Source organism: Panthera tigris, chromosome C2 (assembly GCF_018350195.1).
Source record: "Panthera tigris isolate Pti1 chromosome C2, P.tigris_Pti1_mat1.1, whole genome shotgun sequence".
Lineage (NCBI taxonomy): Eukaryota > Metazoa > Chordata > Mammalia > Carnivora > Felidae > Panthera > Panthera tigris.
Window position 1 is genome coordinate 48471323 of NC_056668.1, and position 576716 is coordinate 49048038.

Consider the following 576716-nt stretch of genomic DNA (forward strand, 5'->3'; position numbering starts at 1 on the left):
TATAGACAGCCATAAGCTCATTATGAGCCTCTCATAATGACAGACTCCTACTGTCCTGGAGACAGTGTAGAAGAACTCCCTCAGCTCGGTAAATGAGGAATCTTCTAACATATGGAGAATGGTCAGCTTGATTGGACACTACCCTGGACAATAGGCAAATCCTACATCTTATATTATCTGAAGTGTCATTGCTGCTAAAAATAGGACAGGGAAAAAATGTTCTCAGAAGATCTTCCTGACAGCAAAAACAACAAATCTTGACCAGTTATTATAAAATGTACTGTTGCTTGACCATATGACTATAGCTTATATGCATGCCAATCACAAATATTAATTTTTCAGTTGAAAATGCCTACGGTATGTAGGATAAACAAAATCCTTAAGTAATGTGATAATTCCATTCTTAAAAATCCATTTGGTATCATTTGACATTGTACCTATACTTTATATTTTAAGCTTTTACAATAGTTTGTGGAACAGTCTTGAGACAATGGATAAAATATGAAATAATTTCACTGTACTCATTTTACTTCCTCATTTGCTCATTTTACTCTGTTATAATGTGTACAAGCTTTATGCATGACTCCACTAACTTTAGAGAGGAAGCACAGCCTCCTTCCTCACATGCATACACACACACACACACACACACACACACACACACACACACACACAGACTAATGACCTGACTTCAAGGATTTACTCTTATGCAATATTCAGATTAAAGAGATTTGGGTTGGGATGAGAGGAGTCTGTATTGATTTGGGCAGAATCATTTTTTCTCCTTTTTCATTAGCCCTGGAGGGTTATCCTCTCCCAAGCTATTGCTCAGCTATGAGCATTTGGAACAACAGAATTTGGCAACTGATGCGTCATAACTGTCAACTATAAAAAATGGTTTTAGGCAATATTTGAATTGTCATGTGATCCTAACATAGCAAAGAGCATAGGAAATGTAAAAATGCATTTTCTGGCATTTATGGCTATTAAACTTTGAGTCTAATAACAAAATGAGTACAATCGATTGTGATTGTCTTTGGAGGATTTTAAGATCAGAGAAAAATCTTACTCTATTTGAGCAGAACATTCCTTTCAAAAGCAGTGAAATAAGTTCTCCAAGCTCCTTCCAGCTACACAGATTTAGGTCCCTATTTCATGCAGCCCTTCAAGGAGTAAGAATTTTCACATCTTCAGGTATCTTTCCTCAGAGGTGTTTTTCTCTATTTTAGGGTGGAGAGTTCAGTTGAGCAACTGAGTTAAGCATTGTGCTATCATATAAATTCTAGGCATTCCAGGAAATCTAGCTCAACTTCCCAAAGAAAAGAAAAATTCGTTCTTTTATATGAGTGGGGGAAAAACAGTAATGAGATTTCTCCTAACCACTTGTAATAATCAGAGTGGAAATAGAGGCTTCTCCTCATTCCATTCCATCAGAACTTGGCCACATACTATTGAACAAATATATAAAGCTTGAAACAATCTAGCTCAGTGGTTCTCAAATTCAGAGACATGAGAAATACCCAGAGGTGTTGTGAGAACACATAGTGCTTGATCCCATTCTCCTAGTTTCCAATCCAGCAAGTCTGGGGTGGGATCTGACAGCCTGCATTTCTGACATGTTCCTGTGCAATCCTAATGCTGCTAGTCTGGAGACTGCCACACTTTGAGAATCACTGATCTAGATACAGATTATTCCAACAAAGGAGCACAGAGATAAACATGAGCAAGAGCTGTTCTTTCACAATTCAGACTGAGTTCTACTCTTCAATTAATCTTTTCAAAAAACGTATTGAAGTCATTTTTCAAATTATTACACCTAACCATCAAAATATGGTTCAGAAATATGGTTTCTCTATGCTTGATTAAATAAATAACTTGCAAATGTGGAGCATAACATTTGATTTGAAATATGGCCATTTTCCATGGTGATTGTTTCTACCAGGGAAAGCCCTGGAAAAATTAACTATATTCCTCAAATTTTAATCAGCATGAAAAAAATTCCATGTAATCATTCCACAGCTTTATATTTGTTCTCATAATATATACTTTTATTCTTAAATCTACCCAGTTTCAAGTAACTATAAAAATTTTTTTGAAACAATATCAAATGCACCTAGGATTTATACTTAAAATCTGGTCAAAAAACTAAAATAAAATAAAATCTGGTTCACCTTGAAAATCTCTTCATTTTATAAATTGTCTAAATCTTGCAGTAGCACTTCAGGATTACCAGAGGCCTTGAAACTTTTATACAACCAGATATTCAAGCTTTCAAATCTTAATTAACACTAAAACATTTATACAAGCTACTACTGAATATTAAGATGACTGATGTCACCAAATGAGGCTCTAAATAATGTTTAAGTAATGTTTCAAAATGTTATTTGGAACAAGTCTTTCAAAACACTTGGCCAAGTTCTTCCTGCCAGAAGAACACAATCCCTCATCCTCAGGCTACTCCAATGTCACAGGGCTCCAAGAAGATGAGATCAAACGGAATAGAGCGAAGAGCCTGAGCCATATGCCTGCGGAGAACATACCTTGTCCTCTCTGAAGAGTCAGATGACCTAACCTCTCATCAGGAGTTGACTACATGCCCTCATGTGCATGAAACAAAACAAAACAAACAAACAAACAAACAAACAAAAAAACAAAAAACAAAACAAAAACCTTTCAGGGGCAGAGGAATGAAAACATGCCCTAAGAAACTCTGCTTAGCCACCTGTTTCTTTAAAATGTACCTACCCAGCTTCTAGCTACGGGAAGATGAAATGTTCCTGACTGTATCTCTTTAAGTTATGACTCAGTCATCATGTGAGCTGAACACATTCAAAACAATAAGCAGCAAATAAGGCATGGTCATAAGTAAATTTAATTAAGGCAAAAAAAAAAAAGTGAGGAGAAAAGTAGATCTATGAAGTTTTTTGACAACAAACTAAGCCTGAGCCAAAATAGTGATGCAGCTGCCACTAAAAATGAACATTTTCCAGGTGAAGAGAAGCCATTCCCATTTTACTCAAAGCAGACTACTTCTGGAATGCTGTGGTAATTCTGCAGACTCCATCTGAGAAGCGTCATCAACACATAGGAGAGCCCTCAGAAGTGACCAGGACGGTAAAGGGTCTAAAGAGTATGTGTTTGGGGGAACATTTGAAAGAACTTTAAGGGAATGACAGGAGAAGAGGTGGGCATGGGGGAGGGGCACATGGACACATGAATGTTCTTGTGAAATATTTGAACAGCTGTCACAAGGGAGAGAAATTAAACTTGTTCTTTTTCTCTGAAGATGGAAAAATAGGAACCTATGAAAGTATCAGAAAGATCGAGAACACAGCTGTCAAGTCAGGAAATGAACTTAAACCTTGGTTCCAGCAACTGTTACATGTATAAACTTGGGTAAAATGTTTCAACCTCCACAAGCCTCAGTTGTTCATGTGGAAAGAGGGGTATTAGAAGTAACTACTGCTCCGTAAGGATTAAATGAGATAACAGAGACAATGGACTCAGCACCACGTGCCCGACAAGGGTTCACGCAATGTTAATTTGAACCAATGAATTAAATAGAGATGCCTGAAAATGTAATGAGTTGTCTCTAGAAGGGGGTTTCAGCACAGGCTAAATGACCATCTGACAGGGTGCTGTGCTACGTATCCTGCACTGAGTAGAACTAAGTAAACTGTAAGGACCATCCCAATGCAAAAATCCTTTACTATTATTAACTAGCACTTAACTTGCTGTCTCTTGTGCCCCCACAGCACTCTGTTCATATCCTTATTGTAGGATTTATCAGTTTCTCATTGCTAATTATGAACATGTATGTCTCCTACCTAGTCTGAGTTCCTCAAGGTCAGACTATGGATCATTCATCTTTGTTCCCTGTGTATCTTGCCCAGTACCTGGCATAAAGCAAGTATTCAGTAAACACTCAGGGCTAGGACCAATTTGGGCTCATGGCTGCTTCTCTGCGTGTGTGGCAATTCCTCCAAGAAAAGGGCCCAGTCAATATTTAGTCCAGGAAATTTTAGAGTTCTTGTGATTATGTAAAAAAAAAAAAAAAAATAGAATTCTTGTGATTATTCTGGAAACATCACTCAGTGGATCTCAATTTTCTGGGATAATAGAACATTCTAATTATACAGTACCCAGTATATTGTGAATTTATGTAGTTTGGAGAAATTCCTGACTCCCAACCTATGAATTCCCCTCCTAGACTCACAGGCCATTGCTCTTTGAGTTCTTATACACATTCTACAATTGCCTTTTCCAGCTGATGAAATAGTTCAATTCACACCCATGGTAATTCATATGTACCTCTTCCCTTTTCTGTACCAGAAGTTTCTAAAAGAGGCAAGAGGCGTAGTACCGCACTCTAACCATGGTATGTCCAAACTAACATCTGCTCATCTACCAGAAAAGCATGTTTGCATAATTACCAACTCTGATTCTTCTAGTGCCTCACCTCTTCTCTGGATAAAACTGAGGCATCTTCCAGGCTCATTAATCTTTAATATGTTTGTCCAAGTACTTACCAAGATATTAATGTTCTTTTGGTCACTCAATAAAAACCTGATGAGTAACTAAACACTATCCTGATGGCATGACAGAGCTAAGAAGACAGCTTCCAAATCTGCTTAAATTATAGCCATGGAGTAGCTCCAGCAATTAGACAAAGTGTTTCGACGATCATTCACTGCAGAAGAAAAATTGTAATACTTTATACGCTGAATAAAACCAGTGCTCAAAGAACTGAAACTCCCCAAACCACCTGAAGACTCAGAATGAGATACATATAAAAGTAGCACATGAACTGCCAGGCCTGTTAACACACAGCATACGATCATGTGATCCTGAACATCCTGACAGTAGTTTAGTTTCAACACCACACGCTCTCTCTGCTCTGGACTGTGCTTAAGGGAAAGTCTGAAAGGAAAATCAGTCTTGGCAAAATCTCTTCTTCCTTCACAAATTCCAAAGACATGGGGCTTGGGGCGTGCTCAACTCCCCAGTCCTGGGCATGACTGAATCTGACTTTTACAAACTGCAGAACAATTTCCCTTCTGCTTCAAACGTACGTGCAGCACCAAGAGCACAGAACCTGTTCAAACTGCAAAAACAAGAAAGCATATGCTTTCGTTCAGGACCAATTTCCTCAGTAATAATCTGTTATTTCTTTATGATATTCTAGAGGCCATTCTTTTTCTATAAACTGTGTATGACATTTTTGGTGAGAATAATAATAAAAAAAAAGCTTTTCATCAGTGTTTTTCTACACCTCCACCCAATCTTCTAATTCTTTATGTCATTTGTTGTAATTCTTTGTCATTTATGTCCTTACTGATGAATCATCTATCTCAGCAGGAGAATCTATATACAGTCTATATCATTTGGCCAGTGATGATCATGACTTTTATATAGTTTTCTGACAACTATTGAAAGAGTAAGTCAAGAAATGTGAGACAAAATGGTAACCACCCTAATAACCTACTGACTCCACTGGTGTCTATTATTTATTATCACTGTGATGTATCTGGTAAATCATTCATAGGCTTAATAAATTTGTGTTCCTGTCCCTTGGTGCATTGAATTTATGGTTGTGTGAGCTCAAAGTAGCTTTTGCAAAACGAAAAAACTTTCTTAGGCAAAATTATTAAAAGAGTATCTTATATGCAGAGTTCATTTGCCAGGGCCACTTGGCTAAACTAATTTGACATTTGTAATGACCCCCCCAAAAAAAAAAAAAGAAAGCCTGCACAGTCATGGCATCTCATAGAAAGTAACTGGGAAGGACCTAACATACTGCCTACAAAAGCCAGCAGGATGAACGGAATATAGGAACTGCAGGATATATGAAGATCAATCATGAAATATCAATCCTTGGGTGCCTGGATGGCTCAGTCAGTTAAGCAGCCGACTCTTGGTTTTAGCTCAGGTCATGATCTCCTAATTGGTGACATTCAATCTCTCTCTCTCTCTCTGCCCCTCCCCTTCTCTCTCTCTCTCTCTCTTAAAATAACCGAACTTAAAAAAAAAAAGTAAAGAAACACCAATCTTTGTTCAAAACAGTTCTTTGTTTACATGTGCCACAAAGTTTAAAACAGGAAGGAAAGACCACCGTGACAGAGATATGCTCTGTCATCAAAATTACAGTCATCAAAATAACGTCAAGAATTTTCATAGCCATTCACCTGGCAGCGAAGGATCTTGAATGTAGCCAAGCAGACTGCCCAGCATAAAGTTGAATTTGTAATAGTACTCATAAATGCCCATAAGTAAAGTGGAAGCCACTCCTGAAGTGATAAAACCATACAAAATAAAGATAACTTTCACATTCTTTTTTCATTAGAACCTGAATAACAAAGATGTTAGGATCACTAACCATTCTCTTTGTAAGAGATTATAAAGCTTTCACTATTCACATGACTAAAACTGAGGATGTGCTTATATAGTATGGCTCCTCCAGATGGAAGAAACCCCTTATAAGAGGTATTTCCAAAACCCCCTTGAGAAGGAATAATTTCACAAACGTAGTAATTAGTGCCACTGTGCATATACTAGTGAAAAAGTCTAGCTATAGAAACTGATAACAAATTCCCCAGGGTATTCTAGAAGGAATTCCAGCATAAAAAAGAAGGAAAGGGTGTCAGTCCATCTGGATCAAGCCTTTTCTTCATTTAATTTTCTTAAAAAGAAAAAAAAAAGGAAAAGAAAAAAACAAAGTTTGAAGCTGAGCCTGGATATCAATTATATGTATCCAGTGGTTACCTGTATCATATACATATAATTATATGTATCACACTGGTTATACTATCAACAAATAATGATGGTAAGTAAGACAGGGGAAATGAGCTGTGGGAAAGAGGCAATAAAGTAATATATATATATATATATATATATATATATATATATATATACACATACACACACACACATATATATATGCCCATTGCATCAATTCTGGATTGTTCTTCTTGGGAGCTTTACAAAGTCTGACCACAGCCAAGTAGAACAAAAAATACAGGAAGCTATAATGAATACATGAATATTTCTAAGTCTGTGAGGAGTATTCCCAGTTAAGGAGTGCTTCACTTAGAGATTCTTTTATCCCTTAAATATTCCATTGCTTTATAAAGACCTTGCTTTCAACAATTCCAGATCTGTTATTGATGTTATAAATTATAATTATTATACAGCATTTACAGTTTGTGACATAACTTTCCATAAATATTATCTCATTTAATACCTGTGAAATTGGTCTTATAATTCTTCCCAATTAATAGATGAGGACATTGAGGCTCAGAGGTGTAAATTATCTTCCCCATTATCGTACACCTATGAAAAACTCAAGACTTGAACTCATATCTTCTGAATACGAATTCTCTGACCAGTTTTCTACATCATGTTCTCTGACCAGTGATGAAACAACTGAAAGACTTAAGAAGGATCAATTTAGAAGCAGCCATAGAATATTTCAAAGCAAGGATGAAAGCAAGAGATATATAAAACCATAACCAGGCAACTTGTACTCATTTTTCAGTACAAAACTAGCTTTTGGGCGTCCTGTTGCTACTTTATTTCTACCATATTTTCCTTTCACAAAAGGCAGGTACTGCCAAATTATCATTACCTAATGGGAAAGGCTCTTTTTGGCAGGTCTTTGAGGACAATTTCCAAAATGTCAAGAGGCTTTTGACTCTAAACTCTGGGTTAGCGCATGAGCATGAATATAAACTTCTGTTTCTTCCCACTGACATTCCATCTACTAATGTTGGGACTGAGCTTTGCCACAAAATGCCAGCTGCCACAGAGTCCTGCTCATAAGTAACGTCCCATAACGAAAAGAATTGCAAATTGACAAAGAAGCTTTTGTGCCTGTCATAGACAACATGGATTTCCAAAACAATCACAGTATCAAGCCTTTATACTTTGCTCTATCATCAAACTATTGTTAGGTCTTTTTTCTAAAAATAGGCCTTTTCTGTCACTTCTGCTACTGTGTAGGCTGCTGTGGAGTCTTTCACTCAGTGACCATGACTGACTGCTTACACGTAAACCTGAAATGGTAGAAGTGATGTAGAAAATGTTGAAGTTCAGAGACAACAGCCAAGAAAGAATTCTTGAGATGTCTTCAGTGCCAAAAGATGGCTTTATTAAAGCACAGGGACAGGACCTATCTGCAGAAAGATCTGTACTGGGGTTGAGACGGGTAACTGATTATATACCTTCATGTTGGGAAGGGATTAGGGACAGTGTAAGCCTCTAAGGTATTTTGGAAACAAGGTTTCCAGGACCTTGAGGGGCTAGCTGCTGTTAGAAAATGGTCATTTATTACCATTTAGTAAAAACTCAGTCATGAGACGCTTCAGATATATATCAGGGGCCATGAGCTTGGAGTATAATTGCCAACATGTATCTTGGCAGGGGTAGAGATAAAGGAAGTTTCCAGAATAATTTTTATATGTTAAAGTAGACTTACAGGATCCTGAAGGTTGTAATAATGTTAAGTGAAGATTGCCTTTTGCCCTTAGCCAAGTGTCATCATCAAGGCAGCTGAGCTCCTAGAGGAACATCACTCTGCCTGTCTCAAGGACTTGTCAATGGGCTGTAAGTTGTAAGGAAATTTTTTTTTCTTTTGCCTTTGTTTCCCACATCAGAATTGCTTGCTGATGTCACTGAAATCACCATATTAAGTTCAGTCCTTTGCTGGAAGTTTTTATGTAAGAAAAACTATTCAACTTACCTTTATAAGCTGATCAAATCATTGGTCGATTGTCTCATATCTTAAGCTGGGTGCAGATATAGGAATCTTGAAGAACAACTGCTGGAGAAATTTTAATTTTCACAAAGACTGAGCATTAATCACCTGTCCATAAAGGGGGTCTTTTATGGGCAATCATATGGTTATCCAGAGGGCTGCTGTTTCCAGTCTTTTCTGAAAGTGTTCATATCAATGTATTATCTTCAAACTACAACTGGAGACTTGACATTGATTTTGATATGAAAAGATTATAAATCACTGTAAAACATGCCAGGCCATTCAGTATAGCCCATGAAATACACATAGATTTCCATGTAAGTTAACCAAGGAAACATGATTTAAAAAAATGCTATATTGATTTGGAAAAATCATTCCAGGAGAAGAAACTTGATTGCATAAGACCTCTACTCAGAATAGCTTGAAACAACCTTGGCTCCATCTTGCAAAACTACAAAATGAATCACAGAACTTTGGAATAAAAGAGACTTTATCATCTCATTCAACCTCCTCATTTTAGGTGGACAGGAAGGAGGCGGGATGACATTTTTGCTTTTTATGTGCATTCCAAATTTTTAAACTTTTTATTATGTACATTTTTTTGACAGAGAGAGAGAGAGAGAGAGAGCACAAGCCAAGGATGGGCAGAGAGAGAGGAAGACAGAGGATCTGAAACATGGTCTTCACTGAGCAAAGAGCCTGGTGTGGGCCTCGAACTCACAAACTGTGAGATTATGACCTGGGCCAAAGTTGGACACAACCAACTGAGCCACCCAGGTGCCCCTATGTACATTAAAAAAAAATTTTTTTATGTTTTTATTTTATTTTTGAGAGAGAGAGAGAGAGACAGAGTGAGAGTGGGGGAGGGGCAGAGAGAGACAGAGACAGAATTTGAAGCAGGCTCCAGGCTCTAAGCTGTCAGTACAGATCCCTATAAGGGGCTTGAACTCACAGACTGTGAGATCATGACCTGAGCTGAAGTTGGACACCCAACTGACTGAGCCACCCAGGCACGCCCCCTCAGGCACATTTTAAAACATACTTACTTCAAGGTAGGGAAACAAGTGCAATAAACCCCCATGTGTGAGTACCAATCATAACATTTGAGTTGCTCATCTTTTAACCTCCTTGCTTTCCAAATGAGGAATTCAAACCCAGAGAAGTAATTTGACCAAGGTTATAGTTATACTGTGACTGATCCATGACTCCATGACTAAAAGTCCTAACTGTCCCCACTCCCAAAACAGTGCTTTTCCCCCTCTGTCTCACAGCTCTTGCCATTTGTTACACAGGGATTGGTCAGATACTTTCATTTCTAACAGAAATCTGTATTTATCAACACGCAAACATACCCATATGAATTGAAGGGACTTGTGATAGGGAAATTTTCCCAGACTGCCACTATTATACCTCTCTATCATCAAGAAAAAAGTCATTTTGGGGCGCCTGGGTGGCTCAGTCAGTTGAGCGTCCGACTTCAGCACAGGTCAGGATCTCGTGGTTTGTGGGTTCGGGCCCTGTGTCGGGCTCTGTGCTGACAGGTCAGAGCCTAGAGCCTGTTACAGATTCTGTGTCTCCCTCTCTCTCTGCCCCCCCTCCCCCACTCACACTCTCTCCTTCAAAAATAAATAAACATTAAAAAAAAAAAAAAAGAAAAAAGTCAGTATGAATGAATGTTACAGAAGACTAAGGACATCCTTGTCTAGACTGTGAGAACACCCTTGCCAACTAAGTTATCCAAAATGCCTCTCTACATTCAGCAACAGGAATTAGCTCTACAGATTTACAATGAAACAGCTTCTCAACAGCTGTCTTAACTATCTTCTCCCAGATCTGGCTGAGAATGTTTAACACAAATCAAAATACATCATTCTGTTTTTTGCTACATCTATTATTTTCTTGTTTTTAACACAGGAGACCAGAAAGCATGAAATCAAATCAAGGTAAAGCTATTTCATTATAATTTTCTCAGTCTTGTGTTATCTACCCCATTCTTTAAATCCAACCAAACTACCCATGCAACATTCAGCCAGCAGCTAATAAAAGCAAGTCATAGGCAATCCTACTCTGGAATTGCCGTGTTTTATTCCTCATCTTGTTCTTGCTCCACACTGTCTCACTTTGGTCCAGCTTCCAACCCCTCCCTCACCATTTGCACTCTATGACTAACTTTGTCTTAACCAATTTGGTATCTTTCTTGCTCTTAAAGTATCACTTCACTCTTTGGCTCCACTTGGTGCTAAATGCCTCAACTCACTCTTTTTCATGCCATCTCTTTGGAACTCAAACCCCTACAAAGAGGAATGTTGGGATGTATCACTTAAGGTCAAGGCTGCAGACAGAATACTGTGTGGCAACGTGCTGCAAAGTCATTGTTGCCTTCCAGGGAAACTTGACTACCATTGCTATTTGATGATGCTTTTTTATATGCTAGAACTTGATGCTTTTGCACTTAGACCAATCAAGAGCTCATCTCATCCACAAACATGAAGAAATCTTTCTTTTCTGCCTTTTACAACTGTTGAAAGTAACAGAGAAACTTGATGCTCCTTTCATTCTCATCTAATAACCTAGAAATAGTCTTGAACATGGATTCCAATGTGCTTATTAAAAGAATTCATCTTGTTAATTTTCTTGCGAAGGAGTTCAAAATGAGTAGTTTTATTTCTCTTAAGTACACACAATTACATGTTACAGTGTTTAAGGTAAAATGACCCAGAGTAATGTTTGCATCTCTATCTCATGTTCTACAACCCAACACAACCCTTTAAACATTAAGATGCACTAATCTGTTAATTTTCATTCATTTCTTATTCTTTCTTTGACATCTATTGTTGAAGAGTAAATAAGTTAGTAAAGGAATATATGGCCAAGGCTCTAAAAACATACACTAACCCACTGTAAGTACGGCATGGATCTGGATGTGTGTGTATATGTTTATCTGGAGTATGTGTATACACATATGTGAATATGTGTGCACTCATGGGTGCATGATTATGCATATACATGTTTTGGAAGTGGAAACTGATTTGTAATGATTTACTCTCCCAAACTCCTAATCTCCCAGATGTTAAAAGCATGAATTTGTAAACTGATTTGTTTATAATGAGGGGCAAAGTATGTTGCCAAAGAGCAGAGCAAAACTAATTAGTCCACATGGGAACAAAAGGAAACAAAACTCATGATCTTTGTCTTGGTAACATTATACCAATTAGCTAATTACGCTGGAACACAAATAGTTCATTAATCTTGGAAGAAAATCTTGCATCCATCAAAAGTAAACGGTTAACCCACTATTCCTCACCCTCAAACTCACCATCTAGCACTCTAATATCAACAAAACAAAACCTCAAGAGAAGAGGGGGCCAAAGGAGAAGTAGAAATCATTTCTATAGCTGGACATATAACCCTTTTAGCTGTAAAGTAATACCCAATCTAAGTATCCCTGTTTCTATTTTATTTTATTTTATTTATTTTATTTTTTAAGAATAGTGTCTTTTTATTAATTTAACAGTGAATAACAAGGCATATTTGATGTGTCTTCCAAAGAAGTGATTAATTTGTGGCACTACTTGATAATTTACACTTTCTAATTTTATTTTTTTTTTAATATATGAAATTTATTGCAAATAGATTTCCATACAACACCCAGTGCTCATTCCAAAAGATGCCCTCTTCAACACCCATCACCCACCCTCCCCTCCCTCCCACCCCCCATCAGCCCTCAGTTTATTCTCTTCCTGTTTCTATTTTAAAACTCCATAAAGCTTCTGGTGCCTAGAACTTGAAATTTTAGAGTTATCTGACGTTTTTATTTTTTCCTCTACTCGATATCTAGCCAGTCTTTAAATCCCATCAGCTCTTTTCCCATGTAAAATTTCTTCAATGCATTCATTTTTATAAAATTTTCCACATTCCTACCCTGAGGCTCAAACTATAAGATCGCCCATTGAACTGGCCTTCTTACCTTCTTTTCATACTCTAATATTATACAGGCATACCTTGGAGATGTTGTAGGTTCAGTTCCAGACCACCACAATAAAGCAAATATCACAAAAAAGAGTCAAGTGAATTTCCCGGTGCATATAAAATTTACATTTACGCTATACTGTAGTTTATTAAGTGTGCAATAGTACTGTCTAAAAAAAAAAGTACATACCTTAATTTAAAAATATGTTATTGCTGGGGCACCTGGGTGGCTCAGTTGGTTAAGCATCCGACTTCGGCTCAGGTCATGATCTCATGGTTTGTGAGTTCAAGCCCCGCGTCAGGCTCTGTGCTGACAGCTCAGAGCCTGGAGCCTGCTTTGGATTCTGTGTCTCGCTCTCTCTCTCTGCCCCTCCCCTGCTCACGCTCTGTCTCTCTCTGCCTCAAAAATAAATAAAACATTTAAAAAATTTAAAAAAAATACGTTATTGCTAAAAAAATGCTGACCATCATCTGAGATTTCAGAGAGCTGTAATCTTTTTGCTGGTGGAAGGTTTTGCCTTGATGTTGATGGCTGCTGACTGATCACGGTGGTGGCTGCTGAAGGCTGGGGTAGCTGTGGCAATTTCTTCAAATAACACAACAATAAAGTCTGCCGTATCGATTGACTCTTCCTTTCACTTGACATTTAGAGGCCATTGCAGAGTTATTAATAGGCCTAGTTTCAATACTGTGTCTCAGGGAATAGGGAGGATTAAAGGGAGGGAGAGATAGGACAACTGCTGGTTGGTAGAGCAGTCAGAACACACAAAATTTGTCCATTAAGTTTGCCATGTTATTTGGGCAGGGTTCATGATGCCCCAAAACAATTACAAGAGTAACATCAAAGATCACTTATCACAGACCACCACAACACTATAACAATAATGAAAACGTTTGAAATATTGTGGGCATTACCAAAATGTGACAGAGAGACGTGAAATGAGCAAATGCTGTTGGAAAATGGCACCAATAGCCTTGATCCATGCAGGGTCATCACCATCCTTCGATCAGCAAAACACACATTATCTGTAAGCCCCAATAAAGTGAAGCACAATAATATACCTGTACCCCACAGTTCCAGGAAAGAAAAACAAAATCCCCCAAGGCTTTGCCACCAGCATATTTCTTACCACCAACGGCTTCCTATTGTCTGTCAGAATAGGTTTACAATGCTCTGTCTGCTGCTCTGTATCTTACAACCACTGCACCTCTTTCCCTTCTAAATGCATCTTCCACTGCTTCCCAACCTGAACGCTCTGACCAGGTAGGCCAGTGTCCTTCCTGCCATGCCACAAACAGCTACTCTCACCCCAATCACCTATAATGTCTGGTAGAACCCAAGTTCAATCTAGGGCTAACCTTCCTGGCTAAGCCTCTTCCTCTGACTCTCCTGAGCACCAGAAATAACCTGCTCCATCCAAACTAGTATTTGATTACATTCACTGTGTTTGCGTCCTGTCTTCCCAACTAGATTACAAATTCTTTAAAAGGAAGGATTGTGCTTCACACATCTTTCACTTTCCCACAACAAGGTTCTGAATGTGTAGCAAGTATTTAAAAACTGTTTTTAAAAATATCCTCTTGAAACAATAAGTTAGAAATATTTCAAAAAGAAGATGAATCAAGATGAAATCTAGAGTAATGAAGATGAAGGGGAAAAATATACATGGAATTTCTTCTTTAGTAAAAGTATCAAGATCAGGGCATCAGGGGTGGTCCAGTCAGTTAAGCATCCAACTCTTACTTTTGACTCAGGTCACAATCTCATGGTTTATGAGATAGAGCCCTGCATCAGGCTCTGCGCCGACAGCATGGAGCCTGCATGGGATTCTCTCTCTCCTTCTCTCTCTGCCCCTCCCCCATTTGCTCACACATGCACGCACTCTCTCTCTAAAAAATAAATAAATAAAAAGTAGCAAGGTCACGTGAACATTATTCATCATTCTATATTGGTATTTTTATATAATTACTACTAGCTTCTCATTTTGTATAGAGGGTTTATAAATATTAGTTCAGTAGAGACTTTTATCAAATAAGTATTTTTCTAAACATTATAGTGATACATTGAAACAACACCCAAAAGTTTATAACTCAGAATAAAAAATTAAGAATAATTTTAAATAATGGTAGTAAAAATTCACTTTTTAACAGTGATCTTATACTCAAGTAAAAAGTGACTAAATATCATAAAATAAACTTGTACTAACTCACCTTTGATTTTTAAAATAATAAACTAAATATCCTGGCCAAATTCAGTTGAGCCAAGGTCTTAGCAAAAGAAGTGAGTGGAAAGTCAAGCCTGGACATGCTCTCATGCTGGCCGCCGACAGCCCCTCCATGCCAGGCCAGCAGGAGGCCCAGTCTGGTTAACACCCATGCAGTCAGTCCAAGAACCTGCTTTGCAGATACTATAAGCAGATTGGCCAAATGGAAAGAAAGTTCTATGACTTGATCGCCAAGAAAGTATGATAAGAAAAAACTTGAAAGCTCAATTAGATAAATAAATCTACAAATCTTTCGGAAGGCAATATTCAGAAATTCAGAAAATACAATGGTATTCCTCACATTAGTCATCCTGGCAACTTTCAAAATCAGAAATAATCTAAAATAAATCACAATATGCGAATGGCTAATGCAAGTTTTGGTAGAGCCATCCCGAACTCTCAAAGCATGTGCTCAAAGTGGCCAGATAGATCACACAGACAAATTAAGTGGTCTGGCTGATGTGAAATCTCCTGATTTTAAATATTTTGCCAACTAATCCAAATATTTGTTAATAATGCAAAAGCCAAATAAAATACTTCCATGGGCCAGACCTGACCCACACACCAGCTTGCTACCCCGATCTACATGGTAGAATGTTTTTGATGTGATTAAAGAATTTTTAATGAAAATGCTCTTTGTACAATATTAGGTTAAAAGAGGAGAGGGAAGTACAGTAGGAAAAAAGACTAGCAGAAAAGACATCAAAATAATAATATCTATATCGGGAGATAGATCATAGATGATTTATTTTCTTTACACTTTTCCTTTTTTTTCAAAATTCCCCTAAAATGAAGATTTATTTCTCTATGTTTTTAAAAACCATCTTAAAGAAGGAAAAATACACTTTCTCAGCCCTTCCTTTGGGTTCAACATTAATGTCACGTCATTAATTGGGTGATGTCCCTAAAAGGGGGCAACTCAGAAAGCCTCCAACATTTTTTCCAGTCGTTAAACTGTTTGTGTTAATGGCTGCTTCTGAAGTCCCACAATCTTGAATAGCTCTAAGACTGGCTAATTTAACATTATTATTAACAGATTGGAAAAATTGCTGAAGGTAGATACAAAAATGATGCAAAGAAATACTATATATAAAGCACTTAGCCGAAAAGCACTTAGCACTTAGTTAGTAAATGGTAACTTTTTTTTTTATTTGAGAGAGAGAGAGAAAGCACGAGTGGGGGAGAGGGGCAGAAGGAGAGACAGAGAGAATCTCAAGCAGGCTCCACACTCAGCATGGAGGGGGACTGGGGGAAACTCAATCCCACAACCCTGAGATCATGACCTGAGCCAAAATCAAGAGCTGGACACACAACCAACTCCGGCTCAGATCACAATCTCATGGTTTGTGGGTTCAAGCCCCACATGGGGCCCTCTGCTGTCAACACAGAGCCCACTTAAGATCCTGTGTCCCCCTTGCTCTGTTCCTCCCCCACTTGCACTCTTGCACATTCTCTCTCTCAAAAATAAATAAAAATATTTGGGGTGCCTGGGTGGCTCAGTCAGTTAAGCATCTGTTAAGTGTCTGATTTCGGTTCCGGTCATGATCTCACACTTGTGGGTTCGAGCCCTATGTCGGGCTCTGAGCTGTCAGCACAGTAGCCTGGAGCCTGCTTCACATTCTGTGTCTTCCTCTCTTTCTGCCCCTCCCTGCTCACACTCTCTCTCAAAAATAAACAAACATTAAAAATTTTTAATAAATATAAATAATATAAATATAAATAATAAATATAAATATAAATAAATATAAATATAAGGTATTCACAATCAGTAGGGAGTAGAGATGTCTCATTTCCAAATGAGAACTGAAAATAAGCAACAGCATTGCTTTTTTGAGACAGGCATTCAACTGTAACAGCCAACAACAGGCATTTAAGAGTAAAGCCAGGAATAAGTCTGTAAAACAAGTAAATACCAACTAAATACCAACAGAAGTATAATGCCTGTCAACATAAAATGTATCAATGTTTTTAAAAAGAGCAACAAGATGCATTGGCAGCTTGCATTTTGTGCCATCAATTAGATGTTGATTTAGGTTCACTTTTCAATACTATGCCCAGAGGTTATTACTTTTAAGTCAGAATTCCGTGCTGTAGGGAATGTTTTCCACTGCATTTCAATGGTTGCATTTGGTAGGATTTCATTTAAACTAATTTACAAACAGAAGAACCCTTAGACTAAGTCAATATGGCCTTCTGTAAATTTGAGAATTAAGAATACAGAACAGCCAAGTAACTCAGTGAGTAGCCAGCACCATAGGACTACCCCTGGGAAATCAGGTGCCCCTGATTTTCATTGTTATTTTCACACTACTGCTCCTTGCTCTCACCTCCCAGCCTCAGTCAGGCTCTTCCAATGCCTGCTTCTAGTGCAGAGCTCAGGCAGCACCAGGGGAGAAATCCTTGTCTCTCAGGAGCCATTGAAACCTAGAAGTAGGGACAGGAAATTTCTTCACATTGAAGGCATACTTGCTAGACTGTTCCTTTGTTCACTGATGTCTTTTCCTTTCATCTGCTATGGACTCTTCCATCCTGGACCCTGACTTGAACCTCAGAGCTCCTGTGTTGAACTTCTGAATTTTGTAGCAGCTTCTGGCTCTCATTGACTTGACTTCAGAAATAACTGCCTTTGGCTTGCCTGTCTTGATGCTAACCTTAGCCTATCCTGATTTCAAAACCATTATCTATCTATGCCTCAGTTATTAGCCTTTCTGAACCCTCTGCCCACCTCCTCCTCATCACCATCACCACTTGTGTCTCAGATTCTGACTGGCATGGATGACAAAAAACCACATCCCTGATCGCTTCCAGCTTCTCCTTGCCCAAGTCCCCAACCCCTGGTTATCAGAATCCAGCAATAAACTGTGATGCTAACTCCTTTGGGGAAGCCTAGGTCAATTACTCGTCAGAAGTTTTTAAAGTATGTGTTTGTCATAGCCCCCTTTTCCTTCTTCTCTTTTTGTTCCTTATTTAGCCAGTGTTTATGAGTTATTCCAGTGTTTTTTTTCCACTCTGCATCATTCTAAAACTCTCTGGAGAAAAGGTGTTTAGAGACTTAGAAGAACATCCCGAGGAATGAATAAGATAAGACACTGGATAATCCTGTGTCTACATGAAGCATATTCACCCAAGTTTACATTCATGTTTTGATTAGCTAAATATGGAAGTTATTTTGCATGCTCCAAACCTAGATTATATGAGCATAAGGGAATCTGCTTATCTGTTAGAAAGATACAAAATTTGGGGCACCTAAGTGTTTCGGTCAGTTAAACATCCAACTATTGATTTCCATTCAGGTGATGATCTCACAGTTTATGGCTTTAGGCCCCACATCAGGCTCTGTGCTGAGAGTGCAGAACCTGCTTTGGATTCTCTCTCTCCCTCCCTCTCTCTCTGCCCCTCCCCTACTCATGCGTGCTCTCCCACTCAAAATAAATAAACTGAAAAAAAAGAAAAGATATAAAATTTTACCATGGGTAAATTAGAGTTGCCTGTTGTCATCTTTCTTCAATAATTTTAGAATCACATAGGACACCCAAACTACTAGGAGACCAAAGAGAGGCATATGAAAGAAAACAAGAGTGTCTTTATTTAAAAAAAAAAAAAAAAAAAAGCATTCCTTTGGGAATGTAAATTTGATGACAATATTTACACGTAGACCAGCTGATTTAATTTAGTGCTCATCTTAGCAAGAGTGACTAGTTTTGAGGCTAGGAGGAGAGATGTCATATTATTTACCTGCCACACACCTCTACTAGCAACTTTAACAACAGATTGTACTTTCAGCCTCTGTTTTCAGCCCCCCAGCCCAACCTGCTCTACCATCCACTCGGCACTGTGTAGCACAGCCTTGGACACAAGTTCTCTGTGAAGGTGATGACCGTGGAGCACAGATACTGAGCTCACATAGCAACCATGAGTACACATGGCCAGGGTAGAAGAGGAAGCCAGAGCTGGAAGCCACCAGCGTCTCAAAACATGCAGAAGGACAAGAAATCACATTAAGAGGAGAGGAGAGGGAGAGACATTACATGTATGTACCCATCAACACAAAAGTACCTCCCTCCTCACTGCTGGCTGAGATGGGAGTTAGGTTTTCAGATATGGGTGGCTTGTGAGGTCTGTACAACATGGTGTAGGTTCTGGCAAGTAGATTCAATACTGGAAAAATCAAGTCTCATGAACATCTCTGTTGGCTATAATTACTGCATTTTCCAGTTTCCTAGATAATAATAAAAAAAACTTCAAATGGGAAAGTTATTAAGGTATTTTACTTCCTATTTCTGCTTCTGAGGAATAGTTTTATTTATAACTTGGAAATGGGAATATTAAATCCCACTTATACTTAAATCAGTATAAAAGTTGAGAGGTTAAGAACATTACGTTTCAGTTCATGTAACTTGGCAATAAAAGATGGCTTCAACAGTAAACATTTTAGGTAATAATTTAACCCAATCCTCTGTTCTAAATTAAACAATATTAGTGACAAAAAGTTTTTAAAACAATTAGATAGAAACTCTGGAGTAACTGAATTTTAAATTAACATATTTATCTCTGCATGTTACCATGTAAATCTCATCTTTCCCCAGTAAGTTCTGGCACAAAGAGCAGGGATCTGGCCCTCCCTTGCTACATTGCTGAACCGTCCCAAGTGATGGTCACTGTGAGGTCCTGATGTAACTGTGTAGGTAGATGAAGGGTAGCACAGTGTATCACAGGCCAGGGTCAAGAAGAAATGATTAAATGCCATCAATCAATGTGGCTCCCACCTGGGCCCTGAAGAAATTCTGGCAAAGCCAGTGTGTTTACAACATACTCACTAACATTACCAGATTCCTATTCTTTCCATCTTGGTTTAGAAAAACTGAGAAGAATCACCTGATTTTATAGATCTTTCTAAAATACCAATTTTATATATTTAAGTTGAAATTAACTTAAGACTACCCTCAAGACAGAATAATGTCTAAACCTGTTCATTAATGGAAAGTCCATTTAAGCTTGCAGCCTTGCAATTCCAAGTTAAATGCTGATTTTGAAACATCACTGGCAAATCTGAAAGTAAAATAAGAAGAAGTGAAGCAATGGAAAATTTTCCCCTGGCTGACACTATTGAACAGAAGGTATTTCCAATCCTCAACATGTGTTTTAGAGCTTTCTATTATGAGGAAGAGAGTACTGTCACGGAGAGCACTTCATAAGGAAAATACATATCTCTAGAAATAAGGTATCTTTACATTTACATTTTTAAAAGAAACAGGCAGCATCTTCAAGGTGCAATTCCAACCCAACAGTCTCCTTATGTAGATACTTTGAAGAGTATTCTCACCTTGGAAACAGGCCATCGAATCCATTTTCCCAGCAGAGACCGCAACATGAATTATTGATTAGTCATCTAAAATGAATTGTCACTGAATGGTAGAATGTGATCTAGATGCTTATTTTATCTGTGGCCTTCCGAATCCAAATAATATTTAAAGAGAAAAGATACAGAACAATTTTTTCTTTAATTCAAATCAGCCTTCTCTCATTTATAGTAAATAAGATACTAAGAGAGCAGAAAGCAGATTCTTTGAGGAAAAGAAATTTAATAAAAGCTTTCTGTATAAAAATTTTTAAATGTAAAAGTGGGACCCATGGTAAAATGTTGTAAAAAGGCAGGGAAAAAGGCATCATAGCTACTTATCAATAAAATTCAATTAGAAATTAAATCTAAACCTGTTTTCAAATCATTACAATTTAATTTTTCCTCAAACTTTAAAATAATTCTAATATATTTTTTCTCTAACTTCAGAGCAATAGCAGTTTAAAACCTGAATCAAAAATGGGTTTTGCTCATTCATTATAGGAAATAAAATTTTTACCATTTGCTTTGTATCAAACCTTTGATGGTATCATGTAAGCAGCAATATCATCTTTGTTGAGTATATGCCAATTATCTGACACTGAGCAAAACTAATACCCACCCCCTAGGAGCATGGAGCCAAACAGATGCTTCCAAGAAGTCATATCATATATGGGAAATATGTTCTCGAGGAACCTGGCATGAAGCCTTCTCTCTTCAGGGCTTTTCCTTCAGAGAACAGAGACACCAGCCAGTCTGCTAGGTTTAGTTACCAATTTTCCCCTCATGTAAACACTGGGAACCTGAGAGGAAATACCAAAATCAGTTGCTGTTATGTGCAAGACAAACATGACCAATAGTGAAGGCACATCATCACTAGTTTTCAAAAGATATCATTACAAGAACATGAATAAAACAGGTTTAACCAACTATGTATCCCTCTCTCTGGTAGCGTTTTCCTGTTGTTTGTTTGTTTTTTTAAGAAAGGGAAGAACTGGGGGCGCCTGGGTGGCTCAGTCGGTTAAGCGGCCGACTTCGGCTCAGGTCACGATCTCGCGGTCCGTGAGTTCGAGCCCCGCGTCGGGCTCTGGGCTGATGGCTCAGAGCCTGGAGCCTGCTTCCGATTCTGTGTCTCCCTCTCTCTCTGCCCCTCCCCCGTTCATGCTCTGTCTCTCTCTGTCTCAAAAATAAATAAAACGTTAAAAAAAATTTAAAAAAAAAAAAAAAAAAGAAAGGGAAGAACTGAGTCACATCTTGCTCTCTTTATTTCAATCTTCCCTACACAATAAACAAATAAAAGCATTATAAAAAAAAAAACTTGTATTTTAAGATTAAACAGTACCCTCTGTATGTATTATGCTCCCAAATCTACCAACAGAAAGTAGAGTCAAATTTTTGTTCCTACAAACCTACCTGTCTCTACAAGCTCTCCAATCTTGGCACCTCCACCAGCCATACACTGGAAGCGTGTTTCTACTCTCCTAGCACATTCCTCACACTCTTTCTCTTCATCCCAGCTTCCTCCTCGAGTCCGTGGTTGAGAAACTCAGGCTACTACATCTGGATGTAACCATCCATATATTGATAAGTTTTTGTAAAACGCTTACTACTTTATGATCTGTGAATTACTCAATGAGAATAAGATAGATATAAATGTTCAAATCTGATCTCTTGAAACCTTTATGGTTATTTTGAAATCTCTATAAACCATTTCTTTCAAAACAGTTTGTAAACCACACATAGGTCCAACTAATTTGTTCCAAAAATACAAGTTAATCATTTGCTTGCTAGTCATGAAATAGATATCTATATATAACCCATTATCTCAAGCCAATTGAATTAATAATCATTTTAGACAAACTCTGTCTGCAGTAGACAAATCACTCTTTGGTTTCATGAATAAATAACAAAGAGCAAGACATGACTTTAACATCAAAGAACTCAGTTTAGTGGAAAATCAGTGACACAAATAAAAAATTACAAAACAGCATTGGTAAATAATGGAATGAAGCATGTACATGACAGAAAAAGGCATGAAAGGAGTTTTTGTCAGTTTTCTGAAGCTTCTTCAAAGGCCCCCCTGCTGAAAATGTGTGTATTCTTCCCCAAACCTGCCACAGTGTGTGAAATATTGACAATGGCAGTTATTCATTTGGAAAAATGATTTATACCCAAAAAGCCCACATACCATGTTGGTGTTACTCAGAAAATCATGATTCCTTAACAGCTATTATTATATGAGTAGAAATTCATTTATACTAAAAAGGGGGGTAGGACACAAAATGTGTGTGTGTGTGTGTGTGTGTGTGTGCGCGCGCACATGTGCATTGCTGAGAACATAATTTAAAGTTTAGTTCATGGAACACAGCCCATCAAGAACTAGCTCAGATGGGACATATATTCAGAAGGACCTAGAAAGCAGATTATCGTATGAGGGCAAGCGCTAACAGTGACTAGGGCTTATCCTGACCAGACTTATTAAAAATAGGGCTACTGGGGCACCTGGGTGGCTCAGTTGGTCAAGTGTCCAACTTGGGCTTAGGTCTCAAGGTTCATGAGTTCGAGCCCTGCATCGGGCTCTGTGCTAACAGCTCAGAGCCTGGAGTCTGCTTCAGATTCTGTGTCTCCCTCTCTCTCTGCCCCTCCTCTGCTCACATTCTGTCTCTCTCTCAAAAAATAAACATTAAAAAGACAATAAAATTTTTTAAAATAAAAATAATAGGGTTATTAACTCTTTCTTCTAATTAGTAACTAAAACGAGGTTAGTAATTAATTAGTTAACCGGTATTTTTATTAGACATATTTCTGTTTGTGTTTTTATAATGTTGTCTTTGGAATCAAATTAAGACTATCTTCCCCTGTCTAAGAATGATTTAGGATTTCCTCATGCCCTGTTGCCATAAAGCCAAGATGCAAATGTAGGAAGGAAAGAAATTGAAAATTGAGGTTTCTGATGATGATGCTTAGGTTGGTGGTAGGTGATTTTCCTCCTGCCCTTCCCATGCAAAATTGGTTTAGACTGTTGTTACCATATGTAGGTCTTATCTGTTCTCTTTAGACAGGTGACCAATTCCTTCTCTAGTTACAGGACAGCTGGTGCTAGCTACCATCCTCACCAATCTTTTTTAAATCAACTCCATCAGTTTTCTTTCCATCCCTGCCTTAAGCAAATGAGGAAAAAATGAAAGTTTCTAAGAGCTTAAAAGAATAAAGTTCAAGAGAGGCGAAATAATGACTCAGCATCATTAACTATTAACAAAATTTAAGGCAAAAATTGGGCTCTAAATTTGTCTTCAGTTCACCTAAATCCTCACTACACAAAGATTAATCAAAAGATGATTTTCATTTCCACCTCATGCTCATGTGTGTATCGCTGGTAATCATAACACAAATGTTGCTAGAATCTACAGTGCTTTATCTTAATTGACAAAAAAAAATATGTGGGGAGATTCTTAAAAGAGAAGTTTATTAATAATAAAAATAGCACAATTATATACATGAGAAAAGAAAGATCTTTTTAAACTTTTATTTCTAATTAGTTAACATTAAGACCAGCACATTTCAAGAAAAATGTACAATAACATGAACTTAATTGATCTATACTTTAAGTAAAATGTCATAAACAAGATGAAAAAGAAGAATCTCACATTATCCATACTCCATACTGAATATATATTATGGCATACACGATTGCTTCAGAATCATGACATAATCCTGACACATAAATAATTATGCATCTGTTCTCTAATATGATGTTTACTTTTTCCTACTAATATCCGTAATCTCTAAAAAAATAATTACATGTGAGAAAAAGAAAAGCCAGAATGAGGGACCATTTAATCTAGGCTATAGCTGTAAATTGCATAGTGGAGAAGAGTGTTTTAATCTGTGTTTTACTCTCCTGAAGAGAGTGGTTTAACCTGTGTCTTATTAACTCATAGTAGTAGAAGGTTTTATAAAATGCATTAGTCAAAAACATTTCCAGGCAGATTCTTTACATCACCAATTACTTTCTGGTACTCTCCCACCTTGCCACCTCCAGCCAGGATCTTTTGTGGAACACAATGCAATTGATTTAAGGACTGTACCCTTCACACTGTTTTTCTGCATTTATTACACACTAGGGAATAGAATGAGCTAGGCTCCATTACTCATCACAGCTGGATAGTAGATGAGGAAGACTGGTCCCACCCATTCCTACAAGGAATTGTTGTAAATATTTTAGGGGAAAAAAATTGACCCATATTTCTCTTGGTTAAAACATCTCAATGTCATAAAAATAAGTTATTCTCCTAAATCAGCTATTTCCTTATGGAATAAATATGTTGCCTTTTCTTCCCATTTCAGAATAAAAATTCAATCCACAGATTGACAGATACCAGAGTATCCATTACTGAAAAACATGTAAATGATACAAAGATCCTAGCTGCCTAAAAATCATGAAACAGAAGGCAAACATAAAACAAGCACACAAATGAATAACTAAATCAGGTATTATTTGAGCCAACATATTTTTAAAGCCTACAGAGAATATTTGCTCAGTTTCCATCTTTTTGTCAGAAGTAATATTAAGTCAAGTCATTATAATTCACTATGTGGGCACCAAAGGGGAAGGAGGAGGGGAGCAGCCAACTCATAATAACTAGATGCTGGAGAAGAAAAAAAAAAGTGGGAATAAAATCAGGTAAAACCTGCACTTGCTTTATTATGTAAAGTAAATGAGACTGTAGGGCACATAAATGTGAACAAACACCCTTAAAATACTGCCAGGGTAGAAATGAAGTCTTATTTACCAAATAAATTCCCCTTCATCCAGACCCATGAAAATAGAAATTATGTAGGTACACTCACAGCTATATGTATAAGACTCCAAAGCACTTTATGAATCAAAAAAAAAGTTTGAGTTATTTACCATGCACTTTTAGCACTAACTGCATTTTATTGCCATCAAATAAGATGGCATTTTTATTAAATATATTGCTAGGTTTTGGGGAATGTTCTAATAATCAGAAAATTTCATTCCTCAATCACACAACCTAAAGGAGAGTTTAGCCCTCATCCTCTTAAATGACTATATGCCATTAAATTGTTTCAGGGAACACTCTTCTAAAAAGAAGCTCTTTTGGTGTACTTTGCCCTTTGAGAGTGAGAGAGCCTCTCTGGCACTATGGATGTTCGCCGTGGAAACTGCATTCTCCAGTCTTTCCTACTACAGTTCAGCTATAGCAAAAGTAGGGCATAAGTCTCATTCCTGGACTGAGGCCTCCAAGTTTCTCCCTGAGAATGTGGGAGTTCCCTTATTCTTCCATTTAATAGGTTTGAAACAGACATTCACGTAGAGTTAAATGATTTGCTCTTGCCTGAAAAGGTCATATAAAAGGGAATCAGAGACAGAGATGTGTCAGAATTCTCAGATTCCCACGTCACTGCTTGGCTTCCGGAAAACAAGAATCCTTCTTTAGCTTTTTTAATTTGTGCTTCTCCTAACTGATCCACGTGGTGACCTTTCCCCAGATTCCTTTTAAGCCCATGTAGACTCTGACAGCAAGCAGACATTCAAATGATTACATTCTAGGGTTAATGTGGGATAAAAACAAATCTTCTTTTCATTTAACATATATAAGTTTAGGAAAACAAGTTTAAAACGTAAACAGTTAAACAGAAACCTTTTAAAAATAAAACTAAGCATTTAGTGATGGCAAATGTTATTAACATTTATAATGCTTTAAAGATCATTATCAATTACCTTTCAAATGAGCCCAGTACGAAATGTCCCAGCAGTGACTTGGACCTATACTGAACTTGTAGAAAATCCATTAAGTGAGTAGGGAATGAAAAACAATGCTGAGATAAGGGAACCACCTTCATACAAACACATACCATACATATTTTGTAAATTACCTGGGAATCTTCTAGGCTTTCAATGGCTTTACTGGGGCATGCACTCAGAGCTTTAGTTTTGGGTGGCCTCATAATGAGTGCAATTGGCAATCATAAAGTTAAGAAAAAAAAATAAGTGAACCAAGTATCTTATCGTATAGTCAATCTATCCTGGTTAGTTATATCTGGTCAGAAAGAAATCGAAATGTCAAGATTGTTTTTGGCAAATATGAAGACATCTAACATGAAATAGCTTTATCAATAATAAGCTCTTTGTATATGCAATTTAATATTAATAGTGAAGACTATTTGGCCCTCTCCTTGCCCCCTCCAAAGCTACCCATTCAAAAACATACTAGAGAGAAAGAGGAAAACTTCCATTTTCAGTTAAAATTTATATAAGATGTGGACATTTCCTACCTATATACTTAAAAACAATTTTAATTGCAATAAAAGTCCTGTCACGTTTCACGTAAGCAGGAATTAATTTAGACACGAGTTATTATACAAAGGAAAAGCAATGCAAAGAAGCTAACCTATACTAACCTATACTATGTGAGGTAGTTAAGTGCTGCTTTCCAAATTAATACACCAGGAACTAGAGAAGATCCAGAACTTGCCTAGGACAACATGAGATAGCCAAAGAAGAGTCAGGGTGCCTATTAGTTTGACTCAGCCCACCCATCGATCGGCCAAATACATTCTCAGTGCTGTGGCCTTGACCCAATGCCCATTCACTCCCTCCCTTTCCACATAATTAAATTAATCTGTAGTCTAATGGGAACCCTTTAAACATTATACACATGAGGGGCGCTTGGGTGGCTCAATCGGTTAAGCATCTGACTCTTGATTTCGGCTCGGGTCATGAACTCACTGTTCATGAGATTGAGCCCTGCACTGGGCTCTGCACTGACAGTGTGGAGCCTGCTTGGGATTCTCTCCCCCCACCCTTTTCTGCGCCCCCCCCCCAGCTCATGCTGTCTCTCAAAATAAATAAATAAACATTTTTTAAAAATTATACATATGTAATGCCCTTGACAACTAAAAAAAATAGGATATTGACATACTTAACAATAATGTGGTCTTGATTCATATGCTCAGGAAATTCAAAATTCTGGTGGAAACTGAAGTACAAGCCTAACTCTATACTACAGCAAAAAGGTTACTTTTTCTTCAATAGTGTAATTGCCAAAAAAACTTAGTATTTTTTATGTGGATGAATGTCTGACTATAAACTATATTAAAACTACTTCAAAGGCTTCTCCTTCCACCTAACAATAACAAACATGCTACAAAATATTGTTACTGAGCCTGCCTTCTCCTGTAATGGTCTCCTGTTATCTGCTTCCAGGAAAACCTGAGCCACAATTAAGACACACTTTCGAGATTCAGAACAGATAATGAATTCAGTCCCAACTCCTAGGCCCAAGTTTTACTTGTAGAATACTTCCCAGAACTCATACAGCTTTGAGTCTTTAAATACAGCTTTTGGTCTTTGTAGGTATAAAAATGGTCACAACTCTTACTACATTCTGAAATTTTAAGCTAGAAAAAATTTTGTCCCCAAATTTAATTTTTTAATTTTTAATTTTTTCACTCTTCTTCCAACAGAGGTCAAAATCCAGGTTAATTATATGACATAGGTAACAAGTGATCTCCATCTTCTCTAGGCTTCTGATCAGTTTCATAATAAAAGTTTTGATTAAAGCTCTTCCCTGCCATGAAAAAAACAAAGAACAATTAATTGAAAAAGCAAGAAATGCTCTGAAATTCACTTTTGTTATAATACATCACCAACATATGGTTCCTAAGATCACCAACATTTTCTATTTTCTTTCTTTGCAGAAAGTTGTCCTGTGCTTTGCTGAGCTAAAAAACAAACAAATTGCCTCCGCCCACAAAAAAAACCCCACTCTATCAAGATCATGTAATGTTTTTATGAATCCTAAATCAAGTCTATGAACATTTTCTTGGGCTACTGGTAGATGAAAATGCTGAGACTAAGTGAAATTGAAAATGTATGAATTTACATACATTTTTTCAATGCCATCTTTCCTCAATGAACATCCCTCTTAAGGTTATAGTGTTTATGTGGACTTTCTTTTGTTTCACTGGATCTTCTTATTTAAATACTCTTTGCCACATGGAATTTTTTTTTTTTTTTTGGTAGTTTCAAAGGCATTTTTCAAAGGCATGTTTCAAAGGCAGTTACAAGAAACTGAAGCATGTAATTAATCTGTGTGTCGCTAATTAGGGTCTCCTGAATCCCATCTTTGAATGTCTTAGCCTAAATGAAATGCATTTTTAATTGAGAGAGCACATTCAAGCAGGTGGCTCCAAGAGGCTTATAAAGAGTCTTAGGAAAGACAAAAACATCAGTTATGTTCTTTCTTCTGGATACCACTGAAATGGAGCCATAGGTAATCTGCTGGCCAGAGTTGTAGGGATGAAGGGGAGTCCTGGTTTTTAAAAGGCAGTTTCCTGGTATATATATATATATATATATATACAATGGAGTATTACTCAGCAATCAAAAAGAATGAAATCTTGCCATTTGCAATGATGTGGATGGAACTGGAGGGTATTATGCTAAGTGTAATTAGCCAGTCAGAGAAAGACAAAAACCATATGACTTCACTCATAAGAGGACTAGGACTTTAAGAGACAAAACAGATGAACATAAGGGAAGGGAAACAAAAATAATATAAAAACAGGGAGGGGGACAAAACAGAAAAGACTCATAACTATGGAGAACAAACTGAGGGTTATGAGAGGGGTTGTGGGAGGGAGGATGGGGTAAATGGGTAAGGGGCACTAAGGAATCTACTCCTGAAATCATTGTTGCACTATATGCTAACTAATTTGGATGTAAATTTAAAAAAATAAAAAATAAAACAAGTTTAAAAAAAAAAGAAAGGCAGTTTCCTGGTAATATTGCTCTAACAATATTCAATAAGGTTGGCAGCACCTCCCAGGGACCAAGTCAGATGTTCAGAGATTTTTAAAGGAATCTCCACCATGTACTTGGAATTTAAAAACCATCTTCTTCAGTTTCCTTAGGTTCTAATTAATCCCTTCCTATCAGAGAGGAACCATAAGTGAAGGACTGCTTATCAGAGCAAAGGGATTCAGAGCAAAGGGGCAGAGGCTCCCATTAAGGCCATGTGTGTTATCATGACGCTTTATCAATTTCTTCTGCAAGCATGCATGAATTGCTGTGGTTTCTCTCTTCTAAAAGCCAGGCAAAGATATCTGGCCTCAGTGGAACCCCATCCATGAGGAAGTACCTTTATGAGGGCAGCAGGAACAAATATCAAAGCCAAATTATATCTCAGTCATCATATATTCAATTAATGCCCATAATGGCCTCTCTATAAGATAATTTATTTTTTTTTTCGAGAGAGAGACAGAATATGAGTATGGGAGGGACTTAGAGAGAGGGAGACACAAAATCTGAAGCAGGCTCCACACTCTAAGCTGTCAGCAAAGAGCCCAATGCGGGGCTCGAACTCATGAACTGTGAGATCATGACCTGAGCCAGTCGGACACTTAAATGACTGAGCCACCTAGGTGACCCACGATAGTTTATTTTGGTAACACAAGTATGGTTATGGATCCTGAGGAACAGAGAAAAATAGTTACAGAATTTGCCCAAAATGCATGCTGAGAAAAACAAATGGAAAGTGAAAGAGGGAAATGTAAGATTAACTTGATAAAAGCAAGAGATAAATACTTTAATGAGATTTGTGTAATTCAAAGCATACTGAAAACTGTCTACCAAGATGGCAATGGAAGGAAACATTGAAATGCGTGAGGATTTTTGGCTGCTCAAGTGCTTTTCATAGAAACTGTCCATGAAAAATATTTTAGAGCATTAAATCACAGGTGTTCTCTGTGGTAACAAGAGAGAAAATACAACATAGCCCAGGAATCTCTAGGTCAGAACAGATAGTTTTAAATCTTCTCTACCATTTGTTATCATTGTGATCTTAAGTCCCTTCATGTATCGGCGGCTTCCCCTCCTCACTTATCAGTTAATAAGCATTGGTTATCACCAGAACCCATGTCATGAGGACAGGAATTATGTTATGTACCCACACTGGTGGCACTATTCTAAGGCACAGCTTAAGAACCTGCGTAAGAGACTGCAACAAATGCTTACATTTGATGTTCTCTCACGAAAGCTACAAACTCAGGATCATTGGCATACAGTTCCAAAATTCTCATTCTTTCTTGAATTTCCTTAGAAAAGAAAAAAAACACCATTAGAAAAACCCCAGCAGCTTTTTTTGAAGGAGTTCTCATTTTTTATAAGGAAGTGTGGATTTCTGGGCTACCCAGGGGAGAGCTATAGGACAGAATGGCCTTTTCAGAGAAATGAGGGTTTGGTTACTGCATGAACCACTCTGGATAACTCAGACATATATTCCTAAGGAAAGGAGGGAGGAAAGAGAGAGCATTTGCTAATAATGGAAAAAGAAAGCACTGGAGGGGGAAATTAGGTATAACTCAGAATTGCATATCCCCTGCATACCACATCGACTGGAAGATATCATGAGGTAAAAAACTGACCAGGAAATATTTTTCACTCTTTCTTAAGGCCCATGTACTTTCATGTGTACACACACACACACACACACACACACACACACACAGCAGCAGCAGCAGCAGCAGCAGCAGCAGCAGCAACAGAAAAGCAAAGTTACCTACCTCTTTGGAAAGCTCACTGTTCTCATACATTTGCCTGATTTCTTCCCTGCTCAGACCACCAATCATCTCTCCACTTGCAGAGCTGTAGAAGGGGTTGTGAGGATAGGGCCCCTCATACTGCTCAGGTCCAGCTACATGGCTTTCATACACAGGGTACTTCACAGCATTTTCAATTGATGAGAGGCTGTCAGGCTGCCTGCTGGAGCAAAAAAACAAAGGTATGGTTGATTGAGGTTTTTCAGATGCTCAACTACTTCAAAGACTATTTACCTGAAGCACGATTTCTATTGGGCAAGAAAAAGAGGTGAGCTGGATACAGATGTGGGGAGGTAACTATGAAAAATATTCAGATCAATCTCAAATATTATTTATCAGGTGTTATCATTTCCTGAACTACATGGCAAGTGCCCTATGGAATGACTGTTTCATGTCTTATTTGTCTTTATTTGCCCCAAAATGCTTGTCAATAAATGTTGATGGGGAAATATGTCCTTCACCGTACAGTATTTCATTAAATGAATACAGTTCCATCATTCCCAGAGTATGCAAGTCAAAATCAGTATGCAACCTGAGTTGCATCAGTAAACAGAGAATTTGATAGAAAAGTAAATACAGGGAGACCTCAATGAAATTCCATTCAGATCTACAAATATTTACTGAGCATCGATTATGTGCCTAGGATTGTTCTAGATGCTGATGACACAAAGAGTTTGTTGGAACCCTGTCCTGAATACACTCTAAAGCAAAATCAGAATTAATAAAAAAAAATGTAACAACAATGATGGAAGTATGTCCTGGGTGCTCTAGGAACCTAGGAGAGTTGTCTCCCTAGCCATGCCAGAAAATGAGGACAGGTAACCTGAACCTGAAGCAGCAGATCTTACAGACTTGAGTAGCACAGAAGCAAAGTAAAACCAAGGATCACGATCACATAACAACTAAAAGGTCTTTGAATCTCTATCCTACTAGGAAGAGCAGGTTTCATTTCCCCCATTAATGAAGCTACTAAACAGAGAAACAGATTTTAGTTCTTGTCAGATTCTTACCCAGATTTACAATCTAGCTAATTACCACTGGTAAGAGCCAAAAGGGAACAAACTAACAGATCTGGTCTTCACACAGGGGTCTCACCTCAGTTCCATCACCCTTCTAATTCCTCCCCAATGGCAAAACAGGCCTTCTGGCCACATTCAACAATGACATTCCTTCAGTGTGTCTTGAGATTCATGAATGCCTCCCTGACTTTGCTCATGCTCATTCAATTAACCACCCCCCCACCAGCAAACATCTACCCTCCTGTCCAGCTAAATATCATAACCATCATTAAAACTTCTAAGACACTCTCCCAGGCCAAATGAATTAATCCCTCATCTAGGCCCCTTAGCATCTTATTCATACTCCTGTTTATATTTGTTTCCAATCTGACACCATTTGAGGATAGGGACCATGTTTTTATTCAACTTTATAGCTTCCTCTCCTCCAACCAGATCCATATATCCAATAGGGCATTTAGTAAGTACAAAATAAATGAATAAAAGGAGTATTTTATTCCATTAGAGAGCAATTTTCTTTATATACCTGCTGGGACTCTCTCTCTCTCTCCTAACATGACGAGTCTGAAGAGTCCTGACAAGGAAGAAGACAACAGCAGACGAAACAAGGACAAGTCCAACCACGGAGGCAATGGTGATGCCTATTACCAGGGGCTCAGACACAAACTCCTCACAGTGCTCACCTCGGTACCACCAGTTCTCACCCACCCGGCATCTGTAATGAGAAGAGACAAAGTCCAAAAACAGAACCACTGTGCTGAAAACAACAATGGCAGAACTTTGGCGGGACCGGGGAAAGGTAGTGAAATAAATACTGACCATGTGAAGCTTCAGTAAAGGAGTGAACATAACAGGTTAAGTGATTATACAATTTAAGGTTGTGATTAATGGCTGGTGCCGACCTGGCAGGTCTTCCATGACGATTTGTAATTGACTAAATAAAAGACTGACTAGACCGAAAGAAAGTACTCTATTTAACTTTCTTATTTATACTTAACAAAACACAGGCCCACGAAGGAAAGTGACTATGAGATCACACAATTAGTCAGCAACAAATCTGCGTCTAGACTCCAGTCTCTGAACTCCTCATCTCCTTTCACCACACTGCAGAGATTCCCCAACCCTGAGGCCCCAGGCTTGGGCAAAAGTGTCTTCAATTCCCAGAGCAGCAAGAAAATGACTGCTTTTCAAAATAATATTAATTTCTCTGGAAATCAGAGAACTATTTTTCCTTGGAGTTTTCTAGTTCAACTTTATATTTTTTCATTCAAAAGAGTCTGATCATCCCCCACTATGTTCTCTGTGTCTGGCATCTATACCAAAATTCACCCATTTTGACGTTCACAAACCATCTTCTCATTCACGTTTCTCCCATTTATTCTAAGCGTTTTCTCCATTTACATCCATGTGACTAGTTGTTGTGTAGTTCAGAGGTTGACTAGTTCTGTTTTGTTTAAGGGAAATTAGAGGAGAATGGTCAGGCTACCTGAATCTGCTCGTCTGTCTGTGGACTTTCTTAGGCTCTGCCTTTTAAAAAAAATGGATCTTAGGAACTTTATTTTTGAATACTCAGTAGGACCAAGAGCAGCTCAAAGCCTTTAACAACACATCCAAGAGGACCACAAAAACTTCACAGTATAAAGTATTAATCTTATGCCTAACAACACAGTGAACACCAACTACTGCAAGTACTCTCCAAGTAAGACATATTTAAATAATGTTCTTCTTACAGCTTCCTAAAAGTATAAAGTAAAATAACCAGTTGAACTGGGTATAATTCAGGCCTATTAACTGACCCAGTCTTCACATGAGAACTAGATGGCATCCATCTATTGCCTAGATATAACTTTTATAGTAAATATTGCTATGATTATCCTAAAGTCATAGGTGTAGACAATGACTACAGAGGAAGTTATCTATAACCTTGGGAAGCCAAAATCTCTATGCAACATACCTACAAATGGCCCCATGTCCAGGCATAATGTCACACTTTCCATCATTCAAGCAGAAGTCAGGCTGTAGGTCACAGAGACTCTGACAGGGCAGTTCTTCCACACTCAGGTACCCAGGGTAGCATCTGCACTCTGCTTCTCCACTCCAGGGGTTGACTAAACACTCAGAAAATTCATTGCATGCCTGAAACTTGCAAGGGTTGGCTTGATCACCTAAAATATCAAACAAACCAGAGAATTATACAAGAAAAGGCAAAATACGGGGGCTGGGATACATGAAGCCCCTCCAGTAACACTCTCCCACTGCAAAGTACCAGAGGGCAACCCCATTCCTGAACCATTAAAGTATACCATCACCACCAATACCACAAAAAATTCTCACCCATCCTTGAATTGATGAACTTTTGTCAAATTTTCTGAAACCCAGAACTAAAGTATAAAACCCAATGACCTGGTTTTTTTTTTTTTTTTTTACATTTTTTATCAAAGAAGCATGTGGAAGCCTTAAAACACATGCCATGTAATTATCAATCTAAATTCAACATAGTTTTCATATACCATTCATTTGCACCAACCCTAACCTACTATAGTAGTTACAGTACTACCTGTGTTCTGTATACAATGCTAAATGCCAGTTCTCCACACTGAGAACATGGGATGAGGAAACAGAGCCCAGAGAAGAACTGATAGGAGCCTCAGGGGTGGATATAACCCAATAAGAGTAGCTAAGAACATCTGAAATTTGCTGAAGCCAATGTGAGAAAAATAAATCACCCCTATACCACCTGAGGTCATTCCCAATAATATTTTGACTTCAGTAAATATTTTCTTTATTAGATGAGAAAAAATAAAAATTTTAAATAATTATGACAATAACAAGTCAAAAGTGATACAAGACAATGACCATGATGGGTCTTCTATCCTACCGAAGAACATCCCACTATATGTCTTCACTGATAAACAGCAATCTGTGAGTGGCAAATGATGACACAGATACCAAAGACAGGTGAAATAGGTGGAGATGATCCATAGACTCATCTAGATGAAAAATCATGAAGTTTAGCCAAAAGGCTAAGGGGAGCTAAAAAAAATAAAGAGCATAGTCTCTGTTTCCAGAGAAACTAATATGGTTTTGAGAATCAATGATTTCCTTGCTGCTCTGGAGATTAAAGATACCCTGCACAAATCTGTGGTCTTGGACTTTGGATCTCTGCAGCTTATTTTCCTTTATCCTATGAAGGAATGTGGAGATGAACGCAGTTGAATAGTATAGCCCCCAAAATTCATGTCCACTCAGAACCTCAGAATATGACCTTATTTGGAAACAGGTTCTTTGCAGATGTGATCAAGTTAAGATGAAGTCATATTTGATTAGGGTGGACCCTAACCCAATAACTGATGTCCTTAAAAGAAAAGGGAAATTTGAACACAGAGACACAAACACACAGAAAAGAAGGCCATATAAAGATGGAGACAGAGACTGGCATGATGCATCCATAAGTCAAGATCATCGAGGATTGTCGACAAACACCAGAAGCTTAGAAGGAGGCAAGGAAGGAATTTTTCTTAGAGCTTTCAGAGGAAATGTGGCCCTACCAAACACCTTGATTTTGGATTTCTAGCTTCCAGAACTATGAGAGAATAAAGTGCTATGTTGTTACAAACCAATCAGTTTGTGGTTCTTTGTTATAGCAGCCCTAGGACATTAATATAGGAGACACTAATAAGATGCTCTTATAACAAGGAGAGCATCCAAATGTGATGACAGATGGGCAGTTTCTATATGCAGGATTCATCTGTGTATTTCCTAAGTCTATGCATCTTTACCCTAGTATTCATTTTGTCACTCTGTAATTAGAAAATAATCTAATCTTAGACGTGAAGAAAAGGAGTGTATATAGGGGGTGAGAAGGATGGTATTGTGTGGCTCCCTTTTCTTGATAAAAGTTCAAAAATTTCTGAAACATGACGTGAAAACAAGTAAGGCAAGAGACAAGTCAGCCTTGTCTCTAGTCCATCTTGGGATAAAATAGTGTTTTAATTGGAAGTCTTTTAACTAAAAATATGCATGCTATAGGAAAATACCTACTTAGAAATTTGAAAACTTCATGGCCATTCTATGTGGGTATAGGTGAATGTTTTTGCAGGAGGGAGGGAAGGAAAATAGAGTATAAGAGGGAAAAAAAAATCTTGCTCCCTTTTGCTTCCAGACTGAGAAAAACCAAGACTAATATATAATCATGTAAATAAAAGGCTGTAGTTTGAAGGTCTCTTTCTAGGTCTTTGTGCGGGTTAAAGGTGAGGATGCCCAGAATGCATGACCCTCTGTTTGGAAGAATCAAAGGTAGACTTAGAGCTCAGCTTAAGATAGGAGACAGGATCTAAATTGTAGAATGAATACATTCTGGTTTTTTTCCCCAGTAGAATGCTAAGAGAAGGATTTATGGGTTCAGGAAAATAAGAGTGAAGGAAATGTGAAGAGGGTCTAGAAAGACAGCAAGAACAGCCAGAATAACATGGTAGCTGACTAGGTCCTGGAGAAAAAGTTGGCCAGTAAGAGATGCCTTTGAAAGATTTGCTGAGGAATTTAGGATGGTTAAGCCTAATAGTAATATGCTTAAGCCACCTGCAACGCTACAATAAAGCCTCTTCCATCACCCTCATACCATCGGCAAATATCTGACAGAATCAACTACCTTGGGTTAGAGGTGTTCTGGGAAGTGAAAAACGGGACTGTGATCTGCGTTGGGTTAACATAAAGAACAACCACATGGGTCAAAGTAAATGTGAGACTGGAAACTCAGCTCAACTAACTCAGAGCTGGAGATAATTAAGAAATATTTAAATTCCCGGATAATTCCTAGAGATAGTGAGAGTGAGAAGGCCGTGAATGCAGGTTTTACACTGCACAAGGGAGAGGCTGATTCCAGTTCATTTGAATATTAAAGGAAAAGGTGACCCTATAAACCTAGATGACTTGCCATGCAGCTGACATGTGAGTTACACACAAAACTGAAGTGAACGCACTTCTTTATTGTAATTCTATTTTTTATTTTTTCAATGTTTATTCATTTCTGAGAGACAGAGACAGAGCAGGGGAGGGGCAGAGAGAGACGGAGACACAGAATCCAAAGCAGGCTCCAGGCTCTGAGCTGTCAGCACAGAATCTGATACAGGGCTCAAACCCATGAACTGTGAGTTCATGACCTGAGCCAAAGTCGGACACTTAACTGACTGAGCCACCCAGGCGCCCCTATTATAATCTCTTTAAAAAGAAGTAGGTGGACTTTTGCAAAAGTTGTATAAATCATAACTGTTTGTATTTGTGTGGGTAGTCAAATGTTTTTGCATTGTTTTTGTTTAATCCTTAGACTATCCCCCATGAAATATATAGACCAGGTAATAATACTATCCCGATTTAACATATAAGTACTAAGCCTCAGAGATAAAATAGCTCATCTGGAGTTACACAAATGACAAACAGCAGAGCAGAGGCAAGAAACCAGGCCTTCCAAATTATAATTAATTTCTTCTTCCACTGCCCCACACTTTCCTCATTTTGAATGAATGATGTTCCTTCAAAAATTTCAAAGGGAAGAATGTTGGCTTTTCTCCCAGTTAAAGAATAGTGTTGACTCCCAAACCAGTTTGAGAGTAAAAGGCACTAGAGAAATACAAACCTAGGCATTTCACCTTACTCCTACTCAAAATCACTGTTCTCTCTATGGAAGGAAAAAGAGAACAAAGTTTGAGGATCCAACAGTATCCTCTGCATCCAAGTGTTCCAAATAAAAACAATGGTTTATTTCAGCCAGTCACAGTATTTTTGAGTATCTCTTACATGCAAGATACTGTGCTAGGTTTGGGCCAGAAAGTGATTAATAAATCAGACAAGTCTCTGTCCTTGTGGATAGCTCAACTGGAAAAATAGCCACAAAGCAACTATGTGCATAAATAATCATTATTACAAAAGTTATACACTCTATAGCAGGAAAGAATATTATATTACAGGAAAGACTAAAAGGAAAGACCCAATCCAGATTATGGGTGAGTCAGTGAAAATCTTGAGGAAAAAACATTTGAACTGAGGCATAAAAGGTGAACAGAAATCAGCAGAGAGGGGAAAGAGTTTTAGGCAATAGGGACAGTAAGTATATGCAAAGTTTCTTGCAAGTTTCTTGAATCTGAAGAAGTAAAACAAGCTAATTTGAGTACAATAGGGTGAGCAAAGAAGTTAGTTTCACTGGATGATACGGGGAAAAAAATAGGGACCAGAGCTCATGGCTATTGAACCAGGCAGCCACTGAAGATTTCAAGTAGGGAAGTGAAATAATCTGATTGATGTTTTAGAAAGAGCACCCTGGCTGCGGTCTGTATAGGGGAGGGGAATAAGACAGGTAGTGGGGAAACTGGTTCAAACGAAAGGTGATAATGAAGTACACAGATTTAAGACATATTTAGAATTTTCAGAATTAATATAAGTTTGAGGGTGATGGAAACTGAGTTATCAGAATGACTTCCCAGGTTTCTGGCTTAAGTAGGTGAGTGAATATGGCTTTCATTTCTCAAGACAGTGAAGCTGACAGAAGGATTCAATTTACTTAAAAGATGCCTGCTTCGAATTCTGTGTCTCCCTCTCTTTCTGCCACTCCCCTGCTTGTGCTCGCTCTCTCTCTCTCTCTCTCTCTCTCTCTCAAAAAAAAATAAACATTAATAAATGTGGAGAGTTACTGACATTTATATAAGATTTACAATAATGGAAATGGATAAAACAGCTTAGGAAAGTAATATAGAAGGAAAGAGAGTGCAAATCTTTTGGGTTTGGCAACTCAGAGATGAGTAGAGCAGATCCAGGGGATAAGTAAAAGAAAGCTAGACAGAGCAGGTAGAAAAGGGAATGGGGAAAAAAAAAGAAAAGAAAAGGGAATGGGAGGTAAACAAGGTAATACATGTGAACAACCCTTTTTAAAAGAGAATGATATTGATGTCCTTTGAAGAGATCATTTAATAATTACCAAGATGTAGAGATTCTGCCTGACATAATACTCTTTTTCCTACAAGTATTGAATTTACCTTGATTCACTATAGAAGAAAATGCACAAAGCATAAGAGACTGTTAAAAACTGAGAACAAACTGAGGGTTGATGGGGGGTGGGAGGGAGGGGAGGGTGGGTGATGGGTATTGAGGAGGGCACCTTTTGGGATGAGCACTGGGTGTTGTATGGAAACCAATTTGACAATAAACTTCATATATTGAAAAAAAAAAGAATTTAGGAGAAAAAAAAAAGAAGAAGAAGAAAATGCACAAGAATAATAACCGGATTCTATCAAGAAACCACCATCAGCATTCAATACCATTACCTGATTCCACATCGAGGGAGTATTTATCAATAGCCAAGTTCATGGTCTGGTAGGCCGTGGTACAGAAGTCTTCCAGAATCATGTATACAGCATTGTTGACATTAGGAGGGACAGACTTGGCAAACTTCATTCGGCTGTTCACCACAATACTGCCATTTCTAAAGTTCAGGATTTCTAAATTCTGGAACCCTGTGAGATTTGACTGGAGGTAGGGAACCAGCTACAATACATGAAAAGTAGTCAGTTTGTTTACAAGGTTTTGCTATTTTGTTCAAAACATACCAACCCCCACCCAAAAAACAAGAATGAGCCCCTCCCCCACTTTTTGACATTATATTCTATTTCAATTCTATATTCAGTATTTCAATTATTTAAACTGTTCATCAATAAAAGTATAAATTGCCAATCACTTGAGAGTCAAGAGAGTTGAGAGTCAAGAGATTTTCACAGCAATATTTAAGAATCCATGAAACTCATAGACAGTTTTAGATAACAGAGAGTTTATTCTCTCTGTTTCACTAAAGAATCACAACAGTCAAGGCATGACTGGGTGGCTTAGTTGGTTAAGCATCCAACTTTGGCTCAGGTCATGATCTTGCAGTTCTCAAGTTCAAGCCCCATATCAGGCTCTCTGCTGTCTGCACAGAGCCTGCTTCAGATCCTCTGTTCCCTTCTCTCTTTCTGCCTCTGCCCTGCTTGTGCTCTCTTACTGCCCCCCCCAAAAAATAAAAATAACACATTTAACAAAAACCAAGGTTCACAACAGTCAAGGTATTATTAGTACCTACAGAAAACTGGTGTCATAATAAAATGTGAAAAGAAATTGTAAACTTGTTTCAGTTCCATGATTCATGGAATACAATCTTCAGTATCTAAGTTATTATATAACCTTCAGGCCATATTTGTGTTTCCCATTTCTTGTATCTATCTGTTGTATTGTTTTTCTACCAACCATAGACTATGATGCTATTTACAAATCAATGTGCACAACAGACCAGACTTTCACTGGCTCAGATTTTATGTTTGGGAGAAAGAGGGTTAGTACATACACGATTATTCACTAATACCCATGTTTCATTTCTTGTGCTTACCAGTTCCAAAAATCTTTGCTCCAGTGCTCTATACTCCAAAGAGTTTTTATTAAATAGGTCTTCCGAAAACATCATGTTTGTCACTCGGAGGCTGAAGAAAACCACCAAAGCTCCTGCAGTCTGGGTATGACTCAAGTCACCTCCTTCTGTGGGTTGCACCACAATAGCCCTCTCTGTGGACTGAACATTTGTAGACATTTCCACATAACTACCAACCTTGCCATTTTCCTCAGGGATTACCTCAGGCTGATAGTAATCTGTGCCTATCCGGTCCAGTTCTAATGAAATATCCTGTACACCCATAATTACTTCATCCTCTAGCAGGGTGGAGCTTGTGGTTGGAGACAATTTGGTAGACTGTGTCATGGAAGATTTCAGCCAGAGCTTGTCAGTACTCTGTAGTGTACTTGCCAATATGTCTCTGGACAATTTCCCCAGGGAAGAAGTTCTTGCCCAAACTACATCTGATTCTGGCAATATGGTCCCCAAAGGTTGCATATCTGGCTTCATTATTGAAACCTTGCTGTCAAACCACGCACGGCTGGATGATTCTATAGTTTGTTCCATATCCTTCTTTAGAAATGGTAGCTCTGGTTTACCAGTAGAAGCAGAGATTGCTATAGCTGTCAATAGAAGAGGTGCTTTGGTAACTGAGTAATCATCAATGTCAGGTGCCTCTGATATTTGCTTGGAGAGAATTAGAGACGCAGATTCAGTTGTGGTCTCTGCAAAGATGGGCACAGTAGGTCCACCAATGAGCTCTTCCTCTGCAAAGTGTGTAGATCTATCATAATATCCATATTTTAAATGCTCAGTACTTTGCCCTGTGGAATCTTTGTCATCTATACCTAATTTCTCATCTATACCTTCAGTTGGCATAAGTGATTCCTGATCTTCAAGCCATGACTTAGACAGTGGTTCAGAACTCTTCTCAAATGAAGTCTCACTCCATGGCCAAGAAATCAGATCCACCTTTTGCCCAGACCCTGAACCTAAACCACTCTCAAATATAAACTCTTTTTCTATGGATGTGTCTGGCATCAAAGTGCTCACTTCTAATTGGCCTTTGACTTTGGAGGCCAAAGAGTCCAAGCCAAAAGGTATCATTGTTTCTTTAGCAAGATCTAAAGTGACAGAGGAGGCCAGATATGGTGAGGATGTCAAAGACACTTCAGAGTCTTCCACAGATGATATCGTTTCCTTTGGCACTGGATGAGTGAATGGACTTGAAGGCAATGAATGAACAGAAAGAATATCTTCTGGCCCTTCAACTTTGATTAATCCTAAAAATAAAGTTTTCCATTAATTAATCTATAGAATTGTCAAAATGTATTCCTAGTTCTCCTAATAAAGCAAGCTATTTGTTTTTCTCATTAAGTTAGGATGTACAGTGCTAATTTTTACTTTGATATATAAGCAAGCAAGAGGATCTCATGATTTTGTGATGTGGTACAATCACTCATGAATATACCCCCTTCCCTGAGGATAACAAGATCTCAGCTATTGAAATAATTCATCTTTAAAGATTTTATTTTTTTACTCCATGAAAATAAAGAACCATATTGACAAAAAAGACTGAATCTAGTGGAAACTAGACAGAAAATCCAGGAAATATTGTCTTTGAATTCTGATCTCCTTATTACGTTTATTGCCCATCATCCTCCAGATTTACCCAATGTTTAAAATCCTGGACTCATTATTTATATCTTTAACTTCCTCTTTCACAAATATACTCCATCCATAAGTCATATTGATTTTTCCTTTCTGCCACAACTAAATCATCTACTTGATTTTCATTTCCTAATCTCTGCTATAGCTACCCTGGTTTACATTCTCCCTTTGTCAAGCCTAATGCAAGCTAAATTCTCTATATTGGGCCCCCGCAATTAATACTACTAAAAGATACTAGAATAATTTTCTTTGATGTTGTTTATCACTATAACATTTAACATCCAAGTTAATAAAGTAGTTCTTTAATAGTAATTTAATTCAATTATGTATTCTTTCATAGGATGTTCAAAACATCTATTAACTGATCCCCCACCCCCACCCCCACCCCACCAAGTTCATGTCTTGTTATTTACCTATTTGGAATCTCCATTCCAACCAATTAAATCTGATTGTTTCCTCTCTCACACAGCTTTTCCAAGATATTTCCTCCTAATAGATGTTACCATGCTTCTCTATTAGCCTTAGTGGCATTCTTTCTTCAAAACCTTTGTCATCTGATATAATAAAGTAAAAAAGTATGAAAAGTGATTAGAATCACTTACCATCTTCTAATATGTGAGATCCAGAAGTTCCTTCCTTAGAAACCACAGGCAAGCCAGTCTGAAGCACTGCTGGGGTGACAGAATGAAGAGTCAAGCTGCTAACCTCTAAAACCTCTGGGGAAGAACTGAGGCCCACCTTCGCGGGAAAGGCTAATTCGGGTGTAGACACTAAATCACCCAAAGGGCTTTCTGACCAGAGTTCCCTGCCATTGGTTGAGGGAGGACCAGAGCTGAAATCAAGTGGTGAAATACTGCTGGTGGTGGATTCATCTGCTGAGGGCCATTCAGCTTGAAGGGTATTATCCTGGGGGGAAAAAAAGGCTAAATCATATCATAGATAAAAGAAACACACAAAAATGATTTCAAATATCACCTATGTGTAACATTCCCAGGTTTTCTAGGGACACATAGACAATGTAATATTGGTGGGGAGGGGGTGGGGACATGGGTTCTCCAATCAAACAGATCTCTAATCAAACCCCTATTCAACCACACACTATTTGAAAACTCTAGGGAAAAACCACGTACCTCTTGAAACTCATCGTAAATTGGGGAGAGATGAGATACCATATTTAAAAGATTCCAAAATGAATTTGTGAGAAAAAATATTTCTCTTGCTTTAGATGGTCCCTTACTCTGTCTTATTAGCTTAAATACTCTATATACAAAATTACTATTCTCTGTAATTTGATGTCAAAAACCTAAGCACATTGCCTACAGCAGGAAAGAACAATTAGAAATATTTACTTAAGGTTTTTTGTTTTGATATGAAATGTCACCACATCAAAATGTGGTCTTGCTACCTCGAAAGAACATCAACATCTACGAAATGGCACCTCACTTAAAAAATACAATTTTCTCTTTCTAGTGACTTTTTACTAATGTAGTAATATAGTATTAATAACTTCCGGGATAGAAAAGTAGACAGAAACACAATCCTTGAACATGCTAATTATTTAATCATATGAAGATAAGTCTATGCAGAAAAGTTTAGATGTGATGCTAATGGGTAAAATGACCATGGCATTTCGTGGGAGTTTATATACTTCAATCTATGCTTACTTCTAAAAAACAAAAAATAAGAAGTGCTATATGTATAGAAGAAATTCATGAAATATTTCCTGGGCAAAAACTGAAAAAGGAAAATAGAAAAGAACAATCATTCTCTACCCTAAATAACATTAAAATCACATGAAACCGTTTTAAAAACACCAGGGCACCTGGGTGACTCAGTTGGTTAAATGCCTGACTCTTGATTTCAACTCAGGTTATGATCTCACAGTTCCTGAGATTAATCCCACATGGGGCTCTGGGCTAACAGTGCAGAGCCTGCTTGGGTGTTCTCTCTCTCTCTCTCTCTCTCTCTCTCTCTCTCTCTCTCTCTCTCTCTCTCCCCCCTTCCTCTCTCTCTCCCTCTCTCTCTCTCTCTCTCTCTCTCTCAATTAAAAAACAAAAAACAAAAAAATGCACCAATGTCCAGGCCTCACGCCCTAGAGATTCCAACTTAATTGGTTGAGGATAGGACCTAGACATGGTACTTTTTTTTTTTTTTAACGTTTTATTTATTTTTGAGACAGAGAGAGACAGAGCATGAATGGGGGAGGAGCAGAGAGAGAGGGAGACACAGAATCGGAAGCAGGCTCCAGGCTCTGAGCCATCAGCCCAGAGCCTGACGCGGGGCTCGAACTCACGGACCGCGAGATCGTGACCTGAGCTGAAGTCGGACGCTTAACCGACTGAGCCACCCAGGCGCCCCGGCATGGTACTTTTAAGAGCTCCCCAGTAGAAGATACAGGCTGACCATATTCTGGCTACAGTATTACAGGCTGGATTTCTAAAATACTTCTTTCACTGTTGAATTGTTATATTTCTCGTGAGATAGATCCCTTAAGAAACCTCCTGGTGTTGGGTTCAAGATGTCAGCATCAGAAGATACTGAATATACCTTCACCTATATACACAACAAACATATAGCTTCATATGGAAAATTTTCCTCTGAAAAAGTCCTGAAAACTAGGTGGACAGCATCTCCACAACAAAAGATAAAAGGGCCACACTGAGTTGGATAGGAGAGGCAGAGATATGCTTTCACCAAAACCCACCCAAAGACTTGCAATCCACAATCAGAATGAAATCTCACCAACATGGAACTTTTCCCTGAGGAGCAAGGAGTTTGTGCTCCATATCAGACACCTCAACCCTTCAGTCCTGCACCCCTGAGACCAGGCCTCCAAGCATAAAACCAACAGGGACCATGTCCAGAACTATAGGGAATGAAAAACCTGCCCTTAAAGGACTCACTCACAGACTTACTCGCCCCAGAACCCAGAGCAAAAGCAGCAATATCTGTTTGCTTGTTTGTTTGTTTGTTTGTTTCAAAGAGAGTTTTTAACTGAAGTAGAGTTGATACACAATGTTATATTCGTTTTAGGTGTACAACATAGTGATTCTACAACTCTATACATTATGCTATGTTCACCACAAGTATAGCTACCATCTATCACCACAGAATGCTATTATAATATCATTGACGATAATCCCTATGCTGTACCTTTCATCCCCATGACTCATTCACTCCATAGCTGGAAACCTGTACCTCCTACTCCCCTTCTCTCTGATAACCACCCATAACCCCACCACCCTCTCCTCTGATAATCATCAGCTTGTTCTCTGTGTTTATGGATCTATTTCTGTTTTTGTTTATTTGTTCATTTGCATGTGTATGTGTTTGTTTTGTTTTTTTTAGATTCCACATAAAGTGAAATTATACGGTTATTTGCTTTTCTCTGTCTGACTTACTTCACTTAGCATAATACCCACTAGGTCCATCCATGTTGTTGAAAATGGCGAGATCTCATTCTTTTTATGGCAGAATAATATTCCATTGTGTATATATATATATATATATATATATATATATATATATATATACATACACACACACACACACCACATCTTCTTTATTCATCTATCAATGGCCTACTTAGGTTGCTTCCATATCTTAAACATAGGAGCACATGTATCTTTTTTAATTAGTGTTTTCATTTTCTTTGAGTAAATAACCAGTAGTGGAATTACTAGATCTTATGGTATTAAAAGAAGTTTGAAAAGCACCTAAATCATGTGTAAAGGAGACACACTACTCTTAAAGTAACTGCCAAAAAGAAGGGACCTGTTAGAGCTTTCTCTAAGGACAGAAGCACTGTAGATGCCATTTTTGCAATCTTACTCTACCTTACTAACGCCAGTGCTGGTGAGTGCCATTTTGGCAACCTCCCTCCACACTGCCAGCACATGTGGGGCTCCCATCCCACACCACAGGAACATCACAGCCAGGCAGGCAAACATCACCCCACACCCCGTGCCACAGCTGAGCCATAGCCAGCCAGGCAAGTGCTACATCTTCCCCCACGCCCCCAATACAGCCACTGAGGAGAGCACCATGACCCGACCCCTGCCAAAAATATGTCACCGACAGCCTGGGAAAGAACCCCACCCACCCACTCCCCACACTACAGCCCAGCACATGCACACAGAGGGGATATCCATGGAGCACCTGGCTCTGGTGGCCAGAGGGGACTGTGCTTCTGGCCCCCACGGATAAAATCACTACTTAAGACCACTCCTACAAGACTCAGGGAGGTAGCTGTTTCATCTAATACATAGAAAACAAACACAAAGAATCAGACAAAATGAGGGGACAGAGGAATATGTTCCAAGTGAAAGAACAAGAGAAAACATCAGAAAAAGACCTTAATGAAATAGGGATAAGTAATCTACTTAATAAATAACTCAAAATAATGTTCATAAAGGTGCTTACCAAACTTGGAAGTATAAGGGATGTGCACAGCAAGCACTTCAACAAAGAGAAAATATAAGAAAGTACCAAACATAAATCACAGAACTGAAGGATACAATAACTGCACTAAAAAGTACATTAGAGGGTTTCAACAGCAGACTGGAAGAAGCAGAAAAACACAGATCAACAAGCTAGAAAACAAAGCAATGAAACTCACCCAGACAGAGCAGCAGAAAGAAAAAATAATTTTAACAAGTGACAATGCCTTAAGGGACTTATGGAACAACATCAAATGGAATAATATACACATTATAGAGGTCTCAGAAAGAGAAGAGAGAGAAAAAGAGGCAGAAAACTTATCTAAATAAATAATGGCTGAAAAATTCCCTAATCTGGGAAGGAAACAGACATCCAAGTCCAGGAAGCACAGAGAGTTCCAAAAAAGATGAATCCAAAGCAATCTACACCAAGACACACTATAATTAAAATGTCAAAAGGTAAAGACAAAGAGATACTCCTAAATGCAGCACAAGGAAAAAAAAAAAAAAAAAAAAAACTTATGTGCAAGGGAAATCCCATAAGGCTGTCAGCAGATTTTTCAGCAGAAACACTGCAAGCCAGAAAGTAGTGGCATGGAATTTTCAAAGTACTGAAAGGAAAGAATACCCAACTACAGTGAGATTATCATTCAGAAAGATGTAAAGAGAGAGTTTTTCAGATAAGCAAAAGCTAAGGCAGTTCATCACCACTAAACAGGCCTTACAAGAAATATTAAACAGACTTCTTTCCGTAGAAAAGCAATGGAACTGATTAATGACAAGAAAACATGCAAAAGTAAAAGTCTCATAGGAAAAGTTAAACATATTATAAAAGTAATGGGTTAATCAATTATAAAGCTAGCATAAAGGTCAAAAGACAAATGTAGTAAAATTAACTAAAACTGCAATAATCAGTTAAGGGACATATGACATAAAAAGATGTAAAATATGACATCAAAAACATAAAACAGGGGCGTCTGGGTGGCTCAGTTGGTTAAGCATCCGACTCTTGATTTCAGCTCAGGTCATAATCTCATGGTTGTGAGATCAAGCCTGAGTCAGGCTCAGATTCTCTCTCTCCCTTTCTCTTTTCCTTCCCCAGTCAGGCTTGCTCTTATTCAAAATAAATAAATAAACATTAAAAAAAAACATGGGGGGAGGTTAAAAATGTAGAGTGTTGAAATGTATTCAAATTTAAGTTGCTATCAAATTAAAATGGACTGTTATATATAAGATATGTGAATCTCATGGTAATCACAAAGCAAAAACTTGTAGTAAATACACAAAAGAAAATTAGAAAGGAATCTAAATGCAATACTAAGGAAGGTTATCAAACCACAAGTGAAGAGAGAAAAAGAAGAAAGGGACAGAATAAACTACAAAAAAAGTCAGAAAACAAATTAACAAAGTAGCAAAAGTAGATACCTATCAATAATTACATATAAATGGACTAGATCTTCTAATCAAAAGACAAAGAGTGGCTGAATGGATTAATACACATGGCTCATCTATATGCTGCCCACAAGAGATTCATTTCCGAAGTAAGGACATGCAAAGGCTGAAAGTGAAGGGATAGAAAAAGATATCCCATGCAAATGAAAACAAAAAGAAATCTGGTACAGATATACTCATCACTCATAATGATAAAGGGGTCAATCCAACCAGGAGCTATAACATTTATAAATACATATGCACCGAACATAGGAGGACCAAAATACATAAAGCAAATATTAACACGCCTAAAGGGAAAAATTGACAGAAATACAAAAATAGGTAGAGACTTTAATACCTCACTTACCAATGGATAGAGCATCCAGACATAAAATCAACAGTGAAACACTGGATTTAAATGACATATTACACCATATAGACTTAAAATATATACATACGGAACATTCCATCCAAAAGCAGCAAAATACACATTCTTCTCATGCATCTGGAATGTTTTCCAGGACAGATCACATGTTGGGCCATGAAACAACTCAATAAATTCAAGAAGATTGAAATCATATAAAACATCTTTTCTGACCACAATGGTGTGAAAATAGATATCAATTACAGAAAGAAAATGGTAAAAAACAAAGAGATTAAACAACATGCTTCTGAATAGCCAAAGGATCATCAAAGAAATAAAAGAAATAAAAGGAGAAATGAAAAAATACCTACAGACAAATGAAAACAAAAATACATTACACAAAAATCTCTGGGGTGCAGCAAAAGTGGTTGTAAGAGACAAGTTCACAGCAAGAGATCTATCTCAAAAAGCAAGAAAAACTTCAAACAAATTTCCTTTATACCTAAAGGAAACAGAAAAAGAACAACAACAACAAAAGTCAGTAGAAGGAAGGAAATAAAAATCAGAGTGGAAATTAATGAAATGAAGACTAAAAAGACAAAAAAAGATCAATGAAACTAAGAACTGTTTCTTCAAAAAGATAAACAAAAGTGAAAAACCTTTAGCTAGATTCACCAAGGAAAAAAATAGAGACTCAAATACAAAAAAAAAAACAGAAATAAAAGAGAAGTTACAAATGATACCACAGAAATATGAAGGATCCTAAGAAACTACTATGAACAGTTGTATGCCAACAATTAGACAACCTACAAGATATGGAGACATTCTAACAACATAGAATCTACCAAGATTAAATCGAGAAGAAACAGAGAATATGAATAAACCAATTACTAGTTAGGAGATTGAATAAAAAACTTCCCAACAAAAATCCAGGACCAGATTGTCTCACTGATAAATTCTACTAAACATGCAAAACAAAAAAAAAGATTTGATACCTATCCTTTTCAAGTTCTTCCAAAAATCTGAAAAGGAAGAAATGCTTCCACACTTATTTAATGAGATTAGCATTACCATGATACCAAAACCAGACAAGGTCACTACAAAAAAATAAAATCACAGGTCAATGTTCCTAATGACTATAGATGCAAAAATCTTCAAAAAATATTAGCAAACCAAATTCAACAATACATTAAAAAGATCATATACCATAATCAAGTAGGCTTTATTACAGAGATGCAAGAATGGTTCAACATCTGTAAATCAATCAATGTGATACAACACATTAACAAAATGAAAGATAAAAATTATGTGATCATCTCAATAGATGCAGGAAAAGCTTTTGACAAAATTCAGCATTCATTTATGATAAAAAATCTCAACAAAATGGGTATAGATGGCACATACCTCAACATAATAAAAGCCATATATTAAAACCCCATAGCTAATGTCATACTCAACAATGAATAGCTTAAAGCACTTCCTATAAGATCAGGAACAAGACAAAGATGCCCACTCTTGCCACTTTTATTCAACATTGCATTGAAAATACAACTTGGCAACTTGGCAAGAAAAAGAAATAAAGGACAACCAAAATGGAAATTAAAAAAGTGAATTGTCACCATTTGCAGATGGACATGATACTACATATAAAAACCCCAAAAGAATCCACACAAAAAAATGTTAGAGCTAATAAATGAGCTCAGTAAAGTTGCAGGATACAAAATTAATATACAAAAATCTGTCGCATTTTTATACACTAATAAACTATCAGAAAAAATCATGAAAATTATCTTAAAATAAAGAAAATAATCATTTACAATTGTATCAAAAAGAATAAAATACCCAGGAATAAATTTACTGAAGGAGGTGAAAGACCTGCACACTGAAAACTGTAAGACATTGATGAAAAGAAACTAAAGACACAATAAATGGAAAGACATTCCATGCTCCTAGATTGGAAGAATTAATATTAAAATGTCCAAATGACCCAAAGTAATCTACACAGATTCAATGTAATCCATATCAAAATTTCAATGGTATTTTTCACGAAACTAGAAAAAATAATTCTAAAATTTGTACGGAACCACAAAAGACCCCCAAAATAGGCAAAGTAATCTTGAGAAAGAACAAAGTCAGAGGTATCACACTCTCTGAGTTCACCATACTACGAAGCTATAATAATCAAAACAGTATAGTATTGGCATAAAAACAGACACATAAATCAATGGAAAAGAAGACACAGCCCAGAAATAAACTCATGCACATATAGTCAATGATTTATGACATAGAAAGCAAGAATATACAATGAGGAAAGTACTGTTTCTTCAACAAATGATGCTAGGAAAATGGGACAGCTACACACACACACACACACACACACACACACACACACACACACACAATGAAACTGGACCACTAATACCGTATATAGAAATTAACTCAAAATGATTAAAGACTTAAGTCTAAGACCTGAAACCATAAAACTCCTAGAAGAAAACATAGGCAGTAAGCTCCTTGACAATGATCTTAGCAATAAGTTTTGGATCTGGCTCCAAAGGCAGGGGCAACAAAAATAAACAAATGAGATTATATCAAACTGAAAAGCTTCCGTACAGTGAAGAAACCATCAACAAAATGAAAAGGCAATCTATTGAATGGGAAAAGATGTTTGCAAATCATATATTCAATAATGGGTTAATATCCAAAATATATAAAGTCCTCATACAATTCAGTAACAAAATTTACAATTTGATTTTAAAAATGGACAGAGATCATTCTTTCCCATCTTGCAAGATGGCAGGTGAAAAAGCTGAGAAGCCAGATACTAAGTAGAAGAAACGTGAAGCCAAGAAGGCTGATGCTGGTGGCAGGTTAAGAAGGGTAATCTCAATGCTAAAACTCCAAAGAAGGGGAAGCCCCTCTGAAGGTGAAACCCTGTCCTCATCAGAGCAAGTGGCAGATATTCCTGATTAGCTATGTACTCCAGAAAGGCCATTTATAAGAGGAAGTATTTAGCAGCTAAATCCAGGTTGAAAAGAAAAAGAAGGAGAAGCTTCTTGCTATTGTCACAAAACCAGTTGGTGGTGACAAGAATTGTGGTACCTGAGTGGTTAAACTTCACAAAATGCCTAGGTATTACCCTACTGAAGATGTGCCTCAAAAGCTATTGAGCCACAGCAAAAAAAAAAAAAACACAAAAAAAACAAAACCTTTCAGTCAGCATGTGAGAAAACTATGAGCTACCATCATTCCTGGGACCATTTGTTCATCCTTACTGGGTGCCACAGAGGCAAGAGGGTGATTTTCCAGAAGCAACTGAGCAGTGGCTTAGTACTTGTGACTGGACTTCTGGCCCTCAATCAAGGTCCTCGGTGTAGAACACATCAGAAACTTGTCATTGCCACCTCCACAAAAATTCATATCAGCAGTGTGCAAATCCCAAAACATCTCACCAAAACATCTCACTGATGCTTACTTCAAGAAAAAAAAAAGTGTGTAAACCCAGACACTGGTAAGGTGAGATCTTAAACATGGAGAAAGAGAAATATGAGATGACAGAACAGCACAAGGTTGATCAGAAAGCTGTAGACTCATAAATTCTGCCAAAAATCAAAGCTGTTCCTCAGCTTCAGGGCTACCTCTGCTCTATGTTTTCTCTCACAAACAGAGTTTTTCCTCATAAATTGATGTTTTAAATTTCTTACAAAGAACCTAATTAAATAACTGATCCATTTTTTTAATGGACAGATATCTAAATAGACATTTTTTCAAAGAAGACAGACAAATAGCCAACAAACACATGAAAACATGCTCAATATTACTAATTATCAAGGAACTGCAAATCAAAACCACAATGAGATATCACCTCACACCTGTAAGAATGGCTAAAATCAAAAGGACAAAAAACAACAGGTGTTTGCGAGGGTGTAGAGAAAAGGGAACATGTGCATATTGGTGGGAATGTAAACTGGTACAGCCATCATGGAAAATAGTATAGAGTTTCCTCAAGAAATTAAAACTAGACCTACCACATGATCTAGCATTCTACTTCTGGGTATCTAACCAAAGAAAACAAAAACACTAACTCAAAAAGATATATGCACCCCTAAGTTTACTTCAGCATTATTTACAAAAGCCAAGATATGGAAACAACCTACAAGCCAAGATATGTCCATCAATCAATGAATGGATAAAGATGTGGTGTGTATATACAATGGAATACTACTCAGTCATAAAAAAGAACGAGGTCTTGCCATTTGTGACAACATGGATGGACCTTGAGGCTATCATGCTAAGTGAAATGAGTCAGACAGAGAAAGACAAATACTGCATGATTTCACTTATAAATAGAATCTAAAACACAAAATAGCAAACAACCAAAACCCAGACTCATATATACAGAAAACAGAACAGTGATTGCCATGGGAAAGGGGGTTGGAGGAGGAAGACAAAATGGGTAAAGGGCATCAAGAAGTACAAACTTCTAGTTATAAAATAAATAAGTTATGGGGTTGTAAAGTACAGCAAGGGGAATATAGTCAATAATATTGTATTAATTTTGTATGATGACAGTAACTAGAACTACTTTGGTAATAAAATCACAATGCATACAAACATATAATCACTATACTGTACACATGAAACTAATACAAAATTGCATGTCAATTATACTTCAATTTAAAAAATTCCCATACACATAAACCCATCTAAAGACTAGAATTCATGGAATAGATATGAATAAAATGAAGCCCATGAAAAATAAAAAAATAAAAAACTGGCCCCCCTTCCTCCAGAGATTCCTAAACAGTGGTGGTGAATATTCACTGACATACACTGTCAAGCCTAATACACTTTTTAAACAAAAGCATACATTAATGTGGTTAATTATAGCTCAGTCTATGACCATGAAATGAAACAGAACTTACTGGCCTAAGGAGGGATTCAACCCAATGTTATGACCTAATTAGTCATTTATGTTCTGCCTACGCTTCCTCTTGTCCATCCATCAAAGGTCTATGTGAGGAAGCTTTAGGATAACACATTCTTCCAATCATAAGGGAGGGAACATGATGCAAGAAATCACTGGGTACATCCCGACTTATCCCTTCTCCTAGTGACAAATGCACCAAATAGATAATAACAGAAGGTCATTGGGTATATGTACATATCCCCTCAGTTTCACCTACTATTTCTAAACTAACTATTCTTAACTATTTCTGCCAAGTAAACTTATTTTCTTTTGTGGAACTCAGTGAAACAATCACTTTCTGTCTGTCTGTGCTGTTTTAATCAGGTCCTATTTTAAGTGGCCCATCATGCTGCTTATTCTTTGTTGCCACCACCCCAGATTCTTCTCTTCCCTGCTTTCTTCCCTGGGAAGCTGACTCCTGATAATTTTATCATCCCTGCTTTTTTACCAACTCTCTTCTGTTTGAGTTTATTCAATGGGATGCACAAGCAGACAATCAAAGGATAAGAAAAGTGAGAGGTTGGGCTAATTCTTCCCTGCTCCCTCCAATAATGTGTCTCTTACAATAGCTGTATCCCTCTACAATTACAGCTTAAGCTATCACTGGGATCTGGTAACAGTTTTCTCCCCTTGGCCTAAATCCAATAGATGGTAATGGCTTCTAACTACTAGTCTCTGCATACCTCAACATTCCTTTTTTTACTCCCTTAAACCTATATATAGCTCTATCTTGGTGATTCTATTACTACTGAGACCCTGGCTCAAAAATAATAAATAATAATAAAGAACCATAAAAAAGAGTCATAATAAAGAACAAAACAGAAATTCTGAACTGAAGAATACAATGAATGAAGTGAAAAATACAATAGCATCAACAGCAGAATGTATCAGACAGAAGAAAGAATCTGTTAAGTAGAAAACAAATCTTTGAAATTATTCAGTCAGAAAAGAAGAAAAAAAAAAGAATAGAAAAAAGTGAAGAAAACCTACGTAACAGAAACAATGAGAAACATAAACAATGAGATACCGTCAAAGGAGCAATCTGAATTACTGGAGTCCCAGGAGAACAGAGACAAGGGGCCAGGAAGTTTTCTTAATGAAATAATGGCTGAGAATTTCCCAAATCTGTGGAGATTTTGACCACCCAAGTTCATAACCTTCATAGAACCTCCAGCAAATTCAACTTGAAAAGACCTTCTCCAAGACACATTATAATAAAACCATCAAAAATCTAAGACAAAGAGAGACTCTTGAAGCAACAAGAGAAAAAATCTTCTGACCTACATAGGAGTCCTCATTATGCTATCAGTGGATTTCTCAGCACAAAATTTAAAGCCAGTACAAACTGGGATGGTATATTCAAAGTGCTGACAGAAGTAAACGGCCAACCAAGAATACTTTATCCAACAAAGCTGCCCTTCAGAAATGAAGGAGAGATAAAGACATCCCTAGATATACGAAAGTTGAGGGAATTCATTACTACTAAACCTGCTTTACCACAAATGCTGAAACTGAAATAAAAGATGCCAATTAGTAACATGAAAACATATGAAAATATACAACATACTGGTAAAGTAGTATATAATAAAATACTGTAATGTGGGTAATATTGTGTGTTAACCACTGAACTATAGTAAAAAAGTTAAAAGACAAAAGTATTAAAAATAACTATAGCCATAATAATTTGTTAATGAATACAATATAAAAAGAATTAAATTGTAACATCAAAAACCAAAAGTAGAGGGGAGTAAAAGGGTAGAGTTTTTGTATGCCATGAAAGTTAAGTTACTAACATAAAAATAGACTGCTATATCTCTAAGATGTTCTATGTAAGCCTTATGGTCACCATAAAGCAAAAACCTACAGTAGATACACAAAAGAAAAACAAGAGAGAATCACAGCTTACCACTATGGAAAACAATGAATTCACAGAGGAAGACACCAAGACAGAAACAAAGAAAGAAGGGAATTACAAAAGGGCCAGAAAACACTAACAAGGTAGAAATAAGTACTTACTCATCAAGTTACTCTGAATGTAAATGGACTAAATTCCCCATTCAAAGGGTGAAAAGTGGCTAAATGTATAAGAAACAAGACCCAACTCTACTCTGACCACAACAGACTCACTTCAGTTAAATATACATAAAGGCTCAAAGTGAAGGGATAAGAAAAGATATCCCATACAAATAGAAAACCAAAGAAAGCAGGCATAGCTATACTTATATCAGACAAAATAGACTTTAAATCAAAAACTGTAACAAGAGACCAATAAGGTCATTATATAATAATAAAGATGTTAATTCATCAAGAGGATATAACAATTATAGATATAATGGCACCCAACATTGAAGCACTGGTATATATAAAGCAAAGATTAACAGATCTGAAGGGAGAGGTATATAACAATATTATAATAGGAGATTTCCTCACTTATTACCAGGGAAATACAAATCAAAAACACAATGAGATACCATCTCACACCTGTCAGAATGGCTAAAATTAACAACACAGGAAACAACAGGTGTTGATGAGGATGCAGAGAAAGGGGACCTGTTGGTGGGAATGCAAACTGGTGCAGCCACTCTAGAGAACAGTATGGAGCTTCCTGAAGGAACTAAAAATAGAACTACCCTATGATCCAGCATTGCACCATTAGGTATGTACCCAAAGGATACAAACATGCTGGCTCAAAGGGGCCATGTCTATAGCAGCATTATCAACAATAGCCAAACTATGGAGAGAGCCCAAATGTCCATCCTAGAATTTATTATGCTAAGGGAAGTAAGTCAATAAGAGAAAGTCAAACACCATATGATTTCACTAATATGTGGAATTTAAGAAACAAAACAGATGAACATATGGGTGGCGTGAGAAGAGGACAGAGGGAGACAAACCACAAGAGACTCTTAATGACAGAGAACAAACTGAGAATTGATGGAGGGAGTTGGGTGGGAGATGGGTTAGATGGGTGATGGGTATTAAGGAGGGCACTTGTTGTGATGAGCACTGGGTGTTGTATGTAAATGATGAATCACTGAATTCTACTCTTAAAACCAATTTTGCACTGTATGTCAACTAAAATATAAATTAAAAAATAATAGGGGACAGCAAAATCCCCATTTTTAACACTGGCTAGATAATCCAGAGGAAAAAAATCAATAAAAAGTGATGTACTTGAACTATACTTTAGACCAAATGGACCTAACAAACATATATAGGACCAGATGGTTTCACTGGTAATTCTACCAAACACTTAAAGAAAAATTAATGCCAGCCCTTCTCAAATCCTTCCCAAAAATGAAACAGGAGTGAACACTCCCAAACATATTTTACAAGGCCAGCATTACCCTGATACCAAAACCATACAAAGATACTACAAAAAAATATATATCCCTGATGAATATGATGCAAAAATTGCCAACAAAATATTAGCAAACTGAATTCAAGAGCAAATTAGAAGAATCATATACCATCCTATCAAGTGTAGTCTAACCTTGCCTATTAAAGAAACTGAGGTTCATAGAAGTGAAATGCCCACAATCACAGAAAATAGAGGAAAGATTCAGAATTACACTCCTGAGTCTCCAGAGTTCTCAGTCCCCATACTTTCCCCACTATTCCAGACTGTTCACCGAGAGATACATACAAATGTCTACCACATTGGTAGGAATATAAACTGGCACAGCTATTATGGACAATAATACAGAGGTTCCTAAAAAATTAAAAATACAACTACTGGGGCGCCTGGGTGGCTCAGACACTTAAGCATCCAACTCGGCTCAGGTCATGATCTCGTGGTTCACAAGTTAGAGCCCCGCATCAGGCTCTGTACTGATAGCTCAGAGCCTGGAGCCTGCTTTGGATTCTGCATCTCCCTCTCTCTCTGCAACCCCCCCACTCACACTCTTTCTTTCTCAAAAATAAATAAACATTAAAAATTTTTTAAAAGTAAAAAAAGTGAAATGGCTTAAGCCCTTTATCCCATGCTGAAAAAATTGAGTTTTATCAGACAGTTCCTGTGACCAGACACACATTAGGAAAGCAGATCAACCCTCAATGAAAAAGAAATCCCTAAACAATATAGACAATTTCAGTATATACAAATAAAATGCCTTTCCATTCCATAAAAATTAAAAGTAAAACAATACATAACATCTTTGATGAAAGTCAAGTCTCAAGTAGACCACATAAAAAGTGAAAGGAAACAATTTGACTTTTTAAATAAGGATGACCATCTAATCTACTCCAAATAAGCACCCCCTAAAAAATGGCTTGGCAATAAAACTTTGTCATACATTGTGAAAGGTATGACATATACATGCCAGTAATAGCACTTCATTTATTTTCATAGGAATAGATGTTCCCATAGTAACAAATTCAACTCAAGAATTCTTCTTTTAGTTCAATGTAGTATATTAACTTATACCGGCCAGTTTCACTTCTGGGTATGCCAAATGAAAAGCTTGCTAGTGCTATAGAAAGCATACTGTGCAACATGTGATTTTCCAAGTCAGGATGCCAAAAGGTGTCAAATTCAGTATCCCAACATCCTACCTCTAAAATAATTTCTAAAAATCAAATCTGTAAAAAAAATATTTTAAATCTCATTTCTATGAAAGAACAAAATCTTGTTAACAGTTGCCCAAAAAAAGAGGGAGGAAAACCAATAACTACACACTTCTAATTAATCATCCTTTTTTTCATGCCTTATTATCATCTATTAACATTCCACTGTCTCCTCAAATTGTTACTTAATGCCCCACAGTTATCACTATTCAAAAACCCGAGGGGTTGGCTTTGACGCAAATGGAACCACATTACAGGCATCATGCATAAACATCTGAGCCCAGTTAGTCAGTGCTTGTCATCATCGAAGGGCAGCCCCTTTTAGCCAAACCCTAGCCACTTTTCTGCAACAGGGGAACGTGAACCTAATGATACCAGATCACCCTGGTTTTCAAAAGAGGTTAGAAATCTTCATTTTTCTGTAAAAATATCCTAATTGCTAAATATTGGCTTTGTAAAAAACCTGATCCCAAAGCACATGCTTATAGCTGGATCCAGCTGGCTGGTCTCCAGTTTGCAAACCTCTGGCTCATATAGAAACTCCTATCTTTACAACATCATTCTCAGTATCATCACAGGTCTGTGGTTAGAGAAGCCTGAGATGAACATAATTAGAAGGCATGGAGATTAGTGATGTCATGTTCACAGTGAATCACCATCGTCTCCCACTGCATCCTGAATGGACTTCTATGACAGCATCACCTTCTTTGTGTACACATCTGTCACCAGACTGAAAACTTCTTGTAGGCAAGCCCACACCCTTATTCATCTTAGCTTCCCCAGCACTTGGCACATGAAAATCACAAAATAAATATACTGGAATGAATGAGTCAGTGAATGAATAAATAAACACCAACTAATGCAATCTCTAATGTCAATAACCCCTAACTTTCCTTCTCCAACATAGAACTCAGTAAAAAGACTATTTCCAATGACATCACATTTCAAAACTGAGTTGCTCAATAGCTGAGTAGAAGAAATGGCTGCATATATCAGTGGTTAAGTGAATTTGGGGGAGACGTTATGAATGTTCATTGAAGGATTAAAGTCAAGAAACAAATATTTTAAAAAGCTGATATGAGACAGAAAAAAGCTCAAGAGAGTAGGAGTAGGGAATGTAGAGGGAGCCCCCCTACTGTGTCTATGGGATAACAAAAGATTCATGTATGCATTGTAACCAGCTAGTCTAGTGGTGGTGGTGGTGTCGTTGTATAGTTGTCAGTGATGTTGTTGTTTCAACTACACTGGAAGCCACTTTCTCTTCTACTAGATGCCTCTCTATAGGTGAAGTGGCAAGCGAAGATCTGGAGCAGATAGAGGATCACCTAGGGAAGTTGTGTGGTAAGAACAAAAAGGAAAGTTCATTCCATGCTCTTTCTGTGCAAATAGGAATGTTTTCAATCCAGGTTAAAAGGAGGCCTGATGTTGAGTCCCTGTCATTTGTCAGCTAGCTGTTATTTTCACTCTTCTTTCTCTTTCTCTTCCACACACACACTATTGTATATGCCTTAAAGTCTAACATTTTTCTTCAATACAGTCCTTGGAGTACAAATCTATACTGTCCTTTTGTACTTCAATTTATAGTCTTAGCTATAAAAACTATTTCTGAGTAACTTTTAGAGAACAACTCAGTGGGCACTTACAGCTTCATTATTACCAAACAAGTATAAACCATAAATAAGTTTTATACCACATGTGGAGCTTGGCAATTAACCACCATAGACTTCATTTAACCACTGCAGAAGGCTTAAATTTTCTGAACCAATACTTGGGACTCTGGAGCTGACAACTGTGAATCATGTTCCAAGGATGATTTAAGAAAATGTTTGAAACAGGAACAGCTCAGGAAATTCATGATGCCAAAGTAATCAGGTGAGTGTACAAAGAAGAAAGTTTGAGGGCCTAATTCTGGGCATAAAACATAGAAACATACTTACCAAAATGGATGGTAGGGTTGCCTGAAGACTTGAACTTTGGGTGTTCCAAACTAGGTCTTCAGTTTCAGGAAGTAAAACCCCTCTCACTGAAGAAAGAACAATATAGAAAACATTTTTAGTTGAGACACTATTGTATTTGAGGTTCAGGGACAACTAAAAATAAGTTTAGATTTTATAGTTTAGATCTTGGCACAGCAGATAACGCAGACTTGCTTAGAAAATATCTGTTACTTTATTCAGAGAGTTTACTTATATTGAGAGGGGGAAACTGAAGGACTCCATAAAAATTTGCTTCTTGCTCTTTTTCCTGCTTCAATTCTTACTACGACCTACATCCTCACTTTACACATGCCTTATAGAACAAATAGTGAATGTCCTCCTTGTGAGGGATAAGGAATTAACGATTTCTGTAGAGCCTTCCAGCACAAAAGGTAACATCTAAGGAAGGACCACACAAGAATGACCGGATGAAGTCATTATATGCATGTTCCAGACCACCAGTACTAGACATCTCAATGCCAAGACCCCCTGGCTCCAAGGAATGTGACTTATGAAGAACACCTGGACCTGTCCTTGTTCTAGATGATTCCTGGATGCCTGAGAGGACAACATGTACACCAGACCACAACCCTCAGTAAAAACCCCAGACCCCAAAGACAAGACTCTCTCCTTTCCTTTTCCAACTCTCCCAGATACATCATCTATATCTGCATGCCCTCTCTCTCTCTCTCTCTCTCTCTCTCTCTCCATTTATATATGTAGATATATATGAAGATAGATAGATAGATAGATATCTTCAATAACTCTGCTCACTTCCTGCAGGCTTGCATTTTATTTCTGTCCTGTGCATAGTCAAGGACCCTCTTGGCTTGTCCTGCAGGACCCTCTCTTGGCTGGTCTCCTCGAACCCAGCCTGCCTGCATCAATATTAACACAATCTATCTGAATTACAAGACTCCAACATAAAATATTCTTCTCATTATTACATTTAAAACATTCCTATGTAATTTATTTTTCTTTTTGCAAGCATTATTTACTCTTTTCAAGATTCCTGTAAAGATGTTTTTAAATTGATTTTTTTTCACTTTAATAAAAAGTTAAGCTGAAATTCCAACTCATTTGGTTGATGCTAGAATGGAGGAAATTATGCAAAATGATTTCCTTTTTGGCAGAAAGGACCTTTGAAAAGTGGGCTAGGACACCAGAGAGTTTATCATTATACCAATATTAAAGAGCAATAGAGGTAAGACAGTAGATTGTATAATTTAATTCAACAAAGGTTTACTGAATCCTTCTAGTTACACAGACTTTGATAAAGCTGAGACTATAAACATTAATAAAGCCAAGTTTCTCCTATGCAAGTATCCCCTATGTCAGAGAGATAAACACAAATTATACACTGAAGTGAGGGCATGTAATACTATGTATGGGATACAAAGAAGAAATTGATTTTGCCTGAAGGGGAGAGGGAATCTATAAAAGCTAAAGAAAAAAAAAGGATTGCCACAATTTGGTCTGGTGTATGCACCAAAAATGGAAGCAGAATCTCTCTTTATTCACCTGTTACCACTGGCCTGATGTAAAGGGATCAGTCAGAAGCCAAAAACCCTATTCGGTTTAAGTATTTCCCAAAACTCTTTTCAACTGTGTTTACAGTTGTCTTCTATGGGTCAAGGATGATATATCTTTAAAAAATGATGACCAAGTTACCTAGAACTCTCAGTTGGCATGACAATAGAAATAGATTTTAGGGATGAAATTTTATACAAGTGAAACATTCATCTAATGAAAGATCAAAGCACCTGAATTAGTTTGTACTGTATATCCTAAAGCTTTTGTTAAATTCGCTTAGAAATTCTCTGTTTTTGAACTCCTTTTTTAGGACATCTTCTGGGAGATAGCTCTACTCCTAAGCTCCATATAAAAGGAAGACCTTGCTATGCTGGATTTAGTTTCCTACACAATCTCGCTTGGCCTGCTGTATACCTTAATCTTCATGTCATTCTTCCACTACCTTCATTATTAACCTTGGTGTTTGTACCTTCTGTTCAGTTTAGGTTCCCATCTCCTTCAGGTCATGACCTCCTAGCGCTATCTTTTTTCTGATCCCAATATCCAGATTCCTGGGAACTTCTGCCTATTTGCTGTTCCCATAGGTAGTCTTCAACTAGTCTATACTAGCCTTGTCAAAAGGAATTCAGCAATTTCAGATTATAACAAGCCTCTTCTCTTTTCACTATTTTATCTAGCTCAGGTATTCCAACAAGATAGAATGATGAAAAAGGAGTGTATGAGAAAATAAGCCCAGGGTACCTGCACTGCTCCAAAATGCAAAGGTTCCTTAGTGTTTTAGAACTGATAGCCTAATGTCACTATCATCTACAAAGACAGTTTCTCCACTTTAAAGTCCTGTATAGCCTATATGAAACCCAAGCTACTTTATGACCCTGACCTAGCACCCTGTCATATTAAGGAAACATCATTCTAGCAGCCAAAATAATTGAAAAACAATTTAAAGTTTTAGTTCAGCTCTCAAAAAATACCTTACTTAGGAAGAAGGAGTTATACATAGTAAAATTTTACTTAACCTTTTTTCTCTCTTTTCTCTGTCTTGTGTCTATTTGTGTTTGTTTATTTACACACACACACACACACACACACACACACACACACACACAGAGGCCTAGGTGATAACTGCCTGAAAAGATACAGGATCTTTTCTCCTAAGAAAACGTAGGAATTGAAGAAGGTATAAAATGTATCATTGTTAGTATTGCCTATCATTCATAAATTTTCCTCTTTGGCAGCTGGTACTTCTCCTATGCAATCACTTCAATAAAATATACTCCATGGACATTTTAAAAGCTAACTACTCTTGAGTGAAGAAATCATAAAGAAGGAAACATGAAGTAGCAAGTAATTTAACAGGACACCGTGTCCCTGATGAGTTAAACTGTTGCAATACTAGTTACCAGATTCTTAGCAAACTTTAGTATGAGATTAACTAGGCCACTCTTTAGCCTCTAAATCCAAAGTAGTCAACCTCGCCCTGGTGATCCCAGATCCACCTATCGATTTCAGATCATAACTGGCTCTCTCCAGCTATCTAAATACAAACTTAGTACTAAATTCTCTGGGATTCTCCCCACCACCCAGTATCAGTTCTCCTTTCACCAAGATCTTCCCTGAACTTTCCTGAGCTACTCTGTATCTTCTGCTCTCTGGCTTTTAAGTCATCACACCAGTTGATTTGCCTGTAGAGAATTAATGTGTTGGTTGCTCAGGCAGCCCTATAACCTGTTTCAATTCACACTTACAAGTTCTATTTCTGTTTTTCTTATATTTTCCTCCTACTTCCCTAAATTATTTCTACATCTCATGCTCTTCTCTACTTTCTCCTCTCTTTGTGGCCTTTTGTCTACAAATATTCCTAAGAGCTCCTGACCGGTCTCTCCAAAAGAGCTGTGTCTCATGCAGTCTAGAGAACCACACATATTTAAGGAAATCAGTTTTCACCAGAGTATATTGGAAAAGAAGCTAAAGCTATACAAGGACTTTATGATGGATATCAACTCACCATTGATAAGCCGGAGGGAGTCAGGATCTGGATTCAAAGAGGAATTCCCCAACAAAAAATTCTGGTGCAGTGTCTCAGCAATATAATCTCTGAAGTTACTAATTGCATAAACAGCAGTGGGCTTATCATCCAGTTCCACAAGACCATGGTTTTCCACCTTGTTGGAATGAAGGCTAATTAGGTCCCAGGTGGTATTGCCGATGGCCTCACCATTGAAGGTCACTGCATAGTGAACATCTAAACCACTATGGATTAAAAGAGAGAACAGATTAGGCCCTGCTAAGGAAGCACAAAGAAAGGAACCCATGGAGAGCAAATATTACACCTGGGTGTGGGGAGGGGCTCATAAGGCATGGATTCCGCCACCATTTGCTGCAGACAATGTGACAGGTATTTCACATGCTTTACCTCATTTAATTTTCATAATAACCCTATAAAGGTTTTATTATCTTCAGGTTATTATTGAAGAAACTGAGCTTTAAAGAAGTCAGAAGATTTGCCTAAAATTTTGCAACATGTAAGTCAAGATTCAAACACATATCTGCTTGACTCCAGCACCTGCATTCTGAACTACTATGCTCCACTCTCAGTAGCTTTCATTAAACTATTATGCAAAAAAGTCATTAGGAGCTTTGCTCTAGTCATCACTCTGGCTTCCAGCCAGTCTATGAGATACGGCCATCAGAAGCAGTACCCATCAAGTCACATCAAGATCCTTCCACAGGAAAGGAGAACACTACCTTCTTGAAGATAAACCACTCAATATAGACATGAGATGAAAACAATTTCCCTCCTTCAGACATTCTAATAGGAGGAAAATGACTCCCAAACCAAAGCATACAAATAATTTAAGCACTCCCTCCTCTGTTATAAGTAATAACTTACTTATAAATTATTATATATTCTTTGATTACAGCCTTTATGGTTGTGTAAAGATTTTGTTTAAAGTGACTGCCTTTCAGTCTGCCTTTGAGTTTCTATCCCCAGTGTTCAGCATGGTACCTTCAGGGCACCCAGTGCCTACTAATAAACAGAAATCTAAACTTGTCTGAATATAAAAAGAAAACTACAGTCTAATAAAGATATATACATATCTAAACAAAAAGTATCAACATAATGAGACTGATCTCATGGATTCTAGAAAAAGAGATTAGTCAACTAATTTATTTCACTATTTAGTGGAAATCTTCTGACCAATGTATTATGGCTTCCTTGTAAAAGTAGATCCTTAGATTGGAGAGAGCCACAAAAAGCTAGCATGGCTTGATGATACTGGGGCCATTAAGATCATCCAACTTCCTTTCTCTTATTTCAAGCTTGCAAAAAGAACTTTGATTATAACTCCCCACAGATTTTCCTATGGGTAAAGAATCCATGAGCCAGACAATGCAACAATTGGTCACTTGGCAAATTTCTTGCTTTAAATCAATCAATTGGCATCCTAGAGAATGTATCATATCTTATGATTTGGTAAGCATGAATTGGTCTTAAGAGACCTGTTCTTCCTGGGAGTACAAGCAGTTTTGGACCTGTCCTAGGCCTGCTTCCTGCAGATCCACACCCTGGACTAGAGGGGACATGATGAAAGTGACCTCCCTCACCAGCCATACAAATAATCAGGTTTGTAATGATGTTTTTATCTTACTCTGAGTAACTTCCATAAGGTTTTTTTCCTAGATCTGATAAGCTATCACTTCTAATGGGATGGTTTAAGGTGCTTTCAAGTGGTAACTGAGGATTTTGACATCCTGATGCTCTACAAAGTAGTAAGACATCAGCTTGTTATCTAGAGCTTCCGTCAGTCTCTTAATTTTTCATGTCAGAATATGTTGATTTATGGGTAACTCCTGACCCTCTTTTGTAAAGTGTATTTCAGTAAAATACACTAAAATAACCAAATGATGGCACTGAGGTAGAATAAAAAAGTAAGAGGGACACCTACTGGTCAGAATTCACCACACAGTATGTGTTCCAAGCATCTAGCATAATGCTTGACTCATAGTAGTTCAATAAATACTTTTGAAAATTATGAAAGAACAAATGGTCAATTTTATTCACTAATGCAGGCAGATAAGACAACTAATTTGTGCCACTTAAATAACAGTATGATATTCCTGACTTGATCCAAAGAATTTTAGTCTCTACATTTTTCACATTAAAGAGCATGCATTATCTTCATACATCTCTGTCTTCTGAGTAATCATTTTAGAGACATTACTTCACAGCCACGACCATACCCCTGAGGATATGCATGCTTTTCCCAAACTCTATGGGATGGACCATGACTACATCTCCAGAAAGGTGAGGTTCTTGGGGTCTCTGCAAAACCAATTTCATGTTAAGACAGAAACCAGTGATAAGGAAAAAAAATGGAGGAAAAAAACTGATTTCATTCCTATGCTATGCAGAAAACCAGACAAGGAGAATCAACTTTCACTGGGAGTCTAGCATGTGCCTTGCATGACTTTTAAATATCACACAGAGAAGATCAAGAGAAATGTTCTTGGATCAAGAAATCTGTGTAGTCTGGATTAGATTACAGGTTTTACTCTTTATTGACAAAATATAATTTGTCCCCCAAAATTTGCCTTGGATATCTAAAAATAATGCTTCTGTTACAGCCTATGTTATCTAGTGAGGAGAAATTCATTAAAGAAGATAAAGTGCCGCAGAGATATGCTACAATTCTTTACCATGGTTTTGTACTAGAAAAAGAACTCAAAGAAATGCTTAAGGAATCGGGAAACCTTCTATTCTCAGAGCTGAGACTGTCATTAGGAGCCAAAACAGACTGAGTTCTGGCATGGCAAATGTAGTAAAGAGACATCTTAGGATGAAGGACAGAATAAAAGAAAGCCCAGAGGCCAAGGAAGTACATAAGAGGCAGCAAGCACATTGGAAGACAAAACATGATCTGACTGAAGAAAGCAGGGCTGGTTCTCCACACTCAGCACCTCTGAGTTAATCAGCCACCACTGTATCATCATCTTTCATCTTCTGAACTAGACTGAAACAGCTGCTATATAGAGAAAGGTTCTCCAGAAATGTCAATCATGTGGAGGTGAAATTTACCCTTTCTTACTCTCTTACCTCAAATGCCCTGATTGGCTGTTTAACATGCACAGATTTTAAAGAGACAAAATAAAAATATTACCTCTCATTAACATCCACCGAAATAAACATATTTCAGAGAAACTCAGACATCTTTTATAAAATTTCTTCTATTACAAAGAAGGAACACACTTACAAAGCCTGGAGCTGAAGTTTTGAAGTATACCAAGCAGATATATTATTGATTCACTTCAAATGAGTAACCTACTAACTTAAAATAATATGTGAACCTTGAGACAGGTACAAAGCAAATACAAAATTTCGTATGCATATAAATGCTTATGGAATAAGAGAAAGAGAGAGGTTATATATTATATAAATGGACTATTTCTGTGCCACACATTCATTTATACACAGGTCAGAACACAAGTATACCAAAAAGTTATGAATAAATTCCATCAACTGGCTAATATCTGACAATACTGAACAATTTTGGAAACTGTACCTAGATTAACAATTCTATCATAAAATCTAATGGCTTCATATTGTTATCTGTGTCCCTGTAGAGGACATAGCACTCAGTAACTGGATACCATTCTTTTGGTCATAGGATTAACATGAGAGTTTGGGTTGTTTTCATATTCTAATCATGCCAAGAGGGCAACAATCAAAAAATCAAGCCCTCTGGTTGAGAACTGGCCATCAACACATTACCTATAATATATACACACAAAACAGTTTACACATACTAACAGTATAGAAATCAAAATTCTGACTACCTTGGTCAAAATATCTGATACCTCCTAGTCATATAACTTATGGCAAATCAGTTTGCCTGCCTTGGGCAAAATATCCCCACCTCCAGAAGGAGAATAAATAATAGTTCTCATTTTCACTATCTCACAGGGATATTGAGAAAATAAAATGAAAAAAAAAAAAAGAGGCAGTACTTCGACATATCTCTAAAAGTGGTTTTCATTTGATTGTGTATTCCTAGAGGATATAAACCAAGAGTTATCATTTTTGTAGGCACGGGAATTGTCCAATTTCTAGGTACTTACTAAACACTTGCTTAAATAATATAAATGAAAATGAGGACGTCAGGAGGAGTTAAGATGGTGGAGAAGTAGGGGGACTGGGATTTCCCTTGTCCCTCAAACACAGCTGTATTGAGGTCAGAACACTTAGAATACCCAGGAATACAGTCTGCAGAGTGACAGAAATCTCCACAGGTGGACGGAGACAGCTTGATGAGACACAGGTGGATGTTTACAAATTGGTAGAGATAAAGCACTGGGCCCCATAGGCACAGAGAGGAGGGGACCCCTTCCGTGGAGAGACAAAAGGAAGAGACATAGAGGCTGTGAAAGTGTGGTATTATATTTGGAAAAGAGAAACACCTCTCTGAACCACAGACTGGGGAAGAAGAAATCAGGAGTTTGTACTTTGCAGTTTCTACTTTGCAAATAGCCTTAGGATTTGAAGACCAGCGTTTTCAGGGGTGCCAGACTTTCTCCAGACTGGAGTCCATGCCCTGTGCACGCACCTGGTGGGGAGAGACCCGGCCCAGGGTACGGAATTGACCTCAGGGGTGCACTGGGAGACCACAGTCCGTTCCCTAGAGTACTGTGGGAAAAAGGTTTAATGCTCCCCACCCCCCACCCCCCCACCGCAAAGACAAAAGACCCTGCAGGCACCAGCCAGAGGCCCTTTGTGGACTGGGTGGAGTGGTGCTACCCCAGAAACAGGTCTAAGCAGTGAGGGATCCTTTAAGACATCGGGTTTTGAATCCCAGCCAAGCGCTTAGAAGGTGTGGAAGACTGTGGAGCAGGACAAACAGCATGATTTGAGATACCCAGTGCCAAGAGGGGAGATTGAGGAGTTGCCATTTTTCTCCCCATCACCTACACATGGGGCTTCAGGGAACAGCACAGCACCCCCAGTGGAGGCAAAACACACTTACACCAAACCCTGTCCCTCCGTGCCTGGTGCCTGCATGTCTACTGGAGCAGAACTGACACTGAGTGAACCAGCAGGCATCGCCTCCAGACCAGCACAGTCACTGGTCTCAGGCACCAACAGACAAGTGTATTGTTTTTGTCTGTTAGGCTGGGGTGGGTTTTTTTTTTAATGTTTTTTTCTTTTTCTCTTTTCTTTCCTTCTCTTTCCCCCCCTTTCCCCCTTCTACCCTCTTTTTTTTTTTTCTTCCCTTTGGAATCAAGCTCATAGTTTCTGATTGGATTTTTGGTCAATTCATCTCTCTCTCTCTCTTTATATATAAATATATATATATATATATTTCTTTCCTTTTCTGTTCTGGTTGTCTGTTTAATCAGGCATTTTTACTCTATTCTTTTTATACCTTTTCTGTATCTCCTTCTTCTTTATTTTCCTCTCTCTCTCTCTCTCTCTCTCTCTGAATTAAACTTTATAGTTTCTTTGATTCTCTGCCTGTATTTTTTTTCACCCCTTTCATTTCTTTCTTTGTATGAGATAAATTTCCCCCCCACACCTTTTTCCTTTTTTCCAGGATTACTTCATATGGGATAAGTTCCCCCCCCCCCAACACACACACCTTTTTCACTTTTTCCAGGGTTATTTCAACGAACAAATCAACAATCCACCACTATGTGCAGTGGGATAGAGAGCCAAAGACTCAACAACAGAGTGCATGCAACACACTCCAAAAACACTTCCTAGAGTACCAGGCCATGGACAGTGTATAACACTTTTTAATATACTAGTATTCACAGGTATAGGACACATAACAAGCTATTAAAACACGTAAAAGACAGACACCTAGCCAAAATGAGGAAATGGAAGAATTCTCAAAAAAAAAAAATTCCAGGAAGAAATGACAGGCAGAGAATCGCTCAAAACAGATATAAACAACATATCTGAATAAGAATTTAGAATAACAGTCATAGGACTAGTAGCTGGGTTTGAAAAAAAAAAAAAAAAAACATAGAAGACAACAGAGAATCCATTGCTGCAGAGATCAAAGACCTAAGAAATAGCCACAATGAATTTAAAAATGCTGCCATTGAGATAGAAAATAAACTATATGCAGTGACAGCAAGGATGGAAGAAGCAGAGAAGAGAATAGGTGAAACAGAAGATAAAATTTTGGAAAATGATGAAGCTGAAAAAAGAGGGACAGGAAATTACTAGACCATGAGGGGAGAATTAGAGACCTAAGTGATTCAATGAAACAAAATAATACACATTTCATTGGAGTTCCAGAAGAAGAAGAGAGAGAGAAAGGGGCAGAAGGTTTATTTGAACAAATTATATATGAGGACTTGCCTAATCTGGGGAAGGAAACAGACATCCAAGTCCAAGAGGCACAAAGAACCCCCTTCAAAATCAACAACAGGTCAACACCATAACATATCATAATGAAACTGGCAAAATACATAGATAAAGAGAGAATTCTGAAAGCATCTAGGGACTAGAGGTTCTTAACCTTTAAGGGAAGACACATAAGTTTAGTATCAGACCTGTCCATTGAAACTTGGCAGGCCAGAAGAGAGTGGCAGGAAATATTCAATGTGCTGAATAGGAAAAGTGTGCAGCCAAGAATCCTTTATCCGGCAAGGCTGTCATTCAGAATAGAAGGAGAGATAAAGATGTTCCCAAACAAAACTGAAGGACCTCATGACCACTAAACCAGCCCTGCAGGAAATCCTAAGGGGGACTCTGTGAGTGGAAAGCAGCAAAGACTACAAAGGACCCAAGACATCACTGCAAGCACGAAACGTACATATAACACAATAATTCTAAATGAGGAAGTCAGAATGCTCTTTTCAAATATTAAATATTACAGTGAAGGAGTATTACTGTATGTCTAAACATGTCCATAATTAACCTATAAATTTGCTTCATAAATTTTCTATTATACTTATCAATATTGGAAGAGAAAATTAGTTTTTTTAATGTTTATTTATTTTTGATAGAGAAGGCAGGAACAGGGGAGATGCAGAGAGAAAGAGGGACAGAGGATCCAAAGTGGGCTCTGCACTGAAAGCAGAGAGCCAGATGCAGGGCTTGAACTTATGAACTGTGAAACCATGACCTGAGCCAAAGTTAGCCACTCAACCGACTGAGCCACCCAGGCACCCTGAGAAAATGAGTTTTAAATAAATTTGAGCCCAAAGGCAAAAAAAAATGACAAGCAACTACCACAAAGAGTATTGACTATGTTTTTATATTATGCTTTTTCTAAGAAATTCTAGAGTGGATTTTGTTTTACAAATGAACTATTGTAGAGATGATCTTTCTCCCATTCATTTGCCACTTAAAGTGACACTTGATTATGTTACTGAATGACAGTATACTTGAAAGTGCTTACATTAATGGCAGTTTTTATTCCTATTTTCATTAAGTATAGCTCAACATTTAAAGCACTTGATAGTCAACAGTGTATGGAGGGTTATATAAACATATCCTGTGAGCTAAATCCAGCCCAGTGTCCATGAGTTAATGAATTTTCTTTTTTAAATAGTTTAAAAAAATCAAAGCAAGAATATTTTGTGACATGTGAAAATTATGTGAACTTCAGATTTCAGTTTCCATAAACTAAGTTTTACTGGAATATAGGCACACTCATTCATTGTCAGTATATTATCGATATCTACATTCATCTGATGGCTGAGTTAAGTAGTTGCAACAGAGAACATATAGCCTGAAAAGCTTAAAATATTTACTACCTGACCCTTAAGTGAAAAAGTTTGCCAACCTCTGATCTGTAAGGAGATGGAAACTGATACTGACACTAATATTGGAATATTGGACACTAATATTGGAAGTTATTCCACACTGAAAATACAACATACCATATTTTCTAAACTGCCTTTCAACCAGTGAACAGTATAAAAAGTGCCAAAAAGTACTCTACCTGCCATTTTCCTTGGGGGACCTGAAAATAAAAATTCAAAGTGTTAAGTAGAGTTTGAGACAGTTATAATTGTCACATCATTCATCAAAGTGCAAGTTCTTAATATATTTCCTCTAAAATGTTTCCTTAAATCAAAATGCTTATATAGTATCGGATGCTGAAAAATGTCTGTAGATTGAAGGAAGTGAACAAAGGCAGAGAGAAGATTCTATTTTAAAAATAATAATATTTACTGTCTTTAAACTTACTTTTTAAACCACTCTTATAAGGTTTTCTCTTTCTAAATAAGCATTTTTTTTTAGTAGATCAGCAGAGGACTCCAGTTGTTGGCATTAACAAAATTAGGAAACTTTTTTTTGGTAGATAATGAGTTTTGTAGTTTAAAATCAATGAAAAGAAAATAAGGTCTTATACAGAAAAGGGCTTAAGGGATTGGGAAAGGTCAGGACTGACTAAACTACAGGATATTGCATAGCCTTTAAAATTCATTAATTTTATGTAACAGACAGTTAACAGAACTTCCCATGTGGCAGAAAACTGTGCTAAGTGTTTTACAAAAATTAATTCATTTAATCCTCATTAAGATTATCAAGAGCCATTAGAATCCCCATTTTACAGGTAAAGAAACTGAGGAACAAAGAAGCTACATAATTTACCCAAAGTATTTCTAAAGTTTTTTTTTAATAAAGCAGAATTAATAGTAAATTATCTTTTTTATACAAATATGACATTAAAACTTGGTAATTTATCTAAAATCATCTGGCCAGGAGTGCCAAAAGCACAATTTGAACCCAGGGAAGTTGGCTGCAAGGTCATGTTGCCTTTTAGGTCACATGAGAGGGGTCTTCAGAGGCCTCACATCCTTAGGTTCTCACAGAGGCTTTGGTCACAACTGGAGGAAGTATTCTGTGAAAAGTGAGAAGGCTGAACTGGGGAGACTGGTCATGGCCCTCTCCCTTGCACAGACAACTACCTGAGTATCTTTGGGTAAATTACTGAAATTTCCTGTGCTCTGGAGTGCTTATTAGAAACAATGAAGAGTGGGGGCGCCTGGGTGGCGCAGTCGGTTAAGCGTCCGACTTCAGCCAGGTCACGATCTCGCGGTCCGTGAGTTCGAGCCCCGCGTCAGGCTCTGGGCTGACGGCTCGGAGCCTGGAGCCTGTTTCCGATTCTGTGTCTCCCTCTCTCTCTGCCCCTCCCCCGTTCATGCTCTGTGTCTCTCTCTGTCCCAAAAAAAATAAATAAAAAACGTTGAAAAAAAAAAGAAACAATGAAGAGTGATAATAACTATCTCATAGTATGGCTATTGGGAATAAATGAGTTAATATAGATATGAAGCCTGGCACACTGTAAATGCCACGTACATGCTTGCTGTTATTGCTAGTAAACACAGAAGTCGTGACAAGAGAGGGTGCCAAGTTTAAGATGTTGGCACTATTAATTATGCTGTGAGGTTACACAGTACCCCTACTCATGCTCCCCTACATCCAAGAGCTGGGCCACAACTATCCTCCAAATGCCCCAAACCCTAAGAATACTGAGTCTAGCATGGGGGATAAGAGAAAGAGCTAAAAAAGGTATTACATTGAAATAAAGAGTGCTACTGAACATGTACATTTTTAGAGTCTGCTTACCTAAAGTCAAGTACACGGATGTCTTTATAGCCTGGTAACCCAGTAAATGCATTTTCAACCTGTTAAAAATAAAAATAAAATTTATAGCTATGTAGAAATGCGAAAAGGTACATATAAAATACTGCTTTAAGAGCTGACTATAAAGTGCGCCGTTTATAAGTGGTGGAAGCTTGTACATGTATACAGATACATAGTGGACAGAATGTTACGTAAGAAAACTATAATAATTAACCTTGTTAGAAAATAGTTTTTAACACAACACTGCCACATTTTTCTTTCACATTAAGGTTTTGATATGCTTTAATATTAATTTCTTTCCAAACTGTGAAAAGCAACTTCTTGTTGGCAAAACACTGCTTTTTCCCTTGTGGGATGAAATGTAGATAAAAGCATTAGTTTCCCCCCCAAAAAAAGCTACAATAGCATTTTTAAAGGTAATTGTTTGGATTAGAAATCTGGTGCAGCATACACACTCATAAACAGTGAAGTATTCCTTTTCTTTCAGTGTAAAGTTTCTGAAGGCATCTGTTTCCTGTTCCTACAACACGAGGGAACTGTGAACACAATCAAAATTAGAAAATAGTCCACAAGCTGAAGCTCAGTCCCCAGAAGAGAGGCCCTATTGATTGGGTGTCATGATGTAGGTTACGAAGCAGTGACCAGGTAACTAAATTGGTCAAAAGTTCAACTTAGGAGCATCACATTGACAGGAAGCAAGTAGATATTTAAGATCCAGCCATGTAAATCAATATAAGCCTAGTGAATAGAGGGTTGGAAAGAATGCTAACTGAACTAAAAATCTAAAAATAGTCAGCTCATGCATAAATATGTATTTTAACAACATTGAGCATTTAACCCAGATTTCAGAAGGTGACACTCTCACCAGAAAAGTCACAATGGAACCAACACCAGAACAAAGAAAGGAAGTTATTAATGGATTCTGGAGACATCTCTCTCTGGGCATTTGCTTTTAAAGCCAAGTCTTGATAAAATTGGGGGAATGGGATTTTTTAAAAAATCATGGTTCACCGAAAACCTTAACACCTTAAGGATAAAGAATCCAAACCCATGTAACTCTTTGGCTATCATAATTTGCCTTGTTTTATTCTCTTAGAGGAAAGACAGAGGTGCCATAATTCTTGTGGGATCAAAGTAGAGATGGAATCCGTAGAATAGGAATTCGAAAATGAGTCAGTCTCAACTGTTTCTGCTGGCAAAGTAAGTGCCTTATTTTATAGAACTAATACTGCCTGCCCACCAGCCATATCAGTCTTCATAAGATTAAAATGAATGCACCTGAAAGTACTCCGTTAACTGAAAAATGCAATACAACTGTATGTTATTATTATCACTAGGCCCATATCATTTGGGGCTTTGCCATCTCTTGAGTCTAACCACATACAGGTATTCTAATTCATCACATCTGGTTAGCTACCATACAGGTGTCCAGCTGAATCACTGCTCTTTATTAACATCAAGATTAATAATGGGTACAGCCTATTGAATGACTTCTATGTGCCTGGTGCTTTGCAAAAGCACTTCTAATCCTTGCAATAATGCCAAGAGATACCTATTTTCCCAGTTTTATAGATGAGAAAATGGAGATATCAACTAACTTACCCAGGGCCGTGCATTTGGTTATGTGACTAAATCAGAATTTATTCACCCCGAAATCTTTCTAACACCAAAGCCCGTATTCTTCCCAATGAATTTCATGCTTTCTCCTCTTCTTCTTCTCCCTTCTTCATGATAAGGATGTTACAGAATTGGGACCAGGACTGGGAAAACTGTGAAGCTCACTTTAACTTCTCAGCTGAATTAAAATTAAGGGGAATGTACATGGTATAAAGGAAGGAACACTTTGAAGGGAAGGAGACCTGATTTTCTCTTCTACTCCTAGAGGTTGAAATGACCATGAACAATTTACTCAGCCTCCTGAGCCTCATGTGTAAAATGGAGATGTTTACTCTCATGGTTGCTGTTAGCCAACAGACCAAGCAGCTTGCAGAACATAAGGCACAATGCAAGGACACTGTGTTGATGCTGTGGCTCTCTTCAGGTATCTATGCTCCCAAGCCTATCGTGCTGACCTTTTTCTCTCTGATGTCATACTTGGTGTCATCCCACGCTTATCTTACTCTTCTCATTTAAAAAAAGCAATTGCTCCTGAACCTCAATCCTCTTTAAGCAGGCTTTCTTTTTCCTTGTATGTCTTCGCGTGTTATTACCCAGGAAATAGTATTAAAGGAGCAATCCCTGTGACTGTGTCCTAAAGGGAGAGAGCTAGAGGGGCCCCCTCAATTTGCAGTGAACACAGTGGCAGAACCTTTCAGACACACAACTTCTGACTCTGCTGTTTTACACAAAGAAGTGGCTGTTGGTAGACATTTCATTGCAGGTAAGGGGATGGGGCTATAGAGATTGGCCAGGGAAGAAACCATTTCATGGTAGGCCTAGACCATTCATCACCCCCCACATCACCTCAAACCAAGAGCTATCTACCTCATAAAGTCTCTGTTGGAGATGTTTTTCAAAATGTTTATTAGACTTCCTATAAATATTCAGTCATACAGTGCAATTGTTTATCTAAACACTCAGGCTTATTAAGGTTCTTTACTCCAAGAGCAGAGAGAACCAGAGAGCTGATCCAAGACACTATCTGATGCCAGGTGGCCACTAGCCTGACTGACATTTCTTCCACATACCATACAGCCTTGCAACTTGGCCACACAGCTAGGAAAATTAATTGTCTGGCTTACACTCTCCATGTCTGATGGCTACAATGATGCTGTTTGGCTGAGAGATGCATATTTCTTTTTCTCATCTAGACACAGTGTCTAGGGAAGGAAATGAGTCCAAAGTAATGGAATTGGAAAACTTGGGCAAGGAGAGCCCCATCAAGAGGGAATGGAAAAGAAATAAACAGGAAGGAATGATGTGTCCTGTCAATGGACAGAGAGGGGAGATGGGCACTGAATGCCTCACCACACAAGAGAAAATCTACACAAGAAGGGGGCCAAGTATGGATCATTTTTAACTGAAAAAATCTTGAGTTCAAGTCTTATATAGAATTCTTCCAGAAAGTAAAGTTGCAGGATAGTCTAATGTATGATTCTTTAAAGACCTTTTTAAAAATACCTCCAACCAAGGCGCCTGGGTGGCTCAGTGGGTTAAAGGTTCAACTTCAGCACAGGTCATGATCTCACAGTTCGTGGGTTCAAGCCCCACATCAGGCTCTCTACTGTCAGCACGGAGCCCACTTGGGATCCTCTGTCCCCCCTCACTCTGTCTCTCCCCCACTCATGCTCTCTCTGTCTCTCCAAAATAAATAAACATTTAAAAAAATAAAAAATAAATAAAAATACCTCCAACCAAGGAACAGAGATAGGAAAATTTACTTTTCACTGGATACTGTTTTGTCCTTTTGGACTAGGTACTGTATACTACCCATGTGTTAACTGCCTCAAATTTTTTAATTTAGAAAAAGAATATTAAATATGAAATTAAAAGAAATTAAATTTAATGTTCCTTCAAGAAAAACAATACAATCCATGTAGTTTCTCAAAGATACGCATTTCTCCAAATACTGTCAAGTTAAAACCATGCCACAGAACATACTCTTCTTTGGCTGTGCAGCAGAAGTTTGGAAATAGTATTTATTTGTTAGCAGATGGCAAAGGTGTGAAAGGTTTTGCTTCAATTAAATAACTCATCTACCTTTCTGTGATCTTTTTACAGAATTTTCTGAAGAAGTGGCTAAGTTACAGCCCTCTGTACCAAGTAGAAGAGTTTGATTCCTTAACCCACCTTTAACCAGTCTTGTGAATATGGGAAATTTACAATCCCAGCAAAATTTCTTGTTGAAAGGAAGGAAGGAAGGAAGGAAGGAAGGAAGGAAGGAAGGAAGGAAGGAAGGAAGGAAAAAAAAGGAAAGGAAAGGAAAGGAAAGGAAAGGAAAGGAAAGGAAAGGAAAGGAAAGGAAAGGAATGGAAAGGAAAGGAGGAAGAAAGAAAACCAAAAAATCACCCACCTCTGAAATAAACTCTTCTACAAGGTGCTGGTGCTGAAAGTTGGAGGGATCCTGTAGTTCTTCCCTATATTGCTCTCCCAAAAGGTGGATACTAAACTCTGCAATCTGCTCAGTTGCTGGTTTTGTGGTTTCTTCCATGACATTCTCAATTTCATTACTAATCTGGATTTTTAGAGAAAAGGCAAAAAAAATGTCAATGTTTACTCATGCAACCAACAAATACCTACTGATTGCTATATATCAGACACTGTGCCAAAAGAAACTGCTAATGATGGCCTTTTATATAGTGTTTGACTTTGGAACTAGCTGGGTAGACTTTAAGACATAGGCTAATATTAAAATTACTGTGCATTTGTACATTCCTTTGAACACACAAAGACTGCTTCAGGGAAAGACCGGAAAAATTTCCAGATAACCACCAAAGTTGACCATCTGTGAGTTAAAAGAGTTGAGTATACTATTATTATCATCTAAAAATAGCCTAGAAGAGTTGTCCTCAAATTTTTTGGTCTCAGGACCCCTCGAACTCCTAAAAATCATTAAGAAATACAAAGACATTTGGGGTTTTTTTGGACTATCTCTATAGATATTTACCAAACAAAAAATTAAAAGAGAAATTTTAAAATATTTGTTAATTCATTTAAAAATAATAAACTCCTTGCATTGTAAAAAGTAATAACATATTTTGCAAAATAAAAAATTAACATGTAACATTGTTTACATTTTTACATACTCTTTAATTTGGTTGGCTTAATAAGAAGACAGTAGATTCTCATATCTGCTTCTACATTCAATTGGTAGCACTATGTTGTTTTAGTTGAAGTATATGAAGAAAAGTATTAAGGAAGGGAGAAATGTAGATACACATAGACATAGACACAGATATATAGATATATATAATATATATTTTGAATGTTTATTTTGTAAGAGAGAGAGCTCATATGTACATGCAAGAGAGAGTGCAGAGGGACACTCTGGGGGAGGGACAGAGGGAGAAAGAAAGAGAATCCCAAGCAGGCACTGCTGTCAGCACAGAGCCTGATGTGGGACTCGATCTCATCAATGGTGAGATCATGACCTGATCCAAAATCAAGAGTCAGACACTTAACCAACTGCACCATCCAGGTGCCCCAGGAAGGGGGAAATATATTAATAGCCTTTTCAAAATTGTACAGATACTTTTTATTTTTTTAATTTATTTTCTTAATTTACATCCAAGTTAGTTAGCATATAGTACAATGATTTCAGTAGTAGATTCCTTAATGCATCTTACCCATTTAGCCCATCTTTCCCTACAGCCCCTCCTGTAACCCTCTAATTTGTTCTCCATATTTAAAAGTCTCTTACGTTTTGTCCTCCTCCCGGTTTTTATATTATTTTTGCTTCCCTTCCTTTATGTTCATGTACAGATTCTTTTTAGATACTACACCAAACCCAACAAGTGGTAATTACTTAAAGATTAGTTGCTGTGTGGAATCTGAAACAGTATCAATGAACGTTTTGTATTCTGTAACAGTAATATCCAGGTCTTCCAGTGGCCAATGCTGTAACAATTTGAACAAAATAAATAACTGATTATAATCCAAAGAATAAAATAAATATCCATGAGTCCATATTGATAGAAATAGATGATTTAATAAATAAACGAGAGTCGACATAGTCTCTTATGGAAGAATTCCAATTAATAAATGTAAAAAGAATGAGGGAAATAAAATATCGCTACTAGAATGCTATAGTAATAACTGCTACATGGCAGATACACTTGAGCTCATCCAAGTTCCTCCATTTTGATACACAAGAAGAGGGGCTGGAATGGAAGAATGGCTAGCCTAAGGGCTCAGAGCAACCCAATGGCAGAGTCAGGAAGAGACTACAGAGGCTATGCTTCAGTGTATCATTTTTTATCCTTGATAGATCATATAATCAGACCTTCATAACCTCAGAATAGGAAAGAACCTCAATGATCCTACCATCCCTTGTGATGCTTGAAATTCTCTCTACAATATCCCTGACAAATGGCTGCTCATCTTCAGTTTAAATGTCTCTGATGAGAAAGAGTCATGATTTTCAAAGACAGACATTACATTTCATATGAAAAAGCTCTCATGGTTGGAAAGTTCTTTAATTTTTTTTTCTTCTTTGCCCTTCACAACTTGGTTCCTGCTTCCCTTTTCCAGCCTCATATTCCTCCCCTCCCCCTTTCACTATCTACTCCAGCCATGTTAAATTCCTACTTACAGACCAAGGAATGGGCTAATTCTCTCATCTCAGGCCTGAGCAGTGTTATTCCCTTTGCTTTGAGACCTCAGGCCAAGACCCTTCACCTTTCTCTTCTTCTGGTAAGTTCTATTCACCCTCAGTTCAGACCTCACTCCCATCAGAAAATTTCTCAGAACTGCCCCCTCAAAACTGACCCAGTGCTCCTAATGTTCTACTTCATTCTGCATTTGCCCTATCATAGTGCATACCATACAGAGATTATAGTGCATGTTTACTTATCAGTATGCCTCCTAAAACAGTAACAGGCACATATCAGGCACATATATTTTTCTGGCATTTTTATTAAGGTATAACTGATATATAACAAACATACATTACTTTCAGGTATACGATGTAATGATTCAATATTTTTATGTATCGAAAAATGATCATCACAATAATTCCAGTTAACATCCATCACATACACAGAAAATTTTTTTCTTGTGATGAGGACTTTCAAGATCCACTCTCCTAAGTACTTTCAAATAAGCAATATAGTATTGTTAACTACAGTTACATTATGTACTTTACATCCCCATGACATATTCATTTTATAACTAGAAATTTATACATCTTGTCCCCGTCACCCATTTCACCCACTTCCATCCAAAGTTCTTAATATTAAGCCCAAATATATTTTCCTATAAGTTCCACCACTGATCTCAGTTCTGTAATCTGGGACATATATAAAAATTGTAGTCGCCAGACAGCCTTTCAAATAAGTATAGACAGCTATCATGACTTCCCTGACTCCTTTAGCTCCTCTCCTCCAGACATTTCTCAGGCTCTTAATATCTTCCTTAGAGTGTGGTATACACAAGTGAGGTCTGATCAATTAAAACATGATAGGATACCACCTATTATAACAGATTCTATATTTCTATTAATGCAACGTACAGCTACACTAGCTTTTACTAGCTCTCCCCTAGTAACTGCATCATACTGCTGATTCATATAGAGACTAACATCAATAAAAACTCTTAGTCTTGTGTAATTTTACACAAAACTTTGCATTTTTCAATATTAAATTTTATCTTGCTAAATTTGGACAGAAACTTCCATTCCCAGTATTATCATAAAAGAAATATCCTTGGTAATATTGCTGCTACAGAAAGCCTAAAGTGCTGAATAAATATTTTTTAATGTTTCTAATGCATAGGTGGTTTGCAAGAAAGTTAAGGAAATCCTAACAGGTCAAGAAAAACAGGTTAGAAAAATCAAGAGAGATGAATCAGTGTTGCATGAGTACACAGTATATCTGCTGATCCTTTGTAACCTAGACTTTAGTTTTAAATGCCACAAAAGGGATAGGATAAAAAGTTAAAGGTCTGTACATTTTGAAAGGTCAGATCAAAGACTCCCACATAATGGTGAAGAATATAGCTACACTTCTGGTGAGCATAGAATAAGTACAGACTTATCAAATTACTATGTCATACACCTGAAACTAAAGTAATATTGTGTGTCAACTATACTTCAATTAAAAAAAAAAAAAAGATTCAGGGCACCTGGGTGGCTCAGTTGTTAAGCATCCAACTCTTGATTTCAGCTCAGGTCATGACCTCACAGTTCAGGAGACTGAGCCCCACATGGGGCTGTGTGCTGACAGCATGGAGCCTGCTTGGGCTTCTCTCTCCCTCTCTCTCTGCTCCTTCCCCATGTGTGCACGTGTGCATGCACTCTCTCAAAATGAATAAACATTTAAAAAAAATTTTTTCTAGAATAAGGAAATAAGAAATTTTCAGACAAGCAAAATCTTAAAAGGAACCAATGAGAGACTCCCACTAAGGTATTATTAGAAGCATATATTTCAAAAAGAAAATTATCCTAGAAGGGAGATCTCAAATGCACAAAAAGAAGGGCGCCTGGGTCCCTCAGTCAGGTGAGCATCTGACTCTTGATTTCAGCTCAGGTCATCATCTCATGGTTCGTGGATTCAAGCCCCACATCAGGCTTCCCACTGATAGCTAAGAGCCTGACAGGGGTCTTCTGTCTCCCTCTCTCTCTGACCCTTGCTGTGTGCTCTCTCGCTCTCTCTGTCTCTCAAAAATAAATAAACATTAAAAAAAATTTTTAATGCACAAAAAGAATTTTATGAAAATAAAATAATACACATCCAGGTAAGTATAAAACAAATTTTATGTGAAACAAACATAATACTGTCTAACTTGTGGGATTAAAAAGAAAACTAAAAGAGAAAGAAAGAACAAAAATATTTAAAAATAGAATATAAATCAGTAAAGGGATTATTTGAGTAACAATGTTCTAGTGTTCCTCATTGCTCAAGATAAGAATTAAGATTTGAAAAACTTACATTTTGCTAGATTATACATTATAATTCATGGGGTAATTTATAGAGTATATATATATATATATTATATAGAATGTATTACAAATATTATATGTAATAATATATTACATATTATGTAACATATAGGGTAACTACTAGCAAAACAGAAATGAGGTATACAGTTTCTAAAACAGTAGATGGAAAATTAGGAAAATAAGGAAAAAATGAACTGTAAAACTAACTTCGGGCTTCATTTTGAACTAGAGGTACAGGGATCTAATTCTTGTTAGGTATTTTATACTGCTTTGTTTTCTTACTGATTCTATAAATTGGCTTGAAATTATCCTCTCTTTTAGATATTAATGTTCCAATTATATACAATTCAATTATGTACAATTCCTTCATGTTTATTATAGGGAATTCTATCTCATTCCATAAATGTTCCCATACCTAAACCATAACTATTGTGCTTCAAGTTCAGATCCATGGTATCACTTTTTATTCATTCACTCACAAATATTTATTGAATGACAATATTTCCCAGCACCATCTAGTCTGGACGAAGTTGTACAGAGGGTAAATGTATTGATTCAGGAATCAACTCAGGGGTCCAATATTACTACCAGCTTTGTTCAGTGAGAGGGAAGGTGGGGAGGCAGAGTAGGCTGATGTAACATGATTTCACAGAAGTTAAAATGTTGAAATTGGAAGAAAATGTGCAAGGTAACTAAATTGCATCTTTCTAGTGAATATGTTCAATCAGAGTTCGCACTGTATTAAGTAATATAAGATTTATGAACCCCAAAATTTTAAAAATTCATATTTAACAAAATTTCCAACAAAATATTTCTATCTTCCTAGGCAGCCTGTGTACTTTCTTTTTAAAACTGAATGTTACAGAAAGTAAACTTAATATTGTTTCAGGGACAGGTTACTGTTAATAATGATGCATTTAAAAAACACGGTATTTCTTGATTTTTCAACTGCATAAAACCTACATCCTTTTCCTCTGAAGAAGACAGGGAAATAGAAGAACATAGGCAAATGACAGTAAATTATGTCACAAAGCCCACAAGTGACAATGAGTTTACCATGATAATTCCCCAAGCACAAGTCATTTCATTCACAACTTGAAGCTCTCTCTTGCAAAAGCAGATTGACTCAACTCTCCAAGGAATCTTAGGTTCTTTTTAATGTACTGGTTTTAGAATCTACATTTCCACAAAGGAAACCACATGAAGTTTTGTGCAGTTTAGCAGTGGAACATAAGTCTCTCTTAACCCCGTTCTCCATGTTAGAAACTAAATAACAAAACAGAGCATCACTCACACTCTCCCCAGGCCTCTCCTTGCTGCTCTCTGAGATACCTTCAGAGGTGGTCACCCCTGGATATGGAACACTGACAACAGCACCTAAGTAGAAAAACAAAAACATGTACATGAACGTAGTCCCTAAGTCAGAATCATATCAGGAAATAACGAAGCTGACTTCAAAACCATTCCTGTAAGTCATTTGCTTTATCATCCTGGAAATTCAGTACATTCTAACCTTAAGAAACATTTGCATAGAATCTTCCTAGAACAGAAAATAATTACAACTCATTCATTCAAGCAACAAGCATTTAAAGAGCACCTACTATATGACAGCCACTATGTAAGATTTGTTAAGGATACAGACAAAATTTTTATCCTTAAGGAGCTACCTAGTAAAGGGACAGATACTGAAAAATATAATGTTACCCGATAGGGAAAGTGGGTGAAGGTTGGACACTGGCTAGGAATTGATCATTGTTGAAGCTTGGCCTCATTGTGCTATTCTATTTTTTTGTATATGTTTGAAATTTGCAATAAGGAAAAGCTTTTTTAAAAAAATTAAAAATAAAGAAAGCAACTTCCAATTCATAGGAAATACAAAAATCAAGGAAACATGTTAAAGTACACCACAGAATGCAATCAAAAAAATCCTTACTCAGAGAAACTTGTAGAAGACAAATGACAAATGGTGGAACTAGAAAGGTTCTACCTGTTGGCATAAGCAGTGGTTACAGAGTGTTTGCCTTAAAGTAATTCTTTAGGTCATACACTTGTATTAAGTAGTTTTCTGATTTTTATTATACTTAATAATTAAAGGTCTTTAAGTACCCACAACATAATGCCTTAAAATAAATGAAAACACAATTACTTTTTCTTGAGACTCTTGAACAACATATAAGGAGAGAGAAGACTGGTACTTTTTAAATGTGAGGTGGAACGTGTGCTTGCTTACAAGATCATCTTAAACCACAAATAATTTTTAAAAAGTGAATAAATGCACAAGAACATACCTCCTGATGTTGGGGCATCACCAACAGGAACTGGAGATGACAATTCAGGGCTAAGGTAAAAAATGTTTAACATTAATAAAAATGATAGAAATATGTGGATATATTTTGGGGTTTATTTTCCCAAAAGGAACTCACTAGATCTCCAAACAAGTGTTTCCAAACCCAAGTACTGATTTAACAAGGTTTAAGAAATAAGAGTTTTCATAATTCATTTATCTTACATGTATTGATTTCTACTCAAGTAGAATCACCCTATACAAAGTACTTCCCTACTTACATTTTATCAGCCTGTTTGATTTCTTCTCAGTTATTATCACTATGTGAAATTATTTGTTGATTTATTTGTCTACTTCTTTATCTCTGTCTCTAATCTCTTAATCCTCTAGAATGGCATTGTCATGGTAGTCACTGGACTTATGTGGTAATTTAAATTAACTAAAATTAAATAAAGTTTAAAATTTTGTTCCTCATTCATACTGGCCACATTTCAAGTGTTCCACAGTCACGTGTGCCTAATGGCTATCATATTGGGCAGCACAGTAAAGAACATATCCTTCATCGCAGAAAGTTCTATTGAACAGGACTGCAGTTAAGAATATAAATTCTTTGAGATTAGGAATCTCATATTTTTACTCTGTCTCTAACCTAAAATAGTATCTAGGCATCTAGTATTTAGTAGGCACTAAATAGATATTTTTAGGATAAATTAATAAAAAATACTATTAGCCAGGCAGTGTACAAGACATCAGGAATATTGTGTGGACAAAACAAACATGATCTATTAAAGTTATAGTCTTACAGAAAATAGACAACAAATAAATGATTACAAATTTAACAAATAGTACTGGTAGGAGGGTACTTGCTGCTAAGGGGGGAAAAAAACACAAATCTCATCTCATTTGAGGGATCACAGAAATCATAAAATGTTTTTATTTATAGAAAGTCAAGCTTAGAGAAATGACTTGCTATAGGTCATACTGCTAACAGGCTACAAGTAACCAGCTATCCTTTAACCATGATGCTCTGCAACTAGAAGAAAAAATCGAAACAATTGGAAAAGTCCCTCCTCCAAAGGAAAGAAAATAGGTTTCTGCAAGTCCAAATTTCCACATACCCCCAAAATATAAAATTTAAAGTATAGTAATTTTAGGAAGTTTTAGAACTTTAAAGTTTGTGGATATGTCCTAAGGGAAAAGGGATGTTCCACTAAACTTTTACAAAGGAGTTGGATGGTGATTATATCTATTGGATGCTGATGACATTACTGTTAAGAGTTGAAAACAGTCTTCAACTTTACAAAAGTCAGCTTCCTAAGGTGATGTGATTACAGTCAAAAACGTCTCCCTCACAGACTTGCCAATGTGCCAGTGACTCCCATCTTCAGAAGCACTCCTTTAGATTGTCCTAGTGCTCTAAATAAGGTCATTGGGGGGGTGGGGGTAGGGGGTTACTCAAAGCCACCAGACAAACATGATATACATACTGAAGCATCAGTTTTACTTGAAGCATAGGCAGGTAGGGAACTAAGTAAGAACTAATGTGTAACTCAAAACATTTTAATATTAAAACAAACATGGCTATATTGTGGAGTTGACTATAAAGTTAAAGTTAGTATTAAGATATTAAGATCTTTCAAAGACATTTCATGACTGGCACTGGAGTTGGGGAGTCAACTAGGGCAATGTTCCCTAAACTCCCAAGCTTTGGTAGAAAATTTGAGAAACTGGGGCACCTGGCTGGCTCAGTTGGTGGAGCGAGTGACTCTTGAGCTTGGGGTTGTGAGTTCGAGCCCCATGGTGTGTGTAGAGATTACTTAAAAAATAAAAAAATCTTTTAAAAAAATAAAAGAAAGAAAGAAAATTTGAGAAACTGAGTTTTTACAAATCTCATAAATATTCTTCTGCTTTTTAAAAATACTATCTAGAAAGAATAACATATTAAACCATTACACTAAACCTATCACTTTTGGTTATTTTATAGTGCATTTGCAGGAAATTGCTTCTCAGTGAGCTGTCATCTAGAAGAACCTAAGGAATATGACATCTGGATAACTCATTATTATGAGTGATGAGTGGAGAAAGGGCCTAGGTGATGAGAAAGCATCAAGAGGCTTCTCAAGTTGCAGGGAATAGAGCTAAGAGCAAGTAAGATTCAAATGCATTTGAGACAGACATTAACATAATCAGGCCCGAATAGGATCTATCAGTTGTCCACAAAGTAGAACCCCTTGCCAATACCTTCATTTTATAGATGAAAAAATGAATAAAGCAATTTTTCCTGCATGACACAATGACTTGATATGGCCCAAGGCTATACTTAAAATTCCTAACAGTATCTAGTTCCCTTTTCAATAATAACACCAGCAGGAGTGAGTACACCTAGGGGCACCTGCGTGGCTCAGTTGGTTGAGTGTTCAACTCGTGATTTCAGCTCAGGTCATAACCCCAGAGTCATAGGATTGAGCCCTGGGTTAGGCTCTGTACCGAGCATGGAGTCTGCTTAAGATTCTGTCTCTCTCCCTCTGCCTCTCCTCACCGCACTTATGCTCTCTCTCTCTCTCTAAAATAAAACAAAAATTAAAAAAAAAAAAAAGAATGAGTAAAACTAAATTTATCATAAATCATGCATTGTGTTAAGTGTTTTATCATGGTTAACTCACTTAATTGTGTCAACAATCTTAAAAGGAAGATACTAATATCCCCATTTATACCTATGAGGAAACTAATATTAGAAGAGGTTAAGAATTTGCTCAGAGTCACACAGTTAGACAATAGAGGAGCTATGATGTAAAACAGGTCCATTTGACTGAGAAACCTCACTCTCACTCATCTTAATTCCTCACAACATGGCCTTTACGTGAGCCATATTGATTAGAAGGGCAAACAACATGGTTGTAATGATAACAGCTTACATAAACTTAATGACCTAAAGGTCACAGTGTGTGAGGTCCCAGAAAGAGGAAAGGAAACCCAGTCAAAGTTGGAGAGCTATGGAGAGGAACCAGCTATGAGAACAAAGAGGTCAAAGCAAGACAGAGGGGCCAAAGCACAGCACAGTAACTAGAACTGGAAGTTGGGATGGCGTGGCAAAGAAACCAGACCTCACATGGTGTCAGTCAAATTGTCCCCCACACCAAATCGCATTTGATAAATAATAAGCTACAGGGATAAGGATGAAGCATAGGAAATACAGTCAATAATATAATAATAACCTTGTATGGTGACAGATGGTAACTACACTTATGGTGGTAAGCATTTTGTGATTATATAATTGTTGAATGACTATGTTATGTTGAATGACAAAAAGTTGTATGTCAACTATACTTTAATTAAAAATTTTTTTAAATTTAAATTTAAAAAGAAATACTGCAACTAAAATAATAAGCAAATAGTTAATTAATTAAATTTAAGTTAATTCTCTAAGGAAGCATTCACAATGGAGAAGTTTGTTTACTTCAGCAGAACTAGATTTCACTTACTGAATTCAAATTAACATTATTTTAATGATGGTAAGTAGGCAACTCTCAGTAATTCAAATCATTCCAACTCTTAATCCCTCATTTTCCCACTCTCCTTTCAGAAAACAGCAAAAAACAAACACTTAACAACAAGAATCCTTTCAACATGTTCTCATTAGGTATACCTCCTGCAGAGATCCCCTAAAATGTCACAACAGAACTAGAACACAGAGTTGTATTGAGTTTGGAGACAGAAATACTAGTTCATTTCTAGGCCGAACCACAAATTTGAGGTTGTTCAGCTAAGACCTTTAGCTTCATACCAGCAACAAACAACCTCCTACATTTTCATCTCCTCAGCTCAGCCAGCACATAATTTATTACTTCACTGCTACTGCCTAATTCTCTCAGAATTCAGGTGAGACTGTATCAAAAGATAGCACAGCCACACGGAGCATAAGCATAATTTCACATCTAGATTACTACTCCCCTTGACAATTCTCTATACTCTGCTCTGCCCTTGAATCTGTTAACTGTGATCAGAACATGACACAAAAGAACTCAAGGCACAGAGCCAGGAATCCTTGTTGCTGGTCCCAGAAGTATCATTAACTTTGTGTACACCTTAGAAAAATATCTCAGTTGCTCTGGGCCTCAAGAACTTAATCTCCAAAACAGGAATACTTCCCTACCCTACCTATTTCTCAAAGGTATTGGTGAAAACTAAATGAAATATTATATGCAGAAGCATTACAAAAATATGAAATGCTAAACAAATATAAGAGAAAACAGAGGATAATGGAGCAGGGATATACATGTACCAAATAAAATAAAACATTTGCTTAAAAAAAATGTATATTTGGTTTTGTGATCCATGATAGGCATCCTCAACTACAAATGTAAGTTAATTGATGTACAAAATAAAATCCCAAAGAACAGCTCTTATATTAAGAATATCACCAGAGACCTGATAATAAACTTGGGTAATTGGGCAGAAACTCAGTTATTCACTTAACAACTATTTGGTGAACACATAACCTAGTTGGGGCTTTGTACTGATTATGGAGACTATACAGGAAGTCCAAAAGGTAGGGGGTTAAGCATTGACTGAAGCTAAGTGGAGATGCTTTCAAAATATCCAGCTATAATGGAGACAAGTGCTGGAGGAGGGCCTTTTGTAAATAGGGAACATGGGAGAGATTTGAGCATGTTTAAATGCTCATAAGGAGTTAGTAATGGGAGAAGGTGAAGACTCAGGAGAGAGAGAGAAACAATGATCGGGAGATGTCTAAGAGGTGAGATTGGATGTAGGGTCCTAAGTAAGGTGAAAAATGATTTTTTTTTTTAAGACAGCGGACAGATGATAGTAGGAGAAGCTTAAAGTGATACAGAACAGAGTATTTGATGCAAGGCTTAGGTCAGCAGGTGAGTTAGAGTTCACAGAGAAGCAGCAACTTAAATTACAGAGAACTGTGATAGGAACAATAGTGGCCTCCACATCCTTATCCCCAGCACCTGTGAGTATGTTAAGTTACATACAAAGGAGGATTAAGGTAGCAGTTGGAATTAAGGTTGCTCATCAGCTGGCCTTAAAATGGGGAGTGTAGCCAGGTTTATCCAGGTGGATCCAGCACAATCATAAGGATCCTTAAATGTGGAAGAAGAGGCAGAAGAGTGTCAGAGTGATGAAATGTGAGAAAGACTTGACCAGCCATTACTAGCTTTGAAGATGGAAGGGGGTCATGAGCCAGCAACGTGGGTGGTTTCTAGAAGCTGGAAAAGGCAAAAAAAAAAAAAAAAAAAAAAAAAAAAAAACACACAGATTCTCCACTACAGTTTCCAGAAAGGAATGCAAACCTGGCAACATCTTGAGACCCACGTCAGATTTCTGAGCTATGTAACTGTAGGACAAATTTGTATTGTTTTAAACTACCGGAGTCTGTGGTAATTTGCTACAGCAGCAATAAAATCTAATACAAGAATCTCAACACTGAGAATATGAGAGTAATCTCAAAAAAAATCATAAAAATAAATTTGAATATAGAAAAGTGAAGAACACATAAAGGGTTACAATGGATCACTACAGAACTCAAGTTGGATAGGGGAGCCTGGGTGGCTCAGTGGTTTAAACATCCAAATTTAGCTCAGGTCATGATCTTGCAGTTTGTGGGTCCAAGCCCCGTGTTGGGCTCTGTGCTGACAGCTCCGACTGGAGCTGGAAGCTGGAGCCTGCTTTGGATTCTGTGACTTCCTGCTCACATTCTGTTTCTGTCTCTCAAAAATAAATAAATATTAAAGAAAGAAAGAAAGAAAGAAAGAAAGAAAGAAAGAAAGAAAGAAAGAAAGAAAGAAAGAAAGAAAGAAAGAAAGAAGGAAGGAAGGAAGGAAGGAAGGAAGGAAGGAAGGAAGGAAGGAAGGAAAGAAAGAAAGAAAGAAAGAAAGAAAGAAAGAAAGAAAGAAAGAAAGAAAGAAAGAAAGAAAGAAAGAAAGAAAAGAACTCAAGTTGGATAAAGATGGGCTTAGTGAATTCTTAGGCCAGCCACTCCCATGGTTTCACTCCCAGTGTTACCTAACCCCAGGTCACCCCTTTCGGCAACTACCATGTTGGCAGTTTTCATCCCACCCCAGCCTCATCTGTTCTAGTTAGATGGGAACGATACTTTAAACTTTAAATTTCTCAATGTTCATTTATATTTTCATATATTGTTATTTTGTACATATGTTATTTTCTAAGCACAGTAAATCATATTTTCAGTTCCTTATACGTAGTACAGACAGTGCCTTATCAATAAAAATATATGATTCAGTGAGTCCTGCTATGATGCTTATTTGTGAATTTGTTCCAGTGTGATTAACACAGTAAGAAACAAACATAACACAAAATTTCTCCTTTATTTATGCATAATTTCATTGTGAGAAATGCTAGGAAGCCAAAGAAAACTGCAGCCAGTTGAAGTGAGCCACACAGGAATACACAAAACATACACACACCACACCTTACATATCTTCTGGCTACCCCTGTGCCATGAGCCACACCCACTCTCAGATGGCGTTACAACTGTCCACCCTGTTTCAGGTAAGCTTCCTTCCACCACTTGATAATAACCCACAAGCCACAAACTTGCTAACATTCACTTCCCAGTAAACTTCAGAGCTTCTTCCAGGTTAAGTGCTGTATGTATTATGGTGTTTACATACATCTTAACTACATACGATGCGTAAAATGTGCCACCATTTTCATTAGTTACAATCATGAAGATTACTAGGACAGGTGGGACTCACCAGAGTACTTAGTTCACTGCTTGGGTGTTGCAATGGCAATCACAAGCAACTTCCAAGCTCTGCTTCTCAGTGGTGAAAGCCCACACCTAAGAAAACACATGGCCCAGCATCTAAGTGGGTGTTCATCCCAGACCCCAGCAGAAACTCAGTGGTAACATTAGTTGTATGAATGAGTGAGACCACAGAGGCCCCTTCCCTCCTGTTTACTCATGTTTGATCTGACCCCTACATATGCCCCACTAACTCACATGTGTACTCCAACTATGCCTTGGCCTGGCCTCTGCTGCCCAGCTTGGATCTCCAGGCACTGACTCACCTAACTGGTTTTTCAATCTGTCTTCCTCTCTCATTTGAGGCATTGATCTGGACTGTCTGCCCTAATGGTGTTTTTCTATATCATCATTCCCACACTGGCATAATCTAGATACTCTGAGTACGGACAGAATTGAAATCTTTAATCCTTATACACTAAATTCCTCACTTCCATGATCTGCTCTGTACTGCTATTGCTCAGGACCCAGAAATGACCTTAATCCTAAACCTAAAGGCCTATAGAGCCAAGAATCCTAATACTGCAGGATTCATCAAGGTTGTGTTATTCCTATATTTCTTTTTTTTAAGTTTACTTATTTTTGAGGGGGGGGGGAGAGAGAGGAGAGAGAGAGAGAGAGAGAGAGAGAATATGAATGGGGGAGGAGCAGATAGAAAGGGAGACAGAGAATCCCAAGCACACTCCACACTGTCAGTGCAGAGCCTGATGTGGGGCTCGAACCCATGAACTGTGAGATCATGACATGAACCAAAATGAAGAGTCAGATGCTTAACCAACTGAGCCACCCAAAGCACTCCATGTTGTTCCTGTATTTCAAGATCATAATCATCATTTCTCAGTAAAGTGATCCACACTACCAACCATCATTTAATAAACTATTCTCCACTAAGGTGTAACATTTTATAACATTTTTACTATTAGTGCATAAACCTCAACTTAAGTAGATCATTCCATATTCCATTTCCAGAAGTCTATTTTTCTCACTCAAGAGAAAGGAATAAGTCTGCCTCCTGGCAAGTTCAGAAAGTAAACAAGCACAGTGACTGTGATGGTAGCCTTGAATGGGAAGTGGCTTCAAGATGAGGAAAACAATTTGGGACTTACCCACAGCCCTGGTGACTGCAGGAACTGGCAAGAAAATAGAACAGAGCCATTAAATTGGGGGTGAGTCTTGGAATAGGTATGACATATCTCAGTTGCCAAACATGAAATTGGGGAAAAAAAGACACTTACCTGCTTACAGTTTCCTTTGTATATGTCATTTTCTAAGGAAAACAAAGATAAACATGACTGTGTGAGTTAATGACAGTTAATAGGCAGTACATAAAATGTACTGCATGGAAAACACTAATGCCCTAACATTATACTGTTATTTTACAAATCTATGTTGTTTTTCTCTATGGTTAAGCAAACAATTAAAGCAAGGTACTAATGATGCCAAGTTTGTTTTGTGACTGTGGGAATGTCCTGGCACTCAGTCTCTGTTTATGTTTCCAAAAGTTCCCGTGCTCTTTCTTAATGGGCACAGATTAATAGACTTTACTTGCTAATCATTCCAAAAAGATCTATAGATTGGAGATTGGTTGAGTTTTACGTTAACCTTCCATGGACTTAGAATCAAAGTTTTTTGTGATCTAACATGTTTATGGAAACTCTCATACTAGAATAATAGGGACGTGTGGATAAAATAAATGCTAAATCTGTTTCTCCAGAATTCAGACAAAAAGATAAATTATATCAATAACTGGATTTCTCCTCTGGGACATTCTAAAGCAAATTGTCCCTAAGTTTCCTCTAAATTAGTGATTTTGTTTTGAGGCCAATATAATAAAAAGAACACTAAGTTAGAAGACCTAACTTCAAGTCCCATTTTCTCTTGCTTAGATATGAAGGCAAACCCCCAAATCTCTCAATATCTCCTCTATAAAATGGAAAGACTATTATTCTAAATAACTCTCATGATATTTATAAATAACTTATTGCTCTTCTTGCTCTACAAACTCTCCTAGAATAATCTCAGCCAGTCTAAATGCTTTCAATTGCCACCTCAAGCCAGATGACTCCTACAGCTATATTTATAACCCAAACCACTCTCCTTGGCTTCAAACCTAAATCAGGCAATTCGCATTTCACAGATTGCTCAAAACAACACATTCAAAAGTGAACTCAATCTCCCCACTACATCTACAAAGCTGCTTCTGTGCCCGAGTTCTTGGTCTTAGTCATCCAAACTAGAAATGAGGAGGCTTCCCAGGCCATTCCTTCTTCTTCTCCAACTCCCATCTGACCTGTCACAGAGTTCTACTAGTCTTTTTTCCTATTTGCATCTCTTGTGCTTCCTTTCTCTATCTTTTGTCTAGTTAGGACCCTCATTTCCTCAGATATGCAGTAATTACTAGTCTTCCTGCTCCAGTCTTGTTGCCTCCAATTCACCCCATGGTGTATAGAAACCATAATGACCTTTTTAATTCAAAACTGTCCAATCAGCCTCTGTGACTCACCTACTTATAATGTGGAGAACAAAGGCAAAAGAAATGTAGATAAATTTAAATTTTCTTATAACCTGCAGCCCATTGACAAACACTTGAGACAGGCAGAGTATGACATTTCTTCAGGAACTCTCAACTGTTTTAATGTCAATGCTTTGCTTGAGGTAAAAACAACCTTAGCTTGACAATAGCTAGGCCTTCAGGATCCTGAGTCTTTTTTAGCATTAGAAAAATCTTTTTGCAAACTTCCCCTTGGCTTTACCTCCCCCAAGTCCCAGGTATATAATCAGTTACTCAGGGCAATCCCAGGGCAGGTCTTCCTGCCCACAGGTCCTGTCACTTGTGCTGTAATAAAACCACCATTTTGCACCAAAGATGCCTGAAGTATTCTTTCTTGGCCAGTGGCTCCGAATCCTATTTCCACATCAACAGTTTCTTATCATCCCCAGAGTTATCTACTCTTCCAGCTTCCAGTCTGATCTCTTGTCACTTATTGTCTACCCTTCCCGTATATTGGCCCAAGTCATTCCCTATCAACATCTGTCTCGTGCTATCCCCCTCTGTCTGGACTGTTCATCCCAAACTCTTCATTCAGCTCACTTATACTTGTTATTTAAGATTCAATCCAGGTCTCATATCACCCCCTTTGTCTCCATGTTGTACTAAATAATCATTGAAAGTGTATTTCCAACACCTTTAGATCTTACCTTTCTAAAAGTTGCACTTGTAAAAAAAAAAATACCTTGCAATGAAATATCACAAGAGGCTATTGTTAATGCTAATACTAACTGTACATTTGCTATACATCATCTGTATTTGCTGCTCTGTCAACTGCTTCCATAGTGTGGACACAACTGAGATGGGCAATGCTGACATAAATATAAATGTGTGTAGATATGTGTATGTGTATTTTTTTTCAGTTAATAGCTATTCCATATTAGCCACTGCAATTTGCAAAAGTGGTAATGACTGAGAAGGAAGGCCCAATGGTAAAGGGTAAAAAAATAACTTTTTTAAAAAAGAAAACTATGTTTGATTTTAAGCTCCAGCCCATCTGGTTTTATAATCTAGAGTAAGGAATAACTCTGATGCCTAATGTTCTTATCTGTAAATTGCGGATATTAGTAACTCCTTGTAGAGTTGTTATTAAATATGCTTTTAATAGGCTTAATATGTGGCCTGGTACATGGTACATACATAACTGGTAGCTATTCTCATATTTATTAATATTGAGCAGTTAAAAACATAACAGAAGAGGGACACCTGGGTGGTTCAGTTGGTTAAGTGTCCGACTCCAGCTCAGGTCATGATCTCAAGGTTCATGGGACAGAGCCCACATCAGGCTCTCTGTTGCTAGCATGGAGCCCACTTTGGATCTTCTGTCTCCCTCTCTCTCTGCCTCTCCCCCTTCTCACTCTCTATTTTCTCATCATGAATACATGCATGCTACATGAAAAGGGAAAGGTGGGCAGGTAATTTGTCTATATGCATGCTTATTTATCCTTTGCTAAGAATAAGATAGCTCTAAAAGAAGGAAAATAAGTAAGCAAATTCATTAAGTAGAATCATATTTATACTTTACTAAACATTTATTCAATGAACTATATCTTAGTGTCATTGGTAGCTATTCTGAATTGATAATATGCAAAACCTTGGCAAGAGTGACTCTCCCAGACTTATATTCTTAGCCTAAACCTTTGCTGAGTATTATTTCCAAATATTTACATTTATAAACATAAGCCTGAGGCTCTTACTGGGTTAACAATGTTTATTTTAACAGCCAGAGCTAGGGATACAAAGACTCGGCCATGCCCTATGGCAGCTCACTCAAATAGCCTAATTCAACAACAAAAGCAATGCAGGTGTTTGGTGTTGCTCTTTCTTCCTTCAAGCCTGAGCTGTGTGTAGGCACTCCTACAATAGTCCAGCAATTCTTCCCTGGTTAGTACACTTACCTTCATAATTAAATTTCTATGTTCCACAGACTGACTAAAATTTGTGCCCATTTCAAATATAGTTGTGTTTCCATCCTCACACAAATTCATCCAGTAACGATATTCCTCACGTCCAGGAAGTCGATCCCAAAATGTCCGGAAGGCTTCCCAGACAGCTTCCTGACACACTGGACAACAGACAAAGAGGAATTTTTATGGAAAGTACTTTCAGGTTCTCACAATGATCATGAACCTATTTATTCAGATTTCCAAGGCACTCTTGCCCACAGTGTCCATTCTAGAAGGACATAGGAATGATTCTCAAAGTTCTTCTGTTTATGTATGTCCAGTTTAAACTTTTCAGATATGAAGAGAATGTGCACTCCCCACTCCTTTCCTTTACAGAGGAATTTAATTCACTTTCTAATAGGCAGGGGTTGGTTTTTTTTTTTTTCCCATCTCTTAAAAAAAATCCATGTTTGTGCTTTATGAGAGTGAAGCAGATGTTGAAAATACTTAAAAAGGCAAAAAAATAAACAAACTGTGATATATCCATATGATGCAGTATTATTCAGTGATAAAAATAAATGAGGTTTCAAGCTATGAAAAGACATGGTGAAGACTTAAATGCATATTGCTAAGTAAAAGAAACCAATCTGAAAAAGCTACATACTGTATAATTCCAATGATATGACATTCTGGAAAGGGCCAAAGTATGAAAATTGTAAAAAGATCAGTGGTTGCCAGGGGTTGGGGGAAGGGAAAGACAAAGAGGTGAAGAACAGTGGTTTTTTTAGGGCAAGGAAGTCACTCTGTACGACTCTGTAATAATGGAAACACGTCATTATACATTTCTCAAAACACAATATGAGCTCTAATTAAGAATAGTGTGTCTGTCCATTTTGGCTCATCAATTGTAACAAATGTGCTACACTAATACAAAATGCTAATAAGAGGGAAAAATGTGTGTGTGGAAGAGTGGCAGTATAGGTAACTCTCTGGACTTTCTGCTCAATTTTTCTGTAAACCTGAAACTTCTCTAAACATTAAAATCTATTAACTAAAAAAAAGATAGAAGTAGAGAACAAACGGGTGGTTGCCTGAGGGGAGGGAGGTGGGAGGATACCAAATGGGTGAAGGGAAGTGAGAGATATAGGGTTCCAGTTATGGGATGAATAAGTCACAGGAATATAATGCACAGCATAAGGAATATAGTCAATGACATTGTAATAGCATTGCATGGTGACAGATTGTAGCTATACTTGTGGTGAGCATGGCATAATGTAGAAACTTGCAGAATCACTACCTTGTATATTTGAAAGTTATTTAGTTATTTATTTTTATTTTTTAATGTTTATTTTTGAAAAGAGACAGAGCATAAGTGGAGGAGGGGCAGAGAGAGAGGAAGACACAGAAACCAAAGCACATTCCAGGCTCTGAGCTGTCAGCACAGAGCCTGACGTGGGGCTCAAACTCACCAACTGTGAGATCATGACCTAAGCCAAAGTCAGACACTCAACCCACTGAGCCACCCAGGCACCCAGAAACTAATTTAATATTGTATGTCAGTTACACTCAAAAAAATCTTTTTATGATATGAGGACTAAAAAATTAATGATTTTTAGGAGAAATGTACTACTATATTCAAAACAAATTCAGTCTATCTGCTAAGTTATTCCAAAGCATCAAATCTGAATAGATGCTAAACAGACTGTCTGCACATTTTGTATACATTAAGTATACTGGTTTCCTGTAACCATTTCATTGGCCAAATGCCAGACACTGTGGACAACAGACAGACTGAGATGGGAGGGAAGAGGAGCAGAGCGCTAAGGGAGAAAGAAGGATTTAAATGCACAGAGATCAAGACCATTATTTTTTTTTTTTCTATTAGCAGTATGTGCTGTGTACTCTATGTGCTAAATAACCATGTGATAGGTTTGACTATTCCAGGTTAATTTAGCTCACTACTTCATGAAATAAGCTACTCCTAATTATAGGTTAGCTTTAGGAGCTAGAAATATTTTTTTTTCCAATATATGAAATTTATTGTCAAATTGGTTTCCATACAACACCCAGTGCTCATCCCAAAAGGTGCCCTCCTCAATACCCATCACCCACCCTCCCCTCCCTCCCACCCCCCATCAACCCTCAGTTTGTTCTCAGTTTTCAAGAGTCTCTTATGCTTTGGCTCTCTCCCACTCTAACCTCTTTTTTTTTTTTTTTCCTTCCCCTCCTCCATGGGTTTCTGTTAAGTTTCTCAGGATCCACATAAGAGTGAAAACATATGGTATCTGTCTTTCTCTGTATGGCTTATTTCACTTAGCATCACACTCTCCAGTTCCATCCACGTTGCTACAAAGGGCCATATTTCGCTGTTTCTCATTGCCATGTAGTACTCCATTGTGTATATAAACCACAATTTCTTTATCCATTCATCAGTTGATGGACATTTAGACTCTTTATAATTTGGCTATTGTTGAGAGTGCTGCTATAAACATTGGGGTACAAGTGCCCCTATGCATCAGTACTCCTGTATCCCTTGGGTAAATTCCTAGCAGTGCTACTGCTGGGTCATAGGGTAGGTCTATTTTTAATTTTCTGAGGAACCTCCACACTGCTTTCCAGAGTGGCTGCACCAATTTGCATTCCCACCAACAGTGCAAGAGGGTTCCCGTTTCTCCTCATCCTCTCCAGAATCTATAGTCTCCTGATTTGTTCATTTTGGCCACTCTGACTGGCGTGAGGTGATATCTGAGTGTGGTTTTGATTTGTATTTCCCTGATAAGGAGCGACGTTGAGCATCTTTTCATGTGCCTGTTGGCCATCCGGATATCTTCTTTAGAGAAGTGTCTATTCATGTTTTCTGCCCATTTCTTCACTGGGTTATTTGTTTTTCAGGTGTGGAGTTTGGTGAGCTCTTTATAGATTTTGGATACTAGCCCTTTGTCCGATATGTCATTTGCAAATATCTTTTCCCATTCCGTTGGTTGCCTTTTAGTTTTGTTGGTTGTTTCCTTTGCTGTGCAGAAGCTTTTTATCTTCATGAGGTCCCAATAGTTCATTTTTGCTTTTAATTCCCTTGCCTTTGGGGATGTGCTGAGTAAGAGATTGCTACGGCTGAGGTCAGAGAGGTCTTTTCCTGCTTTCTCCTCTAGGGTTTTGATGGTTTCCTGTCTCACATTCAGGTCCTTTATCCATTTTGAGTTTATTTTTGTGAATGGTGTGAGAAAGTGGTCTAGTTTCAACCTTCTGCATGTTGCTGTCCAGTTCTCCCAGCACCATTTGTTAAAGAGACTGTCTTTTTTCCATTGGATGTTCTTTCCTGCTTTGTCAAAGATGAGTTGGCCATACGTTTGTGGGTCTAGTTCTGGGGTTTCTATTCTATTCCATTGGTCTATGTGTCTGTTTTTGTGCCAATACCATGCTGTCTTGATGATGACAGCTTTGTAGTAGAGGCTACAGTCTGGGATTGTGATGCCTCCTGCTTTGGTCTTCTTCTTCAAAATTACTTTGGCTATTCGGGGCCTTTTGTGGTTCCATATGAATTTTAGGATTGCTTGTTCCAGTTTCGAGAAGAATGCTGGTGCAATTTTGATTGGGATTGCATTGAATGTGTAGATAGCTTTGGGTAGTATTGACATTTTGACAATATTTATTCTTCCAATCCATGAGCAGGGAATGTCTTTCCATTTCTTTATATCTTCTTCAATTTCCTTCATAAGCTTTCTATAGTTTTCAGCATACAGATCTTTTACATCTTTGGTTAGATTTATTCCTAGGTATTTTATGCTTCTTGGTGCAATTGTGAATGGGATCGGTTTCTTTATTTGTCTTTCTGTTGCTTCATTGTTAGTGTATAAGAATGCAACTGATTTCTGTACACTGATTTTGTATCCTGCAACTTTGCTGAATTCATGTATCAGTTCTAGCAGACTTTTGGTGGAGTCTATCGGATTTTCCATGTAAAATATCATGTCATCTGCAAAAAGCGAAAGCTTGGCTTCATCTTTGCCAATTTGGATGCCTTTGATTTCCTTTTGTTGTCTGATTGCTGATGCTAGAACTTCCAACACTATGTTAAACAACAGCGGTGAGAGTGGGCATTCCTGTCATGTTCCTGATCTCGGGGGAAAAAGCTCTCAGTTTTTCCCCATTGAGGATGATGTTAGCTGTGGGCTTTTCATAAATGGCTTTTATGATGTTTAAGTATGTTCCTTCTATCCCGACTTTCTCAAGGGTTTTTATTAAGAAAGGGTGCTGGATTTTGTCAAAGCCTTTTCTGCATCGATTGACAGGATCATATGGTTCGTATCTTTTCTTTTATTAATGTGATGTATCACGTTGATTGATTTGCGAATGTTGAACCAGCCCTGCAGCCCAGGAATGAATCCCACTTGATCATGGTGAATAATTCTTTTTATATGCCGTTGAATTCGATTTGCTAGTATCTTATTGAGAATTTTTGCATCCATATTCATCAGGGATATTGGCCTGTAGTTCTCTTTTTTTACTGGGTCTCTGTCTGGTTTAGGAATCAAAGTAATACTGGCTTCATAGAATGAGTCTGGAAGTTTTCCTTCACTTTCTATTTCTTGGAATACCTTGAGAAGGATAGGTATTATCTCTGCTTTAAACGTCTCGTAGAACTCCCCTGGGAAGCCATCTGGTCCTGGACTCTTATTTGTTGGGAGATTTTTGATAACTGATTCAATTTCTTCACTGGTTATGGGTCTGTTCAAGCTTTCTATTTCCTCCTGATTGAGTTTTGGAAGAGTGTGGGTGTTTAGGAATTTGTCCATTTCTTCCAGGTTGTCCAATTTGTTGGCATATAATTTTTCAAGTATTCCCTGGTAATTGTTTGTATCTCTGAGGGATTGGTTGTAATAATTCCTTTTTCATTCATGATTTTATCTATTTGGGTCATCTCCCTTTTCTTTTTGAGAAGCCTGGCTAGGGGTTTGTCAATTTTGTTTATTTTTTCAAAAAACCAACTCTTGGTTTCTTGATCTGCTCTACAGTTTTTTTAGATTCTATATTGTTTATTTCTGCTCTGATCTTTATTATTTCTCTTCTTCTGCTGGGTTTAGGCTGCCTTTGCTGTTCTGCTTCTATTTCCTTTAGGTGTGCTGTTAGATTTTATATTTGGGATTTTTCTTGTTTCTTGAGATAGGCCTGGATTGCAATGTATTTTCCTCTCAGGACTGCCTTCGCTGCATCCCAAAGCGTTTGGATTGTTGTATTTTCATTTTTGTTTGTTTCCATATATTTTTTAATTTCTTCTCTAATTGCCTGGTTGACCCACTCATTCTTTAGTAGGGTGTTCTTTAACCTCCATGCTTTTGGAGGTTTTCCAGACTTTTTCCTGTGGTTGATTTCAAGCTTCATTGCATTGTGGTCTGAAAGCATGCATGGTATAATTTCAATTCTTGTATACTTATGAAAGGCTGTTTTGTGACCCAGGATATGATCTATCTTGGAGAATGTTCCATGTGCACTCGAGAAGAAAGTATATTCTGTTGCTTTGGGATGCAGAGTTCTAAATATATCTGTCAAGTCCATCTGATCCAATGTATCATTCAGGGCCCTTGTTTCTTTTTTGACCATGTGTCTAGATGATCTATCCATTGTTTTAAGTGGGGTGTTAAAGTCCCCTGCAATTACCACATTCTTATCAATGAGGTTGCTTATGTTTGTGAGTAATTGTTTTATATATTTGGGGGCTCCAGTATTCGGTGCATAGACATTTATAATTGTTAGCTCTTCCTGATGGATGGACCCTGTAATTATTATATAATGCCCTTCTTCATCTCTTGTTACAGCCTTTAACTTAAAGTCTAGTTTGTCTGATATAAGTATGGCTACTCCAGCTTTCTTTTGGCTTCCAGTAGCATGATAAATAGTTCTCCATCCCCTCACTCTCAATCTAAAGGTGTCCTCAGATCTAAAATGAGTCTCTTGTAGACAGCAAATAGATGGGTCTTGTTTTTTTATCCATTCTGATACCCTATGTCTTTTGGTTGGCTCCATTTACATTCAGTGTTATTATAGAAAGATACGGGTTTAGAGTCATTGTGATGTCTGTATGTTTTATGCTTGTAGTGATGTCTCTGGTACTTTGTCTCACAGGATCCCCCTTAGGATCTCTTGTAGGGCTGGTTTCGTGGTGACAAATTCCTTCAGTTTTTGTTTGTTTGGGAAGACCTTTATCTCTCCTTCTATTCTAAATGACAGACTTGCTGGATAAAGGATTCTCGGCTGCATATTTTTCCTGTTCAGCACATTAAAGATCTCGTGCCAATCCTTTCTGGCCTGCCAAGTTTCAAAAGAGAGATCAGTCACGAGTCTTATAGGTCTCCCTTTATATGTGAGGGCACGTTTACCCCTTGCTGCTTTCAGAATGTTCTCTTTATCCTTGTATTTTGCCATTTTCACTATGATATGTCATGCAGAAGATCGATTCAAGTTACGTCTGAAGGGAGTTCTCTGTGCCTCTTGGATTTCAATGCCTTTTTCCTTCCCCAGTTCAGGGAAGTTGTCAGCTATAATTTCTTCAAGTACCCCTTCAGCACCTTTCCCTCTCTCTTCCTCCTCTGGGATACCAATTATGCGTATATTATTTCTTTTTAGTGTATCACTTAGTTCTCTAATTTTCCCCTCATACTCCTGGATTTTTTTATCTCTCTTTTTCTCAGCTTCCTCTTTTTCCATAACTTTATCTTCTAGTTCACCTATTCTCTCCTCTGCCTCTTCAATCCGAGCCGTCGTCGTTTCCATTTTGTTTTGCATTTCGTTTAAAGTGTTTTTCAGCTCCTCGTGACTGTTCCTTAGTCCCTTGATCTCTGTAGCAAGAGATTCTCTGCTGTCCTCTATACTGTTTTCAAGCCCAGCGATTAATTTTATGACTATTATTCTAAATTCACTTTGTTATATTATTTAAATCCTTTTTGATCAGTTCATTGGCTGTTGTTATTTCCTGGAGATTCTTCTGAGGGGAATTCTTCTGTTTGGTCATTTTGGATAGTCCCTGGCGTGGTGAGGACCTGCAGGGCACTTCCCCTGTGCTGTGGTGTATAACTGGAGTTAGTGGGCGGGGCCGCAGTCCGACCCGATGTCTGCCCCCAGCCCACCGCTGGGGCCACAGTCAGACTGGTGTGTGCCTTCTCTTCCCCTCTCCTAGGGGCGGGATTCACTGTGGGGTGGCATGGCCCGTCTGGGCTACTTGCACACTGCCAGGCTTGTGGTGCTGGGGATCTGGCGTATTAGCTGGGGTGGGTAGGCAAGGTGCACGGGGGCAGGAGGGGCAGGCTTAGCTCTCTTCTCCTTAGGTGATCCACTTCAGGAGGGGCCCTGTGGCAGCGGGAGGGAGTCAGATCCCCTGCTGGAGGTTTGGCTCCGCAGAAGCACAGAGTTGGGTGTTTGCGCGGAGCGAGCAAGTTCCCTGGCAGGAACTGGTTCTCTTTGGGATTTTGGCTGGGGGATGGGCGGGGGAGATGGCGCTGGCGAGCGCCTTTGTTCCCCGCCAAGCTGAGCTCTGTCTCTGGGGGCTCAGCACCTCTCCTTCCCTTTGTCCTCCAGCCTTCCCGCTTTCCGAGCAGAGCTGTTAACTTATGACCTCCCAGACGCTAAGTCGCGCTTGCTGTCAGAACACACTCCGTCCGGCCCCTCCGCTTTTGCAAGCCAGATTTGGGGGCTCTGCTTGGCCGGCAGGCTGCCCCTCCGCCCCGGCTCCCTCCCGCCAGTCCGTGCAGCGCGCACCGCCTCTCCGCCCTTCCTACCCTCTTCCGTGGGCCTCTCGTCTGCGCTTGGCTCCGGAGACTCCATTCTGCTAGACTTCTGGTGGTTTTCTCGGTTAGTTAGGCAGGTGTAGGTGGAGTCTAAGTGATCAGCAGGACGCGCGGTGAGCCCAGCGTCCTCTTACGCCGCCATCTTCCTCTCTCAAGACCATTATTTTTCGTCTCAAGAAAACTGAATGCTTATCCAGTAACATATTGAGGTGGAGCCCCTGAACTCACAGAGTCAGATCTAAATTCTAGCCCCAGCTTCATAACCACAGGTAACTTATCTAGCCGGTCAGCACTGCAATGTGCTTTATTTATTTGTTTATTTGAGAGACAGCGAGTGAGCGAGCGAGAGACAGAGTGAGCAAACTCGAGTCGGGGAGACAGGGAGAGCGACAGAATCTTAAGCAGGCTCCATGCTCAACACAGAGCCTGATACCGGGCTCAATCCCACAACACTGGGATGACAACATGAGCCAAAATCAAGAGTCAGAGGCTCAAATGACTGAACCACCGAAGCGCCCCTCATCCCTCTTATTTAATTGGATAAATCATTACTGCTTTACCTACCTACCTGTGAGAGTATTTTATAAATCACATAGTGCTACATGAATACCAGTATTATAACCATAATGGATTCTGGGTGTCTGACAGTTGTTTGATGGAAGAAGATAGTCTAAGCCAAAGAACAAGACTCGAGTTTTAACAGAGAGGAAAATATACGAATATTTAAAGTTTCTCCATCAATTGATTTTTCAGGGTTAAAATAAACCTTTGTTTGCAAACTTAGTTTTCTCTTTCAGTGAACTAACTGCATCCTTATAACTGTTCTTTCGAACTTGTGATCATACAGTATACAGAAGAATCCAGCTAAGGCTGACTGAGACAGAGCTGACCACCTGCAGATTCATAGTTCTTCCTTTCTTCATCCTAAAACTTCCAAATGAAAATTTAGTGCCCACCAGAAGACAATGCAAAGGTGAAAGTCTAGGTTGGTAAAAACTAAAAAAAGAAAAAAAAAAAAAAGAATGTCTGTAAGGTCTGGTTATGAAATAAAGTGATTCAAAGAAACTATAAAAAATATTATGACTGAAACCATACAATAAAACCTTGGATTGCAAGTAACTTGTTCAGTGAGTGTTCTGCAAGTTAAGCAAACACTTTAAATTTTAACTTGATAAACGAGCAATGAATGGCAATACGAGTAGCACATGATGCCTAATGTCACATAATCACAACTAAGCCAGTGGTGTTCTCTTTCTCTCTCTCTCTCTCTCTCTCTCTCACTGCAGTATTGTGGGTGATCCTCTCCCATGCTCAGATGCTCAATCTCAGGCTGTGGTGTTTGGAAGCAATCAGTGATTTTTCAGAATGTTGGTAGGTGCCCACAACTGGCACTAAAGTATTTTTTGCCACTTCAAAGCACCTGTGGACAGTCCTTTGCTTCTCCATACAAGAGTTTGCTTAGGAATGCTTTGCTTCATTCTAGGTCAGGCTGACTGCAGATAGAGACCCTTTCCTCTGCTGCCTTATTGCCAGTTACCTTAAATACAATATATGACAAAAGCTTATTAATACTGTATTGTAGTCAACATCTGTGCAAATGTATACAATTGTCCCTATGCCCAAAAAGATTCCACTGAGCCAATAGATAGCAGTGATTCTGTTAGTGATAGGGAAAGTCCTACACAATTACCCTCCTCTCTCTTGTCTCCCTCACACCAGCCACGAAGGTTTTCAAGGGTAAGTGTGGTTATTTTTCCTTCTATTTTGTATTTTCTTTATTATTTTGTATTATATTACAGCATTGTAATATTTTTTCTAATCTTTTTAATGTTTGTTTATTTTTGAGAGAGAGAGAGAGACAGAGCATGAGCAGGTGAGGGGCAGAGAGACAAGGAGACACAGAATCCAAAGCATGCTCCAGGCTCTGAGCTATCAGCACAGGGCACGATGCAGGGCTTGAACTCATGAACTGTGAGATCGTATGTGAGCCACAGTTGGATGCTTAACCGACTGAGTCACCCAGGTGCCCCAGTATTGTAATCATTTTTATATGAATATTTTTGGCTTGTGGAATGAATCATTTGAGTTTCCATTATTTCTTATGAGGAAATTTGCTTTGATATACAAGTGCTTTCGATCATAAGCATGTTTCTAGAACAAATTAAGCTCACAAACCAAGGTTTTACTATATATCTCTATAGAAAGAAAAAAAAATCTCAATAACTTATTTACAGTACACACAGAAAATAATTTGAAATATGAAGGCTAATATTATGAAGATCCTAAGAGAAAAGACAGAAGAACGTTTATATGACTTGAAGATAGGCAAAGCTTTCATAAACAGGACACAGAAAGCAACAACTATAGGGGAACCTAGGTGTCTCAGTTGATTGTCTGACTCTTGATTTTGGCTTAGGTCATGATCACAGATTGTGGGATCAAGCCATGCATCTGGCTCTGCGTGGAGCCTACTTAAGATTCTCTCTCTCTCTCTCTCTCTCTCTCTGCCCCTCTCCCTTGCTTGCTCTGTCTCTCTAAAATAAAATTTTTTAAAAGCAGCAATTATAAAAGAAAAAAATAGAAATTAGAATTTATCACAATTAACAACTATTTATCAAAGACACTATTAATAAAAAATGGATAGGCAAAGGATACCTCTGGCAGAAAATATTCAAAATACATATATGACACAGAACTGGTATTTAGGATATTTAAAGAATTTCTACAACTCTCTAATAAAAAGTCAAACAATCCAATTTTTAAAACAGGTAAAAGGGGCGCCTGGGTGGCTCAGTTGGTCGAGTGTCTGACTTCAGCTCAGGTCATGATTTCACAGTTCGTGGGTTCGAGGCCCACATCGGGTTCTGTGCTGAGAGCTCAGAGCCTGGAGCCTGTTTCAGATTCTGTGTCTCCCTCTCTCTGCCCCTACCCCGCTCATGCTCTGTCTCAAAGATAAACACTAAAAAAAAAAAAAAAAACATGTAAAAGACTGGAACACTTTATAAAGGAAGAGATACAAAAAGCCAATAAATGTGTGAAAAAGTGCTATCATTCATCTTCAGAGAAATGCAAATTAAAGCATCCAGACATGAATCATCAACATTATTAAGATAGTAATATCTCCAACTTGATCCAATGCAATCCTATCAAAACGCTGGTTGACTTCTTTATAGAAATTGACAAGCTAGTCCTAAAATTCATATGGAGGGGTGGCTGCATGGCTCAGTTGGTTCAGTGTCTGACTCTTGATTTTGGCTCAGGTTGTGGCAATGAGCCCCACATCGGGCTCCATGCTGAGCGTGTCACCTGCCTCACATTCTCTTTCTCCTCTGCCCCTCTCCCCCTGCTTGTACTCTCTTTCTCTCTAAAAAAAAGAAAAATAAAATTCATATGGAATTACAATGAATCTAAATAACCAAAACTATTTTGAAAAAGAACAAATAGATAAATTGAACTTTATCAAAAACAAAAACTTTAGTACATGGAAGACACCATCAAGAAAGTGAAAAGACAACCCACAGAATGAGAAGAAATACTTTCAATTCATTTTTCCAATAAGAAACTTGTATCTAGAATATATAAAGAACTGTTATAACTCAATAATAAAAAAAACCAACCCAATTAAAAAATGGGAAGGATCTAAAGATACTTCAAAAGAGGATATTCAAATGACCAAAAAGCAAATAAAAAGATGTCCAATGTTATTAATCACTAGAGAAATGCAAATCAAAACCAGGGCATATCATTTCACACCTACTAGGATGGTTGTAATTTTTTTTTTTTTAAGGAAAATCATAGTGCTGGCAAAGATGTAGAGAAACCAGAATCTTACACACTGCTGTTGTGAATGTAAGACGGTGCAGCTACTCTAGAAAACTATCTGGCCTTCCTCATATGGATAAACACAGAGTTACCATAAAATCCCAAAATTCTACTCCTAGGTACACACCTAAATAGCTAAAAACAACCCAAATGCCCATCAACTAAGAAACGGATACACGAAATGTGGTATATCCATACAAGAAAATAAGATTAGGCCATAAAACAGAATAAACTACTGATACATGCTACAGCATGGATGAACCTTGAAAACATTACGCAAAATGAAAGAAGACTGTCACAAAAGATCACATATTATATTATCTCATTTATTTGACATATCCATAACAGACAAGTTTATAGAAGTAAAAAGCAGATTCATGATTGCTTAGGTCTAGGGAGAGGGGTAGGGGGAAAAGAAGGATAAGAGAGTGATGACTAAAGAGTATGAGGTTTCTTTTTGAAGTGATGTAGTATTTTTAAACTAAGTGTGATAATGGTTGCAGGTTTCTGTGAATACACTAGAAAACCATTGAATTCTATACATTAAATGGATGAGTTGCATGATATGTAAATTATGTCTCAATAAAATTGTAAAAAAATGTAATTCCCTCCAGAAAGGTAATTTATCCTTAATTTATCCAATGGCTTTCCAGTTAAGAGCTATCTGACAAGAAGGTCCAATTAACTAACTTGGGATAACAGGATTCAGAACACCTACATTTTGATAAAGGAAGAGAACTGGGAGGAAGTCTGGAGCATTCATGCAGCTCGGAGAGGGGAAACCTAAACAGGACACTGCAGGCAGTAAACAGTAAAATCATCATGATTCCAGGGAAAAGAGGTACTAAGAAGGGCAAAGCACCACCAGAGATAATTGCCACATACTTCATTATGGCCTAGAATTAGACCTGTTCTGAAGTCCCACCCTTGTGACACAATTTTCATGTAACCTTTAGTGACTGCTAAAGGTAACTTTCTATTTTTGAGAAGATAACTGATCTATAAACGTCTCTCTTGTGGTGGAGAAAACCTGCCCTGCAAACTGCTGGAGGAAAGCAAAATATGGATGACAGTATTCTGAATAACGAAGGGCCTGCATTTAATCTGTCTTTAATCCTTTTACTAGGGCTCAGGCTGTGCGTCATATCCAGTAAATAGAACTCCATTATGGAACAAAGTCTTATTTTCCTCTCAGAATCGTGGTACCCAAAACATATACAACAGTCAATTTGGTGCAATAAAGCAAGAAATAAAAGGCATATAAATTGGAATATGAGAAGTAAAATTATCTTTATATGCAAATAATCATCTTTGTAGAAAACCTTAAGGAATGCACAAAAAAGCTACTAGAACAAATAAGTGAATTTAGCAAATTACAGAATAAAAGGCCAATATACAAAATGCAGTTGTATGCCTCTTATACTGGCAAGAACAATCAGAAACTAAAATAACATTGGAGCACCTGGGTGGCTTATTCAGTTAAGTGCCCAACTCTTGGCTTTGGCTCAGGTCATGATCTCACGGTTCATGAGTTTGAGCCCTGTGTTGGGCTCTGTGCTGATATCAAGGAGCCTGCTTGGGATTCTCTCTCTCCCACTCTCTCTCTCTGCCTCTCCCCCATTCGTGCTCTCCTTCTCAGAATAAATAAACATTTTTTAAAAAGAAATTAAAATAACATTAACAATGGCATAAAAAATAAAAATATATAAATCTGATAAAAAGAGCTATAAGACCTATACACTGAAAATTACAAAACACTGTCAAGAGAAATTGAAGAAGACCTAAGTAAATGGTGGGCTGTATCACATTCATAGAGCAGAAGACCCAATATTGTTAAGATGACAATTCTTCCTAAATTGATCAATAAATTCAACAAAACCCCAATCAAAATTCCAGCCACGCTTTTTGTATAAGTTGGCAAGCTGATGCTAATATTTATATGAAAGACAAAGAACTTAGCATTACGAAGTGAATTTGAAAAAAGAAGAACAAAGTTGAAGAACCTTCCCTATCTGATTCAAAGACTTATTGTAATCAAGCCAGTGTCATATTGGCATAAAAACAGGCATATAGATCAGTGGAAGAAAATGAAGAAATAGACTCACTAAATACAGAAGACTGATTTTTCAACAAAGCCTTAAAGGCAAGAAAGGATAATCTTTTTAATAAATGGTGCTGGAACAATTGGCTAAGCATATGCAAATATTTAACTCTGATCCATATACCCCACATACAAAAATTAACTCAGAGTAGATCATAGACCTAAATGTAAAACCTGAAAATTATAAAATTTTTACAGGAAAAGATAGAAAATTCTTTTGACTTTGGGTTAGGCAAACTTAGATAAAACCAAAAACAAGCATGACCCCCCCCCCAAAAAAAAAAAAAAAAAAAAAAAAAAAACCTTTTAAGTTGAACTTCATCAAAATTGAAAACTTCTGTTTCTCAAAAGACATTATTAAGAAAAGCAAAAGACAAGCCACACACTGGGTGAAAATGTATGCAAAACATGTATCTGACAAAGAGCTTGTATTTAGAATATACTAAGAACTCTTACAATTCTATAAGACAAATGACCCAATTTTTTTTTAATGAGCAAAATATTTGAATAAACTCTTCACCAAAAAAGATAAGCAAATGGTAAATGAGCACATGGAAAAGGTGCTCAACATCACTAGCCATTAAGAAAATGCATATTAAAACCACAATTGCTTCACAGTCACTAGAATGGTTACAGTTTAAAAAGACTGACTACACCAAGTATTGCAAGGATGTGGAAAAACTGGAACTCTAATACAGTGCAGGTGGTACAGCCACATTGGGAAACAGTTTAGCAACTTCATAAAGAGTTAAACATACACCTATCATGAGACCCAGACATTCCACTATTTTTTTAAATTTTTTTTTAATGTTTATTTTTGAGAGAGACACAGAGAGCTTGAGCAGAGGAGGGGCAGAGAGAGAGGGAGACACAGAATCCGAAGCAGGCTCCAGGCTCCGAGCTGTCAGCACAGAGCCCGTCGTGGGGCTCAAACTCACAGCCCGTGAGATCATGACCTGAGCCAAACAAAGTCAGACGCCCAACTGACTGAGCCACCGAGGCGGCCCTCCAGCCATTGCACTATTAACCAAAAGGTTTTGTTGACACAAAAACTTGAATGCAAATGTTCATGACAGCTTTCTTTATAACTGAAAAAAACCCTAATATCCCAAAATGTGGTATATCCCTAAAATAGAATACTACTCAACAATAAAAGGAAACTACTGATGAAAAAAAAAAAGTCACAAATGAGTCTCGAAATAATTGCACTGAGCAAAAGAAGCCAGACAAAAAAGTGTACATATATGATTACATTTATATATAAAAGTGTAGAAAATGGAAACAATCCATAGTGATAAAAAGCAGATTAGGTTGCCTCAGTACTGGGATAAAGGGAAGTGCTGAGAGGGACAGATTACAAAGGCAAATAAGAAAATGTTTAGTGGTGAGTGATACATTCATTATCTTAACTGCATGATTTCAAGGGTAAATATGTTTGTCAAAACAAATCAGATTATGTAATTTAAATATGCAGCAATAATCCATCAAAGTATACCTCAATAAAGTTATATTTTAAAAGTCCACCTACAAATATAATTTTTTAAAGTAGGAGGAGAGTATTAACTGCATTCAACCCCAAGCACCCTAAATATCTGTTTAATTTCACAAATCATTAGGTTAAATGCAGTTGCTTCTTGCTTAAATGAAGGTATTTTTCAAATTTGTTACACCACCTAGCAACTGAAGCCAAATTCTCTATTAAGGAAAAATTGGGCAAACCATTAAAATGAATTAGCTTGGTAGAAAGAGCTAAGATCCTTGGTTGGACATTGAATGGATCTCTCCCTCTAATTTCCAAATATTTGGTTCTAAGGGCATAATCCAATTATGCCTACAAAATCTCTTCAAGACCTTTGCTGAAACATTCATTTTTCCTAATTTTCAAAAACATAAAATATTTACTCTTTACAATGACAGTAATAGCTATATCAACACTGTTACAGTCCTGATGTGCTGTGCCGAGTCTTTTAGGTCTGTGAGGTCCCTTTCTAATGGTCCCATTCATAGCATCTGTATTTTAAAATCAATTACTCTAGGAATGCTTTTCTTTTTGTTGGCTTCTTTTTCAATAGTATCTCTTGAATTTATAAACATAAGAGCAAAGAAATTAAAAGATATAACCACATTGCTTAAATGGTTATTTCCTCTTCACCACTTACCCAGCATCTACCTAGATATTCTGATCTATTTATTTTAAAAGGAAAAACCGAGGCAATAGAAATAACGTTTTGATAAGTTATGAACTGTCATTCCCATTCATCTTCAGTCTTTTATTCTCTTCCCACTCTCTTTGGAATTTGCCACTTCTGGCACATGCCCTATACACAAAAGTCAGAATCAATGGATTTCCATTACAAAAGTAAAAGGAAACCTTATTGCTTAGTAATGTTTGATACTCTCACAGTATAATCAAGAGTTGTAAATACACTCCTTAAAAAATGTGTTAATACAGTGGCACTTAAAAAATTAGGGGTGCCTGGGCGGCTCAGTTGGTTAAGATTTCAACTTCAGCTCAGGTCATGATCTCGCAGTCTGTGAGTTTGAGCCCCGCGTCAGGCTGTGCGCTGACAGCTTAGAGCCTGGAGCCTGCTTTGGATTCTGTCTCCCTCTCTCTCTGCCTGACTCTCTCTGCCTGACTCCTGTCTCTCTCTCTCTCTCTCTCTCTCAAAATAAGGAATAAACATTAAAAAATTATTTTAACAAAAAAATTTTATATATGTAATATCTGGTATTACTTTATTTTAAAAACACTTGCTTAGAGAGTATTATGCTATGCAAAATAAGGTAGTGAAAGAAAGACAAATTACTGTGTGATTTCACTCATATGTGGAATTTAAGAAACAAAACAAATAAGCATAGGTTAAAAAAGAGAGAGGCAAACCAAGAAACAGACTCTTAACTATAGAGAACAAACTGATGGTTACCAGTAGGGAGATAGGTAGGGGGATAGGAGATAGGGATTAAGGAGTGCACTTGTTCTGATGAGAACTGGGACTGTAAAGTGTTGAATCGCATAAATTGTATACCTGAAACTAATACTGTACTGTATGTTGAATAGCTGGAATTTAAATAACAACTTAAAACAGAAAACACTAGGGGCGCCTGGGTGGCTCAGTCGGTTGAGCGCCGACTTCGGCTCAGGTCACGATCTCGCGGTCCGTGAGTTCGAGCCCCGCATCGGGCCCCTGTGCTGACAGCTCAGAGCCCGGAGCCTGTTTCAGATTCTGTGTCTCCCTCTCTCTGACCCTCCCCCATTCATGCTCTGTCTCTCTCTATCTCAAAAATAAATAAACGTTAAAAAAAAACAGAAAACACTAGCTCTGAAATGAATAAATGAATGAATGAATCAATCAATCACTTGCTTTGGTGACGGAGGAGGAGGGGAAGGACAAGATGGAGGAAAATAAAAAAGGAGAAGATAAAGTAGCAGCTTAGACTTGAAGGTTCATAGAGCCCAGCATATGGAAAATGGCAAGTGTTCCACAAACATTTGTTGAAAACATACATAAATGAACTAGCCTGATTTCACTATCATTTAATCATCCACCTCCACTTTAGTTTACTAGCATCACATCCATCGTATCACATTGTCTCTTTAGCAGCAAAAAAGCAAAGTTTGAGAATCGTTTAAATCTGAGGGACATGCTATGGTCAACTAAGCAATTTTGGTTAGTAAATTTAAGATAGTAAATTTAAGAAACAGAATGAATTCACCTAATGAAAAAGTATTCAATCAAGGATAATACTGTTAAATTAAAAATAAAATCCTAGTTCTGTTGCTTTAGGGTCTATTGTGAGAGTTGTCATCATCTTAGATATAAGGTTTATGTGTACCAACCAGAGTATAACCAGCATGAATCTGCAGAATGTCTAAACTATAAAATATAGACATGTATTATATTTTCATGTACATAAAGTAACTAATTAGCCAAATAGGTAAGTATACCATGGTAAATATATTTTGTGGGCATATTTAGACTAATTACTTAATGAAGAAGTAAAAATAGTTAAATCTTCCAGTAACATAAACTGGTATTTTTGAAGTGCTTCAAAGATTTAAGCCATTTCCTCCCTTAATGCAAACTTTCCTCTGAAGCTATATAAATACTATACTTATAGCAAGTCCTTTTTCCATAGCTAAGAGAAAGATAATATTTGGCTCCGTGTCTAAATTATCACATACTCTGAATTTTAACAAGATACAACAACATGCTAGGACTATGTTTGAATTTCATCACGGAGTCCCAAGGTTTGGATGTTCACTTACCTCGTACTTTAAAGTACTTTACGTGCTTTGCCACAGCCTCTGTAATGCTTTCATCTGGACAGGTTTTTACACCATTAGGAAACAGGATAGATCGCCTTCTTCTGAGCAACCACTGTTTCTCAGCTTCTCTGTGGTCCAAAGGTAGTTTCTTTTCAGTAGAATGAGAAGGCTCCCCGGATTCCTTGTCAGTCAGGCGAAAAGAAACTGCACTCTTGGGTTCTTGGATATCTTCTAAAGATATGTAGGTTTGTGCTACATAGTGAAAGCATAGACAAGTCTTCTGATAATGAATGAAGATACAGAATGAAAAGTAACAAAGAAAAACTGACTTTTGTGCCACATTTGGATTTTGAAGTCAATGCTCAAATTGTAAACATGCATACTTAAGAGGGGAGGAGTGAGCAGTCAATCTTTTCTCCATCTAATTCCTACTCCTTTATTTCAAGATTCTTAGTTGTTAAAATCAACTATATACCCAATTTCAATACAAGAAATAAGCAGAAGTAAGTCTGAAGAAGAAATTACTAATGAAAAGGAAAACCAAAAATATTGAGAGATTTTAAAAGTTTAAATGAAGCAATATCAAAGCCTAACAGAGTAGTATTTGATTCAAGTTCTTACAATGGTCATATTAAATTAAATAATGTTAAAGAGAATATACTAGAGATATAAAGAAAAATAAAAAATTAAAATTAAAAAGCTTTTTAAATACCTGTTAATGATGGAAGGTTTCCTTCTATCACGACAAATATCAAAATACCCAGAGAAATCTTCCCAAAATGAGGAAACATAATCATTTGGGCCAAAATCAAAGGAATAAGGAGAGGCCAAAATCCTTGAGCACCCAAAAAAGCCTTGAAACTTCCAGTAACGAATTATTATAGAAAAGGTCTAACATTTCAAAGTTTATCTTTGAAAACTGACAACCATTCCAAAACCATTACAAATTAGCTTAAATAAAAATGGTGTCCTTTCAAAATACCTCTCACTTCTTTTCTGAAAGAAGCAGCACGCTATGAAAGCAGAAGAGATAAGCTAATTAGAACAGATGGAGAGAGACAATTTCTTTATTCTAATCCAGTCAGCTAAGCTCTTTACAAACACGTTCTTTGCCATTACCAGACAGTCCACTTAAAAATAATGTTTCACATTTAATTCACTGAGCTTTACAATTTTTCTGAATCTACTAGTTGAACCTGATAGATTCACATGTACTTTGGGTTTTTCTAGGGCCTGTTATTTGTAAACATATAATTTGTAAGCCCAGACTCACTATACCTATCTACTTCAGAAATACAGAGCTACACACAAAACTAGCTCTAGTTTTGTCATAGTTACTGTCTTTCAAATCTCTCTCCTTGGTTAGAAATTTGAAAATCTTTGGTTATAACCACTTAATAACTTCTTCCTTTTATAGCAAATGGGATAGGAAGATAAAGCTAACTCATGATAGAACTGCTGTGAGGATTAAATTCGTTAATACACAGAAAATGCACTATTAGAATACTGCCTGGCACATACTAATCATACAATATTAATGACAGCCACGTGATAACTGTGTTGCTTAATTAGCTATTAAACATGAGGCCCAGAATGTTTATGTACGTGAGGAACTCGCAACCAACAAAGGATAACTTTTACCACAATGGGACTAGATAAAATTCTTTGTATTAGAGCAGTTGTTTTTATCAAACAAACCTAGTAAAAAGCAATTAAACTAGTCAAAGTCCCTGTGGAAGCTAGGATTTACTATCAAATAGCACTGGATTTACATCTTATGTCCTGTGTCTTTGGAGAAGTTCTCTAAAAAAAAAAAAGTTTTGTTTTTATTTATTTTTGAGAGAGAGACAGTGTGTGTGTGTGTGCGTGCGCGAGCGCACATTAGTGGGGGAGGAGAAGAGGATATGAAGCAGGCTCTGTGTTGACAGCAGGGAGCCCAATGCGGGGCTCCAACTCACGAACCGTGAGATCATGATCTAAGCCACAGTTGGACACTTAACCGACTGAGCCACCAGGAGCCCCTGAAAAAAGAAAAGTTTTGTAAAGATTTAAAGCACATTTCTCTTGAGAATTCTAAAATAGTCAACCCCGATATCTTCAGCCCTCAAAGGGATGTACTCAGTTTTAAGAGAAGAGACCAGGTAGGTGGGTGTAGACAGGGAAGCCACATACCCACAGAAGTTTGTCTTTTAGCAGCTCCTGGACAATGTTCCCAAATTTCCACAAGATCAAGCTCAGTTACAAGAGACTCTACAGAAGGAAGGAAAAGCCTATGATTTCCCATAAGGTTTTATATACTTCCAGTCAAGCAAGCCTTCAGAGTATACAAGTCCACTCACAGTTCTCCCAGTCCAGACATAGTTCAACAATTACAGGTCGTTTTCACAATTAAAAAAAAAAAAAGTACTGAATACAGACGACATTTCATATTTATTTTAGTTCAGCACATTTCCAAATAAACATTACTGAAAGAAAGAAAACCCAAGATAATTTGCTATGAATAAAAGGCTTAAGCTTGGTATTAAGCCAAAAGCAATTACAGCATAAATGAGTAATTTTATAGAATTAAAAAGTAGGTGACAGTGGAAAGAAGAGGACAGCACATAGATTAGAACCAGGTTAGAAATGGCTCTGTATGACAAGAACCCTATTTCCCCCATAACATAAAAAGGAAACAAACTGATTATAAGAGGCATTAAACTTTTCCTAAATCCTAGTTAAGTGATCAGATATGACAAAAAAAAAAAAAAAAAAAAAAGCTACCACTTTTGTTTATCCCAAGAGTTGCAAATTAAAATTAGTATTATCTTCTCTAGGAAGACTTTCCCTGTCCAGTGACAACCCTCTTACTACCTCTCTACCACATCTCACTCTCTCTCCCCCGGCCACCTCTCTCTCTCTCTCTCTCTCTCTCACATACACACACACACACACACACACACACACACACACACACACACACACATGCAGCAAGGCTGAATTCCCTCCTGAGCCCCCAAGAAACTCTATGATCATTTTTACCAGTAATATTAAAACTATGCATATGTCCATTTCTCCCATTAGCTATAAATGACTCAGGAATAAAAGCTGGGGTTCATTGTTTTGTACCTAGCAAACTGCCTGCTAATAGTACATGCTCCAAAAATGTCTCCTGAACAATCAAATTAACTATATGCTTGTTAAGGCAGAAAGAAAAATTCATCTAACCATCAGTTATTAGAGATGCACTGGGTATTATAAATTCAACAATTTATTTCTAAGAATGGCTCATGATTCTTAAGAAAGGAAAATTACACCTTAATTTGATGAATTGGAAACATGTTTAATATAAAATGTTGATATTCTCAACACATTATTTCCACATGAATTTAGGAAAATGAATTTTAAACAATCTTCAAAACATGATAAAGGACAGTGGTACCTTTGAAAAACATACAAACACAAAAGTTAAGAAGTCATATGAAGATGTATTACATACTTGCTTTCCCAAAGTTAGATGTACAAAATAATTAATAGTCATTTTAAAAAAATCCCCTCCCATACACACACATACTGGGAATAAAATCATGTAATTATAATCATCTTTCTGAGAAATCTCCAAAAGACAAATATCTTTAACAATATAAAGATGGTGACAAGATTAACAAAAATTCAAAAATACTGAGGCTTAACTGACTTCAAATTCACATGATTTTGAAATAAAATGTTCCAATTTTTAGCTTTATCTTAAATTGCCTTTGCTTCACTGCTTTATATACAGTTAACAATATAAATCCAAGAGATACTTAAAACAGAAGATTAAAATAATATTCTTAAAAAACATGTTTTTTTAATCTGAGAAAATACAATATAATTGTCCCCTCAAAATTTTCCTGATAACATTAGGAAAAGGTTGTAAAGTGTAAGTGTTTAATCACATATAATACCACCATCATCACATGAATTCAAAACTGTTCCCTAAACATTTAATAAAAACTTATGCTTCATAGGGATCATAGGTCTCTAAAAACTACAATTTAAAAATATAAAAGCAATTCGAGCAATCTGACTTTGCAGATAAATACTGGGTAAACAGAGCTATAAAATTATATATTTAGTTCTAACAATTAATAAATAAGATTTTGAGGGTATTCTTTAATTAAAGTTATGAGGACATCAATTTTATCTTTGATACTTACAGAAAGTGTGTATGTATATTCTAGGATATCAGAATAGGATAGAAGTCAATATTGATATAGCTATTACCTCAAAGAACTATGTTGAGCTACAAATGTCATTGTAAAAACCTATTTTGGGTAGCTAAATTTTTTTTGTTCCAAACTTCATTCTGAATGAATGAACTAATTTCCCAGATCCCCATATATGACATCAAAAGAAAAAGAAAACATGTAACAATCACAGCAGAGTAACAATTCCATTTAGCAACTGAGAAAAATAAGCTGCGCTTTGAAAGAGTCAATTTCAATCATCTTCCTAACATCATGTCTTCTTTTACACTATACAGAAAGGATGCCGTAAATGGCATTTTCTGAAGCCTTAATACTAAATTCTTCTTTAAAAAAATACATAGTATTCATATTGCATGCTTGAGCCGCAAAGAATAGTATTACAATATAATGTGACTTGTCAACAAATGTGACAAGCCCTGGGGCTGGCACCAGGGAGGACCTAACTCCCCTCAACTCCCAGTTATATGGAAGTACAGATCACTTGGTTTTATTATCTACAAAAACATTCCCACATTTACATATGCTATTGCATAATCAGAAGCAAATTTGATCAGAAAAATATCAAATATTTATGAAAGTTTAATTTCTAATAAGTTTCTCTATATCACCCCCATTTCCCACTACATCTATCAGATCCCAACAATCTAATAATATATCTTATTTATTTTAAATAATGTTCAATGACTTATAAAACTACCACAAGTTATTTTCTTCTCTGTGAGCTGACTAACACAAATGCTGGTAAGCAGCTTTCCAGTAATCTTATAGGACATCTGTGTCATGTTTGTACAGATTAACTAGCTACTGCTGCCCTTCTGTTGCTGTAAATGAAGTTTCAAAATGAGCTCTCGAATATCTTCCCGTTTGGTCTTTATTACATGACGAGGAAACCATTTCTCCAAATGAATTGGAAGTTCAAAATTAACAATAGGATCCTAATGAGAGAAAAGAAAATGAAATCCCTTTAGCAGGACAATTCAAACTTGTTTTAATTTCATTTTACAAGAAATGAAAAATTCCTAACTTTTTTTAGCTTTTTATTTTTAAGTTAAGTCCTCTCTACACCCCACATGGGGCTCAAAGTCACGACTCTGAGATCAAGCGTCACATGCTCTTCTGGCTAAGCCAGCCAGGCACCCTGAAAAAATGCTAACTTTTTAAAATAACAGCTTTACTGAGATAGAATTCACATACTATATGATTCACCTAAAACTATATATTATCATTCCTCCCCAATTATATCAAAAGTTCCAACTGTATACTATAACCCTCACATGCTGAAAGTACCTTTAAGAATTCTCCAAGCAAGGGGCACCTGGGTGGCTCAGTCAGTTAATTGTCCAAATCTTGATCTCGGCTCAGGTCATGATCTCATGGTTTGGGCGGGGGGTGGTAAGGAGCCCCGTGCTGGCTTCTGCACTAACAGTGCAGAGCCTGCTTGGGATTATCTCTCTGTCTCTGCCTCTCACCCACTCATGCTCTCTCAGAATAAAGAAAATAAATATGAAAAAAAAAAGAATTCTCCAAGCAAGCTTCTAGTCAAAAATACCCTGCTTCTGTACCCACCTTCGTAACACCACACCAAAAAAAAATGGGGCTGGTTGCCAAGACAACCAACAATGTAATTAGAGAGTTGGAACTTTCAGTCTCGCCTCCCTGACCTCCAGAGAGAGGAGAGGGGCCTCACAAGTAACACTGGTAATGACTGAAGTAACGAGCTGATAGTTTAAAAAGCAAAGAGTGGTCCCTTGCTTTTAAAATTTCTTCAATACTGTTACCTATAGCATGGCTGATGAGCTAGAAAAGAACACTCATGCTTGTCACTGTACTCATCTAGCTTATGGCTTTCTGAGCTTCTTGAAAACATGGGTCTTTTAGTTTTGAAATTTTTCCTTCAAATTTTTGTCTGCCTTTCTCTTCCAACCTAATCTTTCTGGAACTCCAATTACATGTAAATTCAAATTTTTTACTCACATCACACTTGTCTATTCTGTTCTTTACGTTCTTTTTTTTCTCTCAAATACAGTTGAATACTTTCTATTGCCCTATTTATTTGTTATTTATTTACTCATTTATGGAAGTTTATTTATTTTGAGAGAGAGACAGCGAGCAGGGGAAGGGCAGAGAGAGAGAATCGCAAGCAGGCTGCACACTGTCAGTGCAGAGCCCAACGTGGAGCTTGAACCCACAAACTGTGAGATTGTGACCTGAGCCAAAATCAAGAGCCAGATGCTTAACCAACTGAGCCACCCAGGTGCCCCTATTGCTCTTTTTTTTTTTTTTTTTAATTCTAATCCTGTCTTCTGCTACATCCAAGTCTGCTATTTTTTTTTTTTAACGTTTTATTTTATTTTTGAGACAGAGAGATAAAGCATGAACGGGGGAGGGGCAGAGAGAGAGGGAGACACAGAATCGGAAGCAGGCTCCAGGCTCTGAGCCATCAGCCCAGAGCCCGACGCGGGGCTCAAACTCACGGACCGCGAGATCGTGACCTGAGCTGAAGTCGGCCGCCTAACCGACTGAGCCACCCAGGCGCCCCTCCAAGTCTGCTATTAAACTCAAGCAATAAGTTCCTATTTTTTCTTCCAAGTTTTTATTTAAATTCGTTAGTTAATATATATATAGTTAATATATGTATAATATTAATTTCGTGCAGGATTTAGTGATTCATCACTTGCATACAACGCCAAGTATTCATCACAAGTCCAATAAATTCTTTTTTTTTTCTTATGTTCTATTTATTTTTGAGACAGAGAGAGAGAGAGACAGCCTGAGCAGGGGAGGGACAGAAAGAGAGGGAGACAGAATCTTGAAGACAGGCTCCAGGTTCTGAGCTAGATGTCAGCACAGAGCCCAACACGGGGCTTGAGATCATGACCTGAGTTGAAGAAGGATGCTTAACCAACTGAGCCATGCAGGCATCCCAGTGCCAATAAATTCTTAATTTCAGATATATTATTATGAAATTTTAGCTGTAGAATACCCACGTGATCTTTTTTAGCAGGTTCCATCTTTTCATCCATTTTGTTCACTCTATTCTCTCTAACGTATTATTCAAATCATTTTAAAGTTCTTATCCATTAAATAACTCTAATATCTGGATTATATGTGATTTACTTTTTCTTTCTTGATTACCTGTAATATTTTGCTTCTTTGTTTGCCCAGTAATTTGTAATTATATGCTGGTAACTGTGAATAAAGAATTTTTACATACCTTAAAGAAGCTCTCCACATACTGCAGTAAATATACTCCACAATCACTGCTATTATCTTGTTTAGGAACTTTAGGGCATAGGTCCACCATGTTTGTTTTGCTGAATTCACGATGAGTTTTTCGTTTAACTTCCCACTCTACTTCTAAATACCTTGAATCATCAAAAAAGTAGAGTGACTCTAGTAGAAATCTCTTTACTATTATTCAACACAAAGATGGAAAATATTTGCTACCAAATGTGTTGCCTCAAGTCAAATTTCCAAGTTTAACAGTACAAATTATAATATGTGAGGCTTCAAGGGTTGCTATTTAAAAGAAAATCATCTGAGTTTCTAACTAAAAGCTAGACTTTTTTCAACAATCCAACTTTCATAACTCACACACATAAGCTCATTTATATTACTAACAAATTACTAAATTTGTTAATTACTAAACTAACAAATTACTTTAAAACTTGAGTTCCCAGTTGTTTCCAGATCCTACAGTAATTACAAAATTACACACATACATATACACACACACACTTATATACACACAAAAATACCAACCCCCCCTTTTTTTTTGAGTAAGTTCCACACTCAAGATGGGGCTTAAACTTAAGACCCTGAGATCAAGAGTCACACGCTTGCTCTACAGCTGAGACAGCCAGGCTCCCCAGTATATACACACAGAAGTAATAAAAAAGGTGAAAGAGTTCTTATTTTCTCTAAAATGATACTTTTGATAACCACTAATAGCTGCAATGCTCCTTTGTAAAATTATGCTTTTTGTTCAGTTATGAATACAAATTTTGATTTTACTTTCAATATATACAAGTTATTATCTGAGAAATATTAGTGCTTTAATATTAACATACAATAGGGGATGTTTATTATTGATTAGATTGTAGACCTCATCTAAATACATAATAAAATATAATTCCTGATACAGTCTTTTCAGTAATTCTTAAATATCGTAGCTTCAAAATTATTGAGATTTTAGATAACAGACTGAGAGAAAAATTGTCATTACTTACTCTCGTAAATTCTGAACTGTGTTTTGTATAGAAGCAGCTTTCAAGGAATCTAGTATAAGAATGCATGGCCTATGAAAATCAAAAGAAGAAATCAAGATATACATACTTGTACATGAATTAAACTTAAATATCTGAGAAAACTATTATTATAGCATGTACCTACCTTTTACACATTTTCTTTGGTACTGGTACTGATATATTTGTCTCGGTACTCTGAAATAAAACAGGAATTTTTATGGCTTTGCAATTAAAACCAGTTTGAATACATTAGTGTTCAGTTAATCTTTAAAATGTTTGAAATACTCTGAAATTAAAATTTCAAGTAAGAGTCCTTTTCATCATCTAAAGTGAGCCAATGTTGTTTTTTCAGAAATTCATTGATTTATTTTCTTATACTAGTGAAACAGTATCTTATACTTTTACATGTAGCTTCAAGAAGTTCTAGAACTTTGACATAGCCTAAAAAACAACCTAGAACTTTAATTACTTCTATTCACAGTTACCATCTCAAGCAAAGATAAACAAGTTAATTTAACCTGCCTTTGCATACATTCTCTAACTCAATATATGATGTCACTGGAGACAAATCTGGGAAACAACAGGCCAAACTTAAGCAGATTCTTTAATGCATAACTTCTTAGTACCTTTATTATTCTAATGTAACAGTGAATCTTTAAGAGATGAATAGGACACAGGGTTTAACCAACTTAACTGACCTTACAATCCTTTTTACCATACTCTGCATCTTACAACAGTTGGTCTAAGGAACTTAATTTGGGAAGACTGTTGTACAAGCAAGAAGAAGGTCTCCTATTGTGCCACTGTTAGAACAGAAAAGGAAACTTCCTTTCTTCTGCCCACCCTATACCAGTAACAGTAAAGACATAAGCCTCTGCCAGGATAGCAAGGCTGCTACTGTCTATACATACAAAAAAAAAAAAAATCGCTAGGTGGCTACCTTAATCAATTAAGACACCAAATCTAGACCATACATAACAGTTTGGAAGTCCATAAAAGAAAAGTTAGGGGTGCCTGGTTGGCTCAGTCGGTTGAGTGTCTGACTTCGGCTCAGGTCATGATCTCACGGCTGGTGAGTTCGAGCCCCGCCTTAGGCTCTGTGCTGACAGCTCAGAGCCTGGAACCTGCTTTGGATTCTGTGTCTCCCTCTCTCTCGGCCCCTCCCCCACTCATGCTCTGTCTCTCTCTCTCTCAAAAATAAACATTCAAAAAAAAGAAAAAAAGAAAAAAGAAAAAGAAAAGTTAACAGAACCAAAAATGTGGACACTAAACCTGCTATTAAACAACCAATGGGTCAACAAAGAACTCAAGGAGGAAATCACAAAACTACATGGCAACAAATGAAAATGAAAATACATTAGCCCAAAATCTTTGGGATGCTACGAAAGCAGTTCTAAGAGGTTAGTTTATAGTGATAGAGGCATACCTCAACAAATAAGAAAAATTTCAAGTAAACAATCTAACCTTACACCCAAAGAAACTAGAAAAGTTAGATCCAACAAAGCCCAAAGGTAGTAGAAGGAAGGAAATAATAAAGACCAGGGTGGAAATAAATGAAATAAAAACTAAAAAATAACAATAGAAAAGATTCCTTCTTTCATATCTATAAAGAACACACTTACTTGGGAATCCTCTGTGCCCAAGGACAGTGTTGAAGTAGTATGTACATCATTATCTAGTTAGAAATAATAAAGCAATAATGAGTGCTTATTTTATATCTAATATCAAGTATTTAGATGTGGTTTGGACCAGTATTAATGGCAATGGCTATTAATATTCTGCTTACTGCTTAGACTACAGCTATAAAACATGTAATTTTCTTTTTTTCTCAAAATAAGTAAGCTTATTTGCTTACTGAATTAACATCTGGGTTGTAACATAAGAAAAATCATGGAAGAAGTTTAAGAGACCTGAAGTTTAAGTAAGAATTTTAAGAATTTTAAGTAAACCTAGTCAGTTTACTAGCATTAACAAGAAATGTGTTCATTTAAATTGAGAAAAAATGTGGGATTTCACCACCCAAAAACTCTTAGAATACATTAATTCAGTAGGGTTGCAAGATACAAAATTAATGTACAGAAATTTGTTGCAGTTCTATATACTAATAACAAAGTAGCAGAAAGAGATATTAAGAAAACAATTCCACTTACAATTGCACCAAAAAGAATATGAATATATATATATATATGTATATACGTATGTACATATATGTACATGTATATATATATATATACATATATATATATATGGTATATATATATGTATATATATATGTATATGTATATGTATATATGTATATGTATATATGTATATATATGTATATATATATATATGGTATCATGTCATCTGCAAATAGTGACAATTTTACTTCTACCTTACCAATTTGGTTGCCTTTTTTTCTTTTCTTGTCTAATTGCTGGACTTCAGTACTATGTTGAATAAAAGTGGTGACAGTGGACATCTTTGTTCCTGATCGTAAAGGAGAAGCTTTTAGCTTTTCTCCATAAGTATGATGTTAGGTATGGGTTGTCATTCATGGGCTTTATGATGCTGCTGAACTATGTTCCCTCTAAACCCACTTTGTTGGGAGTTTTTATCATGAATGGATGCTTTTTCTGCATCTTTTAAGATGAGCAAATGGTTTTTATCCTTTAATTTGTTAATGTGATGTGTCACGTTGGTTGATTTGCAGATACTGAACCATCCTTTCATAGCTGGAATAAATCCCACTTAACTGTCTTTAAATGTAGTTTTGGATTCAGTTTGTTAATATTTTGCTGATGACTTTTCCTTCTGTGTTCATCAGGGATATTGGCTTGTAGTTTTCTTGTTTTTTAGTGTCTTTGTCTGGCTTCAGTATCAGAGTAATGCTGGCCTCATTGAATCAATTTGGAAGCCTCTCTTCTTTTTTTTGGCGGGGGGGGGGGCAATAGTTTGAAGACAGTAGATACTAACTCTTCTTTACATGTTTGGTAGAATTCATCTGTGAATTTATCTGGTCATTGATTTTTTCTTTGGTTTTTGATAATTGGTTTAGTTTCTTTACTAGTAAAAAAAAAGAATACAATACCTAGGAATAAACTTAACAAAGGAGGCCAAAGACCTGAACTGGTCTATGCCTGAAGATCCATAGTATGAATTCTTAGTCATGTTAGCAAGATTATTTTATAAAAAATGCTATGATAAAACTTGACATAACATTATAACTTAAGAATTACATTTTGTCTATACATGAGGTTGGGCATCTATATGAAAATTTCAGATTTCTTATTCTTTCTACTAGTTTCATTAAAAAAAAAAATACTACCACCAGGGCTCCTGGGTAGTTCAGTCAGTTGAGCATCCAACTCTTGATTTCAGTTCAGTTCATGATCTCATGGTTGTGAGATCGAGCCCCACACTGGACTCTGTGCTGAGCATGGAGCCTACTTCAGATTCTCTCTCTGGCTCCTTCTGTCCCTCCCCCTTTGCCTCTCTCTCTCTCTCTCTCTCTCTCCCCCCCTCCCTCCCTCCCTCCCTCCCTCCCTAATGTGTATATATATATATATATCTATATCTATCTATATATATATATGTATGTATATATAGATATAAATATAGATATAGATATATAGATATAGATATATATGTATGTATATATATATACATATATATGTATGTATATATATATACCATATTTTAACCTCATATTGTTCACTATAATCATTCTACTGTTGTCATCATCATTAAAAACAGTATCTACATTAAGTTTACCACCTATTATTTTGTTGTCATGTTGAGATGGCTGAGCCTGTGAGTGCTGGGATACAGTTTGTGGAAAATCTTCATATACAGCTTCTTCTAACCATGGAAAACAAATGACAGCAAGATACCAATGAGATCTGTTGAAAAAGAAACACAATCTTAATAACACAAAATCTAAACAATGCAGAGCAATGTGTTTTGGATCTACAGCTGAGAAAGTGGGTAAAACAAACTTCATACCAATTAACTACACTGTAATATCTGACATAACACAGACCACACATTCCAAAAGTAATTAAATGAGTAGTAAGACTACTTAGGGTAAAATCTGAGTTATTTCAAATTTATTTACTTTCATATAATCAGTGCTTCCTATTGAAGAACTGCTTTAATAAATAAACTCATAGCATCATCTTTTTTCTGTTAGTGCTTAAACAGTTTGTTCTCTTAAATATTTTAAGGTTTATTCTAAAATCTTTTCATCTTTTACTTAGTAAGAAATTCTTTTGAGCCCAAAAAAGAAAAATTCAATGTCTCAGTCATTACAGTCTTATGGGCATTTGTCATTTTTATTTTTTCTACTATATTTACAATATGACCATTTGCCAAATCAAAATCTAATATAGTCACTCATAGTTTTAGCTACTTCTTTGGAAAATTTAAACATAGTACTCGAGATGCATACCCATACCTTTTACTGATTATTAATCTAAAAATGCACAAAATATTTTTTTCTGTACTCTCCAATTTTGTTTTTAAATAATCCGAAATACTCACGACTCATTTACAGGCACAAAGATGTAATCTTTGTTAAAGATGTTTATGTGACGAGTCCATGTTCTTACTCTTTTATGTCTCCTCTGTGCCATTCTGGGAATATGAAAGATACATGTATTTTACATACAAAAAATTAAAAATTGAAGATACAGATTTCAGGAGTCATTTTTATATACTGAAAAATGTGAGATTCAGTTTACTTAACCATCTTCTTCAAGATATATAATATTTAATGCATATTAAGATATATAATACTCATTTCCTTTCATTAATTTCTAATTGTTGTTAAACTTAATGACTGTTTATAAACAATGTCATAGAATAGAAGGAGCAATTTATAAAATGGTTTATAGACTCCAAAAATAGCTCAGTAACTGTATGTAAACAGCTAAACCTATTTATTTACTTTAGTTCCATCTGGGCATGATAAAAATATTATCATTAAACCTTAAAAGAATTGTCTAAATGTTATACCTGTGATGAGGGAGGTGTTAAAGCTAACAGGAGGAATGAGGCATATATTCTTAGATTTTTTTAAAGATGACAGTCATCTCCTTTCATTTTACATATAAGGAAATTATAAGACAATGAGTTGAAAATACCCACTATTCATCCATCTTTCATTTACTTCTTCAACATAGATTTATTAGGTTCTTAATAATAAATAATAAAAATCACCCACGCTGCCCTTAAGGAGTTCACAAAATGAAGAGGGTAGAAAAAAACCATGTCTAAAATATAAGTGTCATAAGGGACACAAAGGAATTATGTTATAGCATTTAGAAAAGCCACCTAGAAAAAACTAGGACACACAAATAATTGTTTCTTTATCTTATCAGGAAAATAAGGAAGGAAGATATTAAACCAAGTTTGAATATCAAAAAAAAGTTTTAAGGGGGGGTGCCTGAGTGGCTCAGTTGGTTAACCATTCAACTCTTGATTTTGGCGCAGGTCATGATCCCAGGGTCATAGGATCAAGCCCAGCATCAGGCTCTGACCATGAAGCCTGCTTAAGATTCTCTCTCTCTCCCTCTGCCCCTCTCCCTGTTCATACTCTAAAATAAAAATTAAAAAAAAATAAACATTTAAAAAGTAAAACTTAAAAAAAAAAGACTTTCAAAGTCTTGCTTAAAAAAAAGTTTTAGAAAAGAGGTGGTGCGTAACTTCTGGCTCAGGGCCTCCAAGAATTTTTTTTTTTTTTTAATGTGTATTTTTGAGACAAAGAGAGACAGAGCTGAAGCAGGGGAGGGGCAGAGAGAGAGGGAGACACAGAATCTGAAGCAGGCTCCAGGCTCTGACCTATCAGCACAGAGCCTGATGCAGGGCTCAAACCCATGAACTGTGACATCATGACCTGAGCCAAAGTCAGAGGCTTAACCAACTGAGCCACTTCGGCGCCCCCAAGAACCTCCTTTTTATGCAAGGAATTAAATAAGTTGTTTTATATTTATATACCAAGTAATATAGGAAAAGAAATCTTTGTCTCATCCCTATTCATCTGAATATCTAACCATACTCACAGGAGTAAACATTAGGAGAAGATGGAATTTAGAATGAGCTAATAAAAGGTGGTAGGAATTAGACACTATGTAGACTTTAACTTCATAAAATGATCAGAAGTCACATGTTTACTGAATTTTGTTTCAGAATGACCCAATCATTATAATGATTATGAACAATTATTTTCAAATAGTGCATAGCCTATTAATTTGCTTTTCCATTTGAAAATCTTAAAGATAGACACCTGGTTTTCTTTTGTTTTGTTATGTTGGTGTTTGATTTCCTGATCATACTGGACTTATTTGATTGATATATTAGACACTAGATGGAACAAGGAGAATGGGAGAGGTTATGGGAAACACAATATAATCTCTTATTCTCAGTTCCTAACTCTTTGGGAGATCTTTAATTATATGTCTAAGAGTTCTCTCCCATTCAATAAAATATATTATTATTCTCTTTTGAGTTCCTAGTATGTTACAAGCACTGAGAAAAAGGCACTGGGACAGAGTAGAAAATAAGACAGATAAAGTCCATGACCTCATGAAGTTTAACCTTAGGACAAGCAAACAAACCAATGATCACAAACCATGTTACAATACAAAAAAAGTGCCAGGAGAAGAAATTTCAGTCAGAAAATAGGAAAAGAGCTTAGCATATTTGAAAACTGAAAGGAGGAAGGCTGAGCTGAAGGAGGGTAAGTGAGGAGAAAGAATGTCATGAGGTGAGAGTATGGAGACGGGCAGAAGCCAGATCTCTCAGCATCTCATAATCCATAGTAATGAGTTTGTGCATCATTTAGTCTGCAATTCCCTTACACTAGTAGTTGGAGTTTCTTGTCAGAGATTTATTTACCATTAAGGTTTATACCCCTTACCACTCTGCTTTGTGGCTATCTTCTTATTTTTTTACTGATTTGTAGAAATTCTTTGTGTGATAACTAATTACATATATATCAGGCCAAGCATTAACCTAAGTATTTACCTGTGAGGGGATAGGGGAACTGAGCCCCGCCATGGAGTTAAAAACCCACCTATATAATTTTTGGATCCCCAAACCTTAACTACTACTAATAGCCTACTGTTGACCAGAAGCTTTACTGATTACATAAAGCCAATTAACACATATTTTGTGGTTATGTATTATATATTTTTATAATACAGTAAGCTAAAGAAAAGAAAATGTTGAGAGAATCATAAGGAAGAGAAAATACATTTGCAGTATTTACAGTATATACATGTACTGTATTTATCCCAAAAAATCTGCATATAAATGGACTCCCATGGTTGAAATCCATGTTGTTCAAGGGTCAACTGTGTGTATGTATGTGTATATAAGATATGAAGTATAGTATCTTAGTACCTTATATATGTCTTACCCTGGAATATGCCACTTATGTAACACTGTTTTATATTACTTTTATATATGATCAAACATGTAACTTCTAATTTTAAAAAATTACTTTAAAATTTAAAACCACAGCAGAATCCACTTGCTTTCATTTCATCAGCTTCTAGGTGGCTATGCCAAATAATGACTAATAATCTTAAAACAAAACATAAGATTAAATGCATGGTACCAACCATCAATTTCTATATACATAAAATAGAACAGGAAGCCATCAAATAAGTTAAATATAGGGGCACCTGGGTGGCTCAGTCAGTTAAGCATCCAACTCTAGATTTCGGCTCAGGTTCTGATCTCACAATTCTTGGGTTTGAGCCCCGCATTGAGCCCTGTGTTGAGTGCCACGCTGACAATGTGGAGCCTGCTTGGGATTCTCTCTCTGCCCCTCCCCTCACATGTGCTCTCTCTCTCTCTCTCTCAATAAATAAACTTAAAAAATAAATAAATAAGATGGGACCCATAGAGGAAATAGAGCCACTGCCAAAATCACTGCCCAATGCAAAGAGGGTAACAAAGAAATAACCTGACTTTTTCCTCCCTTGCCCTCCAACTTCCAGTGTCCCCCACAGAACATGCACTTGGAAATGCAGCCTGCAAGAGTCAGCCTCCTCTGATAGGGAAAAGAACAGTGGGTGAGAAAGAGCTGAAAGGCCTGCACAAATGGTAATACTGATCACTCTAGGAAAAACTGTAAGAAGTTTTTTTTACTAGGAGCATCAACACAGCATATTTTTCTCTTAAAACTGAAGTACATTGAAAGACTGACTTACGAAAGATTTGGATTATCTTCAGTCAAATTATTTTCTTTTCTTGTCAAGCATTTATAGAAAAAGCTACTAAAAATGTGACTTCGTTCAACAAGTTCATCTGATGCCTTCTCCAATATAAGATATCTGTAAAATAGCAAAACCACAGCAGTAAGTTATTTTTAGATTTTACCTAATCTTCCCCCAATTATCTTATGTGTTCTGTAAATCTTCATTTTTATGACCACTTAGATTCAAAGCAATCTTGCAATCTGCTCAGATTCCAGCTAAAATTGTTCTTTATTTACCTCACCTTCCATCAAGATTGTTTAAAGCAGAAATTGCCCACTTATTAACTCATTTACTTAACAATTACTTATCAAATTCCTGACATGTGCAGAGCACCATAATTACATTAGAGACATAAAATGGGGAAAGGGGGGGTAGTACATGCTGACATATAGCTTACAATCCAGAGGAGTGAGTATAGAAGGAAATATTAATCAAATACCACACAGAGATAAGATTGAAACCATGACACTCCTAAAATAAATCTAGAAAAAATTTAATTACTGTGAGATATGTCCAATATATAAATCCTGAGTCCATTTCTACTAAAACAATTCTTCAACATAAACTTGTAATTGAATCATTTAGTGATTAAACTCTTCATATTAGTGAACTCTGCTATTCTTAACTCTGCTTTTGAATCTCTGCAGATTCAGAAATGACCTTGTAATTGCTTTAAGAAAAAAAGCATAGAAGACAAATACAACTTGACATTTTTTTAAATGTGGTTATGGACAGGCTTTGCTACATGGAAGGAGACACAAAGGATGCTTCTGGTGTGCTGGAAATGTTCTTTACCTTGATCTAAATGATGATATTATGGGTGCATACATTTGTGAACATTCACTAGCTGCACACTTAAGATTTATGTACTTTACTACTTGAAAGTTACACCTTAATTTAAAAAATAAATAGAAAGTCATTTAAAACCTAAAGTTAGGGGGCGCCTGGGTGGTTCAGTCGATTAACCATCCAACTTTGGCTCAGGTCATCTTCTTACGGTTCCTGAGTTCAAGCCCCACATTGGGCTCTGTGCTGACAGCTCAGAGCCTGGAGCCTGCTTCTGATTCTGTGCCTCCCTCTCTCTCTCTGCCCTTCCCTTACTTGCATTCTCTCTCCAAAAAATAAATAAAAACATTAAAAAATTATTAAAAAAAAAAAACACTAAAGTTAGAATCCTCTCTGAAAATAAGTCAATGAGACAGAGAAACAGGTAATTTAGTGAATAGGAAATATAGAAAAGTACTACTGGAAATAAATTAGGAATAAAATTGTATTCATTAATTCTAATAAAACATATAAAGACTAACAATATGATCCAGTTCATGTCACCAAATATAAATTTGGCACTATTATACGGATACAAAAATAAGTAAGATGGAGGTGCCTGGGTGGCTCACTTGGTTAAGCCTCTAACTTCGGGCCACATCATGATGTCACCGTTCATCTAGCCCCACATCGGGTTCTGTGCTGACAGCTCAGAGCCTGCTTCAGATTCTGTGTCTCCCTCTCTCTCTGCCCCTCCCCAACTTGCGCTCTGTCTCTCTCTCTCTCTCTCTCAAAAATAAACAAACATTAAAAAAAAATTTTTTTTGAAAAAAGACATAAGATGCTTAACCTTTAGAATAAGAATGATCATAAAATCACCAACTAACTGGGGCACTTGGGTGGCTCAGTCGGTTGAGCGACCGACTTCGGCTCAGGTCATGATCTCACAGTTTGTGAGTTCAAGCCCCGCATCAGGTTCTATGCTGACAGCTCAGAGCCTGGAGCCTGCTTCGGATTCTGTGTCTCCCTCTCTCTCTGCCCCTCCCCCACTCATGCTCTGTCTCTCTCTGTCTCAGAAATAAATAAACATTAAAATTAAAAAAAAAAATCACCAACTAACTTTAAAATAATGCAAAATAAGGGGTGCCTGGGTGACTCAATCAGTTAAGTGTCCGACTTCGGCTCGGTCATGATCCTGCAGTTCATGGGTTCGAGCCCCACATCCGGCTCTATGCTGATAGCTCAGAGCTTGGAGCCTGCTTTGGATTCTGTTTGGATTCTGTGTCTCCCTCTCTCTCTGCCCCTCCCCTGCTCATGCTCTGCCTCTCTCTAAAAAAAAATTAAATAAACATTAAAAAAATAAAGAAAAATATTATAAGTAACATAAAAGAGATGCAAATGGAGTATTATGGGAATTAGTAATATCTGTTTAGAAGATGAGGAAAAGTTTTGAGGAAGGCACCATTTGAGAGGAACCATGAAAGAGGAATAAAACTTCAACAGGTTGAGATAAAGAGGAAAGTCTTCCAAGAAACAAGAGAGCAGGGCATTAAGGCAGAAGAGTAACTAAGAATAGGCTTTGTTTAGTAAACTGTTTATAATTCAATTTTGCTGGACTATGAAATACGTGTAAAAGGCTAAGAGATAGATTAGTGTCATATTATCAAGACTCTCAAAAGCCAGATGGTCTGAACTCATTTTGACAGGTAATAAGAAATTACTGTAAGTTTCTAATGGGAACTGCATTCATAGAGTGGTTTAAGAAGAATACTGGTGGTCATAATACACCTAATGCACAGGAAAACAGAGATAAAAAATACAAGGACACTAGTTAAAAAGACAGAATAACAATTCAGATAAGAAGTACTAGGAAATCATGATGACAGAAGAAAAAGAATAAATGAATTTGAGAGACAGAATCTACTAAAATTGGCAACTGAGTATGCAGATAGGGAAGGAAGGGTGAAGAGTCAATGATGATGAAGACTCCTGCTTCCAGCCAAGACAGAACAATAGGGACCAGATTTACCCACCTGGATGAAAGAAGCGAAAAATCACACAAAATACATGTGAATCAATAGTTTTCAAAACACTAGACATCAGGCAACAAAGAAGAGTGGTCTTTGAGAAATGAGAAATAAACAAGGTGAGCTCCACTCATGCCCCAGTTTACTGTTTTGGTAGTTTCCAGGTGGCAGCACAGGAAGGAGTAACCCAGGTGGCAGACTCCACATTGAGATGCTGAAAGTCAGGAGAGACCAAGACAGCTAGAATTTACAGATCAGAATACTAAAAAGGGAAGAGTCATAGATAAACAGAACTCCAGACATCTGCAGAGTCCTCCTCAAGTATTTAGAAGAATGACCATTGCATGCGTGTGAGGAAAATGCTGGGGTGAGAACTACCTGCAAAGATGAGAGGGAATGAGCCAGTGACAAGAATAGTGCCTGTTCTTACCAGACAGGCTGGAAAACCTCCTAATTCATGGAGGCCCTAGGTATAAGATATTAAAAAAGACCCAGATCAAACTTCTAGAGGTCAAATGTACAGTATCTGAGATGAAGGGCTAGTGATAGAGATTCAGAGCCTGAGTGACTGAAATAAGGCTAGTATACGTAAACAATAGGACTCAGGAAAGATGCAGGCTAGAAACTTTGCATCAAAGTTTATAAAACCTTCCTACCTATTCCTTCAACTAAGCTATGCAAAGTTGAAAATTATTTTTTAATGGCATAGTGATATGTGTTTTTTAAATGACAGGTAACTCTTACAGCACTTGAAGACAGAATAGATAACTACAGGGTTGCTTCTTTTCCTTTCCCAAAGTGATCTGTAATTTTTAGATACTTCCTTCACCACAGTAATACAACAGTTAAGAAGTATAAATAAAAAAAATAAACAAATAAACAAGAACTAAAACAAACAAAAAATAGCAACTCTTCTGGAGTATATACAAACTGAAGTAGTCAACTGTAGAAAACCTCGGTAGGCAAACAAAACAGTTTTTTCAACATGTATTTATTTTGAGAGAGAGAGAGAGAGAATCCCAGGCAGGTTCCACCCTGTTGGCGCAGAGCCCAACACAGGGCTCAATCCCACCACTGTGAGATCATGACCTGAGCTGAAATCAAGAGTCGAACACCTAACCAACTGAGCCACCCTGGCGCCCCGGCAAAAATTTCTAAAATCTGAATTGCTGGCAGGTTACTTTTAGCTAGAGTTAAAATACTTCAGTGATAGACACGCAGTTTAAAGTTCACATCAAAACTGATAAAACAAATGAGATCATTCATCACTGTACTTACTTAAGATAGAAATCAATGATTACATCATTAAGAAACTCTCCTTCTTCTAAGCATTCCAGATCTTCATTAGTTACTCCTAATCCCCCTTTAGTAGGTGGTGGAGGATATACAATCAACCTTAAAAAAGTAAAACTAAAGTTAAAACACATTGGTAGTGAAAATTCTAGTATCAAAGAGATTTGTTATATGGAACAATACTAGGGCAGTGTATTCAATAACTATAATGTACAGAGTAAAAATAATTGACAGGATACAAGCAATTATATTTTCCTTTATTTTCAGAAGCTAGTAATAGTACTTCCATTATCTTTTCGTTTCCAGTCCTTCCCATGTGACCTAGTCTCATATTTGTCTAACCAATACGTTATGTCTCAGTTATAATGCCATCTAAGATGTCTCTCTTCTGCACAATTTTTAACTTTCAACACACTGATGTAATAAACCATGAAAGATTTTCCTGTGCTCTACCTTCCAACTCTAAGTTTGAATCCCCAAGACTAGTTCCTTTCCATTCAAAAGAGCAAGCAGTCAAAAACTATGTTCTTCTACTTGTGGCTAGTCTACACCAACAGCCGAACAATACAGAAATAACAAGGGAGCAGAGAAGCAAGTTTGCTTATAATAAAGTGCTTATAATGTAAAACTTAACAGAATATAGGAAACAAGTAATTATAACACAACCAGAAAGAAGTAGGAAACAAATGACAACTAATTAGGCATCTTTCTTCTGGCACCTTTTCTTAAAACTCAGAAGAGCAGTTGTGAGTTTCCAACTATAATCTTGGAATAGACAGGATGGTCCTCACTGCACAAATGTAGTAAAAAATAAAGGTATAACTATACTTCTTGAACTAGAAAGATTCAAGAAGATGGAGTCAACTGCAACTGATTTAATCTAGGCAACCAAAGCACTTAAATCAAATAAGAACATGTGAAAACTTTAAATGCTAATATGATAGTATTTTATTGGCTATTTTCTATCCTATTCTTTCACTTGCTTTTTTTTTTTTAACAGAAAAAAGGAATCACACAGAAGAATAGAAGTCAACCTTACATGCACAGAATCCCTATTCTGCCTGACCACCCTAAGAAGACATATAAAAGAGGAAATATGAGTAACATAGCAACTTCAGAAAAGAAAGTTCTGATAAACTCCAAAGTACTTAAATTGAGGCATACTTTACTAAAAATAATGGAATGGCACTGTTTTCTTAATAAATGTTTTTAACTTTCTCTAAAATAAAAAATTATTATTTCTATCACTAACCATCAGTGTAAGAATAAAACTCAAAACACTGGGGCGCCTGGGTGGCTCAGTCAGTTGGGTGTCTGACTTAGGTTCAGGTCATGATCTCACGGTTTGTGGGTTCAAGCCCTGCATCAGGCTCTGTGCTGACAGCTCGGAGCCTGGAGCCTGCTTCAGATTCTGTGTCTCCTTCTCTCTCTTCCCCTCCCCAACTTGTGCTCTGTCTCTCTATGTCTCTCAAAAAATAAATAAATGTAAAAAAAAAATTTTTTTTTAAGAATAAAACTCAAAACATTTACAAAGGCAAACTATTGTCAAACCATTATGGTATACACCTGAAACTAATATAATATTGTATGTCAACTATACCTCAATTAAAAAGAAAAAGTCAAACTACTTAAAATCAGCAACATGACTGAAAACTACTAATGTGTCTACCTATCACAAACAGCCTATGATAGTACATACTTCTGAACAGGTCCCGTGTGCCTGACTTCTCGCCATTCTTCATCTGGATTAGATGTAATAGAAAGTGAGTAGCAACCGCTAGTTTGCTTCTGTAGGAAGGTGTAAGTAGGCTTGGTTCTATCCATATTTGAAGGCTGACAAGAAATGGCAAAGAAAAAGATTTCCTTATAAATACATAAATGCACATTAGCTCTCAAAAGGACGAAGTCAAAACCTAAACTTCTATGAGAAAAATGTGACTAAATCAATATCAATGAGTTATATCTATACATTTGGAGTTTCTACAAAGATATAGCTGAATCAAAATAACACTCTTGACCAAAACATATTGTATATACAAAGATCAAAGTTTAACTTGAAGTGTTACAGATCTGGGCTCTATAATTAAAGAACAATGTGAAAACTTTATAGTTCAAAATGAAAAGATACAATAAATAGGACAAAATAAAATTTAAAAGACAAAAAGTTTATATTTGTCATAGCAAACTTTAAAAACTTTCTTTCTAGAGGTATTTGGCAGAGATATACAAGCCTCTCCTAGATTCCCCTAATATTAACATCTTATATAACCACAGTACAATTTTCAAAACTAAGAAATTAACATTGGAATAATAACATAAACTAGAGACTTTATTCTGATCTCACTAGTTTTTTTACTAATATCTTTTTTTCTGTATCAGTACCCTTTAATTCCTGTCTTTCCTTGTCTTTCATGACTTTGATATTTTCGAGAGTACTGATCAGTTATTTTGAAACTGAATTTGTTTGATTTTTCTCATGATTAGACTGAGGCTACACAATATTGGGGAAAATACCAGAGAAGTCATGTACCCTCTCAGTGTATTATGTGACAGGTACACCATGTCGGTATCTTATTCCTGGTGATATCTGCCACATTTCTCCACTGTAAAGTTATTACTTTTCTTTTGGTGATAAATAAATATTTTGGTTGAGAAACTTTGAGATTATGCAAATATCCTGTTTCTCCTTAAGTTTTTACCCATTAAATTTAGTATATCTTGGTGGGCCTTGCCTGTAACAATCATTAACTATGGTTTTTCTTTCTTTTTAATATATTTATGTATTTTTTTTATTTATTTTTTTTTTGAGAGAGAGAAAGAGACAGAAACAGAGTGTGAGCAGTGAAAGAGCAGAGAAAGAAGGAGACACAGAATCCAAAGCAGGCCCCAGGCTGTGAGCTGTCAGCACAGAGCCTGATGCGGAGCTCAAACCCACGGACTGTGAAATCATGACCTGAGCTGAAGTCAGAAACTCAACCGACTGAGCCACCCAGGTGCCCCTAACTATGGTTTTTCTATGGTGGCTTTGTAATTTTTATTCCTTTTACATTTATTAGTTAAATACTTTCCTAAGAAAGAACTGTCAATTATCCACCATCAGTATTTTCCATTCATTGATTCTGAAATTTATTTGTATCAATATAGATTTTGGGTATTTATTTTATTCTTTGGTAATAATCATGTTATCATTACTGATTTTATTGATTGAATTATTCTAGCTGTGGGGTACCTGGCTGGCTCAGTCAGTGAAGCATGTGACTCTTGATCTTGGGGTTGTGAGTTTGAGCCCCACATTGGGTGTAGAGTTTACTTAAAAATAAAATAAATTAAAAATAAAATAAGACTATTTTAGTTTGGTATTCAGAGTTCCCTCAGGTTGACTCCTGAGCACTTAGGACAAAACACAGCATTTTGAAATCACCTGATTTTCAGGGAAAAAGTTTTTACTAAAATTTGACAATTATATTAATCAGATGCTAACCTGAGACACTGATTTCATCTTCATTTCTTCAGCAACAGCAGGAAAAGAATAAGTCGAAGCACAATAATAATGAACAAAAGAACTTTCTTTTGAAGAGAGGTTCTGAAATAAAGGAAGTGCCTGAAACCAAGACAATGGATAAGAAAGTTCCAATTCTCCACTGGTTGTACTTATTTCTGTCATAATATCTTTTAATTTCAATTCTTCTCTTTGCGAAATAGGATTGTATAGCTCAAGAAAAATGAATTCACTGGATTTTGCTGTAAAAGAAAAAATAAATCAATTTTAATCAAGTATTATATTTCAAGAGGACTATAAATAATTTAATTATTAATAACAGCATTTTGTATGTTAGTTAATAACCGAGGGAAATTAAATCCCCAAACAGGCTATTAGTAACCTAGATTCAAAACCCAAGTTTTAAACTCCTCCTGCATTAAAATGGAAACTTCACAATGGCATTAGCTACTGTATCTCTACTACCTGGCATTTGTTAATGAATGTATAAATAAATGAATGAATGATAACTAAGGAACTAATTATTTTTCTCTAGCCTCCTCCATTTATCAAATCTACCAATTAAAAAATTATTCCAACCAACCAAACACTTCCTTCAAAATCATTCTGTTTCATCAAACATTTCAACAATCGTCTCAAATTATATTCTCTCCACCCAGAATAATTATAAATGGCTAGTTTTATTCCCCCCAACTTCTCTGATATTTAATCATGAATTCTCCCAATTAATTTGGAAGTAGGAGAGCAAAGTAACTAAGTAGTCCTCCTTTATCCATGGTTTCATTTTCCACAGTTACAGTTACCCATGGTCAACAGCAGTCCAGAAGCAGATCTTTTTTCTGGCCTGTTGCCATAAGGTCAACAGTAGGCTAGCACTACATCAAAATGCCTGTGTCATTCACCTCATTTCATGTCATCATATAAGCATTCCCTCTTCTCACATAATCACAAGAAGATGTTACACATTCATGTAACTTTTCTTACAGGATATTGTTATAATTATTCTTATTATTGTTAATCTCTTAGTGTAGCTAATTTGTATATTAAATTTCACATGTATAGGAAAGTATGTAGGTATGTCTAGGGAAAAAAAACAGAGAGAGTTCAGTACTATTTGTGGTTTCAGGCATCCACTGGGGTTCTTGGAATATATCCTCCATGGATAAGGGAGGGACTACTATAATATTAAAGGTATAAAATTTATTCACTACTTAACATCTTTAATATATAAGGGAGTAGAGACAGCAAGGTAGAGAGATCAAAGAGGTAAGAAAGAAGCTTACTAATCTGATTTACCCAATTCTAAACTAGACTCCTTTAGGAGTTGAAAACTAAACAAAGTTGGGAGATATTTAAGATGCATATATACAGACCAGTTTATGGGAACATACAGAAAAGTATTCAATCCAGTCTTAGAGAAATGATATATATAAGTAACTAGGTTTTATTTATTTTTTTTTTTAAATTTTTTTTCAACGTTTTTTATTTATTGTTGGGACAGAGAGAGACAGAGCATGAACGGGGGAGGGGCAGAGAGAGAGGGAGACACAGAATCGGAAACAGGCTCCAGGCTCCGAGCCATCGGCCCAGAGCCTGACGCGGGGCTCGAACTCACGGACCGCGAGATCGTGACCTGGCTGAAGTCGGACGCTTAACCGACTGCGCCACCCAGGCGCCCCTTATTTTTTAAAAAACTAAAGAAAATGTTGAAGGTAAAGACTTCCGTATTTTATTTAACTTTGCCATTGATTAGCTGCCACAGTTCTTTATGCAACAAGGGCAAGAAATTCATAAGAAAGGTAGCCAAGGATGGCAACTGACTAAAAGATAAAGTATTCCTTTCATCTTACCAGATAATTTCTCTTGGTTGAGTAAAATTATCAGGAGAAATTGTGTAGAATAAATAATTTACCTTGTATAATATTAAGGGCTAAAATTATTTTTAATCAAGTCTACTTAATTTCAATTCAATGAAATAATTACATTCTATTAAATTGTTTTAGGAGAAAACTATACACAGGACTTCTCAGGTTATTCTGAAATATAGAAATATTTCATATACTCACAGTGCTGGCTTAATATGGAGTTTTCTAGTTGGGTCTGAATCTCTTGAAGATAATTTGCAGAGACCCAAAGGAAAAGGATAGCTTGATTCCTTTTACTGTGATCATCATCCTTATTTTTCCATAACCCAAACCTCTTTAAATGTGTGGTATCCACTAGCAATGAAACCTCATTCAGGGAGACTGAAACAAATAAAAGGTAACAAGTTAATAAATTATCCATTTAGGAATTAACACTGATATGCTTTATGACTCTTCTTTAATACATGATGTTTTTCAAAAAGAAGGATATGTGAAGTTTTACAAAAATCATTTCCAGTGTACTTCACTAACCTTGGCTGAAATACCTCAAACAATATTATTAGCATAAAAAAGATCATATTGCAATTAGAAAGGCCCAAATAATTATCAATCTCAGTTATATTCAGGAAAGGGAAATATGAAATTGAATTTTCATAGCATATAAACTTGTCCAGAGAGATTTCTTACTGGAAGTGCTATATCACCGGAAAAAATAAAATAAGAAGGAGAAGGAGGAAGGGTGGGGGAGGGGAGAGGGAGTGGAAGAAGGGGAAGCAGGGGGAGAGGGGAAGAAAGGAAAGAAGACGACTTTATCAATGCAGACAACTAGCACGGTTTTAACTTAGAAAATCATATATTTCTATCTTGGTTAATATGATCAACCAAAATCCCCAAATGCTATCATTAGCCAATTTATTCTTATGTTTCTTCTCCTAAAATATCTGCATTCCCCTATACAGACAAGCCACTATCAAAAGATTCTCAAAAATAACATGAGCTTTTGAATGGTCTAAGATAGTATTTTTTTTTAATTTTTTTTTTTAACCTTTATTTATTTTTGAGACAGAAAGAGACAGAGCATGAACGGGGGAGGGTCAGAGAGAGAGGGAGGCACAGAATCTGAAACAGGCTCCAGGCTCTGAGCAGTCAGCACAGAGCCTGATGCGGGGCTTGAACTCACGGACCGGACCGCGAGATCATGACCTGAGCTGAAGTCGGATGCTTAACGGACTGAGCCACCCAGGCGCCCCTATTTTTTTTCTTTTTAATTCTTCCATGTTTTGGTGCACCTGACTGGCTCAGTTGGAAAAGCATGTAACTCTTAATCTCAGGGTCATGAGTTCAAGCCCCACATAGGGTATAGAGATTAAATAAATACATAAAACTTAAAATAAAATAAAATTCTTCCAGATTAGATTTTACTTCTTGAAACTTCTAGGAAATCACCTAGAATTATGGGTCCTTCTCTGAGTTAGCAAAAGAATCTTTCCTAAAGATTTTTTTTTTTTAATTCAAAGAAATAGAGAACTGGTATAAAGAAGTCCTGAAGGTCATCTGACCCAACTTTAAGAAAACAAGCAGTTGAACAACTAATACAAGTATTGGTTAAGTATAAACTCAAGATGAATACCTATTTGAAACAAATTTCTTCGTACTCCTCCTCCTATTATCTCCTGGCACCTTGCTACTTAAAATCTACTTCTGAGCCTGAGACACTGGCATCACACTGGAGCCTGTTAGCCTATTACAAATGTAGAATATCAGGCCACACCTTAGATGTACTGAATCAGAACTGATTTACAAATAAAACAAAACAAAAACAAAAACCCCAGATGATTCATATCACTCAACACTGAAGTTTGAAAAGCATTTTACAGTAAGTACTTACATACTTAACTAGTCATCTTAATGTTCCCACACGAGCCATTCTACTTTTAAATATTTTCTTATAATCAATTAATCCATTTTAAACATCTTGTCTTTATTTCTTTCATATTTCCTCTTTCCTTCATTCATTCTCTCCTTCCCTTATTCCATTTCTCCATGCCTTTTTCTTGCTCCTTTTCTGTGTTTCAATGTTTTCCTCTGTGTCTGTCTGCATGCATACCTGCCTACTTACTCTCTATTTCATGGAAATTTTTAAAAACATTTTACATTTCTTCTTTCCCTTTCTAACTCTCTTTCTGCCTCTTATTTATTGACATTTTCTTGGGTAATCCTTTTTAAAATCGCTTCTACCTATCAATCTTTAGCTACCTACTTACCTATCCATCACCTACCTATGGATCTATTTGTATTTTGTACAGCTGCCTACATATCTGTCTACCTTCCTATCTAGCACCCAGTCATCAATCTTATTTTTACTGTAGCATTTTGACTGAGTTACTTTTAGATTTCTTTCCCCACTGTCCACTATTGTACTTTATTTTCTTACTGGCTCCTCCTTTCAAACCCTTCTTTTTATCTCTCATTCCCACATTCTTTCCTTCATTTCTTTTGTATTTTATTCTTAGACACTCATCACTTTAAACTTCTCTCTCTTGCCTCTCCTTTCCTATCTTGGCCACTTCCTTTTTCTTCTCTCTTTGATAGCTTTTTTTCTTTATCTTTTCTCAGTCTAATTTATTCACTATCCTTTTCTTTCTCTATTCTTACCTTGCTGTATACTGCCTGTTTTCCATTCTTCTTAACTTCCTCCCTTTCTCTCCTTCTTTTATCCCTTTATCTCTCCTTTCTCCTTTCCTTTCATTCCTCCCTCTATTCTATCTTTGTATTTTTAAACATTTTTCTTTTCATTACTCTTTTGTTCTCTTTCTCTTTGCATCTATTTTGTAGTCTTTCATACTGACTTAGGCCATTTAAAGTCTGCTCTGTCTCTCCCTATCTCCCTCTCTCTCTTTACCTAGCTATTCTGCTTTATATTTCTTTTTTTTTTTACACTTACTTTGACCTTTCATTTTATTTTTTCCAGATAAAATTAATTGACATAAAATTATCATATAACATTGTGTAAGTTTAAGCTAATGTTAATTTGATATATTTATTGCAAAACAATTACCATCAAAGCATTAGCTAACACCTCTGTAACTACCATTTCACATTCGTGATGAGAACATGTAAGATCAACTCTCTTCGTAATTTTCAAGTATATAATAACAGCATTATTAAATGTGATCACAATTCTGTACATTATTGATCTTATAACTGGAAGTCTATACTCTCTGACCAACATCTTCCCATTTCCCCCATGTCCCAGTCCCTGGTAACCACGATGGCTAGTCTCTGTATTTATGGTTCAGCCTTTTTAGTTTCCACATATAAGCAATATCATGCAGTATTTGTCTTCCTCTGACTTATTTCAATTAGTAAAGGCCTCCAAGGTCCATCCATGTTGTCGCAAATGTCAAGATTTCATTCTTTCTCAAGATTAATATTCCATTGTACATATACACCACAAAATTATCCATTCATCAACAGACACTTAAGTGGCTTCCAAATTTTGGCTACATGAATAATGAGGGTGCATATATCTTTTCAAAATCCGTTTTCATTTCTTTTGGATATAAACCCAAAAATGGGACTGCTGGATCATATAGTAGTTTTATCTGTAATTTCTTAAGTCCATAGACCATTTTCCACAGTAGCTGTACCAGTTTACAATCTCAACAACAGTGTACTTGCTCATTTCTTGTCATTTTGATGATAGCCATTCTAACAGGTGTAAGGGAATATCTCATTGTGGTTTTGATTTACATTTTTGTAATGATTAGTGATGTTTACCATCTTTTCATGTGCTTATTTGCCATTTGTATATCTTCTTTGGAAAAATGTGTATTCAGTTCCTCTGCCCATTTTTTAATCAGACTTTTTTTTCCTGCTGAATTCTCTGAGTTCTTTATATATTTTGGATATTAACTCCTTCTCAGATATTCCACAGAATGCTTTTTCTTTTTTGCTGATTCTTTCCTTTGCTATGCAGAAGCTTTTTTGTTTGATGTAGCTCCACTGGTTTATTTTAGCTTTTGCTGTCTTTGCTTTTAGTATCAAATCCTAAAAAATCATTGCCAAGAATGACAGAAAAAAGCATTGGGGATAAGTTTTTTCACAAGTTTTATGGCTTAAGATCTTACATTTAAGGCTTTAATCCATTTTGAGTTGATTTTTGTATATAATTCAGGTAGGAGTCCAGTTTCATTCTTTTCCTTGTGGCTGTACAGCTTTCCCAACATCATTTATTGAAAAGACTATCCTGTCTCCATTGTATATTCTTGGCTCCTTTGTTGAAAATTAACTGACCATATATGCCTGGGTTTGTTTCTGGGTTCTTAATTTTGTTCCACTGTTCTATGTGTCTGTTTTTATGCCAATACAAAACTATATTGATTACTATAGCTTCGTAATATAGTCTGAAATCAGGAAGTGTGAGGACTCCAGCCACGTTCTTCTCACGACTGTTTTGGCTATTTGGGGTCTTTTGTTGTTCCAGACAGATGTTAGAACTGTTTTTTCTATTTCTATAAAAAATGTCATTGAGATTTTGATAGGTATTACATTGAATCTGCAGATCACTTTGGGTAGTATGGACATCTTAACAACAATAATTCTTCTAATCCATAAGCTATATAACTTCCCCATTCTGAAAAATGTCAGTGAAACTGGCAGCAAAGACAAACAGATTAAAAGAGTAAAAACCTTCAGGAAACTTCTCAGCATTTCTTCCTCAGTCAGCTCATAACCCCAAATAATTGATATTATTTCTGTGCAATCTAGACAATTATTATTAATCCAAATGTACCAACCTCTTGGCATAAAAGCTTAATTTTCTTTAGAAAAAAGATTTAACACCATCATTAAGGAAAGTTTACCTCATTACCAAATTTTCCCCCAATATTTGGTTTATTCTGTAACAGGAATATAGCAGTAACTGAAAATGGGAGTTGTCTATCATCTGTCCTACCCACTATTAGCGATCTTAGTAACAGACCCTAATTTTATTTAGAAACCAAGATACTTAGCTGTTAGAAACTATTTCCTAGCTTCCTTTGCAAATAGATGTGTGGTCAAAGGACTACCTTCAAGCTAAGAAAATTTAAGTAGAAGTTAGGTGGCATGCACATCTAAGAAACCTCCTTCAAAAGGCAAGAGAGGGGCACCTAAGTGGCTCAGGTGGTTGAGCATCCAACTCTTGATTTTGGCTCAGGACATGACAACAGTCATGAGATCAAGCCCCATATCGACCTCTGCACAGAGCCTGGAGCCTGCTTACGATTTTCTCTTTCTCTCTCCTCCCTCTGCCCCTCTCCCGTGCATATGCACTCTTTCTCTAAATAAACAAATTTTTTAAAAAGACAAGAAATAGGTGGTATGTGTGTGTTGTTGTTGTTGTTGTTTTTTTTACCATTTTCCCCTTCCTCCTGCCTTCTACCTAGAACGCAAACATGATGACTAAAGTACAAGCAGACATTTGGACCATGAGACAAACTTAGAAATAGAAGTCATACATTAGGAATGACACAGTACAAAAACAATAGGGCCAGGACCTCTGATGACCAAACGAAACACCGTATCAGCCCTCTTCAGCCTACATCTGGAATTCTTCTTTGGAAAGGAAAAATAAATTATTTTCTTTAAGCCACAGCCAAACAAAATTAATAGCTAATATAAATATGTAAATCATTATTTCTCTCAGCTACTACAGAAAAAGAATAAACATTTAGATCTAGGTTCCTTATGTATAAAAACCTTTTTATATGCATGCCTTGTTTATAAAAGATTTTTATATATGCATATACAGAATTTGTGGAAGAAGACTAATGTTTTCCTCTTATATTACAAAATCATAAAGCCATTACTACTGAAGAGAGTATTTTCCCTAATTGTTAATTTTAAAATACTTTTTAAATGCTTGTTTATTTTTGAGAGATTGAGAAAGACAGAGCATGAGCAGGGAAGGGACAGAGAGAGACAGACACAGAATGTGAAGCAGGTTCCAGGCTCCGAGCTGTCACCACAGAGCCCAATGTGGGGCTTGAACTCGTGAACCTTTCCATCATTTTTTATTAAAAATGTCTTTCAAAAATCACTTGGAACAGAAAAGTTATAAAAGCAATATTTGAAACAAGATATAAATATTAACTATTAAAACTTAAAATATTATTTTTGAGGTTTGTATCATACATATTTGAGAAGTAGCTCTGTTACACAGGTCTTTATAGATTATAGATGATGTAGTGGAATTACAACAAACTGAAAATCTTCTGCACAGCAAAGGAAATCATTAACAAAATGAAAAGGCAACCTATGGAATGAAAGAAAATATTTGCAAACCATATATCTGATAAAGGGTTAATATCCAAAATATATAAAGAACCCAGAGAACCCAACAGAAAAAAAAAATCCATTTAAAAAATGGGCAGAGGGATGCCTGGGTGGCTCAGTCAGTTAAGCATCCGACTTTGGCTCAAATCATGATCTCACAGTTTGTGCTCAAGCCCTGCGCTGGGCTTTGTGCGGACAGCTCGGAGCCTGGAGCCTACTTCAGGTTCTGTGTCTCCCTGTCTCTCTGCCCCTCCCGTGCTCACACTCTGTCTCTCTCTCAGTAATAAATAAACGTTAAAATTTTTTTTTTTTTTAATGAGCAGAAGGGCACCTGGATGGCTCACTCAGTTAAGTGTCTGACTTGTTTTCAGCTCAGGTCATGATCTCAAGATAGTGAGACTGAGCCCCACATGGGGCTCATGCTGGGCATGAAGCCTGCTTAAGGTACCCTCTTTCTCTTTCCCTCTCCTTCTCTCTCTCCACCCTCCCCACCCTATCCTGCCCCATGTGGGCATGCACGTGCAATCTCTCTCTTTAAAAAAAGAAGAAGAATGGGCAGAGAAACTGAATAGACATTTTTCCAGAGAAATCATACAGACGGCAAACAGATACATGAAGAGACACTCAACATCATTAATCACCATAAAAATGGAAATCAAAACCACAATGAGATATCCCCTCATACCTGTCACAATGGTCATTATTAAAAAAAAAAAGTGTTAATAAGGACGTGGAGAAAAGGGAACCCTTGGGGCACTAGGTGGCTCAGTTGGTTAAGAGTCCAAGACTTTGGCTCAGGTCATGATCTCGTGGTTTGTGAGTTCAAGCCCCACACTGGGCTCACTGCTGTCGGCCTATCTGCACAAAGCCTGCTTCAGATCCTCTGTTCCCCTTTCTCTGCCCCTCCCCCATTTGTGCTCTCTCAAAAATAAATAATAAAACATTAAAAAAAGAAAAGGGAACCGTGAACACTGTTGGTAGAAACGTAAACTGGTGCAGCTACTGTGGAAAACAGTCTGTAGGTTCCTCAAAAAATTAAGAGAACTACCATACGACCCAGCAATTCCAGTTCTGAGTATCTATCCAAAAGAAAAGAGAAAAAACATTAACTCAAAAAGATGCATGCACCCCCACATTCACTGTCCCATTATTCACAATAGCAAAGATATGGAAATGACCTACGTATCCATCGAAGGATGAACGAATAAAGAAGATGTGTTATGTATATAAAATGGAATATTATTCAGCCACTAAAAAGAAAGAAATTTTGTCATTTGAGACAACATGGATGGGCCCTAAGGGCATTGTACTAAGTCAGACCAAGAAATACAAATACTGCATGATATCACTTATATGTGAAATTAAAACACACACACACACACACACACACAGACAAGCTCACAGATATAGAGATCAGATTACTGGTTGCCAAAGACAGAGGGTGGAGTGGGCAAAATGGGTAAAGAGGGTCAAAAGGTATAAACTTACAGTTATAAAATAAATAAGTCACGGGGATACAGCCTAAAGTGTGTGACTATAATTACTAATACAGTATTGCACATGTGAAAGTTGCTAAGAGAGATCTTAAAAATCATCAATCACCAAAAGAGAAAAAAAAAAACCTTTTGCAACTGTGTATGGGGAAAGATGTTAACTAAACATACAGTCAGGATCATTTTGCAATATATACAAATACCAAATCATTATGGTGTACACCTGAAACCAATATAAAGTTACATGTCAACTGTACCTCAAGTTAATTTAAAAAAAAAAAAAAGAATATGAGAGAAGCACTGTCACATAGGTATTTTTTTAATGAAAAAAAGCACTTTCTTTTATGAAATTATTTCCTTTTAAATCATAGGTTTTTGTTTCTTCTATTTAGAAGTTAATGTTATATTATTCCATAACTTGTTTAAACATCCTAATTAGGAATATCAATATATTTATTCTGTGCCTAGCCTTATTATTCTTACCACTTATAGCAGCTTCCTGATTATTAGATTATCATAATATACAATTGTGGTTCTGTGCATGGGTACCTGCAGAGTCTGATTAAAATTACTTTGATCACTTCTTCAGTCTTGGAACAGAAGCTTCCTCTCTTCCCTAGTTCACTTGTGAAGTGGATATTTGTGTATATTTTTCTTCCTCATTCTTTTCCTTATTCATTCTCTAAAGAGACTATTCTCTATTGCTTCTTATTTTTCTTAGTGTCATTATTATTCTGAAATGATTTTACTTGGGGAAAGAATAAGAAAACGTTCTGAGTCTTTGCATATTATAGGTACAATTTCACATCTACTTTGCTTTACTCAGATAAGAAAAGATATTAAAAATCTCTCCTAACTCCTATGCAAAACCATTTCACATATTTTGTACAGCATTATAAATTTTCCTTACACTTCCTATTTTTCATACATTTCATCATACCAAAATCTTCTTGCTATCAAAACTTTATTTCTGTTAATCCCAAAAAGTTACCATGAGTCCCTTATTATTCAAGCCATTAAAACAATAGTTTACTATTTTCGATGTTATAAAACACTTTAACACCTTTTGAAGCTGCTTAAAAAAGTGTTAACTAGAAACACATTATTAACCTTAGTTTTACTTAATTTCTATACTGGAAAAAATTATGGCTGCAGAAAGATTTCAAAGTTTTGCTATTTTATGTTCAAAATTACAGTGAAAAAAAGATCATAAGACAATGATAGCTTACCTTGAAATGGGATCTTAACATACTTTGTCGTGAACTAAAGAAAAAACAGAAAAGCAAAAATGAGTTACCACTCAACATATGGTTCCATTCAAAATTTTCAATTTTTCTTTTTCAAACACAAGTATATATTCAAAGTCGATACTAAAAGTGCTCAAGCCTTTTTTTTATTTTCTTATTATTTTCAAATGTTTATTTGTTTATTTTGAGAGAGAGAGAAAAAGAGAGAGCATGAGCAAGGGAAGGGCAGAGAGAGAGAGGGAGACAAAGGATGTGAAGCAGGCTTTATGCTGACAGCAGAGAGTCAGATGTGGGGCTTGAACCCACTAATCGTGAGAACATGACCTGAGCCAGAGTCGGACACTTAACCAACTGAGCCACCCAGGAGCCCCTCAAGTCTTTTTATCAATAAACCAAGAAAATGTAAAGACTTAGTTTTTATGGAAGAACCCAGCACATGTAATTTAATTCTCAATATGCTCATTTGTAAAAACCAGTAAGACTTTATTTAACATATTTTCAAAAATGTTTTCTGAATATTTATAGAAGAAATAAGACAAAGTCTTAAGAAACTGCCAAGAAACCCAACAAGGTATCAGTGATTTTGGTAAATAAACCACAAAACAAGGTTTAATTCTTGGCTTTGTTGACATTTTGGCACTCATATTTCTTTCCATGTTACAAATCCCCTTCCAACTGAGGATTTAGCCAGGTTTTTGTTCTTTCTGCTCTTTCTGTGCCAGGACACTAATTTTCTCTAGGAATCTTTTGTATACATCTGACCTTAAGTATTGTTTTTATAATAAACTCAAGAATCGTGGAGCACCTAAATCTTACATGTTCTACCTAAAATAGGCTTGTGCTCTTAAGTTTGTTTTTCCATTAATGCCAAATAAACTCATACCTATTTATTTATTATTCAGGTTCTCTTTTGATCAATACATTTGTGAAATTGTTTACCAAATGAAGGGTACAGTCTGTGAACACAAAACAAAATCAAAAAGGGTCTTGGTACCTGGTTACCTAAATTACTACCAACAGAGTTCCAGATAAGTAGCAAACAATGCCCAGTGAAGCCACAGGGTTACTGTGACTCCATTTCTTTTTCTAATTTAAGACTTACTTCATATTGTAGTTTCAGAAATATAAAACTCATATTGCAGAGTCTAAGTCAGCCGCTAAAGCAAAATTCAAGCAAACGGACATATGAGTTAAAAGCTGAATTTGAGGTTCAAATCCTATCTCTAACTCTACCACTTATACAAACAGTTAAGTAGGTAAATTTAGGTAACTTACTGAACCTCTGTCAGCTTTAGATTAAAAGCCTTAATCAAAAGGAGCAATTATCATTAGACACAGCATCTGATTAAGTGTATTATCTAGTTTAATTTAGTCAAATACATCTCATTATTCTGTCACTTTCACACAACTGTTTATATATATATATATGCATACACACACACACATATATATGGTGTATATTTTCCTTTCTCAAATTTTGACTTATTTCACTGTGTCTTTAATCTCATAAAATATATCTTGGCAAATGTAAATAACTAGTTACAGAAAAATGAATATAAGGAATGTTTGCTTTTGAGATTTTATAGACATTACTATAAAATTATGAATTAGAAGTAGTGTATTTATGTATCTTGGCCTCAACTTTGTCATCAGTCTCTCATTCTTCCACAATAAGCATTCTTGTCCTACCAAATCTTTCAGCATGGCAAAGATCTGATATTCATTTACACCTTTGTGTGATGACTAAGCCAACATGTAACGTCTCCCAAAAGCAAAGCCCTATTCCCAGCAAAAATTTAATCCCCTGTTGGGAAAATAAGGCAGATGTTTTTGTCAGAGTAAGGTAAACTCAGTTCTCTGAAATCATACCATATCCATTTTGTAACTTCTTACAAAAGCCAGTATAGTTCTCTGAACACAATGTGTAGTTAATAAACATTTGTCCCACTATCAACAAAGTTGAGAAATAAAAACTAAAATGTTCACGTCCATTGCAGCATTCTCTACCTTAAAAAACAATAATACTAACTTAAATGTCCAACTCTATGAAAATGGGCTCTAATTTAAGTAGTTTCCCACTCTAGGTATTTTTCTGGTTTAGCTAAAATGTAATTATCATGAGAGTGAGAACAATATCTATCTCTAGCTAATCTATAACAACACATTACTTATTTTTTTTTAATTTTTTTAATGTTTATTTATTTTTGAGACAGAGAGAGACAGAGCATGAGCAGGGGAGGGGCAGAGAGAGAGGGAGACACAGAATCGGAAGCAGGCTCCAGGCTCTGAGCTGTCAGCACAGAGCCCGACGCGGGGCTCGAACTCACGAACTATGAGATCATGACCCGAGCCGAAGTCGGATGCTTAACCGACTGAGCCACTCAGGCGCCCCTCTATAACAACACATTAATACTCATTAAACATCTGGAAAATGACTGAGTTTAATTATCTTATTTATTCCCCCACAAAAAATTCTTCAATTTCTAAGTTACAGAGCATTATGAACAGTGTCTGAAAAGCGATTATATAAAAAGTCTTTTGAGGGGTGCCTGGATGGCTCAATCAGTGAAGCGTCCGACTACAGCTCAGGGCATGATGTCACAATTTGTGAGTTCGAGTCCTACGTGGGGCTCTGTGCTATCAGCGCAGAGCTGCTTCAGATCCTGTGTCCCTATCTCTCTCTATCCCCCTCCCTCTCTGCCCAACTCTCAAAAGTAAATACACATTAAAAAATAATAAAAATAAATACGTCTTTTGAATCCTTGAAAGTTTTTTTTTTTATTTATTTATTTTGAGAAAGAGAGCGAGTTCACCCATGCGAGTGCGTGAGGTGCAGAAAGAGGGAGAGAGATAGAGAGAGAGAATCCCAGGCAGGCTCTGCATTGACAGTGCAAATCAGGGGTGTGAACTCATGAACCATGAGATTATGACATGAGCCAACATCAGACACTTAACCAACTGAGCCACCCAAGTGCCCGAATCCTTGAAAGTTTTAAGACTTTTCCCTTTTTCCCTTTTGCATGTTATGCATTATTTTTAATTTCTAAAATTGCTTATGCTCTCTCCTTAGTAACATAACTGTTTTAATTTTTGTAGAATTCTTCTCAGTATTTCTTCATATACATATATTATACCTGCATATATTTGCTTTATTTTACTAAATTATTTTCCTTTAAACATTTAAGTTTTCATTTCAATTATAACAAATGTTCCAACAAACATGAAACACATTTTTAAAACCTACTTTATCACATTTATTGAGTATTTGCACTCCCCTACTACCAATAACAAATACTGGGACAACCAAAATGTCCCAACAGTCAGGAATTAAGGACAACACAAATACCCCCAAATAGGTACATGAACTAACTTCATATAATAATGGCAAGTTACGAAACAGTATATATGTCACATGCTTTTGATTTAAACATATATATGTATCTAACGAAGAATACAGAATGATATATACACTGTAGAGTTACTGGCAATTGTCTCTGGGCAAGCAAGATTGTAGGTATTCTTTAAACTGTTTCTTTATTCAATTGTTCTCTTAAAAAATTTTGTTTTAACACTTATGTATTTTTTGACACAAAGAGAGACAGAGCGTGAGCAGGGGAGGGGCAGAGAGAGAGGGAGTCACAGATTCCAAAGCAGGCTCCAGGCTCCGAGCTGTCAGCACAGAGCCTGACATGGGGCTCAAACTCACAACTGCAAGATCATGACCTGAGCCGAAGTCAGACACTTAACCAACTGAGCCACCCAGGCACCCCTCAATTGCTTTTCTGTTTGGTCTTCTTTTTTGCCCATAACAAGCCCACCTAACTGTAATATACAATTAATATATTAACTAATGACAATCCACTGCTGAATATTTATGTTGGATTTTCCTCCCCTGACTAATCAATTGTTGTCATATATTTATATTATCTAATTTTTTACCATCACAAAGAAGCCAACAGAAAAAAAGTGATTAAACTGAATTTAAAATAAAAAAGTAAAATGGGGATAAGGGGAGTGAAGATTGTAAAAAGTGCATGAAATTCCTTAACAGAAAAAAATTGTAATATCACCCCAGGCATGCCAAAATCATTAATATCTAAAAACTACTGTTTAGGGAATATTAATTTTAAACAAACTATTCTTGTGTTTTCATACAAATAAATTTTAACTATATCACAAGTTACTACTGTTTGTAGAACGCAGAATTTGCTAGATTTATACATGAAATTAGGTCTTCCTCCTGCGTGGTCACCAAGTAAACATATACTTTACGTCTTAAATCGTATGCTGTCTTCTCTGTGAAGTCTTCTCTGATTCTTCCAGACAGATATTCCCATATGCACCCTTCTTGTCCATATTTCCATTGTACAAAATATCTATTTATGTGTCTGTCTCTTCCATTAGACTACAAGTTCCATGAAAACACAGACCATGTCTTACCATTTTAATATTCCCTGCCCTATCCCTAACACAGTAAATATTAATAAAACTTTTGGGAGAATACCTCAGTTATAATCTGACATGGTCAATACAATTCAACCAACGTTTTAAGTGCCTATTTAGGTGTGAACCATTTATGGAAGATGTAAAAGCGAATAAAAGTATGGCTCTTCACCACAAGATGTTTAAAGGCTAAAACTGAGAGGTTTAGGCAAAAATGTAAAAACAATTATGAACACAAAGAATAAATCTTACAACAGATGTACAAAGTGTTATAAGTACATAGTAAAGGGAGAAGTTATTTCTGGTTAGAAAAGAGAAATCAGGAAAGATTTCCTGGAAGAGGAAGTATTTCAGATAAACCTTAAAAGATAGTTAGAATTTTAATAGGCAGAAATAGAAAATATAGAGAACAGAGTAAAATCCAGTATAGTTTTCATAATATAATATGTGAGACAGAACACTGAAAAAAAATGGAATAGGAACGATTCCTGGAGACCTTTAAATAAATTTAGGAATTTGATGAACTCAGTTTACAATTTAAGCCAGCAAAATAAGATTTCTTTTTGCTCTCAACTATACCCTGAATAAAAATGTACTTTACCACCAAGTAAGTTTAGGAACCCAAGGAATATCAGTACTATGTATGATTTTCATACATGATCTTCATTAGAATAGTCAGATCAAAGATGTAATTTTAAGATATTCTCTTATGATTTTAGGATTTCCCCCAATTAAAGACATGTATCAAAGTAGGTATAATATATATTCAAAATGTCCCATATAAAATTAAACTCAATTCTATTTTCATTTGTAGTAAAAAAAAAAAAAAAGATAATATGTAAATGCTTTGTCCAAAATCTAAAACAAAAACATATTAAATATACTTACTGTAACGCAACCTTTAGAAGCTCCTTTTATTTTACCAATATAAACAGAAGTAAATATAAAATCCAGTTGTAGATCCATGTCATTACTAGGTAAAATACAGGAAATGTTTTCCATGACAGGATTATATGGACATAATTCAGATGAAGCCTAACAAGGAATAAATTATAAAATGCATATAACCCTAAGTATTATACAAATGTGACAATGATTTTCAAAGTGAAATACTTCTTTAAATTATTAATGCGTTTATGAAGGATTTTGTACTGTTCTTACTGTGAAAAAATACTTATCTAGATTTTTTTTTCTTAAAAAGTATATGATTTACTTTGAGACTATTACTCTTAATAGTTGAATCTTAAATTAACTCCATAGGCCTAAACTCCAGAAATATATCTTCCTTTATATTAAAGCCATGATTGTAAATTCAGTATTCCCTAATAGGCTTTATTCATTTTTAGCTCAACAGAAATAAATTAAGATTTACATAGTATTTTAGTTTAAAATAAGTTCCTAAATATTATCTCTTTTAATCGCCATAACCACCCCATGAGGTAGTCTGGGTGTTTTGTTTTTTTGTTTTTGTTTTTTTTCCATTTCATAAGTAAAACTAATAGATGTGTGGATTGGTTAAGTTACTTGTCCAAGGTGATGAAGTCAGGATGAAACAAACCCAGGTTTCTATCTCCAGGTCAAGGGTTATTTCAACCATATACAATTGCTTCATAAACCAAGATGATGCTCTTAGGTAATGCACTTCAAGGGATGAAGTACCTAAGAACCATCTGTTATATCAAATCTATATGCTTTTTACTCTTTCCATGTCTGAAAATAGCCAACCAGTTGCCTAAAACTTCAAAATTCATAGTGCTTCCAAACAACTACATAACTGTACTTTTAAATTAGAATAGACTACCAGGAAGTATCAGCAGCAGCTGTTTCCCACAATCTCTTCTGAATTTTAAACTGCTTTCAAATGACTTTTTGAACTCCACATTTCCCTACCCTTGATACATTATTCCTCTTTAACCCTAACATCACTAACAACTAAATAAATTACCACCAGAGCAATTATGCATGTGTATTCACTCTCCTCCTACCTCTAGGAAATGCGATTATTCTTACTCTGAAACACATGTAGTACTCATTATTCTTCACTCAGCTCACAAATGAATTTATCTGCTTAATAAAAAAATCTTTGTCATTCTCATCTTTTATTGCTTACTCTACGATTCTTATTCCTTAAAGAACAGGTACCAAATCAACTACAGGTGATTCTAATCAGTCAGACAGCTAACTGTTTGTAAGCATGTGTGTGTTTTAAGTGATAAAATGAGAAGATGGGATAAAAAGAATTTATCATTGGGGCCTCAAATTTTGCAAAGACTAACTACCTCCTAAAAATGACCAACCCATGTTTCTCATAACTTCATTTAAAACTGAAAACAAAGGAAGGTGTGGAGATATTAAGGTATACTGCCCTATAGATCTTAATAGGTCTTCACATTATTTATTGCCTAGTTGCGATCATATTCAGTCAGTTCTACAAAAAAAGTTACTTTCTTATAATATGATCATTTCACACTGTATTATCAAGGTATATACTGCCAAGGAAACTATAATTCATTTAGAAATTTGAACTCCTTATCAATAATGACACGGTTTTCATTACAAATACAACTAAACCATTAAGTAGGCTACTTGCCCAATCAAGCAAAAATGGCTACATTTTAACAAAACTTCCAAACATAGCTGCTAAGGTGCTTTCTGTATAGAGTACCAAATGCAATAGAAACAGCAGTGAAACAATAATCAGACCACCAGACTTTTTATAGAACTGACCCAATTCTTCATCACACCTTAGAGGATAATAGCCTCAGACATTATTAAAAAACAAACCAACAGAAGTTTACCATAATCATTACGATTATGATTAATGGTTATGATTATCATAATCAAATTATCTGCATTGATAATCATTTCTTTAAAATAGGATAATTAGAGGCTGATAATAAGAATGAATACTGAAAACAAATGATTTGAACCTCATTTTACAGCTACACTCTTGTAGTACTATGTCAAAACACAACTCGCTGACATTAAACCAACAAGACATTTCCCATTTATTATTTTCTGTAAGAAGGAAAAGACAAAGGACTTACCACATTGATAGGTTTGTGACACTCTTCTAAATGCTTTCATATGTTACTTCACTTAAAATAATCTTATTATCCTCATGGAACATATGAGGAAACTCAGGCTTAAAGAAGTTAAGTGACTTGCCCAAATGACAGAGTCAAGATTTGAACCCAGGTCTGTAATCTCCATAAGCCATGTTCATTCCTCTATATCATGCTGCTTTAAGAGCATGTGAGGAAAAAAGTAATCTCAGTACTGGAAGACCAGACAAATATTGGCAACTGTTTAATTCTAAGAAATTATGATAAAGTGGTTAACTGTCCAATTACAATCTTTAAGAAAAAAAAAAGTATTCAAGTCATAGAATATTTAGACTGAAAAAATATAAATGAAAAAAAAATAATTCCTTCACTTCAAAATAAGAACTACACATTTCCTTCAAACTAATATGAAAATTATCTCAAAATTCAAACTAAGAAAATTTGTAATTTTTACAATAATATTCTGCTTGATGAAAGAAACAATCGTTAGCCAATAGTGTATATTTCACTGTTAATCTATGAGAAAGCAGAAATAAATTACCTGTACAGATTCACATGTCATCAATGGTTCTGACAATGCTGCTTCAGAAGTACTCTCATTGTCATTAGTGATGACATGGTCTTGCTTAGGTTGTAACTTAAGAATTTCTGAACTTTTATGTTCAACAGGTCCTTCTTCATCACTGGAAACAACAACTAAAAAGGAAAAATCATTCTTTAAATGTATCACAATAATCACACATCAAACAGAAAACTTTCCAATTGAAGCAACATATCCCTTCATAATACCATTAAAATTTAATCATCTAACTTTGTTCAACTTAGAAACTGGACTACCATTCATTATCTGATTTATACTAGTTAAATGCAATATTCCATATCACTGCTATTATTTAGCAGTTACCTACAACCTCACCTTCTGGAGGATCAAGACATTTAAAAATGGATAAAGACATGAGGAGAACTTAGGAACAAGTTCTAGTTAGAATAATAAAAATCTATTATGCCACCACTCTAAATTGTACTGTAACTCCGGTTACATTCAGTTTCTTCCAGAAGGAAGCAATGGATGGCTAAGAGAAGATGTGGGAGACTATTCACTGTATATCCTTTAAAACCTTTTTTTGAACCATGTGAGTGTACCAAACACTTGCAAATAAATCCAAATTAATGACCATAATTATATAGCACTCAAATTCTGCACTTCAGCTTCATCAACCAAAATGTCAATAATAATGGTCCTTCCAGAATCCTTTTAAAAACTACTGAGCTGGGGCCCCTGGGTGGCTCAGTCAGTTAAGCACCTGACTCTTGATTCTGCTTCAGTTCATGCTCTCATGCACACTTGAGATCTGAACCACACTTGAGATCTGAACGCACAGTGCCAAGCCTGCTTAGGATTCTCTCTCTCCCTCTCTCTCTCCATCCCCTGCTTGTTCATTCTATCTCAAGTTCATTCTATCTCAAGCACGTGTGCATGCACATTTGCTCTATCAAAATAAAATAAATAAACTTAAAAAAATAAAATAAAAAATAAAAACTACTGAGAAGATGAATGACAGTTCACAATTGTAAAAAAAAAAAAAAAAAAAAAAAAAAATACTCCTGCCTTCAAGTAATCCACTGTTTACCTAAATTAATACTACAACAAAGTCCCAAAACTCCAGGTCTTTTTTTTTCCTCAAGTTAATATATTCCACAGTGATGTTACAAACAGCTTATTGCCTCGGAAAAATTTGTTTGAGAGGAGAAACAGAACAACTAACTAAAGCAGAGAAAATTAAAAGATATTACAATCCCACTGTTACTTACTTGGTTCAACGGATACCAAAGACTGGTTCCCTTCACTGTGTTCACTTAAAGCAGGCTTTTCTATTACATTCAACTCACTCTCATTCTTCTCAACCAGGGTAGAATTCCCCATGGAATCAGTGGAACTAGAGCTCTCAAAAGTTTCAGTGGCTGAAGAGTCAGAGGTACTTTTGGGAGCAGCACTCAAAGCCAACTCCTGACTATCAAGTGAGGATAGTTTAGCAAAATCACTTTCTATAGGTTCAGGTGTAATTTCTTCAAGCACTTTTGAGTCTTGATGATAGTTTTCACTTGACTTTTTAAACTCGGCAGATACTGTAGAGTCATTTTCTTGTTTTATCTGAACAGAAATAAATGCACACAAAAAATTAGTACTTTTCAAATTTGGCTAAAGAATTTTTTAAAGTTTGAATTCCTAAAGAAGAATATAAATGTAAAAACATTATACAGGGACAGAAAACTACACAATTATACTATATTACTCTTGCCAGGGAGTAAAAAGTACTTTTCCCAAGTAAAAAGATAGAGAGTTGGTCTGTCCAATCAAATACTCAAACATTTTTTTTAAAAGGCCAGGATATGGAAATTCCCATACGTATTTACAAGTGGTTTAGATGGTCTCCCACAAACTAAGTCAACTTAGAATAAGAGGAACTTTTCTTTTACAATTTTATTTTGCAAAAGTAATGAGGCCATATGACATCATGTGATTTCATTAACAAAAGCAAAAAATTAAAACTTAGGAAAACAATATGAAAAACTATTCATCAATCACTGCCGTCACACTGCTATTACCATTTAAATCTAAATCATGTTTATAACTCAAAGGTCCTGAAAAGTCCTGAAAGGCCTTGTGAATCAAAGGACTAAAAAAATTATCTTCTTAAACTTTTATTAACTGTATACTAAGTTTTGAAAATAGGTAATGTGTGCATGAAGTATCATAATTCTTTATATGCAACAAACTCCCTAAACTCTAGGCAGAGAAAGGCTTCAAGAAGTTGGCAAGTAAATTACTACTGATAAAAGAAATCTGGTAGTACTTTTACAAAGCATATGAAAAAGCAATTGACTGGACAGTATGGATAGAGTATTAATAGTTTTTGTTAAAATAAGAGAAAATAAAACAAGTCTGATGGATAAATACCAAACTACTAAGTAAGGAGTGGTATCAAAGAAGGAACATATTTATTTTTTTTACTTGTTCATATTTTAAATTTGCTCTAATAACTATATTACTGAAAAAAGTTTCATTTAAATTATTTTTTAAAAATCAAAGAATTAAAAAATTGCCAAAAAAAGAAAGAAATCTGATGACAAAAGCAGAAAGCTGTAAGAACAATATCTAATTCATAGTCAATTCATTTTTATCATAGCATAAATTATTTCACATGATATCTAAATACCTATACTTACTATCTGTTCTGCTGACTCATGCAAAGAAGTAGAATTATGAGAATCAGGTAAATTACTTCTAAGCCTTTTCTTTCTCTTCCTGGAAGTCAGAGTGGGTTCCATTTTTGAATCAGAAAATGTATCATCCTTATTTTTGCTCCCCTCTTCAAGATGATCACAACCTCTACTTCCACTACTGAGGTCTTAAAAAACAAAAGAGACATAAATATGGCCAAAAAGTACAGAAAGAATCCCTTTTAGAAGAGCTCAAATAAGCATCATCAAAATTGCTACACAACTTTTAAAACTAATTTAAAACGAAGTTCCCTTGGACATGAATATAAAGAAATACCCTATTTTAAACTGCATCGACAAAATAAATGTTCATTGTACGATAATGAATGAGGAAAACATAAAAAGGGAGTATTCTTTAGTAACCAAAGCAAAGCAATCAAAACATGTTTTGTTTTGTTCTTGCTATAATTACATTTGACTGTAATACAAAAAGAATGGTGGGGGGGAGGGGTGTTAATAAAATTTGGAAAATTCCAATCTTAAAATGTTTTGATAATTCATTGTGACTTTAGAAATTAGTTGTCTTTTTAAAATTTAAGTGTTACATACATGTATGTACTTTGTAAGTGAAAAAGAACAATAATTACAAAGAGTATTAGTCACTATCAATTTGTTTGTTTCTTCTTTTTAAAACTCAAGATCTCGCTTTAAGTGTCCAATAAGTCTACTAAATGCTCCATTTTTTTAAATCAACAAAGCATTATTTAAAACCCATGTCAATTATTACTAAAAATGTTTAGTATTTCAGTTAGCAAATATACGCAGTATACAAAAATACCTTCCAAAAAGTTCTACCTAACCAACTGAAGATTATCCTGAATTATATTTCTTTCCGAATCTATATAAGTACCAACCCAAAGTTTATGTAAACAAAATCACAAAGCAGCTTCCTTGAACTCCTAACTGATAATTTATGTAACACTGGGCCTGACCTCTCCATTCACTCAAAGTTCTTCAATACTACCCACCTTCTCTTCAGACTATTCTTGCTTATTCTAGCTTCACAGAAACCTAATAGCTAACATTCATTATATCTGTCATTGCTTAAAAGGTAGGCAGTGGGGCATGATTGAGGCAAAACTCCGAGATGATCAACAGTTTTCCAATTTGCAGGGCACCTGGGTGGCTGGGTCAGCTAAGCATCTGACACTTCATATTAGCTCAGGTCTTGATCTCAGGGTCATGAGTTCAAACCCTGCATTGGGCTCCATGCTGGGAGCAGAGCCTACTTAAAAACAAGAATAAAAAGAAGAGTCTTCCAATTGCCAGAAAAAACATTCTTCACTCTCCCAAAAATTAAAATCTCCTCCTAAATAATCAACACAATATTTTGAAAAGCACAATATTTTTTTGTAATTTTGTAAAGGTAGTCAAATATAATTTCTACATATAAATGCATCAAATTACAATTTCTAAAGATAAATACTACAGCAAAAAGATTGAGAAAATAAAAGGGGCTTGAGAAAAACCCTACTATATAAGAGTTTTCCTCTTTCAGTTTATTTACTATTCATAAGACTATACCATGGGAAACAAGAATACATGTATTAGATAGAGCTTGCCATTGTAAAAATGGGATTCTGCCTACATAACATATACAATTTAACTTGCTAGTACATAAAAGTGACAAATTCCTGTAAACAAAATATTAAATATTTCCAATATAGGGGTGCCTCACTGGCTCAGCTGGTAAAGCATACAACTGATCTCAGGGTTGTGAGTTTGAACCCCATGTTGGGTACAGAGTTACTTCAAAATAAAACCTTTAAGGGGCACATGGGTGACTCAGTCAGTTGAGCACAGTACTTCAGCTCAGATCATGACTTCATGGTTCTTGAGTTTGAGCCCTGCATCAGGCTCACTGTTGTCAGTGCAGAGCCAGCTTCAGATCCTCTGTCCCTCTCTCTATGTCCTTCCCTCACTTGTGCACGCATGCGCTCTCTCTCTCAAAAATAAACATTTAAAAATAAATAAAACCTTTAAAATATATTTTTCCCCAATACATTATTTTCATAAAAGCTAATTCCACAAGACAAACTTAATATACCACAAAAGAAGGGCACACCTGGAGTTTAATTCAGAATTCCCATTAATTTATGGGCTTATATTAAAAAACTGGTACTGGACACAATTATCTGTAGTATGGAAACATGATGAGTTTCAATAGTTTCAATAGTCACTTTTCTTAACAACACTTTATCTCTGAAAAGAACCTCCAGAGTAGGTACTAAGAAACTATGAAGTGTTTCTTTTATTATGCATTTTTTCACTGTGACTTTGGAGAATTACTAAAGGACGTAAATCAGAAAGCTTTTTATTTAACTATTTCTACTCTATCTAGGAAATCAGTGGAATGTGAGGGTTTAACAGTACCTTAATAGTATGTGAACTGAGCCAACTTATACAAATACTTTTTATTTGGTAATTAATGAGAATTATTTCTGGGAAAAGTACAATCCATAAGAAAATAAATGTCTTTCATTTTATGCAGCTAGTGCTTAGTAGCTAATTGAAAGATTATGTCTAGGGGCGCCTGGGTGGCTTGGTCAGTTAAGCGTCCGACTTCAGCTCAGCTCATGATCTCACCGGTCCGTGAGTTCGAGCCCCTCGTCGGGCTTTGTGTTGACAGCTCAGAGCCTGGAGCCTGTTTCCGATTCTGTGTCTCCCTCTCTCTCTGCCCCTCCCCTGTTCATGCTCTGTCTCTCTCTGTCTCAAAAATAAATAAACGTTAAAAAAGAAAAAAGAAAAAAAGAAAAAAAAAAAGAAAGATTATGTCTACACAGTTAAAATGCTTTCTCCAGATTGCCCTCATATGAGTTGAAGCTGGTTATTAGTCTAGTTTCTTTTTAAGTTTTCCTCCTGTATGAAAAAAACTACTAAAAATTGTAAATAGCTGTGTTTCAAATAATGTGCAAAGAATTATTGCATAGTGCCATTGCAGAGGCATTTTTTCTCATGAATAGTTTCTGAAATCATTCAGAAAACAAAGATCTCAACCAGTTTTAAGTGATCGTGGGGGCCTGGGTGGCTCAGTCAATTAAACGTCTGACTCTTGGTTTTGTCTGAGGTCATGATCTCATGGTTTGTGAGTTTGAGCCCGGCATCGGGCTCCACACTGGCAGTGTGGAGGCTGCTTGGGATTCTATCTCCTCTCTCTCTGCTCATCCTTCACTTTCTCCCTCTTTCTCTCTCTCTCAAAATAAATAAACTTAAAAAAAAAAAAAAGCAATCAGTAATCCAAGAGATCCCTGAAGATATGTGTTCCACAAGATGTGACTAATGTAGTTAAGTGTTTTGGTGCAAAATTTTGTAAATTATTTTAAAATCTTAAAAGAAAGACAAAAAGGAGAAAAATCAATTAATTAACCCTACACATGCAAGGAGGCCTAAAAAGAATGTTCAGAAGTCTGGGATGTATTTACTTTTAAATTTGCTAATAGTGGCTTGTAAAGGCATCATCCTACAGTTGAGAGAAATTCTAATGAATAAAGAATGTATGCCATAGGAGGATAGACAGTGGGAAGCTAAGAATAATAATCAAATTAGCAGTAATATCAATTATTACCAGACATATCCATGGAAATAATACTTACAAATAGCTAAACTAGCATTATAATTGTATAGCTGTATGCCCAGCCCCAATAACAAAAAAGAAATGATAGTCAAATGTAACTTATAGATTCAGTAAATAAATCAAGAAATGAATACTATAGTGTACAAATAGTAAACTTCGCAATTTCCTTTGTGTTGCTAAATAATCTCCCTTTACTTTCACAGATCCTTTAAATGTAAGATTAAATAAAGTTAACTATAACTTAAAAATTATTATAAATGCAAAAGACAAAAATTCAAATGACAAAAATTTTCTAGTGTTCACAAACCTTTAGCTTGAGCATCAGACATTACAAGAGAAATGCCATCATCATCTCTTTGCTTTTCTTTAGTGTGTGAGGCTTGCTTTGCATAATTATTATCTACAGTCTTACTTGGTTGTGAATCCCTGCAAAAGAAAGTAATATTACACTCAATTCTTCTATGTCTAAATGAATTAAGAAGTCAATTGATATATATATACCAGATAAAAATCCAGTTGGTTAAAAATACAGTCCCATATAGCAGAGTATATGATCTGAACAAAAGAAAGAATATTGAAATAATATTTGAGAAGTAAGTTCTCATCCCTACTCTACTATAAATTCTCCCTATTTCTTTGGGGGGGAAAACACATGGATACCACAGAAATGGGCACATGCAAAATGAACAAAAGAATAATAAGAGTATTTAAATACATCAAAGAAGTTTAAAAAGTAAAAATTCCATGGACAGAAGTACATGATAAGTGCATCTATACATAATCAAAAAATAATAACCCGGGGCACATGGGTGACTCAGGTAAGCATCTGTCTTCGACTCAGGTCATGATCTCACAATTTGTAAGTTCGAGCCCCACGTCGGACTCTGTGCTAACAGCTCAGAGCTGGAAGCCTGCTTCAGATTCTGTCTCATTCTCTGTCTGCCCCTCACCAACTTGTGCTCTCTGTCTCTCAAAAATAAATAAATGTAAAAAAAAAAAATTTCTTTTTATCAAAAAATTTATCAATTTTTTTTTTTTTTTAACATAATAACCCAGAGGAGCCTGGGTGGCTCAGTCAGTTAAGCAACTAACTCAACGTCAGCTCAGGTCATGATCTCACAGTTTGTGGGACTGAGCTCCACAATGACAGCACAGAGCCTGCTTGGGATCCTCTCTCTCCCTCTCTTTCTGCCCTCTCCCACTCACACACATGCATGTGTGCTGTCTCAAAATAATTAACTTTAAAAATCATAATAATAACCCAAAGGACTTGTTAATATGTTCCAAGCATGGTTCATATATCAACAGTTAGGTATAAAATAAAGTTTGGAGTGTGATAACAAATTTTACCTATAGAATGAATAATTTAAAATATAGGGTACTAGGTTAAATATATAAAATATAAGGTGTGTGAAAAACAAGTTTTGGAAGGACAAGCCCAACATCACCATTAATGAAAACTTAATAATAATAAAGGATTTCAATACCCCACTTTCAGCAATGGATAAATCATCCAGACCAAACAATCAAAAAGAAAACATTGTACTAAAAGCATACATTAAACTAAATTGACCTAATATGCATTTATAGAACATGCCATCCAATAGCACCAGAATACACAATTCTCAAGTGCACACAGAACATTCATAATCATATGATAACTATAAATCATATGGAAGGCCACAAAAACAGTTGTAGCAAATTTAAGAAAATTTAAGTCATACTAAGTATCTTTAACCACAATAGTATTAAAATAAAAACCAAAACAGGAGGAAAAAGCTAGAATATTCACAAATACATGGAGATTAACTAATAAATTCCTGAACAAACAATTTGTCAAAGAAGAAATTGAGGCACGCCTGGGTGGCTAGGTTAGTTAAGTGTCCAACTCTTGGTTTGAGATCAGGTCATGACCTTACAGTTCAGGAGTTCGAGCCCTGAGTCAGGCTCTGCACTGACAGCATGGAGTCTCCTTGGGATTCTGTCTCCCTATTTCTCTGCCCCTCCCTTACTCACTTTCTCTGTTTCTCTCAAAAATAAATAAATATTAAAAAAGAATATCAAAAAGGAGACCAAAAAATATCTTGAAGCTATTAAAAATTTAAGCATTTAAATTTAAAAATTTAAATATATCAAAACTTAGTGAATGCTGCAAAAACAGGTCTAAGAGGGAAATCTGTAATAATAAAAGCCTACATTAAGAAACAAGAAATCCAATAAACAACCTTACTTTACACATTAAAAAACAGAAAAGGAAGAACTAAGCCCAAAGTTAGCAGAAAGAAAGGAATAACAAAGATCAGAACATAAATAATGAAAACCAGAAAAACAATAGAAAAGATCAACACAAGAGCTCGTGTTTTGAAAAGACAAACAAAATATCCAAAGCTTTTGCTAAACAAACTAGAAAAAGAAGACTTAAATAAATAAAGAAATCTAATAGGAAACATTAAAATTGATACCACACTAATATACAGGATCAAGAGACTACTACGAAATAATCATATGCCAACAAATTGGATAACCTAAATGAAATGGGTAAGTAACTAGAAATATACAACCTACCAAGACTGAATCATGAAAAAAAGGAAAATCTGAATGGTTCGATAAGGAGTAAGCAGATTGAATTAATAATCAAAAACCTCCCAAGGAGCCTGGGTGGCTCAGTCAGTTAAGCATCCAACTTCTGCTCAGGTCATAATCTTGCAGTTCATAAATTCAAGCCCCGTGCTAGACTCTGTGCTGACAGCTCAGAGGCTGGAACCTGCTTTGGATTCTGTGTCTCCCTCTCTCTCTGCCCCTCCCCTGCTTGTACTCTGTCACTCTCTCTCTCTCTCTAAAAATAAACATTAATAATTAAAAACCTCCCAATACAAAAAACCCCAGGACTAGATAGTTTCCATGGTAATTCTACAAACAATTAAAGAAGTAATCCCAATCTTTCTCAAACTCTTCCAAAAAACTGAAGAGGGAATACTCCTAAAATCATTTTATTGGGTCATCATCACCCTGATACCAAAGCCAGATAAGGACACTACAAGAAAAGAAAACTATATACCAATATGCCTGATGCATATAGATGCAAACATTTTTAACAAAGTATTAGGAAACCAAATTCAGTAATACATTAAAAGGATCATACACCATGATCAAGTGGGAATTATTCCAGGGATGCAAGGATGATTCAATATCCACGAATCAATGTGGGACACCACATTAACAGAATGAAACATTAAAAGGATCTGATCACTCCATACATGTAGAAAATGCACCCGACAAAGTTCAGTATCTTTTATGATAAAACTCTCACCAAACTGGGTATATAAGGAATGCATGTCAATATAATAAAGGTCAATAAAACCAACCCACATCTAATATCATAATCAATAGTAAAAGATTAAAAGTTTTTCTTCTAAGATGAGGAACAGGACAAGGGTGCTCATTCTCACCACTCTTATTCAACACAGTACTAAAAATCCTAGCCAGCACAATTAGGTAAGAAAAAAAAATAAAAGGCATTCAAAAGCATTAATTGCCATTATATGCAGATGATATGATTTTATATATAGAACGCTCCCTCCCCCCCCAAAAAAAAACACCAAAAAACTTTTAAAATAAAAAAAAATTCAGTAAAGTTGCAGGATACAAAATCAATACACAAAACTCAGCTGCTTTTCTATACACTAACAGTGAACTAGCAGAAAGAGAAATTAAGAAAACAATCTCATTTACAATTGTATTAAAAAGAATAAAATACCTAGGAAAAATATAGCCAAGGAAAAAAAAGAACTATACACAAAAACCTTAAGGCACTGATGGAAAACAAAACAAAACAAAACAAAACAAAACAAAAAACCACCACGAAGATGATAGAAATAAATTGAAGGACATTCCACACTCATGGATGGGAAGAATTAAGAGTGTTAAAATGTCCACCATACACAAAGCAACCTAAGATTCAATGCAATCCCTACCAACATTCCAATGCCCTTTTTCATAGAAATAAAATTATCTTAAAATCTGTACGTAACCACCAAAGACCCCAAATAGACAAAGAAATCTTCAGAAAGAACAACAAAGCTGGGATCATCACACTTCCTGATTTTAAACTACATTACAAAGCTATATTAATCAAAACAGTATGGGATGGCCTAAATATAGACATACAGGTCAAAGGAATAGAATCAAGAGTCATAAATAAATCCACATATATATGGTCAATTAATTTATGGCAAAAGAGACACAAATATACAAGAGGGAAAGGAGAGTCTCTTCAACTAATAGTGTTGGGAAAACGGGACACCCACTTGCAAGAGGACAAAACTGGACCCCTATCTTGCACCATACAAAAAAATCAAATCAAAAGTAATTAAAACCTTAAATGTAAGACATAAAATCATGTAAGTCCTAGAAGAAAACACGGGAGTAAGCTTGTTGACATCAGTCTTGGCAATGATTATTTGGAATTAATACCAAAACAAAGGCCACAAAAGCAAAATGAACAAGTGGGACTACATCAAACTAAAAAGCTTCTGCAAACCAAATGAAACTATCAACAAAATGAAAAGGCAATACATGGAATGGGAGAAATATTTGCAAACCATACATCTAATAAGGGGTTAATATCTAAAATATATAAGGAACTCATACAACTCAATAGAAAACATTCTATTAAAAAATTGGCAGAGAAACTGAACAGACACTTTTCTAAAGAAGACATATACATACATGGCCAACTGGTACATGAAAAGTAATGCATTAATGGTATATCATTAATTGCAGGGAAATGCAAATTAAAACCACAATGAGATATCACCTCACACCTGTCAGAGTGATTATCATTAAAAAAAAAAAAATCGATAACACACCTTGCTAAAACGTAGGGAAAAAAGAACCCCTGGGCAATCTTGATGAAAATGTAAATTGGTGCACTACTGTGGAAAATAGTATGGGTTCCTCAAAAAAATTAAAAGTAAGGGAGTAGTTAAGATGGTGGAGAAGTAGAGGAAGCCTGGGTTTTTCTAGTCCCTCAATCACAGTTGTATTGAGGTGAGATCAAGCGGAACACCAAGGAAATCCATCTGTGGAATGGCAGAAGAATCTCCATGGTTGGAGGAAGACAGAGTAGCAGGTGCAAGGCATGTGGAAGTGAATTGGGGAAGAAAAAAATGTCGGTGCCATGAGGGGGAGCAAACCCTTTCCATGCAAAGACAAAAGGGAGAAAAAGTGAGAGGATTTGGGAAAGCATGGCATCTGCTTTGCACAAGATGAAAACCTCTCTGGACCATGGACTGGGGAGCAAGAAGTACTTTGTATCACAGGGTTTTTTTCACAAAGAGACTTTGGAGTTCAACTCTGATTTTGGAAGTGAGTGATTTTCTCTAGAATGTAGCTGGGGCATGCACTGCTGGGGAGGAAGGAGGTGGAGCCAGAGCGCATAGTGTGGTGTAGGGATCTCCAGGGTGCACTGAAAGAGAACATTCCCCTTCCTGGAGTATTTTTGGAAGAGGTTCCCTCCCAGGGACACAAGACCTTGTAGGTGCCAACAAAAGGTCTTTCGTTAGCAGGGGACAGAGACACACCAAGAAAGATAACCTTTGCTGCTTTTAGCGGTGCTACACCATAGATACCACACACTGCACAGGCGTGGGACTATTTTTCAAAGAAAAAGGACTTCAGACACAGTGTAGAGAAGCTCTACTCGGGAACAGGGAGGCAGTACAGGGTCCATTAAGACTTTCAGTTTTGGGGTGACTAGATGGAGGAGTAGTCAGTTAAGCCTCCCATTCTTGGTTTTAGCTCAGGTCATGATCTAGTGGTTCATGAGATCGACTGTCAGCACTGAGCCTGCTTATGCCAAGAAACTGCTTACTCCCAGGGCAAGACTGACTCTGAGCCAACACAGGAGCCTCTCCTCCAGAAGAACAGGACAGTCAGCACCCCACATGCACCAAGTGTACTGAAATTGAGTGCTTCATAACATCACCTGCAGCTCTAGTGGAAATAGACCAAGGCTAATCTTTTTTTCTTTTTTGTCTTCCTTATTCTTTCTTTTCTATTGGAATCAGGCTAAGAATTTCTTGTTTGTTATTTTTTTATCTCCTTTTTTTTCTTTTTATTGGATCAGGCTTCTTTTTTTTTTTTTTTTTCCTTTCTTTTTCTTTGGAATCAATCTTAAAGTTTTTTGATTCTCTGTTTGGTTGGGTTTTTTTCCCTTTTTTTTTCCTTTTTTGGGGATCGGGTTTGGTTAATTTTTTTTTCCTTTTTTCCAGGCTTTTCTTAACAAACAAATCAGCTTCATTAGGCTTATTTTAACACACACATCAAAGCACACCTAGCTAAACGTCCAAACACTTCCCAATGCAAGCAAGTTGGGGCTCTGCAGAAGACTGGCCAGTGGGAAAGAGCAGCCAAAACACAACAGCAGAATGCACACACCATACAACATAAACACTTCGTGAAGTGCCAGGCCCTGGTCAGTGTACGACTTCTTTTTAATACAGCATTATTCTCAGATGAGGAAACATAACACGCTTTTAAAACACACAAAAGACAGAAACAGCAAAAATGACAAAATGGAAAAATTCTCCCCAAAAGAAAGGTCAGGAAGAAATCACAGCCAGGGACTTGCTCAAAAGAGATATAAGGAATATATCTGAACAAGAATTTAGAATAACAGTTATAAGATTACTAGCTGGGCTTGAAAAAAGCATAGAACACACCAGACAAACTCTTGCTGTGGAGATCAAAGACCTAAAAACTAGTCAGGCTAAAATAAAAAATGCTGTAATTGAGATGCAAAACCAAGTGGATATAGTCACAAGGATTGAAGAAGCAGAGTATAGTGAGAAAGAATATAAAATTATAGAAAATAATGAAGCTGAAAAGAAGAGGGAAAGGAAACTATTAGATCACTAGGGGAGAGTTAGAGAACTTAGTGATTCCATAAAATGAAGTAACATCCATATCATAGCACTCCCAGAAGAAGAGTGAGAAAAAGGGACAGAAGATTTATTTGAACAAACTATAGCTGAGAACTTCCCTAATATGGGGAGGGAAACAGATATTCAAGTCCAAGAGGCACAGAAAACTCCCCTCAAAATAAAAAAAAATGGGTCAACACCACAACGTATCATAATGAAACTTGCAAAATACAAAGATAAAGAGAGAATTCTGAAAGCAGCTAAGGACAACACATCCTTAAACAAAAGGGTAGAGGGGCGCCTGGGTGGCTCAGTCGGTTAAGCAGCCAACTTCAGCTCAGGTCATGATCTCACAGTCCGTGAGTTCGAGCCCCGCGTCAGGCTCTGTGCTGACAGCTCAGAGCCTGGAGCCTGTTCCAGATTCTGTGTCTCCCTCTCTCTGACCCTCCCCCGTTCATGCTCTGTCTTGGTCTCAAAAATAAATAAACATTAAAAAAAAAAAAAAAAAAGGGTAGACACATAAGATTAGCAGACTTGTCCACTGACACCTGGCAGGCCAGAAGGGAGTGGCAGGAAATATTCATTGTGCTGAAGAGGAAAAATACGCAACCAAGAATTCTTTATCCAGCAAGGTTGTAATTCAGAATAGAAGGCAAGATAAAGAGTTTCCCAGACAAACAAAACTAAAGGAGTTCATGACCACTAAACCAGCCCTGTAAGAAATTTTAAGGGGGACTGAGTAGAGGGGGAAAAAAAAGGAGAAGAAGATGACCAAAGAAACAAAGAGTAGAGGGGGGAAAAAAAAGGAGAAGAAGATGACCAAAGAAACAAAGATTACAAATGACCATAGAACATCACCAGAAACACAACTTTACAGGTTAATACAATGGCACTAAATCCATATTTTTCAAAAACCACTCTGAATGTAAATAGACTAAATGCTCCAATCAAAAGACACAGGGTATCAGAATGAATTAAAAAAAAAAAAAAAGATGCATCTATGTGCTGCCTATAAGAGACTCATTTTAGACCTAAAGACACATGCAGATTGAATGTAAGGGAATGTAGAACTATCCATCATGCTAATGGACATCAAAAGAAATCCAGAATAGTCATACTTACACCAAACTAGATTTTAAAACAGAGACTGCAGGGGCGCCTGGGTGGCTTAGTCAGTTAAGTGGCTGACTTCAGCTCAGATCGTGATCTCATAGTTCACGGGTTTGAGCCCCGCGTCGGGCTCTGTGCTGACAGCTCAGAGCCTGGAGCCTGCTTCAGATTCTGTGTCTCCCTCTCTCTCTCTGTCCCTCCCTGCTCGCACTCTGTCTCTCTCTCTCAAAAATAAATAAACATTGAAGAAAAAAAAAAAAAGACTGCAACAAGAGATGAGGAAGGGCACTAAATCATAATTAAGGGTCTATCCATCAAGATCTAGCAATTGTAAATATTTATTCCCCCAACTTGGATGCATCCAAATATATAAATCAATTAATCACAAAAATGAAGAGATTAATTGATAATAACACAGTAATCGTAGGGGACTTTAATACCCCACTAACAACAATGGACAGATCATCTAAGCAGAAAATCCACAAGGAAGACATGGTTTTGAATGACACACTGGACTGAATGAATTTAACAGATATCATCAGAACATTTCACCCTAAAACAACAGAATACACATGCTTCTTGAATGTTCATGGAACATTCTCCACAACAGATCACATACTGGGTCACAAACCAGCCCTCAACAGGTATAAAAAGATTGAGATCATACCATCCATATTTTCAGACCACAACGATATGAAATGTGAAATCAACCACATGAAAAAATTTAGAAAGCTCTCAAATACATGGAGGTTAAAGGACATCCTACCAAAGAATGAATGGGTTAACCAGGAAATTAAAGAAGAAATAAAAAGATACATGGAAGCAAATGAAAATGCAAACACAAAGGTCCAAATCCTTTAGGATGTAACAAAGGCAGTCCTAAGAGGAAAGTATATTGCAATTCAGGTCTATCTCAAGAAGCAAGAAAGGTCCCAAATACACAATCTAAACTTACATCTAGAGATTTAAAGAAAAGAAACAGCAAATGAAGCCTAAAGCTAGCAGAAGGTAAATAATAAAGACTAGAGCAGAAATAAACGATACAGAAACAAACAAACAAACAACTGTAGAACATATCAACGAAACTAAGAGCTGGCTCTTTGAAAGAATAAGCAAAATTGATAAACCAATAGCCAGACTTTTCAAAAAGAAAAGACTTATCAAAAAGAAAAGAGAAAGGACCCAAACAGATAAAATCATGAATGAAAGAGGAGAGATCACAACCAATACCACAGATATATAAACAATTATGAGAGAATACTATGAAAAATTATATTTCAACAAACTGGACAATCTGGAAAAAATGCACAAATACCTGGAAACATACAAATTACCAAAACCAAAAATGGAAGAAATAGAAAGTTTGAACAGACCCATTAACAGGCAAAGAAACTGAATCAGTAATCAAAAATTTCAAACATGAGTCCTGAGCCAGACATCTTCCCAGGGGAATTCTATCAGACATTTAAAGAAGAATTAATACCTATTCTTCTCAACAAACAGAAATGGAAGGAAAGCTTCCAAACTGATTCTATGAAGCCAGCATTACCATGATTCCAAAACAAGACAAAGATCCCAGTAAAAAGAAGAATTACAGGCCAATATCCCTGATAAACATGGATATAAAAATTCTCAACAAGATACTAGCAAACTGAATCAACAGTACATTAAAAGAATTATTCACCATGATCAAGTGGGATTTATTCCTGGGCTGCAGGGCTGATTCAATATTTGTAAGTCAATCAATGTGATACACCACATTAACTAAGAAAGGATAAGAACCATATGATCCTCTCAATAGATACAGAAAAAGCAATTAACAAAATATAGGATCCTATCCTGATAAAAACCCTCAAGAAAGTAGGGATACAAGACATATACCTTAACATCATAAAGGCCACATACGAAAGACTCACAGCTAATATCCTCAATGGGGAAAAACTCAGAGCTTTCCCTTTAAGGTCAGGAACACGACAGGGATGTCCACTCTTACCACTGTTGTTCACATAGTATTGGAAGTCTCAGCTTCAACAGTCAGATAACAAAAAGAAATAAAGGCATATAGATCAGCAAGGAAGAAGTCAAACTCTCACTCTTCGCAAATGACATGATACTCTATGTGGAAAACCCAAAAGACTCCATAGAAAACCTGCTAGACCTGATACATGAATTCAGTAAAGTTGCAGGATATAAATCAACATACAGAAATCAGTTACATTTCTATACACCAATAATGAAGCAGCAGAAACAGAAATCAAGGAATCGACCCCATGTATAATTGTACCAAAAACCCTAAGATATCCAGGAATAAACCTAACCAAAGAGGTAAAAGATCTGTATGCTGAAAACTATAGAAAGCTTATATGAAAGAAACTGAAGATACAAAGAAATGGAAAAACATCCTATGCTTATGGATTGGAAGAACAAATATTGTTAAAATGTTTATACCACCCAAAGTAATCTACATATTCAATGCAACCCCTATCAAAATAACACCAGTGTTCTTCACAGAACTAAAACAAACAATCCTAAAATTTGTATGGAACCAGAAAATACCCCAAATAACCTAAGTAGTGTTGAAAAAGAAAACCAAATCTGGGGGTGCCTGGGTGGCTTAGTCAGTTGGGCATCCAACTTTGGCTCGGGTCATTATCTCGTGGTTTGTGAGTTTGAGTGCCACATCAGGCTCTGTGCTGACAGCTCGGAGCCTGGAGCCTGCTTCAGATTCTGTGTCTCCTCCTCTCTCTGCCCCTTCAGTGCTCATGCTCTCTCTCTGTCTCTCAATAATAAATAAACGTTAAAAAATTAAAAAAAAAAAAAAAGAGAAAGGAAGGAAGGAAGGAAGGAAGGAAGGAAGGAAGGAAGAAAGAAAGAAAGAAAGAAAGAAAGAAAGAAAGAAAGAAAGAAAGAAAGAAAGAAAGAAAACCAAAACTGGAGGCATCACAATTCCGGAGTTCAAAATGTATTACAAAGCTATAATCATCAACACAATATGGTAATGGCACAAACACAGACACACAGATCAATGGAACAGAGGAGAGAGCCCCAAAAAGGACCCACAAATATATGGCCAACTAATCTTTGACAAAGCAGGAAAGAATATCCAATGGAAAAAAGATAGTCTCTTCAGCATATGGTGCTGGGAAAACTGGACAGCCACATGCAGAAGTATAAAACTGGACCACTTTCTTATATCATACACAAAAATAAACTCAAAATGGATGAAAGAACTAAATATTAAGACAGGAAACCATCAAAATCCTAGAGGAGAAAACAGGCAGCCACCTCTTTGACCTCGGCCACAGCAACTTCTTTCTAGACATGTCTCCGGAGGCAAGGGAAGCAAAAGTGAAAATGATGATGGATGGATGGAAAAAGATGAATGGATGAAGAAAATATAAGACACAAAAATGAACTACTGGACCTCATCAAGATAAAAAGCTTATGCACAGTGAAGGAAACACTCAAACAAACTAAAAGGCTACCTACAGAATGGGAGAAGATATTTGCAAATGACATACCAGATAAATGGTTAGTATCCAAAATCTATAAAGAACTTATCAAACTCAACACCCAAAAAACAAATAATCCAATGAAGTACTGGACAGAAGACATGAATAGACATTTTTCCAAAGAAGACGTCCAGATAGCCAGCATACACATGAAAAGATGTTCAACTTCACTCGTCAAGGAAATATAAATCAAAACCACAATGAGATACCACCTCATACCCATCAGAATGGCTAAAATTAACAACTCAGGCAACAAGAGACGTTGGCAAGGATGCAGAGAAAGGGGGTTCCCGTTTTGCACTGCTGGTGGGAATGCAAACTAGTGCAGCCACTCTGGAAAACAGTACGGAAGTTCCTCAAGAAGTTAAAAAAGAAGTTAGAACTACCTTACGACCCAGCAATTGCACTACTAGGTATCTATCCAAAAGATACAAAAATGCTGAATCAAAGGTGCACAATGCACCCTGATGTTTATAGCAGCACTACCAATAATAGCCAAATTATGGAAATAGCCCAAATGTCCATCAACTGATAAATGGATAAAGAACAAGTTGTATATGTATGTATGTATATATATATTTTATTATATATATTTATTTATTATATATATTTATTATATATATATTTACACACACACACATACACAATGGAATATTACTTGGTGATCAAAAAGAATGAAATCTTGCCATTTGCAACAATGTGGATGGAACTAGAGTGCATTATGCTAAGCAAAATAAGTCAGAGAAAAGACAAATATGATTTCACTCATATATGGAATTTAAGAAACAAATCAGATGAACACAGGGGAAGGGACAGAAAAATTAGTTTTTAACAGACAAGAAGGTAAACCATAAGAGACTCTTAAAGACAGAGCTCAAACTGAGGGTTGCTGGAGGGGAAGTCAGTGGGGGGATGGGCTAGATGGGTGATGGGCATTAAGGAGGGCACTTGTTGGGATGAGCACTGGGTGTTGTGTGTGTGTGTGTGTGTGTGTGTGTATATATATATGTGTGTGTGTGTGTGAGATATATATATATGTGTGTATATATATATATATGATGAACCACTACATTCTATTCCTGATATACTATATTAACAAATATAACTAACTTGAATTTAAATTTTTTTTTAAAAGGAAAAAAATTAAAAATAGAACTGACATATGTTCCAGCTTTTTCACTTCTGGGTATTTATGCTTAGGAAAACAAAATCATTACCTCAAAAAGATATCTGTGCCCCAATGTTCAGTGCAGTGCAATTTACAAGAGACAAGACATGGAAACAACCTACATGTCCACTAAAAGATGAATGGATGAAGAAAATATAAGACACATACACAGGAATACTATTCAGCCATGAAAAAAAAAAGCCTGACATTTACAGTAACATGAATGGAACTTGAGGGCATTACGCCAAGTGAAATAAATCAAAAAGAGAAAGACAAATACTGTATGATCTCACTTTTGTGTAAAACCTTAAAAAAAAAATGGGAGGGACTGGCCAATGGCCTACAGAGCAACACATCTAAGTTCTACTGTAGCTACTGCAACACATACCTCAACCATGACTCTCCATCTGTGAGAAAGACACAGAGCAGTGGTAGGAAACACAAAGAGAATGTGAAAGACTACTATCAGAAATGGATGGAAGAGTAGGCTCAGAGCCTGATCAACAAAACAGCTGCTACATTTCAATGAGGAAAGATATCTCCTACTTGATTCTCTGTTCCTCCTCCTAAGGGGCAATGATCCCACCTCTTCCCAGTCTCTTGGGTCTTCCTTGCCCTGGTATGATGCCAGCACCTCATATGGGGGCCCCTTCCATGATGCCAATGATGGGTCCTCCTCCTCCTGGGATGATGCCAGTGGGACCTGCTCCTGGAATGAGGCCACCTATGTGAGGCCAATTGCCAATTATGCCTGAGCCCCCAATGATGAGACCTCCCTACCTATCCCATGATGGTGCCTAGTTGGCCAGGAAAGAGTCAACAAGACTGATAAGGAGAAATGTGAGCATCTTTATATCCATTTTATATTACATGTTCTACTTCACCAGTAGATCATGGTGCTGTGACTCTGGGTGTTTTCTAACAGCATGACAAGGAAGACTTGCTCTCCCTTCCTATCAAAGACAGAATTGTTTTGGCAGGGGAGTAGTGGAACAAAAAAAAAAAAAAAGCAATTATCAATTTTTATTTGTATTGTGAAATGTGAAAATAAAACTGTCAACTGTTTTAGTCAAAAAAAAAACACACACACCTAGATACAGTCAATAGATTGGTAGTTTTAGGGAATGGGGGGAGGGGGGGTTGGAGAGAAGAGAAGGTATTAAAAAGGTACAAGTTTCTAGTATTAAGACAAGTAAGTGCTAAGGTTGTAACATACATACAGCATAGTGACTATAGTAAACAGCAGTGTATTGTGTATTTGAAAGTTGCTAAAACAGTAGATCTTCAAAGTTCTCATCACAAGAAATTTAATAACTATATGCATGCTGATAAATGTTAACTAAATTTATTGTATTAATATCACAATATAGGGGCGCCTGGGTGGCTGGGTCAGTCGGGCATCCAACTCTTGATTTCAGCTCAGGTCATGATCCCAGGGTCCAGGGATCAAGCCACAAACTGGGCTCCACACTGAGCATGGAACCTGCTTAAGATTCTTTTTTCTTTCCCTCTGCTCATTTCCCCCACTTGTGCGTGCTCTCTCTCTCTCTAAAATAATAATTGTTTCACAATATAAACATACATAAAATGGTGAAATTGTATACCTAAAGCTAATACAATGTTCTGTCAATAATATATCAGCAAAATTAATTTTTAAAAATAAATTGATAGAAAACACTGGGAAAGCAATTTGGTATTAATTAAAATAGCCAGAGAATGAATTAAATCTTTATACACACAATACTCTAACTCATAATAATTATTATTAACAAAACAACTCATTATGGTATTAAACTAGGCAAAAAAATTTTAAATAAAAAACTATATAAAATTACTAACCTATATTATTCTCTTATAATAAAAAATATTATATAGTATTTGCTGCATTTTCAACACTATTCAAGAACATGGAAATTTTTATATCATTTATAAGCACTAAAAAATTCAGATACCAAGAATAACTCAAGGATCCCTGTGCAGTAAACTATAAAACATATACCAAGTGATCACAGGAAGACTGTGGAGTCAGAACCACCTACCATCCTCCAACCTACACAACATCTACACTGGCAGAATCTGTCTGTGCAACTATTTGGGGATTCTAGAGTCTATTGAAGGCCTGCAACTACTAGTCAAAATATTCAACCGCAAGTGACAGTTAATTTCGGTCATTTTGAGCTCCAACAGTGGTAGCAGTGACCCAGTCCCCTACCCCTAGCAACAAAGTAAGCAGCAAAGCTTGAGTTCTTAAAATAGTTTGCACAGGCTTGCAATCACCAAGGTAAGCAAGAAGAACTTTATTCTCCAAATATTGGGAATCTGTATTCTGATCACTGATGGCTGTTTCTGTTCATGGATGAGCAGACATAGAGAAAGGCAGCCAGTGTTGCAGCAACCACCACGATTGTTACAACACTTATGACTTCCAAGAGACTTAAAGGGTTAGACCTATTTTGTTTTATCTACTCCCCCCCCTTTAATTTTTCCCCTTTTCTCCTTTTGGAAACCAAACATTTAAGGATTGTGATTATTAGAAAGTAATCACATACATGAGGGAATTCAGAAAGGCACAAACATTACTACAAGGGGTGCCTGGGTGGCTCAGTCAGTTAAGTGTCCAACTTCAGCTCAGGTCCTGATCTCACGGCTTGTGAGTGTGAGCCTGAGTGTGAGCTCCACATCGTGCTCTGTGCTGACAGCTCAGAGCCCGGAGGCTGCTTCAGATTCTGTCTCAGTCTCTCTGCCCCTCCCCTGCTTGCGCACTCTCTTTCCCTGTCTCTCTCAAATATAAATAAACATTAAAAAAAAATTACTACAAAAAGACCAAGCTTATAAAGGACCTGGGAAGATCTTATATTTATACATCAAGCTGATGTGTGGAACAGAGTCATGTTAACAATAAAGAATGAGAGAGAGAGAGAGAGAGAGAAGAAGGAAGGAAAAGAGTGAAAGAGGGAGGGAGGGAGAGAAAGAGAGGAAGGAAGGAAAGGAAGGAAGGAAGGAAGGAAGGAAGGAAGGAAGGAAGGAAGGGAGGAAGGGAGGGAGGGAGGGAGGGAGGGAGGGAGGAAGGAAGGAAAAAAAGCAGCAAACCCTTGGGAAGGGGAAGAATCAGATTTCCAGACTTACCACATAATAAGATTGAAATGTTGCATTTTCAACAACACCAAAAAAATCACAAGGCATACAAACAGGAAACCATGGATGATTCAAAATGAAAAAAAAAAATCAACAGAACATGTCCCTGAAAAAAATTCAGAAAGCAGACTCAAGAGAAGAAAAAGACATTATAACAACTGTCTTAAAGATCATCAAAAAGCTACAAAAAAAAAAAAAAAAAAAAAAAAAGGAAGTCTTGGACAGTCAAGAAAATGATTAATGGGTAAACAAAAATATCAAGAGACAAAATATATAAAGAAATCAAAAGGAAATTCTGGAGTTAAAAAGTATAATAACTAAAATTAAAAACTCATGGGGCACCTGGCTGGATCAGTTGGGAGAACATGAGACTCTTAATCTTGGGGTTATGAGTTCAAGCCCCACATTGTGCACAGAGATTACTTAAATAAACTTTAAAAAAGCAGATTCGAACCGGCAGAAGAAATAGTCCATCATCAATCCTGAGCTTGGGAATGGGAATGGGAATGGGAATGGGAATGGGAATGGGAATGGGAAAGGGAAAGGGAAAGGGAAAGGGAAAGGGAAAGGGAAAGGAAAGGAAAGGAAAGGAAAGGAAAGGAAAGGAAAGGAAAGGAAAGGAAAGGAAAGGAAAGGAAAGGAAAGGAAAGGAAAGGAAAGGAAAGGAAAGGAATGGAAAGACAGGAAGAGAACTTGAATATATGATCATGGAAATTATCAAATCTGAGGATCAAAAAAATTTTGAAAAAAGTGAATAGAGCCTAAGGGACCTGTGGGACAACAACAAGCAGACCAATATATGCAATACTGGTATGTCAGTAGGAGAAAAAATAAAGGAGAAGAGAAATTACTGAAATAAATAATCACAAAAAAATTCCAAATTTGATGAAAGACATGAATACAAACATACAAGAAGTCCAAAGAACTATAAGCAGAATAAACTCAATGAGACCTGTACCAAGAAACATTATAATCAAGTTGTCAGAAGACAAAGACAAAGAGAGAATCTTGAAGGCACCAAGAAAGAAGCGACTTATCACATACCAAGGACACTCCATATGATTATGAGATTTCTCATCACTAACCATAGTAGTCAGAAGGCATTGGGTTGGTATATTCAAAGTACTGAATAAAAAAACCTGCCAGCTAGAAATCCTGTATCTGGCAAAACTATTCTTTTTCCAGTTCCTTAAGTTGTAAAGTCAGGTTGTTGATTTGAGATATTTCTTCTTTTTTAATGTGAGCATCTACAGCTATACATTTATTTTGCCTTTAGCACTGCTTTTAATGCATACCATATGTTTTGATGTGTTGTATTTTCATTTTCTTTCATTCTTAACCATTTTTTAATTTCCTTGTGATTTCTTCTTCGACCCATTGGTTGCTTTAAGTATGTTAATTTCCACAAACTTGTGAGTTTCCCAGTTTTCCTTCCATTAATAATTTCTAACTTCATATCATGTGGTCAGAGAACAATGGGAGAAAATATTTCAAAATCATATTTCTGACAAGAAATTAATATTCAGAATATATAGAGAACTCCTAAAACTCAAAAGTAAAACACAACCTAATTCATCAAAGGGCACAGGACTTGAACAGACATTTCTCCAAAGAAGATATATGAACGGCCAATAAGCACATGAAAAGATGCTCAGCATCACTAATCATTAGGGAAACCCATAACAAAACCACAATGAGCTATCATGTCACACCCATTAGGATGACTATTACATAAAAACAGAAAATAACAAGTTTTAACAAGGATGTGGAGAAATTGGGACCCCTAACCACTGCTAATGGCAATGTAAAATGGTGCAGCTACTATACAAAAGAGTAACGGTGGTGCCTCAAAAATTACTAATAGAATTACTATATGATCCAGAAATCCCACTTCTGGGTAGATATGCAAAAGAACTTAAAAGTAGGGATAGAGATGCCTGCATACCAGTGTTCATAACAGTGTTATTCACAACAGCAAAAAGGTGAAAGCCACCCAACCATCCAAAGACATTTATACCAGACTACAGAGAGGCAAAAAAAAAAAAGGAATTAGAACTTCAATTAGGAAAGTGATCCCCAGACTGTTGTTCTGGATCTGTCACCTCATCTACATCATCACAAATTAAGACACCGGTTGACTAACCTATTTCTGTACTTGGGGTTGAAGAGGTCTTTCCAAGGATAAACCAAAACACAGGGGTCAAGCCCTAACATATTTTTTATAAAATAAAATTTTTAAAAATTATACTACAGAAGATACTATAAACAAAGTAAAATTAACAAACAGGAAACTTGAAAAATTTTTTCCAACACACTGGTAACAAAAAGTTAATACCTTTAATAAGAGTTCTTACAAGTCAGTAAGAAGCAGAACACCTGAATACATACAAAGACTACAGAGAAAACTTATATAAAAATACAAAATCCATCTTCACTAAAAATAAAAAATGGCTGAAATGAAAACAATTTTATGTAAAGTTATATTTATTTTTATCAATAGAGTCTGAAAAAAATTTTCTTTTTAACGTTTATTTATCTTTGAGACAGAGAGAGACAGAACATGAACAGGGGAGGGGCAGAGAGACAGGGAGACACAGAATCTGAAACAGGCTCCAGGCTCTGAGCTGTCAGCACAGAGCCCGACGCGGGGCTGGAACTCACGGACCGTGAGATCGTGACCTGAGCTGAAGTCGGATGCTTAACTGACTGAGCCACCCAGGCGCCCCTGAAAAAAATTTTCAATGATTAACACTTAATTCTGGTTAAACGAATGGCACTATAAGAATTTATAAAAATACACAAACTTACTGTACCAATGCTATACAGACAAAAAATGAAAAATACCCTAAATGTCCACTCATAAGGAAACACATATTTGTAAAAGTAGATATATCTCAATATATTTATTGGCAAGTTATCAAATTAAAAGAGAAAAGCTAATTCTTTATTCTCCAGCATACCTACGTATTATTGTGATTTACAGATGAGGTAAACTGAGGCACAGAGAAAGAAATTAAGCAAACAGACTGAGATGAATTTCATTTATCACAGTATAATATCACAAATACTTAACAAATTTTAGTTAAAAGTTTTTAAGGGATAATATAAAGTTTAATAATTAAGTATTTTAAAATAATTAATTGCCAACTAGAAAAAACAAATATGCTACTTCAAAGAGATCGTTTTAATTCAAATTTCCTATTCATTCGTGATGTTTTTTTACTATTCCTTTATTTTGGGCATAAAACACAATTTCTTTTTCCTGCATAAGTCCATTTAAGTTGTTATTATAGTCAACAATAACAGTTCTGAACACTAAAGACAGGCTAAGGCTAAAATAAGACTCTTAGCCTTGGGGCACCTGGGTGGCTCAGTCAGTTAAGCAGCCAAATTAGGCTCAGGTCATGATCTGGCAGTTTGTGAGTTCAAGCCCTGCATCAGGCTCTCTGCCATAGCACAGAGCCTGCTTTGGATCCTGTCTCCCTCTCTGTCCCCCTCCTCCCACCCTCCCTCCCTCCCTCTCTCTCTCTCTCTCTCTCTCTCAAAAATATATAAATAGACTTTTAGCCTTTATAAAACACTTTTCCACAAATATCATAAGGGTCATAAGTGCTAGGTTTTCAAAGAAAACTTCCTCAGTTTTCAGTCATAGCCTCCATTCTCCCACCCACCAATTTTTAATTGTTATTCGACATTCTAGCTTTGTAACAAAGAGCTGACATGTTTACCACATTCTCTGCAATAACAATTACAATAATGTCAGAACATGTGTCTCCTAAAAAGATCTACATAATTTATATTTCCTCTTCCTGATTTTGATTGAAATAGGCAGGCTGGAAAGAGGCTGGTTACAACAAGAGTCCCATCCTTGAGCCTATCCTGTCCATGCTACAGTGAGTTCTAATGGGGCACAACTAACTCAAGTGATGGTATGGCCACATGTGCAATTTATTTCCATAGGGCACTCTGGATTCTCCTCAAAGTGAACTCCTCTTAAGGGAAAAGAGAACTAAAGCCTGGTTTAAGGAGTACAGTACTCCTCCTTAAACCAAATGGTAATACTTAGTATGGCTGTGACAATTGCCTTGGCAGTACTGGTAATGGTAATGGAGTAACAGTGATCTCAGGATCAGACACTAGCATCCTCACCATAGAAGACTTCAGTAGCATCAACATACAGCACCAGCCTTTAATGGTACTTTTGATAAAAGTATCAATAAGAGAGACACAAAAATAATGATTACCACCTATTAAATTTCAAGCATTATATTAAGAACATCACATAGTTATCTCCTTAAATCCGCACAATAATCTTCTAAGATGTGTGTTACTATCTGTGTTTTAAAGATCAAAGTAACTTGCCCAAGGTAAATCAGCATGTTTGCAATACTGATGTCTGGCTCCAAAGTCTATGCCTATTCTAAATGCAACAAACAAAGCAAATAACCACCAAGAAAATGAATTTTCAGAGCCCACATCAAATACCACCTGGAAATTTCATAAATATTTAGAAAGGACTTGAAGAGAGCTAGAATTCTCACTGAATAGATTTTAGGAACAACTAGAAATTTGAGACTTATTATTATTAAATCTTAGCCCCAAATTGGTATAAAACCTGTACAGTACAGATTATAATTTGATGGTTCCATTGAATCCTCATAATAGTGCTATTTTTTTAACAGTATGAATGTGCACTGATGTCTTTTGAATTCCACAGGGACAGTACATAATAAGTGACTTTTTCTATGGAAAGTATCATCAAAAACAACATTTTTAAATGCATGATGTTTTATGTGCACAAAGAATTCTAAGGTGGTATTTATTAAAAAGATAATAAATAACTATGTGATGTATAAGGTCAAAGGTCATTTCTCTTCTTCCAACTCAGGAAACCAAAGCTCAAGATTAAATGACATGAACATTAATCCAAGTGCACAAAATTAAAGTATGTATTTTAGCTAAGCACTGGGCATAAATGTAATTAAGACATAATGCTTCTCCTTAAGGAACTCATGGACTAGTAGAGGAGGCAGAAACAAAATAACTATATTATAAACTGATAAGTGCATTTCTAACATCTCTAATTATACCTTAATTTATACATTAAATACATTATTAATTGGATAATGACACTGAAACTCAGTTCTTCTGGTAAATTCAGAAAAAGACCAAATAAAGTATAAAGTTAAAATTGCCATTAATAATTCACTAAGTAGAACTGATGTGAAACATAAAATATTCTCCAAAAGGAGAAAAATTTGTAAAATTTATAAATTCATCAGAAATAAACAGAGTTTATAAAAATAAAGTGCATTAGAAATGTAAAAAATTTATTAAAAATCTTTAAAAAGTCAGCTATAAATACTCTTTAATGTAATTAGGCTTACAAGAGAAATACAAACTAGAAGTTACCTTTGGATGGTTCAGGGAAAATTTAAAAAAACAAAACAAAACAAAACAAAAAACAAGACTGGATCAATAATTTTTCACTGAGATCAAAACTACTTTATTGTACTAGCAACAAGGCAAGAAATTAAAAAGAGAAGTTCATGGTAAAAGAAAGTTAAGAGATTTAGTAGTATTTATTAACTGACATCCCTTAGCTTTATCCCACAATTTCTTTTATTTACAGTCCCCACAGAAGCATCTCCTATAGGTTATAACAAAAGCAACTTCAGATTTCCATTTCTCTCACTGGCTCAGCAGGCTATGTTTGTTAATGGAATCTCAAACCATTTTTTTGAGGAACACATTCAGCAATTCATTCAGCAAATATTTACTGAGTACTAAATGCCAGGTCTAGTTCTAGAATCTGGATATAAAAACAGTGACTATGTCAAGATGGAGAGATGGATGAATGAACAGACCAATAGATGGCCAGATGGATAAATAGGAAAGAGGAGGAAGAGGAACAGAAAAATGTCAGAGGAACAAATCTTAATTATATCACATAAATTGAAATACTGAAATAGGTAACTAAATTTTCATTAAAGTCTACATCTATTTTCCCAAAACACAAGTACAGTGTACTTTCTGAAACTGATTATTAGCCACAGACTGTTGGTTCCAACAGCCATCTCGAGCCACCAGGGGAGAAAAGTCACACTAGCCAACAGAGCACATCTGCCTCACTTTTAGGAATAATGCATCTATGGGGGGGAAGAATAGAGAGGCTCATTAGAGTAAATATATTATTTATTTTGAGTAAAGTTATCACTAAACATACCTTTCAGATAAAAAGGAGCTCTTGTGAGGATTTAGATTTTGACAAGACTCTAGGCTGCCATCAGATGATGAAGAAAGCTGCTCTGATTGCAAGTTGTCTGTATCACCCAAACTGGCCTCAGTTACAGATGAGGTCTTTATGTATTTTCTTCCTAACTCCGTTCCCAGGACATTCGTCAATATAACTCTGGGTATCCTGTCACACAAAATAACAAACACTGTACTGTACTGAGGTTTGCAGTGAAAAATGTATTCTAGGAAGTTGAATTTTCAAACATTTTCATCTATACCACTCTAGAAATCAACCCATAAACACTCAAAATCCTGTATGAACACATTCTTTTTTTTATTTTTAGAAGTACTAGTGTCTTATAAATTGGTGCAGATTAGCCTGCCACAGTAACGGCTTTAACTAAACTAATGGATGCTATTGGGGTGCTTAAAACTTTAATCACTTTTTCTCAAAAAATGCTTTTTCCCCAATAGTTATTAAAAACACAGAGTACTTTAAACCAATTCAAGAAATCTTTATTCTTCTCATTCAACAGAAAGGTTCTTGATAAATAATTACATACTTGTAATTGGCAAATGAGAAATGCTATATCCAACAGGAAAGACATCATTCAGATTGCATCTGTGGTAATGATAGATTCCATAAGTAAAACAGCACATATAGTGATTATAATATATATGCTTTATATAACAGCACCAAGGAGGGAGCCAACAAATCAAATGTCTAGAAAATTAAAGTGTATTTTTAAAGCTCCACACTTTTTAAAATTGGTGTTCACATCAAAATGTACTACATAAAAGCCTGCTATCTCCTTAAACGGAAGAGGATAATATAATCTTCTCTTGGTTAGCCAATTGTTTTACAAACACCTTATATATTTTGCCACACTATAATGACGTCCTTAGGCAATTATTTGGCCCTGAACTGACAACCCAAACCAAATTACTGTATTGGTTTTTAGTTCTTGTTACTGAATTTTTTAAGTTTTCCTATCTCCTCTTCATCAGATGTCCCCCTGACTTTATCAATATGTCACCTGCAACACTTTATTGACCCATTGTGAGAGACAACGAAAAACACTTAGAAAGGGCCTGAGTGCTTCTATTTAAGTGAAACATGTGAGCTTCCCTGTACTTTGTTATATTTGTTGTAGTACCTAGAGGTACTCATTTTCACTACACAGAGGCATTATGTTCTTTTCACTATGTTCTAGACAGCATGGAATTTCAGATCTTGAAAACTTTAAAATAATTTAGTCTTACCTTTATTTTAAATATGAAGAATTCAAATCTCAGAAAAATTAAATGGCTGAAGGTATAACTCTTCCTAGAAGAACCTGGGCCTATTATCTTTTGGTTTTTTTATTTCATTCCACTACAGGTATCCTTAATACTAAGTTGCCAGAGGATCCAGATAACTGAGCTTTTCTATAGATACCGCAGGAAATTCTTGAAAATAGGCATTTTCCAGCAGAACCTCCACAAAAAAATATTGCAATGATTAAGTAGTACGTATGACATAGGGGCGCCTGGGTGGCTCAGTCGGTTGAGCATTTATTTGACTTTGGCTCAGGTCATTATCTCGTGGTTCATGAGTTCAAGCCCCACATCAGGCTCTCTATTGACAGCTCAGAGCCTGGAGCCTGCTTCGGAATCTGAGTCTCCCTTTCTCTGCCCCTCCCCCGCTCGTGCTCTGTCTCTCTCTTTCTCTCTCTCTCTCTCTCTCTCTCTCTCTCTCTCTCCCCCCCCCCAAAAATAAATAAACATTAAAAAAAAAAGTAGTATGTATGATGTAAAAGCAAAGGCAGGTAGTAAATACAATCCCCTAAACTCAGAGTTTGAGTAAAGAAAAAGTGGGAAAGAAGTTAGCTATCTAGCATAACCACCAATTATAAGGAGGAGAAGGCAGATATATTTTTCTACCTTCTCATATGATTTAAATCTCCAAGGATCCTAGTTGTCATTGTGAGCTTTGTGTATCTGATTGCCTGACAGAACCCTCCTTAATATCTTGGATCTGAAGTAGGAATGTAGGTAATATAGGACCAGTAAGGAGTCTCAAGATTTCTTTTATCTGACCTCACACTAGAAATTGCTATGAAATAAAAAACTTCACTCACTAAAAAACTTCAACTATAATTCAATAAAAAAAAAAACTCATCTTGTGTTTCTCAATATTTTAGGGAAAATATAGGAATGATAGCAGAGGCTAGAACTATTTCAGGTTAGAACTATTATTTTCCAGATCAATACCTTAATGTAAGTAAGTTTTATTTACTTTTAAGAGATGAGAGAATCTGATATACTAACTTGATAAATCATTTTAAGAATTGATAATATACTATTTTTATGGTCCCCTATAATTACTGAATTCTAAAATGTGGCTCATAATAAAATAATCCAAAAACTGTAGTATAGCAAAGAGAAAGCAAAGAGAAAATTTGTGGCACCTAAGGAGACACATCAAAGAAATGTCAACTATCATGTAGTATCTCTGTTTAAATGCCTGACTATATTATGTTTAAGTATGTTTTAGAATGTTGAGTCCCTTAAAAAAGCGGTCCCTCCAAATAGGAGTGATGCAGTCCATAAAAGATTACTTTTGTACAAAGTGCTGAAGAGAATAATCAACAACAACAAAAAATACAAATATCAGCAAGCAAAGGGAAAATTTTTAAAGATTAGAATTCTCTTCTGAGTAATAAATGATCATCATCCTATTCTTGTATGGTTTATTTAAAGAAAGAAAAAAGCAAAGGAGATATGAAAAAAGAACCCTGGAGGATAAATTAGACCTTTTAAGTTAGACAAATATGTTAACAAATAGCTGAAACAAACATCTGAAAGTCTTTCCTAGAAGAGAAAAAGTTAAATGGTTAAACAAATAGCTGCCAAGTTTTTCCTAGAAGAGAAAAATATCAAAATTGACCCCAAAACTGGTTGAAAAGATGATATACCAAGCTTCAGTAGAACCTGCAACTCTAAAGCACAAGAGCCCTAGAGAGCCCTTGAAGTCCTCAGAAGGTTCCAGCCACTACCCTCAGCATCTCTACCGTGGTAGATCTTTCAGTGAGACAGTACTCTATTAAAACGTGAACAAAATACCACAAGAAAAAAAATTAAAGAATAAGTAGAATATTTAAAGGTCAATAATTTAGATCTCACAGATAATAAGTAATAAAGTCCAATTCCTACTTTACTTATGAAAAAATTAAATTTCAGAGGAGTGAAAAGCACTGGTACAGGGGTTAAGAACAAGGACTCTAGAGTCAGAAAAAAAATAGGGGTCAGGTTTTGACTTTGGCACCTAATAATATAATTTAGGCAAGCTATTTACTATAATTTATTCCCCTTAGCATTGATCTTTTCATCTCTAAAATTAGGAGAAAACCTACCTTACAAAGTTGTTAAGACTAAATGAAATAAATTAGATGTAAAGCAGTTGGTATAAGTCCTGGCACGTAGTAGGTACACAGTGAGAAGAAAATCACTTTAACTTTCCTATTACTGAAGTCTTCCTCAAAGTTATAAAGTATCCTTTCAAATGATGCATAATTGTCCTGGGCTCCGGGGTGGCTTAGTCGGTTAAGCATCTAACTTCGGTTCAGGTCATGATCTCATGGTTCGTGAGTTCAAGCCCCATATCGGGTTCTCTGCTGTCAGGTCAGAGGCCACTTCAGATCCTCTGTCCCCCTCTTTCTCTGTGCCCCTCCCCTGCTGGTTCTCCCCCACCCCCCAAAATAAATAAATAAACTTAAAAAAGAAAAGAGCAAATGGTGCTTAATTGTCCTAATTCATCATACTCTGTAATCCTGATGAAAACATCTTATTAGAAAAGTACATAACTAAACACTTAGCAATGCCCTTAGTACACTCAGCTCTTCACAACACATAGCCACAGCCCAAACATCTTTCATCAACCATTTGCAACTCATGCAATTTGGTTACCTTGAAGAAAAAGAGCTCTCTGTAAGAGCCTTCCAGAGTACAAATCCAGGTAGTGGTGACTAAGTTCATAATACCTAAGCTACCTTTTGGTGTACAATTAAATAAGTTAGCACTGTCATGGAAATTCCATGGCTAGCCACAATTTCAAAATATTCTAAATTTTCACAAGAAATATATAAAGGTATACATTTCATCCTTCACACTAACTCAATATGGAAGAAAGTGCTAAAAAAAACTGTCATTTTACCGTCTATCCAATTTTTCCTTAGTATGTAAACAATAACAGTAAGTAAAATAAAATGCCATTTATGGGGCACCTGCATGGCTCAGTTGGTTAACCGTCTGACTCTTGGTTCAGGTCAGGTCATGATTTCATGGTCCCTGAGATCGAGCCCTGAATGGGGCTCAGTGCTGTCAGCAAAGGATTCTCTCTCTCTCCCTTTCTTTCTGCCCCTCACCCACTCTCATGCTCTCTCTCTCACTGTCTCTCACACAAAATAAACTTTTAAGAAAATTTACTTTCTAAATCAGTTTCTTAAGCTATATAGTGAAAATAATTTTAATTGCTGAGTAACTGTTATTCACAGATTTTCTAAGTTTGCTCCTTTCTTTTACTAAGCTAATTTTAAATGAATAAATTATCACTCAACTAAAATTACACTGGCTGAAAGGTGACAGGAATACTATAGTGTCCCAAAAGTCTTACCATCACAACATCTAAATTGTGTATTTTTTAAAAACTTCAAATATATGTAAATTTAAGAGACAAATGAATAAATATAATTAGGGATATTCCAAGAACTAGGACCTAACTTTTCTTAATGGAATATGGGTAGTACACTGTCTCCATATTTCTCTAATAATCTCTGGTGCCAACTGATGTAAAGAAGAGAAAGATGGTTTATCTTCTCAAAAGCTTTGTGTTATGTGTCCCATGAGGCTCTTTCCTGCCTAATGATCAAGGTTTATCAATGCCTCAAAGTTATCTCTCAGGAAAATAGATGTGAATCATATATGGAAATAAAAACCTACACTAAAATATTGTTTACTTATTTAAAAGAAATTTGTGCATTCCACATACTGCTAGTTTCATATTTCTAAAACTCTTCACCCTTTTCCTCACTATTTAAGAAGACAGATTTGGATTATGTTTTGTTTTTCTTCTCAATATTGTTCAGAAATTAAAATTCTAAATTGTCCTGATATAAAACCCAACAAAATACAAATAAGGGGCACCTGGGTGGCTCAGTTGGTTGAGCATTCGACTTCAGCTCAGGTCATGATCTCAAGGTTCATGAGTTTGAGCCCCACATCAGGCTCTGTGCTGACAACTCAGAGCCTGGAGCCTGCCTCAGATTCTGTGTCTCCCTCTCTCTGCCCCCTCCCCTGCCCTCTTTCTTTCTCCCTCTCTCTCTCAAAAATAAATAAACATTTAAAAAAATCTAAAATGCAAATAAAACTTCTAAAAAATGTCATTTTGGGGACTGAATGAGTAATTTTGATTGACTCAATAGTCGATCTTTTTTTGGGTCTTTTTTGGTATTTTGTTTTTTTTTTAAATAGTGTACAGTGGGGACAAGGGCAGTGGGAGACAGACAGAATCTTAAGTAGGCTCCACACTCAACTCAGAGCCTGACACAGGGCTCGATCCCAAGACCCTGGGATCATGACCTAAACCAAAATCAACAGTCAGACACTCAACTGACTGAACAACCCAGGGGCCCCTCAACAGTTACACTTTAAGATAAAATTGAAAACCAAAAATAAATTTTTCTCCCTTTCATCTTTCTGAAATAATAAAGTCCTAGCTAAGTAAAATGAAAGTAAAACAAAAAGCAAAAGTTAAGCTAAGCCTGAAGAAAGAACAAGCCAGATATTCCAGATCATTCCAGATAGCAAGTAAGTCTCTGAAAGAAAACACTGTCCAAACCGATACCCTAAACTGTTCTCCAGTATTCTTATTTGAAGCTTGTAATATCCCTTTTCCTGGTTGTCACCAAAATTACAGAGCAAATAAATGGTTCTAATGGATGAAAATACATTTTAATCAAAGAGACTGGAGATGTAACTCTGCTGAGAAGCAACCTTCCTTGAATTCAGCAAAAACTGAGCATTTAGTAAGCACCCAGCAATGTGCTAGGTATTAGTATCAGAGTAAAAAATAATAAAATGTAGTCCCTGTAAGCTTCCCTTGTGAAGCTTACTGTCAGGGAGGCAGAAAAACTAAAACTCATAATATAATGTGATAAGTGTTATGATATATAAACAGGCTGCTTAACAAAGCAAAAAATGGGATTAAATGCAAATGAGGAGGGTGGAATCAAGGAAGCTGTCCCCAAAAGATGGCATATGAGTTCAATGTTAAAGACTAAAAAATATCAGTAAATGGGAAAGGAGAACAGTTTCCAAGATAAGAGAGCAAACAGAATGAGCTCGGAGGTATACAACAGCACTATACATTTACTGAGCTACCACCAGTTTCTTACAGACTAAAGCTCAGTTATGAATGTGTAGACAGGCACAAAGCTAGAGACAGGCAAAGCTGAGACCATTAAGGACCCTGTATGCTAAAGTGAGGAGTTTGAACTTTATCCTGAAGGTTATGTGGAGCCACAGAAAGATGTTAAACTAGAGAGCTAAAAGTAACATCTGCCTTTCAGAATGATTAACTCAACAACAATATAGGGAAATTATTAAGAAGAAAAGGCCATACATGGGAAGCCCAATACTAATAGTAATAAAGGCACAAAGTTATCAGGGCTTGAACTGAGGCAGTGGCAATAAAAGTGGAGAAGAGATCATTTCAAAACTGATTTAGGAAGCAAAAATATCTACACATGAAAAAAGACTGAATATAAAGGGTGAGAAAGAACGAGTCGTCATATATTCAGACAGGGAGGGGATACAGAAATAGGAATAAGTCTGAGAAGAAAGATAATGCATTCACTTTGAAACAGTTCAATTTAGGACCCCTGGAGATGAGAGAAAAAGTCTCCATTAGCTGGTAATGACAGAAAGGAAAAAACACAGACACATACTATAAAAACCAAATTAGAATCTTAATGAGACTTTTAACTTCATACTATATTTTAATTTCATGAACACATAAGGAAATTCTTCTACTTAACTTTGTTTTTGCCTTTTTTAAAAGAGGTATCCTCCTTTAAAATTAACATGTAATACTATAGAGTTCTACTTTTATTTTTTAAATAATTGTGCTGAAAGTTATCAGTTTTGGAGAGCGTAGGTGGCCCGGTCAGTTGAGCATTCGACTTCGGCCCAGCTCATGATCTTGTGGTTCACGAGTTCAAGTCTCATTTTGGGCTCTGTGCTGACAGCTCAGAGCCTGGAGCCTGCTTAGGATTCTATGTCTCCATCTCTCTCTGCCCCTCTCTAGCTCACGCTCTCTATCTCTATCTCTCTCTCTCCCAAAAATAAATAAAACATTTTTTAAAAATTTATCAGTTTTTTTCTGGACTTGGCTTAAAGCACTTATATATTACAGACCATATAACCAAAGCACTACCTAGCTAATGACAAATTTTTCTAATTAAAAGCAAAGTATTTCCATCAAAACATTAAGGGTTAAAACTGTAAGTAGAAACACATTAAAAATATTATGTCACAGATAACAAATTCCCAGAGCTAATTCCCAGTATTTAGCCCCAAATTCCATACACAATTCCTTTAAAAAATATAAAACAAAACTGGTCTTATTTATAAAATTAAACTGCATATTTACTATTAAAAAATCTAGGGGTATTATTTTAATATCACCTCACTTATTTAAAAATGCATGTAAATTACAAGAAAACTCAAAGTCAAAAGTGGTAAGGACTATATTAAACACTATTTAATAGGTATGTTAAAGATGCAGAAAATAAAAAATGAACTATTAACTCTGTCAACTCTATCAAGGCATAAATAAATAAATATATATACCTTTATTTTCTCCATCTTTAACATATCTTTCGTAAGTTATTTAATCTAGGTCCTTACCTACCTATATATATATAAGTATCTTCATTTTATATCATAAATGAATCTATAAAAATATGTGTATGGGAATCAAATTATAGTTAAATATAATGATAATTGGTTTTAAAAATAATTCTATGTCAACTTAATGAAATGCAAAAATACCATTAACTTTGTAAATTGAGACTGTCAGCTTTAAGATTTGCTTTAGAGTGGGGCACACCTGTATATGCAGATTTTCTTAAAAATCATTTCCAACAATCTTAACAATTTTAAGATTATTGGAGTTTTATTAGTTCAAATGCGGTAAGTTGAACAAAATCAATACTGAACAACATACCTTTTAGATAAATTAAGGCTTTGGTGAAGAGGTTCTAATTTTTGACATGTCTCTAGGCTGTCAACAGATGTCGAAGGCAATGAGTCTGATTGCACCTTGTTGGCATCACACAAATTAGCATCGTTTCTAGGTAGGATCTTTCTGAATTTTCGTCCTAAATCCGTCCATAGGACATTCGTCAACACAACTTTGAGTTGCCTGTTACACACATAAATAATTAACACATAAAGTACTAAACAGTGTATATAATACATGATTAATCACAAACTATACCAAAAGAAAACCTCCAGGAATTCTTAATTTCAGTTCTTGAAGCAATTAACTAGAGCAGTAAGTAAGTAAAATATTTGCTTAACCATTCTCAAATATATATTAAAAAGTAAAGCCTATTTCACTTATATTGGAATTTTCTTCAGAATTCTGTCTAGTATACTATAACTATGGCCACACACACATATAGCTGTTGAGATTCCTGGCAACCCATCTGCACCTATTTACACTTTTAGTAAAACAATTGTACACATCTGCATATCTCATCACAAAGGCAACCACTTTCTGCAATGTAAATGTATTTTGTTTTAGCATTTGTTAATTTGGAAAGCATTATTAAAACTACAGGTGAAACGTATATCATCTATAGCCTTACTAAAGCTACGTAGTCTTAAGTCTTCATAGTCTTAAGATATAGACTTAATTTTACCTCGTTTCTATAAATAGGTCAATTTAAAACATTTATTTTTACTGTACCTATACCCTTTTAATAAGTAAAACTAATAAATGCAAGCAGCCCCAGCTTTTTGTCTCATTACATTTTGGTTGTTACTCATTCAATAAATCTTTTGCTGGTAATACTTGAAGAGCTATGTTCAGTTCTGGAACCAGAGAATAGTTCTTCCAGTAGTCTGGATAGGCTACCAAGTGGACTTGAGACAATATCAAATGAGAAATGTCTTAAAGAATTGGAAATGTGTGATCAGAAGAGTGTCTGTTCTATTTTATTTATAAAGCTGTCCTGTAACTAGTTTTAGGGATTTTTTTTAATGCTTATTTTATTTTTGAGAGACAGAGGGGGAGGGAGAGAGAGAGAGAGAGAGAGAGAGAGAGAGAGAGCGAGCACAAGCGGGGAAGGGGAAAGACAGAGAGAGAGACACAGAATCCGAAGCAAGCTCCAGGCTCTGAGCTGTCAGCACAGAGCCTGACAGGGGGGTTTAAATCCACAAATGTGAGCTCATGACCTGAGCCGAAGTCCGAAGCCTAACTGACTGAGCCACCCAGGCACCCCAAAGAATTGTTTAACAAAAGTTAAGATGGTGCCTGGGTAGCTCAGTTGATAAGCATTCAACTCAATTTAGCCTCAGGTCATTATCTCACAGTTTGTGAGTCTAAGCCCTACGTCCTGCTCCACACTGACAGTGCAGAGCCTACTTGGGATTCGCTCTCTCCCTCTGCACTCCCAGCTTGCACATGCATGCATGTGCTCTCTTTCTCTCAAAATAAATTTATAAACTTTTAAATAAATAAATAAGTCTAAGACTTAAGAAACAGGGGCATCTGGCTGGCTCAGTAGGTGGAACATGCAACTCTTGATCGAGTGGTTATGAGTTTGAGCCCCACATTGGGTATAGAGATTACTTAAAATATTTTTTAAAAAAGAATATTAGGAAACACAAAGCAAGGTGTTCAAATATTTTAAAGATAAAACTGATCTTGGGTGCCTGGCTGCTTAGTTGGTAAAGCATGCGAATCCTGATTTGGGGGGGGGGGGGTGGTCTTAAGTTTAAGCCCCACACTGAGCCAGAACTTACTTTAAAAAAAATTAAAGGGGCACCTGGGTGGCTCAGTAGGTTAAGGGGCCAACTTCAGCTCAGGTCATGATCTCACAGTTAATGAGTTCAAGCCCATACTAGGCTCTCTGCTGTCAGCATAGAGCCCACTTCAGATCCTCTGTCCCCCCCCCCCCCCGCCTTCTCTCTCTCTCTCTCTCTGCCTCTCCCACACACATGCACTCTCTCTCCCCTCTCTCAAAAATAAACATATAAAAAACTAAAATTAAAAATACATTAAATTAAAAAAATTAAAGAGGGGCACCTGGGTGGCTCAGTCAGTTAAGTGTCCAACTTCAGCTCAGGTCATGATCTTAACAGTTCATGAGTTCGAGCCCCATATCTGGCTCACTGCTGTCAGCCCAGAGCCTGCTTCAGAGCTTCTGTCCCCCTCTCTTTCTGCCCCTCCCCCACTCACACTCTCTCTCTCAAAAATAAACATTTTTTTAAGAAATTAAGATAAAATCAATTTCAAAGATATCACTTGTATGCAGCAGCCACTTAAGGCTATACTTTCAGACCATCTGGAAAAAGGTGGTACAAGTCTTCAGGGGAACCTCCATAAAATACACAGAAACTTCAAATAAATAATACAGAGATAAGTACATTTCTATGACTAAATAATAGTAATTCATTCTTCATTCAACAAGTACTTATCAAATACCTCCTAGCAAAACAACTGTACTAGCAGAATCTGGAGATACATCGATGAACATGATGGTTATAGTGCCTGCCTGTCTTCACATTCCAGAGAATTACCCAATTCATTATTTAATTATAATTGTAATAAGTGATATGAAGTTAAAGTACAGATGCTGCACTTCTTCTGAACTAGATCAGGGAAGGTTTTACTGAGAATATGACTTTTGAGCTGAAACCAGACACTATCCAAAGAAACAGGTGGAAAATAAAGAGTGGTCCAAAAGTGGGGACAAAATGCAAATGCTCTGGTGTGAGTAAAGCTTGTTGAAGAAAATCAAAGGACGTAGCGGGCTCAAGTGCCTACCCTGAAGAGGACATGTGTACAAGATCAGTATGGGTAGTTAGGCAGGACCAATGAACTATATTAATGATTTGAGATTTTATGTCAAAAACAATTGAAACCCACTAGTTTTTACAAGAGAATGATGAGCTCACAGCTGCACTATTGATCTCTTATGAAGAATGAAATGGAAGCACTAAGGGTAAGGGTAATAAAAATGAATTTAGAGATGGAACGGTGACTTTATCAGGGGCAGTTTAGTGGAATGGTGGGAGCAGAAACCAGAATACAATGGGATGAGTAAATGGAAAATCTGTGTTAAGTTTAAGTGCCTAAGGAAGAGGTCAACAGAATAGGAGAGGTAGAAGATACAGAAGACAGTATAATTCACACAGTAAATTTTTTTAAGAAATGGTATAATAAGAGCTAATATCTATTGCACATGCACTATATACCAGGCACTATGCTAATGATTTTACAATGATTTACCTTATTTAAACCTCACAAACTACTCTATGAGGTACAATGGTAATTCTTCTGTAATTAAGACCAAGACAGAATGATTTAAACCCAAACTTAAATGAGTGAGTAGTGAAAGTGGGATCCAAAACCATTCACTCTCAACTCTACTGCCAGCACTCTTAACTGCTCCATTGTGCTAGTTTATGATGCAAGAAGAGGCACCCCTTTCCTTCTTCTGGGAAGTAGAAGAAATCAAGATCACCTTTTCAAAATGATACAAAAGATAAAGGAACAAAGGCTTGAGAAGAGAAAGATCTCAAATCATCATTGTGGAGAGGGGGAACACAAGCTGACTAGAGAAACACAGTAGGATTATCTTGCAGTACAGAAATCCAGTGAGATTAATAGTCATGAATTTATAATGCCACAAATAGACACTGTTTTGTGACTTTTTTTTCCAGCAATGCTCAGCCTTAGCATCAGCCCAATGCAAACAAGATAATTAAGTTCACAGGCAATTATTAACTACAGAAGAGAAAGGCACCTTCATAATAGAGCAATCTTAACCAAATGATCAGATGTAGAACCACCAACACAGGGACAAGCAGACACTATGTATCCTCTGATATGATGCAGTAAGCAAATGACAACAGCTATTAAGTATTCTTGCCAAAAATGTAATGTGAACCTAATCCATGAGGACAAACCGAGACAAATCATAAAAATCTAGAACACATGACATTATACAAGACAACTGGCCTAAACTCTTCAAAAAAGTAATGACGTGATTTTTAATAAAAGGCACAGACAGGGGTATCGTAAGATTAAGAGCCTACTGAGACTTAATAACCAAAATACATGATGCATAAACTTCAATTTGATCCTAAATTTAAAATTTTTTTAATGTTTATTTATTTTCAAGAGAGAGAGAGACAGAGTGCGAGTGAGGGAGGGACAGAGACAGAGGGAGACACAGAATCCTAAGCAGGCTCCAGGCTTCAAGCTATTAGCACACAGCCCAACACAGGGCTCAAACTCACGAACCCTGAGTTCAGGACCTGAGCCAAAGTCCGACATTTAACCAACTGAGTCACCCAGGTGCTCCACTAAATTGTAAAAATTAATAAAATAAAAAACATTTTGGAGACATTTAGGAATTCTGATTGATTCTAGACTTCATATCCGTTGATAAAATGAGACTACTGTTAATTTTCTTCATAAAATATTACAGCATGGGATAAAAGAATCTCCCTTGTTCTTCGAAAATGCAGGTTGAAGTATTTAGAGGTGAAACTCCATGATGTTTGCAATTTACTTTCAAATGGTTCTGGGAAAAATGTGTATTATATTCCTATCTACATGTGTATATCTGATACACACATACACGTATACAGAGACTGAAAGAAGGCATAACAACTGGTGAATCTAGAAGAAGAATATATATATATGAATGTTCGTTATGCTCTTGACAAAATAATCCCATGTTTGGAATCCAAAACCAAGAAATGTATGAAATACAGGGAGAAGTTTTATGCACAAAGATATTCATGATGGTATCATTTATAAAAGCAGCAAACTAAAAGTAACCTGTTTCTACCCAGAAACTACAGAATAGTTAAGTAAGCCAGGATAAATCCACTTAATGAAATGTTACTTATTAGTCTCTCAAAATCTTCTACTTTAAATTTTAAGGGTGGTTTACTACCTCTGTGTTTTCTTTTTTCCACTTGTCTTTATTTCTGTTTTCTATACAAAGCAAGTACTATTCATATGAAAAGAAAGGTCAACTAATTAATTTTTTTAAAGAATGGTCAACAGAGCCTGGGTGGCTCAGATGGTTAAGCATCTGACTTCGGCTCAGGTCATGATCTCATGGTTGATGAGTTCGAGTGCTGCACAGGGTGAGCTCCAGCCCCACTTTGGATGAGCTCAAGCCCCTCTTCCGGTGAGCTGGATCCTCACTTTGGGTGAGCACGAGGCCTGCTTCGGGTCAGGTGGAGTCCTGCTTAGGGTGAGCACAGGCCCCACTTCGGGTAAAAAAAAAAGAAAAAAGAAAAAAAGAAAACACAAGCCCCGCTTTTGGTGACTCTCTCTCTGCCTCTCTCTCCCTCTCTCTCTCTCTCTCTCTCTGTGTGTGTGTGTGTGTGTGTGTGTGTGTGTGTGTGTGTGACCCTGCTGGGATTCTCCCTCTCTCTGCCCTTTGCTCACTTGTACCCTCTCTCTAAAAAAAAATAAAAATAAAAAAGAATAGTAAATAATTCAGGTTTACCTAGCCAAAAGCTACCAGTTGACTCGTAAATATATGTTTTTTACATTTAGGAAATTAGACTATTTCATGTAAAAGATTTTACAAATGTACAGTCTAAAATTCCAAATAATAAAATAAAAATACTTACAAAATCTTAAGGATATATAAGGTATACTTTTGGTGTAATAGGAAAAATACTGAAAATTAGTAATTTGATAAATTATTTGAAAAATTATTATCCCAATGGTAATTGTAATAATTTTAAATATGAAAATATCCAATGCTGGAAAAAGCCATTTTTCTGTTCACCCAGACCAATTAAAAATTTGTGTTGGAAAATAGCAAACCATTGCCGATTTTACTGATTGTTCTAAAAATGTGACTCCAACTGAAAAAGACAATTTGGATTCTTTGGGAAAATTTTCACATTTATATATTTGGCTTTACTGTAATTTGGCTGACTAGTCACATGCTAAAGCACAAGTCAGCAATCTTTTTTCCCCATAATATTAAAGTGAAAAATGTTTACGGGGCGCCTGGGTGGCTCAGTCGGTTGAGCATCTGACTTCGGCTCAGGTCATGATCTCAAGGTTCATGAGTTCAAGCACTGCGTCGGGCTCTGTGCTGATGACTCAGAGCCTGCAGCCTGCTTCAGATTCTGTGTCTCCCTCTCTCTATGTCCCTCCCCTGCTCGCATTCCATCTCTCAAAAATAAATAAACATTAAAACATATATATTAAAAAAAAAAGAAAGTTAACTGCAGATTTTCAGCTGAGCCGAGGGTTGACACCACTAAACCCCAAGTTGTTCAAGGATCAAATGTAATTTCATTTACAAGGGAAATCATCACTGATCTTTGTCTCAAGTCTAAAAAATACCACTCCTAGAAATAAAAAACTATATCTCTTCTAGTGTACTATTTTATTATACATTTAAAAATCTCTAATTGTAGGAAAACTCATAACCACAGCAGGAAAAAAAATCAATTTTTTTTTTGCCTATGAACAAAACACATATATTAGGTTTTCTAAAAAAGTTCAAATTTAGTTATAATTTTCAACAAAAGCAGTTTATGCAATGAATACATAAATATAAGTTAACTATATAACTTGGCTAAATAAATTGAGAAATCAGAAAAAATAACCATTGCTCAAAACTTGGGAGTCCTGGAGCACCTGGGTGACTCAGTCAGTTGAGCATGCAACTTCAGCTCAGGTCAAGATCTCACAGTTTTTGAGCCCCACATTGGGCTCACCACTGTCACTGCAGAGTTCGCTTTGGATCTTCTGTCATCCTCTCTCTCTGCCCCTCCCCCGTTCACTCTCTCTCTGTCTCAAACATTAATAAACATTAAAAAAAAACTTGGGAGTCCTGTTTTCTGGTTCTTCCAACTAACCAGAATAAAAGCAGCGTTTTAATTTCTTTTTTCATAATTGAGAGCATTTCTTGTCCTTCAAAAATAATAGGTGTAGGAAGTCAGAATATGTCACCCTAAAATATGTCACTGTGGGGCAAGGATTGTTTTGAACTAAAGACAACCGAGAAACCTCTGTCTGCCTACCACTTGTCTAAATGCAGGCTTAGACTGTTCATTGCTAGAAATTCTTATGAGCTCAGAAATTGAATCTATATAACAAGCCTACACCTTATTTTCATTAGATTTCTCCATATATTTACTTTCCCACAGTTTGCCATCCTTGGGACTCTCAAGCCTTCTCTAAAAATTTATTTAATCTTTGTTAGACACTGCACAAGCCCAAGTTGTAGCTACCCCTTTGGGGTACACATCATAGAATTTCTCCCTCATATATGCACATTAGATGTGTTAGTAAGCTGTGTCTTTTTCTCTAACAAATCTGTATTTTGTCAGTCTAATATGCAAGACCTCAGTCAGAGAACCAAGGAGGGTAGAGGAAAACAGTTTTGTCGCTAGACAAAATATATCCATTCTTCGTAAGAAAAATACATATGAATGGCTAACATACAGATGAAAAGATCCTGCGTATTATTTATCTTGTCTTTCTGGTATTAAAAAAGAAAAAAGGTCTCTGTCTTTAAAAGGGAGAGAGATGGATACACCAAAAATGAAGCAACAGAAAGAGAAATCAAGGAAATAATCCCATTTACAATTGCACCAAAAAACATAAGATACCTAAGAATAAATCTAACCAAAGAGGCGAAAAATATACACTGAAAACTATAGAAAGCTTATAAAGAAATTGAAGAAGACACAAAAAAATGGAAAAATATTCCATGCTCCTGGATAGGAAGAACAAATACTGTTAAAATGTTAACACTACCCAAAGCAATCTACATATTCAATGCAATACCTATCAAAATAACATCAGCATCCTTCACAGAGCTGGGACAAACAATCCAAAAATTTATATTCAGGACTTCTAGATGTATTACAAAGCTATAATCACCAAGACAGTACAGTACTGGCATAAAAACAGACACTCAGATCAATGGAACAGAATAGAATAGAACCCAGAAATGAACCCACAAACGTATGGCCAACTAATCTTTGACAAAGCAGGAAAGAATAGTCAATGGAATAAAGACAGTCTCTTCAGCATGTGGTGCTGGGAAAACAGGACAGCAACATGCTGGATGAACCTAGACCACTTTCATACACCATATGAACCTGGACCACTTTCTTACACCATACACAAAAAGAAACTCAAAATGGATGAAAGACCTAAATGTAAGACAGGAAGCCATCAAAATCCTCAAGGAGAAAGCAGGCAAAAACCTCTTTGACCTCAGCTGCACCAACTTCTTTCTAGACATGTCTCCAGAGGCAAGGGAAACAAATTAACTTTTGGGACCTCATCCAAATAAAACTTCTGCACAACAAAGGAAATAATCAGCAAAACTAAAAGGCAACCAACGGAATGGGAAAAGATATTTGCAAATGACATATTGGACAAAGGGCTAGTATCCAAAATCTATAAAGAATACACCAAACCACACACCCGAAAAACAAATAATCCACTGTGGAAAACAGTTTGACAGTTCCTGACAAAACTGAAAATGCACTTGCAATGACTCAGCAATCTAGCTCCTAGGTAATTACCCAAAAGAAATGAAAATATGTCCACATAAGCATTTGTAAATGAATATTCACCGCAGCTTTATTCATAGTAGCAAAAAACTGGAAACAACCCAAATGTCCACCAATAGCTGAATGGATTCACCCCATTCAAAACACGTCACCCCAAAATACACCACTCTGGCATATTATTTTGAGCTGAAGCCACCTGAGAAAGAGCAGATGCCAGAAAGACTCTCTGACCTCCCCCTTTCTACCTGAAGGAAAGTCATAAAATTTCCCTTGAGAAAGGTGCCCTTTCTATACCAGGAAGACATTCTTATCACTGCAGACTGGGAGTAGACACCAAAACGGATCTGTACAAACAAACCTACTAAAATAACCCTTATCTTCCATTAGTTTCCCCCATATATTTCTAGTCACTTTCCCACAATTTACTGTGCCTGGAAACATAAACCCTTTTCTTTTGTCTTGTCACTTCACAAATTTATTATTCCTTGTTAAAAAAATATATAGGCTTTCAGGCCTAGCCATGTCTTCAGGTCTCCATTTTTCCTATAAAAGCTCCCATGTGCACTTTTTAAAAATTAAATAATATTTGTATGCTTTTTTCCCTATTGCTCTGTCTTGCCAGTTTAATTCCCAGGCCCAGCAAAAGAATCTCAGAGGGTAATAGGGACAATCTCCAAAACATTATGTTCAGTGAAAAAAAAAAAAAAACCAGACATAAAAGAATACACATACTTTGTTTTCATATATGTCCAACTCTAGAAAGACAAACCTAATCTATAGTGACAGCAGATCAGTGACTAGGATTGGAGGAAGGGGGTTGTGGGTTAAGTGGGAAAGGGTACATGAAAAGTCTTTGGGGAAGTGGATGTTTTTAGATTGTGGTGGTAGTGGTAACATGGGTATACAAATTAGTTAAAATTCATCAAAATAAACACATAAAATGTGTGTACTTTATTTTATATAAATTATACATCGATAAAGGTGATTAAAAGTCATTGACAATATGCAAAAAATTTCTATTGTCTTTAAAAAATGAGTCTACCTTATTAGTTTACCTCATCACAGCCAAATTAAATGAATTAAATGACTAACATTTTTATTAATTTATACAAGTATACTTTGTTAAGATTTGGACTGAAAAACTAATGAGTTAGAATAAGTTCAAGGGCTCTAAAGAATAATCATCACTGCAGTATGCCTTAGATGCCACCTTTCTAGTACATGAATTTGTTACCTGGCAACTGGCCAAATGCCTTAGCAAGCACCTTTTAAATAAGAAAGGTACTTAAACTGATTCTTTGAAATTAAAAAAACTGGCACTTAACACATATACTACAGTGTTTGGACTTTGAGTAAACCACAGTTGAGTGAATAATTTTAATCCATAATCCATATAGTTAACACAGTACACTGCATGCCTCTGCCCTATTCCCCTTTCTTACTGTCAGTCCACTCAGGCTACTTTAATAAAAATACCATAAACCGGATGGATTAACAACAAACAAGTATTTCTCACAGTTCTGTAGGCTGGGGAGTCCAAGATCAAGACACCAGCAGATGCAATTTGTGGTAAGAGCTTCCTGTTTCACAGGTGGCCATCTTCTCACTGTATTTTCACATGGCAGAAAGGATGAAAGAGCTCTCTGGGGTCTCTTTTATAAGAGACTTTACTAGAGGCTCCACCCTCATGACCAAATCACCTCCCAAAGGCTTCCCATCTCCTAATACATTACATTAGGGATTAGGATTTCAACAAATAGATTTTGGGGTGGACACAACAATTCAATCCATAACACATACTTAATTTCAGCTATACTTTAAGTTTATCACCTATTGATGATAATCTTTTTTTTTTTCCTCTGAAGCTGCTCTGAGTAAACATTTCCATCTTATTTTACTTGCCTCCATCAGCAGCTTCATGGACATGCAACCTGTACAGCATACAGAACCCTAGGCTCAAGACCCCATACTTGTTTTAATGCTCTGCTGTTACTATCCTGAAATTCTTAAAAATTTTATCTTTGAACCTGTACTTTGTAAGTGAAATTCATGAAACAATGAAGCATGCACAAGAGCAGAGAAAATATTCATCATATGCACGGTCAAACATTCTTGACTGCTCCATTCACATATAATATTTGAGATGTCCATGAGGAGAAAATTTTGGTGAATTCACTATGTATGGAAGTTCGATGAAATTCAAAGTGAGAAAAAGGCAGGCAAAGGCACTTAAAGTCCTGAGAGGCCACATTTTTTTCATTCAAACCAGTAAATGGTTCCAAGAGAGAAAGTAAAAAAAAGAATGGTATCCTAAGAAACAGAAATGACTAAGGTGCCCTACTATATCCTTTCTTACTTGTGTTACTTCCCTGTGTTAGTCAACCACTTGTGCTGAAAACGATGACATAGCAGGAAAAGGAATGACAGGGAAACTCTTAGTTCCTTCTACTTTCATTCATTCTTTTACATATCATTATGCAAAGACAGAAAGTGTTGGTAGAATATAGATGTAACAAAAAGTGAAATAAAAGCTAAGTGGGGAGGGGCCAAGATGGAGAAGCAGCATGGAATGTTTTTATTTCTCTTGTCCCTGAAATGCAGCTAGATCAACACCAAAGCATCGTGCACACCTAAAAAATTGATCCAAGGATTAACAAAACACTTTGCATAACTTGAACCACAGAATTCAGCAAGTATGCAACACAGAGAGGGGAAGTGGGGGAGAGAGAAGGCGTGGAGGACAGGGAGCTGTTTTTGCTTGTGGAGTGAGAAGCGACACAGGGGGAAAAGTACAGGAAAAGCACTCCCCCCAAAAGAAGCTGGAGAGAAAGAGTGGAAACATCCATAAGGGACTTAACATGAAAGGGAGAAAGGAAAAAGAACAGGGTTTAAATACCATCAAGACTCTATACACAGGGGAGCATAAATTCTAAAAACTCCACAGCTCGATACGTGGTGGAGCTATGGTGGGAAGGGTGAATACCCAGGAGCAGAGAGTGAAGTCCAAGGGGTCCTCAGGCCACAAGGAGAGAGGTGGTTCTCTAGCTGAGAGGAAATTTGGTAGAGGCTGTGCGGCCTCCCCACAGGCAAAGTACCCAGAGGACCACAGAGAACAGTCACGTTTGCTGGTGTTGGAACAAGGACATAAAGGGATGGTGAAGCCTGGCATCAGATGTGTGTTGTGATTACCATAATCCCTGAAACACTGCTGCTACACGATTGCATCAACTTTTTCAGGTGTAGGCTAGCACCTGGCCGCAGTCTCTGGGCATCTACAGCAGTGCGGTTGAGGGAAGTTCCTGGAGGCAAGCCAGCACCCAACCATTGCTCGCTGAGACTCTCCTCCAGAGAGTCTGAGCAGGTCAAAGCCACAGGGCTCTCAGAGGTGAGGGGATTAGAAATACAGCCCCACCTGAGATAAAACTCGGAAGGGAGGTAACGCCTGGCTTGTCCAAGACAGCTTGGACGTGGACAGGTAGAAGTGGGGAGTGGTCAGAAACTGGAGACAAAGGAGGGTGCTTGACTGCCTGTAGGTGAGAGCACAGAGTTCGGGGGTTAGAGACTGGGTAGCTGGGTGATGCTATTTTCACCTCTCCTGCATGCACATACCCACATACACGTGCCACAATGATCCACCCCAGTAAGCAAAGCAGCACCACCTAGTGAGAACAAAGCCTGTCCAACTGTGCCAACCATGCTTTGCAGAAATACCACAAGTCTCTCCACCTGTTTACTTTACAGACTATAAAGTGCTTCATAGTTTGACACCCAGGGGAAACTTCGATGTAATTTCAATCATATTTCATTTTGTTCACTGGCTCATCTATTCATTTTTTTTTCTTTTTGTATTCTTTAATACAGAAAGAGAAAAACATTTATTTTTATTTTCTGTTTTTATAAAAAAGATTTTTCTTTTATTTTTTCTACACTACTTTTTAATTTTGTAAATTTTTTATTCTATTTTATTCTTGTAATTTCATTTTATTCTATATTATTGTATTCATACTTTTAAATTTACAAACATTTACTTTTTTCCTTTTTTTTCCTTTTCTTTTCTTTCCTTTTTTCTCTATTACATCAAGCTTCTTTCAACAACCAGAACAAAACACATCTAGGATCTAGCATCCATTATTTGGTATTTTTGTGTTCTTTTCAGTTTTTTAATTTTTTTACTTGATTAATTTTTTTTCTCCCTCCAAAATGACAAAATGAAGGAATTCACCCCAAAAGAAAGAACAGAAAGAAGTAACAGCCAGGGACTTAACACACATACAAGCAAGATGTCTGAACCAGATTTTTAGAATCATGACAAGAAGAATACTAGCTGGGGTTGAAAACAGATTAGAATCCCTTCTGTGGAGATAAAAGAAGTAAAATCTAGTCAGGATGAAATTAAAAATGCTATAACTGAGTGGCAATCTCGAACGGATGCCACGGCAGCAAGGATGGATGAAGCAGAGCAGCTAACAGCAATACAGAGGACAAACTTAAGGAGAATGAAGCAGAAAAAAAAAAAAAAAAAAAAAGAGCCTAAGGCAAAAGAACACAATATATGAACTAGAGAACTCAGTGACTCATTAAAAAGAAATAACATCAGAATCATAGGGGTCCCAGAAGATGAAGAGAGAGAGAAGGGAGTAGAAGGTTTATGTGACCAAATCATAGCAGAAAACTTTCCTAACCTGGGGAAAGACACAGACATCAAAATCCAGGATGCACAGAGAACTCCCATTAGATTCAACAAAAACCGACCATCAACAAGGCATACCATAGTCAAATTCACAAAATACTCAGGCAAGGAAAGAATCATGAAAGCAGCAAGGGAAAAAATGTCCTGAACCTACAAGGGAAAACAGATCAGGTTTGCAGCAGACCTATCCACAGAAACTTGGCAGGCCAGAAAAGAGTAGCAGGATAAATTCAATGTACTGAATTGAAAAAATATGCAACCAAGAATTCTTTATCAAGCAAGGATGTCATTCAAAATAGAAAGAGAGATAAAAAGTTTCCCAGACAAAAACTAAAAGAGTTTGTGAACACTAAACCAGCCCTGTGAGAAATTTTAAGGAGGATTCTCTGAGGGGAGAAGAGATGAAACAAAACAAAAAAGTTCAAAAGCAAAAAAGACTTGAAAGGACCAGAGAACACCACCAGAACTCCAACTCTACAGGCAACACAATGGCAATAAATTTGTATCTTGCAATACTCACTCTAAATGTCAATGGACTAAACGATCCAATCAAAAGACACAGGGTAACAGAATGGATACAAAAACAAGATCCATTGATATGCTGTTTACAGGAGACCCATTTTAGACCCAAAGACATCTTCAAATTGAAAGTAAGAGGATAGGGAACCATCTATCACACTAATGGTTGCTAAAAGAAAGCCAGAGTAAGCATACTTATATCAGACAATCTAGATTTTAAAATTAAGACTGTAACAAGAGATGAAGAAGGGCTTCATATCATAATTTAGGGGTCTATCCACCAAGAAGACCTAACAATTGTACACATTTATGCCCCCAATGTGAAAACACCCAAATATATAAATCTACTAATCACAAACATAAAGAAACTCATTGATAATAATACATAATAGTAGGGGACTTCAACACCCCACTTACAACAATGGACAGATCATCTAAAAAGAAAATCAACAAGGAAGCAATGGCTTTAATTGACACACTAGATGGGTGGACTTAACAAACATATTCAGAACATTTCATACTAAAGCAGCAGAATGCACATTCTTCTCGAGTGCACATGGAATAGATCACATCCTGGGACACAAATCAGCTCTCAGCAAGTACAAAAAGATCGAGATCATACCTTGTATATTTTCAAACCACAACGCTATGTAACTCGAAATCAACCACAAGAAAAAATTTGGAAAGACAACAAATACTTGAAGACTAAACAATATCTTACTAAAGAATGAATGGGCTAACCAAGAAGATTAAAAAGTACATGGAAGCCAATGAAAATGATAACACCAAAGCCCAAAACCTCTGGCACGCAGCAAAGGCAGTCATATGAAGTAAGTATATAGCAATCCAAGCCTTCCTAAAGGAGGAGGAAAGGTCTCAGATACACAACCTAACCTTACAGCTTAAAGAGATGGAAAAAAGAACAGCAAATAAAACCCAAACCAGCAGAAGACAGTGAATAATGAAGATTAGACCAGAAATCAATGCTATTGAAATCAAAAGAACGGAACAGATCAATGAAACCAGGACCTGGGTCTTTGAAAGAATTAACAAAATTGTTAAACCCCTAGCCAGTTTGATCAAAAAGAAAAAAGAAAGCACCCAAATAAACAAAATCAAGAATCAAAGAGGAGAGATCACAACCAACACAGCAGAAGTATAAACAATAATAAGAGAATATTATAAACAATTATATGCCAATAAATTGGGTAAACTGGAAGAATGGACAAATTCCTAGAAACACATAAACTACCAAAACTGAAACAAGAAATAGAAAATTTGAACATATCCATAACCAGTCAAGAAATTGAATTAGTAATCAAAAATCTCCCAAAACACAAGAGTCTCGGGCCAGATAGCTTTCCAGGTTCTCCTGGAAAATGTGCTACCAAACATTTAAAGAAAAGTTAACACTGGGGTGCCTGGGTAGCTCAGTCAGTTAAGCATCTGACTTCAGCTCAAGTCATGATCTCGTGGTTCGTGGGTTCAATCCCCACATTGGGCTCTGTGCTGACAGCTGAGGGCCTGGAGCCTGCATTGGATTCTGTGTCTCCCTCTCTCTCTCTGCCCCCTCCCTGCTCGTGCTCTCTCTCTCTAAGAATACACACTTAAAAATTTTTAAAGAGTTAGCACCTATTCTCTTGAAGCTGTTCCAAAAAATAGAAATGGAAGGAAAACTTCCAAACTCATTCTATGAAGTCAATATAACCTTGATTCCAAAACCTGACAAAGACCCCACTAAAAAGAAGAACTACATACCAATTTCCCTGATGAACATGTGTGCAAAAATCCTCAAGAAGATACTAGCCAACCAGATCCATCAATTACATTAAAAGGATTATTCACCACGACCAAGTGGGATTTTTACCTGGGGTGCAGGGCTGGTTCAACATCCGCAAAACAATCAATGTGATACATCACATCAATAAAAGAAAAGACAAGAACCATATGATCCTCTCAGTAGATGCAGAGAAAACATTTGACAAAATACCACATCCTTTCTTGATAAAAACCCTCAAGAAAGTAGGGATAGAAGGATCATACCTCAAGATCATAAAAGCCATATATGAAAGACCCACTGCTAATATCCTACTCAGTGGGGAAAAACCGAAAGCTTTCCCCCTAAGGTCAGGAACACAACAGAGATGTCCACTCTCACCACTGTTATTCAACATAGTGTTGGAAGTCTTAGCCTCAGCAATCAGACAACAAAAAGGAATAAAAGGCATCCAAATCAGCCAGGAGGAGGTCAAACTTTTACTCTTCACAGATAACATGATACTCTATATGGAAAACCCAAAAGATTCTATCAAAAAACTGCTAGAGCTGATCCATGAATACAGCAAAGTCACAGGATATAAAAAATCAATGCACAGAAATCGGTTGCATTCCTATACACCAATAATGAAGCAACAGAAAGCAAAATCAAGGAACCCATCCCATTTACAACTGCACCAAAACCCATAAAATACCTAGGAATAAATCTAACCAAAGAGGTGAAAAATCTATACACTGAAAACTATAGAAAGCTTATGAAAGAAACTGAAGATGACACAAAGAAATGAAAAAACATTCCATCCTCATGGATTGGAAGAACAAATATTGTTAAAATGTCAATACTACCCAAAGCAATCTACATATTCAATGCAATACCTATCAAAATAACATGAGCATTCTTCACAGAGCTAGAACAAACAATCCTAAAATTCGTGTGGAACCAGAAAAGACCCTGAATAGCCAAAGCAATCCTGAAAAAGAAAACCAAAGCAGGAGACATCACAATTCAGGACTTCAAGATGTATTTATTACAAAGCTGTAATCATCAAGACAGTATGGTACTGGCACAGTAACAGACACTCAGATCAATGGAACAGAATAGAACCCAGAAATGGACCCACATATGTATGGCCAACTAATCTTTGACAAAGCAGGAAAGAATATCCAATGGAATAAAGACAGTCTCTTCAGCAAGTGGTGCTGGGAAAACTAGATAGCAACATGCAAAAAAATGAACCTGGACCACTTTCTTACACCATACACAAAAAAGAAACTCAAAATGGATGAAAGACCTAAATGTAAGACAGGAAGCCATCAAAATCCTCAAGGAGAAAGCAGGCAAAAACCTCTTTGACCTCAGCCGCACCAACTTCTTTCTAAACGTGTCTCCAGAGGCAAGGGAATCAAAAGCAAAAATAAACTTTTGGGACCTCATCAAAATAAAATGCTTCTGCACAGCAAAGGAAACAATCAGCAAAATTAAAAAGGCAACCAACGGAATGGGAGAAGATATTTGCAAACGACGTATCAGATAAAGGGCTAATATCCAAAATCTATAAACAAACTCAACCCCCCAAAACCAAATAATCCAGTGAAGAAATGGGCAAAAGACATGAATAGACACTTTTCCAAAGAAGACATCCAGATGGCCAACCAACACATGAAAAAATGCTCAAAATCACTCATCATCAGGGAAATACAAACCAAAACCACAATGAGATACCACCTCACACATGTCAAAATGGCTAGAATTAACAACTCAGGCAACAACAGATGATGGCGAGGATGTGGAGAAAGAGGATTTCTTTTGCATTTTTGGTGGGAATGCAAACTGGTGCAGCTACTCTGGAAAACAGTATGGAGGCTCCGCAAAAAGTTAAAAATAGAACTACCCAATGACCCAGCAACTGCACTACTAGGTATTTATCCAAGGGATACAGGTGTCCTGTTTTGAAGGGGCACATGCACCCCAATGTTTATAGCAGTGCTATCGACAATAGCCAAAGTATGGAAAAAGCCTAAATGTCCATTGACGAATGAATGGATAAAGAAGATGTGGGGGTGTGTGTGTGTGTACATACATACAATGGAGTATTACTCAGCAATCAAAAAGAATGAAATCTTGCCATCTGCAACAATGTGGATGGAAATAGAGGGTATTGTGCTAAGCAAAATTAGTCAGAGAAAGACAAATATTATATGACTTCACTCACGTGGAATTTAAAATACAAAACAGATGAACATAAGGGAAAGGAAGCAAAAATAATATAAAAACAGGGAGGGGGGCAAAACATAAGAGACTGAGGGTCTTATGAACCTTAAGAGGTTCTCTTAAGAGAACAAACTGAGGGTTGCTGGAAGGGTTGTGGGTGGGGGGATTGGCTAAATGGTAAGGGGCATTAAGGAAGACAGTTGTTGGGATGAGCACTGGGTGTTATACATAGGGGATGAATCACTGGAATCTACTCCTGAAATCATTTGTTGTACTATATGCTAACTAACTTGGAAGTAAATTAAAAAGTAAATAAATAAATAAATAAATTTTTAAATACAATAAAATAAAAGCTAAATTAGGTTTGTGCAGCATTTCTATTGTTCTGGTAAGAACAAAATATGTATATATATAAACTGTGAAATATAAGTCATATAATTTCAGTAACTGTACATACAGGCTCAATGCTCAACGCTTCATTTAAAAAGAAGAATTGAACAGCATAAAGGTGAACAATAAAATTAATTCTAATAATTTAAAATTTTTACTTTACTTAGAACAACATATAGATACAAATAAAAAACACCATAATAAGTTGAGAAAGAGACAACATAAGAAAGGAAGATGCTTTCTAGTTTAGCACTGGGATATAATGGGAAATAGACATTTGGTCTTTTTCTCTGGTAAACATGTGAAGGTGCAGACAGGGTGACACATCCAAAGAGGTCATGAAAGCTCCACACCTCCAATCCATACTGTGCCCTATAGATCTCTTCTATTAGGCTGTTCTTGGGTTGTACCCTTTATAATAAACCTATAAATGTAAATAAAACATTGTCTTAAGCTTTGTGAGCCGTTCTAACAAATCATCAAAACTGAAGAGAGGGTCATGGAAATGCCCAGTTGATAGCCGACCAGTCAGAAATACCAGTAACAACTTGAGACTTTCAGCTGACATATGAAGTGAGTACAGTCTTATGGGAATGAGCCCTTAAATTGTGGGATCTGATGCTAACTCCCAGTAGAGTGTCAAAAGTGAATAGCACCACACCCAGTTGAAACCTGAAACCATAAATCTCTTGCAAGAAAATATAGGCAGTAATCTTTGGATATCAGCCTTAGCAGCATACTTATGGGTATGTCTTCTCAGGCAAGGAAAACAAAAGCAAAAATAAGCTATTGGGACTACACCAAAATAAAAAGGAAACCATCAACAAAACAAAAAGGCAATGTACTGAATGGGAGAAGATCTTTGCAAATGATAGATCTGATAAGGAGTTAATATCCAGAATATGTAAGAAAGTTATACAACTCAACACCAAAAAAAAAATTTTTTTTTTCAATTAAAAAATGAGCAGAGACACCTGGGTTGCTCAGTTGGTTGAACAACCGATTCTTGATTTTGGCTCAGGTCATGATCTCACAGTTCGTGGGATCTAGCCCCGCATTGGGGTCTGTGCTGATAGCATGGAGCCTGCTTGGGATTCTTTCTCTCCCTCATTCACCTCCCCTTCCCCACTCACACACGAGCTCTCTTTTAAAAACAAATAAATAAACATTTTGTTTTAAATTGGCAGGGGTGCCTGGGTGGTTCATTCAGTTGAGCATCCAACTTTGGTTCAGGTCATGATCTCAAGGTTCATGAGTTTGACCCCTGCTTCGGGCTCACTACTGTCATCTCAGAGCCCACTCTGGATCCTCTCTTCCCCCTCTCTCTCTGCCTGTCCCCTGTTTTCACCCTCTCAAAAAAAAAAAAAAAAGAAAAGAAAAGAAAAAGAAAAGAAAACCTTAAAAAAAAGTGAGAAGACCAAAATAGACCTTTTTCCTAAGAAGCCACACAAATGGCAAACAGACACATGAAGAGATACTCAACATCACTAATCATCAGGGAAATGCAAGTCAAAACCACAATGAGATAGCACCTCACACTAGTCAGAATAGCTAGACTGAAGAAAGACAAGAAATAACAACTTGGTGAATATGTAGACAAAAGGGTACCCTCATGCATCGTTGGTAGGAACGGAAATTAGTGCAACCACTGTGGAAAATAGTATGAAGGTTTCTCAAAAAAACTAAAAATAGAGTTACCATATGATCCAGTAATTCCACCACTGGGTATTTCCCCACAAAAATGCAAACACCAATTTGTAAAGATACACCCCTATGTTTATTGCAGCATTATTTATAATAGCCAAGATATGATGGCAACCCACATGTCCACTGATAGATGAATGGATAAAGATGATGTGGTATATACACGCAATAGAATATTACTCAGTCATACAAAAGAATGAGATCTTGCTATGTGCGACAGTATGGATGAACCTAGAGTGTATTATATACGAAGTGGAAAAGTCAAAGACAGACAGATGCTATATGATTTCACTTACACGTGGAGTGAAAAAACAAAAACAGCATTGTTTCCCTCCTGTTAATCTGTCTTTTCTCAGTTTATATGCAGACCCAGTCACTGAACCTAAATTGCTAGAAGAATTTTTTCTTCCCCGAAACGTCACACATGATTAACTGAATTGTGTGTCTCCACTGACCTATAGGAACAAATTTCTTATTAACCAAACTCTAGTTACGTTTGTCACCTTTGCCCAGGTATATGAACTTTGACCTACTCTCAGCCTGAGCCAGGATACAACCCTTGCCTAGAATAGACTGACCTCAAGTTAAAACATTTTCTGATCTATGGTGCTATCTCATTTGGTTTCTCGTTCTGCTTCCCCAAACCCAGGTATTCCAAGTCTTGTTTACTTCTCCCTAAAAGAGAAAAGCCTTTTTCTGGCTAACTTTTGAGACACTTAAAGATCTTACGGTCAGAGTATTCTCCCTATTACAATAGTCCCTTTCCTCCTCTTGCAAATATTCCTTTATTTTTCAACTGCAGATCACTTTATTTTTCAGAGAAAGTTCTCTTATCTTTCACATGGTACCACAGTACTACCTGTGCAGGAAAAAAAATGTATTTGTACATCTTAATTATAAAATTATATGCTTTCTCTGAATATTACAAGTAAAAGAAAATCATTCAAGTCTGACTTTTACTGCCTTATAATCCAGATTCTGCTTTACTTATACAAGTAACTATTATTTTCTCTTTCCCCAAAAAGGTGCTACATATATAACGTTATATAACTTAAATATAAGAAAGTATTAGGTAATCCCAGAACTACCACTGAGGAAATACCTCTCAGATTTCAATTAGCCTGTAATGTCTTCACTAAGTCCCCTAAACAGAATTTTCTGACATAACTGATGATTTGATTTCCTTTGTATGAATGACAAATTCTTATTACAGAATTCATGTTGAAACAATCCACTGCCCCATCCTTCTCTACTCCCCAATGAAACTGTTCTACTATTTTTCCTACTAATTACTGGCACTGATCTTTTTTTCTTTTAAACAATATCCACTGATAGAATATGAGCATTTTGCAATCTTTGTTCCAACATTTCCCCTTCCATCCAATAAATTCCCAATATCCTTATATCACAAATTATATTTAAATCTGCAGTTGTTAATCCTTACATGTTCTTCAAAGCTAATCCATATATTCACTACAGTTACATTTCCTTTCTTATACAGTGTTTAGTTTTTCTAGGAGTTAATTACCTAAATTTTTATACAATTTACTTTTTTTTCCCCATGTAATATCACTTATGTTTCACTGATTAACAACATATACAGAATTCCTCTCAATAAAGCCAAAACATCAGGTAGCCTATCATCTCCAGGAGGAGAAGAATATGGGACATTGTGGACCAAAAAGCCTGAATTATTTACTACCTGGCCTTCTACAAAAAAAAGTGTGCCCTGTTACATGCTCATTTTAGTGAAGCATATCGTAAAGGAGCTTCCTAAGAAAGTATACATGGCAGATGATTGTTTTGAGAACCTCTATGTCTAAAAACATATTGAATCTACTCTTACACTTGATGAGTTAGGTATAGAACAACAAGCTAGAAATAATGTTCTCTTTGAATTTTGAAGATACAGATTCATAATTTTCTACCTTCCAGAGCAGCTAAGAATATCAATGCCATTATGATTCTTGATCCTCATAGGTGACAAGTTTTTTGTTTTGTTTTTTGCGGGTTTTTTGCCTCTGAAAGCTGTTAAGATCTCTTCTACCTTACCTCTGGTACTCTGATATATCATAATATGCCTTAGTGAAGGTTTCTCTTTCTCCCTTTTTTTACCCCTCTGACACAGTGCTAATATTCATTAAGGCTTTTCAATCTGGAAACTTATTTTTCAAATGTTGGAGATGTCCTTTAGTATTTTCTTGATAAATTTTTCCCTGCATTTTCTCTAAACTATGTGATATTCCTATTATTTAGATGTTGTACTACCCGGTTTGAGTCTCTTCTTTTCTGTTCTAGTATATTTATTCTATGTACTAGGGGAAATTTTAGCTACATCTTCTATAGGACTTTCTTTATTGCTACGATTATTTTGTAATTTCCAAGAGCTTTTTCTTATTCTCTAAATGTCAGTTTTTATAGTTACCTATCTATTCTTCATGAATGTGATATCACTCCATAAAAGAAAAAAACAAACATGATAGAAGGTCTCCAATTTTCTCCTTGCTTTTTGCCTTTGCTCTTCTGGGGGTTTTTTGTACCTACCTCCACCATCCAGAAAACTTTAAGCAGCTGATGATCTACAAGGTTTACAAAAAATCCTGAAAAATATTGTAGTGATGGTTATCTGGACCCTAAGTAAAGGCACAGAAATAGGAATGACCTATAGGAATAGGAAAGAAAACAAAGATATATCTACATATTCAAACACTATATTTAACAGGATGGAGTTAGATTCCTTTGCTATTTGGTTATGTCTTCAATTTCCCATCCCACTTTCCTTACATAACAGGCAAAGGAAAAACAGTAAGAATTTTTTAAAGAAATATCAATGTTTAAGAAAGATAAGACAACATGTAGGAAAAAAATGCTCCAACCTTTCACTCTTCCTTTACTCCTGTTCTCCTTCACAGTTATTGTCTTCTTATTTTGTCTCTAAATTCAATTAAGTCTTGTGTTGTTTTTTTCTGACTCCTCCCTTTTATTATACTGTTTCCCTGGTTGGCAAATTTTACTTCTAACTTTTTATTGATGGTAGGAAAAAGATGGATTTTGGGAAAGAGAACAAAGAAATAAACACAAATTGTTGAAATTTAATGTAAGCACACCACACATTTCAATAAATATTCAAAAGAATACTCCTTTCTTAGAAAGCAATACAAAGGGGATTCTGGGAAGATGGTGGAGTAGGACTCACCAAGAATCGATCTCCCAACCCACAGAACTGCACTAGCAAAATCTGTCTGATATAACTGTTTTTAGAAATCTGGAGATTATTGAAGGCTTACAACTTCAGGAAAAGGCTTAGGCAGTAAAATGTCATTGATTTTGGTCAATTTCAGTTCTTAGCACAGAAGCTACCCACCCCAAGCCCCCAGACCCTCAGCAACAGCTGAACATATGTTAGAGGAACAGCTTACACTCACAGCATTGTAGGAACCAAAGGAGAAAAAAACGATCTTATCCTTTAAATATCAGGGATCTGTTCTCTGATCACTGATTACTGCTTATGTCAGAGGTGCAGAAAAAGAGGCAAGCAATCATTGTGGTTGCACCTCCCTCCATCTCTGCAAGCCTCACCCTTTCTAGAAGTGACTTCCAGGGGATTTAAAAAGCTAATGCCCATTTTTCATCTCTTAATTTTTCCCTTTTTCCCCATTTAGGAGCCATACATTAAACACTAAAACATTCAAAAGTGAATGCATAAAAGGATGAAATTAGAAAGTTACCACGTATACATAGGGAAAGGCACAGGCTCAAACAAAACCTGAAAAGACCATAAGTTTATAGATATAATGAACTTTGACAAAGAGACAGCCTACAACAATAAAAAATAAATAAATGAATTAAATAAAATAAAAAATAATAACAGCAAACCCTGGGAAAGAGACAGAATCTGATTTTCAAAATTATCACATTTTTAGATTCAAATGTCCAATTTTCAACAACAAAAAATCATAATATGACAAAGAAAGAGGAAAGTATGGCCCATTCATAGGAAAAAAAATGTAAATCAAACTGTCCCTGAATAAGACCTGATATCAGATCTACTAGACAAATTATTTTAAAACAATTGTCTTAAGGATGATCAAAGAATGTAATAAGATCTGAGAAAAGTCAAGAGAGCAATTTGTGAACAAAATAGAAATACCAACAAAGAGGCTGAACACCAAAAAGTAAGCCAAAAAAATTCTGGAGCTGAAAGTACAGTAATTAAAATGAAATATTCACTAGAGGTATTCGAAAGCAGATTTGAGCAGGCAGAAGAAAGAATTAGCAAACTTGATGACTTTTTCCTAATTTCACAGATAAGCAACTGCCTTAGAGGTTATATCACTTTCCCTTGTATAAACAATATCTACATCATGGCATGGCTGAGAACATCTGTGCCTGGCACTTTATTAGTGAGGGACACACAAAAAAGTCAAAGAGCATATTCAAATTAAAATAATTCAATGAAGGTTTTATTTACAAATAAATAAAATTTGTATTATTTATTGTTTCTATTTCTAATTTACTTTTAGTGTCTTTTTTTTAATCACTCTGAGACACATTATAATCAAATTCTTGAAAGACACACTTGAAAGCAGCAAAAGAAAAGTGATTTGTCACATACAAAAATGTTCAACAAGATAGTAAGATTTCTCATCAGAAATTTTGGAGGATAGAAGGCTATGGCTTGATATATTTGAAGTTCTGAAAGAAAAAAACCCATGAACCAAAAATCCTATATTTAGCAAAACTGTACTTCAAGAGTAGAGAGAAATTAAGACATGCCTGGACAAATGAAAACTGACAGTTTGCAACTGTAAGACCTGCCCTGCACCAAATGCTCAAGAGAATGCTGCAAGGGGAAAAAAAAAAACACCACACAGTTAACTCAGTACCATATGAGGAAATAAAGATCTCAATATAAGTAAATACATGAGGGGCACCTAGGTGGCTCATTTGGTTAAGTATCCAACTCTTGATTTCAGCTCAAGTCATGATCTCATGGTGGTGATATCCAGCCACATGTCAGACTCCATGCTGGGTGTGGAGCCTACTTAAGGTTCTCTCTCTTCTACTCTCTCTCCCCCCATGCCCCTCCCCCACTTGCACTTTCCCTCTCTCAAAAAAAATAAAAATAAAAAGTAAATATATGAGCAATGGTGTAACTTTGGTTTGAAACTCCGTTTTTTGTTTTCCACATGATTTGACAGACTAATATTTTATTTTAAAAAAAATTAGTCTAAAAGCTAGTATTACTTCAACTTTGGTTTATAACTGCAAATTTTGTTTTCTACATAATATAAAGAAAACCATCAGGGTCTATGCTGACAGTGTGTAGCCTGCTTGGAATTCTCTGTCCCCTCTCAATCTCTCTGCCCCTACCCCACTTGCTCTCTCTCTCAAAATAAATAAACTTAAATAAAAATTGTTTTAAAAACTATAAGGAAATAGAATTTTTACGTGTTATTCAAGATAAGTAAGTAGAGATTCAAGTTAGAGTACCACAACTTTATAATGTTAAACATAATCCCACGTGATAACCACAAAGAAAATAGCTACATAAGAGGAAATGAGAAGGGAAGTTAAGCATTTCACTATGAAAAAAAAAATCCACAAAGCAAAAAAGAATAATGCAGAAAGTTGGGACGAAAGAAAAGCTGTAAGACATGTAAAATTAACAGAAAAATGACAGAAATAAGTCACTCCTCATCACTACTTACTTTAAATGTAAATTGATTAAACTCTCCAATACAAAGAGTGACAGAATGACTAAAAAAAAGATCCAATTATATGCTGTCTACACCAGACTCACATTAGATCCAAAGACAGGTTAAAAGTCAAAGTATGGAAAAACATATTCCATGCAAATACTACCAAAAGAGAGCAAGGTTATACTGATACCAGACAAAATACAAAATCAAAAAAAGACTACAAGACACAAAGATGTAATTATATATTAATACAAGGTATAACAGAGCTAGAAGATCTAACTATTATAAACATCTACATACCTAATAACAAACTATCAAAATATATAAAGCATTAATTGGGGCACCTGATTGGCTTAGTGAGTTAAGCATTCGACTCTTGATTTCAGCTCAGGTCATGATCTCACAGTTCATGAGAGTGAGCTGACAGCACGAAGCCTGCTTGGGATATTCTCTCTCTCTCTCTCTCTCTCTCTCTCTCTCTCTCTGCTCCTCTCCCACTAGCATGCTCGTGCTCTCTTGCTCTCTCTCAAACACAAAAATAAACTTTAACAAATCGCCAAAAACAATATATATATAAAGAATAAATTAATAGAAAATGAAAATAGACAGTTCTACAATAATAGTTGGGAGACTTCAATGCCCCACTCTCAATAAGGGATAGAACAATCTGACAGAAAAAAAGAAATTAGAGGGCTTAAAAGACACAATAAACCTACTAGATCTAACTGATATACGTGAAACAATCCACCCAACAAGAGAATACATATTTTTCTTAAGTGCACATAAGACATTCTTCAAGACAGACCATATTCTGGGGAACAAATTAAGTCTCGATAGATTTAGAAAGATATCACACAAAGCATCTTCTCTGACCACAATGGAATGAAGTTAGAACTCATTAACACAAGGAAAACTAGAAAACTCACAAATTTGTGGAAATTAAACAACATACTTTTTAATAACCAATGGTTCAAAGAAGAAATCACAAATTAGGAAATACTTAAGAGATGAATGAAAACAGAAACAAAAACAAATTCAAAAATATAAAAGATTTAATTTTTTGAAATCAAAAACTGAAAAAGATAGAGATAAAACTATAAGGAAATAGGGTGCCTACATACAAAATTTATACAAAAATTAGCAAAACACAACAAGAACACTAGTACCAAGAAGCATTTTTCGCTATAAATGCTCACATTACAAACATAAAGACCTCAAATCAACAACTTTATAATTTGAAGAACCAGAAGAAAAAAAACTACATTCAAAGCTAAAAGAAAAAAAGAAATAATAAAGAACAGAGCAAATGACATACAGAAAAGAAAAATAAGAGAATGGGGTGCCTGGCTGGCTCAGTGGGTAGAGCATCTGACTCTTGATCTCAGGGGTCTGAGTTCAAGCTCCACGTTGGGCAGGGCACCATCAAAAAAAAAAGGTGGGGGGAAGAAAAACAATAGAAAAAATTAATGAAACTAAAAGTTTGTTCACAAATATGGCAAACCTGAGCTAGATGAGCTAAGAAAAAGAGAGAAGATGCAAATAACTAAAATCAGAAATGAAAGTGGGGACATTACTAATGATTCCACAAAAATAAAAAGGATTACAAATGAGTACTATGAACTGTATCTCAACAAATTAGATAATATAGATAAAATGGACAAATTCCTAAAAACAAAAAACCTAGATAGAATCACAAAGAAACAGAAAATTTGACTTGACCTAAAATTAGTAAGAAGAATGAATCAGTAATCAAAACTCCCAGGAAAGAAAGCCCTGGCCTTGATGCTTTCATTGGTGAATTTCAAAATTTTATGAAGAACAGCAATCATTCTCAAACTCGTCCCAAAAATGGAAGTGAAAATAATTTCCAACTTAGGGGCACCTGAGTGGCTCAGTTGGTTAAGCGTCTGACTTAGGCTCAGGTCATGATCTCACGGTTCGTGGGTTCGAGCCCCGTGTCGGGCTCTGGGCTGACAGCTCAGAACCTGGAGCCTGCTTCAGATTCTGTGTCTCCCTCTATCTGCCCCTCCACTGCTTGCACTCTGTCTCTCGCATTGTCTCAAAAATAAACAAACATCAAAAAAAATTTTTTTAAATAATAATAATTTCCAACTTATTTTATGTAGCCAACATTACCCTGCTACTGAAGCCAGACAAAGACACCACAAGGAAAGAAGACTAAAGACCATTATTTTTATGAACATTGTTTCAAAAAATCCTCAACAAAATATTAACAAACCAAATTTGGCAGCAAATTAAAAACACTATACACCATGACCAAGTGGGATTTATTCCTGTAATGCAAGAATGGTTCAACCTACAAAAATTGGTCACTAAAAAGACGAGAGTAACAGAATGAATAGAAAAAAAAATATGATCATCCCAATTGATGCAAAAAAAAAAAAAAAAAGCGGCAAAGTTCAACATCTTTCATGACAAAAGCACACAACCAGGAATGGAAGGAAACTGCTTCAACATAATAAAAGCCATATATGCAAAACCCAAGCAAACATCATACTTATTGGTGAAAGACTCTTTTCCTGTAAGATGAGGAACAAGAAAAGGATGTTCATTTTTGCCATTTCTATTCAACATACTACATAGCCAATTAGACAAAATATAAAGAAAAAAAAGGCATCAAAATTGAAAAGGAATAAGTAAAATGATCTCTGTTCACAAATGGTATCATCTTATACGTAGAAAACCCTAAAGATTCCACAAAAAGACTGTTTCAAAAATGAATACAACAAAGTGATAGGATATAAACTCAACACAAAAATCACCTACATAACGTGGGTGCCTGGGTGGCTCAAGTTGGTTAAGCGTCTGACTTCGGCTCAGGTCATGATCTCGCGGTTTGTGAGTTCGGGTCCCGCGACAGGCTCTGTGCTGACAGCTCAGAGCCTGCAGCCTACTTCGAATTCTGTGTCTCCCTCTCTCTCTGCCCCTCCCCTGCTCATACTCTGTCTCTGTCTCTCAAAAATAAATAAATGTTAAAAAAAAAATTTAAAAATCACCTGCATACCTATACATTTAACAATGAAAAATCTGAATAGGAAATCATGAAAACAATTCCACTTATAATAGCACTAAAAAGAAGAAAATGCTTAGGAACTAACTTAATCAAAGAGGCAAAAAAATCATAAAATTAAAACTACAAAACATGGCTAGAGGAAACAAAATACATGAATAAATGTAATCACACCCCATTTGCAGGGATTAGAAGGCTAAATGTTAAAATGTCAATACTACTCAAGGCAATCTATCAGTTCAATGCAACTATATTAAAGTCATGATGTTTTTTGCAGAAATAAAAAATCTTATCTCAAAACTCATATAAGGGACTTCCAATAGCCAAAACAATCTTGAAAAAGAGTAACAAAACTGGAGGACTCACACTTCATTATTTCAAAACTTACTACAGGGATACCTGGATGTTAAGTCAGTTAAGCATCTGACTCTTGATTTTGGCTCAGGTCATGACATGATCTTACAGTTTGTGAGAGATCAAGGCCCATGTCAGTTTCCACACTAACAGCATGAAACCCTCCTTGGGAGTCTCTCAATCTCTCTCTCTCTCTCTCTGCCCCTCACCTGCTCACACATGTGTGCTCGTTCTCTCTTTTTCTCAAAAATAAACACTAAAAAAAGCCTACTACAAAGTTACAGTAATGAAAACGTGTGGTATTGGCATAAGGACAAACACACAGATCAAGAAAATGGAATAAGGAACCCAGAAATAAACTCTCATATACATAGAAAATGTTTTTTAGCAACAGTGCCAAGACTAGTCAATTGGGAAAGAAGAGACTTTTGGACAAATGGTCCTAGAAAAACTGGATATCCACATGCCAAAGAATGAAGTTGGACCTCTACTCAACTCCATAGACAAACATTAACTCAAAATGGATCAAAGAACTAAATGTAAGAGCTAAAATTATAAAATGCATATAAGAAAACATAGGGGAAAAGCTTCATGGCCATGACATTGGATTTGGCACTGATTTCTTGGATATAACACTGAAAACACAGGCAACAACAACAAAACAAACGAAATGTACTTTATAAAGTATTTAATTTTTATAGCATCTAAAGACACCGTCAAGAGAGCAAAAAGGCAACCCAAAAAATGGGATAAAATATTTGCAAGTCATGAATCTGATAAGGGATTGATATTCTGAATATATAGACAACCCCTTAAAACTCAACAACAAAAAAACTTGACTTTTAAAAGTGGGCAAAGAACTTGAATAAACATTTCTCCAACGATATACAAATAGCCATAAGCACATGGAAAGATGTTCAACATCACTAATTACTAGGGAAACACAAATCAAAAACACAATCACCTATGACTTCACATAGAATGGCTATTATGAATTAAATGAAAGTAAGTGTTGATGAAGATGCAGAGAAAGTAGCACATTACTACTGGCAATGTAAGATGATGCAGCTGCTATGGAAAAGAGTATGGTGATCCTCAAAAATCAAAAACAGATTTACCATATGGTCCAGAAATTTCACTTGGGGATATATACCCCAAATTCAAAGAAATGAAAGCAAGGTTTCGAAAACATATTCGTATAGCCATGTTCATATCAGCATTATTCACAATAGCAAAAATGGGGAAGCAATGCAAGTGTCCATTGACAGATGAATGGCTAAGCAAAACAGCATGTGTATAACATAAGTACACAATGGAATATTATTTAGCCTAAAAAGGAAGTAAATTCTGACATGTTGCAACATGAATGAACTTGGTGACAATATGCTAAGTAAAATAAGCCCACCACAAAAAGATAAATAATGAATGATTCCACTTACATGAAGTACTTAAAGTAGTCAAATTCATGGAAAGTAGAATGGGTGGTTGCTTGGGGCTATAAGGGAGAAACTGGGAGTCACTGTTTAATGGGTATATAGTGTAAGTAGTACAAGATGAAAAGTGTAGAGATGGTTGGTGATGATGTTAGTACAACATTAGAAATGGATTTAAAACTACTGAACTATGTATTTAAAAATGGTTAAGATGGTAAATTTTATGGGGCACCTAGATGGCTCAGTTGGTCAAGCATTTGACTTCGGCTCAGGTCATGATCTCGTGGTTCGTGGGTGTGATCCCCATGTCGGGCTCTGTGCTGACAACTCAGAGCCTGGAGCCTGCTTCGGATTCTGTGTCTCCCTCTCTCTCTGGCCCTCCCCATCTTGTACTCTGTCTGTCTCTCTCAAAAATAAATACACATTTAAAAAAAAATTTTTTAAGACAGTAAATTTTATGTTGTGTAAATTTTATAATAAAAAAGCAATATATCTGACAAAAATTATAAAAACTTATAATTGACACATATTCCTCTAAGTAAATGATTCACCAATAAAGTTGATTTAAAAAAAAAGAATAGAAAACCTGAATAGTTCTATAATTAGAAGCAACACACAAACACAAAGGTAATACAAAAAAACAAATATTCATTTTAATTGCAGGTCACTGAAGAAGGACTGAATTTTTAAGAAGCAATAAAGAATGAGAAAAAGGAAACTGATAGGCTGCCAATTCATTTCCTAAAAAAAAGAAATTACTGCTGCCAAAAGAAGCTCAGTTCCTCTCCTTTGTTCAAGGTGTCTGTCTGGGTTTGAATTGTGCCCCCCTCCAAAAGACATTCTAAACTCTTAACCCCAGTATCTCAGAATGTTAACTTATTTGGAAATACTGTCTTCACAGAAATCAAATTAAAATGATGGCAATAAGGCCGTAATAAATTATGACTGGTGTCTTTCTAAAAACTGCAAATTGAACATAGAAACAGAAATACACATATGACAATGTGAGGACACACCTAGAGATCATGTAAACAGATAAGACAGCAGTAATGCATCCAAAGTACAAGAAATGCCCAAAGAGAAGAGAGAGACATGGAATAAATCCTTCCCTAATGCCTTCAGAGGAAGCATGGCCCTACTGACACTTTCACATGAAATGTGAGTGGAGTAAACAATCTAGTCCAAAGACAGAGATTTCCAGAAGAGATGAGAAATCCACATCTGCTATGTTCTGAATGTTTGCTTCCCTTAAAAATTCATACGTTAAAATCCTAAACCCCCAAAATGATGGTATTAGGAGTGGGGCCTTTGGGAAGTGAATAGATCACGACAGTGGAACCCTCATAAATGGTATTAGTATGCTTATAAAGGAGTCTTAAGAGAGGCCCCATCCACCCCTTCAGGACACAATGAAAAGATGCCATCTATACGAACCAAGAAGCTCTCATAGACAACGAACCTTCTGGTGCCATGATAATGGGCTTCCCAGCCACTAGAATTATAAAAAATAATTATTTGTTGTTTATATGCCACCCAGTCTATGGTGTTTTACTATAGCAGCCCAAAACCACTAGAGCAAGATCCAACTAAAGGCTCTCAACTAGAGACAATTTGGATTCCAAGAAATAAATAGGTTCAAAGTAAAAGGATGGAAAAAGGTGTACCATGCAAACAGCAACCTTAAGACAAATGGAGTAGTTATATGAACATCAGATCCAATAGACTTTAAAACAAACAAAAATAGACAATGAGGGACATTTCATTGATAAAAGGGTTAATTTATCAGAAAGATATACCAATTACAAATACACATATACTTAACAACAGGACCACAAAATACATTAAGCAGAAACTGACAAAACATAAGGGAGAAATGAACATTTCAACAATAATATGTAGGTACTTCAAAACACCAGTCTTGATAACGGATAGATATACTAGACTGAAAATGTGCAAGGATAAACGGAGCTTGAATAATAGTATCATCCAATTCAATCTAACAGACATCTATAGAACACTCTACCAAATAGGAACAGAATACACATTCTTCTCAAATACACAAAACATTCTGCAAGCAAGACCATATGCAAAACCATAAAATGAAACTCAGTAAATTTATAAGAAAGAAAACCATACAGGGACACCTGGATGGCATAGTCGGTTAAGTATCTGACTCTTGATCTCGGCTCAGGTCATCATCTTGCTGTTCATGAACTTGAGCCCCGCATCAGGCTCTGCAGTGATGGTCCAGAGCCTGCTTGGGGTCCTGTCTCTCCTTCTCTCTGTCACTTCCCCACTTGTGCTCTCTCTTTCTCTCTCTCTCTCAAGACAAATAAATAAAGTTAAAAAAAATTTTTTTAAAGGAAATCATATAGAATGTTCTCAGACCACAATGGAATTCAATTAAATATTAACAACAGGTAAGTAAGTCATGAGAATGTAATATAAAGCATGGTGACTGTAGTTAATAAAACTGTATCATGTATTTGAAAATGGCTAAGAAAGTAAATCTTAACGGTTCTCATCACAAGGAAAAGGATGTATAACTATGCATGGTGATAGACGTTAACTAGACTTACTATAGTGATCATTTCTCAATATATATAAATAATGAATCACTACATTGTACACCTGAACTAATATAATGTTATGTCAATTATATCTCAAAAAGATCTTGCAAGTTTTCAAAAATGCAGAAATTAAATAATACACATTTTCACAACAAATGAGTCAAAAAAGTCATACCAGAATTTAGAAAATACTTTTGAGATTAATGAATAGAACATCACAACACACCAAAATTTATGAGATGCAGCTAATGCAGTGCTCAAGGAAATTTTAAAATTGTAAAATTGCTATGTTAGAAAAGAAGAAAGATCTCAAATCAATAACCTTACCAGACACCTTAAGATTTAGAAAAAGCAGCACTATTTCCAAAACAAAAACAAAGAAAATAAGATTATAGTGGAAATAAATGAAAACGAATACAGAAAACCAAGAGACAAAATTGATGAAATCAAAAGTTGGTTCTTTGAAAAGATCAACAAAATTAACAAATCTTTAGGGAGACTGAGCAGAAAAAGAGAGGAAAAAAAGATGCAAATTTGTAAATAAGAAAAAGAGATCACTAACAATATTACAGAAATTAAAAAGACTGTAAGAGAGTATTTTGAACAAATGTATGCCAACAAATTAGATAACTTACACAATGCACAAATTCCTAGAAAGGCACAAGGTACCAAAACTGACTCATACATGGCTATCAGGCTGACTCACTCAGTGGAGCATGCAATTCTTGTAGTCGGGGTTGTGAGTTTGAGCACCACACTGAGTGTAGAAATTTCTTAAATTAAAACTGAAAAAAAAAAAAAAAAACCTGACTCATAAAAAACCAGAAAATCTGAATAGAGCTATAACAAATAAAAATTTAAACTTGTAACGTGATATCCTCAGGCACACACACATACACATGCAAAATGCCAATGTCTAGATGGCCTACTGGTGCCTTTCATTAAACATTTAAAGAAAAATTGTGGGGGGTTGGGGTGCCTGGGTGGCTGGGTCAGTTAAGCGTCCGACTTCGGCTCAGGTCATGATCTCATGGTTCATAGGTTTCAGCCCCTCGACAGGCTCTGTGCTGACAGCTCAGAGCCTAGAGCCTGCTTCAGATGTTGTGTCTCCCTCTCTCTCTCTCTGCCCCTCCCCCACTTGTTCTCTTTCTCTCTCTCTCTCTCTCTCTCTCTCTCAAAAATAAATAAACATTTAAAAAAAAAAAAAGATAACCTGGGTGCCTGGCTGGCTCAGTTGGTAGAGCAAGCAACTCTGACCATCATGAACTCAAGCCTCATGTTAGGTGTAGAGATTACTTAAAAATAAAATCGTGGGGCGCCTGGGTGGCTCAGTCGGTTGAGCATCCGACTTCGGCTCAGGTCATGATCTCCCGGTTTGTGAGTTCGAGCCCCACATCAGCTCTGTGCTGATAGCTCAGAGCCTGGAGCCTGCTTCTGCTTCTGTCTCCCTCTCTCTCTGCCCCTAACCCACTCGCATTCTGTCTCTGTCTCTCTCAAAAAAAAATAAACATTAAAAAAAATTTTTTTTAATAATAAAATCGTAAAAAAATAAAAAATAAAATAAAGAAAATAAAATCATAACAAAAAAAATTTAAAGAAACTTAACATCAATTCTCCAAAAATTCTTCCAGAAAACAAAGGAAGAGAAAACACTTGCCAACTCATTCTACAAGGTCAGTATTAGCCTGATTCCAAATCCCAGACAAGACAACATAAGAAAACAGCAGATGAATTTCTCTTCTTTTTTAAGTTTATTTATTTTGAAAGTAAGAGAGAATGTGAGTGGGGGAAGGGCAGAAAGAAAGAGGGAGAGAGAGAATCCCAGGCAGACTCCTCACTGTCAGCACAGAGCCTGAAGCAGGGTTCAACCTCACAAATCATGAGATCATGACCTGAGCAAAAATCAAGAGTCGGACACTTAACCAACTAAGCCACGGCTCCTGATCAATTTCTCTTCCTAATACAAATGAAAATATCCTCAAAAAAATCCTAGCAAACTAAATCCAGCAACATATCAATGGGATCATAAATCAGGATCATGTGGGATTTATCTCAAGAATGCAAATTTAGCTTAAGATCTAAAAATAAATTTATGTAACACATTAATTAAAAGATACACATTACATGATATGAATGCAAAAAAGGCATTTGACAAAACCTGACACACATTCATGATAAAAAGGCTTCAAACAAATTAGGAATGGAAAGGAACTTCCTCCATGAAAAAGAGCATACTTTAGTCTATTTGTGTTACTGTAACAAAATACCATAAAATGGGTGGCTTATAAACAACAGACATTAATTTCCCATGTTCTGGAGGCTGGGAAGTCCAGGATCAGGGTGCCAGACAGCATGCTCAGGCTCTGGTAAAGGCCCTCTTCTGTACTGCAAACTGCTAACTTCTCACTGTGTCCTCAAAAGGTGAAACTAGGAAGCTCTGTGAGGTCTCTTTTATAAAGGCAGTAATCCCATTCATGAGCGCTCCACCTTCATGACTTAACCTCCCAAGGGCCCCACCTCCAAATGCCATCACACTGGGCATTAGGATTTCAACATAAACATTTTGAGGGGACACAAACATTCAAACCATAGCAAAGCATCTATGAAAACCTAACATGACACGTAATGGTAAAATACCGAATGCTTTCCCTCTGAGAGTGGAAACAAAACAAAAATGTCCACTCTCACCACTTCTATTCTACATCATACTAGATGTTCTAACCAGAACATTAAGCAAAGAAAAAAAAACTAAAGGCATCCAGTTGGAAATAAAGAAGTAAACTCTCTTTATGTATAGAACTCCAAGCAATCTACTAAAAACTTCTAGAACTAGGAAGCCTTAAACAAAATCACAGCATATAATGTCCACATACATAAATCAAGTGAATTCCTATACACTAACAATGAACAGTCTGAAAATAATATTAAGAAAACAATTCCACAACAGCATCAAAAAGAAGAAAATAAATTACCAAAAGCTGCAGAAAGAAATTAAAAAGGATCTAAATGGAAAGATATCTCATGTTCATGAATCAGAAGACTTAATATTAAGATGGCCAAACTCCCCAAATTAGTCTACAGATTTAACACATCCTCTCTCAAAATCCTTATTGGCTTTTTTGTTATAATTGACAACCTGATTCAAAATTCAACTGAAAATGCAACAAATCTAGAACTGAAACAATTTTGAAAAACACAATAAAGCTGGAAGACTCTCACTTTCTAATTTCAAAACTTAATGCAAAGTTATAGTAATCAAGACACAGTGGTACTGGCATAAGGACAAACATATAGATCAATGGAATAAAATTCCAAATCCAGAAATAAACCCTTATATTTGTAGGCAATTGATTTTCATCAAAGTTACCCCAAAACATTGGTACCTCTTCAACCAGTGGTGCTAGGACAATTGCATATTCACAAACAAAAATATAAATTTGGATGCCTATTTCATATCATATCCAAAAATTAATTCTGAATGAATAAAAGACCTAACTATAATAACTAGAACCTTAAAACTCTTAGAAGAAAACTCAAGAATAAGTCATTCTAACCTGAGATTAGGCAATAGTTTAGATATGACAACAAAAAAGCATCATGACAAAAGAAAAATAGATAAATGGGACTTCATCAAAATGAAAACAACCTCTGTGCTTCAAAAGGCAACATCAAAAAAGTGAAAAGCTGCATGGGAGAAAATATTTGCAAACCATATATCTGTTAAAGACTTGTATACAGAATATATAAAGAAGTCTTACAACTCAACAGAAACATATCAACACAACTTTAAAATGGCAAAAATCTAAGTAGACATTTCTCCAAAGAAGATATAAAAATCACCAACAAACACATAAAAAGACAAACGTCATTAGGAAATGCATATCAAAACCACAATGAGACACAGGTTTACACCCACAAGGACATTGGAAGGAAGGAAGGAAGGAAGGAAGGAAGGAAGGAAGGAAGGAAGGAAGGAAGGGAGGGAGGGAGGAAGGGAATTAAGTAGTGATAAGGATATGGAATACCAATGTTTTTCATTTCCTATAGACAATTTACTCGAAAAGGGAGAATAAGACTAAGTACCTTACAAAGTGCTCTGACATAAATTTAAGAACTTCAATTAGTCTTCTAATTTGTGTGACCTCCCAATAATTACAACTTTTACTTTGCTACACTCATTTTTTTTATTCATTCACTATTCCATAAAAGAAAATTCAACACTCTTTTATAGAACAACTTTTTAATTATTTACAAATATCCAATCCTGAAATGCTCTAAATTCCTTCTGATAACTGCAATTTGAATCTCCCAAATATTTAACTCTAACATAATTTACTAACACTAAGTGCTAAATTCAGCATCTTTTTTACTGCAGACCACAAATAATGAATCAAGCATTATAATCAAGTCTATACGTAACTCTTGTTTTATCAGCTAAAGTTTATCAAGATGTTCCAAATGCACAAAAAGAAAAGAGTTAAGATGACTTAGAATCACAGAAAGTTCACACTTGAACCTTAGAGGACATTGAATTCAGTCCTTGTATTTCAAAATTATGTATCTGAGATCCAAAGAAGCTAAATGAATCACCATGGTCAGTCACACTATTTATACACAATATAAGCCCATCCTATGTCATACACACATATATCTTACCTTTCTGGTGATGTCTTAGAGGTGACAGGACGCCCACGAACACTTTTTCTACTTTTATGGTCTAGAGAGAGGACCTTATTTCTTAGGCTTCTTTTCCACTGGTGGGGGAAAAATGGAATTTAATACTAAGTATAACAATATGATAATTAAGAGGCATTTAAGTTTGTTTTTATTTAAAACTTCAAGATGAATGGCCAAATTCATAGTAATTCACAGAGGAAAACAAGTGCAGTCTACAAACCCACCTGGCTCTTTTGCTAGTGTAGAAATATAAGTCTACCAAAAAAATAGAAGAAAGATATTTAAAAATCTCAAGGTAAATTTAGTCCGGAAACCAACATTTTGAGATCCTAAAGCTTATATAATTATAAAATTTTTCAAAGAGTTTAAAAAAAACAATAGAAATTATTATATGCCAAGTTAAATAGGACCTGTGATTTTGAAGTTACCATATTTATAATAATTGAAAGGGATTACAACTTGCTCCCGATGAATTGCTGCATGGAAATTTTTAGGGAAGAGTCAGACATCTTATTAACAGGGTTTATATTTAATCTAACTAGACACAAAAGTTAAAATTATTTAATACAAAACAGTATCAATCTAGACAAATAAATTATTTATCTTCTCTTCATTAGTTACCTTACCTGAAAATAGACGTAATAATAGCTATCTCACAAGGATGTAAACATGACTATATGTGTAGTCAGTTTAAAACACTGTTTTCCTGGAGTGCCTGGGTGGTTTGGTCAGTTAACCAACTCTTGGTTTCAGCTCAGGCCATGTGAGCGGTTTTGTGGGTTCCAGCGCCACACGCTGGGCTCTGAGCTGGCAGCACAGAGCCTGCTTGGGATTCTCTCTCTCTCTCTCTCTCTCTCTCTCTCTCTCTCTCTCTCTCTCTCTCTTTCTGCCCCTCCCCTACTAGTGCTCTGTCTCTATCAAAATAAACAAACTTATTTTAAAAAATCAAAAAAATAAAAATAAAACACAGTTTACTCCTGAGAGATTTGTACACTGTGTTTATAGCAGCATTGTCCACAACAGCTAAAAGATAGAAGCAATTTAAGTGTCCCATCAATAAGTGAATGGATAAACAAAATGAGGTATATACAATGAAATATTATTCAGTCTTAAAAAAGAAATTGACACATGCTACATGGATGACCCTTGATGACTGTGACAGAACAAAAAATATATATATATTGGTTTCTGCCCCCAGTTCCTGGCCTAGAACTCTGAAACCCTTGTAATTTGCTGGGTGATAGGAGCATCTTTTGTTATATTATTTGGTCTATGAAACCCTCCCAGGCCTCGCCCTATGTATCTCTTCATCTGGCTCTTCAGTGGTGTTATGTTGTCAAATCCTTTAATAAACTGATAAATATAAGTGTTTGCCTGAGTTCTCTTAGCAGCTCTAGCATAAATTAATTGAGCCTGTGGTGGGGAGGGGGTGAAGCTGTGGAACTTCAGATTTATAACCAGTTCATCACAAGCAAAGTGACAGCTGGACTTGTGACTGGCATTTGAAGTGCTGTGGGAGCAGTCTTGTGTGACTGCGCCCTTAAGTTGTGGGATCTGACACTATTTCCAAGTAGTGTCAGAATTGAATTAAATTTTAGGATACCCAGTTGGTGTCACAGAGGATTGATGGGTGGGGGAAACCCACACACATCTGGCATCAAAAATTGTTGTAAATATGATGCCTGGGTGGCTCAGTTGGTTAAGCCTCCGACTTCAACTGGGGTCATGAGCTCACAGTTCATGAGCTCAAGCCCTGCATCAGATGAGCTTGAATCACACTCCAGGATCTGCACTCTCTCTCTGCACCTGGTGGGATTCTCTCTCTCTCCCTCTCTCTCTGCCCCTTACTCACTTGCATGCTCTCATGAATGAATGAATGAATGAATGAATAGAAATGTGGTTAAAATGGGGCGCTAGGGTGGCTCAGTTGGTTAAGCATCCAACTCTTAATTTTGGCTCAGGTCATGATCTCATGGTTCATGAGTGTAAGCCTCACATCAGGCTCTGCACTGACAGCATGGAGCCTGCTTGGGATTCTCTCTTTGCCTCTCTCTCTCTGCCCCTCCACCACTCATGCTGTCTTTCTCTCTCCCTCTCTCTCAAAATAAATAAATAAATAAACATTTAAAAAATGGTTAAAATGATAAATTTTGTTATTTTTTCCACAATTTAAAATAAATTTTTAAAAGATAAAAAAATAATGCTTCGACAAAGCAGAAAAGAATATCCAGTGGAAAAAAGCCAGACTCCAACAAACGTTGTTGGGAAAACCGGACAGCAACATGCAGAATGAAACTAAACCACTTTCTTACACCACACACAAAAATAAATTCAAGGATGCCTGGATGGCTCAGCATGTTCAGTGTCCAACCTCAGCTCAGGTCATGATTTCACAGTTTGTGAGTTTGAGCCCCTCATTAGGCTCTCTGCTATTAGCACAAAGCCCACTTTGAATCCTCTGTCTCCCTCTCTCTCTGCCTCTCCCCTGCTCAGTCTCTCTCTCTCTCTCTTTCAAAAATAAACAAACATTAAAACTAATAATAATAAATAAATTCAAAATGGATGAAAGACCTAAATGTAAGACAGGAAACCATCAAAATCCTGGAGAAGAACACAGGTAGCAACCTCTTTGACATCAGTTATAGCAACTTCTTACTAGACATGTTGCCAGAGGCAAGGAAAACAAAAGCAAAAATGGACTATTGGGACTTCATCAAGATAAAAAGCTTCTGCACAATGAAAGAAACACTCAACAAAACTAAAACGCAACCTACAGAATTGGAGAAGATAATTTGCAAATGACATATCGGATAAAGGGTTAGTATCCAAAATCTACAAAGAACTTATCAAACTTAACACCCAAAAAACAAATAATCCAGTGAAGAAAGGGAGAGAAGACATGAGTAGATATTTTTCCAAAGAAGACATCCAGATGGCTAACAAACACATGAAAAGATGCTTACCATCGCTCATCATGAGGGAAATACAAATCAAAACCACAATGAAATACCAGCTCACACCTGTCAGAATGGCTAAAATTAGCAATACAGGAAACAACAGATGTTGGCGAGGATGCACAGAAAAGGGAACCTCTTACATTGTTGATGGGAATGCAAACTGGTGCAGCCACTCCGGAAAACAGCATGGAGGTTCCTCAAAAAGTTAAAAATAGAACTACTCTCCAACACAGCAATTACACTAGTAGGTATTTACCCAACAGACACAAAAACACCAATTTGAAGGAGCACATGCACACCGATGTTTATTGCAGCACTATCAACAAGAGCCAAACTATGGAAAGAGCCCAAATGTCCATCAACTGATGAATGAATAAAGAAGATGTGGTGTGTATTTATGTGTACACATATACATACACAAACACGCACATACATACACACACACAATGGAATATTAGCCATAAGAAGAAATGAAATCTTGCCATTTGCAATGACGTGGATGGAGCTAGAGTATATTATGCTAAGCAAAATAAGTCAGCCAGTGAAAGACAAATGCCATATTTTTTTCACACAAATGTGGAATTTAAGAAACAAAATAGATCAACATAGAGGGGTATAAGGGGTTAAAAAAAGAGAGAGAGGGAAACCATAGGAGACTTAACTATAGAGAACAAACTGAGCATTTCTAGAAAGGAAGTAGGCAGGGCATGAGCTAAATGGGTGATGTGTATTAAGAAGGGCACTTGTGGGGTACCTGGGTGGCTCCAGTTGAGCGTCCAACTTCAGCTTAGGTCATGATCTCACTGTTTGTGGGTTCGACCCCTGCGTTGGGCTCTGTGCTGACAGCTCAGAACCTGGAGCCTGCTTCAGATTCTGTGTCTCCCTTTCTCTCTAACCCTCCCCTGCTTGCGCTCTCTCTCTCTCTCAAAAATAAATAAACATTAAAAAAAATTTTTTTTAAAGAAGGGCATTTATGATGAGCACTGGGTGTTTTATGTAAGTGATGAATCACGAAATTCTATTCCTAAAACTAATATTACACTATATGTTAACTAAATTTTAAATAAAAACTAAAAAATTAATAAAAAAAAAGTAAACCAATTCATTTCCACCTGTACAAAAAAAAAAAGTCATTTAACAAAAGAATAAAATGTTTTAAGTAATGAAAAACAAAACACTGTCCTGAACATGACAGTCTTCAATAAACATCCTTTTTAATTTTCCAAGCATTATGTTATCTCCTTATCATCACAGCCCTGCATGGTATAAAACATATCACTTTAATCAAAGGTAAGTGAGGCTTGGCAGTGAACCCAGGTCTGACTCCCATAAAAGCCTATGTTTCTTCCAATACTTTAATTCTAAATTATACAAATTCTCAAAAATCTCCAAGGTATCAACCTAAACATACATCTGTCACTTCCATTCCTCTACAAAATGTAAATGTATCAATATAACAAGATTAAAACTGTATCTTCTCTCCATTTTCGTTATCACTGTCTTAGTTATGCCTCTTCTTATTTGTCACCTGGACTCTTACAATGTTAAACGAATGGGATTCCCTGCCAATGGTCTCTTACTCCCTTACTCTAGTATCTAGTCCATCATGACAGTTAAATCTTTAAAAAATGCAAAACTGTTATCATTCTCTTGTTTAAATTTCCATCCTGACTACCTATAGGATGGGGAAAAAAATTTGTTTTCATTTCTCACTTCTGTTTCCCATACATCTTGTATTCTGACCATACTAAATTATTTGTAGTTCCCTGAAAGAGCCAAGCAGTTTCATCCTTCAACATCTGTTTCCTTTTACTAGAATGTGCTTTGCCCTCCCTAATCCTCTTTGTCCATTAAGCCCCAATCTAGTACCATCAAGAAACCTTTCTCACCCTCTAGCAGAGTGAATCAATCTCTTCTACGACACCATTATAAGTTTTGTATATCCCTATTATTGATAAGACTTCTCACAATGAATTATACTATCTGTTTACATCAAAACTACCACCAGGACTGGGAATGATTTGGCTTAAGGGCTGAACTCTCAAAACTACTGTCCAATTAGGTCCTTGTAATATTCCATTAATCTCACAATAAAATGCAGCCTTCACATTTTATGTTACTGAATTTTTTGTACTCCACTATCATATTGTAAAAAAGTTTGCCTCTATGTGCAAAACAATGAAAGTACTAGTCTTTGAACCTATAGTACTATATATTCTATACAGGAAAAAAAAACAAAACATTATTCCCACCAAAAAGGGAATGAACACCAAAATGAACTCATGGGGACAAACTGGAGATAACATTAATAGGAAGGAAATTAATTAAAATGTCATTAACTCTAAATTCTTGAATCCTATCATATTTAAGGGTAACCTGAAGTATATCTGGAGATATTTTCAAATGATAACAAAATTCACTTAGACTTTGATCAATTGTTTCTTACAGATATTATCACACTAAAATATTTATATATTTTCTTCCTAAAAATTATATAAGAATTACAGGCTGGGTTAATAATTTGTATTTTTCACAAATTATGATTTTTCTTTTAGTCTGTGAACCTATTATACACTAGCTCTGAAAAATAAAATCAGATAACAAAGATTTCTCCTACAAACTGATTATGAATGGGAATTTATTCACATACATATTTTGAAAGCTACCTGACCACACTACGAAACTTAAGATGGTATAAATAATTTTAATTTAAATATGAAAAAAGCTTTTGGAAGAATAAAAGACTTTGTTTACAAACAAGATCAAAGCATTCAGTTACCTAATTCTGAAGCTTTCATTCTGAGAAAAATGCCAAAATAAAATATAATGCTAATTAAAATAAAAACTCCATAGTATCCTGACTAAAAGTTTGCTTGAACAAAATCAACCCTACATGCATTCTAAATGGTGTGGGGTTTACAACCTCAACTGAGTGCTTCCTTAAATATTAAAAAAGAACTAAAGTTGTATCCTAAGGAAAATACTTTGTTCACAACCACTACCACTATCACAGCTTATTGAAATAAAAATATATCATGACTTTCTAACCAAGTGAGATTACTGGTCTGGATTTAACTTTTTTTTTTATAGATTTTTTAAGTTTACTTATTTATTTCAATAGAGTAAGAGAGACGCAGAAAAAGAAGGAGAGAGAGAATCCCAAACAGGCTCCATATTGTCAGTACAGAGCTCGATGCGGGGCTCAAACTCACGAACCATGAGAGCATGACTTGAGCCATAATCAAGAGTCAGGAGCTTAACCAACTGAGCCATCCAGGCAACCCAATTGATTGATTATTTATTCATTCATTCATTTATTTATATTCAAGTTAGTTAACATATAGCGTAGTACTGGTTTCAGGAGTAGAACCCAGTGACTCATCACTTATATATAAGACCCAGTGCTCATCCCAACAAGTGCCCTCCTTAACGTCCATCACCCATTTAGTCCATCTCCCTACCCACCTCCCCTCCAGCAAACCTCAGTTTGTTCTCTGTATTTAAGAGTCTCTTATGGTTTGCCTCCCTGTCTCTTTTTAGCTTATTTTCCTTTCCTTCTTATGTATGTTCATTTAACTTTAAATCAGAATTTCAACTCTATTGATTCTTCACCCAGTTTCCAAAGTAAGAAACTTGTAATGCCAACACTGAAAACACTTGACAAAAACCATGAGCTGAAGTTATTTGCTAACCAGTATCTAGTGAACCAGTGGATGAATTATGGGATAATGTCTGAGGAATCCTGTATACTCTTCAAGGAATTTTCCTCAGTGTTTTCCCCAAACACCCTGCATAACTCTAGAAAAATATATAACCAGGAAATTAACAATGACACAATCCATGACCTTATCAAGATTTCACCTGTTTTATTTTTTTTAATAATTTTTTAAGTGTTTATTTATTTTGAAAGAGAGTGTACATGAACGAGGGAAGGGCAGAGAGAGAGGGAGAGAGAGAGAATCCCAGGCAGGCTCCATGCTGTCAGTGCAGAGCCCAATGCAGGGCTCAATCCAACAAACCACGAGACCATGACCGAGCCAAAATCAACAGTTGGGCACTTAACCTATTGAGGCACTCAGGCACCCCAAATTTCACATACATTTGTGTGTGCATGCATATTTAGTTCAATGCAATTTTATCATATGTGCACATCTCTGTGACTGCAACCTAAGTCAAGATATAGAACAGCTGTGTCACACCAACCTTTCTGCTATCCTGTTACAAACACAGCTACCACCTTCCCTCCCACTAACTCCTAGCTCCTGTAGACCTTGAGAGTGTTCCTAGAAATTCACACAAATATTTACGTAAGGAATAAAATGAATTCTAAACACTCTATTCTATTAACTAGAAGAGAAGGGAACAATTCTCAATTCATTCTATAAGGCAAACAATTACACTGATACTGAATCCATATAGTGGCAGTACAAGAAGAGAAAACTAAAGACCAGTATCTGTGATAAGCATAAACAAAAACACTCAACAACAACAACAAAAAAAAAATCAGTAGATCAAAACAAGTAATACATAAAAAGAATACTACAATACATTCAATTAGGGTTTATTCCAGGACAGAAAAGTGGTTAAATATTCAAAGATCAATCCAAAAAAGAAAAAGAAAAAGACCCAACTATACATTGTACACAATAAACTCACCTTAAATATAAAGACACAAACAGATGAAAAGTAAAGGAATAAAGAGATACCATTCTAACAGAGATCGAAAGAAAACTAGAGTAGCAATACTAATTTCAGGCTCAACAAACTTCAGAGAAAGAAAAATTATCAAATTTGGAAGATACAGGGATAAAGAGACATCCTACATAATGATAAAAAGGTCAATTCTCCAAGAAGACATAACAATCTTTAATGTATATGTACCTAACAAGAGCATCAAAATACATAAGGCAAAAAACAACAGAAATACAAGGATGAATAAAAGAATCAACAATTATAGCTTCAATTCCCCTCATTTAGAAACAGATCCAGCAGAAAATCAATAAGGACAGAGTTAAGCTGAAAAACACCATTAATCAATTGTATCCAATTAACATTTATAGAATATTTCATCTAAAAACAGAAGAATATGCATTCTTCTCAAGCTCATATGCTAAAAGGGGAACTTATAGCATTGAATGCATCTGTTAAAAAAAGAGACAATTTTAAAATCAATAATCTAAACTTCCATCTTTGGTAACTAAAATAATGAGGAACAAATTAATTTCAAAGAAAGGAGATGAAAATTTCTAAAAATAGGACAGAAATCAATAAAACAAAATAAGAAATCAATACAGAAAATCAACAAAACTGTAAGTTGCTTCTTTAAAAAGATCAATAAAATTGACAAACTTCTACCCATGTTAACTAAGAAAAAAAGACAAGCTCTAATTAGTAATATAGGAAATGAAAGAGAGGTGATAACTACTAATCCCATGGACACTATATAAAAATGATAAAGAAATGCTAGACACAACTCTACTCCCACATATTTGATAAACTAGGCCTGTATCTTTAAAAACACAATCTACCAAAACTTGCACAATGAGAAATACATAATCTGAATTGTCTCATAGGTGTTAAATTAACTGAATCAATATTTAATACCTTCAAAAACAGAAAGCACTGGGCCCAGACTGGTTCACTGGTGAATTTTACCAAACATTTAAGGAAACCATTTATACAAATTCTCAACAATTTCTTCCAAAAAACAAAAGCAGAGGAACACTTCCAAACTCATTCTGAGGACAGCATTACCTTAATACCAAAACCAGAAAAATACATTACAAGATAATAAAGCTACACAATCTCTCTTACAAACATAGATGTAAAAATCTCAAAAGAATCAAGTCCAACAATGTATAAAGAGAATTATACACCAGGGCGCCTGGGTGGCTCAGTTGGTTAAGCGACTGACTTTGGCTCAGGTCATGATCTCACAGTTCATAAGTTCAAGCCCTACATCGGGCTCTGCGGAATTCTCTCTCTCTCTCTCTCTCTCTGCTCCTACTCCACTTGTGCTCTCTCTGTCTCAAATAAACTTGAAAGAAAGAAAGAAAGAAAGAAAGAAAGAAAGAAAGAAAGAAAGAAAGAAAGAAAGAAACCAATGAAATTAAGAGTTGGTATTTTGAAAAGATAAACAAAATTGACAAACCTTTAGTTAAACTCACCAAGAAAAAAAAGAAAGAGAAGTCAATAAATAAAACCGTAAGTGAAAGAGGAGACATTCCTAATGATACCACCAAACTACATAAGGTCCTAAGAGGTTACTACAAAAAATTACACAACAAACTAGACAACCTAGAAAAAATGAGTAAATTTCTAGAAACACAGCCTACCAAGACTGAATCATGAAGAAGCAGAAAATCTGATCATACAATTACTAGTAAGATTGAATGAGTAATCAAAAACTCCCAAGAAACAAAAGTACAGGACAAGAGAACTTGTCTGGTAAAGTATACCAGACACTTAAATAATGATTATTACCAATTTTTCTTAATTTCCTCCGAAAAAGAGAAGAAGAGGAATCACTCCCAAACTCATTTTATGAGGCCATCAATACCCTAATACCAAAATCATACCAGTACACTCAAGAAAATTTCAGAGCAAAATATCTGATGAAAACAGACACAAAAATCCTCAACAAAATATTAGCAAACCCAATACAACCACAGAAAAGAATCATATACCATGATCAAATAGTATTTATTCCAGAGATGAAAAGAAGGTTCCAACATCCACAAGTCAATCAATGTGAAATACCACATTAACAAAATAAAAGATGGAACATATGATCATCTCAAAAGATGCAGAAAAACCATCTGACAAATTCAACATCCACTCACAATAAAAACTCTCAGCAATATAAATATATATGGAATGCACCTAAACATAATAAGACCATATATCACAAGATGACAGCTCCTATCATATTCAATCATGAAAAGTTCAAAGTATTTTCTCTAAAATCAGCAAAAAGACAAGGTTTCCAACTTCCCACACTTTTATTTAACAGAATACTAGAAGTCCTAACCAAATCTTGCATTAGGCATGCATGCATGCATAAAAATTTAATAACAGACAACCAAATTAAAAAGAAGTAAAGTTGTCTCTATTCACAGACGACATGATGTAATACATAGAAAAGCTTAAAGGGGCACGTAGGTGACTCAGTTGGTTGGGCATACAACTCTTAATTTTAGCTCAGCTCATGATCTCACAGTTCGTGGGATCAAGCCCCATGTCAGCACAGGGCCTGCTTGGGATTCTCTCTCCCTCTCTCTCTCTGCCCCTCCCCAGCTCGCTCATACTCATGCTCTCTGTCCCTCATAATAAATAAATAAACATAAAAAAAAAAGCTTAAATATTCCACCAAAAACTGCTAAAACTAATCAACAAATTCAATAAAGTTTCAGGATACAAGATCACTATCCAAAAATTAATTTCACTTCCATATATTAACAACAAACTATCAGGGATATTAAGAAAACAATCCCATATATAAACCAAACAAAAAAAAAAAGAAAAACCTAGGAATAAATTAAACCAAGATGAAAGTCCAATACAGTGAAAACTATAAGGCGCTGATTAAAGAAGCTGAAAAAGACATAAATGAAAAATATCCTGTGCTTATGGATTAGAAGAATATTGATAAAATGTCCACACTACTCAGAGAAATCTATAAATTCAATGCAATCCCTATCAACATTCCAACAGCATTTTTCACAGAAATAGAACAATCTTAAAATCTGTATGGAACAACAAAAGACCCCAAAAAGTCAAAGAAGTCTTTAAAAAGAAGAAAAATGCCAGAGGCATCATACTTCCTCATTTGAAACTATATTATAAAGCTATAGTAATCAAAACAGAATGGTACTGGCATAGAATGGTACACATACATCAATGGAGCAGAACAGAGCCCAGAAATAAACCCATGCATATATGTTCAATTAATATATAAGAGGAGCCAAAAATAACACAATGGGGAAAGAAGTCTATTCAATAAATGGTGCTGGGAAATAGTCATATGTGAAAGAATGAAACTGGATCGCTATCTTATACCATATACAAAAATCAACTCAAAATGGATTAAAGACTTAAACATAAGACCTAAAACCATAAAACTTCTAGAAGATGGTAAGGTCCTTAACAGTGGTCTTAGGAATGGTTTTTTGGATCTGAGATGTAGGCAAAGGCAACAAAGAAATAAGTAGGACTATATCAAACTAAAAAGCTTCTATACAGCAAAATGAAAAGGCAACGTACAGAATCTAAAAAATTATTTGAAAATCATATATCTAATAAGAGGTTAATATCCAAAATATTTAAAGAACTCATAAAACTCAGGGCACCTGTATGGCTCTGTCAATTCAGCATCCAACTCTTGATTTCGGCTCAGGTCACTCAGGACCTCACAGTTCCGTGAGTTTGAGCCCTACACTGGGCTCTGTGCTGATAGCAAATAGTCTCCCTCTCTCTCAGTCCCTCTCTAGCTCCCCACCCCTCTCAAAAATAAGTAAAAACAAACCCAAAAAATTTGAAAAATGGGCAGAGGGTCTGAATATTTTTCCAAAAAAGACATACAAATGAGCAATACCTACATGAAAAGCTGCTCAACATCACTAATCATCAATGCCTGTTAGAACAGCCATTATCATAAAGACATAGACATAACAAGTGCTGGCAAGGATGTGGAGAAAGCAGAATCTTTGTGCACTGCAAGTGGGAATGTAAACTGGTGCAACCACTAGGGAGAACAGTATAGAGGTTCCTCCAAAAAGTAAAAACAGAACTACCATATAATCCAGCAATTCCACTTCCACTTCTGGGTAGTTATCGTTAGGAAATGAAATCACCACTTCAAAAAGATATATGCAACCTCATGTTCATTTCAGCGTTATTTAAAATAGCTAAGACGGGGCGCCTGGGTGGCTCAGTCGGTTAAGCCTCCGACTTCAGCTCAGGTCATGATCTCGTGGTCCGTGAGTTCGAGCCCCGCGTTGGGCTCTGGGCTGATGGCTCGGAGCCTGGAGCCTGCTTCCGATTCTGTGTCTCCCTCTCTCTCTGCCCCCCCCCCCGCCCCCGTTCATGCTCTGTCTCTGTCTCAAAAATAAACTTTAAAAAAAATAATAAAATAAAATAAAATAAAATAAAATAGCTAAGACATGGAAACAATATGTCCACCAATAGATGAATAAAGAAAATGTGGTATGCATACACAATGGAATATTATCCAACCATCAAAAAAAATCTTGCCATTTGCACAACATGGATGGACCTTGAGGGCATAAGGCTAAGTGAAATAAATCAGACCAAAAAAACAAATACTGTATGATCTCACTTATATGAAGAATCTGAAAAAAAAAAAAATCTGAAGTTATAAAGAGAACAGATTTGTGGTTGCCAAAGGTGGGGAGTGGGCAAAGTGGGTGAAGGGGGTCAAAATGTACAAAGTTTTAGTTACAATATAAATAAGTCCTGGGAATGTAATATACAGCATGGTGACTTAATGATATTGGGAATGTAATACACAGTATGGTGACTTACTGATATTGATTGTTCATCTGAAAGTTACTAAGAGAGTAGATCTTAAAAGTCTCATCATAAGAAAACTGTGGCTATGTGTGGTGACGGATGTTAACTAAATTTACTGTGCTAATCATTCTGCAATATATACATATACCAAATTATGTTGTATACCTAAAATGAGTACAATGTTATATGTCAGTTACATCTCAATACATAATAATATCAGTACTGACTCATCAATTGTAATAAATGTACTACACTAATGCAAAGATATTAATAAATGAAATTGTGTGGGGGTAACAGGGGAGGGGGAATTAAGGGGTTTATGGGTACTACCTGTACTATTCCTTCAATTTTTCTGTAAACCTAAAATTACTCTTAAAAAATAGATTCCGTTAATTTTAAAAAGCAAATAAACTGGGGCCACCTGGGTGGCTCAGTTGGTTAAGTATCCAACTTTGGCTCAGGTTATGATTTCACAGCTCAGGACATGATTTCACAGCTTGTAAGTTCGAGCCCCACATTAGGCTCCATGCTGACAGCTCAGAGCCTGGAGCCTGCTTCAAATTCAGTGTCTCCCTCTCTCTCTCTCTGCCCTCCCCTTCTCACACTCTTTCAAAAATAAATAAACATTTTTTACAAAGTAAATAAACTGTCAATACCAAGTGCTAAGAAAGATACAGAGCACCCAGAACTCTCCATACACTGCTGGTGGGAATGCAAAATCATAAAACCACTATGGTAATCAGTTTGGCAATTAAATATATACTTACCATATAATCCAGGATCCCACTCCTAAGTATTTACCCTAGAGAAATTAAAACTTATGCTCACAAAAAAAAAACATGTATGCAAATATGTATAGCAGCTTTATTCCCAATTGCCAAAAACCTAGAAACAACCCATATGTCAACGGCGGAAATAAACTACTGACACACACAAAAACATGAATGAATTTTTTTTTTTAATGTTTTATTTATTTTTGAGACAGAGAGAGACAGAGCATGAACAGGGGAGGGTCAGAGAGAGAGGGAAACACAGAATCTGAAACAGGCTCCAGGCTCTGAGCTGTCAGCACAGAGCCCGACACGGGGCTCGAACTCACGGACCGTGAAATCATGACCTGAGCCGAAGTCAGATGCCTAACCGACTGAGCCACCCAGGTGCCCCAAAACATGAATGAATTTCAATGGCATTATGCTGAGAGTAAAAGTCATTCTCAAAACATTACACATTCTATGATTCCATTTGTGTGACATTCTGGAAAATGTACAAGTGTAGCTACAGAAAACAATGTTACCATGGGTGAAAACTGGAGCCAGAGAACAATTACATAGGGACAGCACCAGGGAATGTTTTGGACTGATAGAACTATGTATAGTATCTTCATTGTCATAATACTTCTATGAGCCTGTACAGAACTTGTAACTCAGAGCTGTACACTGAGAAAAAAACTATAAATACAAACACACACACACGCACGCACACCTTTATTATTGTGGTGATTGCAAAAGCATATACACTTGTCAAAATTCAAAAAGAATTAAAATGGATTAACTTAATTGTATATAAATTAATTCTCAATGAAATTTATTTTTTAAATTAAGGGCGAAAAAATTGAACACACAGTTCACAAAAAAAGATATACAAAAGCCAATCAACGTATAAAATGTTTTAACGCCATTAGTCACCAGGAAAATGCAAATTAAAACCAAGTCCAAGGGCACCTGGGTGGCTTAGTCAGTTGAAGATCCAACTTTGCTTTCAGCTCAGGTCATGATCTCATAGTTGTGAGATCAAGCCCTGCATCGGCTCCACACTGCATGTGGAACCTGCTTAATATTCTCTCTTTCCCTCTCCCTCTGCTCCTCCCTGGTGTGTGCACATTCACACACTTGCTTTCTCTGTATATAAAAAAAAGGAAAAAAGTCCAAAAGTCTATCAACAGAATTAAATAAACTGTGTTATGGCCACATAATGGAGTATGATTTAGCAATAAAAAGTAACAAACCACTGATCGATGCAAAACAGGGATGAAATGCAACATTTTGCTGAGCAAAAGAAGCAAAGCACAAAAGAGTGTACGTTGTATGAACAGGCAAAACTATCCTACAGAAATAGAATTCAGAAAAGTGGTTGCTAGTAGTGGGCTAGGGACTGGGAGAGAGGAAAAGATAAGATACAATGGAAAGGGGCACAAACAACTCTCAAGGTTCATGACTGCTCTATTCCTCGGGAAACACTGCAACAGTGAACATCATTTCTCACACTGTAGGGAACTATTTTTGAGCAGGATTGGTTACATATGTCACATTAGTCAAACTTATTCAATTATATACCTAAGACCTGTGTAACCTATTTCATATCATTTTATCTCAATAAAAATCACAAACATGTAAATAAAGGAGTTAAAATTCTACTAAAGACTACGCAAGGTTATCTCTTTGTTGTTCATTGAAACCCTCTAAAAACAATTTAAAAAAGGGTGTGTGAGAGAAACAATAAAGCAAGATACTGGTACAGCCTCAAACTCTACAAACTATGAAGCATACTTAGCAAACGTTGTGAAATCTAAAGCAACAAGACAGCATGGCAATGCTGACACATGAGCCACTTCAAATCTCAAACAGGATACAGATTTCCGAAAAGTAACACTAACTTAAGGAAGACATCCAACTAGGGTGGGAAACTAGTCATGGGAAAAGAAAGTATGTCTCTGAAAGATCTTGTTTCACTCAGTGGGTTAGAAGAAACTAAATAAGAAATAAATGGTTAGTTTCTCAGGAAAAGGAGACTGCTGAAATAAAAAGTTAAGGAAAAAGAGAAGACAGAAGACTATAACACAAACACTTAATATCCAAAGAGCTCTCAGGTGATCCACATCTACCTCTTGAAAGCCAAAAACTAAGGAAGACATGTATGACTGAAGGGTAAAGGAAAAAAAGCATTTAATAAGATACTGCTTAAGAAAACAAACCCAACAAAAAGCCTACGTCTACTTCCAAGAGGCAGTATATGTGTGTGTGTGTGTGTGTGTGTGTGTGTATACTTAAAATTATATATAGTATATATAACATTTATTCCACAATAAATTCAATGTCCTAACAAAATACATACATGCAAAGTGACTAAATTTTCTTTAAAATTATGTTTTTTTCTTCCTATTAAATTGGCAACAATTTTACTGTGTGATAATGTCCAGTGCCAGTAAGTTTCTAGCAAAATGGGAGCTTTCATTGGTGGCAATATAAATTAGTGCACAGTTTCTGTAAGACAATTTTGCAATGTTTATTAAAATTTAATATACAAATTCCCTTCAACCCAGTAATCCCACTCAAAAATAGTTTTCTACATATGAAAAATGATATTCAAAAAAAAATGATGTTTGCTGCAGCACTGTTTCTATTAGCAAAACTCTGGAAACAATCTAATACCAGTGCACTAAGCAAATTATATATGGTGACAGATAGTTAACTACGCTTGTGGTGAGCACAGCAAAACATAAAGAGAAGCTGAATCACTATGCTGTACACTTGAAACTAATGTAATATTGTGTGACAACTATATTCAAAAAAATTTTTTAATTATAGTATTTTTATATTTTTAGAGTACTACAAAGCCAAAAAAAATAAAGGAAGTATATCTAAATGTGTTAAAATAGAAAAAAAATTTAAGAAATATTAAATGCAAACAAAGCACAGAACAGTGTAGATTTCATGATCCCTGTTCTGTAACAATCAAAAAATAATATAAATTATTATTTTTATGGGCATATGTATTTTTTTTTCTTGAAAGGAATGAAAAAAAAGCTATTAATAGTGGTTGCCTTTAGGAAAAAGGAACAGAGAAAGATTCTTTAGTCTTTTCACCTGTACCTTTCTATATACCCCAAATTTTCTAACCTTACACAATTTCTTTTCTGTCAACAGAAGTCATCTTGACTCATTTATCATTTTTTATACAAAATACAAAAAAGAGAAACAAATGTATTATTTGATGATGTGAACTGAATTGTGCTCCCCATACCCATTCTATATGTTGAAGTCCTAACTGTCAAGACAACTGTTTGTGGAGATGGGCTCTTTACAAAGGTAATTAAGTTTAAATGAGGTCATAAGGGTAGGGACTTACTTAACCCAGGGATTAGTTTGCTTTTAAGAAGAGAAGCACCAGGATGTAGGTACACAGAAAAAAAGGTCATAGGCAGACACAGCAATAAGATGGCCATCTCTAAGCCAAGGAGAAAGGCAATAGAGAAATCAACCCTACCAGCACCTTGATCTTGGACTTCAGCCTCTAGAACTATTGGGAAATAAATTTCTGTTGAGCCACCCAGACCATGGTATTTTGCTACATGAGCCCTAGGAAATGAACACAGGCTCAAATGGATAAACTGGAAAATCTGAGAAAAATTCTATTTTTAAAAAGTGACCAGGCAACAGAAAAAAATATATATACTTAAAATGTGCCATCTTAAGAGTTATTCACAAAAGCTCCATAAAAATGCTTAATAGTGATAAAATTAAAGTTAAAATTTATAATCAGAATATCTTCTAAAGTACAGTTGTGTCACATTTTAAAATATACCCTCTATAATTTACAAAACAAGAGCAAAAGAGCAAATGATTCTAATAAGCTTAGTATTCTTGTAAATTTAAAATACATTGTACAATAATGAGATTTAAATTTCAAGAAAACACTCATGCAAAATCAGGTATACTTAGATTTAAACTAAAGGAGACCCTAACTTCATCACTTCAACAAATACCAGAAATACACTAATTAAAAACTTGTGATTAAATAACACAAAAAACCCAAACAAGGACATATAAAAAAATGAAAACTCAATTTTATTAAAATATTTTAAACATCACCGGGCACCTGGGTGGCTCAGTCAGTTAAGCATCTGACTTCAGCTCAGGTCAGGATCTCACAGTTTGTGAGTTCAAGCCCCTTGTGGGGCTCTGTGCTAACAGCTCAGAGCCTGGAGCCTGCTTCAGATTCTGTGTTTTCCTTTCTCTCTGCCCTTCCCTGCTAGCACTCTGTCTCTCTTTCTCAAAAATAAATAAACACTGGGGCACCTGGGTGGCTCAGTCGGTTAAGTGTCCGACTTCAGCTCAGGTCATGATCTAATAGTTCGTGGGTTTGAGCCCCGCATCAGGCTCTGTGCTGACAGCTCAAAGCCTGGAGCCACTTTGGATTCTGTGTCTCCCTCTTTCTCTGCCCCTCCCCCACTCACACTCTTGTCTCTCTAATATAATTAAGCATTTAAAAAATTAAAAAATAAATAAACATTAAAAAATGTTTTAATATTTTCAACACACTAAATAATATTATGTACTTTAAAAAAATAGTTTTTATTTACCCCCTGCAAAGGGAGATCCCAGCGTTCTGAGCTTCTGAGTTTGGACAGTGATGACTGAACACGAACATCCTCTGATTTTGCATTTAACATCTTTGTTATCTGAAATCAGAATGAGAAAATAATTGATCTAACTGAGAAATAAATAAGAACTGAATCAGCTAACAGAATCATTATATTACCTGCGTTAATATTTTACTATTAGTTTTTCAGTTTTTTTAAATAAGCTCAACACCTAATGTGAGGCTTTAACTCACGACCCTGAGATCAAGACTTGCATCGTGTACTGACTAAGCCAACCACATACCCCATTTTGCTATTAGTTTTAAATTCAGTGGTTAATTTATAGGTAGTTTAATATAATTTTATTCTAAAAACCTCTCATTCAGTATTAAGGTAGATAAATAAAGTATCACAATAGCTTCCTAACTATAGTTAGGCTTTGCCTAGTATGAGCAAGCCATACTATATTCTCTTACCTACAGTCTCTATCCCTTCTAATCTTTCAAATACTATCCCCGGAGTTCTTTAGTATACAAATCTAAATATGGCTACAATACTTAACATACAACAACCGCACCTACTACATACAGATAAAACTCTTAACAATCTGGGCTCTTTAACATCACCCACACATCACAAACTCTACATCCCACCACACTGTTTACTCAACCTCCTTCAAACACATCATATTATTTCATATCTCTAGACCTTTGTATGTACTGCTCCCTTTGTATGTATGTATGAAGAATGCCCTTCCCTCTACTTGTCCCTTATAAAACACTTCAGATTCTGCTCAAAATTTGTCTCCTATCCACACAACTGTCACTCCCAAACCAAGGCATTCCTTTCTCTGGGTATTAGTAGTTGGTTCATTTTTATTACACTATTTATATTACATGTATCATACTATATTATAAATATTTGTCTATATGTCCATCTTCTTCTCCAGGCTATGGAGGTCCTTAAGCAGAGGACCTTAACTTAGTCACCTTTAGATCTCTGAAGTGTATGGCTCATGTATGCTGTATAAACAAATGAATGTATGGATTACAACCACAAGTTTGAAATCATTTGTTTAGAATTTAAATACCTTAAATTTCACATTAAGAGAAAGTTATAAATGATAGTTAAGCATCAAATTCAGCCTACAAAATATAACATAATAAGTACTATATCAACTACATCCATTAGCAATCCATAAAATGATTTCAGTGAGAGTAAAGTGTAAGTCATGAGAACACAGTAAATTTGAACAAAGGTTATCGCAACCCTTATTTCACAGCAATCTGAGTTGATCCTCCAAGGCACTAATAACTTCTTAATTACTTATACCTAATCTGTATAAAAAGGTACCTATTTTTATGTTTTCATCTGCAAAAGACAATATTATCTCTAAGTCATTTCCTTCATATTCTTAATTAGGGAACAACAATTGCTTCCTTAAAGGGTAACGATAAGGTCTTTAGGCTGTTCACACCCATGGATTCGTTGTGAGCAGGTTATTTAGCCTATATTGGATAATGTGGCATATTATATTTTTCCCAAAATGGCCACACCAATATTCCACATTCCACATGCTCTTCTTACAATGTGACAATGACAGTCCTCCAACATCAGGTGCAGTTTACGTTCCTTCCCCTTGAATCTGGGCAGACCTGTGACTTCCAAGGCTAGATCATTAAAGGTAATACTTATATTGCTTCAGCCTGGCTTTTGCATGCTTCTGTGTTCTCTCTTCCTTCCTCTCTTTTTTTTCCTCCCTTTCCCTCAATACACATTCCTCAGGAGACCTGAGCCAATAGAAAAAAATCTTGGACACCCTTAAGCCACTATACTGGAAACATCGAAAAAGAAATAAATCTACACCATGATACTGAGTTTTCTCAGCACAGGAATCAAGATAAGTGAGTGAGCAAGCCTTCAAAGTGATCAAAGGCCCTGACCTCCAAGCCAACCTACCTAACTCGCAAGTGAAAAAAAGAAAAGTTATCTCCAATTGAACCATGCCCAGACTGCAGATTCCTGAATAAAATAAGTTCAAACTACTAAGTTTGGGGTAAGTAGTTGCATGGCCCTTATAATAACCTAAAAAGTTGCCCCGTTCAGGGAAACAATCAACAGAACTAGAAGGCAACCTATGGAATGGGAGAAGATATTTCTGAAATACTTATTTGATAAAGGGTTAGTATCCAAAATCTATAAAGAACTTATCAAACTCAACACCCCAAAAACAAATAATCCAGTGAACTATTGCGAAGAAGACATAAACAGGCACTATTCCCAAGGAGACATCCAGATGGCTAACATGAAAAGATGCTCAACATCACTCATCAGGGAAATCCAAATCAAAACCACAATGAGATACTACCTCACACCGGTCAAAATGGCTAAAATTAATAATTCAAGAAACAACATATGTTGGCAAGGATGTAGCAAAAAGGGAATCCTCTTACACTGTTGGTGGGAATGCAAACTGGTATAGCCACTCTGGAAAACAGTATGGAGGTTCCTCAAAAAATTAAAAATAGAACTACCCTACGAACCAGCAACTGCTCTACTGGGTATTTATCCAAGGGATACAGGTATGCTGTTTCAAAGGGACACGTGCACCCCATGTTTATAGCAGCACTATCAACAATAGCCAAAGTATGGAAAGAGCCCAAATGTCCATCGACTGATAAGCGGATGAAGAAGATGCGGGGTATATACAAAAAGGAATAATACTTGGCAATCAAAAAGAATGAAATCTTGCCATTTGCAACAATGTGGATGCAGCTGGAGTGTATTACACTAAGCAAAATAAGTCAATCAGAGAAAGACAAATATTATACAATTTTACTCATCTGTGGAATTTAAGAAACAAAACAGATGAGCATAGAGAAAAGGAAGTAAAAATAAGTTAAAAATAGGGAGGCAAACCATAAGAGACTTTTTTTTTCATAAGAGACTTAAATAGTGAGAGCAGAATGAGGGTTGCTGGAGGGGAAAGGGGAAGGAAATGGGCTAAATGGGTGATGGGCATTAAGAAGGGCACTTGTTGGGATGAGCACTGGGTGTTATATGTAGGTGATAAATCACTAAACTCTACTCCTGAAACCAATACTATACTATATGTTAACTACCTTGGATATTAAAAAAAAGAAAGAAAAAAAAGTTACCCAGTTCAAACTTGTAGGACAGTAACTAAAATTTAGAAAAGTACTGTGTATTCTGTAAAATTAGTTTCTTATAAAATACTGCTGATGTCTTCTGTAGAAGATTTTATATTCTTTTTCCACAGTAACTTGTTTTCAATCATTTTACCTATGAATGGCTTATACTCAGTATCAATGAATTATTTACCCTAATAAATATTTATGTATACTTCCATTAGGACAGACACAAAATATAATTTATCCTATATTCAAAAAGGGCAGTTCTTGGGGCACATGGGTGGCTCAGTTGGTTAAGCATCTGACTTCCTGATTCCAGCTCAGGTCATTATCTTATGGTTTGTGAGACTGAGCCCCGTGACAGGCTCTACACTGACACTGTGCAGCCCACTTAGGATTCTCCTCTCCCTCTCTCTCTGCCCTTCCCCTGCTCATTCTCTCTCTCTCTCTCTCTCTCTCAAAAATAAACAAACATTAAAAGAAAAAGGGCAGTTCTCTATTCCCTCCAAAGTATAGACACATGAAATACGGATATTTATTAAAACTCTATAAACTAGCATTAAAAGCTTTGAAAATAAAAGTATATATAAATATTTATGAAAAGGGATATAGACCACATATTATTTTAATATAGAAAAACTAGAAATAATAAAAGAACAATAATGCAAAATTATGGCAAAATTAAACCAAGTAAGATACTATTCAGTTGTTATTAAACAACATGTTCCAGAAAATTAATGATATTAAGAAATTATTTTGGGGGAGCCTGACTGCCTCAGTCAGAAAAGCATGCAACTCCTGATCTCAGGGTCATGAGTTTGAGCCCTACTCAAACTGGGTGCAGAGATTATCAAAAAAAATAAACTTTAAGAAAAAAAAGAAATTATTTCAAATAAAATAAGTATAAAAGAAAAACACAGATTCAGAATGATCTTTCTTTATAAGGCAAAAAAAAAAAATCCATGAATAGAAATAAAATGTGAAAGGCTGTACATAACAATGTTTGACAGTGATTATCTCTAGTGAGATAAGAGATGAATTTTATTTTCATTTTTGTGTTTTCCTAGCTTCCAAATGTTTTGATAGGAATACAATGCAACTGTTAAAGGTAAGGGAAAAAATATTAATATTTAAAGCTCCAGAAAAGCCTCTGCTGTAGCTTCCTGATTAATAAATTATAGATTTAAATCTCTCACACTAATATTGTATACAAGCATAGGACAAGCAGATTTCAGGTACAACTAACTACTGTCAGTTTTTTCCACGCTCACTTTTTTCTTAATGACTGATAAAAAAATAATGTAAGCCTTTTTGCAACAACTTGATCTAGTCTTACACAAATTTTAATCATGGTCTCAGCTGTGTACAACCAATAAAGATTCTAAGCTATTCATGATTCTATAAAGCATACATTATAATTCCATTTACAAGAATCAGAAGGAACTCCTAACACTCTCAAGTATTTCAACAGGCTTCTAATAAAGATTCAAATTTAAACTTTTAAGGCAAAAATGGGTTCTAAATCTCCTTCCCTTCACATTACACTTAAATATATCAATAGAACTCTAATAACTTCCCCAAAACAAAGCTCAAGAGCATTTATTTTACTTACTAATGTTCAAATGTAATACTAAACAAGCTCTTCAGCAGATCAAGTCATGTAGTCACCTTCAGGTTCATTCTATACCTGATTCATTACAGTATAGCCTTCAAAAAGAAAATGCTATCAAAAGCAGATAATCCAGGAGAAAAAAAAGATGCTGGAATCCACTGACAAGTTACACATTACTAACATATGCTCATTAAATTGTTCAGGTTAAAATGATCTCTTCCATGTTCTTAATACAGAACTTCAGAATCTTAATCGCTTACTTATTCAGATACTACTTAAATATAAAGTTATTATTTAAAGAAAATTGGGGGTCTGTCCAAAGGTATGGCTATTACTTACCAAGGAAGAATAAAAGTCTTATTTTTCAGGGTGCTTGGATGGATCAGTTGATTAAGTGTCGGACTCTTGATCTCTGCTCAGGTCATGATCTCATGGTTCATGAGATTCAGCCCTCTGAAGTGCAGAGCCTGCTTAGAATTCTCTCTCCCTCTCACTCTCTGTCTCCCCATCCCCACCCTCTCAAAATAAATAAATAAATAATTTTTTAAACTCTTATTTTTCAATATTCAAACTAGAATAGCAACTTCCTCATACGTAAATCCAAAAACTATGGATCCCCCATTAGCAGAATTCAAGGTATTCACACTCTTACTTCACATATACCAAGATATCAGCTTTGGGGCACCTGGTTGGCTCAGTCAATTAAAATTAAGCATATGACTCTTGATCTCAGCTCAGGTCATGATCTCATGGTAAGTTCCAGCCCGCACTGAAAGGAGACTGCTTGAAATTCTCTCTCTGCCAATCTCTCTGCTCCTCCCCCCATGTGTTTTCTCTTTTTCTCTCTCTCTCCCTCCCTCTCTCTTTCTCTCTCAAAATAAATATATAAACTTGAAAAAAAAAAAAACAGGGAGTGAGAGGGTGAACAGGTTTGAATTAACCTACATTCAGCTATTAAAAGGCCAGTGGCACCTGGGTGGCTCAGTCAGTTAAGCATCCGACTCTTGGCTTCACTCAGGTCATGTCTCACAGTTAGTGAGTTGGAGCCCCACATCAGTCAGTCTCTGCGCTATAAGCTTGGGATTCCCTCTCTCTCCACCCCTCCCCTGCTCATACTCTCTCTCTCTCTCTCTCTCTCAAAATAAATAAACTTAAAAAAATATATCCAAAAAAAAAAAAAAAGGCCAGGAATAATTTAGGAAATAATGATGTTCCAGAGATTTAGCTACAAGGATAACAACTACAGCACTGTTCATAATTTCTTTTTTTAATTAAAAACAATTCAAGGGGTGCCTGACTAGCTCAGTTAGTAAAACATGTGACTCCTGATCTCCGCGTCATGAGTTTGAGCCCCATGTTGGGTGTAGTTTACTTAAAAAACAAACAAACAAACAAAACTCAAAAATACAATAGGATATTGATTAAATTAACTGTGATACACCCATATAACTGAATACAATGTAGCCATTAAAAATGTTTGCTACTGTTTTCCTGGTACTTATGCCTAGTATAGTGTCCAATACATGTTAAGTACTCAACAAATACCTACTGAGCCATACTTTAAATTTGATTTCAGAAAATGATGTTCATAATATATAGTTAAGCAGAAAAAGCAAATTATAAAACAGTATTCTGTGGTTTTCTATTTTTTAATATTTAAATATGTGTTTGTTATACATGGATATGCAAATAGAAAAACTAGGTGGGAATGCAAGCTGGTGCAGCCACTCTGGAAAACAGTATGAAGGTTCCTCAAAAAATTAAAAATAGAGCTACCCTATGACCCAGCAATTGCACTACTAGGCATTTATCCAAGGGATACAGGTATGCTGTTTCGAAGGGACACGAAACTATGTAACTATGTACTATGTAACTAGGTACTACGTAACTATTAGTTATATGCTAACTAATTTGGATGTAAATTAAAAAAAAATAAAACATAAAACAAGTTAAAATAAAAACAAAACCAAAAAAATAGGAAAACTAGGAAGATATACATCCAAACATTAATTTTGGTCCTGCCTGAGTGGTCTTTTTTCCTCAACTCACTTTTCTAATTTCTCTACAACAAACTGGTATTGCTTTAGAAAAAAATTTTTTTAAGTTTATTTGTTTATTTTGAAAGAGAGAGCGAGCAATGGGAGGGGCAGAGACAAAGAATCCCAAGCAGGCTCTGCACTGTCAGCACAGAGCCCTATGCAGGGCTCAAACTCACAAACCATGAGACCATGAGCTGAGCTGAAATCAATAGTCTGATGCTTAACTGACTGAGCCATCCAGGGGCCCCTTCAGAAATATTTTTCAAATACTTTAAAGTCAAAATGTATCAGTGTCTTGTACCTATACCCATCACAGCCCTAATTCTTTCAGTAATTTATTTCCCTAGCTACCTTGAGAGAAAAAGCAGTAATATAAACTACTAACAAGAATTTAATATGCTGGGGCACCTGCATGGCGCAGTTGGTTAAGTATCTGACTACAGCTCAGGTCATTATCTTGCCGTTGGTAGGTTCGAGCCCCATGTCGGACTCTGTGCTGACAGCTGAGTCTGGAGCCTGCTTCAGATTCTGTGTCTCCCTCTCTCTCTCTCTCTCTCTGCCCATCTTCTGCTTGCACTCTCTCCCTCTCGAAAATAAATAAATATAAAAAAAAATTTTTTTAAGAATTTAATATACTGGGGCACCTGGGTGGCTCAGTTGGTTAAGCACCGACTTCAGCTCAGGTCATTATCTCATCGTTCGTGAGTTCGAGCCCCGCATCAGGCTCTGTGCTGACAGCTCAGAGCCTGGAGCCTGCTTTGGATTCTGTGTCTCCCTCTCTCTCTCTGCTCCTTCCCCACTTGTGCTCTTTCTCCATCTCTCAAAAATAAATAAACACTAAAAAAAATTTTTTTTTAAAAAGTATCAGTACTGAGGGGGGGCACCTGGGTTATTCAATCATTTAAGCACCTGACTCTTGACTTCAGCTCAGGTCATGATCTCACAGATTCAAGCGCGCTAGGTTCTCTCTTCCTCCCTCTCTGCCCCTCTTCCCCCTCAAAATAAATAAACTTAAAAAAAAAAAAAAAGCAGCATGTCCAAAGGGCACAGAAGCCAAACTAAAAGATCTGCCAATACCAAAGCTAGAACATTTGAGCAACAAAACCAATAATGCTACAATAAATTATAACCCATAGAATAAAATACCTATGAATCCATATTGATAAAAATAAATAACTGAATAAATAAATAAGGAGGGAAGAGGGGCAGGTCTCCCTTACAGAAGAACTTCAATTAATAAATATGAAGGGAATGAGGGAAATAGAAAATCACCAATAGACTATTGTATACACAAGCGCTGCAGGCAAGATCCACCACTAGGTGGTTAAACAGTGAGCGAAAGTTTAAGAAACAGTGTATTTGCAGTACAGATTCAAAGTAGCTCTCCCAAGATACCTATTACAAAGTGAAGGAGTAACCAGATAGAAGCCATCTTAAGCAGGCAGTCGGGACTGACATAACCAGTAATGGTTACACTGATAGGATACACTGAGAAGGGCACATCACATATTCTTTCCAAAACACCATAACTTTAATCTAATTATAAGAAACCAGAGACAAAGCCAAATTGAGAGATATTCAACAAAATACTGAAAAAAATCACAGTACTCTTTTAAAATGTCATGACCATGAAGGAATACGGACTGAAGAACTGTCACAGAATGAAGGAAATCAAGGAGACATGACACCTAAATGCAACGTGGGATCCTGGAACAGAAAAATGACATTAGTGTGAAAAAAAAAAGAAAACAAAACAAAACTGGGGCACCTGGCTGGCTCAGTCGGTGGCGCATGAGATTTCAGGGTTTTGAGTTCAAACCCCACATTGAGTGTAGAGATTACTTTAAAATAAGATTTTTTTAAATGTTTATTTATTATTGAGAGAGACAGACAGAGTGCGAGTGGGGGAGGGGCAGAGAGAGATGGGGACACAGAATCCGAAGCAGGCTTCAGGCTCCGAGCTGTCAGCACAGAGCCTGATACAGGGCTTAAACTCGTGAACCATGAGATCATGACCTGAGCCAACATCGGATGCTTAACCGACTGAGACACCCAGGCCCCCCCAAAACAAAATCTTTAAAAAACCTTAAGAAATCCAAATGTCTGTAGCTTAAAGTATTGTACCAACATTAATTTCTTAATTGTGGTCATTACACTGTGGTTATGTAAGATATTAACACTAGGGGAAGCTGAGTGAAGGGTAGATGCAAACGCTGTACTATTTCTGTAAATTTTCTGTAAATCTAAAGGTACTGGAAAATAAAAAGTTAAAAAAAAATAGTGCAGTTCATCTAAAAATAAAACAAATGTATTTACTCAATACTATGAACTTCTAATGGTGGACTTTCAGATTCAACTGCATGAAGCAACAGCCTAAAACAGAGCATTTCACTTCACTGGAGGTATTAAACACAGAAGCAGCAGTAGTCAATACAGAGGTATTTAAAATTGGGAATGGTAGCAATGTGAGAATTTCTTTTTATCCCCCTCATTTACGCCACTGAAGCCAAATCCAGAATTTTGAGTGAATCCACACACAAATCCACGCTCCACAAATGTGAAGTAAGCCAAGGCAGAAGAGTACCTAAAGCCATACTTTCTGTTTGGTCTTGTGGTCTGTGTGCTCTTGATTCTCTCTCAAAGCCCTCTTTATGGTTTCTTCTCCCTCTTTGTTCCATGAAATGTACCAAATTAAAGTTCTCTCTGTCAAATTAAAAGTCCTCTCTGCATAATTTGGAATGCTTCAGTAAAAGGTGTCTAATAAATTATTACAATGTATATCAGGATACTACTGTGTTTAAGTCACAAAATGCTAGGGGCGCCTGGGTGGCTCCTTTAAGCATCAGACATCGGCTGAGGCTGTGATCTCACAGGCTAGAGCCCTCCATCAGGCTTTGCACTGACAGTGCAGAGCCTGCTTGGAATTCTCTGTCTCTCCCTCTCTCTCTCCAGCCCTCCCCCACTTGCATTCTCTCTCTCTCTCTCTCTCTCTCTCTCAGAATAAACTTAAGTAAATAAAATATCACAAAATTCTAGAGGAAAAAAGATCATTTTTCTAAAAACAAATTATATTTTTTGAAACACTTTCTACATAGGTAGAAACTTCATTTTGCTTCTTTTGCTACTCTTGGCTTACATAAAAGAACTAAATAAATTTTTTTTAAAGTTTCACAGGAAATATTTTAAATAGTAATTTTCAGCACATGACTTGAGCACAACTTTTGTATATCTACAGTATTAAAATGAATGAATGATAACTAATATATTCAGTTATCAAAGAAATGCTGGGTTATGTTTTATATAAAATCTAAAATAAGGTCTGGAAACTGTACTGATACATCTCACAATGATTTAAGTAAGTCACATCCCAGAAATTTTCTTGGTTAACCCTTGAAATAATTAGGATATACCATTCCCTATAAAACACTGATTAAGTTTTTATATTTTCTTTAAATTTTTGTTTAAAAAATAAATAGCAAAATACTTTCAATATTAGTAACTCTGAAGATAATGAACAGATTAAAAGCAAAACTAATGCATACCTTATGTAACTCAGAAGATGAAGACTTTTTCCTTTTTCCTTCTGTGACAATTTCTACAAAGACATGGTAAAAATTATCATTTAATATCTAAATGAAATACACAGTGTAATAAAATAAATCCTCTCACAGCTATCCTTTGTTTTAAATTAACCTGTTAGAATTTGAATTTACATTGATATATTTTACAGAATCTAATGGACTAAACATAAAGGTCAAAAAATAATCTGAAGAGCAGCAAGTTCTCACAAAATGTCTTCATTAAATAATATATATGATGACAATAGAAAAAAGAAGAAAACTTGGCTCTAAGAACTAAATAAAATATCACCCAGCAAAAGTCCAATAGGTGTTCAACAAATGTTGGTTGAACCATATGACCAGATAGATTTTTGTAATTGGGAAGCGGGGGAATGAAGCAAAAGGTGAGAGTTACATTGGGAATATTCTACAAAAACATTTTCAGGGGTATCTGGGTGGTTCTGTCAGTTAAGTTCCGACTCTTGATTTTGACACAGTTCTTGAGATTGAGCCCCGCATCAGGCTCTACACAGACAGTGTGGAGGCTGCGTGGGATTCTCTCTCTCAAAATAAACTTAAAAAAAAAAAAAAATCTGCAAATGTGTTATTAGCTCCCTCTCCCTTTATAAAAGATATGTTTTTTGCCCCAAATTCTTGCTCTTAGACTTGTTAGCACTTCTGAAGAAAGTCACATAATAGTAACTGCAAATACTACTTACTACTATTACTACTACTAACTACAAAACTCACACTTGTTTTTTTTTCTTTTAATGTTTATTCATTTTTGAGAGAGACACATACAGTGTGAACAGGGGAGGGGCAGAGAGAGAGGGAGACAGAAGTTGAAGCAGGCTCCAGGCTCTAAGCTATGTGCACAGAGCCCCACACAGGGCTCAAACCCATGGCCTGCAAGATCATGACCTGAGCCCAAGTCAGCCACTTAACCTACTGAGCCACCCAGGTGCCCCAAAATTCACACTTGTTTTAACAAAGACTTTCAAAGTTAGTTAACAGTTCTTTTATTCATCCCTGACTACTTATTCCATTTTGAGCTCCTATTACCACTTGAAAGTCCTTTTTGTTTTTTCAAAAGATGATCTTTCTTTGCTTCACTTAAAAGCCATGACTACAATATCATTAACTTCTCAAAATTTATTTGTATCTTTAACCATCTTCCCTCCTTTCTGCACATCTCAAGAAACTCTTGATTCCAATCTCCCCCATTTCTTTTGGAACCTCACCCCATCAATTATCTCCTACTTAATATCTTTCTCTTTCCACTGACCCCTTTCCAGCTCCATACCAATCTGATTTAAGTGTCTTAGAGTCTTAAGGAAAAAAAATTCCTTTCTACCTAATGTCCTACTCCAAATTGTTCAGAAATCTTTTTTTTTTCTTTTTTTTTTTTCTTTTTTTTTTTTTTTTTTTTTTTTACATTTTGTTTTCCTTGTTTCATTCAGCCTCTTGAAATCTGGCTTCCGTCCTACTAAAATCAGTGGTAAAAGTAACCGCCTAATTGCCAAATTCAGCACTCTCACACTATTTTAACTCTGTAATTTACACCGCTTTTCACTCTCCTTGTTTCCTAATTTGCCCATCTGCCCACCAATGTCTCTTCCTCTTTACATTGAAATTAAATGTATGTGATTCAAGATGTTTTTCACTCTGTACGTTCTGTGGGTAATTCCATTCATGCCAATGGCTTCAGCTAACATCTATGCACATAATGTAGTTTTATCATGATTAATTGCAGATTCTGATTTTGACCTTCAAGTATCGTTCATTACACCTATAATGCAAAATATGCAGACAGCACCAGGGCCTACTAAAAAAATAAAGGCATATCATCATGGGACACTAGATCCTCAAGAAAGAACGGGGGGGGGGGGGGGGGGGGGGGGGGGGGGAGGGGGGGGGTGGAGAGAAGAGTTTCACAATCAAACAAGTTTGAATAACAGTGCATGCTCAGCTACTCTTTTGCAGAGGCTCAGTGTACTATAGCGTAACAAAGGCTCTAAAAATTCTGCAATAAATTAATTTTTCTTGTAACTACAGCTCTCATACTTATTTGTCCACAGAAACTTCTTTTTTCCAAGTGAGACTCACCCATGCCCTGTGACAGCAAAAGAAGTTAAAATTATATATTTTGTAATCAGACCAGACTTTGAATCCTGGCTCTGCTTCTTACTTGCTATTGCTAACAGTTGCTTACCCTCTCTAAATCCAGTTTTCTCATCTGTATATCAGAAATAATAACCACTTCACAGGGCTTTTGAAAGAATTAAAGTCCCTAAAATTCTTAGTACACTGCTTAGTACCAAAGTACTCAACATATGTACCCTTAACTTAAATGAAAGTGAACACAGATTCCTTGCATGTTGCCTGAAGCAATCCATTGAAAACCTGAAATTCACTTGAAATTTCCTGTTTGAAATCAAAGATTCATTTGAAAATTGTTATCTATGACTCTAATTTATCTGTTATACTTTTGTTATTAAACATTTCTAATGGTCATTCTCCCTTGAATGAACTGTGCATTATTTAATTATTATTTTACTCAGTTGTTAGTGGACCCGTCTTTGGCACCAGTGAATTTTTTATCTGTGTCCCATTTAATTTACTGCTTTTGATATTCTGTGAACTTGAAAATAAGATATTCATGCTCATTGGGGTTACAAATAATTTTAAAATATAGATACAACGTACTCTGAAGAAAAGCTAGAGAAGCTTCTCACAAGTAAACTTTAGCATACAGACTTTGTAATTTCTCGTCTCACTGCTCAAAGGTGTTTTGTGCTGAATTCCTGATTAATGGACACATTACAGAAAAGTAAGTTAATCAGAGCTTTTGTGATTCTTCTACTTATAAAATTTTTCTTTTAATTTTAAAATATCAATTCATTTAAAAATAAACTCATTGCATGCTAACATGGCTCAAGTATTATATGAAAAATAATTGTTTTAATGTTGAGAAGAATGGCAGTATTTTACTTATTTGCAAATCTCTTTCATGTCTAGCTTAATAAAAGACAACTGTTTCCCCCCCATCTGTTTCTGCATTCAATTTGTTGTGATACATGTCATGTAGCCTCTGGAAAACTCTACTGTACACATGTGGGAGAATAAGAGGAAAAGGTAAACAGTGTCTTAGAATTGTTACAAAAATAATTTTGACCTCACAGACCCAGAAGGGTCTCAGGGAACCCAGAGGTCCCCAACACACCTTAAGAACCAGTGCCTAAAGCAGATTATAACCATGCTGGAAACCATCCCACTCTTAGAGTTATCAGTTACATGAATCCATAAATACTTGTTTTGTGTTTAACTTAAACCAATTGCAAGTGAGTGCTACTTGCAACTAAAAGATATATCAGCAATGCACTATGTAACCCTTCACAGTTTCTTCTTTAGGTGTATGTTTTAGGGAAACCTAGTGCAGTCTCACAGAGGAAACTTTGAAACTTCATTTTTTTTTTTCCCCAATGCCATCCACATTCTACTTCTAACTAAATAGAATTCTTCCTATTAATCAAATTCCTCTCTTTGGGTACTTGGAAATTCTGATGACCACAAATGTCACTTCCGGTCATAAGTTCAAGTTAGCAACCACTCCTAATGAAATGGCAAATATATGCATACAAATATCACACAGAATCCAGAATCCCTTCAAACCAACTGATTAGTTTTATTTCTGATAATCTGTGGAGAAAATTAAACATACTTTAGAATCATTCTTAAAAATTAATATTCGTCTCTTAAAACCAGATGAATACTGGAAAACAGCTAGGTAATATTAGATTTGAGAATGGGTTTTATACAATAGCAATTATTTTTCAAAAAGGACAGCTCCAAAAAGAAAATCACCAGGAAAAAAAAAAAAAATCTTCTCCAGAGGTATAGGTAACATAAACATCACTATCTTTTATGAAATAACAGCTGTGTTTTCAAATTTTACCTCCCACGGCTACTTGCATCATGTTAACTGTAATAAATGTGACAAGTGAAAGGAGATGGGATTTGCTGAAGGACAGGGTTAATATCTTGCTGCTCCCCCTCAAAAGAAATGTATTAAGATGAAATGCACTTAATTGAAAAAAGGCTGTGCATCTTAAACTGAAGAATAATAATCCCTAAAGCTCTGTTAGAAAGCATGCAATTGGCAGCAGATGAACAATGCGCATTTTCCTAATGTGTAAATTTTACATGAAGGTCTTAGAAGAGGAAAAAAAGTATATTAAAATAAACACTGATCTATTGCAGGCTGGTACTTTCATATATGTAATGCACATACTTTCAAAGGCAAAGAATATCCCTAGAAAACACACACACACACACACACACACACACACACACAGTTGCTTATGAAAAGGGAGTCAGGTTTTTAACTGCTTCAAGCAATGTCCCAGAAATCCTGTTCACTCCTCCTTTGCAAATAAGGCAGAAAAAGGTTTGAGACGCACTGCCATCAGAGACTCCTAATAAATTTGTAATTGCTAAGACTGTCTTTGCAAAAATAAACGGTACAGTAAGAAAGGAGACAATGAATTAACTGATTCATTGGGTGTTAGTTTGTGGACTGAACTGTAAGCTTATTAAAAATAGACTCCTCCCCCTCTCCTCCTCCAGTGCATCCACAGGACTTAACACGAGGAAATGAGGTACTCTTAGCAGATGAGATCTTTGACAAAAACTTGTTGACTACGAGGAGCTCTACCTCATGTCTTACAACTCCACTTTTGTGTTTCCAACATGTAGTACCCCGAGCTGAAGCCATAAAGCAATTTCAAAAACAAAAATACACGGAGAATAAAAACACAATGGAAGCACAACTTCAAATCCTTTGTTCGACTTTTTAATCACTTCTGGAAGAAGCAGCAGGAGGCTGGAAAAGAAAAAGGTTATTAAGAGGGCCTGTTCAAAAGAACGAAACCCGTCGCAGCGCTGATCTGAGCGACGAAGTGTCAATTAACAAGCCCCGCCTCTCCCCCTTTGCAGCCGCTGCTATACCTGCCCCGAGGTAAGGGGGTGAGAAGGAAGCTGAATCGAGAATCAAAGAAATAGAGAAAAAGTGGGGTCAGGGGCTGGAAGTGAAACTGGTACACTGGTGGAATTGGAAGAAGGCGTGGCAGGGGAGCGGCAAGCCAACCGGGAAGATTCCTGGGCCGACGAGACTCACGCAAGGTGTTCGGGGGACGAGGGAAAACCTGAAGGGGTGTTGGGGTTAAGAGCGGCCAGCGCTTTGATGACAGCTAGGACTCGGTCTCCGACTGGCAGAGGCGGGGGCGCCCCGGGAGTCTTCCATTGTGCGCGCCCCTCCGCTCGTACCCTCCCCGCCCCTCCCCTCCCCGCGCGAACGGGAGCCCGAGCCCCCACGGGAGCTCGAGCCCGAGCCCTCTCTGGTCCGGGCCGCCGCACCCGTCGCCGCCTGTACCTCCCATTTGCCCAAGGTTGAAGAGAATATGCTCAGCCCTCCTCCGACCCGTTCTCACCGGATGAAGATCGACGTCGCCCGGCCTTCCCCTTGTCCATCTTCTCTTCCTCCTGCTGGAGTCGCAGTTGCTGTCGCTGTCACCTCAAGACCCCTCAGGCTGGGGAAGAGGGGGAGGGGAGGGGGGGGAAGGAAAGCCAGGAAAGTACGAACAGCGCTTGCGCAAGAGCCGTCGCCTGCCCTCAGACCGGAAATCAGCTGCCCCTCCCACCTCACCCGGAAATCACTTCCTGGGACTTGTTTTCTCTGCGGGTTGCCACCTCGAATGCCTATTTAGTGGTACTATTCTTGTTATCTCTGAACCTATCGGAAAGTGAGGTTGTGTGCGTGGTTTTAGCCCGAGATCGTCTGCGGCTTTGTTTACTTTCAAGGCTGGGGTAGACTGAAAATTGAAAAAGGGGAAACTTTAGGAACTCCTGTAGTTTAATGACTCTCGCGAGGTGGCCCAGAAAAATGAAAATAAAAGGAATACTACACGGTCTCTCCTAGCTACTTGTCCTCAAGAGTGTCCTCAAACTCAGAAATAAAAAGACGGTAAAGCCACCTGTTAGCCTAGACATTGGCTTAGCATTTGGAGTGGAAATGTATTTGGTCAGCTGAGGAAAAATGGCATAGTAATAAAGAGGATCTCTTTTTAAAATTCACACTCATCATTTTTAAAGGTCCAGAAAAAAAGGTAAACTAGAACTCAGTTTTTTTAAAACATAAAACGCTGAAGTTATAGAAAGTGGATGGCTGTAAACTGGAATTCGTTCAACTATTATTAAAGTACTTAAGAGACTAGCCCAGTCCTCAATGAACTCAGACTATTTTTAGACTTATTTTTCTTTTTCAGTTCTTTCAAAGGGCTCATCAGTTTAGAAAATTGCCCTGTTTTATTGGCCACGATATACATATTAGTTTTTTAAATGTGTAAGATGTAATCAGAGTAAGTTAAACATAATTCAGCTCAAACATGATTAGTCAGAGGCAAAACGATCTTAGAATGTTCCAAGCAGAAGGGATCTTGGAGCTACTTGAGCTTAACATCCCATCCCCTTTCCCCATTTGACCAAGGCCAATAAAGGGACTTACCTAACTGGCCCTAGAGCCCAGTCTCCTGCTTCTTGAGTCAAGCGTCCTTAATTACTGTATGATGTGTGCTGAGGTACAGGTAAGCCTCCAGGTGTTAAAGCCTATTTGGGCTCTTGGGCTCGGGGGAGTGTTTTACAGGGCAGGAATAGTTGAAAAGCAGGAATATTTCAGAGCTTGATGAGATTGAAATTCACGACAAGGGTTTCATTTAGAGGCCCTAGTTTATTTCTGTTTAGCAAAGCAAAACACTGTTTAAAGAAAAAAAATAGCTGAATTTTAAGTTTCTTCATAAATCGACGTTTTTCATTGAATAATTTAACTCCGGAATCAAACCAGCTTAATTCATTTGCCAATATTGTAGGAAACAAATTAACTGCAAAAGATGGAAATAGAGCTGAGAGATGGGAACATAAAAAAGGAAAGTGTAAGTAGGCCTTATCCATTTCCACCCAAATTAGCAGCTTCCATAAAAGTAAGTGTTTTTAAAGTTTAGCAGTAAGACATTAGCTTATAAGAAATGAAATTATAAGAAGTTAATTATTTAGTTTGCAAATGTGTCACTTAGACTTCTTGAAACAAATATACCGTTCTGCTAATATACCGTGTAGCCAATTTGTCCCTTTGAATTGAAACTTGTTTCAAATAACGTTTGAAGATAAATGAACTTGAAGCTCAAGAATTTCAAATTTGCTTTTGGACCAGTATTTTTATTGTTAGAGCATTAATCTCTGTCTCATAGTTAACTGCACTGCAAACAACTAAAGGACTAAAAGTTCAGTTTCTACTTTTGAGAGAGTCAACCTCATTTCGCCTTTCATAAAAATAAGTGATGCTCAGGTGAGAGGTTTCTTATGTTAAAAATAAGAAAGACCAAAAAAAAAAAGTGATTGTCTTAGTATGTTTGGGGATAATGTCATTTTGCTTATGTACATTTAACTCACACTGTATAGAACCTTTCAAATTAAAATTATTTGAGATTAGAAATTCATCAGCCCAGTATTTTATAAGAGGAGAGGATGGACAGGTGTTATCTAATGGGTACGGCTCTTTATTGAGCATTAAAGGTGCATAAAAGTGATTACATTAAGTATTATATTTTTATTTTTGTTCTATGCAGTGGGTTTGGTTTTAATAGTTTCAAGACAAAGAGACAGTATGAAATTGATCAACCCTTTGTTTTACCCCTGGATTAACAATTTCTTTGAGGAGAGCTTAATAAAATCTGCAAAAGGCCCTTTGTCATCACAAGTGAATTAACTTTAAGTACAATATGAATGTAAAGAGGTTTAGATGGGCACTATAGATATCTGGACTTCCTATTTTAAAAACTAAAAGAAACAATGTGGAATTTCTTACCATGGGCTCCAGGAAAGCCTACACTTTGCAAAGATACATGGAGTTATGTTATGTTGCTATTCGCTCCATTTTCATTAGTAATTGACTTTTATCTTTAAAATACTGAGAATTCTTATGTGAAGCAAGTTTTTCTTCCACATATAAATGAAGTAATCTGTAATTCATGAAAAGATACATAAGATTGTTTAGTTTTAAAGGTATCTTTTTTTTTAAATTAGTTTTAAGGATATCTTTTTTTTTTTTTTTTTAACAGTCAGCAACTGTAACTGCCCTGCAGTGGAACGGCCTGTTTCCACAAGTTATGAAAACCTGCAGTAACTCTAGGTATTTGAGGAGTAGATGGATAATCTGTTGTCCAAAAAGCTATAGAAGGAATCTGTGTTCAAGTTGGTTCTCTTCTTCAGAGAGAAGCATTGGAAGGCCCTTTAGGGATGGCTGGCAACACTAGCCATCAGTTGTTATGAGATGTTTCTCTTTATAATAGTTAACTAAACTTTTTTTTCTTTAACTTTTCTAGAAACTTCTGTCGCATACTCAAATTTGAGAAACCCAAGATTTGGTGACATCTAACTTTTTTTCTTTCTATTTCTAATATTCTATTTCTATTCTATTCTATTTTTCTTTCTATTTCTAATAGCCTATTTCTGTGTCTTTACCTCAGCTACATTAAATTCAGCCACTTTAGTCTTTCCTGGGGAGAGGTAGGTAGGGAGAAGGAATCCTAGGAGGAAGGGATTTAGTTTGCTTTTTTTGAACCTTTCACATATGTTATTTCATTAGCTTTATCATTTTCTAGTTTTTTTTCTGTAATTTACTAAATAGAATTGTATACAAGCATAATTTTAGTAAAAAACTTCATTTTTGCATTCTGTGTTGAGAATAATCTGCTTTTGTATGAAAATAGTAATTATTTTCTTAAGACATGTTTTCTAGGATTCTTTATTTTGTTTTTCTAAATAAATAAAATCATGGTCATTGTAATAAAAAGCATTTAGATATTCTTAAATTTTCTGAGTGAAGCATCCTTCACTCTGTGCTTCCTAATGGCATAGGATATACAAAAGACCTCCAAAGTATACCAAAGGACTATAATCACTATAATAAGGTATTACTGAGTAACCACGGTTTTAGATGCTAACTTCTCAGGTGGTAAAATTTTATTTTCATAAAAGCTTACTGTTCATCTGTGAAGAATGTAAAATATTGCTTAGTAAAGCCAATTGATGATCCTGGAGAGAAAAGGAGCTCCTTAAAATCAAGCTAATTAAAATTATGTGTACCTGTGATTCTATTGCCCCAACTACTCACTTGTCAAATTCCTAGAAAGTAGAATGGTTTGCTAGGGGCTGGGGCAATGGGGAAATGAGTAGTTATCCCTTAATGGTTACAAAGTTAGATTTTGGCAAGATGAAAAACGTTCTATGGATAGATAGCAGTAACAGTGGCACAACAATGTGAATCTATTTAATGTCACTGAACTGTACAACTAAAAATGGCTAAAATAGTAAATTTTAGTATATTATACTACAATTTTTAAAATAAATAATTAGAGGGGTGCCTGGGTGGCTCAGTCAGTTGAGCGTCCAACTTTGGCTCAGGTCATGATCTCGCAGTTCATGAGTTCGAGCCCCTATCGGGCTCTGTGCTGACAGCTCAGAGCCTGGAGCCTGCTTTGGATTCTGTGTCTCCCTCTCTCTGCCCCTTTCCCATTCAAGCTCTGTCTCTCTCTTTCTCTCAAAAAATGAATAAACGTTAAAAAAAATTTTTTTAATAAATAATTAGAAACAATAGCCATCCCTAAAACAAAAAATAACAGCTGTGTCAATCACCTAATCCAGGTTTCTAGAAGAACCTAATTTGAAATTCTCATTAATAATTATTACTTTTTTAATTTTTCTTATGTTTATTTTTGAGAGAGACAGAGTACGAAGGGGGAGGGGCAGAGAGAGAGAGAGAGAGAGAGAGAGAGACACGCAGAATCCGAAGCAGGCTCCAGGCTCCATGCTGTCAGCGCAGAGCCCAACAGGAGGCTCCAAACTCATGTAGCATAGGATCATGACCTGAGCCAAAATCAGACGCTTAATCAACTGAGCCACCCAGGCACCCCAATATTCTAATTAATGATTATATACTATTCTCCATTATTCCATTCAATGTAAAATGACTAGGCTACTTGATGTAAGACACTAAGTGTCTAACAAATACCTTCACTAAATTTTTGGAAGATGAATGAAATAAGTTAAATATTATGCATTTACAAGATCACCGGTGAAAATGAATCTTCTCTCAGTCTCCTAGAGCTGCCTGAGTTACTTTGGGTATGTCATTTTACTTTGAAAATCCTTACTTCTCTATAAAAAAAAACATTAACAATGAATATCAATAACATGCTTTGCAGCTCTAATAATCTTATTCCTAAAACTAAGCTATCTTGTTCCAACCCAATCCTCAGAGAACTAAAAACAGTTTGATGATTTTTCTCCTTTATTTAAATGAACCATCTTGATTTGTAAAAGAAAAAAACATAAATGCATAGGATATTCTCTAAGAATGATTAATAAATTGACATTTATTAACTTTAAAGTTATACAAGAAGCCTCTATAATTTTTAGAGAGCTTTGTGTGCATCTTTCTCCTGTATATGCAACTAGAGGTCTTTTGCTCTTTACTAACTTATGCCCTTAGCAAAAATCGTAGATTTCTAACAATAATACTTAAGTGCTTAGTATGTACCGGGCATTATTCCAAGAACTAGAGATACAGTAGTGAACAAAACAAAGTCTTTGTCCCTGTTCTCATGGAACTTACATTCTAATGGGTTGGCGGGGGAAGGGGTGCAGAAAATAAGCAAGTATATGTCAGCTGGTAGGAAATAAGTGCTTTAAAAAAAGAGAGGTAGAGAGAGGGAGGAAAGTGAAGGGAAAGGAAGGAAAGAGAAGGGAAGGAGCTAAGCATAGATAGGAGAATGAGGAAGAATTAGAATTGCCCTTTCAGATAGAATGCTCACATCTCTGATCAGATAACAAGTGGACAGAAATGTGAAGGAAATGAAATATCTACAGGAAGAGTGTTCCAAGCTGTGGGCATAGTAAGGGGGAATGCCCTAAACAGGAGCTTGCTCCACAGTTGGAGGCAAAAAGGGCAGGTGTGGCTAGAGTGAAGTAAGCAAGAGCATAGTGGGAAATGACACCTGAGAAAGAGCTAAGAGCCAGATCATGCAGCTAGATGAGTAGGCAAGTAAGGCAGTGACATTGAAGAGCTAAGGGCCATGTGGGACCTTGCAGGCAGTGATAAGGACCTAATCTTTTATTCTGAGAGGGGAAACCATTGAGAATTTTGAACAGGTGTGTGAGATCCAATTTAGAGGTTTTGAAAAGATTACATTAGCTGCTATGTGGAAAACAGACTGCATGATGATAAGAGCTTATGCAAAGAGATTATATAGGAGACTTGATAATGTTACTTGATAAAGTTATTGTTGAGTTGAACTAGGGTGATAGAGGTGGAAGGGTGATAAGTGATTAGATTACAGGTGTATTTCAAATAACAGAGCCTAGGGATGCCTGGGTGACTCAGTCTGTTGAGCTTCACATGTGACTCTTGATTTTGGCTCAGGGCATGAGCTCATGTTCCTGAGATGGAGCCTGCTTGGGATTCTCTCTCTCTCTCAATCTCTCTCTCCCTCTCTCTCTTTCTCTTTCTCTCTCTCTCTCTCTCTCTCTCTCTCTCTCTCTCTCTCTCTTTCCCTCTCCCCTCCCCTGCACACACATGCACTCTCTCAAAAAATAAAAAATTAAAATACATTAAAAAAAATAAGAGCCTAAAGATTTGCTGATTAATTGGATTGACTGTAAAAGAGAGAAGGAACATTTAAAGCATGAGCAACTGAAAGAATAAAGTTGCCATGTACTAAGATAGTAAAGAGTAGAGAGAGTAGATTGAAGAAGGTATTTTGGGCATGTTAAGCTTGAGATGGCTATTTGACATCTAAGTCAATATACCTAGTAGACAATTAGATATAAATTTAGGGGAGAGTTTCAGGTTGGAGGATATTAACCAAGCAAAATGTGCTAGAAATCATCTAGCTTTTCATTCTGGAAGATACTCTCTACCTTGCTCCTGTTCACCCCATCACCACCTATCCTTTATATATCTATGTGCCATTTTGTTTTTCCAGTTTGCAAACTCTCATTCTTCAGCCCTGAGAAGTGTCTCAAACAACTAAGTATACAAACACCGAACAAAAGTGGAAAAGATCATTAAATGTTGTGCTATGTGCTGTTAGAAAATACTGATTAAGGGGCACCTGGGTGGCTCAGTCGGTTAGGTGTCAGACTTTGGCTCAGGTCATGATATCATGGTTAACGAGTTCAAGCCCCACATTGGGGGAAGACGTAAAGCTGAAAAATATACAAGCAATTATGTATTAAGTGGTAATGTAGACTATGAAGAAAAATAAAGCAGAGTAGCAAGATAGAGAGTAATAAGGATCACTATTAAATAGCATAAAGTAAAACTCAGAAGATGAAGAAACTCATAGAAGGTAAGAACCTGCTGAAAGTCACTCGAACTGAAAATCTGGAGCTAGGGTTTAAACCTAAATCAATCTAATTTGACAGACTTCTCTCTATATATATATTTATTTATTTATTTAAATTCTAGTTAGTTAACATATAGTGTAATATTGGTTTCAGGAGTAGAATTTAGAGATTCATCACTTACATACAATACCCAGTGCTCATTACAGCAAGTGCCTCCATAATACCCATCACCCATTTTGCCCATTCCCCACCCACCTTCCCTCCAAGAGGTTTCTCCTTTTAATTTTTTTTTAATGTTTTATTTATTCTTGAGAGAGAGTGACAGAGCACCAGCAGGGGAAGGGCAGAGCAAGAGAGGGACACAGAATCTGAACCAGGCTCCAGGCTCTGAGCTGTCAGCACAGAGCCCGACACAGGGCTTGAACTCACAACCCATGAAGATCATGACCTGAGCTGAAATTGGATGCCCAGCCCAACAGGCTGAGCCACCCAGGCACCCCAAGGCTTCTCCTTTTAAAGGATAATTAGGTCTATCTGTCATTTACACTTTGGAAAGACATTAATTACATAATGGCCCCTGTGATCAGCAACACTAGAAGAAAAGTGTTTTTTTTAACGTTTTATTTATTATTGAGAGAGAGAGACACACACAGAGCGTGAGCAGGGGAGGGGAAGACACAGAATCCGAAGCAGGCTCCAGGCTCCAAGCTGTCAGCACAGAGCCCAATGTGGGGCTTGAACTCACAAACCGCGAGATCATGACCTGAGCCGAAGTTGGTCGCTCAACTAACTGAGCCACCCAGGCACCCCAGAAAACAGTTTTTTAATGGAACAGGAGGGAATAGAGAACAGTCTAGATATGTTGGGTGGTTTGGACAACCAAACACCTTCATAACATAGCCGTTACATATGGGAATCAGAATAAGTTTCAGAAAGTGAGAAAAGAGTTAAGAAAATAAAGTAAGCAAGCACCATCTTAATTTTGCCATAAGCCTTAATAGTATCATGAGTGTAATTAAAAATCATTTTCACTGCTACTTATTGGAAGTGAGTCATGGATTACCACTGTCAATGTTAAGAAATTAAGCAGAGAACATATTCATATATTAGTTAAGAACATGAATTTTAGAGTCCGACAACCTCAGTACCCAATCGTGTATTTAATAATAATTTAATGAATAATCTTCAGGGCAAGCCACTTAACCTTTCAAAGTCTTTTCTTTTCCTTTTAGGCTTTGTCCAAAATAACTGTCTAAATTAACTTTTTAGTCAGCCACTTTTTTCTTCTCAGACATCTGAAATACCATATCTTCATTGTAAGATAAATTGATCATAACCTGTACTGCCTGGTTCGCATTTCACCCCCACTGCCATCCCCTGCCATTTATTTAACAGCAAAAATTATTGAATGCTGACTGTGGAAATAAAGCCAAACCAAATGAGAAAAGCAAAACCTATTTATTCTGTGCTAGCTATATCAATGTAGTCAACCACATCACTTGCATTTTGGCAGAGACTCAAAGGAAGGCAGAAAACTGGGAAAGCTTTACAGTGGAAAATAAGAAAGGCTGTTGGTATGTCCTGATTGGAGGCTGTTGGCCTGGGGAAGCTGCAGGTGGGCTAACTAAAAGCAGAATATCCTGTGTGATTGGTTAGGGATGCATATTTGGCTTTTTCTCATGGGTCCTAAGTTGGAAGCAGGGATAAAAATTAGGAAAGCTCTCAGTTATTAGTCAAGTCCTGGCCATTTGTGGCCAGTTGTAACAGAGGTTATTGTTTAGCTTGCTGGATTGTCACTAGAGGTAGTAGTCTGACTTCATACAAATCTGACTTATAGCAGGCTGGCTTCCTGGGCTATTTGTTGTAGATAAGGGGTTGGCTTCCTGGGCAAGTTGCTATGGATTGTGGGTCAGTTCTGTCATTATGTATGGTCTGGCCATTGTCCCATACTTAATTATCCCTTACTACTTTGCATCATTCACAATTATTTTGAGTTAAAGTCCTTAACTCAGATTAAGTCCTTAACTCAGTCCTTAATTTAGATTAAAAGGTAATGTATTAGTGAAGTACTTAATTTTAGAATGATTTCCCACAGGAATAATTTAACAAGCGGATATTTTTAGTTTTTTCTACCACTGACATATTATTGCTTTTTTATTTTCAGTGGTTACCAGTTACTCGGGAGCTGAGCTTCCAAAAATTTATTGAACAATCTGACTTACTAGAAGAACTTAAATATGACTTCAATGAAAAAGCTGAATTGAGACACACTGAGACACAAAGGCCTTTTGTTTTTAACTATTATAAAAATGTCTTTGAGAGGAACAGCAAGCGCTACCAGGCCCTTGGCTATTTGCTTGAACAATATATTTATGAGCTTTTGGAGAAAGTATGCAAATTACAAAAAGTATATATCCCACCAGAGGCTGATAAAGAACCAAAAAGCTTCTTTTTCATGAGTGAGAGAGCATTAACAAGTCATCGTTCTGTTCTTCTTGTTCTTCTTCAAGACCAAGGAGTCTTTAGAGCTGGTCAGTGGAGTCAGCAGGCAATAATACATCATGGTCTCCAACATGGAAGTCAGATACCATGTATTCAAATGGCATTGCAGGCACATTATGATGTAATTGTGCTAAACCCCAATGACAATTTCATCGACCTAAACATGGAAGAAGAGCAGAAAGGCCTTTTAACACAAACTAAGGGGTCATCTTCCCTAAAAATGGTTCCAGCAGAGAACTTTTTATCTGTCCAGCAACCTCTCCAGTGCACCCCTAAAAGATGCAGCAACACTCCTGAAGAACACATGGCTTACATTTGGGATTACTTCATTTCAAAGACTGAAGGCAAGGATGTTGCCTTCATTGTACATGGTTACGGAGGCTTGGTTTTTATGGACTTACTTGTTCGTAAAAAGTGGGAAGTGATGAACAAAGTATATGCTGTTGCCTTTATTGACTCTGAACATCATGTAGGACACCAGCTGGGAAGTGATGTTCAGTTATTGGCCTGGATAAAGCACCACTGCCGTGAATGGGTGACAAGCCCTAAGCCTTTGGATAAACCTGCAGCTACTGTTTTAAAACAGGAGTTTCCTATGGTTTCTGCTGGTACAGAAAAACACAACTTAGCCCCTTCCTCTAGCCTTCAGTCAATTTTTAAATACTTTAAAAAAGCTTTGAAAGCCAAAACAACTATTAATTTTTCTCGAGTGCCAATAGTAACTAGAAGCTCCACAAAAAGAAAGCAAATTGCTTAACTTACTTTTTTGTCACCTAAGATTTTTTTTGTCCCACTGAAATGCTGTGAATGTAGATGCTAGAAGAAAAAGAATACTCTGCAGTATTATGTTATGAAAAGAATATACACAGTGTTATATTCTGGCTTGAGGTTTGATTTGTTACTTTTTTTGAAAAGTGAATATGTTCTTTTTTTTAGCCTATTGATGAGCTGGGCATCAGTCAACGCCATCATTAATATTTTACAGTATTAGTCAAGTTAGAGGATCTTTTGAAAACCTCTCTTATGTTTTAATAGAATGACACCAAAACTGCAGTTGATAGAAATTAAACACTAAGTCAGTCTTCAGTTTCTATGTTGTTAATGCCATACTAAAATTATAAGTGAACATAAAAATGATTATAAACTCCATTTTTGTATGTTTGTGTTCTGTTTGAATTTATTGTTCTTACGTTGAAATTTACTTAAAGTGTTTACTCATACCTTCAGCTAATATTTGAGTGTCTACTATGTCCCCATCAATAGTACGTGTTGAGGACACCAGCAAACAAGACCAACGTTGCCTTTATCCATATGGAGTTCACAATGAACAACAAATTGAAAGTGTGAAGAGTGTTCAGAAATTCAAGGTGCCATGGAACATCTAGTATGAGAGCTAACAGCCTTGGGGTACAGGTAATACGTCTGTGAGAAAATGACGCTTAGTTTGAAAGACAACAGCAGTTGGGAAAACAAATTCATAGGCAAAGGAATAGCATATGCAAAGGTCTTGAGGTGGGAGAAAATAGTCCAGTTAACTGAAGCTAAAAAATTATGGGAGAGCTGTGTTAAAGAAAAAATTATTCATGACATTTATTAAAGACATAAGGAAGACTTTAAGAGGGATTGCTGCAATGGGGATTTTGAAGTTGGGGAGAGAGATCAGCCTCAACTTCTAATTCACCAAGGACAATTGAGGGGGCAATATTATAGCCAAAGTGTAGGGTGAGGATCAGTGAATGGAAAATTAACTAAGAGGAAAGAAACATCAGGCATAAGAGAGATTCTTACTAGACTGACTCAGCGTAATTCTTACTGAAGCCAGGCCAGGTTGATAACACATTGACAGTGGAGGATGAGGAATTTTATCAGATCTAGAGGATGATCAAGTGCCAAAAATGAGAAATTTTCACTGACAGCCAAATTCTTGCTAAAACTAGACTAAGTGACAACAACAACATCAACAACAACAACAACAAAAACTGGACTAAGTGGACCAACGATGGAGTCCAACATCAGAGCCTAGCTGAGAGGAGGGCTCAGAGGAGCCAGACTCAGATTTGGTCAAGGAGAGGTTTTGTCAGTAGTTAGAAAGTTAAGTTAACAAAATAAGCAGAGGCAGCTTGCTTAAGACTGCAATGGCCATGGTTATGATTTTTGACTTTAGTCTCATAACAGTAGAAAACACTGGATGGTTTTAGACAGGAGAATATTCTCAGATTTACATTTTATAAAGAATATCCTGGAGTGCCTGGGTGGCTCAGTTGGTTGAGCATCTGACTTCAGCTCAGGTCATGATCTCATGGTTTGTGGGTTGGAGCCCCATGTCAGGCTCTGTGCTGACAGCTCAGAGCCTAGAGCCTGCTTTGGATTCTGTGTCTCCCTCTCTCTTTCTGCCCCACCCACCCACTTGTGTGCTCACTCTCTCTCTCCTTCTCTGTCAAAAATAAACATTAAAAATTAAAAAAAAAAGAATATCCTAATTGCAGTTCAGAGAATAGATTAGAGGAAGCATAAGCTTGTAGGCTGGGAGACCAAATTAATTTTGGTAGTATTCTGAGAAATGCTTAATATCAATTCTTAACTACGAATACTAATATATTTAACACTAATGCTTAAATACTAATATTTAATTACTTAATACTTATGCTAAATACTAATACTGTGATTGCTATGAACAAAATTTTATGATTGGAGGTTAGGAATAAGGAGAAGGAAATAAGAAGGAGGACTCCTGGATTTTTGGCTTGAGCAACTAGATGGATAGAAATACTATTTGTTGAAATAGGGACTATTGACAAAAAAATTTATTTTGGCTGTTCCAGAAGTTTTGTTTGTTTTTTTTTTTTAGTTTATTTATTTACCTAGAGAGGGAGAAGAGAGAGAGAGAGCACAAACAGGGGAGGGGCAGAGAGAGAGGGAGAGAGAGGATCCCAAGCAGGCTCTGTGCTATCAGTGCAGAGGCGGACGAAGGCTTGAGCCCATGAACTGTGAGATGATGACCTGAGCTGAAAACCAAGAGTCAGATGCTTAAATGAATGAACCACCCAGATGCCCCTGTTCCAAAAGTTTAAAAAGAGAAAAAGGAGGGGGTTACAAATTATCTTTAGCTCTGTCCATAGATGGGTAAGAGAAGAACCCATACAAGACATGACACTTGAAGAATTAACTCTACCATATCTAATAGGACATGGAGATTTTTCTCTCATTTTTTTTAATGTTCATTTTTGAGAGAGAGAGAGAAACATAGACTGAGCAGAGGAGGGGCAGAGAGAGAGGGAGACACAGAATCCAAAGCAGGCTCCAGGCTTTGAGCTGTCAGCACAGAGGCCAATGCGGGGCTTGAACCCACGAACCATGAGATCATGACCTGAGCCGAAGTCAGATGCTTAGCTGACTAAGCCACCCAGGAGTCCCAACATGCAGATTTTTCTGATACAGCTATTTCTAGTGTATTTCTAATATTCCTATTCACAGTGTTTTTCAACCCAGCATATACTATAATCCCTGTTATGTACTGAATGTTTGTGTCCCTCTGAAATTTATATGTTGAAATCTTAATCCTCAATGTGATAGGTGTGGGTCCTTTGAAAGGTGATTAGGTCATAAAGGTGGAGTCCTTATGAATGGGATTAGTGCTCTTATGAAGGACACCCCAGAGAACTCCCTTCTGCTATGTGAGGACACAGCAAGAAAAGAGCCATCTGTAAATCAGGAAGTAGCCCTCAACCAGACATGGAATCTGCCAGTGCCTTGCTCTTGCATTCCCTAGCCTCTAGAAAAGTGAGGAATAAACATTCGTTTAAGCCTCCGAGTCTGTGATACTCTGTTATAGCAACCCAGACAGACTAAGACAAATCTTTATCAGAAAGACATATTTCAAATTTCTTTCTGTACCATGTCTTAAGTGGCATAAAGAGGGGGTGGGCGGGAAACACTGAGTTGTAAATCAGGATGTGCAGGTTTTAAATGAACCTTTGCTTAAGGAAAGGTTAGTGAAGGCTTTTAATGAAGCCTTGCTTAAACCAGTTACTCTCTCCCAGTCCTTACTTTTCAATTTGTAAATGAGGTGAGCTTTGAAGTCCTTTTTGACATAGTCTAACTAGAATGCATTTAATGCACTTAATATGAAAAGCACCAAAAAAGAAAAAAGTTTTTAAAAAAGTTTCCATGAAAGTTATTCTATCTTGCACTTAACTAACTTGGAGTTGATGTTTCTCATAACTCCCAATTTACTATTTAATCTGGTAGTCAGGTGTATTAGTTATCTATAGCTGCATAATAGATTAACCTCAAAACTTGGTGGCTTAAAACAAAAAATATTAGTTCACAGTTTCTCTTGTTCAGAAATTCAGAAGAAGTTTAGTGGGTAATTTTGGCTCAGTATTGCTTAGGAGCATACAGTCAAGATTGTTTGGAGTTGCAGTGATCTAAAACCTGACTGGCTGTTTGGCAGGAAGCCTTGGTTCCTCACCAGGTGGACCTTTTCCATAGGCTGCTTCTGCTAAAGAAAAAAATTATTCTGACACTTGTTAAAATGGTAAGGAAGACTTTATTCAAAACTGTTGCAATTAGGGATATTGCAATAGGGAAGAGAGAATGAATTCAACTCTGAATACAGCAAAGATAGCTGGAAATTTGTAACAAAGAGCAGAGTGAGGGTGTCAGTGACAGAAAACTACTAAGAGGAGACATCAGGATAAGGGGCTTATTACTAAAGGCAGGTCAAGGACTTAGACATCAAGAGTGGGGAATGAGGAACATGATCAGATATCAAGAGTGGGGTGTTGATTTAGCAAGATTCTTGCTGAGACTAAACTGTGCAGCCTTACAGAAGGCCAAGGTTGAGGACTATTCCAGAAGAGGGCTCAGAGGAGCCTAACTGAAGTTTCTGAAATTTGTCACTTGGGTGTCTTCAGGACATGGCAGTCAGCTTCTCCAAGGGTGAATCATCCAGGTGAAGGAGCAATCAGGAAAATGCACTGCCTTTTTATGACCTACTCTCTGAAGTTGCATACTGGCCCACTTTTATTTTTTAATTGGTTAGAAGTGAGTCACTAAATCCAATGGAAGAGGAATTAGGCTCCACTTTTTAGAGAGAGTGTCAAAAAATTGGGGAACATATTTTAGACCACCACATCAGAAATGATGTCAGTTGAAACTAATGGTATAGGAACTCAACTCAGTTGTTGGTCATGAGATTATCTTTGCTCTAAAACTGTTTATCTTGCCATTTTAATTTTTTTCGTGTTTTAATAAACTTCTCTGTATGTTTATTTTTTAATGTTTATTTTATTTATTTTTGAGAAAGAGAGAGCAGGGGATGGGGCAGACAGAGAGGGAGAGAGAGAATCCCAAGCAGGCTCTGTGCAGTCGGCACAGAGCCCAACGTGCGACTTGATCTCACGACCATGAGATCATGGCCTGAGCCGAAATGAAGAGTCAGCTGCTTAACAGACTGAGCCACCCAGGCGCCCCAACAGCTCTGTATATTTAGAAACTGGTTTCTCCTTTTCTTCAAAACATCAGCATTTTTGCTACAGATAAATGCTTGCTTTGAAAATTAAGGTTTTTTAAGCTTTCTCTCCCAAGCATCACCCTATCTGTTCCCATACTCTGACTTCTGATATCTATGTTTTTGAAGCCTGAAGGGAAAAAGGACATGTCCAGTTCTCAGCTATAAACTGCATACCAGAGATGTATATTGATATTGAAAAGACTGACATGAGAGGGGCACCTGAACTCACAGCTCGTGGGTTCAAGTCCTGCATTGCGTTCTGTACCGACAGCTGAGAGCCTGGAGCCTGCATCAGATTCTGTGTATCCCTCACTCTCTGCCCCTCCCCAACTAGTGCTCTGTCTCTGTCTCTCAAAAAATAAAATAAAAACATAAAATAAATAAATAAATAAAATTTTTAAAAAGACTGATATGAGAGGCCTTCAGGAAAATCCTAAGATCTTGTGACGTCAATATGATGATTTTTTTTCTCCCTTTCTTGTGGAAAATAGTTAGAGGTAATGGGCTATTATTATTGTTTGTAAGCAGAATGCATCAAGATTTTCCAATACTTGGGGCACCTAGGTGGCTCAGTCGGTTGAGCTTCCAACTTCAGCTCAGGTCACGATCTCACAGTCTGTGAGTTCGAGCCCCACATCGGGCTCTGCGCTGACAGCTCAGAGCCTGGAACCTGCTTCAGATTCTGTGTCTCATCTCCCTCTCTCTCTGACCCTCCCCCGTTCATGCTCTGTCTCTCTCTGTCTCAAAAATAAATAAACATTTTTTAAAAATTAAAAAAAAAGATTTTCCAATACTAGACTAAACATATCTTAACAAAAAGGAGAACATTGTTTGCAAATTTGCTAAGGTAAGTCTATTAAAAAGAAAACAAGAATGGGGTGCCTGGGTGGCTCAGTCAGTTAAGCATCCGACTTCAGTTCAGGTCATGATCTCACAGTTCAGGAGGTTGAGCCCTGCGTCGGGTTCTGTGCTGACAGCTCAGAGCCTGGAGCCTGCTTTGGATTCTGTGTCTCCCTCTCTCTGCCCCTCCCGCAGTTTGTGCTCTGGCTCTCTCTCAAAAATAAATAAAAACATTAAAGAAATTCCTTACTTGCTTTTCAATGTTTCTTCAAACACAGTGGTTCTCTAACATTAGAGTGTATTAGGATAACCTGGAGGTCTTATTAAGACAAAGATTGGTGGGTGTTACTGCCATAGTTTCTGATTCAGTAGAATTGGTAGGTGGGGCATGAAATTTTGCCTTTCTAACTAGTTTCCAAGGGATGCTGATGCTGATCTTGCTGGTCTAGGGACCATACTTTGTGAACCACTGTTAGAAAGAGTAAATAATAAATGGCTACAGAGGTAATAAAGTTAAATTTACCTCCTGTGAGGTCAAAGTTATGACGGATTGGGCAGAAAACATGAATAGACACTTCTCTAAAGAAGACATCCGGATGGCCAACAGGCACATGAAAAGATGTTCAACGTCGCTCCTTATCAGGGAAATACAAATCAAAACCACACTCAGATACCACCTCACGCCAGTCAGAGTGGCCAAAATGAAGAAATCAGGAGACTATAGATGCTGGAGAGGATGTGGAGAAACGGGAACCCTCTTGCACTGTTGGTGGGAATGCAAATTGGTGCAGCCGCTCTGGAAAACAGTATGGAGGTTCCTCAGAAAATTAAAAATAGACCTACCCTATGACCCAGCAATAGCACTGCTAGGAATTTATCCAAGGGATACAGGAGTACTGATGCATAGGGGCACCTGTACCCCAATGTTTATAGCGGCACTCTCAACAATAGCCAAATTATGGAAAGAGCCTAAATGTCCATCAACTGATGAATGGATAAAGAAATTGTGGTTTATATACACAATGGAATACTACGTGGCAATGAGAAAAAATGAAATATGGCCTTTTGTAGCAACATGGATGGAACTGGAGAGTGTGATGCTAAGTGAAATAAGCCATACAGAGAAAGACAGATACCATATGGTTTCACTCTTATGTGGATCCTGAGAAACATAACAGAAACCCATGGGGGAGGGGAAGGAAAAAAAAAAAAAAAAAAAGAGGTTAGAGTGGGAGAGAGCCAAAGCATTAGAGACTGTTAAAAACTGAGAACAAACTGAGGGTTGATGGGGGGTGGGAGGGAGGGCAGGGTGGGTGATGGGTATTGAGGAGGGCACCTTTTGGGATGAGCACTGGGTGTTGTATGGAAACCAATTTGACAGTAAATTTCATATATTAAAAAATAAAAAAAAAAATAAAAAAAAACAAAGTTATGACGGATTATCATGTGGCCTATAATTTCCTCCCCTGAGGAAAGCAACAAAAGGGGTTTCTTCATTAAGCCTATGATTATGATCCATGTGAACTGACACATTTATCTTTTCCTCCTGTAGTGAGGCAAGGGTCACATCTCACTCTTCAAAACCAATCCTTCCAGTTGTATTCCACATAATTTAAAAACAAATACAAATTAAAAATAAGAGACTTAATTCCATTTCCAGAAATGGAAATGCAAAGTAAGCTGCCATATCTATATATTGGCATAAATTGGCTTCTATCCCCACCTATTTCTTCCTGTCTTCCTGTTATAGAAGAATTTTCTCCTACTGTCCAAGACCAACCCTCCAACTGTCCTCTGAATACCACTTCTTTCAATCTTCTCAGGATGTTCACTCTTCTCACTGTCTTTTATTTTCCTAATTCCCTTGCTAACAATCCTTTAAGTTGGTCAAGTCTCTCCCAACATAGCAGTCATAATAATTAGCACAAATTTCCTAGATGCAACATCTGGGGACTGAATCCATTGTATATTGCCCCTGCCAAATTTCATTAAAACACTTACACTTGCTGACTCCATTTTCTCATAATCCACTCATTCCTTACCCACTCTTCATCTGGCTTCAGCCTCCAAGTCTCAGTATATGGTCCCAATGCAATGGATGCTTTTCAGTCTGTGCTACATAATGAACAGGCAGCATTTGACCCAGTTGACCCATTTGAAGCCCATTGGGTCTCTCTTCTTTGAAACACTCTTCCCTTGGTTTCTCTCATATTCTGATTATTTTCTTCCTGTCTCTATAGCTGCTCATTTTCAGTCTCCTTTGTTTACTCTTCCTCTCTACTCAGACACTGGGTAATCTCTTCCACCCACATAGTTTCACAGACTCTGGTTTCAAAGCCTCTTTCATAGCTCTCAAATCTCTGCCTATGGTCCATTCTCTTTCTCCTTAACTCTAGACCCATGCAGGGGTGCCTGGGTGGATCAGTCAGTTAGGCATCCAACTTTGGCTCAGGTTGTGATCTCATGGCTTGTGAGTTCGAGTCCCGCATCAGGCTCTGTGCTGACAGCCTGGAGCCTGCTTCAGATTTGGTGTCTCCCTCTCTCTGCCCCTCCCCCACTTGCACGCGTGCACTCTCTCTCTCTCTCTCAAAAATAAACATTAAAAAAATTAAAAAAAAATTTAAAAATCCCACAAACTCTAGACCCATGCAGCCAACTACCATATACTGTAAAGAAGACATCATCTGATTTTGAAGGGAGCTCAGTCATTAGGTCTAAAACTGCTCACACCATCTCTGCCCTCACCCCATCCACTCCTTTTCCCCATTCACTGCACTACTAATCACGTCTACCCTGGTGCTCAAACTAGAATATTGGCTTCTTCTTCTCCTTCTACACCAAAATCCCAATCAGCAAATTCTACCATTTTTACCTCTTAAATATATTCCACATCTATAACTCTGTCAATAGTGTCCTTTGATGTACAAAAGTTTGTAATTTTGGTTAAGTGCAAAATGTTCATTTTTTCTTTTGTTGCCTGTGCTTTTGGGGTCATCCAAGAAATTATCACCAAATCCAATGTCATTAAGTTTTCTACGTCTTCTTCTAAGAGTTTTATAGTTTTGACTTTTATGTTGGAGTCTTTGATCCATTTTGAGTTAATTCTTATATGGTTTTAGGTTGAGGGTCCAACTTTGTCCAGCACCATTCTTTGAAAAAAACTGTCCTTTCCCCCAGTGTTTGATTTTGTGCCTTATAATTTAATGACAACTGAGTTAAAATACTTGAAAATGTGCTGACTAAACAAAACACCTGCAGACTGCATTTTGACCCAAAGGCCACTAATTTGCACTATGTGGCTTAATTTCATTTTCACATTAAATTTAACAAATGAGTTAAGGGGAGTGAGAGATAGTGTCGCCTACCATAGTCCAAGCATTGTATCAGGTGCTGGTGATAAACTAGGCACAAAGTTTCATATGTTACATTCCTAGCATCAGTTTAAAGTTGAGTGAGACTTGTGAAAACATTTTAACACCATGTTTGTAAATGCTTATAAATACGGGGAGCAAGCAGAGAAGTTAAGAGAGGAGGAAAATAAATTTTTTAAATAGTTGTGTAATAGACTAAAACCAGCTACAAGCACACCCTGTTAAGAGGCCGTGGGCATGGCCTCAAGGCCAGCTACCAGCTTTCTTCCCGACCGCGCTGTTTTTCAGACCAGAAGGCTTTCCCCTCGTGTGGGGACGTCATCGGGAAGCGCCAGGAAAAGGGGGCGGGATTTCCGGCTTCTGGAACGGAAAGGGACGGAAACTAAATGAGCCAACGGGCTTAATTCCGTGTGAGGCACGTATTTGGGCTCAGCACTTCACTACAGAGTTCTGCGTCCTCTCCAGGTCTCCGCGGTTTGCACGAGCGGGAGCCACTGTTTCTGCACTCCTGGTATGGGCATGTTTCTTATCTTAGTTGTGTGTGTTGCGGTGGGAGAACTCGGGAAACCATTGTAAGATACACGTAGTGCAGCATGCGTGCTAAGAAGGCCCACAGATAAGTGGAAGCCCAGCGATTTAATAAACTATAAGCAGTACAACACCTGGAACAAAAGGAATGTTTACCAAAATGATTGCCTTATTTGTTTTAAAATTTGGGTTTCATTGCTATGATATCCTAAAAAAATCTTAACCAATTATAAAGACAAAACTCAGAAGACCTTTGTTTTTGAAATGTTTTCATAACAGGATTGAGGACTCCTGGTGAAATAGGGAGTCTAACTTGTTTCTTCTTTAAATGGTGGCTAAACATGGAGCGCCCGGCTGACTCAATCCGAAGAAAATGTGACTCTTGATCTTGGGATCGTGAATATGAGCCCTACATTGGGTGATTACTTGAAAAAAAAAACAAAAAACGATTTTTTTTTTTTTTTAATTGGGGGCACCCGAGTGGCTCAGTGGGCTCAGCCTGGGGCTCTTGGTGTCAGCTCAGGTCATGATCTTAGGGTTCCCCATAGGGCTCTGCACTGACAGCGTGGAGCCTGCTTGGGATTCTGTCCCTCTCTCTGTCCCTCTCCTCTTGCTGTCTCTCAAATTTAAAACAAATTTTTAAAAATACAGGTGTCTCAACATGTTTTATACGTGAAAAGCATTGGTCCAGGATATCTATTTGAAAAATACTTGAGTGATTACTGTGAGCCATAAACTGCCAAATGTTGGGTTCAGTTTTAATATAAATACAGTCCTTGTCCTGATAGAGTTTACTGTCTAGTCAGGCAAATAAGTAACCAGGCAATTACAAAAGTGTGTTACAAGTACTGTGATAGAGAGGTACAGGGTGCTGTAAGAACTACTAGGAGGAATACTTGGTCTAAAGTTTGAGGTGAAGTATAGCTAGAGATGTAGCTGAAGAGGTAAACAAAGGATGATTGTGTGGGAAACTTTATAAGCCATGTTTGTAAGTTTGGGATTTAACCTGGCAGCAATGAGCTTAAAAATACACATTGGGGATGATACAAGTGCATTGATCAGATTTACACTAACTTCAAATGGGTTAGAGATGAGGCAGAGCAAATCTGGAGGCTAGGGGATGCAGTTAGGGTAATGGGATTCAAGAGAAGTGAATGGCTTAAGATGTATTTAGAAAGTAAAGTGAATTGAGGCCCCTGTATGGCTCAATTGATTAAGTGTCCAATTTTTGGCTCAGGTCATGATCTCAAGGTTCATGAATTCGAGCCCTGATTCAGACTCTTTGTTGACAGCTTGGAGCCTGGAGCCTGCTTCAGATTCATTGTCTCCCTCTTTCTCTGCCCCTTCCCTCCTCTCAACAATAAACATTAAAAAAAAAGAAAGTAAAGTGAATATAATTCAGATGGATTAGATATGGGGGGTGTGAGAGAGGACGGTAATAAAATGACTTCCAGTTTCTGGCTTAAGCAAATGGATGGATAGCAGTGTCCCTTCCTGAAACCATGTGTAAGGAGAAGCAGATTGGAAAGGGAAGGGAGAGAGATTATTTTAATATGTTGCATTTGAGGTGTTTCTTCTGATGCGTGGTGGTTGAAGCCATGGAGGAAGATCAGACCTCATACAGAAAATTTTAGATTGCAAAAAAAAAAAAGGGGGGGGGGCTAAGGACAAAAATTCAGAGGCACATCTGCTTTTAAGGGAGGGGCATCATCTGGGCATCAGGACACAGTTTAGAGAGGCACTCCCAAAAGCATACAGTCATTAAATGAAGCCAAGGGAAGAAGGAATTTTTCAAGTATTTCAACTGCATTTGGTAAAAAGTTGATTTTTTTCTTCAAATCTCATACTAGTTTCACAATGTTTTAAGTTTATTTCTTTATTTTGAGAGAGAGAGAGCAAGCAAGAGTGAGCATGCATGGGCAGACGGAGAGGGGGAGAGAGAATCCCAAGCAAGCTCCGAGCTGTCAGCACAGAGTCAGAAGCAGAGCTCGATCTCACCAACCAAACACTAGATCAGACCTGAGCCGAAATCAAGAGTTGGCCCCTTAACCAACTGAGCCACCCAGGTGCCCCCTAGTTTCACATTTTTAAGCATCTTCATTGTTCGATGTATGTCCACACCTTGAGGATAAAATTGTGGAGCTTATATATATTTGCCCTAATTTTGGACATTTTTGTTTGGCAATAACATTATTTGCTACAAAATAAACTCTGAACTGGAGAAAAGAGGTTTGTTTTGTTTTTAAACCAGTACATCTCTCTATATTCCTGTTTTGAAAACATATGAGGGCATTGATACAGCAGCTCCTAAGTGCTTTTTACTAGTTGCCATCCTTTATAAAACTTTTCTGCTTTTTATCTTCTTGTCTTCGTGTGTTGTTTATGTTAAGGATCTTGTGTTTGGGCCTGTATCTGTTAGGGGCTTAGTATAGAATGGAGAAGAAACAGCATCATGATCTAACCCGTATCAGTAGTACATAACTTTGTTGTTATCCAGTAATACAGATATTCTGGGCTCCTAGTTGCAAATATGAAAGGGATCTTTAAGGTATTCTTTTCCCTAAAGCAATAGTGAAATTCATGTTTAAAATAAGATCCCATATAAGCTTTAAACTTTGTGCCTGGTGAGTGATCACAGGCTCTAGGCCATAGGAGTCTAGGAAAAATTAACGGTACAGCAAATAAAGTTGTGCTTACTGTGTGTTTCAAAAATCAGTTGCATTTCGGTGTCTCAAATTTATACTTGCACAATTAGTTGAGAGGTTTTAAAGATCTTTATCTAACTTTTTACTACATTTTGCTTTTTTTATAGGGGTTTTCTTACATGCCTGTTTTCCTCAAAATGAGTGGTAGTATCATCTTAAGATCTTTTGGCAGATTTTTGGTGCCATTTACCATTCATAGGAAAAAAGGGGTTTTATGTTCAACAATTCTGCAGAGATCTATGTCTTCCAAAATACCAACTGTGTCCTATCCTAAGAAGGAGAGTACATCACCTCCTGAACAGCTGGGATTGGATGAGTGGAAAATTACAATGAAATCTAGCATGCAAGAAGAAGATGCTTCAGCAGTCTCAAGCAGCAAGGATGAAGATCCTCTAGTTGCCATCAGGGAGTTAATTGAGATGTGGAGATTGTTTGGCAAAGAAGTACCAGAACAAATCAGTGAAGAAGAACTCAAAAGTGCTATGGGATGTGTTTCTAAATCATCAAAAAAAAAATACTTAAAATATTTATATATTAAGGAAAAAATTAAAAAAGCCAAGCAAATAAAAAAGGAAATGAAAGCAGCATTAAAGGAAAAAGCCAAAAAAGACCAATTACTGGAAACCACTAAGGAAGATAAACAGCAAAACTTTCTATTTCTACGACTTTGGGATAGGAATATGGACATTGCCATGGGCTGGAAAGGTATTCAGGCCATGCAGTTTGGACAACCTTTGGTTTTTGACATGGATTATGAAAATTATATGAAACCAAAGGAACTTCAGAGTACTGTTTCCCAACTTTTAGAAAGTGAAGGATGGAACAGAAGAAATGTTGATCCTTTCCATATTTATTTCTGCAACCTTAAAGTAGAAGGCGCTTATCATAAAGAGTTAGTTAAACGTTATGGAGAAAAATGGGACAAATTGCTATTAACAGCAACAGAAAAGTCTCATGTAGACTTATTCCCAAAGGATAGCATTATATATTTAACTGCAGATTCTCCCAATGTTATGACAACTTTCAAGCATGATAAGATTTATATAGTGGGATCTTTTGTTGATAAGGCTATGCAGACAGGCACATCCCTAGCCAAGGCAAAACGGCTGAACCTGGCAACAGAATGCCTTCCATTAGATAGGTATTTACAGTGGGACACTGGTACCAAAAATCTCACCTTAGATCAGATGATGCGTATTTTGTTATGTCTGAAAAACACTGGTAGTTGGGAAGAGGCTCTGAAGTTTGTTCCTAGGAGAAAACATACTGGTTTTATGGAGATTTCTCGACATTCTCAAGAGCTTGTCAACAGATTAAAGAAGTCAAAACCTTTTAATTCATTTCCAAAAGGCTCTCTAAATATACACACACAGAAAAGGTGGCTTGAATGACAATATTTGATAACTTAAAAAATAAGTGGTCACAGTATGTGTAAATCGAACCATGATGCTGTATGCCTTAAACTCTTATTGTGATTTATGTCAATTATTTCTCAATAAAATTGGGGGGGGGGGAAGCATATGGAGTAGAAATACGATTCTATTGGTCTATTTCTTCCTAAATGGAATTCATTTGTTCTTTTAAAGGTTGTCATTCCAGGGGCACCTAGGTGGCTCACTTGGTTAAGCTTCCAACTTCAGCTCAGGTCATGATCTCATGGTTCATGAGTTTGAGCCCTGCATCAGGGTCTGTGCTGATAGCTCGGAGCCTGGAACCTGCTTCAGATTCTGTCTCCCTCTCTCTCAGGCTCTCTCAAAACCAAATAAAACATTAAGAAAAAAATGTAAAGGTTGTCTTTCCAAATAAACTGAAGTGTGTGTCTTTTTGCCCAATTAATTAAATTTCCACAAGACTTTGGAAATACCGTTTATCATAAACTTAATAACTTTTGAAAGTAAAAAGAATCATCCAAGTTTGTTGAGTACAGTAAAACAATTGTACCATGTCTGTGGCTTTTTTATGAATACTTTTGAGTCTTAGACTCCATTTTCCTTCTTAGATGTTCTTTGAGCCATGTCAACAGCTACCCTGTCATCAAAAATTGATACAGAAAAGATTTTAAACTTCAGGTGATGTTTCACTTATTAAAGTAACATTTGGTACAGTGCCTGGCATGTCATAGGGACTAAAGTATGTTTAACTGAATCTTCGTTAAGCAAAAGTTTAAGACCTTCCTTGGAATGTCATGGGATTTGGCTATGTTATGAAAAACGTGAGGGAACAAAATTCATTTCTTGTTCTCTTAGAAAAAAAAATTTATTTGATAAATGTTACATACAGCACTTCCCTATTAGTGTATAGCTAGCTTTCCCTTCTTGGGAAAAACTTCCTTTTCTCCAGCCATGTGATTTGAATGGAAGCTGCCATACTTTTACAGACCTTGTCCTGGCCACAGCTGAATATCCCAAAGGAGACACCTCACTCAAACTTAGAGATGGGGATCTGACTTTAAGATAGGCCAATCAGAACACTTCTCTAGTATTTTTGGGTTTGAGAACTAAGATAACCTGTGTCACTATCTGATTGTGAACTCTTGACAGATGGGAAGCTCTGGAATTGATGGTGGCCTTCCTTTCCATGAAGGAAGACAGGCTATAGTAGGAGACAGTGAAGCTTGCATATAAAAATAAGACCAATTTTTGGAGCTGTTTAAATCATTGTTCCCAATCATCCCTGAGATCCAGCTATAGGTTTACCTTTAGTATTTACTGGTTGTTGAAATCTCATGCAATAACCCATCTAATAGATCCCACTTTTTTGCCTAAGCCAGTTTAAAGCTGGGTTTCTGCCTCTTGCTACCTACTAAGTCCTAATATACTTGAGAAAATGTGTACTTATTCCCTAAAACTTTAGGAAATTGTTCATTGTAGACTACCTGCACCATTAATTTTTTTGAAAACATGAAATAGAGATGGATGGCCAACTATTTGTACCTAGTTTCTGAACTAGAAATTAACATGAGATATGCTGTCCAATACATTTCTTAAAGCAACTAATCTTTTACCAAATACTTCTAAGTATCTACTCTGCCAAACAAAATGCAGTTTACATGAATAATTTAAGTTATAGGTACTGTAACTTAAGTGTTACAGTACTTGTAGCTTGTTTAATAGTACCTTTTTTACAGATAAAAATTTACTCAAAATTCAGCCTTTAAGTGTAGTCTCAGAATTCAAAACATCTGTTTGACTTTAAAGTCCTAGGCTTCAGGGGCGCCTGGGTGGCTCAGTTGGTTAAGCGACCGACTTCAGCTCAGGTCATGATCTCGCAGTTTGTGAATTTGAGCCCCGCGTCGGGCTCTGTGCTGACAGCTCAGAGCCTGGAGCCTACTTCAGATTCTGTGTCTCCCCCTCTCTACCCCTCCCCTGCTCACGCTCTGTGTCTGTCTCTCAATAATAAACATTAAAAAAAAGTTAAATAAAGTCCTAGGCTTCAACTTATAAATTATACCCTCTATAATAAGAGAGTATGAAGTGCAAATGGAAAAATAATGGATGCCTAACTTAAGCTTGTGAGTGGGATCAGGAAAGGCCTTGAGAAAGTGATGTGTAAACGAAGAGCAAGTGTGATATGAATGAATTTCAACCGTTAGACGCAGCTAAGTGGCAAAATGCTAATACCTGAGCCATTTGAGACACAATGGAGATAAAATATCATAGTGGTTCAGAACAAGGGGTTAGGATTGCCTAGCAGGACTGGCACCTAGAGTGAGACAAACAAGGCTCCTAGCGTGCCTTACTGATCTCCCAAGTCCCAGACATACTCCCTGGGTTTCAGCTTCACCCGAGGCTCTGATGTTACCTAAATTGCTTAATCTCTTGAAATTTCAGTTCTCCTTATATGAAAAAGAGATAAATAGTTCTTGACTCATAAAACATTTAATATGGTGTCTGGCCCATAAATGCTAAGTAAAATATTAACTATCTAGTTTAGACTACCTTCGAAATGTATGGAATTTCTAATACTAGTATATGCAAGTTATTTGTCCTTTTGAGGAGTACATTTTTATTTCTTCCTGTGTAATAGTATGCTAAGGTATTTCACTGGGTAACACTAGAATTAAAAAAATAAATTCCGGGGCACCTGGCTGGCTCAGTCGGTTGAGCATCCGACTTTGGCTCAGGTCGTGGTCTCGCAGTCCGTGAGTTCGAGCCCTGCATCAGGCTCCATGCTGACAGCTCAGAGCCTGGACCCGGCTTTGGATTCTGTGTCTCCCTCTCTCTCTGCCCCTCCCCCACTCATGCACACGCACGCGCGCTCTCTCTCTCTCTCTCAAAAATAAACATTAAAAAAATTTTAATGAAATAAAATAAATTCCTTCCAAATAGCTAAGCAGTAACTAATTTCTAAGACTCCTCTCTTATGCGGATAAATCACAATGGCAAACTCATCCACAGTTTAAACTCAATACAATTTTAATTTTCCAAATGTTTTGGAATTTGGAACTTAACAGAACCCCAGACACTGCTTCAATTTCTCCAAACTAAATGATCTTATTTCCCAGTCACTAGGTGGCTTTTCTCTATCTCAAACACCCAATAATTTATAGTATTCTTCCACTTTGAAGGTAATTTTTGTTGCCTATATTCTAATTATCTCTTCTTACCTATTAGATATTTTCATGTAATAACCATTTCTAGCTCTCTCCTTGTGCTCTCTTCAAACATGCTATCAACTTCCCAGATTTTAATAATTAAAAGTTTTAAAAGAAAGTCTTGGGGAACCTGGGTGGCTCAGTTAAGCATCTGACTCAACTTTGGTTCGGGCCATGATCTCATGGTTCATGAGTTCTAGCCCTGCATCAGGTTCTGCTGACAGCATGGAGCCTGCTTGGGATTCTCTCTCTCCCTGTCTGCCCCTCCCCCACTTGCACACACATTTACTCTCAAAATAAATATTTTTAAAGATGAAAAAAAGTCTTTACTTGTTAACTATTATCCCTATTATGTTACCCAGTTTAGTACCTAAGCCATATCCTTCAAGCAAATATTCAAAGCACACTTGAAGAGCAGACATGGGGGCCCCTGGGTGGCTCGGTTGGTTAAGCGTCCGACTCCAGCTCAGGTCATGATCTCACGGTCCGTGAGTTCGAGCCCCGCGTTGGGCTCTGTGCTGACCGCTCAGAGCCTGGAGCCTGTTTCAGATTCTGTGTCTCCCTCTCTCTCTCTGCCCCTCCCCTGTTCATGCTCTGTATCTCTCTGTCTCAAAAATAAATAAACGTCAAAAAAAAATTTAAAAAAAGAGCAGACACGAAGGGAGTAACAAGAGAACTTTGAGTGCAAAAACCTGAGAGTTCAAGGTACAAGTAGCTGAAGCAGAGTGAGTAGAGAGCTGAAGATGAAGTTAGAGTAACTAGAGGTCCATCGTGTAAGCTTCTTAGGCCATTGTTAAGGATTTTGGTGTTTTTTAATATTTATTTATTTATTGGGGGGCGGGACACAGGGAGAGAATCCCAAGCAGGCCCCATGCTGTCAGGACAGAGCCTGATGCAGAGCTTGATCTCACGAACCATGAGATCATGACCTAAGCTGAAATCAAGATGTCAGATGCTCAACTGACTGAGCCACCCAGGTGCCCCTTGGTTTTTACTGTGAATGAGATTGGAAGATCCATGGTCTTGAGCAAAGACATGACATATTCCTGATGTTTTAATGGGATAACTAGAATCCATGGGGGCAGGGACTTTTTTTTTTTTTTTTTTTTTTTTTTTTCTGATTTAGTCACTGCTATATTCCCAGGGCCTGGTACAGTGCCTAGCACATAATAAAATTTTCTGTAGGGAATGAATCTGATTCATCTTAAAAGGATTACTTTGGCTGCTGTATCAAAACAAGATTCTAAGACAGGGACCAGTTAAGAAATTACTGCAATAACAAAAGTGAAAGATAATAGTAGGTTGGACCAGGGTGGTAGCACAGTAGGTACCAGATACCAAAGAGATATTGGAGACAGTGAATATGAATAAGCCTTTCAAGGGTTGCTATATGAATGAAAATGGTAACGAGCTAGAGGTAGATATGAGATCAATAGAAGAGTCTTCTGTTTTTGTTGGTTTTGCAAAGATGAGAGATATAAAACCATGCATGTATGCTGTTGGGAATGATCCAGTTATGGAGGGGAATCTGATAATCTGATGAAGCAGCGGAGTGAGAGAAGTGACAACCTTGTGCATAAGCAAGAAGGATGGGATCTACTGCATAAGTAACACAGAAAAAGACCATAGAAGTACAAATAAAGGTACTACACCACAGATATGGTGAGAATATGCAGGAGTTCTGTTTTCATTTCTATTATTTTCTCCATGAAAATAAAAAGCGAAGTCATCAGCTGAGGGGGAGTACCTATTGGACTTTCGTGGAGAGCAGAGAACGTGTGAAATAGTGTAAGAAAGTGAAATAGTTAGGATAGTGGTTCTCAAAGTTTGGTCCCTAGTCCAGCAGTATCAATATCATTTGGGAACTAGTTAGAAATGTACATTTTGGGGCTCCATTGAGTCAAAATCTCGGCAGTAGCACCAGAGTTTCAACTGTATTTTAACAAGCCCTTCAGGTGATTCTGATGTACACTCAAATTTGAGGATGGTATTGGGAAATATAATAAAATTACAAGGCTGTATTAAGAATCTACTCAGTCAGCTGAGCGTCTTGACTCTTGATTTTTGGCTCAGGTCATGATCTTGCATTTCGTGGGTTCGAGCCCTCAATGGGCTCCAGGCTGACAGTACACAGCCTGCTTGGGATTCTTTATCTCCCCCTCTCTCTCTCTGCCTCTCCCCTGCTTGTGCTCTCTCTTGCTCTCTCTCTCCAAATAAATAAACAACAACAAAAAGAATCTACTCAAAGTGGGAGATACAGGCTTCTAGACATGGAATGAGTAAGTCACAGGAATAAGAAGCACAGCATAAAGAATGCAGTTGGTGATATTGTAATAGCATAGTATGGTGACAGATGGTAGCTACACTTGCAGCAAGCATAGCCTAGTGTGGAGACTTGTGAAATACTATGTTGTACACTTGCACCTAATGTAACATTGTATGTGAACTACACTAAAAACTTTTTTTTTAGTTTTTTTAACATTTATTTATTTTTGAGACAGAGAGAGACAGAGCATGAACGGGGGAGGGGCAGAGAGAGAGGGAGACACAGAATCGGAAGCAGGCTCCAGGCTCTGAGCCGTCAGCCCAGAGCCTGACGCAGAGCTCGAACTCACGGACCGCGAGATGGTGACCTGAGCTGAAGTCAGACGCTCAACCGACTGAGCCACCCAGGCGCCCCTACACTAAAAACTTTTAAATAAAATACAATAAAATAATCTCTGGGAGGTTAGTGAAACCCCAATTAGCTACCTTTCCTCTCTGATTTTGTTGTAGCTCTCTGCCAGAATTCTAAGTTTAACTCCACCTCTTACTTGCCTTTCCAGTGTCCCAGTTTCTTCTTCCATAAAAATGATAATAGTAGCACTTAATTCATATGTTTGTTGTGATGATTTAATGTACTTGATATCATGTTAAAACTAGCAAATTATGCTTGGCATATAGTAAACATGAATAAATGTTAGATATTATAGCTGTCACCTCACAAATTAAACATCTAAATTAAAATAATAGCTGTCTAGGGGTGCCTAGGTGGCTCAGTCGGTTAAGGGTCCAACTCTTGACTTCGGCTTAAGTCATGACCTCACAGTTTGTGAGGTCAAGCCCTGCATCGGGCTCTGCGCTGACAGGGTGGAGCCTGCTTGGGATTCTCTCCCTCTCCCTCTCTCTCAAAATAAATAAATAAACTTTAAAAAATAAATATAAAAAATAAAATAATATAGTTGTCCATGTTGCCTTCTATTTCCAGCTTTTTAAACCATTATTGGCATAACTCTTTAGAGGTGACCAAAAAATAGCTACCATTAAGTGCCCACCATGAGTGAAGCCCTGCATTACAATTTTTACCAGTATGATCTCACCTAATCCTCTCAGTAATCCTATATTAATACATTTTTGTAGCTAAAATATATTCGCTAAGATTGTTTTATCAGTTCAAACTCACAGAATTAGCAAATGGCAGAGTTAAATTCATTTTTTTGTCTAATGCAATAAATACTGCTGCTCTTTGCCCTGCACTACTCTAACTCGTTTGTAGAGGGTTACTGAAGCTTGCACTCATTTCTTCAATGAATATTTATCGAAACTGGTATAATCTAGGTACTGGGAAACAATGCTGTGCAAGATAAGCACCGTATGACTTCCTGGACTGACAAGTGAGTGGATTACTATTTTCCATCCTTAATTTCTACAGTGTGGTATATGGAACTGGATCTGCTTTTAGCTATCTATATGGGACCTCTCTAAACTTCATTTTCCTCATTCAAAAATACAGGCATCTATAAATAAATACTTAATTTCACATACAAGTCATGTTTACATCTCCATTTAAAAAATAATGTGTGAGTCTCAGTGATTAACACGTCTAAGCAAAAAGAAAAAAATGTGAATTTAATACTTGCTCTTTAAAATATTTTGCTGGAGCGCCTCGGTAGCTCGGTCCGTTGAGCGTCTGTCTTTGGCTCAGGTCACGATCTCACATCTTGTGAGTTCAAGCCCCGCGTCGGGCTCTGTGCCGACAGCTCAGAGCCTGGAGCCTGCTTCGGATTCTGTGCCTCCCTCTCACTCTCTGCCCCTCCCCTGCTTGTGTTCACTCTCTCTCACTCTCAAAAATAAAAAATAAACATTTAAAACATAAATAAAATATTTTGCTGAGGAGTTTTACATATATTGACATAAATGGGTGGGCCAGGGACTTCAAATCACAACAGCACCATATCACCACCAAACTGCTCTACTTCTGTCGTGAGACATGCTTTGATTCTTTCTCCATTCCCCAGACTTGGAGCCTGAGGAGTCAACCACGCATAAATACTAAGCACTTTTCACATATGAAACATGCCATACAAAGAGCTGTGAACAAAAATATTTTTTTAAGTTTATTTATTTATTTTGAGTGAGAGAGAGAACCAGCAGGGGAGGGGCAGAGAGAGCACACAGAGGATCCAAAGCAGGCTCCATGCTGACAGTGGAGAGCCTGATAATGGGCTCCAACTCACAAACCGCAAGATCATGACCTGAGCCTAAGTCAGATGCTTAACCGACTAAGCCACGCAGGAGCCCCCCCCCCCAAATTTTCTTTTAATTGTCTGTTGTCAAATAACTTTTAAGCCATCTATGGAGACATTTTTTTAACACATACTTGAGGGAAATATAAAGTGACCAAAGTGGTATATAGAAATTATCTCATCTGATCCCCACGAGCACTCTTTGATGAGGTACAATTATTTCTTTTTATAAAGAAAACATATGTCTGTAGATAGTAAGAAACCCTCAAGGTTTACTCAGCCAGGAAAGGGCAGAACCGGGATTCAAACCCAAATTCTGACTCCTTAAGACTACTTTCTGAAACACTCACTTTTTAATGTAGGGCAAACCCACAAACTCCAGTGAGTTCCCTAGACAAGGAATTGACCCCATTTGGCAAGAGGGTAGTATAAATACAGAGAGAAAGGGAAGATGAGGCTAAAAAGTTAGGCTGGGGCCCAATATAACACGTGGGACTTCATTTTAAAAACCCTAGGGATCCATTAAAGGTTTCTAAATAAGGGGAAAATTACTGCAATTTTAACTGAAAGAGGTAATTTCTCATGATAGGAAAATTGCGACCTGTAGAAAAGGTAGTTTTTTCACTTGGCTATGTGACCTCAGACAAATAACTCTTTGGCCTCAACTCTCATAGCTCATTAGAGAATACCACAATGGACTGTCTTGGGGATTAAACAAGATAGTGTCTGACACAAGAGGGCGCTCGATAAACGTCGATTTTTCTTTTTTAATGCACCCCCCCCACCCCACTTTTTTAGTTTTATTTATTTTTTAGTTTTTAAAAATTTTAGTTTTATTTATTATTGAGCACTCAACTTGGTGCTCAAACTCACAACCCGGAGATCAAGAGTCGCGGGTTCTTCTGAGCCAGCCAGGCACTCCACGGCCCTCTTTTTTTTTTTTTTTTTTTTAAGGCACAGGTGGTCCAGCAAGACCAGAATGAATACAGCCTGATCGCTTCAGCTGTAGCCACACCCTAGTCCGCAAAAAACCTTACAAAACTCCACCAACGTTTCCGGAGTGGTGCTCCCTCACTTCTCTGGGCCATGAAAACCTAAGCAACCTCTAGTCAAGCCACCAACCAGAGCTCCACAGACACAGCACAACATTCCCCGCTCTCCCTTCAGAGGCCGCTTGTGGATGACGTCACACTCACTTCCGTTTCCAAAACGGCATCTTTTTACTTTCCAGGGCCGCTCTAGGCTGCAGCCTCGCAGGCTGGCTCCGAAACTCAATGGTTGCTGGGCGGGGCCGTGACGTCCTTGGCGTGGCTGCAGCGGAGGCCGCGGCGGGGAAAATGGCGGACGGGAAGGCGGGAGAGGAGAAGCCTGAGAAGCCGCAGCGAGCTGGAGCCGCCGGAGGTGAACACAACCCCAGCGTCGCGGGCTGCGTGGGATGCTCTGGGCCTTTCTTTGAGCGCCCCGGGGTGGGGGGAATAGGATGGGGACGAAAATGGACGGATCTGGCGCTCACCCGGCCAGGTGCTGGGCCCAGACGAGACCCGGGCACGCCCGGCGCGGCCCGCTGGGATCCGGGCCCACATCGCCTCCTTGCCGGGGGAGAGCCGACCACTGTTGGTCACCTGCTGGCCCCAGCGGAGGCTCCGCTTCCAATGAGAAGGGAGATGGGTACCAGAGAGGGGTATCGAACTCGGGGTGGGACCAGGAGCGGCAGTGCAGGAGCCGCTACCGCCACACCGGAGACGCACATCACACAAAACACGCGCACACACACAGGAAGAGTCACCGAGCGGTGGCCGCAGGCACTGGCCACAGGCCGAGTTTCCAAAGGTGCTGGCCTCTAAGTTACACCTAGGAGTTAGTTTGCTTCTCCCTTTTCGCTGAGGTGGTGTACGACCCCGGCCTTTTCTCTTTCATTTCCAAGCTGAATACCGACCCTGTAATGGGGATGGGTCGAGGAGATGGAGGGAAAGAATACCATTGCCTGCCCGCTGGTTTAAGATGCGGGGTCTTAGGGTTTGGTTGCCTTTCTTCTAAGTGTCTGCTTTTTCTCAGGTTCTTGCCAGCTAACTGCTGACAGATATTTAGGTGGCTTAATAGGCTAGTGTGACTTTTCCTGTATTTTGTTACGATGTGAACTCGGATTACAGTTGTCTTCATTCTGTACCCTCCACTCTTATAAATTTGGGCCTTGTGCATGAAGGGAAAGAAACATCTTTCCAGGCGCCCGCCCATCCCCCTTTGTCGTAACAAGGCAAGTAACTTAACACGTGGGAGGTGATCATAATGTCTTGAGAACGTTTTAAGTATTACTCTCTATTCTGACTTCCTCAGGTCTTATCCCTGAAGTATATAAAGAAAATACAGATTATTAGCATATGAAAGCAGTTACTAGGACCTTATTAACATGATGTTTAATGTGAATTGCCTTGGGAATAAAAAACAGCAGTTTAAACCATCTAGTACTACCTCGTTAGGGATTTTTTTTCCCCCCTCAAAAATTATCTTGGAAATTATTGAGTAAAATTACGTTAAAAATTAGTAGTTTGAGGAAAAACAAAGATCTGTGACCTAAAGAATTTTACCTGGCTTTTAGACTATCTTTTAATTTTGTAAGATAGCTTTTTAAGTGTCTTGAGAGTATGGGAGATGTGTTTACTGTGTTGCCAAAATGTACTTTAAGTGTCAACATAACTCCACTGTGTAATTTATCCACCACCCTTTCAGTTAGGGATAATTAGCTGTATAGCATGAACATTGATGTTTTTATTTTAGCATATTTTTGTGTGTGTGGTGGTGGTATAAAATTATCTTGGGTGATTGATATCAAAAATTTTATGGTATCCTTGGTGATTTAGAATAATATCCCTTAATAACTTCATCATAATTTGCCTTGGATTTGCCTGCCTTTACAAGAAAATGGTGCTGTTGCATATAAACCATTTTTGAATGTCAGGTATTTTTAATGAATTTATACAGAGGAATCATAGCTAAAACACTTAACACTGTGTATGTTGCTGAATTGCTAATTTTATGGCAAGTGGTCACTATTTTCAAACACTATCAAGCTTATCTTAGGGACTTACCTAGAGAATATTCTGATTTTTAGTTCCTTTTGAACAGTCCAGTAAGTTGGAAGTGTATTTTCTTATAAGTAGTTATGAATGAATTTATGTCAGTAAGAGAAGCTACTTACTTGAGCTTGCTCTCACCTTAAAGAAGGGGGGGGCAGGGGAATAAGGCTTTGGGCAGATTTTTTTTCTCCTTTGGCTAAATTTTTGTAGCTCCTTGAAATAGAAATTTTAGAAAAGCTGTCCATATCATAATCATGGCCACCTCATGCTGTTTCAAGTTATCTAAGAACTACTTGAATGAAATTGACATTTATTATACCAGCCACTAGGAGGGTCTTGAATATGTTCTCATTTAAACTGCTTGTCAGTCCTTTTGGAGAGGTAGCTGTGTACTCTTTTATCAAATGAAGAAGCTACCAAAATACAGATGGATCATGAAGAATATACCCTTATGGAGTTAAAACTTTATTAGCTAATTTTTTTTTCAAAATAAGGTAACTTTGTCCTCCAAAGCCCTCCTTTCCAACTATTCAGTGGAAAAGAAAAAATGTGCTAGTACCATGTATAATTTGATTTCACATTAATCTACATACTTTGTTTGATAGGAATGAATACAAACTCAATAAAATCCCTTTTATTAAAATAATCCTTGATAAAGAATCTAGTACTTTTATATAATTTTATGCATTTATATTTTGCTGTAAATTGTTTTGTGATTTTCTTATTTTTAAAAAACTGAGCACATATTCTTTAAAATGTAAATTGCCGGGCGCCTGGGTGGCTCAGTCGGTTAAGCGTCTAATTCTTTGTTTCGGTTCAGGTCATGATCTTGCGCAGTCCCTGAGTTCAGGCCTGCACTGATGGTGCGGAGCCTGCTTGGAATTCTCTCTTTCTGCCCCTCCCCTGAGCTTGCTCTCATTTTCTCTCTCTCTCTCTCTCTCTCTCTCTCTCAAGATAAATAAACTTAAAAATAAATAGGGGTGCCTGGGTGGCTCAGTTAAGTGTCCTACTTTGGCTCAGGGTCATGATCTTGGGGTTCTTGAGTTGGAGCCCCCATCTGGCTCTCTACTGTCAGTGATCCTCTAGCTCCCTCTCTCTTTCCCTCCCCTGCACTCTCTCTCTTCTCTCTCCCTCTCTCTCTCTTAAAAATAAACATTTTTTTAAAAAGCATTAAAAAATAAATAAAATAAAAGTCACATTCTCTGCAGCATGGATATTCTGACAGATGACTCTTGCTTCTCCCTCAGAATCTAAAAGTTCCAACCTTGAACTACTTTTAATGAGGGATGTGTAGCGAGATTCAATGAATAGGAAATAAAGAGAATTTCAAATCCCTATTAAAAACAAAGAACAAGAATGTAAGTCATATTGCTAAAATTTTCACATTGCCAAACTATGGCCATCTCAAAATTTTTTCACTTTCCAAAATTCAGCAATCTCATTAAATAAATTGAAAACAGGAGTTCTTGATTAAAAGCTCCCAAATGCTAAAGTGCAGAACATGTTGTATTTAAAGATAAACACTTTAATGGACCTTGAAATTAGTGTTGATATTTAATGGAATATGTCAAAGCTCAAATTAGGTTGAAATAATTTTCTCTTCTGATGAACTATAGATTTGTAGAAACTGTGACAACAGTCTCATTGATAATATGGATTTGTCTGTCACATTTTTCTGTTTTCATTGCTGTTTCCATTTGCTGTATTTCCTAAATGTTTTGTGTATTTTACTACGTAATTATTAGATTACCTAAAGAGAAAATAGCAGCTCCAATCCATGTGATACATTGAGCCATTTAAGGCTAAGTTATAATAAGTACTAATAGTACACCTACTTTCCTTCACTCCCTTTCCCCCATCCCTTTGCTGAAGAGCGGATGTTTTCTAAAGTTGTTGAGTATTTACAGTTGTTTAAAAAAAAAAAAAAAAAAAAAAAAAGCTTCTTGAGAAGAACAAGGCCAAAGAGTTATTTACTATGTCCAAAAATAATTGCTGGATCTGGAATCAGTCGTGTTTAGAAATGACCTACTAGACATAGCATGTTTCATCTTCAGTGTGGACCTGAAATGTGGGTGGTCTTAATAGTGTGCCTCTTAAGGTGTCAAGAGGGCAGATAAAAATAAAATTGAGTTGCTGCCAGTTGGTTACCTAATTAATGGTAGTTTTCCCAACTTCCCCGTTCATGCTACCTTTTCTACAGCAGTGTCTATAGAAATCTTCCCTATAGCATCATGGGATTGGACAGATAGTATTGTTTCATATATTATCACATACGAGTTCAGCCAGTTATCACACTTAATTGTACTAATATTATAGTAAGATTTATGTTTTTCATTTTGTTTCATATTTATGCTATCGTTTTTCTAGATTCTTTGTTCCAGAATTTGTGGGTAAAAGGAGACCTAGAATTAAGAAAAGATAGGTTTTTTTAAAGAACTGGAGATCTTGAGTAATTATGTATAGTTCTTGGGTCACAGTTCAAAAGCAGAGTTGTATATACCACAGTCAAGACTAAATGTTCTTTATGCTATTTGATGTTTTCTAGAGTTTGTGTTTGCACAAAATTTGTGCCTTAATATATATAGTTTCTTTTTGTAAACCCAGTGCATTTTCTATATGTTTATATGTGTTCCCATACGTAGAGACTGAGTTTTCAATTTTAGCTGTCAGTCACAAAGAAATAGTTATTATTGTTTAGGTTCTACAGTATAATTCATAATTGATCAAAACTATAAACAATGCAGAATGAGATTTAGAACACTGCTTTTAGTTATAAACTAATGTTGGCATAATACTGTCATTATTTTTAAGAAATTCTACATTTATTTCTGTATTTCAACTATTGAATATTAATCTTACATTCTTCAGGTGCTTTTGTAATTTCATATCTAAATAAGTGACTGGCACCTCCAGCAACCATTCCAGTGCTATCTTTGTCTCCTGGGGAAATCCCAAAACCTAATGCTGCTTAATTCCTCCTCAACATTTTTATTATAACTTTCACCGCTGTCCAAAGGGGATAGAGTTCCTGTTGTCTTTCCTATAAACGAAATCAAATGTTCTGTTCAAAGTGCTTATTAATTTAGAGACCTCATCATTCCAGAAATATATGAATTAAGATATATAGTCTCTGGATTTTTTAATATTACTTGTCCATCTATCTGTGTTTGATTTCCCGCTTTCCCCCCATTCTAGAAATGTCCTGTTTTCTTAACAGTTGTCAGGGATATTGCTTAGAGCATCTTGTCTTCATAAACTAATGTAACAGAAAACATTCTCTAGGGTGAATTGGGGCAAGAAAATAAAATTTTTAATAATCAACCAAACTTCTTCTATCTTACATTCCAATATATTAAGTAGCCTTCTTGTGCAAAGGACCAAAGATACTCAAAATAAAAACTTACTGTTACCATTCATTGATTAATACAGACTCAAGCCAAATCATTGAAAGCCCTCTTACATTCCTAGTCTACATATGTATGGCTTCTACTATTTGAAATTATAATTAGTTCATCTTTCTTTCATTATAAAAAGTAGTGTATGAACCTAAGTATGATTGTTAAAACAGATGATAACCAAGCTTTCAAAGTAGAATTAAGTTACATTAGAGGGGATGACTTGAAGGCTTCCTTGAGTTTCCTTTTCAACTCTAAAAATCGTGTGAGAGGTACATGAGGCACACATCACTCAAGAAAATTACTCCAGGCTGTATTAGCACTGTAGTTCAGGTAATAATGGACCATTCATAGCTAGGTACTTTGTGTAACTAGTAGTACATAATTGAAGAATGTTAGAATTTATTAGTCAAATGTGTTTTCCTGTGATGTGGACTAATATTCACAAGCTAGTTTGTGTAGAAGAACCTACAGGCCTTAATTTCTAAAAAGCAAAATACCACAAATAATTAGATTATTAGATAACTTCTATAATAGTGTTTAGTTGAAGGGTCTTACATTATATGAACTCTACGTTTATAATTTTAAATTGCTCTGTATTTTATGCTAGTTAATTCATGGGACCCTCTTCTACTGCCACACAATCTCAGTTCCTGCTGTACACTCTAACACAGTGGAAGAGACTGTTGGGTCAGTAGGTGACACCTGCAGAGGTATCTTCCTTATAACGATGCTTTTTGAGGTTGCTGCTCCCATCAATCTGCTCAGTAAAAATAGCTCATCTTGGTAAGTTGTTTCGACTTCACCAGGACCTGAAGAAGAAGCAGAAAAACCTGTGAAAACTAAGACTGTTTCTTCCAGTAATGGAGGGGAAAGTTCCAGTCGCAGCGCTGAGAAGCGATCAGCTGAAGAAGAAGCTGCAGACCTCCCAACAAAGCCTACAAAGATCTCCAAGTTTGGATTTGCCATAGGTAGTCAGACGACAAAGAAAGCCTCGGCCATATCCATCAAACTTGGATCAAGTGTGAGTTGTTATTTGATCTATATGGTGTGCATAATGGGGCTTAAGAATTTGTTTTGGAAACCTGCTTTTATGGGGTTATGGTAAATTGAGTGTAAAAAGGTACTTTGGTACATGAACTTACATGTTAAGTATTTAAGAAGTTATTAGCTCTATATTCAAGAACAATATGGATAAATTATAACTGAGTAAAACTTTTTCAAAAAGGTTTGGAGTATGAGAAGGAGCAACTATTATAGGGAATATATGATTTATAAAGTAACAGCTTAGAATTTTTCTCAGTTGAGTAAAACCTCCGAAAAACATTTTCAGAAAGAATTTCATTTTTTTTCCTTATTTTTCAATTCCAGTAATATTAAAAATAATATTTCTAGAAATAAGTACTAGTGAGATACTGCTTGATAAGAAGAGCTTCCTGGTCACTTTACTTTGGAGCTACAAATGGACATTGAGTTCTATATATCCAATGACAGATCAACTTTTGGTCCCTTGTTTTAAATATAAACCTTAAGTTAATAATTAACTGTGGAGTATCTGGAAAGTTTTGAAACCATAGATTGAAGCTTATTATGAAGTTTTGATATTTGACTAATTTTGACCTACAAAAGTGACAATTTCATATGCTTCAACCACATAGGTCTTTCAGAAAAAAATGTTACTTAAATAGTGTACACTGTTGGCTTTAGAAAATAGTCACATTCTTGTGTAAGGAGAATAATCCTAAAATTACTGGGATTACTACTTTTGAGTTGTTTATTCATGTCTGTTCTGTGAAAATTAATGCTTATTTGCCAGGTGCACACAGCTTTATCCTGTGTATGATGTTCATTCCAAGATCTTAAAAATATGATATGGATCAAGGTCCTACTAGAGTCAATGTGTTTGAGTTATACTTACAGTTTTAGAAGAGCTACCATTTCTCAGGACCCCTACTCCTACCCTATGTTGTTTTGCTTTTTCCTATTTGTTTTCTTTTTATTCCTTTAAAAAATTCATTCCAAACAAAAGACATTCTGCTTATAACTTCATTACTTCATGACTATTCTTCCTATTTGAGCTGATTTCTTTTTGTTTAATACGTTTTTTTTTATAAAGTTGCATAGACCTAACTGCATAAGTATTTGTGTTTTTCTGATAGTCATTCAACATGTATTCTCAGACACACTTTAATATAGATATTCCTCTCGATAATAGATTCTGCTGTGGTTCAACACACCCCTAAATTAGATATGCAAATCCCTACTTTTTCTAAATCATTGACATGATGTAGTAATTACTCCTCATTTTAGAAGGGAGGGTTTTGTTTGAGAAAGTCTACTCAGTAAAACCTTCTTAATCTTTGGAAAACAAAAACTTGTTTTCATAAAATAAACTATAGTATAACCACAGTTGTCTTAGGGAGGTGGGATGTAAGATACAAAAAAATAGTTGAAACTATTGCTTTTATTATATGATATGAAAAGATAGTTGATCAGCAGATATTTGTGTCATATGTGTATGTACAACATCAAATACCTGACATCTTGAAAAGAATAAAGGGTATTTCTAGAGTCTTTATGCATAATCTCCAAATTAATGGTTTTTATTCCTTCAAAAGCAAGCATTATTGACAAAAGTGTTTGTGTTATAAAAAGAAAGCGTGGTTCATTTTGTTTCAGGAGATCAGAGAAGATTTCACTGATGAAGTGATGCTTGAGTTGGCCTTAACTGTATAGACAGGAGGCAAAGGGCATCTCGGATAAAAAGAATTTCATGCAAAAGTAGTTTAGATGTGAAGCCACATGGTACATTCAGGAAAATGTTTGTAGTTGGAAATTGATATGCAAATGTAGGGATGAAAAGCCCTCTAAATGAGACCATAGAACCAAATCATAAAGGACTTGCATAGTTTGGTTTTATTCTTTAAGTTCTAGTGGAGCTATGAAACTGTTGTAAGGAAGCTTAACCCTTAAACAGATGTGCATTTTAGAAATATCACTTTAGTGCCATTATAGAGGAGAAAATTGAGAGTAGGGGGTGGTATTTCTAACAGTAGTTCAGGCAAGTAATGCTAAAGGGCCTTAGGTGTCCATAGTATGGTAGTTGATGGGAAGGCAGAGGGAGACGTAAGTCTATTAAATATTTAATCTACAGGACTTTATGATAGAGTGCAAGTTGAAGAAAAGGATTTCTGGCTTAGGTACTTAGAACACTGTCAAACTAAAGTACCCATCGGAGCTCTTAAGTGGAGCTCCAGTAGGCATGTGACATTCTATTTGGGGGTAGACATTTAAGATTTGGTAGTTAAAACCATGGGAGTGAATGGAGTTGACCAGGGAAGTACAGAGAAGGAAAGGTCACTAAGAACAGAATCTTGGGTATGTGTTATTTAAGGGGGGAACAGGAGGAAACAAAGAACAAAAGGTCAGAGAATTAGAATAGCCTATAAAAAGCAGTGTCAGAGAATTCAAGTTAGGAGTGTTTTCAAAAAGGAGCTGGTGATTAGAGTCAAAAGCAGCACACCAGTCATTGGTGACCCTACAGAATCAAGGTCACCTGATTCTAGGTGAGTGAGGAGCCATGGGAGAATCAGGGAGGAAGCCTGATTGCAGTGGGTTGAAGACCAGATTGATGGTGAGAGGATGATGATAGGGCAGTTTACCTCAAAAACTTAGGTTGGATAGAAGAGAAACATTTACAGGCTACAGGGCAGAACACTAGTAGGGAGAGGAGTCTTGGTGTCTTTTATGTTCTTAAGTCACACTGCAGTTCATTCTTGGCCACTGTGGGCAAGTACTACTACTCATTTCCCTTTACCTTTACCAGGTATCCCTTAGCTAAATGATATTAAATTACAGATCCTGACTAGAAAATCTTTTACAGGATGAAAACAAATGGACATATCGTTAATAAAATTAAAGCTACCCATTGATAACCACATTTGTAAAAAGAGAAAATGGAGTTCTTTAAAGTTTGTTCTAAGTTCCTTAGTATGTTTCTATGAAAACATAAAATTGAATCTTTGAAGATAAATTATTTGTATCATTAAACAAGCCTGTGTAAACATTATGTGATACTTCTTAATGTGTTTCTTCTTCAGAAGCCTAAAGAAACTGTTCCAACTCTTGCTCCAAAAACTCTTTCAGTAGCAGCAGCTTTTAATGAAGATGAAGATGTAAGTTGATCCCTAGTTTTGTTTATTTTACTTGAACCAGTTCTTTAATGAAGTTAGTGGCAGGTTGTAGGTTGCATTAATGGTACTAGTGAATTTTCTTTGTAATTCTGAATAGATTTTTTGTGATGCCTGCAAAATCTGGATATTTCTATTTATGTGGTTGTAGGATTACTTAAAATATAACTGCCTTTGGGGGCAATGACCTTAAGAATCAAATCAACAAATGCTTGATATATATGTTGATATATATATCATATATATGTGCTAGGAAATATGTAGGATCCAGGAAAAGACAGATTTAATGCTGCTGCCTTTAATAATTTTATAGTTGGAGTCTTCAGTGTTCAGGCATCATGCATTCATTCAGCTTACAAAAGACAGCTATAGTGTTTTCTCCCATGAGGAATAGCTAATAGTGCAGGTGATTCTGCTAGAAGTTCTGTTCATTAAGCATGTGTTCCAAAGTGAGCATGAGTTGCTTATCTGCTATTCTCTTAGACAGTCTTAGCTCTTTCATGCCTCTCACAGTGTCCCTCTCTTCTTGTGCTTATGAATAACGTATGGAATTTAAAGCATCATTTTGACTGATTTTTTTTCTTTGGTCTCTGACTTCAGAAACCTAACCCCCTCTTAAGATGTGACCCCATTGTATAACAATTAACTGTTAACAGGGTACATGAGTAATTGCTCTCAAAAACAATATGGAGAAGAATTACACATTCAGAGGAGCACAGTGTGGGCTGAAATAATTGGGAAGAACATAAAAGAGAAGTAAGAATTGGATACTAAAACATTAGGCAGGGTTTTGACAAACCAAAGAATACTTTTATAAGCTAAGACAAGTCATAAATACTAGCAGCTGTATTTGTCTGGACTGGAGATTTCTGTAGACGTTTGGGCAAGGATAAGTATGGAATGATTAGAGCCCAGATCAATAGGTAAAGAATTGCTGTGGTTATCTCTGGATTCTTTGCACTTAACTCATTGCACACACTTGAGCAACTTTTTTTAATGTTTATTTATTTTGGGGCGAGAGAGAGAGAGAGCGAGTGAGCATGAGCTGGGGAGGGGCAGAGAGAGAGGGAGACACAGAATCTGAAGCAGACTCCAGGCTCCGAGCTGTCGGCACAAAGCCCGACGCAGGGCTCAAACCTACAAACCGTGAGATCATGACCTGAGCTGAAGTTGGTTGCCCAATCAACTGAGCCACCCAGGCGCCCCTGAGTAATTTCTATATGCTAGGCACAGTGAGATTGCAAAGATAATTCAGACATGTCCCTCCAGGAACTCAGTCTCATAAGGCATAAAATAGTACAAAATGAAACTCAAAAGTATACAAAGATATGAAGTGATAATGGAAATTCAAGGAAGGAAGAGAGACCAAGTAACTAGATTCCAGCACTGAACCGGCAGTGGGAAGACCTGGATTCTTCTCCTGTCTTGTCCAGTTACTAACTAGTAGAAAGCCTGTGAAACAAATCACTTTACCTTTTTGGAGCCTTCATTTTTCAGTTGTAAAATGAAAGGTCAGTTTAAATCATACATTTTTAAACTACTTGTCAGAGTTGTAGGATTCTGTGGAAATGTCTATGCAGACAGCTCAGAGCCTGGAGCCTGCTCTAGATTCTATGTCTACCTCTCTTTCTGTCCCTCCCCTACCCACACTCTGTCTCTCTCTAAAGTAAATAATAAAACGTTAAAAAAAAAAAACTAAAAAATAATATCCCATGTTTTCTGTTATCTCTAACATTCTTGAGAGATTAGGTAGCTTTTTGCTATGTACAGAATGTATGAGAGAAGGACAATATACGAAAAAGGGAACAGCGTGTGTGAAAAGAGAGGCTGGAAATGGTAAACACCTACATGATAGTAATGGCTTTTTTTGAATGTCTAACAATTTGGGTCTTTTCATATAACTTTATTTTATCGTCCATATATTCCTATGAATCATGCGATGTAGTTATATTCCTGTTTGGCAAATGGAGAAATTAACAAGTTAATGATGGTAAAGGATATTAATTTTAACTTGTCTTTTAGATAAAAGAATGTGTGTATCTAAAATCATCTGGTTTTTCCTTTTTCTGCAGAACATAAGTAACATGGGATATATATCTGGGCCTAAAATATATTTGACAAAGAGGGCATCCATTTAATTAATTTTAAATTTTAAAAATATATTTTTCATTGTTACCTTTTTAGTCTCCTTTAATTTGGACAATTCCTTGGCCTCTGTTCCATGGCATTAACATTTTTGAAGAGTCCAGGCCAGTTATTTTGTAAAGTTTTCCTTCGTTTGAATTTGTGTGATGTTTCCTTATGATTAGATTCACATTACTTACTTTGGCAGGAGTACCACAGAAGCTATGCCAAGTTCTTAATGCATCATAATCAGGGTGCACATGTTGTCAATATGTCCCATTACTGACGGTGTTAACTTTGATCTTTTCGTTAAAGTGATGTCTGCCAGATTCCTCTGCTTTTCAAAAAAAATTTTTTTAATGTTTATTTATCTTTGAGCATTAGCAGGGGAGGGGCAGAGAGAGAGGGAGACACAGAATCCAAAGCCGGCTCCAGGCTCCAAGCTGTCAGCACAAAGCCCGACGCCGGCCTCGAACTCACGAACCACAAGATCACAACCTGAGCCAAAGTCGGTAGCTTAACCAACTGAGCCACCCGGGCACCCTTCTGCTTTTCAGATTATTGTTTTACCTTTTGTAATTAAAGATTATATGGGGGGGCATCTGGCTGGTTCAGTTGGTAGAGCTTGCAACTCTTGATCTTGGGGTTTATATTTGAGCCCCAAGTTGGGTGTAGAGATTACTTAAAAATAAAATCTGTAATTAAAAAAAAAAATACAAGGCACCTGGGTGGATCAGTCAGTTAAACCTCTGACTTCAGCTCAGGTCATGATCTCATGAAACGGGCTCTCTGCTGTCTCTGCTGCTCCCCTGCTTGTGCTCTTTCTCTCAAAAATAAACATTTAAGAAAATAGTAATAATAAAAACATTCTCATGAGTGTTAACATCCATTGAGGGATTCCTACCAGAATCAATTATGATTTTTCTTCTTCTTTTATCTCTTGTATATTTATTGTCTCTTACTAGAAGGAAGAACTTCCCCTTATTTATGTAAGTGTAGGCTCATCAGTTCTTTATTCAGTAAGCTATAATGCTTGCCCCAGATTTGACCAGTAGAAACCCCTTTAGACTAGATCTTGAAAACACTCTTTAAAAAAAAATATTTAGAGGTGCCTGGCTGACTCAGTAGTAGGTAAGCGCGCATGACTGTTGATCTGAGGGTTGTTGGAGCTTACCTAAAAGGGGGCTTGGGGGTCACCTGTCTGTCTCAGTCAGTAGGATGTGCATGTGACTCTTCATCCTGGGTCATGAGGTCAAGCCCATGTTGGACTTGGAGCCTACTTTAAAAAAAAAAAGAATATTTAGCTCAGCAGCAACATTTATTTGACTTACCAGTCAGTTAAGCCTCTGACTTAGGCTCAGGTCATGATCTCACAGTTTGTGAGTTCGAGCCCTGCATCAGGCTCCGTACTGACAATGCAGAGCCTGCTTGGCATTCTGTCTCTCTCCCTCTCTTTGCCCCTTATCCGCTTGCTTGTGCACGCTCACTCTCTCAAAAATAAATAAACTTAAAAAAAAAAAGAAATTTAACTTACCATATATCTTTTCAACATTTATGTAAGTACTAATGAATGAACTTTCAAGATTTTCGAGATATCTTTATAGTGAAGGAGACGTTTTTAGAAGGAACAATACCATAAAGTTACTAAGATTCTTTGCTTTGGTGTCCACCTCTTTTGCTATTTATTAGCTTTGTGACTTTGGACAAACTAACCTTGTTTACCTCAACTTTATACTTTTTTTTTTTTTTTTTAATGTTTATTTATTTTTGAGACAAAGAGAGACACAGCATGAACGGAGGAGGGTCAGAGAGAGAGGGAGACACAGAATCTGAAGCAGGCTCCAGGCTCTGAGCTGTCAGCACGGAGCCTGACGCGGGGCTCGAACTCACGGACTGTGAGATCATGACCTGAGCCAAAGTCGGACGCTTAACCGACTGAGCCACCCAGGCGCCTCTACCTCAACTTTAAAATGCAAATGCTCAGCCAGTTGAGCAGCCAAATTTTGTTTTTTTTTTAATTTTTAAAATGTTTATTTGTTTTTGAGAGAGAGAGAGCACGTGCTTGGGTGCACAAGTGGGGGAGGGGCAGATGGAGAGGGAGACACAGAATCCGAAGCAGGCTTCAGGCTCTGAACTGTCAGCACAGAGCCAGACATGGGGCTCAAACTCAGAAACAGTGAGATCAGGACCTGAGCAGAAGCTGGTCACTCAGCTGACTGAGCCACCCAGGTGCCCTGAGCAGCCAACTGTTTTGATTTCAGCTCAGGTCCTAATCCCAGGGCCTTGGGCTCCAAGCTGAGTGTGGACCCTGCTTGAGATTCTCTCTCCCTCCCTCTGCCCCCTCTCCCCTACTTGAGAGTTTTCACTCTTTTTCTCTCAAATAAATAAATAAAATGCAAGTGATGATAAGATTTGTTAGGGTTTATTTGTTTGGGGGACGGGTTTGTTTTGTATTATTTTAGGATGTGATTAGGGTTTTATTTTATTTTAATGTTTATTTTTGAGAGAGCTCAAGCAGGGGAGGTGCAGAGAAAAAGGGAGACAGGATCTGAAGTGGGTTCTGTGCTGACAGCTCAGAACCTGGACCTTGCTTCAGAGTCTATGTCTCTGTCTCTCTCTGCCTCTGCCCCTTCCTCCCTCTCTCTCAAAAAAAAAAAAAAAATTAAAGATAGTGCATATTAACTTTAATTTTTTTAACATGTATTCATTTTTGAGAGACAAAGAGCGCAAGCAGAGGTGGGGCAGAGAGAGGGAGACACAGAATCAGAAGCAGGCTCCAGGCTCTGAGCTGTCAGCACAGAGCCCGATGCAGGGCTGACACTCATCAACCGTGAAGATCATGACCTGAGCCAAAGTCGGATGCTTAACCGACTGAGCCACCCAGGCACCCCTAAAGATGGTGCATATTAAAGAATTTAGCACAATGTGTATGTGTAGCATAGTAAGCAAATGGTTTTGGTTCTAGAATACCAAGTTTTTCCAGATTTTTTTCTTTCTGCAAAATCAACACTTGAAGCTGTGTTTCTTTTTAAAATGTAGTTAAGATAAATAATTTTTTCCTTTTACAAAGATTTACAGTATTGAAAATGCTAAAAGGCTTAGATACAAATTTAGTATTATGAGTTAGCAAGTTAATTTTAATAAACCTGTAATGAGTCATCTCTGCTTTTTTTCCCCTCCAGAGTGAACCAGAGGAAATGCCTCCAGAAGCAAAGATGAGGATGAAGAATATTGGAAGGTATGTGCTTTTTTATAAAGATTGTAGAGAATGATCTTTTAGTGTTCCGACTTTTCTTAAATATTCGGGCAAAACAATTCTGTGAGCTGTCAGTGATGTTATTTTCCCTTCTGGTAAGAGAAAAGGAGTACTTTCCTTTCATACGGGGACCCAAAGTAAGACTTTAGACTTACTGTCGAACCCAGTCTAAATACCCAGTTTGTATGTGTGTATGTGTGTACACACACACACACACACACATTTAAAAACATGTAAAACATAAAATTGAAGTAAATATGACACAAGTCCACAGTGGCACTGAACCCTTTTATATGTAATACATCTTCATGTTTTTCTTCAATTTCATTTTTTATAGATGCTGATGGCAAGCCATCAGTTGATTTTATGACCCTGTTAGTGGGTTTCAAGCAACAGTTTTAAAAACTGTCACGGTTGCCACCCTTAGCTATGTGTCAAAAGTACCTTACATGTTTGTTAAAACTACAAATTTGCTTGGTCCCTCTTCAGACCTACTGAATCTGAAATTTTAGGAATGGGTCTTATAGAAAGTATTTTTTTTTAATTGTGTAGGGATTTCTGATGTTCAGCTTGTGTTCATAATAGGTACTAAACAAATATGTTTTGAAAGGCCTTATATAACTTTTAAAATAAATTTCCTGTCTTTTAACACAGGGATACACCAACATCAGCAGGACCAAACTCCTTCAATAAAGGAAAGCATGGTTTTTCTGATAACCAGAAGCTATGGGAGCGAAATATAAAATCTCATCTTGGAAATGTCCATGACCAAGACAATTAAATGATGTGTTTTGAAATTGGGTGTGGGGTGGGTGTAAAGTTAAAAGGAACAGTTTCCTTTTTTAAAGAATGGTATAAGACTATCTTTGGAGCCGCCTTTTTTTTTTTTAAAGATTGAGTGGTACACTAATAAATGAGAGTTTGAAATTAGAGGTAATTTATGTTTTATATACAGATTTCAAGACATTTGCTAATTTTGTAGTTTCATGTGATTAGTTTCCAAAGGTTACAGATAATAAAAAAATCAGAAATGGTACCTTTCTAAGAATTGCATATTTTTTTAGACGCAATTATTAGCACATTAAGAGGGACGCAAAAAGCTATTGTCTATTTAAACTGCAAGCAATTACTCTTAACTCCCTTATTACACTGAAGTGTTTGGCTCCCAGGAACAGCCTTATAGAGAGGGAGTATTGTATTGGGAGGAAAATGTTACTGGACTATTGACTGAAAGTACATTAGATAAAATTAAAATACAGCCTTTTTTTTTTTTCCTAATGGGCATTTGTTTCGTTTCAAGTCATCAAAAACTAGGTATTGCATTACTATCAGTTGGTACAGATGCTTAGCTCTTGAAAAAAAAAAATTTTTTTAATTTTATGTAAATTGTTGAGTATTTGAAATAGCCCACTTCACCTTAACGGGTCTTGTCTACCTTCATTAGTCTTCAAAGACCATTTGCTACCAAAGTAAATCAGTATTTTGAATGTGCTTCTCTTCGTTTTTGTTACTAGTTAGTTGCTGCAAGCATTTCCACCAGATCTTGAGGCAAATCATAAGGAAGCTGTTTCTTTTAAAATACAAACCACCACCAAAAATTTAAATGTACATAATACTTAAATATGTGGCTGTTTTTATTTTTTAAAAAGTAGAAACACCAAAAAGACAACATTGTATGAAGATGAAAATGAGAAAGATGCACTTTCTGTAACTTTGTTAAAGCTTAATTTAAGTTACTAACTTGTGAAAGCAAATTTGATTTGAACTTAATACAAGAATTCTTTATTTTAGGACAGTACTGTGGTTTATTTGAGTGTATACATATTAACCAATGGCCTCTCAAAAGCACATTTTAGGTACTGAAGATAAAAAGAAAATGCATCTTTAAACATATTTTATGGAATCTTTGACCACATATACGTTGTTAGATCTGTGTATTGTAGGTTTTTTTTTTTTAATTTTTGTATATGAATTCTTTTTTAATGTGATAGTTAAACACATCTTTAAAAACCTAGTCACAGATAAAAGAAACAAAAATTGAAAATTCCTGCAATGTTTAATTTGGAGGCAGCTTCAGACTATTTTATTGGTGGGAACTACTCACCAAGCTCTTTTAATAAGTAATAACTCCAGAGAAGCAGCCTGTATATATTCCTAACACTTGTTCATTTGCATTTAAGTTTAGAGTAAGCCCCAAGTAAAACAATGGAAATGTATATAGAACTATTAGTTCTTACATGATTTAATTATATCAAGATACATGAATTTAACTTGCTTTAATGTAGGCAAACTTTCCACTTTTGTCCATTTTACTGTTTATGTTAAAATAACATCCCTCTCCTACATATTCTTTTCTTGACTCAAATATTAGCCTAAGGTCAAGATGGGAGAGAAACGACTGAGATGAATGTCTTTACTAAAATACCAATAAATTTGTCAAACTCAATAGTGTTCTTATTTTCTATTCTGCTTAATTGTTGCTGGGTTTTTTTGTTTTTTAATGTAAAAGAAGAGACAGATATTATGATTGTTGCTCTTTTCCAGATTGTTGGCCAAAGTAAAGGGAGTTTTAAAACTATTACTTAGTGGAGTCTTCCTAACTTAGCACATAGTTCTATAGCATTATAATATCTGGGGTTGGAAAAGACTTATTCCAAATCCTCCCTCTCCACTGCCAAAGTATTGCCTGTCTTGTGCTGTAGAAAATCCTGCTAAGGCATACCTTTGAAAATCCCTAAGTGTTAGGAGGTATTCTAGTGTCTACCATCCATTAACTCCATGTAATATGTTTTCTGAATGTTTCTAATACTGCTTCCCAATAGATCAGGTCTTAGTAAATAAAAAAAAATTGAACTCCACTTTAGAATTAAGGTTAACTCTAATTTGAATAATTACAAATGAAGGCTGAGTTTCAGATGTTGTTCCTTAACTCTAATAATCAAGGTTAGCTTGATTTAGTTTGGAGGGGTTGTCCAAGTTACTTTTAAGTGAAGGTACTTCTTTTGAATTTTAAACTTCATTTTGAAAAGACTTCAGACTTTGAAAACATTGCAAAAATATTACAAGATATTTCCATGTTCTCCAAGTGTTAACATCTTCAGTAACTCCAGGACAGTTATCAAAATCAGGGAATTAACATTATTACATTACCTTAATATATCACCTTATACTGTTGTTCTACAGATCTTTTTCACATTTCACTTTTTGTTCCACTAATGTCTCGTCAAAGATCCACTTCATTATCGTACATTGTTTAGTTGTCATCTGTCTCTAGCTTCCTTAATCTGAGACACTTCTTCAGTGTTTGTCTTTCATGACCTTAGACTTTTTAAAAAGTATAGGCCAATTATTTATAAAAGATTCTCAGCTAGGGCCTTGCCTTCTGTTTCCTCATGATTAGATTCCATGTATGCATTTTTGGCGAGAATAGCACAGAACTGCTGTGTCCTCAGTGTAGCAGCAAGAGCATGATGTTAATTTGTCCCATTGCTAGTAATGTTAATTTTCATCACTTGGTTAAGGTGGTGTCTGTCAGATTTCTCCACTGTCAAATTACTACTTTCTTTGTAATTAGTAAGTATCTTGTGGAGAAATTCTTGGGATGGTGTAAGTACCCTATTTCTCACACTATTGCCCACTTAATTGGCAGGCATTCATGGTTCTTCTTTGTCCCCCATGGTTCTTTTCCTGAAACAGTTGTCAGTGTAGTATTGGCCAAATGATGATTTTCTGTTTCCATCATTCCTTCTACTTTTAGTAGTTGAAATTCTGTTGTGAGGAAGGTTTTTCCCCCATTCATTACACATTTATTTTATTGATAATGGGTCCGTGTATCCTTACATTATACTATAGGTTACAACCCATTCCTACCATTATTTACTTTGTTACCCAGAATGTCCCAGATTTGCCCATGTGAACTCTCTCCAGTTGACCCTCATGTCTTTTTGACATCTCCAACTTTTAATACTCCCTTAATTTCTGGCAACAAAAGATATACTGGACTCATCTTGTATTTTCTGCAGCCCTGGAAACTGATTTTTGTAAGTATCCATAGTTCCTTCTATGAAACAGTGGTATTTAGAAACCAAAATCAACACTAGATGTAGTCATCGGTACTGAGGTATTATTGCTTCTAGCCTGCTTAACAGAGCTAGAAAATGTATGTAATATATACATCCATTTCTAAATCTATATGTGTGTTATAGGTATGTGTATACCATATGTGTGTGTATATCCATTAATTCATAGTGATACTTCTAAGACCAATACCACAGAGTTCATTATAGTCTTTCTCTTTTTGAAACTTTTATCCAACAGTAAGAAATCTGACTTTGTAATATGCTCACTTCTTTTTTATTTGCTTAATTTCTAGGATACATGTAAGGTACTTTCAGAATTACTAGTTCATCTATCTACCAACGAAAAACAGCCTAACAGTGCAGTATTTGTCTATAGTTCCCTTTTTTTACTCTTCTAGTGCATAATCAAAATACTGTTTTACAAAGTAATGTGGGTTCTTTTCTCTGCTCCCCCTTTCAGTATCGTTATGTTATTGATTTGTAATGCAGATAGTTAATTTGGTTTTGTTTGTATTTCATAATGAATGCTACCCATTCTTTGTTAATCTGTTTGGTTTTTTGTGTGTTTTTTTTTTTTTGTATGTAAAACATTAGCATAGTTCTAAAAGTTAGAACTATACAGAAAGTGTCCCTCCTCTCTATCCTTTCTGTCTTCTCCTTGTAGCCTTTCTGTCCCGCTTGAACTTATTCCCTATAGGTAATCTATCTCTAGTTTCTGTATTATTCTTCCTATGCCTCTTTTGAATAAATAAATAGCTGAGTGGATATTATTTCCCTTTTTTTCTTACATGAAATGTAGCATGTTTTAGTTAACTCTTTTATATTTTGGTGGTTTTTTTCTACTTTACAGTATACCCTGGAAACTATACCAGTTCATGGAGATCTTACTCCAAAAATGTTTTTAACAACTATATAGTGTGAATATACTACAGTTTATGTAAATACTCTTCTGTTCCATTGTGTGACTATACTATAGCTTATGCAATTACTCTTCTATGTATGGGCATTTAGGTCCTTTCCAGTATTTTGCCATTACAATGCTATAATTGAATAACCTTGTGCATGTGTATTTTCATATTGTTGGAATGTATCTTCCTTCAGGTAAATTCCCAGAAATAGGATTGCTGGGTCAAAATATATAAGTGCATATGTACTTTTATTAGATATTGCCAAATTCTCCTCCAAAAGGGTTGTACCAGTTTGTTTTCCCACCAGGAATGTATGAGAGTGCCTCTTTTCACAGCCTTGCCAACAGGATGTTTATGTCATACTTGGTAATTTTTGCCAAATCTGATAGGTAAAAAATGGTATTTCAGATTAGTTTTAGTTTGTATCTCTAGCTATGAATAAGGTAGGGTATCTTTTCATATATTTAAGGACCATCTGAATATCTTTATGAATAGTCTTCATGTCATTCCTATTTTACTATGAGTTTTGGTCCTTTCTCAATTTTTAAGAATTCTTTATATACTAAGTCTTTATCTTTGAGATGTTATAGTTTTCCCAGTTGTCTTTTGTCTTTGATTATGATATTTTCTTGCAATGCAAACAGCTTCCATTTTTTATGTAGTAAACTTTGTTAATCTCTTACTGCCTCTCAATTGTATGTTAGTATTTAGAAAGCCTTTCTCCATACTGAGGTTAGAGATGAATTTACTCATGTTTTTCTTGTGCTTGTATTATTTCATTATTTTTAATTTAAGTAGATTCCTGACAATTTAGAGTATATTCCTATGCATCTGTGAGATCAGGATCTAATTTCATTTAACTGTTGTCTTTATGATAATAAGCCATCATAATTGAGAGCACTCTGCTTTTGTGTCTTTCAGGGGTGTTTCTAAATTTTTCTCATTTTTGCATATTTTTTGTAAGCTTAGTCCTAAGTATTTTAATCTTCTTTATTATTACAGAAATGGGGTTTTCTCTACCATTGTGTGCTGATTGTTTTAGGATATGAAGGCAATTTCTGTATGTTAATTCTGTATCTTGCTATCTTCCTCAATTCTTTTACTGAATTTTATCATTGTTTCTCTAGGATTTTTCAGGTGTGCAATCATATCACCTGCAAATAGAGCTGGTTTTACTTCTTTACCAATTTTTGTGCCTGTAATTCATTTTTCTTGTCTAACAGCCTTGCTTAATACTGCTAGTACAGTATTGAATAAGAGAAATAATGCGCACCCATGCCTTATTCTTGTTGTCAGTAGGAATGTCTCCAGTATTTTACCATTAAATAAGACACTGACTTTAGGATTAAGGTAAACATTTTTTCATGTTAAAGATATCCACCAATTCCTGTTTTCATAAGTGCTTTTATCAGGAATGGGTGTTGAATTTTTTCAAAGGCTTTTTCAGCATTATATCAACAAGGGAAAACTAATGCAGATGGTCCCAAACTTATGAATGGTTTGACTTGTAATTTTTCAACTCTATGATGGTGTAAAAGTGATACACATTTGAGGTGGTGGGGTGCCTGGCTGGCTCAGAAAAGCATGTGACTGATCTCAGGGTTGGGGGTCAGAGTCCCACATTGGGTGTAGAGATTACTAAAAAATAAATAAATAATAATATACATTCAGTAGAAACCATACTTTGAATTTTATTTTTTTCATACATCAAATTTGAAATATTTATCTTTTCCCAGACTGGAAGTATGAAGTACCACACTGTCTGGTGATACTGGGTAACAGCAAGCCACAACTCCCAGTCAGCCATGGGGTCACAAGTATAAGCAATCAATACACTTAAAACTATTCTGTACACATAAAATCATTTTTTTTTTTTAATGTTTGTTTATTTTTGAGAGAGCGTGAGCAGGAGAGGGCAGAGAGAGAGAGAGAGACAGAATCCGAAGCAGGCCCCAGGCTCTGAATGCTCAACACAGAGCCCAACATGGAGCTTGAACTCACGAACCGTGAGATCGTGACCTGAGACGAAGTTGGATGCTTAACTGACTTTTTTCTGTTTTTCACCTTCACTACAGTGTTCAATAAATTACATGAGGCATTAGACACTTTATTATAAAACAGTGTTACATGGTTTTGCCCAACTGTAGGCTAATGTCAGTGTTCTGAGTGAGCACCTTTAAGTTAGGCTAGGCTAAGCTATGGTGTTCAGTAGGCTAGGTGTACTAATGCATTTTTGACTTAATATTTTCAACTACAATGGATTTATGGGGAAGTAACGCCATCCTAAGTTGAGAAAGATCTGTATAAAGATTGTTAACATGTCAGGGCACCTGGGTGGCTCAGTCGGTTAAGCGTCCGACTTCAGCCCAGGTCATGATCTCACGGTCTGTGAGTTTGAGCCCCGTGTTGGGCTCTCTGCTTACAGCTCAGACCCTGGAGCCTGCTTCAGATTCTGTGTCTCCCTCTCTCTCTGCCCACCCCCTGCTCATGCTGTCTCTGTCTCAAAAATAAATAAAAACATTTAAACATAAATAAATAAATAAAGATTGTTAACAGAACTCTCAGGTGGAGCAGAAGTAGCGTCTGTAAGAAGAAACACCACCCTAAGGCAGAGGAAAGAAGTAAGAAAGGAAAAGATTTAACATCTTAGAGGAGGGACCAAGAGGCCAACTTTCAGATCTTTGAGGAGATGATGTGCCTGCAGCAGGGAAGAGCAGCATACCAAGGTGCTCCCCATCAACGATGAAGAAAAAATTTGGAAATCCCTAATTCAGCTGCATGACAAGTCCCTAGTGATCTGTAACCTTTCACCTTCATGGGAATCATTGTTGGTTAGCAATAATTCTTGCTTTTAGTTTTTATTTTTTACTTTTTTTCATGTCGTACACTTTGCAAATTTCCTATATTGATCCTGCATTACTTGGATCATTGGAGAAATGAGTGGGAGTGGAAGTATCCCTAAATAAGGTGAATTAGGGTAGATGTCATTCTAGCATGTCTGAATTAGATATGTGAGAACTTTTCTTACTTAGACCAAAGGCTTTGACCCATATCACAATAGATATCCACTTAATTATTGCACATGGACATAGACATCTTTGTCCATTTTTCATGTAGTGCAAGTGTGCTGTTATCCTAAATCTGTGTTTTTTTTCTAAGAGTAAGTCCTTTTGGGGAACACTTTATCTTCAGTATTCATTGCATTCACATTGCTTAATATTTAGGAAAAATAAAAGCTGTTATGTACTATGTAAAATATCAAGGATAACCACTATAACATTGCTGCAGGAACAGTTGCCTGAACTCTTGCATGTATCACTGATTGGCATTGTCATACAAATGCATTTCACTGAGAATCTAGCGTTGTCCTTACGCTGGTCATACACCTGGAGTTGCTTATTTTAATATTTCTGCTTCTTGCTTTTAGAATTCCATAACTAAATCATAGTTGATGTAAAACTTGGATAGATCGATAGGAACTATGAATTTACCCACATAACCATGTCTCGAAATAAAACAAAGTTCCTATATAATTTATATACCTTGATTATAAAAAAAAAGATCAAAATAAGCAGAACACTTGAAATCCAGTAATGCAAAGAAAGTAACATTGAAAGAATTTAAGTACTAATTAGATGTTGAAACATTTATTTGCAAATGTTTAAAGCAAACCTAACAGATGCAATTTATTTTTTAACATTTTATTTTTAGGTGGGGTGTCTGGGTGGCTCAGTCAGTTAAGCATCTGACTTCGGCTCAGGTCATGATCTCACAGTTTGTGGGTTCAAGCCCTGTGTTGGGCTCTGTGCTGACAGCTCAGAGCCTGGAGCCTGCCTCAGATTCTGTGTCCCTCTCTCTCTCTGCTCCTCCCCCATTCATGCTCTGTCTCTCAGAAATAAACGTTAAAAAAAATAATTAAAAAAAAAAAAAGATTTTTAGGTAATCTCTACACCCAACATGGGGCTTGAACTTGAAACCCTCAGATCAAGAGTTGTATGCTTTACTGATTGAGCCAGCCAGACGCCCCAATAAAGATGCAAATTGAGAGTGATGTGTAATGTGTGGGGACAGGGTATATAGGTACTGCTTTTCTGCCCAATTTTGCAGTGAACCTAAAATGGCTCTTTAAAAAAAGTTTATTAGGTGTCCACTGATGGATGAATGGATAAAGAAGATGTGGTATATAAATATAAAATGGAGTATCGGCAATCAAAAAATGAAATCTTGCCATTTGCAACTACATGGATGGAACTAGAGGGTTTTTTTTTTTTTAATGTTTATTTATTTTTGACAGAGACACAGAACATGAGCGGGGGAGGGGCAGAGAGAGAGGGAGACACAGAATCCGAAGCAGGCTCCAGGCTCTGAGCTGTCAGCACAGAGCCCGACGCGGGGCTCAAACTCACAGACTGCAAGATCATGACCTGAGCCGAAGTCGCTCAACTGACTGAGCCACCCAGACGCCCTTAGAGGGTATTCTGCTGAGCGAAATTAAGGAAAGACAAATGTATGACTTCACTCATATGAGGACTTCAAGATACAAAACAGGTGAACATAAGGGAAGGGAAGCAAAAGTAATGTAAAAACAGGGAGGGGGACAAAAGAGACTCTTAACTATGGAGAACAAACAGGGTTGCCAGAGGGTTTGTGGGGCGGGGGATGGGCTAAATGGATAAGGGGCATTAAGGAATCTACGGAAATCATTGTTGCACTATATGCTAACTTGGATGTAAATTTAAAAAATAAATTAAAAATAATAAAAATACACTTGATCTTAGCCAAAAGGCCAAGAAGTGATTAAAAAATAATAAAAATAAAAGTTTATTAGGACGCCTGGGTGACTCAAGCAGTTAAGCGTCTGACTTTGGCTCAGGTCATGATCTCATGGCTTTTGGGTTTGGGCCCTGTGTGGGGCTCTGTGCTGACACCTTGGAGCCTGGAGCCTGCTTCAGATTCGGTGTCTCCCTCTCTCTCTTCCCCTCTCCCCGCTCTATCTATCTGTCTGTCTCTCTCAAAAAGAAACAGAAAGTTTAAAAATTTTTTTAATAAAAAATCAAGGTGTGAGCAATGGTTTGACTCAGTTTCACAAGATGCCTCTCTTCACCATAAATATAAGTAATATTTAGTTGGGTATAAAACCCCCCAAATATTCTAACACTAACACTATTGTAATGCTGTGTGTGGGTATAAACTTAATCTGTGTATAAACATTCATACCTATATAACCATACAAGCAAATTTCTCAAAACAAGATTTCAGTGTAATTATACTCAGAGGACCACTTTGAGAAAAAAAAAAAAGGTCACTCTCCCAGCTGATTGTTCTTCTCATTCTATCCCACGCTATGTATGGTAGGCATTGGCCATGTGACACTCTAAGGAAGAAAATCAGGAATCTTTATCACTTTTATCAGATTTTGCTTTCTCTGATAGGAGTAACTGAAGCAGTTGCTTTTCTATGCCAGCGTTTAATAAGGTATGCTGGTAGTGTCACCATGCTGAAATGGAGAATTATAACAGGAACCTCTTGCCCCATACAAAGTTACTTTCATCCCTATTTGTAGTTTCTTTGCTCTAGGCACAGAGCCATTAGAGAACTAGGGAGCTTCAAGATGAAGGGCAGTTTTAAATAATCTGGAAGTAATGTGCGTAAAGCAAAAAGGAAATAGGGCATGCATGAATATTGGTATTGGTAGCATGCTGCATGAATGAGTTCATAAAAGCTCCTAGTGGTATGTTAGCAGTAATGAGATGGAAGTAACAGATCAGAGGTTTTGCTAAGGAAGGCAGTGGCTGAATCGATGGTGGGAGAAATGGAAACATCCCAGATGACTTAAGAGTTTGGACCTACGTACATGGGAGAATGGTAGGTGCTGAGAGGGGGAAACGTTTACAAATATATACAGGGTAGCTTTTAAAGATTTTAAGAAAAACCTCCAGCTAGAATTTAGGTAAGTAACAGATGATGACAGAAAGTCAATAGAGAGTTTTCAAAGGGCACTAGGATATTTGAGGGGATGTGGTCAACACGAGGCCTGATTGTATAATGGTAAGTACCACTTAGGTATGGGAGTTGAGAGACCATTTCACTGCTTCTGTCTGTTTCTGCATCTTTTGAATGGGATTATATGTATCTGAATGTACACAGCTCTACAGCTCATGAAGTGGATGCCCATGAAATAGAAGACACTGTGCCAAGAACTTTAATATCAAGCAAACTACTGAGTAACAGTTAAAACAATATATAAATAACAAGCTAAATGGAGGAGGGGAACGGAATTTTTCAAAAAGTCTGAAAAGAAATATGTGGAACAGGCAGGGCAAAAAAAAAGTTAAATGACAGATTTGTATGCACATATGTTGGTAATTATGCCTTACTTTTTAATTGAACTAAATATTACACTACTATGGAAAGACAAAGATTGGCAGCCTGGATTTAAAAAAAAAAAAAAAAAAGGCAATGGGGGCAGGGTGCCTGGGTGGTTCAGTTGGTTAAGCATCTGACTTCGGCTCAGGTCATATCACAGTTCATGAGTTTGAGGGCCAAATTGGGCTCCACACTGAAAGTGCAGAGCCCGCTTGAGACTCTCCCTTTCTCTCTCTGCCCCTCCCCCACATGCACGTGCTTGCACACACTCTCTCAAAATAAATAAACTTAAAAAATTATATAAACAGGAACGCCTGGGTGGCTCAGTCAGTTAAGCTTCTGACTTCAGCTCAGGTCATGATCTCAAGGTTCATGAGTTCAAGCCCTGTGTCAGGCTCTGTGCTGACAGCTCAGAGCCTGGAGCCTGCTTAAGATTCTCTCTCTCTCTCTCTCTCTCTCTCTCTCTCTCTCCCTCTCTCCCCTCCCCTGCTTGTGCTCTGTCTCAAAAAAATAAACATTAAAAAAATTAAAAATAATCATAAAAAAGGGCAACTATATATTCAAGAGTCCTTTAAAATTTTTTTTAATGCTTATTTATTTTTGAGAGAGACAGAGCTTGAGCAGGGGAGGAGCAGAGAGACAAGGAGACACAGAATCTGAATCTGAGCTGTCAGCACAGAGCCCAACACAGGGCTCAAACCCAGGAACCATGAGATCATGACCTGAGCCAAAGTTGAACACTGAGCCAACTGAGCCACCCAGACATCCCAAGAGATCTTGATATGGACAGGTTGAAAGCATGAGGATGGTAAAATACACCATGTAAATGCCAGAAAAGCTGATATAGCTATTTTAATTTCAGCCAAAGTACTTGAAGCCAAGAGTATTATAAAGGGCACCTAAGAAGATAGAATTCTATATTTTATTTACCTAATAACACTTTAAGATACATATGTATAGCAAAAATTGCCAAAATTAAAAGGAGAAATAGGCATATTCACATTTATACAGGGATATTTTAATAAGCTACTCATAGTAACCCTAATAGAACAAGCAGGCCAAAACATAATCAGTATGGGTACAGAATATTTGAACAACAAAAGTAATATTTAAACCTAACTGACACATTAAAACAGTGCCCAAAATGCAGAATTTTTAAGTTTATTTTGAGAGAGACAGAGCGAGCATGAGTGGGGGAGGGACAGAGGGAGAGGGAGAATCCCAAAGAGGCTCTGCTTTGTCAGCATGGAGCCCAATGCTGGGCTGGATCCCATGAACAGTGAGATCATGATCTGAGCTGATATCCAGAGTCAGACGCTTAACCAACTGAGCCATCCAGGTGCCCAGATATTTTTGCATTTTTATGAAACATTTGCAAAAACTGACCATGTGCGTGTTCATAAAATAATCTTCAGCATATTTCAAGAATAGAAAACATACAGAATATGTTTGACTGCAGAATTATTAGAAATTTATAAAAAGACTTTTAAAAATCCATATTTAGTATAGAGCAATACTCTTCTAAATAACATGTCAAAGAATTATGAGAATTTAAAAATATTTTGAAAGTTCATTTATTTTGAGAGAGAGAGAGAGCACATGTAGGTAATGGGGGAGGGGTAGAGAGAGGGAGAGAATCCAAAGCAGCCTCCCCACTATCAGCGCAGAGCTGACTAGAGGCTCGATCCCATGAATCGTGAGATTATGACCTGAGCAGAAATCAAGAGTCAGACACTCAACCGACTGAGCCTCCCAGGCACCCCGAAATTTAAAAATATTTTGAATCTTCAGTAATAATGAAAGAATTCCATATCCAGATTTGTAGAATGCCACTAAAGCAGAGCTTAGAGAAAACTTGGAACACAGGAGGATTAGATGGCAGTAATGTATCAGTGTTAATTTCCTGACTGTATTGCAGTATGCAAAACAATACTTCTTTATAAGACATGGAATTATTCAGTTGTGATGGGACATCAGGTTGACAAGTTAAAATGTCTCACGAAAAAAATTACTTGTAATTTTTCTGTAAGTTTGATTATCCAAAATAATAGATTTTTAATACTATATTCCTTGTGCTGTACTTTTCATCTCCATGACTATTTTATAACTGGAAGTTTGTACCTCTTAATCCTCCTCACATATTTTGCCTATCCCCAGGCCCCTCCCTTCTGGACAGGAATTACTGGATCATATGGTGTTTCTATATTTAATTTTTTGAGGAACCCCCATACTGTTTACCACAGTGGCTGCACCAGTTTGCATTCTCAACAACAGTGCACAAGTTTTCCTTTTCTCCACATCTTTAACAACACTTATTTCTTGTGTTTTTGATTATAACCATTCTGACTAGCGTGAGGTGATTACTCATTGTGGTTTTATTTTGTGTTTCTCTGGTATTAGTGATGTTGAACGTATTTTGTCTGTTGGCCCATCTGTATATCATCTTTGGGAAAATATCTATTCAGGTCCTCTGCCCATTTTTTACTCGTCTTGGTTTCTGGTGTTGAATTGTATAACGTCCTTATATATTTTAGTTATAAACCCCTAGTAGGGTATAGGATTTGCAAATATCTTCTCCCATTCTCTAGGTTGCCTTTTTGTTTTATTGATGGTCTCCCTTGCTATGCAAAAGCTTTTTATTTTGGTGTACTCCCAATAGTTTACTTTTGCTTTTGTTTCCCTTGCTTGAGGAAATACATCCATAAATATGTTAAGGCCAATGTCCAAGAGATTAATGCCTCTGCTTTCTTGAAGGAATTTTATAGTTTCAGGTGTCACATTTAGATTTTAGTCTATTTTGAGTTTATTTTTGGGTGTGGTAGGAGAAAGCTGTCCAGTTTCATTCTTTTGCATGTAGCTGTCCAATTTTCCCAACATCATTTATTTATTTATTTATTTTTAAGTTTATTTATTTTGAGAGAGACCCAGAGAGAGAGAGGATACAGGCAGGGGAGGAGTAGTGAGAGGGAAGACAGAGAATGTGAAGTGGGCTCTATGCTGACAGCAGAGAGCCTGACTCTGGGCTTGATCCCATGAACAGTGAGATCATGACCTGAGCCAAAATCAAGTGTCTACGGCTTAACCGAGCCACCCAGGTGCCTCTCCCAACACCATTTATTAAAGAGACCATCTTTCCCATTGTATATTTTTGCCTCCTATATCTTCTATTAATTGACCATACAAGCATAAGTTCATTTCTAGGCTCTCTATTCTGTTACATTGATCTACATGCCTATCTTTGTGCCAGTACCTTACTGTTTTGATTACTGTAGCTTTGTAGTGTATCTTGAAATCTGGGATTGTGATTCCCCCACCTTTGTCCTTTCTTAAGATTGCTTTAGCTTTTCAGGAGCTTTTGAGATTCCATACAAATTTTAGGATTATTTGTTCTAGTTCTGTGAAAAATTATCTTGGTATTTTGTTAGGGATTGCTTTGAATCTGTAGACTGCTTTGGGTGGTATGGATATTTTAACAATATTCATTTTTCCAATTAAAGAATACAGTATATCCTTTTATTTGTGCCATCCTTAATTTCATCAATAGTTTTCAGGGCATTGGTCTTTTACCTTCTTGGCTAAATTTATTTCTAGATATCTTATTATTTTTGTTGCAGTTGCAAATGGGAATATGTTTTAAATTTATTTTTCTGTCACTTCATTATTGGTGTATAGAAACACAACAGATTAAGGGGTGCCTGGGTGGCTCAGTCAGTTAAGCATCCGACTTCGGCTTAGGTCACGATCTCATGACTCATGAGTTCGAGCCCTGTGAGTTCGAGCCCTGTGTCGGGCTCTGTGCTGACAGCTCAGAGCCTGGAACCTGCTTCGGATTCTATGTCTCTCTCTCTCTCTCTCTCTCTCTCTCTCTCTGCCCCTCCCCAGCTTGCACTCTGTCTCTCTCTCTCTCTCTCAAAAATAAATTTAAAACTTAAAAAAAAAAGAGAGAACACACAGATTTTAAGTTTATTTAAAATAAACTTCTTATATTTTTAAATTAAATTTTAAATATAACTTATTGTCAAATTGGCTTACATACAACACCCAGTGCTCATCCCAACAAGTGCCCTCCCCAATGCCCATCACCCATTTTCCCCTCTCCCCCACCCCCATCAAAATAGAGAGAGAGAGAATGGGGGACAGGCAGAGAGAGAGAAGGAGAGAGAGAATCCCAAGCAGTCTCGTGCTATCAGTACAGAGCCTGATGAGGGGCTTGATCTCACAAACTAAGATCATGACCTGCACAGAAATCAAGAGATGGATGCCTAACTGCCTAAGTCACCCAGGTGCCCCTAGAAACACAACAGATTTCTGCATGCTAATTTTGTATCCTGCAACTTTACTGAATTCATTTATTCTAATAGTTTTTTGGTAGAATCTTTAGGGTTTTCTATATATAGTATCATGTCATCTTCAAATAATGACAGTTTTACTTCTTCCTTACCAACTTGGATACCTTTTGTTTCTTTTTCATGTCTGATTTCCAGTACTATGTTGAATAAATGTGATGAGAGTGGACATTCTTGTCTTGTTCCTGACCTTAGAGGAAACGCTTTCAGTTTGTCACCATTGATATGATGTTATCTGTAGGTTTTTCATATATGGGTTTTATTATATTGAGATATGTTCCCTCAAAGAACCCACTTTGTTGAGAATTTTCATCATGAACAAATGTATTTTGTCAGATGCTTTTTATGCATGTATTGAAATGATCATATGGCTTTTTTTTTCTTCTTGCTAATGTGATGTATCACATTTATTGATTTACAAATATTAAACCATCCTCACATCCCTAGAATACTTCCCACTTGATGATGAATGATCTTTATGTATATACATGTATGTATACATATATATACACATATATGTATACATATATATATATATGTATACAGTTTTTTTTTTTAAAGTAGACTCTACCCCCAACATAGAGCTCAAAATCATGACCCCAAGGTCAAGTCACATGCTATACAAACTGAGCCAGCCAAGTGCCCCAGTGAATGATCTTTTTGAATTTAGTTTGCTAATATTTGATGGGTTTTTTTCATCTATGTTCATCAGGGATATTGGCCCATTTGTTTGTTTTATGTTGTATTTGGATTTTTTTTCTTTTTTTTTTTTAGCATCTTTGTCTGGTTTGGGTAATGCTGGCCTTGTAGAATGAATTTGGAAAATTTCCATTTTTGGAATAGTTTGAGAAGGATAGGTATTAACCCTTCTTTAAATGTTTGGTACAATTCACCTATGAAGGCATCTGGTTCTGGATTTTTGTTTGTTGGGAGTTTTTTGATTACCAATTCAAGTTAATTACTAACAATTGGTCTGTTCAAATTTCCTATTTCTTCCTGATTCAGTTTTGGAAGAATATGTTTGTAGGAATTGATCCATTTTTCTACGTTATCAAGTTTGTTGGCGTATATTTTTTCTTACTATTCTCTTATAATCCTTTGTATTCCTTTGGTATTGGTTGTTATTTTTCCTCTTTCATTTCTGACTTTATTTTTAAGCAGGCTCCATACCTATCGTGGGGCTTGAACTCATGACTCTGAGATCAAGAGTCACACACTCCATCAACTGAGCCAGCCAGGCAGCCCTCATTTTTTATTTTATTTATTGGAGTCCTCTCTCTTGATGATTCTGCCTAAAGAATTATAATTTTGTTTATCTTTTGAAAGAGCCAGGTCTTGGTTTCATTGATCTATTGTTTATTTTTAGTCTCTCCATTTATTTCTTCTCTAATGTTTGTTATTTCCCTCCTACTAACTTTGGCCTTTTTCTTCTTTTTCTAGTTCTTTCAGGTGTAAGGTTAGATGGTTTGAGATTTTCCTTATTTAATGTTTTTTAATGTTAGTCTATTTATCTTAGCATGCAGGAGCAGGGAGGGGCAGAGAGAGAGGGAGACAGAGAATCTGAAGCAAACTCTGTGCTGTCAGCGCAAAGCCTGATGTGGGGCTCAAACTCACAAACTCAGATTATGACCAAACCCGAAATCGGACGCTAAACCAACTGAGCCACCCAGGTGCCCCAGATTTTTCTTATTTCTTAAGGGTAGGTCTGTATTGATATAAACTTTCCTCCTAGAACTGCTTTTGCTGCATCCCAAGGATTTATGGGAGTGTTGTACTTCCATTTTCTTTTTTTCCATGTATTTTTTTATTTCTACTTTGGCTTCTCTGTTGTCCCATATATTTTTTAGTAGCATATTGTTTAGTGTCCATGTGTTTATGTTTTTTCTAGTTTTTTTTTCTTGTAATTAATTTCTAGTTTCATACAGTTGTGGTCAGAAAGTTACTTGATACAATTTCAGTCTTCTTAAATTATTGAATCTTGTGGCCTAACGTGATCTATCCTGAAGAATGTTACATGTGCGCCTGAAAAGAACACTGAAATATTGAAAACGGTTTTTAAAAATGTTTAATGTTTATTCACTTTGAGAAAGAGAGCACGTATGAGCAAGTGGGGGAGGAGCCTAGTAAGAGGGAGAGAAAGGATCCCAAGCAGGCTCTGTGCCGTCAGCAAAGAGCCTGGCATGGGGCTTTATCTCATGAACTTTAACTGACCAAGCCACCTAGGTGCCCCTAAAATATTGAAAATGTCTTGGAGGAGGATCAACTTCTTGTATGACAGATGAGGAGTTGTGCTAACATGCTTCCCAGTGAAACCAGTGAAAATTGTAAGAACAGAAATAAGAGCAACCATTTAAAGTCTCTGGAAATGATGAAACAGCAAATGAAGGACATCTATTCAAGAAAAATCTATGAAACTTTGTTAAGAAAGGCAACCACCACCTCATGAACAGAGACAACAGTGGTCAGAGCTTCAATCTTCTCAGCTCACTTTGCCCAAGGTGGAACCTTTGTTCCACAAGTGGTAGCTGGGAGCAAGAAGGGAGCCGCCAGCTTTCAACTACACATACCAGACCTTATCTCAGTAGCAGATAGCTGGGAGCAGGATGTGAAAGACTGATGGCCTGCACCTCCCAGGAAGATAGCCCTCCAACTGGGAGCTGGTGGGAGAGTGAGTCCTGTAATCTTGGATGCGGCAGTCTGGAGTGGTGTCTTCAATTCCCCGAGCTGAGGTAGTTGGGGAAGGAGTGGTCCTTAGTTCACATACCACAGACTTTTACATACAATTCATTTATGACACCACCTGGAGTTAGCACAGACCCCACACCACAAGTTAAGGGCTCAGTCCCACAAGACTGCATCCACTTCAGATGCCAGCTGCGAGTCTTGGATATCCCCAAACCACCCACTCTTCTGCCTGGCTGATTACAAATTCGGGGGCTTCTCTGGAGCTCCTCCTTTGATAATTTACTAGAACAACTCAAAGAAGTCAACTCAAAGAAGTCACTAAAAGTGCTATACTTAAAATTACAGTTTTATTATAAAGGATACAATTCGGGAATAGCCAGGTGGAAGAAACCTATAGTGCAAGGTCTGGAAGCAAGGAGCACAGGACCTTCTATCCCTATGGAGTTGGGGTGTGACACCCACCTAGTCCATCAGTATGTGCAGCAACCAGGAAGCTCTCTGAGCCTCTTCAAGCTTTGTTGAGGTGTCATTACATGAGCATGGTTAACTAAATTAATGAATTAAGGGGCACCTGGGTGGCTCAGTCAGTTAAGCGACCTATTCTTGATTTTGGCTCAGGTCATGATCTCATGGTTCTTGAGATGGAGCCCCGCAGGAGGCTATGCACTGACAGCACAGAGCCTGCTTGGGATATTCTCTCTCCTTTCTCTTGCCCCTCCCCTGCTAGTGCTCACTCTCTGTCTGAAAATAAACATTTTTAAAGAATAAATTAATCAACGGACACCAGGGTGGCTCGGTTAATAAACAGCTGACTTCGGCTCAGGTCATGATCTCATGGTTTGTGAGTTCAAGCCCTGCATTGGGCTCTTTGTGGTCAGCACAGAACCCACTTCAGACCCTCTGTCCCCCTCGCTCTCTGCCCCTCCCCCGCTTGCATTCTCTCTCTGTAAAATAAACATTAAAAAAAAAAATTACTCAATTCAGAGCTGGAGACCCTCTCCCCTCCTCTGGAGGTTGGGAGATGGGGCTAAAAGTTCTAACTCTAATCACATGGTCAGTTTTTCTGGCAATAAGCCCCCATTCTGAAGCTATCTACTTCACCATGTTAATCTCAGATTTTCACTCCAAGATGGGAAAAGAGATAAGGATTCCAACGGTCACATTTACTTAACGTTGTATTAGAAGTCCTATAGAGGTCAATAAGGCAAGCTAGAATTGGAATAGGAGAAATAAAACTTATTTGCAGATAACATAACTGGGTATGGAGACAGTCAAAACTATCGAAATTAATAAGGGAATTTAGAAAGGTTGTTGGATAAAATGTCTTATTTCCAATGTCAGAAAATTTTAACCAGTTTTCATCTTTTGGAATGTTTTGCTGTGGTTTTGTACACAGCATTTATCAGATGAAAGTTCCCGTAATATACAAAAGTGTTTTGTATTTTTATACGCCAACAAACTGAAAAATAAAAAATAGCATTCACAATTGCATAAATATATATCTAATATGTTTATACCAACTGTAAAACATTTTGAGAGATATTAAAGATGACTTACATAAGTGAAGAAATATGTTCATGGAATGAAAATTCAGTTATAAATATATCAATTCTCTCCAAACTGATCTCTATAAGTTCAATGCAATTCCAGTCAAAATCCCAACAGGATTTTATTACAGAAATTGGTAAGTTCATTATAGACTTTACAGGGAGAGAGCATACAAGACAATCTGAAAAAAGAGTAAAGCGAGAGGATTTACTCTATCAGATATCAAAATTATTGTAAACCTACAATAATTAAGAAACTAAGACAGTACGGTCCTAATTACTGTAAGGATTAAGTATTGTTGCAAGTTGGTATTGCAAGGAATTGGTGCAAGAATATAGAAATAAAGCAAAGAGGCAGAATAGATTCCAGAAAGAAATCTACATATGCATGGAACTTTGATTTATAAGATGGCATTCCTGAACAATGGAAAAAATCAGCGTATTCAAAAATTGTGTACACAACTGGAAATCTACACATATAAAAAAGCTTGACACATACCTCTTTTTCAGATGGATTATAAATCTAAATACAAAAGGCAAAAGTAGAAAACTTTTAAAAGATTGGAAAATATTGTAATGGTCTTTGGGCAGGGAAAGATTTTGTAAAAGGGCATAAATTTATAAATTGGGACTACCTTAAAATTAAAGACTTACATTCACCAAAAGATATCATTAAGAGAATGAAAAGACAAGCTCTAAAACAGGAGATGGCAATTGCAAAACAGTAACAAATGGCTTGTTTTCTGAAAGAGAAAAAAGACAATCTAATTATAAAATGGGTAGGATATTCAATGACCTCACAACAAGGATATCTAAACGGCCTGCAAATATATGAAAAGGTGGTCAGCTTTATTAGTCATCTGGGCAGTGTAAATTAAAACGACATGGGATTCGAAGCACAGACATCTCAGAACAGCACACAGTAAGTAAGCAAGCACACTGAGCAGCCGCCACTGGTGAGGGTAACTGGAATAATCTCTTTGGAAAATATTTTCGTTCATAAATCCAAGTACCTCAGATTCTACTGTAAGTCATGTACCCAACAGAAAAGCATACCCATAAATGCCAGGGAAATAAAAATGGTCCTTACAGCATTCTTCAGGATAACCCTAAACTGAAAATAACCCAAACATCCATCAGTGGTAGAATGTGAAGTTGTGGTATACAAATGTAATTTTTTTCAGAGCACAAGAACACAGCAAGAATTTAAAATGAACATAATACATCCAACCAGCAAGATAAGATGAATGGAAAAGGGAAGCAGGAATAAGCACCTATGAAGAACCAACTGTAAATGCTAGTATAAGGAATATAATTTTAGGGGCGCCTGGGTGGCTCAGTTGGTTAAACATCCGACTCTTGATTTTGTCTCAGGTCATGATCTCACATTCATGAAATTGAGCTGACAGTGCAGACCCTGCCTGGGATTCTCTCTGCCCCTTCCCATTCGTGCTCTCTCAAATAAACATGAAAATTTTTTTTCAATCTTTATCATTTTCTTTATTTTTTGAGAAAGAGATCAAGCAGGGGAGAGGGGCAGAGGGAGAGAAAGAATCTCAAGCAGTTTCCATGCTCAGCATGGGGGCTGATATAGGGTTTCATCCCATGACCCTGGGATCATGACCTGAGCCAAAATCAAGAGTCGGGACACTCAACTGACTGAGTCACCCAGGTGTTCTTTAGTCTTTGTTTTTTTAAAGTAGGCTCCATGCCCAACATAAGGCTTGAAATCATGACCCTCAGGTCAAGTTTCATGCTCTACTGGCCAAGCCAGCCAGGCACCCACAAATAAATAAATAAATAAATATATATTTTGAGAGAGAGAGAGATAGGATGGGGAGATAGAGGGAGAGAGAACCTCAAGCAGGCTCCATGCTGTCAGTGCAGAGCCCAGTGCAGGGCTCGAACCCACAAACCATGAGATCATAACCTGAGCCAAGATCAAGAGGTGGACACTCAGGAGTGCCTGGCTGGTTCAGTTGGTTAGGTGTCCAACTCTTCATTTCAGCTCAGGTCATGATCTCACGATTTGTGAGTTTGAGCCCTGCATCAGGCTCTGTGCTAACAGTATGGAGCCTGCTTGGGATTCTCTCTTTCACTCTCTCCTTACCCCACTTGCTCTCTCTCTCAAAATAAACTTAAAAAAAAAAAAAAAAAAAAAGACGCTTAACTGAGCCACCCAGGTGCCCCCAGAAATATAATTTTTAAAATGAATATATAATTAAGAACAGTTGAAGATCAGGTTGAGGAACACCAAGGTTATGAGAAACGGTAGCTAAGATGAGGGGAAATGAAAGAGGTATTGAGGGTGGAAATAAAACTTTTGGAAGTAAAGAGTAAACAGAGGGGAAAATATATAAAGAAACAACATGATTTGGTTTCCAGAGTTTGGAAGAGATTAAAATACCTGAAACTCTCCACTAGATAAAATGTAACAAACTCCTTTGAAAATCATAGTACTAAGTTTATAAGAAATGCAGTGTTCTAGGGTCCCCAAATAAGAGGAAACTGAATTAAACCGGTAGTAGCCTTGTGACAGATAAGATTGGCCGTTTCAGAGAGGCTGGCTTTTGACAGCTAAAAGGAAACATCAGGATTTAGGTCTACAGAAATTGGAAAAAGGAATTCCACACAACACTGAGACAACTGAGCACCAGGCTGGCTCAGTCAGCAGAGCATGTGACTCTTGATCTCAGGGTCAGGATTTCAAGACCCACGTTGGGCATGGAGCCTACTTTAAAATTAAAAAACAAAAACAACCCCCCCCCCCCAAAACCTGGGACCACTTAAGAACTACATCTTCAATGAAAGAACAATTAAGAAAAAACTCAGTTCAGGGGCACCTGGCTGGCTCAGTCCATTAAATGTCTCTTGATTTCAGTCATGATCTCACAGTTTATGAGATCAAGGTCTACCCCGTCCCCCTCAACCCAACAAGGCTCTGTGTTCAATGTACAGCCTGCTTAGGATTCTTTCTCTCCTCCCTCTCAAAATACACAAAGAAGGGAAAGGAAGAGAAGGAAAAAAAGGGAGAAAGAAGAAAAGAAAAAAGAAAAAAAAAAGAAAAAGAAAGGAAAAGAAAGGGAAAGAAAAGAAAAAAGAAAAAAAGAAAAGAAACTCAGTTCCCTAGCGTAGGCAGATATGTGAATTTGTCTGTCCCAGGCTGGGCTCTCAGTGGGCAAAAAGTCTCCCTTGAAGATTTAGAACAACGAATTTGCCCTCAGACTCACCTGAAGTTCAAATTTACAGGCACTGGTCCAAGAAACCATAGTACCTAACCACTGATATTCCTGGAGACACCTAGCAGAAGTAAACAAAAAATTGATCTGGAAGGACCCACCCTCAACCTAGGTGGGTGGCACAGGCTTCCTAAATATAAGGCTCTATTGGAGAGGAGTTCATACTCTAAAATTTATAAAACTCTCGAGGAAAAATCCGATAAACAGCAGTATTTAAACTTTATAAGCATATTTTTAAATATTCATTTTGAGAGAGAGAAAGAGAGCAAAAGGGGGGGGGGGTGGAAACAAAGGGTGAGAGAGAGAGAATCCCAAGCAGGTTCTGCACTGCCAAGGGCAGAGCCCCATATAGGTCTCAATCCCATATGAGATCATGACCTGAGCTTAAGTCAAGAGTTGGAAGCTTAACCAAGTCATTCAGGGACCCCAAGCATGATATATTTAAACTGATTAAATAAGTTACTTATGTACCTTTGCTCCACAAGCCTCTATAAACTGCAACTGATCAAATATATAAGATCAGGGGAAGGAAAGGCTTTTATTGTGTATGTTCCAAACATTAGATGTAAATTTAGGAACTCCCAAGAGATTACAGTTTTGACAAGAATCATGAGCAGGAAATATCATGCATGCACAGATAGTTTACACCAATGCTATTAAAAATCACAGAACACTGAATGAAGGTTTGGATTAGCTCTAAGCCCAGCAGTTCAGGCAACCTTCTGAAATTCTGTGAGCCACTTTTAATAAAACAGATTAAAACCCGTGTTAGAAAATTAATTCATTTCTATCAACAACATATACATTTCAGTGACTAACAGAAAAGACTCAAACTGCTTAGCAGCAGTAGTGATAATTGGGAGTGCCCAATGGGGAAAGTCACTGACAGCAACAAAACAGTGTGTGTTTCTAAAAGGAACTGTAAACAGAGAAGATCCCCCCATGCCACTGTAAAACTGAATCAACCTATCAAATAACGGCCACTGATTTATAATTTGAAAATAGTGACAAGCTCAACTCCAAAGCTTATGCTTTTAAACAAGATTCGACATCTTTTATTTACATATTTTTGACATACATCAACGGTCTTATACAATTAACTAAATCTAGTAACAGTGAGGATGGAACATAAAAGACACAATTCCAAATTTTAGTCAGGTTGAAACACATTTTCACTAACTGAAAGATACAATAAACAAGCAGCCATTGTAAAGTTATAGACTGTATGTCAATTCACTTAAAATTCAAAAGTCAGCCACACAGCTATAGAGACAATGGGAAATTTGCAAATGCAAATATTACATATGCAGGTAGAATGCATGCATGGCATCACATTTATTCTTTATCTTTTAAGCTATTCTGAAAGTAAACTGGAATAAGTATCTTAATAATATATGTACATCAAGGCACATTCTTTTCTTGTGCTTTAGGAATGATTTACATGTGATTTGCTTTTATTTTCATTTTACACCTTATATTAGCTGCTAATACTTAAAAAGTTTAATTTTAACAATTATAGTTTGAGTGGTAGCTTCCCACAGGAGAGAAATGTGGCATCTCCCTATGGTTATTTTGAAAATCAGAAAACTGGATAGCTTCTAGAAGTGGGAATTTAAAAATCAAACACACAAATTAATATAATTTACAGGGAACTTTTAAAAATAATTTACTTCCAACAATTTGGTGGACCATAATCAATTTCTTTGAGTAGTATACTATAATGAGGGCTGAATTGAAGACTTCACTATTCTGAAGTTACTCAACAATTATATGGTATCCTCAGGACAGCTTTAGATGTCTATATTGCTATCCTATTTCTAAATTGCAGTTTTTCAACAAAATTGAACAATTAAACATGATACAAAAGCTGCAAACATACCAAATCTAGTTTTAACTTGTTCATTCTTTCAGCAAAAGAATGAGATTTTTTTTTTTTTCATTTATTGTCCCATGTTATCAAGAAGAAATTTCCCATCAACAGTTGTTTAATAACAGTGTTCTTTGCTTGTGGTCAATTTACTTGCCTTGAAGAGATAGTATATAGTAAGGCTTTAATAGGCATTTCATGCATTTAAAAAATCAGCTATGTATTTAAGGGCTCCCCATATAGATAAGTATACTGTGCAAACTTGATTACAACATATAACTCATTAAGTGCTTTAAAACAGAATAAATCCCTGACTTATAAGGGGTTAAAATAAATAGTAAGTCAAGAATCACAGACCTGAAGCATTTTAAAAATGTAATGTACCTATGCATCCTACTAAAATGCTTTATATTAGAATTTTTTTTAGACCTATAAACAGGGCAAATGAAATCACAGAACCTATTTTGAGAATAAAAGAAGAAAATCTGACTAGTACAGCCTTTTAAACTCAAAGTAGATGATCATGTCAAAATGCAAGTGAAACTATACAGTTTTTAATTCAGTACAGTCCTTTATAAACATCAATTCATAAAAAGTACACCATGATAAACCAATGCCATCAAGTACATTTGTTTTCAACTTCTTTACAGTAAATGGACTTTTCAACAGAACCTATCAGCCAGACAAATCGTTTAGAAGTGTTAAAACCTCACCCAAGAGCCCAGAGCCTTGACATACAGGCTCTAGGCAGACAGTCGCACAGTACTGTAAACAAATGTTCTGTGAGTTCAGTATACAATGCTATGACCCTTCTTTTTTTCTCCAAGACTGTATTCACTCTGTTTCTGAAATATGTGCCACCTCTACTTCGACAGTTTGAATCGCTTCTGCAACTTCAGACAGCTTCTGTCCTTGCTGTTGTGCCAACACGTAATTAACCACTTGCATAATACTTTGGTCAGAAAGCGTAGATACTGATGGACACTCTTCCGTAGCTGCCACGGCTTCGAGTGCTTCCATGGTCTCTCCTGTCACGACCACAGTCTCAAGTTCTTGAGGACCACTGCTTTCTTGTTCCTGCATGTCTGCTGTTAAGATACTAACAGCATGCTCCACTTGAGTTCCTTGGTTATGAAACTGAAGGGTATCTTTTTCCAGCATAATTTTGCAAGGCACATAATCTCTGTGGAATTTAGTCATATGTTTACGGAGGGTTCGAGCATCTATGTAGGCTTCGCTACATACAGGGCAGACGTAGGGCCGTTCACCAGTATGCGTTCTGACGTGGCGTTTTAGAGATCGGGCATCAGCCCAAGCTACTCCACATGTTAAGCATTCAAATGGCTTAACTCCTATTAAGAGAGAGAGGTGTTCCCAGAGATACAAATTACTGACAGGCAATTCTGATTCCATGAACAGTCTCACTTAACCTTCCCAGCAATCCTGTAATCTTAGGATAAGGAAATACAAGCTTCAAATAGCCCAGTTCAGCATAAAAATGCTGACCTACAATATTAAGCTCACTAAAAAAGGAATCCATCTACATACACAACAATCAGGTATCCAGGTTCAGGATCACCTCAATCACGTGAATAAATCTTACATAATCTAGAATTCATCTCTTGTCAAGGAAGGTGAGGTAACAGGCAAGAAGGCTGGTAAAGGGGGAATCACTATTAGACTGGCTTTTTATTCTATTTACATATATACACAGTATGAAGTATAGTTACCTTCATGGTTGTTCATGTGTCTCCTATACTCTCTTAGCTGAGTGAATTTTCTTCCACATTGTTCACATACCCGTTCCAGGTTCTGCTTCGCTCTTCCTTTTTTTCCATGGGTAGCTTTCTTTACATGCCTTCTGAACAATGCTTTTTCATAAAATTCTTTGCCACATATATTACACCTATAATGGGGGGGGGGGGACCTAAATTATTTTTTCCAAAGCACCAGCATACAAAAAAATTAATCCAAGTACATACATCTCAATTAAGTTCAGATCCTGCTCCAATCTACCTACCTATAAGGCTCAGTGACAGAATGAGACTTCACATGGGAATACCAATCTTTCTTCCAACTATAGCACTTATCACAAAATTGGCACTGGAATGGCTTCACACCAAGATGTTTGTTCATGTGCTGACGAAGATCTCTAGCTTCAAAGAAACTTTTTTCACATCTGCAATAATAAAATTCAAGCACTCGATCAGATCACTGTATTATTTTTTTAAAACAAATTTCCAAGACTCAGTATATTTTTGGGTTTTATAACTCTAGAAAATGATCCCAATTGAAAACACAAGAATGCGCTACTATTCCAATCTTGCAGTAAAGGCTTCAAGGTTTTAAGTTCTTTTAGCTCTTAACTACTAGAGACATTTTACTTTTTAATGTTTTTATTTAAATTCCAGTGAATTAACCTACAATGTGATACTAGGGGTACAATATAGTGATTCAAAACTTCTGTACATCCAGTGCTCATCGAAACAAGTGCACTCCTTAATCCCCATCACTTATTTAACCCATCTTCCCACCCACAGCCCCTCTAGTAACCCTTGGTTTGTTTTCTATAGTTAAGAGTCTGTTTCTCGGCTTGCCCCACACCCTTTTTTTCCCTTTGCTGGTTTGTTTTGTTTCTAGTACTAGAAACATTTTAGAAAGAACCATGCAGAGCTCTCAAAGGCTATTGTATAAGACATTTATTTTCTTTCTCTCCCTAAACCCCATCTGATCTCCCTTTTTATCCTCGCCCATTTTCCGTCCATGTGTTTGGAGTAGGCCTCACCATCGACCATAAAGATGGAGCAACTGTCTTAGGCCTGAGTCAATCAGAGCACAGCATTCCCTTGGCTATAATTACTGATCCAGGGATAATCGAATGACTTAACTAGATCCAATGGGCGTCGATCTCAGAACCTGTATAGGAACTACCAGAAAAGCAGCTTGACAATTTGGGAGTCGAGAGGATGTGAGGCTGAAACCATTGTTACTGCCATGTCCACAGAGCCTCAGAGACCAAGTGCTAACAGATGTGAATCTAGTTTACATTAAACTATTCAAACTCCCTAGATTTTACCACCTTTCATTCAGGCCAGTTTAGGCAGTGTTTTCTTTCACTTGCAACTAAAAATCTATTAATAATAAAACAATTTTATTAAAAAAATTTTTTTAAACCTTTATTTTTGAGAGACAGAGCACGAGCAGGGGAGGAACAGAGAGAGAGGGGAGACACAATCTGAAACAGGCTCCAGGCTCTGAGCTGTCAGCACAGGGCCCAATGCAAACCCACAAACCGCAAGTTCATGACCTGAGCTGAAGTCGGACCTTTAACCAAGTGAGCCACCCAGGCACTCCTAAAATAATTTTTTTTATAATAAGACTAATAAAAGTGAGAAAAGAAAATATGGCAGAGTAGGAAACCCCACAAGCTCACAAAAGAAGTGGCCAAAACTAGCCAAAACTATGAGGATCAATTTTATTAGAACCCCAGAAAGGGATTAAAAGTGTACAGTGGCCAGGCAAATGTTTAATTAAAAAGAAAATCAGGGGCTCCTGGGTGGCTCAGTCAGTTAAGCATCTGACTTCAGCTCAGGTCATGATCTCCCAGTTTGTGGGTTTCAGTCCCGTGTCGGGCTCTGTGCTGACAGCTCGGAGCCTGGAGTCTGCTTCAGATTCTGTATCTCCCTCTCTCTCTGACCCTCCCCCATTCATGCTGTCTCAAAAATAAATAAACGTTAAAAAAAATTTAAAAAAAAATCATTAAATCTTGTGAGAGAGCTTTGTAGCATCTGAACTCCCCTGATCCCCTTTCCCTGCTTCTCAGCTGAGCAGCAGCCATGAAGACTGCATTCCCATGATGGGCTCCTGGTGCCAGAGGGACTTCTTCTTAAAGAACTGTGCTGGTCTCTTTTGACCTAACCGGTGACTCCCTCAAGTATCCCCCCAAAAGGGCCTGCATTCTGGAATCAGACAGTGGTGATGTTTCCACAATGTACCGAATGTACTAAAAGTTAGTGAACTGTACACTTTAAAATGATGAATTTTTTGTGAGTTTTACCTCAATTATAAAAGAGATTTCAAGATGCTTTGGAAAATAAAAAGAGGAAGAGAAGAAAGAGTCTAAAGAGAGGAAAAACTAGCAGATGGCTTAGCACTTTAGATGAACAACCTAGAAAAAAATCTCTGGCTCGCACTGGGGGCTCTCACTTCCTACAATCTGCCTCCAAGTAGTACGTTTGAAGAATGTCTTTAAAGTATTTCAAGTGAGTGATTTACATGGTATAGGATATCTAAATAAAACTTAAAAACCATAAATAGCAATATCTAGGCATTAAAGACATTAAAATAAAAAATAAGTAACAACTGAATATTATCTTCAAACAGTTTTTTTCAGGTTTATCAAGTTATAAAATTGTAAGATATCTGAAATGCACATCATAATGGTTTGATACATATATCCATTGTGAAAGGATTCCTCCCATTTAGTTAATGTATCCATCACGTCAGATATATGTATATATATGTGTGTGTGTATGTTTAAGTTCTACTCCTTTATCAAATTTCAATTATATAATAGTATTATCAACTATAGCTACCTCAAATATTTTCTTCTGAAAACAATTTTCAAATAAACCTATGAAGAAACACAAGGAAACTGAATAGTTTGTGTATTAAATACTTACTGAGTACAATGATAGCCTCGAACTTCAGGCTTTGGCTGGTGTTTCTTTAGGTGCTTGCTGAGGCCAGAGCCCCTGTGAAAAGACTTTCCACAAACTGAGCAAAGGTACTTGGACTCTCCTATAAAAAATAAAAAACATGTCACAAATCCAGCAATCAGGTGCTCTTCCAACAGAATACTTTATGTTACACTTCAGAAGTTACTTTACCAAAGGGACACAGAAGCTATAACATTTGGCAGCCATCTTCTCAGAACAACAACAAGCCAAGTCAAAATCTTCTGTTTCTTCTCAACTACAGTACTAGCAAGGCTACTACCACTACCCAAAGAACAGGACACGCTTGCATAATCATCTGGATTATAATAATACAGAGTTGAACGCAAGTTCTAGAGCAGATATCTACCCTTCACTAGCCATGGCGACATTATGTAAATTATGCATGATTCACTAGTGAGTACACATTTTGCTACACTGAGGGAAACAATGACTATTTTTATACCAATAAGATAGCTCTAAACTAGATTTAAAGAACACTTTTTAGCCTTAATTTGAATTTTTTTAAATGTTTATTTTTGAGAATGAGACAGAACGCAAGTGGAAGAGAGAGAGAGAGAGAGAGAGAGAGAGAGAGAGAGAGAGAATCTGAAGCAGGCTCCAGGCTCTGAGCTGTCAGCACAGAGCCTGACACGGGGCTCGAGCTCATGAACATGTGAGATCATGACCTGGGCTGAACTCAGACACTTAACTGACTGAGCCACCCAGGCACCCCAGCCTTAATGAAAAAAACTGCACACACACAGCCGTTAGTATATCAATATAATTTCTAAAACATATATAGCACAATAATTAACTGAATTATGGTATATAATGGGTAGCTAAGTTAATACAAATTTCTCATTACCTGTGTGAATACTCATATGTTCTTGAAGACTCCGTTTGGTAACAAATGACTTAACACATAGTTCACACTGGAACTGCTTTTGTGATTGATGGAGACTCTGGTGCAATTTTAGACCATGTTTATAGATGAAAGTCTTTCCACAGACCTAAGATGGCACAGGTATTTATACCAGTAAAACAGAAAAGAGAAACCGGGGCTGTTTCTGAAGAATGAGGCTAGAGAAACTATACGCCATTTTAAAGAAAAGAATTATAAACAAAATGACAAACTGAAAGCTGAAACAAATGTCAAGGATATTTAGCTGGCTGACCATCTTCTGACTCAGAACTTAACAAATATCGCTACTTTTCTTACATCCACTGGCTGTCAAAGCCATACAAAAGACCCTCATGCTGTCCTTGTGAGACTAATAAACAGTATACCTTATATTAAGAGACATGACAGCTTAATCAAGAAAATATACTAATTTATTGCTACACAAACTAGAACAGTGCTTCTCAAACTCTGTGATGAATCAGTCTTCCTTTTGTCAATCCATTTTTTGTTAAATATGCTAAAAATGTCACAACAATGTAACTGCCATGAGAGTTTCTAAAAGTCCACTCTCCATTTCTGTACATATCTTCCATGGACCACACATTTTGAGTAGTGCTACACTACAAGACCAGAGGCCCAATTAATACTCAGTTTTAAAATTTATGAGTAAAATGATGCTTAGGACTTGGCTTCAAAAGAAATGAGGGGAAAGGGAAGTAGGGCAGTGAGGGAAGTATACATAAAACACAGCTGATCATGTGTTCATAGCCACTGAAGCTGGATAAAGGGTCCATGAGAGTCTATTCTATTCTCATATAACAAAAAGCTAAAAAAAAAAAAAAGGGGTGGGGGGAGAGAAAGACTAAAAATTTCACTGGGGGAAAAAACTCATTGTTTCCAAAACTGTTCATTAATAAAAACGAGTTCCACTTATATGCAAGGCTACAGGGGCTACTGGAAAATTTTCACTGTTCCAAACAGCCCAAAGCTGGCTAATCACAGGATTCTTAGCTAGAAGCTGTATTTTGGCATTCAGATAGTCTCAGTCCTCAGCTCTAGAGAAGAACACACAGCTTAGGGAGGATTTTTGCTAAGAAGATTTGTTTAAGCCATGGGTTCCTTTCCAGTCCAGGTAGGTCCCGCTGAAGCTTAAAGGGATGAATGGGATAACAAACTAGTTATTCTCACCTAACATCTTCTGAATCATAGTAAGTTTCATGAACATCCTAAACTGATTCATTTCAAATTACAACAAATTAAATAGCAAATCAAAGAACACAACTGGGAATTTCCCTTAAACCAGGCAACAAACTGAAAAAGTCACAGAATTCTCTGTGACTCCAGAGAGTCAGGGTGACTCCAGAATCAACCAGTCTCATCACTAGTTAAGTTCAAATTTTCTTTACATAACAAAGTAAATGTCATGGCTTTACCTGGCATGCATGTGGCTTTACACCTGTATGCTTTAACATGTGTATTCGAAGAGAATATAATTTAGGTAATGTCCTTCCACATATGGAACATATAAATTCTCGTTTGGTTCTCCCCTTCTCAGACGATGTTCCTGATGCCTCATTAGACGTGGAATTGGAAGAAGATGAAGTGGGTGCATCTTTTCTGGTATGTCGAATAAGATGTGCTCGCAAGGAGGCACTGTACTGAAACTGTTTTTTACACAACTAAAAGGAAAAGTAAATAAAATTCTGTCTAAATGTAGTTCCATAACAAATGTTAAGTGACACCTGACTCCTATTTCAAGTTCCCGTTTGTTACGATTATATAAATAAAAAAAACCACACACTCTATAAAAGATGATATGCTAGGTATCAGACATAAGGATGAAAGGGGTTAAAGACCCAGACTCTACTCTGGAGAGGTTTATAATCTAACCACAGAAACAGGATTTACATGTGAAAGAGTGAAGTATTTAGGAAGAGGGAGTAATTGAAGCAATAGACAAAGGCATCAATGAGGAGACTAGGTCTATCTAGAAGGAACGGTAGGATGTCAACAAGAATGCTATCAATAGGAGTACTACAAATTGTTAGGTGGAGCAAAACTAGGGGTTGGAAAAGTAGAAAAAACTCTGATGGTCCTTGGATTTTAATCTGTAGTTGTTAGGGATTCATGAAATATTTTGTTCATTCTTTTAAAAAAATCAAAGTTATATATGCTCACAACCTATAATATTTAATTTTTTTAAATAAATAAAACTCGTCTCTTGCTCTATTTCTGCCATTGTTTTTTAACTCTCTCATGATGCTTGCTTACCTTGGTAACTCTAAGTAACATGAATAATGGATGATGACTCTCTCCCTTCACCCCTCCACTCCCTACACATATGCAGACCTATTACCTTATTTTCTCAATACAGCTATGTTGTAGTTTTGATTAATTTCTACATTCACATTTTTTCAATGATGTAATTACTATTACAGCTGGGCCACAGAGTACACTATGATTCTCTTTCCCTTCTTTTTGTTTTGTTTTGCTTATTTCTGTTTGTATTTACTGATTATTCATCACCAAGCCTTTCCCTCAATTGTCTACTGAGGGGAGATTTAAAGACATCACCTATGAAAGAGATCTCCTTCAAAGCATTTTGTCCTGCTCCAACCTGGACTGGTTGTTTCCTATGCTTGGACTCTGTAGAATTGGACCCCATGTTTCCCGGTTTCCCAGGTCTTTCTCACTTTAGTGGAACACCTCTGCAAATAGCTTCCTGAGAAAGGGAGTCTGGGAAGTAAAACTTTTGAGACCTTGCATGTCTGAAACTGTTCTTATCTACCATCACAAATAACTCATAGTTTGGTTACAGATTTTAAGTTAGAAATCAGTGCCCTTTAGAATTTTAAAGACATTATGCTTTTGTCTTTTAGCTTCCACTGTTGCTGTTGAAAAGCCTGAAGCCATTCTGATCTTTACCTTTTCTATGAGTCTGACCATCTGTTTTCTCTATTGTTATTTATGAGTTTTTCTTTGTCCCTTAATTAGAAGATTTCATAATTTATCTTGATATAGATTTACTTCCATCCATGGTTCAGGGCCTGCAACATGCCCTGTTTCACTTTTTTTTTTTTTTTTTTTAATTTTAGAGAAAGAGAGAGGAAGCAGGAGAGGGGGCAGAGGGGGAGAGAGCGCAAGCAGGGGAGAGGGAGAGAGATAAAGAATCCCAAGCAAGCTCCATTTGTAGCGTGGAGCACTTAATCCCACAATCCTGGGATCATGACCTGAGCCGAAACCAAGAGTTGAACACTGAACTGAGCCACCCAGGTGCCCCCATAAGGAAACTTCTAAATTCTGATATTTTTCTTTATTGCACCAATGATTTCCTGATCTCTGTGTTCTCTGTTTGGTGTTATCTGGATATTAGACATCCTACACCAATTCTCTAAATTCCTTCGCTTTCATTTTCTAACTGGTCTTCTGCATTATTTCTGAGAGATTTAGTCTATTTCCCAATTTTTCTGAGATTTTTGTATTTGTGGATTCTTCAAAGTTGCTTTTTTCCTTGAAATATTTATTCCTGAATCTGATGATCCCTGATATCTACTCATCTTTCAGAATGTTAAAAAATTGATTGGAATTTCTGTGTAAGTATGTGGGGGGTGGCGGGGAGTTGTCAACCACTGGCTTTAGTCAGCACTATCTTCAGGTCCTTTGTTATTGCGCTTTGGATTTCTCATCTCTGAGAAACTTTTTTGCTTTTGGGTTAAGGGTCTGACTGCTAACATTCTGGGACTTGAGAAGGGACAGAGGACTTGAAGGGTTTCAATATTCAGTAAATAAGGTTTTCCTTTTCCTTGTTTTGGGTATAATACATTCACGTACACTGTATGCAGTGTTCCCCAAAACAGTCATGGTTTTAGCTCTTCCAGAGAGTAGAAGATGGATCTTTGGCTGGGCGAGTGGTTGTGACTTAACTGCTTCTTACAAGATTTTCTAACAACCAGATTCACTTCTGCTTTCAAAGTAGCTATAACACCAACTCCTGAGGCATTTGGTAGTTCTGCAATACAATTCAGATGGATTCTTAGCTTTCCCCACTGAAAGCCTGGAATGAGCCCTTTTAAATCTGTTAAATCAGCTACTACCTCCATTTATCAGGGTCCAGGATATAGTTGATTTCCTCTTTACTCTTTTATGAACTTAAATTTTTGTTTAAATTTATTTATTGTTTTTTTCAAGTTTATTTACTTATCTTCAAGTAATCTCTACCCACAAGGGGGGCCTCAAACTTATAATAATAACCCTGAGATTAAGAGTCATATGCTCTAAGAGTCATATGCCAGGCACCCCTGAGCTTTTATTTTTTCAGTAATAATTTTACTCTTGTCTTACTAGGGTATCAGGAAGAAGCAAAGACAAGTCACTGTTTTTGTTTTTTTTTTGTCAAGGAAATGACATGTACAAATCAAAGATGACTCTTATAGCAATATAAGGGAGACAGAGAAACACAGAGACTACAAGTAGTAGAATAACAATGAAGCAGCAAAACTGGGTTCTATTTATCATGAAGTTAGATAAATCATGTTTAATTAGCTTTCCAATTACTTACCGGACATTTGTAATCTCTAGCTCTTTCATGTTTCAGTGTATGCATTATAAGGGCATATCGTCTCTGAAAAACCATTCCACATTCCCCACATTTATGGGATGCTGCTTCTTCAGTAGTCTCTTTCGTATCCCTTTTTGGCTGTTTCATTTTTTTCCCTCTTTGAACTAATTTCTGGGCTACCTAAGTAAGGGATAGAAAACACAATCTAAGTAAATACAGCCATTTTGATTTTTAAAGTCACGAGTCATATAATATTTCAAACTGGCATTACGTTATTAATTCCGGAATTTAAAACATTAAGTTGCTTTCCTGCACCTACTGCCCTTCCTCCCAAAATAATTTCACCACAGGAATAAGTTGATGAATAGAATGCTTTTTACTTAAAGGTAAAACTACAAAGGTCAACTCTTCGTCATACCTGTTGAACTGCTGACTTGGGAATGGCTTTCCGTTTCTGTAGCTTTTTCTCCATTCCTTTGTGTAGTCGGATATATCCCCCTTCATTAACAGAACGCTGCCGAAGTCTGCTTCTGTAAGTTTCATCATCAGTGCTAAGGTCTGGCTTTGCTGTCAGTGCAACTAGATTTTCCTGATCTTTTAAAGACTGGCTAAGGTTCTGCATTTGCTCTGGAATGTCTTCAGCACAGATATCTTCACTTGATGGGTCATTTCCCATATCACTGTTTTCTGGAGAGTTACTGATCACATTCTCCTTTGAAAGTTTGGGATTAATATCAGAAGGTGCGCTATCTTCTCTGTTTAAAGTTTCTACTTCTGTCTCATCATTTTTTGTTACTAAATCAACAGACTCCATTTCAGGATGGGAACCAGTTATACAGCCTGCAGGTGACAGAGTGGCTTCAGCTTCTGAAGAAACCTGGGGTTCAGGGTGCTGTCCTAGCTCTCCATTCTGCTCAGTTTCTGGCAATTCTCCATTCACCAATAGTACAATTTCACAATCCCCAAGTTCAGTAGATAATGTTGTTGTGGTCCCCTCGTTGCTAGCCACAGGAGGCACAGTGCCTCCATTTTGTTCTGGTAAGTCCTGGGTGGATGCAACTGTTTGTACTTCACCCTTCTTATATACTGTTAGCTGCTTCTCTTCCATTAGTTTATGCACACTCTCACAGATTTCTAAAACTTCCGACATGAAAAGATGACGAGCCAGGATGGCTACATCAGCCATGCTACAGAAGTCAAAACTTAGCACAGAAGTGTAGGCAAATTCCAATAAAGGAAGGAAGCTTGCCTTACAAAAACCTGCATGGAACAAAAAAAATGGGGGTACAAAAAGTTAAAGGTCTACTAAAACACCTTAGAATAACAATTAATACATGATTATGATATATAAAATAGAATATAAAGGCAAATATGACCATTTATTCTGCAATTAAACACTGTGGATTTGTTTTGTGTTCTGGTTGCTTAATAAACCTTGACTAACTCACTTCAATGAGCCGAGTCTCTCAATACCTAAAATAGAAAATAGTATCAGACTTACTACCTCAAAGAGTTGCTGTAAGGCAGTCATTTTCAAACTGTACTCCTTAGAACCCCGGGGGTTCCTCAAATTCCCCTCAAGAAACAGCTGCTGGAGAATGGAGGGTAAAAAAAGAGAGGGAGGCAGGTGAGTAGGCAGGGTTCAACCAACCTGTCCCCTAACCTCACTTCTGTAAGTATAACCATATATTTTAATAACAGAAGTCCATATAAAAATGATTGTGAACAAAGGGTTCTACTACTGAAAATTTAAAAATAAGATCTAACACAGGGGGTCAGCAAAGTTTTTCTGTAAAGAATCAGTTAATAATTATTGCAGGCCATAAGGTGTCTGTTTCAACTACTCAACTCTGCCACTGTAGCTGAAAAGTACAGCCACAGATAACACATACGCAAATATACATGGCTGTGTTCCAATATACTTTACAAAAAGAGAGGGAAATGAGGATTGCTCTGTGGGCTACAGTTTGCAGATTACTGGCCTAAGGAAGGAAATAATTACCATATACATGAGGTATTACATTTTTATTTTATGTGAGAAAATGAGATCAGTTTATTTCTAAGTTCTCAATATTTCACTATTTTACAAAAGCTAATATTCATAATTCAAAAATAAGATAAAACAGTGATAAGTCCAACTCCATCTCCATAACCAGTATGAATAAGAATCTGTATAGCTTTCCAGAGCTTCTTTATACAATTAAGCAAATAATCTTATTCCTCCTTCTTGCAGTAGGTGGCATATAACTTATACTTATTCCATGCGTTGTTTTCTCATATCATAATTTAGCTTAAAGATCTTTTACAAAAATATAAAGAGCCAAAGCAACCTTTTAAAAACTCACATTTGCTGTATTACTCAGTTTTGACTCAAGGTACATAAAATGTAGTCCTTTTATAGAAGTAGATGATGAGCAAGGAAGAGAAGCCTTAAACTGTGAGATATGTTAGCATTCCAGTTGATCATGGCTAATTCAGCCATCCTAGGAAAGTTGGTAATTAAATAGGCTGAAGCCATGTTAATCCTGCTACAAATCATAAGACCAAGTTAAATAAGCTTGAGGTAAGTATTTCTTTAAAAAAAGGTGGCGCGGGGGGAAGAAAACCCACAAACAAAATAATGTATTTTGGTCTTTTACCTACACCTTTTTAAATTTTTTTAATGTTTATTTATTTTTGAGACAGAGAGCGAGCGTGAGCAGGGGATGGGCAGGGAGAGAGGGAGATACAGAATCTGAAGCAGGCTCCAGGCTCTGAGCTGTCAGCACAGAGCCCAATGCAGGGCTTGAACCCACGGACGTGAGATCATGACCTGAGGCGAAGATGCACGCTCAACCGTGCAACTTATGTATACCTTTTTAAGGTGCCCCTTATGTATACCTTTTTAAGTCTGAAGTCATGAGAAAAATTTCCCATGAAAGAATTAACACTGTTCCAAGTAACAGTTTAAATATATAAAACAGTTTTTTTCAAGGACACAAGTCATGTTTACCATAAAGTACAAAAACACAAAGGAAAAAAAAATCATTCATAATTTTGTCAAGAGACAATAGGCAGATAATTTCAGTATCTTGTTTTTACCCCTAGCCTTTTTACATACAATATACACACTCTGCAAAACGATCAAAATGACAACAATTTTGCAAGATAATAAAAAATTCCAGAGATCCATTATACAACAATGTGAACATGATTAACAATAGTGAACTGTATACTTAAAAATCATTAAGGCTGGGGGGCAGGGGCGCCTGGGTGGCTCAGTTTATTAAGTGTTCAACTTCAGCTCAGGTCATGATCTCACGGTTCGGTTCGTGAGCTCGAGCCCCGCATCGGGCTCTCTGCTGTCAGCACAGAGTCTGCTTCAGATCCTGTCTCTCTGCTCCTTCCTTGCTCACGTTCGCTCTCTCCCTCTCAAAAATAAACATTAAAAAAAATTAGGAGGGCAAATTTTATATTGTGTTTACCAAAATTAAAAACTAAAAAAAGAAAAAAAAAAAAAAAAGGACAACAATGGTTGGTAATAGATGGTGTTAGGGAATGTGATCAAAAAGACAGGTTTGCCAGCTGATACGTGAACTGGATAGACCCTGGGCACTCAAAGGCTCCCCACCTTCTTCCCTGTCCTTGGAATGTGAGTTCCACTTGCCTTTCCTGCTCCCAGAGGCTGCTCTAAGGACATAACCTTGAGATAGTGACGTGATACTGAAAATATCTACACAGTTTATGTGACTGGACCCAGTTAAGGACTCTTACAAACTTTTAAGATTTGGTGGGCAGGTGCAGAGATACATTCATCTTGCTGCCACCTAAGACAAGCCTCATACATAAGCGCCCTTTGCTTGTTAAAACTGCCACCTACCAACCTGGAATGGTTTGCCCATTTCTTTGGTCTCTCCCTGCCTTTTGAGTACAGGGACCAATTTCACATTACAACAGGGAAGCTCATGGGAGAGTTATGAACCAACAGACAGAAGAATTATGACAGGGACTTCCACATCCAACAGTATGGCACACTAACATACCCTAATTTGACCCAATTACTTAAAAAAAAAAAATTGGACATAAAAAATTTTTTAAGTATTATTTTAAATATACTTGGTGCCCCAGCATTGAGTGAAACAGGTAAGAAATCCTTCCTGATTAGTCATGACCTCAAACCAGGCTTAATCTAGTAGGATTTTTTGTTGAATATATAGCACTTTGGTAGTCAAAAAGTCCTCACGCTCAGAATTTAAAGTAGTCCCAGACTGGTAATGCCCTCAGAATCTTAAGAACCAAATGTTTTCTCTGTGGAAAACACTGTCAACCCAAAACTCAAAGTTTCCTACAAAGTTCTGAAGAATATAAATTCAGTGTGCACAGATTTTTTATTACAAACAAGGCACCATGAATAAGAGCTAGTGGAAACAAACAGCATGACTCAATCCAGCAAAGATTTTTATTGCTATGATCACATATAAAAAAGTCAACGGTGGCATAACACCAGTAAAGAGCAAAAGGTCATAAAAAGTAGCCCCCTAAAAAGAGACACATGAAAAGAACTACATAGAGCCTCTAAAAAATGGAAAAGAGGGGCCCCTGGATGGCTCAGTCAGCAGAACATGCAACTCTTGATCTCAAGTATGTGAGTTCAAACCCCATACTGGGCACAGAGCTTACTTAAAAAAATAAATAAAAAATAAAATAAAATAATAAAAATAGAAAAGAGACTGGAATAAAAAAAAAAAAACCTCAGTAAATGAATTTAACAGCAAATTAAACAAATTAACAAATTAACAAAGCTAAAGAGTAGGTGAACTAAAATTTTCCAGAATATCCTACACAGAGATAACCAAAATATAAAAGAAATTAAGAGACACAGAATATAAAGTGAGAATGTCTACCTAACTGGAGTTTCAGAAATATAGAAAAGAGAAATTGAGGCAGAAACAATTTTTGAAGAGATACTAGCTGAGACTTTTTCTCAACGGAGAAAAATAATCTCAATTGCTGGGTTCAGGAAGTCCAACAATTTCTATGCAGGACAGTTAAAAGTCAAAGATTCCCATACTGGATTAAGAACAAAATCCATAAATATGATGATGTTTAAAGAGAAATCTAAAACCTCAAGATACAAAAAGGTTGAAAAACAAAAGATGGAAAATATCCTAGGCAAATAGTTATGAAAATATTGTTTACATACCTAAAAAATATTTACTAAAGTAGTCAAAACAGAAAAATAAAAAAATACTGCTTACGAGATTTTAATGGTAAAAAGTATTACTAAACATAAAGAGGGTCATTATGTAATGATAAAAGGAAATTCTAAACTGTTTTGTATCTAATAATACGTCCTCAAGATACATAAGACAAAAACTGAAGAAACTCGGTAACAGATGAATCACACTACTTAATACTCTAAAGCACCTCTGTCTATAACTGATAGATCTAGGGGTGGCTGTGTAGCTCAGGTCATGATCTCATGTTTTGTGGGTTCAAGCTCTGCGTGGGCCTCTGCACTGACACTGCATAGCCTATTTGGGATTCTCTCTTTGTCCCTCCTCCACTCAACACTCTCATGCACATGCGCTTTCTCTCTCTCCCAAAACAAGTAAACTTTAAATAAAAACCTGAGAGATCAAGCACACAAAATAATCAGTAAAGAATTAACAAGCCACAATATATTGAATATTGCTTCCAACTAAAAACATTTACGTTCTATTCAAGCAAAATGAAACTTATAAAAATAGACCACATGTAGGATTAAAAGCAACAGAACTGCAGTATTAAAGGGAAATTTATAGCCTGGAACGCTTAAACTAGAAAGTTGGAACGGCTGGGAGTTAATGGGTTAAGGATTATACTTAACCAAACACAAAGTAACAGGGACTCCTGTCTGACTCAGTTGGTAGAGCATATGACTCTTGATCTGGAGGATGTAAGTTTGTGCCCCATGTTGCGTGAAGAGCTTACTTTATTTTATTTGCGTATGTGCAAGTGAGGGAGGGGCAGAGAGAATCTTAAGCAGGGTCCAGGTCCAGTGCTGGGGCCCTGGGCTTGGTAGATCCTGATCTCAGGACTGTGAGATCATAACATGAACTGAAATCAAGAGTTGGATGCTCAAAAGACTGAGCCACCCAGGCGCCCTAAGAGTTTACTTTTAAAAAAATAAATAAAACAAAAAGACAACAATGTTCAAATAAAATAAAAGGAAGATTAATGAGAAGAAATTAGTAAGAAAATAATAGCTGTTTTTCAAAAGGTGTGTTAAGAAAACTTAGTCAAAACTTGGTAAGAGGTAAAAAGCAGCGTTGTACCTGTACCACTGATTGGCTGAAAGAATTTTTTCTTCAAATTCTGTTAGAAAGTTTTAATATCTTACTGGTTTCCTCAGTTAACTACATAAAACTTTTGGATTATATATGCATAACAGCTTTTTTAACTTAAAAAAAAATTATGTTTTGGCTAAGTGATAAGCAAAGTTTTTCTGTAAAGAGCCAGGTAAACAATACATTAGGCTTTATGGGTCACTGGTTTATGCAGCAATTTTTAAATTCCGCCTTTCTAAGCTCAAAAGCAGTCATAGACAAAGAAAATGAATGGGTGTGGCTGTCCCCAATAAAACTTTATTTACAAAAACAGGCAACGGGCCAGAATTGGTAGGATTAAAAAAAAAAAAAAAAAAAGGAGTCAGTAAACATCTAGTAAGAAAAATGTAAGGGGTGGAAAGGAAAGCAAAAAAAGAAAAGGGAAAAGAGAAATGAAAGAAAGAAAGGGCACCTGGCTGGCTCAGTCAGTCATGTGACTCTTGATCTCGAGATCTTGAGTTCAAGCCCACAATGGGCGTAGAGCTTACATTAAAAAGAAAAAAAAAAAAAAGGTTAAAAAAATGAGAAAAGGCACAAATAACCAATATCAAAGAACAAAAGAAGTATCTACATTGACAGGAAATGTGTTGAAGACAGTAGTATTTAATACTTTGTGCCAACCAAAAAATAAAATAAAGTAAATTACATTAAATTTTGTGCCAATAAACTTGAAAATTTAGATGAAATGAACCAAATTCTGGAAAAAATGTAACTTTCTATAAATTACTTAAGATGAAATAGAGAATTGAATACTTCTCTAACATTAAACATGTCAGATCAGTATTTAAAAATCTTCGCCTCAACTCCACTACAGGCCCAGGCAATTTTAGCCACCATTCTACCAAACATTCAAGAAACAGGTAATTCTAATCACACAGTTAACAATTTCAGCATATCTAAAAATTGGAGGGAGCATACATTTTATAAGACTAGACCAACTCTGATATCAAAACACGAAATAGTATGAAAAAGAAAAAAGAATTACTCATGAATATACATGAAAACACTCTAGACAATATTAGTAAATCAAACAGCAATTTACACAAAAGGCAATATAACATGACTGAACTGGATTTATTTCAAGAATGAAAAACTGGTTTAACAGAAAATCACTGTAACTTCCACATTAACAGAATAGTAAAAATAAAAATGGTTTCAATAAATACAGAAAAAAATATGTAATAAATCAACACTGTGGGAGAAGGTCATCAAGATTTGACTTCCAGTTGACCCCTGAGCTTGACCCAGGCAACTGGAGGCTCCCCACCCCTCCCTGTTCCTGGAATGTGTTCCACTTGCATAGTCTTGAGAGAGAAATGTGGTATTGAGGCTATCTGGACTGGGTACATGACTGAGCCCAGTTAAGGCCTCCTGCATACATGACTAAACATAGTTAAGGTCTGTGTATAAACTTTTAACATTCTGGCACAGAGATCTATTCATCTTGCAGCCGCCCAAGACAATCCTCACACATAAGTTCCCTTACCTATGAAACCTGCCACCTACCAATCTGACGTGGTCTCTTTCTTCAGTCTCTTGCTGCCTCTGTGTACAGAGGGCCAGTTTTATCTATTTATTTATTTATTTATTTATTTATTTATTTATTTATTTATTTATTTATCAGCCGCCCATCCTCACACATAAGTTCCCTTACCTATGAAACCTGCCACCTACCAATCTGACATGGTCTCTTTCTTCAGTCTTTTGCTGCCTCTGTGTACAGAGGGCCAGTTTTATTTATTTATTTATTTATTTATTTATTTATTTATTTATTTATTTATTTATTTATTTATTTATTTTGAGAGACAGTGCATATGTGAGCAGGAGGGGGGGAGGGAGAGGGAGGGAGGAAGAGGGAGGGAGGGAGGGAGGGAGAGGGAGAGGGAGAGGGAGAGGGAGGGAGAGAGAGAGAGAGAGAGAGAGAGAGAGAGAGAGAGAGAGAGAGAATCCCAAGTAGGCTCCGAACTGTCAGTGTAGAGCCTGACATGGGGCTTGATCTCAGGAACCATGAGACATCATTGACCTGAGCCAAAATCAGTAGTCGGACACTAACTGACTGAGCCACCCAGGCACCCTCCATACATGGGGGCCAGTTTTAGATTACAATTTGGAACCTCCTCAGGGAGTTACGAACCAACACCATTTTTAGAGAGAATTTCCTTAACATTAAATAAAGCGTTATCTATTTAAAACATTTACCAAATGATAAAAGCACTTTCTTTAGAAATGGGAACAAGGTAAGTGAACCCTCTTCCACCATTTCTATTCAACTATTTTTTTGAGGTCCAGGACAGCACTGTAAAGCAATAAAACAATTTCAAAATATAAAGACTAGAAAGGTAGAAACAAAACCATTACTATTAGCAAATAATATATTTCTTTTATATGGAAAACCTCAAAGAATGTATAAATGACTGAATGACTAAAGGAATTTGGCAGTATTACTGTATATAAAATATACACCAAAAATAAATCTGAAATTACATAATTTTAAGAAAAAAAATAACAGTTTCAAAACATATAAAGTACCTTGAAATAATCCTACAAAAGATGTTTGAGACTGCTATGGGTAAATCTCTAAAAGTTTATTAATTCAATGTAATCTCTATCAAAATACACTATTTTGTGTGACTTTGACAAGCTGCTTTTATAGTTTATATGGAAGAGCAAAGGGTTATGAAACTATGACCCACTTGAGTAATAAAGGTGGGAGACTTTCCTTATTATAAAGCTATGGTAATTAAGATCAGGTGAAAATACCATAAGAGAGACCACCTATAGACTAGAACGATGCCTTAGAACTGGTACCAAATATGTGGAAATTCATCAACTGGCAAGAAGAGGATGGAGTCTTCACTAAAGGGTTCTGAGACAAGTGATGATCAAATGGGGAAAAAATGAAGTCAAACATCTATCTCACACCAATAAAATTCCGAGCAGACTAAAACTTAAATATGAAAGAAAACTATGAAAATTTAAAAAGATAATCTATGAACATAGCCTTATGACTTAGTACAGAAAATTTTTATAAGCATTAACAAAGGAAAACAATGATTAATTCAACTACATTAACTAGGTAATTAAAAAATACACTATTTTTAAATTCTGTACACATATTTTATACTCTTCACTTAGTGTTTGAACCAAATAAAATTTACCTACTTAACCTGCTATTAATTTACATTATATTTGCTGGACAATATATAAACATAAGCATATAGAATGAAGAACAAATGTGTCTTTTTGTCAGAATATTAGGATGCTGCACTGCAGTTAATATAGGGCAGCCACTTCTTTTGCTATAAGCTGCTGAGAAACTGAACAAGAGCAATATTCATACACTTCTCTCTTTCTGCTTCAGATGCATGAAAAGTAAGAAAAAAATTCCAACGCTAACTTTTATCAAAAGACTATATCCATGGTGCCTGGGTGGCTCAGTCGGTTGAGTGTCTGACTTCGACTTAGGTCATGCAAGATCTCATGGTTCGTGGGTTTGAGCCTCCCCAGCAGCCTTTGCACGGACAATGCAGAGCCTGCTTCAGAGTCTATGTCTCCCTCTCTCTCTGCCCCACCCCTGCTCATGCTCTCTCTTTCAAAAATAAACATTAAAAAAAAAAAAAAAAACAACTATATCCATGATGAGTTTTATTATTCAGAGGGCCTAGTAGAAGACATATTTTTTCTTGAGTCACCAAACCCAGAAAAAAGTAAATTATCACTAATCTCAAATGTAATACAATTCTACGATCCATGAAAGTTTTTGCTCACCATTATATCCCCAGAGCCTAAGCTAGCTCCTCGCACATAGTGGATACTTAATATATATTTTCTAGTAATTCAACACATAGCTACTGCTAAGGAAAAATATGTTATTTGTCTTTCCAGAAGAAGTAAGTTTGAAAAGCGTAAGGTAGAAAAGGATCAGTGGTTAACTAGGTAAGTATTTATAGATCTGGGTAAAGTCACTTTTTTGTTTCAGAAAAAGGAAATGATATTTCACACAGTCATGTCAGTAATTCAGTAACCAAGAGTTACAGTAAGTTAATATTACAAGAAATGTATAAATAAGGTTACCTATTTAATTCTTCCTAAATTTTCATTTGTTGACTCCTAAGCCAATATATAAGTTCTAGTGAGTCAAAAGAAAGTCAAATTATTCATTTATAATAACAATAATAAAATCAAAGAAAAAAACCACACTTGGAATTTTGATTATTGTACATTAACAGTTTACTGAACCTAATGAATTCTAATAATTAATCTTAAAAAATAAAAAAGACTTACAAAAGTGCTCTATTATTATGTTCCACAACACAGATATAGGCAATTTTTTTAACAAGCGATTTTTAAGTAACATATTCACTTAGTGTAATATAACACTGATGCAGTTATGTATTTCTCTCAAACTGTTTTTAGCCATGTAAAGGTCAGAAATTTTCTGCCACTACATCTGTCTCACCTAAGAGGTAGTGACAGAAAATGACAGCCTTTTCCAGAACCGCACCTTGGAAAGCTTGCTAGAAGAAGGGCTTCTTCAATTCGCCTCAGTCTGCTGCTCTAAGTGGGCTTCTCCCACTGCAGCACACACCCTCAGTTTCTAAGACAGACACACACCCACCTTCCAGTAGGTACTTACAAACAAAAAGCAATAGTATTAGAAAATTCTTACCAGAAAGATCCACCACTGCCTCATGACTGGAAACAGCTCCTTTCTCAATAAAAAGATCTCGAAAATATTCACTATTAGCTGACAGAACAGATTTATGAGCTTTGTACTCCTCTCCCTCAATTAACAAAGTAACATCACAGAACTGGTTGGAGAGTCTCTGTTCGTTGAGCTGCTTTAAGACAGCCTGACAATGTTTTGGAGAAGAACGTTTCACCACTCCTTTGGTGTCAACCTATCAAAATAAGTTTAAGACCAAGAGTTGTATTATGTATCGTCTGTATTTCTACCTTTAACAGAATTTAAAACGTGACACATTATTCACTTTTAAAGACACCATTAATTAATATGAAGAAATAGCCAGATATTCTTTATTACCTATATATTTAAATTGAAGGAGCATTCTTACTATTTTCTGCCATGTTCCTGCATCTCACTTCTTGCTGCCTTTATTTACTAGTCAGAAACTTAATGGTGTATGAAAGTAATGCAGGTAAAAAACAAAAACCTAGCCAATTTTTTTTTTTAACATTTATTCATTTTCGAGAAAGAGAGATTGTAAGCAGGGGAGGGCTAGAGAGAAGAGGACAGAGGATCCAAAGCAGGCTCTATGCTGACAGCTGTAAACCCAACGCAGTGATCCCACCAACCGTGAGATCATGTCCTGAGTTGAAGTCAAGACGCTCAACCAACTGAGCCACCCAGAAGCCCCAGCCAGTTTTTTTTTTTTTAGTGTTTATTTTTGAGAGAGAGAAAAGGAGACAGAGACAACCCGAAGCAGGGCTCAAATTCACAAACTGTGAGATCATGACCCAAGCTGAAGCTGGACACTTAACTGACTGAGCCACCCAGGTGCCCCAAGACCTAGCCAGTTTAATTTACCTTGTTTCATGACCTAAAGATTGTTTCCAGAAACGTATTGTCTACCTGTACCAATATACCATTTATTTATTTATTTTATTTTCAGAGAGAGAGAGAGAGAGAGAGAGAGAAGCAGGCAGAGAAAGAGGGAGAAAGAGAATGCCAAGAAGGCTCTTCACTGTCAGTACAGAGCCCAACATGGGGCTCAATCTCATGAACCTCAAGATCAGGACCTGAGATGAAATGAAGAGTCCAATGCTTAACCCACTGAGCAACCCAGGTGCCCCACCAATATACCATTTAAAAAGGCAGGAAGAGGGGCATCTGGGTGGCTTAGTCTGTTAAGCGTCTGATTTTGGCTCAGGTCATGATCTCATATCACAGTTCGTGAGTTTAAGCCCCTATTGGGCTCTCTGCTCTCAGCACAGAGCCCGCTTCAGATCCTGTCTCCCTCTCTCTCTGCTCCTCTTCTCCTCTCATGGGCACACGCCTGTGCTCTCTCAAAAATAAACAAACATTTAAGAAATAAAATAAGACAAGAAGAATGATTAACAACACACCAACAACCTACATTCTAAAGAGAATTAACTACAGGAATATTTATAATTAATGAAAAAGGAGTCTTAGCATACTTTTAGTGTATGTAGTAACAGAGTGTATTACCTGAGACAAAGACTTACTTAAATTTTCAACAGTCAAGCAGTTTTGGTACTTGAAGAAAAAATTCATGAAGACTACAAACCTAATACATTAGTTACAAATGTTAAAGCTGAATGGAAAGTTCTACTTACAAATACAAGTTCATGTTTGGACACTGGCTTCTTTTTTGCAGGCTTGGAGGCTGCAGTTGGAGCTGAAGTAAAATTGCTCAGATCATCCTCTGATTCATTACTTTCTTCTCCAGACTCAAGGTCTAGTCCCAATTCTTCTAACATTTCTGAAGTATCTGATATTGGACGGGACCGATCTAGCTTCTCCTGGCATTTGCTACACTGTTTAATGTAATCTTTCACTTGCTTTAATATACCTAGAATAAAAATTAAAATTAACAAGTCAAATTTAATACTATGTCATTTGAAAATTATTTTTGGTTCTTTAATCTACGTACACTGATATGTTTGAGTGCTTACGTGTGGACACACAGTATGTAAAAGTGATTTCTTGAGAATGCAAGGTGCATGTTTTCATAGATGTAAGGTTGCTGATGATGGTTTCCATTCTTATTTTTGCTTATTCCTAGTTATTTGCTTCCCCACCATATGATTACATAGCAGTACCCATTTCCATGAGAGCTGCAACTCATTCATGCTATAGAAATTGTATGAAAATGCCAATATGACCTTCGTGAACAGTTATATAACGTGATTACCTCTCCACCCTACTAACATCAGGATTTCCCATGCAATTTGCTTTGGTCAATGGAATATAAATAAATATAACGTGTGCCATGTCGCAAAAGCTTTAAGAGGCCCTGTTTCTCATCGGTGATCTGATCTTCATCCCCTCTGTCAAATAACAGCATGTTCCAGATGGATGCCATCATTTAGCCTGAATTGCAGATGAAAAATGACAGGTGGAGGGGCGCCTGCGTGGCTCAGTTGGTTAAGCACCTGACTATGGCTCAGGTCATGATCTCACAGTTTATGAGTTCGAGCCCCGCATCAGGCTCCGTGCTGACAGCTCAGAGTCTGGAGCCTGCTTTGGATTCTGTATCTCCCTCTTTCTCTGCCCTCCCCCACTCACGCTCTCTCTTTCCCTCTCAAAAATAAACAAACATTAAAAAAAAAAAAAAAAAAGGTGGAGTGAAATTGCAACCTGAACTACAATCACAACTTATAATGAGAGTGTAAAATAAATCTCATTTTTGAAAGCTATGAGATTTTAGGGTTGTATGAAATAACAGTTTTTGTTTTGTTTTTAGGTCCTTGCATGATGCTGGGCACAAAGCAGGACACAGTAAGTAATTTTTTTTCATTTTGATAGAAAAAGCACGAGTGGGGGAGGGGCAGAGAGCAAGAGGGAGAGAGAGAGGGAGGGAGAGAGAGAGAGAGAAAGAGAGAGAAAGAGGGAGAGAGAGAAAGAGGGAGAGAGAGAAAGAGGGAGAGAGAGAAAGAGGGAGAGAGAGAGAGAGAGAGAGAGAGAGAGAAAGGGGGGGAGAGAGAGAGAGAAAGAGGGAGAGAGAGAGAGAGAAAGAGGGGGAGAGAGAGGGAGAGGGAGGGAGGGAAGGGGGGGGAGGGAGAGAGAGAGAGAGAGACAGAGAGAGAGAGACAGAGAGAGAGAATATATCCCAAGCAGGTTCCGCACTGTCAGCACAGACCCCAATGCAGGATTCTATCTCATGAACCATGAGATCACAACCTGAGCAGAAATCAAGAGTCGGAAGCTTAACTGACTGAGCTACCCAGGTGCCCCACAGCATACACAATCTTAAAAGTTGCTTGTACACAAGCCACTCACAAAATCCTATCGTGAATTTCAACTTCTAGTTCAGCATGTTGGGGCAGGGGTGAGGAGCAGGGAGAATGCTTACGCACACCATCCTCCTTACAAGGTAGGACCAATTAATTTCCATCCTACAAATGAGAAGGATGAAGCCTAAGAGGTAAGAAACTTGTCCCAAGTTGCATCTAGTAAACTGCATTACTGGGTCTCCAAAAGCCATCTGATTTTCAGTATATTATGCTGCTTACCCAGGAATACATTTATCCATCACTGTGGCAGAAAATTCTCCCCCTACAATCCCCACGTAAAATGTAAATGAAAAGGCTCATTACTTAGCTAAAATGATATAGAGGTATATAATAAGTTCCTGAAAAGAATTTCAAGACGTCTAATTATACCATGGTTCCTTTCAACCTTCGGGTAATATTCAAGCAATGTTTCTCAAATTGTATTATGTCCCATACTTACTAAAAAAGTATACACTGGATTAATAAATTCACAAAATTATATTTGCATTTTATACACACATAATGGGTATTATCACATTCAAAGCTCTAAGAGTTCTACAATGAAGACAGCTGCTTAACAGAAATTTGCCAAATTTATTTGTTATAGATCCCCTCCACCCCCCCAACCCCTGCCCCCTCTGCCCGGAACATAACTCAGAAAACACTGGGTCAGGATTAAATGAAACTTCCATAAAAAGGCATTTATGTGTGCATATTTAGAGAATATATTCTAATGTCTGAAAATGCTACAGTCAATAAAAGTCTATACCTGTATGCTACAGTCAATAAAAGTCTATACAGTGAGAAGATTTTTAAAAATGATAAAAAGGCTGGATGCATATATATTTTACATATAATTACATAAATAATTAAGAGTAAAATTATATTTTACATATAATTAAGAGGTGCCTGGCTGGCTCAGTTCGTAGAGCATGCCACTTTTGATCTCAGGGTCATGGGTTTAAGCCCCACATTGGGCGTAAAGCTTACTTAAAAAAAAAAAAAAAAAGTTCATTCTCTTTGTAAAAAGAAAAAAAAAAGTGAACGGGTTGGGGTGATGAAAAATTTCTGAAGAGTGGTGATGGTCACACAACAATGTGAATGTACTCAATGCTTCTGAACTGTACACTTAAAACAGTAAATTTTATATTATGTATATCTTACCACAACTAAAAAAAAAAGTAAAGGAGTACAAATACAAACTTCCAACTATAAATAAATCATGGAATAAACCATGGGGATGAAAAGTACAACATAGGCGATACAGTCAATAATATGGTAATAATAATTTTCCATGGCAACAGATGATACCTAAGCTAAGCTAAGGTAAACATTCATTATGTATATAATTGTTGAATCGCTAAGTTATACACCTGAAACTAATATACTGTAGGCCAACTACAGTAAAAAGAATAAATGGGTATAAGAGTGGGAAATGACACATGTAAGAGAATACATATTTATAAGTAAAAAAACATACTTAGAGGGGTGCCCTGGGTGGTTCAGTCAGTTAAGCGTCCAACTTCAGCTCAGATCATAGTCTCATGGTTCGTGAGTTCAAGCCCTGTGCTGGGCCCTGTGCTGACAGCTCAGAGCCTGGAGCCTGTTTCAGATTCTGTTTCTCCCTCTCTCTGACCCTCCCTTGCTCATGCTCTTTCCCCCTCACCACTCAAAAATAAACATTTAAATAAATAAATGAATGAACATAAAAAAATACTTAAATAAGAAGTAGTGCTGAGGAAGTTTTCATCTTCACAGTAAACAAAGGCAGCATTTTTTCCTAATTAACTTTGGCTGTATTTCTAAACATTTTATGATTCTACATCGTTCAATATATTCTGCATATAGCAGAACTCTGGTTACACCATAAACTTGTTGACTTCAAATGGTACTGGAAAAACTACATAGGAAGCACTTGAAAAGGATGAAAATTATAAAAACTACAGGAAAAAATTTTAATGTATGATAATCAGTTTTCTCAAAAGTCACCCGATATTTCAAGTCCTCTCCCTTGAGTGTTAGTGTTTTGATGGATCATCTTAAATCTAGCTTTAAAGATTCAGAAACCTAACCTCTAGTTCATCCAGAATTAAGTTGAAAGACTGACTCAAGTTAATCACTAAAAAGACATCAATATATAAACACAATTAATTTACTACATTACTGCAAAGGATTGAAACTACTTATGCAGCAAAATCTGAACCCACTAACTAGCTCGGTGACCATGCCAAACCTCTCTGTGCCTACGTGTCATCGACTGCAAAATGGGGGTAATGGTACTTACACTATGGTGTTATGATTAATGTTAAGATTTATAAAGCACTTTGAACACTATATGACACACAGTAACTACTACATAAGTATTTGCTAAATACGGTAATACTAACTGGTCAACCTCTCTGGTACTGCAAAAAACAAAAACCCCACATAAAACATCAAGATTACCATTAAAAGATTCTTCACTGAGCACAGAATCAAAACAAAAAAAGATAAAGACTTTAGTGGGTAGTCCTCTAATAAAACAACTTGAGGAACAGTTTCTTACCCTAGGGCAGGGTTTCTCAACTTCAGCAGTGTTGACATTTTGGGCCAGATGATTCTTGCTGGTGGCGGGAGGGGTGTAGAGGGCTGTCCTGTCCATTCTTACTGTATCACGTTTAGAAGCATTCCTAACCTCTACCCAACTAGATGTGGATAGCAACCCCTCAACCACCACCACGAGTTATGACAACCAAAACTGTCTCCAGACATAGCCAGACATCTCTTGGGAAGCAAAATCGTTCCTGGGTCAAGAACCAATGCTTCAGATATCTATTTGCCAAAATGAACAATTTTGCTCCTATCAGCTCTTCGCTCTTCAAGAGCTTCCGTCCCTATCATTTTTGGATACAATGACCACCCCAGTTCAGGGGCTCCCATTTCTGGTTACATGCATATGAATTCTTCTGTTTTGTTTTCTTCAAAGAGGTTACAGGTGGTTAGTTATGGTTATAAAGACCCAGTTTTTGGTGGATTTTCTGGAGATTACAACCTCTTCTAGCCTTCCTAACAACAGCATCCATTTATCCCATTATTCTAAAACAAAAATCAGTTCTTGGGGTAGGGACTTCTGCAGGTAGCTAACTTTTTTTTTTTTTTTTTTTTTTTTTTGGCCAGTTTAATCTTTGTTTCCCCCTCCTAATTCTTTCTTTACATTCTGGAAGCATTTCACTGTAGATACCTAGCATCAGCATCTGATGGAGGCAGGGAAGAGAATCATTTTGAAACTCCAGCACAGACTTCAATACAAGATGAAATAAGAGGTTTATGTGGGGGGTGGGGTGGGGGGGGGGGGGGAGGCCTTGAGAATAATTAACATTTTACATTCTGAAATTTGTTATATGTAAACTTCTAGGCACCGAACCACAGTTTCTCAACTGTACTCAAAGGAGGAAAATTGCTACAAACTTGCCTGAGCACTAGAATATATCTTATGACAGCAGCATTTCAAAACAAAAAAAAGCAAAATAAATTATGAATCTCATTAAACTGTCCTTGATACAACTTACGACTCTGGAACAGTTTGTTTGGCACTTACATTGATCAATTCTTAATAGCTTTCAGGTAAATAGTCTACAATGGCTTTGTATTATATATATACCTTACACATAATCAAGGAAGCAACCAAAGTGTTAATGTACTAAGAATCAATATGAATAGCTACTTTAAAAAAAATAAAATGAATAGTTAATAACTGAGAGCAAACTTCTCTGATGATTATGAATTATTTTATTATTATTATTATTTTTAAGTAAGCTTTATGCCTAACGTGGGGCTTGAACTCACAACCAAGAGTTGTACGCTCTATGGACTGCAACAGCCAAGTGCCCCACATTCTTATTTGAAAGGAGGAACGACTAAAAGAATAAAAATAATGAGATCATCAAATAACAAAAACTCTTTACACGTCAACAAAATAGCATTTTATGAAAAAATCACTAAAATCACTAAAATCATAAAAATAGTGAGAAGAGGGGTACTGCTTTACATTTTTGAAAATCTTTTTAATGTGTGGTTTAACAGAAGACAGATTATCATATATGCTTCTGCAATCAACTTATTGCCATATATGACATGTCACATAGCCTCTGGAAAACTCCACCGTATACTTGGAAAACAACTAGAAAAAAAAGCAAATAATGCCTTGGAATTATGAAAATAATTTTGCCTTTGTGGATCTTCTGAAAGGCCTCAGGGCCTCCCTTGCCAGGGGTTCACTACTCTACTGACGTGTGATACTTCAAGAATAACGGTTCTAGTCGTTTAATGCCTCTTAAGTTCTACAAATGTAGACAAACCACAAATGTATCTCTTTCATTTTTAAGTTAAACATAAACATGGTCTCCTTTTCAAAAATTTTTGTCTTTTAACACACTGCACACCAAAAAACTCAAACAACCCCCCCCCCCCAACCAAACTGCATTCAATATCATTCACAGATAATAAGTTTAGGGAACGAAAATTCTTAACACTAAACCGTTACAGCAGCATATAATAGTGGTTAAGAGCATGAAATCACAAAGGTCAGCTGTGTGACCTCTGACCTATATAACCACCTGGTGCTTTTAGTTTTTTCATGGCTGAAACAGAGATAAATATTTCCACCTTACACGATTTTATCAAGATTAAACGAAAACAAATTAAGAGCTCAGACTATGCCTGCATGTACAAGTCTGATCAATGATACTCTTAGCTATATTTTAATTTTTAACATGTCATAACGTATTTTTTAATTATTTTTTTAAAAGTAATCTCTACACCCACAGTGGGACTGAAACTCACCACCCCAAGATCAAGAGTCACAAGATCTAACCAGCCAGGCGCCCCAACATGTCATAAAGTACTAAACATAAGACATTTGCTCAGGAAAACAATTGTCTGACCAAATCAATTTTAACAAAAGGCAGCAACTACTCCGTATTCACCCTTCACACTTCTGTACCTTTAGAGGAATTTAATTCAAATATTGGTTTAAAATAAAAAATAAATTAAGAGAACGCATTTAAGCAAACAATAGAGCTGGATCGTTTTTTGAAAACACACGAGAACTCTTTAAGGAACAAAAGGGAGGACTACCCAATAGTTTGTCAATTAATAGGCTTGATGACAAAGTTCAGGAACTGAAAAGAACTTCAGAAATTAGTCCGTAGTCGAATTTCTTTAATCACGGATAAGCAACCCAGACTGTTAATTTCTCCTGAGCCATAAGGAGACTGAAGGGCAGAATCCTTCCTTACAAAACCTCTCCTAAGGGCCTGCAAACTTCCACTAATTCCAAGTGAACAGTTTGAATGTAAATCAAATTTGTGGAGGATGAGGGCGGTAAAGAGGCCAAAGACCCTTGCCCTCATTCCTTAACCTGGTTCCCAAGCAGGCAAGAAACTTAAGAGCAGTATTTCCTGTTACAACCACAGTAACCTTATCTTTCAGGAGTGTACATAGTGCCTCAGTTTCCAAAGCGCTTTCTACAGTATCAACGGGAAGAAAATGAAAACATTCAGAATGAAGGGCATCTGCTATTCACATTGAATTCTTGCCCTAAAATCGAGGTTGAAGACAGTTATTTCCATACAGTCATTTCAGATCAGCTCTGCACGAGCTGTGTGATCGCGTTATTGCTTATTTACGCCGCAGTAGCACAATTCGAAGAATACGGGCAAGCAGGTCCAGAGAACCTCAAACCCGCAGGCCCACATCCTAGCTCAAACGGCTGAAGCAAGCAGCCCAGGCTTGGAACAGACTGTCCCTTCCCCAGACTATCAGCAGGAACAAGATTTTAAAAGGCACAGACGTAGCTCCGCTCGATCGCCGCCCTGGAGCGTCCGGGAGGGCAGGAGCCACCGCCTCCAGCACCGCCGAAGGAGGCGGGCCTGCCGCAGCCCCCACGACCGGGCCCCTCCCGGCGGCTGGCCCGGCCCCCGGGGAAGCCCCCTTCGCCCCACCCCGGGCCAGGGCCCGCCCCCAGCTTCCCCGGCCTCCTTCCTGTGGGAAGTGCGGCTCCTTTCGCGTCCCCCACCCTCTCGGCTCCGCCTGGCAGCCGCTCCGCCGCGAGCGCCGGCTGGGTGGGCGAGGGGCGTCTGGGACCCTCCAACTCGCTCGTGCGCAAGCAAGCCCGCCTCCGCCAGCGGGCCTTGCCTGGACAACAGGCCGCCGCCCGCCCCCTCGCCACGGGCGAGGTCCTACCTCGCCACCAGTAAGTCTTGGACAAGTCGTGCCAGGTCTGATGCCGGGTGTGGTGAGTGCCGCCCGGGCCCAGGTGCGCCGCCTCGATGAGCCCCCGGCGCCGCTCGGGCTGCAGCACCACCTCCAGCTCCGCGAAGGTCTTGCGGTGCCGCTGCCGCCGCTGGTAGTACAGGGTCCCACCGCGCACCACATAGCAGGCGGCCGCTTTGCGGATTTTACGCTTGACATTGCCCTCCGTGCCCGGAGCATACGGCTCACGCTCGTTTGTCAGGTAGCGAAGAATGGCCCGGTAGCTTTCCTCGCTTGACATCTCTGACGGCGGCTCCCTAAGGGCGCCTGTCAGTGGTGGGGGAGGAAGACAGCGCACTAGCTCCGGACGGATGCAACAGCGGCGGCGGCACTGTAGGGAGGAATGGCTGTATCTGTGGTGAGTGCTCTTCGACGGCGCCCGCAGCGCGAAGGCAGAACCGACGAGTTGGTAACCAGGGGGAACTGCACTTCTCCAGCGCGCGGGATCCGCTGGCGACTGACAAAATGGCTGCTGCACCACCGGAAGTGACGTGATCAAGGGCAGTGGGTGCGGGGACTGAGTCCTGATTGGAGAGCACAGGCTTTCTGGATTGATGAAGCCAGCCGGGTGACGTCAGGACTGCGGGCGGACATTTTGGAAGAGGGTAGGCCTTTCCTTTGAGACCGAAGACTGCTTTGAGCAGACATCTTAAGTCCTGGCAGTTTCCCTTTTCATTTTTTCCTTCTTTCCCTTGCTCTGAGCACGTGTGGGAGTTGGTGGGCTGTTGATTTCCCGTCGGATATACACCAAGGTGTGGAGGAGTCTGGTTTTTTTACCCCGATTACCTTCTGAGACCCCCGACAACGTAAAAGCATAAGATTTTGAGGATCTTAGTAAAATATAAGCTTATGGACACAAGACCAAAGATAGCCGCATTCACATGTAAATTTATTTTACAGGTAAACGTTTGAAATCTGAGTCCTTCAGTGATAAGAGTTATAATTTCCAGACTTAAAGTGTTGGCTCCAAATCAGCCATGGAACTGTCGGGATTTTCCTCGAACGACCGTCTAACATAGGGGCAGTTTTCTGTATTTGAAGGTAATGATGTTGGCAATGAGTAGATAGCACTCTTACAGCTTCATTTGCATGTATTTTTACATAAGCTGGGCGGGGGGAGAGGGAGGAATTCTCCATTTTACACCCAACATTTACCGAATGCATAAAAGACCAAGGCGACCTGAAATGCATCTTCCAGCGTACAGTGCGGGTCCTATTTCACATCTTTAGCGGGTAGGCCGGAGCAATGGCCCATGCCACCCATCCGTTGGTTGAATCCGCAGCGCAGACAAGACTACAGGCCCAGAACATCCTACTCGACAACTGGGGTCTGGCATTGACAGTGCTTTGCTAGTTCCGGGTCAACCCTCCCCCTCTGCCCTCTGCCCTCAGCCTGGAGTCTGCAGTCGCTGGGTCAGGCTCTCTGACCCTGCGGAGACATGTTAAGAGGTAAACAGGTGAATGCACTGGGCTCAAAAAATAGGATGGCACCCAATCTCTGCGGTACTTGCGGTTGAGGTTGCGGGAATTGACAGGTGGCTTAGATACTTGAGGCAGCATCCTTGAATAAGATTCTGGCTGTAGGTACCTGAGCTCCCAGACGTATATAGGAAAGACATAACCACCAGACTAGGTATTTACTTAGGGTCACTCAACCCAGACTGAGACAGCTGGGGAAAGGAGGAGGAATTAGAAGGTAGAGATGCGCCCTCGCCGCTCTTTGGAGTGGGCCACCCAAAGCAGATACCCAAATCAACCCTCCGAGAACTGTGCTGGGCCAGCACCATCACTCTTATACTGTGAAATCGACTTCCTTTAAAACTAAATTTAAGGGGCACCTGGGTGGCTCAGTTGGTTAAGCAGCTGGTTTCGGTTCATGTCATGTTTTCATGGTCTATTCATTAGTTCAAGCCCCACCTTGGGCTCTGTGCTGACACCTCAGAGCCTGGAGACTTTTTTGGATTCTCTCTCTGTCCCTCCACCACTCATGCTCTGTCTCTCTCTCAAAAATAAACATTAAGATAGCTGCAGCTCTTTAAAAAACAAAAAGACTAACTTAAAATAGATTTAAAAAGTTGTGGAAGTGGAGAAAAACTTAAATTACCCAATTCAGTTTCTGCCAAAACAACCTGTGAGAAAGCATTTAGAAGCACACTGTACTTGAATTGCCTTTGGGCCAATGTGGAGAAAGGGTTTTACAGGTGGACTAATTGTCTTCCTGAGAAAAGCTAAACTTGCCACCCTTCTAGAACAGGTATTTACTATTTATTTCTAGTTCCTCCTGGGTTGCAGGCTACCCAGGAATCAAGGGCAATCATAATTGACAGTTTCACCTTAAGTCATGTAAGCCAGAAAAGCAGTGATTTAAAAGGACATTTTTTTCCTGTATCCCAAAATTAGGAATCTAGCTCTGAACTCAAGTTGGGTAGTTTCGTTGGTTAAGTTTCCTTGTTCACAGCTAAATAATGGTCTTATTTTCCTTGTTGTTTCAGAAAAAAAACATAACACAATAAAAAATGAAAAAAATTTCCAAGCAAAACCTTAGAGATTTCTAAGCAAGACCCAGTGGATTTGCACATTTCTTAAATTGATGTTAGAATTTTAGTTTTCAAGTCCCCCAAAAGGGCTATTTTATTTATTCCTAACACCCAGAACAATGCTTGAATTTAACATGCACTAGACAGAATAATTCTATCACTTTGGATAGCATGGAGGGGATGGGGGGAGGAATGCTGATGTCTCATTTTTACCTTCACCTAGTATTTCTATATGTAAAAGCATGTTTCTCAAATGAGGATGCGACTTGTTGTAGCTTTCCAACTTGGCAGTGGCACATAACAGGATTTTTTACTTTTTGAAAAATTTTTTTCAATATTTTTGAGAGAGACAAAGTATAAGTGGTGTAGGAACAGAGAGGGAGACATAGATTCCAAAGCAGGCTCCAGGCTCTGAGCTGTCAGCACAGAGCCCCACATGGGGCTCGAACTCACTAGAGTTCATGACCTGAGCTGAAGTAGACACTTAACTCACTGAGCCACCCAGGCGCCCCTAAAGTTACTTTTGAGAGGATGAGCACGAGTGGGGGAGGGGCAAAGAGAGAGGGAGACAGAGAATCCAACACAGACTTGGAGCTGTCATCGCAAAGTCTCACAAAGGGTGAGATAATGACCTGAGCGAAGTCTGACGCTTAACTGACTTGAGCCACCCAGATGCCAGAAGTACAAGCCTATTAACATAAATTACTCTTCTTTGTCACATTTTACACACACATTATCTAGAGTTATCAGCAGGCTACTGGTTTTTCTTGGAATTTTAACCATGGCTCTAATTCCCAGCTCAACAAACTACCTTGGGAATTTGTAAGCATATTCATGTGCTAACAAAGTTGTACTCTTCAAACTTATTTCTGGAAAAAGTGGCTTAAGAGTACAGTTGAAGTTTTAAGTTTCATTTTTTAATGTTCATTTTTGAGAGAATGTGAGTGCAAGCGGCGAAGGGCAGAGAGAGGAGACATATAATCATACCGTTTGCAGCAACGTGTATGGAACTGGAGGGTATTATGCTGGGTATTATGCTAAGTGTCAGTCGCAGAAAGATATGTTTTCACTCGTGGATCTTGAGAAACTTAAGTCCATGGGGGAAGGGAAGGGGGAAAAACAGAGAGAGGGAAGGAGGCAAACCATAAGAGACTCAAATATAGAGAACAAATGGAGGGTTGATGGGAGGTGGGGGAAAGTGGGTGATGGGCACTGAGGTGGGCACTTGTTGGGATGAGCACTGGATGTTGTATGTAAGCCAATTAGACAATAAACTAAAAAATAATAATAAAGTAGACTTCAAGTCCCTCGTAGAGCCCAACACTAGACTTGAGCTCATGGCCTTGAGCTCAAGATCTGAGATTGAGTTGCAGGTTTAAGTTAAGTTGCAGGCTTAAGGGACTGAGCTACCCAGGTGCCCCAAGTTTTAAGCACTTTCAATTCAGCTATTAACTGATGGTAACAGGTGAAGGGCAAACCCAATATAAAATAAATGTTTACCATGGAAGAGTAACTCAACAACAGAAATTCACTAAAAGATTTACTTTTGGGGAACCTGGGTGGCTCAGTCAGGTAAGCTTACAACTCGATTTCGGCTCCAGTCATGATCTCATGATTCCTGAGGTTGAGCCCCTTGTCAGGCTATGTGCTAACACGCACAGACATGCACTAACACAAAGACTGCTTAGAATCCTCTCTGCCCCTCCCTCACTCACATGCCTGCACTCTCTGAAAATAAACATTTAAAAAACATTGTATTAAAAAAAAAAAAACCTAGTTCTCAAATTCTTAACTCTATAGTTCAGCTATTACTATGTAGGCACAATATGCCTGTTTTGTTATTAAAAAATTTTTTTGAGAGATGGGGGGGGGCGGTGACAGGGAGAGGGAGGAAAGGGAGAATCCAAAGCAAACTCCAGGCTCCAAGCCGTCAGGACAGAGCCTGACTCAGGGCTCCAACTCATGAACCATGGAGATCATGACCTCAGCAGAAGTCTGACACTTAACCAACTGAGCCACCCAGGAGCCCCCACCTGTTTTTATAGTAAAAAAAATCCACCACAATCTAGTTATAATCAGATATTTATTTAAAAATCTGATCTGCGAACTTAGCGTTTTCCACCAACTCGGGGTGCAGAAACCTTCACAGGCTTCACAATCTTTTGCTTAGGTGCTGCCTTCGTAGGAGCCTGTAAAAAGATTAACATGTGACATTATTCCATACAAGTTTTTCAATCACTTATGTCCAGATTCTCTATGTATCCTAGATTGCTTTTATTATTTAACTGCATTCCTATTACTCTTAAGAGCCAGCCTCCCCATGAAAAGTTAGAAGTCTACCTCTATAGGATATGTAAATGAAAAACAAAGATACTGTCACAGATTGGAGAAGTAAGGAGACACAACTAAATGCAGTATGGGATCCTGAACTGTGTCTTAAGAACAGAAAAAGGACATTACTAGTTCTCTAAAACCAATGGTTTTGAAAATTTTACTATGGTTATTGAAACTGATAACATTGAGAAAAGCTGGGCAAACTCTGCACTATTATTTAAAGCTTTTCAAAATAAACTTTAACAACAAAAGCCACCTTTATTTTCCCCTTCCCCAATTTCTGGTACCAACAGACTTCATTTGGCTCTGGCAGAGGGAACTCTGAATCAACCACCCAGGAAACCAGTTAGGAACATCATTTTGATTGGGTCCTTGCACTAAATTCCTTAAAAACTTGAAACTTTCAGGGCACCTGGGTGACTCAAGTCAGTTGGGTATCTCTTGGTTTTGGCTCAGTTTCATGCGTTTAAGCCCTGAGTTGGGCTCTGCAATGGCAGCACAGAGCCTGAGATTTTTCCTCTCTTTCAAAAGGAATAAACTTAAACAACGACAACAACAAAACACCTTGAAACTTTCATTAGCCACAATTTGGATTAAAAAGTAAATTTTCTTATTTGACTTTAGTATTATTTTTTAAAAATTTTATTTTTAAGTAATTTCTACGCCCCATGTGGGGCTTGAACTCAATCCCAAGATCCAGAGTCACATGCTCTAATGATTGAGCCAACCAGGGCCCCTCCTCCTGTTATTTTAACATTTATTTATTTTTGAGACAGAGAGAGACAGAGCATGAACAGGGGAGGGTCAGAGAGAGAGGGAGACACAGAATCGGAAGCAGGTTCCAGGCTCTGAGCTGTCAGCACAGAGCCCGACGCGGGGCTCGAACCCACGGACCGTGAGATCATGACCTGAGCCGAAGTCGGCCGCTCAACCGACTGAGCCACTCAGGCGCCCCCCTCCTCCTGTTATTTTAAATAAGAAATCCAAGACAATCTCACAATTACCTTAGCAGCAGCCATTGCTGTCTTTTTAGATGCTTGCTTAGCCTTTTTTGCTTCCTTGGCAGCCCTGTGGGGTTAAAAATAACTTAAGGCAAAGTGCTTTGCTCCTTAAGAATGCAGATTAACAAGGAGCTAAAGTGTTTTGGGAAAGCAGATTATCACTTTCCTTCCCCACCTGCAATTATTCGTAGGATAAATCCAAAGAGTTTGTCAATAAATATCATTAACCAAGTCAGCTTAACATAGATTAGAAATTGTACAGCAGCCTTATTTGCATATAGAATTTCAACAAATCATTAAGCATACACTATAAGCTTCTGTATTACTAAACCTCAATATTTAGGACTGACAATTTCAATATAGATTCAAGTATCAAAACACAAAACATCAGATTAGATCCCTATGCCTATAAATTCAGTCATAACCTACAATTCATCCCAATAGCTGAAATGCTCATAACAAAGGCTTCCTCACCTGATGGCTTGTTCTCGTTGAGCCTTCCTAACTTCAGGTTTCTGATTCCTCTTGGCCATTATATCAGCAAGAGATGCACCAGTGATGGCCCTCTGGAATTTGACTGCACGGCGGGTTCTTTTCTTTTGAATTTCTTCCTATGAAACAAAAAGATGGAAGCACACTTATAAATCTTGTTCATGGATATGGGGGAAACAATTAAGATTTGTATTTTAGCGTGCCAGGGCTGATACAACTAAATATCAGACTGAGTAGCTGATAAACAACAGAAATTTCCAACAGTTCTAGAGACTGAAATCAGGATTCCAGCATGGTCATGTGAGGACCCTCTTCCTATTGTAGCTATATCACCACATGTTGAAGGGAGCCAGAGAGCGCTCTTGGGCATTTTTTGTAAGAGCACTAGTGCCATTCCTGATGGCAGAGCCTCCCAAAGTTCTCACCTTTAGTATCATCACCTTGGCAGTTAGGTTTCAACATATGAATTTTAGGAGTATATATTCAGATCATAGCAATATTCAACAAAAAAATAATTCATGCAATCATTTGAAAATATATAAAAAATATCTATGTGTAAAATACTGCAAAATGCAGGTAAGTTTTCCAATTATAGACTGATTAAATTATCTCTTGCAAATCCTGGCCATTTTTTACTATTTTAAAAAGACAAAGTCAAATTAATGAAGTTGGCTGGAGAGTACTTACCTCAAAAGGGATTTTTTTTTTTATTTTTTTAATTTTTTTTTTTCAACGTTTTTTATTTATTTTTGGGACAGAGAGAGACAGAGCATGAACGGGGGAGGGGCAGAGAGAGAGGGAGACACAGAATCGGAAACAGGCTCCAGGCTCCGAGCCATCAGCCCAGAGCCTGACGCGGGGCTCGAACTCACGGACCGCGAGATTGTGACCTGGCTGAAGTCGGACGCTTAACCGACTGCGCCACCCAGGCGCCCCTCAAAAGGGATTTTAATACGACTGTTTATGTTAAAGAATTTACTTCTAGAAAAAAATTACCAAACCTCAACTCACCTATTTTGTTTTTGCTTAAAGTACTGTCACTGAAAAAAAAGTCAATTGGAAAATAATTTATGACAGGAAAGCTACCAAGTCTTAGGGAATGTCCAGGAATCGAAACTGTAAAATTCAAACTTTTGCTAATAAAAGATACATTAACATTACATTGACCGTTTTAAAGCATTTTTTAAGTATATAATTCATTGGCATTAAATATATTCACTATGTTCTGCAACCACCACCGCTATCCATCTAACTTTTTCATCTTTCCAAACCCCAAGCCCATTAAATAATAACCCCACATTCTTCCCTCCCCCTGCCCAGCCTCTGGTAACCTCTACTTTGTCTTTATGAATTTGCCATTACAGATACCTCATAAAGGTGTAATCATATAATATTTGTCCTTCTGTGTCTGGCTTCTTTTACTTTGCATAACTTCTTCAAGGTTTATCCATATTGGCTGTTTGCCAGCCTGTTAAGGCTGAATAATATTCCATTGTATTTATGTAACATTTTGTTGTCCATTCACCCACTGATAGGTCATTTGGGCTGTTTCCATCTTTTGGCTGCTGTGAATAATAGCGCTATGAACATTAGCGTAGAAGTCATCTGTGTTAAATTCCTGCTTGCGCTTCTCCTGGGTATGTTCCTAGAGGTGTAGATGCTGGACACAGTTCCATTTAACTTTTTAAGAAACTGCAAAGCCATTTCCACAGTGCTTGCACCATCCTAAATTCAGCAATGCACAAGGGTTCCAATTTCTCCACATCCTCAGCCACACTAGTAATCCCCGCGCCCCACCCCCTTGAAATCATGACTATCCTAATGGGTGTGTCAAGTCTACTTTCAAATTAAGTTAGAAGTAAGTTTTTCCTTCTAAATTCCCACAACACCTAGTGAATGCCATTAATCTGGGAGGTGTCAGTAAATATTCCAAGTGTCCTGAATACTATCCTTACTGCCATGGCACTCAAACCTTCCTCAAAAAATTCCATCACTCCAAAAAAGCACTTCAAGAAGTGTTCAGTCGTGAGAACAAAATAGTATGCTATAAGACTCCACTGATATCTTTCAGAACTAATCCTACAGACATATTCACAACCAAGTTCCCCTAAGTAGAAATTACTTAGGGGAATTTCTACCCAGTGGAACCCTTTAAATACTTCCGTGGTGCCCTATAACCCAACTATGCATAACGTATCAGATTCTGGCAAGGCAACATTTCAAATTTCAACTCGGCATTACTGTGAGCCTAAGGTATATAAGGAGACACTGTTTTCATCAGTCACTTTCACTTCACTGTTTGATGCTTTACAGCTTAGGAGCGCTTTCACATACGGTCCCACTTACCATAGTTTTAGGGAGCAGCAACTGATGCTTAGAGAGTTTAAACTTAAGAGCCCCACCACACCCCCAACATCGAAAGTGCATTTTACTTACCGACTGTCCCTTTTTGTGCTTTCTTCTGTAGAGGACAGTCCAATTTATCTGCCGAGGATTCCTCTTGGAAAGGAATGCTGACTCGCATTTTGCATTAAGAAACTGGAAAACCTGTAGTAACAAGTTCAAAGTAGTTACCTACTTAACTAAACAAGGCAGAAAGCTGAGCTCAAAACTCTTCTTTTTTTCCCCCAAACTCTTAATATTCAAGTTCTGTCCCCTCATTTGGCCCGCCGAGCCCAAAAGGCTTGTGTCACACAACTGGCACAGGTGGCACCACCGAAGCCTTCGAGTTCCGTCCCGTCTTGTACACAGAGCGGGGAAACTTAAGCTCATTCCGCAGGAAAGGTTGGGGTAATCAAATTCCAGGAGGCATCGGTGCCCGAAAAATAGCGATACTTTGACGGTTCATTTCCTGGGACATTTAAGTAACCCCAACTCTTAATTTCCGACCTGACTCACACTAAATCAAACCTCAAAAACGGTTCACCTAGAGGTTTCTGATCCTAACAACCACAGCACACAGGGTCCCGGAAACAAGCCTTCCAGGGACCAAGAATGATGTGGCAAATGAACACGCTCAGACTGAATTAGGAGCACAAGTTGCGTTTAGCAGACGCGGCCCTTCACCTTCCCGTCGGTCCTGGCGTAGCGCCTCCCATGTCCAGGGTAAATCTTGTACCCACTGAAACTGCACAGCTCGACCCTGTAACAAAAAGCAAAAGCCCATTAGAGAGGGTGTCTACGGCGAGGAGAAGCCAAACCCAGAGTGCAGGAGAGGTGCTCTGCCCGACGATGGAAGCGGATTGGGACCTAGGACTTTCACTCACTTCATGGCGGCAGCCGCCGGTAAGACAGAAAGATGGTGAAGAGAAAGAGAGGATCATGGGAAGAAGCCTTATAAGGCAGTGGGGCAATCTCCTCCCCCAATTCCCTTCCCTGACCCCGGCGCTTGGTGATGACGTCTACCTCCCAGAGAGACTGATCTGGGTGTTCTCCGTCCCCTCCTTCCTCTGGAGACTGAGCGGGTTCTGTGAGCCAGGAAGTAAACGTCACTTAGGCTGGCGGTTGGTTTCTGAATCTTCCTGTCTCTTCTACGGTCAGGTGTCCTAGAGTCATCGTCCTGCTGCACAGAATGTGAACTCTACATTTTATAGTTTTAGTGACTTGCAGATAATACTCCCAGGTAAAACTTAAAGTCACATTTTGCCTTCCGTGTTGGCCCATTATCTCGACCAACAAAATTAAAGTTTAATAATTTCACCATTTGCAAAATAGTAGTGACATCTGAACTGTCTCCCACGCCTTGCTAATCAAATTGTATATGATGGCCCCTTGCATTAATTATAATTAACATTCACTGAGTTCTCTTTCTGTGCCAGGAATTGTGCTAAAGCATTTACATATATTAGTTTATTCAGTTTACAAAATCCCTATTATAAGGGCTGAAGCATTGCAAAATGACAACTGCCTGTCTTGGAAGAGCTAGGTTTCTATTTCTGTCTATTGCAGCCCAGGGGCCGGCTGGCAGTTGCACAGAGAAGGGCAAAGCCCTTGCCTGGAGGCTTGGAAAAGGGAGCTCTAGCCAAGCCCACTGGGAGGATCAGTGCCTCAATTGCTTGAGCCCTTCTGTGGCTAGAAACTAGCATATGATGGGGAGTGGCAAGAGACAATCCTCGAATTGAGTGTTGGAGTACTTGACTAGGAAACAAAAATGTAATGATTGGTCTATGCTACCTACACAAGCCGCTCACTCTAAAGGGATCGGTAACTAGGTAGTGGAAAAAACTTGCAAAGTCCAGTGAAGTGGCTGACTGATGTTAAGAAAGCTGTAGTGGGACGCCTGGGTGGCTTAGGCGGTTAAGCATCTGACTTCGGCTCAGGTCATGATGTCACAGTTCGTGGGTTCGAGCCCTGTGCCCATCTCTGTGCTGACAGCTCAGAGCCTGGAGCCTGCTTCGGATTCTGGGTCTCCCTCTCGCTCTGCCCCTTCCCCGGTCATGCTCGGTCTCTCTCAAAAATAAAAAATTTTTAAAAATTAAAAAAAAAAAAAAGCTGTAGTTACTGGTGCCTAGGTGGCTCAGTCGGTTAAGGGTGGGACTTTGGCTCAGGTCACGATCTGCGGTTCCTGAATTCGAGCCCCACCTTGAGCTCTGCACTTACAACTCAGAGTATGGAGCCTGTTTTGGATTCTGTGTCTCCCTCTCTCTGTTCCTCCCCTGCTTGTGCGCTCGCTCTTTCTCTCTCTCTCTCTCTCTCTCTCTCTCTCTCTCTCTCTCTCGTAAGTAAACAAACAAATAAACAAAAAGAAAGCTGTAGTTTTGTTGAAACCAGTCTTAAGAATGAGTTAATAGCGCCTGGCTGGCTCAGTGGGTGGAGCAACCGGCTCTTGATCTCGGGATTGTGAGTTTGAACCCCACGTTGGCTATAGAGATTACTTAAAAATAAAATCTTAAAAAAGAGAAAAGAATGAGTAAATAGAAATCAGCATGGAATTGAAAAGCAAAGAGGAGGAATTTGACAGCCTGACCAACTCTGACCAGATTTTCAGAATACCTGATATGCTTGGAGGATATTATCTAAATAGATGATGGGCAGATGGATGCCTCAAGCTTCCGTGGCTTGATGAATTTAGTCAACTCTGACATTCATACATCTCTCTTTGTTTTAAATTGATGCTGATTAAACAAATGTTTGAGAAAGAAAGAAAGAAAGAAAGAAAAAGAAAAAGGAAGGAAGGAAGAAAACCACCTGAGTAGAATAGAAGATAGAGCCAAGATTTACCTGCAGGAATTTGGTCCACTGAACCCTGGAATTTATAGTCCCTTCTCAAGCATTTTAGGAAGATTTTATTTTACTGGTCTTCAAAATTATGTTTGGCTTGAGTAGTTCTGCGGAGGAAACGCAGGAAACTAGATCTTAGGGATTTTAGTTCTTTTACTCTTTCCTGGAGGTCATTCTTGAGCTGGCATTTCAGGGTTCTTTGTAACACATTGTGTGTATCACACCTTATATTATGCTCACATGCTCTTAGAATAAGAAAGTGTGGGGTACCTGGGTCATTCAGTTAAGTACGTGACTCTTGATTTTGGCTCAGGTATGATCTCAGGCTTGTGGGATTGAGCCTCACGTTGATCTCTGTGCTGGGTATGGAGCCTGCTTGGGATTCCCTCTCTCTGCCTCCTCCTGCTCATGCTCTCTCTTTCTCAAAATAAATAAACATTAAAAAAAAAACGATACAGCATTAAAAATTATGAAGCTTTCTTTAAAATTATGAAGCATTAGTGGGGTGCCTAGCTGGGTCAATTAGTGGAGTATTATTACACTCTTGATCTCTGGGTTGTGAGTTCTAGCCCCAAATCGGGTATAGAGATTACTTTTAAAAAATAAAATTATAAAGCATTATTAAAATTACAAATTATGAAGTATTCTATAAAATCTAAATCTATGGGGTGCCTGGGTGACTCAGTTGGCTAAGTGTCCAACTTCAGCTCAGGTCATGATCTCACAGCTCCTGAGTTCAAGCCCACATCAGGCTATGAGCTGAGAGCTCAGAGCCTGGAGCCTGCTTTGGATTCTGTGTCTCCCTGTCTCTCTGCGCCTCCCCTGCTCATGCTCTTTCTCTCCTCCAAAAATAAATAAACAAAAAAAAATTTTTTTTTAATCTAAATCTAATCAAGTCTTCATATCTATCAATTATATGAAATATGGAGGACAGGAACATGTGAAACAATTCCATAAGGATGCAACTGGCATCTACAGGATGACTTAAACTCTTCAACAATATGTAAATTGAAAGGAGAGAGATTAGAGCCTGTCCAATTGACAAGACAAGCTGCATAAATAATTTTCATGGCCTGGTGTAAAATGAAAGTGGTGTCTCCTTTTTCAAATAGCAGGATAAAGGTATAAAATATTAAGCTCTTTCCTGTCTTCAGTAATCTGTCTCTTGACCTTTCATGGTGGTTTTTCATTTGCTGTTTAACCTCATGCTCCCTTAGGCAAGGACATTCGCTAGGGCCTTGCAGCCCCTCACAGGTGCCCAGGGACCTGCCCTGTGACTTAATGCGTGCATTAGAACAGGCAAGGCCAAGCCAGCTCTTGGGTTGCCCCTCCTGCTGGTCTCTGGACCAACACGTTGTGCCCCACAACAGGGAGGCAGGGGCGGTGTCCAGCTGGCCATCTCCTTCCACCCGGTACCCCCTGCCTAACCCACAGGGAATGGGCAATCCCCTGGGGTGTGTTATGTATCTGGGTCTTGGAAGGGGGTGGGCAGCAAGCCGCTTTTGGAATGCATGGCAGTGTGGCTACCTTTGGTGAGTGGCAGAATCAGCCACTCTCAGAACCCATCCCTAGAAAATGAGGAGGCTGCAGGAAGTGGACCTGCGGGTGAGCTGAGGCTCCAAGCCCCAGGCACATGCCCCATTGTCCCCATTGTACTTCACCTACAGAACAGAAATTCAAGGACAGATTTACAGCTATCCTAGACAGTTAATGCAGAGCATTAAACCCCAAGTGTGGGATGCACCTAAGTGTCAGGCCCTGTGTGACTGCATTGGTTGCACAACTTGAAGCTGGCTCTACCTATGGATTAAAAGAGATTTAAGAACTTCTGCAACCAATTGCAACATATGGACCTTATTTGAGGCCTGATTTGAACAAACATGCTGGACAGACCATATGGGGTAATTTGAATACTGATTGGATTTTGGATGATACTTAGACTTACTGTTAATCCTTTAGGTGTTCTAATTTTACTGTGGTCATGTTTAATTTTGAAAAGTGTTCTTATACTTCTAGATACATACTAAATATTTATAGATGAAATAGCATAATGGTTGGGATTTGTCTTAAAATAATATAAGGGAGCAGCCAGTGGCTAAGGGCATGGATGAAAAAATGACCAGGAATGGATAATAGTTGAAGCTGGTGTTGAGTTGGAGGGTTCATTAAAATAGTCTCTATATTGTTATGTACTCTTTTAATTACTTTTCCCTGATAAAACATTTCAAACAATTCTAATGTGCTTTGGGATAGAAAGATTCGATCCCACAATTCGATCCTGGAAAATAGGGAGGGTAAGCACCATTTGTATTATTTTGTAACTAAAAAATTTTTTTAATTAAAAAATTACTTATACAAGAACAGCAGCTGTATTCATAACAAATACAGGAAACAGTGTAGGTGCCCCATCAATAAGTGAATATATAAGTAAACAGTAATATATATTTATACAATGGACTACTACACAGAAATAAAATGGAATGAACGTAAAAAAATATATTTATTTATTTTGAGAGAGAGAGAGCAGGGGAGGGGCAGAGAGAGAGGAAGAGACAAAATCCAAAAAAAGGCTTTGTGCTCTCAGCTGTCAGCACACAGCCCGATGCAGGGCTCGATCTCACGAATGGTGAGATCATGACCTGACCCAAAATCAAGAGTCAGGTTGCTTAACCGACTGAGCCAACTAGGCACCCCTAAAATGGAATGAACTTTTGATTTACACATCAATATGAGTATGAAAAACATTGTGCTAAGTGGAAGAAGTCTTACCCCCCAAAAAGTACCACTGTATGATTCCATGTATATCAAGTTCTACACCATGCAAAACTAATTTTTAATGGGAAAAAATCAGAACTGTGGTTACTTCTGGGTGGGAAGGGAAGGATTGAGCCAGAAGGTATATAAGGGAGATTTCTGGTAATGGTACTGTTCTATGTCTATAGATTGTGGGTTAATTACACAGTTGGTCAAAACTCAGGGGATGTTCGCTAAGATTTGAGCATTTTATTGTATGTGAATTTTACTTTAAAAGAAATGAAACTAAATAAATAATGAGTACTAGTTAATGAAATACTGGCTTAAGTAAATAGGGAGAAGTATAGTGAATGGATGGAGGGGATAGATAAATGGAAAGATGTATGATAAAACAAGCATAATAAAATGTCAATAAGAGAATCAAAGTAGTGAGTTTATGAGTACTCACGGTAAAATCCTTTCAAATTATCTATATGTTGGAAATTTTTCGTTATAAAATGTTGGTAAAATAATTAAAGGGAGCCATCTTCTGGAAGAAATTGGTATTACTGATTGGCTCAAAAATGCAAGAAGGAAGCATGGTGTTTGTATCCTTCAGTATGTAGTAACTGCTTATTATTTGTCACATATTCTATTGGTTCTCACTCATGTGCTCAAGCTATCTTCTTTGACTGGAAATCTTTCCTCCCTTCAACTGGCTAACTTCCTGCTCAGATTTTTAATTCATCCAAAGAGGTTTATAAATAGTAAATATTTTAGAATTTGTGGGCTAACAAGCAAAATTGAGGATGTTATATAGGCACTTATATAATTAGAGAAAAAAATTTTCACAACATTTTCATTGATGAAATTTAAAATATAATGACAGTTTTGAGTATGAGTTTTGGTAAAAACAACTCTATTAAAGAGAAAAATGAAATTCTTGTGGGGGGAGCTAGAAGATAGACATTTCTCTTAATTAGGGTTTAAAGTTATTCCCTACCATTAAAATCAATTACAAATGTTTGACTCTCAATCCTGATCTGTAATGAGATTTTACATACTTCATCTTTGAAAAATGTGTTTTCATCCAGATAAATACTGCTCAAAACTAATACCAATCCAAGGGCATATGATAATTGAGCATGTCAATCTTTTAGAAGTCAATTACAGAAGTAGATTATTCTTTTGATATTTTCTTTTTAGCATGATTAATAATTATTTCCAATTGAAAGTTAAATGAAAGCTAATTGCACGTTAAGTGGGTCTTAAAATATGGAATTTTCCTTTGTATTTGCATGGAGATCTTTCAATACCACTAAAATTATAGTTTGAGCTCAAAAATATAACCACTGCAAATCTGTTTGAGAATGGAGATCTTGCTTTTTGATATAACTTGTAAATCTACTAATGTTATTTTTTGTCAAAATACCTTAGAATAAGTTTTTCATGTAAGTGCTGTGTTGTTTTATAATTTTAGGTTGAGTTCATTAAGAAGCATCATTAAATGATCAAAACTAGCAAATTAGCAAAAACTAATTCTAAAGCCTTTCTGTCAGTGTTCCATAATAGTAGTTAGGAGGGTTCTTTTCATTTAGAAAAACTTCAATCTTGACCCCGAGTTAAAAAAAAAAATCACAATAAAACATTATTAAATGCTGTGTGGTAGGGCAAGTCGGGATATTCAGCGCCTAATTCTGACAAGATTTCATGGAAGTCCATGAGAACAAATGAAGTTTATTATTAACACTACTGGTTCAATAACAACACATGGTAGATTCAAATGTTTTCCACAAAGTACCTGTTGATTGATAATACAATAATGGTATAACCATAGAATTTAGCACCTTACATATTCACAAGTGTTTAAAATGTGTCAAACAGAGCCTTTTTCTACTTACATAAGTTGTAACACATCATAGCTGATTTCACTTCAGATGTAATTAATTAGTGTTTTCTCTACTTCTTTAACAATATTGTCACCTGTTTCATGTAGCCTATTCATAGAAGCTATTCTTCAGTCGTTTCAAACATTGATTTCTGGAACAAATGGGCACAAATAAGCTGTATCAATAACACCTGCCCATTCATTAAGAGCCATGGGAAACCATTCAAAATAATTTGCCTTCACCAAATAACTTAAATTGCCTATTGATGTTGTTCCCAGCATCTTTAACACTTAAAGCAGCTGTTCTCACCTAAAGGCTAATGGTCTTAAACCAGTTTATTTTTTCTAGATATATTTCTTCAGCTGCGGCAAACATCATTTAATTAACATACCATAAGTAAATGACTTTCTTTGCCTGTCTAACAAATGGGCCATGGGCTCTTTTCTCTCATTTCTTTCTTTGAAGAAATTTTAGTATGAGGAGATATCAAAATTTTCTAACTTTTCTGATTGATTCCTGTGATTTGGGAATATTGTGATGGCTGTTTAGTCTGGTGGGTAGACATATCTTGCATTCTTTAAGCACAGAGAATGGTTCACTGCAGAATAATCATAATATTTTGCCATCTAATTTGATAACAAAATAATCCACACTTAACCATACCTTAAAGACAGAATATTTTAAGTCTACATTTTTCTTTTTCTTTTTTTTAATATGATAGGTATATGTTGGTAAGAAAACAAACCAATAAATTGTCACAGTATGGTAATAACGCATGGCACTTGAAATCGTGTCAGGTAAAAATGTGTTGTGGTGATTTGTAGTAGGTAATGGAAGTGCTAAGAATGCCACATATGGTCTCAATCATGAGTTCTTTATTGTATGGTAAATGCAGCCATTAACAATAGGTAAATAAGTATGGCTTATGCCAAAAATATATTATTTATGGACACTGAAATTTGAATTAAATATAATTTTAGGTGTCATTAAATGTTATTCTTTTGATTTTTTCCAGTCACTTAAAATGTAAAAGCTAGGTGTGCAGTGTGCTCTCTCTCTTGCAAAATAAACTTAAAAAGAAAAAAAAATCCTATAATAATATTTGGACAGAGGAGCGGATTGCTCTGCCTTATTATTACAAAAAGGCTCAGTTGGAATTCTTTCCAGAGAGTCGGGCTGAACAAATAGTGAGTTCTTCCAGAGAGAGGAAACAAACAGATGGGGGAACCAATCAATGATTGTCTCCACCATGCCCACTGTATGTAAACGGTTAGCTCACCATTCTTTAAAGCAACAAGATTTCAGGAAGGTGGACAGAAACAGTCTTATAAATTATAATAGACAGATAAAGTAATTACTTCTAAATAAATGGAAGGGCCAAAACAATGAATATAGAGGAGTTAGCCATGTCAAGATGAGATACTAAAATTTTTATTTTTTCCACATGTAATAATCAGCTAATATCTGAGAAAAGAAACAGGTGGAAATATAAATAATTTCAAGAATAAAGCTACTGTGAGATATTTTTCAGGTGCCTTTAACTAATTAACTGGAAAGAAGTTGTTTCTTGTTTAAAAGAGTGATAAAGGGATTCTTGACATTTTAATTTCATTCATTCTCTTTTGAAGTGTTTCCAAAAGGCAGTGGAACCTATAAAAGTGATTCATTATATTCCCAATTGAAAATTAAGTGAATGTGTAAATAAAAAGTTCCAAGTTTCATTTGTACTTGGAAGACTGCTTAAAAGCTCAAAAAGTTCATTTATAAGAGTGGTAGTTTTTACCCCCACCCCCAACTTGATTCATTTTTTAAACTATTTTTTTCTTAACTTTGTTTATTTAGAGAGAGAGAATACCACGCAGGCTCTGCACTGTCAGCACAGAGCCTGACACAGGACTTGATCCCACGAACATGAGATCATGACCTGAGCTAATATCGGGAGTCAGACGCCGAACTGACTGAGCCACCCAGGTGTCCCTACTTTCTATTTTAAAATAGTGTAGCATATATCTGTTTATTTTTAAAAATATATTACTGTAGGGGCACCAGAGCGGCTCAGTCAGTTAAGTGTCTGACTTTGGCGCAGGTTATGATCTCACAATTCCTGAGTTTCAGCCCCCTGTCAGGCTCTGTACTGACAGCTTGGAGCCTAGACCCTGCTTCAGATTCTGTGTCTCCTCTCTCTCTGCCCCTCCCCTGCTTACACTCTGCCCTGCTCTCTTACTTACAAATAAGTAAATTAATAAAAACATTAAAAAATAAAAGATATACTTATCGTAAAAATTTTAGAAAGTGACAGGCAAGCTAGAGGCACCTGGGTAGCTCAATCAGTTGGGTGTCAGACTCTAGATTTCGGCTCAGGTCATGATCCTGGGAGCATGGGATGAAGTCCTGTGTTGGGCTCTATGCTGAGTGTGGAGCCTGCTTAAGATTCTCTCTCTCCCTGGGCCTCTCTGCCCCTCTCCTCACCTGGTACTCTCTTTCACAACAAAAACAAAAACCCACATGCAAGGGAAAAGTAATGTCTCCGTAATCTTCCTACCCAGAGAAGTCCCTGTTAACGTGTTGGTTTGTTTCTTATCAATCTCTCACTTTTTTTTAAGTTTATTTATTTTATTTTGAGAGACAGAAATAGAGAAGGGCAGAGAAAGAGCGAGAGAGAGAATCCCAAGCAGGCCCCTCACAGTCAGCACAGAGCCCAATTTAGGGTTCAATCTCTCCAACTGTGAGATCATGACCTGAGCCAAAATCAAGAGTGAGATGCTTAACAGACTGAGCCCCCAGGTGTCCCTCTTTTCAATCTCTTATATATCTAGACCCCTGCCTCCCATATTTTTTTAAAACAAAAATGAGTATATACCGTACATAGATTTGGGACTGCTGTTTTCAAGAAATAGGTTTTGAAAATTTCCCTGTGGTCAAATTTTTGGTCATCTCATACCTTTTAACTTTTTTTTTTTTTTGCTTTTCTTCCTTTCCAGTTGAGAGAATAATATCAAGTAGAAATGAAGTATATTGATATGCTGAGGAATGCAAATATGTTAACTTTTTTCTTCTGAAATTATACTTTTAAAACTTTGAAATCACTAAGATTTTCAAATTTAACTATAATACAAAATCTATAATACAGAAAGAATACGAATAATAATAATATCTTTAAAATACAAACTCCCACCTGGCACCTGCCTGGTTCAGTTAGTAGAGCATGCAACTCTTAATCTCAGGGTCATGAGTTCAAATCCCATGTTGGGCATGGAGCCTACTTAAAATACAATTTTAAAAAAAGAGGAAATAAAACTAGAGTAAAGAAAATGTTATGAAGAAAATCAGAAATTCCCTTTCATGCCTTCAAATGAAATTATAAACTCAAAAGGCTACTTTATATAGATATTCTCTAGAAGGAATTGGCAAACTATGGCCCATGGACCAAATCCAGCCTACCTCCTGCTTTTGGACGGTCTACAGCTAATCATAGTTTTTACATTTTATTTATGTATATATTTTTTAAGTTTTTAAAATGTATTTATTTTTTAAATGTTTATTTTTGAGAGAGACAGAACGAGTGAGTGTGAGTGGGGGAGGGGCAGAGAGAGAGGAAGACACAGAATCCCAAGCAGGCACCAGAGGCTGTCAGCACAGAGTCTGATGCAGGGCTCAAACTCACGAGAACCATGAGATCATGACCTGAGCTGAAGTCGGACACTTAGCCAACTGAGCCACCCAGGTGCCCCAATTTATTTATTTTTTTTGAGAGAAAGAGAGTGCGAAAGCGGGGGGGTGGGGGGGCAGGGAGAGAGAGATGGACAGAGGATCTGAAGCGTGCTCTGTGTGGACAGCAGAGAGCCCAATGTGGGGCCTGAACTCATAAACTGTGAGATCATGACCTAAGACAAAGGCAGATGCTTAACCAACTGAGCCACCCAGGTGCCCCTACATTTTATTTTTTTTAAGTATATAGTATTTTTTAAAGTTTATTTATTTTATTTGAGAGAAAGAACAGGGAGGGAGAGAGAGAATCCCAAGCAGGCTCTGCACTTTCAGCACAGAGCCTAACACGGGGCTCAAACTCATAAACCATGAGATCATGACCTGAGCCGAAACCAAGAGTGGGTTACTTAACTGACTGAGCCGTCCAGGAGCCCCCACTCCTGAAAGTTTATAGCAATAGCAGAACCAGAGTTTTGTCTGGTTTATCTGACCCAGAATCTGGATGAAAGTATTCCTATTATAGAGTCAACTAAGTATAGTCATGGATTTTTAAAAGACTGGCTAGATGTTCCTGGGCACAGTCCCACATCCTAAGTGAACCAGCAACCCTTTAAAATCACACCACAGTAACTCTTTTGTGCTTCAGATACAGCTTGTACATCTAATTTATTTAACTAAATTGCCTCATCTTATATATATGTTAAACCTTGCAAGCTCAAATCAAGTAGGAGGATTCTGCTGACCAACACTATGAACCTTTCAACAAAGGAGCATTTTGGGGGGGGGGGGTCAGGCCTAGGCCCCACAACACTTTCCTTTGTATCAGCACAGTGTACCTGATCTCTGCAAGGGCTGATAGCCCTGAGTCATCCCCTGCATCTGTAATGCAGCTGCCCAGTGCTACTGGCATTATCTAAGTAAAACCCCTATTAGCGTGTTAATCCCCTCCTCAAACACTTCCCTCTTGAAATTCAACTTTCAAGAGCCAACATAATCTGGCCTCACATACCTCCCACCATTCATTCCACTAATTTTCATTTGGCGTTTTTGAGTGAGGGATGGACAAAATGAACCTTGTGTTTTAGAAGGTTAAACTGCTCATGTAACAAGGATGAACTGAAGACTAGAATAGTGGCCGGAAGGAGACTGTTGTAATCGTGAATGGTAACCTTTAACAGAGCAGTTTCAGGAGAGCATTATATACAAGTTTAGATAACACAAATAGAGAAGAAACTGGAACAACACTTGTGGGTAGTGCAATATATCTTCACAAAACAAAGGAGGCTTTCTCATTAGGATGAGAACTTATATTTGAAAAAAAAGTAAGTATAATAACTTTGAAGATTTAAAGCTTTAAAACTACAAACTCTTCTCAATAATTTAGGCTGGCTGGGTCTGAGGACCCAGAGGGGGTCCCGTAGGACCAGCCAATGCGATCCTTGGCTTTGTACAATGTGGAAATCAAACAGCAGCTGGGAGGAAGTGAAAGTAGCATTTATTGAAGATCTAGAGAGGGCAGATACAGACCGAGCATCTAGGAGACTCAGAAAGGAAAAGGGGAATGAGTCTCATCTTTGCTTGGGGTCTGGAGTTTTTACTGAGGATGTTGGTCTGGTGTACATGTTCTGTCAGGCATCCAGGAACTGGTCAAAACAAGGGCAAGTGCTCAGGTGTCCTTCATGAGTCGTTTATGCCTTGGAGCCAGTGGTCCTGGTGTCAAGGTGTCTGGAGTCAGTGGTCTTAGAAAATGTTCATGATGACCTCGCTCCTTAGATGTTACTTTTGTGCTGGAAGATTCCAAAGAAATCACTAACTCCTTGACATGTACAAGGACATACATTACTGGTACTATAAGCCACGTATAGGGGAGCCATGTAGGTCCTAGCAAGAATATAAGAAGGAAAAGGAGAAAAAAATGCAGGTTTTTTTTCATGGGGTTCCTTTAGTTCCCATATCATTACAAGAATTTTAACACTGTAAAGATTTTGAAAATGTGCTAATTTTTTTTTATTAAAAAAATCTTTATGTGAAGGTTTAGGTGCATAAAAGTAAACATTTTCTTCTTTGGTTAGTAGTCATTGGCAGACTCTTATGGTCCTGCTCCCTTATCTGTGACCTATGACATGGAAAGAGGAACTGTCACTATGATATATCTATTCATGGAAAATCTAGAAATCCTGAATGAATATTAACATTCCTTATTATTGTTATTATTTAATAAGTGTTACACACAATAACAAAACCCAAAGAGTGCAAAAAGTTATACACTGATAGGTTCATGTATTTTGTCTGTCCACTTGTCTGGAAGAAAGGCTGAAACCCTTTCAGATTATTGAAGTGGTTTGTAAATCAAAAAGAAGGTTAGAACCAAAGTTAAAGAATTTCAATAAGAAAATTCTTCAATAGGGGCTCCTGGTTGCCTCAGTCTGTTAAGTGTCTGAATCTTGATATTGATATCACTGTTCACGAGTTTGAGCCCCGAGGGCAGCTCTGCACTGTCAGTGAGGAGACTGCTTGGGATTCATTCTCTCTCCCTCTTGCTCAACAAAACAAAACAAAACAAAACAAAACAATAACAACAAAACAAAACAAAAAACAACCAAAACCAAAAAAACTTGCAAGAGGGAACTTTACTCCTCAGGTATCCTCTGGGCTACCAGGATCCCCCTCCCAAGTCATTACCCTGCTAAATTAGAACTGTAAACACTTTCTCTCTCTCTGCGCCAGAGACTCCCCTCAATTCTCACGAGATATTCCGGGAACAAAAGTAGGAGACAGTATTCAGACTCACTTTGTTCTTACACCTATATAGTAAAATTGCACTTTCTAGGTAAGGCGTCTCTTGGTTAGAAGAGAAAGATTCCTAGTCTTAATTACCTCTTCAGAACTAGGAAATTTGTCTTCAGACTAAATCAGTGGGAAATTGAGTGAAAAAAGGAGTTAAGGCAGGTGTAGTCACAGAGATAGGAGAACCCAGGAAGGAGGGAATGCTCACAGGATCAAGGGCCTGGAAATCTAAAAGTGTGAGTTACCAGATTTCCCCAAACACAAATGATCAGAGATTTTCTACAATGCTGTTCCAGCAAGAGGGGAGTTCATAATAAAGGTTGCAAGGGGAATGGAGGCATGTGTACTAGAAATTGAAGTTCCCTTTGTACCTTCTGTACTGCTATTAGGTTAGTTTTTCACTTCTTTTGAGAATAACCTCATTACCACCTACCCTCACCTGCAGCCTGTGCTAATGTCTTTCATGTACTTCTGAATCGTTTTAGAGTCTACACATCTTTTAAGCCCTAGCTCCGTTTCACTTCCTCCTTCAAGTCTTCTTTGAAGATTGTTGTTTCTGTCTTTCTCCATTTGCTGAGATCTGTGTTTATAGTTGCAATCATGCTAGTTATCAGGAAATAGTTATATCAAAGGTGTAAGCCTCCCGCAGCGTTGGGAAGTGTAATTCTTGAATTTGGAGACTATATTGTAAACTTCTCTTGTATACTCCTTGGAAAAATCCTAGGTTCATACTTATTAAATATACACCCAGGTCTAAATTTCTGTTAAATATTCAAGAACCACTTAAAAATACTTTATAGAACTTTCTATCCCAGAATGCTTTAAATTTTCATATGAAATGTATCCATTTTGACTATCTCAACAAGATCTCCCAAGTCATTCTTATAGCAGAGTTGAAAACTTTCAACTTATTCAGAATTGTCAAAAGGGGCAGCCACCTCTGCAGTGAGAGGACTTCTAACACTGAGCGCTCAAATTCAGTCTGCATTAAATAGCGACCTTATAATTATCTCAATGGGAAAAGTGTCAAATTTCGGAGACACCTAGAAAAGGGAGTGAGACGATCATCTAACAATACAGTTGCTTATTTGTCAGAAAAGGGAGCTGACCCGAGTTCCTGAACACACTGCGGCTCAGACTCCAACCCGGGTTTTACACCATTAGGTGCAGACCAGCCAATTGGGCCGTCTGGTTGCCGTGCATCCTGGGAGCTGTAGTTTCCGGCTGCTGCCTCCTGACTACGGGCTCCACCAAGCAGCTGGAGGACGGTTGCTTGGTATTTTTAGCAAGCGGGAAGTATGGCGGTGGCGCGCGTCGACGCGGCTTTGCCTCCTGGAGATGGTAAGGCGATCCTCACCCTTGAGACCTAAGGTTTACTCCACGGAACTAAGTTAAATAGTTACCTGGTGGAGAGAAGAAGCCTGGGTTTAGGTGTGCAGTTCTGTACCAGTTCTTTCGATGCGGGACTGTGGGCGTCGCGGAGCCGCGCTCCCTTCTGGGAGTTGTAGTTCCCGAGTGTTGCCTAGTTCTGCGGATTTGCGGAAAGGGTCCACCTGGGGACTACATCCCCAGGGTCCTTCGCGTGGCCGGGCTCCCTGGCTCCCGCGCTTCTGAAGCTGCTTGGGTGGTAGATTTCGGGCTGCGGTGACCTTTCTTGGATGTTTACTTCGAATTGTGGATGCCCAAGTGAAAACTGCCGGATCTCCCTCTTTAGCTTTGCCTGTCTCCTTTCCCCCTTGCTTCCTATCACGTTTAAGAAACCGTCTTTCAACCACAGCTCCCTGACCGACGTTAAACCCTTTTTTGGAAGTGTCCGATGGCTGTGATAAAATCTAGGGGGACCTAGAGGCCACAGTTCTACACCCCTTGTTCTGCAGACCAGGTTCTGGGATCGGGTTTGGTGGCCACCCAGCGGAGCGCAGGGTGTGGATGCTTCTGTGACCGGGAGTCGCCGGGCATGAGCCGAGCTCCTTTGTTTTGGTTACGGCTCCGAGGCTCCGCTGCAGCCTACTGGGTCGGGGGCTGGTCGAGTCCTCTCTCCAAAGCTTGGATCTGGGGGTCATTATCTGAGGGCCGTAACTTCTCGGAGTATGTGTGTGTGGGGGGGAAGTCGATAGTTCCAAGGGGTCTGTCGACCCCGTGCAAAGACTACATTTTCATTGCACAGCACACAGCTTTCCCCAAATTCTCAGAGAATCCCGTGACAACCCCTCCCCGCCCCCCCTCCCCCCCGCCAATGCTAGAATCCATTAGACAATGAAAAAACGTTGAAACCTTTCAGGAGAGCAATCTCGCATAATTATTTCCCACAGTAATCTTAATCTGGGTATAAATTTGAAATTGGCAGTTTCTGTGGCCCCACCCCTTTTTGATATCTGCTTCTCTTAAACTGCACCCCCCCCCCCCCCCCCCCCCCCCGCCCACCACGGGAACTACAGTGATAGCAGTAAACATTTAAGGAGTACTTTTTATGTGAGCCAGATGATGTTCTGAGGCTTTTTTTTTTAATATCTCATTTTCTCTGTAGAACAACATTGTAAGGCAAATATTATTATCATTCCCATGTTATAGAGTGGAAAAGTGAGCCCCAAAGAGATCAATGACCTGCCCAAGATAGCACAATGGTTAACCGGGGAAATAGGATTTGAAACGCCTGTGAAACTAAATTACTTTATTGGCTTCTGTGTGCCAGGAATGGGGCTAAGTTTTGTTTATATCATTTCTTTTTTTAATCCCCACCTCAATCAAGTGTATTGTTCTCAATTCATAGATAAATTAACTGAACTATGATTTTTAAAATAATCGGGGACTTTAGGATATACTGGTAATTAGATTGCAAGCAGGTTGATCTCTATCAAAAGATTAGTTCCATTAAAAAAAATACAATCATTACTTAGCCACAAAATATGGAATAGTTCATATTTAAATGTGAAGCATTCCAAAGCATTACATCATATAAACTTGAGTAGAATATCACAGATTTTTAGGTGTAATTTTTGATATTTCTGAGAGAAAGTGAATAATTTCAATCTGTGGTCTTTTAGAACTCGATTGCTTTAGTTTTTAAATCTTGATATTTATTATGCCCTGGTGTTTTTTAACCTTAAATATAGAGATTTTATGAATATAATTCCATCCCTATGCTCAACAATTGTATTTGTGTTTTCTAACAATTTCTCTTCTATTTTCAAGGATCAGTGGTCAACTGGTCAGGACAGGGACTACAGAAATTAAGTCCAAACTTACCCTGTGAAGCTGATATTCATACTTTGATTCTGGATAAAAATCAAATTATTAAATTGGAAAATCTTGAGAAATGTAGACGATTAATACAGGTAGGTATTGCTATCTGGGGAAATAGTTATATACAACCAGTTTATTATTATACAAAACAATAAAATAACCTAACAAAAAGTAACTATACAGGCCTGGAAAGCAGTAAATGTTACCTTAAATTTTTACATGACAGTTTTCCTTGAAGATGAACATTTATTTATGTGCTGCATTTAAAATAGACTAGAAAAAGAAGCATTTGTTAAAAAAGGAAATATTTTATGTTGGCAAAGCATTGTGTTGCTAAGATAACTTTTTATGTTATGACAGAGGTAAAGAGTTCATTCATTCATTCTTTCAATTAATGTTTATTGGTCTCCCTTATATATCTGGTACTGCTCTAGATTTTGCCAGACATTATAAGGATCTCATTCTTGTGGAGCTTATATTCTCAAGTAATTGCTCTGTTAAAAGTGTTTTCTTTTGAATAGTTGGAGAGGTTCTGATGGCTCAGTTTTATGTATATTCTCTATTGCCTAGGAACAACTTACAACAACAAGCACTGTAGAGTATTTAGACAAAATATGTGAAAAGTTCAAACTGGGTTTGTATATTTGGGAATATTTAGCCATGTAAACAAATCTTTTTAACCATTGTCATGTGAAAATAATATGCATGTTTTACTAAGAAAAATGATATCTTTTCCTTTCCACAGTTGTCAGTGGCTAATAATCGGCTGGTGCGAATGATGGGTGTGGCCAAACTGACCCAACTCAGGGTGTTAAATTTGCCTCATAATAGCATTGGCTATGTGGAAGGGCTAAAGGATCTAGTACATTTGGAATGGCTGAATTTGGCAGGAAATAATCTTAAGGTGAATTATTTTTTTTTTAATTTTTTTAATGTTTATTTATTTTTGAGAGAGAGAGAGAGAGAGAGCCAGAGCATGAGCAGGGGAGGGGCTGAGAGGGAGAGGGAGACACAGACTCCGAAGCAGGCTCCAGGCTCTGAGCTGTCAGCACAGAGCCCTACACAGGGCTTGAATCCACGAACTGCGAGATCATGACCTGAGCCAAAGTCAGGCACCCAACGGACCAAGCTACCCAGGTGCCCTGAATTGTTTCTTTTTTTAATTTACAAAGGTATTCACTATAATAGTGAATACAGAAATAAATAGAATAAAACGTGAAAGTACCTACTCCCACATTCCAGGGATCATTTCAGTTAACATAAACTGAAAAAATAATTTATTTTGAAACACATAACACAGTCCCATAGTGTTTTAAATGTGGACAAAGAATCTATATTATACTTAGAGGAATAGATCAAACAGTAGAATGGAATGTTAGGAGGGAGACTGTATCATGCTGCATTAAGCTTTGAATAAATGTTTAATAATATAGTAGAGAATATACTGTTTTAGAAGTAAAGAGAGGGTGTTGTATGCAAGCGATGAGTCACAGAATCAACCCCTAAAACCAAGAGCACACTGTATACACTGTATGTTAGCCAACTTGACAATAAATTATATTAAAAATAAATAAATGCAAAATAAAAGTCAAGAGATCTGGACTCTAGTCCTGCTTTCACCACTTAGTAGCTCTAAAATTTTGGTAAGTTAAAATCCCTGTGTCCTATTTTTTGATATGTTAGATGAGGGACTCAATTAAATGATAGTAATAGCTGACTTATTGATCAGTTAATTAATGCTAGATGCTATTCTAAGCACCTTAACTGTCAACTCATTCAATGTCATGACAGCCTATGAAGTAGGTATAGTCATTATGTCCATTACATAAATGAGAAACTGAGATCCAGAGAGGTAAAGTAACTTGCTTAAGGTCACATAGCCAGGAAGTTACAGAGCCAGGATTTGAATCCATCCAGTTTGGTTCCACTCTTTACTTATAAACTCTATACTATACCAACTGTCATGTGTTATCACTAAGGTTTTTTCAAGCTATAAATATCTGGGATGACATGGTTCTACTTTCAGAGGGATAATGAAGGTGGAAGCTTGTTACATAAGAATTTACCAAATTCTATTATTACTGCCCCCTCTTTCTCTTGCTAAGCTCTCCTCCTCTGCTTACAGTTGGAAGCAGAGGAGGCAGGAGACTCAGCTACGAGGAACTAGGGAAGAATTTCGTTTTTTGATTTTGTGTGATGCTTTTCTTGTGACAGGCCATAGAACAAATCAGTAGCTGCACAGCTCTACAGCACCTTGATTTATCAGACAATAACATACCCCAGATTGGTGATCTATCGAAATTGGTATCACTGAAGGTAAGTCTGTTTGCTGTGTCATTTCTGAAATTTTATACTAATATACCAAAAGGAAGTGATCTGATTGGCCTAAAATCATCCTACTCTGTATGAAGAACAGATTGTAACTTCTGATAAAAATTCTATTAGAGTACCAGAAATGAAGTATGAAATACTCTGTTGTTAGTTTCTGTAATTGATTTATTTTAATTAAAACTGATCATTGTAGTTAAGGTTAATTCTTATTTGCCATCCTTTGAACATAATGAAGTCCCCTTTATGTCTAATCAGCCAACACTAGCAGCGTAGCTATGTAATATGTAACATATTGGGCTGACATGTAATCATTCCTGAACTTGAGTCTGTTTTTTGACACTCAGGATGGCTGTTTTTTGAGTAATAGTTATCACTAAGTTATCAAAAGTCACTTCACTTTAATTTAAAAAGTAAACTTGTAATATATAGCACTTTTTATGGAGGGGAATGAATTATGCAATCAAATAAGTAAGTTTGATTGAATTATGCAATCAAATAAGTTGCAATTGAAGCTTCAAAAACATGTAGGCTTTTTCCATATTTTTGCATCGGTGGATATTATTAGCATTAGGTGAATTCGTTAAACCTTAGAAGCAGTGTTATTAACTCACCGTTCCCCATGTCTTGAGCATAAATCATTTTTAGCAGCAATTACTGTAAACAATCTGATGTGTCCATATACTAAGAGAATTCAAATGAACTAAGGATTTTTTTTTTCCTGGAATGATTATTTTATCAGAACCCTGGATATTCAAAGCCTTTAGTTATTCATTGTTGCTGACATAATTTGAATCAGCTTTATCTGCAAATAGCATGTTCTACCTTTCTTAAGCTTTTAGCTTTCAAGAGAATACAGTTGTAAATTGTGGGTTGTGGGTTACCTCTCTCTCCAATTTACCAAAGCAAATTGGAAAATTTGCTTTATGTGTGATTTTTTTTAAAGTTTATTTATTTATTTAGAGAGAGTGCAAGCAGAGGAGGGACAGAGAGAGAGAGGGAGAGAGCAAATCCCAAGCTCTCAGCGCAAAGCTCAACATGGGGCTGGATCTCACAAGCTGTGAGATCATGACCTGAGCCAAGATCAAGAGTCAGACGCTCAATTGATTGAGCCACCCAGGCACCCATATATGTGATTCTTTTAATGTTATCTTTCACTTTTCTCACTCTTTATTTTGATTTTGTATTGAAGGTTTTATTTTTAAGTAATCTTTCTACCCATTGTGGGGTTGAACTCATAACCCATGAGATCAAGAGTTGCATGCTCTACCGACCGATCCACCCAGGTGCCCCTATTTTGATGTTTTAAAAGGAAATGAACAATATGTTGGAAATGGTTCAAGTTTTAATAACTTAAATCTCAAAAAATGCTAGTTACTATACCAAGTGTGTGTTCTTGGACACATCTTTAAACGTTCTTGAGCTCAGAATGTGGACACGAAAAGAGAAAGTTGGATTAGAAGACCACCTAGGACCCTTGCAGTGTTATTAATCTTTGCTTTGTAAGTGATGAAAAGTATAATAAAATAGGTCCCTTTATTTTTCATACTCACCATTTTGGTTATGTCAAAATAGATAACATTTGTAATTTTTCATTTGTAATTTCATTCTGTTTTTACTTTCTGTTTTTACAAATTTTTCATTTGTAATTTCATTCTGTTTTTACTTTCAAGACCCTGCTTTTACATGGAAACATCATCACTTCTCTTAGAATGGCACCAGCTTATCTACCCAGAAGTCTTGCTATACTTTCCTTGGCAGAAAATGAAATCCGCGACCTAAATGAGGTAAAATTTGAGGGTATTTTGTGGGATCCAGGAAGCTACAAAGAATAGAAGAGATGCAGGATAAAGTTGTGAGCTCACTTGTGAACTGTGAGCATCTTGGAAGACACTACCATTAAGATGAAACACTGGACTCAAGATCGTTATTTTTCTTTCTACTTTTTTTTAATGTCAGTGGGTCACTAACGCTTCATTTCATTTGTAATGCTGCAACTTTTGTTCCATTTGGAAAGGATTTGTGGTAGATGTATATCTACATTAAAGGGGTCAATAAAGGACACTCTACCTTTCTCTGGCTACTATGTTTTCAAGATAGGATTTTCTCTATTAGGAAACATTGCTGATATTTGTAAGCAGTTTTGTGAAGCAAGGACAGATGGTCATATTGATGGAATTTTGGAAGCCTTTGGATAATATAAGAGTGGTACTTGTTGCTTTTCAGAACAAGAGGGAAATTGTTGCATTCTCAAACTGCCAAAGATGTGTAATCAACAGTGGAAGCCCTGTGCTTGATAATGAATAGTCTATTTCATTCAACAAAGATATCCTTTGTTTCAGATCTCTTTTTTGGCATCCTTAACTGAATTGGAACAGTTGTCAATCATGAACAATCCTTGTGTGATGGCAACACCGTCCATTCCAGGGTTTGACTATCGGCCATACATCGTCAGCTGGTGCTTAAACCTCAGAGTCCTAGATGGATATGTGATTTCTCAGAAGGAAAGGTAAACACGACCTCTTTAATATCACATTAATCATGGAAGGTACCGTAAAGACCATTTCTAGCTGGCTACAGTTTAATAAACGAAATATTTCTTAAAATGTGCATTTAGAAATTAAGATCATTAATGCAATCATATGGCAAACTATATGCTGGTCGTTTAGGATTTTCTATCCGAAGAAGGGATAAGATATAAATATCAGCCCCAGATGCTGGGGCTAGTGAGTTTAACTTAATGCCCAACTTACAACAATTTGATTTCTAAAAGGTCTTTTGTTGGTTGTTCAGGAGCTTGGAGCATTTTTTTTTTTTTTTTAATGTTTATTTATTTTTGAGAGAGAGAGAGAGACAGAGCACAAGCGGGGCAGGGGCAGAGAGAGAGGGAGACACAGAATCCAAAGTAGTCTCCAGGCTCTGAGCTGTCAGCACAGAGCCTGATGCGGGGCCTGAACTCACAAACCACGAGATCATGACCTGAGCTGAAGCTGGATGTTCAACCGACTGAGCCACCCAGTCACCCCTGGTGCGTTTTCTGTAGAAATCATGTTCTGGATGCTATATAGGGTCTCAGACCAATCCCGCAAAAGCTCCTAATCCATCCTATATGCAAGGGCGGTATTAATAATAGGACCCAACTACCATTTATAACAGTGATTCCTTGGGAAAATTCCTGCCAAGTTCCCATTTGGAACTGGTAGTAGGCATGCTGATTGGTCCTCCCCTACTCCTCCCTGTGAAGCAGCAGAAGTGGAACTCCCCTATCTCTGTAATCATGGATGGTTTCTACACTTGGAGCTGGTACCTCTGCATGATGGGGTATTCTGGACGCTGACACGTGGTCAGTGGAATCAGAGCTTTAGGGGAGATAAGAAACTAGGATGTGGACAAGAGTGGGAGAGCAGAGTTAAAGGGCATGAGAATTGAGATGAGTGTATTCTCTTCACTGTGCCTCATTTCACCTCCGCCTCTCACTGCATGCCTACATGCACTCATGGACTCAACATGTATGTTATTTCTTACCATTTCTCTCCATCTGTACTAGAGACTGATAGTAGCTGCTTGAGGGGTATGCCCGTGGGAGGATGAGTGGTAGATTACTGACAGGGCTTTCCTTTTCCTTATTCCTGCTGCTTCATCTAGTTGCTGAATAAGGCATGGGGCAGTGAGGAATGGCAGTCAGGACCTACATAGTGTAGGGGAGGGACATGTGTAGGGTCTAGTTTGCCTACAAAAAAGTGTGGCTTGTCTTTTGCACTGTGTTGCTGTGTACTCAGAAACCTTATTTTGTTTTCAACAATGGGTAGTTCTAAAGCTTGAATATGGGTTTACTCTGATTATCTTCTCTGGCTCTTCCTTTAACAGAAAAAATACTTGTCAGATTTTTCTATGCAAGTATGACTGGCAACATTTTCATGTAGGAGGCAGGAGGTGAGATGGGCAGAGATAAGACTTTGGTGTAAAAAGAGACCTGGGAAAAGGGACAAGAGAAGGCTTCGCATCTTTCCCTCCCACCTTTTAGCTATGTGGCCTGGACAAGTTCCTTAGTTTCTGTGAGCCTTTGTTTTCTCATCTGTAAAATGTGGATAATAGCTTTCAAGAATGAGGATCAGGATAATGCATATAGCATAATATTGATCATATAATAGGTGCTTAATAAAGGATAATTGTCAGTATTACTTAAAGATAGAAACTGAAAATTGAGGTGTTTCATAGAAACTAAAGCAAATGCTAAAAAGCAGAAGATATTTGGGGTGCCTGGCTGACTCAGTTGGTAGAGCATGTGACTTATTTGTTTGTTTGTTTATATTTTTATTTTTGAGAGGGGGAGAGAGAGAGAGAGAGAGAGAAAACGTGAGCAAGGAGGGACAGAGAGGGGGACAGAGGATCTGAAGCAGGCTCTGCAGTGACAGCAGCGAGCCCAGTGTGGGGCTTGAACTCACAAACTGTGAGATCATGACCTGAGCTGAAGTCAGATGTTTAACCAGCAGAGCCACCCAGGTGTCTAGAACATGTGACTCTTGATCTCAGAGTAATAAGTTCAAGACCCACATTGGACATAAAGCTAACTTAAAAAAAAAAAAAAAGAGATGAGAAGATGAATTGTTGAATAGATGAATAATAATGCAAAGGCTATGTTTGTACACTATGGAAATAGTTTTAATACAAGTGACTTTAAGATGAATTTGCATTTTTTTTTTTTTTTTTTTTTTTTAATTTTTTTTTTCAACGTTTTTTATTTATTTTTGGCACAGAGAGAGACAGAGCATGAACGGGGGAGGGGCAGAGAGAGAGGGAGACACAGAATCGGAAACAGGCTCCAGGCTCTGAGCCATCAGCCCAGAGCCTGACGCGGGGCTCGAACTCACGGACCGCGAGATCGTGACCTGGCTGAAGTCGGACGCTTAGCCGACTGCGCCACCCAGGCGCCCCTGCATTTTTTTTTTTTTAACTTTCTCTGATTTCAGAGATTTCAGGAAGTAGAGAAGAAGTAGGCTTTCACTGGGGTGGTCTTTCCGTGGGGTCATCCTACACTAAATAAGTATGGAATGAAGGAAGAGTTGGGAGGATAGCACAATAGCAACAGATTCTCCCCACCCTCCTGCCCCAACATTTAAAAAAACTGCAAGGTATCACAAAATTCAGATATAGTTAAAAAATAATATTTAAAAATACCTACATAGTCACCACTGAGAGTAAGAATAGAACATAGTGAGGTGCCTGGGTGGCTCAGTCAGTTAAGGGTCCGACTCTTGACTTAGGCTCAGGTCATGGTCTCGAGGTTCATAAACTCGAGCCCCACGTTGGGCTCTGCGCTGAAAGTGCAGAGCTTGCTTGGGATTCTCTCGTTCCTCCTCTCTCTCTGCCCCTCCCCCACTCACACTGTCTTCTGTCTCTCTCAAAATAAATAAATAAACTTAAAAAAAAAAACAACCAACAACTCTGGAAGTTTTGTTTAGGAGGGCGGAATTATTATAAGGGAGAGCTGTCATATGAGTAGCCTGAGCAGCGTTCAACACATTTTCCTGGTCAACCTTGGGGATTGTCCTGAAGGACAGGAAGGAATTTCCAGTTTTTGTATCTACCCAGCTTGTTGTTTGCGAGGAACATCCAGATTAAAAATTTTCTTCATTATGAAAAGTATCCCAGGTTCTTGGATGACTTCAGGTAGCCACATGTTGAATGTGTGTGTCACTGGAAAGAGTAAGTTGAGCAGTCAGCCACTCCTGTGGTGCTGTGACTGAGTGCTTTCTCAGAGAGAGGCACACCTGTGCAAAGACCAGCACCTTTGTGTAGGAACTCAGTATTTGGAGTTCTTTTGGAATTTGTTTCCATTTGTTTTATTATTTATGCGTCCTAGTCCCAAGCTACACCTCTGTTGTTTAGTTGGAGATCAGAACTTACAGAGCAGAATTTTGGAGTAGAGAGAGTACCATAGTGAACACCTAAATACCCACCATACTCCTTCAGCAATTACCAACTTTGCCTATCTTGTTTCATGTATTGCCCACTTTTTTTGTTGGACTATTTTATTATTTTTAAAAAATGTTTATTTATTTATTTTGGCAGAGTGAGCAAGCAGGGGAGGGGCAGGGGAGGAGCAGAGGGAGAGGGAGAGAGAGCATCCCAAGCAGGTTCCACAGTGTCAGTGCAGAGCCCAACATGGGAATCGATCCCGCCAACTGTGAGATCATGACCTGAGCTGAAATCAAGAGTCGGACACTTATCTGACTGAGCCACCCAGGTGCCCCTTGTTGGAATATTAAAAAAAAATTTTTTTTGATCTTTATTTGAGAGAGAGAGAGAGAGAGAGAGAGCGCGCGCGCGCGCGCGCGCGCGCATGAGTGGGGGAGGGGCAGAGAGAGATGGAGACACAGAGTCCAAAGCAGGCTCTAGGCTCTGAGCTGTCAGCACAGAGCCCGATGCGGGGCTCAAACTCACAACTGCGAGATCACGACCTGGGCTAAAGTTGGATACTTAACCAACTAAGCCACCCTTCCACCCCTTGTGGAATATTTTAATGTTTTTTTGAGACAGAGAGAGACAGAGCATGAGCAGGGGAGGGGCAGAGAGAGAGGGAGACACAGAATCTGAAACAGGCTCCAGGCTCTGAGCTGTCAGCACACAGCCCGACACGGGGCTCGAACTCATGGACCGTGAGATCATGACCTGAGCTGAAGTCAGATGCTTAACTGACTGAGCCACCCAGGCGCCCCCCCTTGTGGAATATTTTAAAAGCAAATATTAAATATCATTTCATCTAATACTCCTTTTTTTCTTTAATGAGAAACAGCAGATTGTTTTAAGTTCTCTCTCTTAATAGTTGTTACTTCTATTACGTAAATTATTCCTTCAGTTTCAAGAGAAGAATCATACTGCAATGATTTGAAATTAATAGGTTAAGCTGAATGATTTTTAATTTTGTTTTTCTTTGAATTGGCAATGCTGTTTTAATTGGCAAGGAGATTATTTTACCTAGGAGAATGTTGTATGGATTAATAAACTTGTGTAATGATACTGATGAATGTGAAGCAAAGGCAGAGAAACAGATGTTACAGTAGTTGATGTTCCACAGTTTGTGGGTTTTCTCACACACTTAAAACTGGAATATTCACACTGAAGCCTTGTTTCTCTCTCCTCTTACTTTCACTTCTCTCTTTCCCAGCTACAAAACATCTATGACTTAGACCTGTTGCTTGCTGGCTAACATTAAAGTTGGTGATTGTTTTCTACTATGGATCTTTTTTGGGGACAGCTTTCCAGCTTCTCTCCTGCTTGCCAGGAGAACTTAGGGAAATTTAGAGCAGATTTCAAGAACATTTTGAATGATCAGTATTTAGTGCACAGGAATGAATCCATGGAAGAAATACTTTGAATTATTTTTATTAGGTAAAATAAAATTTTTATCTTTAGACTAAGGTTGGGATTTCATAACTTCAGTTCATCAGCTTGCCATACCTCATATCTCATTGTTCGAAAACAGTTTTTCTTTTCTTATGAAACTGGCAAATCACAGGAAACTAATGTTGTTTTATTTGCACCATGACTCTCTTGCATGATTTAACCAGTTATCAAAGAACCAGTTTCTTTTCTGTCTATAGTAGAATGTGGGTGTCTCGACAGTTTTGGACTGTACAGTTTGTATGATGTGGATACCTTAATATCAAGGTCCAAATAAATGGTTGTGGATTGAAAGTGATTTTCAAACTCTTTGTAATGCTAAGTTAATGCTATAAAAATAGAGAAAGTATACTAAAATGATCCAGCCTCAACTTCAAGTTGAGGGGTAGATTTAAGAATAGTAAAATTGAGGGTTGCCTGGGTGGCTCAGTAGGTTGTGTCAGACTCTTGGTTTCGGCCCAGGTCATGATCTAATGGTTTATGAGTTCGAACCCCACATCGGGCTGTGTGCTGGCAGCATGGAGCCTGTTTGGGATTCTCTCTCCCTCTCTCTTCTCTGCTCCCCCCACTTGCACTGTCTCTGTCTATCTCAAATAAACAAACTTAGGGAAAAAAAAAAAAAGAATGGTAAAATTGAGGCAATGGCATGTTAATGAAAAAACCCATCAAAACGTATATGCAAAAGTAAAGAGTAGTATAATGACCTCCCATGAATTCATCATCCAACTTCAACAGTTTACAACTCGTGGCCAACCTTGTCATCTGTACCTTCACCTACTCCCTGTTCTCCTCTTATTTGCAAGCATATCTCAAAGTACATATAATTTCATCTGTGACTATTTCAGTATATATCTCTAAAAGATAGGGCTCTTAATGAAATAACTATAATACTACTGTCATCTCAAAAAATGTAATAATTCCTTAATAACATCAGATATTAGTTCAGTGCTTACATTTCTAATAGTCCTCATAAAGGCAGTTTTTAAATTTTTGGGTTTTTTTTTTTTTGGAAACAGGATCCAAATAAGGCCCTACATTGTGATTTGTCTCTATAGCTTTTAAATTTCCTTCTTGCTTTTTTAGTGACTTAAAACATGAATTTATTATTGTTGCGTGCTCCATGGGCTGGCCATGCTGATTGGGTGGTTCTCACGCAATTGTGAAATCACACATGAGGCTGGAGTCACCTGAGGGCTCAACTTGCCAGATGCTCAAGATGATGCTTTTATTATTTATTTATTTATTTATTTATTTTAAAATTTATTTTAGTATTTATTTATTTCTGAGACAGAGACACAGCATGAGTGGGGGAGGGGCAGAGAGAGGGAGGGAGACACAGAATCCGAAGCAGGCTCCAGGCTCTGAGCTGTCAGCACAGAGCCCTATGCAGGGCTCGAACTCACAAGCCGTGAGATCATGACCTGAGCCGAAGTCAGTTGCTCAACTGACTGAGCCACCCAGGCACCCTTCAAGATGATGCTTTTAAATCTCTTTTAACTATAGGTTTCTATTCTTTTATTTATTTATTTATTTTTGCTTTCTTTTGTCCTTTTTTTGGTTGTTGTTGATAAAACCAGATGATGTGTCCTGTGGAGTTTCCCACTGTGCTTATTTCGCTGGTTATATTCCTTTGTCCTTTGATGTGGTCCTTTCTCCTGTGTTTCCTGTAACTTGGTAGGAACATGCATAGGTTTCATTAGATTCAGGCTTTTTTGTGGGAAGACTACTTTTTGGGTTCTAGCAAGGGACACACACACACACACACACACACACACACACACAGTGTTTGTTTGCCCTTCATGTTATTGTTATTAGTAGCTAGCTATTAATGCCTAAACCCTTAATTCATTCACTGAGAGCTTCAAAATGGTGAGGTTTTAATCCATTCATTTTATTAGCTGGAATACTTCTATAAAGTAACTATTTGTTCACTCATGGTGTAGCTTGTATAGGAAAGATAGAATTAATAATATTTAATTCTTATCCTTTACTTACCAATTGTTAAAAATAATGAGTTGGTGGGGCACTAGCATCTTCCAGCTGTGACCAATCAGCTTTAAAGAAATTTTTTGTTTGTATAAATGACTTTTTAAAAAAGCTTATTTATTTATTTTGAGAAAGAGAGAGAGGGGGACAGAGGATCTGAAGTAGGATCTGAAGTCTGCACGGACAGCAGACAGTCCCATGTGGGGCTTGATCTCACTGTGAGATCATGACCTGAGCCAAAATCCAGAATCGCACTGAGCTACCCAGGCACCCCTTTTTAAAATTTTTTTATTTTAGAGAGAGAGCAAGCACATGAGTTGGGGAGAGGGGCCAAGGAGAGGAGAGAGAGAGAGAGAGAGAGAGAGAAAGAGAATTCTAAACAGGCCTGGCACAGCATGGAGCTGGACAAAGGGCTCAATCTCACAACTCTGGGGTCATGAGCTGAGTGGAAATCAAGAGTTGGATGCTCAAATGACTGAGCCACCCAGGCCCCACCTCCACCCCGATTAGCTTTTTTTTTTTTTTTTTTTTTTTAGCTATCAATATGAACTAATGGATTTAAATGTAATTGATATATTTAGGTACTTTAGTTTGACAGCAAATAGAGGAAATACTCATTGCTTCTTTGAAAATAACTTAAAGATTTTTGGAACCATAAGTACAACTTTGTGGAAGTGCCCCTAAGCAAGTAAAAAGGTTTAAAACATTGTGATAGTAAAGGGAGTGAATCAGAAGGAAAGATTTTTTAAAAGAACTTATGTGGATTTTATTTATGAAAACCATCCAATGATGCTATAAATTAAGAAGAAAGATGATTGTTGCTTCAAAATGTATCTTGTCTACTCTGGTGTCCTCTCCTCTTTTGTATATCCCCTGATTCCAGTTTGAAAGCTGAATGGCTCTATAGTCAAGGCAAGGGGAGAGCCTATCGGCCAGGCCAGCACATCCAGCTTGTCCAGTATCTGGCTACAGTCTGTCCTCTCACTTCTACGCTGGGTCTTCAAACTGCCGAGGATGCCAAACTAGAGAAGATTCTGAGCAAACAGAGGTAAGCCCCTTTATTTGTAGCAGCTGGTGAATTCACAAGTGAAAATACCTCTGAGTCTTCCTGCATGGTTAGTAGGACAGAGGCAAGTACTGTGACCCACATTTCTGGGTAGTTGGGCCGCTTGTCACTGCAGCAGTCCTGCTGGGGAACTAAACCATGTGGTGCAGTCCAGCTTGCATTGTTAGTCATTTCCTGAGTGGGGAGAGCCAAGCACTATGGAAGAAGGGGACTTAAAATTTTTTTTTTTTTTATGTTTTATTTTTTATATTTGAGAGAGAGAGAGAGAGAGCGAGCATGAGCAGGGAAGGGGGCAGAGAGATGGAGACAGACTCTGAAACAGGCTCCAGGCTCTGAGCTGTCAGCACAGGGCCCCATGCAGCGATCCAACTCATGAGCAGTGAGATTGTGACCTGAGCTGAAGGTCGGATGCCCAACTGACTGAGCCACCCAGGCACCCTGGGAGAAGGGGATTTTTAAAAAATACATATTTATTCTTTTAGTGTAGGTGTTTCATATGGGTTTTTGTTATTTTTAAAGTTTACTTATTTTGAGAGAGAGAGAGGGAGAGAGAGTGCATGTGAGTAGGTGCAGGGCAGAGAGAGAGAGGGAGAGGATCCCAAGCCAGCTCTGTTGTCAGCATGGAGCCCAAGGTGGGGCTCGATCTTGTGAACTGTGAGATCATGACCTGAGCTAAAACCAAGAGTCTAACGCTTAATGGATTGAGCCACCCAGGTTCCCCTCATCTGGGTGTTTAAATACTAATATTAAGACGTGAAGCCAAGGGGCACCTGGGTGGCTCAGTTGGCTAAGAGTCCCACTTGGGCTCAGGTCATGATCTGACGGTTTTTGACTTCGAGCCCCGCATCGGGCTCTGTTGTCAATGCAGAGCCCTCTTCAGCTCCTCTGTGTCTCTCTCTTTCTGCCCCTCCCCTGCTCTCTCAAAAATAAATGTTAAAAAAAAAGTGAAGCTAGAACCAAAGTTATTATTTTTTTTAATCACAGTCCTGCCCTCACGTGTTTGTGCATGTTTGTTCCTATGAGAGTGTCTATATGATTGTGAGTTAAAAATAAGTTTCTTGGGGCACCTGGGTGGCTCAGTTGGTTAAACGTCCAATTTTGGCTAAGATCATGATCTCGAGGTCTGGTCCGTGAGTTCGAGCCCTGCCCCAGGCCTGGAGCCTGCTTCGGATTTTGTGTCTTCCTCTCTGTCTGCTCCTTCCCTGCTCACGCTCTGTCTCTCTCTGTCTCTCAAAATGAATAAACGTTAAAAAAAAATTAAAAATAAGTTTCTTAACCTTTTCTATCCAGTGATTTCAAATGAGACTTTTTAAAAAAATTATTTAAATCTTTATTTTTGAGAGAGCGAGAGAGAGAGAGAAAGACACACAGTGTGAACAGGTGAGGAACAAAGAGAGAGGGAGACACAGAATCCAAAGCAGGCTCCAGGCTCTGAGCTGTCAGCACAGCCCAACGTGGGTCTCAAACCCATAAACTGCAAGTTCATGACCTGAGCCGAAGTCAGACACTTAACTGCCTGAGCCACCCAGGCGCCCCTCAAATGAGACTTTTTGATTTGGTAGTAATTAAAGATATCTACTTCAAAAACTTGTACATTTCTACGTTTTTGACAGTATTATGTAAGAAGCAAAAAAGCTTTGTTTTTGTGGTTTGTATTAAATCACATCAGATGTTATTGATTTTCAGGTTTCACCAGAGGCAGTTGATGAACCAAAGCCAAAGTGAAGAGCTGGCTCCTCTTGCTCCTGTTGAAACAAGAACACCCCTTGTACCTGAGCATTCAAGCCCTGTTCAAGATGGCCAGAGAGTCCAGGAAGGCGGTACGAAATTAACTGCTCTCTGATCCTTTTTCTTCAAGTTGTTAGATCTGTTGCGTACCATAAAACAAAAAAGTATACATTCTCCTAATTTTTTGTTTGTTAAGTGAACATTTAGGTCTTATATTTTATATATGTATCTATACAGGCATACATGTAAAACTACTGTATTTTAAGGTGTTAATTTTTGTTTATTATTGTTTTTGTCATTGGTATTATGTTTTTAGTATTATTTTTTATTACATTTTAAATTTTAATTTCAGTATAGTTAACATACAGTGTTATATTAGTTTCAGGTGTACAATATAGTGATTCAGCAATTCTGTACATTACTCAGTGCTCATCGTGATAAACATATTCTTAATCCCCATCACCTATTTCACCCATCCCCCCACCCCCCGCCCCCACACCTCCCCTCTGGTAGCCATCAGTTTGTTCTCAATAGTTAAGAGTTTGTTTCTCGGTTTGTCTATCTCTCTTTTCTTCCTTTGCTCATTTGTTTTGTTTCTAAAATTCCACATATGAGTGAAATCATATGATATTTGTCTTTCTCTGACTTAATTCACTTAGCATAATACTCTCTAGATCCTTCCATGTTATTGCAAATAGCAAGATTTCATTCCTTATGATGGCTGAATGTTATTTCATTATGTGTGTGTGTGTGTGTCACATCTTCTTCATTCACTGCACACTTGAGCTGCTTCCGTAATAGCACTACTGTAAATAATGCTGCAGTAAACATAGGGGTACATGTATCCCTTTGAATTAGTGTTTTTACATTTTTTGGGGTAAATACCAAGTAGTGAGATTTCTAGATCATAGGGTAGTTCTATTTTTAACTTTTTGAAGAACCTCCATAGTGTTTTCCATAGTGGCTACAGTTTGCATTCCCACCCACAGTGTACAAGGGTTCTTTTTTCTATACATCCTTGCCATCGCTTGTTTTTTTGTATTTTTGATTTTAGCCATTTTAGCAATTCTGAGAGGTGTGAAGTGATATCTCATTGTAGTTTTGATTTGCATTTCCCTGATGATGAGTGATATTGAGCATCTTTTCATGTGTCTGGCCATCTGGATGTCTCTTGGAGAAATGTCTGCTCATGTCTTCTGACCATTTTTAATTGGATTATTTGTTTTTTAGATGTTGAGTTGTATCAGTTCTTTATATATTTTGGATAGTAACCCTCTATTGGATATGTCACTTGCAAGTATCTTTTTTCATTCAGTAGGTTGCCTTTTTGTTTTGTTGATTGTTTCTTTCACTGTGCTTCAATTTTAATTCTTAAAAAACGTTCAGAGAAAAAACATTCAGAGTTGCCACCTTTTGTATTGACTGATACTTTGATTTTTCCCATGATTATTGCAAGAATTCATTTTCTTAAGTCTTTGATGTTTTAGGCATATTGGAGGAAATCACTGAAGGCATTTTATTTACTATATTTTAGGGGTTAGATTTCATTACAAAGATAAAACTAAAAAAATACCTCTTTAAATATTTAGTGGTTTCAATGATATTTTGTTGATTCTTCTAGAACCCGTCATCCAAGTCAATTCTTGGGTTGGGACTAACAGTAATGATGATCAATTACATGCTGTTAAGAATAACTTTCCAGCCTCTGTACACGCTACAAGATATTCCCGAAATGACCTGCACTTGGAAGACATACAGACAGATGAGGACAAGTTAAACTGTAGTCTTCTCTCTTCAGAGTCTACTTTTATGCCAGTTCCATCAGGACTGTCTCCAGTGTCACCTACAGTTGAGCTGAGGCTGCAAGGCATTAACTTGGGCCTAGAAGATGATGGTGTTGCAGATGAGTCTTTGAAAGGGCTGGAAAACCAAGACTTCAGTAAGGAAGAAGAAAAGGCTTTTTGGACTGCAAGTGAGAATTCTGCTCAAACTACGGAAAGTGCTGTTAGTACAGAGGTAAATGAGGAAGGTGGGCTGTTACCTTGTCTGGAGCCAACAGTAACCAATGCTGTCTTGAAGGATGACACCCATAGTCTTATATCTTTTCCTGAGTCGGTTGGACACAATGTCTTCCATACGCTGCCAGACAGTGAAGAAACCATATCTCAATCAGCTTCAGAGAAACTTCCCTGCGGAGTTTTAACCCAGAGACCTGTTGCTTTGGGACAAGATAAAGTTGCCCTTCAGAAATTGAATGAAGCAGCCACCAAACTTCAGGCCTCTTGGCGAGGCTTTTATACCAGGAACTATAACCCCCAAGCTAAAGATGTGCGTCATGAAATCCGGCTGCGTAGAATGCAGGAGCACATTGTTTGCTTAACTGAAGAAATAAGGAGGTGGGCCAAAAGTCCTTGTTTAGGTGCTGTTTTGTTGGTTTGGGAGTGTCAGAGTCTTAGAGTTGATTCAGAACATTGAACCATCGCTGCTGTGGTCAGGATACTTCATACCGTGTTGACACTCTTGGTTTCCTGATCTAGAACATATGGAAAGCATTTTGAAGACAGAACCTGCCAAATGCATCTGTCTCCATCTCTAGCTCAGCACTTGGTTCATTGATGCAGTATAGCAGTAAATGTTGAGTGATTACTTGTCTTAAAGATGTTTTTAAACTTTAGAAAGGTACAGAAAATGTAAAGGAACTGAATAAATATAGAAATGAGAAGATGAGAAAGTATACATAGAACCCAGTAAGTGAAGAGAGAATTAAAAAGTGAGGATTTAGAAGGGACTAAAATTCTGGGGCAATGGTAGGAATTATTCCTCACTTCTGGGGCTCACATGTTTTACTGACTGCCACCCAAGAGAATTAGGACTTCATAAATTTATTTTGAGTATTAGTATTGCCACTAGCAATATTTATTGATATTATCAGTTGGAAGAGGAGGAGGCAGTGAAAGACATTGAGAAGGGGCACCCAGTGTGGTAGAAAAATAGGGAGAATGTGTGTCTCAGCTTTTAAAAAAAATTTTTTTTTTAATATTTATTCATTTTTGAGAGACAGAGAGAGACAGAGCATGAGTGGGGAAGGAGCAGAGAGAGGGGGAGACACAGAATCCGAAGCAGGCTTCAGGCTCTGAGCTGTCAGCACAGAGCCTGACGCAGGGCTCGAACTCATGAACTGCGAGATCATGACCTGAGCCCAAGTCGGGTGCTCAACCACCTGAGCCACCCAGGCACCCCGTGTGTCTCAGCTTTGATAGGGAAGTGTTTTAGGAGAGAAGAAAGGTGCCGTAGGGAGGACAGAGAGTTTAGAAGCTGGAAGTTATTGGCGACTATACGGGGGGGACCTAAGGGCTGTTATCGAGTTTCATGATTTGCTAAACAGACTCACAGAACTCAGGAAAGCTATTCTATTCATGACTCTGGTGTATTATAGTGAGAGGGTACTGATTAAAGTCAGCAAAGAAAAAAGGTGTATAGGGCAGAGTCCCGGAGAGACCAGGCACAGGCTTCTAGTTGTCTTCTTCCAGTGGAGTAGTACAGATAGGGCTTGAATCTCATGGCAATGATGTGTGACAACACATATGAAGTATTGCCAACCAGGGAAGCTCACTGAAGCCCTGATATGCAGGGTTTTTATTGGGCATCAGTCACATAGCATTGAGTGCCTGTGTGACTAACCTTAATTACTTAGACCTTAGCCCCTTACATAAGGGCAGACTGCTACAGTACAGTGTCTGTATCAGGGCCACAGGTGAACAAAACAGGTATTCACCTAAAAGCACATTGTTAGCATAAACTATCTGGTTTGGCCCCAAGGCCCACATATACAAAGATACTCTTATCAACAGGATATTTCGAAGGCTTGGATATTATTTCCCAGACCCAGTCAAGGCCGGTCTTATCTTTGGAATATGTAGGGTTTGAAGATCCCAAGCTAGCTGAATTAACCCTTTCCTGCCCAGTGAATTTCCTAAGAGGAGCTTCAGTGACAAAGTGGAATCAGACAGTTTGGAATGGGTTGAATAGTGAATGAGAGGTGAAGAATGAGTGTAGCCAGTTCTTTTGGAGTATGTTGCTTGAGGAAAAGAACAGAGGAGTTGTTGCTGGAGGAGAATCTGAAATTAAAGAAATTTCTATTATTTTATTTATTTAAAACAATATTTTAATGTTTATTTTTGAGAGAGAGAGAGAGAGACAGAGTGCGAGCAGAGGAGGGGCAGAGAGAGAGGGAGACACAGAATCTGAAGCAGGCTCCAGACTCTGAGCTGTCAGCACAGAGCCCAACGCGGGTCTTGAACCCGTGAACCACAAAGTCATGACCTGAGCCAAAGTTGGACACTTAACCGACTGAGCCATCCAGGTGCCCATATTTGTTTATTTTTTAAAAAGATTATTTTGAGAGAGAGAGAGTGCATGTACAAGCCGTGGGGAGGGGAAGGGGGCAGAGAAAGAGGGAGAAAGAGAATCCCAAGCATGTCCGCACTGTTAGTGTGAGCCTGATACAGGGCTTGAACTCACGAACTGTGAGATCATGACCTGAACTGAAATCAAGAGTCAGACGCTTAACCAAATGAGCCACCCAGGCACGCCAGGAAAATTCTTCTTTAAAGAACCTAAAGCCCCTGGGTGGCTCAGTTGATTGAGCTTCTGACTCTTGATTTCGGCTCAGGTTATGATCCCATGATTGTGGGATTAAGTCCCACATTAGGCTCTGCACTGTGCGTGGAGTCTGCTTAAGACCCTCTCTCTTTCTCTCTCTCTCTTTCTCTCTTCCTCTGCCCCTTTCCCCCATTCTCTCTGTCTCAAATAAATTTTAAAAAAAGATGGGAGATACAGAGCATGTTCATGTGTTGATGGAATGATTCAATAAGTAGGGAAAAACGGATAATGCAGAGGAAGGAAAGGAGAAGTATGGGGTTGAAGTTCTTGAGAAGGTGAAAGAAGGATCTGTGCACAAGAAGAGGGAGTGGCCTGAGCTAGGAGCAGGAGCAGGAGCAGGAGCAGGCAAGGTGGTAGGTTTGATACTGGGGGACAGGAAGTCCTGTCTAATGGATGCCGCTTCTTTTTCAGTAATATAGAAGACAGGCTCAACATTTGAAAATGAGAGAGTTGTGAGGTATTCGTCTTAAAAGTGAACTTACAAGGAGAATGGAGGATTACCAGACAATGTGAGGAAAAAGTTAGAGTGGAAGACAGTAGGTCAGGTTGTATGATTTTCATCAGTAGCTCTCAGCTGTTTTCTTCTGATTCGGGCATGGTTAATTTGGTTCTTCCAGGAATGGGTTTTTTCCAGGTGAACATGATAGGAGAGAGAGACAAAGGAGCTGAAGATATTTGGGAGGGGATGCTTATAATGGTGGATCTTGGGATTTAAACAAGGTAAAAGGAGAGCCAGGAGGAGGTGGGGGTCGCTAATGTGGAGGTCTGGATGAAGGCTGGATGTCCAGATTGTCGTAGGGGGAACAAGAGCCAGTGGGCTGGGAGGAAAGGAGGTAGTGGTTTGTGTGGGTGCTTGAGATCGTTTTTAAAATGACTGGGTCTCTAGTGAGACTGTGAGAATGAATGACGTAGGGTGGATTATTATGAGGGACAGCGTCCATGTGAGTGCTGAGGTCTCCAGAAATGATGATAGGAATGGAGCTGAGAGACACTCACCCTGAGACTTTCATGAATGGGGGCAGATAATGGGAGGCCTGTATGTGAAAAGAGTTTGGGGAAACTTAGCAGGATGGCAGGAGTTCTTCAAGGAGGAAGGCAAAGAATGTTTGTCGACAGTAGTGAGAAGCTATCTTCTGACCCTGATGTATGGATGTATAGCTTCCACTTTTTTTTTTTTTAAGTAGGCTCCCTGTACAACATGTGGCTTGAACTCACAGCCCCAAGATCAAGAGTCGCATGCTCTACCAACTAGGCCAGCCAGGTGCCCTAAAATAACTTCCACTTGAGAGGGCTACAGTGCCCTCAGCAATATGTCTGATTCAGTCAAGGAAAATTTCACAGAAGAGGTTGAGAAATTAAGGGAGTTTACTGATTACAATTTAGGAGTCCCAGATGGCACAGGAGAAGGACTTGGGGGGGCTAGAAAAAGTGGTGACATTCTGGAAGGTAATGGACAACTAAGGGAGCCTTAGCTTGGTGACAGGCCTATGGAGAGGGCAGCAGTGAGCCCAGATTAATACTTTAATGAATAAGGGGAAGTGATGGAAGGGCAGCTCTGTTGATAATGGCAAGGAATATGTCAGGGACGGGCAAACAGGGACTGAATTTGATGGGATTAGTCCTAATAATAATCTCTTAGAAGAGGGCTGTCAAGCTGTGATCCTAATCCTCAGTTGCTCTGAGGCTTTGAGCAAGTACTCCTTGCTGCAGGCTCCTGTGTCTTTGGTGTTCTTGGCTGGGAAATAACAGCCAGATAAAGAGCCGTTTAATATTTTGTTTTATTTTTCATCATTGGCAATACTTTGTGGAGCCAGTATCATCTAAATTTCAGTTATATTCATTTGGCTTCTACACTGAGTCATACTTTAAAACTAGTTTCAGTTTAGATACTCTAAAAGTAGAAAGGGCTGTTACTAGATTATTAATGTCTTGACAGCACAAGTGTTTATTAGTTGTAACAACAGGCGCAAGTCAAAGCACCCTTCGTTGTGTCAGTAATGGATTTTGAATTATTGTAGATTAAGAAAAGAAAGAGATGAAGAACGCATTAAAAAATTTGTGCAAGAGGAGGCTGTCAGATTCCTTTGGAACCAGGTAAACCCATTCCTGCTGATTTACCTAATGTATGAACAAAGAAACATTCTGGATTTATGGAGATAATCATAGAGTAGTCAGGCATATTAAGCACTTCTTCTAAAGGTTGAGGACATGGTCTGTGTTCTTTGCCACTAACTCTGAACCAGGCCAGTGAATTTCATTACATTTTATTTAATCTCAAGAAAAATATTTTCATAATTTTGGCCACAAAGATAAACCATAAAGATGAAGGAAAGCACTAAATTGAGGGATGTTGTCATAATTTCCACTAAGGACAAAAAACCCAATTGGAAGTTTTATGTAGTTGTCTTTCTTGTTTTATCTTTTGGGAATATTTGAATATAAGGTGGCTAAAATGCTATATAATGGCTACAATATGCATGTCCTAAAAAGAATGCATGACTTCTTGGGAAAGAGAGTTTGAATCCTGTAATAATAGCACACATCAGAGATAGTTCAGACAATCAGTTTTACTGTTATTTTATCTCATCAAATATTTTTTTTAATGTTTATTTATTTTTGAGAGAGGGAGTGTGCACGCATAGGGGAGGGGCAGAGAGAGAGAGGGAGACAGAGGAGCCAAAGCCCAGGCTCCAGGCTTTGTGCTGACAGAAGAGAGCCCGATGCAGGGCTCAAACTCATGAACTGTGAGATCATGACCTGAGCCAAGTCAGACACTTAACTGACTAAGCCACCTAGGTGCCCTTTTCATCAAATATTTCTTAATGATAATTTCTTGAAAACATTTTTATAAATGAGTTTGTTATAATAGGATTTTGCCTACAAAATTAAGAAATAGTTACTGATTTCTAAGGTTTTATAATTACTAATAGTAGGGGAGCTGTTAAATAAATTATAGAATAACAACATCATGGAACATTATGAAACAGTTAAACAGAATAAGGTAAGGGTATGAACTGAAGACCTGGAAAGATCTCCAGAATAACATTGTTCAGTGAAAAACAGCAAGTTGCAGAACTTAAGGTTCTGCTTGATTTTAAAAACATCGTGTGTATTTAAAAATACACAGTAAAAGGTCTGGAAGGACACACATCATACTGCTCTCAGTGATTACCTTAGAGGGTGGTCAAAGGGAAACTAAAAAATTCTATAATTGCTTTCTTGTTGCAGATTTAACTGTAAAATTTTGAGATTTTAATTATAATATAAAAATGTAAAGGTCATGTTATCAAGTGCCCGGGATATTTTTAGGTATTTTAGAGTTGTATATGCTATATATTGTTAGATAATGTTTAAAAACTCTTACCTTAAATGGATATCTACAATGAGATTTTTATTTTAGAGAATCTACTTATAATAGGCTCTAATCTGTCTTATTCAATAGACTTCAGTTCATACTCAGCACATTATTTACCCCTTAGCCATGTGCTGTTGTGCTTCTGATAGTTCTTCCAGTAGCAACAAGAGAATTGCTTTGGCCCATCCTAACTCTCCTGGTGAGGACCTTCTGTTACCGAGGATGTGCACCACTTGTGCCAGCCTGCTTTAGGCTGGGAGTGCTATGGAAGGGGTAAGGGGAGTCAGGCCATTTCTAACTCAAGTTCTGCCATCTGCCATTTATCACCTTCATGAGTATTGGGAAGAAAGCTTAAAGAACATTGTAAAACAGGCGTGACTTTTATTTTATAATAAAACTATATCCTTTGGTTTGTAGGTAAGGTCTCTACAAGCTTGGCAGCAGATGATGGATCAGCGTCTAAGTTCCTGGCGTACTGATGTTCCTCCTGTATCAAGTACTCTAGTGCCATCTAAGCCTCCGTTACTCACCCAAAGTCAGGAGCCCTCTTCTGATCAAAATCCTGACTGGTTTATTGCGCCTGATGAGGCTCCTCAAGAGAAATCCTTACCAGAATTTCCAGACTCTGGTTTTCATTCTTCCCTAACAGAGCAAGTTCACTGTTTGCAGGATTCTTTGGATTTTGAAAAAAGTTCCACAGAAGGCAGTGAAAGTTCCATAATGGGGAATTCCATTGACACAGTCAAATACGGCAAAGAGTCTGATGTAGGGGATGTTAGCGATGAATATGGTGAATGGAGTAAGGAGAGTTTAAACAACGAGCAGGATAATAGTCTACTTGAGCAGTATTTAACTTCAGTTCAACAGCTAGAAGATGCTGAGGAGAGGACAAATTTGGAGGAAGGCACAGGAGATAGTAAGCTTCATATTGCTCCTTCCCCTGAAAAGTTAGATGCCTTGTCTGACAGCACTTCTGTAGATGATTCTCATGGCATATCTCCTGCTTTGCAAGATGAAATCAGCCAGGCACCAGAAAATTGTAAATTAAATGCTGAAGTTCAAGGGCAACAGTCAGACTGTGAGTCTACATTTCAGGTACTGCATGTTGGTATTACTGTGTAGCATGTGTGGGTGCTTCGGAAGCAGAAATCTACTTTTACCATTTTCACTTGCCCTTTTTTTTTTTTTGAAGGGGACTATCATCCCCATTTTGTTACTATTTGTATAGAATTTGTATTCTTGTCTCATGTTTTCCATTTTCTAGATACTGAGCTGACTCTTTGTTTTGATTTTGTGAGCTCTTAGTTGTAATCTATCAAACAATATTTATATTGAAAGCTATGTGCACTTTATTTCCCAACAACTGAATTGCATCAACAGTGTTCCTGTTTTTCAGTGTACTCATTGCCTTTCAAAAACAAACTAGAATATCTTCAAGAAAATAGAACAATTTACCTTAAAGGTATAAATAAGAGAATTTAGATTTTTCTGTATGTCAGGAGATTAATTATGTAGTAAGGAATACAGTTTGTTAAAGTGAATATAAATGAACTCCAGAAATTTTCCAGCCTCCTTGGAATAAGAACATATATTTCTAAGCCTTTCCCCTTTCCCTCCCTTATGAGTCAAGGAAAGCCTTCTTATCAGCAAATAGGGAGAAAAAGTAAGATTAGAGGATTTTTCAGAGGAAAACGATTAAATCGTCTCGTGGAAAACTTTAATGTCATGTATTAGTTTTAACATATGAAGCAAAGTGTTCCACCTAGCATTAAAATCAAGCTTTATTTAAAGAGACAATACAAGAATTTTCTCTTAGATATGAAGAGAGCAGATGCTAGGTTCCATTCACTTGGAATAATGTCACAGCAGACATTGTCTTTTCATTCAGTGCTTTTTTACCCTACAGATAACCATTTCTGTGCCAACATACTATGTTCATCTTCTCTGATCCTGCTTTATATTTGCTTATGTATTTCAGCAGAAGGTCCATGGCCATTTACTTCATTTTTTGACCTCTGCCTCATAGTGAAGAACATTTAAAATAGTATTAGTGATAGAATATGAATGACTTTTTTTAAAGGACTATTTTCTAAACAAATTTCTGAAAAAGTGCCACATTTGGAAGACAGTTTAATGGTGGCTAAGAAAAAATAAACCTCACTTATTTCTTGTTAAGAAGAATATAGATCAGTAGCTTCAGGAAGAGATGATAATATTGTGTTTGAGTGTTATAGATGGATGCATTTGCAAATCAAGGAAGTTTGGTATTTTAATCTTTGAGAATGTTAAAGTATCCTTGAACTACACTATCTGATTTCCCCCGATCTCTGGACATACAACTATTTAAAACTATGGCAATACTTAAGTGTTCTCTAAATTTAGGTGCTAAATATCAAAATTCATTTTTCTGTTACAGTCACTAGATCTCCTTCTTTGAAGTTATATAAAATAATAACTTCTGATCCTTCACAAATAAAGTCAGGGATCACATGTTATACTTTGTTGATAGTTAGGAACATTTCTCCAGTGTGGGTAAAATGTATTTTTCTCTGTTTAAAAATATGTAGCACTCAGGTTGAGAAGACTTGTATTTCATTCTCAGAAATCCAGAATCTTTTGAAAAGGAAATATTTTCTGTCTCTTCTAAATCAAACAGTCGTCTTACATTGAAAATTTTCCCTAGTGACGCATGTGTAACATTGAATGCATGTTAATAAATATAGAATTTTTTACTTTTTGAATAATGCTAATTATCTTTTATGAGTGATTTTGAATTTCTTCTTAAATATACCCTATTTTTCTATTTTACAGTTAAGTGCCTCATTTGCTGCCCATAGTTAGACACAGAAAAACCAACTTGCACTGCACTAATACTAAAGTGCTGTTCATGGAAAATTAATTTCTCATAAAAGTTCCTGAAATGTCATGGTTCAGTATTGCCTACGTAGGTTTCTGCTGACAACTTTTGCCCCTTTTCTGAGAAATGGCAAAACACACCTAAATTCATTTGAACATCAGCATTTGTCAGCAAGATTTCCTTTTTTACCTTTCCCTTGTTTTTCTAGCCCATAAATAGCATTAGTGTACTTTTATTTTAAACTTGGCAGATTATGATAAGGCTTAATGTTTTGCTCTTCATTTGATAGAACTTTACTAGTGTTTTGAAGTGCAAGAATATTAAGTAGACCCCTACCTTAACTGTACAGATTATTTTGGATGTAGATAGAATGAAAATGATGTAAATTAGAATGCAGGAAAACTGTGGCATAGACTTAATATATTTTAATAGGTTTTACAGTGTGATTTAAAATAACTTATGTAAGATATTTGATGTTATCTCTATGGGCAGTGCATTGGTCTGGCTAGAGAGAATGGGTCTAGTAAAGTTTGGGAAGTTGAACTTTAACATGGTCTTTGTGTTTTTTCTTATAGGAGATTAGTTTAGCTGTGCTACTTTAGTTCGTATCCATTTTATTGCTATATGGAAAATTCAGTATATCAATGAGCTATTCTTCCAGAAACACAGAATCCTACTATGTGAAAATTGGAAGGAATTTTAGAGATTATCTGTTCTAATCTCTTTGTTTTAAAGATGAAACTAAGGCACAGAAAAGTTAAGTAACTTGCTTGATGTTATAGCTAGTTAGTTGTAATAAACTGAAAACTTAAGAATTATTGTATTCCAAAACTTATCATACACTATTAATTTTACATTTAGTGAGTCCGTAGGAAAATCTTTTTGAAAGAGAAAAAACCCAAAACTTCTAACAGAGCTTGAACTCTACCACTTGAAGCAAAATTGCTCATAGAAAAAGGCTAAGTCATTAAGAACTCTTAAGTAAATTTTCTCCAAGAAATGTGATTTAATTTAAATGGTTTTTAAATGTTTTATTTATTTTTTTTTTGAGGAACAGAGCATGAGTGGGGGAGGGGCAGAGGAGAGGGGACAGAGGATCGAAACAGGCTCCGTGCTGACCTCAGTGAGCCACCCAGGTGCCCCTAATTTAAATAGTTTTTAAAGATCAGTCATAGAAATTAAAAATTTTGAAGAACAATTGCATCTTGGAGTACATTTATTTCATGGAAAAATATAACAGGTTGTGGAGATATCTAAGATTTTCTAGTGAAATCCTGAGTTTGTTTATATTTCATCTTCAGTTTTACAGAACAACAGATGTCAGAGTTTTAAAATGTCCCATCATGATAATTGATACAAACACAATATAGTTTGGTTTTATAAGCTTAAATATGAAAGGCCTCATAATATGCATGTTTTAGGGAAATATTTAACCCCACACTTGTTTGCATATATGGAAATAACTTTATTCTTAAATAATGTGGGTACCATTCTTGAGTGTGGATTTTTCTTTTATTTTTGTTTTGGGTTATTTTAAATATGTAAACACTGTATTAGTACTTTCCTGTTATCTACTTAATACAAGTCTAGTTTTACTTTTATAAGTATTTTCAGAAACAATATGAGCTTAAGGTAGTATACTATCTCCTTGGTACTTTTTTGGTGCAGGTTCTTAGATTTGGATTTATAACAATAATATAAACTATAAAACCTTTTTTTTTCTGGAGTAAAAAGGGAAAGTATAGCATGAGTTTGATCAGTTTCCCATTCATAAATGAAGAGAAAAAGACTTAATTTTTAATGTATATCTTTATTTTGCCATGTACCTTATTAATGATATTTATTATATTGTAATATTTTAACTTCTAAAATATGTGATTCTTCATAAAAATGAACATTCTAAATATTTCTGGTGATATTGCTTACACTGATCAAACCTATTGTGCCATATTAAAAATAAAAGTCAAGTAAACAAAGCAGTTCTCACAATCTTGGAGTAAAATAGATAGTCTTTTTAAAATGAGGTGCATTTTATTTGTGAATGAGTAGAAATCATACTATATTTTCATTCCTTAATTGAAATAGTAGATAGCAGGAATCTCTCAGTAGTGGCTTTGTTCATTTTCCAGTTAAATTTCTTTAAGCGTTTTGTGATAATTTTAATGTTGACAATAAGAGTTTAAAAATAATTTGAGTTTAGACTATTTTTAGATTTCTCTTTAATTTTGTTTTAGAAATAGATGATTTAAAGTGGTTATGATCTGTTTTATGAAGGCTTAATATTTTGTATTGTACTTATTTAATTTGTATTTGAGTCTCTAATTCTAAATAAAAAGTTTGTACATTTGTTTGAGTGATTCATCTGTTTATTATAGTGATTAGTAGTAATGGTTGTTATTCATTGTGTTTATAATTAATGGGTAATTAAAATTCAGAACAAATTGCAGATAGAATTCTAAGAAAGATCTACAGTATAGTTGTTATATAAGTGAGTTTACAATAATACAGTCCTAGCCTTATGAATATGGATAGGAAATGAAAGAAAAGCTAGTTTAGTAGTTTTATTTGGCATAGATTTCATTGCTTCCAGGTAATGGGTAGAGAAAGCAGATTATCCTCACAGATCACAGATGACACTGTCAGATACTGTTGAAACCTGGTGCTGAAAGTGTTAGGGAGTGAATAAGTAGAGCACAAATCGTCTCATTTGACACAAATGGGACCTGTAGTTGGTTGGTGTTATGGACTGAATTATATCCCCTGCTAAAATTCATGTGTTGAAGCCCTCCCAATGTGACTGTGTTTGGAGATAAGATCTTCAAGGAGGTAATTAAGGTTAAATAAGGTCATAAGGAAGGGGTCTTAATCCAATAGGACTGGTGTACTGTAAGAAGAGGAAGAGACACAAGATACTCTCTGTGCATGCCCAGAGGAAAGGCCACTTTGGGGACACGATGAGAAGGCAGCCACCTGGAACCCAGGACGAGAGAGCTCAACAGAAACCAACCTGCTGAGACCTAGATCTTGGACTTCCAGCCTCCAGAAATAAGAGAAAATAAATTTCTATTGTTTAAGCCACTCAATCAGTGGTATTTTGTTATGGAAGCCTGATCAGACTAGTACAGTTGGATAATCAAAATTTGGTTAGGGCAGGGAATCATAAAAAATTACATATACACTTTAAAAATTTAATTGAGATATAAATGACATAGAGTGAACTGCATGTATTTAAAGTGGACAATTTAAGGGGTGCCTGGCTTGCTCAGTTGGGAGAGCAAGCGACTCTTGATCTCTGGGTTGTGAGTTCAAGACCCATGTTGGGCATGAAGCCTACTTAAAAAATAAAATGGACAATTTAATAAATTTTGACACTTATACATGCCTATAAAACCATCACAACAATCAAGATAATGAACATATTCACCCCTCAAAAGATTCTTCATTTCCTTCACACCCCCTCCTATTTTTGATTTCTTTTACTCGGCATGATTATTTGAGAATTATCTGATAGTTCATTCCATTTTACTGCTGAGTATAGTATTCCATTGTATGTACTTGTTGCATTTTTTTTTTTAATTTAAAAGTTTTTCCAGCCTTATTGAAAAGTGTTGACATATTGTGTGAGTTTAAAATATATGGCATGATGACTTGATATACGTATATATTACAAAATGTCTACCAGCTAAGGTTAGTTAACATATCCATCACCTCACCTAGTTTTACAATTGTATGTGTGTCCGTTGAGAACATTTAAGATGTATTCTCTTAGCAACTTTCAAAGAGTTTTATGGTATCAGGTCTTATGCCTAAGTCTAATCCATTTCGAGTTAATTTTTGAGAGTGGTATAATTCAGAGGTCCAGTTTCATTCTTTGGCATATGAATATTCAGTTTTCCTGGCACCGTTTATTCAAGAGACTATCCTTTTCCTATTGGGTATTCTTTGTTCTCCTGTCGAATATTAGTTCACCTCTTTGCATGGGTTTATTTCTGAGCTCTGGACTCTGTTCTATTGGTCTATGTGTTTGTTTTTATGCCAGTTATCATACTGTTTTGGTTACTATAGTTTTCTAATATGGTTTGAAATCTGGAAATGTGATGCGTCCCACTTTGTTGGTCTTTTTCAGCTTTGGCTATTTGGGGTCTATTGTTTTTTTATATGAATCTTAGGAATGCTTTTTCTATTTCTGTAAAAAAAAAATGCCATTGGAATCTTGATAGGGATTGCATTCAATCTGTAGGTGGCTCTGGATAGTATAGGCATTTTAACAATATTAATTCTTACAACCCATGAACACAAGATCCCTTTCTATTTATTTGTATCTTCCTCAATTTCTTTCATGATGACTTTTAGTTTTCAGTGTAAAGATCTTTTCTCTCCTTGGTTAAATTTATTCGTAAGTATTTTATTGTTTTTGATGCTATTGTGAATGGGATTATTTTCTTTATTTCTTTTTCAGGTGATTTGTTTTTAGTTTTAGAAAAACAACTTATTTTTCTATGCTAGTTTTGTATCCTGCAGCTTGACTGAATTCATTGAATTGTTCTGACAGTTTTTTGGTAGACTATAGGATTTCATATGCAAACAGACATTTTTACTTCTTTCTGACTTGGTTGCTTTTTATTTCTTTTTCCTGCCTGATTACACTGACTAGGACTTCCAGTGTTATGTTAAATAGGAATGGTGAGAGTAGGCACCCTTGTTCCTGATCTTATTGGAAAAGCTTTCAGCTTTTCACCATTGAGTATGGTGCGTCTTGTCATATGTGGCCTTTGTTATGTTGATGTCAATCTATTGAGAATTTTTATCATAAATGGATGCAGATTTTCTCAAATGCTTTTTCTGCATCTGTTGAGATGATCTTATAACTTTTGTCTTGCAATGCATCCCATTTACTGATTTGTGTATGTTGAACCACACTTGCATGGTATATGGTCCCTTTAATGTACTTTTGAATTTGGTTTGCTCGTATTATGTTGAAGAAATATGAATCTATATTCATCAGGAATATTGGCCTGTCTTTTTTTGTAGTGTCTGGCTTTGGTATCACTGTAATGCCAGCTTTATAAAATCAGTTTGGGAGTGTTCCCTCCTCTTTGCTTTTTTGAGAAGAGTTTGAAAGGATTGCCATTAATTTTTTAAATGTTTGATAGACTTCATCAGTGAAACCTTTTGGTCCTGGGCTTTTCTTTGTTGGAAGATTTTTGATTACTGATTTAATCTCCTTACTCATTATTGGTCTGTTCAGATTTCTTTCTGATTTACTCTTGGTAGGTTGTATGTTTCTAGGAATTTCTCCATTTCTCTAGGTTGTCTAATTTGTTTGTTGGTGTATAATTGTTTATAGTTGTCTCATGATCCTTTGTATGGTATCAGTTGTGATATCTCTCCTCTCATTTATAATTTTATTTGGCCCTCTATCTTTTTTTTTTTAATGTTTATTTATTTTTGAGAGAGAGTGAGAGTAGGGAAGAGGCAAAGAGAAAGGGGGAGAGATAATCCCAAGCAGGCTCCATGCTCAGTGTGTAGCCCCATGGGATACCATGACTTTGGAATCATGACCTGCGCTGAAATCAAGAGGAGGATGCTCAACCAACTGAGCTACCTGAGCACCCCTGGCCCTCTATCTTTTTTCTTGGTTAGTAGAGCCAAAGGTTTGTCAGTTTTGTTTATCTTTTCAAAAAGCCAGCTCTTAGTTTATTAATCTTTTCTATTCTTCTCCTGTTCTCTATTTCATTTATTTATGTTCTAATCTTTATTATTTCCTTCTTTGGTTAACTTTGGGTTTAGTTTGTTCTTTTTCTAATTTCTTGAGGTGTAACGTTGGGCTGTTTATCTGAGATCTTGTTTTTTTCCTGATGTAAATGCATTTATCACTGTAAACTTCCCTTTGAGAGCTGCCTTTTTAAAAAATTTTTTAAAACCATTAAATTTTTTTGTTTCATCAACTTAAAAAATGTTTATTATTACTTTAAAAAATATTGTCAATACAATACAGTGTATATGCATAGTTATAAAATAACTCTCCTGCCCTGTCCTTTTCTCCCTACCCCTGAGCTATCTCTTCTGGTATTAATTAACTTCAGTATACTGTTTTCACTAGATCCCTAAGTTTTAGACATTTTCTACTGACTTCCTTTTATGATAATTAAGGACTTGGTTCAGTACCACCCTCCAAATTTCTTCCTTTTCTTTGAATAATGGCCATAATTTTAGTAAAGTCAGAATTCAGTTAAAGAATTTTTTTAATGTTTACTTTTGAGAGAGAGAGAGAGCAAGTGGAGTAGGGGCAGAGAGAGAGAAGGAGACAGAATCTGAAGCAGGCTCCAGGCTCTGAGCTGTCAGCACAGAGCCTGACACTAGGCTTGAATTCACAAACCATGAGATCATGACCTGAGCCAAAGTCGGACGCTTAACCGACTAAGCCACCCAGGCACCCCTAGAATTCAGTTTTTATATTATTATTATGTAAGTAAATATATTTTACTGTATAGGCTACTATTATACTATGATCGCCTTTCCTTTCTTGTATTTTTATTTTATTATTTTTAATGGGATTTTCCCCCCTTATTCATTTATTTTTATTATTATTTTTAATTTTACATCCATGTTAGTTAACATATAGTGCAATAATGAATAGAATAGAATAGAATGGAATAGAATTTGTGATTCATCACTTGTATATAACACCCGGTGCTCATCCCAACAACTGTCTTTAATGCTCTTTGCCCATTTAGCCCTCCCCCCACCCAGTACCCCTCCAGCAACCCTCAGTTTGTACTCTGTATTTAAGAATCTCTTATGGTTTGTCTCCCTCTCTGTTTTTATATTATTTTTGCTTCCCTTCCTTTATATTCATCTGTTTTGTATCTTAAATTCCTCATATGAGTGAAGTCATATGATATTTGTCTCTCTGACTTATTTCTCTTAGCATAATACACTCTAGTTTCATCCATGTTGTTGCAAATGGCAAGATTTCATTCTTTTTGGTTGCTGAGTAATATTCCATTGTATATATCTATATATACTACATCTTCTTTATCCATTCATCAGTTGATGGACATTTGGGCTCTTTCCATACTTTAGCTATTGTTGATAGTGCTGCTATAAACATTGCGGTGCATGTGTCCCCTTCAAAACAACACTCCGGTATCCTTTGGATAAATACCTAGCAGTGCAATTGCTGGGTCGTAAGGTAGTTCTATTTTTATTTTTTTGAGGAACTTCCATACTGTTTTCCAGAGTGGCTGCACCAGTTTGCATTCCCACCAGAAGTGCAAAAGAGTTCCTCTTTCTCCACATCCTCACCAACATCTGTTGTTGCCTGAGATGTTAATTGGTGAGGTGGTATCATTGTGCTTTTGATTTGTATTTCCCCGATGATGAGTGATGTTTAGTATTTTTTCATGTGTCTGTTACCCATCTGAATGTCTTCTTTGGAAAAGTGTCTATTCATGTCTTTTGCCCATTTCTTCACTGGATTATTTGTTTTTTTGGGTGCTGAGTTTGATAAGTTCTTTATAGATTTTGGATACTAACCCTTTATCTGATATGTCATTCACAAATATCTCCTCCCATTCCATCAGTTGCCTTTTAGTTTTGCTGATTATTTCTTTTGCTGTGCAGAAGCTTTTTATCTTGATGAGGTCCCAATAGTTCATTTGTTGCTCTTGTTTCCCTTGCCTCTGAAGACATGTCAGGTAAGAAGTTGCTATGGCTGAGGTCAAAGAGGTTGCCTGTTTTCTCCTCTAGGATTTTGATGGCTGTCTTATGTTTAGGTCTTTCATCCATTTTGAGTTTCTTTTTTGTGTATGGTGTAAATAAGTGGTCCAGGTTCATTCTTCTGTATGTTGCTGTCCAGTTTTCCCAACACCATTTGCTGAAGAGACTTTTTTTCCATTGGATATTCTTTCCTGCTTTGTCAAAGATTAGTTGGTCATACATTTGTGGGTCCATTTCTGGGTTCTCTATTCTGTTCCATTGATCTGAGTGTCTGTTTTTGTGCCAGTACCATACTGTCTTGATTACAGCTTTGTAATACAGCTTGAAGTCCGGAAGTGGGATGACTCCAGCTTTGGTTTTCTTTTTCAGGATTGCTTTGGCTATTCAGTATCTTTTTGGTTTCATACAAATTTTAGGATTGTTTTAGTTCTGTGAAGAATGCTGCTGTTATTTTGATAGGGATTGCATTGAATATGTAGATGCTTTGGGTAGTATTGACATTTTAACAATATTTATTCTTCCAATCCACGAGGATGGACTGTTTTTCCATTTTTTTGTGTCTTCCTCAATTTCTTTCATAAGCTTTCTGTAGTTTTCAGTGTATAGATTTTTCACCTCTTTGGTTAGGTATCCTATGGCTTTTGGTGCAGTTGTAAATGGGATCGATTCCGTGATTTCTCTTTCTGCTGCTTCATTATTAGTGTATAGAAATGCAACCAATTTCTGTGCATTGATTTTATAGCCTGCAACTTTGCTAAATTCATGGATCTAGCAGTTTTTCGGTGTAGTCTTTTGGGTTTTCCACATAGACTATCATGTCATCTGCAAAGAGTGAAAGTTTGCCTTCCTCCTTGCCAATTTGGATGCCTTTTATTTCTTTGTGTTGTCTGATTGCTGAGGCTAGGACTTCCAACACTATGTTGAATAACAGTAGTGAGTTCCTTTCTTGTATCTTTAAACATTTTTCTTGGAATTAAAAACTGCCCTATTTTTTTTCGGTCCCATGAATATATACTCACTCTTATTTTTTTCAGATGCTCCACTAGATCTACTGTACACATTTAAGAAGCTTTCCCCAAATAATTTCACAAGTCTGATCATCTATTAGTTATCACTCCCTCCCTGCCCTACCCTTTTACTCCTTTATTCTACTCCTTAGAGTATAGATCCTTCTGCTCTGATGTTCTTTTTATTTTTTTACTTTGAAATTAAAAAAAAAATTAAATTTGAAATAGTTGATGCACAATTCTGAGAACTGCTTTGCTGCATCCCTTAAGTTTTGGTATTTCGCCTTTTCATTTTCATTTGTCTCAAGATATTTTTTTATATCCCTTTAATTTCTACTTTGACTCATTAGATGTTCAAGAATGTGTTTAATTTCTGCATATTTGTGAATTTTCCCGTTTCTTCCCGTTATTGATTTCTAATTTCACTTCACTGTGGTTGGAAACATACTTGATATAGTTTCTATCTTCTTTACTTTGTTGAGACTTGTTTTGTGACCTAACATGATCTATCCTACAAAATGTTCCATGTGCCCTTGAGAAGAATGTGTTCTGCCGCTTTTGTATGTAATGTTCTGTGTGTGATTAGTAGATCCATTTGGGTCTGTACTGTTGTTGAAATCTGCTATTTCCTTACTGATTCTCTGTCTGGATAATTTACTCATTGTTGAGAATAGGATATTAAAGTCTCCAGCTATTATTATATTGCTATTTCTCCTTTTAGTTCTGGAAGTATTTGTTTTATACATTTATGTAATATATCTGATGTTCGGATGCATAAATATTTATAATTGTTAGATCTTTTGATGAATTGACCCCTTTATCATCACATACTGACCTTCAAAATTCAGAGAATAGTACACAAAGACTGAAGTTTTATTACATGTAAATTTTACCCCCCAAATATCAAGTAGGATGTCAAGGGATCTTAGGATGGAGTGTGGACTATGACAACATATATTCACTGAAGGGGGAGGAAAAAGGGAGATGACCTAAGTAATTTTAGAAAACTGTTTCGAGTGGATAGTATGTGTCATAGTCCATTTAGGGTGCTATAACAGAATACCATGGATTGAGTGGCTTATAAACAACAAGTTTATTTCTCACAGTTCTAGGGTAGGAAATCCAAGATCAAGGTACCAACAGATTCAGTGTCTGCTGAGGGTAGCTTTCTGATTCATAGATGACCACCTTCTTAGTGTGTCCTCACATGGTAAAAGGGGCTAAGGAGCTCTCATGTGTCTTAAGCAAAACAAAGGCATACATAAAGAAAGTCCCACACAGGGCAAAACATCCAACACAAGCTATGAGGTCTCTTTCATCTCTTGGTAAGGAAGTGTTGCAGGCTAAGGCCATATGTATGAACGACTGCATGCATGAGACTGCCTTTCCCAGCAAGAGGCAATTAAGGTTAAATGAGGTCATAAGGTAGGGCACTAATCCAATGAGACTGGTGTCCTTATAAAAGGAGAATGGAGAAACAAGATGGGGGGGAAGGTAGAGATGCTTCAGATGACACTCTACTTTGCTTCCCTGTGGCTATGTTCTAGATTGCCAGTCAGGCTGGGTGGTTTGAGGATTATGTCATACAGCACAAGAGGGAGCTGAGGCTACCTATGAAGGAGGACCAGCATTGAGAGCTAGAAGGATTCAAAGACAGGATATGGAAGCAGCAGGAGGAGAAGGTCTGCACTGTCCAGAAGAGCTCCTGAGGCCTCCAAGTGCCTGAGTCCTAGCCCCTCCACCTATGATATAGCACACACAGTTCCTGAAAAAAAAAAAAAAAAAAAAAAAAAAAGAGGATGAGGAGACATAGAAAGGTGTTTACCTACAAGCCAAGTAGAGAGTTCTCACCAGGACCTGAATCAGCTGGCACCTTGATCTGGGACTTCTAGCTTCCAGAACTGTGAGACAATAAATTTCTGTTGTTCAAGCCATCCAGTCTATGGTATTTTATTATGGCAGCCTGAACAGACTAATACAGACACCAAATACCTCTTCCTTCTAGTCTCCTACCCTTGGCAGCATTTTCTTGTGGCCTATGGTGTTTTGGGGGATAGGGTGGTTGGTACCTAATATGACAGTCATCATTTATTTTGAACAATGGTTTGAGAAGTTTGGGGGCCTAAATTTTAGTCACTTTTTCAAAGGGTTAAGAAGCAAAGTGACTGAAACAGGAATTGATATGGGATCAGAAGTGCTTGTGTCCCAAGCTTCTGCCATCAGAGATGGAGCCAGATGGCTGGTAAATACCCCCAAATTAGCTGCATCAGAAACAGGCTTAATTTGCTTATCTAACTTTAAGAGATCCATGCTTTGTGTTTCTTAGAGAAATAAAGTTTAGTAACATTAGCATCTAAACTTTTTTGCAGATAGGTCAGAAGCAAACAGTTCCTTTGGTTTTTATGATGACATACAAACCTTATGTTCTCATTTTTCCTCCCAGTTCTCAAAGTTAGATGATCATAAATGTAGCTTTCAGAAATTCCTTATGCCATGTCACAACCTGAGGTAGGGGATTAAAGAGGAAGAGATTTGGGACACTGTGCTAGGGGACTTTTCATTTGTCATTTAATTTATTCCTAAATGCAGGTAGGGTTGCCCCTAATTCACAGTTGAGGAACTGAGCTGAGAGGAGTTGAGTACTTTGTCCCCTGCTAGTAAGAGGCAAAGCTGTAAGTCAGACCCAGTCAGGTCAGGATCCAAATCAAATATTTTCTGTATGATGGTATTTTTTCATTGGGAGTGTGGTGACTTTGTAGTCAGAGTTATTTTAATGAATTAATAGTGATATGCAGGACTCTCTGGTCCTAGGCATTCTCATTTGTGGCTACAATGACCATATATATATATGTTATGTGTATGTGTGTGTGTGTGTGTGTGTGTGTGTGTGTGTCTTTATACTCAAATGCCTCAGGGTTATGAGTGCCTGTGTGTGAATGGGGTTATCAGGGATCACTAATGTGGTCCAAAACCATGACCTAGAAGTCAGCATGTCCTGTTTAAGTATTTGCCACTTGCCAGGCAGTCTAACTGTGAAAGAATAAGTGATGGGGTGTCTGGGAGATAGGACTTACAGCATAAGTTTATCATATGGGGCTCTTCATCCCACACTGAGGCAACGGAAGCCACCTTTTATGAGTAGGCCCTGGAAGACTGAATTTCTCCAGGAAGGAGAATGAAATGGTTACTGCAGAAGAGACTGCCCTGTGTAGAAGGAACCTTCTTTTATTCCACTTATAGGTCTAGGCACCCATGCATGTAGTCCTGCCATGAAAACATCTGAATAAGCACGTAGAGTCCATTGTGGTCAGTAAATGTAAAAATAATTAGTGGTAGTTGCAGTTTATATTCATTCCTCTTCAACCTTGAGATAATAGTCTGGGGGTAGGTCTATTTTTAGAGTCTGCGTTTGGCTCAGATAAATTCCATTAACTCCCCTGTGCACTGAAGAACACAGAGCAGGCCGCAATCCCTTCCAGCTTTCTGAGCAGGGCGTCTGTCTTCCAAGGACTCCTCTCAGTTCCTGAATGTCGCATAGCTGTGCACGTTTTCCCGCTTAGAAGAATGTCCAAAATAGGATAACCCAGAACTGGGCGGGGGTGGGGGGGGGGTGGGGAACGTATGCAGGCATTTTTGTCCAGAAGTCCTATGCCATATAAAGGGAGAGTAAAAGGGACGGGGCTGCTTTAAGGGCAAATAGACTAAGTCGACTAATTGCAAGCAGGTAAAGACTCAACGACTTGCCGTCTCGGTGCTGGTGCTTGGCCAAGAGTGTCTTCTGGTTGAGGAAACAATAAATTTCGCCAACGACAGGAAAGATGGCCCAAGTAGGGGCTTCTCCGGTTTGGTCACTTTCGCTGACAAGAAAAAAAGGCTTGAAACCGATTACCCGTAGGAAACCTTGGTGTTCGAAGGCGAGAGGAGCCGGTCCCGAGAGTTCAGGTCACAGCGGTGCAGCGAGGCGACCCCCCTCTGCACGCAGGAGCCGGGATTCCAACGCTTCCTCGCCTCGAGGCTCAGAGGTTCGCGCTCGGCACCCGCGGCTGTCAGTCAGCGTCCTGGGCCCGCCCCTCCCGGAATTCGACCAATCGTAGCCGGGAGTTGGGCGTGAGGCGACGTAGCGGGGCCAGGAAGCAGGGGCCGGGCTGTCTGGCGCAGCGGCTACAGATCGGGGCGTCCCGATGCCAGGCGGCGGGAGAGCGCAAGGAGAGCAGCTGGGCCTGGAGGTGAGTGCGGGACTGCGGGTTGTACGCGGGCGCCGGCTGGGTCCTTGCCGCTCAAGCGACCCATTGCCTGGCTCCTCGCGTGCGCCTCTCGTTTGCGAAGCCCCTTACTCCGCGCGCGACAGCCCCTGAGTCCCTGGCCTGGTGCAGAGGAGCTCAGACAAGGGGATCGCGACTGGGGGCACTGGAGCCAGAAAGGGGGGACTCTGGCCCTTGGAGGGGGCAGAGCTGCAACCCCGGCCGCCTCGGACCTGAGTTGCCCGAGTCGCTGCAGGTCCCGGTAGGGAGGGGCGGGGCTGGCGCGAGCTTCTCTGTCCTCAGTTTTCTGCACTTGCTGCAACGCCGGGAGGTGCAGCTGCCAAAGACCCCTCCCTAACCCAGTGCGGTCCTTTTTGCGACGCCTCTCTCCTTATTCCCCAATCTCCGGTCTCGTTGCTGCTGTGGGCCCCAGCTGCCACTTGCCTGGCGATGTTCTCACACTTTGGACTCTTCTGGCATTACTCAGCTGACGCTTTGGGACATCAGATTCAGATCGTATGGGGAGAGAAGAGTGTGACTTTGCAAGGTGTGATGTGGAAACCCTGGCCTGGATCCGTTTGATCAGAGGCCACCAGGGTGGTGGTCAGGGGCATTCTCAGTCAGGATTCATATGAATTTTGTGTGTAATTGTCTGTAAAATTTTCCTTTCTTTTCATTATTTAAAGGAGGATTGTTGCCATATTTCCTAAAGATGAAGAATCACACTGCTCAGTGGGCCTTCCCCCTCCTCACTGTGGTTATCATTTGGAACATCAGGGTGTGCTTGAAGCTGGTGGGACTCCCAGACCCCGATCATTAATTGTCTGATTCCATGCAGTGGAGACAGCAACACACTATTATTCCTCCATGGTGTTTGGGTTCTGCTTTTCTTTGACTGTGCTTAGTTCTCTTCTCTCCTTGACAATCTCTGGCCTGATACAGTGCTGTTATTTGTTACTGAGAAAGGAAACGAAGGAAAGGAAACTGAAGTGAGGTTGGCTGTCCCTATTGCCCTGGATTCGGATTGTCCTGAGGGGACAGTGTAGGTTACAATTTTGGAAAGGCCATCCCTGACTGGATGATAGGAGTAACACCCCTGGCCACCGCATACTAGTGGTTCCCCTATTTGGCTATATATTATGATTAAATATTATAATATTTGGAGACCTCTTTTAAAAAGCTGTTTCTTGGGACTTGCTCCCACAGATTCCTATTCAGTGTAGTCTGATTCTGAGTCTAGTCTAGTCGTCGGTGTTGTTAAAAGCTTACACGATGATATTCATGGGCATGCAAGGTTAAAGAACACAGCCTATTAATGTGCTTTATATTTTCTTATAGCACTTAATACTCTGTGACTTATCTAACTTGTTTGTTTACTTCTCAACTCCTCCCCTCCATGAAAGCATGAGGTGCTGCTTTGGTGGAAGGGCAAGGAAGGCCTAGGTGAGTCAGCACTTTGGGTGTGTGAGATGAGGGTACATGAAAGAGAACTAGAATCAGATGAACCAAGTCCTGCAGACTTCTGCTGTGCTTCATCTTTGTCCAGGGGTTGACCTTGTTTGGTGATCCATCATTTTCACGGTCTTGGATAGGTCTCCAGTTCTTTCTCTAGATCCTGGCCCGTTAAGTTTCAGGGTCTTACTCAGTCCCCTATGAAATATAGCTGCTCTTTGTTATTTATTTTTTGAAGTATAGTTGATAGACAATATTATATTAGTTTCAGGTGTATGTCACAGTGATTTGACATTTATGTACATTATGAAATGATCAGCATGATCAACGTAGTTACCATCTGTCACCATACAAAGCTATTACAAAATTATTCACTATATTCCCTGTGCTATATTTGCATCCCCATAACTTATTTATTTGGTAACTGGAAGTTTGTACCTTCTCATCCTCCTCACCTATTTTTCCCATCCCCCCATTTCCCTCCGGCAAGGCAACCACCAGTTTGTTGTGTATATTTATGAGTTATATAGCTGCAATTTGGAAAGTTTGATATATAAGTCCTTATAAATCTGTCATTTGTCTCATGTAGGGGTCTGTGTTTTCTAAATTGAAATTCTAGACACTTGGTCTGAAAAGCACAATTATATAAATGTGGATAGCAGTTCAGAGTATTTAGGATGGGGCGTGTGCCAGAAATTGGATGTGTGGTTATCCTTTAATACATTGTCTTTGTGAAATGGTTGTCTAAGAACTTTAGTTCCCTATAGGATGGGTTTACTGCCTGATTTTCTCTTAAAAGTACTAGCTCAACTATCTCATTGATGTTACTGACAACTGTAATTCCAAGTGATGTAAGCAATCACTTTGTAATTCTCTTATGAAAGAGGGTGGGAGGTCCAGTAGGTAATGACAGTCGAGGGTTGTTGGGATGGACCATAAAGAAGTTAGATTGGCTGGCAAGTAGTCTCAATCAACTTTGGAGAAAGAGACTCAACAGACCACAAATTTTACTTTCTGCTTGTCCTTTGAACATGAATATGAAGCATGAGTAAGGGGTGGACTGACAGATCAGAAGGATTTGAAAACAAGACCACTCAAGTTTAAATTCCTCATGAAGTAATCATAACTGTTAGGTCTGTCTGGACACTGCTTGTTTTCTGTAGGTAGGATGGATTGTTGAAGTACATGGTTATTCTAGTCTTTAAGAAAAATAACATACGAAGCTTTTATCTTTTCTTTTTCAGTTATATTGCTATTTATAAAGTTTTGACCTTCAGCTCAGCTCTGGGAGTGATTTGCCATGTTTAAGTTCATATATGTAAACATCCAGTTACGGTTTTTTATTAGTAGTAAAGGAAATGTTTCTCCTACTATGTTGTACTGAAATCTATGTGCATCTCAGTAGAAAATTGTACTCTTGATTTCAAATACGTTTTCCTTTACGTTCAGTATCTTTAACCTATATATCATGTGCTTATCTCTGCTGGAGCAGGAAGAATGGTATAAAAATGAAAAAACATCAACCTATGCTTTGAATGTGGCAAGAAGAGAATAAGGGCTATTGTCGTGATTGCTTGAATGCAGGACTTCACACTGGAAGAAAAGTTAGATGTAAACTCTAATTTCTTAGTTGTATTAAGCATCTCTTCTTGGGAATTGGAAATTTCAAAAAAGAAAAAGGTAAATTACATTCAGTAATATAGTTTATTTTCGGTTGATATAGGAAACTTTTTCTTAGAGTCATTCCCATCTAGCACTTTTGCTTTTATTCAGTTCTCAGGCAATTTGAGATACCAAATGATATTGTTCTGCTGTCTTGGCAAACAGCTTTCTTGTTCTAATGCCTAGGTTTTATATTGGTAGGAAAATAGCAGAGAACTGTTAAACATTTCTTCCTTCACTTTGAAATTTTTCATTTTGTTTGTTTATTTATTTATTTATTTATTATATTTTAAATGTTTGTTTATTTTTGAGAGAGAGCGAGCGCGCACAAGCCAGGGAGGGGCAGAGAGAGAGGGAGACACAATCTGAAGCAGGCTCCAGGCTCTGAGCTTGTGAGTGCAGAGTCTGATGCAGGGCTTGAACTCAAGAACTGTGAGATCATGACCTGAGCCAAAGTCAGAAGCTTACCAAACTGAGCCACCCAGGCACCCCTGAAATTTTTCATTTTAGCTTGCGTTGTTTTCCTATATTTGCTTTAATATTCTGTTTCTCCTTATGGCTTATCTTTATTACTTTTAGAAACCCGCTTTTTTTCTTTATATTTGTGATTTTTATTTCCTGGCAAAAAATTAAGACATCGAGATAAAGATGAAGGAGAAAAACAGAAACTGCTGAGAGGTGACACCTATCAACATTTTAATATATGTCTTTTTAAAATGTTTATTTATTTATTTTGAGAGAGAGGGAGCATGAGCAAGGGAGGAGCAGAAAGAGAGGAGAGAGAATCCCAAGCAGAGTCCTCACTGTCAGCACAGAGCCCAACACAGGACTCAGTCTCACGACCCTGAGATGATGACCTGATCCAATATCAAGTCAGATGCTTAACCGACCGAGCCACCCAGACGCCCCTAATATTATGTGTCTTTCTAAAGAGAGGTCTCAGTGCTCCTCAGACCACATTTACTTAGACGTACAGATGAGTCTCTCACATCTCAGTGCTGTACTTGCTCATGGCGGGAAGTCAGGTCTTTTCTTGGCATGACCTTCCAGGAATGACTTTCAGTTTAAGTCCCTGGCTGTGAGGGGCTTCTTGCATATTTGCATTTCTACCTGTGTCCCTGTAGTCCCTGTAGCTCTGGGGTCTGCTGCCCTTGCCGTCCTTCTCCACCACTGGCTGCCGCTGTGCTGCTGCTAACTGGCTCTGAATAACACATTGTCTAGACTGCTGGCGTTTCCACAGTACACACACTATGCTTCCTATGTGCTGCTGAATTTCTGTGGAGTGTCATCTTTGGCCTTTTCCCTCTCTGGACATAAGAGAAACCTATGATTTTTATGGCCAACTCCTCGAGAAGGGTTTCTATAGAGGAGCAGTGTGCCCTGTTGACAGTTATTTCTATTTCACTGCTATTCCTTCCCAGAATTTAGAGGCACTTTGAGGTGAGTGGGTGCCTTGGTGTTGGAGAGGGGTGGTGTTGAGGGCTTATCACGTGGTTCGGTGTGTGGTATCCCTGTAGAGGTGGTCAGGAGTGCTGGATCTGTTCTAACTCAGTTTAGGAGGGGAACCACCTCTTCCCTAATATGAGTGTTAGCTTTTCCCTGAGAATTTCTGGCGTCTAGTACAGTGTGTGGTACAGAACAGGCTTCCATAATTATTTGTGGCATGGATGGTTGAATCAACATATATCAGGTAAGGGAAGACATCCTGTGAGGGAATCAAGGAAGTATGATACATTGTTATTACGAAGCAGCTTTTTCTCTGATACATGGTTTCTGGTTTGTGTTTAAAAATTTTTTCTTTAATGTTTGTTTATTTTTGATAGAGAGACAGAGTGCCGAGCCAGGGAGGGGCAGAGAGAGAGGGAGACACAGAATCCGAAGCAGGCCCCAAGCTCTGAGCTGTCAGCACAGAGCCCCACGCGGGGCTCGAACTCACAGACCGTGAGATCATGACCTGAGCCAAAGTCAGACGCTCAACTGACTGAGACACTCAGGGGCCCCTGTTTTTTGTTTTGTTTTGTTTTTTAATGTAATCATAATTGGTATAGTCTTGTCATGGGGACAAGAACTACAAATACAGAGAAGTGAAATCACTGAGAAGTGAAATGAGAAGAGAGTGCTGTGGGAGTTCAGAGGATGGAGAGCATGCTAGAATAGCTTAGCCCTGTCTCCTTTATGAAGCGCAGGTGAGGAAGAGTTGTTGTGGTCCCTGCGCATGGGAATGCATTGGATAGGTGGAGTGGAAGAGTGAGGGGGTGGCGGGGCATGCCAGACCCCATACAGAGCTGCAGGGATTGCTGGTGCAGCGAAGTGTTTCCAGATCCTCCCACCCAGTTATGCACCCTTTCACCTTGCCTTCTCCACCCTGCCCTCTGGTCCTCCTTGGAAAGTCTCGCTAGGAATAAAATATGAGTACTTTTTCTGCTTACCTATATCAAATAACAACTCGGGGAGGGGAGCATTTTGAATTCCTTGTGTGGGAGAACAATTAGGAGCAGCAGGCTCTGACGTCCTCCACCTCTAGCATTTATGATGATGGATTTGGGTGTCCTCTTAATTCTCGGGCTTAGTTTTTCTCTCCTGCATCTTCAGGGCAAGTGTCTTCCTTCCTGTGCCGTTACTCAGCTGAGGGAGGACCAGTTCTACATCTGCGCTGAGAGAGCTGGAAATCCAAAGGGTGTTTCCTATCCCCTGCCATGCAGAGGGACAGCACTGTTTTCTAGAGGTCAGGATGGTTTGCACAGTATCCCAGATTTCCTCCTAAAATCACAAGGTTTCCTCCTAATGCTCTTCAAACACAATTAGTTTAGGAATGTTATATGACTTTAACTATAAGAAAAGGGAAGGGATTTTATTTACTTAGACCTCTAGAAGTTGAACAGTTACTTTAATTTTCTACCTCTGAGAGTTTGAAGACATTCTTCTTTGCCTCTTTAAAAAGTTAAAACCTAAATAGGTTGCAGGACAACTATCACTGTATTTATATGGAAGCCTGGGGTTGGGTTTGAGCAAGTTGTCTGGATATGGAACAGATCTCACTGTGCTCTGGCTCTTTGCTTTCTCCTCATGACTCTGGGCCTTTGAGAAGGTTAAGGAAGAAGAAATGTCATGTCCTTCCTCTTACCCCACCCAAGACCGTTGCAGTTGGTAATTTGTGTTCTCATCTCCCCTCTTTGAAGGAGTCCCTTGAAGAAAAATGTGCTTCTTAAATCAACCCCAGCCTCTCCTCTGTACAAAGAACTCTTCGTGATACTAGCAGAAAATAAGCAAATTAAACTAAAAGCTTATCTGCAGCTCAGAAGAACAAAGAAATGGAGTTTTGAGGAGTGGAGGTAGCCTGGCGTCAGCCATGGGTGATCAAGACACAGCCAGACAATGTGGATCAGTTTCTTCAAACTACGGCTTTTCTGCTGCCTGCTTGCAGTGCTGATGGTGGTGGTGTTGATCATCAATGTTACTCAGGTGGAGGTGAGTACGTCGTATACTCCGTCATGACTAAGGGAACCAAATTAAGGGTTTGGGGCTAAGTAGCCTGGGAAATGTTGGTCATCAGAAAACTTACCCAGGCCATAGCTCTTGTTTTCATTTTCTCAGTAAGGGTTTGGGTCCCTTCAGTGGTTATATCCTGTGTTGTCACAAAAGGTACAGTGATGAAGATGAGAGACATGGTTTCTTCACTTATGGAGCTCATATTCTCAGTGTGCACAGGAGAAAATAATGAGTAGTCATAATCATACAGTAATAATAAATGATAGTTTGAAATTGTGAACAGTACTATAAAGAAAGGAAAGCAGGCTACTCTGTAGCAGTTTAGAGAGATGAAGGAAAGCTTACTCAAGGAGGGGACCTTTTAGCGGACTCCCAGCAAAGAGCTGAAGTATCTCAGAGGAGGGAGTTGATGAGTCTGTTCTGAAGACTATCACAGAAGGGCAGAGACTGTGTCTTCCTGAACCCACTCAACTGCCTGGCACTGCGAAGGAACTTAGCAGTATCCCCCTCCGCCACTTTGCCACTCATTGCACAGATTCATAGGACACCAAAATTTATGGAGTGATTCTGTATAAGATGCTGCTGCCTGTCTTGTTGGCTTGTGGTACTTCTCAGGTCCAGCGTAATTATGGTGTTTCTCTGCTTATTGGGTTTTGCTATAGATTGAATGTGTCCCCAAACATTCGGGCCCTGTGGGAGCTCACATTACTGTTGTCTTTCATGCTTTCAAGTGGTTTTTTTATTCCGCCTCCAGGAGTTTCATCATGCACTTGTGCCCTCCAGTACTCTGTCAAGTATGCAAGTGGGACCCTCTGTAGATCTCCTGAGATCTCTCTCTCTCTCTCTCTCTCTCTGTACCTCTCCTCCTATCACTCTGTCCTGTGGATTCACCTTGGTCTTTCAAGACTCGGCCACATCTCTTCAACTTGAGCAGTTGGCCAGGCCCCACTTGGGTTCTGCTCTCCATGCTGCAGCCTGGAAATGCTTTCAAGGGTGCAAGCAAAGGATCACCCCCTGTATTTCCTCTCAGGAATCTTTGTCATTTGTTGTCTGATGTCCAGTGTCTGGAAAACCAGTGTTTCCTATATTTTGGACTTTTTTAAAAAAAGTTATTTCAGGTGGAAGGGTAAATCTTACTGTTTTTTTATCTTGGCTGGAAGTTGAAGTCTGAGGAATTGAATTTGAGGGGAAAGTGATAATTAAGAAGCTGGAGGGGAGGGGCGCCTAGGTGGCTCAGTTAAGTGTCTGACTTTGGCTTGGGTCATGATCTCACGGTTTGTGAGTTCAAGCCCCACTTCAGACACTCTATTGTCTGTGAGGAGTCTGCTTTGGATCCTGTGTCCCTACCGCCCCTCCCCCCCTCCCCCCTCCCTCTCTGGCTCACACTCTCAAAAATAAATAAACATTTATTAAAAAAGTAAAACTGGGGGGTGTGGGGTGAAGGATTAATGGGCCAAGGAGAGGAGATAATGGGATCTAGAACACAAGTGGAGCATATAACTTTGTAGGATGAGAGACAAGGTATATTGTGCCTCTCTTGTTCTTGTTGTTCTTGTAGTATTAAGTATGTAGGGAGGGCCGTGCTCCTTTCTCTGTCTGAGCTAAGAAGGAAAAATATCATGGTGATTGGCAATGTAGATACATTCACTGCTGGAGGGTAAGACATTGAAGCAGTTCTTGCCCGTAGAGGAGGTGGAGGGTTGAAGAAGGAGAGTGCTGCCCAACAGGTTTGTGTGTAGGGCCTTGGAGAACAGGGTTGGGAGATGGACAGGGGCAGTAAGTTTTCAAGACCAGAGGTGTGCATGGCACTCACCTTCACTGGTTTTGTGTGTGTGTGTGTGTGTGTGTGTGTGTGTGTGTGTGTGTGTTTTACTACATTCAACAGCCTGGGTATACAAATAGAGAAAAACTTGTATGGGTCTAGGTTCAGTGAGGAGACAGGAGAAGGGACAGAGACTTGAGAGGGCAGGCCAGAGTCCCACATCATTAATATGACAGGAAGGAATGTGAGAAAATTCCCATAATAGTCCAGCTTTAGTTCTTGAAAACTTCTGGACTGAATGGTAACTAACAGCTCTAATTATCCACACAAACACAAACTCAGCCCTAAGGGAGGGGAGATAGCAGTAATCAATGATTAAGACAATTCTTACATTGAAAATAGCAAATAGGTCTTTTGTTGGAGTTCAGTAAAACATTTTCCCTGTCTAAAGAGTCATCTTGTCCTAGACGAAAATATTGTCATGGCTTGTAAACTGTTCAATTTATTACTGTGATGAGAATTGACAAAGAAGCTTGGGGTGGGGATGAGGAGTGGGAAAGCCTCTGAAGCTTGGCAACCTGCCCTCCCTTAATCCCCTTTCCATCCTATGCATCTTGGTCCTGACTATACTTTTCATGCAATTAGAGTATCTCAGCATTTTCTAAAAAGTACACACTCAATTTTAAGTAAAAATATCACATAAGGTGTATATAGCAATATCCAGCTAAAGATTGTAGAGGGAATCATTATTATTTCTCTGATAAGCTCTCATTGAGCATGGCCTGCATTTATTTATTTGTTTTTTCCTCTTATTCATTGATATATATACATATATATAGTTTTTTCTGATTATAAAAACAATGCCAGTTTATTAGGACTTTTGGCTGCAAGAAACCTGATTCTGGCTGGCTTTAATATTAAGGACTATTTGGGGCGCCTGGGTGGCTCAGTCAGTTAGGCATCTGACTCTTGATCTCAGCTCAGATCTTGATCTCAGGGTCATGAGTTGCAGCCCTGTCTTGGGCTCTGTGCTGGGTGTGAAGCTTACTTAAAAAAAAATTCACATGGCTCAGCCCCAAGTATCTGGTGATTCTTGGATTAGGCTGCTTGGGTCAATCAGCTGGTCTTTAAAAAAAATCCAGTATAATTAACATACATTGTTATATTAGTATCAAGTGAAGAATATAGTGATTCACCAGTTCTATATATTATTCAGTACTCATCCCAGTAAGTGTTCCCTTAATCCCCTTCACTTATTTCATTCATCCCCCTCCCCGCCCTCCCCAGCTCTCTTCTGGTAACCACCAGTTTGTCCTCTATATTTAAGTGTCTGTTTTTTTGCTTGTTTTTTTTTTCTTTCTTTGTTTTGTTTCTTAAATGTCACATATGAGTGAATTCATAGGGTTTTTATCTTTCTCTGACTTTCACTTAGCATTATACCTTCTGGATCCATCTATGTTGTTGCAAATGGCAAGATTTCATTCTTCCTATGGCTGAGTAATATTCCATCACACACACACACACACACACACACACACACACACACACACATGCATATACACCATCTCTTCTTTCTTCATTTTTCTTTATTTGGACACTTGGGTTGCTTCTATATGTTGGCTATTGTAAATAATGCTATAGTAAACATAATAGTGGTGCATATATTTTCTCACATTAGTGTTTTCATTTTCTTTAGGTGAATACCCAATAGTGCAATTACTGGATCATATGGTAATTCCATTTTTAACTTTTTGAGGAAACCTCCTTACTGTTTTCCACAGTGGCTGCACCAGTTTGCATTCCTACCAACAGTGCACAAGGGTTCCTTTTTGTCCACATCCTTGCCAACGCTTGTTGTCTCTTCTGTTATTGATTTTAGCCATTCTGACAGGTATGAGGGCATATCTCATCATAGTTTTGATTTGCATTTCCCTGATAGTGATGTTGAGGATCTTTTTCATGTGTCTGTTGACGATTGTATGCCTTCTTTGGAAAAATGTCTGTTCATGTCTTCTACTTTTAAGTTGGATTATTTGTTTTTTTGTGTGTTCAGTTGTGTAAATTCTTTATATATTTTTGGTAGTAACCCTTTATTAGATTTGTCATTGCAAATATCTCCTCCCATTCTGTAGGTTGTCCTTTTGTTTTATTGATTGTTTCCTTTGCTGTGCAGAAGCTTTTTATTTTGATATATTCCCAGTTGTTTACATGTGCTTTTGTTTACCTTACCTTGGGAGATGTATCTAGAAGAATGTTGCTAAGGCCAATTTAAGAGGAATTACTGCCCGTGCTCTCTTTTAGAATTTTGATGGCTTCCTGTCTTACATTTAGGTCTTTCATCCATTTTGAGTTTATTTTTGTGTATGGTGTAAGAAGTTTCATTCTTTTGCATGTAGCTGTCCAGTTTTCCCAGCATCATTTGTTGAAGAGACTTTTTCTCATTGCATATTCTTGCCATCTTTGTCATAGATTAATTGACCAAGTAATCGTGGGTTTATCTCTGGGCTCTCCGTTCTGTTCTGTTGATCTATGTATCTATTTTTGTGCTAGTACCATACTGTTTTGATAACTTTGTTTGCAGTCTATCTTGAAATTTGGGATTGTGCTATCTCCAGTTTTGTTCTTTTTTTTTCAAGATTGCATTGGCTATTCAGCGTCTTTTGTGGTTCCGTACAAATTTTAGGATTATTTCTTCTAGTTCTGTGAAAATATTGTTGGTGTTTGATAGGGATTGCATTAAATCCATAGACTGCTTTGGGTAGTATGAACCTTTTAACAATATTTGTTCTCCCAATCCATGAGCATGGAGTATCTTTCCATGTGTTTGTGTGGTCTTCGGTTTCTTTCATCAGTGTTTTATAGTTTTCAGAGTACGTCTTTCACCTCCCTGGCTAAGTTTATTTCTAAGTATTTTTATTATTTTTGGTGCAATTATAAATGGGATTGTTTTCCTAATTTCTCTTTCTGCTGCTTCATTGTTAGTGTATAGAAATGCAATGGATTTCTGTCTATTGATTTTGTATCCTGACATTGGCTGCTCTTGAATAGCTGGGGTGGCTACCGAAGGAACAAGAGTAAGAGTAGAAAGGAAGAGAGGAAAAGGGTAGGAAGGAGAAGAGGGGGTGTTGTGAGCATGCGTTAATGGTTTGTTATATCCTTACAACAACTTGAAAAGAGAGGGAGGCTGGAATATTTCCTAATAGGTAATCAGTAGGAAAGGGAAAATATTTTCTTTCTTTTTATTGAGATATAGTTGACATATAACCTGTAAGTTTAAGGTATACAGTGTGTAGATTTGATACACTTATATATTGCAATATGATTATCACCATAGGATTTCATAATATCATATTGTATAACATAGTCTTTAATCCATTTTGATTGGTGTAAGATACGGATCTAGTTTCATTTGTCTGCATGTGATTATAGTTTTTCTAACACCATTTGTTGAAGAGACTGTTTTCCCCGTTAAGTGTTTGGGCTCTCTTGTCAAGTATTAGTTGATCCTAGGGTTGCTTGGCTGGCTCTGTCAGTAGAGCATGTGACTCTTGGTCTTGGGTCATGAGTTTTAGCCCTACATTGGGCATAGAGATTACTTTTAAAAATTTAGTTGATCATATATGTGAGGGTTTATTTCTGGACACTTGATTCTATTCTGTATTTATGCCAGTACCATACCGTTTTTTTTAAATGCTTGTTCATTTATTTTGAGAGAGAGAGAGAGTGTACAAGCTGGGGGAGGGGCAGAGGGAGAGAGGGGAGAGAGAATCCCAAGCAGTCTTTATGTTCACCGTGGAGCCCAGTGTGGGGCTCTATCCCATGAACCATGAGATCATGACCTAAGCTGCAATCAGGAGTCAGTCGCTTAACCAGCTCAGCTACCCAGGTGCCCCTGTTTTGATTACTATAACTCTGTAGTGTAGTTTGAAATCAGGAAGTGTGATACCTTCAGCTTTGTTCTTGTTTCTTAGGATTGCTCTCTTTGGGGTCTTTTATGGTTCTATACAAACTCTGTTTTTTCTACTTTTTATTAAAAATGCCATTGGAATTTTGATAGGGATTGCTTTATAAATGTGTTAGGTCCATTTAATCTAATGTATGTATGGTTCAAGTCCAATGTTTCCTTGTTGATTTTCTGTCTGGATGATCTGTCCATTGCTGAGAGTGGAATATTAAAGTCCCCTACTATTATTTTATTGTTTTCTCTTTCTCCCTGTAGTTCTGTTAGAATTTGATTAATATATTTAGGCGTTCTGATGTTGAATTGGTGTATGTTTATGATTGTTATATCTTCTTGATGAATTCACCTCTTTATCATTATATAATGACCTTTTTTGTCTCTTGTTACTGTTAGGCTTAAAATAGGCTTAAAGTCTATTTTGTCTGATTAAGTGTAGCCACTCCCTCTTTCTTGTAGTTTCTACTTACATGGACTATCTTTTTTCATCCGTTTGCTTTCAGCCTATGTGTGTCTTTAAATCTGGAGTATCTTGTAGGCTGCCTATAGTTGGGTCTTTTTTTTTTTTTTTTTTTTTTTTTTTTAATATATTCAGCTACTATTTGCCTGTTGCCTGGTGAAGTTAATCTACTTATATTTAGAGCATTTATTGATATGTAAAGGCTTACCATGCCATCTTATTAAGTACTTTCTGAATGTTTTGTGTTTTCATAGTTTCTTTTTTCCTATGTTTCTGCCTTCTGTTGTAAATTGGTGTTTTTCTATGGTGGTATGCTCTGTTTTTCCTTTCTTTCTCTTGTGAATCTTCTCTATGGTGTTGCTTTGTGAGTACCATGGAACTTACATAAAATATCTCTTAGATAAAGCAGTCCATTTTAAGCTTACAGCAACTTAACTTCATAGTATACAAAGCTCCACCCTTTTACTCTCTCCCTTTATATTTTTGATGTCACAATTTACCTTTTTTATATTGTGTGTTCATTAAGTTACAGTAGCTATAGTTACTTTTAATGCTTTTTCCATTTAACTTTAATGCTGTAGTTAAGTGGCTAACACACTATTCTATTGTAGAATTAGAGTTTTCTAATTTTGACTGTATATTTATTTTTACTCTTATGTTGTATACTTTCATATGTTCTCATGTCACCAATTAGTATCTTTTCATTTCAGCTTGAAAAACTCTTTTTAGCATTTCTTGCAAGGCTGATGTAGTGGTGATGAACTCCCTCAGCTTTTGTTTGTCTGGGAAAGTCTTTATTTCTTCTTCATATCTGAAAGCTAACTTTCCCTGATACAGTATTTTTGGCTGGCAGTTATTTTCTTTCAACACTTTGAATATGTCATTCCACTCTTTCCTGGCCTGTAGGGTTTCTGCTGAGAAATCTGCTGATAGCCAAATGGGTGTTCCTTTGCAGATTATAGTCTTTTCTTCAGACTGCTTTCAGGATTATCTGTTTTTTGACAGTTTTATTATATTGTGTCATGGAGAAGGTCTTTTTGCACTGAGATATTAGGGTCATCTATTAGCTTTGTGAACTTGGTCATATAATTATATCCACAGGTTTGGAAAATTGGCAGCTATTATCTTTTTAAGTAAACTTTCTGACCCCTTTTCACTCTCTGTTCTTTCTCAAATCCCAATTATTCTAATATTTGTACATTTAATATCGTCCTATAGATCATGTAAGCTGTGTTCTTTTTCATTCTTTTTTCTTCGTTCATTTCTGATTGGGTTATTTTAAAGTTTAATTTTCCAGTTTGCTTATTCTGTTTTCCATTTGAGGTGCTCTACTGTAGATGCTCTCTGTTGAATTTTTCATTGCATTCATTGAATTTTTGTTTGCTTCTTTTTTATGATTTCTCTCTGTAGATTTCTTATTTTGTTGAATTATCTGGGTTTTCTTACAGTTTGTTGAGTTTCCTTAAACAACTATTTTGAATTCTTTATCAGATGGTGTTAAATTCTGTGCCTTTGAGCTAGGTTATTGGAAGATTATTGTTATCTTTTGGTGATAATGTATTTCCTTGATTTTTCATGTTCCTGTAGATTTGCATTGCTGCTTTTACATTTAAAGTAGCAGACACTTCCTCAAATTTATACCATCTGCCTTCAGATGGGGTAAATTGTTTGTTGGTCCTATGATATCTGGGGTTTTCTCCACTCTTATATGGATACACCTTCCCCACATTTTTCCTTCTTCATATGGCATAATTCTTAAGCTTTTCTCTCTTCTGATTCTTACAACCCAGCAGGCTAGCCTCTCTTAATTTCTTTTGTTTTCCAGAAGGTGGCACTGTAACTCAGGTTTCTGGTTTCTTCTTTGCCCAGAGATACTAGTTTATTTTTCTGATAACACTCATTTATCAGACTTACGCTTTCCACTTCATGTGGAAGGGTATGCGAAGAGCTGATGGCAGAGTTGGGGGAGGTGTGAGTTTAGCACTCAGGGTGTTGGGGGTGCCTCATGGGTTTGGTGGGGAGATTGTCAGGTGAGATTCTCCCATAGGCTTGTGGACAGACTTTCTGCTAAAGTCCTCAGCAGTTACCAGGACCTGCATCCTTTCAATGCCCTTTGATATTCTTATTTGCCTTTTTCCTGATCTCCTCCCTCCTACTAGCCTCAGTACTCTGGGTGCTGCTAGAGAGAAATGTTTTTTTTTTTTTTTTAGCAGCATCCCATTCAGCAAGGGTGGCTGAGCATTAACTCACCACTCTCCTTTTCCCTTTTGGAAGATAGTTCAGCCTCTGCACTGTGTTGTGTTGGGGGGGGGAAGCACTGGCAGAGTTCCTGTTAACCCCTCCGCTACATCACCAGTGGCATACTAGCATCTCCTGTAGGGAATGCTGGATTTCCACAGATTCTTCCTCATTCACTGGGATCTGCCCAGGTCAGTACTCTTGAGGTTTTCCTCCCAACTGTGGCCGAGTGGGGTTGGTGTAAGTTCACTGGCAACCTGTGCTGAGGTCTGTCTGCCTATTACCAGATGCACATATGGGCGAGACTTCTGGATTCCTGGCATATGGTGCTGTTTCCCACAACTCCCATAAAGGCATTTTTGTTTGTGGATGAATGCCTAATTCACTGTTGAAAGGGGGACAAAAAGAAGTAATGTATCAGGCTGTTACCATGCTGATGTCAACTCTGCTAAGGGAAAAATTTCAAAGTCATTTTTGTTTTCCTCCACTACTTTTTAAAATTAACAAATAACACCATGTTCTTCTTTCTTTCTTTCTTTCTTTCTTTCTTTCTTTCTTTCTTTCTTTCTTTCTATTTTTTAAAATGTTTAATTTTGAGAGAGAGACAGAGTGGGAGCAGGGGAGGGGCAGAGAGAGGGACACACAGGATCCAAAGCAGGCTCCAGGCTCTGAGCTGCAGCACAGAGCCTGACACAGGGCTCAAACACATGGGCTCGAACTCACGAACCACCAGATCATGCCCTGAGCTGAAGTTGGATGCTCAACTGACTGAGCCACCCAGGTGCCCCCCTACCATGTTCTCCTTTAAAATAAAGGCTCCTAATGAAATCTTTTCAACTGAAAATGTCCGTATGTAAGTGTAAAATGAAAGGGAAAAAAATACAGAGTCTGAGAACTCTAAAGGATTAAAAATCCCTTATATATTTTGGGGTTATTTTTACCTTGTATGGGATTATTTTTTACCATGTATAAGTTATTTTTATTGTTTATTTTGAGAGCGAGAGAGAGCACAAGCAGGAAGGGAGAGAGAGAGACAGAGAGAGAGAACCCTAGAGCCTGATATGGGGCTTGATCCCACGAATTGTGAGATCATGACCTGAACCAAAGTCAAGAGTAGAACATTTAACTGACTGAATCACCCAGGTGCCCCTGCTGTGTATAAGATTTTGAAGTGTTTTGGCATAGGTGGGGAGCTTGAGGAGTTTGTTTAAGTGGTTTGTGACAGGTAATACTAGCTATTGCGGAGAATAAGTTTTGGTTTTGCTTTGCTGTTGTTATTGTTTTTTTTTTCCCCTTGCAATTTAACTCAGTGTATAATGTTAGATGCAGTTTCCTGGGTTAGGTACTAGAAAGGTTCTGTATACAATTTCCACACCAGAAGGCAATTCTTGGACATCAGTAAGATGTTCTACAATTCAACTCTATTCTGACTCTGTCTACCTGGAAATTGCATTAGATCCCATATGTTAAGGGCTCAGTTCTACAAGACTGTCTCTCTCCCCAGAGACCCCCTCCTATCTCTTCTTAGATGGCATTTGTAAGTTTGGGTTGTTACCTGTGCTTCTTACCAACTGGTTCCATTGACCCCCACCTTGTGTTTAATTTGCTAGAGTGGTTCAACAGAACTCAGAGAAATATTTTACTTACTGGATTATTGGTTTGTTATAGAAGTATATAACTCAGGAACAACCAGATGGAAGAGAGCATAGGGCAAGGTATGTGGCAAGGGTGTGGAACTTCCACGCTATCTGTGTGCTCTACTCTCCCTGAGTCTCCTATGTGTTCACTAGCCTGGAAGCTCCCCAGACCCCATCCTATTGACTTTTTATGGAGGTTTCATTCCACAGCTATGATTGATTAAGTTGTTAGCCATTGGTAGTTGATTCTACTTCCAGCCACTTTCCCCTTCCCAGAGGTGAGGAGGTGGGACTGAAAGGTCTAATCCTCTAATCATGGCTGGTTCTCCCAGCAACTAGCTCCCATCCTTAGGTGCTTTCCAAAAGTCACCTCATTTATATCAACCCAGTTGTGGTGGAAAGGGGCTTGTTTTGAATAAGATACCCATTTCACCTTTATGGCTCTGAAGTGTTTTCAGGAACTGAAGACAAGAACCAAATACTATAACAAAAAAACCCCCACATAGGTCAATGAAAGAGCGTAGAGAGCTCAGAAATATACCCATGACTTTAGGGTCAGTTTATCTATGACAAATGAGGCAAGAATATGCAATGGAGAAAAGACAGTCTCTTCAATAAATGGTGTGGGGAAAACTGGACAGCTACTGTATGCAAAAGAGTGAAACTGGACCACTGTCTTAAACCATACACAAAAATGAACTCAAAGTGGATTAAAGACCTGTGAGACCTGAAAGCATAAAATTCCTAAAAGAAAACATAGCACTCTGTTGGACACTGACCTTAGCAACATATTTATGCATCTATCTCCTAAGGCAAGAGAAGCAAAAGCAAAAGTAAACTTTTGGGAACACACTAAAATAAAAAGTTATGCACAACAAAGGAAACCATCAATAAAACAGAAAGTCTACTGAATGTGAGATGCAAATGATATATATCTGATAACAGGTTCATATCCAAAATATATATAAGAAAAAACTTAACTCAATAAAAAAAAACAGTCCAATTAAAAAATGAATAGACATTTTTCCAAAGAAGACATACAGATGGCCAACAAGAGATACTTAGCATCACTATTCATCAGGGAAATGCATATCAAAACCGCAATAAGATCTCACCTCACACCAGTCAGAATGGCTAGGATCAAAAAGACAGGAAATAGCAAATATTGGTGAGGGTATATATAGAGAAAAGGGAATCCTTGTGCACTGTTGGTGGGAATGTAAATTGCTGTAGCCACTGTGGAAAAAATTATGGAGGTTTCCTCAAAAAATTAAAAATAGAAATACTGTAGGTTTTGGTATCTGATATTAATTTGGGGATATTTTCAGTCGTTAGTGTTTTAATATTCTTCTGTTACTTTCTATCTTTCTGATCCTTTCAATATTTCTGTGGGGGTATGTTACACCTTTTGTAGTATTCCCACAGTTCTTGAATTCTGAATTCTGAATTCTTGAATTCTGTTCTCATTTTCTAAAATTCTTTTTTCTGTTTTTAGCTTTCTTTTTGGTTTTTAGTTTTGCAAGTTTCCTTGGACATATCCTCAAGCTCAAGGATTCTTTGCTCAGTTATGTCTGTTTGCAAATGAGACTTACAGAGGCATTCTTCATTTCTGTTACATTGCTTTTTATCTCTGGCATTTCTTCTAATTTTTTGATTTTTATTTTTTTAAGACTCCTTTTTTTTAAACATTTTTTATTTTTAAGTAATCTGTATGCCCAACATGAGGCTTAAACTCACAACCCCAAAATCACAAGTGACATGCTCTACATTGAGCCAGCCAAGTGTCCCCTGAAGACTTTTTTAAGAGAACTTTTTGTTTAAAGCAGAATTTTTAAATTATTTTTTAATTTTGATTCAGTATAGCTAGCATACGGTGTTATACTAGTTTTAATTAGTGTATTAGTTATATTATGTGTACAACATAGTGATTCAACAATTCTATACATCATTACTCAGAGCTCATCATCATAAATGTTATCTGAATCCCTTTCACTTGTTTCACCCACGCTCTCACCCATCTCTCCTCTGATATGCTTTATTTTGTCTTGTCTTGTTTTGTTTATTTTATTTTATTTATCAAATAGGCTTCATGCTCAGCACAGAGCCCAATGCAGGGCTTGAACTTACAACCCTGAGATCAAGACCTGAGCTGAGATCAAGAATAGGACACTTAACTGACTGAGCCACCCGGATGCCCCTGATATACTTTATTTTAAATGAGTAGCCTCTTAAAGTTATTTTTTTCAACAAGAACATTTTTACTTCAAGCATATTTTAGAATACATGGCTCTAAAAGATATATATATAAAACATTCCATCCAAGAAAAATAGAATAACATTTTCTTCATGTACACACACAGAAGAATCCTCTGGTTAAATAACATAAAAAGAGACATAACAAACATTACAATTTTAAGAAGACTAAAATCATACCAAGTATATTTTCCAACCACAGTGGTACAAACTAAAGATTAATAATGAAACAAAGCTGAAAAATCTACAATGTATTTCTTCTTTTTTTTTAATGTTTATTTTTGAGAGAGAGAGAGAGAGAGAGACAGAGAGAAAGACAGAATGTGAGTGGGGGAGGGGAAGAGAGGGAGGGAGAAACAGAATCTGAAGTAGGCTCCAGGCTCTGAGCTGTCAGCAGAGTTGGACGTGGGGCTTGAACCCACAAACTGCGAGATCATGACCTGAGCCAAAGTCAGATGCTTAATCGACTGAGCCACCTAAGCAACCCCCCAAAATCTACAATGTAAATACTAAATTTTAGTATGTAAATATTAACACACTACTGCACAAGCAATTGGCCCAACAAGAAATTAAATGGCAAATCAAAATATGTCTCAAAACAAAAGGAAAAAAAACACAGCCTTCCAAAACCTGTAGGATGCAGCAAAAGCAGATGAGTGAATTTTATGCTATAAATGCTCATATTAGGAAAAAAATTTGAAATAAACAACATTACACCACAAGGAACTAGAAAAAAGAAACTTAGCTGAAATTTAGTAGAGGAAGGAAATAATAAAGAAAAATCAGGAATAAATAAGAGGCCAGAATAAATAATAACATCGAAAGTAATGACCACTTTTTCCAAAAAATGAACAAAGTTGGCAATTTTCTTAACTACATTAGCTAAGAAAAAAGAGGACTCAAAAACCAAAATGAGAAATGGAAGAGAAAACAATACAACAGATAACCACAGAAATCAATAGTGTGATAACAGATTACTATAAACAATTATAAACTAAAAAATCAGATAACTTAGAAGAAAAAACTCCAGATAATTCCTAAAAAATGTGGAAGTTACAAAGATTGAATCATGAATCTTGAATCCAAGAGGTGGGAAATCTTAGACCAATAACAAAAATGGAGGTTGAATTAGGAATAAAAAAATCTCCCAGCACTGAAAAGCTCAAGACCACCTGGTTTCATTGGTGAAATCTACCAATCATTAAAAAAAATAATTAATGGAAATCTTTATCAAAATCTTATGAATAATGGAATAGAGGGAACACTACCCTGTACCAAAGCAATATAAAAACAATACAAGAACAAAAAAGTCTGGTTTGTCCAATATAAGTATTGCTACTAGGACTGGATTTTCTATTCTTTTGACACCCATTTGCATGATAGGTGTTTCTCCACCCCCATACTTTTAATCTGCAGGTGGCTTTAGGTCTAAAATGAGTCTCTGGCAGGTTTAAAGCAAAATTGACCAGAAATGTTTTTGTGCTAGTTTCAGCCTCTTGATTACCATTGTTCTGGACTGGTCCTCATGGTTCTTATTGTGACTGCCAGCAGGACACTTTGAAAAACCACAGGTTTTATTATTCATGGGTCCTGGAGGGTATACAACACACCTGGGGTCACACAGTGAGGTCATGGGTAGAGAAAGAAAAGAGTGTGGGCTTGGGGTTCTGCTGTTTTTGGGGTCCATGGGTAGGGGCCTGGGGTTTCACAGGTTCATTCTTTATTGGTGAATTTAAAACATAAGAGTGGGAATTTAAAGCACAGGGAATGGTCAGTTATCTAAATCAACCAAGATCTCTAAAGCAAAAGAGCCTTGTGTGGGAGGTGGTAGCCTGGCTCTTTATCTAGTCATTTGACTGCCAACGTGTTTTTCTGAGATAGCTGTCTTTGAAGTGGAATTGAAGTCAGGCACTTGCATTACAAAATAGAAAGAAATGATTGTCAGGGCTTACATTGTAGGAAGATGACAGAGATTTCCCACATACTCTTCACCCCTTTATATGCTTAGCCTCTCCCATTATTATGTCACTCACCAGAACAGTAAACATTTTGTTTTTTAAGTTTGTTTGTTTGTTTATTTATGTAGAGAGAAAGCGTGAGCGTGGGTAGGGGCAGAGAGAGAGAGAGAGAGAGAGAGAGAGAGAGAGAGAGAGAGAGAGAGAGAGAGAAGAGGAGAGGGAGGAAGCCAAGCATGTTCCACATGCTGTCAGTGAGGGGCTGGATCTTACCAACCGGGAGATCATCACCTGAGTCAAAATTAAGAGTCAAGTGCTTAACTGACTGGGCCCCCCAGGTGCCCCAGAATGGTACATTTTTTAACCAAGGATAAACCTACCTTGACATATCATCACCCAAGGTCCATAGTTTACCTTAGGATTCTCTGTTGGTGTTGTATATTCTACAGGTTTAGACAAATGTGTAATGATAACTGTCCATCATTATAGCGTTATACAGAGTATTTTCTCTCCCTAAAAATCCTCTCAGCTGTCTGCCATTTCTTTTTGATTCTTTCTGGGAGTTTCTGTCTCTGTCTTTACAGTGCCTATCTGTTCTTTCATGTTGTCTGCTTTTTCCCTTAGAGGCCTTATAGATATTAATTATACTTGTTTTATTTTTTTATTTAAAAATTTTTGTATATAATTTATTGTCAAATAATCATACTTGTTTTAAATTACTGGTCTGATTATTCCAACAACTCTGCCATAGCTGAGTCTGGTTCTGATGCCTTATTTGTGTTTTCAAACTATGTGTTTTGTCTTTTAGTATGTCTTACAATTTTTTGTTGAAAGCTGGACATGAAAGCTAGGTAAAGGAAACTCTGATAAATAAGTTTTTAGTGGTGAGGTGTGAGGGAGGTGAAGCGATTTATAGTCCTGTGAGTGACTCTCAGTCCTTTAGGGAGCCTTTGCTATGGGGCTGTGAACTTCAAAAGTGCTTCTCAGTCCTCCCCCAACACTCTTTAAGTTGGATAGATGGTTAGAATGGGCTGGAGCTGGGTATGTTCCCTACCCCAGTTTGGTTAAGTTCTGATAAAACCCCAATAGATTAGGCTCTGGTAAAATAGTTTCTCTTGGGGGCAGGCCTTGTTAAGAAGAACAGAATGCTCTATTATATTTCAAAATGATTCCTTTTCTTGTTTTGCTGGAAGTCTGATATTTATTACAGGAACTTGATTGAGCTCCCAGAGGTGAGATCCACAGTGTGGAGATCTCTTTATGACTTTATTCCTCATCCTGATGTCACTGTGTTATAATAAGATAGCCTTGTTAAACTAGTAAGCTCTGGGTTTTGAGACAATGTCATACCAAGTAGTTTTATTAAAATTAAACCGAAGCAGAGATATATTTGGCTGATACAAGGAAATTTATTATAGCTGTGGTTTCTGTTTTTATGTTTCTGTCTTCAGTACTTGGACCATGAGACTGTTTCAGCCACATTCATCGACAGCAGTGGACAGTTTGTTTCCTCCCAGATGACAAGAATTAGCCGGAATCCTTACTGTGGCTATGAGCATCAGACTCTGTCCAGCCGGGAGCGCACGGAGGAGGACTCCCTGCTGGCTGCCTTACAGTGGCAGGTGCCTGATGTGGGTCCAGTCCCCTTTGTGAAGAGCACTGACCCTTCTTCCAGCTACTTTGTTATCTTGAACTCCGCAGCCTTCTTCAAGGTGGGAAGCCAGCTAGAAGTGCTGGTTCATGTGCAGAATTTTCAAAGAAAGCCCAAGAAGTATGGTGGAGACTACCTGCAGGCCAGGATCCACTCCCCTAAGCTGCAGGCAGGGGCTGTGGGCAGAGTGGTAGACTACCAGAATGGGTTTTACAAGGTCTTCTTTACTCTGCTCTGGCCAGGCAAAGTTAAAGTGTCCATATCTCTGGTCCACCCCACTGAGGGGATCAGAGTTCTTCAGCGCCTGCAGGAAGAGAAACCACACAGAGTCTATTTCAAGAGTCTCTTCCGTTCAGGAAGAATTTCTGAAACCACTGAGTGCAATGTGTGTCTTCCTGGGAGTCTTCCCCTGTGTAACTTTACAGATGTCTACACTGGAGAACCCTGGTTCTGCTTCAAACCAAAGAAGCTCCCTTGCAGTAGCAGAATTAACCATTTCAAAGGTGGATACCTGAAGGGCCTCCTAACTGCTGCAGAGACCGCTTTCTTCCAGAGGTATGTGTTTCTTGTTCCAGGGGATAATTTTAAGGTCTTTTTCCACTGTTTTTGTCTCAATTAGGTGACATCATCCCATTTAGAAGACTTTCTTGTTTTGGTTATTTGCTTCATATAACTTTCTGAAGTTGGCTCTATTTGGGAGAAGTAGCGAATAGGAAAATAAATAAATATTTATATTTTGTGAATAGTTTTTATTTTTATTTATTTATTTTAAAGTATTTTTAGATTTTTAAAAATGTTTAAGGGATCTGTACACCCAACGTGGGGCTCAAACCCACAACCCCAAGATCCAGAGTTGCATGCTCCAGTGACTGAGCCAGCCAGTGCCCCCTCGTGAATAGTTTTTAGAAAGTGAAGCTTAGAGCTTCTTCTAGTTCAAATTAAACACCTTTTACCCTCAGATTTATGTTTTACTTCAGAACTACATAGCACATGGATAACTATATAAGAAAGATCACTTATTCACAGAACAGATGAAAAACATCGCCCAAGAACAGGGTGACAAGAGGTCTTGTAGTCAGGACACTGTTTTATCTTCATGTCTAATAAGCTAAAAAAATTTCAGGAGCACCTAGGTGGCTCAGTCAGTTAAGCAGCCTACTTTTGGTTTCATCTCAGGTCATGATCTCACGGTTTGTGAGATTGAGCCCTGCTTTGGGCTCTGTGCTTACGGTGCAGAGCCTGCTTGGGATTCTCTCTTTCCTGTCTCTCTCCTGCTTGGGTTTTCTCTCTCTCTCTCTCAAAATAAATAAATAAACTTTAAAAACATTTTTAAGTGACATATTATCAGTTGTTAAAATCATATACTGATAGGAAAAGGACTATGAATATGACAACATTGCTGGGTTGACTTAACGATAAACATGGGAAACCAGGAATATCACAGCAAACTATGTTTTTTAAATTAACAGGGAAATTTTTGCATTATTGTGTACAAATTTCTCTTGTGGAACATAAGTGTAAAACTTTTTCAGCATAATGATCAATATGCGGAATAATGTGTAGAGTGGAATGTATGGGATCAGTATGGATTAAATGTTTTCTTCAACATTTCGTACAGTTCTGAAGTAAAATAGCATGCCTAAGGAAAAAAATTATAAAAGCCATATGGCCAAAAAGTCCAATTACTTGACAGAATGTAAAAATACCTTTTATTTTTTTATTGAAATAAATACTTAAAAATAATCCTTGGTGGAGAGGTAGTTTTGTTGAGTACCTCTGGGCAACCGTAAAAATTTTGTTTTATGCCCACTTCTTACTCAGTGAGGGAAATGTTCCTACTATAACGTATGTAGGAGCTTCTCAAACAAAGCTCTGATTTTTCATTTCTGGAGTCTGCTTTTGGTCGTATCAGTTTTAAATACATGTTTGCTGGACTGATGCCATGCTTTTAGAAGGATGCTCTTAGATGCCAGCAGAGGGAGCACTATTCAATGTATTTACTGTACTGTTCTTCAGAAAACTGTCTAGTTTGTCGTGTGGCTGAGTATACAAGGACTTTAGTTTTAATCCTGGGTTCAATTTCAGACACATTATTTATCAATGACGGTGAGCAGATGATTTCAGGTCTGTGTACTTTTTGCCTATGTGTGAAGACTGCTCAGTTCCTCCCCTTTAGGGTTGTGTTGTCAGTCTCCTTAGTGGCTTAGCAAAAAAGAGGAAGCACAGCTTATAACTTACTGAAATTCCATGTGGAAAAAAGTGGGAGAAAAATTAGAGAGTAAGTGTAAAATTTAAGAATATTCCTGACACTAAATCCTACCATTAAAACCAGAAAACACCTGTGAATCGTGAAGGATGAAATAATTATGTCTCTGTCCTTACTTGCACATCCTGGATGAGGCTGACTGATGGCACTTTGTAGTAGAATCATTAAGAAATTATACTTACCTAGAAGTTTGCTGATAAGATGTTGCTTGAGGTAACATTTTTGGGAATCAAACATCTGATAGTTCTGCTACTGATTTTTTTTCTTGCATTGTTTATTAGAATTCTAAAATTTTACATCAGCTAACTAAAAAGAAGAAGATTGAAATTGATTTTTTGAGATGTCCTTGGGTATGCTGTTTTGAGCTCATGGCCTGAATATGTTAAGCTGATACCCATTTTTACCTTTTTTCCTTGGTGGCTCATAGCATTGCTTAATTCAGAAAGGATTAAGCTTAGCTTTGGTCTTTGGTTCTCTAAATAACAGTTGGACAATTAAGGTGATCTAATCTTTGTTCTTTACTCCTAAAAAATGTTGGTTTTAGAAAGAACAACAGTACTTTGCTTAAAAAATTCTATTAATATAAAGGAAGGCTTTTTGAAAGAATGAGGTTCTCACATGAAAAGCTTCCCATATATTTTAGCATCATTTCATATTTTCTTCTTTCTAACTTTGTGCTTAAAAAAACTTTCAAATCATTAGAAACACGGCAAGAATAATAAAAATGAGCATCCATATAGCTTTAACTTAGATTCACCATTGTTAATGTTTTGCCACATTTGCTTTCTCTCTCTTTCTCTTTGTATGTGTGTTTATATATATGTCTGTTGATGTATAATTATCCCCCTTCCCAGAGCATTTGAGAGTAAGTTGCAGACAACATGGTGTTGCACCTCATGGGTATGCATCTCCTGGCACATGAGCTTTCTCCAACATATAACTGTAACATATTTATCACACTTGGGGCATTTATCATTAATACAATACTATTATTTAATATACAGTCCATACTCAAGTTTCTCTGATTGTCCCAATAATGTCCTTTATACCTGTCATTTTTATTTTAACTAATCTAACCTGTGATTACTTACAATGTGTTTAGTTATCCTTTCTTTTAAATTTTGTTTATTTATTTTGGGAGAGACAGAGAGAGAACACAAACAGGAGAGGGACAGAGAGAGAGGGGGACAGAGGATCTGAAGGGGGCTCTGTGCTGACAGCAGCTCTGTGCTGACAGCCCATGCGGGGCTCGAACTCACAAAATGTGAGATTGTGCCCTGAGCCAAAGTTAGACGCTTAACCAACTGACTGAGCTACTCGGGCACCCTCAGTTATCTCTTTAATCTTTAACTTGGATGAGGTTTCTAGCTTGTTTTTTTGTTTGTTTGTTTGTTTGATTTTTTGTTTATTTATTTTGAGAGAGACAGAGACAGCGTGAGCAGGGGAGGGACAGAGAGAGAGGGAAAGAGAGAGAATCCCAAGCAGGCTCCACCCTGCTATTGCAGAGCCAGATGTGGGTCTCAAATTCATGAAGAGATCATGACCTGAGCCAAAACCAAGAGTCGGACACTCAACTGACCGAGCCACCCAGGTGCCTCCTCTAGCATGTTTTTCACAACATTAAGGTTTTGATGTCACTGCTTTGTAGATGTCCCTTAATTTGGATTTGCTGCTTTATTGTTTCTACATGACCAGATTGAGGTTAAACATTTTTACAGGAAAATTACAAAGGGCAAATTTTCTTTTTTTCCTTATCTTAAAGCTCTCCCATGAAAGCAGTTTATTTGTGCTGTTTTAAAAGTCATGTTCTCTCCTAAATGTAACTTATTTAAACTATTTTCTAAACATACAGTTGACCCTTAAAAGTCTCAGGATTTAGAGGTGCCAACCACCTGCACAGTCAAAAATCTGCTATAACTTTTGACTTCCCAAAGACTTTGCTAATATTCTACCATTGACCAGAACCTTTACTGATAAGAACAGTTGATTAACACATATTTTGTACGCTGTATGTATTACATATACTGTATTCTTATAGTAAAGTAGGCTAGAGAAAAGAAAATGTTAAGAAAATCATTAGGAACAGAAAATACATTTACAGGACTGTACTGCATTTATTGAAAAAATCCATGCATAAGTGGAGCTGCACAGTTCAAAGCCATGTTGTTCACACAAAAGACCTTGAATAGCCAAAGTAATATTGAAGAAGAAAACCAAAGCAGGAGGCATCACAATCCCAGACTTTAGCCTCTACTACAAAGCTGTAATCATCAAGACGGTATGGTATTGGCACAAAAACAGACACATAGAACCAATGGAATAAAATAGAGATTCCAGAATTGGACCCACAAATGTATGGCAAACTAATCTTTGACAAAGCAGGAAAGAATATCCAAAGCAGGAAAGAATGGAAAAAAGATAGTCTCTTTAACAAATGGTGCTGGGAGAACTGGACAGCAACATGCAGAAGAATTAAACTAGACCATTTTCTTACACCATTCACAAAGATAAACTCAAAATGGATGAAGGACCTGAATGTGAGACAGGAAACTATCAAAACCCTAGAGGAGAAAGCAGGAAAAAACCTCTCTGACCTCAGCCATAGCAATTTCTTACTTGACACATCTCCAAAGGCAAGGGAATTAAAAGCAAAAATGAACTACTGGGTTCTTGTGAAGATAAAAAGCCTCTGCACTGCAAAGGAAACAATCAGCAAAACTAAAAGGCAACCAACGGAATGGGAAAAGATATTTGCAAATGACATATCGGACAAAGGGCTAGTATCCAAAATCTATAAAGAACTCAGCAAACTCTCCACCTGAAAAACAAATAATCCAGTGAAGAAATGGGCAGAAGACATGAATAGACACTTTCTAAAGAAGACATCCAGATGACCAACAGGCACATGAAATGAAAAGATGCTCAACGTCACTCCTTATCAGGGAAATACAAATCAAAACCACACTGAGATACCACCTCATGCCAGTCAGAGTGGCTAAAATGAACAAATCAGGAGACTATAGATGCTGGCGAGGATGTGGAGAAAAGGGAACTCTCTTGCACTGTTGATGGGAATGCAAACTGGTGCAGCCATTCTGGAAAACAGTGTGGAGGTTCCTCAAAAAATTAAAAATAGATCTACCCTATAACCCAGCAACAGCACTGCTAGGAATTTACCCAAGGGATACAGGAGTACTGATGCTTAGGGACACTTGTACCCCAATGTTTATAGCAGCACTTTCAACAATAGCCAAATTATGGAAAGAGCCTAAATGTCCATCAACTGACAAATGGATAAAGAAGATGTGGTTTATATATACAATGGAATATTACTTGGCAATAAGAAAGAATGAAATAAATTATGTGTGTGTGTGTGTGTGTGTGTGTGTGTGTGTGTGTGTGTGTGTAATAAAGATTGAATGTTAGTTGAAGAAAAAAATAAAGAAATAATGGCTGCAAACTTCCAAAATGTTTGAAAAAAAGAAATGATCCTCTTGTAGGCAGCAAAAAAACCCAAAAACTAAAAACCAAAACATGTTGTTCAAGGTCAGCTGCACTGCCTTCCTTGTTTCTTGCCTCCCCATTAGAATGTCATTTCCCTGAAGGAGGAGATGCTGTGTGTCTTGTTTATTGTTACATCCCTGACATCTAGGACAGTGCCGGGCCCATAGTAGAAGCTTAAAAATTATATTTTTATTTTATTAAAAAATTTTAATTCCAGTGTGGTTAACATACAGTGTTATATTAGTGTCATGTGTATAATATTGATTGTGATTCAACAGTTCCATATATTACTCAGTGCTAATCAATAGAAGTGTACTCTTTAATCTTCTTTACCTATTTCACTCATCTCCCTGCCCACCTTCCCTCTGGTGACCATCAGTTCTCCATAGTTTTTTGTACTATCTGTTTTTTGGTCTCTCTCTTTTTTTTCCTTTGTTCATTTAGAAGCTTAAGAATTATTTAAGAACATATCTCTTTTGAACTGATTTTTGATAAAACAAAATATTGTGATTCAAGTTCACATATCAAGAATTTGGAAAGTTAGCATTTTATTTTTTTGTCTGTTTTTGGCCTAAGTGTAAGAGGTAATTGTTGTGACCCAGTTTCTGGCATAGTTATACCAAATTTCCAGTGGTTTTTCCCTGGACTCCACACTCTCCCACTTTTTCACACAGCCCTCCATCTAATATTGTCCAAGCATGGACTCTAGCCCAGGGCCTGTACTAAGTGCTGGAGACAAAAGGTGAGTGAAACACAATCTGTGTCACTGAGGAGTATGTTTTAGAAAGAGACACTACAGGGCCATACCAATGGTGAACAAAGTCCTGAAAGAGCACATATCTGGAGACAAGTGTCTCTAGTAGGACTCATCTCTGTTCTGGGCAAGGCCTAAGGAATCTGACCTGTGATTTAATGCTACATAGATTTATAATCTGAAAATTAGATAGTGACAGAATGGACATTCTCATCAGTGTGAGCCATTTTCCGAGTCCAAGGGGAATAAAGAATTTAAACCAGAATTTGTCATTTTAGAGATTATACTCTCAGGGCTATGTGGTGAAAAATTAAAAACCTATTTAATTTCTATTCACTTTATATATCCACATAACCTGCTTATTTTAAGAGACCCAGTTTATTAATTGATTGTGTTGAGTAGCATTTATAAGAATATTTCATCTTAAGGTTCTGTGAAGTCCTGTTATTTTAATTTGCAAATGAAGATACATATTAGAAAGTAAATGTTCTCAAATCTAAACTTGTATTCTTCTTATTCCTTTTAAAGTGGTGTCAATATCAAAATGCCAATCAACTCCAGCGGACCTGATTGGGTGACTGTGATTCCCAGGAGAATAAAAGGTAAAAAGAATGAGCTTGATGACTTGTTGTTTTTCTTGCTAAATGGGTTGAGGCTCTGTGGTTTCACTAATGTCATAAAAACTTCTTTCCTCCTTTTAATATGCCATGGTTACTTCTGGGCACAATTGAAAATACTAAAAGAGCTTTTTAATTAAAATAAATCAGACCTTATGTGCATAATCTTGGGCTTTGCTATTTATACTCCTGTGAAAGTTGTCTTCTTCCCCTTCCCCTCTCTGGTTGGCTGCTCAAGAGACTTCGGTGCTATACTGTCCGATATGGTAGCTACTAGCCACACATGGCTATTTAAATTTAAATTAATTAAAATTAACTAAAAATTAAAATTTAATTCTTTTTTTTTAAACAAAATTTTTAATGTTTATTTATTTCTAAGAGAGAGAGAGAGAGCCAGAGCACAAGCAGGGGAAGGGCAGAGAGAGAGGGAGACACAGAATCTGAAGCAGGCTCCAGGCTCTGAGCTGTCAGTACAAAGCCCAATGCAGGGCTCGAACCCACAAACTGTGAGATCATGACCTCAGCCAAAGTTGGACACTTAACTGACTGAGCCACCCAGCCTCCCCTAAAATTTAATTCTTAAGTCACACATCCTCGGGAGCCATGTGTGGCTGGTGGCTACCATGTTGGGCAGCATTTTATATGGAATGTAGTGTATCTATCATTGCTGTCGGATATCACCACTCTAGAGTTATCCAAGAAACGTGTATGAAATCGGCAAGGGAATTTTTAAAATCAAAAGCATTATGTTACTGAACTCTGGTTTTCTCAAAGTGTGATCTCTGCATTAGCAGAATCAGCTAGAATTGCAGATTCTTAGGTCTTACCTCAGGCTACTGAATCAGAAACTCGGGCGTGGGGCCTAGCAATCTGGGTTTTAGCAAACCTTCTAGGTGATTTTGATACATTGGCATTGGGTATTGTTAAAAGTAAAACAATGAAGAGTAAATGTATGTGTTCTGTTTTAGCCACGGTGACTTTTAGAAAGAAAGGGTGAATATTATTAAGGAAACTTATGCAGATGGCAAGGCCCTTTTAGCTGTTGAAAGCATATATGACAGTATATATGGTAGATATTGCACAGATACTGGCAAACACTATTGCCATAGGGCCTAGACATGTAATACATGTGAATCGAGCCAGGGTGGGTATTAGTCATAGGCATGCCTTGTGTGAATGGTGGGGGAAGAACCTAAGTGCAGGCACAGCCTGTCTACAGCTCTTGCTGCTTTGTTGTGCAGAAATGTGCTCAGATGTATAGGGTTTCTTTTTTTTCCATGAACAAAAATCCGAAGTCTTAATCCTTAATCTTTAAATGTAATATCTCCAGATTTCAAAACATTGGTATCCAATTGCAAACATTTAAAATATTGTGTGGGCTAAATAAAATTATTGTCTGTGGCCCAGATACAGCCAGGATACTGCCAGTCTATATATCTCTGTTCTCCACCATCATGTCCCATGAGAAATCTCAGTCTTTTCCTAATGAAAGCTGTATTTTATTTACTTGAAGCCAGTGAGTTACTAATTTTAAAAGATTCATATATGAAACATCATTAACAGAAATACTTTTATTTGCCTTTATTTGCCTGGGCCTCAACCTCTGTGTCTATTCCCCCTAGTCCTGCACTCCTCATACTCTATCCTTCTCTGCCCCAGCCCCAGTCTTCTGGCGTGGCTGCCTTATCCCTGGGTGTCTAGTGGGATGGTCAGCGGGTGGAGTTTTGGATGGTTTACCTGCACCTGACAGATCTCGATGTTCAGCCAGTAGGTGTCTGTGGGTTTGTGATGTACTGTTCTGTTTAGAGAGAAGACAGATTTTGGAACTAGTGAGACTTTTGATGGATTTTTAGAAGAAAGGAACCGTGAATCAATAGGAGAATAGCTTGGCTTTGAGAAGACCGCCTCAGAGCAGGTACATTACTGGAAGGAAGAGAAGGGCAATTGCTTTACATAACATCAAAGACACCCAGCCTTGGAGGACTTCACTGCAGTTCACTCTCGTGACCAGCAGGGCGCACTCAAAGACCCTAAACCAAGGGCTCACATGCCTCCCACCTTCCCTATGTTCCTCCCTTCATTCCTTTCTTTCTCTTTTTTAATATATATATTTTTTGTTTTTGGAATATTTTAGACTTAAAATAAGTTACAAAAATAGTATAAAGTTCCTGTATAGCCTACACCCAGCTTCCCCTTATGCTAACATCTTATATAACCACAGAATACTTCCAAAACTAAGGTTTTAACATCAGTACAGTATCATTAAGCTGTAGAGTTTACTTGGATTTCATGAGTTTTTCCACCAATGTCCTTTTTCTGTTTTAGAATCCCATGCAGAATCCCAGGTTGCATTTAGTCACCATGTTTCTTTAGTCTTCCTTCTGTGACATTATCTTGACCTTTACACTTTGAAGAACTTTGGTCAGATATTTTTTAGAATGTTTCTAAATTTGGGTTTTTAAATGTTTTCTAATGATTCGAATGAGAGTATGCATTTTTGGAAGAATAGCACAGAAATGATGTTGTGTCCTTTTAAGGGAGTACATGATGTCAATATATTCTGTTAACAATGTTAAATTTGATCACCTGGTTAAAGTGGTGTCTGTCAGGGTTCTCTTCTCTGTATCCTGGGGAGATACTTTGAGACTGTGGTAGGCTGAATAATGGCCCCCAAAGATATCCAGATCTTAATCCCTCAAATTTGTGAACGTTGCTATATATGGATGGCAAAGGAAATTTTGCATGTGTGATTAAGCTAAGGGTCTAGAGATGGGGAGAGATTATCCGGATAATCTGAGTGGGCCCTAAACGCAATCACAAGTGTCCTTTTAAGAGGGAGGAAGAGGGAGATTTCATACAAAAGCAGAAGGCAATGTGACAGTGGAAGTAGAGAGAAATTTGAAGATGCCATGCTGCTGGCTTAACAAATGGAGAAAGAGGCCATGAGCCAAAGAATACAGGTGTGGAATAGGAAAGGGAACAGATTCTTCCCTAGCTCCTCCAGAGAGAGCATGGCCTTACTGATACCTTGGATTTGGTATCGGTGATACTGATTTTGGATTTCTGGCCTCCCTCCAAAACTGTAAGAGAATAAATTTGTGTTGTTTTAAGCCACTGAATATGTGGTAATCTGTTATAGTAGCCACAGGAAACTAATACAAAGACATCCTGGATGTCTCTGTATTCCGTCAGGATGTAAACATCCTATTTCTGCTTATACTTTCACCCACTAATTTTAGCATTCATTAATAGATCTTGTCAGCAGCAATTATTTGGGTGGTATTTAATGGTGACTTTCTAATCTCTCATTTCTAAGACATTTATTAATTGGAATTTTTCTGTAAGGAAGAGTTGTCCCTTCTTTCCCATTTATTTAATTATGTCCATATAGACTCATGGCTCATGATTATTTATCTCATTTTTTGGATTATTACCAAATTCAACTGTTATTTATTTTGTTGCTCTAATTGCTTCAATTTTGGCAATTGGGAACTTTTTCAATTTGGCTCCTATGCCCCTTTGACATGCTAACGTATATATGTACCTATGATACGTATATATGTGAATATGTATGTGTGTGTGTGTATGTGTGTGTGTGTGTGTGTGTGTGTGTATACACATTTTTTTCCTTAAGCACTTCCTTACTTTCTGACATGTTTCACACCCATTTGTGTGTTATTTGACCTAGACTTGGAAGGGTTCATAGTCTTTCCACTTTTATTATTTTACTTATGAATCCTATATTTTGAAGGGTTTTATTTCCCTATCAACATTTAAAAAAAGTGTTAGTTAATTGATTTTCCTGCAAGTTAAAGTTATTCTAAGATGCATATTTAGTCTGCTGAACTGTTTGAGATTACCTGTCTTCCCCCATGCATGGGTATAATTCCAGTCAAGAGCAAAGAAACATAGCTTTTAATTAGATGAAAATAGCTCATCAGGGATAAGTATCTGGTTTCTGACAGGCTTTCCCAGTGTCAGAATTGCTGCTGAATTTTTATTAGCACCTGTACTGTGGTCCCTAGATCATCATAGCCTGATAGAAGCCTTGATGGCTTCTAACCTCATCAACAACTAAACTAGAGTTCATATTTTGGGGGGAAGCTTACTGAGAGTTTGGGATAAAACTAGATTTAATAGCAACAGAATAAGCATTAACATCTTTGTAGCCTTTTGCTATTTTCTTTATCTTTTTAAAAAATTAATTAATTATATTTAGAGAGAAAGAGAGCCAGTGGGAGAGAGGGCCAGAAGGGAGAGAGAGAGAGAGAGAGAGAGAGAGAGAGAGAGAGAGAGAGAGAGAATCCCAAGCAGGCTCCACACTCAGCACAGAGACCGTTGCAGGACCCAGGCTCAAGCCCACAACCCTGGGACTGTGACCAAAGCTGAAATCAAAAGTTGGACACTCAACTGACTGAGCCACCTAGGCTCCCCTTTTCTTTATCTTTTGAGGTATATCTTATGTACAGTATAGCACGTGGATTGCAAATATATAGCACAATGGAATTTTACATTTGTATCTGTAACTGTGGTAGGCTGAATTCTAAGATGACTCCCACTGATCCATGCCTTTATATAATTCTTTTTCTCTTGAGTGTGGGAAGGACCTGTAAATGTGATAGTATATCACTCCCATGACTTTAAAAAAAGAGATACTATCCTGGGCAGACCTGACTTAATTGGATAAGCCCTCAATAGGGACCGAGTTCTTCTTGAAGAGATTCAAAGTGTGAGAAGGCTTCCTTCCATGTAAGCGGGATTCTTTGTTGCTGGCTCTAAAGATGGAGGAGGCCATGTGGCAAGAAATGTAGACAGTTTCTAGGAGCTAAAGGGCATTCCCTGGCTGACAGTGACCAAGGAAACAAGAAACTCAGTATTATAACCGCAAGGAACTGAATCTGGCCAGTAATTGAATGGGGTTGGAAGCAGATTTCTCTTGTCTACAGAAAGGAACACAGTCCTGCTGTCAACCTGATTTCAACCTGCGAGACCCTTAGCAGGGAACCCAGCTATGTCATGCCCTGGACTCTTGGCAGAACTATGTGATATTAAATGTCTCTTGTTTTTAAGTCACTAAGTTTGTGGTGATTTGCCATGCACCAGTAGAAAACTAATACAATTACTACCACCCATACAAAGATATAGAATGTTTAGAATATATAGAATATTTCTAGCATTCCAGTGTTGCCCTTTATGATTAAAAACTATTAATACTACTACAGTATTGAACTTTCACAACAGCCCTTCAAAATCACTAGTAATTTATCCATTTTATAGGTAATTGAAGCAAGGTCTAGAGACTGATACGTCATCATTTTGACATCTGCTCTGTGTCTGATGCTAGACTAGACTCTGAGAATACAGGAGATGAGTAAGATGAGAGTTTTAAGCGATTTCTGGGGTCTCCTATTGGAGACATGGAGTCAGACATAAACCAGGACCTCTGACTCGAGTCTAGCCCTTTTTCTGCTATCCCTTAATATGCTTGGGAGGTGTGGGGGAGGATGTCTTAATGTTTGGGTTTGTCTGCAGTAGTGGAGTTCATCAACTCTCTAGTTTCTAAATGCATCCAAATGGTGGAGTGAATGATAAAATAGTATTTTATGTTGTTCGATGAAAACCATACTAATGATTTGATGGATGAGACCTCACTCTGAGGTTGTTTAGAAAATGGAAAGGTGCTATCACAACAAAGTGGACAAAGCTACTTTTTTTTTAAAAAAAGGTTTATTTATTTATTTTGAGTAGGGGGGAAGAGAGAGAGAATCCCAAGCAAGTTCCGTACTGTCAGTGCAGAGCCCGAGCAGGGCTTGAACTCAGGGAACTGTGAGATCGTGACCTGAGCCAAAACCAAGAGTCGGATGCTTAACCGACTGAACCACCCAGGCACCTCTGGACAAAGCTATTTTATTTTTTTATTTTTTATTTTTTTAATTTTTTTTTATAAGAAGAATTCAGTTTTTTTTTTTAATTTTTTTTTAACGTTTTATTTATTTTTGAGACAGAGAGAGACAGAGCATGAACGGGGGAGGGGCAGAGACAGAGGGAGACACAGAATCAGAAGCAGGCTCCAGGCTCTGAGCCATCAGCCCAGAGCCCGACATGGGGCTCGAACTCACGGACCGCGAGATCGTGACCTGAGCCAAAGTCGGACGCCCAACCGACTGAGCCACCCAGGCGCCCCTGGACAAAGCTATTTTAAAGACAACCACCTTCAGTTGGAAAAAATACTTGGTACAGAATACATTTTATTTGGTTAACTTAGAAAATCAAAGGGCTCATATGCTATGTAAAATCCAACTGACTGATATCATTTGGGGTAGGAAGCTCCCCACAACTGTATCAGTAGTGAAATGTATGCCTTTGTAAACAGGACCACCTTTACCACTAGCTGGCTCTATGGCTCTCTGGGAAACTTTGGCAAGTCCCTCTGTGACGTACCGTCTTCACCTTTAAAAGACATTTGGACTAGCCATTATCTGAGGTCCTTTCAGCATTCTTTGAATCTATAGGTATTTCTACCTGTACCTGTTTAGCTTCCCTCCGAAAAATGCTTAGGTTTTAGGGGACTAAAGTAGAAAGAAAAAAATTAAAGTCCCAAGGTTTTCCAGGGGGAGACTCAAGGGTAAACTCAAGCTATAATAACTGCTGTGTAGCCAGGACTTCTCATAGTCCCAGTGCTTGACAAGTTGTACCTGAACAGCTCGACACACGCTGTCCTCATTTCTCATCTCCCTGAGATGGCACCCAAGCGTTCCGGTGCTAATTGTGTTCCTTGAGGAGAGGAATTGTTTGACTCTCTTTCTTTGTCTTGTCTTGTTTTTTTTTCTCATGAACTATATACTCCCCATTGGCCTGCCTTTTACTTTTCTTACTTCTACAGATAATTCTATGCTATGAAGTTAAGGGACGTGTGCACTAACATGCACTCACTCACACCTCCCACTCTTAATTCACACTGTCTCCCTCTCACCCAGCTCTTTCTAGATAGTTGAGGGAAATTTTTTTCTCTGCTCTTCCCTTGTTTTGTCCAATTTGTGGTCCAAATGGTCCTCGTTTTGGCTAATGAATGACATGGGATGACACCCTTTGGAGGAAACTATAAGCTATGAGTTTTAAAGAGAAGCCAAGACATTTTAGAGAAGCAGGGACCTTAACTTACAGATAATTGAAGCTATCCCTTCTGGTTTTGCATAAAGATCTTATCTGCCTTTGATAACCATCCACAAAAACTACTTCCTTCACCATCAGTATTTAAGAAAACTGTAAAATCTAAGCAATAACTCCGTTTTGTTTTAAAACTATTTTTGGGGTGCTTGGGTGTCTCAGTCAGTTAAGTGTCTGACTGATCTGATGGTTTGTGAGTTTGAGGCCCGCATCAGGCTCTGCGCTGACGATGAGGAGCCTGCTTGGGATTGTCTCCCTCTTTTTCTGCCCTTCTCCTGCTTTCTTTCTCTCTCCCCTTCTCTCAAATAAATTTAAAAAACCTACAAAACTATTTTTATTCCACATGTATAGTTCATTAGGGGTTATATTATTGATTTAAGAGACTTTCATATCTTATGTGAAAATGCATTCCAAGTTCCAAGAAATGCGGTCTTTTTAAAGAACTTCAGACTGCTTAAAGTCTTAATAAAGTAAATGTTTTTGTCTCCGCTGACCATAAGAGGGCAATGTAGGTACATGCATTACACTTTAAAAATCTCTGTTATCTAGTGCTGCATGTGTGAAGAATTAATGTCAGTTCAGTAATTGATTTGCTTTGCTTGACTTAACTCTGGTAGTAAATAAAATTAACATTTGAATGGAAATGGTAATTGTTTCCTGTGTGATATACACTTTCCTTTATAACATGTATTTGGCACAGAATAGCCAAATCTCCTGAATTAACCATGGTAAAAAGTGTAACTTCAAAATCACTTTTAATTCCCCTTCTAGTAGATGTTTTCTTTGGGCCCCAGGTGTCTGCTCTGGAGCTCCCTGTCTGTATAACCTTGACATGATGATATAATGAGGAAGCTTTGGGCAAGATGTGGTAACATAGTAAAGTCATACTTGGTAATATGTGGAGAAACTTTATGAATAAGCCAAATAAATATTTACACCCCCCCCCCTTTTCTTTTCTTTGACAATAACATTTTCCAAGTAAAGCTTTTAAAAATGCTGTTTACTTTTCAGCTTAGGCCCTGAACCTTCAAAGAATTAGCAGATGGCTGAATTAAAAGGTTAAATATGCACTATCTGTCAAATAGGGCATCTTCTTTGAAGGGAATAAAACCAAAATAATTTTGAGTATTATCTTATAATATCAAGATAATAAGCTGAAAATAGTCACAAATATGGGGCTCAAATTTAGATTTCTGAGTTGTATAAACATTTGGATTCTGAATTGTGGTTTAACAGGTGAGACTGGAGAATTACTGGATTATGATCAAGGTTTAAGCTTTGGGGTGTGTAAGGAAGTGATGTAAAATAATTGATGGTTTTTGAAGATTGTAGATTTGAGTGTTAGAAACAAGTAAGCGTACACCTTCAGGAAAAAATCCAAAAAGAAAATGGCTGACATCTACAAAACTCTGTTTTTGAGACGTGGTATATATAGCACAGTGGTTAGACCATGGGCTTTGGGGCTCACCTGCTTGGATCAGGTCTTGGCTTTGCTGCTTGTTAGCTCTGGATCTAAGTCAAGTTGCTGTTCCAAAAGGTAGGGTTAACACTAGGACCTACTTTAAAGGGTTATTGTGAGCATCGTATGAGATAATATATTTAATTGCAGAGTAAACTCTCAAGAAATACTAGCCATCCCTGTCTGTTTATTTTGAAGCACTTAAAGTGTGTTGTTTCTACAACAGCATTTTCCAAGGGAGGTGTTAGGGAAGAAGGATGTTGACTTTCCCTTGAAGGGTGTCCTGCCTCTGGTGTCATGTGTAGCTGGGCTACAACCATGAGTACACACTGCTGTGGCATTTTAAATATTGCTCATTGTAATATTTGTACAGTCTTCTGAACCTTTTGTAACGTGGGGAATAGTTCTTTAGAGTGTGTGTATTTGGTTTCTTCGCTGTATTAAGTGGTGGTTATCTGAATTACTATTTGATTGTGGGACCCATGGGTTAAAATTTTCCTTTTATTAGGTTGAGGAACAGTGGACCAAAATTACTATGCATATGTAAAATATGAATTTAAGGTGTTATTGCCTCATAGGCCTTTGGATGAGAAACTTATTCCGGGAAAATGCTAGACAATGTTTAATGTCTACACATTTCCATGGTATTTGCCTGCCTTTATTTTTGGCTTTGATAAAAACATGCATAATCAGAGGGAATGCCCAAAGTCCCCTTTTCGCCTCTGTCCACCAATAATACCCTCACACACATTTCACATCTTCCTATTTTTGTGCAAAGGAGAACCTTTTGTAGCAAGGGGAAAGTCTGGGATTTCTTTGAGATGTGATGGCAGGAAATGTTACCCATATACCAGCAGGCTAACAGATATAGGGCCATAATTTTGTTTCTTGGAACATTTTCCATGTATGGTTAGTTGGAGGAGACTTTCAGAATATCTAATTTTGTTTCCTTTTTCTTTTCAGAAACAAACAATCTAGAACTATCTCATGGCTCAGGAACTTTTCCTTCTGGGTATTATTATAAAGATCAGTGGAGGCCCAGAAAGTTTAAGATGCGCCAGTTTAATGACCCTGACAACATTACAGAATGCTTACAAAGAAAAGTGGTGTATTTGTTTGGTGACTCAACAATCAGGCAATGGTTTGAATACCTTACTACGTTTGTTCCAGGTTGGTACTTTGCATTTTGTTTCATAATTCTTTTCCGCATGCACAAAATCAGCTTTCTTCACTCCAGTGCCCGAGGAAGGGCATCAGGTGAGGAAGTAGTTATTTCTCTGTAGGACTAAACAGGTGTCCTGACGCTGGAGAGAGGTGTGATGGTTTCTGATCCATGGTGGGGTTGTGATGTATTGATGGAAGCACTGGAATTGAAGTTCATACCACTGATGAGCTGTGTGACCTTGGACATGTTATTTACTTCCCAGGGCTTTATTTCTCCATGTGCAATGGGGCAGCTGGACAGAATCACCTTATAGGTGTCTTTTACTTCTGATATTCTGGGCTATAAAACAGAGGTGGACATTTTCAGTTGTTTCTCTCCTAGTTCTGTTTAGTCAGACTTCAAGTTTAAAATAGATTTAACTGGAAGGAAGCAGCCAAACAGACTGTGGTCCATTTTAATACATCCATGCAGTATATAGCCTTTCCGGTGTCATCTGCTGGGCATTCCATTGATATGATTCTGAGATGAGCTGGCTCCTACTGAGGGAGTCTTGGTAAGTCCCAGCATTCTTAGCTTCCTGGTGTCACTGCTGGGCTCCTGGGGTGCCCTCCAGACTCGGAATAAAGTCCCACTCATTGGAAGGCCCTCCCTTATTCAAATGGGCCTTTTCCTCGTTGTGGAAGGTGTGGATGGAGTGAGGAGGAATGAATCTCAGGTAACAGTACTTCAGTACTGTTTAGTACTTTAGTACTTTAGTACTTTAGTACCCTGCTTAGGGGCGCCTGGGTGGCTTGGTCGGTTAAGCGTCCAACTTCGGCTCAGGTCAGGATCTCGCGGTCGGTGAGTTCGAGCCCCGCGTCGGGCTCTGTGCCGACAGCTCAGAGCCTGGAGCCTGGTTCAGATTCTGTGTCTCCCTCTCTCTGTGACCCTCCCCCGTTCATGCTCTGTCTCTCTCTGTCTCAAAAATAAATAAACGTTAAAAAAAAAAAATTAAAAAAAAAAATAAAGACCCTGCTTACAATTGAGAGAGCTGATAAATAATTCCATGGGAACTATTTTTGAGGGCTGTACATGGGCAGGACTTTCCATAAAGCAAATTCCCATAGTTTGTTGTGAGTTGTTGTTGGTGTTGTTTTTCTCTTTTATTTTTTTTACATCAACCTCATTTCAGATTTAATTTTTCAAAGGAAAGGAAGAAGTAGATACGGTCCCCAAAAGTGGAAAGTTAATTCCAGTTTTTGTTGTGCTTTTGTTTCTTTTATTGACACAAGCATAGTTGAGTTTGGTCAATAAAGCATAAATTAAAAACTAGGAAAAGGGATATAATTTGTATGGCATAATGCTAAGCATGTTTTGATGCTGACTAGGCAGGGCCCTCCAGGAGTCCGTAGTTGTTTGTTTAAGTTCTAATGACATAGCTCAATATTTCCGTTCATAGCAGTGATCACATTGAGTGTCATAATTATTTTCCACTGTATCCTTTGCAGATAGATTTTCACCTGATAAAGCCTTGTGCTGGTGCTTGATTTTAATCAAATGAAAAAAATGGTAGCTTGAGCTTGTTCAGTTTTGGAGCCAAATGCTAAGTAGTAATGATTTAGGTACGAAGATCTGAAAGAGGAGACTAGGACTGCATGGAGAGAATAGTGAAAACTTTAACTCTTAAGAAGAATGTAGGACAATTAGGGTGTGATGTTAGTTCTTCAGAATTGGCTGTTAAACTCCTTGAGACCAAGGACTGTGACTTATCCATCTGAGCAGTGCTGGCTAGTGGCAATACAGTGGCTGGCCCTGAATAGGTACTTAGGAAGTGTTAATGGACTTGGATTGCCAGAAGTTACTTAGTCTGTTCTCTGTAAGGCACTTGTAGGAACATTCAGGGATATGAGACAGGCCCTCTTTCCTTATGGGGCATATGCTAAGTGATGAATTTTACAGACAGGGTTTTTTAGAAGTAACAAAAGAGAAATCCTGACTGATTCCTGGGACCTTCAGAAGACCTCAGAAGAGCTGGACTTTGAAACACAACTTAGATAAAGGAGGGGGAAAAGTGAATTCTAACTTGTCTGCTGTCTTTGTTATTCTTGTGACAGAGATAGACATTCTGTAAGACATTAATATGATTTTCCACCCACAGGGTGAAATTGAAAGTCAAAAGAAACAGGGTTGCTTGTTTCTTTCATGTATTTCAAAAAGTATTTGGTTACTGTTACGTGTTTACTTAAAAAAGCACAAGTTATAGCCTTCATCCTGGAAGAAATAGTATTTATATGTTAGAATAGTGATGTATAAATGCCAAATTGATTTTTAGATATTTAGCAATCAGTGCCTACAGGAAGATTTTTTGACCTAATGGTTAGAAGTAAACAGGTTATTTTGCTTCTGAGGTATATAGACATACATATAGAATCTATTACTGATGGTTTAAATAATATGTTAGAACAAAGGTCCATTGAGGTCAGTGAAATAGGTATTACCTTTACAGTTGTACCTTTTTGTTGTACTTTTGTGGTACTTTTATTTAAAAAAAAAAAGTTCTCTTAAGCCACTAAGTAAAACATGATCATAATATATGTGCTTGTTTTGAACATTTTTATGAATTTGAATTTTCCTTGTTTCAGATTTAGTGGAGTTTAACTTGGGTAGTCCCAAGAATGTGGGTCCCTTCCTTGCGGTGGACCAGAAGCACAACATCCTGCTCAAATATCGCTGCCATGGTCCACCCATCCGTTTTACAACTGTCTTTAGCAATGAGCTTCGTTATGTGGCAAATGAGCTGAATGGCATCGTGGGAGGGAAGAACACAGTGGTTGCCATAGCTATATGGTCTCATTTCAGCACCTTCCCTTTGGAAGTGTATATCCGGCGGCTCAGGAATATCCGTCGAGCAGTGGTCCAGCTCCTGGATCGAAGCCCTAAGACTGTGATAGTCATCCGGACAGCCAATGCCCAAGAGCTGGGGCCTGAAGTGAGCCTTTTCAACAGTGACTGGTACAACTTCCAGCTGGACACCATCCTTCGGAAGATGTTCTCAGGGGTTGGAGTGTATCTTGTTGATGCCTGGGAGATGACCCTGGCTCATTATTTACCCCACAAGCTACATCCGGATGAAGTTATTGTGAAGAACCAACTGGACATGTTCTTGTCCTTTGTGTGCCCCTTGGAGACCTAGCTTGCCCTGGAAGGAACTGGAGGAATCACATTTTCTGCATTAGAGACAGGTTATGGGAGGCATGGAGATATTGCTGCTACTGATATGTACAAAATTTCAGAAAGAGCTGGACTTTATATAATGATTTGTAAGGAGCTTAGAAAATGCAGGTTGCATTTATATCTACCTACAGGATTTATTCCAATCTTTACATAGCCATGGGAGAACCATTATTAACAACATCTACGCACTGTATTGCCCTTGTAACCAAAGATGCTAATGAGTGTGTTTAAGTTAGCCTCTCCGGAGAGGGGAGATTACTATGCTAAAAACTGAAAAATGTTCTGACCTAAATGGTTGGTAGTGGAGTGTTTGTAGCTTATCTGGTAAGGGCGATTGTGCTTATCTGCATGAATAGCACCGGTGGGTCCATCTTCAGTGTGATGAACTGATGAGGCTTATGGTTAGGGGCTCCTGTGACACACTGGAGCCTGCTGTGTCTCAGGAGTTTCTCTTGATTCACCTTTTTTGAATTACTTGAAAAGGCCAGTATCTTTGGTTAGAATTTTTTAGTGAGAACATTTACAGTGTTCTGCTTTTATCTAGAAAAGAAGCAAAAGGGGAATACGAAAGCGGTTAATATGAAATCTGTGTGTTACACTGATACTTGCATTGGGCGGTTGTTACTTGATTCAGCTAAATTTTACATGACGAATACTTTAAAATAATCACTTTTGGAACTGGAAGGGGGAAATGTATAAATGGAAATTTATTTTTGTGTTTTGAAGTTTGAGGGTTTTAAGAATTGACTTTTATGTAAAGAACGCCGTTGTTTATTATAAACTTGTACAAGTTACTTCCATCAATTTCAAGTGTTTCTTTTTTGGTTGTTAGTTTGGATCACATACCAACATTAGAAATGAAAATCTAATTAGAAGTTAGATATTGAGATCTGTAACAAGTATTTCTTGATGGGGACATAAGGTACACACATTCTGTCATGCTTGGAAGTAAAAAACTGCTATCTTAAGATACTATCAATTTTACTTGACTGTCTTTGCCTTATTAATTTTAAATGGGTTTAGGCTAGCATGGGGCCATTTAGGAAGCACTCTTTTCTTTTTGAGCCAGAATGGATTACAATCTAGTTTTAGTTATCCCTAAATGGACATATGAAGAGACTGGAGAGGCTTTAGAGATGAAGACTGATGCTAAAAGCATTCTCTTAGGAAAATGGGTCGAGGAATTTGGAGTTAAGAAGTTTTTTTTAATGTTTGTTTATTTTTGAGAGAGAGAGACACAGAGTGTGAGTGGGGAATGGGTCAAGGAATTTGGGGTTTAAAAATTTTTTTAATGTTTTTTTTATTTTTGAGAGAGAGACACACACAGAATGTGAGTGGGGGAGGGTCAGAGAGCAAGAGAGACACAGAATCCAAGCAGGTTCCAGGCTCTGAGCTGTCAGCACAGAGCCCGACGCAGGGCTTGAACTCAACTGTGAGATCATGACCTGAGCCGAAGTCAGATGCTTAACTAACCGAGCCACCCAGGAGCCCCAAGGAATTTGGAGTTTTAACTTAAAGAGTGTAGGGGTGCCTGGGTGGCTCAGTCATTAAGCATCTGACTTTGGCTAGGGTCATGATCACTTGGTTCATGAGTTCGTGCCCCACATCAGGTGAGCTTGAGGCCTGCTTCAGGGGAGCCCTGCTTCTCTCTCTCTCCATACCCCTCATGGGATTCTCTCTCTCGGCTCCTTGATCACTTGCACTCTCTCTCAAAAACAAACAGACAGACAAAAACAAAAAAAAAACGTCCTTTCTTAGACTTGAGGGCCATCTTCAAATTTGTAAAATATGTATATGGGGAAAAATATTTTTAACTTATTTTGAGGCTAAGGCTCACCAACAAGTAGTTAAACATATTAAGATTGCTTAATTTTAATGGTCTTTAAGCTTTAGTGTCTGAGAATCGCCTGGACTATTTGATAAAAATACAGGATGCCTCTGGGAACTGTGGAATCAGACTTTGCTACAAGCATCCAGTGATTTTGATGCAATGGCAGTATTCTACACTTTGAGAAATACCAACTAAGGGAAGAAGGAAGATAGAACTAAGGAAATAATATTGCTTGTCTATTATTTCCTGGGCTTAATCCCTAACATTTAATCCTGATCACCATCTAGTAGTGTAAGTGATATTAGGTACATTTTATAGATGAACTTGAGTTTGGATTTGAACAAGGTATGTGAGAGTGCATAGCCCTTTGCAACTACAACTTGTTGGACTTTTGTAAAGAGAGATGTTCTTTTTCATATAAGGACTTTTGAGCATTTTCTAAAAGATTGCTGGAGGAGGCTGAGGCATCATCTTCCCAGGAGAATTTCAATTTCCACTGCCTCTCCAGGGCTTTGGAGTGACATTTCTTGTTTGTGCAAATGGTTTCTTGTGACCTCGTCCAGCTTCTATTACTTTTTGATTTAGTTATAAAAGGTCCTGAAGATTTGATGACATAGTTTCTTGATGTATTCTAATTCACTTTGTGCCTTTTCTAATTTGTCTTTCTATCCTCTGGTGTGGAAGTTTAAAAAAAATGCCTAAGTGTGGAGTTTGGAATATTACCTAAATCTTTCTCAGAACAATTAGATACAGTATTTTAATTTCTTCTGAAAAGTGTATTTTAGGCTAGTACCACACAGTTGTAAATATTAGCATGCCAGCAAAATAATATAGTTTTATATATTTTCCATTATAAATATAAAGGACATCATTGTTTTTAGAAACTAAAATCTAGACAAAGAAAATCTATGCAAAGAATCTATAATTCTATCATCTGAATGTGGTACGCATTAGCATTTTGGTATATTTTCTTCCTGGTTTTTTTAAAACCACATAGCTATAAACACAGATAATATGTAATTTGTATCTGTGTTTTTTTATTTAGCATACAAATATTTTTCTGTGTTAAATAGTCTTCATAACTGAATTATAAAAGTCTGCCCAACAGTTTAGCTAATATCATTATTTACATAAGTCGGCCATTATGGTTGGGCATTTAGGTTTAAAATAAAATATTAAGGGGTGCCTGGGTGGCTCAGTCGGTTGAGCATCGGACTTTGGCTCAGGTCATGATTTCATGGTTTGTGGGTTTGAGCCCTGTGTCGGGCTCTGTGCTGACAGCTCAGAGCCTGGAGCCTTCTTTGGATTCTGTGTCTCCCTCTCTCTTTGCCCTTACTCCGCTCACACTCTGTCTCTGTCTCTCTCTCTCTCTCAAAAATAAACATTAAAAATTTTTTTAAATAAAATATTAAAATGGGTTTATATTTAATTTCTTTGGATTAAATGTCATATAGGTTAAAATTCATATGGATTTTTATTTTGGAATGACAGCATTAATTTCGCTTAGTGGATCTCCTCATTTTCTAGAACTCGATTGATTTGATGCTATTTGTGAAAGGAAGAATCCATAATAAGGCCCTTCTATGCAAATTATATTTTTTAGAAGTTACCTAATTAAGGGTAACCTTTCATTAGCAATACAAAACAGATCTTTGGTGTTCTGGTATGATCAATTTTACCATTCTGAGCAATCACTATTTTATTAAATACCAGTTGACTAACACTTCGGGGTTTCGGGTATTAAGTTTCAGATTGATACATTGGGGTGCTTAAGAATATATGGTAAACCTTGACATATCCATGTTACATGCCAGAGGTGAGTCTGTTTCTGGGCCCTGTTAAAGGAAAAAGTTATTACTGAGAGAGGCACAGGGAAATTAACACCCCACCCCCCAAAAAGAGTGCTCAGCATTTCCTTTGGGTTAATTCAGTTTATTAACAGTAGCTAGTTGCTCATGCTAGAAATTCCGCTTTTTAAAAAAAATTTTTTTAATGTTTTTATTTTTGAGAGAGAGACAGTGCAAGCAGGGGATGAGCAGAGACAGAGAGGGAGACACAGAATCAGAAGCAGGCTCCAGGCTCTGAGCTGTCCGCAGAGAGCCTCACACTGGCCTCCAACTAGAAATTCCACTTTAAATGTATTCATTCCCTTGTGTTAAACATTATTCTCTTCAGTTTAGGTCTAGAGTGCAGTTCTCAGTGCCCTTAGAATGCCTGACTGTTCAATGTACACTAAACACGATTTTGAAGGTGTTCTTTTTCTCTTTGAAAGTGAGACCACAGTCCCTGAGTACGAGGAGCACCTAGGAATTGTGGGAGGCTGGGGTGGTGGTGGCGGTGGAAGATAAAAGAGTTGCTGCAGGCGGAAGTTTATGGGATACAAAAGGTAGAAGGGCAGAAAGTGAACTTTCTAATCTGTGTCTTGAAAATGCAATTACATTTTAACTGTTTTAAAAAGTGTGAATTTAAGTATAATATTTTCCTTTATAATATTCTCCATCAAATGAGAAGAAGTCAGACTTCTTTGAAGAAGGGCCTTCTGTTAAAGTTTTAAGGACCTTCTGGTGTTCAGCTCCAGATGCCGATTCCTATCGGAGAATCAGACATTTCCTGTCTAATTATAAAGCTGGATTGGAACTGTAACACGGCTGGGGGGAAGGGGCGGGAAGCAGTGCAGGGAGTAGTTGTTAAGTGTCCCAGAAGGAAAAGGAGTCACAGTGAAACCAAATGTCATAGGCAAAATCCTTTAAGTGTTGTGCAATAGTTCATTCTCTCTTCAACCCACTCTAACCCCCCTGCCCTGCGCCGGTGAAACTAACGCGATCTTCTAGTTACAGACCCACTGATTTATAGATGTCTCACATTGTCCCAGGTTGTCCTCTGTCTTTGAAGGCACGCGATCGCTCTACTACTTTTTGATTGCCATATTTTGAAAAGCTGTGTCGTAGAAAGTATCTACCTGCTCCCAACCTCTCCCCCCGCATCTAGAAGCCACAAAGAGAAAGCTAAATAAGAAGAGGTGAATCAAATGAGGGGGGCAACGCTAATGCCCGGTGTGGATTCATTGAGAATTTAAAAAGGTATCCCTAAGAAAAATGTTTTGTTTTTAGATTTGCTTCTGATTCCTCCGCGGGATTCCAGTCCAGCTCTTGGAGCCGGCCCTCTCGGGGAATGTCCGGGACTCGGGTCGGTACCTTTTTGGCTTGGGAATTTCCAGTATGCAGAAAAAAATCCACAAACCTAGTCCTCGTTGCCCCCTCCCCGCCTCCTCAGCCCCTCCTCTGTGCCCACGCAACCTTTCGAACGACAGTCTGTATTCTGTATTTTAGAAAATAGGTCCTTAGCTTCCCCCGCCCCCATTTAGAGTGATGAACAGAAAGCGGACGCTATAAAGGGGGACAGGGAGAGGGGCTGGCCTCTTCTTGCCATGAGGTCAGACGCTGAGTTTTAGAGAAAAAGGCTGCTTAACTGCTGCTGCTTATCATGTAACCTCAAAAGGAAACTGATCATCTTTCTCATGCTCTCACGTACTTGGGTTATTATCGCTGATTACAGCTGGAAACAATTGATTTGCCTTTACGTATTTCTATGACTTGGCTCTTCAAACACAAAGGTATATTTTTATTATTTGATATTTGGTATGAAAAACTATCTTAAATGCTAAGCTTTTACTTTTCTTTTCCCATATTCAGATTCTTTCCTTTGAAATCAGTCTCTGATACTTGGGTAATCATACTTGTTTTGGGGCAAAATATTGGGGGGCAGGTTTTGGGGGAAAGGAAATCAAGGATGTTTCTATAGCTTGGTAATGGCCATGAATCACATCTGTTTGCCTTGAAAGCTCAGGAAGGACTAAGATGCTAGTGGAGGAGATAAATAGGATGCCTGATGGAAGCGTCATAAATCTGATGTAACAATTTATCTTTAGTCTGTGATGTTGGACTATGACACCCCAAGGCAGAAATCTCCCAGGAGGTTTGAGTGTGGATTTAGAAGTGTGTTTTCTCTTTTAATGCCCTCATTAACTCTTATGTTAACCCTGTAAAATTAAAGAAAAGTATTACAAGACCATGTTATGAATGAAGGAAAGCCTGAACTTTGTTGACCTGGCTGGACCCCCAGATTTATAACAATCTGTATAAAGAATTTGAAGGAATTTTGTGTGAATAAAACACATTTCTAGGTAGGGTGGATTAGAGATTCTCTCCACCGGGATTAGTGGATTAGTAAACTGGCCATCAGGTGGGTGTGTCCCAAAGTGCATGACATTTATTATGTACATTTAAGCACTTGATAATATATATTCCCCTACTTTAAATCTGCCTTCGAAAGAAATACATTATCTGGGCAGGTGAAATATATTTTGCCTCTCTCACATAGTAGGTTGTTTAGACAATAAAAGGAGAGAAACATTTGCAAGGCTTATTCACTACCCTCAGCAATCTCTGACAGAGGAGCGGATGGAGCTCACAGATCATCTAAATATGCAGATAATCCTGAATCTTTATTTGGCTTCAGGATACAATGTATGATCCACCATCCACTCTCCATTTTGCTTAGTCACAGTTGGGCAGGGTGCGGGGGAAGAACCTTGGGACCACAGAAGAGTCAGTCTGGGGTGAGTCGCACAAGAAATCAATGCATGGCACGTACAATGTCGAATGTTTCACAGCATACTATCTAGCATGGAGATGGTGACCATGGTCAGCGTAATTTAGTTGCTCAGATGCAGACTATTCCTTACTGAGGAAATGGAGGCAAACTTTTCTTATTCTGTTTTGGCCTGAAAGAAGTCCTGCTCTCAGAAAGCAAAAGAAACCCTCTCAGAAGTTAAAGAGCCAATGGAGAGCACTACTGAGGGGGAAGATTTTCTATTATTCTGAGACCCACAATGAATTGTTCCTGAGAAAACCATTCCCTTTGGCTTATAGCTGACTGATCTGGTGGCCTCTTGATTTCTCCCCCACAGGTTAACAGGAAGATCAGGAGGCTGAACTTTGACCTTTTGGCTTTCTTGGCCTGATGATGAACGCCTAAGGGTGAGAAAGGCAGATATTCCTAACCTAGTGGGGTGTAGATATTACCTTGGCCTTGGCTGATGTAGTTGAAAAGGGCAGTGGGATGTTTTCTAAAATTTATAAGATTCTTAGATATCTTAAATCAGTCATTTTTTGAATTTGCCTCAAAGTTACTGCGAATTTTACTTATAGGCATTTTACTGTGATTTCTTGTGAACTAAGGCTTTTTGGTAGTTTAGTACGCTTTTCACCTATTTGAATTTCCACTATTTTCTATGAGAGGAGGACACGACGCATACATCTAATAGGGGAATTCAGCTCTCTGCTGACTGGCAGTTTCGGAGTTATGTAATCTTTAACAGGCTCAGAGAGCATTATGCCTCCTATGGTTTTGGTGAAGCCACTCATTAAAGCTAGCATATGTGGTTTCTGATTAAAGCACTTCCTGTTCCTTTAATTTGTGACTGTGAGGTAAAACACTTTCCTTCCAAATTTAGCAGATGAAAATATTTTACTGCTCCTTTGGGGGAGTTAGTAATAGGGAATTAACATTTATGAAACATTTGTGTTGGAAGTTGACCACCAAGATCTCATTTAGCCTTCATAATGGCATCTGAGGTAGACATAATTAGCTTTACTTTATAGATGAGGAAATTGAGGCTCAGAGGGATTGAGCCATTGGTTCAAGATGCCCGAGGTAGTAAGTGGGAGAGCTTGGATTTGAATCTGAGGGGGTTGTCTCTATAGCTTGCACCCTTACCACCAGGCCATTGGGATATCAGCAGAGTACAATGGGGAGAGGTCAACCTCTTTCCAGGGCTCTGATTTCCCCAGGGTCCTTCCCTTTCTCTAGCTCACACCTGGCTACCTACCCGCTGCTTCCTGTTCAGATTTAACTGATAAAGTTGCCATTGATAACCACATAAGCCTTCCTATTTTAAGAAGACCCTAAAAAAATCTTTTGTACCTGCAAGAGTAAATCTGTCTGGTAGAATCTGTCTGATGAGATTGGCTGGGTTAGTGGATGAGGGAAGCCATTTTCGGACACAACACTTGCGATTACAAAGTAAAGGGAATCCTGCCCTTTGTTTACCTTGCCCCTCGAAGGGACGTTTCTTTTCTGTGCTAAAAAAGCTGAGGCTTGGAAGAACACTGCTAGTCAAAGCTCTGGTGAAGGGCCCACTGCTACTGCTTCTGGAGAGGAGCTGCGGGCACCTAACAAACCCATTTACCTGCTCTCTACCATCCCTGTTAATGCACAGTAAGTGAAGTAACTACCTGAATTACCTTATTTCAGAGTAGCCCCAAAGATAGAAATTTGCATGTTTTGTATCTGTTGGTTTTTTTAACAGTTTTGTATGATCTTTTTCTAGTTTGCATTTCCTTTAGGCCCTATAGAGTATGATTGGGGTAATTAATCTACTTAGTTAAGAAATCAAATGCTCACGGGGCACCTGGGTGGCTCAGTCGGTTGAGCGTCCGACTTCGGCTCAGGTCATGATCTCACGGTCCGTGAGTTCGAGCCTCGCATCGGGCTCTGTGCTGACAGCTCAGAGCCTGGAGCCTGTTTTGGATTCTGTGTCTCCCTCTCTCTCTGCCCCTCCCCTGTTCATGCTCTGTCTCTCTGTATCTCAAAAATAAATAAACGTTAAAAAAAAAAAAAGAAATAAAATGCTCTGATGAATTAAGGAAGAATTTTGATAGACATCTTGTAAAGCAGTTCTTCTCAAACTTTAATATGCGTAAGAATTATCTGAAGATCTTGTTGAACTACAGGTTCTGTGTCAGTAGGTCTAAGGCGGAGCTTATCATCTGGCATTTTTAATAAGTTCCCGTGTGGTAATAGTTCGCCTGAGGTCCACACTTTGAGTAGCAAAATTACAAGGCTCCTTAAATTCTATAATAAGAAAAATTATGGAATTTTTTCTTTAAAATTTATATATGTCATTTTACCATGTAGAAAAGTAAATTCTGTCATGGTTATGTAAAACAGCAGTGGTGATGCTACATTCTTTTTTTTTAAAAAAAATTTATTTAAATCCAAGTTAGTTAAAATATGGTGTAATAATGTTTTTAGGAGTAGAATTTAGTGATTCATCACTTACATATAATACCCAGTGCTCACCCCAACAAATGCCCTCCTTAATGCCCATCACCCATTTAGCCCATCCCCGCACCCAACACCCCTCTAGCAAACCTCAGTTTGTTCACTGTATTTAAGAGTATCTTATGGTTTGCCTCCCTCTCTGTCTTTAGCTTATTTTTCCTTCCCTTCCCCTATGTTCATCTGTTGTGTTTCTTAAATTCCACATATGAGTGAAATCGTGATATTTATCTTTCTCTGACTTATTTTGCTTAGCATAATACATTCTAGTTCTATCCATGTTGTTGCAAATGGAAAGATTTTATGCTTTTGGATTGCTGAGTAATATTCCATTGTATATATATCGCATCTTCTTTTTTTTTTTTTTTTTTTTATTTTTGGGACAGAGAGAGACAGAGCATGAACGGGGGAGGGGCAGAGAGAGAGGGAGACACAGAATCTGAAACAGGCTCCAGGCTCCGAGCCATCAGCCCAGAGCCTGATGCGGGGCTCGAACTCACGGACCGCGAGATCGTGACCTGGCTGAAGTCGGACGCTTAACCGACTGCGCCACCCAGGCACCCCTATATCGCATCTTCTTTATCCGTTCATCAGTTGATGGGCATTTGTTGATAGTACTGCTATAAACATTAGGGTGCATGTGCCCCTTCGAATAGGAAATGCTACATTCTAATACATGATACCAAATATCTGAATTAAACTTTTGTGAAATTTTGTTAATCATCTAAGTGTTATATCTATACAATGGCAACTTCCAGATGTTTGAAGACACTAAAAATGAATTTCTCACTTTTTGTTCAGAAGTTTAGTAGTGTGCAGACACTTTTAATATTGCTGTAAGACTTTTGGACACATTTTTAGCATTGGTTAGTATGTGTGCATCCCCAGTCCTGTGATTATGTCAGTCAAATTTGCTGTTTGTCATGGTGCCCATGTTTTTCAAGTGGCTAACACTGTAAATCATGCCTTCTCAAAGAGGGTGATAGTGTTCCCAAGAGGGCAAAATTTATTCTTGGCAGAGGGAAATATCTTAGATATGATGGTGGTTTGTGGCCTTCTAAAGGACCATAATAGTACATAAACAGATATATAGTATATCTGGAGTTCTAAACTTTCATCAGAGGACAGTTAGGGATGAAATGGTTAAAAAGGCTCCATAGGGAACGGGTGTGATAATGAAAGCAAGGTTGGATACACATCTGTAAATGCTCTACATATACTTAGTCAATTGTGGTCAAAAAGGTTTTTCTCTGGCCTGTTCTCTCTTTGTGTCTTGTTTTGTGTCTGCATCATTGCCATAGATTTTTAAAGTATCTACTTCCAGAAGGGGGTGATTTCTGGTATTTCCCCCCATATTTCTCTATTTCAGGAATATTTTCTTCTATTATATCCTTAAATGTTTTTACTATTTTAAGAAATTGTCATCAGATATACATGTCATAAAATTTACCATCTTGACTATTTTGAAGTGTATAGTACAATGGCATTAGGTTAATTCTCAGTGTTGTCTAACCATCACTATGATTCATCTTCAGAAATTTTTCATCTTCTTAGACTGAAAATCCACATGCACAGAACAGTACTTCCTATTCCCCTCCAAGCCTTCAGCCCTTGGCAACCACCATTCTACTTTCTATCTCTATGAAGTTGACTAAGTGCTTCATGTAGGTGGAATCATACAGTATTTGTCCTTTTGTGACTAGCTTATTTCACTTGGGATGTCTTCAAAGTCCATCCATGTTGTAGCATGTGTCAAAAATTCCTTCTTTTATAAGGCTGAATAATATTCCATTGTACGGATATATCCCATTTCGTTTATCCATCCATTCCTCAATGGTCAGTTGGCTTGCTTCTACCTTTTGGTCGTTGTGAATAATGCTGCTATGAATATGGGTGTACGAGAATCTGTGTGAGTTCCTGCTTTCAATTCTTTTGGGTGGTACCTAGATGTGGAATTGCTAGATCATATGGTAATTCTATGTTTAATATTTGAGGAACTGCTGTACCGTTTTCTATAGTACCAGGACGATTGCTTTTTCACTCATTTTGTGCAGTATTTTGCAGAGTGCAGTGAAAAGGTGTTTATACCATGAATGTATGACAGAAAATGATGTGAAGATCAGAGTAATCTGCTGAATGATTCACCACCATGACTATTAAAACAAATCAGCCTCTCCTACACACTCACCCTTGCCTGTCCACGTACTATAATGTATATACTTACAAACAAGTGCTTGGCTGGGAATAACTCGTATGGGAGTCGAGGCAATGCATTTAGATTCTATATGGGTCAGATCCTTTTGAAAATGTACACCCCTTGCCATGGATTCCCACATTTAAAAGAAACCTGGAGAGACTTGTGGGATGTTCAAGGATCAGAGCTACAGAGGTGACCCACAGATGCAAATGAAGGTTGACTGAACTGAGAACACCTTGAGTATGGGAATTGTGTGCCTTCAGATTTTCACCCTCCTCTTCTTCTCCTCTACTTTCCCCTCTCACCTTTGCAATATAAGCACATGGTCACTCCACGAGTTTTGGTTCAACACAGAATGGGGGAAAAAAAACCCAGAATGACCCAGAATGATAAAAAAGGTGAATTTTAAATTATTTTCTGATCTGTGAAATACTATTTTGAACACTGTAAGAAGTTTCTATTTCATACCTTTGTCAAGGGTAAAGGAGGTGGGTCTAATTAGGGAAGACAAGGTTTGGAAGAAATAAAAAATGATCACTGGGCAAGACTACTGAATTTACCCTCGGCATCTCTAGTATCATGATAGATGATGGAACTATCTGAAGGTGGCAGACGACGATGTATCATGGACCTTGCCAACCCTCCTGCTTTGTGCTGATGTTTCATATCTTTTAAACAGGCAATAAAAGCAGTCTTGTTCATCTGTGGCATTGAACACCATCCAGCATTAAGATAAGAAAGGGGTTCTTAGACACAACACTAATGTCAAAATCTAGGGATGGTGCCAGACTCCAGCCAGACAAAGTGTTTGTAGCAAACAGGTGGGGAAATGTAGGGTGATAATAATGTTGAAGGACTTCCTCTCTCCATCTCATACCTCATTTATGTTTGTCCATTATCCAAACGTCATGGTAGTTCATTTTGGGAGGCCTCTTTTAAAATGCAAATAGCCTTTGGGAAAGATTACTGTTTATGTCGTGGTGTGAATTAATTTTGAAATGCCTTCTTGACGTTTTACTAGAAGGGAAGGGCATGGAGACTGCCCTGCTTAGACTGCAGATATGGAGTGAGATGCAGTAGTAGGAGCAGCACAGGGAGTGGAATGTGAAGGCTAAAATCAAAGTTGATGCCTCCTGTACTCTCTTTCACCTGGCTTCCATATTTCTGTTCATGGTACTACCACTCTATCAATCTTAAGGTGTTGGAGTTACTTCTGGCTCTCTCCTATCATTGATGTGTCCAGTCTGTTGCCAACTCTATGGATTATATGTCAGAAATATTTCTCTAAACAATTCCTCACTTTCTATTCCCATAGGCACCCCTCTTGTTCTATCCTTTAGGACCCGTCAACTTGACTACTGCAGGCTGTCTGTCCTGATCACCTACGTTTCAGCTGTTGCTTTGTCCTTCCTAAAGCATGGCTTTGGTCATGCTTTTCCCAGTTCAAAAATCCTGAATGGCTCCCCATGGCTTATTACATGAACTCCAATGTTTTCAGTGGCATCAAGACTCTGTAGTCAAGTCCACACTTGACTCCATGATTCTCTTCCATATTCTCTTCAAGTTTGGCTGGTGGTCCAAAGAGGCCAGATGCTTAACAATCAAGTATTAAATGGAGCTTTGAAAAATGGATAATAATTATAATTATCATCATTGAATGTATACTGCGTTCCCGGAGTTGTGCTAGGCTTATCACGTACACTACCTCATTTAACCTACATACTGACCAAGTGAAGTTAATATTTCCATTTTATGGATCAGAAAACAGTTTTAGAGAAGTTCATTAAAGCTACATGATTGTTAAGTGAATGGAGCTGGGATTTGGACCCAGTTTGTTTGGCTTCAAAACTGTGCTTTTAAGCAAAGGATGAAGAAAATCAGTCAATAATTCTAGCTTGGATAAAAGTTAGGGACAAGAATTGGTGTGCTGTTTTCCAGGATTATGCCTAAGGACTGCATGTTGAGTAGCAAATGGAAGTATGATGGGATAGTGCATTAGTTTGCTAGGGCTGCCATAATACAATCCCACAAACACATATAAATTGGGATATTAGTATCGAAACCATATTGCTAAAATCACACAAGATAATATACAATGTGTGTAAAGTATGTGACACATCCTAGACATTTTAGTTCCTTTCTCACTCCCATAGTTATTATGACCATTGAGTAAACCTCTACCTGTTTGCATGTATATGGTCGGGAGGACCGGGGTGGGATAGATTACATATTGGATCAAAACCCATCTAGTTATAACTTGTGTCTCTATAGCCTCTTCCCCCAGAGTACTTTCACATTTGTGCAGACTTGTTAGGAAGGAGCCCAATGTATTTAACTAAAATCATAATTGCAGAATTTGTAAGTCAGAAAACTATTACTATAGTAAACAGTTCCCAAAGTTGCACTAAATTGGCCATGAGGTTTAGTAAACAAGTTCTCTTGTTAGCATCTTTTCATTTTTTCTCTATTTCTAACAAGCATGCTCAAATTTCCTCTCTTAGCTTCATTCTGGGTTTTACAGACTCGTCCTGTTGCCCCGCAGAGTGTCTTCTTCCCATCAGCCTATATTTTCCTTTACGGTTTAAAGGTTCCATAAAATTCTAGCAAACAGGGTCTGGGGGACCAACAAAACAAAACAAAACAAAACAAAACAAAACAAAACAAAACACCCCCACCCAATCCTTTAATAAAGAGTAGAGGATAGATAGAAACCAGTCATCTGTTAGTGTCATGTGTTGTGTTCACTTTAACTCTCAGAATGCCTGACCAGTGATTCTCAACCCTTTACTCCTCCAGCACCTGGGAGATATGGTACACTCCCACTAGGAAGGTGCAGTCTGGGATCGTGTGGCCCTGGAAAACACTTCCTCAGTGATTCTGATAGTCTTTAAGGAGGAATTCCCCCTCTGTTGGGGAATTATTGCTTTATATTGCTTTACCCCGTAATTCTAGTGCCGTTTATACCACTCAGCCTACCTGAAAAAGAGAGGCTAGATTTAACAAACATCTTCACCTGTGTGAAATACAAATGATTCAGATTACTCTCTCATTGTGATTCCTTAGAAAAACGAAGGAGGGTGGACTTGGTTTAAGTGCCTTTACCACATATAGCTGTATAGATTCCTGCATCATTGTACCTATGTGGGTGCCAACAGTCCATACAAACATACGTTTGTCACTTTTCTTTATAATTTTCTCCAGGAGGAATGCTGGTTGTGGTATTCTGTTAGCGCCCACATAGGTACAATGATAAAAGGATCTTTAAGTACAGATATGGTGAGTAAAAGGAAAAGAGACCTGGCAGAAACCAAGGACACCACAAATCACCTGCCAAGAAAAACTTAAAAAAAAAAAAAAAGTAGATGCAAACAGATTATCTGATAAGAGTAACCAGATTGCGCAAATGCCTGGATTTTTAAAGAAAGTTGCAGTTTCTCATACATAAATACTGTTACAGAGAAAGGATTAGTGCTCTTGATTTGGGGAAAACACAAACAGAAGCAAAACTAAGTTTTTAGGTTATATATTTCAAGATTCTCAAATACACGTGTCTATGTGTTCATTTATCCAAATGTATTTGTTAAAGAACAACATGTTATTTTAAGATAAAAAGGCAATATTCAGCAATGTATTATCAACTTAAATTCTATTGATCATAAAAATTAACCTATTTATGACTTAATTCAGTAAATATTTATTGGGCATCTAAAACGTTCTGGACTTTGTTCCAGAGTACTGGACAAAAAGACAGTCTATGCTCTCCGGGAGCTTATGTTTTTCTGGAAAAGACAGACAACAATCAAATAGCTAGCTATATAAATATAATGGCAGGTGGTAATAATGTGCTATGAAGACCAACAAAGCAAGGCAGAGGGAGAGAGCCAGGGGTGCTACTTTAGCTAGAGAGGTCCTGGAAAACTATCTCCCAAGCCAATGTTGCAGCAAAGCACTTTGAAAACTGAGTTTTTGTCTTCTATGTTTTTTGAACTCTGAGCAAGCTCTCCCACTCCCACAGATTCACCTCTGACTATATAAAGACTCCAGATTCCTATCTCCAGCTCTGACCTTTTCTCTGAGTTCTAATTCCATGTTGCCAAGTGTATAATCAACAGATCTAAAACCAAGGTTGCCATATTCACCCTTTGCCCCTCTACCCCCACTAAAAGATTGTCTTCATTTTTCTAGAAATTTCTAGAGAAGTTAAAGATTTGACTCTTTCAGCAACTTCATTGCACTGTAGAAGAGTCCAGATAGTTTCTTGTCAAAAATTCTTCCCATCTACCCCCTCTCTCCCCAGGTCCTCATTCTCACTACCATCACATTTAAGAGCAGCTGGAAGTTTGCTTAGGAAAGCCATGATATTCATGTTTTTCCCTGCTTGGCCAAAACTGGATACTATGGCCTCCTATATCATAACTGAAGTCTTATGACTGCTTTTTACAACCTCTAAAATTCAGCTACATCAAACCTATCTGTTATGGACCGAATTGTGTCCCCCGCCTCTGCCCCAAATTTATATGTTAAAGCCCTAACCCCCAGTATCTCAGAATGTGACTCTATTTGGATACAGGGCTTTTAGAGGAGTAATTCAGTTAAAATGAGGCCATTAGGTTGTGCCCTAATCCAATCTGACTGGTGTCTCTAGTAGAAGAGGAAGAGGTGCCAGGAATGAGTGTCCAATCAAGAAAAGGCTATACATGCATCTGGTGAAAAAGGCTTCAGGAAAAAACAACCGTGCTGGCACTTTAATCTTTGACATCCAGCTTCCAGACAGTGAGAAAATAAATCTTTGTTGTTTAAGCCACCCAGTCAATAAACTGAGGCTCAGAGATTAAGGGGCAAGGCCGCACAACTGGTAAGAGCTAGAGCTGAGTCTGCAGGTCTCACACCATGACACTGTAGTGCCTGTAAGCACTGTTGCTTAAAGCAGGAGTTGGCAAACTTTCCATAATGTGCCCAATAGTAAATGTGTTAGGTTCTGCGGACTAAGAGGCAAGGTGGAGGATATTATATAGGCACTTATATAACCATTTAAAATGTAACTATTTAGGGGTGACTGGGTGGCTCTGTCAGTTAAGTGTCTGATCCTTGATTTCGGTTCAGGCCGTGATCTCACAACTTGTGGCATCAAGCCCCACCCACGTCAGGCTCTGTGCTCACAGTGTGGAACCTGCTTGGTTCTCCCTCTCTCTTTGCCTCTCTCCTGCTCGTGTGTGGGTGCTTTCTCTCTCTCAAAAACAAATAAAACTTTAAAAAAAGCAGATATTTAAATTTTTTTTTTTAAGTTTTATTTATTTTTGAGACAGAGAGACAGAGTGCGAGCAGGGGAGGAGCAGAGAATCTGAAGCAGGCTCCAGGCTCTGAGCCGTCAGAACAGAGCCGGATGCAGGGCTCAAAGTCACAAACTGCAAGATCATGACCTGAGCCAAAATTGGACACTTAACTGACTGAGCCACCCAGGTGCCCCATAAAAGCAGATATTTAAGACAAAAATCTAAGACTGCCATGAGCATGCCACATCTATGACCAAATCTAAGAATTCCTCTACCCTATTTAGGGAGCCATTGAAGGATCCCTAAGTAGGATCATTAGGATCAGGTTCAATTTCTTAGAATGGATCTAAGGAAGGATTAAGGAAGGATCTTTAGCATCACGTTCAGTCTCTTAGAATGGCAAGTGTCCCAGCCCTGCCTTCCTCACAAGCCTCATCTTCCTCATTAGCTGCAGTAATACCAAATTGAATGGTTTGTCACAGCTCTGACACTGCACTTCTCTGCTCCCTGTCCTTACCTGGCCAATTCATGCTCATCTTCCCCAATTTTCAGATTAATATCTACCACTCCTGGGGCCTTCCCTGACCTTCCTCCTCCCCACCCTCACTCTCACCCACAGTCTGGCTTAAGGGCCCCTTTTCTGGGTCCCCACACAGACTTCCATCAAAATTTCCATAAATTACCCATTTATGAGTCTGCCTCCTTTACATAAGCTCCCAGGACATGTGTTCCTTGTAATAGCCAACCACCTGTTACTTAATAAATATTTAATTGAATGGCACATTTTTAAGTAGTTACATTTTATTTATTTATTTTTTGAAAGAGAGAGAGAGAGAGAGAGAGAGAGACCGAGCATGAGTGGGAGAGAGAGGCAAAGGGAGAGAGAATCTTAAGCAAGCTCCTGGACATGACAGCGTTACTTTGTCCATTGAAAAAAAAAAAAAATCTGACATATATCCAAGTCAGAATAACCACAGTTTGTCAGTCAAGTAAAATTATTGTTCCAATAAAAACAGTGACTAGTTGAACTCACAACTCAAATGGGATTGAAGTAGAACAAAAGCCAATGTATCATTGTTCAATTCATTCAATCGAATGGGCCAAGTGCTTTTCCAGATAATCATTATAGAATATTAAAACTATGTATATTTCAAGGGTCAGTATTTAATAAAATTATTAATTGTTGCTGTTTCATCTAGGATTTTCTTAAGTGAAATTTTTTTTTTTTTAATCTGCGAGTGGGTGGTGGTGATGAATACAATGACCACTATTTCATTCTGTTGCTGCTGCCTTGATTTGTTGTAAGGCATCAGCAGTTTACCCACGACTGCTTTTGTACCATCAGTGCGAATGTCAATACAATTGTTCCAGGATAAATGATGTGATTCAAAAAGATTATTGTACACTTTGAATGTTTCAGCCCCTCTTATGCTTATTTTCAAGCATTCCTATAAAAGATCTTTGGTGATTAGCCAGTGCTAATACCTGATGAATGCAACCAAAATAGCAAGTCCAGAGAGTCCATAGATCTATCCATTGCTAAGGCAAAAATGCACTATTGCAGGCAAGATCAGCTTTCATGTTTGCAGCTGAATCTTAATTTGATGAGTTGCTATATCACTGGGAAGTACAGGGCCATGGTTTCTTTTGCTGTGTTTTCATCTAGAAGACATTTAGCAAAACAAATTCTCCCAGGCTTTATTCATTTCTCACCTATGATGTTCACTTCTTCAGTGAAGGCAGTATAAATTATTGTACTAAGATACTTCACTGACTTTTTCATCTCCAGTTTGAAAAGTTGCACCAAATGATTTTTGGCATTTGACAAGTTCATTACATCTACATTAAAAAACTGAATACCTTTTTTAAAACTTTGAATGATTGACCTCAATATGGTGTTACAACTTAACCGGCACCATAATACTATTAAGAAATGTTCTATCGTATAAGATACAATAAGGTGAATAGTTAACATTTATAAAGCCAAGGAAAACATCATATTTTTATTTCTTTTAATCATTTTAAAAAAATGTTTTATTATTTATTTTTGAAAGAGAGAGAGAAAGAGAGAGAGCAAGCTGGGGAGGGGCAGAGAGAGGAACACCCAGAATCTGAAGCAGGCTCCAGGCTCTGACCTGTCAGCTCAGACCCTGAACTCATGAATTGTGAGATCATGACCTGAGCCAAAGTTGGATGCTTAACTGACTGAACCATCCAGGTCCCCCATATTTTTATTTCTTATTTATAGTTTCTTCCAGTTGCTTTAGAGATTTCTCTTTCCATGAGCCAGGGGTCTCTCTGTCATTTTCATCTTTTTTTTTTTTTTTTTTTTTTTTTTTGTAACTTTAGATGTTAGAGTATCTGAACCTTGAGGAAATGTGTCTTGTGATATCCCTTTTTATTTTATTTTTTCATTTTATTTTTTAAAAAATTTTTCATTATTGTTATTTTTTTTAATGTTTATTTTTGAGAGAGAGAGAGTGGGGGAGGAGCAGAGAGAGAGAGTGGGAGATCAGGGTCTAGAGTCAAACAGATGAAGATTTTAATCTCTTCACCAATGATGAGCAGTGTGACCTTGGACAAATTCTCAAGGCTTCATTTTTTGAATATAGTTTCTGTTGTCAGGAATCTGGGAGTGCCTTTGGGGGAGTTCTAGTTTAGGGCTGCTCCTAAGACCACAGTCAAGATGTTGGTCAGCGCAGTCATCTGAAGGCCTGATATGTTGTGGAGGCTCCCTCATATAGCTGGCCAGTTGGTGCTGGCTGTTGGCCTCAGTGGACTTTTCCAGAGAGTCCTCATAACATGGTAGCTCTCTCTCAGAGAGTTAACGTTCTATCACATTTGGTTAGAACAATGGTAGTGTCACATCATTCAACCAAGTTGATAGACCAAATTGAGTTTATATTTCAACATGTAAATGAAGCAAAGTATATTCAAATTTTCTTTTTGTAGTAACATTAACAAACTACCATTCTTGACTCTGTGTGGGAGGGCATTGGGCACTGGGGCTTGTGGTCTTCTCAGACAGTATGCTTGCTTTGACATTTTATAGAAAACTTTGAATGTTTATTCTGAAACATTAGTCTTTCACTGATTATATTTATTTATGAGTTCTCCAGAGGCTATGATTTTGAGCTTAGATTTTTATATACCAAGTGAAACCAGAAATAATTTTAGGGGAGAATTAGTTTTGTAAAAAAAAAAAAAAATTGTGCATGAATTTGTTTGAATGGACATTTAAGGCCTTTATTATACATAAAATATGTTAGTAGGGTGAAAAAAAAATCCAAATAGATTTTATTGAGAAAGCCTAACATCTTATTTGGAGCATCCTTTAAGTGATTTGGTTTCTGGAGGACTGCATTTACTGGAGTCTTTTATTCCCTGCAGATACAAAAGAATTGTTTCCTTTTTATTTTTATTTTTTTTTAGAAGTTACCAAAACCAAAGACTGGGAGAAGGGAAAGGCAGCAAGTTTTGGGGACAATACAACACTTGTGAGAAACAAGTGACTATTTACTTTGAAACTCCCATCAGGGTCTTCTAACACCTATTAATACTGAGTAACAATTCAAGCTCATTGCATCCCTCTTCCCTCCTGGAACTCTAACTTTGCTTCTGCTGATTTGCTTGTGATCTGAAGCTGGCATCCCTGTTCACCTGGTCATCTGGCCCCAAACCACATCCTGACTGGGGACCCCTTCACTGCTGCCCGTATCTAGCTGGTCCGGACCTGTGCATTCTGTCTGAACAGTGCTGCCCAGCCCTTTCTTTCTATTTACTTTCCTCTTCCTCATTGCCTCTGAACCAGGGTCAGCTCAGTTCAGTCCTGGATGCAGTAGTTCCTAAGGGCCTCTGGGCCCCTCAGTCTTACCGCATCTAGGCTGCTTCTGGGTTAATTTTGCCTGCCCAGATTCTTCCATGTTCACTCAGTGTTTATTAAAGACTCAGCGTCTCAGCCGGCCACTGGAGGTGCTCCACCCAAAGGCACCAAGTTACCTGTTACATTTATGTTATCACCTTTGCTTTGACTACCTTAAAAAGGGACTGTAGGCTTTTATCTGACTCTTCCTCATTTTTTTTGGTCATGCTGTTCGATCTTCCTATAAATCATTTTGGTTGAAATCCCACCCATCCTTCAGGGCCTGTCTCAAATGCCCTCTCCTTTGCAAAGATTTTCCTCATGACCTTTTTTTTCCTCCACCATGTTTTGTCTTTCTTTTTAGGACACTCATTGAACTTTGTATCCATCATGATGTTTAATCATAATTGGTTTCTTTTAATATAGCACGTGTGTGCCTACCTTATCATTTCTATAAGATTACAATGTACTTGAAAGAAGGGACATAATCATTCATCTTTTTTTTTCCTGCAAACTCCTAGGACTTCAATAAAAATTGTGTAAATCCATTTTTTTTTTTTTTTTTTTAAAGTACTTAGGGCGCCTGGGTGGCTCAGTCAGTTAAGTGTCCGATTTTGGCTCGGGTCATGATCTCTCAGTCCGTGAGTTCGAGGCCCGCAACGGGCTCTATGCTGACAGCTCAGAGCCTGGAGCCTGCTTCGGATTCTGTGTCTCCCTAGCTCTCCGCTACGCCCTCCTCCCCCCCCCCCCCCCAAGTCTGTCTGTCTCTCTCTCTCAAAAATAAATGAACACTAAAAATAAATAGTACTTAAGCTAAGAAACAGCAAAATTCCTGTTTATCAGATAAAATGTAAAATTATGCAGAAAGAAAAAATTATATATACATGAATATAAACGTATACATGTATGTACATTCGTCATTTTGCGAAGTTCTGAACCAGACAGGGGTATAAGGCACTGTTTTTTATTACTGGGCTGTGCCAAAAAAAAAAAAAAAAAAAGTAGTAGTCCAGATTATAATTTGAGGACAGAAAAATGGCTTCAACATCTATCTCAGTGGGTGCCAAAGGTAAACACTTTGGCAAACGTTAAGTTCCGAGGACCAAAGCTGCTCTGAGGCACTGGAGGAGCCAGGCCTTCAGGAATCTTCCAGAGACGCCTTAAATGGAGCTGGCGGGAAGCTCGCCGCGCCAGGGCGGGCGGAGGAGTGCGGAACGTGCAGCTTCCAGGATTTCCTCCTCCCCGGGAACCGGGCCGACCTGTTCCCGCCGCTGCCTTCCCGCCTCCACCGCTCCCTCTGCAGGCCCAGGGCCCCCACGCCGCGCGCCTTCTTCCCCGGCGCCCGGCCCGGCCCGGCTTCTCTCGGCCGGCCGCTGGGGCCGGGGTCCCGGTCCGGGAGGCGGGAGGTGGGAGACCGCGCTCGCTCGGGGTTTCCAGGTGAAGGGGGAGAAAACAGCCGGTCAGTCGAGGCGGAGCCGGGCGGGCGGGGCGAGGGCGGAGGGCACATTGCTTCATCCTGTACATTTTACTGGAAACGGGGCGCATCCGGAGGAGGGGCTGGGAGGCGGCCCCGACGCCGCCAATGGCCCGGCCGGGCTCGGGGGAGGCAGGCGAGGCTGCGATCCTCCCCCTCCAGCTCCTGGAGGCCGGTTAAATAGCCGGGCAGTCCCGGGCCGCGCCCGTGCCCGCGCCATCCCCCTGCCGGCAGGTTCCCGAGCCCGTCAGAGCCACAGCCGGGGAGGCAGTCGTGCGCAGCGAGCGGGTGGCGCAGGAGTCTGGGGTCCCCGAGCGCCCAGCCCGGGAGCATGATCGTGGACAAGCTGCTGGACGACAGCCGCGGCGGAGAGGGGTTGCTGGACGCGGCCGGCGACGGTGGCCTCATGACCAGCCCGCTGAACCTGGCCTACTTCTACGGCGCATCGCCCCCGGCCGCGGCCCCGGGCGCCTGCGACGCCATCTGCTCGTCGTCGGGGCCCTCGGCGCCCGGCTCGCCCGGCTCGGACTCCTCCGACTTCTCCTCCGCCTCGTCCGTGTCCTCCTGCGGGGCCGTGGAGTCCCGGCCGAGAGGTGGCGCGCGCGCCGAGCGGCTGCAAGGTACCTACCCGCCCCGGCGGGCGCAGCCTCAGCGCCCCCAGCACCCCGGTCTCCGGGCGGCCCACACGCTGGGAGGGGAGGGTCCGAACTGCCGAGGTGCGAAGTACCTGGACCGGGAGTTAGGTGGCCTCTGTGCCTCCCTTAGCGGCAGTATATAACCACACTGTCATCATATGTTAGGCGATTACTGGAAGACTTGCTCTGTGCCAGGGCAGTTGGTAGAACTCCAATGCCCTTTGACTGTCTGTAAAATCCGGGCGTCACATCCCGCTGGCCTGGTAGCTCACAGCGCCTCTGAGAGCAGAGCTCTGACTTCTGAGGGTGGCGATGAATCACTTTAGATTTTTCTCTCACTCTTCTTTTTTCTTTTCTTCTTCTCCTTCTCCTCCTTCCTCTTCCTCCTCCTCCTCCCCTTCTTCTTCTTCTTCTTCTTATTCTTATTCTTATTCTTCAAGCTTTACTAAACTGTAAATTCACATACTGGTGGCGAGTTTTTGGATCTGATGTAGGTATAACTTGGGGTTCCCAATGAGGTTTGAGTGCTGTGTTTATGGTCGACTTATTTTTTCCTAAGTATTTGTGGAAATTTTAAGTAAAAAGGATTTTATATTTAAGAAAGGAAACATATTAACAAGATGTGAGGTGAAACTGGACTAAAAACCAGCTCACATTATGACTTTAGTGTGTGATGTTTTCGAGTTTCGGAAGTCTACCCTGAATTTCTGCGGTCTTGTTTTTCTGTGTGCTTTAGAATGGTTAAGCTAAACCTAGCCGGCATGGGGATAATGTTTCCTTCTGCTGTGAATTGGTTAGTTTCTTTTCTTAAAGAGCCGAGTTGCATAACTTGGGGGGAAACAGGATGGCACTGTGGGCAGACTAAAGAAAGTCTAGATAATCTCAAGTGTTATAAAGTCTAATCAGCATGATTTTAAAGAACATTCTTGTTCAGGTGTGTTCCCTACTGCTAGCCACTTCTGTTTTGGTTGTCTTTTATTATAAAAAGTGAGTTTTCATTTTCACTTAAAAAGTAATTTAAGCCACTTGATTTCATAAGGTGCTCTCTGTATTTTAAACGTATGTATGTTTTAGCAGATGCAAAGTGTGTGTGTGTGTGTGTGTGTGTGTGTGTGTGTGTGTGTGCATGTGCGTGTATTCAAGCCTTTTCTCTCACATTTGGCCTTCATTTCTCTGAAACTGTTTTGTTCGTTCCTTGGTTTACCACATAGACATAGGGGATTTCTGAAACTGAATTTTTCTCCCTGTGACGTTGAATTATTAACTACTGTCATTCCAGAGAAATGCTGTTAGATGCTGACAAGGTTTTCCTAAACTTAAACATAAAATCCACTCATTCTTTAATTTGCCCTACCATTGAGTGGGTTTCCTCTCATATGTTTGATAGGTCTATGTCTATTCAAATTAGGCATGGTTTCTTGTCCCATCTTCTAACTGTTTCCTACTCAACTGAGTGGCTCAATTATTCATTTCCTGACTTCTTCCATGTTTTGTGTTCAACTCATCCCAAGAGATTATGACATAGTAGTGGTCAGAAGTGGAATGCTGTACTCATAGACTACATTTTAAAGTATATCTTAAAATTTAAATATGGAAAGCCTAAGAAACCTAAGATGTTGGTTTTTTTTATTTTTTTATTTTCTTATGTTTATTTTTTAAATTTTATGTTTTTAAATTTACATCCAAATTAGTTAGCATATAGTGCAACAGTGATTTCAGGAGTAGATTCCTTAATGCCCCTTACCCATTTGGCCCATCCCCCCTCTGAGACATTGTTAATTGTTAGACCTTGGCACATTGAGATCTTTGGAGGAAGTTTGTTTTGTGCTTTCTTAGGTGAGTGGAATTATTAGACTTTTTAAATTTATGTGTGGATATAAAGTCTTTGTTTTGAAAAAGCTGAAAATCCATCATTTATCCTCGCTCCCCCATGGTTTTTCAAAAGTTAAGAATAATTACAGATTTATGAGAGGGTGGCAAAATCTGTGATTGTGTCTCTTGGGTGGATGGGGCTGAAAGACGAAGAAGCTTAATTTGGGTTTATCTGTTGGCTCCAGGGGCCCCTGAAACTACAGTTCTTTGAGCTTTATTTTCGTAGGGTGCCTGGGGGAGAAAGGTATTAGGAAATGAAGAACGCTTAGGTAGGGCTGGGGACTGACATGCAAGGCCATTGGCCAGAGTGAGTTGGAGAGGCTTTGCAATCTGTTTGTTGGGGACTTCATACATTAGATGGCTATGCTTTTGAGATTGTCAAGATTTGTGTCTGTAAACAGATTTAATTGGCATATGTTTTGTTTTCTTTTGAACAGTTGAGCCCCATATGGGGGTTGGAAGGCAGCAGAGAGGACCCTTTCAAGGTGTTCGTGTGAAGAACTCAGTGAAGGAACTCCTGTTGCATATCCGAAGTCATAAACAGAAGGCTTCTGGCCAAGCTGTGGATGATTTTAAGGTGGTACCTCTTTTTTGTTTTGGGTTGAGGAAGGGAGGTTATTCTGTCAGGGTAGTTATTATTCTCTTCTGACCTGGGTCCAGTAGCTCTTTTGTAGACCACACCAGAGTCATAGGATAGAGGGTGCATTGGTCTCTGTCTGCTGTATTCCTGTCATTTAGGCCGGTACTGGGCACACAAGAGAAATTTAATGAATGAATAAATGAAGGCAACTTGGGGGCAAAGAATCAACTGAAATGGAAAAGTTTGACTAGAAGGGGAAAACTCTAATGGGCTTATTAATTTTGTCTTGACTTCAGTTGAACTAAGGTGAAAGGGAAAATGGGGAAAGAAAATTAAGATAGAAAATAAATTTTGCTAGGATAACTGTCAGATTTATGGTGAGCTGTAAAGAGTGGTAAAGTTAAGTCTGCTTATTGATGTTTATTAAGCAGGAAACCATTTGATATGCAGTAAATTAGAAATTCTTTTTCTTTATAGACCCAAAGTGTGAACAGAGAGCAATTCACAGGTAAGAGTTCCTTCTATTCGTAATATGGGGGCTTTAGAGTAAAATAATGTAGTGTGATTATGGGTAAAATTTAGAAAATAAAGTGATCACAGATTCCATATTCCTTTCTTGGGTATAGAATTGAAGAACACAGTATCATATAGTGGAAAAAGGAAAGGACCTGATTCATTGTCTGATGGACCAGTTTGCAAAAGGCCAGCTTTATTACATACCCAGTTTTTGGTAAATATCTCACTATTTTCCTCTGAAGACCCTTTGAAAATTTTTCCTGGCATAATTTTGAAAGAGAGTCTGCAACTTAACTTTTTCTTCTTTTCCAGACACCACCTCAAACACCAACACCCGCAGAGAGCATGGAAGATGCTCATCACAGTGAATCCAAACAGGACAGCAGTGCTGATCTGCTTCAGAACATAATCAACATTAAGAATGAATGCAGCCCGGTTTCCCTGAATACCGTCCAAGTTAGTTGGATGAGCCCTGTGGTGGTCCCTCAGGGCTCTCCCCAAGAACAGTGTCAGGACTTCCACAGAGGGCAGGTCTTCTCGCCACCTCAGAAACACCAACCGTTCCAAGTCAGCAGCTCCCCACACATGGTGGATCAGACGTCCCTGTACCAGTATTCTCCACAGAGCCAGAACTTGCAGCCACAGCACTACACCCACAACCCAACTCTGGAATACAGTCCTTATTCCAGAACGTCCCAGTCCCCCAATTATGAACCAAACCTCTTTGATGGTCAAGAACCACAGTTCTGCCCAGATCAAAGTTTTGCATCTCTTCTGAGTAGTCAGGAATCTGAGAATATTGCTGTTCCCATTCAGAATTCCCCCAGTGTTCAGCAACAGAATGACGCACACCTGCAGAACTTCAACATGATGCCACATGGCGCCTGTGAGGCCATGATGGGGCATGACGCAGGCTCTACCCCTTTAGGCACTTCACTGCCATTCCCAAACATCATCGGAAACCCAATGAACACCACACAGTTAGGGAAGTCATTTTTCCAGTGGCAAGTAGAACAGGAAGAAAGCAAATTGGCAAATATCTCTCAAGATCAGTTTCTTTCAAAGGATGCAGATGGTGACACGTGAGTATCCTTTTCTCTCATGTACCTAATTTGGTAAACCATACGTGTTAGAAGTAGTGGGCACAGAATTTCTCTAGGGCACACCAAGCCAGACCCTAGTAAGTGGCTAATTGGGATGACTAGAGTAGGTAGAAACTGCTGTTCAGTGACAGCTAATATTTTAAGCGTTTTCCTTTCTTTTACTTTCTGGCTGAATAGATTACTTGTTTATGTGTCTTCTTTGAATAATAAGTTTTGAAAGCCCAGGATAGATTGTGTCTATGGAGCAAAAACAGGTCATGATTAGTTGCTAATGATCAATTGTGAGTTGACTTGTAGAATGAATCGTAATCTGTCATGACATCTTTGTGGCCGTGGGCAACTTATTTAACCTCTCTGTGCCTGAGTTTCTTGACATGTAAAATGAAAAGACCTCCCTCATAGGGTTTGTGGGAATATTAAAGATAATCAATTTAAAGTGATCAGCATGGTGCTTGGCATTCTAACTATTTCTGGTAGCTTAACACATCCTTTTGCACCTCAGATGTATTATCAACCTAGCAGAAAAGACAAATTATACTCTACGGTGTGTCATTTGAGTGCACCAACATGTCAAGAAGGGGGCTAAAGGAGGAATTTTTATTTATTTATTTATTTTTTCAAGGATGAACTTAGTGAAGTCAGAAGTAATTCTCTTTTCCTCTGGTGTTTCCCAGGTTCCTCCATATTGCCGTCGCCCAAGGGAGAAGGGCACTTTCCTATGTCCTCGCAAGAAAGATGAATGCGCTTCATATGTTGGATATTAAAGAGCACAATGGACAGGTGAGGATCTTGACAGAGTGAGATGGCAGAGATGTGGTCATGGTGAAGAGAACAATAGCCAGTCTCATATTTATGTGTCCATCATTTTAGAGCTGCAGACCAAGAGAGTTCAGTTAATATTAACTTTGAGATGTTGACTCTGCCACCGTCAACCTTCAAGTTATTAACGTTAACTTTGTAGTTATTTGACCAAAGATTAACTGGGTGTAATAAAGGCACACCCTAAGCTTATTCTAGTTTCCTTGTGTTACAGTATTTTATTGCTTCTTAATAAGATTTATTTTCTCTATGTGGGGTTTTCCCCTCAGTCTTAGTTTATGTTCGTATTCCTTGTCAGGACAGTGTTATGTATTTTTAAAAGATCTTTTTTCCCTCTGAATGTCCACAGAGCGCCTTTCAGGTGGCAGTGGCTGCCAATCAGCATCTCATTGTGCAGGACCTGGTGAACCTTGGGGCCCAGGTGAACACAACCGACTGCTGGGGAAGAACCCCTCTGCATGTCTGTGCTGAGAAAGGTCACTCTCAGGTGCTTCAGGTAGGAGGCTGCTTCTGCTATCACAGGGCCACAGAGGTAGGGCTTGGATAGTAGAAGTTAGATGTAGGTTGCCTGTTGCGAGAATGTATATTTTTAGTTGACCTACTCATTCCTTGGGGTTACTAATAGGATAAGTATTTGTGTAACTTGTCTTTTGCTCACATGTGTCTGTCTTTAAATTTGGCAGGCAATTCAGAAGGGAGCAGTGAAGAGCAATCAGTTTTTGGATCTTGAGGCAACTAACTATGATGGTAAGCGACAGAAATGTTATTGGACGAAAAGCCATGTAGAGAGTGGGACTCGCCAGTTCCAGGGGTGTTAAGTTTTATTCCAAGAAGGAAGGGAGGTGATTAAAGCTAAAATATTCTATAGATAAAATTAGCACCAAGACCCAGTGGAGGGAATCTTCAGATTGCCTTACTAGTTCTTGGGGAGCCTACTTCTAGCTCATGTTGGAGGCTGTCCTAACTGTAATTGTCCAGGTCTGTAATTGTAGAAGAACTGAAATACTTGATGGATGCTTGACCACTGCTTTATTATACTTTCTAGGCCTGACTCCTTTACACTGTGCGGTCGTAGCCCACAATGCGGTGGTGCATGAACTGCAGAGAAATCAACAGCCCCATTCACCTGAAGTTCAGGAGCTTTTGCTGAAGAATAAGAGTCTGGTTGACACCATTAAATGTCTGATTCAAATGGGAGCAGCAGTGGAAGCAAAGGTAAATCTCATTAGAGTTTGGAGATGGAATAGGGAAGAAAAGTGGTTAGAGCAAAAGACCTTATTTCCGAAGTATAAATTAAAACTTTTTCCCGTTTTTCAATTAATGGGGTGAATAGCAATGCATATGGATAGTTAAGAAGCTTAGGTTTTAAAATCATCAGCTTTTTCGATTTGCTTTTAATCTGTAGATTATCATTCAAAAGACCACTGAGCTGTGAAATAAATTAGTCTTTGTTTAAAAGGAAAAGAAAATGCTTGAAATTGGTATTGTCATTTTGGCTTCCATTTTCATATAATAAGGGTGATGTGCTTTTGTAAGGGTTGCTTTATTGTTGTAGGACCTGGACTTAATCTTCTGTTTTTTAAACTGGAAAATATTTTGTTCTCTTTAAATTTGAGGCTTATTTGCTGAGTATCTCCTATGTATAAGGCACTGAGTTGGGAGCTCTGGGGGAAAAATACTTAATACCTTGGGAAGTGGAAGAGGTGAGAACTGCAGCTAATAAGTCTACACAGGGTGGCCACCGAGTCTGGAAACACAAGGGATACATAGTAAATGTTTTATTGTATTGTATTACAGCACATGGTAAAATAGCATTGTCTGTGTTTCTATATTTTATGGCCACCATGTATGTAAGAGCAGACTGTGATCAGAGGCATATAGGCACATTGATGGGGGAATTTAGGAGGAATAAGATTTCATTTACCCTGGGATGAAGGTAGGCTTTGCGGAGAAGACAGCATTCACAGTGAATCACTAAGGGTGAGTCAGACATTTGTGAGCCTGGGTGAAAAGCATATGTAAAAGCGGTGTCTGGATGTTCATTTTCTTTCCCCTCTTGTCTTTGTTAAGGATCGTAAAAGTGGTCGCACAGCCTTGCATTTGGCAGCTGAAGAAGCAAACCTGGAACTCATTCGCCTTTTTCTGGAGCTGCCCAGTTGCCTGTCTTTTGTGAATGCGAAGGTACTTCTAGAAAGCCTCAGTAACTGCACTAGACATGGAATGACCTTTGCATCTTCTTCAGGCTGTTGAGCAGCTTTCATGAAAACCTCCCTTTCTGATAGGTGTCATTTGATCTCTTTGTCTTTAGGCTTACAATGGAAACACTGCCCTCCATGTTGCTGCCAGCCTTCAGTATCGGGTGACACAGTTGGATGCAGTCCGCCTGTTGATGAGGAAGGGAGCAGACCCAAGTACTCGGAACTTGGAGAATGAACAGCCAGTGCATTTGGTTCCTGATGGCCCTGTGGGGGAACAGGTGGGAGCTACAGAAGGGGCACTTAGTCTGAAACATAAAGGAAGATGTGGTTGTGCTGGGCAGAGGCGAGCTGGTGCTCTTTAGGCAGGCTCTGTCAGTGTCTGCGTCTCCCAGTGCCTTTGGTAGCAACTTTGGAGTCCATTGCTTTGTTTCTAAGGGAAGAGGAAGAAATTTGGGGGTTATCCATGGCCTCAAAATGGTCAAAAGTCAGATTGTCTTCTCTTCTGTAACACAAAGTTAGGTGTAGAGTCAGTCAGAATGGTTTGAGGTTTTGGAAGCTGATGAAGGAGGAGGTGCCAGGGCTCCTGCAGACATCGAGGAAAGAGAGTCTTAGTTTTGGTGAGTGATGGGCCTTCAGATTGTGGGTATGAAATGAGTCAGTCCCTGTAGAGTGTTCAGAATAGCCCAGGGACATAGTGAGTGGTCAGTAAACATTAGCCATTACAGTTATTTCTATCTACTAACTAATACTAAATAGGAAATGGAAGGTTGTTTATGTAATTCAGAATCTAGAAATACTTTAAACACAGTTATGCTTTATTTCTACAGTGATACATTTATCTTTGGAGATTGAAGAGTTTCCCATGACTCAACTTCTCTTGATAACAAGAACTGAATCTTTTCAGAACTTAAGATACATATATATATATATATATATATATATATATATATATATATATATATTTTAAAGTTTATTTGTTTTGAGAGCGAGAGCGAGTGGGGGAGGGGCATGGGGGGGCTGGAGAGAGAGTCCCAAACAGGCTCCAAATTGTCAGTGCAGAGCCCGATGCAGGGCCCCATCTCACTGTGCGTGAGATCATGACCTGAGCCGAAATCAAGAGTCGAACATTTAACCAACTGAGCCACCCATGTGCCCTAGAACTTAAGATATTTTTGATGGAAATCTTCCCCTGGGGTAAATGAGGGTAACTATGGCTATGGGCAGGTCATTACAAACTTTGATAATCACAAAATAAAACATATGGAATGCAATTTAGCCTTTTCTTTGATTCATAGCCCTCATTATGACCATAATGTTACAGGACTACAAATGCTATGCAATGTTACAGCATCTACAAATGCTATTTGTAGAGCTCTTGATAACTTAAAGTGAATTTCTTAATAACTTGTGAAGAGTTTTCATGTATGTTATACCACTTCATAGTTACAAAAACTTTGCAGTGTAAAGGTTCAGCTGAGAAAATGGGGACTCAGAGATCCCACAGACAGGAATCCTCATTTACTAGTAAATGGCAGAGGCTTAAAGCCCAGTGTTTGCCTCTACTTCACTATATGTGGTATGCAGTCATACAGCGATGTTTGTCAGACTGGTGTGTAAATTTAATCACCAGGCATACATTATGCACAGATGCTTTAATTGGATACCATGGCAGCTATTCTCATTTGAAGGGTATTTGAAGATTGACTTGTGTGTGTATGAAGTGGGTTCTGTGTTCTTGTTAGTTCAAGCTGGTTTCAAAATAGGTGAGATACTGTAATATACCATCGTTACTGCCTTGTATTAAATGTTCTCACAAATAGCAGTATTAGAGACTAGGAAAGGATTATATAGGTCTTATTTAAGCTGTTGGAGATTTTCAACTTTAAGTAGTTTTTTTTTTAATATTTACTTATATTTGAGAGAGAGAGAGTGAGAGAGAGTGAGCGTGCTAATGGGTGGGAGGGGGGTGGCCAGAGAAATGGAGACAGAATCTGAAGCAGGCTCCAGGCTCTGAGCTGTCAGCACAAAGCCCAACACAGGGCTCGAACCCACGAGCCATGAGATCACGACCTGAGATGAAGTCGGATGCTTAACTGACTGAGCCACCCAGGCGCCCCTCAACATTAGGTAGTTTTTAATGGAGATGCTTTACTCTCTTGCACTCAAAGATCATTATAGATCTGTGATAAGTCTTGAAAGGAGTTATAGTGGTATTTTTAAAGTCACCTTAAAGTCTCGACATGTATTGTTTCATATTTCTTCATATGTTTACTTACAAGTTGACGTGAACGGTTTAGAGGATGTGAAAAAAGAGTGAAACTCTGAAGGAAATACGGTACTTTGACCATAAAAAGTAAAGCTCACCAATCCTGTTAATTTCTCTTCCAGATCCGACGTATCCTGAAGGGAAAGTCCATTCAGCAGAAAGCTCCACCATATTAGCTCCATTGACGTGGAGCCTCGTCGGCAACACTCACTGTCAGTTAGGCAGTCCTAATGTATCTGTACATAGACCATTTGCCCTGTATTGGCAAATGTAAGTTGTTTCTAGGAAACAAACATATTTAGTTCACTATTATATAGTGGGTTATATTAAAGGAAAAGAAGAAAAATATCTAATTCCTTTCGGCAGATTTTAATATTTCACACCCAGGTATCTGGGATCTACACACCTGAATTTAATCTTGAGTGGTAAAATTGACTTTAATTAACAGTCGTTTTCGGGTAGGACAAGGCTTTGATTTGTGGCATCAGGCCTTGCTCGTGTAGCTATTGCCAGTTTAAAAGTAGGTCAATTGTAAATGTTTTTGTAAGGAAAAGGACAGCATTTGAAAGGGAAAAAATAAATCTGTTTGTCATGTTGAGGCTTCATTTGGCCTAACGCAGTACCTGATGGCCGTTATTGGTGTTGGAAAGTGTCTAGGTGCTGGACTAGATGAAATGTACCATGGTTAAAATTTGATCTTTGCAAGTTGTATACAGTTGTTGTTTTTGTCTTTTGAAGTATTTGTACATATTTGGCCATTGACATGGCCACATTTAAAATGTGTAAATCAACAGAGTAGAAAAGAACAAGTGAATTGTCACTATTTAAAAAAATTATACATGTTCCAAAGAGCTGTGTCATCATCATCTGTCTACCATCTCTGTAGATGAAGCAGATGGAGAGTCGTTCCCCTCCTGGCCGACAGAGCTCTGTTTGAATTGTAAATATGCTTTTACTCCTGCATTGAGATGAAACACATTATTTGTAATGAATTGCATGCTCTTGAGGAGAACACCTCTTTATGGCTCACTTTCTAGGTTTTGTAATTTACTTGCTGGAATTTTGTTACCTTTATTGGAACATCAAAAAGTCAACACTGAACCGTGTCTTACTGGTTTTCTATTGTCAAATAATGTTAATACACTATGATGTTTTACATTACCATCCAGAAAAAAAATGCCTTATATTTGAGTAACCTTGATTCTATTAATACTATTTTGCTTTTTACTCTTGCATACACCAAGGAATGTATTTGGCTTTGATTGCACACACTAATTCACTGTAATAAATTTGATTCATTAAAAACCTTTTTTTTTTTTTTTTTAATGAGAAGTCCCACAAGCAACTGACTGACTAATCATCTTCATAGCTAAATCCTTTTAAAAAAGAGAACCTTTGGATCGATCACATTGTTTGACCCAGTATGTCTTGTGGACAAAAGTTAGTTATAGTTATTTACTATCTGTAAATACAGCTGTATTATGAACTCATGGAAAAACTCATGCATGGATTTAAATAAACATTAATTCAGTAATACCGTTCATCTTAAGGATGTGTATTTTCCTTTTCTAGGCCCTTATTTATATTTCCCTAGGCTGAAAAACTGCTATTAATTACTAATCTAAATAACTTTAAATTATTAATATATTAATTAAAATATAAAATTTATAAAGTAGCAATAAAATATATTAAATATTATAAAACAGTAATATTTATCAATGTTTTAATATTAATATGTTAATGATTATATTATATTAATTAAATATTAATATATTTTAATTTGGCTTTTTTTGAGAACATGATTCCTAAAGGTGTATATGATTTAACATAAAAAGATTGTTTGCCAAGTTTGTAGAGGCTTATTGGGTTCTGAAAATATCATGAAACCTTAATAGTTACTGTTGATCATTTAGAAATTTATGTACCAGAAAGCTAATTCTTATGTTTGTGACTTTAGTTTTCATACTTTATTTTCTGGGAACAGTGAGCATAGGGAAAACAGTTTGGATATTAACAGAATCATCCTGAGAGATACCAGCCTGGGAAGATCAGTGAACAGTGTCCTTCTCATTCCCAACATGCCATTTTGACGTGTGAGAACAAACATACCAACATCTGTCAGTGTCAGTCAGTTATTCTGCACTTATTCTACTCTTATAACCTCTTTTGAGAATCTGCTAGAAGCTATGAATCCTTTCCCTGGAAAAATGCACCTATGCACATATATGCAAATTCTGCATACAGTATCAGGGACTTTACAGATGCTAAGAGTCCATGGCTCAGGTTAGGAATCTACTGTCGGTCATTTATTTCTGTAAATGTAGGTCTGTAGGTGAAATATTTCTGTAGGTCAAATATAATTTGTCTTCTTTCATTGCATTGCAATGCAACCTGATAACTAGAACAGTAGAACCGATACACCCCTGTGAAACAGATATACAGTGAGCTTTTTTCAAGTGAGCTTAACTCTTCTCTTAATCCCAAGTTCTCTCATAATTAGTTGATTGAACCAGTGCTTAGCAAGCATATGACTTGCGTGTCTGTGTGCATGCACGTGCAAAGTGAAAGCTGTATAATGAACAATATGAGGCATTCAAAGACATAAAAAGGATATTTCTTAAGATGTATATGTGGCAGACAAGGCATGCACTTTGTTAGGTAACAAAAAGGGGGGAGAAATACTGATCCAGAAGAATTTATATCTCAAAGGGGAGAACAAGGGAGACTTCAAGTTAGAGCATTTGAGCTGTGCCTTCACAAGAGTTGATTTGGATGTTCATAGATGACGAGGAGGAGGGGTGGTAAAAGGGACAGAAACAGAAAATGATGTGAACCAAGGCAATTGTATTTCGGGGAAACCACCAGTGATTCAGTGTAGTTTTGTTAGTATCTGGATGGCCAATTTCATCTTGTGTTCTACCTCTTACTGGAAGCATTCTCATGAAGGGCATGTTGAGAAGCATCCTCAGGCCATCCAGGGGCTTGGCAGGAGAGGGTGCTGTGATTGATAACATACCTCTGCTGCAGAGGTATGTGGGGTGGCTCTTGATGGGATGTTGTTTTGAAGAATGAGCCCCACAGAAACCAAGACTTCATGCTCACTGCTGCAACCTCAGTGCCTGGCACATAGAAGGAGCTCATGAAAAGAATTGGTTAAATGAGTGAATGAATGTATGTAAATATTGGTTGGGATCGTTGATTCTGGGAAGAAGTAATGCCTCAAGCCAGAGTTCTATTATTAAGTAATAATGAACTAGTGACTTATAGTTTGGAACCTGACTCAGCCGTGTAATCTAATAATGACATCAATGAGACGAAAATGCCATTTCACGAAAATGGGCATAGTTGTACTCTTTTTAAAATCAGTCCTTTTGTAAAGGACTAACTCTAGGGGCGTCTGGGTGGCTCAGTTATTTAAGCATTCGACTACGGCTCAGGTCATGATCTCACAGCTTGGGAGTTCAAGCCCTGCCTCCAGCTCTGTGCTGACAGCTCAGAGCCTGGAGCCCACTTCAGGTTCTGTGTCTCCCTCTCTCTCTGCTCCTCCCCTGCTCACACTCTGTCCCTCTCTCTCTGTCAAAAATAAATAATAAAACATTTTTAAAAATTTAAGAAAATGTAAAGGACTAACTCTAGTACCATAATTTTGGTATTTCACGAAGGATTCCCCTCAAACGACCAAATTTTACAGATCTATTTGTTAATCAAATCAGTAACATTTAATTGTTTTTACTTAATCAGGAAAGAATTTCCTCAAACTCCTCTAACCTTTAATAAATGTCAACTTCTTAAACTCAGTACCACATCCATTTTATGATAATATCAGTTCTGTATTGAATGTGACCTTAGGGAGAAATCAACTTCATCCACTGGCTAAGTTCTCAATGGTTCCTCTGAGATCAGGCCTGGATATGAGGTTTCAGATTAGAGATTTCAGATGAGACCAGACTACTGGGTTTTTGTTTTTTCTGGTAGTGCCCTGGATTTGCCCTTGAGAGAAGGGGAGTGGCCATCTTATTTATCATCAGATGTGATGAGTAGCATAGTATCTGACACGTGGTAGAGAGAAAATAAATACTTCCTCTTTTTTTGTTGTTGTTGTTTGTTGTTGTTAAGTAGGCTCCACACCCAGTATGGAGCCCAATGCAGGGCTTGAACTCATGACCCTGAGATCAAGACCTGAGGTGAGATCAAGAGTCAGATGCTTAACTGATGACCCGCCCAGGTGTCCAAGGAAGTAATTCTCAAATTGAGTTTACTTTTACAGCTCTCTTTTTATTTATTTATTTTTTAATGTTAACTTTTTTTGAGAGACAGAGAGAGAGAGTGTGAGCAGGGGAGGGACAGAGAGAGACCAAAACACAGAGTCTGAAGCAGGCTCCAGGCTCTGAGCTGTCAGCACAGAGCCCGACGTGGGGCATGGACTCCCAAGCTGTGAGATCATGACCTGAGCCAAAGTTGGACGCTTAACCAACGGAGCCACCCAGGCGCCTCTATAGCTCTCTTTTTAATTTATATTTTCTCAGCATAGTTTATACTTCAATGTATAAATATTTTATTATTCACATGGAGTTTACACGTTTTTAGTGCAGAAATACTTTCATACTTCAGCTTTATACCAACTCTGGTTTCAGCTGCTGAATGCCCAAGTTTCAAGGTTTCGGTCTTTGTTGGATATCAGCATCTTTTGTGAAGCTTATTAAATGTGCAAGTGCCTTGGCCCCACCCCAGACTTCCTGAGTCAGAATTTCCAGGGTTTTCAGGGCTCCTGGCAGGTATATGTGAAGATGATTTTAGTGCACAGTTTTAGTCTAAATTATTTAGGAAATGCTGACTTTGGAGAGTACGTGTGGCTGGGCAGTGGCCATATGGTGGTAACAGAATGGGCTCCTGGAATACCCCGGGGGGATAAGGTAGCAAACTGATGAATGCCTGCTACGAGCCAGGCACGTTGGATCCCATGTCATAGAAACCAGCTTTGAAGGAGAGATCAGGAGTCATTGAACCTGTCTTTTTTTTTTTTTTTTTTTTTTTTTTGCTTTCAGGAAACACTTTTCTAGGGTCATTTTGGTTTTTAATCCTCAGGTGCATTAGTTTCCTAAGACTATGTAACAAATTACCACAAACCCGGTGGTTGAAATCGAGAGAAATTTATTCTCTCACAGTTGTGGAGGCCAGAATTCTGAAATGAAGGTTTTGGCAGGACGATGCTTCCTCCAAAGGTTCTAGGGGAGAATCTGTCCTTGCCTGGTTCAGGTTCTGGCAGCTCCAGGCAGGCGTTCCTGGGCTGGTGGTGGCATCGCTCCAGTCTCGGCCTCCATCTCACATGGCTTTCTCCTTCTGTGTGCCTCTTAAAGGACACTTGCCATTGGATTGAGGGCCCACCGGATAATCCAGCATGACTTCATCTTGAGATTCTTAACTACATGTGCAAAGACCCTTCTTCCAAATGAGGTAATGTTCACAGGTTCTGAGGGTTAGGATGTGGACATGTCTTCTTGGGAGCCACCATTTAACCTACTACACCAGGGAAAGAGGTTTTGTAATCTTTTCTCCTATCATTATTCTTTTCACAAAATGATTAAGGTGAATACTTCTTTTTGAGCAATCCTGTAGTCTCGTCTTCAGAATCTATGAGCATTTGTTATACAAAATTGACTTAATGGAGGATACATCATCTCCATTTCATTTATTAGCTGTAATACCTGGCATTGAGCAGGAGACTCATTTAACGTTGATAAACTTTAGTAGAAACGATAAAATAATTATTGATCTGTAATTTGAAAATTATTATAACGTTTGGGGCACCTGGGTGGCTCAGTCAGTTAAGCGTCTGACTCTTGGTTTCGACTGAGGTCATGATCTCATGGTTTCAGGAGTTCGAGCCTCATGTCGGGCTCTGTGCTGGCAGTGAGGAGCTTGCTTGGGATTCTCCCTCTCCACCCCTCCCCCACTCACGTTGTTTCTGTCTCTCTCAAATAAGTAAACTTAAAAAAATTATAATGGTTAAAAGAACTTTAATTTTTTTTGAAACTTAGAGCAAAGCTTCTTTGATTATCATCAGTCATTCCATTCTCTGGTACACATGTGAAGAAATTTGCTACTCTTTACCTTGATCACACTACCTAGAGCTGCCCATGTAAAAAGCAACATGATCATAAATTACACGCCTTCATTTTTGACATCTGACCTTGTAATGATAAAATCAGGAAACCACAGACATTTGAAAGTGAAAGATCAACTCCAGGAAGTCCATGGTTTCAGACAATAAATACTGATCCACTTTGCCTAAATCCATTGCAATATAGTGTTTTAGGTCTAGATATTACTTTTTCAAGTGGCAGGATTCTGGTTATTTAATTGAAAGTAGAGATTTCAATAGCTCTGGGTACCTCTTGGTACCTGAATGCAACATATGTCTCCTATTGGAACAGCTTAGCACCTTAGGGCTTGACAACAGGGACAGATCTAAGATTCTGAAATAATATTAGATTCCTTAGCTTAGTTGATTTGTAGCATACATTTGAAATCACTGTTTATTTTCTCAATTAGTGGGGTCTTAACGCACATGGCCTTTTCTCTGTATCTGCAGCCAAACAGTCTCTCTGCAGGTCTTCAGCTTCAGGTGCTTGTGTAAGAGTGCGGGCTGCTGCCTCAGTTGTCTCTCATGGAAGGCCTCAGGATCAGCTTCTCTGCAGGTGAACTGCTCCTTTCAGGGGCTTAGGGTTTGAGATTGAGCATTTGTCTCAGTGGGAATCTGCCCATCAAGGCCTGTCTTTCTGAAATGGCTCTGAATGATTTTTTTTTTACTTTGGGTATCACTTTCATTCATCTTTGAAAAGCCTTTCTCCTCCTTTTTTGCCCCAAGAAGTATTCCTTCTAAAATTACATTAAAATTGTCAAAAAATTCTCCTTTTTAGGCCCTTGCAGATATGGAAATAAGGAATGTTCATCTTCAGGATAGCAATTTTGTAGAAAATTACAAATATATCACTTCGGAAAACAAGAAAGCATTTGGGACTTTTGGGTGCTTGTACCCAGAAGATTCCTGGGTAATTTTTATTTTTAATTTTTCATGTTTATTTTTGAGAGAGAGAGAGAGAGCATGTGCGAACATGAGAGCTGGAGGGGCAGAGAGAGGAGGAGACACAGAATCTGAAGCAGGCTCCAGGCTCTGAGCTCTCAGCATAGAGCCCGACGTGGGGATTGTACTCACAGAGTTTAAGATCATGAGCAGAGGCTCAACTGACTGAGCCACCCAGGTGCCCCACCTGGGTAATTTTTTAGATAAGTTTCTGGACTCAACGCGTGGAAAACTTTAAAATTAATATACTATATTGCCATGTATAAAAAAAATAAACGAGACACTTCTAGGGCCTTACAAAATTATTTTTTGTATGGACTAAACAAAGCTACATTTTTAATAGTCAGCTTTTTCTAAACAGACTCTCTAAACTTAATAAAAATCTCTCCAGTTTTTTCATGTGGTGCAGTAGACAGAGAAAAAGATCTATAGGTGGAAATTTAACTTACACAGATTATTAATTTCTATGCACATTCTGATCATACACACTGATGAGGAACTTCATTGAAAGCTCAGGTTGACAGGTTCCTTTTTAAGACATTTTATTTACAAGACTGTATAAATGAGTCCGTTTTTTCCCCTTCCCTCAGCTGAAGTTGTTATATCATGAACTCATGAACCTCAAGATCATGACCTGTTACCAAGGCCAAAATATTTGTTGAATTCATCTTTCTTTTTCTATTTTCCTGCCACCACCCATGTCTAGGTTTTTATGACTTCACTCCTTGATTACCACAATAGGCTTAAAAAAAATTTCATTACAGAAACATTCAAACATGCAGAAGTAGGTAGAATAGTATATTGAAGCCCTGAGAACCTATCAGGAAGCTCCATCCATTGTAATCATTTTACCATTTGTATTTCAATCCCCTTACTTTTTTCTTGAAGATGTTAAAGCCCACCCCACTCCTCATAGAATGTCAGTATGTATTTCTAACAGATGAACAATTTGTGTCTCTCCTAGCTTTCTAATTACTTACTCTTCCTCTAATCTTATTTTTCTCACCAATCCAACAATTTCTAACTAGTATACTCTTATGAAACCTAAGAAGCTTTCAAAGGCTCAGTGTTGCTCACTGAATCAAATGCAAACTCTTCTGATTTACAAAGCCATGTTTTCTTTAGTTTACCCCATCTGTCTGACCTTCTATTATTTCAGGCTGTCAGGTGGGTCTCCTCACTACTCAGCTGATGCCCTGTTCGTTCCTGTCTCTGCTCATGCTCTTGCCTACCCAAATTCTCTTCATCCTAGAAAGCTCTCCTCAGGTGCCACTTCTATGAAGTTATTCCCAGCTCATCCTGATTTCTCTCTGCCCTGAACCCTTGGGATTTAAACACAGTTCCTTCAACTTTAAATCTGGTATTTTTTATGGTATCTCAGTCTTAATTACTGTAATCTGGGAAGTAGGCTCTGAATTACTGAGTAGTAGCATTTGTTTTTAAAGACAACTTTATTTATTTTTTTATTTTATTATTTATTTATTTTTATTAGAGAGAGTGTGTGTGCTTGAGCAGGGGAGAGGAGCAGATGGAGAGAGAGAAAAATCTTTTTTTTAATTTTTAAAATGTTTATTTATTTTTGAGAAAGAGAGAGAGAGTCTCCCCACAATAAGATGGGGAGACTATCCAGATGCACCTGGTCTAATCACATGAGCCCTTTGAAAGAAGAGAATTTTCTCTGGCCGGTCATAGAAGAGGAAGTCAGAGAGATTCTATTCCTGAGAAGGATTAAACCTACAATTATGGGCTTTGATGGTGGAGGAAGGGGGACCATGAGTCAAGGAGTGCAGGTAGTTTCCAGATAGCCAGAAAGAAAATGGGATCTCTGTCTGACCTGCCCAGGGAACTGAATCCTGCCAACAGGCTGAATAAGCTTGGAAGCAGATTCTTCTCCAGAACCTTCTGATTACAGTCCTGCCCAGGTGGCTCCTGAAGTTTGGCCTTGTTATCCTCGATGCAGAGAATACATCCAACGCCACTTAGCTTTCTGACCTGCCAAACTGTAAGATCGTAAATGGATGTTGTTTTAAGATGCTAAGTTTGTGGTAATTTGCTATGCAAATTGTACCAGAGAAAAACTAATACAATAGATAACACAGGATTTGAGCTTATAGTGAGATTTTATGCATTTCCTGCTATTCCTTTCTCCCCAGTTTATTGAGATATAATTGACATACAACACTGTATGTAAGTTTAAGGTGTGCAGCATAGTGGCTTAACATCTATGCATTGTGAAATGGTTGCTGCGGTAAGTTTAGCTTAACATCCATCACCTCGTATAGTCACAACATTTTTTTGTTTTTCCTTGTGGTGAGAACTCTTAGGATCGACTCTCTTAGTAACTTTCAGGTATAGCATACAGCAGTGTTAGCTATAGACATCATGTGCATTACATTACCAGTACTTCTAACTGGAAGCTTGTACTTTTGACCACCTTCATCTAATTTCTCCAACTCCCACTCTCTTCCTCTGATAAACACAAGTCTGGTCTCTTTTTCTATGAATGTTTTTTTTTTTCTTTTTGTTGTTGTTTTTTAAGGATTTTGTGTGTCATCCTTGTGCAGGGGTCGTACTAATGTTCTCTGTTTCATTCCAATTTTAGTATATGTGCTGCTGAAGTGAGCATCCTGCTGCCTTAGGAAGGCTCCAAATCTGTAAGTAGATAGAGGCACTCATCTTTGCACACGTGGTCATTTCATGGGTTAGAAGTGCCCTGAGTTCAGGATGCTTTGCTTTTTGTCCATCAGTTTCTGACTGCAGATAGGAAAATTTCAAGGAGAGGAAAGCCTAGTTTTCTTATTGCCTGTGTTTTCAAAAAAGGCTTTAAGAGGGTCCTTGAGCAGGGAAGTTAATTAGGATAGCTTATCTGACAAGCATTAGTGTTGGTTCACTATGCCGTCAGACTAACGATTACCTCTGGTATGAGACTGGGGCAGATTTTGTAGGGAATGTACCCCTAAACTCTGCAGCAGCCAAGATTTCAAATGGTAGAACTTACTTATAAAATAAATGCAGACACTTACTTATTACAGGAACTGGTCAACAAATAATTAATGAAGATGCTGAGGAACATGAGAACTGAAGCTACAGTTTCTTCTGTAGCCCAGTATCAGGGATGATGGGCAGGGGCTAGTTTATGGGCAGCTATTTCCCCAGCCATGCGTGTATAACACAAATGGCTAGACATTTATTTGGGGTGCCTGTGTGTGATTCATAAAGAACTTGCTCCTTGTAAAATTTACTGCTGAATGACTCATTCGAGGATGATGATGAAGATAAGGCTTCTAATTTAGAGTTAGGCAACTATCCTTTTAAAAATCAACTTTGCGAGGTATAGTTTATATACAATAAAAGGTATACACTTTAAGTGTATAGTTCAATGAATGCGTACACCCATATAACCATCACCAGAGTCAAGATGTAGCACATTTTTATCACACCATGTAGTTTCCTTATACACACCCCTTTGCAGGCAATCCCTCTTTCCACTCACTGTTCCAGGCAACCACTGATCTGATTTCTATCACTATAGATTAGTTTGCCTCTCTTGCACGCCATATAAATGGAACCGTACAGACTGTGTTCTTTTGCATTCAGATTCTTTCACTCAGCATGATGTTTCTGAGATTCGTCCACATGGTCGCATTTACTAGTAGTTATATTTTTATTGCTAGGTAGTATTTTATTGTGTTCATAGCACAATTTGTTAGCCATTCAACAATGGCTATTGGTGGACATTGGGGTTGTTCCAATTCTTGACTCATTATAAATAAAGTTGCTATGAGCAGTTTTTGTGTGGAGATAGAGTTTTGTTTCATATGGAGACTAGGCATGGAGTCGCTGGTCCATATGATAAGCATACGTTTAACTTTAAAAGAAACTGTCAAGCTGGTTTCCAAAGTGGTTGTATCAATTTTCACTTTCAGTAGCAATGTGGAGGAGACCTCACTATTGTCTATCTTCCTCAATGCTTGCTATTGTCAGTTTTTTTAAGTGCTAGCCTCTCTTTCTTTCTTTCTTTCTTTCTTTCTTTCTTTCTTTCTTTCTTTCTTAGTTTATTTATTCTTGAGAGAGAGTGAGAGACAGAATGAGAGTGGGGGGGACGGGCAAAGAGAGAGGGAGACACAGAATCAGAAGCAGACTCCAGGCTCTGAGCTGTCAGCACAGAGCCCAATGCAGGGCTTGAACTCACAAACCAAAAGATCATGACCTGAGCCAAAGTTGGACCCTTAACTGACTGAGCCACTCAGGTGCCCCTATATGCTACCCTTTCTAATGGTATCTTATTGTAGCTTTGATTTGCAATTCCATGGTAACTAATGATGCTGAACATTTCTTCTTGTACGTTTTAGCCATTCATATACCTTCTTTGGTGCAGTGTCTTTCAAGTCTTCTGCCCATTAAAAAATAGATTTTCTGTATTATTATTATTGAGTTGTAAAAGCTTTAAAATATATTCTAGCTCTGAGTCCATTGTCAGATAAACATGTTACAAAACTTCTCCCAGTCTGTGGTTTGTCTTTTTGTCATTTCTGTAAACAAGTCTATTTAGCTCCATTTTCATCTTTACTTTCTAAATCTCTAATTACATATATTTTGACCATTTTCTATTTTCCTATAGGTCTTTTTGGATCTGTTTGCTTATCTTCAATCTATTTTCTCTCTATTCATTAGTTTGGATAATTTCTATAGATCTGTCTTGCTATGTTCAAGTTCATCAGGGACACTTTTCTTCCATGTCTGATGTGCCATTATTTTTTTTGTCATTGTACTTTTCAGTCTAGAATTTCAATTTAGTTCTTTTTACAGTTTACATTTCCCTGCTGAGATTCCCTATATTTTTATTCATTAAGTTCATATTTTTTTAAATTCTTTGAACACACACAGTTTAATTATTTGAACCATATTTATAGCAGCTGCTTTAAAGTCCTTGTCTTCTAAGTACCTCATCTTAGTAATGTTGGGACTGGTGCTTTTCCCTTGACTATGGGTCATGTTTGCCTAGTAATTTTTCTTATTGTGTACTAGACATTAATTGATGCATTGTATAGGTTCTAGACTTTTGTTATTTTTCTTTGAGAAGCGTTACCTTTTCTTCTGTTAGGCAGCTCATTTACTGATTGATTACCTTGTGCTTCTGTTGGCTTGACTTTATGCTTTGCTAGGGTACATCTTTGGAAAGCTCAATATATTTCCCAACACCCTCTATCTTGGCAGGTCTCAACCTCTGAATTCAGTTTTTACTGCAGATCTTTTAAATGTTTAGTTTTAGACTTTGTTAGGGTGGGCCTGAAATGGACCTTACCCTAGAGGATGGTTCTAATTTTTTCTTGTATCTCAGATAGATGTATGGTATAATAAATTGATAACAAGGTCTTGTCACTCTGGCTTGGCCAGAACTTCTCTGTCTACTAGCACTGTTTGGTTAGTATCTCTATCCTACTCTTGTCTCTGTGGTAATCGCTCTCCAAAGTTACTGTAAGCCTTAGGGAGTCTGGCCATAGGCATGTGCATCTTAGCCTTGAGCCAGGGATTTACTGGGCAACTTCTGCACAACTTCTGAGCTTCTCCCTTCTCTTTACCTTCGATACCCCTCCTTTAACTTTCTGGTGCCTTGCCCTACAGATTATTACTGCTTTGGTTTCCCTGCACTCTGATCTCTGCCTCTTCAGCTCAGCAGGACAACTGTGCTCTGCTTGGATTCTAGCTTGCTATGTTGTGGTTGGATAACTGTGCCCAGGTAGAGATCCAGGGAAATCATGGAGCTTACCTTATGAGTTTCTCCTCTGTCAGGGGTCATAGTGTTGTGTTTCCTGTTGTCCAATGCTTAAAACAATTGCCTCATAAATTGTCTCCAATTTTGTTAGTTATGGCAGAAGGCTCAGCTCAATACCAGTTGTTCCATCACATGTGAAAGATTGCATGATATGTTTTTTTTTAATTAAAAAAAATTTTAATGTTTATTTTTAAGAGAAAGGGGGGATGGTGGCGAGAATCCAAAGTGGGCTCTGTGCTGAGATCAAAGAGTCCAATGCAGGGCTTGAACTGATGAACTGTGAGACCTCAGTTGAAGTCACATGCTCAATCAACTGAGCCACCCAGACACCCCTAACATGATATGATTTTAAGGATTAAATTAAGTAAACAGATATGGATTTAGCAAGGAGGAACCTCAAAGTTTCTTTTTGGGCTGAAAAAACATTTTTAGTCCACATGAGTCCCATCTTATGGTTTAGGACTCTGGTCCCATTCATAGGCAGTTAATTTGGTGAGGTGGAGTGTAGTTCCTCTATGTTCTTTCTAAAAATCAAGTCTAACAGCCATCTATTCTCTCTAATAAAGAGTATTTACAAATAAAGAGTAGTAGTAGTAATAATAATAACTTACTATTATTGAATACTTAATATTCTAGATGCTGTTCTTAACACTTTATTTTTTGTTAAGAAAAAATTTTTTAAGTTTATTTATTCACGTTGAGGAGAGAGAGAGAGAGAGAGAGAGCAGTGAAGCAGGGGACAGAGAGAAAGGGAGAGAGAATCCCAAACAGGATCTGCACTGTCAGTGCAAAGCCCGATGTAGGGCTTGAACCCACAAACCGTGAGATCATGACCTGAGCCGAAGTTGGACACTTAATTGACTGAGCCACCCAAGGTGCCCCCTTGGGTTTAGCTTTAATATCACCACTTCAGGGAAGTTTGTTGTATGCTTTCATAATATGTTGCCCTTTATTTTTTTCTATCACATCTGTAACTGAATTTACAGAAATATTTATTTAACAGATATCTTTTCCACTGTGCTGTAGACCCCATGGGGCCCATTTCCCACCATGCGTCTAACATGTAACGGTTTCTGGCATGAAGTATGTGCTATTTGTTGAAAATGTGTATTCGTTGAATGAATGAATGCATATACAAGAGTAAGTAGGTTTCCCTTCCCATTTTGCTATTCTGAGAAATTCATTCTTTTTGGTGTCTAGGTCTAGGAATTTTTTACAAAAGTAAAGAGTCATGTAACTACCCCAATAGTCAAGATATAGAACAATTTTATCTGTTCCCTGTCCACTCCCCCCACAAATTTGTAGTCAAATTCTACTCTCAATCTTTGACTTCTGGCAACTACTGAGAATTGAGTATCTTACATTACCCTGGGCTCTTCTTTTCTTTTCCATCCTGCCTTGTTTATATTTCAGCTGTCTTTCTGCTCAGTAGTGCTCCTGTGTACTTTATCAGAGAAATGAAATTGAGTTTAGACAGATGCCTCACATGGAATTTATGCCCCATGGAATCATTTCAGTAAATAACTTGACTACTTTTAAGAGTCAAAATGAAATAAAGAAGTCTTTTTAAAAGTCAAAAAAAGAATAAAAGAGTGGGGTACCTGGGTGACTCAATAGATTAAGCTTCTGACCCTTGATTTCCGGCTCAGGTCATGATTCCAGGGTCGTGGGATCAAGCCTCGTGTTGGGCTCCATGCTGAGTATAGAGTCTGCTTAAGTTTCTCTCTCTCTCTCTCTCTGCCCCTGTCCCCTGCTTGCACACACACTCTCTCTAAAAAAAAAAAAAAGTAAAAAAAGAATAAAAAGAGAGACAGTAGGTCAGTTGGATTTTTGTCAGTAGCCTATTATTACTACTCTCTTAGTAGCTCTTAACATGTGTATGCATCTCTATTTCGCTATCCCTGCTTTAATTCAGCCTTCATGATCTTGTCTAGATCATTGCAATGGCCTCCACACTGATTTCCATACCTCTGATGCTTCTTTGCTTATATTTCATCTCTACATTTCACCCAGAGAGAACTTACTAAGACTCCAACACTTACCGCTCTTCAGTGGGACCCTACTGAGCCTCAGGACCTTGGCATGCCATTCAGAGCTCTTCATGAGGCCCCTGCTTACTTCTTCAGAGTCATCCTTATGGGGTCTTGTTCCTTGCACTCTGCGATGTTCCAGTTGTCCCAAAATTTGACATTTTATGAATGTGCCATATATTTTGTCTTTATGCTTTTGTTCATGTTGCCCTGAAAGCCTTTCTTCACTTCATCTGCTATGTGAACACCTACTAATTATTGAAGACTATATATTGAAGGCTGTCTCTTACTTTCCCAAAGACCACTGGACTATTCCCTTTTTTGTCTCCATAGTTACCTACCACCCATCTGCCATAACACCCATAGTCCCTTATTGCACACCAATGCTCACATACTTGTCTCCACTTACTAGAAACACAGCTCTTTGAGGCCAAGTCTGTCTCTTATTCACCTTTGAATTCTCAGTGCCTAACATAGTGCTGACCATATTGTAGGTGCTCAATATACATTTGCTGACTGCATCAATGAAGAAAGTTTTTACTGTATTATTCCCTGAGCACTTTAATAATTTATACAAATCCATTCTCCATTTATCTTTTTTGATGTTTTAGAAAAATTTTGATCAACTACTCTCCCATTTTCATGAGAAGCTGATGATTCTATTTTGTGTGGTCACTTGAAGTTCTCTCCAACCTTTTATCAGTCACTACGCATCTGTATCTGTATGACCTGGTTAGTTGGCTTTATTTCAACTGGGCTTACCCAGGGCTGTCTGCTTGCGTATAGAAACTCAACTTACAACTATGGAAGTAAAAAAGGGAAAACCAGGGGATGTTGAAAGTGAACATGAATTTCCCATTAGTGGCTAACTGGCTTTGAACTTCCTCTCTATTGAGGCTCAGAGTAAAGTCAAAGCTATCGTTATGTGTTCAGGTTTGGACTGGCTACAGGTCACACTGTTAGCTATTTATCAGTTGTGCTCAGTGTCCTATTAACTTTATGGACTTTCACCCCAGGGATCTTAGTCCCAAGGTGTTTGGGTGCAGCATATTTGCCATTAAAGTGGAGATATAGTCCTCTGTGGAAATGAAGACATTAAATCCTCTAAAAATAACTGTTCGATTAATCCTGTCATTTCATTGTAAAAAAGCAAACACTAACATAGGATATGATTCTTATTAATAAAGCAATCATATTTGTAATCAGCCAGCTCTTGTTCAGAGTGAAGGAAGGTGGGAGAAGGGAGGAAATTGTTTGTTTTCATCTCCGTAGGACCAGGATTAGGGTCTAAGTGGGAATCTGCCTCCTCTCAGTTGATTTGCCTGAAAGTGTAATCTTGGAGCTCTCTGAAAGGAAACGGTCATCTTTTAGGACAATTCTATATTCTAGGAAAGATCTAAGTTGGAAAGAAGGTATTTAGCACCCTGATTTCAGATTTTCATATTACTAATTTAGGCCATAGCGATGTTTCTCAAATCTGCATTTTCACTAGGATTACAAGTCAGCTTGTTAAAACAGACATCCCTGGTTTCTACTCCTGGATATCCTGGCTCAGTAAACTTGGGACGGACCTTGGGAAGGTGTATTTTTAACAATCTCTCTGGGTTATTTTGATGCACAAAGAAGGAAAATTCTCTTTTCTTGGATTGTTGGAGCAGAAAAGGACAATGGGATCATTCTGGAAGGAGTCCCTGGGATTCTGAGTTTGTTGACAGATCAAAGTACCTGCGTAAAAACAGTCCAAAAAAACTGGGACCATCTGTCTCAAACCTCATTTTTGATGTCTGGATGTCCATTTGATCTTGTGGAAAACACTCATGAGCCAAAAGCATAGGTAGAACCCGAGAAGGAGTCAGGCTTAGGAAAAGCATAAGGAGTGGGCTGGAAAATGTACTGTTAAATTCTGCTGGGATACAGATTCCACTGAACTGAGTGTGTGGAGCACCACAGACGCACTGGGGAGTGCATTAGTGCAGTAATCAATGCAGTGTATGATTGCAGCCTTCTGCTATGACTTACATCCTGGCTGTAAGGGTAGGGCCAGTCTAAAGTCTGGACGTGTTTCACTTGTGGTTGTACAAAGGGGGCAGAGTGGAGAGAAAAGATGCACAGCTGCCTGAAGAGGTGGACAGATATGTGGAATCCTGTCTCTTAATCTGCTTTCTGCTATGAGTTGAATTCCCAAAGGCTAGTTCAGTTCTCCAGGTTTGGTTCAGGTCTCCAAAAGGTAGTCTTGGTCTCAGTGTCTGCAGCATCTTTCTGCTGAAGGAGCTCTGGAATTAGGGGTGTCTGGTGGAGGAGGGGAGAAGTGATGGTAGCTGAGGATTCTCACTGAAGTTTCATTGAATAATAGCTAACTTATGTAATATGGCTGAGAAGCATGAAATTTTTAGAGAGACCTTTAAAACAACCATTTCCCAGGTACTGTTTTGATCTTGGGATATTCGGGGGCGAGGGAAGCACACCTAAACCCTGGGGCGGACTGCAGAAATGCCTCAACATAGTGTTATCTGTTACAAGGATGGGGGATTGCTGTGGTTTGTTTTTGAATAAAAGAGTTCCTGAAACCGACAAGAGTAATTTCATGTCATTTCTAGGGCTGAGGGAATTAGCAAAAATTGTATTATTTTTAAATAATCAGACATAGTTACCTTTAGGTTTGGAAAATTAGAACAGTATGCTGAAAACCAAGGATTTATGGAATACAAGGAGAAAGGAGCCTTAGAAGCATTGGGGCACATTTATCATTCTCTTTCAAGTGGTTATATGGTTTTATATTGCTAGATCAGGATAATCCAGTGCTACTTTTCCCTAATACGTCACTGAACTTCATATGTAAAGGGGGTGTGAGAGGACCTCTGACCTGTCCCTTGTCTCTCTAGAGTTCAGTACTCTAAATCCTGCTATCACCAAGCTCAGAAAGTTTTACTCAAAGTTTTTGGCTAAAGAATCACTTGGGTAGAACCTAAAGTCTCACAGCCTCTCTTTTCTGCTAAACAGCCTTGACAGTGGAACCATTCACACAGTACAGGGAGAATGTCCTAGTTGTTTGACTTTGAGTATGCTATTCAATCCTTTGTGTTCTCCCCTGTAAAATGTTATCACCCATAAGTTGCATGGATTGAATGGTAATGCATATGTAAAGTATCTGGTATACAATAGACGCAATAAATTATATACTTTTGCTGGGGTAGATAATATTTTCAGGATGACATCACAATTACTGTCCATTACTGATTGGACTCTCCCAAAGTAGGACAGACATGAGATTTAATAGGAGACAGTGAGGAGGAAAAACAAATCTAATTTGGAGGAGTAGGTTAAGTTGAGCCTGTCAAAAGCAAACAACCTGAGGCATTTCTCTTCATAGACTCCTGCCTGTCTGTACTTTGGCAAAAGCATGTGTGGGCAAATATCTTATTTGACATTGTGCTAAAAAGGCTGAGCTTCAATGACAATGCTTGCGTCTCTGGCAAACACTCTCTAAAGGATAAGTTCCTATGCAAATACAAATTTTTATGTTTCTGCAAATAGATTTTAGTATGTATGTCTTACTTGCTTTGTTTCCTTCACACCACTCTGTGGGAGGCTATTGTCTCCTGAGCCTTCATCCTGGCTCTAACTTTCACCCTTTGGCTTCTGGCCCCAGTGTTTTCCACAACGTGGCCAGTGCCTCCCTTACTCTCTCCAACCCCCCAAACTCCCGTCCTATGTACATTTTATTGGAATGATACCCAAAGTTGGTAACTTCTCTCACTCAGTATAATGATAACAATGATACTTACATAAACCCTTTTTGTTTTGCAAACTGATTTCAGGAGCATGGCACGACTTATTTCTCCTAATAACTGTGCATGGTAGGTTATCTTGATTCTGATAATGAAGAAATTGAGGTGGGGAGAGGTGGCAAAGCAAATAATGTCAGTCGTGACATGGTTCATCTTATCTTTCATTAATCCTCTGCTTTAACTATCATACAACATCTTCTTTGCAGAGAAAAGTCTTTTGCTGACCAGTGAGTCCTATAATTTGCATTTTAAAAGTCCTGATTCTAGGCATTGTTTCAACTAGGGCAGTACTTTTATGCAGTCTCCCGTGTTGTTGTACGTACATCGACTACCTCTACGTTAGGATGGTCAGAAAAGGGAAATCGTCTTTGTAAAAAACTTAAGAAACTGCTGAGTGTCAGAAAAAAGGAGAAGGAAATACATTATTTAATACAAAAGAGAGAACATTTGAGTTACTAACACAAAACATGATTTGGATAATTATGAGTCTCGGATCCACATGAGTCTACAGTCTTACCAGTGAGATTCCCTGAAGGCTACTCCAAAACCTTGCTAAGGAACTCGTGGAAAAAAATGGCTGAAAAAAACCAGGCTATTCTGCCAGTGCCCTGTTGTGGTTGTGAGACAAATTTTATGTAAAAAAGTGCTATTTAAAGTGTGAGCTGTAGTTTTCTGCAGCTGGTTTTACTTAATTCTACAAAAAGAACACTGGACATTAGTTGAAACTTACGGAACTGTTGCTTCAGCCACATAATTATTTAAATTTCACAACATTCCTGAAAGACCAGTAAATATTTTTTCTTTTTTTGTCACAGGAGAAGCCCACATATGAATAATAAATAATAATAATAATAATAAATATGGTACTTTAGAAAGTTTTTTTACGTCTTCCTGATAGTATCTGCTACAACTCAAATTCATTTTTTGTATGAATAGAATTGGCTTTGGAGGTAGTGAAGGAAAAAGCAGGCCCCATCGTGCCTTATGATTATTTTGCAAGTTAAATCATTACTCTAGTTTTGGTTGGTGACCGAATGGCAGATGCTTTTATCTGAAGGGTAAGAGGCTATGGTTGTCAATGGAGAAATAGAAAAACTTGGCACTCAATGTATTGTTTTTATATTCTTTGTTTTCGTATCTCTGATGTGGATATGCCTTCCCACACAGATTCACGTATACTTTATACATACCCATTATTGACTTTTAAGTAATAAGATTTTCTTTTTTGACAAACACACCTGAACTTGTATATCCAAACGCAGCTCTTTCCCTTCAAAAGGGAAGCATGTTTCTACATTATCGCTATTTTTAACCTTTTGAGATTTCACTATGTTAGAACATTTTGTTTTTTAGTACCTTCAAGGGTGTTAACATTTGCTCCTTAGGGGCACCTGGGTAGCTCAGTCAGCTGATCGTCTGACTTTGGCTCAGGTCATGATCTCATGGTTTGTGAGTTTAAGCGCCGCATTGGGCTCTGTGCTGACAGCTCAGAGCCTGGAGCCTGTTTCAGATTCTATGTCTCCCTCTCTCACTGCCCCTCCCCCACTCACTTAAAAAAATACTTAAAATAAAACATGAAAAACAAAAAACGTTTGCTCCTTAGAGTGGAGTTGGTTTTGGAAAGAGCTTAAAGTCATTTGAAGCCAAGTGAGGCAGATGACCAGGCTGAGTAACATAAATTGTGGTAAAATATGAGCTGAGAATATGAGCCATCCTGCCAGAGGAGTTCCAATTTCTGATTGTTTTAATCTCTTTTATAAAGAGCTTTTTATAAAGAAAAACAATTTTCTAATCTCAGAGCTTCCCTTTTGCAGAGTCAAAATGTCAAGGATCTGCCTGATTGAGTTTGTCCTAACCTTACAGACTTATTTCCCATGACACTGCCATTAACTGTGGTTAACATGAACTACATGACCTTCCCTGAATACTTACCAGCTCTGTGCCTTTGCCCATGTTGTTCCTTATGAAGTAGGATTTCCTCCTTATTCTCACCGATTTGTATTTACTACTCCTTCATTTCAGAGAGGTTTTAATATGGCCCTCTTCTTTCCCGCTTAATTCTTACTCATTTTTAACGATCTACATAATGACAGTTCCTATATCTTCCCAACTGGAAATTAATCTCTCTGAGACTCCTGAGTGTTCTGTGTTGCCTTCTGTTTTGTAGTATAGCTGTTAGATTCTAAGCATTTTGTTTAAGTCCCTTCAGTTTCGTAGGACTAGCATTTAGCCCAGTTTCTTCTCCTGTTGAATGGGCATAATAATAACAGACCTATATTCTTCTTCTTACCAATCCTCTGCAATTCATTTTTATTCACTCATTTAAAAATAATTTATAGATCAACAACAATATAGTTGTGCAAGCAATGAGTATCTAAAAATCAATGCAATGAATATCTTGTTCATATTCTATGAACTATGGGGAGTTCATAGCTTACTAGAGGAGCCAGTGACATAATGAAGTTATTGCAAAACAGTGCAAGAAGTGCTACTGTAGAGGGGGCGCCTGGGTGGCGCAGTCGGTTAAGCGTCCGACTTCAGCCAGGTCACGATCTCGCGGTCCGTGAGTTCGAGCCCCGCATCAGGCTCTGGGCTGATGGCTCGGAGCCTGGAGCCTGTTTCCGATTCTGTGTCTCCCTCTCTCTCTGACCCTCCCCCGTTCATGCTCTGTCTCTCTCTGTCCCAAAAATAAAAATAAAAAACGTTGAAAAAAAAAAAATTGAAAAAAAAAAAAAAAAAGAAATAAGTACAAGGTTAAATTGCGAGTCAGAGGTGAGAGTAATCAATTCTGCCATTGGGTGGGGGGTGGGGGGAGAGTTCCACAGAACAGAAGACACTAGAGCTGGTTCTCAAAGGACAAATAAGTGTCACCAGGTGGACAAAGATCAAAAGGGCATTCAAGAGAGGAAAACACATAGAAAGGCATCAATATATAAGAAAGTATTATATCTTCGGTCAGCTGCAACAATTTGAAATCAGGAGGGTAAGAAATGAGATTGGAGAGAAGTGAAGAGCGATGTTGGAGAGCCCTGCGTGCTATGCAAGGGAGTCTGGACTTTGTGTGGTTGAAAGGGAACCACCAAAGAGGTAAAGGATTGGGTTGTAATTTAGGAAGGTCTTGAGCAGTGGGGACTGATACTAAGATCCAGTGGAACAATACATGCTCTGGAATAAAATATGATGTACTTTACCAAGATGAAGAATTATTAATAACTGGTGGTGGGCTCTGTGATGTAAAACAGCACACATATTACCTAAAAGAAAATATGTCAGCAAAGTCTGCCAGATAAAGACATACATTTTCTCCAGTGTATCAAAAAAATATGTGACTTTGATAGAAAGACTTAAAGAAATGAACCTTCAAAGTAACTTGATTATTTTCCGTTAAATCTTAAATCCAGGCCCAGTGATCCTGAAACACTGAACTTGGTGGAAGTGGTGTCAGTGAGGTGGAGAGAAGTGGGGACAAAGACTGAGAGGAAGGTGGTGATATTCGTATAGGACTGTCACAGATCCATGCCCTATGCTCTGTAGTTGTCTCAATAGCCAGTAGGCCTTTGCTACCTAACACCCTGTGAGAAAAGGGCAGGGCTGCCTTTATTCTCTCCCTCAGGGGCATTAAGTAAAAGCACTGCCTGAAGTCTTCCTCCATAATCCTTCTAGGTCAAAGAGGGCCACATATAATGGTTTCAAAATAGGTATTGCTTTGCTAATTTCCCACAAAAAGGGAGATCTGGAGGAGCATAGGTGAGTTGCTTGCATATGACAACATCATTAGCAAGAACATGCCATTTCCTCATGGTTTCATGCACATATTACTCCAGGAAAACTGGCCCCTCATTGCTCTAACTCAGAACAACCCCTGATCACACCTTTGGATAGTATGGGTTCATCAGGTTGTCAAACACTGAAAGAGAGAAAGATACGAACAAAAGACAGAGATATAAAACAGAATTTTGAGCAACTGACTTGCAAGAGTTTGAGACCTGGAATGGGTGGAACTGAGACTGGAGAAAGAGGCAAGAGCTGGGTCTTGGAGCGTCTTGAATCCTGTTCAAAGGAGCTCATATGTAGGAGAGAGGGATCCCCAGAAATAACTCAGGGAAGAGCCAGGATCAGGTTGTAATTTAGAAAGACCTGAAGGCTGTGTGGAGGGTGGGTTGTGGTCCACAGCAAGCCTAGGGAGGGTAAGATTTGAATTTCCTGTTTGCCCAGCAAGAGCGTATGGAATCTGATAAGGGTGTTCACATTATACCACTCTCTGGGTCCAGAAAAACAACCCAGGGATTGCACTGTTAGCAAGGTGCCAGGTCTTCATTCCCTCTCATCTTTTACTAGATATGAGCCTTCTTCATACCAACCTCTCAGCTCTAGGCTGAGAATCATTGGTTCTTATCCCAGATGGGAGGAGTCGAGAACAGGCAGTTTCAGTGGAACTCCATTAATCACCAAGGAGAGGCAGCCGGCTATAAAACCCACACCCCACGCAGAACCAAGTGTGGGCTGGGTACATTGAAAAGTGTGGCTGAACTGCAACCAACACCTCACTCTAATTTTGCCCTCCCTACCCTTGGGTGAAAATGAGTCAAACCAGGGAGTACGCAGGCAATGTTGGAGCAGTCTCATTCTTTAAAAAGAAGGAGGCACCATGATCATTATTAGGGAGAAAGGAAGATTTCCAGGGAGTTTGGAATTTTCTGATTTTTCTGTTTTTTTCAAAGTTATTTTTCCTTGTTTTTTTGTTGTTAAAGTTTATTTATTTTTGAGAGAGAGAGTGTGAGCTGGGGAGGGGCAGAGAGAGGAGGACAGAGGGTCTGAAGCAGGCTCGAACTCACAAACTATGAGATCATAACCTGGGTCAAAGTTGGACGTTCAACCAACTGAGCCATCCAGGTGCCCCTATTTTTCCTATTTAGATGACTCCATTCTTTAGCTTTCTCCCTAATCTCGTTCTCTCCATAATACACTTTGTCCTTCAGGAAACCTACCACTGTGTTGAATACTTCATAGATCCTCAAACCTTGTCAATGAACTTGTTTTATTTTAAAAGCTTAAATCGGAATGAGGAAGCAAGATTTAGATGGAGTAGATTTATTGATTCCTGGGGGTAGGGAAACCATTCATTGATGTTGCTGTTGTCACTGACTTTTTGGCCCAAAGGGCATCTTAAAGACTCCGTGGCTGTAACATGAGTCCACCCTATGACTCCAAGCGGCAGTTACCCCACCTGCAGAGCATGGGGAACTCACTGCTCTCTCAGGCAGTTCTTCTGACAGAACTGAAACGTGCTTTCAGTAATAGGTCACCCACTACTCAGAGTTGCACTGTCCTACGCAGAACAACTTTTACCCTTTTCTTGTAGGAGACAAAGGGGACAAACTAGCCTAAAATCACCAGCAGAAGCAACCCTTGCCTCTGGCAAATGCCAGGGCCATTGCCTTTGTTTTGCAGTAATCCCTCCTTGGTTGAATTTGTTGCCCTCTGCAAACAGTGCTTTGCCTCCTCTCTGCCTCCCTTTATCTTCCCCTTTAACCCACTCTTCTGATATATAAAATATGTAGAATGTGATCTTTGCCAACAGCAGCATAAATTCTAGGGTCTTAAGCCATTCCCGATACAGAGTACCATACACAGTCCTACCTTGAGTTTTGCATTAAGGACTGAGCTTTTATGAATTGAACTTTGGAGTAATTTTTTTTTTTTTGTCTGGTGAGATGTTGTAGCTTTGCTGAGAAGGATCTGGTGGAGGGGGAAGATCCAGGCCTCCTGAATATTCTGGCAACATGACATCTCCAGAATCTTTTACAGTCCCTTTTCAGACCTTTAGGACTTAGTCCCCTTGCTCCTAAGATGATTGATTGTCCAAACTACCTTAAAATAACAGACTGGTCACAATTCAAGATGAAGTTTTGAAACATTACCTCTCTTTGTGACATCTCTTCCCCCCTTTCTAATATAAGTAAGTGAGTGGGTGGATGTGTGTAGCAAAATATAGGAGGAAAAGGTGGGCTAGGTGGATGGAATTGTTTCTTAGTGTGGCTGGGTCTCAGCTTTTAATGGTTGTTTTGTTTCAACACGTCTAGCCCTCTTTTTGACCAATTCCTTCCCCACGTCTTCACCCTAAACCCCCAGAAACCACAACTGCAGTCAAATAATTAAACACATGAAACAAAGAAAACTGCCTTGGTGTGAATATTCCTCTCTGGTCACGCCAACCCCGTGAGAGACGCTTCCCTCGTAAACAGTAACAGGCAGAATCTCTCGAGTGAGCCAGGCACACAACAGACTCTGCACCCTCAAGGCAGAAAGGGAGGGGAAAGGCCAGAGATTCTGGAAGGTTTTGGGCCTGTTGGTACTTGGAAACTAGGGGGAAGGTGGGGCAAAGGCACTCCCAAGAATCCTGGCAGATTTGCAAGGGAGAGGAAGAAAAACCTCCCATGTTTGCAGACATTAGACCACTTGTTCATTTGACAAAATGTGTGACTTTGTTGGTTTCTCCTGTTATTTTCTCCTAGCTCCTGGCTAAGCAAGGGTAAGAGAAATCTGGGATTGCATGATAATGGATGAGCCAGAGGTAAGCAAGGTTCAATAAGAACTTTGAACAAGACCCTTAAAATGTACTCTGTCTCAGAATTCTAAAGCTCCATCTAAACTCTAACTGAAGGGTTCAGTTCTAAAATGATAGTTAGGCATTTTGCAAATTTCCCATCCTTATAGTCCCAGCATGGGGTGGCAAGGTTAGTGGTGAGCCCTAAACTCATCTGAAAATCTTTTAGAAAATACTGGTACCTGGGACTCATCCAAGACCTATTAAATCAGAAATACTATGAGTTGGGGTATTGATACCTCTGTAAAAGTTCCCAATGAATTTAAAAAGGAGCTAGGGTTGAGAACCACTGCATTATTGGAGCTGGTGTATCAACACGAATTTCCAGAGGTTTACTCAATATTAACATTGTGTTAGGACTACAGAGGAAGCGGTGATGTGGACCCCCAGTGAGAGGAACTGACAATAGCTGTTAGTCGGAAGAGGGCTCAGTCTGGGGATGGAGGAAAACCAGGAAAGGACAGTGTCTGGGAAGGTAAAGGAAGATGGCACTTCAAGGAGTTTTGTCTGGTGAACAGGGTCCAGTACTGCAGAGCAGTCCCATAATACAATGACTTCAAGTGTCTTTCATATTGAGTGACAGGAAGATTGTTGATCACTTTGGTGAGATCAGCTGCAGTGACTGATCTCAGATCAGCTCAGTTCAGTTGGCTGAGTAGATAAGGAAATGAAGACAAATGAGAACTGAAATCTTAAGAATTCTGGCTGTGAAGTGACAGTCTTAAAAGAGATATAGGGTGTAGGAGTTTTTTTTTTTTTTCCAGTGTTTTTTTTTTTTTAATTTTATTTATTTATTTTAAGAGACAGAGGGAGAAAGAGGGGCAGAGAGAGAGGAGAGAGAAAATCTCAAGTGAGCTCTATGCTGACAGTGGGGCTCGATCTCACTTGAGATCATGACTTCAGCCAGATCAAATCAAGAGTCGGACACTTAACTAACTGAGCCATCCAGGAGCCCTCCTTCCAGTTTTATTGTGATATAATTGACATATAACATCATATTGGTTTAGGATGTACACCACAATGATTTGATATATGTACGTATTGCAAATTATTACTACAATAAGTTTAACATCCAACACCTTGCACTTTTTTTTCTTGTGAAGGGAACTTTCAAGATCTAGTTTCTTAGCAACTTTCAAATATAAAATAGAGTATTGTTAGCTATAGTCACCATACTGTACATTATCCCCAGAACTTATTTATAACTAGAAGTTTTGAACCCTTTCACCCATTTCCTCTACCTCCATGTCTTACCCTTGGGAACCACCAACCTGTTCTCTATTTCTGTGAGTTTTTTTTTTTTTTTGATTCCACATATATGTGAGATCATAAAGCATTTGTTTTCTCTGTGTGACTTATTTCATTTAACATAATGCCCTCAGTTTTCATCCATATTGTAGCAAATGGCAGGATTTTCTTCTACTTTTTTTTTTAGGATTTGCTTCTTTTTTATGGCTAAATAATATTCCTCTGTGTGTGTGTGTGTGTGTGTGTGTGTGTTGCATTTTGAGTTTTTTAAAATTAGAGAATGAGTGAGATTTGAGTACACATACTTGCTAAAGGAAGGGGAGTGGATGAAGATGTAGGGGAGAGAGGGAATAATGGAAGAAACATGGTTCCTTCAAAATGCAGAAGCATCAGAATCTAGAGTGTTGTTTGAAGTGTTTAGAGAAGCGGAAGAGACTCTGTTGTCACTAAAATGGAGAGGAGGACTGAATTGCTGGAGTGGATGCAGATAAATGTTTAGGCACAGGTGTGCATGGGAATGTGGGGTGTTTCCTTGATGGTCTCTAATTCACTGTGACATGGAAGAAAGGTTGGTGGCAGGGTTTCTTAGTAATCTGTTCCCCTCTGAGGCCTCTGAAACTGTTGAGATAGGGTGACAGCTGGATTTGAGCACATCCTCATTTCTCACTCCCGTCACTCCCAACACATGAAATAGTGTGTGTGTGTGTGTGTGTGTGTGTGTGTGTGGTATGCACTGTCTCTAGAGGGAACAGAGTTGGAGGCAGTGTGGGAGACACTTACCTTCTTTGGGACCATTGTGTCTTCCATCTCTTCATTGTTCCTTCTTTCCTTCCATTGTCAGAATATCAGCCTTCAACTGGCCACCACTGCTGCTTTCATTACGTATTCTTTTGTATTTTTGTTATGAATGCAAAATGTCTGATAGGTCATCAATATCACTAGTTATTTTCTTTCCACAAGGCTGACTGGTCAATAGGGTATGTTGGAGGTCACGATACACTGTTAGACATGTTTCTAGCCTTCTCAAAAACGGAGGCCCAAATTATATGGCAAGTGGAAACAAAGACAACTTTTGGAGACCACGGTCTTTCATCTTAATTTTACTGTTTCTGTCTTCACTTCTCAAATATTAAGCCTGGGAAAGATGTGGTGAAGGCCCTGAAAGATGAGCCCAACATACAACAGCTACCAAAAGGGTAGTTCAAAATCAGCCTTCTTCTTGATGAGACCACAGGTCTGGTTCAGTAGTGTTAGCATCCTGCTTGAATCAGGCAGCCTTTGGACCCAGTTCTGCAACGTCATGATGACTCACCTGCTGGAGAAATTGGTTAAGAGCATTAAAGGAATTTTTACATTGTGGTAAGTTACACATGACATAAAATTTGCCATCTTAACCACTTCTAAGAGAAATGTTCTGTAGTGTTCCATATATTCACATTGTTGTACAAGCCATCTCCAGAACTTTTTCACCTTGCAAAAGTGAAACTCTATACTTATTAAACAACTCCTCATTCTCCCCTCCCCCCAGTCCCTGGCAACCACCATTCTACTTTTTGTTTTTATGAATTTGACAATTCTAGGTACCTCATATGAGTGGAATCATACAATATTTGTCTTTTTGTGACGGGCTTATTTCACCTACATAATGTCCTCAAGGTTCATCTATGCTGTAGCATGTGTCAGAATTCCCTTCCTTTGTAAGTTGACTGATATCTCATCATTATGAATATAACATATTTTGTTTGTCCATTCATCCACTGATGGACACTTGGGTTGCTCCTATCTTTGGCTATTGTGGATAATGCTATTGTGAACATGTGTGTACAAGTACCTTTTTGAATCTCTACTTTCAATTTAATTTGAATTTGGTGTATACCTAGAAGTCGAATTGCTGGATCACATGGTAACTCTATTTTTAATTTTTTTGAGGATTTGCCATACTGTTTTCCGTAGAGATTGCACCATTTTACATTCCTATCAAGACTGCATACGGATTTCACTTTCTCTACATCTACACAAACATTTGTTATTTTCTGTTTTTTTTTATTAGCTTACATAATGTAAGGTAGTTTTGACTTGCATTTCCCTAATGATTAGTGATGTTGAATATTTTTTTATGTGTTTATCGGCCATTTGTATATCTTCTTTGGAGAAATATCGATTCAAGTCCTGTGCCCATTACTTAATCAGGTTTGTTGTTGTTGTTGAGATTAAGAACATTTTGAGATTATCATGACGTATATCTGGAATGACATAATAGGGTCTGTGTAAGTCCAAGGCTTTTTATTTTTCTCCAGTGACTCTATCACAGTTTCTGTTGTGAAACATAGTGAGCTCCTTAATGAATTCCAGTTTTAGCTGGTGTTAAATGTAGCTGCACCCAGTTATTTAAATTTATTATTATTATTATTTATTTAAAAAACTTTTTTTAATGTTTATTTTTGACAGAAAGAGAGAGAGAGAGAGAGAGAGAGAGAAGCAGAGAGAGAGGGAGACAGAATCCAAAGCAGGTTCCAGGCTCTGAGCTTGTCAGCACAGAGCCTGACATGGGGCTTGAACTCACAAGCTGTGAGATCATGACCTGAGCCGAAGTCAGATGCTTAACCAACTGAGCCACCCAGTTATTTAACTTATGATAATTTGTGCCAGCTTTTTTAGATAAACCAGATGGTATGCCTCTTGACATATCAAATATGAAGGTATTCATTATTTTCTGTGCTGATGACATGGTCTTGTGTGATGGGTGGTTTTTTTCAGAAGGAAAATCTCAGTGTCAACTATGCCATTTTTAGAATGCACTCGGGTGAAGTAGAGCTACATAGGTCTATTCAATAGCTAAGTGTAGTTATGTTTCAGGGGTGCTAGGGTGCTGGTGTGTAGTTTGGGCCAACACCACCCATTGGAGCCAAGGAGATTCAATTCTTCTGCAAATTTATGACTCCAGAGAAGGTACATTGAAGCTCATAAGTGATAGGTACAGATGGTTACCAGATTCTCCCCTAAAAATCTTTTAGGCCAAGGATATCTCTTAAGTACTCCGGGCACATAAATGTAGGGCTTTGCTGTACTTTTACGGCCTTGGGGACAGATCTAAAGCTGCTTTTTTGAGAAAAGTCTTATTTACCTATATGTGTCCTCAGCCCACTCTATTAAGGTCATACTACTGGGCAAGAGTGTAAATCAGACCCTCATCTTCTGTCTACACATCTATAGTCTGAGCATGAGAATCTCCTTTCAATCAGCTACAGAACATAGGTAGGAAAATTACGGACTCATTGGTAAACTCAGTTTTGGATTGCCTTATGTGGAAACGTTGTGAAAGCCCCAGTGAGAAAAATATGTGAGAAGCACAGCCAAAGAGGGTTGCTAAGCAATCATTCTTTTAGCTTCTCAGAGTAATTGGTGAGTATTGAGTCACAGTACCCAAAACTTGGTTCTGCAATTTCTCATTCTGGCTCCACCTAGAATTCTGTGCCTATACTAAGACCTAACAACATTCCTTCAACTTTTATTGAGGTCCTCTATAATAAATAGCATGTATGGAACACCTTGGGTTTTCCTTTTCTTTTTTCTTTAAAAAAGTGTTTTTGATGAAACTGCAATAAGCACTGAGCTGTTACTATGTAAACAAAGTTATACCTTATAAATCATTTTCAGAGGAAAAAAGACTTTCCAAAAGTATATTTACTTGCTTCCTTTTTTAAAAAACAAGAATGAAGTTATATATGTGTGTATATATATATATATATATATATTTTTTTTTTTTTTTTTTTTTGAGAGAAAGGTGGGGAAGGGCAGAGGGAGAGGGAGAGAGAGAATTTTAAGCAGGTTCCATGCCCAGGGTAAGAGCTCTGTGCAGGCTCTATCTCATTACTGTGAGATCATGACCTGAGCCAAACTCAAGAGTTGGATGCTTAACTGACTGAACCACTCAGGGGTCCCAAGGTTCTGTATTTTATTAAAGTTATGTATTCTATGGTTTTCTTTGCTTCTGCCTTTTCTGTCAGGAAGATCAGTTTAAAGATCAATGTATTCTTTTTTAACAGCTTCATTGAGGTACAATTTAACATATAAATCAGCCATTTAAACTGTACAATTCAATGGTTTTTAGTAAATTTATAGAGTTGTGCAATGATCATCACAACTCAATTGTAGAATATTTTCATTCCTCCAGCCCCAGGCAACCACTGATCTACTTTCTGTCTCTGTAGATTTGCCTATTCTGGAAATTTCATACAAATGCAATCATACATTATTGGCCATTGTGACTGGCTTCTTTAATTAAGCATAATGTTTTCAAGTTTCATCCATGTTGTAGCATTTATCAGTTTTCACTTCTTTTTATTGTTAAATAATATTCCATTGTATGGACATACCACATTTTGTTTATCCATTTACCAGTTGTTGGGCATTTGGATTGTTTTCAGGTTTGGCTATTATGAATGATGCTGCTATGAACATTCATGAACTATTATTTATTGTGGATATAGATTTTATTTCCCTTGGGTAGAAAACTAAGAGTAGAATTGTGAGCCGTTTATGTTTATGTTTACTTTTTAAGAAACTGCCCAACTGTTTCCAAAGTAGTGGTACCATTTTACATTTCCACCAACAATGTATGAGCATTCTAGTTTTTCCATGTCCTCACCAACTTTTGCTATTGTCTGCCTTTTGGATTATAGTCTTTTTAGTGGATGTGAGGTGATATGTCATTGCAACTTTAATTTTGATTTCCCTAGTAACAAATGATAAGTATCTTTTCATGTGTTTGTTGCCTATTTGTATACCTTTTTTAGTGAAATGTATATTCAGAATTTTTCCCATTTTTTTAATTGGGTTGTTTGTTTTCTTATCATTGAATTGTAAGCATTCTTTATATATTCTGGCTATAAGTCTCTTATCAGATATATAATTTGCAAATATTGTCTCCCAGTTTGTGCCTTGTCCTTTTATTTTCTTTTTAAAAAATTTTTTTAATGTTTATTTTTGAGAGAGAGAGAGAGAGACAGAGAGACAGAGAGACAGAGAGAGCGTGAGCCGGGGAGGGGCAGAGAGAGGGGAAACATAGAATCCAAAGCAGGCTCCAGGGTCCCAGCTGTCAGCACAGAACCCGATGCATGGCTTGAACTCACAGACGACGAGATCATGACCTGAGTGGAAGTCGGACGCTTAACAGACTGAGCCACTCAGGTGCCCCTTATATTTCATTTTCTTAATGATGTCTTTTTTTTTTTTTTTTATAGTGAATGGTGTCTTTTGAAGTGCAAAGCTTTTAAGGTTTTATGAAGTCCAATTTATCAATATTTTCTTTTATGGATAGTGCTTTTGATATCATACTAAGAAATCTTTGTTTTCCTTAACCCAGGTCATAAAGATTCTATCCTATGTTTTCTTCTACAAGTTGTATAGTTTTAATTCTTTACTATTTTGAAGGAGAGATAGAGAGACAGACTGTGAGCAGGGGAGGGGCAGAGATGGGGCAGAGATAGAGAGGGAGATACAGAATCTGAAGCAGGCTCCACACTCTGAGCTGTCAGCACAAAGCCTGGCCCCAGGCTCGAACTCCTGGGCTGCAAGATCATGACCTGAGCTGAAGTCAGACACTTAACAGACTGAGCCACCCAAGCACCCCTTAATGCTTACATTTGGTAAGGGATTTTTGGTCTATGATTCATGTGGAGTTAATTTTTGTGTATGGTGTAAAGTAAGCGTCTAAATCCTTTTCCTTATGGGTATCTAGTTGTCTCAGCAGCATATGTTGAAAAGATGGCTCGTGTAATTGTTGACTCTGCTTTTACTACATTTGTGTCTTTAAAGAAAAGCTGAAGTAAGTAGGGCATAGAGAATTAATGTATTAATGAAGATGAAGAGATTCTTCTGTGTTGAGGTTTTAAGCACTTACATTAGATAAGGAACATCTGGTTGATGTTTTAAAGAATAACTCGAACCATAATTTCATTTCGTTTCCTTCGTCTCCCCCATTCCCTCCCCAGCTCTCCACTGAACATCTGCTTCTCTTATGTGAGGGGAAGTGAAAGATTTAGGTCAGGCATAAACACAAACTATCTTTACTGTATTGTTCCCTTTTAAGACCAAAATACCCACCCTGCCGGGCCAGTTTAGCACTACATTACCCTATATCAACAGATCTACTGCAATTTTTGGAAGCTGGCTTTCCCCAGGAAACAGAACTGCTATTGCTACTTCTCGGTGTTATGTAATAAATCTAGCGGGTCACTTTCAAGGATGTGAACAGGAATCGAGAAACACTGTCCTTCAAATATCACTTTTCTTTATGTTAGCTTTATTGATGAATTTCTCACAAGAAATATCTTAAGAGACATCACTAGTGTTGTGAGCCCTCCGCATCCAGATCTCACATGTATCTATAGTGCTGGCTAGAGGTAACCCCAAATAAAAACAGGTTCCGTTGACTTCTGGCTTCACTGATGCAAGGTAGCAAGACCTTGGGGAAGTCTATCTCCCCAAAATACCATCCATTTTGCTATCTTAAATCTTTGCAAAGAACAGGATGATTACATTTTCCTCTCTGGGAATTTACTGAGTTCTTCTGTTTTATGGCACTGACCTAGCAGCTCTAATTGGGGCACTCTTCTACCCGTGGCTTTGCTAAAAATCCCTCACAATCAGGACTGCAGTGTAATAATAATAATAATAATGATAATAATAATAATATAATGCAATAGCTCATATGTATATAGCACTTATTATGCACCAGACATTCTTTTCTTGCCTTACATATATTAACTCATTTAATTGTTCCCTGGAGGCATACATTAAAGCTGGCATTGCTGGAGGGTATGAGTATAGAAGCAATTTAGTTAGTGTTTGGAGTATGATAAACTTCCATAAAATAGAAGGAAAGCCTTGAGATGATGCTTCAGGGATAAAATTGAACAGCCTGGTCCTTTTTGGGGTCTCATAATTTTTTCAGCTGTAGAACTCATTTGAGGGAAAAGTAACAGGTAGGAAACATTGGTTTTCATCACCTCGCTTTGGTTAGACATATGCTTTGGATATTCTTCCTCAAGCACCTTCAGAATCCCCATCCACTTCCATGTCTAGGCACTCACTTCAGTAGCCTGGCTCTGGGCCACTCTAGGGCTATCCAGCACTTCTCATCATCAGGCTGGGTCCCTGTTGGTGCTTTCCTGTCCTGTGTTTCATTGTGGCAGCCGTTTGCTGGGAAGGGACAGTTTTGCCAACAAGGAGGAGGTCTTTTAAAATTCTAGCTCACTGTTGATCAGAACCAGGAATTTCCCTTAGTTTAAGATTTAGTTAGCAGACAGGGGCTCCTGGGTGGCTCTGTTGGCTGAGTGTTCGACTCTTGATCTCAGCTCAGGTCTTAATCTCACAATTTAGTTAGTACACAAACATTCTGGCTTTCTCTAAGCTTTTAGCCAGTTTTTTACATTTTAGTAGAAGATTCAGGAACACGTTTCTTGGGAGGAAAGAAAAGAAGAGGAGAGATTCTGGGGGCACAGTGTGTCTGAAACAGCAAGGGGGAACAAAGAAGGGAAGAAAAGTTGGAGAGCCTCTGTGTACCTCAAAATTTTGCTGAGGGCCTTGCCCTGACAGCAGGGTGCAGATAGGTCCTTCATTGCTGTCCCCCAAATCTCACCAGCACTATAACAGTGGCCTTCTATGAGTTGTGCACTCACCTTTGTCATCTGACACAGGGGAATGACTCAAATGGTTGGAACGTCCAGACAGGTAAGAAAGGAGACAGGTTATTACAGATGGGGGTGGGGAACTTGTTTTGGACAGGTAGTTCCTGGTGGCATCAGGGAAAACATGCCTTAGGTGGCTCTCTGTGACTGATACATTGACTGATCCTGCTAAGTCAGGAACATGACCAAGATGGCCTTATTTTCCTCAGCTTGACTAAACTTTAGACAGGTTTCTTAGCGACAGTAGGTCACTGACCTCCCTTGTCTTAGAGCATTTACTTTAGAAAACTTACAATTGTAAATTCTTTATTTGCCCATCTGAGATGTAAATCTTTTCCTAGCCGCTTGCCCCTTTTACAACTGAGAACCATCTGTTTCAGGGACCTGGGAGACATCTTTTGAAATGTTATCATCAAGAAAGGTAGCATCCGGGTCTCCCAGTTTCTGTAGGAGGGTAGGAACCTAGACTGGTGTCAGCAAACACAGATGGCCTAGTCACATTGACCAAACTAATGTCCTCCAGTACTTTTCAACTAGCTAACCTCAGCTCTTAGAAACCTTCCTGCTTTTTTTGTTTCTAGGGAAGTTAAGTTCTCTCTCCCCTTGAAGAAGACTTGAATTATGTCTTCTTCTTTTTCAGCCAAACTCTGTTCTGTGAAATTTTTCTTTGACATACAGACACTTGCACAATATTTTATCTAAACTGACTCTCAGTGTGTTTGGAAAGCCATTAAACAAGAAGACAGGATAACTTTATCATGGTGCACTGTTTTCTGGACTCATTATTGGGGGTCTGACACCTACAGCATTTCATATGCTATTAATCACCTCCTCCAATAAACCCAAAACCCAAACCAGAATGCTTCTCATATTTCTTTGCCATAAGATACCTTATATATACACACGTATGAAAAGTATATATGCACAATGTTATATAGACAGACACACACAATTAGTAATAGCTATCATTTTTTTGTAGGTCTACTGTGTACTTTGTATACATACACATAGTACTTCATACATATTTCCTCATTTGATCCTTACAGCATTTCTATGAATCAGGTATCATTTATCTCAAGATGAGGAAGCCAAGGCTGAGAGAGTGAAGCGACTACTTCCAATTGCTGTCAGAAGTGGGATCTGAACCCAGTCAATCAGTCTACAAATCATGATATCAGGTTTCCAACTGTCTTTCAAAGATGCATTGAGCTACCTTGTTAGGATTCTGGTCCAGAGGGAAACCTGTATTTCCAGAAGGAATTAAGGAAGAACTTCTGTCAAACTGTCCCTTCATCCCTCCTCCCAGAAGCATTATAGAAGATTTTACTATTCCTTAGAGAACTTCATCTCAAAGTGTGTCCCAACTCTCACCTGTCACCTGTAATTTCTGCTTTGGGGTCTAGCCCCAAATCTTGAGGAAGACATTTTTTTTTTCAGTTAATTCATTTTTGAGAGAGAGACAGAGTGTGAGCAGGGGAGGGGCAGAGAGAGAGGAAGACACGGAATCGGAAGCAGGATCCAGGCTCTGAGCTGTCAGCACAGAGCCCCACATGAGGCTCAAACCCAAGAACCATGAGATCATGCTCTGAGCCCAAGTCATCTGCTTAACTGACTGAGGCACCCATATGCCTCTTGAGGCAGCCATTCTGATCTTCATTTCAGGGTTGCTCTGACAAGGATAGTTGGGGATCTGCCCTGGTGCTTCCAGCACATAGGATATATTCCTTCAGTGGACAGAGAAGATGGTAGCAACTTCCTCTTTGAGTCACGCATATTGTCTGTCATTCTGTCAACCATCTGTCCTATTAGCCATGCTTGGGTGATGAATAGAACTCTATGTACTGTGCGGTTACTAGGTTACAGCTTGTGACATCAGAATGCACAATGAACAGAGCAGTAGAAAGTAGACAGCAATGGTTTCTACTTATTTCAAAATATCCATGATGCCAGAGAAATACATCCCTGTTAAAAAAACCTAGGTCTTTGTAGCTCCCTTTCCTTCTTTGACATGGAATGAAAGAGATCTTTCCAGAACTGATCAACGTCAGTAACTTTTATATCAGAGTCTGTGCTTAAAAGTATCGCAAACAAAACTTCAGAACAATCACACTACCTAGAAAAAGTATTTCTAGGACTCTGAGATAGTCCTTGACCTGAGGAAGGTGGCAAGTCTTGTGTTTACTATGGGGCCTACTCCCTCTCCTATGGAACACAGGTTTTATTCTGTGAAAGCTATGGGAAGCTCACCGTAGGTTGTGTACCTGAGCCACTTAGATTCAAGGCAGCAGTGGTGAGGTCACTAAAGTGACCTTCTCCTTTCTCCCAGATGGAGGGGCTCCTTCTCATGAGGCCTCTAACACATACAGCTCTACATATACATAAAAACTTCACTTCCATTTATTACTGGATAGATTTTTTTCAGTGTTGATGAGATGTTTTGTAGAAATCAACATATACTGTCCAGATAAGGAAAGTTTAAATGATTTAAAATAATAATGTTTCCTAATTATAAGCACTTGTGGGAAATTTGGAAAGTACAGAAAAGAAAAAAAAATTACAATTGCATCAACCCAGAAGCAACCATCACTAACAGGTTTTTTTGTTTTCCTTTTGGTCTTTAATTTTGTAGCTCTGTTTTTTTTTTTTTTTCTTTTTCTTTATTATTATTTATTTTTGAGAGAGAGAGAGACAGACAGACAGACAGAGACTGTGTGTGTTTGGGGGGCGGGGGGAGAGGGAGACACAGAATCCGAAGCAGGCTCCAGGATCCCAGCTGTCAGCACAGAGCCCCATGTGAGGCTCAAACTCACCAATCGCGAGACCATGACCTGAACCGCGAGATCATGATCTGAGCCGAAGTCTGCGGCGCTTAACAGACTGAGCCACGCAGGCGCCCATCGGTTTGTTGTTTTCAAGTGAAGACGCTCCTGCCCAAAAGGAACTTACAACTTTAAGGGCAACACAAATGAGAAAAATGAAGACAAAATAAGACTGAAAACCAGAGAACATGATGATAATGATGATGGTAAGAAAAAGCAGCTCTAATCCTTTTATAAACATATCTACTCAATTTTTATTCTAAAATAAGAAAATTCAGGGTGCCTGGGTGGCTCACTCGGTTAAGCTTCTGACTCCTGATTTTGGCTCAGGCCATGATCTCATGGTTCATGAGTCTGAGCCCCACGTAGGGCTCTGTACTCAACATGGAAAAACGGAGTCTGTTTGCGATTCTCTCTCCTCTCTCTGTCCCTCCCCTGCTCACGCATGTGCATGCACACACACCCTCTCTCAAAATAAATAAACTTAAAAAAAAAATACAGGAAAATTCTAAGAATCCACATGGGAGTCAATTTAGGAAAATAAAGAAGTCTTTCTCTGAAGCTCCTAGTGCACAAACTGCAGTTAATTAGTGACTACAAAACAGTAAGTGGATGAGAATAATCAAAACAGCTAATGAGGGGCACCTGGGTGGCTCAGTCAGTTAAGCCTCCAATTCCTGATTTTGGCTCAGGGGCAAGATAGCATGGTTGGTGAGTTTGAGTCCCCTGTAGGGCCCTGTGCTGACAGGGCGGAGCCTGCTTGGGATTCTCGCTCTCCGCCCCTCCCCCACTCACACTGTTTCCCTCTTTCTCTCTCAAAATAAGTAAATGAACTAAAAAAAAAAAAACTAATGAAAAAATGGGGGATTAATTATAGGCCTAGGAAGTCGGAAAACAAATCTGAGATGATTTGATATATACCATATTGTCGACAGGGCTCATTGATTTCTCCAAAGTGTCTCTGAGACACATACTGCCTGGAATCAGTCACTTCCTGCCTTGTCTGCCACCCATTGTGTAGCCACAAGTAAGTTACTTTGCCTCTCTACTGTTGTTTTCTCTTTTGTGAAAAAGGGAAAATAGGTTGTTGTATTAAATGAGAAAATCCACCTAACATATTTAATACAGCCCCTGGTGCATAATAAGCACTCAAGAAATGTTGGGCATCATTAGAAATGGTGTAAGTCAGTAGCTAAGAGAGCAAGCCCTGGTCAGACTGCCTTGCCATTCTTGTGGTTTTTCTACTTGCTTATAGGATCAAATCATCAACAATGACCTCTATTTAATTATAGTTTTTGTTTTTGAATTGCTTTATGATAATCATGAATTTATCAAAGTAGACATTCACAAAGTGCTTCTGGCAAGTCCAGAGTTTTCTAATGAGGACTGTTGCATCATAAAAGGCTCATAGAAGTATTTACTATTAATGAAGCCATGTGCATTTTCACCATTCAGATGGCAAAACCAAAAAAGCAATTCTTTCCCTTAGAAAGTGGAATGTTGGATATGTTTGGGGCCCATTACAACTTGACCTTTCAGCGCTCAGAGCTGTCCTATGGTGGGTAGGTGGAGAAAAGAATCAGAGAGAATCTGAATATATGTTATACTCGTTGACATTTAGGGAAAAGTCAAGAACATTTCACCCAGTATGTAGTGTTTGGCATGGGATTAGGATAATTTGTAAACATAAACATTTTAAAATCTAATATTTATTGTTTTTATATTACATAATTATGTTTATTTTTGAAACTTTAGAAAGCAGGAATAAGAGAAAATACAAATCTTAACATTTTAATGCACTTCCTTCCAAGCTTTTTAATATAGTTATATCTAAATATATATTTATAGTTTTAATATGGATCTTTTAGTTTCTAAATTCCTAAAGAACCAGTAAGTCAACTTACTTGGGTTTGCTGGACATTGGTGTTTTTCAGAAGACCTCGTTATGAACGTTGGAAGAGCCTAGTGGTTGAAAATTACAGCTGGTTCCTTTTGAGTTCTTGTGGGATAGGATCCTGCTACTCAAGGTCTGGGAACCAGTAGTATCAGCATCACCTGGGAGCATATTAAAAATCAACAATTGTTGGTCCCACTTCAGATCTAGTAAATCCCACATGCATTTTTAAAATTCTTATTTATTTATTTATTTGTTGAGCATGCACAAGCAGGAGAGGGGCAGAGGGAGAGAGAGAATCCCAAGCAGGCTCCGCACTGTCAGCACAGAGCCCTATGTGAGATCATGATCTGGGAGGAAATGAAGAGCCACCTGAGCCACCCAGGTGTCTCTCCACTCCCCCCCTCCCGCAACTGCATTTTAATATGATTTCTGGGTGATTTGTATGCACATTAAATTTCGAGTAACACTACTGTAGGAGAAACTAGACAAAGTATTGTTTCTCTTATAAGACAGTTGTTGAAGGGCTGATTAGTCCCTAGTCCCAGAACAACATCCTTTCCTGCCAAGCAATCCATTGCTTCCTGGGGTCTCACTTCCACACAGGCATTGTTGGGACAAGTCTGGTTAGAGATCCACCAAACGGCCTGCAGGAAAAAGTTTTGCTAGGCACCCCCAGCCAGGAGATGAAAGACACAAAATAAATCTGGGACATGCCAACAGGCCAATAAAACTCCATAAATCTAAAGTCTGTGTTGTTTAGCATCTTATTACTTTATCACAGCACTTTTCCTGGGCTCACTGTCGAATGACCAGGAAATGGGTTTCGACCACTTGAAAAACCCAGCAGTAAAGTTTATCAATAGCATCTTCATCGGCAGGGGTCTATTGACTTGGAGAACTGAGGCTGACCTAAAGAACAAACCGAAAAGAAACACTCCAAAACAACATATCTGGAAGTAGAGCAGCTTTCTAGATGGGAGCAAACATGTACTTTTTCACACCCTCATATCCTTCATTTTCTGGAATAGGAATGTGTCTATCTACAGAGCAGGGTTGTGGCCGTTTCCTGGTGAGCATGACTAATAATAATAGCCTACATTTGACAGCATTTTATGATTCACAAAATACTATAGCAGTGCTTCCCAAATTTAATGTGCATGTAAATCACCTGCAGATCTTGTTAAAATGAGGATATAATTGAGTAGTTCTGAGTGGGGCCCGACTTGTCTTTCTAATAAATGCACAGGTGGTGCTCATACTGCTGGTCCACAAACCTTATATTGAGAAGCAGGTTGTTACCATGATTTCCTCTTGAGATTCCCAGAAATTCTGTGAGGTAGGCGGAGCCGGCATTTTTTCCCCTTTCCTCATGAGAATATTGGTCCTATGAGGGTAAGGATCTGCTGACTGCTATATCCCAAGTAACTATAATAGCAGGCACTCAATAAATTTTTGTTGGATGAACAAATGATTGCATCTTAATCTTATAGAGGAATTTGAGTAATGCTTTAACCAAAGTCACAGTCTGATAATTCAAAGCTGGCATTTGAACCTAAGAAACCACTTAAATCTAAGTTCGGTACCAGATGAATCTACTTGGATGGTTTGACTTCCTTCCTTCCTTCCTTCCCTCCCCTCTTTCTTCTTTTTCCTCTTCCTCTTCCTCCTCCTTCTTTGGTAAAGGTAAATTTTTTTGAAGAGACCTTTTAAATTGAAGTATAATATAGGAAAATGGCCCAAACATCAGCATAGACTTGACTATCTTTTACTGTGGGAACATACACCTAGAGCCACCTCTCAGATCATAGAATTATCAGCTCCCCGGACACCTGTCTTGTGCCCACTCCCAGTGATTATTCTCTCCTTCAGACATTGGTGCTGTTATGACTTTTATCATCATAAAATAGTTTTGAACTTGATAGAAGTAGAATTTTATAATATATACTCTTCAGTGTACACCTTCAGTGTTAATTTTGTGTTCCTGAATATAGCAGTAATTTGCTCATTTTCACTTTATAGTATTTCATTGTGTATACTGTGCATATTCCATGAACATACCACAATTTATCGTATGTCTCACTGTTGATGAGCTTTAGAGTTGATTCCAGTTTTTGGCTAATATGAATAGTGCTGCCTTGGACATCTTGTACCTGACTTTTGGTGAGCATAAGTACTTACTTCTTTTGGATATGTACTAGACATGGAGTATTTATCATTTGGGGTATATTCAGTTCCTATAGATATTGCTAGCCAAACATCTTCCAAAGTGGTTGTATTAATTCTTTTGTCTTTGGTTGTAATGTTGATTACATTCCCTGGGTAATCATTAAAATTTTATTTTTCCTTTTTTTTTTTTTTTTAATTTTTTTTTCAACGTTTTTTATTTATTTTTGGGACAGAGAGAGACAGAGCATGAACGGGGGAGGGGCAGAGAGAGAGGGAGACACAGAATCGGAAACAGGCTCCAGGCTCCGAGCCATCAGCCCAGAGCCTGACGCGGGGCTCGAACTCACAGACCGCGAGATCGTGACCTGGCTGAAGTCGGACGCTTAACCGACTGCGCCACCCAGGTGCCCCTTATTTTCCCTTTTGCTGCATGAAGAGTTATGATGAGTTTTATAACTATGACTTTTGGATCAGGATGGTGGATTGAACACAGATATTTATTTTTCTTCCTTCAAAAACCTCATAAAATGACAATAAATAGATTTTTTTGGAGAAAGGTATAAATCTAAAGGGATATAAAAAAAGAGAGGGGAAATAATATCAACACAATTTGAGATACTTAAGAAAGCTGAATCCTATGCCAGGCAGAAGCTGAAAAGTAAACTGATTTACAGTCCAGACTCCCTAAAAGCTTGAGGAATTGGCACACAAGTACTTCTGGAAGAAGGGAGGTAGTGCTAAAAAGGATAGTACTGATTTAAAGTCTACTTAAAAAGCAGTTAGATTCCCCTCCCCCAATCCATAGACTCAGAATTGTTTTCTACCCCTAACCACCTGGAGGAAGTCTGAGAAAATTATCACTGGAGAGTGTAAAACAGAGGGTCCCTGCACTAGGATTTGTCAGACACAATTGTGGGTGGAAGTTTGATGTTGAAAACATAGGGATTAAATATATCCTTAATACTGGGAAAATATCTTCTAGATAGGAGACTGGAAGATCCTTCTCTAGGAACTCTACTAGTCCAAGAAGAAAGAAGTAATGATACTGATATTTGGGAAGGAAGATCTCCAAGGAAATGGTCCAGCTAGATCAATAGGTACAGTGAAGCCCATGGTAGTCAAACACCAACCACAGGCTCAGAACTTCCTATCGGCTCTTTTAGGATCCAACTCAATATGTGTAGGCAAGCAAGGTCACCAGCTAGCTGAGATTAAGATTTCAGCATAAAACATAGAGATCGAAACTAACACAGAAAAAAACTAACAGAAAAAAAGTAACCTGGAAGAAAAGAAGATTTGTTAGGGGAAAGACTATTTTTTTTTTAAAATTTATTATTTACTTTTAAAATGTTTATTCATTTGGAGAGAAAGAGAGAGAGAGTGAGAGAGAGAAAGAAAGAAAGAGAGCATGACCAGGGGAGGGGCAGAGAGAGGGGGAGAGAATTTCCAAAGTGTGCTCTGAGACAACAGCAGCTAACCTGATGTGGGGCTCCAACTCACAAACTGCGAGATCATGACCTGAGCTAAAGTTGGATGCTCAACAGACTGAGCCACCCAGGTGCCTCAAGACTTTTTTTTTTTAAGTTTGTTTATTTATTTGAGAGAGAGAGAGAGAGAGAGAGAGAGAGAGCACGAGCAGGGGAGGGGCAGTGAGGGAGAGAGAGAATACCAAGCAGGCTTCATGCTGTAAGCACAGAGCCTGACACAGGGCTTGATCTCACAAACTGTGTGCCCATGACCTGAGCCAAAATTAAGAGTTAAGTGCTTAACCAACTGAGCTATCCATGTGCCCCAGGGGAAATACAATTTAAAAAAAATCATCATTAATATTCTCAGAGAGACATAAAATGTTATTGCATTCATGAAATAAGAACAGGTTGCTTTAAAAAAAAGGACAATTGGGAACACTTAGAAATTAAGAATATGATAACAGAAATGAAAAGAGGGAAGATAAACAACACAGTGGGAAGATAAAATTGAGATATCTACAAGTTGAGCTAAAAGGAAAAGAGGTGGAAAAGAGAAGAGAAAATATAATAAAATTAGAGGACCAGAACATGGGATCCAATACCTTTATAGTAGGAGTTCCAAAAGGAGACAAAAAAAGAGGGAAAATAGAAAGGAGGAATTCATTACCTAAATAAAGAAACTTTTCTAGAACTTAAGTTTAGAGTTTCTAGGTTGAAAGGATCCATAGATTGCCCAACAGAACGGATTAAAAATAGACTCATTCTAGAGTACATTATTGTATTAACTTCACAATACTGGTGAAATCAGGAAGTTCTACAAACTTCCGTAAATTAAAACAAAACAAAACAAGTTGCATACAAAATACGTATATATAAAAAAAATCAATACACCTATGCGTTTTTCAGCAACAACAACAACAGAGGCTAGAATATAATGGAACAGTACTTTCAAATTTTTGAGGAAAAATGATTCCTAACCTAGAATTCTACACTCAGATTCATAAGTAAATATGAGAATAAAATTTAAAAAATTCAGATACTCAAGGTCTGAAAAAAATTTTATCTCCCATGAGCTCTTTCACATAGATTTCCTACTGAATATGATCCATTAAAATGAGGGAGTAAACTAAGAAGGAGAAAGGAACAGGAGATAAAGAACAGGGGATTTAATAAAAGAGAGTGTAAATTCTTTAGAATGAAAGAAGGGAGATCCTAAGATAATAGACAGGCACTGAATATAGACAACAGCTAGGCATTAATGTCCAGAATTAAGTAAGTAAGGCTACAGAAAAGATTTTTCTCAAGAAGAGGAACTTAATAGACTGACACTGTGTTCACAATATACTGATGGGAGTTTCAGACATCTGGCAGAGAGCTTGGAATCAAATTGTGATAAGTAAATAGAAAATTGAGCATATGAGTAAATAAGGAAAAAAGCGGGGGTTATTAATTGTTCTCCAATCTCCTCTCCCACCTCCCATGAAAGAAAAAAACCTTGTACAGGAAAGGAATCAAGTAGACTACAAGTCTCAACTGTGAATGGCATTTACATATTCACAATAATGTAAACAATGTTGATGTAATCAAAATTTCAATACAACTCTGTTGAATGAAATAGATGGTGAATGAATGAATGAATGGGGATGGTGGTGGTTATGGGAAAAGAGTGTTAAAGAAAGCTAAGCTTCATCTTCCCTGGTAGAAAATCAATAGATAATGACAAAAACTGAAGACTCAAGGAGATAACAATATATGCATGTTACTTAGTGATCTAGTGATAAAATCCTCTGAAGGAGAGGAATGATGTTGCCTCTGGGAGGGGGATGCTATTTTTTAAATTAGGTCTTGTAAAGTAAGTACATGTCTCTTCAAACTATGTGAAAGTGTATCTCTGATAGAAATAACAACTTAGAATAAATTTTATTCTGATTCTACCACTGACGCCTCTCTAACTTTCTTAAGGTTTATTTTATTTATTCATATAAATGAGCATTAAAACAATTTTTTTTAATGTTTTTATTTTATTTTTGAGAGAGAGAGAGAGAGAGTGAGCATGAGCAGGGGAGGGGCAGAGAGAGAGGGAGACACAGAATCTGAAGCAGGCTCCAGGCTCCAGGCTCCAGGCTCCAGGCTCCAGGCTCCAGGCTCCAGGCTCCGAGCTGTCAGCACAGAGGCCGACGTGGGGCTTGAACCCACCAACTGTGAGATCATGATCTGAGCCAAAGCCAGATGCTTAACTGACTGAACCACCTAAAAATGAGCATTTTAATCCATAATTTAAATATGTCCAATTTTTGCCAGTTGTTCTGGTCTCTATTCCCAACAAATTATTTGTAGGTATCCCAAGGATCTCATTTGTCAGTGACCTGTTTCTCCTGCACATGCATGGGTTCTGGGAAACAGTGAAGAGGACGAGAGAGGGAAGAAGAAAAAAGAATTTTCAGATGTTACCACAAATAGATGATTTGTCTATGAATAAGGAGAATCCTTGGCCCTGGATAATTCAGAATGAACACACTTCCCCCTCGCTCAGAGCTGGAGCCACAAGTTTATTCTGTGTGGCTTATGCAGTGACTAGTGTGGAGAAGGAATCTTGTAATATAATGAAAGAACCAAGGTCCTGTAATTGACACAGATGTTCAGGTGTGAGTCATTGGCAAATGATCATTCTTACTGTGAAATGGTCCTTCAAAGAAGGAAAACCCAACATGGTGCAATATGTGTTACAGGTAAGACAGCGGGTGTAATTTTGGACACGAAGTGGCTCTGGCTTAAGTTCCTTTGGACTTAAGTCCCACCTCTTGCTTAGAACTCTTCTGTTGGTTGTCCCTATTACTAGAACATGGCCTCTCAGACTTCAGTGAGCCTCCAAATAAGCAGGAGGGCTTCTTAAAACACTCCCCGAGTCCCCCCTTCAGAAATGCTAATTTAGTAGGTCTGGCAGAGGGCTCAGAATTTTCATTTTTAACAACTTCCTATGTGCTGTTGCTGCTGCTCAGTGTGGGGGCCACACCTGGTGAAGCACCAGGTGGTGAATTTTGAGAGGTTCAGATGAACAAAGAGTTTTAATGGGCAAGAATGAGTGTGTCAGCAGCTCGTAGGAATTGCTTTTGTTTTTAAAATTAAATATGTCGTATGAACAGAAGAGTGTACAGGATGTATTTAAACAAATATGTATTTGTTAAGTTTAAAGGATAATCTTTTAAAAAACCCAATGTATCAGGATGTGGAACATTCTAGAACATTAGAGTACCCTTGTGGTGACTTGGTTAAGCTAATACTTTGTTTGTTTTTAGTATCTGTGTTCATGATTGAGTCTGGCTTGTAAGTTTCCTCTTTTGTACTGCTCTTGTCAGTTTTTGGAGTCAAGGTTATGCAAAGCTTATAAACAGAGAGTTGAGTAGTTTTTTTTCTATACTGTGGAATAGTTTGTGTTAAATGGAAATCAGTTATATTAAAATTTTTTTTAATGTTTATTTATTTTTGAGAGAGAGAGAGAGTGCACGCATGAGTGGGGAAGGGGCCAAGAGAGAGGGAGACACAGAATCTGAAGCAGCCTCCAGGTTCTGAGCTGTCAGCACAGAGCCTGACACGGGGCTCGAACTCATGGACCGTGAGATCATGACCTGAGCCGAAGTCAGTTGCTCAACCAACTGAGCCACCCAGGCACCCAGAAATCAATTATATTCAAAAGTCAATTTATATGTATTCAATAGCCAAATATTCTTGTGCCATATGAAGGAAGATATGTCCTAGAAGCCAACATAAGTGACTACATTTGCAATTCAGTATCTTTAATGCTTATAAAACCTTTTTAAGTTTCCTGCTTCTTGAGTCAGGTTTTGTAAGCGATGAATTTCTAATATTTTTCTATTTCACCAAATTTTTCAAATATGTTTTTACTTTTAAAATTTCTTTTTAAAAATTGAGATATGATTGACATATAGCACTGGGTACATTTATGGTATATAATATGTTGACTTGATACATTTATATATTGCAATATGATTATCACTATAGCTTCAGCTAATACCTCTATCATTTCACATAATTATCATTTCTTTTTTGTGGTGAGAATATTTCAGATCTAGTCTCGTAGCAGTTTTGACGTGTATAATAATTGTTGGCTACAATTCCTATGTTGTGCATTAAATCTCCAGAGCTTATTTAGTTTCTGGTTGCAAGTTTTAACCTTTAATAACCTTACTCTGCTGCCCTTCTGCCTCTGGTAACCACCTTCTACTCTTTGTTTCTACATGTTCAACTTTTTAGATTCCACATATAAATGATATCATACAACATTTTTCTTTCCCTGTCTGACTTACCTCACATATAATGCCCTCAAGTTCCATTCTTGTTGTTGCAAATGGCAGGATTTTCTTCCTTTTTTTTTTTTTTTTTTTTTTTGTTTTTTGGCTGAATAATATTCAGGTGTGTGTGTGTGTGTGCGTGTGTGTGTGTGTGTGTATCTTATTACTTCTTTATCTTTTCATCCATTGACACTTAGACTGTTTCCATATTTTGGCTATTATGAATAATGCCGCAATAAACATGGACGCACAGAAATATCTTTGATATCCTGTTTTCATTTCCTTTGGATAAATATCCATAAGTAGGATTGCTGGATCATATGGTAGTTATACTTTTAATTTTTTGAGGAACTACCATGCTGTTTTCCACAGTGGCTGTTTCATTTTACATTCCTACCAACAGTGCATGAGGGATTCCTTTTCTCTACATCCTAGCCAACACTTGTTATTTCTTATCTTCTTGATCATTGACATTCTAACAGATTGTGGGAGGAGGTCATAGAGAGGACATGACCTCTGGTTGGCCAGAGAGCTGGATGCAGGCAATTGGAGGCTCCTCACCCCTCCCCTGCTCTTGGAATGTATGTTTTGCCCTCCATCCCCACAGTAAGCTCCTTTCAAGGATGCAGCCTTGGGAGAGCAAAGTGTTGCTGACACTGTCTGCTCTGTGTCAGTGACTAAACCCAGTTAAGGTCTCTAGGTAAACTTAAGATTCTGGCAGGCGGGTGCAGAGATCCACTTGCCTTGTGGCCACCAGAGACAAGTCTCTGAGTAAATTCCCTTGCATATTAAACCCGCCACCTGCCAATCTGCAGTGGCCTGCCTCTTTCTTTGGTCTCTCCTTGCCTTCTGTGTACAGGGGCCAGTTGCTGCACATCCTCGCCAACGCTTGTTATTTCTAGTCCTTTTAATCATAGTCATTCTCACAGGTGTGAGGTGATATCTCATTGTGCTTTTGATGTGCATTTCCCTGATGATGAGTGATGTTGAGCATCTTTTCATGTTCCCATTGGCCATTTGGGTGTCTTCTTTGGAAAAATGTCTATTCAGTTCCTCTGACCATTTCCTTTTAAAATTTCTGGTATTATTTGTGCTTTTATTTTCTTGAACCATCTTACTAGAGGTTGGTAAATTGTATTAATTTTTAATTCAGCAATTTTTGGCTTTGTTATTGTCTCTTATCTATTGATTAACTTGTCAACTTATTTTTATTTACTTTTTTTCTATGTATGTTTTTTGGCTAATATAAGGTTTTAGGACTACCAATTTCCTGTAATTTCTGCCTTAGCTGGATTTACCCAATTTTGTTTGTGGCATTTTTATTCAGTTCTGCATTTTTTTCTATTTTCCAATTTAATTTCTTCTTTGACCCATGAGCTATTTAGTTTATTTATTTGCAAACATATGGGATTTTCTAGTTATCTTTCTGTTAGTGGTGTCAAATTTAATAGCCTTGTGTGGTAAGAGACTGTGCTTTGAATTAAAACAATATTTTTGGTATTTTTTGAAACTTACTTTGAGGATCAGGGTGGGTCAATCGTTGTGTTTCAAGTGTGCTTAAAAAGAAAGCAAATTCTGCTGTTTGGAGTTCATTGTTCTCTCTCTCTCTATATATATCTGTATGTGTATATCTATCTCTATATATCTTTTAAAAATATATTTATCGTAAATCTTAATTATGATTTTTATATGTAATTAAAATAAATTTATGTAAATTTTGCTGAGTTTTTGTATTCTTGATCTATCAAATACAGAGGGATTTATTAAACTATCCCTATATGATACTGCATTTATCTATTTCTTCTCCTAACTTTTGCTTTAAATATTTTGAGGTGTCAAAAGTTGCATAAAAATTTAAAATAACTTCTTTCATATGAAATGTACCTTTTGTTATTAAGAAGTGATACTCTTTAAAGCTAGTATGCCTTTGAGATTATTTCATTTGATATTAATGTAGCTGCATAATTATATAATTAGTGGTGATGTTTTGCTGATCCTTCCCTGTCCTCATACACTGCTCATGTCCTCCCTTCCCTGTTTTGTTCCCCATTCCCACTGGAAGTGACATTAAACAGTTGGAAGATGGCTTTGGGGACTAATAGTAATAGTCCTGACTCTTCCTCCCCACTACATACCCAGAAGAATTAGAATACATATGTATCAGAATACATATGTGGCGGTAAAATTGCCCCCCTGCAGTTGTATAGTGATAACTGGTCAGCTTTGGTAATGTACTGGTTCTTTATTTCTGTGCTGGCCTGGAAGGAATCATGGTAACCCCATGGTGTTGAGAATGGTGTGATCTGGAGTCACATCTGAAGCACCATTAGTCAAAGGGGCCATATACCCTTAGGGAGGTCTTGAAGAAAAGAAATTAAGAAGCCCTATTCCAAGTAGCAAAGCTACAAGGAAATTAGATCTTGCATATTCCTGGATGTGCTCCTGTGAGAAGATTACTCATGTAAGGACTGTCTTCTGATTTCAGCTCACATGTACCTAATGAGGTCCTTCCCTATTCCCCATTTCTCCCGTGCTCCTGAATAACACAATCTACATTTCTATCGAGGGTGCATCTTATGTGGAAGGTAACTGGGACAGTTTAATGACATGGCTGCAATTTTGGGGACACTCCTCCCTTCAGGAGGTGGGATCTATGTCTCTTCCACCTTCATATGGGTGGGTTTGTGATTGCTCTGATGAATAGAGCACATTAGAAGTGATGCTAGGTGACTCTGAGGCTGGGTCACAAAAGGCCGTGAAGCTTCTTCCTTGTTCCCTGGAGTGATTGTCCTCTGAGCCCTGCACTATCATGTAGGAGTTGTGACTACCCCAAGACTGCCAAGCTAGGGAGGCCACACGGAGGCACTGTGGTTGACAGCTCCAGCCGAGCTTGTCCTTTACCCATCCCAGGCCAAGTATTAGACGTGTAATTAAAGAAACCATACTGAAAGTGGATTCTCCTGTCCCTGCTGTTTCAGCCATACCTTTGGAGTCACCTTATAGCCTTTGGAGTCATCATAGCTGAGGCTCCAGAAGACGCTGAGCAGAGAGAAGTCATCTCTGTGTGTTCTGTTAAAATTCCTGACCACCAGAATGGACAAACATAATAGCATTTGTGTTGTGAGTGTTATGCCACTCACTGTATTTTGAGGTGGTTTGTTATGCAGATAGATTAGCTGAAACAATAGTGCCCACAAACAGGCAGTTGAGAGCTCACTTTCCCCAGTCTGTCACCATTTCTCTATTTATTTACAGCCACTTACCTGCTAAGATCAAGAAATCAGGATTATTTGGTTGTATATAGAAATGTGTACACAGTAACCACTGCTTTCACCTTGACTTGAGCTTGGCTTCAGACCTTTGTAAACGAGCTGCCAGGCTGAGCAGGATCAACCATTGTTAAGGCATGGAATGTGTCCAGGTTTTCACTTGGAAGATGATTGCTCCCCAGGATGGGCTCATCCATCACAACTAGGTTTCCTGTTTGTGTGGCTAAATGTATCAGATGATAACTGGGGGAAACTTGGTATCTTTAGAATAATTCTGCTCTATTCATTTGCTTCTGAAAAGCAAACAAAATAGCACTTCAAGGCTTCTTGCCCCTTGACATGGGATATTTGTTTCAAAATGTATCTGTGGGGCAGTCTGCATTTTCTTTTGAGGAGATCCTAGGAGAAAGGCAGCCTTATAGGCTGGCTAAATATTACACTTGCCAGATTTCAGGTTGTGCCAACAGTTTAGCCTTTTCTTTTTCCATTGAAGTACTGGAAAGCATTGTAGTACTTTATTGAGAATGGTGAATAGTATCTATTTAATCCTCATTGCTTTATAAAACAGAACTTCATTTTTCTTACCTTTTCTGGATATGTTTCCTCTTATTTATTACCATAACACCCAGGTACTCAAATCCTTGACTAAACTCATTGGCAATATTTATTCTACTTTTATTTATTTTTTATTTTCATTTTTTTAAGTAAAAGGCAAAAAATTATTTGATGTGAAGAGAAACCAGAGTATTATTCTACTTTTTTTTATAGGCAAATAAAACAGGGTACTCTGATGTAGCTCTCTAAACTTGGATCACTTATAGAGTCCTGAAGTGTTATAAACATCCATAGGGAAAGTCCTAGAGAGTTAACCAAGAGTTGGTTGGTAAGAAAGAAACTTGCCAGTAAAATGGTTGACAGCATCTTTTATTTTATCTCTGACATGTCTCTTGGGTTTCCTTTAGCTTTGCCACTTAAAAAAAAGTTTTTTGTTTTTTTTTTTTTTAACATTTTTTTATTTTTGAGAGCTTGAGTGGGGGAGGGACAGAGAGAGAGGGAGACAGAGAATCTGAAGCAGGATCCAGGTTCTGAGCTGTCAGCACAGCGTCTGATGCAGGGCTGTGAGATGGTGACCTGAGCTGAAGTTGGATGCTTAACTGACTGAGCCACTCAGGTGCTGCTAGCTTCACCACTTTCTTAGACTATTACAAAAGGTGGCTGCTGTCCTTTGTATTCAGACTTGGCTCCCTACCAACTCCCTTCCTTGTTGGTCTGTAGGGCCACAGGCTCTGTCTTTTGTGGTTGTGTCTCCATTGCCTAGCATAGTGCCTGGTGCATAGCTGGTGTACAAATATATAATGAGAATATGAAGGGAAGGTTTTCTTTCCTGTGAATGGTAAAAACATTCACATTAAAAAAAAAAATAGAGTACTTCCAATTTTTCTGAAGGCCTTTCAAGCTTAAGAAGGTGAATTTTCAAAGGTAATGTTTTTTCCAGGTATTTGAGAACTATTGTATACATATTCAGGGCTTCAGAGGTCTATTTACTGTCCATATTAAGGACATATTACCTTATTAGAAACATTAATTTTTTTTCAAGGAACTAACAGTGAATTTTAGATTTCAAGCCATTATATTTCTTGATAAAGCTGCCAGAATCTCTGTATATAAACAAAAGTGAAGAGGTGTAATCTTATATATTAGTAAAAGAGCAATATTCAGTGAATCCAAGTGGCTTCTAGGGTCCTGAAGGAACCTGTGCACCAGGGAACCTTGCTCTCAAGCCAGGATCAGAACAGATTTCATGGTAGGGATTCAGACTTTGAGAGGGGGAGGAAAGGATTGCATGAACGTTGCATAGTTTGGTAATAAAACACTTAATTGGAAATACTTTCTCATTTGTTCTCTGACAGAAAAGTCAAATACAGATCTTCTTGGGCTTATGATGGGATTACATCCTGATAAACCTATAGTAAGTTGAAAATGTTGGAAGTCAAAATGCATTAATACACCCAGCCTACTGAACATCCTAGCTTAGCCTAGTCTACCTCAAATGTGTTCAGAACACATTAGCCTACAGGTGGACACATCATATAAGCCTATTTTATGATAGAGTGTTGAATATCTCATGGAATTTATTGAATACTCTACTGAACGTGAGGAACAGAATGGTTATGTGGGTAGAGAATGGTTGTAAGTGTATCAGTTGTTCACACTTGTGATCACGTGGCTGACTGGGAGCTCGGCTGGCTGTCCAGCATGGTGAGAGAGTATCTTACTGCATATTGCTAGCCCAGGGAGAAGATCTACAACCACAATTCAGCATGCCATTTCTATTGAATGCCTGTTGCTTTCCCATCATTGGGAAGTTGAAAAATTTCAAGTTGAACCATCTTAAGTCATGAACCATCTGGATTGGAAGACACTAATTTGTGACACTAAGCAGTGATAGGAGATAGGAGGAGCCTCCCTTGTCTCCTGTCCTCCACCCTCCACATGTCCTTCCCCTACTGTTCTCCACATAATAGCTGGAGAAATCCTTCTAAAAACACCTCAGTCAGATCATATGACCTCAACACTCAAAATGATCCATGGCTCAGGGCTTTGCATAACAAACATGAATAAAAGCCAAAAGCCCTTCTGGATTCTGGCCAACTCACAGACTCAAACCACTCTTTTCTATGAGCTTTCAGTTTCATTCATACTGGAAGTTTCCTTGTTTCTGGAAAACTCCAATCCCATACTCTACATTTGCTGCTTCCTTTGTCTTTAACACTGTTCCTCTAGATATCCATGGCTTGTCTTCTTGCTTACTTAAGTCTTTGCTCAGTGTCATTTTTTAAAAAATGTTTTATTTATTTTTGAGAGGGAGAGACAGAGACAGAGTATGAGCTGGGCAGGGGCAGAGAGAGAGGGAGACAGAATCCACAAAGCAGACTCCAGGCTCTGAGCTGTCAGCACAGAGCCCAATGTGGGGCTTGAACCCGTGAACCATGAGATCATAACCCAAGCTGAAGTCAGACACCCAACTGACTGAGCCACCCAGGCACCTCACTCAGTGTCATTTTTTTCAGAGGCCTGTGTGACCATCCTATCCCCCTTTTTTAGCATTCACTACTGCTTGACAATCTGTTAGGGAACATCAATTTACTGGCTACTCCACTGGAAAATGAATTCCTTGATATCAGATACTTTGCCTGTTGTGAGCACTGATGTATTCCTGGTGCCTCGAATGGTGTCTGATGTCTAGCTGGTGTATACGAAATATTTGTGAGATGAATGAATAAATGAACAAATGAGAGCAATTAAATACAAAATAATGTTATGGTGAAAGAAATTCAGGCAAATGGGTTTATAAATATTTCTTGAGAATATTCCCTCAATACTGATTTTCATGATATCAGCAATTGATTTATCCAAATTGAACTCGGCAGAAATAAAAAGAGGGAGGGAAGAAAAGAATGGAGAGCAGGGATGGGCTAGAGGTGGGGGATAGAAAGTGGGGTAAAGATTGGGATGAGCAGTGCTGTCATTATTTGTGCACTGTACTCAGGCAGAAGATTCAATCAAGCCTGACATAGGCAATGTCTTTGGTGGAAATCCATGGAAAGATCATATGGCTAATTTTAAGTGTTTCCCTGACCAACAATAAAGATGTGAAAGAACTTTTCAAGGGACTTGGTAAGTGAAGGATTTATTGACATGCTCAAGGTAGGAATTGAAAAATGAAACAAAAGCCCTAGAGAAACAGAGGAGAACTGATAAGATCACAAGAAGACACTGAACTTCATGGGGCATTCCAGGAGTTTTCAGGGGTATTTGAATTACATGAGATTTTCACTTTGTGGGCTGACTCACCTAACCATGGAATAAGATGTGACTCCATTGTAAAGAAAGAAGGAAAGATTAGGATTTGATCTGGGTATGCACTGAAATTGTTAAGGTTGATAGTGGAAGATGTGTCACAATGGAAGTGGTTCTGTGTCTCACCCATCTTTCTAGCTGATAAGTATTTAGGAAGGAGTTTGATTTTGACCAAAACCAAGCTATCTGGAGTTGTGAAATACAAGTACCTCTTTCTAGTTTATTGTCATCTCTCCATAAGATGGAATAAAAAGTTTGGATGTGGTTGTCAGTTTTTTTCTTTTCACATAACTGGTGATTCATTAGGATTTCCCAGTGAGAATGACATGAATGAAACTTCTTGCTTTCATGCATGTCTAGGCTATTGCAAGCCATCATATGACCTGCAACCTTGGGGTTGCCCTCTGAGAAGGTTTTAATATTTCTGACTCAGTTGTCTATGCATTCTTCACATAACCTTAACCTGGCAGTTCTAAAGTGGGAATGCCTGTGCACAACTGTGTGGTGATGACAGTAGGGTGAAGAGAAGTATGCAGGTTGAGATGATGCAAGATCACACTTAAGATTTGGTGTGCTCTGGGATATACAAGAACACTTTTCGGAAATTAGCTAAAAGTGGAGGTAAATGTAAATTTGTTTCTGCATTGCTGAGGTATACTTTCAGTCTCCCTCTCATTTTGTGTCTTATGGATTTCTTTTGGTGTGTAGGAGTTAGACCAATGAAATCTCATGGACTTACTTGGGTGGTTGGTTCACACTGACTTGTATTCTAACCTTGAGAAATCACTGGGGGTTGTTTTTGTTTTTGTTTTTTCTCAAGAGGAGGGCAGGAAATAGGTAAATAGCTATGCCATCACTCATGGTATAGGAAGCTACATTTAGGGTATCCTCATGAATATCGAAATATGTAATTGACCTGTGTCCACTCTTCACTGTAAGACTTCTTAGCTCTGTTTTATTTATTTATTTATTTGCATTGAATAACTTCCAAAAGTAACAAGATACATCCTTTTGTTAACTTACAAAAATTCTATAGGACACAATAAAGTAAAAATAATAATACAAGTTTAGGTTATGAGAATAGTCACTGGAAAAATTGTGATCAAATTTCTAATTTCCTCCAGTATTTAGGTTAGTAAGGAAAATAGTTTCCCCACTTGTATCCTCTTTGTTCCAAACTCAGTCTTTTTTTTTTTTTTTTTTCTCCAAGTAGGCTCTAGACCCAGTGTGGAGCCCAATCTGGAGCTTGAACTCACGGCCCTGAGACCTGAGCTGAGATCAAGAGTTGGTCGCTTGGGGTGCCCAGGTGGTTCAGTCAGTTAAGCGTCCAAATTTGGCTCAGGTCATGATCTCACGGTTTGTGGTTCCAGCCCCGCATCGGGCTCTGTGCTGACAGCATGGAGCCTGCTTGGGATTCTGTGTCTCCCTCTCTCTCTGCCCCTGTCCTGCTCGTGCTCTGTCTCTCAAAACTAAATAATAATAAAAAAAAAAGACTTCGTTGCTCAACCGACTGAGCTACCCAAACTCAGTCTTTGGGGATGTGGAGAGTTGTAGGTTTTATCACTGTAACACAGAGATTAGCTATTGTGATAATCATCATCTAAATTAAAATGAGTGATACAAAAAGTTGAGATCAAGAAATAAACAGTGTAGTCTAATGATTGAAAAGTCAGTCTTGAAACCACTGGGATGAAATTTCATGTCCTCTGTGGGTGACTCACTGCTTAGCTGTGTCATGAGTTTCATTTTGAAATGAAATACGCTGTGTGGTTTCATTTGAGGCTTCATGTTGATGCAAAAAGGAAGTGAGCCCATATTGGGAAGTTAGGTTGAAATACATATAATTAATGATGAAAAAAGTGTCAGGCTGTTGTCTGGCCATCCTTCCCACCTCTGTTCTGGCTGTTTTGTAATCATCTGTCTGTCCCTCTGACTTGTCTGAGAACTCGCAAAGGGCGGGAACTGAGTCATGCAAATAGAAAGTGATCAATGAACAAGTGAACATTAGCTCTATGGGAGTGAAATCCTTAGCTCAAATCCCCCTGGATAATTGTCGATGTAAACACTCTATTCATGTTCCATGCATTTATATACTAGACTTAAGCACAGTCTTGTTTATAGAAGCTCTTTTAGAGTGTTATTTTTACTGTGATATTCACATTCCCAAACTTGGATATTCTCTTGAAGCCAATGGGGAGGAGGGGTGGTGAGTGTAGGAAGAAGGGTAGAAACAAAGTAGATTGAAAAATGAAGTAAGATTATTTTATTTTTTTTAGTTGAAGGGAGATTAATGATTTTATTTTATTTATTTTTAAAATTTTTAAAAAATTATTTTATTATTTATTTATTTATTTATTTAATTTATAATTTATTGTCAAGTTAGCTAACATAGAGTGTATACAGTGTGCTCTTTGTTTTAGGGGTAGATTCCGTGATTCATTGCTTACATACAACACCCAGTGCTCATCCCAACAAGTGCCCTCCTCAATGCCCATCACCCATTTCCCCCACCTCTGCTGCCCCCCCATCAACTCTCAGTTTGTTCTCTGCATTCAAAAGTCTCTGATGGTTTGCCTCCCTCTCTGTTTGAAACTATTTTTTCCCCTTCCCTCCCCCCATGGTCCTGTTAAGTTTCTCAAGTCCACATATGAATGAAACATGATATCTGTCTTTCTCTGACTGACTTATTTATTCTTGAGAGAGAGCGACTGAGTATGAGTGGGGGAGGCACAGAGAAAGAGGGAGACACAGAATCCAAAGCAGGCTCCATGCTCTGAGCTGTCAGCACAGAGCCTGACGTGGGGCTTGAACTCACCAACAGCAAGATCATGACTTGAGCCAGTCAGACTCTTAAATGACTGAGTCACCCAGGCACCCCTATTTTTATTTTTACTTTTTAACTTAAAAAAATTTTTTTTAACGTTTATTTATTTTTGAGACAGAGAGAGACAGAGCATGAATGGAGGAGGGTCATAGAGAGAAGGAGACACAGAATCTGAAACAGGCTCCAGGCTCTGAGCTGTCAGCACAGAGCCTGACACGGGGCTCGAACTCAGGGGCCGCAAGATTATGACCTGAGCTGAAGTTAGACGCCTAACCGACTGAGCCACCCAGGAGCCCCCTTTTTTAAAAGAATATTAATGTTTATTATTTATTTTTCAGAGGGAGAGAGAGACACAGTGTGAGTGGGGGAGGGGCAGAGAGAGAGGGAGACACAGAGTCTGAAGCAGGCTTCTGGCTCTGAGCTGTTGGCCCAGAGCCTGATGTGGGGCTTGAACTCATGAACTGCAAGATCATGACCTGAGCTGAAGTCAGACCTTAACCGAATGAGCTGTGCAGACACCCCGATTTTATTTATTTTTAAATGTTTATTTACTTTTGAAAGAGAGAGAGAGAGAGAGAGTGTGTGTGTGTGTGTGTGTGTGTGTGTGTGTGTGTGTGGAGGGGCAGAGAGAGAGGGGAACAGAAGATCCAAAGTAGGCTCTGCCCTGATAGCAAAGAGCCCGATGTGGGGCTTGAACTCACCAACCACCAGATCATGACCTGAGCCAAAGTCAGATGCTTAACTGACTGAGCCACCCAGGCACTTGAAGATTATTTTATTTTATTTATTTATTTATTTAAAACATTTTTTTTAATGTTTATTTATTTTTGAGACAGAGAGAGAGCACGAATGGGGGAGGGTCAGAGAGAGGGAGACACAGAATCCGAAACAGGCTCCAGGCTCTGAGCTGTTAGCACAGAGCCCGACGTGGGGCTCGAACTCACAGACCATGAGATCATGACCTGAGCCGAAGTCGGCTACTTAACCGACTGAGCCACCCAGGTGCCCCTTAAAGTTAATTTAAATTTATTTCAAGTTACTTCCATATTTTTGGAAGATGTCCAGTGTTCCAGACTGTTCCCAGGATACTAGACTTGGTGTATGATTTCAAGGAATTTAATACTCTTGTGATGAGGAGGGAATAAAAAGGCGAGTTCTTGGTAACAAAGGAATTAGAGAAGAAGAAAACACTGTATGTAACAAATTATGCAACTGAGTTGTGAGGTGGTACACTTTAATCTTTAGATGCGTAAGCTTTTAAATCAGCCCAGAACTGAGGTTGGCTCTACCATTACTAGCTTACTAGCTCTGAGAGCTTGGAGAAGTTACCTGAGTTAATCCTCAATTACTTATGTGCAAAACAGAAATGATAATGATACCAATACCCTATAAAGATATTATGAGGGTTAAATAATATTCATGTATGTCATGCAGCCAGCACCAATGGAAAGGGCTAGGAAAATAGCTCTAGTAACAGAGTTTATTTTAAAGTTTCTCTTGCTAATCTGTGTAAAATGTAACATTTCCCCAAGAGTTGGCATTTGTTACTTGTAGACCAATCAAAATCACCATATAATTGATAGTCATTGAAAATAAACACTGAGATCAGTACTTTGCAAACTTCACTCAAGTAAATATCTTGAATCTTGTGCTTGAAAGAACACAGATCAGAGCACAGAGAGTTGCTTCATTTTTGACAACCAAATAAACTGTCTTTATTGTCCAAATTATAACCCCACAGTCTAACAGAGATATAAGAGAGAGTAAGGTTTAGATTCTGGAAAAAATGGAATAAATGCTGTAGAAGAATAGCTGAAGAAATTGTTGAAACTTGGTAACTTTTCAAAATTGAGTTTCCATTTTCTGACCTACATGAACATTTCCCTTTCTTTTAGAATATGAACTCCAAACCTTTGGGGGAGAGCCTTTTTCTCTGTCTTGTTTAAACCATTTATTGAGTTCCATGTGAATTCTCTCAGTCTCTCCTGAAGGATACCTCTCTGGTCTCTTTTTCTGTCTCATAAGAAGGCAGCTTATTCTTTTTCTTGCCAAGAACTCTGTTCTAGATTCTGTTACTGCTCACCTCCTCTTGGTTTTGCTCCATTCTCTAGGTCCTAGCTTACTTCTGCCTTTAATCTTTCCTCCTCTGCCCACATATGTGGTCAGGGCCCTTCCTATCCTGAAATAACTCTCCTCTGACCCTGCTACTTGAACAGGCTAGTACTTACCCCCTGTTACCACCAAACTTCTCAAAGAGAATAAATTCTGCTTTCACTTCTTGCTCATGCATTTATTTCTTAACTGCTTGTACTATGGCTCCCACTTCTACCTTTCACCCCTCTATGAAACCACCTTCTGGAGGTCACCAGGTAATTTGTGGAAATTTCACTTCTAGGAACTTTCTCCTGCTAAGCCCTCCTTGATATCACTATCTACTGGTTCTTTTATCTTTCTGAGAACTTCTCTTCTTCCTCCCACACTAGCTGCTCCCCTAACCCCCTCCTTCTTCTCCATAATGAAGATGTTCTCTTCTCTATATTCTTGGCCTCAGGCAACTAACTTCTTGTCCACTCACATTGCTTTGCACATGAATTTCATTAATTGCTTTGCCCTTCATCTCAAAATCTCTTTTCCTGATTCCCAAACCTAGCAATTTCCAGCTGTTGCCAGGATTTTCTTACTTAGGTAATCAGCCAGAATTTCAAACTCAGCATGTTTAAAACTAAGCTTTTTATAAATTTACACTTAGCAAACTCCAGGCTCTCTGATTGTTTTTATTTTGTTTTTATTAATGACAACACTACTAATGAGTCATCCTTCAAAACTCAACCAAATTTTTATTCTTCTCATGCTTCGTGCCTAATATATTAGATTCTATCGGCTTTCTATTTCAGAGGCAGATAAACCTGGGTTCAGATCATGGTTTTGCTACTTGAGAAAATTATTTAAACTCATGGCATCTTAGATGAAGAAAATAACATCCCCCTCCATGGCCAATTGAGAGGACTGGATAAAAGCTGCACATGTTATCCTTACTCCTCAGTAAATAGTAATCCCATTCCTTTCCCTGATTTTGGCTACATCTGTCATACCCACTTTTCTTTTTCTTAAAACTGACTAATACTTATCAAGGTACTTCACATAGTTTCTGTCCTGTAAGTGTTATTCACACGATTTTTCTCCTTCCTTTTGTTATTGCCTCCTCAGTCCAGACCTGCATTGCTTCCTGTCTGAACAATTGGTGTGGCTCCCATACAGCCCTGGCTCCTGCCCTGGACCTTGGGATTCACCCTGCACACTGCTAGCTGATTCGCCTTCCTGAGGCAGGCTCTGAGTAGGCCACTTCCCTACTCAGAAATCTTCATTGCTTCATTATTTCCCAGAAAATGAAGTAGCAAATCATATAGTTCAGGTTATCTTTAGAGATTTATGTGTCATGATTTTCCTACACATGGTGTCTATTTTGGCCAAGTGGTATCACTCTTTTAACACGTCCTGATTTTTCTGTTGTCTTTCCTCCTGGATCTGGAATGATATCTAAACAGTCTCTGTCTGCCAAATCTATTTCTTTCTTTTCCTTTTTTTTTTTTTTTTTTTTTTTTTAACATTTATTCATTTTTGAGAGACAGAGACAAAGCATAAGCGGGGGTGGGGCCAAGAAAGGGAGACACAGAATACAAAGCAGGCTCCAGGCTCTGAGCTTTCAGCAACAGAGCCCGAGGTGGGGGTCAAACTCACAAACCGTAAGATCATGACCTGAGCTGAAGTTGGTTGCTCGACTGACTGAGCCACCCAGGGGCCCATGCCAAATCCATTTCTAACATGATGCATGAGACCAGAGCTTTTTGAGACCATGTCTAATTAATATATCTATTGTTTGAAGTAGCTAGTCTAGTAGACCCTCAATTCTTTTGGCTTAAAGTAATAAAACTTTGACATACAGACCCATTTGTGAAAGTGAATGTCTTTTTTTTTTTTTTTTTTTTTGAGACAGAGGGAGACAGTGTGAGTGGGGGAGGGGCAGAGAGAGAGACATACACACACACACAGAATCTGAAACAGGCTCCAGGCTCTGAGCTATCAGCACAGAGCCCAATGCAGGGCTCAAACCCATGAACCGTGAGATCATGACCTGAGCTGAAGTCGGACGCTTAACTGACTGAGCCACCCAGGCGCCCCAGTGAATGTCTTATAGACAACAGAACCAGTGTTCATGAGAGAAGAAAGAGAGAAGAGGAATAATAAAGAGAAGAAGAAAAAAAAGGAAAGGAGTTCATTTAGAGAATGAGGTAATTATTTTTTGGTTGGGTCAGAAAAGTAGGGAATGCAGAGAAGTACAAGTTCCAAGAAAAGTAGCAATAACTAGGATTATGAAGACAGGGTGAGGGGGTTTTGAAAGCAGTGTCTGTTCTAATCTCATTGTAATTCTTGGCACAGAATAATGATTAACATTCCAAGACAGAAGATATGGGGGCAAACTGCCCTGTATTTGAAAAGAGAGGAAACGCCCTGGGAAGAATGAGATGTGGTAAAGACAGGAAGTGACAATGTACTGAAAAGCCAAGCTGTAAGTCATCACAGGAGCACCCCAAATTCCGGCATGTGTCAGGCAGGCTGATGTGAACCTGGTGTTACTCCTATAACTGGGTAAAGTCACTTGTCACTTTGACACAAGCAGAGAGAAAGCAGCCTAAATACATGGAGGGGTCTATGTGCTGAGTACATAATGGTACTCAATAAAAACCAGTTATTGACCAGTTATTGGCAGTTTGGGACAGAACATCTCTAGGGTGTGATCCAAAAGTAACGTAAGCACCTCAAAAAATGCCTAGGTGTGCCAGATTGCTCAGTCACATGAGGACATATAGGCTTGCCTTGGCTAAGATATGATAAAAGGCATACCTTATAGCCCAGAAGCTGTTTATTTCATAACCTTAAATCATAAGTAAAAACTTGATGTCTTCCAAGAAGATCTTCGAGCAGCCAAATTATGTATGACTTAAAAAAGTTATTTAAGATGAAAGTAGCTGTTTATCCCTGACCAGGCCTTTCTTCTAGTTCAGACAGCTTACACCATGTGGTTGAAAAGTTCCATTTCATCATGAATTTGTGGAAAAAAGAATATTCAAAACATATTAAAAACTTAAAAAAAATATTTTTATTTATTTTTGAGACAGAGAGAGACAGAGCATGATCAGGGGAGGGGCAGAGAGAGAGAGGGAGACACAGATCTGAAGCAGGCTCCAGGTTCTGAGCTGTCAGCACAGAGCCTGACGTGGGGCTCGTACTCGTGGACTGTGAGATCGTGACCTGAGCTGAAGTCAGACACTCAACTGACTGAGCATCCAGGTGCCCCTATTCAAAACATATTTTAAAACATAATATGGGAAGTTAATTGTTTCACTGAACACATTTTGAAAATCAGAAGAAATCTTTAAGGAAGTGTGCCTTTGGAGAATTTTGCAGAAATTGCTTGGGCATTCAGGGTTAGTGAGAGCTCAGGCCGTGACTGTCACCCCTCCTACAGATTTATGTGTCTTAGATTTGGACATATGCCAATAACTCAGTTAAAACTGATCTATCATTTACCATCAAACATACCATAAATATAGCAAGCAAAGACTAAGGAAATGGCTAAATTATTAATATTGATGTTTTAATTCAAATGCAAGGCAAAAAAGTTTGATTAACTTCATTCTCCCAGTTGTTTATGCTTTTTGAGCCATAAAGATGAGTTATTTGACATGTTTTTCACTTGCTTTGCTAGTTCACTCTAGTCCGCTAGTAGATAGGCCTCACTTTCTGAGGGGGTTCTAAAATTGCCTTTGAGGAAAACTTGAAGCAATTTCTAATTAGCCTTTTTGGCTATGCTTTTCATTGAATCCTGGTGCTCTTCCTTAAAATCTGCATGATTGGTTTTTAAATAATTCTGCTAGCATCATGGTCTCCAATAAGTATTACTGCAGGATTTCTTGAACAAAGGTCACAAAGCTTTATTAAATATCCAAAATACTAAGGAAATTTCTTTAGAGTAGCATATGAGAACAGCCTGTGATTGCTCTCTGTAGATTTATTATTTGTTTGAGGGGATATTGCAGTCATGCTTTCCTTTATCAGCTTCATGTGGGAAAACTTGGGAGCTGCTCCATAACTGTCACATCTGTGGACAATTTCAGGTTTTTCTGAATTTCCCTCATTATCATCTGTATTTTCACTGGTTTCAAGTTTACTCATCAAACTTCCTGTTTTTAACCACTGATCCATGCTCCCAGTTGAAAATGCAATTTGAAACTATTCACTTGAGAAAGTTAAATGTAGTGTAACTTTACAACACAAAAAGCCCTCAGAATTTGGGGTTATTTTGTGTTATGGGAGAATTCACTGTGTTTAGAGAAAGAACCAAATGTAGATCTGTATTCGTAAAGGATATTTTCATCTCATAACTGCAGTGATGATTTAAATGATTTATGGGAAGTGTGTGTGTGTGTGTGTGTGTGTGTGTGTGTATGCAGATGTTAGAAAATCCCCACTAATTCTTAATGGTACAGACTCATTTAAAAAATATATTGACTTGGGGCATCTGGGTGACTCAGTTGGTTAAGCATCAAGCTCTGGCTCAGGTCATGATTTTGTGATCTGTGTGTTTGAATCCCATGTGGGGCTCTGCGTTGACAGCCTGGAGCCTGCTTCGATTCTGTGTCTCCATCTCTCTCTGTCCCTCCCCTGGTTGCTCTCTGTCTCTCTCTCTCTCTCTCTCTCAAAAATAGATAAACATTTAAAAAATAAAAAAAAATATTGACTGTAAAGATTATGAGCTTGCCTAGAGATCAGGTAACCTGATAGACTACTACTATTCTTCCCACCAGGTAATGACACTACCTTAAGCTGTTCTCATCTTAGATATGTTTTCAGCTTTCCTTACTGTAGAAGTCATGTTTGTGCTATATGATGTTGACCACTTTGATTAGAGAAGAGGTGGTAACTTGACCAGCTTAGACCAGTCAAATATTCTTTTCTATAATTAGGGAAATTGGGACTGAAACTATCTGGTTTAGTCTGGTTCCATTTTGTTGTAGTCAGAATTCTACAATAATCCCAATCTCCCTTTAGGTCGATATAGTACTAGCCTGCAGCTACTTTGGAAGAGAAGTATTGGCCAATAATATTGATTAATACCCCCTGAGGTATGGAGAACAATCTCATCCTTTGAAAAAAGAACATAGGCCACTCTGTATTTTTGTGTTTCTGTATTTACTTTTTATATTTTTCTGACTCTTCTTTCAGGCTTTTAGCTGTCATTTCTTCTTGCACATTTGGTGCCCTTACATGAGGAGAGTAATCATGATTCTTCCCAGTTCTGCCCCTTTTGGGTCCATACTTTCTATACTGGCCCTTCTGAACTTTTTAGTTGAAGGCGTAGCATCAAGACATCTGATCATTGAGAGCATACTGTTTTCCCAACATATATTGGCAGAGATGTAAACTTTTTCCTTTAGTTCAGCTGTGATAATGTTGGAATCTTCCAAAAGGAACTTTGGCAAAAACTAAGGGTGGGTTATGGTGGGAGTGGAGGGGTGGGATGGTTAAAGAACATAGAAATCAATTAATTCACATAGTATAGAGTTCTAATCTGTTTCTTATGTCCAGCCAAGATCTGCTGTGGCTAGGACAGCTTTGGAGCAGGTAGTTCCTGGTTCTTGGATTAGTTTTAAAGCAGTCTGTATTGTGTTTATATGTTTAAATGAGTGCAAATTAAAAAAGAAGACACTAAAAGCACAAGCTACAGAAGAAAACAGATAAATGGGACTTCATCAAAATTAAAAACTCTTGTGCTTCAAATGGCACCATCAAGAGAATAAAAAGATGAGGCACCCGAGTATCTCAGTCGGTTAAGTGGCTGACTCTTGATTTTGGCTCAGGCCATGGTCTCATGATTTGTGAGATGGAGCTCCTCGTTGGGCTCTGCACTGACAGCACAGAGCCTGCTTGGGACTCTCCCTCCCCCTCCCCCTCCCCCTCCCCTCCCCTCCCCCTCTCGCTCTCCCTCTCCCCTCTCCCCCCTAATCACTCATGCACACATGCATGCATGCACACATACTGTCTCTCAAAATAAATAAATGAACGTTAAAGTAAGAAAAGAAAAAGACAACCAGTGGAATAGGAGAACATCTACAAAAGGGATATAAGCTTATGAAAAGATGCTTAGTATCATTAGTCATTAGGGACATGCAAATAAAACCCACAATGAGATACCACATCTCATCCATTAGGATGGCTAAAACAGAATGAAAAAAAAAACAAACAAACAAATGACAAGTAAGTGTGCACATGTGCCTATGTGTGTGTGCACGTGTATGTTTGTATTTTTCGCTGGACTGTTTTTATTCTACGTAAACTGGGGCACATGGAACATTAGTTATATTTGGTTTTGCTGTCATAGCACTTTATAGTTTACTATGACCTTTACCATGTATTATCATCTACCTCATTTGATCCTTGCAACTATGTAAGGTTGGCAGAATAATAGTTCATTGTTTTCTCTTTCTTGAAGATGAAGTTCAGGCTCAGAGATGTGAAGGGATTTGTCCAAGTTAACTTATAAATGGTTAAACTAGGATTTAAATTGAGATTCTCTTTATAAGTTACCATGTTCCTTCTTGAATAATTTCATTGCGGTGTTTGAATAACTTTGAAATAGTGCATTCACCAGAGGTGAGAATATATAGCTGCAACATTTGTCATCCTATTGATCGCCAGGTTCATCTGGTAGGCTTGGAGAGTGTCCCTTTCCTTCCTCACTGCTCTATGTATGTCCCTCCTGAAGCTGCATACTTGGTCAGAGGACAACCTTCCCTGGAAGAGGAGGACTGCTCTTTGGTGAAGGGTCTACCAGTAGCTTCCCTCCCCTGCTAGAACCTCCAGACAGGCTGTCAAGGTCCATTTGTAGAACACACGGTAGCCAAGCTTCCAAGACTCCACACACATCCAAATGAGGTATTGCATATGGCAGTCTTTCTTTCCTTAAAAAAAAAAATTAATCTCTATTACTTTTTTTTAACTTTATTTTTTATTTTTTAAAATTTACATCCAAATTAGTTAGCATATAGTGAAGCAATGATTTCAGGAATAGATTCCTTAATGCCCCTACCCATTTAGCCCATTCCCCCTCCCACAACCCCTCCAGCAACCCTCAGTTTGTTCTCCATATTTACGAGTCTCTTATGTTTTGTCCTCCTCCCTGTTTTTATATTATTTTTGTTTCCCTTCCCTTATGTTTATCTGTTTTGTCTCTTAAAGTCCTCGTATGAGTGAAGTCATGTGATTTTTGTCTTTCTCTGACTAATTTCACTTAGCATAATACCCTCCAGTTCCATCCACGTAGTTGCAAATGGCAAGCTTTCATTCTTTTTGATTGCCAAGTAATACTCCATTGTATATATATACCACATCTTCTTTATTCATCCATTGATGGACATTTGGGCTCTCTCCATCCTTTGGCTATTGTTGATAGTGCTGCTATAAACATGGGGGTGCATGTGTCCCTTCGAAACAGCACACCTGTATCCGTTGGATAAATGACTAGTAGTGACATTGCTGGGTCGTAGGGTAGTTCTATTTTTAGTTTTTTGAGGAATCTCCATACTATTTTCCAGAGTGGCTGCACCAGCTTGCACTGCCACCAACAATGCAAAAGAGATCCTCTTTCTCCGCATCCTCGCCAACATCTGTTGTTGCCTGAGCTGTTAATGTTAGCCATTATGGAAAGTGTGAGGTGGTATCTCATTGTGGTTTTGATTTGTATTTCCCTGATGATGAGCGATGTTGGGCATTTTTTCACGTAGTTTGGCCATCTGGACGTCTTCTTTGGAGAAGTGTCTGTTCATGTCTTTTGCCCATTTCTTCACTGGATTCTTTGTTTTTTGGGTGTTGAGTTTGATAAGTCTTTATAGATTTTGGATACCAACCCTTTATCTGATATGTCATTTGCAAATATTTTCTCTGATTCTGTCAGTTGCCTTTTAGTTTTGCTGATTGTTTCCTTTGCTGTGCAGAAGCTTTTTATTTTGATGAGGTCCCAGTTCATTTTTGCTTTTGTTTCCCTTGCCTCTGGAGACATGTTGAGTAAGAAGTTTCTGCAATCTCTATTACTTTATTTTAAACTTCATGACCACTCAGTGATATGAATAGGCCAGGTAAAATATAAATAAAGTTGATTTATATTTGTAGAACTTGGCACTCAGAATGATCATAAGTTTTCTTTTAAGCTCTGCCCCTCACTTACCTTGGGCAAATTATTTAACTTCTGTAAGTTTTGTTATATGTCAATTGAAGGCTCCTGCTAGATGATCTCAGACATCCCTTCTAGGCCTACTATTCTAGGATTCTATCTTTAGTATGTCTCCATTAGCAATTAGCAGTGTATGTACTTTGAGATGCTTTTCCAGCCATGGTGAATGGGTTTTTTTGGATGATCTGTACTCGCTTACTGAGTTATTTCTCAACCCTCATACAGATTCTTGAGAAGACAGGTCAAGGTCAGGGAGCAGGTTTTAGCTATGGAACAGTGTGTAAGTAGCTGAACAACATGGAAGTTAAATTTATATGTTTCATTGACTTGTGCTCTTAACTATTAAACTATTCACAGACTCCCTAGAATGTAATAATTTCATCTAATTGGACAACAAAATCCTAACACACCACAGTTAACCTTTTATGATGAATACTTTGTCTAGCATTCTTATAATGAAGAGTTTCTGCTATACTAGCACTTTGCAACCTGGCCATGGAACAAATACCCTCAATTTCAACCTCAGCAGGAGGAGAGCATCCAAAGAGTTTCTTCTTTTATTCCTCATTTGACTTCTGCATTCTATATTATTTGTTTTCTTGTTTTTTAAAAAATGATAATGGATTTTAAGGGATATGTTAAAAAATTCTTCTCATATTTTCACATTTTCTTGGCACCTGAAAATGAAGTAGTGAGCTAGGTATTGTCAGAGTGCTTCTAGCTCTTTTAAAATGTGAAGGTAAATTTCACCTCTTTCCGGGATATTGGCTTAGGAGACTTGGTGGGTGTACATGTTACCTAACAGTTTTTCAGTTATCTGCATAATCTTTTGATAACAATCAATTAAGTTTCAGATTCTGTCAATATTTCCTTTACAACCCAAGAACCAGTGATCTTATGGAGTGATTGTAGAACTTAAAAAATATCTCCTCCTCTTTGCTTTTTTTTTTTGGCCTCTTCTGTTGAAACAGGCTATGAATACATTGATATTGCTTTCTCTACATTGACTGTGTGGAAAATTATTATCCTTCCATTTTCCCAAGAATTGAAAATGTATTTCCCTGAAAGAAGAGAGCTGAAAGTAGTGGTGGGCTGAATTAAGCACAGAAAGTCAAAGTATATGGGAAAATCTTAAGAAATGAGAGAGTCAGCTTCAGGATGGCTTATTTTTACCCATTTTCCTTCTTGCTGTCTCTGTAAAGGCCTCCAAGATTCAAGCGTAGTGGTTCTCACACCAACTGATAGTTCAGAGATAAAGCCCATCAGGAGACAAGAGTATGAAGTTTCTTTGAAAAGTACGAAGAACTAGTCACATGTATCATACTAGATTTCCAACCAAGTCTTGTAGAGCCAGGAAACTAACTTTTATTCCTAGAGAGGCTGTTTCTGAGATGTGCTTACAGATCAGCTACACTTAATTCAAGAAAAGAGTTAATACCTATTTTATCAAAGCATATTATGAGGTATTTATTCTGGTTAGTCAGACCTCATTTATTTTACTTCATGAAATGTATACATTTCTCTTTCCTGATAATAAGAAATATAACTTAAAAACCTATAATGAAAAGTAAAGTTAAATATGTGAAGAGGTACATAGTTTTTCGAAAATCTTTTCTAGGGATCGTGAGCTGAAAAGTTTGAAACCATGATGCAAGAATATGCTGTAGTAGGATGATTGGGGCTGACCATTGTTTCACAATATCATGGGCTTCAGAATATTTTATAACCTAAGTTTTCAAAAGATGATTTTCTCAGATATAGTCCATAGAACATATTTCACTGAAAGTTGAACACAATTCTTCAAATTTGCAATATCTTCAAATATACTATTACTATTTGGTGTTTACTGCTTACTTGAATGTATGAATATATGAAATATTCTGCTAGCACTTTCCACATATAATCCTGTGTAATAGCACCATGATCTCCCTTCCATCTTTACTGAGGTATAACTGGAAAAAATTGTGTATGTTTAATATGTATAACTTACTTTGATATACATATGCATTGTGAAATAATTGCCACAATCAAGCTAATGAACATATTTGTCACCTCATATAGTTACCATTTCCTCCCTCCCTCCCTTTTTTTTTTTTTAATAAAGATTTTATTTTGGGGCGCCTGGGTGGCTCCGTTGGTTAAGCATCTGACTTCGGCTCAGGTCATCGTGGTCTGTGGGTTTGAGCCCCGCATTGGGCTCTGTGATGACAGCTCAGAGTCTGGAGCCTGTTTCAGATTCTGTGTCTCCCTCTTTCTCTGACCCTCCCCTGTTCATGCTCTCTCTCTCTCTGTCTCAAAAATAAATAAATGTTAAAAAAAAATTAAAAAAAAAAGATTTTATTTTTAAGTAATCTCTACACCCAACTTGGGGCTTGAACTCAACAACCCTGGGATCAAGAGTTATATGCTGTACTGACTGAGCCAGCCAGGCACCCCCTATCTTTTTTTCTTCCTTGTGGTGAGAATACTTAAGATCTACCCTGTTAGCAAGTTTCAAGTATACAGTACAGTATTGTTAACTATATTGACATTGCTGTACATTGGATCTTCAGAACTTGTTCATCTTTTGTATCTGAAATGTTGTACCTTTGGACCAACATCTTCCCATTTCCCCCTCCCCTGAGTCCTTAGAAACCATCACTATATTCTCTAATTTTTGTGACTATTTTAGATTCCACATATATGTGAGATTATGAAGTATTTGTCTGTGTCTTATTTCACTTAGCATAATGTCCTCTAGGTTCATGTATGTTGTTATAAGTGTAATGATTTCCTTCTTTTTCAAGTTGAACAAGTATTCCACTGAATATACATACACATATCCCTTTTGCTTTATTCATTCATCAATGGAAATTTAGGTTGTTTCTATATCTTGGCTATTGTGAATAATGCTGTAAAAAACGGGAGAATAGATATGTCTGAGATATTGATTTCATTTCCGTTGGAGATATACACCTGGAAGTGGGATTGCTAGATGATGAGGTAGTTCTATTTTTCATTTTTTGAGGAACATCCTTACTCTTTTTCATAACAGCTGTATCAATTTACATTCTCACCAGAGTACAAGAGTTCCCTTTTCTCCACATTCTCACCAACATTTGTTACCTCCTGTCTGTTTGATAACAGCCATTCTAGCAGGTATAAAAATTCTCACCTGTTTTCATTATAAACAAACAAACAAACAAACATTGTGGTTTTGA

At 37.8% G+C, this 576716-nt stretch overlaps 11 protein-coding genes, 4 long non-coding RNA genes, 1 other non-coding gene and 3 pseudogenes across 41 annotated transcripts in view; 9 read left to right on the plus strand and 10 right to left on the minus strand.

Annotated features, from left to right (window-relative positions):
* Positions 1-27242: 27242 nt before the first annotated feature.
* On the minus strand, positions 27243-114785 carry IMPG2 (interphotoreceptor matrix proteoglycan 2). 5 transcript variants are annotated; one of them, XM_007095970.3, is made up of 19 exons: positions 113711-114785; positions 112999-113250; positions 95043-95209; positions 91832-91863; positions 83808-83857; positions 82814-82896; positions 76936-77097; positions 72906-72964; positions 71272-71292; positions 63324-63568; positions 59747-59832; positions 42643-42946; positions 40370-41652; positions 39279-39498; positions 33920-34130; positions 32492-32680; positions 30914-31112; positions 30366-30445; positions 27243-27918 (listed from the first exon to the last, which is right to left on the minus strand). In XM_007095970.3, the coding sequence occupies exons 1-19, from the start codon at positions 113793-113795 to the stop codon at positions 27906-27908; spliced, it is 3741 nt and encodes a 1246-aa protein (XP_007096032.2). In that variant the 5' UTR covers positions 113796-114785; the 3' UTR covers positions 27243-27905. The 5 variants fall into 5 exon arrangements, with proteins under 5 accessions (XP_007096032.2, XP_042854619.1, XP_042854618.1 ...); XM_042998685.1 differs by lacking the exons at positions 112999-113250; positions 113711-114785 and adding an exon at positions 91703-91726 and having other exon boundaries at positions 30914-31109; positions 95043-95462; XM_042998684.1 differs by lacking the exons at positions 112999-113250; positions 113711-114785 and adding an exon at positions 91703-91726 and having other exon boundaries at positions 95043-95462.
* Positions 51012-51969, plus strand: LOC102958229 (annotated as a pseudogene).
* A 2415-nt stretch (positions 114786-117200) lies between the features above and the next one.
* On the minus strand, positions 117201-265372 carry SENP7 (SUMO specific peptidase 7). 8 transcript variants are annotated; one of them, XM_042998688.1, is made up of 25 exons: positions 265355-265372; positions 264282-264380; positions 258775-258827; positions 248430-248528; positions 230562-230659; positions 192943-193140; positions 184666-184860; positions 162899-163017; positions 158964-159145; positions 157548-157887; positions 156277-156431; positions 153559-153705; positions 148210-148243; positions 139371-139550; positions 137287-137546; positions 135505-135638; positions 133791-133907; positions 129673-129795; positions 125996-126088; positions 125231-125355; positions 123097-123149; positions 121620-121669; positions 121457-121525; positions 120442-120592; positions 117201-118162 (listed from the first exon to the last, which is right to left on the minus strand). In XM_042998688.1, the coding sequence occupies exons 2-25, from the start codon at positions 264319-264321 to the stop codon at positions 118025-118027; spliced, it is 3153 nt and encodes a 1050-aa protein (XP_042854622.1). In that variant the 5' UTR covers positions 264322-264380; positions 265355-265372; the 3' UTR covers positions 117201-118024. The 8 variants fall into 8 exon arrangements, with proteins under 8 accessions (XP_042854622.1, XP_042854627.1, XP_042854626.1 ...); XM_042998693.1 differs by lacking the exons at positions 192943-193140; positions 265355-265372 and having other exon boundaries at positions 264282-264407; XM_042998692.1 differs by lacking the exons at positions 184666-184860; positions 265355-265372 and having other exon boundaries at positions 264282-264407.
* LOC102964011 lies at positions 175570-176684 on the plus strand (annotated as a pseudogene).
* LOC102970970 (putative protein FAM172B) lies at positions 264441-274879 on the plus strand. 3 transcript variants are annotated; one of them, XM_042998698.1, is made up of 2 exons: positions 264441-265433; positions 273416-274879. In XM_042998698.1, exons 1-2 carry the CDS (start codon positions 265413-265415, stop codon positions 274508-274510), a joined length of 1116 nt encoding a protein of 371 aa, XP_042854632.1. In that variant the 5' UTR covers positions 264441-265412; the 3' UTR covers positions 274511-274879. The 3 variants fall into 3 exon arrangements, with proteins under 3 accessions (XP_042854632.1, XP_042854631.1, XP_042854630.1); XM_042998697.1 differs by lacking the exon at positions 264441-265433 and adding an exon at positions 265731-265778; XM_042998696.1 differs by lacking the exon at positions 264441-265433 and adding an exon at positions 265737-265826.
* An 8800-nt stretch (positions 274880-283679) lies between these two features.
* On the minus strand, positions 283680-296990 carry LOC102959347. Its single transcript, XR_446789.3, has 3 exons — positions 296934-296990; positions 287890-287963; positions 283680-283839 (listed from the first exon to the last, which is right to left on the minus strand). It is a non-coding gene; the product is annotated as an uncharacterized LOC102959347 (long non-coding RNA).
* TRMT10C (tRNA methyltransferase 10C, mitochondrial RNase P subunit) lies at positions 283855-288351 on the plus strand. Its single transcript, XM_007095972.3, has 2 exons — positions 283855-283990; positions 286820-288351. The coding sequence occupies exon 2, from the start codon at positions 286832-286834 to the stop codon at positions 288101-288103; it is 1272 nt and encodes a 423-aa protein (XP_007096034.1). The 5' UTR covers positions 283855-283990; positions 286820-286831; the 3' UTR covers positions 288104-288351.
* A 115-nt stretch (positions 296991-297105) lies between the features above and the next one.
* LOC102971270 (PEST proteolytic signal containing nuclear protein) lies at positions 297106-314298 on the plus strand. Of its 3 annotated transcripts, none has more exons than XM_007095996.3 (5): positions 297106-297212; positions 303090-303304; positions 306381-306455; positions 311777-311832; positions 312505-314298. In XM_007095996.3, the coding sequence occupies exons 1-5, from the start codon at positions 297149-297151 to the stop codon at positions 312629-312631; spliced, it is 537 nt and encodes a 178-aa protein (XP_007096058.2). In that variant the 5' UTR covers positions 297106-297148; the 3' UTR covers positions 312632-314298. The 3 variants fall into 3 exon arrangements, with proteins under 3 accessions (XP_007096058.2, XP_042854633.1, XP_042854634.1); XM_042998699.1 differs by lacking the exon at positions 297106-297212 and adding an exon at positions 297299-297641 and having other exon boundaries at positions 303142-303304; XM_042998700.1 differs by lacking the exon at positions 297106-297212 and adding an exon at positions 302963-303066 and having other exon boundaries at positions 303142-303304.
* Positions 314299-321559: 7261 nt separating this feature from the next.
* On the minus strand, positions 321560-321635 carry LOC122230912 (annotated as a pseudogene).
* A 13829-nt stretch (positions 321636-335464) lies between these two features.
* Positions 335465-368142, minus strand: ZBTB11 (zinc finger and BTB domain containing 11). The gene is made up of 11 exons (XM_042998965.1): positions 367611-368142; positions 359730-359965; positions 358081-358312; positions 347483-348324; positions 347065-347244; positions 343940-344185; positions 342471-342615; positions 341570-341687; positions 338908-339066; positions 338618-338793; positions 335465-338239 (listed from the first exon to the last, which is right to left on the minus strand). The coding sequence occupies exons 1-11, from the start codon at positions 367918-367920 to the stop codon at positions 337722-337724; spliced, it is 3162 nt and encodes a 1053-aa protein (XP_042854899.1). The 5' UTR covers positions 367921-368142; the 3' UTR covers positions 335465-337721.
* Positions 368143-372280: 4138 nt separating this feature from the next.
* RPL24 (ribosomal protein L24) lies at positions 372281-377421 on the minus strand. The gene is made up of 6 exons (XM_007095974.3): positions 377310-377421; positions 377110-377185; positions 376480-376590; positions 374026-374162; positions 373555-373618; positions 372281-372405 (listed from the first exon to the last, which is right to left on the minus strand). The coding sequence occupies exons 1-6, from the start codon at positions 377312-377314 to the stop codon at positions 372325-372327; spliced, it is 474 nt and encodes a 157-aa protein (XP_007096036.1). The 5' UTR covers positions 377315-377421; the 3' UTR covers positions 372281-372324.
* An 11650-nt stretch (positions 377422-389071) lies between these two features.
* LOC102960404 lies at positions 389072-392575 on the minus strand. The gene is made up of 2 exons (XR_446790.3): positions 391784-392575; positions 389072-389380 (listed from the first exon to the last, which is right to left on the minus strand). It is a non-coding gene; the product is annotated as an uncharacterized LOC102960404 (long non-coding RNA).
* Positions 391587-420074, plus strand: CEP97 (centrosomal protein 97). Its single transcript, XM_007095975.3, has 11 exons — positions 391587-391721; positions 393573-393715; positions 394369-394527; positions 395838-395939; positions 397625-397738; positions 398294-398460; positions 406225-406389; positions 408094-408227; positions 409757-410531; positions 414816-414891; positions 416570-420074. The coding sequence occupies exons 1-11, from the start codon at positions 391679-391681 to the stop codon at positions 417272-417274; spliced, it is 2583 nt and encodes an 860-aa protein (XP_007096037.2). The 5' UTR covers positions 391587-391678; the 3' UTR covers positions 417275-420074.
* On the minus strand, positions 404897-416791 carry LOC122241953. Its single transcript, XR_006222053.1, has 4 exons — positions 416683-416791; positions 410177-410274; positions 409709-410055; positions 404897-405025 (listed from the first exon to the last, which is right to left on the minus strand). It is a non-coding gene; the product is annotated as an uncharacterized LOC122241953 (long non-coding RNA).
* An 11802-nt stretch (positions 420075-431876) lies between the features above and the next one.
* NXPE3 (neurexophilin and PC-esterase domain family member 3) lies at positions 431877-475895 on the plus strand. Of its 4 annotated transcripts, none has more exons than XM_007095976.3 (6): positions 431877-431964; positions 438273-438561; positions 454297-455051; positions 461549-461622; positions 471227-471433; positions 474050-475895. In XM_007095976.3, exons 2-6 carry the CDS (start codon positions 438469-438471, stop codon positions 474598-474600), a joined length of 1680 nt encoding a protein of 559 aa, XP_007096038.2. In that variant the 5' UTR covers positions 431877-431964; positions 438273-438468; the 3' UTR covers positions 474601-475895. The 4 variants fall into 4 exon arrangements, with proteins under 4 accessions (XP_007096038.2, XP_007096040.2, XP_015399218.2 ...); XM_015543732.2 differs by lacking the exon at positions 431877-431964 and adding an exon at positions 432715-432757; XM_007095977.3 differs by lacking the exon at positions 431877-431964 and adding an exon at positions 434008-435111.
* Positions 475896-477977: 2082 nt separating this feature from the next.
* NFKBIZ (NFKB inhibitor zeta) lies at positions 477978-512189 on the plus strand. Of its 4 annotated transcripts, XR_006222216.1 has the most exons (13): positions 496422-497020; positions 499345-499484; positions 499965-499995; positions 500114-500217; positions 500316-501085; positions 501781-501886; positions 502275-502421; positions 502609-502672; positions 502971-503140; positions 503996-504106; positions 504234-504401; positions 506512-506659; positions 511747-512189. XR_006222216.1 is itself a non-coding variant. In XM_042999201.1 (12 exons), the coding sequence occupies exons 1-12, from the start codon at positions 496732-496734 to the stop codon at positions 506563-506565; spliced, it is 2154 nt and encodes a 717-aa protein (XP_042855135.1). In that variant the 5' UTR covers positions 496422-496731; the 3' UTR covers positions 506566-507923. The 4 variants fall into 4 exon arrangements, 3 of the variants coding, with proteins under 3 accessions (XP_042855136.1, XP_042855134.1, XP_042855135.1); XM_042999201.1 differs by lacking the exon at positions 511747-512189 and having other exon boundaries at positions 506512-507923; XM_042999202.1 differs by lacking the exons at positions 496422-497020; positions 506512-506659; positions 511747-512189 and adding an exon at positions 477978-481511 and having other exon boundaries at positions 504234-504980.
* Positions 512190-515992: 3803 nt separating this feature from the next.
* LOC122230820 lies at positions 515993-516099 on the minus strand. Its single transcript, XR_006207904.1, has one exon. It is a non-coding gene; the product is annotated as a U6 spliceosomal RNA (small nuclear RNA).
* Positions 516100-534006: 17907 nt separating this feature from the next.
* On the minus strand, positions 534007-542089 carry LOC122242056. The gene is made up of 2 exons (XR_006222217.1): positions 540489-542089; positions 534007-534237 (listed from the first exon to the last, which is right to left on the minus strand). It is a non-coding gene; the product is annotated as an uncharacterized LOC122242056 (long non-coding RNA).
* Positions 542090-543438: 1349 nt separating this feature from the next.
* The window catches only part of ZPLD1 (zona pellucida like domain containing 1), a 539338-nt gene continuing 506060 nt past the window's right edge, over positions 543439-576716 (plus strand). For all 5 annotated transcript variants that reach the window (XM_042999205.1, XM_042999207.1, XM_042999203.1 and 2 more), the window contains exons 1-2: positions 543439-543638; positions 544368-544459. The gene's annotated coding sequence lies outside the window, so the exon portion shown is untranslated. The remainder of the gene's footprint in view (positions 543639-544367; positions 544460-576716) is intronic.

Excerpts from the sequence above, each read along its gene's own strand:
- ZBTB11 (XM_042998965.1), bottom strand. The coding sequence starts at position 367,920 with ATGTCAAGCGAGGAAAGCTACCGGGCCATTCTTCGCTACCTGACAAAC. Across the intron at positions 358,313-359,729 it reads CCAAACATGAACTTGTATTT|GTTGACACCAAAGGAGTGGT; the intron begins GTAAGTAGAACT and ends TTATTTTGATAG. Across the intron at positions 338,240-338,617 it reads ACACATGAACAACCATGAAG|GAGTTAAGCCATTTGAATGC; the intron begins GTAACTATACTT and ends CTCTCTTAATAG.
- NFKBIZ (XM_042999200.1), top strand. The coding sequence starts at position 496,732 with ATGATCGTGGACAAGCTGCTGGACGACAGCCGCGGCGGAGAGGGGTTG. Across the intron at positions 497,021-499,344 it reads GCGCGCCGAGCGGCTGCAAG|TTGAGCCCCATATGGGGGTT; the intron begins GTACCTACCCGC and ends TCTTTTGAACAG. Across the intron at positions 499,485-499,964 it reads AAGCTGTGGATGATTTTAAG|ACCCAAAGTGTGAACAGAGA; the intron begins GTGGTACCTCTT and ends TTTTCTTTATAG.
- TRMT10C (XM_007095972.3), top strand. The coding sequence starts at position 286,832 with ATGCCTGTTTTCCTCAAAATGAGTGGTAGTATCATCTTAAGATCTTTT.
- NXPE3 (XM_007095976.3), top strand. The coding sequence starts at position 438,469 with ATGTGGATCAGTTTCTTCAAACTACGGCTTTTCTGCTGCCTGCTTGCA. Across the intron at positions 455,052-461,548 it reads GAGACCGCTTTCTTCCAGAG|TGGTGTCAATATCAAAATGC; the intron begins GTATGTGTTTCT and ends TTCCTTTTAAAG. Across the intron at positions 471,434-474,049 it reads CCTTACTACGTTTGTTCCAG|ATTTAGTGGAGTTTAACTTG; the intron begins GTTGGTACTTTG and ends TCCTTGTTTCAG.
- LOC102970970 (XM_042998696.1), top strand. The coding sequence starts at position 265,737 with ATGGAAATAGAGCTGAGAGATGGGAACATAAAAAAGGAAAGTGTAAGT. Across the intron at positions 265,827-273,415 it reads AATTAGCAGCTTCCATAAAA|TGGTTACCAGTTACTCGGGA; the intron begins GTAAGTGTTTTT and ends TTTTATTTTCAG.
- SENP7 (XM_042998688.1), bottom strand. The coding sequence starts at position 264,321 with ATGGACAAGGGGAAGGCCGGGCGACGTCGATCTTCATCCG. Across the intron at positions 156,432-157,547 it reads TTTGGTATCCGTTGAACCAA|TTGTTGTTTCCAGTGATGAA; the intron begins GTAAGTAACAGT and ends TTTCCTTTTTAG. Across the intron at positions 135,639-137,286 it reads AGATGAAATCAGTGTCTCAG|CCTTCAAATATGGATAGAAC; the intron begins GTTAGCATCTGA and ends ATTTCTTGTCAG.
- RPL24 (XM_007095974.3), bottom strand. Across the intron at positions 374,163-376,479 it reads AGCACAAAAAGGGACAGTCG|GAAGAAATTCAAAAGAAAAG; the intron begins GTAAGTAAAATG and ends TTTGTTTCATAG. Across the intron at positions 372,406-373,554 it reads CAGCAATGGCTGCTGCTAAG|GCTCCTACGAAGGCAGCACC; the intron begins GTAATTGTGAGA and ends ATCTTTTTACAG.
- LOC102971270 (XM_042998699.1), top strand. The coding sequence starts at position 297,304 with ATGGACGGATCTGGCGCTCACCCGGCCAGGTGCTGGGCCCAGACGAGA. Across the intron at positions 303,305-306,380 it reads CCATCAAACTTGGATCAAGT|AAGCCTAAAGAAACTGTTCC; the intron begins GTGAGTTGTTAT and ends TTTCTTCTTCAG. Across the intron at positions 306,456-311,776 it reads CTTTTAATGAAGATGAAGAT|AGTGAACCAGAGGAAATGCC; the intron begins GTAAGTTGATCC and ends TTTCCCCTCCAG.
- CEP97 (XM_007095975.3), top strand. The coding sequence starts at position 391,679 with ATGGCGGTGGCGCGCGTCGACGCGGCTTTGCCTCCTGGAGATG. Across the intron at positions 391,722-393,572 it reads GGCTTTGCCTCCTGGAGATG|GATCAGTGGTCAACTGGTCA; the intron begins GTAAGGCGATCC and ends TCTATTTTCAAG. Across the intron at positions 395,940-397,624 it reads CGAAATTGGTATCACTGAAG|ACCCTGCTTTTACATGGAAA; the intron begins GTAAGTCTGTTT and ends TTTACTTTCAAG.
- IMPG2 (XM_007095970.3), bottom strand. The coding sequence starts at position 113,795 with ATGATTATGTTTCCTCATTTTGGGAAGATTTCTCTGGGTATTTTGATA. Across the intron at positions 91,864-95,042 it reads ATAGAAATTTAATTATGAAG|AAAATGACATATACAAAGGA; the intron begins GTAAGTGTACTA and ends TGTTTTCCTTAG. Across the intron at positions 41,653-42,642 it reads ATCTCACATATTAGAAGATG|GATTAATCAAAGTTGAAGGG; the intron begins GTAAGTGATTCT and ends CTTTATTTTTAG.